General features: G+C 42.2%; 1 protein-coding gene and 1 pseudogene across 2 annotated transcripts; both read right to left on the reverse strand.

The window, feature by feature from the left end:
- Nucleotides 1–151,587: 151,587 nt before the first annotated feature.
- On the reverse strand, nucleotides 151,588–449,713 carry LOC120927460 (steryl-sulfatase-like). Of its 2 annotated transcripts, XM_040338155.1 has the most exons (10): nucleotides 449,512–449,713; nucleotides 375,984–376,118; nucleotides 360,360–360,481; nucleotides 302,745–302,867; nucleotides 278,429–278,852; nucleotides 259,131–259,267; nucleotides 245,517–245,654; nucleotides 237,144–237,303; nucleotides 222,436–222,557; nucleotides 151,588–152,045 (listed from the first exon to the last, which is right to left on the reverse strand). In XM_040338155.1, exons 2-10 carry the CDS (start codon nucleotides 376,112–376,114, stop codon nucleotides 151,678–151,680), a joined length of 1,725 nt encoding a protein of 574 aa, XP_040194089.1. In that variant the 5' UTR covers nucleotides 376,115–376,118; nucleotides 449,512–449,713; the 3' UTR covers nucleotides 151,588–151,677. The 2 variants fall into 2 exon arrangements, with proteins under 2 accessions (XP_040194089.1, XP_040194090.1); XM_040338156.1 differs by lacking the exon at nucleotides 375,984–376,118.
- LOC120929847 lies at nucleotides 186,085–186,261 on the reverse strand (annotated as a pseudogene).
- Nucleotides 449,714–576,716: the final 127,003 nt, after the last annotated feature.

A 576,716-nucleotide genomic window follows, 5' to 3' on the forward strand; every position in this document is an offset into this window, starting at 1 on the left:
CTATGGAAAATATAGGGTGCTGCAGTTTGTCATCATGGGCATACATTTACAGCTTGAAATGTTTGGTATCTACATTATTTACTCATCAACAACCTATTTTAAAATGTACCCAAGAGTTGGGTAATATATTGAATTTGCATGCCATAAAATTAACTTTACTGAATTTTGTACTGACATTTTTCACTTGTAAAATCGCTACACAAATATTGTGTGGTCTAAAAAAATAAATAGAACTACTACTAATTATTCTTCAGGGTCTCTGCTTTCAGAAAATATATATGTTTATAATGTTCTGTATTCTGCTCTCCTTGCTCTAAATGTTCTTTTTTGTCCTACCTATAGTATATTGAGTAGGCCAAATGGGCATTTTAATGCATATACCATATGTGTAGGAGAGCACATAATAAAGTTATAAAGGACATGGCCAAGAAATTTAGATACACATGGGGGTGCTGGACACAATACAGGGAATCGCTGTCCACGGGAGCTCCGCTTGCACCTCCTGACACCCTAAACCAACATACCCCAGCTGTTAATACCTGAAGGCTGGATACAACGACAACCTTTTCTTCCCTGCTTCCTCCTACCCCCCCCCTCCCAGCTATCTTTCTCATTGGCTGTGAACTTAAGTCAGAGTTTAAACTTCAGTGGGTGCTACCAGGGGAACATACTCTTAGTGGAAGTAGGCCTACATGGGTAGTCCACCCCTACGTACGTCGTACGTTGTTTTCAGTCTACACTCCATATCGCATTTTTACCACCCCGGCCTGGCTGACTCTTACCCTTGTCTCAATTGTGGGGACCCTACGAGCCCAAGGACCATGTCAACCCTCACCCACTATGTTAGTGCCACGGTTACCCTCCCCACCACAGATTAGTTCCCTTTAGGGGTGGACGGTTGAGGGTATGACTGGCGATGGTCCATTTCGCAATTCTCTTAGAGACAGGGTCCCCGACCCCCTACACCCCTCCGGGTGGACCTTTGCTCCCTTGTTCGGGGTTTCATGAGTGGGTCAGTCCCTCTCCCCTTCGGAGGATCCCCAATATATATATGAAATGGTTATCTTTACATTTTGCAATACTGGAATAGATGCCTTGTTGCTGTTTGCTTACTTCTGTATACGCATTGTGAAATTATTAGCCTTGTGAAATGCACTGTACATGTTAATGTTTTTGATTATCTCTATATGTTCAATAAAACATTTTGGAAAAAAAAAAAGGAAAAAAAATAAAGAAAAAAAATAATAAAAATAAAAAAATAAATAATAATAAAGTTATAAATCATATATTCTTTCTGAATTTGTTATGTTTATGAGTGATACGCTTACAAGGTTTACAATTTATTTTCCTACATTAAACGGTGTCTTTGCATGCCAAAATTTTACTTAAATCATGACAAATCTTAATGGTTGCTTATAACTGACTTGAAAAAGGAGCACATAGGGGTACCAATCTAAGTCTAGCATAAATAATCAGCTTGTAGTAAAAAAGCCAAGTGGTAACTCACATTAACTCAAATGAAATGTGCTTGTCAGTGAATAAATACTTGTAACAGGTAACAATACACCTGTGAGCCTTGAAATGCATTACCATGGTTATAGGTCATCCTGGGTGTGACATCACTTCTGGTTTGGTGCTCCACGGTGGCCCAGCACACTTCCTGGTTTGGCATGTAAGTGATTTCTCCAGATTTTTTACTCAGACTACTGAGGCTGAAGTGTCTCCCTGGAAGGATTTTTCCCTGTGACAAGTATTCATTTACTGACAAGTGCATTGCATGCAAGTTCATATGAGTTACCACTTGTCTTAATTAATAAAAGTTTTTTTTTGTATGCTGCACCTAGATTGTTTTTCAGAGAGTGATTTCTATCTCTTTGGTGGAGCTGCCAACTGACTGTGGAGCCTTTCTGGATTTTTATTGTCCAATTATGAACTTTTAATAATTGATTATTTTTCTCCATTTTTATTTATGTTGTTCCTTTGGCACACCTTTTTTTTACATTACATAGAGCATTGGTAATATTATGTTGCTTTGGGAGGTGGGATCACAGTATACCCCCACATAGCGCAGTGCTATTTGTATAATTTTATAAATGACTTGATGCTTTGAGATTCTGGACACATTTTGACTTCCTGTAAATGATAGAAGATTTTGAACTTGGGATAATTTTGCATTGCATTGCATTACAAAGGGTATCCCTTGTACAATATTGTTGTTCCTTTTATCTATATTTTGTCTATTATGAGTTTGAACAACAGCTGTGTCTATTTTGTCTTTTCCTTGAATGGACAATTGCCTTTTTTCAATTTTACATTGTTGAAGATTAGCTTTTTTGTTTGTATAATTTATTGCCAATTTGCAAAATTGGCTGCATGTAATATTACTTTTCCATTCTGGGTTATGCTGATTTTATTGTGCCAATACAAGTGTCTTGTGGTTTCTTTGAAGTGAGTATTGGGCACAATTTTATAATTTTCATTAAAAAATAACTCTAGATCCAGAAATATTAGTTTCTTTGAAATCCAAGACATAAGAAAAGCTGATGTTCAGCTCATTAGAATTGTAATAATCTATGAATTGCACAACTGGATTTAGAGAAACATCATGTATAACAATGATGTAATCAATTAAGCAGCTATATCAGTGTGCAAATGGGTTGTTAGCCCAAAATATATGGGTTCCCAGCACCCATTAGCAAGTTTGGATAGCTGGGTTCAAAGCTAACACCCATGACTGTACTATTGAATTGTACAGAATGTTTCCATGAGCCCAATATAATTACAATGTGTATGTTCAAGAATAAACATACATGACTCCATCCCAAATAAACTGATCTTGTATGTTGTTCAGTACAGAGGGCCAGATTCACGTAGAGCGGCGCATATTTAGATTGGCGTAACGCATGTCATTTAAGTTACGGTGGCTGAATTTTGTGGCGTAAGTGCCATATCTACAGAGTATTTGCGCCCAAATCTGCGCCAGCGTAATGTAAATTCCGAGGCGTAAGGCAGGGTAATTGAAAGTGGAAAGGAAGTGGGCGTGCTCCATTGAAATGAGTCGTGACCCCATGCAAATGAAGGGCCGGCCGTACTGCGCATGCGTGCACAAATCTGCACCTCACTGGGCATGCTCAGAACTCGGCCCGGCGCAATCAGTGAGATAGGAAATAGGCCAAGCAGACTTAGTGAGATACGCCCTGTGTATAAATAGCCCCAGACAAACGCCCTTCCTTTGCAAAAGTACATCCATGTGTTCCCTTTCCTGAAGTGAGGTTCTTTTGCTCTGTTGTCTGTGGCTGTGTGTTGGTTTGTGTAGGAGTGTAGTAGGTAAGAGTTATTGGATAGTGTTTTTTGTGTCTGTTTTTTCTGTGTGGTTTTTGGAGTCTGTATTAGCTGTCAGTTAGCCTGGTCCGTGAGTCTCAGGAGCCTTGTCCGTGAGAAGGTGGCCAAGATTACAGCGCATGCCACGGGCACTGGCGGAGGACCACCTTGCACCATCAGGCTGACTGAGGAGGAGTGGGCAGTGGCCTGGTGCTTCCACAAGTGGTGGGCCTGCCTGGCTTTGACTCCGAGGAGGCCGTGAGGACAGGTAAGGTTTTTTTTTTTTCTATCTGGTGAGTAGCATGTGTGGGGGGGAGGGAATATGTGCCAAGTGTGTGGATCCTCCAATCTGTGTATTTTTTGTTTCATCCACAGATGGCCAGGAGGTTGCTTGGGCCATCAGGCCAGTCTGCACCATCCCCAGACAACAGGCTGCAGAAGAGCCCCAAGAAGGGCAGGAGTCCTCAGGGGAGGGGAGTGGCCACACCTCACATCATGAGGAGGTTGAGAGGGAGGAGGATGAGGGGGGGAGGATGAGGGGTGAGGTTTGGGATGATCGGATGGACCTTGCCAGGGAAATCCTTTTGACTTTGGATGTGGCTCCCCCTGTGGCTCCCCCTGTGGCTCCCCCTGTGGCTGCCCCTGTGGCTGCCCCTGTGGCTGGCAGCAGTCAGGCCTCCATCAGGGGTAGCCCCTCCCACTCCTCCCCCAACAGGGCTCCCCCCAAGGGTCTCTCTCTCCCCTCCTCCCAGGCCACAAGCCTCAGCTGCAGGCAGGAAGGCCACCCAGAAGACCAGGGGGGTGGCCGAGTTTCTGCTGGCCAATCTGCGGAGGGACCAGGCCCGGCAGACCCACCATCTGGGTCAGGTCACCCGGACTTTGGCCCAGATGGAGGACAGCCTGGGCTCAATTAAGGACTCGGTCAGTGAATTGAGCACAAACTCATTGGCGGTCATAACTTGCATTTGTGACCTGCAGACCGCCACAGCAGGCGTGTCCCTGGAGGTGAGTGCCCTGACCCAGGCTGTCCACGCAAATACCCAGGCTGTCCAGGCCAATACGGCTGCCCTCACTGTGGGCCTGAACAGGATAGCCGTGGCCTTGGAGGGCAGGCCAGCAGGAGGACAGTCACCAGGGGAGGCTCCTCCTTCCCCTGCTCCCCCCCCATGAGTCTCCCCTGGTTGGCCGTGGCCGGCCCAGGCGTAGCTCACGCCGCCGCCGTTAATATTGGATGTACTTTTTATTTATTTTTTTTATTTTTTTTTATTCTACTGTGATTATGATTTGTTTTATGTGTGTGAATGATGTATGAATGTGGGGCAGTTGTATCTGCTCTTTTTATGACTGTGTGTGATTTTTTTGTGTAAGGCCCTTCAGGGCAGAGTTTTCTGTGAACATACATAAAAACCATTAGATTATTATTTGCAAAGAGAATATACTAGCTAGAAGAAGGTATAAATATAAGGACCTTTTTTTTCAAAGGGGATAAAAGGTGGTTTACTTTTATACTGTGTATGTTAAACCACAATCTACACTTTTTCACATTTTTAAAACTCACTTTTACCACCTCCCACAGTGCCTACTATAATAATATGGCCAGATGGGAGCACCATTCTCCCGGGAGGGCGTTATGTGACGTCCTGCCACTTGTGTACCTTGTACAAGCCCTAGGGGCAACAAAGACAGATCATTGTACATGTACAGCTGCCATGTAATCGCTGCCCAATAGCTACCCAATCACAGTGATCACATGTCAGTTGTATACAATGGCTTTCATATATGAATAGATGCCATTCATAAGAATGATTGCTTATAACAGTGAGCATTACTGTAATAAGCAGAGAGTAAAAAATAAATCATAATCACCTCCCCAGAGCAGCACTGTGTCACTATGTTGACACTGTACTGCTCTAGTCACAGTATGTTAAAAAAAAACGGTAAAAAAGAAGACAGGAAAAAGTAAAAAAAAAAAGACTTTTTTTTACATGCTTTTACCGGTCAATGTACCTGATCACCACCACACTGTCCTGACACTTTAGGACCTCAAGAAATGAGATTGGCTGTTAGTACATCAGGATTGATCAATTTTAAAATATACAGTATATACCATAGTTTGTAGTTTTCACACAGAATAAATATCATACACTGATTTGGGTTAATTTAACTAAAGAAATGTAGCACAGTACATTTTGGACTAAAAATATGAAAACATATTATTTATTTGCAAAATTATATACCTGAAACTATGAAAATTTTAATTTCACAACATTTTTTGTATTTTTTCATTTATATAGCAAAAAAAAAAAAAAACTGTAGTGATTAAATACCACCAAAAGAAAACTATCTGTCTGATAAAAACGTAATTTGGGTACAGTGTTGCATTGCCATTAAGGTTTCCCCGCATCTAATTCACATAGCAGGAGAATGTGACCTACTCACTATGGAGCCGGTTCACATATCTCCGGTGCAGCTTGTACAGAAACATCTTTGGCTCTGTTTCAGGGCCCATTTCAGGCAAGGATTCGGCCCTGATTCCTCCCTGAAACAGAGAACAGGGACACACAACATTTCCAGTGGGAATCGAGCCTCAAAGTGTAATGCCACGTACACACGATCAGATTTCCGATGGAATAAAATCTGATGGAATTTTTCGTCGGAATTCTGATGAAGCTGGCTTTCATCAGTCTTGCCTACACACTTGATTCTGAGCATGCATGGATTTTTCTCCGATGGAATTCCACACAGATGATCGGAATTTCCTATCATTTTTTTTCCATCGGAAAAATTTAAAACATGTTCTATTTTTTTCCACCGATTTGTAAGTGCTGAAAGCCTAAAAATAGCCTAGAGAAGAAGAGGGTGAAAGTGTCCAGTATTGAAGTGGTTAAACCTATTTCAGTATAGGTAACGTTTTAAAACAATCTAGGTCGTTGTCATTAAATGTATCTATTATGTTAGTAGTCTCGAGTTATATTTCTTCATTAGTATGTGTTGCTTTTTTTCATGTCCCTTATGGTTTAAATTACTTATAAAACCATTTAAATCCTGAAATAGGTTGACTAGATTAGGTTTTGAACTGGATTTGAGCAGAGATTTTTTTTTAACCAGTTCCCGACGGCTGTACGACTTTGTACGGCCGTCGGGTGGCTCTGAATCCCTGGGAGGCCGTGTTTTTACGGCCGCCCCTTTCCTCGTTCCCCGCGCGCGCTCCCGAGCGCGCATCGGGGAACTCCTGTACTGGCCGTGTCCCTTGGACACAGCCAATTACAGATCGCGGTAAATAGCCAATCACAGCGGCTATTTACAGCGCGATTCTGTGGCCAATGAGAGATGATCTCAAATGTAAACATATGAGATCATCTCTCATTGCCGGCTCTCCCTCCTCACACACACAGCGCGTGTGAGGAGAGAGAGATACTGTGATTGTAAGTAAAAAAATAGAATCGAATGTGAAAAAAAAAAAACGTGCCCAATCAGTGCCCAGTGTCCATCTGTGCCACCAGTGTCCACCTGTGCCACCAGTGCCCAGTGCCCACCTGTGCCAAGTGCCCACCTGTGCCAAGTGCCCACCTCTGCCAAGTGCCCACCTCTGCCAAGTGCCCACCTCTGCCAAGTGCCCACCTGCCACCTCAGTACCCAATCAGTGCCCAGTGATACCTGTGCCACCAGTGTCCACCTGTGCCACCAGTGTCCACCTGTGCCACCAGTGCCCACCTGTGCCAAGTGCCCACCTGTGCCAAGTGCCCACCTCTGCCAAGTGCCCACCTCTGCCAAGTGCCCACCTGCCACCTCAGTACTTTTCAGTTCCCACCTGTGCCACCTCATCAGTGCCTACCTGTGCCACCTCATCAGTGCCTACCTGTGCCACCTCATCAGTGCCTACCTGTGCCACCTCATCAGTGCCTACCTGTGCCACCTCATCAGTGCCTACCTGTGCCACCTCAGTGCACATCTGTGCCGCCTCATCGGTGCACATCAGTACCCATCTCAGTGCCCACCTGTTTCGCCACATTAGTGCCATCTGAGCCGCCTCATCAGTGCCCATCTGTGCCGCCTCATCAGTGCACATCTGTGCAATCAATCATCGCACATCTGTGCCGTCTCATCAGTGCACATCTGTGCAATCAATCAGTGCACATCTGTGCCGCCTCATCAGTGCACATCTATTCCACCCCATCTCTGCCACCTCAGTACCCATCTCTGCCACCTCAGTACCCATCTCTGCCACCTCAGTACCCATCTCTGCCCATCTGTGTCGCCTCAGTGCACATCTGTGCCACACATCTGTGTGAAGTCGCCAGCAACAATGTCTAAGCGTCTCTATTCCACCGAGCAGGCATTTGCAATTATTGCCGCAAGTGACGAGAGCAACGGGGAGCTCTCGTCTTCCGATTCACAGCTGGATTCGGATGTGGATGTAGACTACCAGCCAGTCTACAGCAGTGGAACCGATACAGGCTCAGAGGGGGAAGATAATCAGCCCGCCAAAAGAAGGCGCTCTGGTGAGGCAGTGCCATCCACCAGCACCGTCATGCCATCCACCAGCCCCGTCATGCCATCCACAAGCCCCGTCATGCCATCCACCAGCCCCGTCATGCCATCCACCAGCCCTGTCATGCCATCCACCAGCCCCGTCGTGCCATCCACCAGCACTGCAGTACCTCGGCAGCAAAGGCCAAGGACCCATGCAAGCCTTCCCTATGCCCTTCAGTACCCCTTGTGGCTTCCTCCAAATTCCGGAGAAGCCAACATTCCCCCTTTTACTGCCCAGCCAGGAGTCCAGGTAAACACGGACAATTTTTCCCCAATACATTTTTTCAATTTATTTTTTACTGAGGAACTGCTTTCTAGCGTTGTGGCCCAGTGCAACCTATATGCCCAACAGTTTATCACCAACAACCCCACATCGTCCTATGCCCGTCCCTACAATTGGAGAGATCTAACAGTGGAGGAGTTCAGAATTTTTTTAGGCCTCACCTTTTGTATGGGACTCAACCCAAAAAACGAAAAACATTCATTTTGGTCCAAACGCCCCATTTATCATATGCCCGTCTTTTCTGCATCAATGCCCCGAAACCGATATTTCACGATCCTGAGGTTCCTCCACTTCAACGACAACACCCAGTGCCTTCCCCGAAATGACCCAAATTTTGATAGGCTTTTCAAAATTCGCCCCTTATTAGATTATTTTTCAGAATTATTCCCCCAAATATATACCCCGGAACAACACATTTGTGTCGACGAGTCCCTAGTAAAATTTTGTGGCCGACTTAAGATCAAACAGTTCATGCCAAGCAAAAGAGCCCGCTATGGGGTGAAGATGTACAAGTTATGTGAACGAGCCACAGGGTACTTGTATTCCTTTTTGGTGTACGAAGGGAAGGACACCCAGCTGAATCCCCCCGATTGCCCAGACTACTTGGGATCAAGTGCAAAAGTTGTCTGGCAACTTATCACCCCCCTCCTGGATAAAGGATACCACCTGTACGTGGACAACTTCTACACGTCTCTTCCTCTGTTCCACAACCTGCACAGAAAGAAGACGCCAGCATGTGGCACCGCCAGAAAGAACCGGAAAGGCTTTCCGCAAAGCCTTGTAAATACAAAGCTGAAGAAAGGGGAATCGCCGAGTCTGCGGAACAAGGAGGTTCTGGCAGTGAAGTGGAGGGACAGAAGAGACGTGTATATGTTGTCGTCCATCCACAACGATTCCTTTGTAGAAACCCGCAGAAGGCGTGGCACCACCATCCAAAAACCCACCTGCATTCAGGACTACAATTTGTTCATGGGGGGAGTCGACCTAAATGATCAAATGATGGAACCATATCTACCCACAAGACGCACGTACCATTGGTACAAGAAAGTAGCAATTTATTTTTTTCATTTGGCCGTCTACAACTCCCATATTATTTACCGCAAATCCACCCAAAACCCCCTACCCTTCCTTGGCTACCTGGAGGAAATTACCACTACCCTGATATTCCCGGACGACCTGCCCCAACACATCCGATCAGATGTCCTAAGTCGGCTCTCCGAACGGCACTTCCCGGATAAGGTCCCTCCCACAGCATCAGGCAGACGAGCTCAAAAAAAATGTAGAGTGTGTGCCAGTGTAGGAGTCAGACGGGACACAGTTTATTATTGTGCAGAGTGTCCTTCACAACCAGGCCTCTGTATAATTGACTGTTTCAAACGTTACCATACTAAACTAAAGTATTAGTTTAGTATGGTAAACGTAATCCTCCGTTCCTGCCTTCTCACCCCTTATGCCACTGCCTGCTTTGTAACTGACCCCGGCTTGTTATTGGACCACCCTTCTGCCTAATGATTTTGTAATACCGCTGCCCGATTTGGAATTGACCCTGGACTGTTTTTCGACCATTCTTCTGCCTAACGATTCTGTCTGTGGCCAGGCAGTGAAAAAGTCTCACACATGGGGTATCGTTTTACTCAGGAGGAATAGCAGAATGTATTTTGGGGTGTCATTTTTGCTATGTACATGCTATGTGTTGGAAATATCTTATCAATGGACAACTTTGTGTAAAAAAAATGCGTTTTCATTTTTTTTCCACATATTCCAAAAACTTCTGGAAAAAAATGAACCGTTCAAAAGACTCATTATGCCTCATAGATTATACGTTAGGGTGTTAGCTTTCCAAAATGGGGTCATTTTGTGGGTAATTCCATTGTCCTGGTGTTCCAGGGCCTTCTAAATTGTAATAGGTTGTCAACTAGTTAGATGTTCAATTTATGCTCCTAAAACCCCTGATGGCGCTCCATGCATGTTGGGCATCTGTATGTGGCCAGGCAGTGAAAAAGTCTCACACATGGGGTATCGTTTTACTCAGGAGGAGTAGCAGAATGTATTTCGGGGTGTCATTTGTGGATCTGCACATGCCATGTGAGAGAAATAAGCTATTACAATGACACTTTTGAGAAATTTTTTAAATAAACAATAAAAATCTTAATTTTGCAAAGTGTTTTGGGAAAAAAATTACTAATAACTTCAAATAACTCACCATGCCTCTTACTAAATACCTTGGGATGTCTACTTTCCAAAAAGGGGTTATTTGGGGGGCATTTGTACTTTCCTGGCTTGTTAGGGTCTCAAGAAATGAGATAGGCCTTCAAAACATCAGGTGTGATCAGATGTGATAATTTATTATGATTTGCACTATAGCTTGTAGACTCTAAAACTTTCACACAGACCAAATAATTTCCAAAAAATTTGGGTTATTTTTATCAAAGACATGTAGCAGTATAAATTGTGGCCAAAATTTATGAAGAAAAATTAATATTTTGCAAAATTTTATCACAGAAACTAAGAAAAAAACATTTTTTTTCTAAATTTTCGGTCTTTTTTCATTAATAGCGCAAAAAATAAAAAACACAGAGGTGATCAAATACCACCAAAAGAAAGCTCTATTTGTGGGAAAAAAGGACAAAAAAATCATTTGGGTACAGTGTTGCATGACTGAGTAATTGTCATTCAAAGTGTGAGAGCCCTGAAAGCTGAAAATTGGTCTGGTCAGGAGAGTGTTTAAGTGCCCAGTATGGAAGTGGTTAAAGTTCATCTCGTTGTAATATACGATTTTTAAACTTCAGGTGAAACTAGTGATGTGCCAAACCCCACATATGGCAATTAACTTTGCAAGGTAATTTTCCTTTAGCTTAGTGGACACGGTGAAGCTCTTCTGACTTCAACCATCCAATTATATGCAAGCACACATACTGTTTTTTTTTAAATTATATTTCTATGTGTGAATCTAAGTCTGCAAACATCTATTGAACATTATTTAATATTTTACATTGGACTTTGAAATTGCCTAAATATAACCTAAATATAACAACTAACAGATGAACATTCAACCTATCTTTGCAAATGAATGTAGCTAATATGATTGATGGAGATGGTGTCTGCACCTAACATAAATGTGCGGTTAATTCTTTTTTGAATTACAAGAAAAATGACAATAAGGCTTCATTTCCACTGACGTTTTTACAGCCAATATTCAGAGCGTTTTTTACTGCTTATGTTAATCTATGACATCATGCCCACATAGGCGTTTTTGAGCTGCAAATGGCATAGGCGTTTTTGAGCTGTAAAAAAAAACGCGGGACCAGGGCGTTCTGTGGCACCAGCAATAGAGCTGTAAAAACGGCAGACATTAAAAAAACGCTCAAAAATGCTCAAAAACGCTGCCCCGGCTTTTTTGAACTCCAGCTCACAAAATATATATATATATATATATATATATATATATATATATATATATATCTATATATATATATATATATATATATATATATATATATATATATATATATATATATATATATATATTTTTTACAAAATAAACATTGACAGGCGTTTTTAGGCTGTAAAAAAGGCTAACAAAAGTGGCTGTAAAAACGCCAGTGGAAATGAAGCCTTAGGCTTCCATTCCACTGGCGTTTTTACAGCCACTTTTGTTAGCCTTTTTTACAGCTTAAAAACGCCTGTCCATGTTTATTTTGTAAAAAAAATAATAATAATTTTTTGTGAGCTGGAGCTCATAAAACGCAGCGGTAGCGTTTTTGAGCGTTTTTGTGTGTTTTTGAGCGTTTTTAATGTCTGGCGTTTTTACAACTCTATTGCTGGAGCCACAGAACGCCCTGGTCCCGCGTTTTTTTTACAGCTCAAAAACGTCTATGTCATTTGCAGCTCAAAAATGCCTATGTGGGCATGATGCCATAGAATAACATGGACAGGCGTTTTTAAGCTGTAAAAAACGCTCAGAAAAGTGGCTGTAAAAACGCCAGTGGAAATGAAGCCTAATGGTGACGACATACAGTATGAAGTGCAGACTAATATTTTTAATAATGCTGCATTAAATTAAGTGCTTGAAATGTTTTACTTCTGAAGCCTATTATACTTATTCTAATTTGAAATTTAGTAGGGTATAATATAAGGCAAGGAAAAGAAGGCGTAAATATTAAACAAAAGAAATAGTGGACACTTAGGGCCGGTTCACACCAGAATGCATTGCCGGCAAGGTGCATTTCTTTTGCGTTTCCAGCTCCATGTTCAAAACGCACTACATTTGGGATCCGCTGTGGGGGCTAATACATTGTGCACCAATGCACTCTAAATGCATCAGTTGGCATAGCACCACAGCATAATGCTATTTGGTGCGGTGCCTTTTTCAGAAGTAGTGCATGCACTACTTTTTGCGTGGTGTAATGCAATTTACAGTCCAAATGAATGGACTGCCATATCGTACTGCAGAGGAATGCAGACCATTAGGTAGATTCAGTTACGAGTGCTTAAACTTGCGGGGGCGTAGCTTAGCCTTTTTAGGCTACGCCGCCGTAAATTAGCTAGGCTAGTAATGATTCTCAATATACTTGCCTGCTAATATACGGCGGCGTAGCCTAAAGCGGGCGGGCGTAAGGGCGCTGAATTCAAATGACTTGAAGGGGGCATGTTTCATGGTAATGAGGCTTGACCTCACGTTTTTGACTTTTTTTTTCACTGCGCATGCCCCGGGCGACTACATTTCCCAGTGTGCATTGCAGTTACGTACGCCGCACGGGCCTATTGATTTCGACGTGGACGTAAACAACGTAAATCCTGATTCGCGGACGACTTACGCAAACGACGTAAAAAATTTGAATCTCGCGCCGGGAACGGCGGCCATACTTTAACATTGTTATTCCACCTAATAGGTGGAATAACTTTAGGCCTGCTAATGCGCTACGGAAACAGCGTAAATTGACTGCGGCGGCCAGGCGTACGTTCGTGAATCAGCGTATAAACTCATTTACATATTCTACGCTGGCCGCAATGGAAGCGCCACCTAGCGGCCATCCAAAATATTGCAACCTAAGATAGGACGGCGCAAGCCGTCCTATCTTAGATATGTTTAAGCGTATCTCTGTTTGAGCATACGCTTAAACATAGGTCGGCGTAGATTCTGAGTTAGGTCGACTTATCTACTGATAAGTCGGCCTAACTCTACCTGAATCTACCTACATGTTTCTGTGTGATTCTGGTGTGAACCAGCCCTAACAGTTTCATTTTCATTATGTTGCTTTTATGCATTTGCTTGCTTATTTAATATTACAGTTTTCTTTTGAAGTCATAACAAAGTAATAGTTACGTTTTTAATTATTATTACCATATACAGTGGAACCTTGGATTACGAGCATAATCCGTTCCAGGAGAATGTTTGCAATCCAAAGCACTAGCATATCAAAGCGAGTTTCCCCATAGAAGTCAATGGAAACAAAGATAATTCGTTCCACATTGACTTCTATTGCATGCAATACCACATGTGGCCAGAGGTGGGGGGCACTGGAGAGCCTCAGAAATACTCGGGGACAGCTCAGCTGAACTCAGAAACCCTCAGAAAGGCTTGGAAACGCTCAGGAATGGAGTATTTCCGAGTGTTTCCAAGTATTTCCTAGTGTTTCCAAGTATTTCCAAATGGTTCAGAACAACTCCGAACCATTCCGAGTGTTCCCTGGCGCCCCCTATCTCTGGCAAATGCGGTACTGCACACCCCATTAGCTTGAATTCTGCTCGTTTTGCGAGACAACACTAGCTCATCTTTCAAAACACTCAGTAAACCGCGTTACTCGTTAACCAAGGTTCCACTGTACTTAATTTAATACATCATTTGATGTATTGTTGCCTTATATGTTGCATTTTTGTTTTTAAATTAGTTTATGGGATGTGAAACTTAACAATTGATGAATATTAGTCCTTTATTAAACTATTTTTGTTTGATTTTTCTTTCTACAAATAACACAAGTTTGCTCTAAAATATGAACCACTATTCAGCCACAGAACAGTTGCTTGGGGTGTGTATTAATGTAAATCCCCCTCCATAATTTCCTTTGTAAATAGCCTCAGGGAGTTTTGCCTTGTATTTGTTCTCACTAATTTTTAATTCCTGTTCTTTATTCAGAGAACAAGAGTCGGTATTATAAATGCTATTCTTCTTTGAATCTTGGGAGACACTATAGGTAGGGAGTATGATAAAAGAACCATGTTTTTGCTTCATTGTTATTATTTCTCATCACATATTAATGCAACCAGGGAGTTGACCTGTTTATTGCTTTGTTCAATATTGCTTGTACTGTACTGGCATTATAACGTGTTTTAATCATACCATTGAACAGATTTATAAGTGCAAATCATTGCTGAATATAGTCTTCAAAGTTAGATATTTTGGTTCAAGTGGATTAGAATACAAAATAGATAGAAATTAAGTACATGTATTTATTTGCCTATAATGAAAACATGATATCGCTTTGAATTTCACAATTTAAATTGCAAACATTGAGCCTCAGTTAGTTGTCAATTTGTTTTTGTGTGAAAAATAAGGACTGTCTGTATTGCCCAACATAAACTAGTCAATTATGGATTTACACTTAACATGGAACTAAAGGATTTAATTTTTTTTGGATAGCGTAATGCCCCGTACACGCAATCGGAATTTCCGATGGAAAAAGTCTGACTGACTTTTTCCATCGGAAATTCAGACCGTGTGTATGCCCCATCAGAGTTTTTTCAATCAGATATTCTGAGGAATTCCATCAGAGTTTAGATAGAGAACATGGCCCAGATTCACAAAGGAGATACGACGGAGTATCTCAGATACTCCGTCGTATCTCTCAGAGTATCTATGCGACTGATTCATAGAATCAGTTACGCATAGATATCCCTAAGGCTGCATTCACACCTAAGCGACAGCCGCGTACGCGTGTAGCGGCAGATTTGCCGCGATTACAAATGTTTCATTTTTTTTTTTTTTCTAAAGTATTCCCATTGCTGTCTATGGGAAAACGCGCCTGTCGCGTGAAAAAAAGGGTCCGGGACTTTTTTTCAGGCGACAGGCGTTGCGCGTCTATGAGATGTGAACCATCTCCATAGACGGCAATGGGAATTCTCCCCTCTAGCGACAGAAGCGTCCCGCGTCGGGCGTTTTGTCGCTTAGGTGTGAATGGGGTCTAAGATCCGACAGGTGTAATTGTTTTACACTGTCGGATCTTAGGATGCAGTACCGCGGCCTCCGCTGGGGGGAGTTTGCGTCGTAAACCAGCGTCTGGTATGCAAATTAGGAGTTACGGCGATCCACAATGGTTTTTCGCGTTCGCTACGTCGCTGCTAGTCTAGTTTCCCGTCGCAAAGTTAGTTTTGGGTGCCTTAACTTTAGACAGCAAACGTATTGCTGTCTAAAGTATGGCCGTCGTTCCCGCGTCGAAATTTTAAATGTCACGTCGTTTGCGTAAGCCATCCGGGAATACGGAATTATGCTACGCGCGTCGCAGTTCGAAAAAATGACGTCACTTTGCGCAAAGCACGGCAGGAGTTACCAAACGGAGCATGCGCAGTAGGTCCGGCGCGGGAGCACACCTAATTTAAATGGCACACGCCCATTTAAATTATGCGGTCTTACGCCTGAGGCCGCCGGCGTAGTTTTCATCGCAAGTGCTTTGTGAATCAGGCACTTGCGATGAAAACTTGCGGCGGTGTAACGTATCTACGATACGTTACGCCGCCGCGATTCTCCGTGAATCTGGCCCCATGTTCTCTTTTACTCCGATGGAATTCCGTCAGAATTCCGATTTAAGTTTGGCCGGGCAGAAGCCTGATCGTGTGTACGGGGCTTAAGGAAGTTCCATAGCACCTATTTTTCTCCCACTGGTGTGCATAGGACATCTTTGATTAAGATAAATTGACTTTCTGAGTTTAGCACAGCTGCAGATTGCTGGTATATATTAGTAGCTCACTGATTGCCTTCCTTTTTTGCCTTGCATTGCTCTTTAAGTTTTATTCTGCCTAATCATTATCCCGTAAGCATCAACACTGTTTTGCAGCTGTGCTTCTCAGAATCTTAACCTCAGCAAGTCATAAAGTCATCATTGTCCTCTGTACACTAATACGGCAAAGCAGTGTTTTTAATACAGAATTTGTGACAATTTTGTCACTTTTTATACACTGTTTTGCTGTTCAGACATTTCCTAATTAATTAGCAGCACTAGCTGTCACTATTTATTATTATCATGTCTCTTGGCTTGCTTTAATGGTTCAGGGTCACATTGGCATTGTCACACATAGAATCAATGGTTTTAGGCATGTTGAGTTCTTGTGTCTGCCTAGGCACTTCAATTCCCTGGCCTTGAGGAAAAAAAATAAGATAAATACAAAATAGCATATCTTTTCCTATCCTTGCAAACACACAGTAGCCTTGCGATACCCAAGCGGCTCTGCAAGTGCCCCATTTCCCAGGCAATATAATTACATCCTGCAAGGTATTTAACTGCTTCTGTGAACAAGTAACATATGATTTAATTTCTATGACTTGAAAACATGACACAGCTAATACTGTATATTTGTTAGAGACTCTAAATGCTGTTCCACTCCACACCCAATGTTATTTTAGAGACAAAGCTAACAAGATTATTGCAGCAAGATGAGGAAGAATAGCAAGTGCAGTGACTTAACATCATGTTCTGTGAGCATGCCTTGCCAATGTGGCCTATAGAAGTAATACAAATGTTATTTTTGCCTGACATACTCTAGATAACAAGCTGCACACACTTTTAGCCTCAGGCCAAAAAAGATTTTCTCAGTTTTTCTCAGGGTTAACTGGCTGTCATGATGCCCCGAGTTCGCAACAGTAGGAACTGGACCTTTTTTTTACGTATGCTGTTAAAGATGCTTTAATATCATGCTGCAATTGTGGAAAGATGAATTCTCTTAAAAAAAAATCTCCTAACTGTAAAATGGCCTTATTAGGCTTGAATATATGAGCTGACATTTCTGACCCAGAACAATTATATACGTATATACGTATCAATTGCCACTTCATTTGTTGCATACATTTTACAATGACTTACTATGTTACTCAGCAAACATAAAGATAACACCACAGTATGCATGTTTAATATTAAATTGTCAGCAGTGGTAGCTCCTTGATTTCGAACTAAGGATGAGAAAATGGATTTATGCAATGCAGAACTTGTTGCCCAGCCCTGGGGTTCTCATAGAAATGAATGTACACTTCATTGATGAAGTTCACTCAATCAGTACTCTGGCAGATCTGACTATAGGATCACTTATCAGCTCACTTACAAGCAGCAGAGTGCACAAGCCTACAAAAGTGGTATACTTTCTTATAAGAATATCATCTAATTAGGAGGTACACTATTGGTTCCTTATTGGGCCAGTGATGTCACAGTAGCTGATTATTCCTGCCCCATAACACCTCTGCCTGAAGATATGATAACTGCCTGTTAAGGGGCTACAGCACACTCACATGTTTCTCTGTATTACAAAGAAATGTCATAAAGTTTGGTGAACTGGCCTTTGAAGATGCTTTATGGTCTTGTTGCTAAAGCACAGTGAAAGAAACAAGAAAACTGCCCTATTACTCAGATTGTATTTATGTTACTACTAATTTGCCCCGTTGCCCATGGCGTTGCCCTACTGAACATCTTTGTAGAGATGTGTTTTGAAATGTGTGAGAAAAAAGAATAAAAAAATATTTGTCTTCTATAGTTCACATTGAAATTCAAGGTAAAATAAGACAACATGGCTGGTGGCATTAGTGTCCCTGAAGATGGAGTCTCCTCTGCAGTCACACCATGCCCTGTCCTCTGTAATACACTCTCTAGCAGTCATGACACAACACTTCTCCTGCAGTAACATAGAACCTAGCTTGTTCAGTTAATAGCCCTTTTAATGGCAACACTAAATCCATACACATTTCCATATAGGTGTAGCACAATAACTCCTGCATTTGCAGTTGCCAACAGCACAGCCCTGGAGCATAATTTCTGAAACAATAGATATTTTAAACTACAGATCTCTGGAACAGTGGATCTCTGAAAAATTTGAACTTTGGAAGCATATTCCTGAAACAGGAAAGCACAGTCCTTACAGCCAGCACTGTACAGTAGCAACTTTCATTGTCTGAGGAAGCCCTGCACACACTCTTATGCTGCATACACACGGTCAGAATTTCCGACAACAAATGTTCGATGTGAGCTTTTGGTTGGATATTCAGACTGTGTTTAGGCTCCATCGGACATTTGCTGTCAGAATTTCCGACAACAAATGTTTGAGAGCTGTTTCTCAATTTTTACAACAACAAAAGTTCTTGTCGGAAATTCCGATCGTCTGTATGCAATTCCGATGCACAAAAATCCTACGCATGTTCGGAATCAATTTGACTCATGCTCGGAATCATTGAACTTCATTTTTCTGGGCACCCCCAGTCATGGACGATCCATATGAACTGTGGAATGGAAAAGCCCAGAATTTGAGCCATCTAAACATTGCAGTAAAGAAACAGCAAAGACCATGTGGTCTGTTATATAGGGTTATATGCAGATTTCTAACAAATAACAGAGTCCCAAAAGTGCTGACAGTCATGTGCTGAATGTAAATTAAACATTGTATATAAAGTGAGCCGATCCAAAAGCTTGTTGCTCCTCTCAAGCCTCGTACACACGACTGAGTTTCTCGGCAAAAAGCAGCAAGAAACTTGCTGGGAGATATTTTTTTGCCGAGGAAATCGGTCGTGTGTACACTTTCGTCGAGGAAACTGTCGAGAAACTTGACAAGCCAAAAAGAGAGCAAGTTCTCTATTTCCTCGACGGGAATGGAGAAACTTGCCTTGTCGAGTTCCTCGACAGCCTAACAAGAAACTCAACGAGGAAAACGTTGTGTTTCGCCCGTCGAGTTCCTCAGTCGTGTGTACGAGGCTTTACTGTCACCACTGTAAACACTCACCGGACCGAGTTGCTGATAACTGCTAGGAAACCAACAAAACTTGCATAATGGTAAACATCTCTCAATGTATCCACGGGAAACCTTTACAATGGGTTTGGTGGGTTTTAGCAAATGTTTTTAGTTATTTTGGCTAATAAACAATTGCATATGAGAGGGTATACAGGATTCCCGGGATAACGTGGCATCCATTTGCCCCTGGAAGATATCAATAGATGAATCGTGTGTGGGCGTGGCTTTGGGACATGTATTTGGGTCCAAACTCACAGCCAGATGACAGCAGCAGGAGCCGGCTCGTTTTGGTATTGAGTGTGTCATATACCAGTGTCAGCTAGATGTGTGTAATTGGTACATTTAACCTTTTTTTAACCATAAATATATGGTTTACACTTTTGAAGTCCTTTCTTTCTCTTTCCTAGAAACATGCTGGCCATATGTAAATGAGAGTTGGTGGCTGTGTGGTATAGAGAAGGTTTCCTGTGGATCCACTGAGAGATGTCTTCCATTATGAGAGTTTTGCTGGTTTCCTAACAGTTACCAGCAACTTGGTCTGGTGAGTGGTTAGAGTATACAGAGGTGGCAGTGATCACTTAATAGTGGTGGATTAAGAGAGCAGTAACATGCTTTTGGATTGTCTCACTTTATATACAATATTTAATTTGGATTCTGCACTTGATTTGAAGACTGTCAGCACTTTTTTGACTTTTTGCTAAATTTTTTACTTTTGACAGCTGACATGCTACAGAACATGATCAAAGATTGCAGGCATGCTAAAAGCGTTGTTAAAGACTGGTGACTTGCTTCAGGAGACAGTGAAGAGCTGGAGACTAGACATGTGCAGACTGGAATATTTTGTTTCGTTTTCGTTTGGAAAATAAATGTATTTAGTTACTCCCGAAAATCGTTTTGATTTATTTTGTTTTTCGTTGGGGAATAGCTTTCGTCCGAAAATCCAATAATACTTGGTTTCTGTCGAATGGTCAAAAGAATATTCGCCAAAACGTTGAATCTTTGTTGGTTACTGTCTAATGGTCAAAAAATATTCGACGGAACGTCGAATCTTTACCTCGAATTGTACATTTCCGTTCGAATATTCCGCCTACAAGAATTCTAATGTTGTATGACTAGTAATAATGTCGAATCTATTCTCTATAATGTCGAATCTATTTTCTCATAAATCGAAATCTATTCTCTGTAATGTCGAATCTATTTTTTCTTTAGTGTCGAATCTTTTCTCTATAATGTCGAATCTTTTCTCTATGATGTCGAATCTTTTCCCTATAATGTCGAATCTCTCTATATCGAATTTTTACCGCAACAAAAACGAAAATAAAGCATTTCTATGTCGGATCTTTCGGTTTTCGTTTCTTGCACTTTCGTTATCGTTTGTTAAAACGATAACGAAAAAAACAGATTTTCGGACGAAAATGCATTCTAACGAAAACGAATGCACATGTCTACTGGAGACACATTACATGAGACTACCGGAGATCACCACTTTTACAGTGCCTTTACAGATCAATGCTTGCCCATTGTACTATATTACACACACAAAGGAAAAAAAAAAAACTACTTGGGCCATATATATTTGCTATGCTTTTCAGCAAGATCTATTACTAAAAAAACATGAACCAAGAAAAGGAATGAACAACACATAAAAAAGTAATATAATGTGAAAGAAACAAAGAAACTTTGAGGGTTACTCATACAGCCCCAATGGCCACAAAATGGGTGCCTGGGAGCTTGATCCTGGGGAACACAGTGCAGCCAAATGCTCTGACAATGGACTGGAATGCCTTTTTGTGAGATTTCACTTGCTCTGCATGTCTCAGGAATCTTCCCCCACACTTCAAGGACCTTGGACCTTTTTTGGTATAAATTCTATAAGCCAGAAATTCAAAGTGAAAAACTTTATTACTTTATTAACTTTATTATGTGTGTCCATTTCACAGGTGTTTATTTCTAACACTGTTGTTGATTGCTCAAAACATCACCACATTTCAATGAAACCTATAATACCATTTCCATAACTATAACTGATTATATACATAGCATGGTTAAGAAAAAATAAAGCTAGATTCATTTTTACTAAGCAAATTTCCTGTTCGGAATATTAACATTAAACTTCTTCTGCAGGCCAACAACTTTCAGTCTCAGCACTGAAAGAAATTTTGCAATACTTGCCTTTTATCTTCAATGGAAAGGATCAAAGTTTAGCAAGCTATCAGTCAGGCAAATTAGACAAGCTTTTTCAAATGTAACTGTATTTAACATTTTGTTTTAGGCTAGAATTCTCCTGCAGATCAAATCTCAAAGGTTATGGATATAAGCATATTTTTAAATGCTCTCTGAACTTTTCTGAATGCCTGGTAATCATTAGGACTCTAGGAACATTTTCATGGCAATTTTCATAACAGGTACAACACAGATAGAACAAGTGTAAAGCCTCGTACACACGGCCGAGGACCTCGACGTGCCAAACACATCGAGTTCCTCGGCCAGTTCAGCAATGAAGCCGCCGAGGAGCTCGGCGGGACGAGAGCTCCCATAGAACAACGAGGAAATAGAGAACATGTTCTCTATTTCCTCGCCGAGCTCCTCGTCGGCTTCCTCGGCCGAAAGTGTACACACGACCAGTTTCCTCGGCAGAATTCAGCCAGAAACTCGGTCGGAAGCTGAATTCTGCCGAGGAAACTGGTCGTGTGTACGAGGCCTAAGGCCCACAAGCCAGAAGAATCCACTTTTTTTCCCCCATACAATGAAAATACATTAACATATGTGCAAGTGAATTTACAGGGCATATTAAAATAGCATAAATACCATAGGGCTGGTAGGCCCGCCAATATTCCAATCCCACCACCCGGGATTGGTAGAATGTAGCAGCAGGGCTGTTGATCATAACACAACATGAATCACCATTTTGAAAGAGCAGAAAAATGAAGACAGAGAGAAGAGAGAGAAAGAGAGAAAGAAAGAGAAAGAGAGAGAGGGGTAAAAAAAAGGGGGGGGTAGGGGGAGGGGGAAGGATCAGGACAAAGGGGTCATCAGTGCCAGCGGTCATCCACCAATATATTTACATTGGTTGGACCCCACAATGCTCACTCGATACGTCTAGGCCAGTATTAGCTTTAGTCTAATGCCGCGTACACACAATCGGTTAAACCGATGAGAATGGTCTGATGGACCATTTTCATCGGTCAAAACTGATCGCGTGTGGGCGCCATCGGTTATTTAACCATTGGTTAAAAAAAGCCAACTTGCTTTAAATTTAACCGATGGATTCCTAACCGATAGGACAAAACCGATCGTTAGTAGGCACGACCATCGGTTAAAAATCGACGCATGCTCAGAATCAAGTCAACGCATGCTTGGAAGCATTGAACTTCGTTTTTTTAGCACGTCGTTGTGTTTTACGTCACCGTGTTCTGACACGATAGTTTTTTAACCGATGGTGTGTATGCGTGACGGACCATCAGTCAGCTACATCGGTTAACCGATGAAAACGGTCCATCGCTCTGTTCTCATCGGATGGACCGATCGTGTGTACGCAGCATAAGAATCATGAGCCTGCACTTATGGCACATATTTTAAAAGTATATCCCTTTCATGCCTAAGCCTATTTCAGACAATTGGCGTTTACAAGTTAAAATCCGTATTTTTTGCTAGAAAATTACTTAGAACCCCCAAACATTAATTATATTTTTTTTGGCAGAGAACCTAGATAATAAAATGGCGATTGTTGCAATATTTTATGTCACACTGTATTTGTGCAGCTGTGTTTTAAAACACAACTTTTTGGGGAAAAAGTCACTTTCATGAATTAAACAAAAAACAGTAAAGTTAGCCCGATTTTTTTGTATAATGTGAAAGATGATGTTACGCAGAGTAAATAGATACCAAACATGTCACACTTTAAAATTACGCACACTCGTGGAGTGGCGACAAACTACGGTACCTAAAAATCTACATAAGCGATGATTTAAAAAAAAAAAATGGTTACCAGGTTAGAATTACAGAGGAGGTCTAGTGCTATAATTAATGCTCTCGTTCTGATGATTGTGGCAATACCTCACATGTGTGATTTGAACACCATTTACATATGCGGGCGTGACTTCTGAATGCGTTTTTTTTGCTGTGCGAGCTTGCGGGGACAAGGGCCCTTTAAAATTATTATTTGTGTTCGTATTTTTTTTTATTTCTTATGTTTTTACATTGTGTTTTTTTTTTTAAAGTGATCACTTTTTTTTGCTGTCACAAGGAATGTAAACATCCCTTGTGACAGTAATAAGTGGTGACAGGTACTTTTTATGGAGGGATCAGGGGTCTAAGATCCCCCAAAAATCCCTCTAAAATCTCTCCTTTGCACTTCAAAGTATTCAGATCGCCAAAAACTGCGATTCTGAATACTGTATGTTTTTTTTTTCAAAAACCAACGCCATTGACAACCGAGTAAACCAGAAGTGATGTTGTGTCGTCGCTTCCGTGTTTACAGAGAGAAGACTGGAACAAAGCCATTTCTGGCTTCGTGCCAGTCTGTCTCTAAAACCTTCTGTGCAGTAGGAGCCCCCAGCTCCTCCCATTATTCTTACTTTAGCCTGATTCGATCTCTCGCCACTGTCTCCCTCCTCATTGGGAAGATTGATAGCAGTGGCAGCCATTGGCTCCATGATGAGGGAGCTGGAGACTGGACCCAGTCACCCAGTCTGTGTCAATAGAACTAGACTGAGGGAATTGAAAGCAAGCAGGCACGGGTGCCCCTAGGAAAAGTGACTTTGCCTGGGGGAACTCAATGAACATTAGGGGCCTGGAGCGCCAGTGGGTGACCCCAGAAAAGAAGGATCGTGGCTGCTCTGTGCAAAACAATTGCACAGAGTAGGTAGGTATACCATGTTTTTTTTTTTTGATTTAACAAAACAAAGATTTATAATAACTTTAACATTAGCTGCCACATTAGGATTTGCACAATACATGAATTAAGATATAAGAGTGATATCTTATCGATAAATGAGCTGAGATATAGACAACTAGTACACTTTATAGAGACATTGCCTAAACCAATAAGGTCAAATTAGAATTCACTGCCATTAAAAAAAATCTTAGCTCACAGATTGCGCCGAAGCACTGTACGGCCCATATTTAGAAGATTATCATGGGAATGATAGACCCTGTCGTTTCACAATTTTTTTGGAGAGATGGGAAGCGGAGCTCAGCACAGAATGGAGCAAACAAGAAAAAGGAAAGTTATTGAAACTGGAAGCCTGCAATAACGTTTCCTTCATGTGGTGACTATAATATATACACATCTGTCAATTGTACATATATGGAAAGGCTGGATGGAATTTAAGAACACAAGAAGATATAAAAGACCAGAGGGATAAGAGCCAAGTAGACTACAGTAAGTAGAGGGAATGAGGAAAGAGAGATATTCACAGGGACAGAATGAGGGAGGGAGGTGCAGGGGAGGGCGGGGGGAGAAGAGGGCTATATAGATATATATATAAATATATAGGCCTGGATTCACAAAGCACTTGCGCTGACGTATCTCCAGATACGCCGCGTAAGTGCAAATATGCACCGTCGTATCTGTGCGCCGTACCCACAAACTAAGATACGCCTAAAAACAGGCTTCATTCCACTGACGTAACTTGCCTACGCCAGCGTAGAGTGGGCGCATATTTATGCTGGACACATGTGGCGCGCCCATTGATTTTCGATTAAAATATGCAAATAAGGGAGATACGCCGATTCACAAACGTAGGTGTGGCCGACGCAGGCTACGAGTGGTGCGCGTTGGACGTGAATATGACTAGGCGTAGGTTACGTTCACGCCTACTCATATTCACGTCCAACGTAGGCAGTGATTCGGCGTATCTTAGGCAGTAGTTCTGATGTGTTTTTGAGAATGCGCACTGGGATGTGTCCACAGGACGGCGCATCTGCTGTTCTTTATATGTATCTGTCTGGCGCCCGGCCCATCATTTGCATGGGGTCATGCCTCATTTGCATGGCTCACGCCCACTTCCACCTACACCGGCTTGCGCCTAGGAAACCCAGCGCAGTTTTGGGAGCACTGGCTTTGTGAATTCCGTGCTTGCCTCTCTGCACTGCGTCGGCGTAGCGTACAGGATATACGCTATGGCGGCATAAATGTGCGCCACTGTCTGTGAATCCGGACCATAGTGTATTGAGAAAAGAGTGGGTTATGAATAAATGTATGAATATTTTGTATAATATGAAAATTAATAAAAGGTATATTAAAAAAAACATTAGCTGCCTCAGCTTTTGTTCCAGGAATTATTGCCAGCCATCTCAATAGAACGTATTTGCTGTGAGTTTGGCTAAATAGCCACCACATGAAGGAAACTTTATTGCAGGCTTCCATCAAATCTGCTTTCAGGGCCACCAATAGCAATTACTTGTGAACCTTGCTCCAATACCTATCCAGAAAGCACCAAATTAAACCTTGTACTACCGCTCTTCTTCTAAACCACAATCCCGGTGAGGTTTTTAGCTACTCTATCTGAACACGTTGGTTTTTACAACTGCTTTTACCACTCTGTAATGTTTTTTGCCTAGGCAATTGGTTTTGGCTCTTTGCCTCCCTCCCCTGCTTTTTCCCTTTTTCCCCTACCACTGCCTCACCCCACATCCACCCCCACTCCCCTTTTTTCCTTCTTCTCGCTTCCCCATTTTTGAAGCTACATAGAGAGCTACAGGAGTCCCTTGCTGAATTCCTGTTGAGAATATTGTCACACCGTTGGTGTCTATTGCCCCACATTACCTCATTACCCCTCTTACCTCTCCCCCTTTCATGACATTCCCCTTTGAGACTCAGGGCTTTCATATTTTTCATGGTGCTTTAAAGAATTCAAGTGCATACTTCAACTCTTAAGCCCTGTACACACGATCGGTTTGTCTAATGAAAACGGACCGATGGACCGTTTTCATCGGACAAACCGATCGTGTGTGGGCCCCATCGGTTTGTTTTCCATTGGTGAAGAAAAATAGAACATGTTTTAAAATTTTCCTATGGGTAAAAAAACGATAGAAAAAAACGATCGTCTGTGTGGAACTCCATCAGAGACAAATCCATGCATGCTCAGAATCAAGTCGACGCATGCTCGGAAGCATTGAACTTCATTTTTCTCAGCACGTCTTAGTGTTTTACGTCACTGCGTTGGACACGGTCGGATTTTTGACTGATGGTGTGTAGGCAAGACTGATGAAAGTCAGCTTCATTGGATATCCGACGAAAAAATCCATCGGATTAGATTCCATCAGATATTCGATAGTGTGTACAGGGCATTAATGTACAGCACCCTCTGGGGATCACTACAGTTGTGGATACCAACCAGAATGGTGCAGATGATTATATAGTCTTAAAACTTGGAGTTTTACTTCTTAGTTCCTAAACCTTCATCATAGCTCCATTCAAACTGAACACATTTTTATGTTTACATTTTCCTCTCATAGCTACAGCTGGCAGTTACACCATGCCTCAGTCAAATTACAACCTGCTTCCATTGTACCTCATGCCCTGTACACACGATCGGTCTTTCCGATGAAAACGGTCTGATGGACTGTTTTCATCGGTTAACCGATGAAGCTGACTGATGGTCAGTCGTGCCTACACACCATCAGTTAAAAAAACGATTGTGTCAGAACGCGGTGACGTAAAACACAACGACGTGCTGAAGAAAGTGAAGTTCAATGCTTCCAAGCATGCGCCGACTTAATTCTGAGCATGCGTGGATTTTTAACCGATGGACGTGCCTACAAACGATAGTTTTTTTTTCTATTGGTTAGGTATCCATCGGTTACATTTAAAACAAGATTGCTTTTTTTAACCTATGGAAAAATAACCGATGGGGCCTACACACGATCGGTTTGGTCCAATGAAAACGGTCCATCAGACCGTTCTCATCGGTTTGACCGATCGTGTGTACGTGGCATCAGACTTTCTTCACAAGATTGGTCCTGCGTTAAATAAAGATTAAATGGCTACCTAATCACTACCCACAACACTTTTTTCCAGTCACTTTCCTGAGTCTTCCTGTGTTACCTTGTGGAAAGCTTTCAAGGTGAACTTATGAGGTCTATTGATTCATATTTCCTGTTACATAAAGATACAATGGGAAAAAAAAAAAAAAAAATACAACTTTTTGACCTTTACATGGAAGTCCAACCCGAAGCTTCCAAAAAACATGAGATTAGTATGCCACAGAGCTGGAGTTTTTTTTCTTACAGCCAAAGTAAAAATAAAAATAAAAAGAAAAAATAAATTGCAATAGTCTATAAACCAGGCAACACTTTGGCTGCTAAATTGAATCCCTTTCCAAAATCCTATGCTCTGCTAAACTTTGCACTGTCTTTGGAGACCTGACCTCTGACTCTGAACTCTGAAAATACTGTAGTCACTTTCTTCTCAGACTTTCTCATATTTCTCTCTAATTAACCACCACATTTTACCCAGGACAAGGCTGATAGATTTTTGGATGACCTTTTTCCTCCTTCTATTTCAGCCTCAATGAATAAGAATATAACTCAAGACTAAATAATACAAGCGATCAAGTCCCTAAATATTCCAAGGTACAAGGCCTGGATGGATTTACAGCAGCCAAAATAATAAAATATTTTATTATATAGTATACTCAATCCTATTGGTCCTACATCTTGTGAATCTTTTCAACTCTTGTCGATAATCAATCTTTCTCTTCAAGCTCATATAGCAATGGTACCTAAAAAGAGCAAGTTTATGACCCTCAGGGCTTCTGCCCCATTTTTCTATTGAATGCTAAACCTCTAGGATCTACGCTCATTGCAATCCTTAATACATAGGGGTCAAGTTGGGTTGTCCAAGGGTGACAAGCCTGAGAAATTGTCAGGAGAGTAATACATCTGATTTAAATATTATCAAATTCATATATTATAACAACTTAAAAATTATGGCTTACTTTTATCTATTGACATTTACCATGCCTTTGACTCCCTATTCTGGGATTACATCAAATATGTTCTCTGTAGGTGGGGCTTCGAGTTTGGCTTGGGTCACTGCTTTATACTACAGCATTTTAAGACCTCCCATATGAAGGATAGTGTTTGGCAGCCCCAATATTATGTATGGCTCTAGTGTCCCTGGTGCTTGCCATTAGCAAAATCCTTTCATCTCTTGGTATCTTTGTAGGAACACACCCTTCCCTGGACTACATGATTACCCTATTTGGAGTTCTGTTGCAGTTTGAACTCTCCTTGCTTGACTCTCCTGCTTGCTTTTGGCATTTAATGCTACTGTTACATTGTAGCCTTTGTTTTGTTATCCACCATTTTGGAATCTAATACAAATATTGTACTAGAAAGTGTATTGCTCAAAATATCTTTATAAGGATGCTCCCAATTATATTAATATGAATATGATTTAGTGGATTTCATATAATCATATTTTAAATGATGACCTTATTTGACGCAAATAAATCTATGCATATCTTAGTATATGATTTCCAAAAAAAACAAGAGATTATGATTAAAGTGCTGTACTAAAATAGTGTTATCCACTCTGTATCACAATAACATGTGTCCCTGTGTCTGTGTAATGTAAAAAAAATGCCAATCTGTATCTGTATAAGCTGCAATCTGGGCACTCAGCTGACATGTCAGCTCCCTTGTTTATCCAGCTCAGAGCTGCAGTGGACGGGGCCAAGCTGCAGAGAGAGAAGGGGGAGAGAGAAGAGAGAGAGCCGACAATCAGCTGGGTGCCGGGAGCCGTTTATACAGGTACAAATCAGCTGAGTTTTTACATTACACAGGGACAGATGTTCTAATGCTACAGGGGAGATAAGAATATTTATGATCAGATACGAAAGGAGCAGTAGCGGGGAGGGGGCGCAGGTAGGAGCAGAGAGGGGGGGACAGAGGACACAGACACAGGGAGAGCTGCAGACAGGAGAGCTGCGGCTGACAGAATCATGAAAACAGACCACAGTATCAGGGGCTCAGCAGTCATGATTATTGTGGTCTGTTTGCATGGGGGGAGGGATAGCCAGGCAGGATCAGACAGGTTTTTTAGGGTATACAGGGGGCCAAACTACACAGCACAAACTCTGTGCTGTATAATATTTTTTAAGGGAACAAGATCTTTTTTTTTGGGGGGGGGGGGGTTAACAAATGCTTTAAGTTAAACTTGACCATTAAAGTGACTATGTCATTGATCTAAAATTTTAAATAAGGCACCTTCCAAGCTTCATAAGTGTCAATCTCCCACAGCTTTTACTGATTACTCCAACCTCCATGTTGCTACAGAACACAATACAGTAAAAATATACATAGTCGCGTTTCTTATGAAAAGTTGTACTGTATTGATTTTATGGGGCCTTTGTCTTCATTTTGTGACAATAGGATACAAACTCACCATAGGACATAAAAGCAGTGCATACATGGCCTCAGTTTAGAAGATTTTGACAAGCAGCTCTGTGGCATCATAGCTGCCATCTTGCTGGATCTGGGGCAGGTGGGTATAAGACTTGCATGGGGCACACATGTCATGTCACTCCTGAAAAGTGGAAGTTAGCCAATATTCAGGGCTCTCTCACTGTCTCCCAAGAACACAATCGACTTGCACATGGTCTACCAAGATGTTGTGCACCCACAGTTCTCTGAGTCTGAGTTTGCCACCTACCCTGTGTATGTGGTGACCATAGTTTAGCCCACCCAGAGTAACTGTAACATCTATGTGAGCCCTGCCCTTTTAACTTTAAACATGTATACAGTAATCACTGCACCAATCCTAGAAGCTAGGGTTGTCCCGATACCACTTTTTTAGGACTGAGTACAAGTACCGATACTTTTTTTCAAGTAGTCGCCGATACCGAATACCGATACTTTTTTTTAATGTCATGTGACCGTTTTCAAACCACAATACAGACCAAAGATATTTTCTTTAGAATTATGAAGAACTGGTACATCATGGTGTGGGGCTGTTTTTTAGCATACGGTACTGGAAAACTACATGTCATTGAAGGAGTGATCACTGTCAGTGCAGCTCATCGGTGCCAGTGCCCAAAAGTGCAGCTAGCCAGTGCCACCTATCAGTGCAGATCAGTGCCCATTAGTGCATCAGTGCAGGGAGGCAGCTTATTAGTGCATCTCATCAGTGCCACCCAATCAATGCCAGTGCCACCTATCAGTGCCATCCATTTATGAGTGCCATTCAATCAATGCCAGTGCCACCTATCAGTGCCATCCAATGGTGCCATCCAATTTGTGTTCGATGTCACAAAAAAAAAAAAAAAAGTATTCTATTTTGGTATCGGGAGTATTTGCGCGAGTACGAGTACTAGTGCAAATACTCGGTATCGGTCCCGATACCGATACTGGTATCGGTATCTGGACAACCCTACTAGAAGCAGTGTTAAGCTGTTAGCCAAACATAAGAGCTCAAAGTTTATGGTCATCCAATCAGGAGAAAGCTAGGATGGCTCCACTTACTATGATTAGAATCAGTCAAGCCCAGGAGAGATTACTACGATTCAGTATTTGCACTGATATTTAGCGTTTTGTGGAATTAATCTATTACTTGGTGGGATAAATGATAGAAGGAAAAAGGCAGACAGAGAAACAAGATTTTCAGCAACATAAAGTACAGGGTTTAATAACAAATAATATGCACAGTGCACAGTAAAGGAGTAAGAAAATAACCTATAGTCTGTTATATTGTAGAACATTAAAAGGATATTAAAAGGAAACATATTGCTAGTTTACAATGCATCTTTATCCATTTTATTGTATTGGATGTCTAATGTGTCCTATTGTACACAATGAATTCAAATAGATAATGATGACTTTGTAGGCAGCGGCATACCAATCGTATTTAGAACCCAGGGTCAATATTTTAACACCACTTCCCTTTCACATATACACACACAAAAATTATTTGGAGCAATAAAGCAGTGCACACACCATGCTGCATTGCACCCTATTGTGGGTGTGGCCAAATTGTTATATTAGAGAGAAAGACTTAAAGGGGCAAGGTTAAATAATACCTGAGCCCTTATACATAATACACAGAAGCAGTGCTTAGGAGTATGTCCAACCCAGCATACAGAGTGCATTGGTCACAAGGGGCTAAAAGGGATGTAACACAGGGAGAGCAGCGATCAGGAGTGCGTAAGGCACCTACTGAAGTTGCCAGAAATGTGTAAAGCAAAGGAAGTGCATAACACAGTGCACAGGAGTGCATAACACAGAAAGCCCAGGGCTCAGGAATGTGAATTGCAGAGAGTGTAGTGCTCTGGAGTGCACATTTCAATGAGCGTGAGGAGTGTCTAAAACAAACAGTTTAGGGTTCAGGAGTGTGTAACAAGGAGAGTGCAGGGGTCAGAAGTCTGTAACAAAGGGAGCCAAAAGTAAGTATAGGGGTCAGGATTGCATAACACATGATAGGTTAACACAACACAATGACGTGCTGAAAAAAATGAAGTTCAATGCTTCCAAGCATGCGTCGACTTGATTCTGAGCATGCATGGATTTTTAACCGATGGGCGTGCCTACTAATGATCGTTTTTTTCCCATCGATTAGGAATCCATAGGTTAATTTTAAAGCAAGTTGGCTTTTTTTTAACCTAAGGTTAAATAACCTATGGGGCCCACACACGATCGGTTTGGACCGATAAAAACGGTCCATCAGACCGTTGTCCTCTGGTTAACCTATCGTGTGTACGAGGCCTTAGAGTACAACCCAAAATTGCCCAAAATAGCTAAAGGGTCAGAATGACAGCCATGTACCTAACATTTTTAAAAGAGGAAGATAGTAATAGCAGGTGAGGTGTTATTCTCAGGATGGCCATACATAAGTCTGTTTTTTTTTGTTCAACCAGTAGGTTAAAAAAAAATACCCAATTCTCCCATCTATACATTCAAGGTGGATGTAGGAATCCTCCCCACTTTGCTATTGTATTTTGCCAGTGGGGAGACTTCTTCGTCATCAGAATAGAAAGATCAACACTGCAATCTTTTGCCCTTGGTGCTGGTCAAGTGACAAAATACTGACAGGGTTAAACATTAGATACACTTTTGTTTAACCACAGTCGGCACACATGGATCAAAATTTCACGCTGCTGAACTGCACAAATTTTGATCCATGTATGGTCTTCTTTAGTTCATTTGCACTTTGACTTTATATTGAATCACTATGTAAAATAGATAACTGCAATAATACTGAACCAGTCAAGTGGTCCATTGCAGTCTTACATAACACATCTGTTTCAAATGCAAAATAAAATGTCTTTGAAGTAAGATAAAATGGCTATGGAAGAAGGAAAAGAAAATTTGTATGAGAGATGGTTTATTAATGTATTTGCAATGACAATAGAAGGAAGACTTCAGAGAAGATTTATTATACAGCAAAGATGACAGCTATAAACAGATGAGAATAGAGTTCTATTGAGCAGTGAAGGTGTTTTTCCCTAAAAGGAAGCCTTGCGTGTTACTGTGTACTCATTGTATGTGTTATAGTATTGGTTATTATGACATTATGTCATGAATTTAAAATTAGTTTTAGAAACAATCCACATAGTACACATGTATACGTTACAATGGCACCAGTGCAATACATCAAATCATGCAGATCTTAGTGATATCATTGCTGTCAGATGGACAGGTTTAAGTATTTCTTTACCTGCTGATCTCCTGGGACAACAACCTATAGCGTTTACTCAGAATAGTGTGAAAAAAAAAATGTCAAGTGAAGCCTCGTACACACGACCGAGGAACTCGACGGGCGAAACACATCGTTTTCCTCGTCGAGTTCCTTGTTAGGCTGTCGAGGAACTCGACAAGGCAAGTTTCTTCATTCCTGTCGAGGAAATAGAGAACTTGCTCTCTTTTTGGCTCGTCGAGTTTCTCGACAGTTTCCTTGATGAAAATGTACACACGACCGGTTTCCTCTGCAAAAAAATATCTCCCAGCAAGTTTCTTGCTGGTTTTTGCAGAGAAACTCGGTCGTGTGTACGAGGCCTGAGTGTCAGTTAAGCAGAAAGAAAAACCTCAAATTGCTAAAAAGGTCAAAAGAGAATGACAGACTGGTTGGAGCTGACATGACTGCTACAGTAATTCAGATAACCCCTCTTTTACAACTGTGTTGAGAAAAAAACATCTCAGAATGCACAACACATTCAGATGTAATTTGGATTGTCTACAATAACAGAAGATCAAGTCTCCAGGTAAAATGTGTTTCTTTTAGTTTATTTCTACAGTGGATTGGGGTTTTAGGACCATTGTCAGCTTTTTCACTGCTGTACATCTGCACTGTAAGATCTCAGCACTGCTGCCTCTGAATGTTAGTCTCAAGACATTCAAAATTAAATTTGATGATGTCACTACTGTGCTACTCATGGTTCTCCTTGCTGGAGGCCCAGACATGAGGTAACAAAACCTTGCCTCTACCAAGAAGACCACCCCCACCCAGAGACACAGTACAGGACACGGTATGGTAAAATAACTGGAGAAACAGCAGCTACAGGGTGACCACAGACAATACTAATGACTAGCTCTTTGCTTCTTCCTGCAGAGCAGCCATTAGCTTGTACCCATTTTTCTCAATTGACTCCCAGCTAGTAAGTGAAACTGGTTTGGCGGTTGTATAGTAACCCCTGCCAGACCTCCCCCCCCCCCCACATGGTTCCTGGGTGCTCACACTCTTAATTGGAATAAAAACATAAAAGTATAATACTAAATAAATAGTTTATTTTTATTTATAAATAAATAACATGTTTTAAAACAAAGAATTACACATAGTCCCCATTGCCCTACATACTGTATACCCATTACCATTTTTTGCAATATCTCAGGCACACGCAATTTTATGACTTGGCATGTTTGGTATACATTTACTCAATGCAACCTCATCTTTTATGTTTTTACAATAAATTACATATTATAGTGTGTTTTTGTGCACTGTTTTTTTTTTTTATTATATTTGTTCCTGAAAATATGCATTTGATAAACAGTTGCATAAATATTATGCAACATAAAACACATTTTTACTCTACAGGTCCTCCACTTTCAGAAAATATATGCAGTATAGTTCTGCCCATTTTATGGCCAAAAATTCAAATGTTTACCCTAATTGTCCTAATGCTGTAGTGGTCAAAGAGACGTTAAACATCTTGTTTTTTAGAAAAAAAATATATATTCATATCTGTGTTCCTAACTTTAATTCTTAAGTACCTTCAATGGTCTCAACATCTTCAACATTTCTAAATGTCTTTTTTTTTTTTAAAGCTGCTGTGATCCGACTTCCTTTGTGGCTACATTCATTCTCCATGTTCCCACTATATGCAAGAATTTAACCACCCACTCTTGCTTGCTCCAAAGGTAGACTATGGATTATGGGATTTGTAGTGTGTATAGATTAACCCCCCTAATACTTACCTGAGCCCACCTCTCTATGTTGCAGGAGAAACTTGGCTGCCTGGACTCTACTGATTGGCTGAGACAGCAGTGGAGTGCCATTGGCTCCCGCTACTGTCAATCAAAGTCAGTGAACCAATGAGGAGAGAGAGGGGACGGGACCTAGTCACAGCTCGTGTCTGAATGGACACACAGAGCTGCAGCTAGGCTCAGGTGCCCCCATAGCAAGCTGCTTGCTGTGGGGACACTCAACAAGAGGGAGGGGCCAGGAGCACCTGAGAGGGACCCAAGAAGAGGAGAATCTGGGCTGCTCTGTGCAAAACAACTGCACAGGGCAGGTAACTATAACATGTTTGTTATTTTGAAACACAAAAAAAATGACTTTACAATCACTTTAACCAGAAGAATTTACCCCCTTCCCGACCATTGCCCTTTTTGCGATACGGCACTGCGTCGCTTTAACTTACAATTGCGCGGTAGTGCAATGTTGTACCCAAACAAAACTTCACACAAATAAAGATTTATTTTGGTGGTATTTGATCATGTCTGTGGTTTTTTTTTTGCACTATAAACAAAAAAAGAGCGTCAATTTAGAAAAAAAGCTATATTTTTGACTTTTTGCTATAATAAATATCCTCAAAAAACATATAAAAAAACAAATGTTTTCCTCAGTTTAGGCCAATGTGTATTCTTCTACATATTTTTGGTAAAAAAAAATATATATATATATTATATATATTTTTTTATTGAAATAAGTAAAAGATGTCTGCGCTGTGAAAACACACTATCAATATATATTGCAAATGTGTAAAGGGGGGGGGGGGAGGGGGAAGGACACAAGTGACAGTGAATACGTGCAATATACCGTGGTGATTACTGTAGCTAGCAATAAGTTGAACAATCACTCAATAAATATAGGAGATACACATATGCAACTAAAATAAAGTCCAAGAAACGAAAGAAACCCAAAGTCTCCAAAAATCTGGTAAGTCTGATGGTTGAAAATAAGGACAGATATTCAGTGGAGGGAGACCCCGCAGCCAATTCTGGTTAAGAAAAGATAGGCCGTCACCTTGAAAATCTCCACACACACCTCTGGTGGTCCCAGCAGCTCACCTTACATCAAGCAAATAAAGCCTGATAAGAAAACCCTTATTCATGGAAGTCCGGTCTTGATGGTATAAGTTGCTCTCACATTCCAAGGCAGTACATGGAATATAAAATATGAGGCTTATCTCCACGAGCAGCGAGCTCGTCTGCATCCGGCTTCTCCTCTCTCACCAGTTTCCATGTATGTCAGGCTGGGGACGCTGAACTGGAGCGTCCGGAAAAGATGAAACACATTGGGTTGAAGTCTCTGTTTGTGACTTGACTAACACTTGGGGTGAGCAGACACAGCAGCTGGATGACAATCACATTTTTTCCCCGACGGGATTCACGGTCGTGTATACAGGACTTTACAGCAGTGATTTCATCAAATACTCTCTCTCTACAGGGTAAATAGCTACATTTCCCATGAACCTTTTTTTCATTACATAAAACGTTGTTTTTTTCTATCACAAAAAACGACCGTCTGTACACGGCATTACAGATTAACTTCAAGCGCAATCCAGTGATATGTGATTTCACATGTAATATACATCAAAAGGACAATAAGCGATACAAATATTTTCAACTTAGCTTGTATGGTGGATACCCCTCTACATATATTTCCATTACAAATTAACTTCAAGTACAATAATTCACATTATAATAACAACTAAAACAAATAAAATGCAGTGTAACAATCTAAAAAAAAAATCCAAATTGCGTATTATTTGTATTGCAAATATATGTTGAGTGGTTTCCACCACCCCTGCTATGTTATGCATTATTCTCCTTTTGATTTGTATTACATGTGAAAAAACATATCACTGGAATTATGGCACTACAAGTTAATCAATATTTCAAATATCTATAGGAGGAGTTTCCACCATCGCTGCTTAGTTTTAGTTAATTTTATATGTCTTATTTTCAGTGTGATGTGTATTATATGCAATGTTTCATATCACAGAGACCAGCATTGAGGCTTATTGAGATTTCAGTACATTAGAGCAGGGCTGTCCAACTGGTGGCCCTCCGGCTGTTGTGGAACTACAAGTCCCATCATGCCTCTGCCTGTAGGAGTCATGCTTGTAACTGTCAGCCTTGCAATGCCTCATGGGACTTTTAGTCCCTCAACAGCTGGACGGCCGCCAGTTTGACACCTGGCGTTAGAAGGTTCCACCATTAATGTTAAGTTATTGAGTAGGTTGGCACTGCAATTTATTATTAATTGTTTTGCTTTTTGTGGTGTGGGAACACATAACATTCCTTAGCAGCAAACCTTTTACTGACAATTGTTTATTTTACCTTTAGTAGTTTATTGTAAATAGTAGGTGATTACCCTTTAGGCCCCTTTCACACGGTTGGACCATTCAGGTCCGCCTGTCAGTTTTGTCGGTGTACCTGAACGGCCACTCCATGCAAGCCTATGGAGTGTCGGATGTCAGCGGTGACATGTCCGCTGACATCCGATCCGCTAAAATCAGACGTATAGCGATACGTCGCCATTCGTCCATGGCGGATCGGATTGGGTGAGATCTGATGAAAACGGACATGCTGTCCATTTTCATCAGATCTCTCTATAGGAGACAGCAGCGCTCAACAAGCCCCTCCCCGTTCAGTGGGCAGAGAGGGACCTGTTATCCGCCAGCTCAGCGGAGATCAGCAGAGAGATCTCCATCTGAGCTGGCGGGAGCAGTCTGCTCCCGACATGTTTCACCAGTGATGGCTTCTTCAGGGAGGTTTATAAGACACTCATAATTAGAGGACCCAGCTGTCACCAAAATAATCCCACCTAGCCACCAGCATCAGGGGAAGGAGAAAGATTACCACATGACCCCAGAAGGCATAAAATACCAAAACAGTGTACACAAGGTAAAGGAATAAACCCGAGACGATATGATAGGATGCCAAAACACATAGGCCCGGATTCACAAAACACTTACGCCGACGTATCTCGAGATACCCTGCTTAAGTGTAAATGTGCGCCGTCGTATCTATGCACCGTGCCCATAGAACTAGATACGCCTAAAAAATTAGGCTACATCCGACCGACGTAAGTTTCCTACTCCATCATATCTTGGGCGCATATTTACGCTGGCCGCAAGGGGCGCTTCCATTGATTTACGATTTTAATATATGCAAATAAGGGAGATACGCCGATTCACAAACGTACTTGCGCCCGGTGCATTCATATACGTGGTTTACGTAAGTCGTATGTCCGGCGTAAAGTTAAGCCTCATAAAGCAGGTGTAAGTCATGTTAAGGTATGGACCAGGGAACAGGCGTCAAATTTTACGTCGTTTACCTAGTCGTACGTGAATAGGGCTGGGCGTAGGTTACGTCACGTCGTAGGCAGTGATTTGACGTATCTTATGGAGTTTTTTAGACGTGGTTCTGAGCATTCGCACTGGGATGCGTCCACGGGACGGCGCATGCGCCGTTCGTTCGGCCCATCATTTGCATGGGGTCACGGTTCATTTAAATGTATCACGCCCACTTCCACCTACTTTGAATTAGGCAGGGCTTACGCCAAGGAATTTACAAAACACCGGCGCAACGTTGGGAGCAAGTGCTTTGTGAATACAGTGCTCGCCGCTCTGCACTACGTCGGCATAACGTATATTCGATACGCTACGCCGGCATAACTATGCTCCGAGCTCTGTGAATCCGGGCCTTAGTATGTCAAGATATGTCCATATCAGCATAGCCCTGAGGATCAAATAAATGTGGGTTTATAGCTCCAGACTTTTGACTTTAAAAATAACTAAGTACAGATTTTTCAAAAACAAAAATTTCCCTAAAAGCTCACTTTTTTGCACGTGATTTTCTTTTCTTGTAATAGTAGGGTAATAACATATGTTGTTTATCATTATGAATTGAGTCTTCTTCATGCTTTTATTTCTGCCGATAATCTAAATGTCAAGTGAACATTCATTCCTATTCTAATTGTTTTACAGCAATCAGAATGGTGAGCTTTTTTTTCTAGGAGGAACAAAAGAGTATAATAGCTTACGACAATGGCAGATGTTCTTTTCTTTTGTAAAACTGTTCCTGTCCTAATTGTTTTACAACAGCTTTGAAGTAAGTTTGTTATTTTTTCTACATGGAACAAAAGAGTGGAATGGAATGAAACAGTGGCATATTATAATGGGTCAAGATTGCTGAACTCATAGGTCCACACAGTCCTCCACGTAAAACGGGGTGCTAAAAACTAATTTAAAGTACCTCTCCTGCTAGAATCTTTTATAATTCCCCCCGGCAAATAAGACAGTTGATATTTACTTCTCCCACCACCAGATCTTCCATCACCATCAGATGCTTGCTCCCCACTGAACTTTGTGCTTTCTTCTACACAGTTCCTATTTTTATACAGGACACTAAAGAAACACAATGGCCAGTGGATCAAACCACTATTCACAATGGTGGTTGCTATATATTCGTCAGGCAGTGGTATTTTTTAAATACAATGAAGAAGATCCCTGGTACAGGAGGGTCAATGGGTATGGAAGGATTTGAGTCCCTGGCGGTTTAGTGTTTACTGTACCATTGGAAAAACTCCCTTTTCTCCCTCAACAGAGGGTCTAACTCCTCCCTATTCTCTCCAAAACTAGAAACAAATGTTTTTGCCTGAGATACATATTTCTGTTTTCTTTGCATGGGGCACATTTCAAAATTAAAATGAGTCTAGCAAGAGTCAACTTTAAATGAGCTAAGGCAGGTGTTCTGTTGCAAAACTGAAGTAGTAATTTATATATATATATATATATATATATATATATATATATACATACATATCTATCTATATATATATATATATATATATATATATATATATATAATTTTGTGTATATTATAGACTAACTTATGTCGCATACATACGATCAGGCTTTTGCCCGGCCAAATCACATCGGAATTCCATCGGAAAAAAATAGAACATGTTCTATATCTAAACTCCGATGGAATTCATTGGAATTTCCGATGAAAAAACTCAGATCTGACTTTTTCCATCGGAAATTCCAATCGTGTGTACGGGGCATAAGAAGTAATATAAGTAGAAAAAACAATCAGCCTTGCTTGATATAGATTTATAAAATCATTGAACCAAAAGAAGGCAAAACAAAACACAAGTGTGGTAGCTGCCAGTTTATCCTGGACGTATGGGAAAATTCGCAGAAGAGTTAATGTATGAAATATGTGCTAAAGATAAAATATCTTGTTGTCTATAGCAATTCATCATCTTCAGGTGTCATCATGATACTCCAAGCCGGAAAATAAATCAGTGAAGCTTATTGGTTGCTATAGACAAGAAAGAACCATTACCTCCAGCACTTCGGCCCCAGAGTGATGACCTATAGCTTAGGTAGAACTCATGACAGCTTTCATTTGCCACAGAAACACACACACACACACACACACACACACACTGATTGTTAATAGATAAGAGATAAAGATTTGAAAACATATCTGTAATGCCGTGCAAATTGTTTATTATCCTTTTTTGAATCATGGTGTCCCTTTATTTCCATGCACTGTAAAAAAAAAAAAAAAACATAAAAAATAAGTACAAAAACTCAGGGCTTTGCTAAAAGTGGCAGGGGAAATCATAGCGAAGTAAAAGGTTCTGAAGAGAAAGGATTCTGTATAGTAAGAAGATTTACAGAAGGCCAATTAATTACAAAGTCAACATAGAAATATTGGCACAAGAATCTTTCATATAGGCACAGATGATCACATCACTATTAAGATACATGAGAAAAAGATGTAGGAAACAGATAATGTGACCTACAGCTTCTCCAAAGTCAAGCTACACGTATAGTAATCACCTGCAGACTAGGCAAAACTAGAAAGTAATTGTTGAATCAATCAGGATACAAACATGTATATGAATAAATAAGCCGACGGTATATCTCCATTCAAATGAGAAATTCATTTCATTTTTTAAAACTATATGGCGTACAACATGTGGAATATAACGAATACATTCATCACATTTACATAGAACAGATTAGATTCTTTTCCTGATTCATTTTAGATTGAATACAAACTATACTATTCACATTAACATTTTCTGTTTTAGATAAACCATGTGTTACTGGGACATCTGTGAATTACAATGTAATTTATAACTTGAAATAAATAAATAAATACTCTGTGTTTGATGTTTTATTAATTTTGCATTTGTATTTACTGCTTACTAAACATTGTTCTGCATTCACATTAAAAGAATGTCATAAGAGTCATAAGTATTCATTGTGTGGTTTGAGTGTTATGCCGCGTACACACCATCACTTTATGTGCTGGAAAAAAATGACGTTTTCAAAAACGTCACTTTAATTGACCGTGTGTGGGGGAAAACGTCATTTTATGTCTTGTAAAAAACGACCAAAAAAAATTCAAGCATGCTTCAATTTTATGTGTCGTTTTTCAAAAGTGCACTTTTTACTTCACAGAAATTGACCGTGTGTAGCAAAAAACGTTGTTTTCTAAGACGTTTTTTCATCCACGCATGCCCAGAAGCTACTTATGAAGCAAGCTTCAATGGAAAAATGTGGTGAACTTAACCTCGCTTTGCTAGAACATTGTGAGAAAAACGATGGTGTGTAGGCAACTTCGTCTTTGAAAATTGAAGTTTCAAAAACGTCATTTTTTACTTCACAGAAAATTTCGTTTTTTTTCATCACATAAAGTGATGGTGTGTACGCGGCATTAGTGCTGATCTGCTACAAACACTTTTTAGCAGTATGTAGGTGTTCCTTAGGCCAGTGGTCGGAGTTCCGTAAACAGTGACAAATCAATGGGCTGGTTAGGAATGTGGAGCTTCAGTGACTCTTCCTTTGCTCCCAAGACTCGTCGGTTCTTAAGCCCTGTACACACGGGCCAGAATCTCATCAGGAAAAAAACCTTGTTTTTCCTGACAAGATTCTTGGCAAGATTCTCTTGCCGGCCGAGTGTACACACGGGCCTTTCAAAAGAACAGGCGTTCTTTTGAATGGCACGAACACGGTGACGTCATCGAGTATGACGAGCATGCGCTCGTCACATTCGATGCTGTTGCCACCATCTTGCTTCACCCTACCTATTCCTTGGAAGCTACCGTGCATACGTGAAAGTCATTTCAAGCATGCAGGGGTTTCCATGGAGAGGTAAGTATACATGCTCGGGTTTCTCAGCAGGAAAACACTTGATGAGAAACCTCAAAGCCTCGTACACACGCACGGTTTACTCGGCAAGAAAGCTCTGCCAGCAGCTTTCTTGCCAAGAAAACTGTGCGTGTGTACAAGGCTTAAGTCTAGGTTCACAACTAGGCGATAGCAGTTAATGCGTTTTACAGAAGCATTTTTTGTTCCCTTTAAAAACACTGTATATATTTGGTTGCTAAGGCACCATCTCCTTAATAACCAATGAGTCATCAGCTGTCAGTGGGGTTTCCCAAAGCACATTTGTGAGGTCAGATACTGATGTGAATGAGAAGGCCTGGCTTGCAGTCTCCGCACTAATTCATCCAAAAGATGTTCTATCAGGTTGAGGTCAGGACTCTGTGCAGGCCAATCAAGTTCCTCCACCCCAAACTCGCTTATCCATGTCTTTATGAACCTTGCTTTGTGCATTCGTGCGCAGTCATGTTGGAACAGGGATGGGCCATCCCCAAACTGTACCCACAGAGTTGGGAGCATGAAATTGTCCAAAATGTCTTGCTATGCTGACACCTTAAGAGTTCAATTCACTGGAACTAAGGGGCCAAGCCCAAACCCTGAAAAAGAACTGCCACACCATAATTCCCAATCCACCAAATGAATTGGACCAGTGCCTTGTAAGAACCCAGGCAGGCTGCCTCCAGCACCACAGCTAAATTGGACTAATCTAAAATAAACAAATTATGTGCGTGCTAAAAAGTAGCAGCCAAGAAATATTTATGGAGGTCAGGACAAGCCAGACCTCCTTCCCCCCAGGGTCTTTGCAATATTGTCAACTTAAATATAGGCTGACCCTGGCCCGAGAGAAAGGAGGTCAAAGTGGTATTAATGAGGCAAAATATTCTTTTGGGTATCCATACCGGGGAAAATCTGAGAACATACAGAAATACAGGCAAAAGTTTGATATTAAATAAATTGATTCGCCCAATCAGGGATAAGGGGAGATAAACCCATGCCCTTAGGCCCTGTACACATGATCAGTCCAAACTGATGAAAACGGACTAAGGGACCATTCTCATCGGTTAACCGATGAAGCTGACTGATGGTCTGATGTGCCTACACACCATCAGTTAAAAAAATTATCCAGTCCAACGCGGTGACGTAAAACACAATGATGTGCTGAAAAAAACGAAGTTCAATGCTTCCAAGCATGCGTCGACTTCATTCTGAGCATGCGCGGGTTTTGAACCGATGCTTTTACGTACTAACCATCGGTTTTGACCTATCGGTTATAAGTCCATCAGTTAAATTTTAAAGCAAGTTCTACATTCTTGGACCGAAGGACAACTGACTGATGGGGCCCACACACGGTCAGTTTGGACTGATGAAACTGAACTTCAGTCCGTTTTCATCAGTTTGGACTGATCGTGTTTACAGGGCCTTAGTCTATTCTTGATAATTTGTATCAATGGGGCAAGATTTAATGTATAGTTATCTGAAGAGGATGACGATCGTCAATTGGTAATATTTCAGATTTGTCCCAATTAATCATGAGGCCGGAGCATTCAGTGAAATTGGAGTGAATAAGCAGGGTCTCATGAAGAGAAGGGCCAGGGTCATTTAAAACTAGAATAAGATCATCTGCATACATGGCCAATTTTTCATAAATGGTACCAACTTGGGTAACCTGTCTGAGGGCTGAGGCAAGCGGCTCCATCGCCAAGGCAAAATAGAGCCAGCAATAATGGCAATAATGGCAAGCCTTGCTTCATACCTCTTCCAACTGTAAAGGAGAGAACATTGCCCAACTTAATTTATGCTGTCAGATATTTATATAAAACTTCCATCCACCAGTGAAACCCAAAACCCATGGTTTCTAAAACCATGGACATGTAAGGCCAGGCCACTGAGTGAAACGGCTTCTCTATGTCCAATGCCACCAGGATTCTAGTGGAGGAATCAGACTAAGGGAGCTGTAAATGTGTAAAAACTTGGCGTAGGTTAATATCTGTTGATTTCTGTTGTTTGATCGATATTAACAAGAGACGGGAGGATCGTTTGCAACCTAGTTGCTAAGAGATTGGTCAAAATTTTGAGATCATAATTTAGCAAAGAAATCTGCCTATAAGAGGCGCATTTAGATTTATCTTTGACAGGTTTAGGAATAAGTACAATACTGTCTGCGCCTGGTACATAGAGGGGGCAAGGTAATTTGTTCTTTGCAATCAACATAGAGCTTCAAAAGTTTATGTGCGACTAGGGCTGCATACATGTGGTACCAGTCACCAGGTAGGCCATCTGGAACAGGTGTTTTGTCACTTGGAAAAGAGAACATTGCTGCTTCTATTTCTATCTCTATTCAAGAACTCAAGAGAGTGAGTAAGCATAAGGATTGCAGGAATGCTTTAAGCTGCTCACTAGGCCAACCAGGGGTCGCTTTATAAAGGTTTTCGTAAAAGGACCTAAACAAGTAGTATTTGCTTTGATTCAGAGAAAACTCTGCCATTTCTGACACCACCGTTTGCATCTAAGAGTAATTTTTTAGGAGTTTACTATTTTTGTCTCGAAACTCGAGATTCCTTCCAGCCAAGGAATCAACTTCCAAATGAGTAGCTGAGGCAAGATGTAAAGACAAAGCTCTTCACACATCAGCCAGCTGACTGAAATGATCCAGAGCCGGAGAGTCAGAAAAAGTTTCTGCCGCCTTGGATTCACCATCTTCAAGTTGTTTGACTTAGAAGGACAGCTCAGAGTGGACCGCTTTAATAGCAGAGATGTACTCCCCCTGGTAGTGGCCTTAACCACTTCCCATCCTGTGTATAGTCATATGATGGCCGCAAGGTGGCTCTACCATCCTGGGCGGCCATCATATGACGTCCTTGACTTCCCATCACTCGGGAGCCGATTTGCATGCCTGTCCACCAGCCACCCGCGATTGCCAGTCACAGAGCATGGACGTGGATCTGTGTGTGTAAACACACAGATCCACGTCCTGCCAGGGGAGAGGAGACCAATCTAGTGTTCCTTGTATATAGGAACATTGATCAGTCACCTCCCCCAGTCAGTCCCCTCCCCCCCACAGTTAGAATCACTCCCTAGGTAACACATTTAACCCCTTGTTCACCCCCTAGTGTTAACCCATTCCCTGCCAGTGACATTTATACAGTAATCAGAGCATTTTTATAGCACTAATTGATGTATAATTGTCAATGGTACCCAAAAAGGTGTCAAAAGTGTCTGATCTGTCCGTCACAATATCGCAGTCCTTATAAAAATCGCAGATCACCTCCATTAGTAGTAAAAATCTATAACCTATTTTGTAGACGCTATAACTTCACCGCAGAGGTGATCAAATACCACCAAAAGGAAGCTCTATTTGTGGGGAAAAATTATCAAAATTTCATATGGGTACAGTGTTGCATGACCGCACAATCGTCATTCAGCTGAAAGCTGAAAATTGATCTGGGCTGGAAGGGGGTGAAAACCCCCTGTATTGAAATGGTTAAAGGCTTCCGATACCGCAGGAGGCGAGGTGACGCCTTCATTTAATTCCCAGTATTGTTTCACTTTGAGAGAGACCATCTCCTCAACCTTAGCGTCCTGTAACCACTTAGTTGCCAAACACTAGCACCTCTGACACATGTTCTCTGTCAACGCCAAGGTGACTGCCAGAGGGGCATGTTTAGAGAGACCCCAGGCAAATACGAAACCTCCCACACCACCACCAGAGAACAGGAATTGCCAATGTCCATATCTATCTTAGATCCTGACTTATGAGTAGGAGAGTGGAAGTAGTAGGCCCTAGTGCTCTGGTGCTTCCATCTCCAAATTTCAGTATAATTAAAGGTTTGTGGCCATTGAAGTAAATCAGGCGTGTATACTCTACTAGGATTAGACGAGTCCATAGATGGATTGAGACTGGTGTTGGTTGAAAGGAGGGGAAACATACACTTTGTACACTTTATTATCTGGTAAACGCTTTGATATACCACTTTCGGTAAAGCACTTTATTTGAAGCACTTTGCAAAACACGGTTTTTGGAGTATACACAGAAGATTTATTTACAACATACAGTTTTGCTTGTGATTATTATGGACTATTATTCACATTAATATATTGTTTGTGCACTCCTAATTATCCAATGTATTAGCATATTAACACAATACTTAATGTCTGTTGCGCCCTTTATTTATATATTTTTTTGCCTAATTAGTTATCACTTATTTTAGGTGTAGCATCAGATATATGAGACAACTGTAGTTGGTGTCGGAACCCCATTTTCTCACCGAACATACACTTTAACCATAGCATACACAGTCATTCTAATTTCCAACAACAGTATGATATAACAACCTTCTGGGTCAGTCACCAGGTGTAGAACCTTGTATTGAAAGGATTTATTTATTAGCATAGCATAGCTAGAATAGGTTGCATGGAATGACTGTTGAACCCAGGGCCTACGAAGAGCATGGATCCTGTTGCCAAGGAGATGCATCTCCTGTAGGAACAAGATATTGGGCTTATGGTGGCTCAGGTACTTAAACATCAAAGCTCTCCTAATTTTGTCATTTAAGCCCCGGACATTCCAAGCAACAAGGTTTAGTTGCCTACCAAAGTAGATAAATAATACACATAAGGGAGGCTTCCGCCTATTTGGATACGGTGAGAGGGTGTAGAACAGAGTCACTCTAGAGATGACACCCCAAATAACATATCATCCCAAAAGAGCCAGTTGGCCAGTGAATATACATTACATAAAAAAAAAAAAACATCAACAATAAAACCAAAATAAACTATAACCTCACTACTGGCCAGTGGTCACAGGTGGGGACCACATCAACTTACCACCCTATAACAAACAGTGGGTTGAATTCCCTACTAACCAGAAACCCCAAGAACAGTTCCAGTCAGTTTAATACCCTGAACTTTAACTAGTTCTTTTTGAAGTTACTCCAGGTATATGGAGAGTATCAGAAGATAAACTTTGAGGGGGGTAAGTGTGAAGCAACCTCAAATTTGCACATGAGGTAGCTCCGAGACATGCAAACTTGTCGCCTCCTGATTGGCTGAGACCCAGCAGTGGTGCCATTGGCTCCCGCTGCTGGGTCTCAGCCAATCAGGAGGTGACGACGACTGAGACACTCATGGACATAGCTGGACAGAGATGGGGTTCCGGTAAGTATTAAGGGGAGCTGCTGAAGACAGAAGGCTTTTTATCTTAATACATGAAATGCATTAGGATAAAACACCTTCTGAATTTACAACTCCTTTAATGTAAACAAAATTGTTATCTCACTGATGATGTGATCATAAAAATCTTGGTACATGCTCAGCAACCATGAATGTTAGCCCTGATTTACAGACAGCTACAATGTACAGTCTAAGTAAGTGATCAGTGGGGGGGGGGGGGTTGTTAGTTTAAAAAAATCTTTATACTACCTTCAGTTGACATAATTTTCCCAGCATAATATTCTGATGTAGACATTGAAGGACTGTGCCTATGCACATTTATTTAACTGGAGCTAAATAGCTGCTTTTTAACCACTTAAGCCCCAAACCATTATGCAGCCAAATAACCGGGCCACTTTTTGCGAATCGGCACTGTGTCGCTTTAACTGACAATTGAGCGGTCGTGAGACGTGGCTCCAAAACAAAATTGACGCCCTTTTTTTCCTACAAATAGAGTTTTCTTCTGGTGGTATTTGATCACCTCTGCTGTTTTAATTTTGTGTGCTCTAAACAAAAATAGAGAGTCAATTTTGAAAAAAAAAACAATATTTTTTACTTTTTGCTATAATAAATATCCCCAAAAAATATATATAAAAAAAATGTTTTCCTCAGTTTAGGCCGGTATGTATTCTTCTACATATTTTTAAAATATTTTAAAAAAACGCAATAAGCGTTTAATGATCGGTTTGCGCAAAAGTTATGGCGTCTACAAAATAGGGGATAGTTTTATGGCATTTTTAGTAATATTTTTTTTTTGTACTAGTAATGGCGGCGATCAACGATTTTTATCGTGACTGGTGGACACTTTTGACACATTTTTTGGGACCATTGTCATTTTTACAGCGATCAGTGCTATAAAAATGCACTGATTACTGTGAAAATTACACTGGCAGTGAAGGGGTTAACCACTAAGTGGCACTGTAGATGTTACGTGTGCCCTAGTGAGTGATTCTTACTGTAGGGGGATGGGCTACACGTGACAAGACAGTGATCACCGCTTCCGATTACAGGAAGCGGTGATCACTGTCATTGTCACCAGGCAGAGCGGGAAGATGCTTGTTTACAGTACATCAACATCTCCCTGTTCTTCCTTACCATGAGACGATTGCGGGTATTCCCGCGGTGATCAAGTCCACGGGACCCGCGGTCAGGCTCGCGGCGGGTGTGCGCGCGCGTCCACAATGCCATGCTTTCAAAGGGGGCGTATATATACGTCCTTCTGCCTGTCCGTGCCATGCTGCTGACATATTTAGTCGTGTGCTGGTCGGCAAGCAGTTAATTGTAACAAAAGTTTTTTTTAAATGATACTTTTGCAGTATAATGTGACTTATTTGTGATATACTGTATTTATGCAGAAGTTACTGGAAAGTCCACTATTCATATTCCAAGTACTGATATAACAATTTTTTTGTGGAACCTTACAACTGTCTTTAGAAAAGATGGCTATTTCAAATCCCTGTCATTCAAATAAGTATTCATGTTTTTGGTACTGGGTACACTTTTAAGCTAATGAAAATATAAGGCAGTTGCTACATTCATACTGTTGTCATCTAAATGTGCCTCCTAATAACCTAATAATGACACATATTCATATTAGATTTAAATCACATTTGCATTTCTAGTCACAAGATAAAGTTGTGCATCAAACTAAATATCACAGAAATTACTTGAAATATGTTTAGTGCATTTCATCTAGCTTGGAATTTTACTGTTGCCTCTCTCCCACTTCAAAAAATGTGATATGAGTGTTGTATGTATATATTTTCTGTAATAAAAATAATTCATCTAAAATCAAACAAATGCAGTGCTTGTGCCAAAGCTGAAGTCTGCTAAAATAAATAAAATATTTATAGAGTGTAGGAAAGTTATGTGTTCGCTAAGTTTTTGCAGTGTTTTATGACTATGCTACATTTATTATACTAAGTAATTCTGTGTATATTTGAGGCTGATAAATAATTCTGCACAAAATGAAACTTGAAGACAAAATGAATATCTCAAATATTTATTGTACTTTCTATACTTTTTGTTTGAGCTCCTCAGTAGATAATTTGGTAAAGTCTGTTCAGTTAAATAAGGTTATATAATTGTAAAGAATTATAATTTCTACAGACAAAAATCATATATTTTTTTCACCATATAAACATAATATATAGTACAAATTCTACAATGTATAGATTGTCATTTTAGGTTCAGGATAGCGAGGAAGGATCAAGACCTCTGTCAAATGTGTATTGTTGTTTTGCTTCCATGTGGGCCAGTTTACTCAAGTTTTAGCCCTCTTGAAAGCAATCAGCAGTGGGTCGCTTTTCAGAGGGCATTTGACAGGTGATGAGGAAGCAATATACTGCCTCCGCACCACCTGTTTTACCCCTAAGAGCCCACACTACTGCAGTGCACTGCAGTGCAGCCCTAAGCACTTGAATGAAATGTGTTTGGAGGGTGAAGGACTCTCCAAAATGACAGAGGGTTTTAATCTTGCAGTGACCATGACATGTGTACACCCCTATCCAAAGCTGTATCCTGGCCTAGGCCAACAAGGCCCACGCCTTGGGCAGCACTTTGCAGGGCGGCAGCAGAAAAGAGTTAACGCCAGCTTGCGCTACACTGTTAGGCAAATTAGTCCAGCGGTTGTGGCCTTGACAGGAAGGGGTGGGTCATATTTAAATTAGGGGATGCACAAGTTTAGTTAGGCCTAGGGCAGCACAAAACCTAAATACACTACTGCCCCTATCAGCTGCATTTGCAGCTTAAGAGGGAGTTACTGGGGGGCAGTAAAAATACAATGCAACAGTATGTTTTATTTTTTTATTTTTTTTATTTATGTTTATTAAAATTTCACAGTACAAAAATAGAGGCATGTACATAACATAGAGCTCAGTAGCCCCGATCCATAGCCTTCAACAAAAAAATAACAAAAGTCAAACAGGGGTAAGGGAAGGGGAATGGGGGAAATGAGAAAGGGGAAAGGGAAGGCATATTTACCCGTTTACAATAAAATGACATAACATGCCACAGCAAAACAATATAATGAACATTAGTACCTTCAGGAATGGAAGCAACGTTAGATGTAACTGATTGGTTAACTCAGAGAAATGTATAATAACAGTAATACCAATAGAAGGGGCTACCTGTTATGCAGAAGGTATAAACGGTGTGGTAAAAACTGACAACAATCTACTCACCTACCTTCTAACTACCGCCAAACTGGATGTCACTGGACATCGTGGTTGGCTGCCCTTTCAGGATTTACCTTCAGCCTAAAATATCGACCAGGAGTTGATAATAGGGATGTAGACACCCTATCCAGAACGCCCCATGGCCTCAGTGATCTCATTGAGGAATGGACTCAGCTGACCCCAGAAGGAGTGAGAGCCCTATATCAAGGAGCTGAACTTCAGGTCGGGGGAGGATCCAGGGCCAAAGAGATTGGAGTTTTGGCTGCTGGTGTGCCCAAATGTCACTGTAATGTAACCCAGGTGGGAGAAGAAGGCCTACCCAAGCTATCAAAGCAGGACCTGAGGAGAGATCAGTTGGAAGACCCTCTGAGAAGACTGCCATTGAAGGCCCTGAAAGACCATTGCCCTGATATGCTTCTCACAGACTCACCAAAAGAGGCTCGACTGTTGCATAGAGAGTGGGATAGTTTGCAGTTACATCAAGGGGTGGTCTACCGAAGGGGCCCCTCTGACTGTCTGGAAGAGAAGTGGCAGCTGTTCTTGCCCAAGAAGCACAGATAAATGGTCCTAACTGCCCTCCATGACAATCATGGTCATCTGGGACCTGAAAGAACCTTCCATCTCATAAAGAGGCTGTTAAGCTTATTGGGCATCAAGAAGTCGAGAACCACTCCATATCACCCACAAGGGGATGCTCAACCTGAACGTTTCAACCGAACCTTCCTAGACATGTTGGGGACTCTAAGTACAGAGAAGAAACAGCATTGGAACAGGCATGTAGCCGCCATTGTGCATGCCTACAACAACACTGCAAACTATGCTACAGGATACTCTCCATACCGGTTGATGTTTGGTCATGAAGCTCGGCTACCATATCCACTGATAGGACGTCAGCAGCATCTCACAAGGGGTATGTGGACCGCTTGCGGAGAAGTTTGAAGATGGCCTATGAAAGTACCCAAGCCACTTCAGACCAAAGGGGGTTGAGAAACAAGAAAAACTTTGATCTCAAGGTCAGGTTACAGGACTTACAGCCAGGGAACAGAGTACTACTTAGAAATCTAGGTATCCCTGGAAAACACAAGTTGGCTGACAGCTGGAAGTCACAGCCATATGTCATCTGTAAGCAGTTACCAGGCCTCCCCATATATCAGATTAGGCCAGAAGGAAGTGTAGGCCCACTAAAGACATGGCATCAAAATCATTTACTGCCATTCTCTGAAGCAGTCCCCCTACCTCCCATGTCAGATTCGCAGGTGACCCCTTCAACCTCTTAAGGGTCCCAGCCAGTTACCAGATCCCAGTCATTTCCTCAAGATGTAGAAGATGAAGACTCTGAGGAAGAAGGGATGGAACCAGATTGGCTATGGTTGTCTCAGCCATAAGTGCCCACGACCTCTCCTTTATCCCCTCCTAAAGTTACTGACAGTGGAACTCTCCGACCAGAGGCCCCTGAGTTTATACCTCACGCTATGCTCTCTGAGGACCTAGAGGACGATTTGGCTTCTCTTCCATTAGGAGACTCCAAAGAAGCCTCATCACTTTCAGAGGGAGAACTGGATGCCCCAGAAGAAATAGAGTTTAGTGTGCTTGAACAAGAAGGAGCATCAGAGGAGGTCACCGAGGCAGCAGGGTCTGATACTCTTGAAACTTTGACACTTCAGAAGCAAAGAGAGAAAATAGTCATTCACCCTCCCAAGAGACCGACTTACGACCAATTGGGTGAATGCTCTGAAGAAGCAGTTCTTACCTCAAAAAGGACAATTGATATGCCTGGTCCTTCCACTGAAAATTTGGTGGAGGACAACCCTAGATCACCCCCTGGCACATCTGGTCAGGCTGTGCCAGTTCCGGTGGCCTGTAGGCAGGATAACCTCCTCTCCAAAGCTTGGTGGGGGGTTCTCTTCCTGGTTATTTTACAAATGTGAACTGTCTTATACCTTGTCTGCACTAATCAGATTTTTTTCTGCGTGTATTTGACAAAGCATGTACCAGGTTCCAAACTGTTGTCATCTTTGGGGACCAAAGATTTTGAGTGGGGGAGTGTGTAGCAAGGTGTCACTTTGCAATGTGGCTGATAGACTATAGTTTGTAATGAGAAGGAACTTAGCTTCCTCCAGTGGTCAATTGTTTTACTGCCACCACTTGTTCAGTTTTATTTAATCACAACAATGGATTATGGAACTTGGAGTACAGGGAGATAGAGACTCCATTGCCTTGGGTGTTTGACAGACTACGATACCCACAGTGCTACTGCAAGGACCAGAGACTAAAGCCTCGTACACACGATCAGTCCATCCGATGAGAATGGTCTAAAGGACCGTTGTCATCGGTTAACCGATGAAGCTGACTGATGGTCCGTCGCACCTACACACGATCAGTTAAAAAAATGATCTTGTCAGAACGCGGTGACGTAAAACACAATGACGTGCTGAAAAAAACACTTCCAAGCATACGTTGACTTGATTCTGAGCATGCGTGGATTTTTAACCGATGGTTGTGACTACTAACGATCATTTTTTTCCCATTGGTTAGGAATCCATCGGTTAAATTTAAAGCAAGTTGGCTTTTTTCTAACCGATGGTTAAATAACCTATGGGGCCCACACACGATCGGTTTTGACTGATGAAAACGGTCCATCAGACCGTTGTCCTCTGTTTAAGCTATCGTGTGCACGAGGCCTACCAGTTGCGGAGAGGCCTAGAACAGGGACACTGCAGACGAAGCATAGCGGAGAGGCGAAGCCTCATTGGGTGAGAAGGGCACCTGCCCAACGATATAATAACTGTCTCGCAGGAAGGTGGATCATATAGACTCACCATTGTTGTTTGGAGGTTAACACGCCACGTGCAGGGATAAATTGCATCCGGTAGTGACTGTGCATTAAAGGAATTGGCGCTTGTGTCGCCAACACGCCATATTTACTTTGAGTGTTTGTTTCCATTTTCTTTACCCATATTGGATTACAAATTGTTAACGTGCACCAACTAATGCTAGCGAAGAGTCAATTAACCGGAGGGAACGATTACAGTATTCAGTCTGACTAACTGAGCTATCATAGTGGAACACGTGTCCAATAACTGCCCGCTAGGGGGAACTAAAGAGTCATAGACTCATATACATAGCATAATTATTTTATACTTATTTCTACAGTATTGTTGTTCCTGAGAGCTGAGTGAGGCCTAGTGGAGAGGTACTCCAGTGCTAGTAGTATTGTTTTGGGGAAACCCCTCCACTGCATTCTTACACAGGTCTGTACTATTGGTCTGTGTTATTTAAACCTATTCTTAACCTTTATCATTGACACTTGCAGGGCCCTGTAAGAAGTCAACTGTCAGCTGTTTAACTCTGTTTTGTTCTTTTTTCTACCAAGTAAACACTCCTTGGTTAAACTGCATTTTGTGTGGAGCCTTATCTATTACCATTTAAACAGGTGGTCAGCACAAGGTAATAACATTCAATTGAATTGTTATCACTGTTGATATCATTGTGGTTCCCAACTGCCAGTGGGTTCCACAATTATTGTGTAGTCCAGTTGTGCCAAGGGAGGGTTTGAGCCAAACTTCTGGGGTTGAGAGGCAGAGCGTAGACCCAAAATCTAAACCAGCAGCTCCTACGGGGGTAGTGTTACACTTGCATAATGTGGTTTTAAAGGCTAAAGGTTTTTTTACCTTAATACATTCACTACAGTAACCACTTGACCTCTGGAAGATTTACCCCCTTCATGACCAGACCATTTTTTGCATTATATTACTTTAACTGACAATTACGTGGTTGTGCAACACTGTACCCAAATGAAATGTATGTAATTTTTTTCCCACAAATAGAACTTTATTTGGTGCTATTTTTTTTACTTTCTAACATCTAATTTCTTCATAAATGGAGGCCAGTATGTATTCTACCAATAAGGGTAACTGATTGGTTTACATGAACAATATAGCGTCTACAAACTATGGGATATATTCATGGAGTTTTTTATTTTTATACTAGTAATAACAGGGATCAGCGACTTATAGTGGTACTTTGATATTGCGGCATTCTATCGGACACTAATTGACACTTTTAAAACTTTGTGGGAACCAGTGACACTAATACAGTGATCAGTGCCAAACTATGCACTGTCACTGTACTAATAACAATGTCTGGGAAGAGGTTAAATATCTAGGGCAATCAAAGGATTAACTGTGTGCCTAGCCAGTGTTTTTATGTATACTGTGTGCTGCTTTTAATAGGGGAAGAGGCTGATCCTAGTGACACAGGATCGTCCCTTCCCCTACAGTCAGAACTGAGATATGCCTTGTTTACATAGGCATATCTCAGTTCTCTGTGTTTTACTGGCAATCGGTGGGTGCTGAAGGGCATCGAGTCCCCGGTGTGCTGTGAATTATCAGAGCAGAAGTGACCAGCCAGCAGCGTGCGTGCCCCCTGCAGGCGGAAATGCAGAATCTTGTGTATATATATATATATATATATATATATATATATATATATATGTGATTCTGCCCACAGCTTCCACCTTGTAACAGTAAACGTACTATAGGGCGTTCAGCATGTGGTTAAGAGTAAATAAAAAACCTAAATACTTACCTGAGCCTGATCTCAATCCAGCACTCTGCCTGAGAGCAGTGGCCCTCTCCTCTCTTTCTCTACCCACTAGACATGGAGGCAATGAGGATTGTTTTTTTAATTATCTTGATGGCCTCGATCTATATCCGGTGAGACACTGGCTAAAGGGGCATAAAGGAAGGACCTACTCCCATACAAGCGTGGAGCACGAGTTATCAGTCTAGTACACTCAGGAGGAAGCCTTTGCTTAGTCTGTTCTCCCAGTGATTTGATTATAGCATTGTAGGTAAGAGTCTTAAGCAAGGGACTGATCTGTGGCAGCCATTTGTGATCACAGCCTAAAACTGTACAAGGACCGGGATTTACATCACTGTGTCCTCTATAAGCTATAATATCAGTCCAGTAAGTAGATGCTGACCTTGGGACCTTGGGTGGTGTACTAAAAAAAGAAAAAAAGATGGTGCCATCTGTCTGGAACAAAAAACATCAGATAAAGACTTTGGGCCAGATTCAGAAAGATCTGCTAGCGTAACGTATCCCCTTTGGGCACAAGTTCTGAATTCAGAAAGAACGTGCGCCCTTATTTACGGTGGCGTAACGTATGTGTTGCGGCGTAAGACCACATAATTCAAATGGAGATGTTGGGGGCGTGTTTTATTTAAATTTGACTTGGCCCCGCGTTTTTTACGTTTTTTTAACGGCGCATGCGCCGTCCGTAAAATATCCCAGTGTGCATTGCTCCAAATTACGTCGCAAGGATGTATTGGATTTGACGTGAACGTAAATGACATACAGCCGTATTCGCGAACGACTTACGCAAACGACGTAAAAAATTCAAAATTCGACGCGGGAACGACGGCCATACTTAACATTGAGTACGCCTCCTAATAGCAGGGGTAACTATACGCCGGAAAAAGCTGAACGCAAACGACGTAAAAAAATGCGCCGGCCTGACGTACGTTCGTGGATCGCCGTAACTAGCGGAATTAGATGGAAACGCCACCTAGCGGCCGGCAGAAAAAATGCATCTATGATCCGACGGCGTACTAAGACGTACGCCTGTCGGATCAATCCCAGATGCAGTCGTATCTTGTTTTGTAGATACAAAACAAAGATACGACGCAGGAAATTTAAAATTACGCGGCGTATCAATAGATACGCCAGCGTAATTCTTTTGTGAATCTGGCCCATTGTCTGGGGGAATAATACAATGAGAGGTAATAGATGACTGTTACACTTATACATGCAACTGGTTTACATGACCACACATAGTATGTATAATACAAAGCCCACTTTAACAGTTTAATTTATAACTTAATTCTCTCTCTACATCTCTTACTTATGCTTCCTCCGGGCCCAGACCTATTGGGACTACTGCTAAATCAAGCTTTTCTTAAAGCAAAACTAAAGTGAATTAAAGGTTACTGTACAATGATTTAGGAAACTTTTACACATTACTATTTATATAATTTTTTTCTCAAATAATGCTAATAAATTGATATATAATAGCAGTCAGGCTAAATACATTAATAATGGATTGAATTTTCTCTAGAAAAGTATGTAGAAAAATCTCTGTACTCTTTAACTGCACTTTTAATAACATAAGTTTTATTTATATTTTAAATGGAACGACAGATGATCAGTCAATGATCAATAGACCTGAAATTGGACAGATACCCTACTTTCTGGAAAAGTGCCTACCTAAAAGCTTTTGAGAAAATGATTAAAACTGACAGATATGTGATTGTGATGCAATTATAATTGATAACTGGCCATTAAAGAGCACTAATTGAATGTTGCCAATACCTAGAATATATAAGGTGTTAGAACCTAAAATATCTCAGTAAAGACTCAAATGTAATCTGTCACCCAGGGTGCTAATCTTACAAGCTTTAATCTGTGCCAAGAGTGCTATCTTCTTCATGCATCATCATGTGCCGGTATCCTCTTCTTGGTTATGACTGTTCTTACCTGATGTGGTTTTCCAAGATCATTCCTTTTCACATAACTAGCATTTGCTGGTTTGTTTTCCATAATGCAGTAAAGGAACAAAAAGCAAAAAGCAAAATTACAGTATAACTAACATGATGATTTTAGGACAAGAGTCACAATGTCTTAAGGTAACCCTGTCACTAAAACATAAAAAAAAAAAAGGACCCCCCCCACACTCCAAAAACATGCTGGAAGGTTAATCGGCTCATATCTAAATTGTCCCTAGTATGTGTATGTATAAATATGAATTAGGGACCCTAGATTGTAAAGGCTGTTGTGGTTCTCACCACCTGCCCCTACATCACTACAGGGCACAGTAGTGAAAAAAAGGCCGTGGTTTAAACCAGTGAGTACAGAAACCAGGGCGACCAGGCATCTGACACTCCTGGAAGTGTCAGATTTGAAGATTATTCAAACATCAATATTTTTTCACTACCACATACACTGGCAGTAAGTATTAACTGTATTCTATGTGAAGTACTTTCCTTACATTTTTGATCTAGCTTATCAGAATCTGGAAGACCCCTTTAACAAAGGGGATCCCCAGATCCTGCCCCCCCCATGTGAATTGGTAATGGGGCACATTGTACCCCTACCATTTCACAAAGGAAGTGTAAATAGTTGTAAAAAACACACACACCGTAGAAAAAAAGTCCTTTATTAATAAAAAAATTAAAAATAAATCCAGCGGTGGTAATCCACTCGGTCCCGGCTCCCTACTCCAACGTTGTCTGTATCCAGTGACGGGTGATCTCCTCTCCTATCCAGCGATGAGAAGATCTTCCGGGATCCAAAGCGCAGCATCGCTGGCCTCCTCTCTCCGCTGGGACCCCGCCCCCTCTGACACAAGGGGGAAGCCAGGCTTCCCCAGTGACGTAGCAGAGGGTGCGTCAGAGGGGGACGGGGTCACGTGACGGGTGGCCCCGCCTCACCAATAAAAGAAATGTCACAGCTTCAGCCGCGTCATTCGCCGGGCTGTGTACGGCAGAGAGGAGGCCGGCGATGCTGCGCTTTGGATCCCGGAAGATCTTCTTGTCGCTGGACAGGGGAGGAAATCACCCATCGCTGGATACAGACAACGTTGGAGCAAGGAGCCGTACTGAGTGGATTACCACCGCTGGATTTATTTTTAATTTTTTTATTAATAAAGGACTTTTTTCTACGGTGTGTGTGTGTGTGTTTTACAACTATTTACACTTCCTTTGTGAAATGGTAGGGGTACAATGTTCATTTTTTATGAATGAATCCTCTCTGAATTGCCGGGAGCCGACAATTCATTATAGCCGCAAGTCCGGTTTTAAATGACTTTTTTTCTTTCAGAAATGACACTTTGTGCAGGGACAGTTCTAAGTACGGGAAACATGCGCTATTTCACATGCTAACTTTACACCCCCCCTTAGGTACGAAATTTAAAGGAATATTTCACTTTTATTGTTTCACTTTTAGCATTATTAAATTCACTGCTCCCGAAAAAACGTCCATTTTGAAAACTTTTTTTGCATTGATACACTTTGTAGGACAATAACTTGCATATTAGCCTTTAAAATTAGCACTTTATATTTCAAACGTTCGAGTCCCATAGACTTTAACGGGGTTCTAAGGTTCTAAAGTTCACACGAACGTTTGGTGTGTTCGCAAGTTCTGGTGCGAACCGAACAGGGGGGTGTTCGACTCTTCCCTAATGAACAGTAGTTTACAAGACCAAACTCATCCCAGTCATTCCTTGATTCCGATCATGCGTGTTTGTACTTTCGGCTTTTGTGTGCCATTTTCTGTACTGACCATCTGAAAATCAGATGTTGAGTTCACACCCAACAAAACATTTATAGCCTGCACATCCAGCTTTTGTCTGATGTAAAAGTAAAATTGTTTGCAAAAGCACCATGCTAACGATCCGAAGATCCACAGACAGCTCGTCTTACCAATTTTCTCTTCTGATTTTTATATTGTGTGTTTTTAATGGCCAAGCTGTGTCGATATCACTCTACAGCAACTCTCTCTTAATGGGCAGTATGGTGACATCACCGGCTGCTACTAAAATAAATTTCTCCTAAATGGTGCACTTTATGGAAATATTTACTGTACCTACAGGTAAGCCTTATTATAGGCTTACCTGTAGTCGCAAGACAACAACCATGGGCGTCCGCTCATAGGGTTAAGGGGGGGCGAGTGACCCCCCCTGGAATCCACAAGGGTCTGCCATGCTCGCATCTGTAGCTGTGCTGAGTGCTGACTCTCTCTGTGTTTGTGTGAGTCGGCTCCACAGTGTCACGGAGCTTACAGAGCTCTTTACTGACACCTCTGGCCGTTTCCTGTATGTGCACCCTCATGTTTGCTTTGATGCCTGTAATGTATTTTCAAATGGACATGTGGAAACAGGACTTGGGAGAAGGAAGACCACCGTGACCTTACAAGTGGGGGCTGTGAGTACAAGTGAAGGGAGGAGGCTGTTTGTGTACAGGGGGGGACTGACATATATACAGATGAGGGGGGCAGCTGAGTGCATACAGGTATGATCAGTGAAGGGGGGGGGGTGCCAGATATAGGAAAGATCATATCATATGTCCTGTATACAGCTATATACACCCATCTTTCTTCCTGTATTCCTCTATCATCACTGAATGCAGATATACATCTGTCCTGTATATAGAGCTGTATATACCCACCTTCCTTCCTCTATATACCAATACCATCCACCCCTTCTATATACATATACTGTACACCCTCTGTACTGTACATTTGATCAGCACAGTGAGGCTGCATATCATGGGCACATGCCTGTGCTTTATAGGATAATGACTAAGCCCCTCCCCGACATTGTCAAAGAAGCGGTGATCACAAAATTATGCCCCCCCTGGAAAAATTTCAGCGGATGCCCATGACAACAACCCCTTGTTGTAGTTTACTACCACTTTAAGAGTATATGCATGTAAAAGTGTATTGTCTAATCAATAGTCTGTCTTTATTTATTTTCTCATTTGCTTTCTTGCTGGTCACTGGAAAAAAAAACTAGAAAACATTGAAATAAAAAAAAATAGAAGTGGAGTGATAAAAGATCAATAGTTTTTATATTTGCTTATATTTCTGTCTGCTAACCCTTGACAAAAGTGTACAAATATGAAAACCAACAGGATGAAACATTCTGTAGTTTTGAAATAGGAAAAACCTCAAGGGAAAGAATATCTCGTGCTAATATCTATAGGGAACCTGCGTGACCATTCTTAAGGGATAAATTTGCCTTTTTTTTGTTTAAATAAATAAATGCACATCTTTTTTCAAGCAAAAAAATGTGCTTTTATAAATTTTTCTTTATTGGGAGCCACGGCAACTTTCACATATAAATAACCAGTTTAATATCAGGTATGGAAAGAGAAAAACTGCGACAACTAAAATCACCCAGAAAGCATGCCAGATGTGTGCAAATAAATTGTTATATATGAAACAGTTATGAAAAATGTCCCATGGTGAAGTGGATTATAGATAATATCAGCTGAGACGAACAGCTCCGCAGTGAAGTTTTAAAACCATCCGTGAAACCGCCACCACATAGACAGCCTCTTACCAGATTGATAAGAAAAATCAGCCTTAAGCAGATACATTCTCAGTCAGTAGGTTTACACACAAGTAGGTAGATTCAGGTAGAGTTAGGCCGACTTATCAGTAGATAAGTCGACCTAACTCAGAATCTACGCCGACCTATGTTTAAGCGTATGCTCAAACAGAGATACGCTTAAACATATCTAAGATACGACGGCTTGCGCCGTCTTATCTTAGATTGCAATTTTTCGGATGGCCGCTAGGTGGCGCTTCCATTGCGGCCGGCGTAGAATATGTAAATGAGATTCTACGTCGATTCACGAACGTACGCCCGGCCGCCGCAGTTGATTTACGCCGTTTCCGTAAGGCCATAGGCGGCCTAAAGTTATTCCACCTATGAGGTGGAATAACATTGTTAAAGTATGGCCGCCGTTCCCGCCGCGAGGTTCAAATTTTTTACGTTGTTTGCGTAAGTCGTCCGCGAATCGGGAGTTACGTCATTTACGTCCACATCGAAATCAATAGGCCCGTACGGCGTACTTAGCCGCAATGCGCACTGGGAAATCTAGTCGCCCGGCACATGCGTAGTGACAAAAAAACGTCAAAAACTTGAGGTCAAGCCTCATTACCATTAAACACGCCCCCCTCCAACCCATTTGAATTAGGTGCCCTTACGCCTGCCGCGTTTACACTACGCTGCCCTAAGTAAGGAGGTAAGTGCCTTGAGAATCATGTACTTGCCTCTCTTACTTAGGGCGGCGTAGTGTAAACACGCTAGGCTACGCCGCCGCAAATTAGCGCGCCCCTACCTGAATCTACCCAAAGGTAATTCACAAGGTCCAGGAATCTCCAGATCAAATCCTCCAGTGGGAAAACCGCTATCCCCTTCACTTGAATGGTCCGTGGATAAAAAACAGAAGAGCGGACCATAGCATAATACCATTGAGAGGTTTTATTTAGATATTTTTTTCATATCAGGTATACCAACTGACCAATTATACTTTTACTACAATATAATAACTCAGCCATAACAGCTCGGGCTATACTCACAAGTCCATTCTTGTATGGACGTAAGTGGCATATGGGACATATATAACTGGGAGGTTGTCGTGCTGACGTCACCGCGTACTGAGGACGTGCCTCGTTTGTTTGCCGGCCGGCTACTTTATACTTGCTGTTTTAAAAAACGTCTTAACTGTAAGTGTTCTACTTACCTTATTTTATTAAAAATCTTGGCGGTACTTAACTATGAGAGTCTGTATATTTTTCATGTGACCTGGCTATCTGATCCCTGGATTGAAAGGACCTTTTGAGAACGCTTCTCTGCTGATCACTAGTGTTGAGCAGAATATGCCATATTCGATTTCGCGATATATCTCGAATATATATTCGAATATTCGAGATATATTCGCTAAATTCGAATATTCGTGATATTTTATCGAAATTAATTGAATGCGATTTTTCGCTATTGCGAATGCGAAAATAATTGCGATTTTTTAATAACTGCGGTAGGAGCGCTCTGATTGGCTTAGAATATTCGTGATATTTTATCGAAATATCGCAACATGCGAATGCGATATTTATTGCGCAATTTCGAGATATGCTGGAGGAGCGCTCTGATTGGCTCAGAATATTCGTGATATTTTATCGAAATATCGCAACATGCGAATGCGATATTTATTGCGCAATTTCGAGATATGCTGGAGGAGCGCTCTGATTGGCTCAGAATATTCGTGATATTTTATCGAAATATCGCAACATGCGATTGCGATATTTATTGCGCAATTTCGAGATATGCTGGAGGAGCGCTCTGATTGGCTCAGAATATTCCTGATATTTTATCGAAATATCGCAACATGCGAATGCGATATTTATTGCGCAATTTCGAGATATGCTGGAGGAGCGCTCTGATTGGCTCAGAATATTCCTGATATTTTATCGAAATATCGCAACATGCGAATGCGAAATTTATTGCAGATATTTCGAAAACTGCTGTAGCAGCACTCTGAAATCGAATATGTATGATATTTTAACCAAAATACATATTGCGATTGCGATTTTTCGATCGCGCATGCGCAATTGCGCGAACAACACGCGACCATTTCCTGGAGCCTTGCCAGTTTCCCAATATTACAGCAACATGGTGGGAAGCAATTTCTCAAAGTCTGAGGAAAAGTTGCTGATTTGTGTAAGTATTTTGACCACTGTTATTTCATCATCTTCAACTGCATTTAAGTCTAGTTTAAAAGTTAGTATATATGATCAGATATTAGTATTTAACCAAAAATGTGTCTCCTGCTTTTACAAAACTACAAGTCCCAGCATGCCTGGACAGCTGCAGACACCCTGGTTGGCAAATGTGTATTTAGGCACTTTTCCTTGTTATTTAGCATAATGAATTTAAAATTTTTTTGGACATAGGACGTATGCGAACGTCCTGACTTCAGTGTCCTCAAGGCCCAAGGACGTTCGAATACATATTGCCCTTTAGATGTTGCAGAACTACAACTTCCAGCATGCCTGGGAATGCTGGCACTTCTAGTATTGTAAGTTCTGCAGGCCCACATTTTTCAGGCCTTTATGCACGGGTCTCTAAACTGTGGCACCCTAGATGCAGCAAAAGTAAAATTCTTAGCATGCACTGACAGACCGTGGCTGATGGGAGTAGTAGTTTTGCAACAGCTGGAGGTGGACTGGTCTTGAAACCCAGAGTTAGGTAACAAACCCGTAGTGTTTTGCAACCATTCTGCCTCCAGCTGGTTATTTTCTGTTGAAAAGCCTGTGGCGTGCAAAACACAACCCAAAAACTCCACCCGGTGCAAGGAAAAATTTGCACACACCTAAAGAGTGACATCACAAAAAACTGCGACGGTTGCATACGTCAGTGGTCCTCCGAAAAGGTCCCGTCTCTGACCCCCCGGGGCGTTAGGCTCCTGACAGGGAAAAGAGTTACTGTGGTCCATACAGCCGAAGCCATATGGACCCATCTCGGTCCAAGCAGCGCAATCAACACGCGAACAACACGCGACCATTTCCTGGACCCTTGCCAGTTTCCAACTTTATGATCGCAACGCAATCGCAGAGCAAGATGGTTGGAAGTAATTTCACTGTATCTGAGGAAAAGTTGCTGATTTGTGTAAGTATTTTGACCACTGTTATTTCATTATCTTCAACTGCATTTTAGTCTAGTTTAAAAGTTAGTATATATTCATAATTATGCAAATGATAATGGCTGCTATATTTATGTAAAAAAGGTGGCGACGGAAATGGCAGTATATAAAATCTGTCATGTTACCCCTGTCATTGATTAATAAGGCGAGAATGCTTCCAATTGTTGAATAGCATACATTTATGTCATATATCCATAAGGCTGTCAACAAAAGTATTACAATATACTTTGTTCTTCATCTTGCAGAAGTTCCTGGAAACAGGATACGATGAGCTGCGGAGGCAGCAAGAAAAACAGGGAGTTATAAGCTCCCTGATTGAGGAACTAGGCGAAGAACACACTCGCATGGCGATCCTCAAAAAGTGGTCCGACCTGAAGAGGCGCCAGATGAACCGGGTCAGGCGTATCCGGAATAAATATCATCCTGGTAAGTTATTGGTCACAGTTATGTTTTTTTTTCCCTAAAGTGTATTTTGTGCGTGTACTCGAGAGAGGAGCCGGACTGCAGGAGTTGGGAGTAGGCAGGCCTCCCCCAGAGGTAATCTGCCACCTTTCTCCATGCCCCGGGTGGCAATGGCGGGTGTGAGGGGGTCCTCCCACACAGACCGTCCTACCTGCTCCGCTTCGAAGCCCCACGGGGCAGAGGGACTCCCTATAAGGGAGTGAGAGGATTTGCCCGCTCAACCAGCCCCGTTAGTCCTTCGCCTCTCTTTTTAGAGACCGCATGGTCAGAGTGCGTGCATGTTAACCCAATTGCGAGTGCGTGTGTAAGTGTGGTGGTTTTTGTGGGAGGGAGGTGGGCATACTAAGCGCAGGCTTACCTCGCATAGCACACCCACCGGGGGCCGAGCTGAGACCACCAAACTCAATTCACATGTAGCCGAGAGCGGGATCCGAACCCCTAGCTGCAGAGGTGAATGGCTTGTCAGCGCAGTGGCAATCGCGTTGAGCCAGCCCGGGTCCCTTGGGGACAGTTATGGAAGGTCATATGTAATTAATGTAAGGTCAGATGTTGTTAACCAAGACGCCATGTTGTTGTAACATATATCACCACCAGCCAAGGTATTCATAGTACTGTTGGAAAAAAACATGGGACAGCAGACAGGAACACAGAAGTTATGTGGGAACATACTTTTCCCATTGCTTTGCATGGGACTTTAAACAAAAAGCCCGACCCTCACCAATGGGGTTAGTTAAGGGATAAATTAACGATCCTATACTTTAAGTGGACGTATAGATAACATGTGACCAAGTGTTATCGAAATATCTACAGCTGTTATGAAATAACATGTATTTCCCATAGAGTTGAATGGGACTTTAAAGAAAAACCCTGACCAAGGCAAATGGGGGTGGGTATGGGTTAAACCACCAATCCTATATTTGTGGCTGACATATAAGTAACCTGTGTGCCAAGTTTCATGTAAATATCTTTAGCCGTTTGGACGTGATGGTGGAACATACATACATACATGCACACACACGTTGAGTTTTATATATATAGATTCCCACTAAATTCCTGTGTTAGGCGTGGGGTTGTTATAGTAATCCTGTGTACTCCATCAAGTACTTTTTTTTAACATGAGATCGTCTGAACAAAACAAAGGAGACAAAAACAGCTCATTTTACCATGGTGGCAGCCCAGCTCACGCTCAGTCCCCTGTAGTGCCCACAAGACCCTTTAATATAACATTGTCCCATTGGTTAACTGTCTATATAAATTAATTTGTATTCATATACAATACAGTAGAGTACACAGAATTTGCATACGTCATTAGAAAACATTTTTATAATATATGAACATTGTGTTATTATAGGAGCTCCGCTACCAACTGTGCGCCCCAAGCGCACAAGGCGACAGGCCGCAGAGGAGGAGCAGGAGGAGGATGTGGAAGAGGAGGAGAGGGATGAGGAGGAGCAGCCAGGGCCATCCACATCACCACCCCCAGTTCCTGTGGAGGAGCAAGAGGAGGAGCTGCACCCCCCCCCCGAAACTTCTGGTGGAGTAGTGGGTGACGAGGAAGAGGAGCAGGATGAGACGGTTAATTATACCGTCAATCAGGAGGGTAAATATGTGCACATATATTAATAAAATTTCAACAATAAAATGTAGCTCTAAAAATGGACAGCATTTAAAGCAGGGCTGTGGAGTCGGTAGATAAATTTTTCGACTCCGACTCCTCAGTTTTATGTACTTCAGACTCCGACTCCCCGACTCCCCGACTCCGACTCCTCTGTATTAATATGCGAATGTATTTTATAGATTCCTTGAGGGAAAGAAACGCAAACTACCACAGGACTACTGGCTGGGAAGCCAACAGTCTACTGTATTGCACAGTTTAAGCAAAAGACAAACACAATGAAAACAATCAAGTGACTGGATAGTAGCAGCAGGCTTAAACATCAGGAACATGATCTTTAACAGTTCAAAAATACAGACCACATTATTTGGCTGTTTTAGAACCAAAACAAAGCTTATCTATAATGAACCCAAAAAAAAAAATATGAAAAACCTAGAAATGGTTTATATTAATCTTGAAATGTAGTTCTAGGCTTAGCAAATGCAAATAAATGCAATGTAGAGTTCTAAGGAAGAGAATTGCCTCTGCCAGATCCTCTTTCATAGAGTCTCTTAAGTCAGACTTTATTATTTTTATGGCTGAAAATAATCTTTCGTAACGGTCTTTGAAATCCAAATGTTTTTTTCTTATATCCTAACAGTTCTAAAAAAGCTAGAGGTGAAGCAAGCTGCCATGAAAAACCTCACGAAGAGAGTAATGGCAAATGAGCAGCAGATACTGTTTTTGATGCGCCAAAATCAACAACTGGTGCAACAACTGGCGAAAAACATGGATGAGGTGACAGAGCTTCAGAAGTTAATGTCCTAATTTTTTTTTTTTTTTTTTAATAAAAAATGTTATATTTTGCAAAGGTTTCATTTCTTATTGAAATTGTTAGTTTTTTAAACACATCTAACTTCACATCTAACTTCACATCTAACACATCAACATCAACATCAACACATCTAGCTTAATAATAACCGAAAACATTTTATACTATTACTAGCTGAATACCCGGCGTTGCCCGGTCTTCCTATCTTAACCTTTTGGGGAGGAAAATCATAGTAATATAAATATACCCATCTTTTATATAAGGGTGTTGGTAAGGGTTAATTTAACTGTTATATATTTTTATTTGGCATATAAGTAATATGTATAGCGGGTATTATTGAAATATCTCCAGGCGTACAGAAGTTATGTGGGAACATACATTTTCCATTGATTTGCATGGGACTTTAAAGGAAAACCCCGACCCTCACAAATGGGGGTAGTTAAGGGATAAATTAACTATCAGTGGTATCAGTGAACAGCAGTGGTAATAGGAGTATATATAGAGTGGGAATTAACTTTTTACATAGGTGTCTTGACAGAGCAGCAGCAGCAGCAGTAGTAGTAGTAGTAGTAGATACAGAGTCATATCACTTGGGCAGGAGGTGCCATGATGAACAGCAGTGGTAATAGGAGTATATAGAGTGGGAAATTACTTTTGACATAGTTGTCTTGACTGAGCAGCAGCAGCAGCAGCAGCAGCAGTAGTAGTATTAGCAGTAGTAGTTGATACAGAGTCATATCACTTGGGCAGGAGTTGCCATGATGAACAGCAGTAGGAATAAGAGTATATAGAGTGTGAAACAACTGCTGACATAGGTGTATTGACTGGGCGGCAGCAGCAACAGCAGAAGCAGCAGTAGTAGTATTAACAGTAGTAGTTGATACAGAGTCATATCACATGGGCAGGAGTTGCCATGATGTACAGCAGTCTTAATAAGAGTATATAGATTGTGAAATAACTGCTGACATAGGTGTATTGACTGGGCGGCAGCAGCAGCAGAAGCAGCAGTAGTAGTATTAACAGTAGTAGTTGATACAGAGTCATATCACATGGGCAGGAGTTGCCATGATGTACAGCAGTCTTAATAAGAGTATATAGAGTGTGAAATAACTGCTGACATAGGTGTATTGACTGGGCGGCAGCAGCAGCAGCAGAAGCAGCAGTAGTAGTATTAACAGTAGTAGTTGATACAGAGTCATATCACATGGGCAGGAGTTGCCATGATGTACAGCAGTCTTAATAAGAGTATATAGAGTGTGAAATAACTGCTGACATAGGTGTATTGACTGGGCGGCAGCAGCAGCAGAAGCATCAGTAGTAGTATTAACAGTAGTAGTTGATACAGAGTCATATCACATGGGCAGGAGTTGCCATGATGTACAGCAGTCTTAATAAGAGTATATAGAGTGTGAAATAACTGCTGACATAGGTGTATTGACTGGGCGGCAGCAGCAGCAGAAGCAGCAGTAGTAGTATTAACAGTAGTAGTTGATACAGAGTCATATCACATGGGCAGGAGTTGCCATGATGTACAGCAGTCTTAATAAGAGTATATAGAGTGTGAAATAACTGCTGACATAGGTGTATTGACTGGGCGGCAGCAGCAGCAGCAGAAGCAGCAGTAGTAGTATTAACAGTAGTAGTTGATACAGAGTCATATCACATGGGCAGGAGTTGCCATGATGTACAGCAGTCTTAATAAGAGTATATAGAGTGTGAAATAACTGCTGACATAGGTGTATTGACTGGGCGGCAGCAGCAGCAGCAGAAGCAGCAGTAGTAGTATTAACAGTAGTAGTTGATACAGAGTCATATCACATGGGCAGGAGTTGCCATGATGTACAGCAGTAGGAATAGGAGTACATAGAGTGTCAAATAACTGCTGACATAGGTGTCTTGACTGGGCAGCAGCAGCAGAAGCAGCAGTAGTATTAACAGTAGTAGTTGATACAGAGTCATATCACATGGGCAGGAGGTGCCATCATGAACAGCAGTAGGAATAGGAGTATATAGAGTGTCAAATAACTGCTGACATAGGTGTCTTGACTGGGCAGCAGCAGCAGCAGAAGCAGCAGCAGTAGTATTAACAGTAGTAGTTGATACAGAGTCATATCACATGGGCAGGAGGTGCCATCATGAACAGCAGTAGGAATAGGAGTATATAGAGTGTCAAATAACTGCTGACATAGGTGTCTTGACTGGGCAGCAGCAGCAGAAGCAGCAGTAGTATTAACAGTAGTAGTTGATACAGAGTCATATCACATGGGCAGGAGGTGCCATGATGAACAGCAGTAGGAATAGGAGTATATAGAGTGTCAAATAACTGCTGACATAGGTGTATTGACTGGGCAGCAGCAGCAGAAGCAGCAGTAGTATTAACAGTAGTAGTTGATACAGAGTCATATCACATGGGCAGGAGGTGCCATCATGAACAGCAGTAGGAATAGGAGTATATAGAGTGTCAAATAACTGCTGACATAGGTGTCTTGACTGGGCAGCAGCAGCAGCAGAAGCAGCAGCAGTAGTATTAACAGTAGTAGTTGATACAGAGTCATATCACATGGGCAGGAGGTGCCATGATGAACAGCAGTAGGAATAGGAGTATATAGAGTGTCAAATAACTGCTGACATAGGTGTCTTGACTGGGCAGCAGCAGCAGCAGAAGCAGCAGCAGTAGTATTAACAGTAGTAGTTGATACAGAGTCATATCACATGGGCAGGAGGTGCCATGATGAACAGCAGTAGGAATAGGAGTATATAGAGTGTCAAATAACTGCTGACATAGGTGTATTGACTGGGCAGCAGCAGCAGAAGCAGCAGTAGTATTAACAGTAGTAGTTGATACAGAGTCATATCACATGGGCAGGAGGTGCCATCATGAACAGCAGTAGGAATAGGAGTATATAGAGTGTCAAATAACTGCTGACATAGGTGTCTTGACTGGGCAGCAGCAGCAGCAGAAGCAGCAGCAGTAGTATTAACAGTAGTAGTTGATACAGAGTCATATCACATGGGCAGGAGGTGCCATGATGAACAGCAGTAGGAATAGGAGTATATAGAGTGTCAAATAACTGCTGACATAGGTGTCTTGACTGGGCAGCAGCAGCAGAAGCAGCAGTAGTATTAACAGTAGTAGTTGATACAGAGTCATATCACATGGGCAGGAGGTGCCATCATGAACAGCAGTAGGAATAGGAGTATATAGAGTGTCAAATAACTGCTGACATAGGTGTCTTGACTGGGCAGCAGCAGCAGCAGAAGCAGCAGCAGTAGTATTAACAGTAGTAGTTGATACAGAGTCATATCACATGGGCAGGAGGTGCCATGATGAACAGCAGTAGGAATAGGAGTATATAGAGTGTCAAATAACTGCTGACATAGGTGTCTTGACTGGGCAGCAGCAGCAGAAGCAGCAGTAGTATTAACAGTAGTAGTTGATACAGAGTCATATCACATGGGCAGGAGGTGCCATGATGAACAGCAGTAGGAATAGGAGTATATAGAGTGTCAAATAACTGCTGACATAGGTGTCTTGACTGGGCAGCAGCAGCAGCAGAAGCAGCAGTAGTAGTATTAACAGTAGTAGTTGATACAGAGTCATATCACATGGGCAGGAGTTGCCATGATGTACAGCAGTCTTAATAAGAGTATATAGGGTGTGAAATAACTGCTGACATAATTGTCTTGACTGATCCAAAGGAGTCATGGGAGAAAATCATGTGGTCAGATGAGACTATAATATAATTTTTTGATCATAATTTCACTAACCGTGTTCGGAGGAAGAATAATGATGAGTACCATGCCAAGAACGCCATCCCTAATGTGAAGCATGGGGGTGGTAGCATCATGCTTTGGTGGTGTTTTTCTGCACATGGGACAGGGTGACTGCACTGTATTAAGGAGAGGATGACCGGGGCCATGTATTGCAAGATTTTGGGCAACAACCTCCTTCCCTGAGTTAGAGCTTTGAAGATGGGTCGAGGCTGGGTCTTCCAACATGAGAATGACCCAAAGCACACAGCCAGGATAACCAAGGATTGGCTCTGTAAGGAGCATATCAAGGTTCTGGCGTGGCCTAGCCAGTCTCCAGACCTAAACCCAATAGAGAATCTTTGGAGGGAGCTCAAACTCCGTGTTTCTCAGCGATAGCCCAGAAACATGACTGATGTAGAGAAGATCTGTGTGGAGGAGTGGGCCAAAATCCCTCCTCCAGTGTGTGCAAAGCTGGTGTAAAAATAAAAGAAATTTTTGACCGCTGTAATTGCAAAGAAAGCCTACTGTACCAAATATTAACATTGATTTTCTCTGATGTTGAAATAGTTATATTCAGCACTGTAAATACATCAGGTCCGGGGCTTCATCAGGGAATGCATGGCAAGGGACCCTTCAGCGCCCTGAACCGACGACGGGTGCCAGAAAGTCACCGCCGATCCAGGACTCATTCATCTTTATGAATGTGAGTCTGTCCACGGACTCTGTGGACAGACGGGTCCTCTTGTCCGTGACCACCCCACCTGCCGCGCTGAATGTCCGCTCAGATAGTACGCTGGAGGGGGGGCAAGACAATAACTCCAGCGCATACTGAGCGAGCTCGCGGCAGGTGTCCAATCTGGCAACCCAGTACTCCATGGGGTCGTCGGTGCTCATACTGTCAGAAGCACCGACGGACGCCATGTAGTCTGCCACCATGTGGGCCAGCCGCTGGTGGTGACTGCTGCTGCTGCTGCTGGTGGTGGTACTGGGTCGCTCGGTTTGGAAGAACATCCTCATCTCTTCCATTAGGTCCCCTGCTCGGCTGCAGCTGGGTGCAGCCACCTGCTGGGTGAGATGAGGGGGGACAACTGGAGGCCGGGGAGTTGCCTGCTCCAACCGTCTGACAATGGCTGCCTGCAGTTCCTCCATCCGGTGCTGCCTCCGGCTGGCTGGGATGAACTGCTCCAGTTTCCCCTTGCACCTGGGATCCAAAAGGGTGGCCATCCAGAAATCATCCCTCGTCTTGATGGTCTTAACCCGGGGGTCCCTCCTGAGGCATCTGAGCATGTGGGCAGCCATGGGGAAGAGCACAGCCCGCTGTGACTCCTCAATGCTGGCCAGGTGAATGAGGTGCGACTCTTCTTCCCTGAGGCGCTGCTGGTCAAACTCAGACATGCCCAACCCCCGGACTATCGGTGCCCCCAACACCGGCTCTCCCTCCTGACCAGGCCCTGACTCCGGGACGACACCAGCAACCACCTCCTCCTCCTCTTCATCATCATCCTCCTCCTCCTCCTCCTGGTCCTGGCCCTGGTCTCGGTGGAGCATTGCTGACTCCTCCTGCTCCACCAAGGCACTCTCCCCAGCCTCGAGCAGGCGATCTAGTGTCCTCTCCAGCATGAACAGTATTGGCAGCACGCTATTGAGGCCAATTTGCTCACTGCTGACCATCTTGGTCGCCTGCTCGAAGGAGGACAACACTTGGCAGACCTGGTTTATCTGCCCCCACTGCGCACAGGCGATGAAAGGGAGTTGTGGTGAAGCCCTCTGAGTGCCTAGTTCCATCAGGTACTCCCTCACCGCCCTTTGCTGCTCCCACAACCTCTTCAGCATGTGGAGGGTGGAGTTCCACCGCGTCACACTGTCCACAATCAGCCTGTGAAGGGGCAGATTGTACTTCCGCTGCAATTTGGACAGGGACGCGGTAGCGGTTGGGGAGCGCCTGAAGTGGCTGGCAATCCTACGCGCCTTTGCCACAATGTCACTCAACCCTGGATAAGTGCGCAGGAACTTCTGCACCACCAGGTTGAGGACATGTGCCAGACAGGGCACGTGCGTCAGACTGCCAGCATGGAGGGCGGCGAGTAGGTTGCTGCCGTTATCGCAGACAACCATACCTGGCTGGAGCCTTCGGGGTGTCAGCCACTTCTGGACCTGAGCTTGAAGTGCTTTCAGCACTTCTTCTGCAGTGTGTCTCCGGTCCCCTAAACTAACAAGCTGGAGCACGGCCTGACAGCGCACGTGCCCCACACTTGAGTAGCTACGGGGGCGCTTGCTGGGAGGCTCAGCAGCTGCGGAGACAGTGGCTTGAGGGAGACCAGCAGTTCTCCCCTGGACACCCCGGGGCGGCACCACAAGATCGGTTGCCGACGATCCCTCACCGACGCCTCGGAGGGAAACCCAATGGGCCGTGAAGCTGATGTAGCGTCCCTGCCCATGCCTGCTGGTCCAGCCATCCATTGTCAGATGAACCCTGTCGCTGACAGCGTGATCCAGCGACAGGGTTACATTCTGAACAATGTGCTGGTGTAGGGCAGGGACACCAGTCCTGGCAAAGAAATGGCGGCTGGGGACACGCCATTGGGGTTGGGCCTGCTCCAACATCTGCCTGAAGGGGTTGCTGTCAACTATGTTGAAGGGCAGCAGATGTTGGGCAATAACCCTTGCCAGGAGCCCATTGAGGGAACGCACACGTCGGTCTCCAGGGGGGAAGGGAGTGGTGCGGTCAAAGGCGTCTGAAATCGACGCCTGGCGCCGGACGGCAGTGCGGGACACAGACGTGGAGGGTGCTGTGGAAGTAGAGGTCTGGCTGCCGGTACCAGTACCTCTACTAGAGGGAGCGGGGGGGCATGACCTGCTGGAAACAGATGAAGATGTGGCAGGGGCTGCTGTACCCTGCTCACTTGTGGTGGTGGCGCTGCTACCACCACCACGCTTCATCTCCTCATACAACGCCCAGTGGTTTATCCTGAGGTGCTGGTTCAGGGCTGTGGTACCCACCCGAGCCAAACACTTCCCTCTCTTCACCCTCACTTTACAAATCCGGCAGATGGCCACGGTAGGGTTGTCTGCCACCAGGGTAAAGAAATTCCAGACAGGTGACTTCAGCACCGCCCTCCTGTCAGATGGGGTGACGCTTACTTGCACCTGCTGGGATTCGGTGCGCACAGGTGGAGCTGCCTGCTGCTGCTGCTGCTGCTGCTGCTCCTCCTCCTGACACCTCCTGCTGCCATCACCAGTGGAGACCCTGACGATGGTCTCCCTGGTGGTGACCTGGCGCACCGTTTCACCAGGGTGCCTACCTTCCCCGTCGTCACTGACGTAGTGAGCCGACGCGTCAGATGGCAACCATGATGGGTCACCCTCTTCGCCCCCAGAGATGTCAGACCAAGGGCTGAGATGTGTTGGTCTGAGGGAACCACGTGACATGGAGCCTCTAGCCTGGCTCCGCTGTCCCCTCACCCACGCCTGGGTCTGACTAGGTGCTGCTGTTTCCTGCACCAAAACAGCAGCACCAGTTTGAAGGGATGTCTCTGGGATACTGCCAGCAGGTATCCCATCCTCCTCATCCATCCCTTCAAAAAGGTCCTGACCATCAGGACAGAGCTGGAGGTCTGCCTGATGCATGGCCTCCCCCAAGAGATCCCTATCACTGTCGCTGTCGAACAGTAAGATGCTGGACTCTTGGGGGCTGGGGGGGGGTAGTACAGGCAACGGTGTAATGGTGGTACTACTGTGAGTCGGGACCGACGACTCAGTGGCACTGCTGTGCCCCATGTAGTCCACCACTACTTGAGCCTGAGATGGCAATATCGGGCGGCTGCCCGATGGGAAGAACTCCCGGATCAGGCGTACTCCCCTTGCACCCGATCCTCTACCACTAGTAGGGGCACGAGAGGTACCCCGTGCTGGCAGCGATCCAGCACTGGGAGTAACTCCCCTACCCCTACTGCCACGGCCACGGATGCCGCTCATAATTGCTGATATGTGTGTGGGGGGGTTAAACTTTATTGGGGGGGAAAATGTGAACAAAATGTGTTTTTGTGTTTTTTTTACAAGACAGGCACGCAGACAAAGACGTACACAGACAGCTACTAAACTATAAGAAAAGTAGTACACCAGACAAGGACTACAAAATTAAAGAAAAAAAAAAAAAGCACTAAACAAACACTAACTTTTTTTTTTTTTTTTTTTTTAAACACAAAACACAGACACTAAACACACACTAAGCTAAGCTAGATGAAATAAATGTACACTAACAGTGTGTACACTTACTACACAAAATTTAACTAAACTGAACACAAAACTTAGCTTTTATAAAAGCTCTTTAGGGAAAACTAAACAAAATTTGAACTGAGATGCCTATCAAATATCACTGAACAGTGAACCTGCAAGATCTGACAGTAACACAAGATGAACAAAACTTAGCTTTTAGAAAAGCTCTTTTATAAAGCTCAGATCAATATGTGTTCTGAAATCTCTTGCAAATATAACTGAACAGGGAGGATTGCAGGATCAAACAGTAACACAAATGAAAAAAACAGCACAAAACAGCACAAAACGTAGCTTTGAAAAAAGCTCTTGGGTCTATTGCTTTGAAAAAAGCAGTTGATATACTGGAAAAGATCCACTGGAATCACTAAATAGCAATGCTGGTGATGATCTAAATCAATCAAGAACAAAGACACAGGAAACCAGGAAACCAGGAACACAGAAACAGCCTCCACACTCTATAGCAAGCTTCTGAATCTGCAATGAAATGGTGCTGGGAGTGAGCTTATATAATGTCCATGCAGGCAGGTTCCTATTGGTTGCTAACCTGTGACGAGTGTGGAAGGAGAACTCTGATTGGCTCTGATGCAAAAGGGCGGAGCAAATAATCGCGCAATATTCCTATTGCCGAATATTCGCATTGCGATTATTCGGCAATATAAAATGATCGCTTCAGCTACTCGGCCCAATGGCTCTAATCATACCAGCAATGCTTTCAGACGTCTATGGAGATCACTAGGATGTGATCTGTTTTAAAAATGAAACTGTAAAAATCGCTCTGATGCGGAAGATCGGGGCGAGGAAAATAATCGCGCGATATTGCGTTTGCCGAATAATCGCATTGCGATCTTTCTGGAAAATTCAATGAACGCTTCAGCTACTCGGCCCAGGGTCTCTAATTATACCAGCAATGCTTTTAGACGTCGATGGAGATATCTAGGATGTGATCTGATTCAAAAAAAAAATTGTAAAAAATCGAATATTCGGAATTGCGAATATTCACCGCGAATTTCGAAATATAGCGCGATTTCTCGAATATGCTATATTCGAGTCGAATATTCGCAATGCGAATATTCGTGAGCAACACTACTGATCACCTTAACACACTATTATGCATATTGATCCCTAGAGGGTCGCTTAGTTCCGGTAAGGGTCAGTGTGTTTTTTCCGGTGGTGGTGCTCCATCTTCCCTTCACAGTGTCTGTCAATATTAGTCACTGGGAGTTAGCCAGAGTGTCTGTTCACCATACGTTTTTGCACTATTGTTTTCCTTGTTTTTCTTTTTTACTGGGTCGAGTCCTCTGAAGTTGGAGTTTCTACATCAATCTAGATTGGATCTTTCATTGGTTACATCGTGGATGGCTTATTTTGATCCTTGGGATCTATACTTCTGGTAAGGGTCAGCTTGAATGTGTTTACCCGGATACAGATCCAGCATTATCCACAATAATTGATCCAGCATTATCCACAGAATTGAACTCATTCACTCTTTTTGGATTAATACACATTTGTCTCACCCATTTTACATGTGTACACTTATTGGGACTTTGTATTCAGTTGACCTTTTGGTCATCAGTAAGAGGTGTCTCTAGCACAACTTTTTTATTTTTGTTTTTTATATGGTCACTTAAATATAAATTTTTTTAGCGCAACTCCCATTCATTATTACCCGTTTTTATGTTGTATAACATTTTGAGTTTGCTGCTGTTCTAGAACCTTTTTTTTGGTATGCGCATTTTTTCACTTTCTATAATATAATAACTCAGCCATAACAGCTCGGGCTATACTCACAAGTCCATTCTTGTATGGACGTAAGTGGCATATGGGACATATATAACTGTCCCATACGCCAAGGCTCATTCACTAATGAGCCTGTCATCCCACCCACACAACGGCCAATTCAATACAATTTTGCAGATCTAAATTAAAATTATCTAAAGCTACATTAGATAAATTAACTGCTTCAGACCTGTATAATCCTGGAAAACCACCCTCAAGATCCACATGGCGGTAAGAAAAACCATTAATGGAAGGTATAAACTTGGCAATAGCCTGGTTAATTATTTTTCAAATTTTATCACAATGTCTAAAAGCAGGTCTCGATAGCCAAAGCAAGCTAGGGAAAATTTCAGAAAAAATGAGCACAGTACCAGGCAAAATGGAAAGAAGCTGTAGAAAATCTCATTTCAATTGTGAAATGATATGCAAAGTGTGTCTACTGCCAATATCATTCCATGAAATATGCAAAAATAACAATTTGAGGTTGATGCCAAGAACCGTATAAAATACAACAGAACCCATGCCACCAGATACAAAAACTATCTGGAGGAAAACCCAAATTCGAATCATACACTCTAACTAAAGCCCTGTGATAAGCCCAAATAGTTAGAAATGGCCGATGATTCACACATGACATATAAAACCTGGAATTCAAAATAGAAAATTAGGACGGACATATAATTGGTAACAATTCGAATTCCATCTACCTATACCCTTAATCAATGTTTCAGACAAACCCATATTAGCTTCAGTAATAGCAGCACCTATTCGAAAGGAGTGGGAAGAGATTTGAAGATGGCCTAGACTCGTATGTAGTAAACATTTCTTTAAAACTGAACAAAATTGATAATGTGAGAGGGGCATTTTTTTTTCTTTTTTTAATTGTGGTACCAGACATGGGGGGGGGGTCCCCCATCTGCTGTCACAGGGGGCATGGGGGCCTGTGCATTCATAACCCTGAATATGTGTGTAACATGTTATGAAAGCTGAACTTATCCTTTAGCACAAAAAGTTAAGTGATTCTAAAAGTGAAAATACCAATTTTCTCAGAAAAAGAAAAAAGAAACTAAAGATTATGCTGCACTCCATACCTGATCAATAAAATGTCCTCAGTACCAAGGCCCAAAAAATAAATGTTTGGCTTTTATTTTGATCTAGTGGCTTGAATACTTTCTTAATCAATTCATCAAGAATAAGTTTTCAATTCAGATGATCTGACTTCACTTTGATTTCCCCCAGTTGCTTGCTTGTTACTGGTCGGCGACAGGCAGCTAACCTACATGTTTCTTACAGAGCATGTTTTCCTAGCATACACTCCTAGAATATGTCTTAATTAATTTTGGACTCATCAGACCAAAGCACAGATTTCCACTGGTCTAATGTCCATTCCTTGTGTTCTTTAGCCCAAACAAGTCTCTTCTGCTTGTTGCCTTTCTTTAGCAGTGGTTTCCTAGCAGATATTCTACCATGAAGGCCTGATTCACACAGTCTCCTCTTAACAGTTCTAGAGATGTGTCTGCTGCAAAAGGTGGCTACTTTGAAGAACCTAGAATATGAAATATATTTTCAGTTGTTTCACATTTTTTTGTTATGTATAATTCCACATGTGTTCATTCCAGGTTTTGATGCCTTCAGTGTGAATCTACAATTTTCATAGTCATGAAAATAAAGAAAACTCTTTGAATGAGAAGGTGTGTCCAAACTTTTGGTCTGTACTGTATATATATATACAGTACTTCTACATATTTCTGGTAAAGAAAACTGCAATAAGCGTAAATTGATTGCTTCTACAAATTATGGGAAAGATTGATGGCAGTTATTTATTTTTTACTAGTAATGGCGGTGATCTGCAGATTTTTAGTGGTACTGCGACATTGCGATGAACAGATTGGACGCTTATTTTTGGTGCTTTGGTCACTGGCAGGGAAGGGGTTAACACTAGGTGGGCGATCAAGGGGTTAAATGTGTGTTCTAACTGTATGGGTATGTGACCTACTAGGGGAGGAGACATATCGTTGTTTCTATTTAGTAGGAACAAACAATATGTCTCCTCTGCCCTGACAGGACAGGGATTTGTGTGTCTACACGCATGGCCGGTGGCGATTGTACCAGCCGGCCACACGCATCGGGTCCCCCTCAGTGTGTGTAGCCACTTAAGGGGAGGACATACCTATACTGAATTTTACCCAGGAGAGCCATTCTGCAGCAGTTTATCTGATTGAGCCGGTCGGAAACTGGTTAAAATTGGGTTATTTAATATAATTATCTATATTCTACCAACTATGTAGTACAAACATAATATTTAAAACTGCGCCCCAGACAAACAGCTATATACACAGATGAAATAAAAATAGAAGAGCTGTTTCTAAATATGCTCATTTAGTCTGAGATTTACACAGCTCTGTCATAAAATCCTGCCTGGCAGGGGAGAGGGTCTGATCTTTTTCTGCTGCAGTTTCACTTTCTCTTAAGTCTTTAGCCTCATACACACGTACAGTTTTCTCGGCAAGAAAACTGCTGGCAGAGCTTACTTGTGTACGAGGCTTTGAGGTTTCTCGTTGAGAAAACTGCCCAGAATCTAGACGAGAAAAATAGAGAACCTGCTCTCTATTTTCTCGTCGTGATTCTCGGCAGTGTTTTCCTGCCGAGAAACCCGAGTGTCTGTATATTTACCTGCCTCCATTGAAACCTGTGCATGCTCGAAATGACTTTGATATATGCCCGGTAGCTTCCAACGCATAGGTAGGGTGAAGCAAGATGGCGGCGACGGCATCGAATGTGACGAGCGCATGCTCGTCTTAGTCAATGACGCCACCGCATTCGTGCCATTCAAAAGAACGGCGGTTCTTTTGAATCATACGTCTGTGCATTCGGCCGGCAAGAAAATCTTGCCAGGAATCTCGTCAAGAAAAACAGTGTTTTTTTCCTGACGAGAATCCCGGCCGTGTGTACATGGCTTAAGACTTAGCACTAAAAGTTAAAGCAGCACATTGTCAAACTTATGTCTCTATCACTCTGCTCTCTTATCCTATCAGAATGCCCATTGAACTGCACCATATCTAATTGGCTCTTTGTACAGCTTTCCCTCTCCTCTAATTTCTACAGTACAGGGACTGCAAGATGCTGAAACCAATTCATAATATTGTATTTATAACTCTTGCATTTCAGAAATATATTTAAGGATTACAGAGCTGCATTACATTTTGTCTTTCACACCTACCTGGAGTTTAAGCTCTAATAATTTCCTTGTAAGCCTATATTTAGCAATAGTTCTGTTTCACAATGCTATGGTTTAAAGAAAAAATCGAATCACAGATCATGGGAAAATTCTGTGTGTGATATTCTTTAATTACTAGACACTTTATGTGTGACATTTAGTTAAAGTTAGTTAGACCAGAACTAAGCTGAAACTTTTTGCCAGAGATAAATAATTAGTGATAGAGGAAGTGAAATAGTTAGCTATGCTTGAGAAAATGTTGCTTTTCATTTCCTTCACCAGGTAGATAAGAACAATGCAGAGGAATTGTTAATTTGGTCTCTGCCCACTGGGCTAAAGGATTGGAATTTGTGCAGATCAAATCTCTGCTCTGCATAAACAATGATTCTCCTGATTTTGCAGAGGCCAAGTGATAAATACCAAGACTTTAATAATGTGTTTGTTCACTGGAAGAAGCCAGGAAAGCAGATGTTAATGGTAAATGTCTCAGCACTGTCTCAGCAACTATTACTATTTATTCATCTCTTACAGCAAGACGGTAAATAAAATTGTAAAGCTGAAATCCAGTCAACAAATAAATGTGCCCCTCTACCCAGATGGCAAATATCCACCATGCAGTCTATGTCACAAACTGTTCCCATTCACCAATCTTGCAGTCTCACCTTCAACATTATCAAATACAATGAAAGACAAGTGCTCTTGAATTGTACAGGAGTCCAATCATTGTCAAAAGTCTGTATAATTCACCTCCGTAACATCTCCAAAATTCACCCCTTTTTAACAAATGAAACCACCAAATTCCTCTTTCACCCCCTTGTTATCTCTTGCCTTGACTATTGCAACTCCCTTCTTATTGGCCTGCCTCTCTATAGGATATCCCTTCTTCAGTCTATCATGAATGCTGCTGCCAGACTTATCCACCTTACCAACCGCTCAGTGTCTGCCAAACTCTCCTCCAATCCCTGCACTGGCTCCCAATCACCCAGCAAATTAAATTCAGAATACTAACCACAACCTACAAAGCCACCCACAACTCTGCCCAGAGCTACATCACCAATCTTGTCTCCAAACATATCCCAAACCATCCTCTCCGCTCTTCTCAAGACCTCCTACTGTCAAGCCTTCTCATCTCCTCCTCCCATGCTCGTCTCTAGGATTTCTCCAGAGCCTCTCCCATCCTCTGGAACTCACTACCTCAACCTGTCCAGCTATCCCCTACTCTTGCTACCTTCAGGCGATGCCTGAAAACTCACCTCTTCAGGGAATCCTATCACATCCCCAACTAATCTTTTACCACTTCCCTCAGCTCATTCCCCACAGTTACAACCTTTTGTACCACCTGCCCTGCCCTTTTAGATGTTAAGCTCCTCTGAGCAGGGCCCTCTTAATCCTCTTGTATTTTATTGTATCGTAACTGTATTGTCTCCCTTTTATATTGTAAAGTGCTGCGTAAACTGTTGACACTTTATAAATCCTGTATTATAATAATAATAATAATAATAATAATAATGACACGGAACCACCCATGAACTGGGAACAGAAGAGAGAACTGGCTGCTGTTGGAATGATGTGAGTATTATTCTGCTTAATACTTAAGCATAATTAAACGCAATAACAGTTATTTTTTTCTGAATTGCACGGAAAAAAACTGACAGCTCTGGTTGGAGACACTGTACTAACCATGCAAGGTTAGTCCAGCTATCTCCCCTGCTGAGCTGTTGTATTTTGATAGGGGGATGGCCCCCCACCAGAACACTCTGATCAGCGCACTCTGCCAGTGGCTAAGAGCACTGATCAGGAGTCGGTCAGCCACTGGTTTTCCAGCACACATGGGCAGAATGTCTGCCATTTTTTTTTTGACCAACAAATGTTTCCCAACATTTTTTTTGTGGGTGAGTGTGATTTATTTACTGTTTAAATTGTTTTCAGAATGAGTTACTAAGGGGTACTATGTACCCTGCACACATTTATGCAGGGGGGAGGATATCTGGTGATTCAGATTCTAGTAAGTTCCCACCTCCAAATTCCCCCAACTGAGCCAGGGATATAGGGATGAGGTTGTTGTCCCAATCAACATGGGAAAGTGGTGTCTAGCCAGGGTGTCTGCCCCTGTCAAGCATTAGATCATGTGGTCTGGTATGGTTTGGGGAGGTGCATGCTCACCATCTCTCTTTTTCCTTTTCAGTCAGGATACATGCCTGAAGCGTCTGGTAGGGATTTTTCTAGTTATGTTGCATAGGGTCTCCCATAAAATTCATAACAGATCCCTATTTAGGATAAGTCATGGTTTGGATCTTAACCGGTTCTCGCTTGGCCTATGGCAAAATTATGCCGGTGAAACTCTCTTGGATCTGGGCGGACATCATATGACATTCTGCAGCTGAGGGTCTGCGCAGCAGCACGATCTGTCACCGGATGCATCCACTGGACACAGGCCATGACTGATCACTGTATGAGCCTGCTACCAATACCATGTGAGCACTGTAACCAATCACAGCAGGTCACAAGACAGTTGTAAGCAATGAATGGTTTCCTTTCAGACCATCCATTGTATACAATTATGATGCTAGCTGTAATTGTTCAGTGTGTTCACATGGTACAGACTGGGCCAATCACTGCTCATCTGTACCATGTGATTATCTCTGACCAATCACAGCTAATCACAACAAAACACGCTGCATGTATTGATTTCATTCAGTAAAATGCTTGCATATAGAAATGTAATGCACTGCTATATGCAAACATAATGTGTAAATAATAAATAAAAATACTGATCACTACCCTACTATGGTAAAATGATATTGCTCTGGTCAAAGTGTGTAAAAAAAATTGCTTTAAAAAAATAAAAAACATATAATAAAGAAAGAAATTGAAAAAAAAATGATTTTTATTTTATTTTGTACTGTCAACAATCAGTGTCCCTGATCATTGCCATACCCCTTATATGATGATATTGTACTGCACTGGTGACAGTGTATAGAAAAAAAATGTAGTTTCTTAATTTTCCAAAAATGTATAACAAAAAATTACAACTTCAAAAAACTCACTTTGCCTTTTACTAAATACCCTGGACTGTATATTTTCAAAAAAGGGGTCATTTGGGGGATATATGTACTGTACTGACATTTGTGGGCCTCAAAAAATTAGATAGGCCGTCAGTACACCTAGACTGATCAATTTGTAGATATATACCATAGTTTCTGGACTTGATAACTTTTCTACAGACCAAATAATATACACTGATTTGGGTTATTTTCATCAAAGAATTGTAGCAGAATACATGTTGGTCTAAATTCATGAAGAAATATTATTTATTTGCAAACTTTTTATATATTATGACTTTTTTTATTTATTTAGCAAAAAATAAAAATTCCAGTGGTGATTAACTAGCACCAAAAGCTCCATTTATGTGAACAACCTCATAAAAAATTAGTTTGGGTAAAGTGTTGCATGACCGCATAATTGTGATTCAAAGTGTGACAGTGCTGAAAAATTAAAATTGGCCTGGGCAAAAAGGGGTAAAAGTGCCCTGCATTGAAGTGGTTAATAGGGACCCATCTACAGGGCATGAAGTATTTAATATTTTAGGGGGGGAATTACCCCGTTTTCCTGTTCACCCAGTCTACATGCCTGGATCAGGGTCTGGTATTAATTTTTAGGGGTACTGCATGGAAAAAACAAAGAATAAATTATGTAGGGTTCCCCCAAAATCTATACTAGAACCTGGTGCTAGATAGGGGTCTGGTATGTTTTTTTTTAAGGGTTAACTCAGTGCCAAAAAAAATCAAAACAATGCTTTGGGGTCTACACAAAATGCATACCAGACTCCTATGCTAGATAGGGATCTGGTATGGATTTTAAAGGGAGGGCCCTCAAAAATAGCATATGGTCCCCCTCCAAAATCCATACCAGATTTATTTAGGCATACAGCCTCCTTAACTGTACAAAGCTTCATGTCCTCAACATGGGGAGTGTACTCTACTTGGGGAACCCTTGATTATCCATACAACCCCTATTTGAGTATGATTGCATAGTTTGTTTTGTTGCTCATTAAAAAGGATTTATGATTATTGTAGGCATACAAGCAATTTTAGTGTGTAGCAGAAGTTCAGAGGTCAATAAATACATATTGAAAAGACATATAAGAAAATTATTCTTACTGCACTGGGGGAGATCTGCTACTAGTGACCAATCCTGAGGTCTGACTTCAGTCCTTCAATACTGGAAACCTCAGAGTTTACAAGCATTCTTAATGCCCACCCCCCACCATTATACTCCAGGTCTTATAGCAACCATTTTGTCTATCATGGCTACTGTTACACCACTGGTATAGACAGCCATTCTATATTCACAGTTTAACAGCCTCTCTAATGGGTTTCCCATCTCACTGTAGGCCTCAGAGCATGGACTGCCGTTACTATTGTTGCCTCCCTGATTAAGATCAACTTATCATTTACCATTTACAATCCTGGGATTACTTGCACAGGTGGATTGTTCAGCGTAGTTTAAAATGTTATTGCCAGATCCACAAAAGGGATACCACGGCGTATCTACTGATACGCCGTCGTATCCCTGTTTCTATCTATGGAACTGATCCACAGAATCAGTTTCACATAGATAGACAGAAGATCCGACATGTGTAAGGGACTTACACTGTCGGATCTTAGGATGCAGTACCGCATCCGCCGCTGGGGGCATTTCTCGTCGGAATGCCGCTTTGGGTATGCAAATTAGCACTTACGGAGATCCACAAAGCTTTTACGCTTCGTTTTTTCTCCGTAAGTATTAGTTTGCCGTCGCAATATTAGGGCTACTTTCACAAGGCCTAAACTGTTTAGGCCTTGTAAAAGTAGACCCTTCTATCCCGCGTCGCTGTCTTTTTTTTTCAAATTTTTTTTTCCCGCCGCAACTCGTATTTTTTTTTCCGCCCGTCGCGATTCTCAAAACCCGGCGCAATGTAAAACCGCGCAAAGCACGTCGGGAAAATGACGTCGTGAGCATGCGCAGTACGTCCGGCGCGGGAGCGCGCCTAATTTAAATGGGACTCGCCCCATTAAATTAGGAACGCCTTGCGCCGGCCAGATTTAAGTTACACAGCCGAAAATTTCTAGGTAAGTGCTTTGTGGATCGGGCACTTAGGTAGAAATTTTCTGGCGGTGTAACTTAAATTGAAAAAGTTACGTTGCGTCGGGTTTTTGTGGATCTGGCCCATAGTTCTCTGAAAGCTCTATAAGTTATTCCAAATAAATAATAAATTATGTATTTCTGAAAAAAAAAAACATTTAGTGATATGGAAATTTTTTCCAACTAAGCCTTTGCAGGCAAAATATGAATTAATTCTATCACAAGTTTAAAAAAAAAAAATCTCCATCCCATACATTTTAGTCTGTAATTGCATTTAGATTCAGCTTTAGTTTTTTTAAATTGACACCTCGAACCAATTGATAAACTACAATCTACAATATTTCCATATTATTTTCAAGCCATGCTTCAATATTTACCAACATAAGGCACCTTCTGGTGTTGAAATGTATCTTATGGTCCACCATCTGTTCATCAGAAAAGCCAACATCAATCTGCCAATGTCTAATCAGAGCACATTATATACAGTAGTTACACATATACTGTACTTTGCATAATTTTTCTTTTTTTTTTTTTAAGGGGGCAAATCAGGTTGAGAAACACAAAGTCACATGTGTTTGCTGTATAAGCTAAGTTCATATCTGACTCCTTAATTGTTATGTGGTAACAGTTGAATGAGCACATATGTAAGAAAATAAATAATAAATAAAAACAATCAAAGCCATGTACAGGTGAGTTATGTATTCAAAACTTTGGAGCTTTGTTTAAAAATGATTTACAAATTTCCTTAATACCTCTACAAAAAAAATATATGTATTCAAAATTTCATTCTGGAGGATGTATTAATTAAATGTGGGCTTTTTACCACGACTACACACACAGATCTGTGGATTGCTCATACTGAAGCTATTGAAAAAGCTGTAGGAATATCACAAAAATAAAAATCCTATAACAATACTCTTTCCACTCTTTTTCAACAGTCAATATTTATAAAGGCTGCACAGTTTATTGTCGAAATGTACACATTAATGTAGTCTCTAGTGATCTGTCTATGAAATATTAACATAAAAACGTATGTATAACCCAAAAGTTGTTTTTAAGTTTTGAGTAAGGAAATATCAGAAACACTTTCAAGCTTTTGTTGCTGTCTGTGTCCCCACTAAATAGATTATCCCTCTTTAATATTTTCTGATGACCCAGTGTCATAGAAGATTTTAAATATTAGAGTTTTCACTGGAATGGAAGAAAAATCTTACAGTGTTAACATCTGTTTTAGCGACAATCGTCTAAGAAGGGAATGTCTCTCTCATTTTCGGGACAGGACATGAAGGAAAAATCTCCCTAATAAAAAAATAAAAAATAAATTGTATTTTTTTTTTAAATAAATCACTATACGTACACTCTAAAATCTAGCACAATAAATCAGTAGAAATAAATCAAATATATACATATCTTTTTGATAAATGTGATATTCATAGAACCAAAGGAGTATTTAAATGCAAAAGGTATTTAAATATAAATGTATCTATAAGATAAATATTATATCACTAGCACAGAATGAGTGTTGAAAATGTATGACATGCTCCTATTATGTAACACTTACCATATCATAATTCTATTTTATGTATGCATAATATCACAGTCAGTGCAAGTTACCCAAGCTGTGCTAGACTCATGCAAATTTGTGTAACAGTAAAATAAGTCTAGTTAACATGTTGTGACTACCATATAATTATTGAAAATGTGGCCAAAAAAGATTGGGTAGCATCTGTTCTATTTAAAAACAATTAAGATACACGCTTTCCTTTTCTGTTGTCCTAACCTAACCTGCAGAATTTTTCAGTACCATTACATTTTTTATTATTGTTCCTATTAAGACTTTATTCCATATAAAGAAGTTCAAGAAATCCGATGAAAAATAAATCTGTTAAAGAAAAAAGTACTCTTTCATCATAATAAAACAAATGTAAAAAGGTACAATATCACATTCAAAGAGTAAAATCGTGTTGTCTTTTTCCCCCAAACATTAAAGAAAATGAAAAAAAAAAATGACAGCTTAATCAAAATGCATAACTAAAAACAGATGAAAATAATCAGTGCAAACAGACATACTAATAAATTGCAGCTGAACAATTAGGCCGCGTACACACGGTGGGTCCAAACCGATGAAAACGGCCTGAAGTCCAGTTTCATCGGTCCACAAAACGACCGTGTGTACGGCCCATCGGTCTGTTGTCCTTCGGACAAAAATTATAGAACTTGCTTTAAAATCGAACCAATGGACGGCTGACCATCGGTCAAAACCGATGGTTAGTACACAAAAGCATCGGTTCAAAACCCGCGCATGCTCAGAATCAAGTCGACGCATGCTTGGAAGCATTGAACTTCGTTTTTTTCAGCACGTTGTGTGTTTTACGTCACTGCGTTCTGACCCGATCGGGTTTTGAACTGATGGTGTGTAGGCACATCAGACCATTGGTCTGCTTCAGCGGTGAACAGGGATGGACTGGCCATTGGGACTACAGGGAGTTTCCCGGTGGGCCGATGGCTCAGTGGGCCGGCTTCAGTGACAGCGGGCCGCCGGCCCCCTCCGCTCCTCTGTCTCTCCCTTCCCGCAGCGCTCACCTCCTCTTCCTGCCCACAGCGCTCACCTGGGGGGAACAAAGAAGCAGGGGGAGGACCAGAGGAGCAGGGACGACGACAGAGGAACATGGGGGAGGGGACAGACTGCTGACACAACAGCTATGGCCTGGGAGTTTCTCACTTCTGCCTAATCTTGTCCCATTAGGGGGGCACCAAACTGATTCTTTGCCCCGGGTGAAATAATGTCTAGCTTCCCCACTGGTACGGCCTATAAAAGAGTACCAGCCGTTCTACTCTAATAAAGTAGAAGGGCTAGTCAGGGGGTTTGGGTGGCCGGAGAGGGGGGGGGGGGTGCGGGAGTTGTCCGGGCGCCGTGGGACAGACCTGTCAAAGCGGGCCAGTCTGGATGAAGTCCAGGGCCAAATTTTTGTCCCAGTCCAGCCCTGGCGGTGAACCGATGAAAATCGCGGCCTCAAGGCCAATTCCACAACACATCAAAACTATAATACACAGTGTGATAGTGCAGCACAAATGTAATCCAAAAAAAAAAAAAGATTCATATAATAAAATACATAAGTAAAAATAAATAACTTAATACAAGTTCATAGATAAAGCAAGTGAGGACCTCAGGGGGTGTGAAGCTGTGCATTAAGGCAAATATACAGGTGTATAAAACAGCATTAAGTTGGGACTTTAAATTAGACTTTTTTTTCACTTTTACATTTTTTATTCAACGTTTTTCAATTTTACAACACTTCAAACATACAACAAACTTAACATTAGTATATCAAAATGTATAACTATACATGCCTTTACATACAATCCCCAATAATATATAAAACAAGAAAATACTTACAGACTAACACATTAACCACTTAAGACCAGGACCATTATGCAGGTTAAGGACCTTGCCCCTTTTTGCGATTTGGCACTGCGTCGCTTTAACTGACAATTGTGCGGTCGTGCGACGTGGCTCCCAAACAAAATTCCCCACAAATAGAGCTTTCTTTTAGTGGTATTTGACACCTCTGCGGTTTTTATTTTTTGCGCTAAAAACAAAAATAGAGCGACAATTTTGAAAAAAAATCAATATTTTTTACTTTTTGCTATAATAAAAATCCCCCCAAAAAATATAAAAAAACTTTTTTTTTCCTCAGTTTAGGCCGATACGTATTCTTCTACCTATTTTTGGTAAACAAAAATCGCAATAAGCGTTTATCGATTGTTTTTTGCGCAAAATTTATAGCGTTTACAATATAGGGGATAGTTTTATTGCATTTTTATTTTTTATTTTTTTTACTACTAATGGCGGCTATCAGCAATTTTTTTCATGACTGCGACTTTATGGCAGACACATCGGACAATTTTGACACATTTTTGGGAAAATTGTCATTTTCACAGCAAAAAGTGCTACAAAAATGCACTGTTTACTGTGAAAATTACAATTGCAGTTTAGGAGTTAACCACTAGGGGGCACTGTAGGGGTTAAGTGTGACCTCATATGTGTTCCTAACTGTAGGGGGGCTGGGCTGAACATGTGACGTCAGTGATCGTCTTTCCCTATATCAGGGAAGAGACGATCACTGACACTGCCACAATGAAGAACTGGGAAGGTGTGTTTACACACACCTCTCCCCTTTCTTCAGCTCCAGTGACCGATCGCGGGACACCACTGACGATCGGTTCCGCGGGTCCCGCGGGTGCGGTCACAGAGCTTCAGGCCGGGTCACAAGCCCACCGCCGGCGGCGCGCTCGCGACCACACGACTGGGCTTAAAGAGACACGTACAGGTATGTGATTATGCCCAGCCATGCCATTCTGCCGACGTATATCAGTGTGAAGGGGTCCTTAAGTGATTAAAACATAATAAGAAAATAAGAAAAAAAAAAAGGAAAAAGAAAAGAAAGAAAAAGAAAAAAGGGGAAAACCCCCTCTCTTACCTCCCCTCTTCCTAAAGACCTCCCCTCCTCATCCCCTCCTCCCTCCCTCACTCCTCGGAGGAAGAGGAGTGAGGCATTTTTAGTGTGGCCAAATAATGAGTCAATAATAAAAAAATATATATATTTATTATCTAGACAGTTACAAACAGTCTCATATGGAATTACAACAATTGATAAACATACAAAAAATATATATTAAAGACTGTTGTCTTAGAAATAGATAATAACATAAACGTAAACTGCATTTTGTATCATAAAACATTGTTCTCCATGTTCTATTTGACTTTCAAACAGAGTGGTATAATAATAAATCCAACTGAGCTAAAATCCAATAGACCATCTATATAAAACCCAAGATGCATCCAGAAATGCCCGACATGTTTCAAAGATAAAAAACACTTCACCAGGGGTTGGTGCATCTAAATTCATAGAGAAATATAGATAAGCTAGTATGATATAATATAAACAGGAAACATAATTACATAATATGTAAGAGATAGTGGTGATCAATGCCCACGTGTACACTCACATGAAAACGAAGCCTTGAACTTGCGAGACTAAAACTTAGAGGCTGCATAAAGTGTCCATACGGGGAACTATGGCAGAATGGGCCTGCCAGGGAGTCAAATATACACACATGGCCCCACACAGATTGATGTACAAATGGGGGGGGGGGTTAGATGAAAACCAATTGATAAATAGTTTGGGCTCCATTTCTGTGGAATTAAAAAATCAGCTATAATTGAACAAACAGGAAGTGTTTCCCTATCAGGGTCTGAAATCTTCTTATGGCCAATATGGATCTACAGTAGATAGAACTGTTCCTCTGTAATGGTAGCAATATTGGTATGCAAAAACAAAAGGAAATATAGTGCTCTCTGCCATGCAATCATTAATAAAAAAAATGTTGAGACACTTACGTTTGGCATTTGTACCAAGTGCAGATAACGAGCAAATGTGAAGCGCTCGATAAGTCAAAGTATGTGCATGTCAAACTTTTTTTAATAGACGATTCCATAGCAGAGAGCACTATATTTTCTTATATTTTACTTATGTATTTTGTTATTATATGAATACATTTTTTGGGGGTTTCATTTGAGATGCACTATCCCACTGTGTAATGAAGATGTATAGCAAAATCACTGTGTTTTTTCCCATACCACAGAACATAAAACCAGTAGATAACAGTTCACAGAATCACACTGTATTTTTTCTTTGACTACGCTTATCTTACAATAATGGTCAGATGCTTACAATTGAGGCAATTCAAAACATTTTAACCCTAATCTAACTTTGTTAATGATTTTGGACAACAAATTACATTCTACAGGTATGTAAGAAGTACCTTGGATTACGAGCATAATCCGTTCCAGACTCAAGCTTGTAATCCAAAGCACTTGTATATCAAAGTGAGTTCCTCCATAGGAATCAATGGAAACTCAGATAATTAGTTCCAGTGCCACTGCTTGTGTATGCAGTACCACATATGGCCAGAGGTGGGGGGCACCAGAGACACTCGGAAACACTCGGAGACACTCTGAGACACTCTGAAGCGACACTGATTTTAAAAACAGCGCTGATGTGAGGGGGCTATGATGTAAGGGGAGCTCCAGTGTGAGGGGGGGCTCCGATATATTGGAAGGCTCTGATTTATAGGTGGTCTCTGATGTGAGGGGGGTGGTGGACACGGAGCAGTTGGTCAGGAAGATAAGTCTGGCAGCATCATTGATGATAAACAGAAGGAGGGGATAGTCTGTGTAGAAGTAGGCCTATGAGGAGGGAGCTGCAAAAGTCAAGGTGAGGATTAACAAGGGAGTGAATGAGTTGCTTATTGGTTTCATTAGGTAAAAAAAATTAGAATTGTAGAGATGTTACAGAAGTGAAGTATACATGCTTTTAACAGTGATTGGATTTGAAGCTGAAAGAACAGGTCAGAGTCTAGGATTACACCGAGTACCCTGGGTGAGGAGAGGGAGGGGCTGATAGTTGCATTATTGCTAGATATGAGTGGTTAATCTTGTTATGAATCAATATGTGTACAACATTTTCAAAGATTAGGATGTATCCAAATAACAGTAACACATTTCAACATATTCAAAATAAATTATAATGAAACAACAAAATTCATTATTTTAGAAAGATAGGGAAAAAAGATCAGAGCCGACACCACATCCCCGTATTATCATAAAAAAGAAGGGAAGAGGGAACAAACCTTGGGACTTTTAGGATGTCAAATCAAATAATTACAACAGGAACAGGAAGCACATGCAAACACCATGTAGATTGTGCCATGGCTGGGATTTAGGACAAGGGCCACAGTGATGCAAGGGAAAAGTGCTAACCACTAAACCAATGTACAGTAACATGATCCAATTATTTTTTCATATGAGCTTTAATGTAAATTGTGAACATTGATTGGTGCTCATGCCACAATATTAAGCCTAAGTAAAATATAAAATTCAGCACAAGGGACATAACTTTAAGTTAGTATGATACGTCGCTTGCTTTAACTCTTCTTCTTTTAGGAGAAATCTGCCTCTGTCCTACTCCACTCCCCTGCCCCCCCACACCCCTCATTGTAATCTACTGGTGCAGCGGTGGTTATCACAACTAAAAGACTGTCAGATGCTCTCATCCTGAGAGCCTGTTCTTTCCTGACAGATATGCCATGACACAGAATCTAGGAGTTGCAACCTTCCTTATAGTTTCTAGCAAGTCCAGAGGGAGAAAGACGTTCTCTAAAGCAGTAAATATAATAGGGAAGCTAGAACTTAATAGACATGTGCACACTGACATGTTTTGTTTCGGAATTTTGTTTTCGTCCGAAAAATACATTTATTTAGTTACTCCTGAAATTTGTTTTTATTTATTTTGTTTTGTTAAAAAATGCATTCGTCCAAAAATCCGTATTAATTAAAGTCGAATCTGTCATTGAAGGCTTATGGTGTCTGTTGAATTTTCTAAGAAGATTCATCAGAGCAGCTAAACTGTACGACGCTGCAATCGTACATTTCCGGTCGAATGTTCTGCCTACAAGCTATAGAAGAATTCTAATGTTGTATGACACTATTAATAATTATATTTATAAATTATTATTGCTAGTCAACCAACATTCAAATTCTTCTATAGCCTATGAGCTGAGTATTTGACCGGAAATATATGATTGCGGCATCGTACAGTTTAGCTGCTTATCGAATCTTCTTAGAACTTTCGACAGACACCATAAGCCTTCAATGACAGATTTGACGTTTGTATGTTTTTCGCTGCTTCGTCAAATCTTTGTCGTTCATGTCGAATGGTCTATACCCCAACACTGTCTCTATAATGTCAAATCTTTTCTCTCTATGTCAAATCTTTCCTCTTTATGCAAAATAATCTTGGACTAATAGAGTTAAATTTTCGGATTCTGCACTTTTCATTTTCGTTTGTTAAAACGATAATGAAAATACCCGAAATCCGGACGGAAATGCATTCGGATAAAAATGAATGCACATGTCTAGAACTTAGTGGCATAGCCATTCATCCTGTGTAGTCTCACTTTTTTGTGTGCAATTATAGTTAGAGTTATAGTCAAGTTAAATAATGCATAGTGATTCATTTGATCTAAAATTAAACTAAAATTAAAATTAACTAAAATTTAAGACCTGATCTCAAAAGGAATTTATCTTTCCCAATGCAATGCTAAATACAGTTACAAAAATACACAAGACAAAGGGCCAGATTCACAGAGATCTGCGGCGGCGTAACGTATCGTCTTTACGTTACACCGCCGCAAGTTTTCAGCGCAAGTGCCTGATTCACCAAGCACTTGCGTGTAAACTTACGGCGGTGTAACGTAAAGCAGTCCGGCGCAAGCCCGCCTAATTCAAATGGGGCGTGTACCATTTAAATTAGGCGCGTTCCCGCGCCGAACATTCTGTGCATGCTCCGTTTGGAAATTTCCCGCCGTGCTTTGCGCGAAATGACGGTGCCCCGACGTGTTTTTTGAACGGCGATGTGCGCAACGTACTTTCGTATTCCCGGACGTCTTACGCAAAAAAAAATTAAAATTTGATGCGGGAACGACGGCCATACTTTAACATGGCTGTTCTAAATCTAAGTCATGAAATAGCAGGCCTAAGTTTGTGACGGGAAAAGCCGACTAGCGACGATGTAAGAGAACGCGTCAAACGCGGGTACCTTCGTGGATCGCCGTAAACAGCTAATTTGCATACCCGATGCTGGAAAACGACGCAAACTCCACCCAGCGGCCGCCGGAAAATTACACCTAAGATCCAAAGGCATACGAAGCCGTACGCCTGTCGGATCTTAGCCAAAAGCCGTCGTATCTTTGTGAATTACAAATAAAGATACGACGCGGCAAATTTGAAAATACGCCGGAGTATCAGTAGATACTCCGGCGTATTTCTTCTGTGAATCTGGCCCAAAGTTCCCTTTTTTATTTATTTTTCAATGGATTACATTTTTAACACTTTAATGTTTTCATTGAAAAAATTGATTTGATGGCGAAGTAAATATAATGTATGCATATTAATAATATATGCATTTTATTATGCTTTGTAACTGTAACAGTGACCAAATACATGATTTTCTTTCATCAGATTGTTAGAGTTGTAGTTTCTTCATGTCATTCAGTATATACTGAACACAGCCATCACACCATAGCTTCTTAATGGAAGATACATTAAAATTATATGAAGGATAATAATAGCACAAATACCAAATGGTTTGGAATGTCCTGGAAACAAACAGTAGATTATGTGCAGTTATATAAGGTTTATTTATTTTGTGTTGTAATGCATTACTTCTTTTTTAGTGTACAATTTACTTTGGTAAAATGATTTGTGGTTTGTTTTACTGATATGCTGTGACACATGATATGGATCTTAATGTTGCAGATGAATCATCAGGTCATCTTGTGCTTTTATACAAGGGTTATCTCTATGATAGATGATGTGCCCTATGCTGTACACTTGCAATTATTCTTTTCCTCACCTTTACATTAAGTTAGTGGATTGCGTATTTTGGGGTAACTTACATCTCTGTATTGTAAGTGATGCTCTTGCACCATATCATTTTAAAATGGTTTTCCAAGAAAATTTTAAATACTTATTTCACTTTGTCTTTTCTCTGTATTTTAACCTAAGCATTTGTTATTTCCTAAATTTGTATTTCTTTGCATTACTTACAAATACTCTTGTTGCTAGCATTGTTCAGATTAATTCCCTCTATAACAAAAATCAGGCAACATATGACCATCATTTTTCTTTGTTGTATCAGAACCCATGTACTAAAATTGCATGGAGACAATTGCTGTGCGTAGGTATACAGTATAAATGCAGACCTAATGTGATAAAATCATCATATTGATCACAATGTTGACTTATGCCCTGGACACACGATCGGTCCATCCGATGAAAACGGTCTGATGGACCGTTTTCATTGGTAACCGATGAAGCTGACTGATGGTCAGTCGTGCCTACACACCATCGGTTAAAAAAACGATCATGTCAGAACGCGGTGACGTAAAACACAACGACGTGCTGAAAAAAACGAAGTTCAATGCTTCCAAGCATGTGTCGACTTGATTCTGAGCATGCGTGGATTTTTAACATTTAAAACAAGATTGCTTTTTTTTAACCTATGGATAAATAACCGATGGGGCCCACACAAGATCGGTTTGGTCCGATGAAAACGGTCCATCAGACCGTTCTAATCGGTTTGACCGATCGTGTGTACGCCGCATAAGGCTTCATGTACACGAGACGTTTTTACAACCTCTCCTGAAAGATTTAACTCGACAGATAGTAACTCACGTTTAAAACGTTAATTTTTACATGTTTACATGCCGCGTTTAGCAGCGTTTTGCCACGCTTGCGCTTAGAAGCGTTAAAATATAAAATAGCCAAGAATTAAAACAACTGTAAACGAAACATGGCTAAACACAAGTTACTGTGTTTAGCTGTGTTTAGAAGCATTTGGCGCTTGAAATGCCTCTAAACTCAGCTTCTGAACCCATTTTTTTGTGTTCCAAAAAAAGTTTTTAAACCTACAGATTACTGTAAACGACCCTGTGTACATGTACTGATAAGATAACATAGAGGAGAGTTCAGGAGCAGTTGAAAAAAATGCCCAATTGCTCCTAAACATCTGTTTACCAGCATCAGTATACATGAGGCCTTATAAGTCACAAGTTAATTTTAAAGTATCTGTCCTGAAGTTGATGCTAAGCACTGCTGTAGAAATGAGAACACGGTTGAGTACTTGTGTGCACTAATATGACTAAAATAACCTTTACCGCATTATAGTGTACAAAACAATACAATTGCGCTTCACCTCTGGGGTGAAAAAAAATACTGGGTTTAAGTTTATTTTTATGATGGGGGTAGGGCTATATTTATATTTTTTAACATTGTACACCAAACCTGAATTTGTAAAGGAACCTAAAAAAAGGTTGAAGAATGAAGATGATTGACCAAGCCAAAGTTTATTTCCCCTTTGTTGTTTTAACTGTCTTTTCATTGTAGGACTTTTCAATGAAGCACTGGTGTTCTGATGTAGTTACTGACACAATTGTTATTTTTTCGCACTGGAAACTGTCAGGAAACTGTCAGGAGCAAAATATATCTATGTTATATAGAACTACTGTATATAGACTTTTAATGGACAGTGAGAGTGGTAAGCATCAAACAGACCTTAACTGGACCAAAGAAATTAAAATTGCCATAACTTAAAGTGGTTGTAAACCCTTACAGACCACTTTTACCTACAGGTAAGCCTAGATTAAGGCTTACCTGTAGGTGCAAGAAATATCTCCTAAACCTACACAGTTTAGGAGATATTTGCAAAAGACATGCACCAATGTCTACGCCGCATGAGCCGCAGACAGCGGTGCGCAGGCGCACTGAGCATGCTGCTTCTAACGGTGATCATGGCGCTAGTGGCGGCACCCGCACGCATGCGCGGGAGTGACGTCATCGCGGCTTTGGCCAATCACAGCACCAGAGCCGCGATACCCGGAAGTGACCCTGGGAGAGATTGAGTGATTAAACTCAGTGAACAAGATGCTTTACCTTAAAGGTTAAAAATGGGTATACAGCTAAAGGAGGGTATATGTGGACGGATTTTTTTTTCTTTTCATTCAACCAGCAAGTTGAATGAAAAAAAACTGACATTTCATGAAAGATTCCTATTGTGCTTTTCTATTGTATTCCCCATCAGAATACACAGATCAGTACTGCAGCCATTGGTTACATTTGCTGATTTCAGCTTGACCATATTGAGTAGAGACCCTCTGTTACAGTGCTTTAGGAAGTATCAAAAAAAGAGGTAGACAAGGAGGTCCAGGTGCTTATGCATGAAGGCTAACTCCATGTTTGTTATCATGTTAACCTTTAAACAGAAGCACCTGGTCCGTATCTAGCCTCACCTTGCCCATACTGTATGTAGACATTAGGCTGTTAGGGCCTGATCCACAACGAGCGGGCTTAACTTAAATACTCGGATTTAAGTTACACCGCCGCAAAATCTCTACCTAAGTGCCCGATCCACAAAGCACTTACCTAGAAATTTTGACTTAAATCCGTCCGGTGCAAGGCGTTCCTAATTTAATGGGGCGAGTCCCAAAAATGTAAAAAAAAAATGACAGCGACGCGGGATAGAAGGGTCTACTTTTACAAGGTGTAAACAGTTTACACCTTGTAAAAGCAGCCCTAATTTTGCGACGGCAAACTAATACTTACGGAGAAAAAACGAAGCGTAAAAGCTTCGTGGATCTCCGTAAGTGCTAATTTGCATACCCGACGCTGGATTTCGACGAGAAAAGCCCCCAGCGGCGGCTGCGGTACTGCATCCTAAGATCCGACAGTGTAAGTCCCTTACACATGTCGGATCTTCTGCCTATCTATGTGAAACTGATTCTGTGGATCAGTTCCATAGATAGAAACAGGGATACGACGGCGTATCAGTAGATACGCCGGCATATCCCTTTTGTGGATCAGGCCCTTAGTGTCAATTTTGCTGTGTAGCTAAAATAGAAGCCAGTTTTCTAGCATCCTCTGTTGGAAATTTGACAAGTGGATTGGCAATGTAATCTAATATTATAGAATGTCACTGGCCTTTTTTTATCATAATAGAAAGCATCAACAATTTAATACGATTAAGCTTATGGGAGTCATACAACTGCCAGCAATTTGGCAAATGCACTTGCAATATGATGACTAATGTGAGCTCTGGTGTAGAATGCCCCAGGTAGTTTTGTCTGTAGTTTTATTTTGTTTTTTAAGATATAAATTACACTGAGAGTATTACAGTAGCTCTAATTTTAATTGATACTTCAGAAAGTTCCTGCCTAACAGTAGCTGCTATCTTTCCCACCCATCTCCCTCTTGACACAACACATGGAACAGAAGTCTATTTCTATGTGCAGAGGTTTTCCTATAGGAGAATATTATCTTACTTTCCACCTCATTATAAGCTGAAGCATATGGCAGGAAAGCTGGTGTATTTGGTCAGAGTTGATGCTAAATGTGATGTAGAGGCTTGAAAAATCTCTAAATAATTTCAAGCATGGCAGCAAAATGATGAAAATCATGGCATTACTAATAATACACAAGCATCCACTTCAAATAATTCAGCCCAATCCGCTGCCATCCTTGACTTGTATAGATTGATTTGCTCATCTATACTTTGCACTATTACATGCCCTACTGCAAAGGAAAAGTGTGGATTTTATAAATGTTTGGTGAATTACACATTCACTACTTTATGAAGATTCTGTTTACCTTTGTGTTTATTTGATGCATGTGTTATTTGATTGCTTATTATTGGTATTTGATATATTTGTTTTTCATTCTTTGTATACTGTCATTTAAAGTTTTTATTTGTTTGTTGTCTATTTTTTTCTTTCCGCTAAAAATACAATTAATTATGAGGCTAAAGATAGAAATTTTTTGTCCAGCATAGGTAAAAAGAGCTTCTATAACTATCAGCAGGCATTTAAAGTGCATTGCACCCTTAAAAAAACCCTCAAAACACCCTTTGCCTTCTTTATTGACAAATGTAAACATTTCATGAAAGATTCCTAATGTTTGCTGAAATTTCAGGTAAGTAAAACTCTCATGCCGCGTACACACGACCGTTTTTCGGGTTCTAAAAAATTAAGTTTTTAAGGGTCTAGAAAAAAATCACAGAACGCCGTCATTACTAGTAAAAAAATAATAATAATAAAAATTACATAAATATATCCCCTATTTTGTAGATGCTACAACTTTTGAGCAAACCAATCAATATACGGTTTTGCCATTTTTTACCAAAAATATGTAGATTGATAACTGATAAAGAATTTTTATTAATTTTTTTTTAGATATTTATAATAGCAAAAAGTAAATAAATATTATTCTTAAAATTTATAGGTAGATTCAGGTACGTTTGCGTAACTTTGCGGCGGCGTAGCTTAAAGAATTTAGGCTACGCCGCCGTAAGTTAGCGAGGCAAGTACATGATTCACAATGTACTTTCCTGCTAAGTTACGTCAGCGTAACCTGAATCAGCGGGCGTAAGGGCGCCTAATTCAAATGTGTTTGAGGGGGGCGTGTTTTATGCTAATGGCGCTTGACCTCACGTTTTTTACGTTTTTTTTTTATGCGCATGCGCTGGGCGCCTACATTTCCCAGTGTGCATTGTGGCTAAGTACGCCGCACGGGCCTATTGATTTTGACGTGGACGTAAACAACGTAAATCCTGATTCACGGACGACTTACGAAATTCGAATTTCGACGCGGGAACGGCGGCCATACGTGACATTACTATTCCAATAGAGCCTAGCTCTAACTTTATGCGGCCTATCTCTTACGTAAACGGCGTAAAAGTACTGCGTCGGCCGGGCGTACATTCGTGAATCGGCGTATCTCCTCATTTACATATTCTACACCGACCGCAATGGAAGCGCCACCTAGAGGCCATCCAAAATATTGCAATCTAAGATAGGACGGCGCAAGCCGTCGTATCTTAGATATGTTTAAGCGTATCTCTGTTTAAGCATACGCTTAAACATAAGTCGGCGTAGATTCTGAGTTAGGTCGACTTATCTACTGATAAGTCGGCCTAACTCTTACGGAATCTACCTATTAGTCTTTTTTGGTTTATAGCGCAAACAATTAAAACCGCAGAGGCGATCAAATATTACCAAAAGAAAGCTCTATTTGTGGGAGAACATTTTTGTTTGTGCACAGTGTTGCAGAATTGTCAGTTAAAGCGATGCAGTGCCGTATTGCAAAAAATGACCTGGTCATTAAGGAGGTAAATTCTTCCGGGGCTGAAGTGGTTAAACATTTAATCCCGAAACAAGTACATTTCCTGAAAGGTGTTTTATTTTTAGATATTATTTATAAACATTGTAGAGTTAGTACAGGTGCTAGATAACCACGAAGACCTGTGTCAGATCAGTTTATGAACATGTATTGTTTTCCATACTAACATTTTTAAGGTATAAAAAGGTTGCTTATGACGTACATTATTTTTAAATTTGACATTTTCCTCCAACACTGACATTTAAAATAGGAAAGATAAATTTAAATCCCTTTATTTTTTAGAATGGCTTGGAAATTCAGAACATGCTTGTTTGGCATCAGAATTTATACATCATCACCAGGGTAGCCATCAAAAATGTTGGGGCCCCCTTGCCTGACCACCAACATTCTCCAGGGTCTGCCCACCGGCAATTCCACTGAATCCATCCACTGGCCATTCCACTGAGTCCTTTGGTGCACCCGTTTTTTTTTTAACACTCTTACAACTTAATATAGGAAAATGAAAAGTGTATTCCAAGTCATCAGTGCTTAAAAGATTTTAAGCTGATCAAAAGTTGATCAAAAGTTTAGGACCACACCTCCAAAAAAAACCTAAACCCCCCCAAAACAGAAATCCAACTTCCAAACATGAACTCAGTAATGAGTAGCTCTGCCGTTATTGTTCCGGCATGCTTGATGCCTCGCGTTTCCATGAGGTGAGTGGGAACATTTCTCCAAGTGGTGAAGACAGCCGCACGAAGGCCATCTACTGTCTGGAACTGTTGTCCATTTTTGTTAACTTCCCTTGCCATCCATCCCCAAAGGTTCTCAATTGGATTTAGATCAGGGGAACACGCAGGATGGGCCAAAAGAGTGATGTAATTCTCCTGGAAGAAGTCCCTTGTCTTGCGGGCATTGTGTACTGTAGCGTTGTCCTGTTGAAAAACCCAGTCGTTACCACACAGACGAGGGCCCTCAGTCATGAGGAATGCTCTCTGCAACATCTGGACATAGCCAGCGGCCGTTTGACGCCCCTGCACTTCCTGAAGCTCTATTGTTCCACTGAAAGAAAAAGCACCCCAGACCATTATGGCGCCCCCTCCACTGTGGCGCAGAGAAAACATCTCAGGTGGGATCTGCTTGTCATGCCAGTAACGTTGAAAACCATCAGGACCATCAAGGTTACATTTTTTCTCATCAGAGAATAAAAGTTTCTTCCACCTTTGAATGTCCCATGTTTGGTGCTCTCTTGCAAAGTCCAAACGAGCAGTTCTGTGGCGTTCAAGGAGACGACGTTTTTGAAGACGTTTTTTGTTTTTGAAGCCCTTCAGTCTCAGATGCCGTCTGATGGTTATGGGGCTGCAGTCAGCACCAGTAAGGGCCTTAATTTGGGTCGAGGATCGTCCAGTGTCTTGACGGACAGCCAATTGGATCCTCCGGCTCATTGCTGGTGACATTTGTTTGGGTCTTCCACTTGACTTTTTTGTTCCATAACCCTCAGGATCATTTAAGAAATTACAAATGACTGTCTTACTGCGTCCCACCTCAGCAGCAATGGCGCGCTGTGAGAGACCCTGCTTATGCAGTTCAGCAACCTGACCACGTTCAAAAAGGGAGTTTTTTTGCCTTTGCCATCACAGGGTGTGACTACCTGACAGAAAATGACAATGAATCCACATCTTTGCACAGATTTGGCCTTTTAAAGGCATGTGGTCCTAAACTTTTGATCAGCTGAAAAACAGCCTGTTTCAGTGTATTCGTTATTTTCAATTAATTGAATGCTCAAAAAATGTTTTGTCTCACTCTCATTTCTTCTTGTTACATGTTGAAGCTCTACTTGGAACCTTGTTAAGATCCAACAAGGTAAAATATGATTTTTTGCCATTTTTCAAGTGGTCTTAAACTTTTGATCAGGACTGTATTAAGCAAAGAGATGGCCCAATCCAGCAAATAGATGGCCCAATCCACCAAAGACACGGTATGTACAGGAGAGGTGTGTGGAGGATATGACAGTGAGCAGTATGTAAAGGAAAGGGAGTGTGGAGGGTATGACAGTGGGCAGTATGTACACAAGAGGAGTGTGGAGGGTATGACAGTGGGCAGTATGCACAGGAGAAAAGTATGGAGGGTATGACAGTGGGCAGTATGTACAGGGTACAGGCAAGGAGTGGGGAGGGCTTGAAAGCAAGCAGTGTGTTAATATATATATACCTGGTTGAAGGCTGAAGTGCTGAGAGGGATTCCCTTCCCTATTCACAAATATATATATATATATATATATATATATATATATATATATATATATATAAGAAGGCCAGTATGGTGGCCTGAGTTTATGGGAGGAGCCCGGAGGGTATTTAAGCAGCCCACTCACACATGCTCTTTGTCGGTTCAGTGTGCGGTACTACACGTCACTGGGCCGACTCTTTCCAGCTCACCTCATGTCCGTGAGTCTGCGCATTCAATCGCATTCGACACCCTCCCGCCCTTCCCTTTTTCAGGGCACTTCTCAGCATATCCTTCTTCAATTAACTACCCATTACTTACCTTGGGTATGCCCCCTTTTCTTGGCATACTGACCAGACCACCAAGGCACACTTCAGGTCTATTTATGTTGTAAGTCTTGTCGCGTGTTTATGTGATCCACATCTCTCTCGGTCAGAGGGTAACGACCATAAATATATATATATATATATATATATATATATATATATATATATATATATATATATATATACATATATATTTGTGAATAGGAAAGGGAATCCCTCTCAGACCCTCAGCCTCCAACCAGGTATGTGACATGTAGGGATGAGCTTTGAGTTCGACTCGAACATTGCCTGTTTGCTGAACAGCGAACAATTTGGGGTGTTCGCTGCAAAATCGAAAAGCCGCAGAACACCCTGGAAAAGTCTATAGGAGAAATCTAAAGTGCTAATTTTAAAGGCTTATATGCAAGGTATTGTCATAAAAAGTGTTTGGGGACCTGGGTCCTGCCCCAGGGGACATGTATCAATGCAAAAAACGTTTTTAAAACCGTTTTTTTCGGGAGCAGTGATTTTAATAATGCTTAAAGTGAAACAATAAAAGTGAAATATTCCTTTAAATTTCGTACCTAGGGGGTGTGTAAAGTATGCCTGTAAAGAAGCTCTTGTTTCCCGTGCTTAGAACTGTCCCTGCACAAAGTATAATTTCTGAAGGATAAAAAGTAATTTAAATTCACTGCTCCTGAAAAATCTGCCGTTTTTAAAACTGTTTTTTGCATTGATACATGTCCCCAGGGGCAGGACCTGGGTCCCCAGATACTTTTTAGGACAATAACTTGCATATTAGCCTTTAAAATGAGCACTTTAGATTTCAAACTTTCAGGTCCCATAGACTTTAATGGGGTTCTAAAGTTCACACAAACTTTTGGTCTGTTCGCAGGTTCTGGTGCGAACCAAACAGGGGGGTGTTCGGCTCATCCCTAGTGACATGTGGTCACAGGTGGCCACCTATAAGAAGACCCCATATCTATTCTCTTTCATCTAGCCACCTTCTTTATTAAACAATACAAATGCAGCATTACTCTTCATGTAATAAACATTGAAAAAAATTGAATCCCCCCTCCACTGGAGATAGGGAAAACCACCATTGATTCCTGAGTGGATTAACAAAGTAAATCACATTATGGGTCCATATTATTGATACAATTCTACAATACTTGGGTCACTTGGTTGCACCTTACCTCCTTAGGCAATCTGGTGCCCCAACAGCAATGCAGATAATCTACTGTTGGTAGTACAGCTCAACTGTGTAGATAATGAAATCCCTGGGCTTTTCTAGTCAACTATATGTTTACTCTGATCCACATGTTTTTCCACACTTTCTTCCCTACTTTCCCAAATGACCTCCCATCCCTTGGTGCAAACTTTTGGGAAAAGCACACCCTTGCACCTCCCATTTCAATCTGAAAATTCTTCCAATTTTATTTTTTATTTTTTATTTTATACTCAGACATGTTTCATTAAACAACAATAATTCATGTAGTTCAAACAATCACCACATGTTCCAGACATTTTGACAAGTTATTGATGACTTGCCTGTGTGGCTTTAAGGCACAGGTGTCAAACTGGTGGCCTTCCAGCTGTTGCGGAACTACAAGTCCCATGAGGCATTGCAAGGCTGACAGTTACAAGCATGACTCCCACAGGCAGAAGCATAATGGGACTTGTAGTTACACAACAGCTGGAGGGCTGCCAGTTTGACACCCCTGCTATAAGGGATAGGTTATGTTACTGACAATCATTAGAGGTCAGGAAGCTACATGGATGAGTAGCAAAACATTACATTACATTACAGAAAACCAGAATAATCTGTTTATTTGCTACAAACTGTACTATAACCTGGATAATTGGGAACCTCTACTGGCTTGCAATATACTGTATAATCATTTGTAAAACTGCATGTCAAATGATAAATAACTTGAGAAATATAGGCAACTAAAGTAATCTGCATATCTCAAGTCATTCTTGGTCTTGTCTCTCCTAAACCTCTTTATAGGCTCCGTTATGTAATAGGTAGGCCTTGCTGACCAATATTGAGGTGGAAGCTAGGCCAAGCTGGGTGTGTAGCAAGTTTAGTTTAAAGGCCAACTAGAGCAAAAAATATCATATTCCTGTAACTTTTTATTTTCTTATTTTCAAATTTACCTTTAGTCAAAGCTTGCCAGCAAAAATGAGAGTTGGAACAAACAATTATACTTACTGAGATGCAGTGGTGTAACTAGAACCTTCAGGGCCCCGATGCAAGAAACCATGAAGGGCCCCCCTGACAGGGTCTTTTTCTCCGAGCTTGTGGCGGAACAACAGGACCGGGTCGGAAGTGGGTGGCTGCATATAAAGGAACCGATTTCTCCATTGCCCCTGCTTCTCCTCCTCTCCCTCCCGCAGGCATTCAGCTGCTGCAGGAGGAAAATGGAGAGATTGGTTCCTCTATGCCAGTGTTTCTCAATATTTTTCACGCCAGGGCACCCTTGAAGTATACTCCTAGGTCAGTGATGGTTAACCTTGTCACCCCAGATGTAACATCTGGGGTGCCAAGGTTTGCCATCACTGCCCTAGATGAATGCGGCTGCACTGCAACCACCCTGCAACTGTGTGCATTGCATGCAGTTGCAGCATAGCGATGATGCATTTAAGGGGTTAAAACAGGCGGTCTGGAGGCAACATATTGCCTCTTTACCGGCTGTCAAATGCCTCTGAAAAGCGATCTGAGCATGGATCGCTTTTCAGTGGAACAGCATTTTTTTGCTGGTACTATGAACAAGCAAAAGAAAAAAAAATCGGTTCTGATTGTACACATATAGGGGGTCATGTAAACATACATACACACATATATACCAGTGGTGGCTGGTGCTCAAAATTTTTGGGGGGGTGCAAGCAAACTGAAAAATTCTGAAACTGAAAAACAATTGCAGTCTCACTTTGCCCATCAAACGCAGCCACTGTGCCCATCAAACGCAGCCACTGTGCCCTCAAACGCAGCCACTGTGCCCTCAAACGCAGCCACTGTGCCCTCAAACGCAGCCACTGTGCCCATCCAATGCAGCCACTGTGCCCATCCAATGCAGCCACTGTGCCCTCAAACGCAGCCACTGTGCCCATCAAACGCAGCCACTGTGCCATCAACCGCAGCCACTGTGCCCTCAACCGCTGCCACTGTGCCCTCAAACATAGCCACTGTGCCCATCAAATGCAGCCACTGTGCCATCAAACGCAGCCACTGTGCCCATCAAATGCAGCCACTGTGCCCATCCAATGCAGCCACTGTGCCATCAAACGTAGCCACTGTGCCCATCAAATGCAGCAACTGTTCCATCAAATGCAGCCACTGTGCCATCAAACGTAGCCACTGTGCCATCAAACGTAGCCACTGTGCCATCAAACGTAGCCACTGTGCCCATCAAACGCAGCCATGGGGTGGCTGGAGAGAGGGGGGCATTGCCCGTGCGCACTGATATAAAAACATACATGCACACTCACATACATACATATTCACATGCACACACATATACATACACACATGCACACTCACATACATACATATTCACATGCACACACATATACATACACACATGCACAATCACATACATGCACACTCACATACATGGACATGAACACACACACGCCATCAAATGCAGCCACTGTGCCCATAAACCGCAGCCACTGTGCCATCAACCGCAGCCACTGTGCCCTCAACTGCAGCCACTGTGCCCTCAAATGTAGCCACTGTGCCCATCAAACGCAGCCACTGTGCCCATCAAACGCAGCCACTGTGCCCATCCAATGCAGTCACTGTGCCCATCAAATGCAGCCACTGTGCCCATCAAATGCAGCCACTGTGCCCATCCAATGCAGCCACTGTGCCCATCCAATGCAGCCACTGTGCCCATCCAATGCAGTCACTGTGCCCATCAAATGCAGCCACTGTGCCATCAAATGCAGCCACTGTGCCATCAAATGCAGCCACTGTGCCCATCAAATGCAGCCACTGTGCCCATCAAATGCAGCCACTGTGCTCATCAAATGCAGCCACTGTGCTCATCAAACGTAGCCACTGTGCCCATCAAATGCAGCCACTGTGCCCATCAAATGCAGCCAGGGGGTGGCTGGATAGAGGGGGGCATTGCCCGTGCGCACTGATATAAACACATACATGTACACTCACATACATACATATTCACATGCACACATACATACACACATGCACACTCACATACATGCACATGAACACACACAGATACCATCAAATGCAGCCGCTGTGCCCATCAAACGCAGCCACTGTGCCATCAACCGCAGCCACTGTGCCCTCAACCGCAGCCACTGTGCCCTCAACCGCAGCCACTGTGCCCTCAACCGCAGCCACTATGCCATCAAACCGCAGCCACTGTGCCCATCCAATGCAGCCACTGTGCCCATCAAATGCAGCCACTGTACCCATCAAATGCAGCTACTGTGCCATCAAACGTAGCCACTGTGCCCATCAAATGCAGCCAGGGGGTGGCTGGAGAGAGGGGGCATTGCCCGTGCGCACTGATATAAACACATACATGCACACTCACATACATACATATTCACATGCACACTCACATACATACACACATGCACACTCACATACATACATACATATTCACATGCACACATACACACATGCACACTCACATCCATACACATGAACACACACACATGCAAACACACACAGTAGATACAAAATGTCAGTCTTCTACCTTAGCAGCTCTTCCTGCCGGGTACTGCACTGTAGGGGGAGACAAAGAGCACTCACTTTGTTATCAATGTGACGAGCTCCCCGCACAGAGCTGATTACAGTTCGGCTTGGGATCGGGGAGCTCGTCTCCGCTCCTCCTATCGAAGTACTGTATACAGGGGGCCCTCAAGGGCCCTATGCAATAAGGGGCCCGGTCACCATGGCGACCTCAGCGACCCCTATAATTCCGCCACTGCTGAGATGCTTCCAAGGGTCACCTTTTATTTATTTGATTTAAACATTTTTCAGCAAGAAATTTTGCTGTATCTGTTTAAAGTTTTAGCTACAAATAGGCTTTAATTTGTTAATTACTTAAGGTCTATATAAAATTACATACCCATCTAGTCATAAGCAACCTTAAGTATACATGGATCAAAATTTTTGATCTGTGTGAACCACTTTTTGTTCAACAGAAGCCAATCATTAGACCAGCATCTGTTGAATGGTCCTACTGCAAAACCAGCATGCAATCAGCCTCTACAGCCAATGGCTGGAGTGCTGATCAGTTTATTCTGATGTGGGGTTAGTCCCCGCAGTCAGAAACAGAACACAATAGAAATGCAAGTGAGATCCCTGCATCCACATCTCTTGTGTGGATGCATTAATCTGTGAGTTTTTTTCAACCTGCTAGTTAAACGGAAAAAAAAAACTTCCAGTGTATACCCAGCTTAAAGGGGTTGTAAAGGTAAATGTTTTTTTACCTTAATGCATCCTATGCATTAAGGTAAAAAAACATCTGATAGCACCGCCCCCCCCCCCCCCGAGCCCCCGTTTTACTTACCTCTCCACTCGAAAGTCCCGTGCGCATTCTCATCTTCCTATTCGGTTCCCAGCCTGGCCGTTGATTGGCTAGGCTGGGCGGATTGATAGCAGCGCAGCCATTGGCTGGCGCTGCTGTCAATCACAGCAGATAAGCGGCGCGCTGGGGGGCGGGGACGAGTGATACAGTCGGCGGCTAGTGATACGAGTGATACTCCACTGTGCAAAACGAATTGCACAGTGGAGGTAAGTATAACATGTTTGTTATTTTTAAACAAAAAAAAATCTTGCCTTTAGTGTCCCTTTAAGACCATCCCTTCCACAGGGTGACAACATTGCTGTGTTTTCACTCCAGAAATAACAATATTGTCACTCTATTAAATAATAATAATAATAATAATAATAATAATAAAAAATGGGCCTACTGACATCAATGGATAATAAAACTATGTTATGGGGGACCCAATAACAAAATCTCCAGTGTGTTAATGTTAGTGACAGACTGCAACATATATGCCATTTTTGCTTTTGCCCACAGTTCTACTAGTAAATGTATTTTAATTTGAATACTGAAACGAGTCTGAATAATGAAAATATACCATGAAAAATATTAAAAGCAGCTAAAAAAACATTGACACCACATATAAATAGCAATCTAGCAATACATTTCATGAATATATTAATACAAAAAAAAAATCCATTTCTGTTTTTCTGCTTGAAGGAAATCAACTTGCTTTACATTGTGCAGTAAAGCAATCTGTCACTGGTCCAACAGAAAACGTAAGCAAGACCCATATGTTACAGCATACCTTTGTAATTGAGATTAGCAAGATAATTTAAATTAAAAGAAGATTTTAATTTACTCTTGTACAACGGCCTTCTAATTGAAAAACCCATATAATTACAATAATTAAAAATGCTGCCATACTGGCAAGGAAAAAAATTATTAGGGTGACCTTAACGTGAATTGCTTGACATATCTATCACAGGCTGTTCTTTATAATTTGACAATAATGTGCAATAATATATTATGATATGTTATTTACGTCAATATAGATGTTAATTAAAAAGGTTTAAACATGTATTCTCAGCTTCTAATACACAGTAACATGAAAATTAGAAAGTATACAGTATGTTTCAGACAAGGCTTTCTATGATTTAATTAACTCATTAAATCACTTAAAGCAATTTCCTTATTTACCTATAACTCGTATTCAATGTTTTTACATAATACAAAAACCCATGCAAGTGCAAAGAAATCCATCAACTAACAGAAAACAACCATTAATTATCTTGTTATTTTAATATATATTAATTGTAACAAGCATGTTTAATCTAACATTTTTAGAGATATGCCTAACGCTTTTTATTATTCTTTTACTGAATTGGCCACTGAAAATGGAAATTGTTGGTGTTCTTATCAGTTACTGTTCTTTGCATTGCCTTACAGATAAATATGAGTAATATGTGTTTCATATACAATGGCCCGGATTCAGAAAGGACTTACGCCAACGTATCTTCTGATACGCCATGTAAGTCCACGGATGTGCCGTCGTATCTATGCGCCTTATTCAGGAAACAAGATACGCCTGAATTTTGGCTTGATACGACCGACCTAAGTCTCCTACACCGTCGTATCTTGGGCGCATATTTACGCTGGCCGCAAGGGGCGCTTCCATTGATTTACGCGTCGAACATGTAAATGAGCTAGATATGCCGATTCACGAACGTACTTACGCCCGTCCCTGTAATCTATGCCGTTTACGTAAGGCGTACGTCCGGCGTAAAGTTAGGCCTCATAAAGCAGGGGTAAGTCATGTTAGGGTATGGACGTCGGAACAGCCGTCGGATTTTACGTCGTTTGCGTAAGTCGTATGTGAATGGGGCTGGGCGTAGGTTACGTTCACATCTAAGGCTTTGAGCCGTCGTATCTTAGGGAGTATATGTGACGTGATTCTGAGCATGCGCCGTTCGTTCGGCCCTTCATTTACATGGGGTCACGGTTAATTTAAATGTAACACGCCCACTACCTTCCTACTTTGAATTAAGCGGGCTTACGCCAGCCAATTTACGTTACGCCGGCACAAGTTTGGGAGCGAGTGCTTTGTGAATACTGCACTTGCCTCTCACAGTTACGTCGGCGTAGCGCATATGAGATGCGCTACGCCGGCATAAAGATACGATGATCTACGTGAATCTGGGCAAATGTGTTTATCCATTTGTACCCAATTTTCATTTATTTTTATTTTTAAAGTTTAACCACTTTAAGTCTGGAAACTTTCATACCCTTCCAGTCCAATTACTCAGGCATGCAACACTGTACCCAAATTACATTTTCATTTTTTGAGACAGATAGATGTTGATTTACTAAAACTGAAGAGTGCAACATCTGGTGCAGCTGTGCATGGTAGCCAATTTCCTTATTTGGAGATTAAGGGTCAGATCCACAAAAGAATTACGCCGGCGTAATTTAAAATTTCCCATGTCGTATCTTTGTTTTGTATCTACAAAACAAGATACGACGGCATCTGGGATCGATCCAACAGGTGTACGTCTTAGTATGCCGTTGGATCTTAGTTGCAACTTTTCGGCAGCTGCTAGGTGGCGTTTCCAGTTGAATTCCGCGTCGAGTATGTAAATTAGCTAGTTACGGCGATCTACGAACGTACGTCCGGCCGGCACATTTTTTTACGTCGTTTGCGTTCGGCTTTTTCCGGCGTATAGTTAAAGCTGCTGTTATGAGGCGTACTCAATGTTAAGTATGGCCGGCGTTCCTGCGTACAATTTTGAATTTTTTACGTTGTTTGCATAAGTCGTTCGCGAATAGGGATTTGCGTAGAATGACGTCACCGTCGTGAGCATTGGCTTGTTCCGGTTAATTTTGAGCATGCGCACTGGGAAACCCCCACGGACGGTGCATGCGCAGTTAAAAAAAACGTTGTTTACATCGGGTCACGACATATTAACATAAAACACGCCCCCATTACAACCATTTGAATTCCGCGCCGTTTGGAAATCACAGCTTGGCATTTCATGCTAATATTAACCACTTCCCTACCGCACCATTGTAATATGACAGCCGCAGGATCCCTTTGTCCCTCCGGGTGGCCATCATATGATGTCCTCGGCTTCCCGGCATTGTGGGAAGCCGAGGACACCGAGGCTCGCCGCATCACTTGGGACCCGATGCACGTGCCTGGCGACCGTGATGTCCGCTGGGCACCCGCGATTGCTCATCACAGAGCAGTAAACACACAAATACACTTCATGTCAGGAGAGTCCCCTCCCCTTACAGTTAAAATCACTCCCTAGGTAACATATTTAACCTCTTGATTGCCCCCTAGTGTTATCCCCTTCCTTGCCAGTGACATTTATACAGTAATCAGTGCATTTTTATAGCACTGATCGCGGTATAAATGCCAATGGTCCCAAAATAGTGTCAAAAGTGTCCGATGCTTTACATTTATCAACATTAAACCTAATTTGTCACATAGTTGCCCAATAAAACAGTGCATTGAGGTTGGCTTGTGAGTTGGAGACATTGAATGTCTGGGTGAGAGCAAATATGCTAGCACCAGAGCCCCTATGTAACTCTAAACTGGTAATCTGTAGGCTTTAAAAAGCATTGCCAATGGAGACTTTTAAATACTGTAGTATGTCGCCATTCCATGGGCATGCATAATTGTGTGATATGTAATGTATCTATTTACTCAGTGTTATATTTGAACATACAATTGGGTATTATATTGTGTTTGTGTGTAGTAAAATTCATTAAAATATTTTTTTTTCCCATAAATATGTGTTTGAAAAACCGCTGTGCGAAAATCGTCTTACATAAAAAAAATTGCAACAACCCAATTTTTTTCCCCAGGCCCTTGGTTTCGGAAAACAAATAGGCCCGGATTCACATACATTGGTGCATATTTATGCCGCCGTAGCGTATCTCTTTTACGCTACGCCGGCGCAGCGCACAGAGGCAAGCACTGGATTCACAAAGCACTTGCTCCCACTCGCTGTTAAAGATACGCTGGGTTTACCCGGCGTAAGCCAGCGTAGGTGGAAGTGGGCGTGAGCCATGCTAATGAGGCGTGACCCCATGCAAATGATGGGCCAAGCGCCATAGAAGTACTTAAAATGAACGGCGCATGCGCCATCCCGTGGCCACATCCCAGTGCGCATGCTCAGAATCACGTCAAAACAATTGCCTAAGATACGTTGAATCACTGCCTACGACATGAACGTAACCTACGCCTAGTCATAGTCACGTACAACGTAAACGACAAAAGATACGACGGCTTGTGTTCCCTGGTCCATACCTTTGCATGAGTTGCGCCTCCTATATGGGGAATAACTTTACGCCGGACGCAAGACTTACGCAAACCACGTATATTATGCGCCGGGCGCAACTACGTTCGTGAATCGGCGTATCTCCCTCATTTGCATATGTGCATAGAAAATCAATGGGAGCAGAAAATGCGCCCAGCGTAAATATGTGCCCACGATACGATACGTAACTTTCAGCCATTGTACCTAAATCTACCTATTTGTTCCTGATTCTGCATCTCAAGTTAAATAGGCTAAAGTTGTGGTACTTGTCCCCATTAAGGAGATTTATCACATTTAATAAAAATAAACGCAATTAACCACTTCAACCCTGAGCCTCTTTTTGAGACTTGTTGTTTACAACAGTTAAAATCAGATTTTTCGGTGAAAAATGATTTAGAACCCCCAACCATTATATATTTTTTTCAGAAACACTACAGAAAAAATAGCGGTTATTGCAATACATTATGTCACACCATAATTGCGCAGCGGTCTTACAAGCACAATGTTCTTGGAAAAAAGATATCAGATATCCGATGAAGCTGACTGATGATCAGTCGTGCCTACACACCATCGGTTAAAAAAACGCGGTCACGTAAACCATGTATGATGGCACTATAAAGGGGAAGTTCAAATCCAATGGCGCCACCCTTGGGGCTGCTTTAGCTGATTTTGTGTTAGTAAAAGACGATTCGCGCTTTTCTGTCTGTTACAGCGTGATGAATGTGCTATCTCCATAACAAACGCTAGTTTTACCAGAACGAGCGCTCCCGTCCCCTAATTTAGTCTGAGCATGCCTGGATTTTTAACCGAAGAACGTGCCTACAGACGATCGTTTTTTTCCTATCGGTTAGTTAACCATCAGATTATTTTAAAACAAGTTCCTAGTTTTTTAAACGATGGATAAAAAACCGATGGGGCCCACACACGATTGGTTAGTCTGATGAAAACGGTCCATCAGACCGTTTTTATCAGACAAACCGATCGTGTGTACGCGGAATTACAGAGGAGGTTTTGGACTATAATTGTAATTATAACATGTGTGGTTTGAACACCGTTTCATATGCAGGCATGACTTAGGTTTGCGTTTGCTTCTGCGTGCGAGCTTGACGGGACAGGGCGCTTAAAAAAAAAATCGTATTTATTTTACTTTTGGTTTTAGTTTTTACATTGTTCTTTTTAAAAAAAAAAAAAAAAACCTTTGGGTCATGTTTATTCCTATTACAAGGAGTGTAAACATCCCTTGTAATAGAAAAAAGCATGACAGGACCTCTTAAATGTGAGATATGGGGTCAAAAAGACCTCAGATCTAACATTTAGACTTAAATGCAATAAAAAAAAAAAAATGTACATTTTTTATTAATTTTTTTGCAAAAAAAAAATCCCCTTTTAAGACTGTTGGGCGGAAGTGACGTTTGATGTCGCTTCCGCCATCTAATAATATGGTGCTGACTGGGGGCCATATTTCCCTCACTCGGCATCCAGACTCAGAGGGGAAGGGATGCGATCGTATTCGCCGCTACCGACGGCTCCTGTCATCGGCGGAGATGACCGGAGCGTGGCGGGAGGGGGGCCTCTCCCACCCCTTCATAAAAGTGATCTTGTGGCAAATCTGCCACAGAGGCCACTTTTATCCTAAAGAGAACTGCTTGCTGCTGCCATAACCCCGGTATTTAATGTCAAACTACCGACGTACAGGTACAGTGATTTGCGTGAAGTGGTTAAACGAGATCATGGTGGCTATAAGGATACAGTAAAGTGATGTATTTTACTTCCACACTAAAGTGTTACCACCTTCCCTCTAATGAGTTGTTTGCAGAAAAAGTAACACAATTTGAAAATCCACTATACATTAAAAAAATTGGTATGTGTAGTAAATACAAATGATAACAATCTCAATACTTATAGGATATAGCTTCTCCAAATCATTGAGGATTCAGCAACAGTAATGAAAATGCAAAGAATCCTCTTATGTCTGGATGCATTTCTAATGTTTTGATCACTTATATTTATTTGATTTGTACTTTGGCAAGTTACGGTAACTTCCACATTGAACAGCTACCACAATAATGTTAAAAAAAATGCTGGCGTATTTTTACATGCCTCACACAAATTTCCTTTCACTTCCTAAATCAGGAGCTTCACGTCGGCAAGGTCTTGGCAAATTCGTAATAAACCAGCCCCAAGGACTCAAGGGTCCAGGAGTGAAGGTAATACGTTGTTAATTTCTGGTTCTTGAAAAATAAGCCAGTTAGTGAGACATTTACCATGACTTTGGCCCCTAATATTGTATAGTTCACAGAGAAAGATAGAAATATCAGGAAAGGGATTCATAGGGATGTATTATTACAAAGTATTGTTTGCCCATAGTATCAGTGTCGTTCAATTTAAGTTAATTAGAATCATTTACTTGTGTATCTTTGTTCTAATTTCTGTTATCACTTTTGCCGATGTACATAGTATTAATCATTAAAGTTCAACCTTGGGTCACTTTGCTAGAGCAAATCATTCCAGTGGCAATCAATACAGTACAACAAAAAAAGATGACTAAGCACAGACAGTATACGGTTTGTTTAAAACAATTAGATAGTTGTTCATCATTAGAAACCAAATCCATTTTACCTTTCAAGCTTCTTTATGTTTCCATTGTCTCAGGGAAATGAGCGGAATTTAAGTCTATAGAATGGAGATATTTAAAGTGGAGTTTCGCCTGGGTAAAAAAAAATTAAAAGTCAGCAGCTATAAATACTGTAGCTCCTGACTTATAATATAAGGACGCTTACCTGTCCTGGGAGCCCACAATATCAGCACCCGAAGCTGACCCACCCCTCGGTGCAGGTAGCCTGTTTCCTACTGTGCATGCGCGAGTCACACTGCACTTTTTGAATGGTCCCTGCTGTGTTTGGGGGTCTGTGTGTCTCCCAGAAGGCAGCAGGGGGAGGAGCTTCCTGAAAGTGGGAGCAGATTCCTGGATTTGACAGGTATCTGCTTCCCTCTCCCCCTGAAAGGTGCCAAATGTGACACCGGAGGGGGGAGGAATCCAATCAGCGAAGGTGCCATTTATGGGTGGAACTCCGCTTTAAGTCACTTAGGGTTCTTTTGGTTATGTTCTCTTAAGAATCTATTTATAACATTTTTGTTGAACAAATGTAAGGCCTCGTACACACGACCGAGAAACTCGACGGGCGAAACACATAGAGTTCCTTGTCGAGGAACTCGACAAGCTTGCTTTGCGTACACACAGTCAAGCCAAAATCTCCTCGTTCTCAAACGCGGTGACATACAACACATACAGCGGCAGGGGAAGTTCGAGTCCACTGGCTAAACTCTTGGGGCTGCTTTTTCTAATCTCATGTGTTTGCGTGTTAAATAAAAGTTTGGTAAGAGACGATTTGCACTTTTCAGTCTGTTACAGCTTTAAAAATGTGTTATCTCCATTACAAATGCTACTTTTACTCCCGTCTCATACTTTAATCTGAGCAAGCGCGGGTTTCTTAGCATACAGACGTCCGAGTTTCTCATTGAAAACCAACCCGTCGAGAGCCTCGACGAGCCAAATCAGACTCCCGTCAAGAAAATAGAGAACTTGCTCTCTTTTTGGCTCATCGAGGTTCTCGACAGTTTCCTCAACGAAAATGTACACACGACCGTTTTCCTTGGCAAAAAAATATCTCCCAGCAAGGTTCTTGGTTCTTGCTGGTTTTTGCTGAGAAACTCGGTCGTGTGTACGAGGCCTCACCCATATTCATGCAGACTCCACAGAATTTGGAACATTTTGGAAATTGGATACTTATCTAATCCTTTTTCAATTAGGATATATTAATTTACACTGTCTGTATATGTTAGAAAGATATGTTTAAACTTTTAGGCGCACAAATACAAACACACACACTCATTTTGATCTGGATGGACTGGTGCTTTTATTTAAAGGGGAAATAAACCCATCAATTTAACAGTTTCGAAAAACAATTACATTCCCTGGAAATACCCAGAATGTAACTGTCACATTTGCTGGTGTTCTTAACCAAACTGTTAAACCATCAAATGACTGGTGTCATAACTGATCACATGTGCAGCAAGCATCATGGCAGTTGAAGATCAAAAAGAGGCCAAGATTTCAGCTTCCTTGGCTAAAAAAAGATAGGCTTTAGTTTTGCTTTCTCTCAGAATTAAACCCTAATGTCCCTTTTAGCCAAAGACGCTGCAATCTTAGCCTGTCTTTGATTGGAAACTGCCATGATGCTGCACATGTGATCAGTTATGACACCAGACATTTTGGTTTGACAGTTTGATTGAGAACATAAGCAAATGTGACAGTTTGTACTCCTGGCATGCCTTGAATGTAACAGTTTTTTTTGTAAACCATTAAATCGATATGTTTGCTTTAACATTACCAACTGTATAACTATGATTGGCGTCCTCCTAGCAATTATCTTTTGTTGATTGGTGTACTGCTCACAAAATCCCTATTACTGCTGGTATCCCTAGTTCTTGAAAAAAGAATTGAAAAAAAAAATCGAAATGTTTTCAATGGTTTCTAATACTGACCTCTGTAATTCTAAGGGCTAGTTTACACTTGCTTCAAAATATGACTTCAGACACTCATTGTTAAATCTCTCTGAATGCCAAACAAAGTCTCTGTCACTAAATAAAATGGTTATCTTACAGGCCTGTTTACATCTTGCATTTGCTTTGCTTCGACTTTGCTTCACAAATTACGTCGCTTTAGTGGTGCTTCAAAGCGTCTTCAAAGCCTCCATAGAACTCTATGACAAAGCTTGCTTGAAGCACCTGCACCTTTTGAGAAGCTTTGATAAAGCTTTAGCTTTGCTTTGGAGAAATTGAAGGTATTAGATATTCACCCACACACAGGGCATCTGTCAAGCTTCAACAAAGCTTCAAAAGAGCATCATGAAAGCATCACCAATGCTTCCGTGAAGCATGACCAAAGCTTCCTCGAAACACTACCAAAGCTTCATTGAATCACCACTGAAGCATTAAAAACACATCATAAAAGGATGTTGAAGCGGTAAGAGCTTTAAGCTCCATGCACATGGGGCTTAAAAAAAAAACGTCTGTTCTCTCAAGAGGAAAAAACACTCATATAAAGCATTTTTTGTACAAAGTTTAGATGAGTTTAGGGGAGTTTTATGTTTTTTCTGCCTCTAAACGTTAAACTCAAAATATGCCTCTTAACATCCTAATGTGCATGGACCCATAGGATAACATTGAGTTGCTTCTATAGGCAGAACACAAAACTCCTGTAGAAGCAATGTTTTTTAAGCCAGTGTGCATGGAGCCTAAATGTGACCTTAGTACAGCCGCAGTAATTCCAAAAATTTAAAGGGACACTAAAGGTACATCCTATGCATTAAGGTGAAAAAACATCCAACAATACTGCCCCCCCCTAGCTCCCCCATTTTACTTACCTGAGCCCGTTCACCTGCGGTGCTCGCCCAGACGTCCTCCTCGCCACTCAGCCTGGTTGTGGATTAGCTAGAGTGGATGGATTTAAAGCAGCGCAGCCATTGGCTCGTGCTGCTGTCAATCACATCCAATGACGCGGCGCGCCGGGGGAGGCGGGCCCGAGTGATACAGTGAGCGGCTATAGCCGCTGGCTGTATCACGGGAGCACGCCTGCAAGAACTTACCACCATGCAAGCTTGCTTGCATGAAGGTGGAAAGTTCTTGCGGGCAGGACCAGAGACAGCCGCCGAGGGACCCCAGAAGATGTGGATTGGGGCCACTCTGTGGAAAATGAGCTGCACAGTGGAGGTAAGTATAACAAGTTAGTTATTTAAGAAAAAAAGATTCTCTTTACAACCCCTTTAATAACAGTTGTTGTTCTTTAATACATTTTGATTCTATCAGATGGCAAGATGGAAAGAGTAGTAACATTCTGATGAGAACTGGGCCCAGGATCCCAAGGTTCCTTGCAAGAAAACGAATGCCTCGTTTCCACCAAGCGGATCGGTATGGTTCGGTACGGTACGCTATTTTGGGTGTTTCCATTATGAAAGTGTGCCATAAAACCAAACCGTACCGCACCATTCTGGGTCCTGCTTCAGATGTGGGGCCATAGAAAATGGAATGGTTCGGTTAGGGCGGAGCTACAATACATTCCACTGATTGTTCGACACACTAGGCATTTTTTCTAAACCCTGTATGGCCCCCGACGGTCCGACTTGCAGTGGAAATGCTCACCAGAATAGACCGGACCATTCTAAGCGTTCCAAACTGTACCGACCCAAACCGTTCCGCTCAGTGGAAACGAGGCATAAGCTAACTCGGAAGCCTCGTACACACGGCCGAGGAACTCGACGTGCCAAACACATCGAGTTCCTCGGCCAGTTCAGCACTGAAGCCGCCGAGGAGCTCGGCGGGACGAGTTCTCCCATAGAACAACGAGGAAATAGAGAACATGTTCTCTATTTCCTCGCCGAGCTCCTCGTCGGCTTCCTCGGCCGAAAGTGTACACACGGCCAGTTTCCTCGGCAGAATTCAGCCAGAAACTCGGTCGGAAGCTGAATTCTGCCGAGGAAACTGGTCGTGTGTACGAGGCCTAAGGCCTCGTACACACGACCGAGTTTCTCGGCAAAAAACAGCAAGAAACTTGCTGGGAGATATTTTTTTGCCGAGGAAAGCGGTCATGTGTACATTTTCGTCAAGGAAACTGTCGAGAAACTCGACGAGCCAAAAAGAGAGCAAGTTCTCTATTTCCTCAACGGGAATGGAGAAACTTGCCTTGTCGAGTTCCTCGACAGCCTAACAGCCTAATAAGGAACTCGACGAGGAAAACGATGCGTTTCGCCCTTCAAGTTCCTCGGTCGTGTGTAGGAGGCTTCAGTGACCACCAGTTTGATAAAATCAGCTATATCTAGAAATAATCCCTTTATTACTAGAATACGTACTTTACACTTATAGAGATACAAGTCAAATCTATTATTTTTAAACCTAGCATACTGCATTAAAAGGATTGTACTACTGAGTGATAAAAAAAGAAGAGTAATAGGCAAAGCTAAGTATCTGCAGTTGTCAAATGGATCACAACACTGCAGCTTCCTGTGCTTTGAAGAAAGGCTACTGTCACTGTCATTAATTTTGTGAAAGGGCACAATGCAATCTACCAGCTAGGGATCACCTCTCCTGACCGAATCTTATTGAGAGATAATTAAAGAGGGTTGTTGTTTGCAGACATAAATCTTAACAATGCAGAAAGCAACTACTTTTTATCTCCAGCAAGCATCATAGCAGTATCATATAGAAAAAGGTAAAAAGCCAAATATATTTTAGAATGAATGGACAGGACACCAGATAATACTTTCATCTAGCCAACATGTCTCGAAAAAAAATAAAAGAGGTAGAGACAGCAAAGAGAATGATGAGATGACACTGATTTGCTGTGCCTTTCATCTGTACTAGTCAGTAAGGTGTTAGTATCTGAAACTCCTGCTCTAACAATCTCCCTAGAGCTTAAGCAGTTACTTGGACAGCAGCATTAATCAAATGACTTCCAATACATTATGTAAGATAGCAGCCTAAGATGGACTAGCATAGGGCAATTGGCACATTGCACTTGATGACAAGTTGTTTTTCTTAACCCTATACAAACTCCCTGCTTATCAAGCTTTAAAAAGAACAATTCCATCAATAAAACAAAAGGAAATGGACAAAAAAGCAATTACCTATGAATAGCCTTATGCAATTTTTCTATCCTTCACAGGTTCACACTATCGAGGTCGAGCTGCTTCTTATTATAATACGTGTATAGCTTTTTGATAATATAGCTGTACTGACCTTGAATGGTGAATTAAGCTGAAAGTTTATTTTCTGGAGCTACTTGCAGCATCAAATCTTACAATCATCTTTAAAGTCTTCACTCTGAGCTTGATAAGTGGTGCATAAAGAAGAAGGTCATCCATTTTTCTTTTTATTCAAAGTAGTTCAGTATCCTATTCCTAAATAATTCTGACAGTACAATATATCAGTGCAAGCTCCAGCTAGCAAAAGCGTCATGCGGGAAAAAAAAGGGCTATATTCAAAAATGCCCTTTTTCTGTACACAAATGAGTGAAATAATTACAAATATGGAAATCAGAGTTGTATAATACAATATTAGAATATTAATGTGGTACTAAACCCAAAACAAAAAAAAGTTATATATTGCAGCTTATTATTCCTTAAAGCGGTGGTTCACCCTCCTTAACATCATTATACCATTACATTCGGCATCGTAGCGCGAGTCTTAAATTTTTAATCCCCGTACTCACTGTGCTATCGATCATTGAAGTTTCCGACTCCCGCGGGGAATGGGCGTGCCTATGGAGAGGGAGGATGATTGACGGCCGGCTCTGGCACGTCACGCTCCCCGAAGACAGCCGGAGTAGGTCTCGGCTCTTCACGGCGCCTGCGCACAGGCTATGCGCAGGCGCCGTGAAGAGCCAAGCCTATTTCGGCTATTTCCGGAGGAGCGTGACGTGCCAGGGCCGGCCGTCAATCACCTTCTCTCACCAGGAACGCCCATTCCCCGGAATCTTCAATGATCCATAGCACAGTGAGTACGGGGATAAAAAAATGTAAGACCGGCATACTGTAGCTCGCGCTACGATGCCGAATGTAATGGTATAATAAAATTTTTTTTTTTTTTTTTTTTAATAGGGTGAACCCCCGCTTTAAATGTGGTGACTGCATTTGTTTCCTTTTTTACGTTTTTTTCCCCTCTGTTGAACTGCATAACTCCTGTATAAAGCCTTGTACACATGTCCGAGGAACTCGACATGTTTCGCACACATCGTTTTGCTCGTCGAGTTCCTTGTGAAGCCGCTGAGGACCTCATCGAGCCAAATTTTCCCATTCCCGTCGAGGAAAAAGAAGACATGCTTTCTTTTTGGCCCGACAAGATTCTCGACGGTTTCCTCGTCGAAAAGTGTACACACGACCGGTTTCCTCGGCAAAAAAAAAAACCCAGCAAGCTTCTTGCTGGTTTTTGCAGAGTAACTTGGTCGTGTGTACGAGGCCTTAGAGTGCCTCCACTCTGAATGAAGAAGCACAGAGAAATCTTTGGGCAGCAGTGTTGTTACTCTGGGGGAGGGGGGGTATAATATGTACTAGCAGATTTGGTTACATTAACAAATGAACCACTTAAGCCCCGGACCATTTGTCTGGTTAAAGGCCGGGCCACTTTTTGCGATTTGCCACTGCGTCGCTTTAACTGACAATTGCGCGGTCGTGCGACGTGGCTCCCAAACAAAATTTACATCCTTTTTTTTCCACAAATAGAACTTTCTTTTGGTAGTATTTGATTACCTCTGCATTTTTTTTTGCGCTATAAACAAAAATAGAGCGACAATTTTGATTTTTTTTTATATTTTTTACTTTTTGCTATAATAAATATGCCCAAAAAATATATATAAAAAAAAAAAATCCTCAGTTTAGACTGATACGTATTCTTCCACATATATTTGGTAAAGAAATCAGAATAAGCGTTTATTGATCATTTGCGCAAAAGTTATAGCGTCTACAAAATAGGGGATAGTTTTATGGCATTTTTATTAATATTTTTTTTTTACTAGTAATGGCAGCGATCAGCAATTTTTATCATGACTGCGACATTATGGCGGACACATCAGACACTTTTGACAAATTTTTGGGGACTATTGTCATTTTTACAGCGACCAGTGCTCTAAAAATGCACTGATTACTGTGAAAATTACACTGGCATTGAAGGGGTTAATCACTAGGTGGTGCTGTAGGGGTTAAGTGTGCCCTAGTGAGTGCTTCTTACTGTAGGGGGGATGGGCTGTGTATGACAGGACAGTGATCACCGCTTCCGATTACAGGAAGCTGTGATCACTGTCATTGTCACTAGGCAGAGTGGGGAGACGCTTGTTTACATCAGCATCTCCCCATTCTTCCTCATCGTGAGACGATCGCAGGTGTCCCCGCGGCGATCGAGTCCACGTGTGCGCGTCCACAATGCCGCGTCCTTAAAGGGGACGTATAGGTACATCCTTTTCCCCAGGAGTGCCATTCTGCCGACGTATTAGTGCGTGCGGCGGTCGGCAAGCAGTTAAAGCTGATCTCCAGATAACACTTTATAAGCATTACAAAATGGTTTCAAATATGTAAGTAAAAACAGATCATTGTGTTTATTAGCGTTTTTTGGCTTTTTTTAAGTAAAAACACTCCCTATAATGTAAACATGCCTAAAAATACCAAGCGAGGCTAACAGCGGCTAAACACTTGTTACAGCATTTAGCAGCATTTAGCCGCGTTTAGCAGCGTTTTTTGAGGTTTTTTGTTTTTACAGCTCAACAGCCTCTGCCCTTGGACGCACACGCTGTCGTTTTTTTCTACTGCCCCTAAACGCTTATGCTTCTGAACGCCTCTGAAAGTTTATGTGTGCATGGGCACATAGGCTAACATGGAGGGGCGTTTAGAGGCAGTTAAAAAAAATGGCAGACGCCCTTAACAGCAGCTGTAAAAAAGTCCTGTGTGCATTGTGTTTTTCTATGAGAACATTATTTTGACAGTCTGCCAGCACTCCAATGTAATCCACCAACTGGGGTTTTCAAGCTGTAGAAACTGACTCTAGGGTCTTTTTTTGTGAACTTTGAGAATGAACAACTTAACATTAAAAGCAACTAAAGAAATCAGGGGTGATTTGGAGATGTCAGGGCTAGACACTTGTTTACAGCTTGTTAAGAATATTTCAATAGTTTTATGTCCATAATCTGAGTACAGATGCCCTTTAACCTCCCTGGTGGTAATTCCGAGTGTGGCTCTGATATTATTTTCAGTACCAAAAAGCATTAACCCTGAGCCACACTCAGGATTGCAACGCAATAACCTGGTCCAGGTTACTTACCTTGTCCCCAAGATCCTACAATGTCCTCCTGCTGTGTCCTCCACCTGATCCTCCGCCCCAATTTATCAATGTTTCGGGCTCCCTTCCCAGCAAGTGTTGCAACGCATTGGGCGGAGCCCGGCGGGAAATAAAAAAAAAGTGCAAAATACATAACACATACAATACACTGTTATCTGTAAGATTACATTACTGTATGAAATTATTTCACATCAGTTTTGTCCCTAGTGCTTTGACCAGTGCACTTTTATATTATATATACTGTTCTTCCTGCCTGGAAACTTGAGAACGTCCATGGCAACCTTTACGTCAAAAGCAGTTTTAGACCAGCTAGAAAACAGTGATAGTGAATTAGAATCACTTGCAGAATTGAGCGATAGTGATTTGTGGAGAAATCCGTCATCAGATACTGAAAGTTGTGACAGTGACAATTCTGCAACTAATCAAATTTCAGTGTTTTTGATTTGATTACATTATTGCTTACAATGTAGTATTATTATATTATTATTTGTTATTATTTATAGTCATTTATTATATTATAATTTATGATTTAGTGTTTCAAACGTTATCATGCCCGGGATTTCTACTAGACTCTTGTTTGGACAAATTTAAGTGAGTTATTCCTAGGAATTACGGGCCAGATTCACGTACACTAGCGGCGGCGTAACGTATCCCGTTTACGTTACACCGCCGCAAGTTTTCAGCGTAAGTGCCTGATTTAACAAAGCACTTACCTGCAAACTTGCGGCGGTGTATCGTAAACACGTCCAATTCAAATTTAAATTAGGCGCGCTCCCGCACCGGACGTACTGCGCATGCTCCGTTAGGAAATTCCCACCATGCTTTGCGCGAAGTGACGTAATTTTTTTGAACGGCGACGTGCGTAACGTACTTTCGTATTCCCGGACGTCTTACGCAAAAAAAAAAAAAATGAAATTCGAAGCGGGAACGACGGCCATACTTTTACATGGCTCGTGTAAAGTTAAGGCATGTAAAACGAGGCTTAACTTTGCGACGGGAAAAAATTACTAGCGACGACGTAACGAACGCGAAAACCGTCGTGGATCGCCGTAAATGCTCATTAGCATACCCGACGCAGGAAAACGACGCGAACTCCACCCAGCGGCGGCCGAAGTATTGCAGCCTAAGATCCGAAGGCGTACGAAGCCGTAAGCCTGTCGGATCTTAGCCAAAAGCCGTTGTATCTTGTTTGTGAATCACAAATAACGATACGACGCGGCAAATTTGAAAATACAGTACGCCGGAGTATCAGTAGATACTCCGGCGTATCTCGTCTGAGAATCTGGCCCTATAGGCCTACAATATAAAACGCCAAATTTCCATGCAAAACATTTTACCCCTTTGAGACGCAAAAATCTGACATAATCATACCGCTAGGGAGGTTAAAGTGGAGGTTCACCCTAAAACAATTATATAACATTACATCCAGCATACTAACGACAAGTTCAGTATAATGGTATTTTTTTTTTCGCCGTACATACCGTTTAATTGTTATTTCCCCCCCGGCTTCCGGGTTCTGATTCCCGCTGGACCGGGCATTCCTATTGAGAGCTTAGATGATTAAAGTATGGTGAAAAACTTCCCATGGCGCATAAGGCGCATCACTTGTTTTCCGTAAATAGCCGACCTGCGAGTCGGCTCTATATGGCGCCTGCGCAGTCAGCTCTACACGACGGGTGCAGGCGCCGTATAGCGCCGACTCGCAGGTCGGCTATTTACGGAAAACAAGTGATGCGCCTTATGCGCCATGGGAAGTTTTTCACCATACTTTAATCATCTAAGCTCTCAATAGGAACGCTCAGTCCAGCGGGAATCAAAACCCGGAAGCCGGGGGGGAAATAACAATTAAACGGTATGTACGGCGAAAAAAATAATTCCAGCATACTGTACATGTCGTTAGTATGCTGGATGTAATGTTATATAATTATTTTAGGGTGAACCTCCACTTTAAAGAGGTTGTAAACCTCTCTGTGGAAGTTGTACCTATAGCTAAACCTAGAATAAGGCTTACCTGTAGGTACTGTAAATATTTCCTAAACGTGCGCCATTTAAGAGATATTTAATGTGTTTTGCACCAATAATGTCATTGGCGCATGCACTGTGAAGAAACACCCCCCCCCCTTTTCTTTATGAGCCAGTGCCGTGACTGGAGTCCGCGGCCCCGGAGGGAAGAGGGGCGAACATGGATTCGGCATCCAGCGGGGACAGCGCTGGCTTTGTTTGCAGGTAAGTGTCACATAATGTGCTAGTATGCAATGCATACTAGCACATTATGCTTTTACTTTGCAAGGGCAAAGGAAGGAAGTAAAACCCATCAGGGTTTACTTCCTCTTTAAGTGCCTATTTCTAACAGGTCAAAGGTGATATTTTGTTGAATCTCAACATGTACCTATGCAAAAAGTTAGGCCTGAGCAAAATGGAATGTTATGGAGTTTGCTGAAACATTATTTCTTTATAAAGACTTTCCTTCTGTTGGAACACGAGACCATGTTTTAAAATAACAGTATGTACAGCAAGCTTTCCAAACAGCTTTTTATAAAGCTTTTAAAAGTTTACAGCAACCTTGAACTCCTGTTTAGGAACGTTAAACACAGATCAAAATAGGAGTGGTGGCTCTGGTTGTCGCTTTGTAAAAGCCTGCTAGCAGCTTGCTTCAAATGTCAATCTGTACTCCTATTATGATCTGTATTTAAAATCCATAAATTGGAGCTGAAGGTCGCTCTAAAGGCTTCATAGAAACTGAATGAGGTTTGCTGAAAGCTTTGCAATGGCTTTGTAGAAGCACACTGGGCTTGTAGAACATAACGCCAGGGTGTACAGAAGGTTAAGCGTGGATTTTAACTGTTGCAACCAAACTGGGTTAACAACACCTACTTTATGTTTGCTTCATATTTCAATTCACTTAGCGTAAGCATAGTTTAAAATCTCATTGCTTGGGCAGTACATTACGGAGGTCACTTACTAAAGGAAAATCCACTTTGCACTACAAGTGCACTGCAAGTGCACTTGGAAGTGCAGTCGCTGTAGATCTGAGGGGAAGCTCTGCTGATTTTATCATCCAATTTTGTGCCAGCTAAAATGCTGTTTTTTATTTTCCTTGCATGTCCCCCTCAAATCTATAGCGACTGCACTTTCAAGTGCACTTATAGTGCACTTGTAGTGCAAAGTGGATTTTCCTTTAGTAAATAACCCCATATATGTTAATGTAATTAAAAAAAAATCGTCCCCTAAATACACATTTTAAGTTGAACAATAGTAGCTGCCTATGGGGTTCTATGTATAAATCTGTTGCAAAAGGAGTAACCAGAAGGTAAGAAATGTGTTTTCTATATTTATTTTCATATTTCATGTAAAAGGGAACTCGTAAAAACATATTGGGGCAGATCCATGTACATCCACGCATATTTCCGCCGGGCGTAGCATATCTAAGATACACTACGCCGCCGTAACTTACTTTTTTTTTTTAATCCTCAAAGAATGTGCGCCGTAAGTTACGGCGGCATAGTGTATCTTTGGCAGTGTAAGGGCGCGCAATTCAAATCGATGTGATGGGGTGTGTTTTATGTAAATACGTTGTGACCCGACGTAAACAACGTTTTTTTTTAATGGCGCATGCGCCGTCCGTGGGGGTATCCCAGTGTGCATGCTCGAAATTAAACCGGAACAAGCCAATGCTTACGACGGTGACGTCATTCTACGCAAATCCCTATTCGCGAATGACTTACACAAAGGACGTAAAAAATTAAAATTTTGACGCGGGAACGACGGCCATACTTAAAATTGAGTACGCCTCATAAGAGCAGCGGTAACTATACGCCGGAAAAAGCCGAACGCAAACAACGTAAAAAAATGCGCCGGCCGGACGTACGTTCGTGGATCGCCGTATCTAGCTAATTTGTATACTCAACGCGGAATTCGACGGAAACGCCACCTAGCGGCCGCCAGAAAAAATGCACCTAAGATCCGAAGGGCGTACTAAGACGTACGCCTGTCGATCGATCCCTCATCCGTCGTATCTTGTTTTGTGTATACAAAACAAAGATACGACGTAGGAATTTTGAAATTACGCGGTGTATCAATAGATACGCCGGCGTAATTCGTTTGTGGATCTGGCCCATTGGGGGTTGATTTACCAAAGGCAAATACACTGTGCACGTGGTGTAAAGTGCAGGTTGCATTCTGCAAGAGCAGAGCTTAGTAAATGAGCAAAAGCTCTACGGACTTTCCTCATTTAAATCATATGCAAGCAAAAATGCAGTTCTTTAATTTTTCTTGCACATGATTGGGTTTTCTTTGCAAAGTGAAGCTTTACCTCATTTACTAAGCTCTGGAGCAACTGCACTTGCAGAGTGCAGCTGCACTTTTCAAAGTGCACAGTCTTTTTGCCTTTAGTAAATCAACCCCATACAGAGAATGTCTCAGATTTGACTGCAAAGGTGGAAATACACTTTTTAGATAGATAGACATTTGATAGACATTTGACCTTATCTTCATCTCTAGTATATATGTGTTCAAATGTTTAACTGTTTATCAGAGATGGTTGATTGTCTAGTTATACTCCCATTTTTTTTACCCACATGAAGATACACACCAAAGAGAAGCACATAAAAATGTCAGGACACACACACACACATAATGGGGGTTATTTACTAAAGGCAAATCCACTTAACACTACAAGTACACTTGGAAGTGCAGTCAAAAAAGTGAAAAATACATAACACATACAATACAGTGTTATCTGTAAGATTACATTACTGTAAAATCAAAAACAGCACTACAAGCCACAGCAACAGCAAACTGGACAACTGACGCGTTTCACACTATTCCTAGTGTTTAATAATAGCTGATAACAAATAAATAACAAACATGTCATACATACCTCCACTGTGCTGCTCATTTTGCACAGAGTGGCCCCGAACATCTTCTTCTGGGGTCCCACGGCGGCTCTTGCCGCTCCTCCCCACATTAGATAATCCCCTGGGAGAATCACTCTTCTGAGGGGGGGTTACCTTGCGGGCGCGCTTCCGAGTCCAGCATTTGCGTTCCGGTGGCACGTCATTGGATTTGATTGACAGCAGCGGGAGCCAATGGCTGCACTGCTATCAATATAGCCAATCAAGAGCTGGGAACCCATGGAGAGAGGGACTGCGGGAACACGCTAATGGAAATTTTGGGCTCAGGTAAGTAGAATGGGGGCTAGGGGGCCAGCGGCTGCAAGGTGAAAAAACATGAGGGTTTACAATCCCTTTAACCACTTAACCCCCGGACCATATTGCTGGTCAAAGACCAGAGTACTTTTTGCGATTCGGCACTGCGTCGCTTTAACTGACAATTGTGCGGTCGTGCGACGTGGCTCCCAAACAAAATTGGTGTCCTTTTTTTCCCACAAATAGAGCTTTCTTTTGGTGGTATTTGATCACCTCTGCGGTATTTATTTTTTGCGCTATAAACAAAAATAGAGCGACAATTTTGAAAAAAATGAATATTTTTTACTTTTTGCTATAATAAATATCCCCCAAAAATATATAAAACAACAATTTTTTTCCTCAGTTTAGGCCGATACGTATTCTTCTACATATTTTTCGATAAAAAAAATCGCAATAAGCGTTTATTGATTGGTTTGCGCAAAAGGGGGTATTTTTATGGCATTTTTATTAATATTTTTTTTTTACTAGTAATGGCGGCGATCAGCGATTTTTTTCAGTACTGCGACATTATGGTGGACACTTCGGACACTTTTGACACATTTTTGGGACCATTGGCATTTTTATAGCGATCAGTGCTATAAAAAATGCATTGGATTACTATAAAATAGCCACTGGCCAGTGAAGGGGTTAACAAGCCGCGCGCCCCCTGTAGCCTGCGAGAGAGCCGACGTAGAGCTACGGGCTCTCGCGCAGGAGAGCCAACCTGCCGCCGTAGAATGACGGCGGCAGGTCGGCAAGCAGTTAAGCTCTGGGGCAAATTCTCTTGCAAAATGTATCTTCCATGCAAAGGAAACAGGCCTATTTGCCTGTAGTAAATCAAACCACAGTGGTCAGGGAAGCGAACGCACATACACATAGTGACAAGGCACACATAAGGAAGCTGAATTACTAAAGAAACTGACACTATGTGCACAAAAAATTGTGTGAATATTCACTTCAATTATCCGATCACTATACAGATGAAATAAATAAACAGGAATTTTAAATCTGTGTTCAAGATCTAACATTTACTTTTGCCCATATCTCAAATATTTAATATAGTCTCTGTATCTTGATACTAAAAAAGGACACTGTGGAGCTGGAGAGAGTGAAGAGAATGGCAAGTAAATAAAGATAGATGATAGAAGAGCTGACTTATAAGGAAAGTTCAAAGCTGAAGCTTAATCTGCTTATATTTTGTCTTCCCTGCATCCTTCTATCCAAATGCATTTTTTAAATGAAATCTTTCATTTTGATCACATTTATTGTTTTAGAAACACATATAGTAATATCATGCTACTGCTTAGGCCCCGTACACACGACCAAACATGTATGCTGAAACTGGTCCGCGGGCCAGTTTCAGCATACATGTTTGGTCGTGTGTAGGCCGCGAGCGGGCCGAATTCCAGCAAAACATTTGCCCGCCGGGCACTTTTCCCAGCGGGCAAATATTCGTGGACGTGTTTTAAAACCGTCCGCTGGAATCCTGCCCGCTCGGACATGTACGGTCGTCAGTACATACCTACCGTACATGTCCAGGCGCCCGCCGTCCCTCGCATGCGTCGAATAACTTCGACGCATGCGTGGAAGCCTTTAAATGGCAGCCCGCCCACGTCTCTGCGTCATCGCCGCGTCATCGTCGCGGCGACGACGCGGACACGCCCCGCGTATTGTTTACGCGCGGACTTCTGTACGATGGTGTGTACAACCATCGTACAGAAGCCCTCTGGCAGACATGTACGGTGAAAGCGGTCCGTCGGACCGTTTTCACCGTACATGTTTGTTCGTGAGTACCCGGCCTTAGTGTACATAAATTCCTTAAATATGTGCTACACTCCTTACCAAAAGATATTCAAATAAAAACAGTAAATAATAAAGGGAAAGACATATAGGGGTTGATTTTCTAAAACTGGAGAGTGCAATGATTAGATCGGAGTGCAGCTGTTCACAGTAGCCAATCAGCTTCTAACTTCAGCTTGTTCAATCAACCACTTCAACCCCGGACCATTTTGCTGGTCAATGACCGGGCCACTTTTTGCGATTCGGCACTGCGTTGCTTTAACTGACAATTGCGCGGTCATGCGACGTGGCTCCCAAACAAAATTGGCGTCCTTTTTTTCCCACAAATAGAGCTTTCTTTTTGTGGTATTTGATCACCTCTGCGGTTTTTATTTTTTGCGCTATAAACAAAAATAGAGCGACAATTTTTGCTATAATAAATATCCCCCAAAAATATATTAAAATTTTTTTTTTCCTCAGTTTAGGCCGAAACGTATTCTTCTACATATTTTTCATAAAAAATCGCAATAAGCGTTTACTGATTGGTTTGCGCAAAAGTTAAAGCGTCTACAAAATAGGGGATAGATTTATGGCATTTTTATTAATATATATATTTTTTACTAGTAATGGCGTCGATCAGCGATTTTTATCAGTACTGCGACCTTTATTGCGGACATTTCGGACACTTTTGACACATTTTTGGGACCATTGGAATTTTTATAGCGATCAGTGCTGCATTGATTACTGTAAAAATGTCACTGGCAGAGAAGGGGTTAACACTAGGGGGCAATGAAGGGGTTAATTATGTTTCCTAGGTGTGTTCTAACTGAAGGGGGGTGGGACTGACTAGGGAACATGACAGATCGCTGTTCATACATTGTATGAACAGACGGATAGTCCTTTCTCCCCCTGAATTGACCGGGACATGTGTGTTTACACACACAGCTCCCGGTTCACGTTCTATAATGAGTGATCGCGGGTGCCCGGCTGTAATCACACCCACCAGGCACGCACGCTGCACCAGGAGCAAGCAGGGGGCGCCCCTAGTGGCTGAAATGCAAAATCACATAATTGTACGTGATTTTGCGCTGCCGAGCCGACCTGCCTCTGTAAAACTGCAGCGGCTGGTCGGCAAGCAGTTAAGCTTTGACAAAAAACATGGGAGCTAATTGGTCTGTATGGAGAGTTGCAACCAATTTTTCACTCTGCAGTTTTAGTTAAAACATCTCATAATAGAAACATTTAAAAATGATCAAATTTGCGAATCAAGCAAAATAAAAGATTAAATCAATAGTCTGCATCTTTATATGCAATCAGGAATAGTAAATAATTTGGCCATATTTGAATGTTTAAAGGTTGATCAAAATGCAGTTCATAAACACCTCTCTACGAAACCAAACTCATGTCCCTCTATGGTCTCTATGGAGTTATGTGCCCAAGAATGAGTAAGAAATTGGTGATCTGGATGATCTTCTACTAGCTTACTGGGTCTTCATAGAAAAATGTGATTATCCAATAGTGCTGGATGCACCCATGTGTTGTGAGACATGCAATATTGTTCCCTGATGTTTTAACCTTTTATTTTCTTTTATAACAAACTTATTTCACTATGAGCATTGAACACCTACAGTATATGCTGGTACAAGAACGTGCTGATTTGTCAGTTGGATATCTACCTATACAGAGCTAAGGACAATTAAAGGAAGCAAGTTTGATTCCATGGAGAGGGAAGTACAAAGTGTGTTTTACCATACAGGGGAAACTTGGATTACAAGCATAATTCGTTCCAGGAGAATGCTTGTAATCCAAAGCACTCGCATATCAAACCAATTCTCCCCATAGAAGTCAATGGAAATGAAGATAATTCTTTGCTTTGACTTTTATTTCATGCAATACCGCATGTGGCCAGAGGTGGGTGGTGCCGGAAACCCTCGGAAAGGCTCAGAAACACTCGGGAATGGAGTATTCTGAGTGTTTTTGAGTATTTACGTTTGGCTCCGAACCGCTCTGCGTGTCACCGGCGCCCCCGCACTTCTGGCCAGATGCGGTACAGCACACCGCAGAGGCTTGAATCCTGCTCGTTTTGCGAGACAACACTTGCAAACCTAATCAGGATTAAAAAAAAATGTGCTTGTCTTTCAAAACGCTCATAAACCGTTTTACTCTTAAACCAAGGTTCCACTGTATCTTTAAACAGGAAGTTAATCAGGGTGATACACATTAGTGGAGTTATTTTATTATTCAAAATTGCACATTAAAATATTGTTTCATCTTTTTTTTTTTTTTGCTTGAGCTCCACATTTTATTATACTTATTACATTGATATTATGTGGGCTGCTTAAAATTATTTAAACCAAGGGATTTCAACACCATGTTTCTGTACTTCTCCCAAGAGCCCTCAGCCCTGATATACACAGTCAGCTGATTTTTTGGGAGTAGTTATAGTTATGCAAGTATCAAAATGCCTTGATGGGTGGATACTGTATCAATCTGAAGGAGCAAATTAAATTATTTATTTTTTAAAGCGTGCAATGCTCTAAATCCCCCAATTCAACAGTATTAAATGTTTCTGAATCCTATTCTTCCAACATAAAAAAGTGCGTAAATCATAGGAAGTTGGATGATTTGGAGTGCTGCATGTTAACCACTTCCTTCCCGCCGGACAACTATAAATGTCCTGTCTTTGAAGAGGAATACCATTGTTATGGTAGCAGCTAGCTTCCTTAACCCCGGTATGCTCCTCAAGAGCCAGCGGTTCTCGCGGATTCTGCGCAAGATCACTTTTATCGGAGGCGGGAGAGGGCCACTCCTCCCACCGCACTCTGGTGTCCTCCGCCGCTTACCGTGGCCATCGGTATCAGCAGAGGCAGAGAGAACCCTTGTTCCTCTTTTCGTCGGGAGGAGCGGTTAGTATTTCCCGAACGTAATTAGGTGGGAGGGATGGGGGTTGTGGGAGTAGCCTGCTGAGATGGGCTCCCCCCGATCTCTCTGAACTCCTACCTTCCTGGCTGGGAAGGGTGCTGCTGATCCAGGCCGGGGGTCAGGGTCCGTTGAAAAGCCTGTGGAGATAGTGCCCCTGGAGTGGCAGTGCAGGGGTGCCATATATTGCACAAGTGTTTGAGGGGCACTTACCGTATGGCACCTTGGCCACGATCTCCACAACACACTTTTTAACACCTGCCACTAGGGCTGAGCCTTTTGGCTAGGACCAGGGGAATTTTTGTTTCCTGGCCGGAGGGCCGGCCATCGTATTGCACAATGGTCACTTTCACTCACCTCTCCCACCTTCCTTCTCCCCCACTTTCTTTTTTATTTTACCCCCGTGTTTGTCACTTTATGTCTTTTTTTGTTGGTGCGCTTTTGTACACCTTGTGTGTGATGAGTAGGGTGCTGGTCCTTGGGCCTTCCCTGAAAGTCTTGGGAGTGGGTGGACATGGCCTTCTGGCTTAGTTCCCTTGCTCTCATGGGGTCTCCCTTCGGGGGAGCCTCACCGAGGAGGGTTCGGTTTCGGCAGACCCTCCAAGGAAGTTGGGTCCGTGTCTGCTTCGGCTGCACGGACCACAGATTACTCTAGTCCCTGCCAGGAGCCTAACACCCCGGGGGATCAGGGTTGGGTCCTTTTTAGGGGACCATTTGACGATGCACCCGTCACAGTTTTTTGTGTATCACTCTTTATGTGTGTGCACATTTTTTCCTGCACCGGGTGAAGTTTTTGGGTTGTGTTATGCACGCCACAGGCTTTTCAATAGAAAAAAATAGGTGATCCGGACCTGTCCCTAGCCTGACATGGAGACGAGTGAGGGGAAGATGGCCCCCACCTATCTATAAGTCATTGCAGGGCGGAAGCGTCGTTAAAACGTCACTTCCGCCCATAGCTCTTAAAGGGCCCATGAATTATTATTATCATTATTATTATTTTCAAATGACACTTTTTTTTATTGCACTTTAGTGTAAATATGAGATCTGAGGTCTTTTTGAAAAAGAAAAAAAAGATAATTTTTTTAAACGCGCCCTGTTCCGTCAAGCTTGCGTGCAGAAGCAAACGCATACGTAAGTAGCGCCCGCATATGAAAGCGATGTTCAAACCACACATGTGATGTATCGCCGCAATCGGTAGAGCGAGAGCAATAATTCTAGCCCTAGACCTCCTCTGTAACTAAAAACATGCAACCTGTAGAATTTTTTAAACATTGCCTATGGAGATTTTAAAGGTAAAAAAGTTTGTCGCCATTAGTGTTGCTCACGAATATTCGCATTGCGAATATTCGACTCGAATATAGCATATTCGAGAAATCGCGCTATATTTCGAATTTCGCGGTGAATATTCGCAATTCCGAATATTCACATTTTTTCAATTTGATTTTTAAAACAGATCACATCCTATCGACGTCTAAAAGCATTGCTGGTATGATTAGAGACCCTGGGCCGAGTAGCTAAGCTGAGGCGATCCTTTTATGTTGCCAAATTGAAAAAAAAAAAATTGCGATTTTTCGCTATTGCGAATGCGAAAATGATTGCGAATTTTCGATAACTGTGGTAGGAGAACTCTGATTGTCTCTGATGCAAAAGGGGGGGGCTTTGTGTATGTGTATGTTATGAATATTTGTATGTTTGATATTATTATTTTTGTAAGAAGGAAAAAATTGCGCATACCTTAAAAAAGGGGAGAATACAGCAGCAACTCAAAAATGTTATACAACATAAATTAATACAAGACAGAAAATGGAGTCGCTCTACAAGAATAAAAAATATGTCTAGTGACAAGACATGTGGGCAAATTATAAAATAAGCAAGCGCAAATAACTTGTGAAATACACAGTGAAACAAATATATAAAGAAATATTAGTCCCAATAATAGAAAAATAATCTTTCATAAAAATGTCTTTGATATGTGAAGTGAAAAAAAGTCCCAAAGCATGCAGCATGAACGTGTTCAATCTTTAAGGTGTTTGATTGACAAACGGCTGTGACAGATGGATAGAGTAAAGAATCACCACCAATGCAAAACACTTTTTATTTTCTATTGTAAAATATCAAGAATATTCTGAGCCAATCAGAGTGCTCCTTCCGCATTTGCCGAATATTCGCAATTATTTTGTATTGTAAAATATCAAGAATATTCTGAGCCAATCAGAGTGCTCCTTCTGCATTTGCCGAATATTCGCAATTATTTTGTATTGTAAAATATCAAGAATATTCTGAGCCAATCAGAGTGCTTCCTTCCGCATTTGCCGAATATTCGCAATTATTTTGTATTGTAAAATATCACGAATATTCTGAGCCAATCAGAGTGCTCCTACAGCATTTGTCGAAATTGCGCAATAAATATCGCATTCGCATGTTGCGATATTTCGATAGAATATCACGAATATTCTGAGCCAATCAGAGCGCTCCTCCAGCATTTCTCGAAATTGCGCAATAAATATCGCATTCGCATGTTGCGATATTTCGATAGAATATCACGAATATTCTGAGCCAATCAGAGTGCTCCTACCGCAGTTATTAAAAAATCGCAATTATTTTCGCATTCGCAATAGCGAAAAATCGCAATCATTTACTTTCGATAAAATATCACGAATATTCGAATTTAGCGAATATATCTCGAATATTCGAATATATATTCGAGATATATCGCGAAATCGAATATGGCATATTCTGCTCAACACTAGTCGCCATTCCACGAGCGGGCGCAATTTTGAAGCATGACATGCGGGGTATCAATTTACTCGGCTTAACATTATCTTTCACAATCTAAAAAAAATTGGGCTTACTTTACTGTTGTCTTATTTTTTAATTTTCCAAAATAAGTGCGCCTGTAAGACCGCTGCACAAATACGGTGTGACAGAAAGTATTGCAACAAACGCTGTTTTATTCTCTAGGGTGTTAGAAATATATATATATAAAATGTATGGGGGTTCTAAGTAATTTTCTAGCAAAAAAAAAAAATTTTTTACACCAACATCAAATCTCAGAAATAGGCTCGGGTCTGTAGTGGTTAAACAAAAAAAACAAAATTAATATCTGGGGAGATATTGGGGTTTGTGATCAAAACCTTTTTGTTTTTTTGATAATAAAAGTAGATAGGGGGTGTACCATCGTCCTAGTTCAATAGAAAAGTGGAGGGGTCTCAAGGGTTCCCCAATTAACCCTGAGACTCCAAAGAAGCAATATGGGCAGGGAGGACTATACCGGTACTTAATAATTAGGTTTAGAAACCTGAATAATTCATTTTTGTGAAAGCATTTATTAACAAATAAACATTAAAGACAAGAATAAAATTACAAAGCATACAAACATTACAAAAAATACAAACTTGACCACAATCAGGTCACCGGTTGTGCAATCCCCATTTAACAGACGGGGTAAATATCGGTGAAGCAATTGAAATCATGAGACCAAAAGTCTCGAGTCTCGACTAGTTTCGCTTTCGCTTCGTCAGGAGACGGTCTAAAAAAAGATATTGGGGTTGATTTATTAAACCTAGAGAGTGCAAACTCTGGTGCAGCTCTGCGTGGTAGCCAATCGGCTTCTAACTTCCGCTTGTTTAATTAAGCTTTAACAAAAAACATGGAAGCTGATTGGTCTATAAACGCTGGTAAACAAAGCTAATTAACGCCCCCTAGTAACTTTCTAAACCACCACTGCGCACAGGATAAACTTGATTACCTTCAGCTGCTACTTAAATAGAAATGTATATAGTGAATCTTTAGTGAAAAAAATAGTAGCGCTCTGTTTCATAAAACAGTACTAGTAAAGTGATTATATTAAAATAACATAAATACACACATAAAAATTAGCACATAAAAATTAACAAGTGAAAGTGAATTAATAGTGCATGTGAATGATCCATAAACATATAAAGAAAGTTGAAAAAAAAATCATATAAAAGTGTCCATAAATCACACCAATCTTCAAGTGATTAAGCAGTGATTGATCAATTAATGGTATCATTCTTGAATAAATCTTGATACAAACTTTCCACCACACCTCATGTGCTTGTGAATCCACTCCCAAAGGAAAAAAAAACTCACCAAAACAATATGCCTCACATTCACATGTTCCGCACAATAGCTTGATAACCCACCCGGGTTAATAGACAATTCCAACGGTGATCACAAATCAATCAAATCCACATGAAAAAATAAATAAAATGCTTCCAATGGTGAAGTATGTAAAACCAATTTATTAAAAAGTGCTCCCAAATCCTCACTCATTGTACTAACATGTTACAAAATTCACAAAGACACTTCAATCAAAAAAGTTCTCTAACCTCTTGCCGACCGCGCTATAGCAAAAATACTGCTACAGCGCGGTCGAGTTACTGTGACAGGACGTCCCTGGGACGTCCTCGTGCACTTCCGCGTTTGCGCGTCCCCTGGGGCGCGCTCGCGGAAGTGTCCGTGCTCGCCGGGTCTAGAAGACCCGGCGCATCACGGATCACGGTAAATTGCCGCGAATCGCGGCTGTTTACCACGTGATCGCTCCGTCAAATGACGGAGCGATCACTTGTAAACAAACCGGCGTCATTTGATGACGCCGGTTCCTCCCTCTCCTCTCTGTACCGTTCGGTACAGTGCGAGAGGAGAGGAGAGGAGGGGGGGGGGGAGCGCGGGGTGTCAGCAGCTGCTGTGGGCTGGATCTGTGACAACTGCAGTCACAGATCCAGCCATCCCTCCCTGTGCAATACTCTGCAGTACCAGCCATACTCTGCAATACCCCATACTCTGCCATCCCTCCCTGTGCAATACTCTGCAGTACCATCAATACTCTGCAATACCCCATACTCTGCCATCCCTCCCTGCGCAATACTCTGCCATACCCCATACTCTGCCATCCCTCCCTGCGCAATACTCTGCCATCCCTCCCTGCGCAATACTCTGCCATACCCCATACTCTGCCATCCCTCCCTGCGCAATACTCTGCCATACCCCATACTCTGCCATCCCTCCCTGCGCAATACTCTGCCATACCCCATACTCTGCCATCCCTCCCTGCGCAATACTCTGCCATACCCCATACTCTGCCATCCCTCCCTGCGCAATACTCTGCCATACCCCATACTCTGCCATCCCTCCCTGCGCAATACTCTGCCATACCCCATACTCTGCCATCCCTCCCTGCGCAATACTCTGCCATCCCTCCCTGCGCAATACTCTGCCATACCCCATACTCTGCCATACCCCGTTACTCTGCCATACCCCGTTACTCTGCCATACCCCGTTACTCTGCCATACCCCGTTACTCTGCAATACCCCGTTACTCTGCAATACCCCGATACTCTGCAATACCCCGTTACTCTGCCATACCCCGTTACTCTGCAATACCCCGTTACTCTGCAATACCCCGATACTCTGCAATACCCCGATACTCTGCAATACCCCGATACTCTGCAATACCCCATACTCTGCAATACCCCATACTCTGCAATACCCCATACTCTGCAATACCCCGATACTCTGCAATACCCCAATACCCTGCGCAATACTCTGCAATACCCCAATACCCTGCGCGATACTCTGCAATACCCCAATACTCTGCAATACCCGCAATACCCCCAATACTCTGCAATACCCCAATACTCCGCAATACCCCAATACTCCGCAATACCCCAATACTCCGCAATACCCCAATACTCCGCATATATAATGTTTTGGGGTTCTATGTAATTTTCTAGCAAATAAATTGTGATTTTTCCATGTAGGAGAGAAATGTCAGAATTGGCCTGGGTGCTCCAGAACGCCTGATGGCGCTCCCTGCATGTTGGGCCTCTGTATGTGGCCACGCTGTGTAAAAGTTGCACACATGGGGTATCGCCATACTCGGGAGGAATAGCAGAATGTGTTTTGGGGTGTCATTCGTGGTATGCATATGCTGTGTGTGAGAAATAACCTGCGAATATGACAGAAACAAGTTATTTTTTTTTTTTTTTACAGAATTTTCGGTCGTTTTTCTTTTATAGCGCAAAAAATAAAAAACCCAGAGGTGATCTAATACCACCAAAAGAAAGCTCTATTTGTGTGAAAAAAAGGACAAAAATTTCAAATGGGTACAATGTTGTATGACGGAGTAATTGTCATTCAAATTGTGAGAGCACCGAAAGCTGAAAATTGGTCTGGTCAGGAAGGGGGTTTAAGTGCCCAGTGGTCAAGAGGCTAATGAAGGAGACTTGCAGTAAGAGGTTAGGTTATTGCGGTCACGGAGGACACAGAACACCCAGCAGATCTCACCCTCCACTTGCTCGCTCACTTCCCCAGCCGCCTCCCTCGGCGGTGATAGTACGTATAGGGATCACAAAAATTTGCCCAGACATGTTTCGTCAGTATAGACTTTTTCAATGGCATTGGCTGCAATCCCATTTCTTTTCAACTTTCATTATATGTTTATGGATCATTCACATGCACTATTAATTCACTTTCACTCATTAATTTGTATGTGCTAATTTTTTATAATCACTTTACTAGTACTGTTTTATGAAACAGAGCGCTACTATTTTTTTCACTAAAGATTCACTATATAAGCTGATTGGTCTGCATGAAGAGCTGCACCCAATTTTGCACTCTCCAGTTTTAGTAAAACAACCTCATAATAGAAAACATTTAAAAATTTTAACATTTGAGAGCTTGAAGGGAATGACTATAAGTGCAGGAGATTTGTTTATATAGAACTTAAAGCGGAGCTCCACCCTAAAGTGGAACTCACACTGATCGGAACCCTCCCCCCCTCCGGTGTCACATTTGACACCTTTCAGGGGTGTGCAGATACCTGTCTAAAGACAGGTATTTGCACCCACTTCCGGCCACAACAGTCTCGGGGAGACTGCGGGCATGACGTCACCTCCCGCCGCCCCTCCGTTGTGAGCTGGGAACACTCGGCTCCCAGTACACAGCAGGAGGCGCAGCGTGACTCGCGCATGCGCCGTAGGGAACCGGGCAGTGAAGCCGGAGCGCTTCACTTCCTGGTTCCCTCACCGTGGATGGTGGGGGGAGCAGCAGAGTGACGAGCGATCGCTCGTCCTCTGCTGCGGACTGCGCTGGACTCCAGGACAGGTAAGTGTCCTAATATTAAAAGTCAGCAGCTGCAGTATTTGTAGCTGCGGCCTTTTAATTTTTTTTTTTCATGGCACATCCGCTTTAAATGAAAAATATTACATATTAAATCACTTCAATGTCACCAGGGAATTGCCAGAAATATGAAGGCGGCTGCAGTGATGGGCCATATATTTATTTTTGAGATCAATACACTCGCAGAGGTATCTGTCTTGTCACCAAAATAAAAAAACAAGAGAAAAAAAATATTTTCTGTGTGGAAGTCCATCGGTCAAAAATCCACGCATGCTCAGAATCAAGTCGACGCATGCTCAGAAGCATTGACCTTAATTTTTCTCAGCACGTCGTAGTGTTTTACGTCATCGCGTTTGGACACGGTCAGATTTTTGACCGATGGTGTGTAGGCAAGATTGATGAAAGTCAGCTTCATCGGATATCCGACGAAAGAAACCATCAGATTAGATTCCATCAGATATCCGATCGTGTGTACAGGGCTTTACTGCTCACCAGAAATGTTTTAGATATATTTTTTACAGGGTGTTTGTCAAGTAATGTGCTTTACTGTAGCAGTAGGGTCACTTTAATTTAGATTTTTAACAGTGGTCAAACTATAATCAAAGCATGTTAAGGAAGAACTGTATGTGTTGCTGCTAGTAACCAATTGAATAACTTTCATTCATCCAGCACAGTATAAGCAAATATGGATAACATGAACACATTTTCCTTTGGACACCTGCATTGGGTAACTATGTATCACTATTACCTGATCTTCTTAGATTCCCAGAAAAAAATTAGCACACATAAAGAAGCTGAAACCTCCTTGTGCTGATCGTGTATGCAGTTCTTCTTTTGTGCTTTCATTAAGCACTTATTTTATTATTGGTGCAATATAAATTAAATTATGCAAACATATTCATTATAGAATTATGTGAATTTCTTCCCTTTTATTTATGCCGCTTGAGCTGGTCCTGATTTAATCAAGTCAGGGTCTTAAACTGATTGGCAGAGTGTTTGTAAAATAAAAAGTAGGAGAAAATTTATTAAAATGGAAGTGACTAGTGGCTTTGGATGTTAACTCGCAAATTAATTACATTATTTTACAACCGCTTTTACCGCCTTTGCGAAATTAAAATTATATTTTAGGACTTGTAGGTATATAAGCAAGGTGAGAACAAAAAATAAACAAAATGTATTTTCAACATTTTACTAATTATTTTAATCAATCTCTGGGTAAGTTTCTCCCCCAAACCTTCCTTCATTCTTTCAGTAAACCACTTATTTATTTTTTTGCTGACATCATTATCCCACTTCAAGATATTTGTCTTCAAATGACACAGGTAGGAGAAGTCTGTACTACACCCTACCTTGCATATGTGTGCCCTACATTGTTGATTACAACTATTAGAGGGTTGAGGAGGCCAGTCACCCAGTGCACAGATAGTCGGTTGGGGTGGCTTGTCTGAAATGCTACCTCAAGCCCATTTAGTGGGCAACATTTCTTAATGATTTGGGGTGGTAAGGGATTGGGGGCAGCCTCAGGATTAAGCAAAATGGAAAAATCTGGGGCACTTACTGCAGTTCCAGGAAAAACTGATTTGAATTTGACCTATTCAGCAACTTGTTCTTGTTAGCTCCTGACATATCATAATGTAAAGCATCAGTTTAACTGTAAAAAAAACAAGCTGTACCTTTACCATTAAAAAGTGACCTTTGAGACAGTGTTAATTTCATCTAAGAAAACATTTTCGTCAAAATTATCATCCGGGGCCTACAGTGACCAAAAAAATAATTAAACGTACTCCACATTTTCATCTACTTACGAAAACTATGGCCAAAATCAAATCTGTATTAGTTAGCAAATGAAAAACAAAACTAAATTGTAAGGCAGGGATGTTTACCCTTTTGAACTCCACCTACTTCCGCTCCCAGCAAGCAAGGGATTTGAGTCCATAGTGCACTTCGCTTAGCAGCAGTTAGCAGGCTGTGCAGCCAGTATTACAGGCCTCCTGACCATCCAGAGCAGCACTGTGCAACAGGCCTCCCGATGAGAATCTCACTTCCAACGGTGACCGTCCAGAGCAGAAAGCACTGTGAGTGTGTACATTACAACTACATGCCTCCCCTCAGACCACCACCCAGCACTGTGCAGCATTACAGGCCTCTCAGAGTCAGACCACTGTCCAGAGCACAGTGTACATTGCTGGCCTCCTCTGACCACCGGCATCCAGAGTACTGTACATTACAGGCCATCCCTCAGACCTGAGACCACCACCCAGCACTTTGCAGCATTACTGGCCTCTCATAGTCATACCACCATCCTAGAGTACTGTGCATCAAAGGCCTCCCTCAGACTACTAATGTGCAGCAATAAAGGCCTCCTCAGACCACAGTCCAAAGCACTGCATAGCATTACAGCCAATGTCAAGAGCACTGTGCAGCATTACAGGCCTTCTCAGACCACCGTCCAGAGCACTGTGCAGCATTACAGGTCTCCTCTGACCATCCAGAGTGGGTAAATTTGCATCTATGAATTTGTTCAACTTAATACCATAAATAATAACGTTATATTAGACTTTTTTACTCCAGGAGTATATAATGAGTTTGGAAATTCTATAGAAATGCTTAAATAATGCATTACAATTTAGCTAAATGCATTCGATTTTAGTTGACTAAAATGATTTTACGCGACTAAAATGTACTTGAGATTTTAGTTTACTAAAATATGACTAAAAATAAAACAATTGCAGATGACTAAAATGGGACTAAAACTAAATCAAAATGTGATGCCAAAATGAACCTCCCTGGCAGTATGATTATTTCTGGTTTTAGGTGCTGAAAGCTGTACAATTATTTTGCATGGAAATTGTGCATTTTATATTGTAGGCCTGCATAAAGTGAATAAATCACTTAAATCTGTCCAAACAAGAGTCTAGTAGACATCCTGGGCATAATAAAGTTTGAAACACAAAATCATAAATTATAATATAATAAATAACTATAAATAATTATAACAAATAATATTGTAATTATAATAAAAATTATTCAATAATGTAATCAAATCAAAAACACTGAAATTTGCTCAGTTGCAGAATTGTCGCTGTCATTACTTTTATTGTTTGATGACGAATTTCCCCACAAATCGCTATTGCTCAATTCTGCAAGTGATTCTGATTTATTATCGCTGTTTTCTAGCAGGTCTAAAACCACTTTTAGGTAACCACATTGGCACTCAGGACTGATCCCAGACTACCAGAGGTCCAAATAAAATTTCTCATCAATGGACTCCGACAGGCAATGGGAAACAATTACTTCTGGGCATTGGGACTGTTCTATAATCAAATCAAGGGAGTTGCGATGGGGGCTCGCTATGCCCCCAGTGTTGCAAATTTGGTACTGAACAAATGGGAAGAAGAAACCATCTACCATGACAATCATGTTCCACTCATCTATTACATGAGGTATATAGATGATATCATCCTCATGTGGGAGGGACCCTGGGTCACACTCCAAGCCTTTCTGAATAGTTTGAATAACAACCAATATGGACTAAAATTCACGGCAACCTCCAGTTTGGTCTCCATTAACTATTTGGATCTAACTTTAACAAAAAATGACAACAAAATCAGTACACGCACGTACTTTAAAGGTACAGATAGAAATGCATTCGTGCCAGTGAACAGTTGCCACCATCCCAAGTGGTTAAGCACTATTCCGAAAGGACAGTACATGCGGATTCGCCGCAATTGCGACACTACCACTGATTTTCAATCCCAATCCCTGATTTTAACGGAAAAATTCAAGGAAAAAGGATACCACTCCCAGGCACTTGAAAAAACCACACTGGAAGTAACAAACATGGATCGCGACCAACTTTTGACCTCAAGGAAGAAGGCCCCCTTTTCAGGCAATCTGGCCTTCTTCTCGGGCTTTCACCAACAATATTTACAAATTGAGAAAAATTTTTAAAAACATTGGCCCATCCTGCTCAAAGACAACGATTTGGCCGCAATATTACCTCCTAAACCTAAATTTGTCTACAGAAGGGCACCAGGCCTTCGGAACATAATAGCCCCAAATGTACCTGACCCTCCCCCTCGACCTCCCACCTTTCTTGATGGAACAGGTTTCCATCACTGTACAAGGTGCAAATCATGTAAAAGTACGACCAGAAAAAATAGAAAAATAGCCAAATTTAAATCTTATAACACACAGAAAGAATACACTGTAAAATCACTCATAACTTGTGATTCACATCACGTTACATATCTATTAGAATGCCCGTGTTCTCTTCAATATGTAGGCCGCACTACCAGAAAACTTAGAATAAGAATCAATGAACACGTGGCTAACATTAAAAATGGATTCCCCAATCACAGTGTATCCCGTCACTTTGACCAACATCATGATCGAGACCCCAGTAAACTTTCTTTTGTTGGTATAGACAAGGTTAGCAGTCATTGGAGAGGCACCAACATGACACAGGCCATCTCCCAGAACGAGACCATGTGGATCCATCGTTTGGGGACGATGCATCCGCATGGCCTCAATATCGAATTGGACCTAAACTGCTTCCTTACAAATTATTAAATAGAGTGTTGAGTTTTAATAAAGTTTATTACCATTCATATTTGATAAACTTTAATTTTTAATCTCTTTGATTTTATGATATATATATATATTTTTTAAAAATAAAATCATGTTATAAATCATTTAAAAGTTAGGGTACTATACATATGGACCGATTGGATGAACACACCATCCAACATATTCTAAAGGCCCACTTACGTGTATTACCTTATTAAGTAGATATAGATTTATCGTTCTATATTTATTATTCTTAAGTCTGCTCATATTAAATTTAGCAAGCCTTTTGTAAAAACATAGGTTTTTTAAACAAGTGTTTAGTGCTTATGCTTCGGCATGATTATATGATCATTGTTTCTATCATATTTTTGCAGTCGGTGAGCAAGCATGACTCCCAAGTATTTGATGTTTATGTCATGTCAGGGGCAACAACGAATGGTTGCTTCTATTTTGTATTACCAGTATCTGTTGCAGTGAATCTAGCACTGGGGCTGCCGTACAATACTTCCCGCCCACAACAATTGACAGACGTATAAAACATATCGAACTAGCGTGGTTGGGTACGCCCCCTGAAGACGTTCACAACGAAACGTACGTCGAGGCGGTACCTAACCACGCATGCACACCGTCACTTCCTGCATTGCTGGTTCCTAGCACAGCTGAGGTGGAACGCACGCCCGGACAACGAGCGCGGCATCCAGCATCCAGGATCTTTTTCCGCTACTACGCGAGATAGCCCCAGTGCCGGGTTCAAGGCACCCTAAATGGTAGGCGGCCACTTGGCTCCCTCTGCTTACTTTATATTTTAATAAAAAAACAAACTACACTATGTTCGGCATTACCTTTGTTTTACATGCATAATATCGGGCATCTAATCAACAACGCAAGCATTACTGCCAGGACGTTACTAACAATACAGGTGATCCTGTTACAAGCCTTAATGTTCCCTTTTTTGGTAACAAAGTAAGGGACATTAATATCTGGTAAGAAGCCATCCAATTCTTACACTTTGGTGATAGTTTTAAAGGTGAAGGTGGAAACATCACTCTATCTGAAAATACAGCACGCAGCACTTTATTTTTGATTCAACAGCATGCAAATTTTCTTCACCACTTGAGGAATCATTGGGAAAATAGACTTTCATTTGAATGATAATACTTATTAATAGAACTTGGTTCATTTTCACAGTTTTTATCCATTTATTTATTTCATTCATTTATTTGGCACAGCAACTTGAGCAATTCATCACTGGAACACAGCTCACTATTATAGGACTTTTTACTATAGTAATTACAGGTGTTTTATACATATTTGTTTTTAATTATGTATCACAATTTATTTAATTAGCGCACCCATTTCCACACCAATATCTAAAACCACTTTTGATGTAAAGGGACACTTGTTGGTTGCTATGGACAATCTTCAGTTTCCAGGCAGAAAGAACAGTTTTTATAATATAAAACTGCATGTAGGACACTGGACAGACCACTAGGGACAACGGGGGTGTGTAATTATTTGATACAGCACTGTAATCTGTAAGATTACAGTATACTGTATGTGTATTGTGTGTTTTTTTTTTTATTTGGCGCCAAACTCAGTCCCCGTGCGTCGTAACGTCGCAGGGAACGGAGCTCGGCACTCGGCACTGTGAATCGAGCGAGGAGACACAGCGGAGGAGCCCGCACACACACAGCAGGGACACATGACAGGATCCAGGGACAAGGTAAGTAACTGTCCCTGTATCCTGCAAAGTGATCCCGAGTCTGACTCGGGGATACTGCTTTTGGTATGAATGGCATATGTTTCAATGGCATATGACACTCTGTGGGATATATTAGACACCATGTAAACATGTTGGCCCGGATTCAGAAAGGACTTACGCCGACATATATTCTGATACGCCACGTAAGTACACGGATGCGCCGTCGTATCTATGCGCCTTATTCAGGAAACAAGATACGCCTGAATTTTGGCTTGATACGTCCGACGTAAGTCTCCTACGCCATCGTATCTTGGGCGCATATTTACGCTGAACGCAAGGGGCGCTTCCATTGATTTACGCGTCAAATATGCAAATGACTGAGATACGCCGATTCACGAACGTACTTGCGCCCATCGCTGTAATCTACGCCGTTTACATAAGGCATACGTCCAGGCTTAAAGTTAAGCCTCATAAAGCAGGGGTAAGTCATGTTAGGGTATGGACGTCGGAACAGCCGTCGGATTTTACGTTGTTTGCGTAAGTCGTACGTGAATGGGGCTGGGCGTAGGTTACCTTTACGTCGAAGGCATTGAGCCGTCGTATCTTAGGGAGTATATGCGACGTGATTCTGAGCATGCGCCGTTCGTTCGGCCCTTCATTTACATGGGGTCACGCTTCATTTCAATACATCACGCCCACTACCTGCCTACTTTGAATTAGGCGGGCTTGCGCCGGCCCATTTACGCTATGCCGCCGTAACTTAGGGAGCAAGTGCTTTGTGAATACCGGCCTTGCCTCTCTATGTTACATCGGCGTAGCGCATATGAGATGCGCTACACCCGCACAAAGATACGCCGCTGTACGTGAATCTGGGCCATTGTCTCTAAAGTTGATGTGCTGAAAGCAAAAAAAAAAAGGGTTTAGCAGTTTGCTGTTTATAGGGCTGCGTAGGCCACGGTCAGTCAGGGTATCCATGCTCACCCATGATCTCAGCCAAAAGGGAGTACAATGGACATGTGAGCATCAAAATTGGATCACAGAGCAGTGGCTGAAGCTAGCCTGGTCTGAATAATCCCATTTTCTTTTACATCATGTGGATAGCCAGGTGGAAATGCATTGCTTACTTGGGGAAAAGATGGTACCAGGTTACACTATAGGAATAGGGCAAGCCTTATGTTTTGGGAAATGTTCTGTTTAGAAACCTTAATCCTGCCATTCATGTGGCTGCTACTTTGGCATGTACCATCTACCTAAACATTGTTGCTGACCAGGTACACCCCTTCATGGAAATGGTAGTCCTTGATGACAGTATGAATGTATTAATGCGCAAACCAATAACTAACACTAGTGAGTAGCTGCCAAAGACCTAGTAACTTGCATATAAATTCACAATCATCAGCTTTCACATATATCAGGGACTTCCGGTCTCGGCTGTGACTGAGAGAGGAACCGGGTGAACATCACTTCCGGTCGTGGCCGAGACCGGAAGTAACTGATATATGTGAAAGCTGACAATTGTGAATTTATATGTGAGTTACTACGTTTTAATAAAATATTTGTATTGGAATGCTGCACATGGAGACTCATATTTATTACATGTGAGCCCACATTAGAGAAAAGTGGAGGAGGTGGAGGAGATTGCCATGTTTTAGTGGAAATTCCTACCTGTATCTGGGAACACCACTGGTCTGATCTAGCAGAGGAATACAAGGAAAGAGCTTACTGCTGTGGATATGGATACATATGAGAGACTAATCACTTATGCGATTAGACCTTCCTTTGAAGTGAGAGGCTGGGAAACATTGTACACACGGATGGTGAAAGCACTATTTATGAATTGTATATATTGGTTTGCACTGTGATCGGTGACACTGTCTAGGAACTATGCCATGCACTGGGGATTGACTGTACCAAGCACTCTATGGACTTTGTTATGTACAAGTCATTATTGCACTTTTTTATTGCACTTTAATTATACTGAACTTAGCACTTTATCATTTTGGCTATTTGATGAATTGTTTTATTTATTTTGTTATCATTGTATTAGCACTTGAGGATTTATATAGCATCAGCACTTTAGGTCACTGAGAAAGCGCCACATTTATTTACTTTTAGCAGGATAATGCACCCTGCCACACTGCATAAATGGCTCAAGAATGGGTTGAGGAACACAATAAGTTTGAGTTGTTGACTTGGCCTCCAAATTCTAAAAATCTCAATGCAATTATTGAGCATTCGTGGGATGTGCTGTAAAAACAAGTCAGATCCATGAAGGCCCCACAACTTAGGACACGTACACGCGATCAGTCCATCCGATGAAGCTGACTGATGGTCTGATGTGCCTACACGCCATCAGTTAAAAAACGATCGAGTCCAACGCAGTGACGGAAAACACAACGATGTGCTGAGAAAAATGAAGTTCAATGCTTCCAAGCATGTGTCGACTTGATTCTGAGCATGCGCAGGTTTTTAACCGATGCTTTTGCATACTAACCGTCGGTTTTAACCTATCGGTGGGTTTTTAACCGATGCTTTTGCATACCAACCGTCGGTTTTAACCTATCGGTTAGGCGTCCATCGGTTAAATTTTAAAGCAAGTTCTAAAATTTTGGACCGAAGGATAACTGATCGATAGGGCCCACACACCATCGGTTTGGACCGATGAAACGGTCCTTTAGTCCGTTTCCATCGGTTTTGACCGACCGTGTGTACGCGGCCTTACAGAACTTAAAGGATATGCTACTGAGAGCTTGTGTCACAAACCACAGCATACTTTTAGAGGTCTAGTAGCATCCATGCCATGTAAGGTCAGGGCTGTTTTGTCTGCAAAAGGAGGACCTATTCAACATTAGGTAAATACAGTTATGTCTGATATATACTGTATGGGCCGGATTCAGATAGGAGATACGACGGCGTATCTCCAGATACGCCGTCGTATCTCTGAGTGCGCCTGATTCAGAGGATCAGTTACGCATAGATTTCCCTACGATCCGACCGGCGTAAGTGTCTTACACCGTCGTATCTTAGGCTTCATATTTATGCTGGCCGCTAGGTGGCGCTTCCGTATAGTTACGCGATAAATATGCTAATTAGGTAGATATGCCGATTCAGAAACGTACGTCCGGCCGGCGCATCTTTTTACGTCGTTTACGTTAGGCTTTTTCTGGCGTAAAGTTACCCCTGCTATATGAGGGGTATCCTATGTTAAGTATGGATGTCGTTTTCGTGTCGAGTTTTGAAAATGTTACGTTGTTTGCGTAAGTCGTTCATGAATGGGGCTGGACGTTATTTACGTTCACGTCGAAACCAATACGTCCTTGCGGCGTACTTTGGAGCAATGCACACTGGGAAATTCCACGGACGGCGCATGCGCCGTTTGTGAAAAACGTCAAATAAGTGGGGTCACAGTGCATTTACATAAAACACGCCCACATCATCCCCATTTGAATTAGGCGGGCTTACGCCGCCACACATACGTTACACCGCAGTAACTAAGGGCGCAAGTTGTTTCTGCATACGGAACTTGCGCCCTAAGTTACGGTGGTGTACCGTATCTGCGATACGTTACGCCCACCCATAGATAGAGCATTCTATCTGAATCCGGGCCTATATATATATATTTTGCAGCAAACAATTTGTTTGAGCTAGATACTCCATTAATTTCCCATTCCCCATTCTTGTCCACACAGTACTGCTTTGCTCCATTTCCTAGCCCAAACCCCTTAGGAGAGGTCACTAATTAAAACTGTCTTGTCATATTAGTGAGAGATGTGAGGTATTTCAACTCCTAATAGCTATGTCAATCTAAGTGGCCTGATAAACACAATAAAAAAAGTAATTCTTGAAGCTTCAAGCCTCTACATCAAAAGAGAGACTGCAATGATTGCTTTCAGGAAAGTTTTAATATGGGGTATTTAGCTTGCAAGTTTTGCCTATTTCTAACATTGACCAGGAAAGCATGACAATACTTGTAGTATATTCTAAAACTTTACCACTGGGCACTGCATTTGTTATATTATATTGCAAGCACTTAACCCCTTATTGATAAACAGTGAGAGTCACCATATAGCAATTCTCTATTGCTAAGAAAGCTACTGGTGTATTTAAATATATTCATTTGTCTTATCGGAATTTCTGATGAAAAAAGTCAGATGGAATTTTTTCTTCGGATATTCCGACCGTGTGTAGGCCCCATCTAAATTTTTTCCGTCACAGTTTATAAATAGAATATGTTTTAATTTTTTGCAATGGAAAAAAATCCTATCGGAAATTCTGATCGTCTGTGTGGAATTCCGACGGAGAAAAAAACATGCATGCTCAGAATCAAGTCGATGCATACTCAGAAGCATTGAACTTAATTTTTCTCGGCTCGTCATAGTCCTTTACGTCACCGCATCTTGGACGGTCAGAATTTGGTCTGACAGGGCCAGATTCTCGTACCTGCGGCGCAGCGTAACGTAACCCGTTTACGTTACACCGCCGCAAGTTTTTAGTCTAAGTGCCCGATCCACAAAGCACTTACCTGTAAACTTGCTGCGGTGTATCGTAAACACGTCCGGCGCAAGGCGGCCCAATTAAAATGGTGCGGGTACCATTTAAATTAGGTGCGCTCCCGCTCCGGACGTACTGCGCATGCTCCGTTCGCAAATTTCCCAACGTGCTTTGCGCGAAATTACGACGTGCCAACGTGTTGAGAATCGCGACATGCATAACGTACTTACGCCGGGAAAACAAAAAAATTCAAAAGCGACGCGGGAAAGACAGGGAAATACTTTAACATGGTGGAGTAATTTTACACCATGTTAAAGTACCCATATCTTTGCGACGGGAATCTAAAACTTGCGACAACGTAACGACGGGAAAAACTTTCGTGGATCGCCGTAACTGCTAATTTGCATACCCGACGCTGGTTTACGACGCAAACTCCCCCCAGCGGCGGCCGAAGTATTGCATCCTAGGATCCGACGGTGTAATTCAATTACACCTGTCGGATCTTAGGGCTAGCTATGCGTAACTGATTCTATGAATCAGTCGCATAGTTAGAACGGCCCTAAAACAGAGATACGACGGCGTATCAGGAGATACGCCATCGTATCTCTTGTGAATCTGGCCCACAGTGTGTATGCAATACAGCTTGAACGGAATTCAGACGGAAAATTCCATCGGATTTTATCCCATCGGAAATTCAGATTGTGTTTGAACCCATTTTGTGCTCATTGTATCCATCTAGAGCACTATAGCAACTGTTGTTTCAGTTTGGACATATATCCTTGTTCTCATTTTTTTTTTATGACTTTACAAAATTTAGAGATTGGTAATTGTGAGACATGTTAACATTTTCTTGTTTTCCAGTTTTTAGAAACTCATTGGTACTGCAAACCTGTATTCTCAAACGTATTTTTCTAGTATTTTATCAAGCATTATGTTTAATTTTTCCCTTTATCTGGTTTAATCTGACTTTTGTTTTTGTAATATAAAAGGCATTTGGAAGATTGTTTTCTTGTTTAATGTAGCAGAAAGGGAGTAATATTTGGCTCTCAAACATCACTTCACATTTATAAAACACTGATGTATGTCCTAGCTAGTGATGTGCTAAAGTGAATCATTTCCCTGACAGAAGGACGGTAACAAAATATAAGTGAACATGCTGCAGGGTAAATATATAAAAGGGGCATGCGGTATTGTAAAACTGATGTATGTTAGAAGATTTACCAAGAATAGAAAAACATGATGAAATGTGTAAGGTACTGCCTCTGGTACTTTCTTGAAATCAAACTTCCACCTACAATGTATGCCATCCAGAAATCTAAGAAGAAAAAATAGATAATGCTTGAACTTTATTTTCTCAAGGACATAAAGTCCAATATTTAAGATTGACTTCACATTTTTATTTATATATTTGGCTGGTTCAGCTCATCCCCAATTCTTCATCATTGTCACAGTAACAAAAATCAAACCAGGATGAACAGCAAGCCTGAAGCCACGGTTTCCAAATCACATTGCTCCATGCTAACTGATTATCCACCACTTGAATGGTTTCTTGATGAGCTTCTCTGGCATGCTGAATAGTCTTAAGAATGTTATAGAAATTTGGTTCTGTTTCTGGCGTGATAGGATACTTTTCACTTGGATCTCTAGACAAGTCAAAAAGCAAAGGGGGGTTGTGCTGCTTGACAAAATCTCCATAGCAGTGACAGACATGTGAATTGAAGCAGCCTTCTGAACTTTCTGGATCAAAGTTAGGAGTAAAGAAGAATGCCTTCCAAATGGAGGTACCTAAAAAGAGAAAATAAACAATTACAATGTGTTTTGTGATCTAAAATTGCTACAAAAAAGCAGCGCTCTAGTTAAAAAAGCCATTCAGCTGCCTTTCAGGGCAGGACCCACATCACTACCATGGAAAAGACCCTTGATAAGAGGAAGGTTTCATGACATCACCTTACCAGTCATAAAACCCTTGAAAAATATATTTTTATTTTAAAAAGTGTGTGTGTGTGATTTTAGCAGGCCATCCAGGGTGAACATTTATTTTCCCACAACCACAGACATTGTTTATAGGGGAATCGTCTCCTACCGAATCATTGCATTTCCATCCCCGCCAGGGGGAAGACAGTGATTATTGATAGCGGTCATTTTGGCTGGTAGTGATATTTGCATGTAAGATCCGGCAGGCTGTCTTTACCCAAGTTGATTGCTCGATCAACTTGGTAGATTCAGCCTACCCATATCACTTTTAAAGCAGTTTCTTGTTTTCACTTTTGAGAAAAGGGCTTTAAATATTTGAATTAAAACAACCATTGTCTGGGTTTTTACTAGTTAAGCCGATGAAAAAAGACCGATGGACTGTTTTCAATCGGACAAACCGATCGTGTGTGGGCCCCATCGGTCTTTTTTCCATTGATGTAAAAAAATAGAACATGTTTTAAATTGTTCCTATGGATAAAAAACCGATAGGAAATTCCGATTGTCTGTGAGGAACTCCATCGAAGACAAAAACCACGCATGCTCAGAATGAAGTCGATGCATGCTCTGAAGCATTGAACTTCATTTTTTTCGGCTCGTCGTAGTGTTTTACGTCACTGCATTTTGGCACGGTCGGAATTTAGTCTGATAGTGTGTGTGCAAGACTGATGAAAGTCAGCTTCATTGGATATCCGACGAAAAAATCCATCGGATTTGATTCCATCAGAAATCCGATCGTGTGTACAGGGCATGATAGACTGCATCATATATGTAATAGCAAAATTAAAATAGGGAAGTGCAACCACACCCAGCTGAGCAGCAGGGTGTATTAATGAGTCAATTAGGTGAAATTAATCAAAAGTGAAAACAAACTATATAATCTAGCAATATGCAAAGCACACCACCGTGTTCTCCACCGGTCTCTATATGTGCTCACCTCACATGAAGACCCATCATAGGGTCTAATGGCACCTTCCCCTCAGGGATATAAATCCAGCAATCTGTTGTTCCTCTATCCTCATAAGAACTCCCAATCACTCAGATGCTGTTCCTCGTAGTTACATGTCATAAGGGCAGGAAAACATGCAACATAGTGTTTTATCATTTAAATACAACTATTGATAAAACCACAGTAAAGAACTCACATTTACAGATGCACTGTCCTGCAGCATGCAGGTAAAGCGCTTGTATGATAAAGATGGACAATCCCTGGATCACTAAAAACATCCACAGATCCTCAGCCCTGTGTCCCCAGCGGCTCATGAACTGCTTCCTAGATGGATGTAATGAAGTCACAGGCTCCACCTGGACGCGTTTAATCACTGTACTTGTGACTATATCATCGAGGCGGAGCCTGTGACATCATTACATCCATATAGGAAGCAGTTCAGGAGCCACTGGGGATACAGGGCTGAGGATCAATTGAAAGAAGAATTGAATACTTTCCTGCAAAACTGTGCAGGCCAGCTACATTATATTGCACCACAGATAGATGCCTCCATGTCCAGTGAGAAAGGAAAGAGGGAAGAAAGCCAATGTTCTTGGGCACAGTGAAGGAACTTCCCCGTTAGGGGAACAATGAGGACAAGTCACCGGCACTGGTAGAGCTGCACAGAGAAAGTTTTTCATCCTAATGCAGAGAATGCATTAGAAAAAAAAACTTCTTTAGAATCACTTTAAAATCCCCTACTGAGCAGTCTGAGACGGAATTGAGTCACTGCTGTGATTACTCTTTCCAGTTCTGTAATTAACAGATTTCTTGTAGCACAGGTGAAATCTCAAACAGCTGAGTATGTGAATACGTGCAAAGGAACCTGGAAGGGCACCTGCTGGCTGGATAGAATAGGATATAATATGATATATACAATATACTGTATAGCGTATGTACAAACTGCTATACATTCCTTCCAAGTATTCCATGTTCCATAATTACCCTGTACAACATGATAGTGAACATTTTCCTTCCAATATGCTCTACAAATTTTGAAAAATATATAAACAGCAGTACTTATCTTCCTTAGTATTTTTTGCAGCATAATATTTGTTCTAAAACTATATAAATTAGAACCCTCCTATCTGTAATAAAGGGCAGCTTAATTTCCAATGTCTCTTCTTACACTGCACTAAGATCATACTTTTATTGATGCTATTAAACCATTTTAATAGCATCAATTGACCACTGTGTGATATTAGTGTGCTTTCTTCACAATACTATATCGGTTGTTCAGCACAGAGGATTAGTGGTTAACATTCCTGCTTGCAACACTAGGACTTGAAGTTCAAATTCCAACCAGGTCATTGCATGAAGTTTTCACTCTCTCCCTGTTCCACACTCCAAAGACACACTAGTCTTGCCTTTATTGGCCCTAATATGTGTATGCATCAATGTGAGGCAGGGACCTTGGATTGCTAGCTCTTTCAGGGCAGTGACTGATACAAATGTACAAGTGCTGCATAAATTGTCTACAAAATTTGTAAAACGAATGGGAATCCTACCTACAATATAGTACTCACTAAATAAATATCAGGGAGGTGACGTCAAATATATACTAGAGCTACAAAATTAAAGAAGAAAAGAAAGGACTTATATTGAATTAATAGAACATATACAATACATTACTAGCACTTTATATAGACCCCCCCTCCATATACCAATACAGAACTTCTTATAACAAAGGGGGTTCTATATAAAATATTTCCCTCCCAAACACAATTTCTCTAAAAGAACCAAACACACTGTGTAGGGAAAAGGTGTACCCCTGGTGTACCTAAGGGGAAAGAAACACAATCCCCACAGTCAGCAAACTCACCTTCCCCAATATAGACACCCCCCTAAATACCTATTAGATGACTAAGCCAGCTATTACAGGACCACTGCAGCTTCTTCCTCAGATGGGTCAGTATATGTCTATATAGACACAAATGACATATCTCTCACTATCCCGTAATGGAAAGAAGCACTGTATTGTATCCACACTCTAAGGCCGCGTACACACGGTCGAACATGTCCGCTGAAACTGGTCCGTGTGTACGGCCTAGCGGACAGGTTTCTAGTGGACAAAAGTTTCCTAGCAAGCTAAGAAACTTGTCCGCTGGAAACATGTCCGATGGATAGTACACCTAATCGGACATGTCCGCTGGTTATGACGTGTAACCAGCATCCCGAAATCCCGCGCATGCGTCGAATTGATTTGACGCATGCGTAGAAGCATTGCACTTCCATGTTTGAGAACGTCTGTGTCTTCTACGTCACCGCGTTCTCTGTCCGCAGGGTGTGTACACACATCAGACCAAAAGCTCCCAGGAGACATGTCCGATGAAAACGGTCCGCGGACCGTTTTCATCGGACATGTCTCCTCGTGTGTACGGGGCCTTATACCCACAACAGTTTTCCCAGTCAGATGTCAGTCAGTCAATGGGGCTGTAGTGCAAAGGAGTTGAAAATGGTTACATAGGGAACAGTTCAAAGTATTTTGGATCCATTATTCAGTGAAAAAAAAAACCCTGACAAGCAGGTGAGTTGAACTAAGAATATGATCTGTCCCGGCTGCTCAATTAACAAGCAGATTATAAATGTTACCAAAAAGATGTATAAGCACTAAAATGATCGGCATGAAAGGCACTGCATTGATCCAATCTATTCATCATACTGGAGATTTTACACAGAATTAAATGTAACCAACAGCTTTAGGGGATTCCCACAGCATGCAGGTAAATCCTTATACTCACAGTCATAGATTAGACTTCTCAATGCTTTAGTATGCTCAAATTACTCACAGATCCCACTGGTTGCTGTAATCAGATCTCCACATGTAGTTAATGGAGCCAATTGATCAATATATTACTGGAACATACATCTCTCCAGCAAGTGGTTTCCTTTTCTGTGATGTTCTCAATGTATGCCAGTAGATCCCACTAGTTGCTGTAGTAAAATCTCCACATAGATCCCACTAGTTGATGTAGCCAATTTAACGATCGATGTATTACTGGTACATACGTCTCTCCAGCAAGCAGTTTCATTTTCTGTGATGTTCTTAGTTCATGCCAATCTATGTTAAAGTTCAGTGTTTAATCAGTAGCAATCACTCTCCTGAGTGATTATAGGTGGTTAAGATAGGTTTATCTGGTCAGAGAAACTCCTTCGGTCAGGGCATCAAATATTGAATCAAGTGTCCCCCAGAGTTGGTGCCTGAGTCAAAATAGGGTACGGGGGTGCATGTCCAAGCATTTACATGTTTTGTTCCTATGAACCCGGAACTTCATCAGAACACAAGTTCCCTATGTGATCATTTTCAACTCCTTTGCACTACAGTCCCATTGACTAACTGACATCTGACTGGGAAAACTGTTGTGGGTATTAGAGTGTGGATACAGTACAGTGCATCTTTCCATTATGTGATAGTGAGAGATATGTCATTTGTGTCTATATAGACATATACTGACCCGTCTTAGTAACGAGCTGCAGGTGTCCTGTGATAGCTGGCTTAGAGTCATCTAATAAATATTTAGGGGGTGTCTATATTGGGGAGTGTGGGTTTGCTGACTTTGGGGATTGTGTTTCTTGCCCCTTAGGTACACCAGGGGTACACCTTTGCCCTACACAGTGTGTTTGGTTCTTTTAGAGGAATTGTGTTTGGGAGGGAAATATTTTATATAGAACCCCCTTTGTTATAGGGAGTTATGTATTGTTATATGGGGGGATCTATGTAAAGTGCTAGTAATTTATTGTATATGTTCTATTAATAAAATATTTGGATAGTTAACTCTTCAGGGTGTGTAGACATTGTCACCACTATATACTGTAAATACCTGGCTAAAAAATAAATACATATTTGATGGAACTTGAGGTGAAATATATAATTGCACTTCTCCTGGAAAAACAGAGATGCTGCATTGGGGAAAATACATAGTTCACAAGAGAGTAAGAAGTTGGGAGATATTCTACACCTTTTTAATGTTGTAAACTTTATTTGCTTAGCTTAACTCTAGATTCTAGGAAATGTGTAAACAAAGAAATGACCCCTACTGCATACAACAATCCTGCAGTTAAATAAACTGACATGTTCCCACCAAATCTGTGTTTGTCCAGAATAATGTTACTATGCCATAAAAAGTTTACTCTGTGGGTAGCAATGTTGATTAATTAACTGCAAAGTACAATTTTAAAAAATAAAAATAATAATCCAAAACTTCTTAGTTTATGTTGAACATTCGTTAATGGTAGCACAAGATTAACAATTAACAACAACATATTCATTATCTAAATTTGATCTACAACACTGTGATCTTGTTTCTTACTTGGCTGATTTGCTTTAAAGCTAGGCTCCAGACACAATATTTTGTTTTATTCTGGGTACACAGTAGTGGGAAGGATTTAGAACTTCAGTTTTTTTTTTTTTGCAGTCTTTCCCCTATTTGAGAGAAATCCATTTAAAGCCCCGTACACACGACCGGTTTTCCTGCCAGAAAAACTGCCAGGAGAGCATTTGGCCGGGAAAACCGGCTGTGTGTATGCTTCCTCGCAGTTTTCCCAACAGGAAAACTGCTGGGAATCCCGGCGGGAAAATAGAGAACCTGCTCTCTATTTTCCCACCGGGATTCCCGGCAGTTTTAAACCCGGCAGTTTTCCTGTAAGGAAACACAGTGAGGGAGCATACACACTGCCGGGATTCCCAGCCAAAGCTCTCCCCACAGTTTTCCTGACAGAAAACCCGGCCTGGTGTACACGGGGAAACTTACCGAGCAGGTTCTCGGTTTTCCCGTCGGGATTCCCGGCGTACTTTATACCACCGGGAATCCCGGTCGTGTGTACAGGGCTTAACAGGGCCAGAGAAAATAACATAATGTTTGTATTGCTTTCTGTGCCTTCCTGTCTCAGTCATAGAAAATGAGGAAAATTCTCACCAATAGGGTCATCATTTTTTTGTTCTTTTCCACTCTATCTAAGGGCAAAAAAGAGGGCAGGCTCATGCAACACTTATGATGGCCATACACACTTCAATTAACAACATTTATTTTCCTATCAACAAAGTGCATTTCAATAGTTGAATGATATGATCAGAGAGATCTTATCTCTGTTTTCACCATGCAAGCCCATATACTGTTTGATCAAAATATGATCAGATACATGGTCAAAGCATTTCAGTGCTGCTGATCAATGTAACACTGTCGATAATTTTATGACCCGACCAATTCACTTAGTTTTACCAAATCTATTCCAAAAGAGGCTCCATTGATCAGAAGGGAAGGTATGACTATTTAATTGTTTGACAATTTGAGCTTCAATCAGATAATACAATTAAAGCATATATGGCCATCATTAGATAAATGCAAGCAACACATTCCAAATTGATCCATATTCATGTTGCATGTACATAACATTAGAATGTACAAATAAAAAGCCTGACGCATTTCAGATCATAGAACTCAATGGCAGGTTAAGGCAGCAATGCTTTAAAGCATTAAAACAGACAAGGTATCATTTTCTACTCAGAAAAGAGTACTGAAATACATAATTAGCCTTAACATCTAAATTCTTTTATTTATTAAACAAGTAAAAGGGAAAGGCACCCTTTAGATCATTATTACCAGTATAGCCATATATACTGTGCCAGTGACATTTAATGATGGTTATACATGAAATCAAAGGCGTGAAATGTGAGCTTGAAAATATACTGTACACCAAGCAATGAATATAAAATTAATACTGCAAAGGAAGTTGAAATTACATGTGTTGCATAAAAATACATTAGCTATTTAAATGAATTGAAGCAAGGCAAGACACTTGAATTAATGTTTAAACATTATTGAATGTCCTTTTTTAGCACAAGGAAAAAATGTTTGAATGCAACACAAAGATGTAAGGGAACATTATGAAAGGACATTAGAACATTTATAACACATCAGAAATGATTTAAGTTAGAATCCATTGTTGTATGTAGATAACTTGCTGGTTCATTTATCGCGATATACATCACTTCTCCTTAAATTCTGCTTAATGAGCAGGCACTAAATGTATATTGTGCCTCTATTAGTTTGTAAAACAAATCTTGACAATTCAAAGGAAAACTACATTGCTAACAGAGGGAGCACCAGAAATTAAGCCCCAACAGGTTACCGTCACTACCCCTCTTGTTTTATTTTGTGGGGAGGGGGTGAAGGGGTTGTAACAGGCAAGAAAGAAAGGGATAGAGTCAAACTAAAGAATTAATATTAATAGCATGTTACCTATGTAAAATGTAGGTGGGAAATAGGATTCAAAACAACTTAGCATTGAAGAAAAAAAAATATGCACACACATAAGCACATATACACATTTTAATGGTTTTGAGAATTTTTTTTCTATTTTTGAAACTATATTAATATGGTTTTATTATTAATATTTAAATTGCATATATTTCTTGGTTGGGTTGACTCAACAGAGGCACCAAATATCCATCACTCTGCTTTTGAAAATGTTTTATTACAGTTTGTGTCTCCATTGGAGACATTTTGTTCACTCCCTGCCTTGATGACCACATGGGATGTGAGGGAAAGTCTCCTCAATGTCTACAGTTAAAGCCAATAAAACAGAGGTTCTAACCAATCTGCACTCTGTCCAAAAAGAAAAAAACAAACAAAAAAAACAAAACAGGCTTTGCCTGGTGCTGTGCATTTATACAGAATCTGTATATAAGGTGAGGTGGAAACCTTGGATTTAGTTTTTGCCATAAGTCTCTCTAGCCTTTTTCTTCATTGTTCCATGCTTCCTTCTTCTATGCTACTTTTTCTCAATTCTTTCAAGAGAGAATGGAATTCACAGGTAAGAATGGAAGAATGGAATTTGCAGGTAAGTAAAAATTCCTTCTTATTTAAATAGTACAGTAAAGGGCACAAGAAGAATATTCATAGACCCTGGGACGTTCCCAAGTAATGTGTGACAAGGGTGGGCAACAACTAGGCAAAAATAACTGTGCCAAAAAGCCAGACAACAACAGGGCTCAACAGACCCAACTCATGGTAGATTTTGAAGAAAAATGACCCTCACAAGGGTAGCTTAACCACTTGCCGACCAGTCACCGTCATTATACTGCGGCAGGTCGGCAAGATCCTGCGAACCGTCGTAGCTGTATGTAGGTCCCTTTATGTGGGATAGCAGGTGCATGCACCCGCTGCATCGCAGGGGTGCCGATGCTCATGACCGGTGGTCAGATGACTGCCAGCCACGAGCAATCGCGAGCACGAGAGGCATAACAGGGTGAATGGATGAATGGATGGATGGATGATGGGCTGCTGCAGGTGCAAAGTCCAGATCTCTGTGCCGCTGACTGTTAGTAGGGAAATGGAGTCCAGGGTCATCCTTCCATCCAACTGCACCTTTCAAGACTGTGCCTCCACCACAGGCTCACCTGTGGACTCCCATATACACTATATTGTCAAAAGTATTGGGACACCTGCCTTTACACGCACATGAACTTTAATGGCATCCCAGTCTTAGTCGGTAGGGTTCAATATTAGGTTGGCTCACACCTTACAGCTATGACAACTTCAACTCTTCTGGTAAGGCTGTCCACAAAAGTTTAGGAGTGTGTCTATAGGAATTTTGACCCTTCTTCCAGAAGCGCATTGTGAGGTCATGCACAGATGTTGGACAAGAAGGCCTGGCTCGCAGTCTCCATTCTAATTCATCCCAAAGGTTTTCTATCAGTTTTAAGTCAGGACTCTGTGCAGGCCAGTCAAATTCCTCCACCCGAAACTCGCTCACTAATGTCTTTATGGATATTGCTTTGTGCATTCATGTGCAGCCATGTTGGAACAGGAAGGGGCCATCCCCAAACTGTAACTGGGATCATGAAATTGTCCAAAATGCCTTGGAAACCTAACACTTTAAGGGTTCAATTCACTGGAACTAAGGGGCCAAGCTCAAACCCTGAAAAACAACCCTGCACCATAACCCCCCTCCACCAACACATACATAAATCACACACGCATATGTAAACAGTGTTCAAATTACACATGTGAGGTATCGTCATGATTGTTATGCTGCGTACACACGAACGGTTCGTCTGATGAAAACGGTCCGATGGGCCCCATGTTTTTTTTTCCCATTGGTGAAAAAACTTAGAACCGGTTTTAAAATTATCTGATAGTTAAAAAAACGATAGAAAAAAACAATCGTCTGTGGGCAAGTCCATCAGTTAAAAATCCATGCATGTTCAGAATCAAGTCGACGCATGCTTGGAAGCATTAAACTTCATTTTTCTCAGCACGTCGTAGTGTTTTACGTCACCGCGTTCTGACACGAACAGATTTTTAACTGATGGTGTGTAGGCAAGACTGATGAAAGTCAGCTTCATCGGATATCTGATGAAAAAATCCATCGGTCCGTTTTCATCAAATGAGCCGATCGTGTGTACATAGCATTAGAGTAAGAGAAGTAATTTGAGCACAAGACCTCCTCTGTAACACTAAATGGGTAACCTGTAAAAGTTTCTAAAGCTTCACCCATGGAGGTTTTTGAGAAAAGGAAGAAATAGCTGCACATCCAAAGTTTCCAAAAGTGCCTTTTATTGCAGACGGTCAAAATACACCAGGGAAACCAGGTGCTAGTCACATATTAGGTGTGAAGCGTATCTACGTGACTAACGCCTGGTGTTCCTGGTGTAATTTGACCATCTGCAATAAAAGGCACTTTTGGAAACTTTGGGTGTGCAGCCATTTCTTCTTTTTTTCAAGTTTTTTTGAAGGCGGGACGGGGCTAGCAGTCCTACTTGGTTCCAATCAAGATATTGCACACACTCTTCTATGGAGGTTTTTAAGAACCGTAGTGTGTTGCCATTCCACGAGCGTGCACAATTTTAAAGCAGGACATGTTAGGTAACTTGTTTTTCTCATGAAAGTGTATTTTTTCCAGAAAAATTGCGTTTGAAAGACAGCTGTGCAAATACTATGTGACAAAATATTGCAACAATTGCCATTTTATTCTCTAGGGTCTCTGCTTACAAAAATATATAATATTTGGGGGTTTTAGGTAATTTTCTAGCAAAACATACGGGCCCGGATTCAGAGAGCAATTGCGCCTGCGTAACCATAGTTACGCAGCGCAATTGCTTACTTGCACCGGCGTAACGAATGCTCCTGATTCAGGAACCTCGTTACGCCGACTGCAGCCTAAGATATGCGTGGCATAAGGCTCTTATGCCCGCATATCTTAGGCTGCATTCTTGCGATGGCCGCTAGGTGGCGTTCCCGTTGTGCTCAGCGTATAGTATGCAAGTTGCATACTAACGCCGATTCACAACGTTACGGGAGCCCTGCGTACGCAGTTTACATTGTTTGCGTACGGCGGTTTTCGCGTAAGGCTGCCCCTGCTATTAGCAGGGGCAGCCAATGTTACGTATACCCGTCGTTCCCGCGTCGCAAAATTTTAACTGTACGTAGTTTGCGTAAGTGATTCGTGAATGGCGCTGGACGCCATTCACGTTCACTTTGAAGCAAATGACGTCCTTGCGACGTCATTTGCCGCAATGCACGTCGGGAAAGTTTCCCGACGGAGCATGCGCTCTACGATCGGCGCGGGAACGCGTCTAATTTAAATGATTCCCGCCCCCTACGGGATCATTTAAATTGCGTGCGCTTATGCCGGGCATTTTGCCAGAGCGCACTCGCAATTTACGGAGCTCCGTGAATCGCGGGTAGCGCAGAAAATTTGCGGGGGCGCAGGGCAAAAACGGTGCCCTGCGCCTACGTAAAAAAGCGCAGATGTTACTGAATCTACTGAAACCCCACTAATTTAAACTTGTAAACAAAAAGTCCAAGAAAAGGTGTGTGAAGGCATTTTTTTTTATAACAAACATGTCATACTTAACTGCTCTGTGCAATGGCTTTGCACAGACCTGTTTTGATCCTTCTCTTCTCAGGTCACCAGCTGACACTCTTAACCCCTCCCCCCTGCGGAATGCCCCCACAGAAATCTGCTTGCTCTGGGACTGGGTACACTCGTGCATGGTTTCTCCCAAGCTGCCTCTGTGTGTCTATGAGACACACAGAGTTTGGCCCGGCCCTGCCCCCCACTTCCTCCTCGCTGGCTGTGTCTCAGGCCTCGTATACACGACGAGTTTCTCGGCAAAAACTAGCAAGAAACTTGCTGGGAGATATTTTTTTGCAGAGGAAACCGGTCGTGTGTACATTTTCGTCGAGGAAACTATCGAGAAACTTGACGAGCCAAAAAGAGAGCAAGTTCTCTATTTCCTCGACGGAAGTCTCAAATTGGCTCGTCGAGTTCCTGGTCGGGCTGGTTTCCGACGAGAAACTCGAGCGTGTGTATGCTAAGAAACCCGCGCTTGCTCAGAATAAAGTATGAGACGGGAGTAAAAGTAGCATTTGTAATGGAGATAACACATTTTTCAAGCTGTAACAGACTGAAAAGTGCAAATCCTCTCTTACCAAACTTTTACTTAACACACAAACACATGAGATTAGCAAAAGCAGCCCCAAGAGTTTAGCCAGTGGAATCGAACTTCCCCTGCCGTTGTATGTGTAGGTCACCGCAGTTTGAGAAAGAGGAGATTTTGTCTTGACAGTGTGTACGCAAAGCAAGCTTGTCGAGTTCTTCGCCAAGCCTAACAAGGAACTTGACGAGGAAAACAATGTGTTTCGCCCGTCGAGTTCCTCGGCCGTGTGTACGAGGCTTAAGTCTTCTGCTCTTGTGCACATTGATGCATCAGGTTTGGGCTCAGGTGAGTAGGGGGGCTGAGGGAGAAGCTGCACAGCATAGTGCATGACGGTAAAAAACCTTCAGCCTTTACAACCACTTTAATGTTAACCATGAATTATAGCCCTAGAATTATTGTTTACACTTGGACAATCACTGTTTAAATATGCATGTAGAACCTATGTACGTGTTTACATTTGAAAGGGAAAGGTAATTTTATTTTTTAATAACGTTAATGGTTTTTATAAAGGGGCAAGCTAAACACCCTCCTCACCCCCCACCCATCCTGACAGAGTTCTGTAAATAAATACACTACAAGTCCCATCTTTACCACTGAACACAAACTGGTAGTTCTCAATGCAACCCAAGTGGGGTGATCAGCGGACTCTTGTCCATATTTGTACCTAAAGTCCTACAGAAGTACAGGCAGAGAACTGGAGGAATAGTTTGCAAGAGCCTGACATTGCACCTGCAATCCAATGAATGTTGGTGCACTGCTTTGCTGGCTCCTGTGAAAAATAAATAATAATAAATGCACAAATTTTTCCTAGAAAAAAATTACAACTTATTTTTTTCTTAAAGGTGAACTTTTTTTTTACACAATTTTGCGACTGCTTTGGCTCACTATTACAAAACTACAAGCAGTATTTTTTTATGGAAAACAAATCTCTCATCTTTTTCAATGCTGAACAACTGCAATAAGAGGAGAATTAATGCAACTCAATTAGTGTAGCTGCTAGCTGTAACTTTGAGCTACATCACTTAACGACAACATTAAAATACAAGCAAACTGAAAATGTTTAAAACCTGCTGGCCTAGATTTATCAAAGTGTGCTAAGGTTGTATACTCCTTATCTGTCATTTGCTTGTATGAGAGATAAGGAGTCCTAACATTAGCACCCTTTGATAAATTGACTTCTTTGAAGTCTAGCTTAAGAGCATACAAGAATCCTTGTACTAGCATTCATGTTTGCCTCTCCCTGTCCCTCAGTGATAGCCATGATGTATTTGAGAATTTTGATTACACCCTGATTGCAAATTATATGTGGTTAGGAGTTAGAAATCCATTTAAGACATTCCCAATTATTACTGCACTAGCTTCTGTTTTACCATCAAGTGAAAAATACATTATTCTTCTTAATTACATTAGATATTTAAACTTTTATCTAAAAGAAGCACTATACATGTAACTTATTCATGCTCAACCCACAGGGTAAATTTCAAATGCTGATCATGAAAAGCAGCAAAAAAAGTAATTTTATCCTTGTAGCTTGGATACAAACTATCTTTGTGAATTTGTAGTGATATAAAAAAATATGTTTCTATAGTTAACCCTGGCAAACCCAGCTGTTATTATTTCAGTTTTAGATTAAGGCCTCGTACACACGACAGGTTAACCAGAGGACAACGGTCTGATGGACCGTTTTCATCGGTCCAAACCGATCGTGTATAGGCCCTATAGGTTATTTAACCATCCTATGGATTCCTAACCGATGGAAAAAAACGATCATTAGTAGGCACGTCCATCGGTTAAAAATCCACGCATGCTTAGAATCAAGTCGACGCATGCTTGGAAGCATTGAACTTCGTTTTTTTCAGCACGTCGTCGTGTTTTACGTCACCACGTTCTGACACGATCGTTTTTTTTAACTGATGGTGTGTAGGCACGACGGACCATCAGTCAGCTTCATAGGTCAACCTATGACAACGGTCCTTCAGACCGTTCTCATCGAATGGACTGATCGTGTGTACGAGGCTTAAGGCTTCATGCACACTGGAAAGCAAAAAACGGCTAAAAGAACGCTGGATAAATAACGCTAATATTTTAGCTTTTTTGCCAGCATTTATCAGTGTTTAGCACAGTGTGTACTGTAAGCTATGTTTTGTAGCATTAGCATTAATAAACGGGGGCCGCTGGCATCCTTAACAGCCAGTGAAATTCTGGTTGCTAAGGAGTGGACTGGGAAATCGGATGCTGCATCCTTAACAATGAATGAGTCATCAACTGCAAGCAGGGTTCCCCGTTGAAAACTGAATGTAAAAAAAACATTGCCGGCAATGAAAAAAATTGTGAAAAAACAGTGTGCCCCGCCCCCACCTCCAATCCATACCAGGCCCTTCGGTAGCAGCAAAGCCCACATGACCACAGACATGTGGTCAAGCAAGTATGGACAGGGGCGCTATATATTATTTGTGGCATACTGGGTAGCCGGAAAGGAGGCAGGACAGGACGCACCACTGGAACTTTTCCAGCCACCCATGTCCCTACAGTTGATGATGACAATGAAAGAAACATCCTCTCCACTTTGTCTTACTTCTCTTTCTCAATGCCTCTTTCTGGTGTGTTGTCCTCTGATCTTCCAGTCCCACTTAAGCTTTGATGAGACAAATATATGGCTCTAGCTAAAAGATGTCATGCAGGTAATCAACTACCACTTACCACTTTTTTGAAAATACTCTACATTTGCCTGTGCCTCATACCCCAGAGATTGGACTGCTTGGAGATTTGAATGACTTTATACCCCAGACACATGCTCAAACTTTAATCCATGGGGTTGATTTACTAAAGGCAAATCTACTTTGCACTACAAATGCATTTGTAAGGACAGTCACTTTAGATCTGAGGGGAAGATCTGAAATAAGGGGAAGCTCTGCTGATTTTATCATCCAATCATGTGCAAGCAAAAATGCTATTTTTTATTTTCCCTACATGTCCCCCTCAGATCTACAGCAACTACACTTTCAAGTGCACTTGTAGTGCAAAGTGGATTTGCCTTTAGTAAATCAACCCCCATGTGTTGCTGTTTTTTGCTAGGAAATTGTTAGGATGGAAAAATAATGCTGCACACTCCATACAAAGCCTTTATTGTTTGTGAATAATGATCTACCTGTTTTCAAGTTGATAAATAAGGGATGTTTGATTTTACATTTTATCCACTGAGGGATTCGCCTTTTCTCACTTTAATTTTGGAAATTAATTTTGGAAATTATTTGATGACCAAAATTCCTTTTAGTCAATCATACATTTTGGATTTTCATTATTTTCACGTTATTCATCCTTCTCATCATTGATGTTGATGTTTGGAGGGTTTCAAGGAATAATGAGTGAAACACATTTTAACTGGCCAGTCATTAATGTTATTGTGCATTTTTTATGTATTTGCTGAGGATTTTATATTTAATTTATTGGCTAGCGCCATTACACCCCCTCTTTTCAAACATAAGCTGTGATGCCAAGAAAATGCCTAAAACCCGGACAGGACAAACCCCCGCTATATTTTTAAGTTTGTAACAATGCCCTAGCAATATGTGGATGAGTCCAGGTATGAAGCCTAGTCTCCATATGTAATATAATTGGTGCTATGTTGAGAGACTCAAATGCAGTAAGATCAGACGTATTTCCAATTTTGACTGAAGCAGATAATCATATTTAAGTTTGGGGCAATTGGAAAAACCACAGATTTATCCCATCCAACTCGCAGGCCGGAGACCACCCCAAACTCCTCCACCACCCTCATTAAGGAAATAAAGAACATCTCTAAACCATCTAGATAGATCAATGCATCATCTGCATAAAGAGAGACCCTTTAGATATCTCACCATAGCAGATGCCCCCAACTGTCGATTTCTGAAATATCTCTGTTGGTGCGTACCCTGGCCCTTGGATTAGTATAGAGCAAACGTACCCATTTAATGTATTGAAGACTAAAGCCCATCCTTTGCATGGTTTTCCAAAGAAAGCACCATCTAATAGTGTCAAAAGCCTTTATCACATCCAACGAGAGCACCAAACCACTTTTTTGGTCAGTAGACACTTTACATATGCGCAGATACAGACAGCGAATGTTATCATAGGTGCTCTTTGCAATAAATCTATCCCCTATTTTGTAGACGCTATAACTTTTGCACAAACCAATCAATTTACACTTTTTGAAAAATGGTAGGAATCTCGCACCAAACTAACAATAATTAAATAAATTGAATAAATTATATATCATGAGTGTTAATATAAAGCTGCTCCCCAAAAAAACAGTGACCTGAATCAGTATTGTGAAAAATAGAGGGTAGGGGGCGCTGAGTGCCTAGAATATGTTAATACATAAATAAATATATATAAAAAGTGAAAAGCAAAACTAACATTAAATTGTGCAATGTGAATTAAATTCCAGAGAGCACAGCGGGACCGGAAGTACGCGATCGTGCGTAAAGAGGCGCCTGGTTACGCACGATTGTGCACTTCCGGTCCCGCTGTACTCTCTGGATCCGAGAGTTGGAACGCACGCCAGCGTACCCAGCGTGGAACAGTCTCCTCACCATTACAATGCCGAATAGCCTCAGTGCTGGAACACAGGCACTAACAGAAGTAAGGGGCCATTTGGCACTGTATGGTTTTATATTTTTTACAATAAAACGTTATTACTCTATGGCGGTTCTCCCTTCTCATTGCTCGGTTCTGTGACATTGGGAGTCTGGCTGCACTAAAGGATCCAAAGCTGCTTATGGAGATCTGAAGCACTGGGCTTGTGATCATAAAGCTTTCTTGACCTCTTTTTAAATAAATAGGTCAACACCTTGTGGTAAGGAGCCATCCATTTGAGCACATTTGGGGTGATTCTTTGTCTTGGTGAAGGTGGAGACCCCTATCAGTGAATTTCGTTGAACACAAGCTTACACTGTATTTCTACTATTGGACACAGTTACCTTATGAATGGACAGAATTCTCACCGCTACAGGTGAGCCTCGTGATGATCAGGGGTTGTTGAACCACCAGGGTGCTGGCAATGCGGTAAAGGCAAAAAACAAAAGAACAAAAGCTGGACAGCCGCACTCCAAAATTTTCTTTAAAAGAGATGTCTTTATTTTCAACTGTGCTACAGTCACTGCAAGCCCACAAAAATCAGTATGGCCAACGTTTCGCACTGGCGTCAGTGCTTAGTCATGGCATACGTTGGCCATACTGATTTTTGTGGGCTTGCAGTGACTGTATGCACAGTTGAAAATAAAGACATCTCTTTTAAAGAAAATTTTGGAGTGCGGCTGTCCAGCTTTTGTTCTTTTGTTTTTTGCCATTACCTTATGAATGGACTTTGCCTTGTTAATGTATGTGTTATTATTAATTGTCACAATTTAATTCACATTGCGCAATTTAATGTTGGTTTTGCTTTTCATTTTTTATATATATTTATTTATTTATTTATTTATGTATTAACATATTCAAGGCACTCAGCGCCCCCTACCCTCTATTTTTCTCAATATACGCTTTTTGCAATTTATTTTTCCAAAAATATGTAGAAGAATACATATCGGCCTAAACTGATATATTTTATACATTTTTGGGGGGTATTTATTAAAGCAAAAAGTAAAAAATATAGCTTTTTTTCTTTAAATTGTCTCTCTATTTTTGTTCATAGCGCAAAAAAGTAAAACTGAAGAGGTGATCAAATACCACCAAAAGAAAGCTCTACTTGTTTGGGAGCCACGACAGCGCAATTGTCAGTTAAAGCTACACAGTGCCGAATCGCAAAAAGTGCTCTGGTCAGGAAGGGGGTAAATTCTTGGTTAAACTAATACTTTGTTGAAGCACCTTTTGATTTTATTACAGCACTCAGTCTTTTTGGGTATGAGTCTATCAGCATGGCACATATTGACTTGGCATTATTTGTCCACTCTTCTTTGAAAAAACAAATCTGCCAGATTGCAAGGGCATCTCCTGTGTACAGCCCTCTTCAGATCACCCCACAGATTTTTAATGGGATTCAGTGCTGGGCTGTGGCTGGGCCATTCCAAAACGTTAATCTTCTTCTGGTGAAGCCATTCCTTTGATGATTTGGATGCATGCTTTGGGTCGTTGTCATGCTTAACCCCCCTGGCGGTATTCCCGAGTCTGGCTTGGGGTAAGATTTTTATACCAAAAGCGGTATCCCCGAGCCAGACTCAGGCTCGCCACGCTGCAGCCAGAGACAAAGTTACTTACCTTGTCCCTGGATCCAGCGATGCCACCACGCTATATGAGCGAGCGGGACCTCGCTCGATTCACACAGTGTCCTCCTGTGCGCCGGTCTCCGTTCCCTGCGATGTTATGATGCACGGGGGCGGAGAACGGCGCCAAATTCAAAAAGGTAAACCTTACACCTTACATACAGTATACTGTAATCTTATAGATTACAGTACTGTATGTAAAAAATACACACACCCCTTGTCCCTAGTGGTCTGCCCAGTGCCCTACATGTTCTTTTATATAATAAAAACTGTTCTTTCTGCCTGCAAACTATAGATTGTCCAAAAGTGTCCCTTTATGTCAAAAATGGTTTTAGAGCAGCTAGAAAACAGTGATAATAAATTATAATCACTTGCAGAATTGTGCGATAGCCATTTGTGGGGAAATTCGTCATAAAAAAATGTAAGTGAGTTATTCCTAAGAATTACAGGCCTACAATATAAAACGCCAAATTTCCTTGCAAATAATGGCACCGCTTTCAGCACCATTTTTCTGAAATAATCATACCACCAGGGAGGTTAAAGATGAAGTTCCTTTTCAGGTTTAGCTTTCTAGCAGAAGCCTGAAGGTTTTGTGCTAATATTGACTGGCATTTGGAACTGTTCATAACTGCACACCACAGAAACGTTCCAATTATTTTATTCCAAAAATAGCAAATGATATTTTTTGGGGATATTTATTATAGCAAAAAGTAAAAAAAAAATGCTTTTTTCCCAAAATGTATGTTTTTTTTTTTTTTGTTTATAGAGCAAAAAATAAAAACCGCATAGGTGATCAAATACCACCAAAAGAATGCTCTATTTGTGGGCAAAATTTTGTTTGGGCGTAGCGTTGCACAATTGTCAGTTAAAGCGATGCAGTGCAGTATTGCAAAAAGTGCTCTGGTAAGGAAGGGGGTAAATTCTTCTAGGGCTGAAGTGGTTAAAACCAGTAAATAATTAAATAGAACATTTCCTATTTTGCTTATTACACTCATGTAAGATCCTCTGTTCTTTTCCCCTCTTTCTTTCTTTCTTTCTTTTCATTTTTCCCTTTTCCTTCTTTCCCTCCCCCCCTTTTTTGTTTTTTCTTTCCCATTTTCTCAGAATTTTGAAAGGTTTCTATAGGAGTATAATTTTATATCCTATCTTAGGGCCAGATTCACAAAAGGGATACGACGGCGTATCTCCTGATACGCCGTCGTATCTCTGTTTCTATCTATGCGACTGATTCATAGAATCAGTTACGCATAGATAGCCAGAAGATCTGACAGGTGTAATTGTTTTACACTGTCGGATCTTAGGATGCAGTACCGCGGCCGCCGCTGGGGGGAGTTTGCGTCGTAAACCAGCGTTGGGTATGCAAATTAGGAGTTACGGCGATCCACGAAGATTTTTCCTGTCGTTACGGCGTCGCAAGTGTTAGATTTACGTCGCAAAGATAGGGCACCTTTAACATGGTGTAAAAGTACTCCACCATGTTAAAGTATGCCTGTCTTTCCCGTGTCGCTTTTGAATTTAAAAAAAAAAAAAAAAAATTCCCAGCGTAAAAGTCTTTTTTCACGTCGCGATTCACAAAACGTTGGCGCGTCGTAATTTCGCGCAAAGCACATCGGGAAATTTGCGACGGGAGCATGCGCAGTACGTCCGGCGTGGGAGCGCGCCTAATTTAAATGGTACCCGCCCCATTTGAATTGGGCCACCTTGCGCCGGACCTGTTTACGATACACCGCCACAAATTTCCAGGTAAGTGCTTTGTGGATCGGGCACTAAATCGAAAAAATTGCGGCGGTGTAATGTAAACCGGTTACGTTACGCTGCGCCCGCTCTACGTGAATCTGGCCCTTAGTTTGTTGTATAAATACCTGAATTAAGATATACTAAGACCCCTTTCACACTGAGGTGCTTGAAAACTGCCCATAAAACGTTGCACGTCATGTGACTCAAAAGAACAATTTTGCGGTGCTTTTGAAGCACTTTTTGTGCGCTTTTGACGTGCTTCCCATTCATTTCAATAGCGAGGGGTATTTTTGGGGGGTATTTCTGAGGCATTTTTGAGTCGGTTTAAACGCTACAAACATGTCTGAAAGATGTTGCTTGCGGGACTTTTTTCACTGCCCTGCCAGAGCCCCAGTGTGAAAGCATACATTGATATTAATGGGAAGCAGCTTTCAGGAGCTTTGCAGGTGCTTTTTTTAGCAAGAAATCACATGAAAAGCACCTCGGTGTGAAACGGGTCTTAGAGGTACTATAAATATCTCTGTTTTTGTTATGAATTTTAGGCAAATTTTATTTGTTTGAAAGGAAAAAAAAGGAAAAAAAATGATAAAAATTTAGTTTGGGTACAGAGTTGCATGACCGCACAATTGTCATTCAAAGTGTGACAGCACTGAAAGCTGAAAATTGGCCAGAGAAGGAGGGAGTGCCTGGTATTTAAGTGGGTAAACCCCTTGCAGATCACACTCACTTGTTGAAATTTAAAATTTTTCATCTATTGGCAGTTTTTAAAACTACCTACAGTAGATCTCATTTACATGCATCATGGATTATTAGTGATGAGTTGATACATGAAAAAAGACTGCAGGAGATAGTAAACAAACTGACCAAATGTGATTTTCCTCAACAAGACGTACAGAAAGAATGTATGGCAGTTAAAGAGCCTTTTATTTCTCAAAGTAAAAAAAAAGTAGAAATGACATTTGCATCAAAGTATCATTCCATTCGTAATAAAATGTTTGCTGATATTAACCACTTCAGGACAATTTTCAATTTTCAGCACTGTCGCACTTTGTCATGCAACACTGTACGCAAACTACATTTTTATCATTTTGTTCACACAAATACATCTTTCTAAAAAAAAAAATAGGTTTCTTTCTAAAACCTAGAAGATGATTGGTTACTATGCAGAGCTGCACCAGATTCTGCATACACCAGTTTTAGTAAATCCCCCCCAAAGTGCATTACTGGTTTGTGCGGGCTGAGTGTGTGTAGCCAAGGCTACAACTTACTTCACGTTTTTAGGCAGAAATTTTTCATCCCCATTTTGTATTAATTGTTTAAATATGAACAAAGAGGGGACTTCATCCCTATGAAAGATATTCCACGTCAATTAGGAATTACTATACTTGTCTTAGCACTTATGTCATTTATATGATAAAGTGTACTTGCAGACTTTGTTATATTGGTGAAACAAATCAGAAAGTGAAATAGTTGATTGCTAGACATAAGTATGCTATTAAAAATAATCGGATGGATCAGCCTCTGGCAAGACATTTTATAGAAAAATCAAACACGGTGTCCCAATTAAAATGTATGGAGAGTGACTTAGTTCAAAAATTAAAACACACAGGAAATTGGGGATTGTTATTAAAAAAGAAGGGGTTCTTCTAAATACACAAATAAAATGTTTTATACTCATTTGGGCTAAATAATGATATTGACTTGTATTTGTTAGTTAAGCTAATTGTGATTACTAATATTCTCCCAGGTTTATGAAAGGTTTGATGTTTACAGTACATTCAATCAGCAATGAAGAGATGCCACTGACACTCTAGATGGTGATCCTCCAATTGTGTGGATAAGATGAAAATCCAAGGTACATGAAAGAAATATCATATAGTGTCGTACCGCAATTAAATCGAATTATAGTAGCACACCAAGGAAAAGCCACCACTGATAGGTATCACCAAATAAGGGGGACTCTTACCAGACACATAAAAACAAACAGCTTGTGGCCAAACCCAGCCAGGGCCTTTAAAGAGATTGCCTCCAATTCACCAGCCAAAGCATCGGAAACTCTCACAAGCAGCCACAGCGATGTATATCACCAAAAGAAAAATGAATCCACATAGTGATGTACCGTAGATAATAAAAAATGTAATAAAACGATTGCACTTACATGGAAAACAGTCAATTTCAGCATAAAAAATCGAGCCGGCCGGCTACTACGAACGCCCGTCCTCCGGGACCAAGACGCAGCACGTCAAAGCGTCTTGGTCCCGGAGGAGACACTTTGACGTGCTGCGTCTTGGTCCCGGAGGACGGGCGTTCGTAGTAGCCGGCCGGCTCGATTTTTTATGCTGAAATTGACTGTTTTCCATGTAAGTGCAATCGTTTTATAAATTTTTTTATTATCTACGGTACATCACTATGTGGATTCATTTTTCTTTTGGTGATATACATCGCTGTGGCTGCTTGTGAGAGTTTCCGATGCTTTGGCTGGTGAATTGGAGGCAATCTCTTTAAAGGCCCTGGCTGGGTTTGGCCACAAGCTGTTTGTTTTTATGTGTCTGGTAAGAGTCCCCCTTATTTGGTGATACCTATCGGTGGTGGCTTTTCCTTGGTGTGCTACTACAATTTGATTTATTTGCGGTACGACACTATATGATATTTCTTTCATGTACCTTGGATTTTCATCTTATCCACACAATTGGAGGATCACCATCTAGAGTGTCAGTGGCAGTTCCTGATAAAGACCCTAGCTGGGGGTTCCAGCTGCAAGCCTTGTTTGCTTGCCCATCTGGTAAGCGCATAATCAAATATTTATCCATTTCACTGGTGGAGGATCTATGTTTGCTAGTCACGTTGTGTATGGAATTTAATATTTTCATTCAACATTTCACTCACGTGATGTGAACTTACACTACAATTTTTTGCCCATTGGACTTTATGGACATTATTTATATCAATCTATTTTCTTACTCACTTTAATTTTTATTCACTTATGGTTTAGCGCAACTGATTTTTTCTTCTCTTATGTATATTGTGTGTATATCACAATTTTTGTTGCAGCTCACTTATTCTTTGTTTGTTTAGTTAGTTAGCGCAGTATCATATTTCTCCTTGCCAATGAAGAGATGCAACAGCCACTAGCATCTTTCATTAGAATAACTTATGGGGTTGATTTACTAAAGCTGGAGTGTCAGGAATCAGCAGCAGAGATGGTCAGAACTGTGTGGCTACACTCCGGAAACTGGGATCAGACTGTGTGAGATTTATTTTTCAGTGAAACAAAATCCTCCCAAACACCAGCGCACACCAAACATGAAAATATAAGTGAACCAAAAAATCCTGGGACAGAATACTTACAAACAGAAGCAACAATTAACTGTATATACTATATATATATTGTATGGTAAGAATGGATAAACAGGGAAGATGCAGGAAACAGATGGAATGGGGGATCCAGGACTGGGTTTAGATACAAAGGGAGCAGTTAAAAGGCACAAGGGTAGGAGATGCAGGGCAGAAGCAGGATCTATGGTGAACACAATCTGGCAGCAGCATAACACTAGAGTGAGAAGCACTTAGCAGGGAGGACCTAAATACTCTCCCAACAGCATGTATCAGGTGGAAACTGATAACTGGGGACTGCTGGCTGCTAGGAGATACCTGCTTGTAAACACTGGAAATTTGACACTTGCCCAATGAACCACAGTGTCACCAGCAGGTGATCCAGATCCTAGCATGGAGAGTGCAAAATCTGGTGCAGCTGTGCATGGTAGCGAATCAGCTTCTAAGGCCCCTTTCACACGTGCGGACCGTATGTCCGCTTTTTCATCCATCCGTTTGCGGATGAAAAAGGGACATACATTGGTCCCTATGTGATTGCATAGTAATCGTCCGCCTACGCAAACATCCGATTTTGCAGACGGAAGAAGATCCTATTTTTTCTTCCGTCTGCAGAGCAGATCGGATGAACACGGACATACGGTAGAGCAGAGAAAAGACAGGGTGGTCCCTGCACAGTGTGCAGAGACCGCCCTGTCATCCGCCGGCTCAGCAGGGATATACGGAGCGATCCCCGCTGAGCTTACGGAAATACGGAGGTGGATCATTACTGATCCGCCCTGTGTGAAAGGGGCCTAACTTAAGCTTGTTCAAATAAGCTTTAACAAAAAAAGCTGACTTCTGTGCAGAGCTGCACCAGATGTTGGACTTTGCAGTTTAATTACATCAACCCCTATCGATCTAAGCTTAATTTTTGATTAAGAGCCCTTACACACTGTGCGGGCCATAGCGTTGGTGGTAAAACGCTGATATTTTTACCGCCGACGCTATGGGCGGATTTGTGGCGCATTTACCACCGCTAGCGGCCGAGAAAGGGTTAAAACTGCCCACAATGCGCTGCTGAAGCAGCGCATTGTGGGCGGTATAGCCGCGCGGTCCCATTGATTTCAATGGGCAGCAGCGGAGGAGGAGCGGTAAACACACCACTCCTTCTCCGCTCCAAAGATGCGGCTAGCAGGACTTTTTTTACCGTCCTGCTAGCGCACCGCTCCAGTGTGAAAGCCCCTTGGGCTTTCACACTGGAGTGAATGGAGACAGATTTTTAAGGGCGTATTGCCCTTAAAAATAAGTAGTAAAATAATCCCACTGTGCCTAGTTTGTATTACAGTTCTCCTAGGGCCACACCCTGAATATGATATCAAGTTGTAAGGTCATGTACTGTAAGATGGACATAGGAGATTTAACTTCACTTTTAGTCCATTAAATTGAGTTTTGTTAAGCTTGTTAAGTAAGGAAAAAGAAAATCTGATAATACTGGCATCTGAACTACAGCAATCATCATATCCCAATGAATGTGGGCTTGTTTACACCACATGCATTGGACTGTGATGATCAATGTAGTTTCAACGCACATACAAGACTTGTTTTATATTTTGTCGAATACACTGCACAGGTGTACCCTGAAATAACTCTGGGGCAGATCCACAGAGATCTGCACCCGCGCAGCGTATCAGAGATACGCTACGCCGCCATACCTTACCTGGCTTTAGTTCGAATCCTTAAAGATTTTGCACCGTAAGTTACGGCGGCGTAGTCTATCTCTGGCGGCGGAATTCAAATAGACGATTAGGGGGGCGTGTTTCATTTAAATGAAGAGCATCCCCGCGCCGAATGAACTGCGCATGCGCCGTCCCAAAATTTCCCGCCGTGCATTGTGCTAAATGACGTCGCTAGGACGCCTTTTGTTTTAACATAGACGTGAATTACGATCATCCCGATTCACGGACGACTTATGCAAAAAAATAAAAAATTCTAATTAAACACGGGGACGACGGCCATACTTAACATGGCAAGTCTAACTATACGCCGCAAAACACCAGCTTTAACTATACGTCGGAAAAAGCCGACTAGAGACGACGTAAAAGAATGCGACGGCCGCGCGTACGTTCGTGGATCAACGGAAATAGCTAATTTGCATACCCGACACGGAAAACGACGCAAACTCCACCCAGCAGACGGCGAAGTATTGCATCTAAGATCCGAAGGCGTACGAAGCCGTACGCCTGCCGGATCTAACCCAGATGCCGTCGTATCTTGGTTTGAGGATTCAAACTAAAGATACAACGCTGGTAATTTGAAAGTACGCCGGCGTATCAGTAGATATGCCGGCATATTCGCTCTGTGGATCTGCCCCTCTGTATTTTATCCCATTGCAACAAATTGTGTGAAACCAAAAAAATGCATCTCTTTAAAAAAGAAAAGCAAAAAACAATGCACCGCAATACACAAAAATTCAGTGCATGTACACATTGTCATTATTGTATTATCTCAAGCAGTTTCCTGGTGATCTTTGTGTACTATAGAAGTACATGTAGTCATGTGGAGAGGAGGAGGTGCTTTGTAGACTTAGAGTGACAATGCTGTTCCTGGGATATACAGTATGATGAGTGTGCATTTTTGTCCAAGGACAGGAAGTATATTTCTAGCAAGATCACAAGAACAAGAAAAAAAAACAGTCACATCTAAGCACTTGTAAACCTTGTGGACTTTCTTTTATTATATTTAGAAAACTAATGATGAAAATTTCTCATAGACCAAGAAGATTCTGCACAAGGGACATAACATATTAAATGTAAGTTTATTGTGCTGATTTTTAGGTTTGTTATTTAGGCTAACCGTATACATTAAAAAACTGATTGGGTGAGTGAGGGTTGGATGGGAACTGAATTTACTGGAGATGATAGGGGTTTCAGGTATACCTATATTAACATATGACCAAAAGCATAAACATTTCATCATAAACTCTCTTTTGAGTGGAATGGTTCAATCTGATGGCTCATTCAGCAAAGTATATGTGATCAAAGATCTTGGTTATCAGCAATCAAGGTATGCTAAGTGGCATTTTCTCTGGAAAGATGTCTTCAGCCTTTTTATTGCTCTTTATTGCTCAAAACCAATTTGACTATTAACCCCCCTGGCGGTGTTCCCAAGTCTGACTCGGGGTGAGATTTTTTGGCTACGATCGGTAACCCCAAGTTAGATTTGGGCTCGCCTCGCTGAATCCACAGGCTTGGTTTACTTACTTTGTCCCTGGATCCAATGCCACCGCGCTGTGTGAGCGAGCGGGACCTCGCTCGATTCACACAGTGTCCTCCTGTGCCGCCGATCTCCGTTCCCTGCGACGTTATGATGCACGGGAGCGGAGAACGGCGCCAAATTCAAAAAGGTAAACAAACACAATACATACAGTATACTGTAATCTTATAGATTACAGTACTGTATGTAAAAAATACACACCCCCCTTGTCCCTAGTGATCTGCCCAGTGTCCTACATGTACTTGTATATAATAAAAAATGTTCTTTCTGCCTGCAAACTGTAGATTGTCCAAAGCAACCAAAAGTGTCCCTTTATGTCAAAAATGGTTTTAGAGCAGCTAGAAAACAGCGATAATAAATTATAATCACTTGCAGAATTGTGCGATAGCGATTTGTGGGGAGATTTGTCATAAAAAAATAAAAGTAATGACAGCGACAATTCTGCAACTGAGCAAATTTCAGTGATTTTGAGTTGATTACATTATTGAATATTTTTTATTATAATTATATTATTATTTGTTATAATTATTTATAATTATTTATTATATTATAATTTATAATTTTGTTTTAAAAAAAATGTCATACCCGGGATGCCTACTAGACTCTTGTTTGGTCAGATTTAAGTGATTTATTCCTAAGAATTACAGGCCTACAATGTAAAACACCAAATTTCCTTGCAAAATAATGGTACCGCTTTCAGCACCTTTTTTCTGAAAGAATCATACCGCCAGGGAGTTTAAAGAGTATCTAAAACCAAAACCAAAAATATTTTATATATATATATATATATATATATATATATATATATATATATATATATATATATATATATATATATATATATATATATATATATATATATATATATATATATATATATATATATATATATAAATTGAAATCCAGCCTGTGTTACACCATGGCCTTCTCCATAGATACAGTGGAAAATGTACAGTGCAAAATAATTTAGCAGTTGTATAAATGTGTTAATATAATAGCATGATGTATTCTTTTCCAGCCTTATTGATTTTATTTTTCAGAGCAACCTTTTCTCCCCTATTATACTCTTTCAATACAGCACCAATCATTCATAATATTAATGGAGTCATGACTCCATTAATGCATTTTAAAAGTGTACAACTTCCACTCTTAAGGAAAGCATTTTAAAGACTATTTTTAATATTGCAGTGGACATGTTTTCATCTTTGATGCAGCACTTTACACTTTCACACATAATACTCACCTACATAAGTAGAATAGCCTCTTCCATTTCCTGCATGATGGACGACAGTGGAGCAGAACACCTGATGGTTCTTTCAGCTCAGTCTACAAATACTAATGTGAATTAAAGCATATTAAAAACTAAAACAAAAATAAATATAATGCAGCTTACTAGTCATTAGATGTGGTAATAACATTGGTTTTCTGTTTTAAGTCTTTATTATAACTTGGCAGTCCTGTCAATAAGATACTTCCTGTCCTAAAGTTAAAAAACTCACTCACTAACTGTATCCATGGAGGAACAGCGTTGTCATCCTAGGTTGATCTCCTGATTTGCCCCACCCCTTTCACCATTCTAACCTAAGTAAGAATGGCATGGTCTGTTCCCACAACCTCTTGCGATTACTCACACATCCCAGGAGACTGCAGGAGTAGCGACTCACAGAGGTCAGTGGGTGGAGCTGGCAAACATCTTCTGGGGCAGGTTGCCTGGATCACGATGGCTAAGAAAGACCAAGATGATAGTGAGGACTCCTGAGAAGCAGGTCACCATAGGACAGCACTGGATTAGCTGGGCAGGTGAGTGTTTGATTTTGGACTTTGCTACATAACAGGTAAGAAGGGGTTAAAAAAATGTGGGGGAAATAAGTTCTTTAAGATGTAAAAAAAGGCATTTATATGTAATCTGTCAATGAGATGTTGATAAACTGTAGTCATTGGAACCAGGGCTATATCTACCCTTATGAACCTATTTATAAAGAACTTATGTGTGTAATAATTCCTTGTTGCCGGGCAACTTTTACTTCACCTAACAGCCAGTTCTAATAGAAAAATTACAAAAGAACATTCACCCATAAGAGTTAACATTCACCAATAGAGAAAATAGCCTAACACTATAGGTTAAGAACATTCAACTGGCCGGGGAAATGAGAAAGACTTCTGTACTGTGTATAGTCTATGGAGAATTTTGTGCAAACAAATCTTCAGCTGCAGTATCAAACAAAAAACATTTAGCAATGATATTATTACCATTACTAAATATGACAGCTTCCTCCTGGTTGTAAGGAAGCAAAATATTCTTAAAGTTAGTTTCCTATCATGACTGAATGTTAGATAATGTTACATTTACCCAGCAAAATGCAACAAAGAAAACTATTAGGCCTCGTACACACGACCGTTTTCCTCGACAAAATCCATCAAGAAACTTGGTGGCAGAGCTTTTTTGCTGAGGAAAACGGTCGTGTGTATGTTTTTTGTCGAGAAAACTGTCGTGGATCTCGATGAGAAAAAAAGATAACTTCTCTTTTTCCTCATCGGGAGTCTCAATTTCCTCGTTGTGTTTCTCGTCGGGCTGATTTACGACGAGAAACACATTCGAATCGTCTCTCACCAAACTTTTCCTTAACGCGCAGTAACATGAGATTAGTAAAATCAGCCCCAAGAGTGGCGCCAGTGGAATCAAACTTCCACTTTATAGTGCCGACATACGTGTTGTACGTCACCGCGTTTGAGAACGACGAGATTTTGTCTTGACAGTGTATACGCAAAGAAAGCTTGACAAGATTCTTGACAAGCCTGACAAGTAACTCGTCGAGGAAAATTATGTTTCTTTTACGAGGCCTTACACACTTCCTCTTTTTAAGATCATATACAAAATCAATTGCTCTTAGAGAAAAGCAAGGGTGTTCACACTGTGTTAGAGGCCAGTTTAGAGAAGTCTGACAGTTGACTGCCAGTTTCTCATGTTAAGCCCTGTACACACGACCGGGAACCCCATCAGGAAAAAACTTTGGTTTTCCTGACAGGATTCCTGGCAAGCTTTTTGCAAAGCCGTGCATACAGACGGCCATTCAAACGAACCGCCGTTCTTTTGAATGGCAAGAATGCGGTGACGTCATCAACTACGATGAGTCAGAGCTCGTCACATTCGATGCCGTCGCCGCCATCTTGCTACACCCCACACTATGCCTTGTATGCTACCGCGCATGCGTCGAAAGCTTATCGAGCATGCGCAGGTTTCCCTTCGCACAGGTAAGAATACAGACGACCGGGAAAACCTGACGAGAAAATAGAGAGCAGAGTTCTCTTTTTTCCAATCGGGATTCCCGGGTGTTTTCCTGACAGGAAAACTGCTAGGGAGCATACACATGGCCGGGATTCCCGGCCAAATGCTCTCCTGGCAGTTTTCCTGCCAGGAAAACCGGTCGTGCGTACAAGGCTTGTGTTTGAGAATCTGGTTTAAGGTTAGGGCTAATGGTATGATAGGATGAAAGTAGGATTTGTTGCAAATAAATGCAGGGGGATTATGCAAATTTAGGATTTTGGTGGCAGACATACATTTTGATACTGATAACTGTATTTGTGTGTTAACCCCCCTGGTGGTATGATTTTCAGATTTTAGGTGCTGAAAGCGGTACCATTATTTTGCAAGGAAATTTGGCGCTTTACATTGTAGGCCTGTAATTCTTCGGAATAACTGACTTAAATCTATCCAAACAAGAGTTTGGTAGACATCTCGGGTATGATAAAGTTTGAAAAACAAAATCATAAATTATAATATAATAAATAACTATAAATAATTATAACAAATAATAATATAATTATAATAAAAATGATTCAATCATTTAATCAAATCAAAAACACTGAAATTTGCTCAGTTGCAGAATTGTCGCTGTCATTACTTTTTTTTTTATGACGAATTTCCCCACAAATCGCTATCGCTCAATTCTGCAAGTGATTATAATTTATTATCACTGTTTTCTAGCTGGTCTGAAACCACTTTTGACATAAAGGGACACTTTTTGGTTGCTATGGACAATCTACAGTTTCCAGGCAGAAAGAACAGTTTTTATTATATAAAAGTACATGTAGGACACTGGGCAGACCACTAGGGACAAAGGGTGTGTGTATTTTTTACATACAGTTCTGTAATCTGTAAGATTACAGTATACTGTATGTATTGTGTTTATTCATTTTTTTGAATTTGGCGCCTTTCTCCGCCCCGTGCGTCGTAATGTCGCAGGGGACGGAGCTCGGCGGCAAACAGGCACTGTGCGAATCGAGCGAGGACGCCGCTCAATCACACAGCGGAGAGGCATCGCAGGATCCAGGGACAAGGTAAGTAAACCCTGCCTGTGGATGCTGCGAGGCGATCCTGAGTCTGGCTCGGGGTTACCGCTCTTGGTTCTGAAATTCCACCCCGAGCCAGACTCGGGAATACCGCCAGGGGGGTTAAAAGACTTGATCCTTTTTCTGGCTTAGTGTTTGCAATTTTGTAATGATTTTAACATACTGTATATACTAATTATAGGAAGGGGTATATGATGTGGAATAGTCAATGTTGTGCCTTCTTACATTACATAGTTAATCTGGTTAAAAAAAAGACACTAGTCCATCCAGTTAAAAAAAAAAAAAAAAAACAACAACCTACAATTGGTGAACACCAGTTAGTGCTTAGACGCCCTGCTTTAGAGAGCCCACATCATCCACCAGGATAACCTGCTTGTGTATTTATACTGCTGGTCAGTGGGAGATTTTCTATTGCTATACCTACTAGTCTCCGGGACTGACCCCTGACAATGACACTCGTTTGATGTATCAATGTACCAAACATTCACTGGCTAGCACACTTGGTTTGTGCTTTGATATGTTTGTGAAAGTGATTACCGTATTTATCGTATAACACGCACCCCAACTTAGGAGGAAAGTTTCAGGAAAAAAAAGTTTTTTTTCAAATACACCACTTTGAAGCAAAATAATAGTCAGTGCCAATCGATGCAGCCTGATTAGTGTCCATCTGCAGACTCAATGCAGCCTGATGCCCATATGCGGCCATCCAATGCAGCCTGATGCCCATCTGCAGCCTCAATGCAGCCTATGTGCCCATCTGCAGCCTAATCTGCACCCATCCAATGCAGCCTCAATGCAGCCTCTGTGCCCATCTGCAGCCTGATCTGTGCCCATCCAATGCAGCCTGATGCCCATCTGCAGCTTCAATGCATCCTCTGTGCCCATTTGCAGCCTGATCTACCCCCTTCCAATGCAGCCTGATGCCTATCTGTAGCCTTACTACCTCTCATGCAGTGCAGGAAATCAGGAGGGGGATGAGTGCCGCCGAAATCACCGAGCTGTCATCTTCTGTTTACAGTACTCGGCTCTCAGTCGGCAGTCACATACACAGTCCCGCCTCCGCCATTGCCATTGGACCAGCTATTGTGATTGACATAACACTGGTCCAATGCCGGTGGCAGAGGAGGGATGTGTGTGTGATGTCAGAGCCAAGTAAACAGGACATGCTGGCTCGATGATTCCGGCGACGCTCGTCCCCCTCCTTCTCCTCCGAGGTACGCTATCTGTGTATTACACGCACCCGTGATTTCCCTCCTATTTTCAGGGGGGAAACGTGTGTGGTATATGCCAATGAATACGGTAACTTGATGTAAATAAATCTAGTTTGCTTTTACTCAAGTTTTTTTTTTAAGCTCTGACTAAAAACAATGCAAATTCCAGGTGGCTGTTATCTTAGTAACTGATGTTTTAAGAAATGCAGATGGCACCTATGAGAAAACATACAAAGTTATATAAAATATTCTCACAATAATAACAAACAAGGTAAAATAATTTCCAAGCATCTTGTGAATCAGCAGCTGCCGCAGTTGCTGGGAACTTCTGTTTCCCATAGTACTAGTCTACCATACACTAGTGCAACAGCACTCCATCATAAAAATATATATACACACACACACACACACACAAACTTTTTAGATTGCCCTGGGCTCGTTACATTTAGTATATAGCTTTTCTGTGGCTAATTGAACTGCAATTCATGTTTCAGGTTCACTAAACATGGTGGCTGATTGCTCCTGTCTGCTTCTGGAAGAATATTCCAGAAATAGCATGGGGGTATCAATCACTGGGTTATGGATAGTTATCTGACCCTAGTCAATGCTTGGGAGGCCTACCCAGAAGGCATGACTGGGGAGAAGATAAATATTTGGGAAGATCTGCTCAGATCTCTCTTCTCTGAGGCTTCTCTCCTGGCAGGGGGCCTGTGTAATTTCTTCTTCTAAGGTTCAACATTTGCTATAGGCTGACGGTCTAAAAATGGTTTGCCTGAAGGCAATTCACCTGTGTAATCTTGACTGGAGAGGTGGGTGTATTTTGCCTGAAGCTTCAGTTTTCTTCTGATAGTGACTGCTTTTATTGGGTCTCAGATATACTGGCTGCCCTCTCTATAGTCATCATTATTTTTCAGGCTCCTACCATAAGGTCTATTACAGCTGGGAAACAATAAGAATGCTGCCCTCCAAGATCTGTGAGTGCCTTTGGATATACTGCACCCTCAACCCTCCTTCCTGCATTTTTCTAAAGATTTGTAATGAAAGGTAAAAAGACCCATAGATTGAGCCTGAATTGTTAGGTGTGCTTCTGAGACTAAAAACTGGACAGGTAATGAACACCCATGTTATTTCTAGTGGGCCGCTCCTGCGGTTAGAGCTACAATTGTATGTTTTTAGTGGAAACGCACTGACACACAGAGTTGTAGGTCCTGTCAGTGACTCCTGTAGCTTAAATATATAAAAAAAAAGTGAAAAGCCTATGGCGTGTGAACACACCCAAAAACTCCACCCGGTGCAGAAAAAATGTGCACACACATAAAGAGTGTTCACAAAAACGTGCAGACGGGTGCAACGTCAAATGGTCCTCCTGTGAAGAGGGACCCAAACCCTGATCCCCCGGGGCATTAGGCTCCAGACGGGGACTGAGGTACTGTGGTCCGAGCAAGCGAAGCCGACACGGACCCAAATTCCTCGGAGGGACTGCCGAAACAGAACCCTCCCAGTACTAGGTGGGGCTCCCCCGAAGGGAGACCCCATGAGAGCAAGTGAACTAAGCCAGAAGACCATGTCCACCCACTCCCAAGACGTTCAGGGCTGGCCCGAGGACCGGCACCCTAATAATCTCACAGTGAACAAAACGTGCACAAACAAAAATAAGACAAAAACGTGACAAACATAGGCTTAAATAAAAGAAAGTGGGGGAAAGGGATAGTGAAGAGGATAGTGAAAGAAGTGGTTATTGTGATTAACAATGACCAGGCCCTTCGGCCAGGAATAAAAAATTCCTCCAGTCCTAGCCGAAAGGCCCGGCCCAGGAGGCAGGTGCTAAAAAAAGTGTATATCTGGTGCAGTGACCGTGGTATCTTAAATCAATGTGTCCCTCACACACAGTGATCTTCAGATACCCCTGGACTGCCACTCCAGGGGCACATGCACCATAGGCTTTTCGTTCCATATCCGACCCCCAGACCGGTCAGTGCAGCCCTCCACCCCTGCCAGCAACCCGGCAGATTTGCATGGTCCTACCCCGTCCACCACAGGGCATTACCAGCTCCTCCAACCGGATCGCTGACAGAGATAGCACTTACACCAGCCAGCCAGAAGGCCAGACTAGAACTCGGCAAAAAGACCAAGACCAAGCGCAGCACCCATCCTTACCAGGAGCACCCTTCCAGATGGCTCAGACTCAACCATGGGCCGGCCCCCAGTAACTGTCTGGCAGCACAGCGTAGTCCCTGCTGAAACCATCCTTCCAGGTGCAATAACGTCATTGGATTGCATCCACCCTCCCCATGTAGGAGGTGCTTCAGCGCTCCGCTGACAACTGATAAGAACAGATACTACACCTGATCCTAGCCAAAAGGTCGAGAAGCGACAGGGAAGACACCACGATCAGCACGGCCAAAGTGCAATGGCCGAGCCTCGCCCTGGGAGAACCACCTTCATGATCATGGCGTCTCCCCTGCCAGGTAAGGCAACATTGAATCAAACCAGTGAATGACCTATAAATTGACTGTCCATGATGATAGGACAGAGGAAATCTAATAAAAGCAAACACATAGCAAGTATGACAGCATTGGATCAAACCAGTGAATAACTGGACAATAATAATGAAATAACGGTCCATGGTAATAGAACAGAAGATATCAAATGCGTTTCAACAAAAATAGTGAAGGTCTTCTTCAGGGACAATACAATTCAATACAATACAATACAATTCCAGATTTTTCTAGGTTAATCCTATGTGCTAATGATTCAACAAGTGGAAGTCATAGCTCAAGAGCAGAGAAGGGATGGACCGCTGTTGGTGTGCCGACAAGCAAGGAGGGCCAAGGCTACAAAAAAAAGGCCCCAATCTCAAGTCGAAGAACCCCAAAAGGGGCCAGGGCAATTGAAAGACCGATAAGTCTCAGCAGTTACTTCAAAACCTTAATCACATGCAGTGCATAGAATCACTGGATGCAGGGGTAATATGGTGACGGTGCAATGAAATGTCCAGAAAATAATATCAATGTTGAATTATCAATATTTTTGCCACATACAAAAAGCACCAGAGCTGAAGAGAGAAATGGAGATGGAGCCTTTGTTAAAGCGGAGTTCCGGCCACAATTTCACTTCTTAAATATAAATACCCCTGTAATACACAAACTTAATGTATTCTAGTAAAGTTAGTCTGTAAACTAAGGTCCGTTTTGTTAGGTTGTTACAGCATTTAGACACTTTATAAAGTAGAAATTGACTGGGGCCATCTTAAGTGTGGGCATCATGAAGCCAGACTGTATGACTTCCTGGATTTCAGCCTTGCAGATCTCGCACATGCTCAGTGCTGCACAAGCAGTGTCAGATCAGGTTTCAGTCAAGTCACATGATTCTTTGAGACTGGGGAGTGTACAGACTCCTGGAAAGTTACACCCACTACATTCCCAGGAGTCTGTGCGGTGTAGGTTAGGAAGCATTAAGCACCTAGGTGCAGGAAGTGGGAAGATTAACTATTCTGCCTAGCAACAACACTTTGAAGGCATCTAAAAAAATAAAAAAAATTCGTAAAGGACTAATGACATTTTTTTAAAACTACTGATGTAATGTTATATTTATGGGTGGAACTCCACTTTAAGTAGAGGCATATCCCATCTGACTGTGACTCTCAACCATATCTTGTAATGCAGCTGTGCAGTGTACGCATCTTCATTTCTCTCTTTAGCTCTGGTGCTTTTTGTATATGGCAAAAATATTGATATCACAGTGCTTATAATTTTTTCAAACATTTTCTGAAGACATTAACACAAAACGTTTGGCACTGTGGGTATGAGAGCTTCAGCTGTGACAGTGAAGCACCTGTCATTTGCCCTCCCTTTCCTCTCCCCTTGTCCATTTACAGAAAACCTTATTCTATTCACTGAATTTGTATTATTTTCTGTGAATGTTTTTATCTAAAGATTCTGAGAATGCACAAGGGAGAGAAAAATGATGGTAAACAAGAGGATCCCTTCACTATACGAGAGTTGCAGCTCTCATACTTGCAACACCTGAAGTTCTGCACTGACAGTGGTATCCAGAAAACAAATGAATTGATTATAGTATAGAGTATAGAGTAAACAGAAGCACCCCATTGCAAAAGGTAAGTATTTTTGCTTTAGGAATTGTGATAAATCTCTGTAGCTGTAGTATTTTTTTAAATAGAGAAAGCCTAGCTAATAACTGAGACACTATTAACCCTTTCCTCAAGATAGCAGCTAAAATTATATTCCACATTTGCTAAATCACAAAAATGGCCATAGCTACACAATTGCTGAAAAACTATGGAATTAGTGAAGAATAGAAGCTAAACACTGCCATCTGGTCATCAGCAGGTACTGTAAGACAAACAAACAATATAAATGTAAAACTAAATTCCTATGTTTTATTCAAATAAGCGGGTTCTGGGTTCTTGACATAAAAGCAAATTTAAACTCCGTTATTTTTAGAAGTGAAATGCTCTGGGGACTGATAGCCTTAGTTTTTATGCGAGTCATTAAGCGGAAACTCAGGTTAGCTTCTAAAAAAAAAGAACACATTTTCTTTCCCACATTTTCAGAGCTAATTTACTATACCTGCTGTTCATTTTAGGATTTGCAATTTCTTTTAATATTTCTTCAGTTACAGTTTGTTTTTTGTTTTTTCTAACAGACGTGGAGTAAATCCTATGAATTGCTACTCCCCTGAGGCTCGTCTCTTAATGTTTTAGCTGTGTCAAGGTGTCTGACAATATTCCAATTACCATATGCTGAAATGGCTTAGAATTACCCTCCTAAAGATTTTGTTTCTTCTGTAAAACCGCTTAGACTTAACATTTTGTCACAGTTCAATCAGGATGCTGCTAATTTCAGTGAAGAATTTGTGGCACACAAAAGCAGTAGAAAGGCCAGCAAAATTCAATAAATGAAGCTAAATAAGCTGCATGAAATTCTTCTGCAGTGTGATTGTAGGAAATAGAATATGGTAATGCAGATAACGTAGATGCCTACAGGTTAGAACTTACAGTATATTAACAATACACATTAAAAGAGCACAATGAGACAGTAGTAAAATGTTCTATATGGAATGGTATAACTGGATAATGAGCATTTTCCTTTTTCTCTACCTTTGTTTTCTACAAGTGTGATTTAGACAAAAAAGGAAATGGTCTACTTATTATATTATTATAATTCTTATTAAAAGATAAGTATGGCTTTTTTTGTTCTATTTATACTTACCTAGTTGGATGCAGCATCGGTCTAATGCTGCATCTGTCCCCGCTGCCTCTACACTGAGAACCGAGCCAACGAGCACTGCCGATGGCTCAGTTCTCACGGATCCCCAAGAGGAGAGCTGTTGACTGTCATTTAGCAGCTCTTCTCTCTGCTCCTCCACACACACTGGTGTGCTTAGCTGTGGAGGGGCATGGAGCGGCCATCTCAGCCTCTCAGAGGCTCACTGAGAGGCTGAGATGACTATCAGTTCAGGCACTCGGCAGATCAAGACTTCATTGTCATGATGACACGGTGCCTGGACTGAATCCTGTGATGTCAGCAGAGAGCGAGGACTTCGCTCTCTGCTGAAAACGGGTCACAGTACAAAACAAATTGCACTTCTGTGACCCATAGGAGAAGTCCAGCCAATCAAGCTCAAGCTGGACTTCTCCTTTAGGTAATAATAATAATAATCCAAGCCTGGCTGGTTTCAGTGGAAATGATATACAGTTCCTCATTTAAAGTGCATCTTGCATTAAAATACCACATTGCAAGGAAACAATACTCACTCTACACCTTAGCGTTTGAACCAATAATGTGTGTGCTGCTGAGATCTCACTGGGCCTCATTGTGGGATCTTTGGAGAGCTGAGAATCCCATGTCTTGGAAATAAAAAGATCCAGCAACACACATTTTTTCAAGATTTAGTATTCACATTTTTGAAGATGTTGTAAGCTCAGTGATGTCACCCTTGCCTAGGCAAATGCTTGAGAAGCCAGGCTTAAGGTGAATATGTATGCATATTACATTTGACTGTTGATCAACAAAGCCATGTCACAGTGGGGTTGATTAACTAAAACTGAAGAGAGGGAAACATCTGGTGCAGCTGTGCATAGTAGTCAATCAACTTCTAACATTAGCTTGTTCAATAAAGCTTCAACAAAAAAACATGGAAGCTGATTGGTTTCTATGCAGACCTGCACCAGATTTTGAGCTCTCCAATTTAGTAAAGCAATCCAACAGTGTCCAGGTCTCATACAGCGAGGAAATGTTTGCTCTTTTAGTTTTAAAAAGTAAAACTTTCCTAAAACCTACTTTGCTTTTCAATTTTGTATGTTGAAGTAGAAGGCAATTCAAATAAAAATGTATGTGGATGCAAGATTGGTATATTTTCTTCAAAAGCAAGTTTAGCATGAAATCAGGAGAATGCATTGAAGCACCTTAAAGTGGTTGTAAACCCACTATTTGGACTTTTACCTACAGGTAAGCCTACAACAAGGCTTACCTGTAGGTAAGGAGAATATCTCCTAAACCTGCACGGTTTAGGAGATATTACCCCCGCAATGCGGGCGGCGCATGCGCAGGGGGGACTCCACGGCTGAAGGACCGGCATCGCCGGACCCTGCCGATTTTAAATCTCCCGCGCGCACGCGCGGGAGTGACGTCATCGCCGCTCCAGCCAATCACAGCGCTGGAGCGGCGATACCCGGAAGACACGCCGGAGCAAGATGACATCCTGCTCGGCGTGGACCAGGTAAGTGGTACACACCTCGTTCCGAGGTAAGTATTTCATAATAGGCTAGTATGCGGTGCATACTAGCCTATTATGCCTTTTGCATTGCAGGTTTGGGGGAAAAAAAAAAAAGTTTATGCGGTTTACAACCGCTTTAACTGGTGCACAGTTCAGCAGTTGTCATGTGACCTGATGTATAACAGTTGAATTTACTTTTCAACATGATAAATTCACTTATATATAGCATCATTGTTTCTATTTTGTATTGTTTCTCATTTTATAGACTTGATTTGTTGGGGTTTAGGATGCTTAAGCTAAGTACTGTTGTAGCAAACCTTAGCTTTATCTATGTGGGGCAAAACAATAGGTGCATTTTAATACAATATTTCTAAGTAGAATTTCCTTTGGTTCTCCACTGGTCCCGCCAACCACCAAAAGCAAGAAAAGAAAGCATTGGGTAAGCTCCTGCCCTTGTGTAACAGGGCTGGTCCAGTCACAAGACATTAGTACGGTTACATAAAAGGAAGGGACGTGAGTCACATGCTCCTCCACACCATATAGTGATGGAGGTAAGAAAAGCAAATAAGTTGCTTTGTCGTGCATGGGAGAAGCATAGGTTTTCTCAAAGTGTATCTAAGCCACAAAATACAAATGTACTGTACTGTATTATATTGCAGCCTACCCATCTTTAGATGTGGAGGATGTATTTGTTTTATTTTTTCTTGCCTTTTTTCCTTTATTTCCATGTTATGATCCTGAAATAACTCACTCCTCCACTATATTTATGGAGGGAGCCATGGTTGGACTCAGGCTGGACTACGCATGTCTCCCTTTTAATGGGGAATAGAGGGAGTTAGTAATTTATAAAGGTAAAATATAATTTGTTTATGCTTCCAGTTCATCTCACAGAAAGTAGCAAGGACATTGCACTCTGGCAAAACCAATTTCTGCATTTGCTGAAGATGTTCTAAGCCTGAAGAAAAAAGCTAAAGCAGCCCCACAGAGAGGAACTTGCAAGCTGCAATATACAATTTTTTGGTTTTGGGTTAAGATTTTAATACATTTTGCCTTATTTTTAAATTATACTGTTCTTTACGACTAAAGAATTCTACTCTTAAGTTACTGATTTAGGTAACTGCCTTTAGGATAAAACTATATCTTTATTTAAAATAACATTTTTATAGCTTAAATGTTTGGTTCATCTGCATGCTAATGTTATGATGTCTGTGAAACCAAATGAAAGGGGACAGCTTTCTAAATATAAGACATCTGTTGATTTATGACACCTTTCTAATACCTTATCAAGGTTAGCTTCTTTCATTAATCTGCTGGCAAATTCCAGAACTGTTATTTTTAACTAAATATTTAATAAAATGCGGACCTTACTATAAAAATAGGGAGGCTTATGCAAGATTAATTATGAATTTAAATTTTTAGATTTTTTTCCTAGGGACAGAATTTTTTTTTAGAATGCCTTAAGGTTAAAGCCATGAATTTCATGAAAGTGCTCTTTATTGCAAGTGTGAATGAACATGTTGAATTATTTATGTGTTATTTTGTTCCTAATATTGGATTATACATAAACATATTACAAGTCATCTGTTGATATGACATTGGGCTTCTTATTTCTGGAAAACAGGGAAACATCTGATTAGGTAGGATCATTTAACTGTAAACATTAATATCTAGACTTTAAAATTAGTAAACCAATAATTATTTAGGCCTCTGTAGCTTGTCTAATAAAATTCCAGCCAGCAGCTCCCTGCAATAGGTGCAGCTGAATACCTAGCTCCAGTGGGTAACAAGTAAAATATTTTCTCTCTGGTAGAGCTAGGTACACTACTGCTATCAGATACTTCTGAAAAGCATATGAACCATTGCATGAATAGCAACACTGAACTAATTCATGTCCAAGCAGGGCCAGTTTAATTGTACCTTCTCTTACAATAGTACTTTATTCAAAATTGATTTATTTTTTTCCCTACATATATCATAATGTAATGTTTAAAGCTAAAAAAAAAAACTCTCATGCTGAACTTTAAGTTTTACAATGCTGTGTTACATTAAAACTGCACATATATGGAATTCTTGTAGTCAAAACGTTGCCACATATTTTGGGTTAAATATCCAGGGCTCTTCTAATTACTGAAAAGTTGTCTTGGAAAAACTGGGCCCCATTCAGGCCTCTTCCCATTGAACTGCAGCACATTGGTTTTTGTGCATTGAGACAATTTTCAACATGCTGCATTAGGCAGCTATTCAACACATGAAAAAATAGGTCTTGCTGCAAAGTACCTTTTAAAAAGAATGACACTGTCTAATGCACGTATAGCATGTTTGCAGTGTTTGGGCTTTACTGCATGTCACTGCAAATAGTTGGCTTACAGTTTTCTTATTTTTTATCTTTTAAAGGGGTTGTAAAGGTTTGTATTATATTTTATAAATAGGTTCCTTTAAGCTAGTGCATTGTTGGTTCACTTACCATATTTATCGGCGTATACCACACACTATTTTGCCCTGAAAATCAGGGCAAAATCGTGGGTGCGCGATATATGCCGATACTCGCTTTCCCGCGCCGAGTTTGAATACTGCGCCAACATATACCGAGCGCAGTACACTTGTGTATAGTCGGGCAGTCTCGGCTACACTCGCGCTCATGTCCTGTATGTCCAGGACGTCAGCGCGGGCATTGCCGACTATACGCGAGTGTACTGCGCTCGGTAAATGCCGGCGCAGTATTCAAATTTGGTGCGGGAAAGTGGGAAACGAGCGAGGACGCCGCAGAAGGACGCCGGACCCGACGAAGAGGACACCCGAAGCCGCAGACGGACGCCGGACGCGACGAGGCCGCCAATGGACGCCGTGCAAGACACCAAACTGTAAGTACAAAAATCTTTTTTTCACAGGAATTTCTGGGCAAATTTAGGGGTGCGCGCTATACGCGGGAGCGCGCTATACCCCAATAAATACGGTACCGTTTCCTTCAATTTACCTTCTAAATGTTTTTTTTTGTTTTCTTTGTCTGTATTTCTTACTTCCTGTTTCACCTCACTAAGGTGTTCAGTAAGCTGTTCTAAATGACTTTCCACTGCTCGGATGATGGTGTAAAGCTTACTGAGGAGAAACAGGAAATTCAAACAAAGAAAAAAAACATTTAGTGAACCAACAATGCACTAGCTTAAAGGAACCTATTTAGAAAATAAGAGACAAACCTTTACAACCCCTTCAACTTAAAAGTATGAAACAGAAGATATAAGTATTGACTACCAAATTTGTGCTATCCTAACAAGAAAAAAAACAGTTTTTTTGTTAGGATCGACTACTAAAGTAAAAAGTTTAAAGGCACAAAATCCATCTATAAAACAAAAATGTATTGTAAAGGTGTGGAAACTGCTCTGGGGCTGGCTAAAATAAAGGTTTCATAATTGTTTAAACTACTTCTCTTGCTAAAGAATGCCACAGCATATTTACTGTATACCACCCTAACAATTATATATTGGGAGAAGTTCAGTAACTACGTTACTATATGATGAGCATGCTTGATGTCTCTTTAATTTTCTTTCTCAGTAAAATAAAGTAAGTGAAAGGCAATCTCCCCAACAGGGAGTAACTGAAACCTGACAAATAATAATAATAATAATCACTGGAGTTCACAAAAGTAAACTCCAAAAGATGCACTCATTGTCAACTGGGTTTTTCATCTGCACCACTAATAGGCATCCATAAATAGTTTTGAAGAACATAAAGTAACTCAAATGTCAGACTCTAGTACACTTTCACAGAAGCACTAATGTATGAAATATAGCAAGATATGTTAGAGGGTTGTTAATGTCCTTCCTGATTTAAGCCTATAATTTGCAGCATTAAGCCTAAGAGAAGGTAATGCTTTTAATGTATAATAGCAGATACAGAAAGCTAAATCGAAAATCCCTAGGCCCGTGATCCTATATTATTTCTCGAAGTGGGCAAATTACTGGAACCTTATAGATGTCTGAAACCTGTCTTTTCTATCTCAAAAACACATATTTGAGCAAAGAATTGCTTCATAGCTAATAGCAACAAATTAGTTCTTTTCACCTTTCCATTGGATAAAAATGAGAACTTGATTGTAAGCTTTTGGCAACAATAGATAGAGGCTCGTTGTTTGATTTTGTAGGTTTACAGATGTCCATTTAACAGATAGCTATTAAATTCGATTTGCTATATAACAAATATGAGGATAACTAGCATGTGTCACAACTCCCCTGAATGATCCTAATCTACCTGGATATGAAATTACCCGCAAGGAAATCTCCCCCATCTGTCTGTACAACATGTACTCTACAATCAAGAAGTTGGCTTCAGAATATTAATTTGCAGATCTTTAAGATGCTACATGTACTTAGGTTTAATCTCTAAAGGATAGCACTCTCTGAAAGATGATACATGGTTAAAGCTGAACTCTAGGAAATAAAAACTACCCTTGCAGTGGGGCACCCCAATACTGCCACGGTTGAATGCAAATTTTTGTACAGGGTAACATTTTGAAGCCATTTTTACCTTATCCCTTACTCCCACAAACTTCCTCCTCTCCATGTGACCGGTCCCCTGTAGTCGCTTGTCTTAGGCGCTTTATTCATCGCTCGCATTCTGATGTTTTGACATGCAATGCAGGAGCAGCAGTGCTGCATTGTAGGTGAGGACATTGAGAGCCTGACCACAACCCAAAGTGTTGGAACAGGAGAATGCTGGCTGCTGGGGGAGTGAGGGGTAAGGTGCAACATTTGTGGAATGGCAACCAACTATAGTACCTAAAAATCTCCATAGACGACGCTTTAAGTTTTAAAAGCGGTTAGATGAGGTCTTTTGCCAGAATTATTGCTCTCGCTCTAATGATTGTGGCGATACCTCACATGTGTGATTTGAACATTGTTTACATATGCAGGCGCATGTGGTTTCTTTGCTGTGTGAGCTCACGGGGACGGGGTGCTTTAAAAATACACATTGTTTTCCTCGACGAGTTCCTTGTTAGGCGTACACACTGTCAAGACAAAATCTCCTCGTTCTCAAACGGGGTGACGTACAACACATACAATGGCAGGGGAAGTTCGATTCCACTGGCACAACCCTTGGGGCTGCTTTTGCTAATCTCATGTTACTGTGTGTTAAGTAAAAGTTTGGTCGGAGACGATTTGCACTTTTCAGTCTGTTACAGCGTGAAAAATGTGTTATCTCCATTACAAATGCTACTTTTACTCCCGTCTCATATTTTATTCTGAGCATGCAAGGGTTTCTTAGCATACACACCATCGTGTTTCTCGTCGAAAACCAGCCCTACGAGGAACACGATGAGGAAATTAAGACTCCGGTCAAGGAAAAAGAGAACTTGTTCTCTTTTTTTCTCGTCGAGTTCCTCAACGGTTTCCTCAATGAAAAACGTATACACGACCGGTTTCCTCGGCAAAAAAGCTCTCCCACCAAGTTTCTTGATGGATTCTGTCGAGTTTCTCAGTCTTGTGTACGAGGCCTAATAGTTTGTGACAGACACTCTTTATGGAGGGATCAGGGGTCTAAAAAATCCCTCCTTTGCACTTCAAAGTATTCAGAATACTGTAATTTTTTTTTTAAATGGAGCCATTGGCAGCCCAGTAAACCGACGTTGTCGCATCTGTGATTTTACATAGGAGATGTTTCCGGCTTTGTTTGAGTCTCAGGATAGCCGGCAGAAGTGCCGGATCGTGGCTTGGGTCTCCCATGGGTCAGGAAGCCTGGGAAGAGCGGCAGAAGGCAGTAGGTGGAAGGGACGTCTCCTCCCACTTCTTTAGGATTGGTTGTTATCCCTAAAGAGCCAATCACCCGCTCTAAAAAAACGGTACCAGGGTGATGCCTGCAGCAGGCATTACCTCGGTTTAACACCTTCAAGCTGAGGCCCCATATGTGCCTATGGTTAGCGCTAAGGGGATATACTACAGTGCAGTGCAGCGTATATATTACAGTGCAGTGCCCAGTATATAGTGCAGTGTAGTGTGAATAACACAGTGTTGTGGTGCTACTGAAGTGTTGGTGCTTCACCACTTTTTTGGAATATCAGGTTCTGTTGCTGCATTATTAGTACTCCCCCTTTTGTGTCACAGGTGTTATTCCTTCTGTGTCCACACAGCAGTGGTATACTTATTTTTCTTTCATGGCGTTGCAGCACTAAGAATATTTAGGGCATAATTGCTGTCCCCCCTTCTGCGTTCCATAGTCTTTAATAGGATTTGCATATTCGCTAGAACTTTTTACCTGTTCAGGATGTTCTGGTGCGAACTGAACCAGGGGGTGTTCGAACCATCCCTACTTTTGACACAGTAGGAATAGATGTCAGTATGAAGACCCTCTGAGTACTGCAGAGAACCAGGAGATTGAAGGGTTGGTTTCTGAAGACGCTTGAGGCTGTGGAGGCTGTGTAGCATCATAATGCTCCCAATGGTGAGTGAGCATTGGTCAGCATTGACATGTAACTGTGCTGACAAATGAGAATCTCTTTGAGCTCTCTTTGTTCCAGGAGAGTGTCTTGCAAGAAATAAAAGAGCAGAAGAGAGGGTTTTTCAAATACCCTGACTGCTACATCAGCTAGCACAGGCAGTGAAAGGTTATCATTGAAGGAAGTAAGTGCAACGGAGACCAGGTGTTTCTTTTTCAAATGATGTTCTCTCAGAAAGCACCTCTCACACTGCTGAGGCGCAGCCGATGACCGAACACTTTACCGCCCTACTGCCAGTATCATGTGATCGATGTCACCAATCACAGCAGATCACATGACAATTGTAAGCAATTAATGGCTTCCTGTCATGCCATCCATTGTACACAATTGTGTGGCTACCTGTCATTGGTCACAATGATCACATGGTACAGACATGGCCAATCACAGCCCATCTGTACCATGTAATTAGTTTTGGCCAATAACAGCGAATCACAACAAAAGACACCAAATTAATCTGTTTCATTCAGTAAAAATGGTTGCTTATACCAATGAAATTCATTCATATTGAACTTGTCAGTTGTTTTTTTCTCATATATATATATACACACACAGACACACACATGTATGTGGGCACTAATAAAAGAATACTTTGATACTTTGTGACCTATTTTTAACACATACCTGTACATCCTCTATATCTTTTTGTGCATGTGAATAACTACATAAATGGGAACAGGTTCTGCAACTTTTGATTTTCTATAAATGTCATGTTTTATGAACTGTGAATCAGCTCACAAAGGTCAAACTTGAAAAAGTATTTAAGAGAAAAAGAATATGCAATTTTGTTTTTTGAGCATTTCTCCTGTTTTGTTTGAACACTACATTCTAATATAAATAACACAGATCCACTTGTTTTTTTTTTATGGAATTATCCGCATATGTTATAATATAAAAAATAATCTTGACTCTTGGTGATTGACGATGACTGATGATGACCAAAGATTTATTGTAAAAAAGTAGATCTTAACCTTGTATAAGACTTTGCAAGATACATTTTTTGTCTTTGGCTAATAAAGGCTGCCTCTGTGTTTACCACCACATGGTCAATGGGACACGAATAAAGCCACGTACACACAACCATTTTTCATGTAATGGAAAAAAACAACGTTTTTCTCGACATGATTCTTGTCAAGCCTGCCTTGCATCCACACGATCGTGGAAAAAAAATTATCGAGCAAAGCGCGGTGACGTACAACATGTACGACGGCACTATAAAGGGGGAAGTTTCATTCGATTGGCGCCACCCTTTGGGGTCATTATGCAAATATCACTTCTCATAACTTGCTTCTGAGTATGCGCATTTTTTCCCCCCGTCTTTAAAGCCTACACACGACCGTTTTTCATGACGTGAAAAACGGCGAGAAAAAATAGAGCATGTTCTAAATTTTTGATGCCCATTTTTCACGTCGAGAAAAATGCTCTGGAGCCTAAACATGATCGTTTTTAATGACCAATTTAAAAAATTACATTTTTCACGTCATGAACTGAAGAAAAAGCTGTCAAGCTGTTGTGCGAAGCTACTAACAGGACTAACTAGAGGCAGGTTTCATTTGCAGGTGTAAGGGAAGCAAAGTTATAAAAGTTTGGTAAATGTTACTCATATGTACAAGTATATTTAACCTCTTGACCACTGGGCACTTAAACCCCCTTCCTGACCAGACCAATTTTCAGCTTTCGGTGCTCTCACAATTTGAATGACAATTACTCAGTCATACAACATTGTACCCATTTGAAATTTTTGTCCTTTTTTTCACACAAATAGAGCTTTCTTTTGGTGGTATTAGATCACCTGTGGGTTTTTTATTTTTTGCGCTATAAAAGAAAAACGACCGAAAATTCTGTAAAAAAAAAAAAAATAACTTGTTTCTGTCATATTCGCAGGTTATTTCTCACACACAGCATATGCATACCACGAATGACACCCCAAAACACATTCTGCTATTCCTCCCGAGTATGGCGATACCCCATGTGTGCAACTTTTACACAGCGTGGCCACATACAGAGGCCCAACATGCAGGGAGCGCCATCAGGCGTTCTGGAGCACCCAGGCCAATTCTGACATTTCTCTCCTACATGTAAAAATCACAATTTATTTGCTAGAAAATTACATAGAACCCCAAAACATTATATATGCGGAGTATTGGGGTATTGCGGAGTATTTGGGTATTGCAGAGTATTGGGGTATTGGGGGTATTGCAGAGTATTGGGGGTATTGCGGAGTATTTGGGTATTGGGGGTATTGCAGAGTATTGGGGTATTGCAGAGTATCGCGCAGGGTATTGGGGTATTGCAGAGTATTGCGCAGGGTATTGGGGTATTGCAGAGTATCGGGGTATTGCAGAGTATCGGGGTATTGCAGAGTATCGGGGTATTGCAGAGTAACGGGGTATTGCAGAGTAACGGGGTATTGCAGAGTATCGGGGTATTGCAGAGTATCGGGGTATTGCAGAGTATCGGGGTAGTGCAGAGTATCGGGGTATTGCAGAGTATCGGGGTATTGCAGAGTATCGGGGTATTGCAGAGTAACGGGGTATTGCAGAGTAACGGGGTATTGCAGAGTAACGGGGTATTGCAGAGTATCGGGGTATTGCAGAGTATCGGGGTATTGCAGAGTATCGGGGTATTGCAGAGTATCGGGGTATTGCAGAGTATCGGGGTAGTGCAGAGTATCGGGGTATTGCAGAGTATCGGGGTATTGCAGAGTAACGGGGTATTGCAGAGTAACGGGGTATTGCAGAGTATCGGGGTATTGCAGAGTATCGGGGTATTGCAGAGTATCGGGGTATGGCAGAGTATGGGGTATGGCAGAGTATGGGGTATGGCAGAGTATTGCGCAGGGAGGGATGGCAGAGTATGGGGTATGGCAGAGTATTGCGCAGGGAGGGATGGCAGAGTATGGGGTATGGCAGAGTATTGCGCAGGGAGGGATGGCAGAGTATGGTGTATGGCAGAGTATTGCGCAGGGAGGGATGGCAGAGTATGGTGTATGGCAGAGTATTGCGCAGGGAGGGATGGCAGAGTATTGATGGTACTGCAGAGTATTGCGCAGGGAGGGATGGCAGAGTATGGGGTATTGCAGAGTATTGATGGTACTGCAGAGTATTGCGCAGGGAGGGATGGCAGAGTATGGGGTATTGCAGAGTATTGATGGTACTGCAGAGTATTGCGCAGGGAGGGATGGCAGAGTATGGGGTATTGCAGAGTATTGATGGTACTGCAGAGTATTGCACAGGGAGGGATGGCTGGATCTGTGACTGCAGTTGTCACAGATCCAGCCCACAGCAGCTGCTGACACCCCGCGCTCCCCCCCCCTCCTCTCCTCTCGCACTGTACCGAACGGTACAGAGAGGAGAGGGAGGAACCGGCGTCATCAAATGACGCCGGTTTGTTTACAAGTGATCGCTCCGTCATTTGACGGAGCGATCACGTGGTAAACAGCCGCGATTCGCGGCAATTTACCGTGATCCGTGATGCGCCGGGTCTTCTAGACCCGGCGAGCATGGACACTTCCGCGAGCGCGCCCCAGGGGACGCGCAAACGCGGAAGTGCACGAGGACGTCCCAGGGACGTCCTGTCACAGTAACTCGACCGCGCTGTAGCAGTATTTTTGCTATAGCGCGGTCGGCAAGAGGATATATACTATATATATATATATATTATTTTTTTAAATTGTATGCATACATACAATCTTTATTTTACTAATGATAAAGGATTCCCAGCGCACTATTATCTTAAAATCACAGAGCACAGATTACCTAAAAAGATTTCACAGATGAATTTAGGTAGAATTTGAGGCACTGTGGGCCAAATCTTCAAAGGAGATACGCAGGCGGAACTGCTGTTCAGCCTGCGTATCCCTGTGGCTATCTTTGGAAACGATCCTCAAAAGGATTTTTCCAAAGATAGTCAGAAGATCCGACATCTGTAATAGACTTACACTGTCGGATCTTAGGATGCAGTACCGCATCCGCCGCTGGGGGCATTTCGAGTCGAAATGCCGCTTTGCGTATGCAAATGAGTACTTAGGCAGATCCACAAAGCTTTTTAGCTTTGTGTTTTCTGCGTAAGTTATGTTTTGCATACGTAAAATTAGGGATGCTTTTACAAGGTCTAAACTGTTTAGACCTTGTAAAAACAAACCTTTTTTTCGATCGCCGCGTTTTTTTTTAAATTTCGTATTTTTTTTCCCGGCGCGTATTTTTTTTTTACCCGACGCAACTTTATTGTCCCTCACAAAGGTCAAACTTGAAAAAGTATTTAAGAGAAAAAGAATATGCAATTTTGTTTTTTGAGCATTTCTCCTGTTTTGTTTGAACACTACATTCTAATATAAATAACACAGATCCACTTGTTTTTTTTTTATGGAATTATCCGCATATGTTATAATATAAAAAATAATCTTGACTCTTGGTGATTGACGATGACTGATGATGACCAAAGATTTATTGTAAAAAAGTAGATCTTAACCTTGTATAAGACTTTGCAAGATACATTTTTTGTCTTTGGCTAATAAAGGCTGCCTCTGTGTTTACCACCACATGGTCAATGGGACACGAATAAAGCCACGTACACACAACCATTTTTCATGTAATGGAAAAAAACAACGTTTTTCTCGACATGATTCTTGTCAAGCCTGCCTTGCATCCACACGATCGTGGAAAAAAAATTATCGAGCAAAGCGCGGTGACGTACAACATGTACGACGGCACTATAAAGGGGGAAGTTTCATTCGATTGGCGCCACCCTTTGGGGTCATTATGCAAATATCACTTCTCATAACTTGCTTCTGAGTATGCGCATTTTTCCCCCCGTCTTTAAAGCCTACACACGACCGTTTTTCATGACGTGAAAAACGGCGAGAAAAAATAGAGCATGTTCTAAATTTTTGATGCCCATTTTTCACGTCGAGAAAAATGCTCTGGAGCCTAAACATGATCGTTTTTAATGACCAATTTAAAAAATTACATTTTTCACGTCATGAACTGAAGAAAAAGCTGTCAAGCTGTTGTGCGAAGCTACTAACAGGACTAACTAGAGGCAGGTGTCATTTGCAGGTGTAAGGGAAGCAAAGTTATAAAAGTTTGGTAAATGTTACTCATATGTACAAGTATATTTAACCTACGCGTTTTTTTTTTTAATTTCGTATTTTTTTTCCCGGCGCGTATTTTTTTTTTACCCGACGCAACTTTATTGTCCCGTCGCAATCCACAAAGCCCGGCGTAAAGTACGTTCACGCGATGCACGTCGGGAAAAATGACGTCACACGCATGCGCCGAACGTCCGGCGCGGGAGCGCGCCTCATTTGAATAGGAATCGCCCCCTCGAGCAGACGACCGCCTTGCGACGGAGGCACTTAGGTTACACGGCGTGTAATTTCTAGGTAAGTGCTTTGTGGATCGGGCACTTAGGTAGAAATTTAACGCCTGTGTAACTTAACTGCTGAAAGTTAAGTTAGGCAGCTTTTTTGAGAATTTGGCCCTGTGTTTCTCATTTACACCATTAACTGTGCAGATTAGTTACTGATGTGATGCATTTACTTGTGCATATAACTTCTAGTTGTGCTATACACACTTTCTACACAAAAGAAGCTAAGGAAATATAGAAAAACATGTGAAAATTGCTGCAAAATAAATGAAGAAAATGTGCTCAAAACCACTACACATTACCTTTAAAACTCAGTTGTTGTTGAGTTCCTATAATGGTTATCTATATTGTGTTTAAGTCTCCCATATAATATACAGTAGACTTGTAATATGAGGTATAGGGATTTGTATTGATCATTTATACTAGCCATGTAGTTTATGTGACAATTATAGTATATGTTGTAAGGAGCATGGTAAGAAAGGTGGATATATTTTTTTTAAATAAACCTTATCTTAAGTCTTATTTCTGGACAATTCAAACTTTAATGTAATTGGTGGCCTAATGGAGCAATAGGTAGGCAAGGAAGGTAACAGTTAGGCCCCTTTCACACAGGGCGGATCAATAATGATCCATCCCGTGAACCTCCGCTTACTTAGCGAGGATCGCTCAGTTGATCCCCGCTGAGCCGGCGGATGACAGGGCGGTCCCCGCAGTGACTGCATGTGACCGTCTGTCTGTGTTCACCCGATCCGCCAGACGGATGGAAAAGTAGGAGCGGGTCGGATGTCAGCGGGCATGTCACCGCTGACATCCGTGGCTCCATAGAGGAGCACAGAGCGCCCGTTCAGGTCCGCCTAAAAAACTGGCAGGCGGACCTAAACGGTCCGCCCGTGTGAAAGAGCCCTAAGAAGAAAGTAAAGGTTTTATATAAAGCTCCCATCTCTCTGGCTTTAATGCAACTGAATATCATTCCATTATTAGTGAAGGTATTCTCTGCCTATGTATGTTTATCATCATATGATACGTTTGGATTGTCCAGGTATGCAAAAAATGAACTAAAAAAAATAAAAAAATAGGTAAACATGAATAAATGCATCTAGAAGGAATTTATTAGGTTATTATTTTCAGGATGAGGATAGTACTCAGTATATTTATTTTATGTTTCTTATCCAATTAGTATTTTATTATTACCCAATGTTAAATGCTTCTTTTCCCCCGGCAGGTCTCTTGCAGTATTTTGCATGGTAATATGTATTGCATTAAAGCCATGCAGTCATTTAGTGTCATGCGCTGTAGGAAGGGTCCACTTGCACCTACAGTACTTGTTTGTTTAGGTGCTATTCTACATGATTTGCCTCACACAGAAGGGATTTTTTATTAAGCAAATTATGACAGAAAAAGATGTAAACCCGCCCACCTTTTACTTAACAAAGTCTATGCAACAGTTTTACGGTATTTGTGAACCCTGGGCTTGAAAACCTGGGTAGCCAACTGTGACTGAATTCTAATGGTCTGCAACAGATTTATCGCTGTAGATTAGATGGATTTTCTCTCCAAAGAGTTGCACAATAAAGACATGTTCTGGGTTAAGTTTTTTTTTGTCGCAGTGATGCTTTAAAGCAGCTGAGAGAGAAATCAAGCTGTAGTAAATGTTTAGTAGACATTCAAAAAATATCAGGTTCTCATAAACCTCTCCTCAGTTACTGCTTTGAGCATACTGGGTGCCAGCCTAAGGCCTCGTACACACGATAGGTTAAACAGAGGACAACGGTCTGATGGACCGTTTTCATCGGTCAAAACCGATGGTGTGTGGGCCCCATAGGTTATTTAACCATTGGTTAAAAAAAAGCCAACTTGCTTTACATTTAACCGCTGGATTCCTAACCGATGGGAAAAAAACAATCGTTAATAGGCACAACCATCGGTTAAAAATCCATGCATGCTCAGAATCAAGTCGACGCATGCTTGGAAGCATTGAACTTAGTTTTTTTCAGCACGTCGTTGTGTTTTACATCACTGCGTTCTGACACGATCGTTTTTTTAACCGATGGTGTGTAGGCGCGACGGAACATCAGTCAGCTTCATCGGTTAACCGATGAAAACGGTCCAGCGGTCCGTTCTCATCGGATGGACTGATCGTGTGTACACGGCATAAGGGAGCCTGTCTGCGTTCCATGAATCATGCAGAAATAGGAAGAAATGGCCAAGCACCAATGACAGCACTTGTGAAATATTTTAGATCAGGGGTCTCAAACTGGTGGCCCTCCAGCTGTTGCAAAAATACAAGTCCCATAATGCCTCTGCCTGAGGGAGTCATGCATGTAACCATCAGCCTTGCAATGCCTCGTGGGACTCGCAACAGCTGAACAGTTTGAGACCCCTGCTCTAAATGAATGGGACGGATTTTGTGGTAGTGTTGTCTTATTGAAATTTTTCCTGACTGATGTCATCGGTGTGTGCCCATTTCTTCCTATTTTTGTGTGTGTTACATAATTTGTCTCACTGCTCCTGTTTAGGTTTACATTGCTCTGCACCCGAAAATATACTGTAAATGTCCCCCAAAATGACTTTGAAGCAAGCTTAATGTTTAAATTCTACCACATTTCTCAAGGACTTTAATAAAACATCTATAATTACCTAGGAAACATGTCACATCTACTTATCAGCACATTTACCATATTAAAAAAATAAGCTTTTTATCGGTTTAATATAAAAGTGACATTTCAGGTCTTAACTGAATATTTAACTTTTTAAAACAATTTTCATTCAGCCTGAATACCTGAATCATTGACAAGTTATTTAACCACCTCCCGCCTGCCCGATTGTCAATTGATGGGTGGGCGGCGGCCCTCTTGTTCTAGGACGACGTCATATGATTTCGTCCCACTATCGCGGGACAAGCAGCTCGGCGATCAGTGCTGCGCTTTGTACCAGAGACATGGCTCATCGCCGATTTCGGTAAAGAGCTGACGATGAGTGTCTTTACCCGCGAGGAAAGGAGAGACGATTATCATTGCCCTGATTATTAGTGCAGCTCCAACAGTGCCCAGCAGTGATGCCAATTAGTGCCCAGCAGTGCTACCAATTAATGCCCAACAGTGATGCCAATCAGTGCCCAACAGTGATGCCAATCAATGCTGCGTTTCAGTGCCCATCAGTGCCGCCAATCAGTGCCCATCAGTGCTACATAACCATGCCGCCTATCAGTGCCAGTTCTCATCAGTACCAACTATCAGTGCCTCCTATCAGTGCTCAACAGTGCTGCTTATCAGTGAAACTTATCAGTGCTGCATTTTAGTGCCTCCTCATTAGTGCCATCTCATCAGTGCCCTTCAGTGCTTTGCCATCAGTGCCGCCTCATCAGTGGACACCAGTGAAGGAGAAAAATGACTTATGCACAAAATGTTATAACAGAAACAAAGAAAAAACAATTATTTTTTTGAAAATTGTCTGTCTTTTTTTTTAACAAAACAAAAAACTCAGGGGTGATTAAATACCACCAAAAGAAAGCTCTATCTGTCTCAAAAAATTGATAACAATTTTGTTTGGGTACAATTGTTATTCAAAGTGCAACAGCACTGAAAGCTAAAAAATTGGCCTGGGCAGGAAGGGTGCAAAACTGTCCAGTAGGCAAGTAGTTAAACGAATACATAGTATATCAGTGTACAGACAATATACAGTGCTATTTCAAACAGCAATCCACACAGAGCTCTGTTTACTTAATAAAAGAAGAGCGAACATCTGTTAAAGGTTTTTTTTACAATATTTGTTGAATATCTATTTTTAATGACACTGAGGGAGCTATACATTTTGCATGCACATTCTTATTTCAACCACTTCTTCATTTTGTTCATTGTACATTTTATTTGAGGACATCTTGTTCAGTATAAGCTTCTTATAATTATAATTAAACATTGTCCCAGCAGGTCTGTTGCTTACTCAAGTTCTTATCAAAGGAAATATCACATAATCTCAAAAGAAAGATGTTTGTTTATGCACAAGTGCCTTGCATTACAAAAAATTAGATGCCAACAACCATGATACAAAATGGATTTTCTGAATTCACTAGGCATGTAGAGCAGTCTGTACTGCTTACAAAAAGTACATTTTGACATTTCAGAGTAAAATGGGTCTGCTAAATCTGCCCTTGCCATATTTCCTACAAACCTACCAATACAGATTTTTGTCAGTCTGGTGGGATTTAACTGCAAATCTATTAAATCGTCTATTGCTATGTCTTTTCTGTGTTTTTTTTTATTATTATTATTTTTTATTATTATTCATTTAAGGGGATGTATTGAAAGACAAGGATTGCAAAATATATGTTTCTTTGCAGGGAAGCCCCATACGCACGCATCAGTTTTCCTGCAGGTTTTCTCTTCAGGTTTACCAAAACCATCTAATATGAGGTCAAACCTCAAGAGTTTCAATTTGTATGCAATCAGGCAGGCCCTTGCACTACATGGTTTTGGTAAACCTGAAGAGAAAACCCTGCAGGAAAACTGATAGTGTGTATGGGGCTTTAGTATCATTAGGCTAGTACCAGCAGCCAATGTTGTATAAGTCACAGATGGAAATGCTACACTTAGCTTTTTTAGGTCAAGGAAGATAAAGTAGCAGCAGTGAATATATGCTCTGTACAAAATGGATAAAGCTTTATGCATTGCAGAGTATAGCTCAATAAATGCTGAGGGCCAGATTCAGAGAAGTACGCCGGAGTATCTGCTGATACTCCGGCGTACTTTCAAATTTGCCGCGTCGTATCTTTATTTGGAATTCTCAAAACAAAGATACGACGGCATTTGGCTAAGAGCCGACAGGTTTACGGCTTCGTACACCTTCGGATCTTAGGATGCAATACTTCGGCGCCCGCTGGGTGGAGTTTGCGTCGTTTTCCGCATTGGGTATGCTAATTAGCTGTTTACGGAGATCCACGAAGGTACGCGCGTCCGTCGCATTCTCTTACGTCGTCGCTAGTCGGCTTTTCCCGTCGCAAAGCTACGGCTGCTATTTAGGTGGTGTAAAAATAGACAGCCCATGTTAAAGTATGGCCGTCGTTTTTTTGCGTAAGTCATCCGGGAATACGAAAGGACGTAACGCACGTCGCCGTTCAAAACATTACGTCGGGGCGGCGTCATTTCGCGCAAAGCACGGCGGGAAATTTCAAAACGGACCATGCGCAGAACGTTTGGCGCGGGAACGCGCCTAATTTAAATGGTACACGCCCCATTTGAATTAGGCGGGCTTGCGCCGGACGGCTTTACGCTACGCCGCCGCAAGTTTACAGGCAAGTGCTTTTTGAATCAAGCACTTACGCTGAAAACTTGCGGCGGTGTAACGTAAATGGGATACGTTACGCCACTGGATTTCTACATGAATCTGGCCCTTGGTTTTTAATTCAACCATTTTACTGCTATGAATGTAAAGCCCTGTACACACGCTCGTTTTTTCCAGCGGTAAAAAGTCCACCAGGAAAACCGAGGGGAAAGCCGAGAACCCAGCAAGAAAAATTGCCATGAGAGCTTCGGCCGGTAATCCGGGCCGTGTGTATTCTCCTTCGGCACTGCCTCACAGTGTTTCCCATAGAAAAGTATTAGTAAATCTGGCGAAAAAAAAAAAAACGCTGGGAATCCCGACGGGAAATTAGAGAGCAGGTTGCAGGTTTCCTGTCGGAAAACTGCAATGAAGCATACACACGTCTGGTTTTCCCGGCCAAAAGCTCTCTTAGCAGTTTTCCTGGCAGTAGAACCGGTCGTGTGTACGTGGCTTCAGGGTTACAACAGAACAAAACTCTGCCATCTCTCCTCTTAATCTGATTCCTCTTGTGTGTCCTTCAGCACTGCTTTCTCCCTTGCCAGTGGCCAGAAGATTTGTCTCCTGGCTTTATGCATATCTTCTTACTGCCTTTTCTGTTGAGGATTGAGAGCAGAGTGGTTGATAAACATGGCTCATATGTTCACTGATCTCCTTCAGTTTGGTAATAATGTAAGAGTACAGTACTGCATAGTTTTCAGCAACTATTAAGTAGTAAGTTCATGAGAACAGGGAAGGAGACTTGAGGACATTGTGTCTGCAATCTTTTTACCCATCACAAAGGGAAAGCAGAAGGGGTCTATTTAGATTATTAGATACTAGGGCTGTGGAAATTAAAGATTAATTCCTCGATTAATCGTTCATTTTTTTAATCAATTAAAAATTCTTTTGATCGGTACTAGTGGTGCAATGGATCGTAAATGATCCGTGATCCGAACGGGTCACCATATTGCAGATCGGCACACCACGTGATCCGCGGAGCTCCGCTGCTGCATCGGCCATAGGAAAGGCCGTGGCTTCGGCCTAGGTGGTGTGGAGTGGCGGCCATCTTGGTCCACCCAGCGGTGGCCTAGGTGGGCCTAGAGCGGCGCACTGACGTCATCACCCGGCCTCAACTGCTCGTGTTTGGCCGGCTTCTCTGGTAAGACTAAGCCAGCACTAATCTTCCTATACAGTGAGGGAGATGTGGACCATATTACAGTGGGGAGATGTCTGTGGATTACAGTGGGGAGATGTATGTGGATATTACAGTGGGGAGATGTCTGTGGATATTACAGTGGGGGAGATGTCTGTGGATATTACAGTGGGGGAGATGTCTGTGGATATTACAGTGGGGACTATATTTGGTGGTGATCCGAAAAATGTATGTGCATTATAATTAATATAAATTGGTTGATTAATCGATAAAAAAAAATGATTAATCGAACACGACAATTTTAATCAGTAACAGCTCTATAATAGATGCCAATTCGTTTTCCAAATAGAACCTGTCACAATCGGTTTATCATCTACTGGTTATGGTACCTAAAGTGGTTGTAAACCCTTACATATAACCTATGAAGTGATACACAGAAATGAATAAAATCTTCCTACATACGTTGTACCTGTTTTTCTGTGGTCTTCTTTCTATATCCATGCTGAATTTCTAAAGGGGGCGGAGAGCTGAAATTACACACTTCAGAGCTCAATGAGGAGAGCTATGAGAGCTGATTGGAGGGAAAGGGACACATCTCCTTCACACAGCACACATGAACAGAGCTGAGGCTGTCAATCAGTTATGGGCGCCTCCCCTGTCACCATTTTTCTCTTGGTGCCAGGAAAACTTGTCAGAAGTGATTCATGCAGATAGCACAGGAATGAAGCAGCATATATAAATGACACGTAGTTCTCTTAATTGAGACAAGTAGACACTAGAGAGGGAAATGCTGTGTTCATATTTCATGTTTGAGTCCACATTAACCACTTCAGCTCCAGAAAATGTTATCCCCTTCTTGACCAGAGCATTTTTTGCAGTGACATTTATACAGCGATCAGAGCTACAAATAGCCACTGAATACTGTATAAATGACACTGGCAGGGAAGGGGTAAACACTAGGGGGCGATAAAGGGGTTAAGTGTGTCCTAGGAAGGTGTTCTAACTGTAGGGGGGATGGTCTCACTACAACATGACAGGGATCACTGCTCCTGATGACAGGAAGCAGTAGATCCCTGTCATGTTGCTAGGCAGAACAAGGAAATGCCTTGTTTACATCTCCCTGTTCTGCCTTTCCTCGCTGCAATCGCGGGCCGCCAGTGAACATCAAGTTTCTGGGACCCACTGGGACACGCATGTGCTGCCGGCAGCATGCACACGCCAGGTGATAAATTCAAAGGGACGTACAGTTACCCCCATTTGCCTGCCTGTGCCATTTTGCTGACGTATATGTGTGTGAGGCAGTCTGCAAGTGGTTAAGTGAATAAACAAATAAAACATAGCATTGAAAAAAAAAATACAGACACATGACATACACTGATTTACTAAAGGCAAATATACTGTGCACTGCAAGAGCACAATGCAACTGCACTTTGAAATGCACTGTTCAAGTGAATTTGCTCTAGATCTGAGGGGAAGCTCTGCTGGCTTCTATCATCCAATCATGTACAAGAAAAATGCTGTTTTTTATTTTGCTTACATGTGATTGTTTGTGTATTCCTTGCAAAGTGAAGCTTTACCTCATTTACTAAGCTCTGGAGCATGTGCACTTGCAGTACACAGTATATTTGCCTTTAGTAAATCATTCCCATGATGTTCCTTTTTTTTGCGATTTTCACTGCTTTACAAAAAAGTATGATTTAAAATCTACAGTGACCACAAATCTGACAGTTTAACCTGGCCCATTTAATGCTTTGTAACCTTGCACCTTTTTAGTAGTTGCAACTACCCTGCAGCACACACAGATGGGGAATGTGTTTCCGCTCTGGGTGTTATGTAACACACAGCCTTCCTGCATAACAGGCACCCCCTATTATGAGTAAGACAAACATGAATGAGACAAATGACAACAAAAAAAAAGGTAAATAGCTTTTATTTTTTTCAAAAGCACAATTCAATTAGCATCTTAAAATGCAATTTGTTGTCTAACAGTGTGGTTTTATTGGATTCCCTTATACTTTAAGCCTCACCTATAAACCCTTGTCGATACCCTTAAGCCGTGTCCCTGTTCTGAAGTGTCAATCAAAAAGATCATTAATGCAGACCGGCGCAAAATTACTTCTGGCTCGGTATTATGAGTATTGCACTTAAAGGAGAAGTATGGCTATATGTCTCCTGTGAGTCACAGGAGTGCATTTAGTCATTTTCTCCAGTGATCCAGATTCAGCAGAAAGCAGGATAAATTAAGCTGTTAGCTGACATCACTGAGCCGGCCCAGGCTCTGCAGGGATCCCGACAATAATGTTGGAATCCGCCTTGGTGCCTGACCACCAGCTGACCTGGTAGGCTCAGTCTCTCAATTACAGAAAGCCTGAGCCAAACTGTCCCACCCCCCTGCACAGCTCTGTGTTTCAGTGCCGGTGGACTGGAGCAGAGCAGAGAGCCGGTGACTGAAGCCCTGTACACACAGGCCAGAATCTCGTCAGGAAAAAAAACATTTTTTTCTTGGCAAGAATCTCTTGCCGCCCGAGTGTACAGACACTCCATTGAATGGCAAGATCGCGGTGCGGTCGCAGCCATCTTGCTGCACCCTACCTAGGAAGCTACTGCGCATGTGTCGAAGTAATTTCGAGCATGCACAGGTTTCCACGGCGACAGGTAAGTATACACATTCTCGGGTTTCTCGCCAGGAAAACACTGCCGAGAATCAAAATAAGAAAATAGAGAGCAGGTTCTCTATTTTTCTCGTCGAGATTTTAGGCAGTTTTTTTGACGAGAAACCTGAAAGCCTCGTACACACGCTCGGTATGCTCGGCAAGAAAGCTCTGCCAGCAGTTTTCTTGCTGTCCTTGCCGAGTAAACCGAGCGTGTGTACGAGGCTTAACAGTCTCTCTGCTCACTGAAGACCAAGAAATGAGCAATCAGCAATCTTTGATCACTCACTGTAGAGGTGGTGGGGGACAGATGCAGCTTTGGAACAATGCTGCATCTACAGTACATAGGTAGGTATGCATGAATGTTTTTTTTTTTTTTAAATCATATCCCACACTTTTTTTTAATACTTAGGGCCATGTCACACTAATGATTCAGCCCTTTCATGCTATACTAAAAAAACGGACATTTGATACCTAGGTACTTCATTAAAATACACAATAGTGATTACCATAAGATGGAGGTAAGCTTAGCACTAATGACCATGCTATAATGTAAAACATGACCACTTGCAGTCACCAACAGGGATGCATGCAACTAGGTGATAACTGTTAGATTTTAAATTCATTAATATTTTTATGTGATAAATGTTTCTGAATCATTGATTAAACAAGGTCAGTTACAGGACAGTACATCTGTTGTAGTGTAGACTACATATATTCTTGAAAGTCCTACTTCAAGACAGTGGGTGGAGATGTTACTTAAAAATACACAAGTGGGTGTTACGTTTGTGACAGAAGTGTTTGCCACCTTCCATGGAACTAGTCTAATTGTGAATTATGCTTAGCTTGGCTTTTAAACCTGTATAAGTATCCATGTGGTGTGCGTAGTTAGCTAGGAAGCCTTAGGGTCTCGACCCTACAGAGAAGATGGGGGTAGGAAGGCCCAACCTGCTGGAAGGGACCTTTCCCAGCAGAAAGATATACCATCATAACATCTATTTCCTCCTTCTGTAACTTTCTGAAGTATCATCCTACCATGATGTTTTACCAGCTGCTAATATGTAAGCATTGACTGTCTTGCTGTCCTGTCTTTGGAAGAATAAACATCGTATAATGAAGGAAACCTGAGTCTGTATATTGGGAACCAAGAACGCTTGGGATGAAGGAGAGTTTTGACATATCGCATGACACGTGTTAGAAAATGTCCTCCTTCCCCCTCCACATTTAACAATAACACATGACCACAATTGACAAACGTATCTCCCATTAACAGGAATTGCCTAAACAAGGACCTTAATTAAAGGATCATCACATAACATTTTAATGGAAGCTACATGTTCAAAAGGACATTATTGGGTTTAGATTGAGTTTGAATATTAAAAATGAAGGTTATGTTGTATACCAGGGGTCTCCAAACTTTTCAAACAAAGGGCCAGTTTATTGTTTTTCAGGCTTTAGGAGAGCCGGATTGTGACCAGAAGGGGCAGAAAAAGCCCCGGGCCCAGCATTGGTGAGAATAAATATGGCCTCATAGTTTGCGATCAGTAGGATAAGGAGTAGTGCCCCTATTAGTAGGAGTAATTGTATGTCATCATTGGAATCAGAGGAAGAAAAAGTGCCCCCTTGTTGGAGTCAGTGGGATAAATAGTGCCTCATATCAGTGGGAGAAATAAAGCCTGAGGGACGGATAAAGGCTAGCAAAGGGCCGCATCTGGCCCTTGGGCCGCAGTTTGGAGACCCCTGGTGTATACAGTTCCATAAATATCAGTACACATATCTAACAGTTATTGTACTCATATTATTCATTACATACCTTCACCATACTTTTAGTTGTGCTGTGTTAGAACTGAATTTTTTTCCTATACTATTTATCTTCAGTTGAATTTCATTGAGGCAAGAAAAGCTACTGATACTTATTGTGCAGTTTATGTACAGCAATTCTGTGTCATTACTATTTAAAAAAAAAGGTTTGTTTTAAAATATTTCTCCTGGGTGAATATGTATTCAGACTCATGTATTATAAGTCACATTCCCTTCTATCTTTAGCGCGATTACCTTTTTTTGCTTGTGCATGCCTGCCATTTCTAAGAAAGAGAAATACATGTATAAAAGTTTTACTTTAAAGATGCAATGGTATATAGCTAAAATTATAAATATTTTATATCACCGCTGACAGGTACAGCTTCTAATACATACACTGACCTGAATGTATCACTGTTAGTTCACCTGTCAGGGTCTGTCAGTTATTAAATATATTTTAACTATTAAGCAAACTCAAAACTAATATTATTGGAATTCAGAATTTTAGATGGCACACTAATATAGATTCAATAATCTATTAAAGATATTTTATTATGTAGTATGCCAATTCCTACATTTGGGAAGATACATTTGATTTAGCTCAATACAACAACACACATCACATATGGGACCAGTGTCTCTTAATACCTCAGTGACATCCTACAGCTACCCCAAGCAACTGCATAAGTGAAGATTTTTTTTTCCATGTTATGAAATAGTTATGTTGGTAACAAAATCTTTTGGAATGTGTATATTACTGTATGTATTATATATTATTTGCAAAATTATAAAAAGGGGAATTTCCACTTGTTTGCGCCCCCCACTCCCACTTCTGGCTCAGATCACCACAGTAATCTGAGCCAGAAGTTCGGACTCCCCTCTTTCCCCCCAAAGTCTTTTGGTACACATCACAGGTCCCAAGAGAGACTATGAGACCATTCACAAGGTGCAGTGTGGCTTGCGCACAAGCAGTAGAAAACCGGCTGTGAAGCCGCAAAGGGTTCACTTCCTGTTTCCCTTTCCTCAGATGCCGGCACCTACACCAGAAGCCGATTGAAGAATCAGCTCGGGTGAGGACATTGCTGGATCTGTGGAAAGGTATGTTTTCTTATATTAAATGTCGGCAGCTACAGTATTTGTTTTTGAGGGGAGCCTGGAGCTCCACTTTAAAGTAGAAGTCCAGTAAAATACTCTCTAAGCTTAAACTTGCCCCACCCCCATTCTAAGCCCTATTCCAACTATCCTATCAAGAAAAGGTGTCTAAACTTATCTATACTGAAGAAAAGAAAGGGTGTTGCCTGCGCGTATGTAAAGTAGGTATGAGGAAGGAAAAAGTGGATAACAGACTGCTGCCCCCCCTAAAACATGTTGTCCAAGGAAAACATAAATAATATAAATACAAAAGATGGGGGTGGTGGCGCTGTCTGTTGTATTCCCTGTGTGACCAGGGTGTGAGCCTGTGAACAGTCCTACGCTAGATAGCGAGGATCAACAAAATAAAATAAAGTGGATAGCCAAACTAAATATTAATCGATGGTGTAGTGATACTCTCTGTCCACTAGATGGCGGTATTAAAAATACCTAAATTAAATGTGATACCAAAAAATAAGTGCAGGTGCACTCAAGGTGTGATCAGTTGACTAGTATCAAACCATAAACAATAATGTATTAGGTGTATACATAAACCATTCGGTAGGATAAAAATATGTTAAACACTGTGAAAATACTTCTGCCATCCACAACTGGAAGCAAACGTGTGATAAATTAGTAATCAATCAAATGTACATTCATCTGACAGTTAAATAAAAAATAAAAAATAAAAAATAAAATAAAAATAGTCCTTCCAACTTATAGCTGTGAAATATATAAGCGGATACACGCACACCCCCACGCACTTCCGGGAGACTAGCTGGAACGCATCTGGAGCGCACGCCACTCGACAAGCTCTGTCACGAGTACCGGACAACAAGTGCCTAGTGGGACACTGCTGGATCAGCAGTTTTTTGTTTTTATTCCCAAACGGCTGGCAAATCCAACCAGCCTGGATCCCTTTTAAAACATTTTATTTATTTTATTTTATTTTGTCCTATTATATCTGAGTCCCTGCTATTTTTGTTATTTGTATTTCTACATATTTTTTGCTGGCACAGCCAATAAATCTTAGCCTAAGTGCTATTTCATACTTACTACACTATGGGAGTCCCTGTCCTTTTTATTTCCGGAGGTATATAAAGACAGCAGTCTACTTTTTGCCCCGCTGTGGAATTTAAAGGGAACGTTGGGAAAATCGAGTGCCTGGAGATCTAAGCTGAGGAGCGCCTGGTGGAAATCCTTACCCACGCTTGTTACCCCTGCAGGGGTGTTCAACTCTGGTGAGTGGGGACACATAAGGGGGAGCACCGGAGCCACAGCGACTGCACTTAAAAGTATTTTGTCTGTTCACCTAGCAAGTCACCAAGATGACACCCACCGAATGAACTTTATATCTGCTGCCGTTTATTTTATATATTTCACAGCTATAAGTTGGAAGGACTATTTTTATTTTTATTTTTATTTTTAATTTTTGATTTAACTGTCAGATGAATGTACATTTGATTGATTACTAATTTATCACACGTTTGCTTCCAGTTGTGGATGGCAGAAGTATTTTCACAGTGTTTAACATATTTTTATCCTACCGAATGGTTTATGTATACACCTAATACATTATTGTTTATGGTTTGATACTAGTCAACTGATCACACCTTGAGTGCACCTGCACTTATTTTTTGGTATCACATTTAATTTAGGTATTTTTAATACCGCCATCTAGTGGACAGAGAGTATCACTACACCATCGATTAATATTTAGTTTGGCTATCCACTTTATTTTATTTTGTTGATCCTCGCTATCTAGCGTAGGACTGTTCACAGGCTCACACCCTGGTCACACAGGGAATACAACAGACAGCGCCACAACCCCCATCTTTTGTATTTATATTATCTATACTGAAAGCACTCTTTTCCGGTCACATAATTGGCTCTTAGCTCCGACTTCAGTGTAGAGGATGGACAGCTGCTTGGGAGATCATGTGACTGGACTGGAGCACCCTCAGGATATGTAAGTATACACATCTTTCCTTTACAGGGTAGTTAGTATAGATCAGAGTATAAGGCCCGGTACACACGAGCAAACATGTACGATGAAACCGGTCCGTCGGACCGTTTTCACCGGACATGCCTGCCAGAGGGCATCTGTACGATGGTTGTACTAACCATCGTACAGAAGTCCGCGCATAAACAATACACGGGGCGTGTCCGCGTCGTCGCCGCGACGATGACGCGGCGATGACGCGGAGACGTGGGCGGGCCTGCCATTTAAAGGCTTCCACGCATGCGTCGGACATGTACGGTAGGTCTGTACTGACGACCGTACATGTCCGAGCGGGCAGGATTCCAGCGGACGGTTTTAAAACACGTCCAGGAATATTTGCCCGCTGGGAAAAGGCCCGGCGGGCAAATGTTTGCTGGAATTCGGCCCGCTCGCGCCTACACACGACCGAACATGTATGCTGAAACTGGCCCGCGGACCAGTTTCAGCATACATGTTTGGTCGTGTGTACGGGGCCTAAGTGTCACAAAAATGCCATTTAGTGTATATTGATTGGTTTGCGCAAAAGTTATTGTGTCTACAAACTATGGAATTGATTTGGGGACTTTATTTATGTTTATACTTTTACTAGTGATGGCGTCAATCAGCGAGTTTTAGCAGGACTGCGACATTGCGACGGACAAATTGGAAACTAAGTGACACTTTTTGGGGACCAGTGACATCAATACAGTGATCAGTGCTAAAAAAAATGCAGAGAATGGGTTAACATCAGGGGCAATCAAAGGGTTAAATGTGTTCCCTTCCCTATGTGTGGGGGATGCTGCCACTAGACAAAGAGAGAGATCAGTGTTCGTGATTTGTAGGAATCACAGATCTCTTTCTTCTTCTGTGACAGAATCAGCTATTCTGTCATTCCCCCAAATAATCGCTGATTGGCGCCTGCTGTGTACAATCACAGCTGGAGTGGGTCGCCGTTGTTTCACATAGCTGGGCTGTCCTGCTGCAGTATATGTCTGGTGGGTGGTCCAGAAGTAGTCAAATTAAGTTTATTAACAATTATTATATATATTTTTTTATTATTATTATTATTATTATTATTATTATTATTATTATTATTATTATTATTATTATTATTATTATTTACTAATAGTAAATAATAATAATAATAATAATAATAATAATAATAATAATAATAATAATAATAAAAACTATAATAATAATAGTTATAAACTATTAAATTATATGTATTGGAATTTCCTTTCAAATTTGGCTGTAAGTGAACTTAACGAATAAGAATTTATCCGAATTTACGAATTGTCGAAATAATGAATACCGCATTTATTCCGATTGAACGTAACAAATTCGATTTTTTCCAAATGTACGAATTATCGAAATAACGAATACTACATCTATACAAATGGAACGTAATGAATTCAAATTTTTCCGAATTTAGGAAATATCAATATAACGAATACCGCATCTATACGAATGGAACATAATCAATTAGATTTTTTGCAAATGTATTAGAAATAACGAATATCGATCAAAACGAATGATCCAAAAAAATAAAATAAAAAAATGAATGAAACTTAAACAAAAAAAATTATATTTTTTTTCGGCAGAGCACATATCTATGAGCTAATATCTTAGGTTTTCATTTATGAGATGCAGTTATTATTGTATTCCATTATAAATTCTCCACAATTTACTGTAAGCATGTGGTAACCACTAGAGCAATTTTATTAGAACCGAGTCCCTCTCTTCTTCCTTCTAAAATGTCACTCTTTTAGCTGTGGTGTACAGATCTATATAAATAAATGTATTATTTAACTACCAATGCTATTAATATTAAGCTATATTTTATTTTATTACTGCAGGGCCTGTTTTTAAATGCATAAAGAAAAAGTAGCAAAATGTACGGGGCTTTTATTCATCATGGCCCATAGAATCAAAGTGTATTCTGTTATGCAATGAGCAATTGGGTGTCCTTTGCCTAAATATTCACTGCTAAAAGGTCTCAAACTGAAAAAAAAAAAATACAATGTACGATTCTTGCACAAATCTGTGTGCACGTTTACAGGAAAAACATATTTTGTACTTGTTTTTATTTAGGCACATTTAAAAAAAAATGGAATAGTATAAGGGAAAATCATCAGTCATTTTCTATTCTCCCAACTGCTCTAAACTCAGGAGATTGAAAGGATAACTGGCTGCCATGGGTTACTGCACATTACAATTCCTTGTACTGTAACATAATAAGGTTTATTATCTTGCCATAGGTTTCATTTTTTTTTTCACAGAATTCGATCAACTACCGCCAGTATATTGTGACCTGCAGGTTTTCACAGTTAAGTTCTTATGTACCTATGATTATATTTCTTCACTTTTTGCAGTTTTCTGACAGATGACAGGAGAAAAGGGGTAAACATTCTTGAGCTAAATAACTCTATAAGAACATCTAAGATCTTGAGGAAAACATTTCCCGAAGGTGTAATGACTGCTTTTGAAACAAATGAAAGCATTGCAGGCTACAAAGCTGATAGGAAAAATTGGTCATCTTTAATCCATGTGACAGCCATAGGAAAATGAATGCATTGTGATCGCTTATGGCCTGTTCAACAAATGGACACCCTAAGGCCTCGTACACACGATAGGTTAACCAGAGGACAACGGTCTGAAGGACCGTTTTCATCAGTCCAAACCGATCGTGTGTAGGCCCCATAGGTTATTTAACCTTAGGTTAAAAAAATGAGAACTTGCTTTAAAATTTAACCTATGGATTGGTAACCGATAGGTCAAAACCAATCGTTGGTATGCAAAACCATCAGGTTAAAAACCTGCGCATACTCAGAATCAAGTCGACACATGCTTGGAAGCGTTGAACTTCGATTTTTTTCAGCACGTCGTTGTGTTTTACGTCACCGCGTTCTGACACGATCGTTTTTTTAACTGATGGTGTGTATGCACGACGGACCATCAGTCAGCTTCATAGGTTAACCTAAGACAACGGTCCTTCAGACCGTTGTCCTCTGGTTAACCTATCGTGTGTACGAGGCCTTATGGTTAAATTTTCAGGTTGGAGAAAGCACTAAAATTACTATTTTTTTTTATTTTTTATTGTTAATATTTTTTAAAACTTACTTGTGCTGTTTCATCTGGGAAATACAAAATAGTACTGAAATAAAATATGTTTAAATATTAAAACCTTTTCACATAAAAATGGAGGCTGTGAATGCACTTTCATTTTTATTCCAGAAAGAGTCTGTAATAGTTGAAGCAGGTTTATGCAGCTATGTTCCAGGGATTTCTTCCATTGGACACAGTCAAGAAATTTGGATTGAACAGTAAAGCCTCGTACACACGATGGATTTTTTCATCAGATATCCGATGAAGCTGACTTTCATCAGTCTTGCCTACACACATCAGTCAAAAATCCGACCGTGCCAAAACGCTGTGACATAAAACACTACAACGCGCTGAGAAAAATTAAGTTCAATGCTTCCGAGCATGCGTCGACTTGATTCTGAGTATGCATGGATTTTTGACCGATGGACTTCCACACAAACGATCATTTTTTTCTATCGTTTTTTTATCCATAGGAAAATTTTAAAACGTGTTCTATTTTTTTTCACTGATGGAAAACAAACTGATGGGGCCCATACACGATCGGTTTGTCGTTTGGAGAGGATTAACCCATTAGGTTAGGTTCCACAGTGAGTATAACAAATACACTTTACTGCATATACAGACTGATTTTACTGTTGCGGGTTTAGCAACACTTTAAGCTTAGCAAAGTCGCGCATTTTTTCATGCAAATAATCCTCGTTTTATTGCATGCTATAATATGTGACATCTGTTAATGAGTTTCTTTGTACATGTGAGCATATTCCAATTGCTGTACGAGTATTCACATAAACAAACCTAGATCTAAGGATTGTTGCTTTCATGTACCAGGATAAACATCAAAAGTACGGCTTGGTAACAATTTATTATATCCAGCTTCTTCTTTCTGTACAGTGGCTAATAAAAAGGCACACCAATTGGCAATTACACCTAGCTAATATAAATGGGGCGCAGCCTGAGTGGAGGATCTAAATAATTCTGCTGTTTACAACCCAAGGGAGATGTGATAAGGAAACATTACAATGGGCAGGTGTTTGATGAAGTAAGAGTCACAGTAACCTAATTGGGCAGCTAGAAGTGGTGTAATATGTGGATAAACTCAATTAATTGTTTAAGTATATTCTCATATATCAAAATACCTAATGAATATATTACACATGCAAAACTTAATATTAACATCACTGCAAGTGTGAATTTTTTTTTTTTTGCATTCTATAGACAGGTGCAAGATCAAGAGATTTTGCACAAGTTCCCAAAATAATATAGTATACTGTAAATGCAGGTTTGGTAATTTTTTTTTTTTGTTCAATTAATTATTATTGAGTTGTGTACTGTATGCCTAAGAATACAATGCTGGGTTTTGGGTTATAAAGAAAACAGGGGATGAAAAGAAAACATATTGTCTATTCAACAGAGCTCTTGTTCAAATTTTTTTTTGATCAAAACAACGTTTATTGAGCATAGAAAATACATACACAAACGGATATTAAGTGCAATATGCACTACATTTGCGGATAGGACTTATTGACGTACATACAGGCATGGCAAGAAAAAGCAGTACAGGTGCATATATATTACATTTTTAATGGAGGACAAAGCGATGTCAAGCCCAAAGGGGGGGCCGTGGGGCCGGAGTCACAAGTGGAGGCATTCCCCAGCCATCTGTCCCATATTTTATGATATTTGCCTGGGCATCCCCTGTGGACATCGTGGACAGGTTTCCAGTGGACAAATGTTTCTTAGCATTTACATAAAACACGCCCCATTACATCCATTTGAATTCCGCGCCCTTACGCCGCCAGAGATACACTATGCCGCCATAACTTCCTTCTTTGAGGATTCGAAAGAAAATAAATAAGTTACGGCGGCATAGTGTAACTTAGATACGCTGCGCCCGGCGCAGAGGTACGTGGATCTGCCCCCTTCTCTTTAGAAGGTCCATTTGCTGCAAAAAAACATTAACCACTTGCCGACCTGCTCACGCAGATATACTGCGGCTCTCCTGTGTCAGTTTGTAAAAGCAGGATAGCGGGCACGTGCCCCCCCACGCGCCATGGGTCCTGTAGACTCAATGTCTACCGGCGGTCCGCGTTCCCGGCCAGGAGAGGAGAGGCAGAATGGGGAAGGACCTATGTAAACAAGGCATTTCCCCATTCTGCCTAGTGACATGACAGGGATCTACCGTCCCTAGTGATCGGGAACAGTGATCTCTGTCATGTTTTAGTAAGCCTATCCCCCCTACAGTTAGAAAACGCTAAGGAAACACACTTAACCCCTTGATCGCCCCCCTAGTGTTAGCCCCTTCCTTACCAGTGTCATTTTTACATTGATCAGTGCATTTTTATGATCAATGTAATAATGTCACTGGTCCCCCAAAAGTGTAATTTGGAGTCAGATTTGTCCACCGCAATGTTTCAAGCCCGCTAAAAATTGCAGATTGCCACCATTACCAGTAAAAACAAGTAATACATTTGAGCAATATACACCTATTTCAATTTTATTTTACCAAAAGTATGTAGAAGAATATATATCAGCCTAAACTAATGAATACATTAGTTTTGTTTATTTGTTGGGTTATTATAGAAAAAAGTATTTATTTTTTTCAAAATTGTCGGTCTTTTTTGTTTATAGCTCAAACACTAAAAACCGTTTGTTTGGGTACAGCGTCCCACGACTGTGCAAGTGTCAGTTAAATTGACGCAGTGACATATCGCAAAAAAAATTCTCTGGTCATTAAGGGGGCAAATCCTTCCTGGACTGAAGTGGTTAAAAGTTCACAAAACAGGATATTTTTTTTTAAGACACATTATTGTGAACTGAGCAATGCATTTTTACCTAACAAGATTTTTTAACAAAAAGCTGAACATTAAAATTGATTGATTTTTTATATACAAAATGTTACTAGCATATCATAAATATTTTAAAAGAATACAATAAAATTAACTTACTGTTCTTCTGACTCCATCGTACAGCGTTTAAATGAGCATTACAATAATGGAACAGGAACTCATGGTTGGATGTGATACTTTTTCCCAGAACCAAAGGCATCAGATCCATTCCATCAATAATTCTGCAAGAACATGTGAAAATTATAGCCGTTAGGTAAAGATAAGGCATACATTTATTTTGCATTATCATATATAATTGTATTTTATTTGCATACTTCTCTCATGTGTAAGTCAAGTAATGCATTTGGCTCAGTAATTAATTCATAGATAAGGACCTACTTTCCAGTGCAATACAATTCTGTTACCAACAGGATCAGTCGAGTGCCACCTTATGAGATATTCCAGATTATCAGGACAAGCTGCTGGTTTATAAGGCTGATAAGAAAATTAAGACAAAATACCTATAATTGATCATTTTTGTCGCCTTATCTAGGAAACCATTCTTGCGCTTTCTCCATCGTTAACCTCTGCTGCATTTCTAATATTCAATTTCTCTGTAAATTTCTCCCAGCTGCTGACAAAACTGATGTTTTCCAAATCACAGGAATATGGGTGAGTTTGACATGCAGTGCCATTTGTTAAACTCTGCAGCCCAAGTTAAAAATGCAGTGGCCAGGGCATGTGAGAAGCCCATATTCAGCTGTTATTTTTCAGTTTGGGTGGGCAGCCAAGGGGTGTTAAAGCCACAGCTCAGCTGCCCATTTTTACCACACCTCGACCATGAATCTGAAAGAGACAAATTTCATTACCAATTGTACCAATTATTCCTAGCACCAGGTATTTGATTTCTATATGTCTATGTACTTGCAAGCTTTGTACAGGTTCAAATTAATAATGCACAGAATTGGATTTGGCCCTCCACAAAATTCCCAGTTTTTCATGTGGCCCCTTGGCAAAATTAGTTGCTCACCCACAGTTTAGAGGTTAGGCTAGTGTTAAGCCCTATACACAAGGACTCGCCATTCGGCCGGTGTGCACGGCAGTCGGTCCGAGAGAAGCTGGTCAAACGTCCAGATTCTGTCGAAGGGGCATGACCGATAAATGTTTGCCGATCGGCATCCAATCAGCGCTCTCAGCCAATGGCTGAGGGCACTGACCGGTGTGCTCTGGCTGGGGGTGGGGGGTGTCCTCCTGTCAGAACACAATAGCTCAGTGGGGAGATGGCTGTACTAACATTGGACAGGTTTTTTTTCGTTCAGCCTGATAGATTAAACTAAAAAAATTATAGTGTGTTCTAGGCTTTAGACTAAGCTTAAGACTGGGTTCACACCTATGCAAATTGGTTGCTGCTTAAACCGCATCCAATTCGCATAACATTATAAAATACATTGATTTCAATGAGGCTGGTTCACATATGTGCGATGCATTCACACTGCGCATTGCTGAAAAAATGTGTGCGTTTTCTAGGCATTGCGGTGTGGCTCAGGTGCAAATTCAGGCCCATTATCTTCTATGGGCACGCATCTGATTCGCACGTGTGTTCATTTCTCTTCAGGATTTCTCTCATTCAGCTCAATACACTTCCCCTCTCCCAGGTCTCCAAATTCGCATCTAAAACGAAGCTGATCTGCTGAACATTTCTCTTATCTTTCTGCAGAGATAAGAGAGCTGAAATTCGCACCGCACAAGTGTGAATCCGGCCTTAAAGTATTAAATGTTTGCTTAAGTTTAGGTGTTAATTATGTTAGGGTTTAAAAGGTAACTCCACATTTGTGGTGAAAAAAAATTGAACATTTAAAAAATATATATACTGTAGCATATACAATTGTGACACAAGTCATATTGTAACTGAATGTTATTAAAAATTACCTTTCCTTTTTAAAATGCAGCTCTGTAACTTTTTGTAAAATGCAATGCAATGCAATATGGCAACCTGGAGGTGTTCTGTAAACAAAACTCCCCTCAGAAACATAATTTACTGCTTGTGTGATTGGCTTACAGATTTTCCTAGAAGTCTGCACCAAGATCTAAATCCTCTGTAACACAAATGTCATTTTTGGTGAGATACTCCCAATAGGAAATCTCATCTAAAAGGGATGCAATCCCTGCAATTTTCCTCATTAGCGCCCTACAGGTGCAGCAGCTGATTAATAATTATGAAACCACTTCCATACAAATTCACTTTCCACATGGACACAAACACAATGATTTCTTCAGAATAACAAAAGGCAGGAATCTGCAACAAAGTTTGTCAAAATCCTTGTAATGTACATAGATCACCTACAGGGGAATGTTTTTTTTCTCAACAAAATTGAACAAAAGTAAACATGATTATGTCAACCCAAGAACACTTATAGCAGTGTTGGGTAAATGTAACCTTTACAGTGAACCTCAGAATATTTATAGTGGAATTAAACCCTTCTATCCTTTATAGCCAAGATAGTTGCCATCTTTGCCTCTGTTTGATTTGCAGTTGCCATGGTTGAAAAGGAGTGCTCAGGAAAGTGAAATATAAGTTTCTAGTTGGCCCCTCAATATAGTGTGTGTAAAGCATCATTTTTATTTTTATTTTTCTGGATAGGGTTTGGAAAAAGTTACGATCCCAGACAATTTCCTATATTTTTACCACCGCTTCCTGTCCCAGAGACACAACAGGAAGTAAGAAGAAATGTTGCCAAAGCGTGAGAAAACTCCTCTTAGACAGTTCCAAGTGCAAAACATGTTCCCACTGACAGATTTTTCTCCATCTCCTGCCCTGTGACAGTTTTAGTTCAATCTTAGTTTATTGTATCAAAGAAAATGTGTATACAGGTAATATTCCAGTTCACATGAGATTAGAAAACGACTTATGATCGAGTACAGAGATCTTCAAAATACATAATAAGAAGTTACTTGACAAAACAATGCAAATAAGTATGGTGATCTAACTACCAAGGTATCAACATAGGTAACATTAGTGGATGGATTAGAAGACACTAAAGAAAAGTGTAAAGCTTATAGTTGTGAGTGTAAGTTTAAGATTCCTGTGTATGCTGTGGGGGTCACTATGGTGTAATGCACGTCTGACAGTTTTTCGAGGCATAGGCCTCGTACACACAAGAAACTTGGTGGCAGAGCTTTTTTTGCCAAGGAAAACGGTCATGTGTATGTTTTTCATCGAGAAAACTGTCGAGGAACTCGACGAGAAAAAAAGAGAACAAGTTGTCTTTTTCCTCGACGGGAGTCTCAATTTCCTCGTCGTCTTCCTCTTGGTGTTGGTTTTTGACGAGAAACACGTATGCTAAGAAACCTTCGCATGCTCAGAATAAAGTATGAGATGGGAGCGCACCTTCGGTAAAAGTAGCGTTTGTAATGGAGATAGCACATTTATCACGCTGTAACAGTCTGAAAAGTGCAAATTGTCTCTTACCAAACTTTTACTTAACACATAACATGAGATTAGCAAAAGCAGCCCCAAGGGTTGTGCCAGTGGAAACGAACTTCCCCTGCCGTTGTATGTGTTGTACGTCACCGCGTTTTAGAATGGGGAGATTTGGTCTTGACAGTGTGTACGCAAAGAAAGCTTGTCAAGTTTCTCGACAAGCCTAACAAGGAACTCGTCGAGGAAAACAATGTTTCATTTACGACAAGTTCCTCGGTTGTGTGTACGAGGCCATAAGGAATGAAAAGTAAGATAGTATGCAGAAACTTAAGTATAGAAGGAAAAAGAATAAATACTTTATCAGGGTCCACAAAAAGTGTGTGCTGAGTCACCCGTGGGCCAGGTGAGGAATTTAGGAGTAGGGATAAGCCAAACACCCCCTGGTTCGGTTCGCAGCAGAACATGCGAACAGGTAAAACATTTGTTCGAACACTGTTAAAGTCTATGGGACACAAACATGAAAAATCAAAAGTGCTCATTTAAAGGTTAATATGCAAGTTATTGTCATAAAAATGTTTGGGGACCAGGGGACATGTATCAATGCAAAAAAAAAAAAAGTTTTAAAAATGGCAGTTTTTTCTGGAGCAGTGATTTTAATAATGCTTAAAGTGAAAAAATAAAAGTGAAATATTCCTTTACATTGGGGGGTGTCTATAGTATGCCTGTAAAGTAGCGTATGTTTCCCGTGCTTAGAAAAGTCCCTGCACAAAATTACATTTCTAAAGGAAAAAAGTAATTTAAAACTACTCGCGGCTAGAATGAATTGTCGGGTCCCGGCAATACAGATAAAAGTCATTGAAAAAAATGACATGGGTTACCCCCCAGTCAATTACCAGGCCCTTGGGGTCTGTTATAAATATTAAGGGGAACCCTGAACCAAAAGAAAAATGCGTGGGGGTCCCCCCAAATTCCATTACCAGGCCCTTCAGGTCTGGTATGGATATTACGGGGAACCCTGCGCCAATTTTTTTTAAAACAATGGCGTAGGGGTCCCCCTCAAAATCCATAACTGATCTTTTTCTGCTGCAGTTTCACTTTCACTTCAGGTTTGATGTCTATCCCTACCATATGACTGGATTGTCACTTTGCTCTCTCTGCCTATCTGCATGTCCCTTGTACTGCAGAACACCTGACTGATTCTTTAGGCTGCTTCTCCCTCCCCAAGATCTACTGTATAGAATATACAATTTAGGTACTGGTACTGCTTGTATTACAAAAACCTAATTTTTGTATTATTTATTATAGGGCTGCATTAATATGTGACTATTATATCTGCCTAAAGACTCGTACACACAAAATAGAGAACCTGCTCTCTATTTTCCCGTCGGGTTTCCCAGGGGCTTTTTTCCACCAGATTTACTAATACTCTATGGGAAACACTGCGAGGCAGTGCAAATGGAGCATACACATGGCCGGGATTCCTGCCGGGTTCTTGGCTTTTCCCTCGGTTTTAACGGCAGACTTTTTACCGCCGTGAAAACCGAGCGTGTGTACAGGGCTTGAAGTTTAGATTTAAGGTGGCCATGTATCAATTTGGGTACATTCTGCCTGCCCATACATGGTTCGAATCGCAGCTGGTCCCTGCTGAACCAGCCAAGATTCGAACTGTCTATGGCTGGCTTTAAGAATTTAAAGACAGGTAGAATAAAAAAATTGGATACTGTAGTCAACATGAGCATTCTCAAAAAGGAAACATCCCCTTATGCACATAATAAATTGTAAAACATGTACCATCCTTCATGAAAATTGTAGCCCTACTCTGTCTTTACATAAAGAAAACAATGCAGTGTTATATATTTTGCATCCCTGTACTGTTTTCAGGTTTATGATTTTTGTGCCAACAAAAATGTAATTTCACATTGACTCAAACTAAATTTAACTTAAGTTCTCTTTTAAACACAATCATTTAAGGTGCATACAATGTGAGCTACACACTATTGAAGCTTATCTGTGGCTGAATCTTATCACAATAAAAGTTAACAAACAAATATAATTAGGAACTTCAAGTAATTACTTCACTCCTAATTCTTACCTTATCTCTCAAGAGAAATGAGCATTATGTACAAGAACAGCAGGCATAGTTAAATTCAGCTAATTAAGGGACATAGAGGTATTCCAAGAATTTACAAATTGTGAGATATGGGTCACAATACTTGCAAAAGCATCTAAACCAAGAACATAAATGTAATATATTGCAGCATATTAGTACTTAGTTATGGTAGCTGCATATATATATATTTTCTTTATTTTCACCCTGTGCCAGTAACACATTTCCTATTCTAGGGTGACAGTGCCCACTCAGCATACTGTGCCTGTGGAGAAGCAATGTAGATACCCTGTAGTTCACTCAGGGATATAAGAACAATGCTTACTCATAAGAGTCATTGTAAGAAGAATGCACAGAAAGTTATCAGTTTGGAAGATTATTATTTTTTTAATATTGTATGTAACAGATCCAAAATGGAGCAAAGAAAAGAGATTTTAACGCTAGTTCTGCTTTTACAGATATATAGTATCTCACAAAAGTGAGTACACCCCACACATTTTTTTGTAAATATTTTATTACAGTAAAACCTTGGTTTGAGAGTGTTTTGCAAGACAAGCAACATTTTTAAATAAAATTTGACTTGATATACAAGCAATGTCTTGATATACAAGCAGTGTCATGTCACAACTGAGTATAAAAGAGAAGAGAGACGCCCCTAAGTGTTGCAATATGGTTGCATTTAATGAAGGTACAACATTTGGACCGTTTTCATCGGACATGTCTCCTGGGAGCTTTTGGTCTGATGTGTGTACACACCATCAGACCAAAATCCCAGCGGACAGAGAACGTGGTAACGTAGAAGACACCGACGTTCTCAAACACCGAAGTGCAATGCTTCCACGCATGCGTCGAATCAATTTGACGCATGCGCGGGATTTCGGGACGCTGGTTACACGTCATAACCAGCGGACATGTCCGATTAGGTGTACTAACCATCGGACATGTCCGACGGACATGTTTCCAGCGGACAAGTTTCTTAGCTTGCTAAGAAACTTTTGTCCGCTGGAAACCTGTCCGCTAGGCCGTACACACGGTCGGACATGTCCGCGGCAACTGGTCCGCGGACCAGTTTCAGCGGACATGTTCGACCGTGTGTACGGGGCCTTAGAGGTGCCTCTCTTCTCTTTTATACTCTGTAGCTCCTGCTGGATTTTTTTTTCTAGTCCCCTTGTGTAAGCTTCCATTTGTGGATGGACATTTTATCACATTGCTATAGTCTTTTTATATGGACTATAAACTGAAGGACCTACATATGAATAAATGGTTGTGGAACAAATTATTTGAGTTTCCATTATTTCTTTTGAGGAAATTCACTTTGATATGCATGTGCTTTGGATTACAAGCATGTTTCTGGAACAAATTATGCTCGCAATCCAAGGTTTTATTGTATATCTTTTCATGTGACAACACTGAAGAAATTACACTTTGCTACAATGTAAAGTAGTGAGTGTACAGCTTGCATAACTGTAAATTTGCTGTCCCCTCAAAATAACTCAACACACAGCCATTAATGTTTATACCACTGGCAACAAAAGGGAGTACACCGCTAAGTGAAAATGTCCAAATTGGGCCCAAAGTCAATATTTTGTGTGGCCACCATTATTTCCCAGCACTGCCTTAACCCTCTTGGGCATGGCTTCACAGGTTGCCACTGGAGTCCTCTTCCACTCCTCCATGATGACATCACAGAGCTGGTGGATGTTAGAGACCTTGTGACCTCCACCTTCTGTGTGAGGATGCCCCACAAATGCTCAATAGGGTTTAGGTCTGGAGACATGCTTGACCAGTCCATTACCTTTACCCTCAGCTTCTTTAGAAAGGTAGTGGTCATCGTGTGTTTGGGGTCGTTATGTTGGATTACTGCCCTGCGGCCCATTCTCCAAAGGGAGGGGATCATGCTCTGCTTTAGTATGTCAAAGTACATGTTGGCATTCATGATTCCCATAATAAACTGTAGCTCCCCAGTGCCGGCAACACTCATGCAGCCCCAGACCATGACATTTCCACCACCATGCTTGACTGTAGACAAGACACACTTGTCTTTGTACTCCTCACCTGGTTGTCCCAAACACGCATGACACCATCTGAACCAAATACGTTTATCTTGGTCTCATCAGACCACAGGACCTGGTTCCAGTAATTCATATCCTTAGTCTGCTTGTCTTCAGCAAACTGTTTGTGGGCTTCTTTAGAAAAGGCTTCCTTCTGGGACGACAGCCAATCAGACCAATTTGTTGCAGTGTGTGGCATATGGTCTGAGCACTAACAGGCTGACCCCTCCACCCCTTAAACCTCTGCAGCAATGCTGGCAGCACTCATATATCTATTTCCCAAAGACAACCTCTGGATATGACACTTAGCATGTGCACTCAACTTCCTTGGTCGACCATGGCAAGGCCTGTTCTGAGTGGAACCTGTGCTGTTAAACTGCTGTATGGTCTTGGCCACCCTGCTGCAGCTCAGTTTCAGGGTCTTGGCAAACTTCTTATAGCCTAGGCCAGCTTTAGGTAGAGCAACAATTTTTTTTTCGGATCCTCAGAGAGTTCTTTGGCATGAGGTGCCATGTTGAACTTCCAGTGACCAGTATGAGAGAGTGAGAGCAATAACACCAAATTTAACACACCTGCTCCCCATTCACACCTGAGACCTTGTAACACTAAGGTATTTTGAGGGGACAGCAAATATACACTGTTATACAAGCTGTACACTAATTACTTTACATTGTAGCAAAGTGTAATTTCTTCAGTGTTGTCACATGAAAAGATAAAATAAAATATTTACAAAAATGTGAGGGGTGTACTCACTTTTGTGAGATACTGTAACTGGACTTCAACCTATAAAAAAGATCTAATACACCCGAAAGTGACAAGTCCGCACTTCTACGTATGTTTCACCATACTGGCGTCCCGATGACGCCTGTACGGTGAAACGTACGTAGAAGCGCAGACTCGTCACTTCCATGTTCTCTATGTGACATCCTTTTTGGTATATCCAGAACGAGGCTTGGATCACACGCCGCTGCAATTCCGATATATACCGTATTTATCGGCGTATAACACGCACAGGCGTATAAGACGCACCCTAATTTTAAAAGGGAAATTTAAGGGAAAAATGTTTTCACAGCCCCCTCCCCAGTACACAGCCCCCCCATCCATTATACACCCCCCCATCCAGTACACATCCCCCCTATCCATTATACATCCCCCCATCCATTATACATCCCCCTATCCATTATACAGCCCCCCCATCCATTATACAGCCCCCCTCCCCAGTATACAGCCCCTGTCCATTATACATCCCCCTATCCAGTACACAGCCCCCCACCCACTATACATTCCCCCACATCCGCTATACATCCCCCATCCAGGACACAGCCTCCCCATCCATTATACATCCCCCCATCCATTATACATCCCCCATCTATTATACAGCCCCCATTGATTATACATTCCCCCACCCAGTACACAGCCACACTGCACTCCCATGAGACCTCCAGTCTCCTGGGACAGTGCTGCTAGCATTCTCTACAGAATGCCAGCCTGACAACCCCCCCCCCAATGGGTGGCTCCTGGAGCGGACTGCCCGATCCCCGCCCCCTATTGGTAAAACATGATATTGGCTATAACACGCAGGCACTGTTTACCCTCTGTTTTCAGAGGAAAAAAGTGTGTGTTATACGCCGATAAATACGGTACACCCACACATGCTGTAGACACCTCAGTGATGGGCATAGCACAGTCACATGTGAGTGCAAAATCCTTTGTTATCGTTTTAATTTTTTTTTTATTAAAACTTACTACACCATAATGCCTCGTACACACGGTCGGATTTTTGACCATGCAAAAGTCTGCCGTGAGTTAGTTGTAATTCTGAAGGAAAGATAGAGAATAGGTTCTCTATCGAAGGTCCTTCAGACAAAAAAGTCAGATGGAGCCTACACACGGCCTGACTTTATGAGGAAAAAAGCCAGTCTGACTTTTTCTCAGAAAGTCCGGCCGTGTGTACGAGGCATAACAGTTATTTTTGTGTGTCCTTGGTGGAGTCTGTTCCCTTATCATCAGCTGCCATCTGGAGGGGGTCACATAGTGGAGAGATGCCTACCTAGGATTCCTCTGGTCCATTCAATTCAAGAGCATTTTGACGTACTGTAAAAAGTTGTCAGACACATTTAGTGAGTTGCCATCTACCTCATGAGCACTCGTGGTGAAGCTTTTATTTGAAGAAACATCAAATCATAAGATTTAATTTATTTATGGTGTTGGGATTGTCACTTTGGACCTTATATATTTATTTGCTTTTGTAATCACCATTTGCCTTTTTCACTTTTATGTTGTCTGTTTTTAGCTCCAAGACCTTTACATTTGATGTTTCTGCCCCAAAATTATACCCTTTGTCTGGAATTCCTATAAAAAATATACCAGTGTCTCCTGGTACGTGATGGTACTTATGGACTCTAAGCACCCTGACACAGACTCTTAGCTGTATAACTGTAGTGTGAAATCTGGGCACTGCTACTTCTGGCTGCTGGGCTAATTTTTTTCAGATTTTTAGTGAGATTTGGTGATGTCACAACTGTGTCATGACACTGAAATGAGCCCTGCCTCTGCCAGGATGGCTAACTCATGATAAGTTAGTAACTGGAAAAATATCAGCTGGAGGGAGACCATAGGCAATGTTGTCAACTAGCTCTGTCTGCCTGCCATTTTGGACACAGCTTCCAGAGTTTAGTTCCTCTTTAAAAGCAATGACCCCACTGCAAATCTTAGTTTAAAATAGCCAATGTGTGCTCAAACTGGCAAATGGACACCCCTGTTGTATGTATCAAAGTTTTAAAGAAGTCACTAACACTACATGTATGTGTATGCCATACCAATGAACCTTGTGCTGACATAAAATTATATTTTTGCTTGCAATACAAATTATTCATCAATCAAGATTCCACTATGTTGCTAGTGAATGCCACTTGACCACTTTACAGGTTCAAAATAATTTAACCTCTCAAGTACAATGAGATCTTAGCTATCACTTTTACTGTACCTTGTGGAAAAACATTTTAGCATCTTGCTTTCTCAGTATTGCACACAGGCTACAATAATATTGCTACCCATAAAGTGTTGAACCACTTAAGCCCTGGACCATTTTGCAGCTAAAGGACCAGCCCCCTTTTTGCGATTTGGCACTGCTTCGCTTTAACTGACAATTGGGCAGTCGTGCGACGTGGCACCCAAACTAAATTGGCGTACTTTTTTTCAAACAAATATAGCTTTCTTTTGGTGGTAATTGATCACCTCTGCAGATTTAATTTTTTGTGCTATAAACAAAAATAGAGCGACAATTTTGAAAAATAATCTATGTTTTTTACTATAAATATATAAAAAAACTTTTTTTTCCCTCAGTTTAGGCCGATACGTATTCTTCTAAATATTTTTGGTAAAAAAAACGCAATAAACGTTTAGTGATTGGTTTGCGCAAAAGTTATAGCGTCTACAAAATAAGGGATAGTTTTATGGCATTTTTATTAATATTTTTTTTTACTAGTAATGGCAGTGATCATTGATTTTTATCGTGACTGCGACATTATTGCGGACACATCGGACACTTTTGACACTATTTTGGGACCATTGTCATTTTTACAGTGATCAGTGCTATAAAAATGCACTGATTACTGTGAAAATGTCACTGGCAGTGAAGGGGTTGACCTGTAGGGGGCGCTAAAGTGGTTAAGTGTGACCTAATGTGTGTTTCTTACTGTAGGGGGGCGTGGCTGGGCGTGTGACATCACTGATCGTCGTTCCCTGTGACAGGGAACAGACGGTTAGTGACAGGCTCACTATGAAGCATGGGGAGAGGTTTACACTTACCTCTCCCAGTTCTTCAGCTCTGTAACCCGATCTCAGGACACCAGAGGCGATCGGGTCCGCGGTCACGGTGCTCAGGACCGGGTGCGCTGCTGGCCGCACACGCGACCCACTGGTTGGGCTCTTAATGGGCAACGTACATATACGTGATTGTGCCCAGCCGTGCCTTTCTGCCGACATATATCGGCGTGATGCGGTCCTTAAGGGGTTAAGTAATAAGTCTGGCCACACATCATACAATTTTCTTATTCAATTTCCTTAAGATTTACTATCAACTCTGTAGTGCAATGACCTGCCTGATTGCATACACATTTAAAGTGTTCAGATTTGACCTCATATTATATGGTTTTGGTAAATCTAAAGGAAAATTGTACAAGCAAATTGTAAAATGTTTGGCCAGCCTAAGTCTATCTGTGACTTAAAGCTCCCCTTTCTAGGTCAGCAACTGACCATTACAAAAAGTACAACAAGACTACTCACTATTAAACCTACCCCATCAACAAACTGCTAGCATTAATACCAAGTACTCAACTGCAATGGATTCAGTTTAGGTAAGTCTGTAGTTCACAGTAAAATTCAGAACATTTTAATTCCAAATACAAATAATTTAATACTATGTACGTTTTGTCCTGGCACTAGTTCTTGATTAATTTACATCTACAAAATTGACTGCAGATATTCTGTAATTGCTGTGGACTATGTTTGGTTGCAATGTAGTATGACCGAAAGGCACACTTTAGCTTTTGACTCAATATCAAATCTTATGCATGGTGATGAATTTTATATTTTAAACAGAGTCACATAAAGTAGCATGAATTAAATTTATCTGCATAATGTCTAAAGGTATTTGAAAAAAAAAAATGAAAAAAGAACCTGAATAATGTGCTTGCTTTTCCTTTATGTTACGTTTTCTAAAAGCATTCAATAAATCATAAGCTTTAGAGTGCCTCTTCAATGCACTTGGGCAAAAGTAACAGTCTGTCAGATGGTGCTCCAATGCTCCAGTACAAAATTAAAAGTGACCCTGCTGTTGATAGCAACTTAACATTTAGAATGCTAAGAAAATGCTCTAATGCACTTTGATGAACTAATTCAACTACAAATTAACTTAACTTTAAAACGGGAGGGTAAAGCAGGTCATGTTTTAAAGTACTCGGCTTTCTTTTACCACTTGGCTGAGAGGAAGAGATAGATTACAAAGTTACAAAAGTTGCTCTCAGATTTAAACAACTTTTAAATAACTAATTGATTTATACCTTTGTTGGAAATGCTCTGCAATTTAAATGAAGCTTGACTGCTGAATGTATCGTACTATTGAGCTATACTTTCTTGTAATTCATTGAAGTAGAGATCTCAGCTGTTAAAGAGCCATCGTTAGATGTAATGGTTAGGTAATGACTGCAAATTTGTTCTCAGGTTCATTTTTGGTAAAATGAAAGTGCTTGTGCCAAATCTTTGTAATCAAATTTCCTGTTTCACCAAACATTTTCCCTGTTGTGGTGATTTATTCCTCCATCAAAATTTCAAAATTGTTGTGTAGAGTAATACAAGGAACAGTAGTATACCTGAGGGGGGCAGTCCACACTGCGTACCACCACTGCCGATGACACACAGAATACCAGCAACGTGCCAGGTGCTGGAACCCAGCATTAAAATACATCAGGATGATCTCTGCCTGACAGTTTCTGATAGTATAGTCCCAGCCATTTGGTTCAGACAGCAGCTTGTTATCAAGTAAGCTAATCACTGAACACCAATGCCGGGGGGGTCCTTTTCATAGTCCAAGCAATTAAAAGAGAATCCTGCCACTGATCACCGGTGATAGAGCAGGCTCTTATTACTCCCTAAACCTACCACTGACCACCCATGCTGGAGAAGTTTTTTTTTATTACAACTTAAGCCTGCCACTCACCAATGTTGGGGTGGAGGGGTCCCCATTACTGCCCAAGCCTGTTACTGACCAGGCAATGCTTGGGGGCTACTATTACAGCCTAAACAATTCGATCACCACCAATGCTGGGGTTCCTATTACAATCTAAGCCAGGCACTAAACACCAGTGTTAGGGGGTTCCTATTACAATCTAAGCCAGGCACTAAACACCAATGTTAGGGAGTTCCTATTACAATCTAAGCCAGACACTAAACACCAGTGTTAGGGGGTTCCTTTTACAATCTAAGCCAGGCACTAAACACCAGTGTTAGGGGGTTTCAATTACTATCTAAGCCAGGCACTAAACACCAATGTTAGGGGGTTCCTATTACAATCTAAGCCAGACACTAAACACCAGTGTTAGGGGGTTCCTTTTACAATCTAAGCCAGGCACTAAACACCAGTGTTAGGGGGTTTCAATTACTATCTAAGCCAGGCACTAAACACCAGTGTTAGGGGGTTTCAATTACAATCTAAGCCAGGCACTAAACACCAGTGTTAGGGGGTTTCAATTACAATCTAAGCCAGGCACTAAACACCAGTGTTAGGAGGTTCCTATTACAGCCTGGACTGCCCACCAATATTGGGGGTATAAGACTACTAACACACTACACCAAAGCATTGGGATAATATTGTGGCCACTCTCATCATTGCTGGGGGTGACCATTATTGCCACTGACACCAACTTCCATACTACAAGCCATACAAGCCAAAGCAAAACCCGGTTTATTGACCCTGTTTCCTGGTGTTCAGCTGTCAATACAATACATGTACATTCTATTTCAAGGCCTCTTTCCTAACTATTTTCTCATGCTCGCAGCTATGCAGGAGATAGCACTCCTGCATGTCAGGTGGCAGAGAAATTCATTATGTAGAAAAGTCGAGTAACCTTAGCAAGCAATCATATATCCCCTTATTACCTTGAATAAAAATATAAATTCCGATTGCTTAAGCCCTGTACACGCGATCGGTTTGTCCGATGAAAACAGACTGATTGACTGCTTTCATCGGACAAACTGATCGTGTGTAGGCCCCATCGGTCTGTTTTCCATCAGTGAAAAAAAAATAGAACATGTTTTAAATTTTTCCTATGGATTAAAAAAACAATAGAAAAAAACGATCGTCTGTGTAGAAGTCCATCGGTTAAAAATCCATGCATGCTTAGAATCAAGTCGACGCATGCTCGGAAGCATTGAACTTCATTCTTCTCAGCACGTCGTAGTGTTTTACATCACCGCATTTTGGCACGATTGGATTTTTGACTGATGGTGTGTAGGCAAGACTGATAAAAGTCAGCTTCATCAGATATCCGATCGTGTGTACAGGGCTTAAGGGTTACTTCACATTGTTTTTTTTTCTTTATTACATAAGTCTGTTCCTTTTGGGAGATCACTTTAAAAAATACACTTCCATCCAATTTCTTTTGTTGTTTTGGACCAAAACAGACAGTTCAAAGAAAAAGAATATTATTGATATCTAGGGAAGTCAGCACATAAATTATAAAAACATTACCTGTCATGAGGAACAATTGATCCAGAAAGTTTAACAATTGTAGGGAAAATATCCATGTTGCTTGTTAGTTCATCAATAACAGTTCCAGCTTTTATAACTCCGGGCCATTGAATAAGTCCAGGGACACGTATTCCACCTTCCCAGCAAGTAGCTTTCCCTCCTTGAACATATTTATAAATTGTATTACATTACACGTGAATTAGATCTAAAGCCAATGAATATATCCTATATAAGCTTGAAAAAAAGCTTGAAAAAATGTTATTGTTTTTTAAAAAGCTGTTTTCAATCATTTTAAATGTGCAACTTTCATTAGTTCAGAATGGTTTTGTTTCTGTTACGGTATGACAACTGTCTTTCAGTTGTGCACCAGAGCTGTCACCCTGAAGCTCACACATCTGGAAGTGACTTCAAAAACAGTCATGCCAATAGACATTGATTTACTAAAACTGTACAGTGCAACATCTGGTGCAGCTGTCCATGGTAGCCAATCAGATTCTGACTTCAGCTTGTTCAATTAAAGGAGTTGTAAATAAAAAAACATTTTTGCGCTAAAATAGCTGTCTGCAAGGTATAGAGACAGAATAGTTTAACGATTTCTTTTTAAAACAATTAAAAAGCGATTAAATTCATTAATATATTGTACCTGTTGGTTTTTAGTTTTGTTTCTGCTGTTCACTTCCTGTCTCTCGGCGCTCGTTCATGTGAGCAACGTCGCCGTAGTGCTTAGAACTACATTTCCCAGTATCCTTTGTGCATTGCGCATGCGCAGTTTAAAAAAACGGGCACGAGAGCTCTCTCAGGCCCCGTACACACGGCCGAGGAACTCGACGTGCCAAACACATCGAGTTCCCCGGCCAGTTCAGCCCTGAAGCCGCCGAGGAGCTCGGCGGGCCGAGAGCTCCCATAGAACAACGAGGAAATAGAGAACATGTTCTCTATTTCCTCGTCGAGCTCCTCGTCGGCTTCCTCGGTGAAATTGTACACACGGCCGGGTTTCTCGGCAGAATTCAGCCAGAAACTCGGTCGGAAGCTGAATTCTGCCGAGGAAACTGGTCGTGTGTACGGGGGTTCACAGTTTTTGCATAAACCGCCCACTATACTGCCCAATGATTAATATTCAAGCCTTGTAAACCCATCCACACAGCCATACACAAAACTGATCCAAAGGGGGAGGTGCTGTGGGGTTTTAGACACAAAGTGTAATCACACCTCCTTGAAGTCTTTATGCTGTACAGAGCGAGCATGACGCACAAATGTAGTCCAGAGGACAGGGGCGAGCATGTTACTGACCACAGCTAGAAACCTCCCGTCACTGTGGTTATCTCGAAACAGACAACCAGGAAGTGTCCAGAAAAGAGAAGAAATACAGCAACATCAGAGCAAAAATGAACAAGGAGGACATGAAAACAGCACTGCAGTAAGGTAAAGGAAGCTATTTAGATAAAACAAAAAATCCTTTACAACCCCTTTTAAGCTTTGGCAAAAAAAAAAATGAAAGCTGATTGGTTTCTTGGCAGAGCTGAACCAGATTTTTCACTCTCCAGTTTTAATAAATCAACCCCATTTTTCAGGCAGGATCCACAGTTGTCACTATCAGAAAGCTAATCCAGAGCAATGATGTGCAACTTGAACTAGAGCCAGTGCATGTAGACAGGAAGCGGAGACAACGAATCTGAAGGAGATCAGAAGAACTGGGATGTAAAAAAAAAAAAAAAGATGGAATAAAAAAGAAAAAAAAAAAAAACACATATGTAATTTCAGCTGAGCACACTTTACTTAAATGGGTTGTAAAGGTTCATTTTTTATTTTCTAAATAGGTTCCTTAAAGCTAGTGCATTGTTGGTTTACTTACCTTTTCCTTCAAATTCCCTTCTAAATGTTTTTTTTCTTTGTCTGAATTTCTCACTTCCCTTTTCTCCTCAGTAATCTTACCCCCATTATACGAGCCGTTCTGGCTGGCAGTTAGTCAGCCAGCTTACTGAGGAGGCTCAGGAAAATTCAGACAAAGGAAAAAAAAACATTTAGAAGGGAAATCGAAGGAAAAGGTAAGTGAACCAACAATGCACTAGCTTAGAGGAACCTATTTAGAAAATAAAAATAAACCTTTACAACCCCTTTAAACTGTTACTACAACCAAGTAATATGAAAATAGTTCATCCTCACACAGTGCCCACAGCTTATAAATCTTCTTTTTACATTACAATACTGCCACTATACACCTTTTTGGATGATCTGTATACCACGGTTACATGATAAACTGCACAGTTTCTCCAGTGCTGAGAGTTCAGGAAGGAGGACATTTTCTCTACAGCCAGTATACATGCCCACATGTGTGATGTCAATATCATGTGACCTGGCTATCTCTGAGAACAAGAAAATGTTCTTTCTAGCATAAAAGACACAACTAAGCATGTGCAGGTAGGCTACTTTGCCTGTGTTAGCTGGCCTTCCCCAGATAGACAATGCAGGAGGGAAGCATCTGTCCATAAAGGATAAAACAGCCTTTTTACACAATGTAGAGAGTTAGCCCCTTAAATTCCGCAGTGAGTATAACAAGCATGCTATGCTGCATATACAGACAGATTTTACTGTTGTGGGTTTAGTAACACTTTAACCACTTGCCGACTGCCTAACGTAGATATACGTCAGCAGAATGGCTAGGGCAGGCAAAGCAATGTACAGGCATGTTGCTTTAAATCTGCCGCCTATTGGGTGCGCGCCTGCAGCAAACTCCAAGACTGTGCCCACGGGACCTGCAGACTCGATGTCCGCCGGTGTCCTGAGATCGTGTCACGAAACGGCAGAATGGGGGGATTCCATTGTAAACAAAGCATCTCCCTGTTCTGCCTAGTGACAGGACACTGATCATCTGCTCCCTGTTATCGGAAGCAGCAATCAGTGTTGTGTCACTGGTAGCCCAGCCCCCACACAGTTAGAATCACTCCCTAGGACACACTTAACCCCTTCCTCGCCCCTTAGTGGCTAACCCCTTCCCTGCCAGTATCATTTACACAGTACCAGTGCATTTTTATAGCTCTGATCACTGTATAACTGACAATGGTCGCAAAATAGCGTCAAAAGTGTCCGATGTGTCCGCTGCAATACAATATCGCAGTCACAATAAAAATCTCAGATCGCCGCCATTACTAGTAAAAAAAATTATAAGAAAAATGCCATAAAACATCCCCTTTTTTGTAGATGCTATAACTTTTGCGCAAACCAATCAATATACGCTTATTGCAATGTTTTTACCAAAAATATGTAGAAGAATACATATCGGCCTAAACTGAGAACAAAAAATTATTTTTTATATATTTTTGGGGATATTTATTATAGCAAAAAGTAAAAAATATAGCCTTTTTTTTTCAAAATTGTCATTTTGTTTATAGCGCAAAAAATAAAAACCGCACAGGTGATCAAATACCACCAAACAAAAGCTCTATTTGTTTGGGAGCCACGTCGCACGACCGCACAATTGTCGGTTAAAGAGACGCAGTGCCGAATTGCAAAACGTGGCCTGGTCATTTAGTAGCCAAATCCTCCGGGGCTGAAGTGGTTAAAGTTCAGAAAAAAATAAATGGTCTTGTTCTTATTATGTGAAACAGTCTAAACAGTAATAATAGTGGAAAAGGTAAAGTAACCATAGCAACTAATCAAATTATAGTTTACTATAGTCAAAAGTGCAAGTGACTTTTTATTGGTTGCCATGGATAACTACATTTGCAACGTCATCATTGCAACGTCATTATGCCCAGAGGTCATAATCACTCAAGCAGAATAAATGTAAACAAATCTGTCTGTGCATACTGTACTTCTCAATTTCCAATTATTTACTATAAAACTAATGTAAAGAGCAAATACTAATGCAGTGACATTTTGTGTGTGTGTAATCCCCATGGATGTAATCATTAAGTACATGTGTAACAATAAAACATTAGACCTATGAATAACCTTCCCTCCTCTTCAGCTTGTAATAGCTGCAGAGGTTTGCACAGGAAAAAAAAAAGTTGTGCAGTCAATTAACGACTTAATCACTTAACCCCCGGACCATATTGATGCCCAAAGACCAGAGCACTTTTTGCGATTCGGGACTGCGCCGCTTTAACTGACAATTGCGCGGTCGTGCGACGTGGCTCCCAAACAAAATTGGCGTCCTTTTTTCCCCACAAATAGAGCTTTCTTTTGGTGGTATTTGATCACCTCTGCGTTTTTTATTTTTTGCGCTATAAACAAAAATAGAGCGACAATTTTGAAAGAAAATGCAATATTTTTTACTTTTTGCTATAATAAATATCCCCAAAAATATATATAAAAAAAAAAAAAAATTTCCCCTCAGTTTAGGCCGATAGGTATTCTTCTACATATTTTTGGTAAAAAAAAAATCGCAATAAGCGTTTATCGATTGGTTTGCGCAAAATGTATAGCGTTTACAAAATAGGGGATAGTTTTATTGCATTTTTATTAATATATATTTTTTTACCACTAATGGCAGCGATCATCGATTTTTTTCATGACTGCGACATTATGGTGGACACATCGGACAATTTTGACACATTTTTGGGACCATTGTCATTTTCACAGCAAAAAGTGCTATAAAAATGCATGTTTACTGTGAAAATGGCAATTGCAGTTTAGGAGTTAACCACTAGGGGGCACTGTAGGGGTTAAGTGTGACCTCATATGTGTTTCTAACTGTAGGGGGGCGGGGCTGGACGTGTGACATCGTTGATCGTCTTTCCCTATATAAGGGAACTGACGATCAATGACACTGCCACAGTGAAGAACAGGGAAGGTGTGTTTACACACACCTCTCCCCGTTCTTCAGCTCCGGTGACCGATCTCGGGACACCGATGGCGATCAGGTCCGCGGGTCCCGCGGGCGCGGTCATGGAGCTTAGGACCTGGCCGGCGGCGCTCGCGACCTGGGCTTAAAGAGTCACGTACAGGTACGAGATTGTGCCCAGCCATGCCATTCTGCCGACGTATATCGGCGTGAAGGGGTCCTTAAGTGGTTAGCACAACATAGTGAAGCAGTGGGAAGTTACATATTTCAGGCTTTCTGGGGGAAAAAAACAATGTCTGAAAAAAGTTAAATGTAAATGCCAGGCAGCTATATAAATATTTCAATTATGCGGTTATGAATAAAACATGTTAAATGTATGTACATCTTGAATAAGTACGTAAATCTTTTTTGATATCAGTATCTGTCATCGCTTGTATAACAGCACTCAGACTGCTGTGTGCACATGGCTCATATGAAATTTGCTAATAGGAACAGAAAACAGAAGAATTAGTTCATCAGTCTGCTACTGCTCCATCACTTTCCACTCACAGTCAGGGGCAGGGAAGTGACCTACCATATTTACTGGTGTATAAGGCGACTGGGCGTATAAGACGACCCCCTAGTTTTACATTTTTTTTAAGATTTTTTTGCCTGTACTCATGTATAGGACGGCCCCCTTTCCGAGGCTTCCGACACTTCATATTTCTTCCTTCTGGAGCCATATTCTTCTTCCTTCTTTCTGGAGCTGGAGCCAATCACAGCGAGCAATGTATTCTATTAATGAATACAAAGCCTGCTTGGATTGGCAGAGGCTGTAACATCAGCCCATGCCTCTCTGACTCTCAAAGCCAATCCGAGCAGGCTACTCTATGTAGCCTGCTTGGATTGACAGAGGTTGTTACTCCAATCCGAGCAGGATCTGTATTCATTTGAATACATCGCTCACCGGGATTGGCTAAGCGGTATATACTATATGTAGCCAAAGCTACATACAGTATTACCACACATCCAGCAGGCATCCGAGCAGCTGACCCGGCGTATAAGACGACCCCTGCTTTTTGGCCAGATTTTTTAAGTGTAAAAGGTAGTCTTATACGCCAGCAAATACAGTAGAAAAGTCAGGTCACCCTCGTAGATTTTCTCTGTGAGGTTTTTGCTAATCATAAAGCTCATCTGGCCACCTTTAGTGCCATCAGGATTATACATAGTGCATTCTATCATGACTTTATTAACAATGATTTCTCAAGCCCTGAAGAAGGGGGAGCCTTTTTATTCCTCAAGCATGTTGGCTGCATTTGATGCTTCTAAAACACCAACTTAAGGCAAAACTTTTTTTATGTTTTGTATAGAGTGGAGAGGGATTAATACCCCTGTCAGGTTTTTATTTCTGCCTGTGAACCTCCTCTCCATTTGTCCTTTTGTCCTATTTATCATTGAACGTGAAAGTAAATGAAAATCACAAATTGTGAGTTGCCCTCAGAAAAGTAATAGAGGAATAACCTACCAATGGGTTTGCTAGTTCTGGTTACTTGGGGGTCCCCATGAAATTCCCTTAAAGTGCATGTAAACCCTCTCCTATACCCAGTGAAGCAAACAGCCTCAGATGATACACAGCGATGAAACAAACCTCCTTACATACGTTTTACATGTATATCTACTGTCTTTAGCTTTATATATTCTTTAGAAAGTGCACATTGTGGATTCTTGGCATACAGAAAAGACAGTTGATTGTTGGAAAGGCCCCCCCCCCCCCCCCACATAGACAGATAATCGCAGAGCTGTGCTGTGACAAGTCAAGATCTCTGCTAATCAGGCTGGTTTTATCTTGGTTGATGGAGAACTTGTCAGAAGTTATCATGCTGATAACAGAGCAACGAAACAGAAGAAACACACAGGACTTAGGGCTTTGGAGAGAGATAAGTAAACTCTACAGATATATGTGCCTAAGTCAAATTTCATGAATCAGGTTTACATCCACTTTAATTTGCATTGATTTTCTCTCATTTTCTTGTCTAGCTGTGGAACAGGAAGTGAAGGGAATACTCCGCAATGGGACACAGATGGCGAAAAAAAAAAACTGACAGGGAATATAGCCTTCCCTTGCTCTATTCAAAATGAGAAAAAAAAGTTTTGCCCATAGTTCTACTTTAACCATTAAATGCTTCAAGTGAGATAAACGTTTGCACTGTGTGCCTCTTAGTAGTACACAAGAATGTACCATCTACGAAGTAGGGATGAGCCCGATGTTCGAGTTTAATGCAAGTTCGACTTGAACATCGAGTGTTCGCCTGTTTGCCGAATATCGAACAATTTGAGGTGTTCGTGACAAATTCGAAAGCCGCGGAACACCCTTTACACAAGAATGTACCATCTACAAAGTAGGGATTAGCCCGATGTTCGAGTTTAATGCAAGTTCGACTTGAACATCGAGTGTTCGCCTGTTTGCCGAATATCGAACAATTTGAGGTGTTCGCGACAAATTCGAAAGCCGCGGAACACCCTTTAATGGGGGAAATCAAAAGTGATAATTTTAAAGGTTAATATGCAAGTTATTGTCATAAAAAGTGTTTTGGGACCTGGGTCCTGCCAGGACATGTATCAATGCAAAAAAAAACTTTTAAAAACTAAAATTTTTTGGGAGCAGTGATTTTAATAATGCTTAAAGTGAAACAATACAAGTGAAATATTACTTTACATTTCGTACCTGGGGAGTGTCTATAGTATGCCTGTAAAGTGGCGCAAAAAAGTAATTTAAAACTACTCGCGGCTATATTGAATTGTCAGGTCCCGGCAAGACATTGAAAAAAACCGGCATGGGTTCCCCCCAGTCCATTACCAGGCCCTTTTGGTCTGGTATGAATTTTTAGGGGAACCCTAAACCAAAATGTATAGAAAAATTGCATAGGGGTCCCCCTCAAAATCCATACCAGACCCTTCAGGTCTGGTATGGATTTTAAGGGGAACCCTGCACCAAAATAAAAAAAAAATGACATGGGGTTCCCCCCAAAAATTTGTATCAGACCCTTATCCAAGCACCCAACCTGGCAGGCTGCAGGAAAAAAGAGGGGACGAGAGAGCACCCCCCCTCCTGAACAGTACAAGGCCACATGCCCTCAACACATTCGTGTCTCATAGACTTTAATGTGTTCAAACACATTTTTTTGCCTGTTCACGTGTTCTGCTGTGAATCGAAATGGGGGGGTGTTCGGCTCATCCCTACTAGGGAGCACTTCCTCAGCTACTATCAGAGAGGTAGCAACCTAGGACCAGAACAGGGTCCACCAATACTATATTCAACCATAAATCTGCTTCTTTGAAGGAAAAATTACATTATCGTAGATCCATCTGAACCAAACTTCACTTTTATCAGTCCAACGGTATCACACACACACATGAGGGGTGGCTGGATGGACACAAAAAAAAACTTTGGCAGATAAAAAAGCTCTGGTATTTAAGCTGGGCGATTACTTCAGCTACTTAATATCCTGTTTTTCCATTAGAGTTCTTCTTTTATATAGGACTGTTAAAGACAAATGTGTTGAATTCATTTGGGATTATTGAACAATTTACATATTTATAAAAAGCATTACCCTTGTAGATTCCATTCCATCCTCCATGAACTTCGCCAGTAGAGGAAATCTCCTCTACATGTCCTCCATTATCAGATGTAAAATATACAAATGTATTCTCCTCAAGTCGGTTTCTTTTCAGTTCTTCAATAATCTTGCCTGTCAAATAAATTAAATAATCATTAGATTAGGAATTGTTTGATTATTCTCAACAAACCTTGACTATGTAGTGCTCTCACACTTGGGCACATTTAATTACAAACTGCAATTAATATGCGCAAGCTGCAGTTAACCATGTCAAGCAAACTTCAACTTACTATTCAAAATTTACTCAAATGACAGAAAAGATTAAATCTGATTGGTTGCTAAGGCTTATAACATTTATACACAGCCTACATATGGTATGGTTTCTTCTAGCTTAGTGCAAACCAAACAGTGCTTTAAATTCATCCATTTATTGTCTGTGTATTAAAGTGTGTTTACATTTGTGTTACAGTTACTTTTAATTATCATAGGGAATGCCTAATTAAATTTTGATTTGCATATGTATAAATTATGATATTTGTTGCTGTCAGTATATACTGTAAAATTATAACATACTAGTACTGAGTCTCAGTACTTCAAAAGTCACAATTAAAAATGATTGAAATAAACCACTTAAAAGGCTGATTAGAGTAGTAGTTAGAGAATGAAGAAAGTAAACCATTTGAAGTGATTCGGGGTGAGGTTGGATACAGCATTTGTAGACATAAAACATGTTTCATGATCTAATCATTTACTTCCAATGAAGCAAAGACTAGAGAGTGGGGTTGATTTACTAAAACCGGAGAGTGAAAAACCTGGTGCAGCTATGTATGGTAGTCAATCCGCTTCTAAATATTAAACATTCTATGCATGAAGGTAAAAAAACATTCAGTGTGCAGTAGTCCTCCCAGCCCCCACTAAGAGCCCATTCACACCGAGCCGCCCCGAGCATCGGCGGTGAAAGGCTGCTATTTTTAGCGGCACTTTACCGTCAGATCGTGGCACTTTTCGGCCACTAGCGGGGCGGTTTTACCCCCGCTTGCGGCCAATAAAGGGTTAAAAATGCCAGAGAAGTGCCGCTACAGGTACGGTGGCGCTGCCCATTGATTTCAATGGGCAGGAGCACATTAGGAGCGGTGAGTTCACCGCTCCTAATATGTTTTTAAAGAAGCTGCTGGCAGGACTTTTTCTGACACCCTGCCAGTGCACTGCTCCAGTGTGAAAGCCCTCTGGCTTTCACACTGGAGTGAATGGAGCAGCAGTATTAGGGTACTTTGCAGATGCTATTTTTAACGCTATAGCGCCTGCAGTGTGAAAGGGGTCTAATACTTATATGTGCTCCCTCTCAATCCAGCAATGTGCATAAGGGCATTGGCACTCCGGGGACTCTCCCTCCTGGCTCCCGCTGCTGTCCTTCACAGCCAGACAGCCAAAGAGGAGAAAGGGGGCAGGGAAGAGCCATGGCTCCGTGTCTTACTGGATACACAGAGCAGTGGCTTAGGAGTGTGCCTGCTTGAGTTCCCCCCATTGCAAGCTGCTTGCTCCTAGGGAACTTCACAGGATAGAGGGGCCAGGAGCTCTGGCAGGGGATCCAAGAAGAGGAGGATTGGGGCTGCTCTGTGAAAAAAAATTATACAGAGCAGGTAAGTATAACATGTTTTTTTTTTTTTTTTTACTTTGCCATCAATATCACTTTAAGCTTTGACAAAAAAAATAATAATCTAGAAGCGGATTGGTTTCTGTGCAGAGCTGAAAGAGATTTTTCACTCTCCTGTTTTAGAAAATCAACCCCGGTATTCCCTAGAGTAGAGAATATGTGCATTTCCGGTGGTCATGACTATGCCATCTAAGCTCTTTGGCTTGAATTGTATTGGCTTAAAGTGTTGTAACATCACTTGCCTTGTCAAAGAAATGAGGTAGGGGTATCTGGAACACAATGATCCCTATGTAGCACCTGGGTACTTTATGGTACCAGTGCTAGTTAAATTTAGAGGGAGATCAGAGTGTAGTTAAACTCTGATCCAAATTGTTATGTGCAAAACAGGGTCTCTGTCTCAGCTTGGCTGTGCTGTGGGCTCATTCTGTTGCACTGGGGTGTTCTTCCAACCCCGGTGCTGCAGGTGGCAGCAGTGGAGTCAAGGTTTGGGTGCTCTTTCCCAGCAGCCAATCAGGAGGGTTTGGCCTCGCTGTGCGTGCTGGGGAGGGGTATTTATGGGGCAGACGCCATTGGTTCTGGGTTCTCCTTCATTCAGTGCGGCACCCACCTTTAGGGTGACCACATAACGGTGCCCCAGCGTTATGGCCTACCTGGCTGGGGCGTGCATGCCACGCAGTGTTCCTGGTTCCGGGACCATGTTGGCCCAGAGGATCTGAACAGCGATGGGAACCCAGTGATCGACTGGGTTCCCACCTTTGAGGATCCCAAGCTGTATTGTTGTTCAGTGGGGAGTTCATCTGAGGAGCGCCATTGATAGGCTGGCGATCCAAAAGGGCCTCGACAAACCACCGGGGATCAAGGTAGCCAGACACTGAAGGATTGATCACCTGTCAGTCGGTACCTGGGCGAAAAGTTGAAGGAGATCCAGGTGTAATTCATCTAAGGAGGATTATCTCTGTAACTACAAATCAGAGAGGGCCTGTGGCAGAGGCGTCTCCCTGAAGTTCACCAAGGAGGGTCTGTGGCAGAGACTTTTTCCTCAAGTTCAAGTTCACCAAGGAGGGTCTGTGGCAGAGACTTTATCCTACAAATGCTCGAGTTATACTCCAGCTGCCAGGTCAGTGAGAGAGGCCTGTCCGGGTACGCTAAGCCCACTCAAGCAGGAGTGGTGCAGAAAAGTGTTACGCCTGGGAGCAGGACTATAATCACGCCTGAATCTGCTGTTTTCCTTTTCTTCTTCAACTTTACTTTCCTCACCACAAGTTTATTGTTTTTACCCGGCTGGGTAATAAAGAGCACAGCAAAGAGCACCTGTTGCAGACATTCATTTACTTCTACCAAATGCAATACGTATCATTCACCCCTAGTAATTTTGGGGAGCCATGAGGTTAATGTGCCACCCGAAACAACCAGCAGTTCCTCCGGGGATAAAGCTACACCTATATAATGTATTAATGCAAAGCAAGATGAAATTGCAATCTGAAGACAATGCAGGTTTTCAGATCAGACATTCTTTATCCTCTCAGCTCTAAATTCTTTCACCATCCAAAACCTGCTCCAAGTTTTATTAGTCCTAAATTGACCAGTACAAACATCTTTTTCAATATTTCAATGACTTTAATCACTCCAGAACTAACTCAACTCTTTAGCCCCGGTTCACACTGGTCTGCATCTGCGGCACTGCATTGATTTCGAAAAGTCGTTTCTGCGATTTACGATTAATACATTAATATCTGTGCAGAAACCTGCACAGATGTCTCTGTAATCGTGGCCGAAATCGGGACTGACAAGCGGGGGTGAAATCGTGCAAGTTCAGCTTCATTCCTGCAGAACAGTTTGAACCTGGCCTAAGAGATGACAAGAATCCGTCCCAAATGAGGGGAAATCTCACATTTGACATATGTCCCCAAAACAAGTGTCTCATTGACTGATTGAGAGGTGGAAACTGTTAGTAGAGAGATTTAACTTTCCTGTCTTTGTGACAACAGTAACTTGGACAGGAAGTAAGAGGGATTTAGTCAATGGGGACACAGACAGCAATGCCTGAAGTACTGGCAACTGGCAACGTTGTCAATAATAGGAATGGCCGCACTGGAGCATTCAGGTTCACATTGCTGGATGACCATCAGCCCAGGAAATCAATAAATCCAATCTTAACACAGGAAAAAAGGACTGCTTCAGACCAGTTCTGTTACAATTTAATGAGAACATTGGGCCTAAATCTGGTAGCAATAGGACTGCACAGCCATATTTATACCCCCTGCACAAATGCTATAATAGGAAATTGGTGGTAAGGCTATGAAAATAGATCTTGTTTGTACCTAGGTATCTGATTGCTAATCAATTTATGTGACTTCAGTTGGGCTTTTAATACCCCTTCTAGCTAAGAGTTTTTGCATACAGATTTTTTTTAAGTTTCTTTATACACAATGCACAATGACACTTTTGATCACTTTATTATTTCCTAATATATTAAATAAATTCTTAAATTTTTTTACCTTTCACTATTTATATTTTGATCCCCTGATAACAGTAAAACAAAGATTTCATAATATTTTTAGTCAATGTCATACCTAATCACCGTATCTTTAAGAAAAACATTTTACCTGCAACATAGGGGTGCTTTAATGGGGACCAGGTTTCACCATGGTTTGCTTATTTACAGTAAATGTGTGACAGACCTAGCTGCGATAGAGGCTTTTGGAGAGGACTGAATGCGAGCCTCTTGCCTTCCAATTATGGGCCAGGGCCTCAAAACAGGAAGGCGGACAGACCTGGAACCTTAAGGCCTCGTACACAAGATAGGTTAACCGGAGGACAACGGTCTGAAGGACCGTTTTCATCAGTCCAAACCGATCGTGTGTAGGCCCCATAGGTTATTTAACCTTAGATTAAAAAAAATGAGAACTTGCTTTAAAATTTAACCTATGGATTGGTAACCGATAGGTCCAAACTGATCATTAGTATGCAAAACCATCAGTTAAAAACCTGCGCATGCTCAGAATCAAGTTGACGCATGCTTGGAAGCATTGAACTTTGCTTTTTCAGCACGTCGTTGTGTTTTACCTCACCACGTTCTGACACGATAGTTTTTTTAACTGATGGTGTGTATGCACGGCGGACCATCAGTCAGCTTCATAGGTTAACCTAAGACAACGGTCCATCAGACCGTTGTCCTCTGGTTAACCTATCGTGTGTACAAGGCCTAAGACTACTTTTCCAACATCCTCGAGTTGACCCGTTCGGGGTCCCACTGTGGCTGTTGGACTGTTTCTCAGGGGGGAGTATTGTCATGGACCTTGGAATGCTGAAATGTTTGAATCTGTTACACAGTGGGGGGTCTTCTGCCCTGTCTTAAGGCTAACCCCCCTCCAGATGGCTCCATGGTCTGGAGGAAAAGCATTGTTCTGTGTTTGGCTGTTTGTGTACTTTGATTGCCCCCTGGGGCTTCTGTCTCATTACACATAGCAGTCCTCCTATTCAAGCTATCGGACCAATCCCTGCTGACCCTGTTTCAAGTCCTCATTTGAATGGCTAAGAGGACCTAATTGAGAACTACAATGTACTTTACAATTGACCAATAGGAAAGCGGTTGTTGGGGGCGGGGTCTTTAAACTGCTGTATAAAAGTGTATTGTGTGCATTCAATAAAATAGTTTCCTGTTTGAACTTACATACAGCCTGTCTGGTCAGAACGATGGATTTTGAACGGCACATAGCTGTAGTTCGAATCCTGGAGCCTTGGTTGACCGAACCATCAGACGTTACGATCTGCAATTTGATTCAATAGCAGCAGAGGAGTGTCGGGAGAGTGGAACCGAGCAAGCAAGGGTTACAAAATGCATTTTGGATTCTTCCTTATTAGAATAAAAATGCTTGCTTAGTGTAAATCGAATCCTGTATTTTATATCATACAGTTCATAGATGATTAGGATTAGATTTACACTGAACATCATTTGGGAATAAAAGCATAAACTGGTCATGTCCAAAGAAACCCTTTACTTGTGAAAAAGAGAGTGGATACACTGCGCTGCCAATTAAACGGTAATGGTAGCTGCTGACACGGCTTGTTCAAATAAGCAAAATAACAAAGGAATACATAAGTGTAGCGCTTAAAATGATATGGTGAATATCAAAATACCATATGGTGTGTAATGAAATAAAACACGTAAATCATTAATAAATGTGAAACACAAAACAAATTATATGTGAGTCCATAAAAGTGATGGGAACGGTGCCAACCTGACGAGAACGTCTATCGCACCTAATGTAATATCAAAGTGAAATGTGAAGTCCAATAAGATGATTGGATATATATAGCAAAAAATCGTTGTCATCAACAAATCCTTCAGGTGAATGGAAAAAAGTTTGTGACTTAATACCGTGACAGTCCCACCACCGATAAAAGTGCAGGCTTACCGGAACTGATTGACCACTGATGGCGTATGCCAAAAGAGATCGATCAAGGCTTTGTATGACAGATGTCAAGGCAATCTTTGGCAGGAAGCGTGAGCCCAGTAGGTTGCAGTATCTATGGATGGAGTAGGTCCCCAGGAACAAGCCGGAAGCTGTGTTGGTGCTGGACTTCCAAGGCCAATATACTCAGTATGATAATAATGCGTAAAGAAAAGAAAAAAGAGGGGGGGTGGCCACATAGCGTAACTCCGTATGATAAAAAATATGTATTTATTCACAGCTGACAAACTTACATTTGGCTGGAAGAAAAAGAGCTCTTGCATGTAAATAAGGCGACAGTGGAGTCCTCCTGACGCGTTTCGTGGTCAAAAGCACATCGTCCTTTACTTGTGGCTGTACAATTTGGTTGATTGCTTATTACCATTTTTTGGGGTTTGGGTTTTCATATCAGTAGCCCTTGCATCTTCGGAAATGAAATAATAGCATATATATATATATATATATATATATATATATATATATATATATATATATATACTATTGGATATTTTGTTTAGAACAGGGTTCTTCTTTAACTTTCAGTTTTTTGTTCTGCAAGCCTTGCTAAAACTTATCATTAAATAAGTGCATGGATCAGTACTATTTCTAGAGACTTCTTTTATCTTATAATATACACTTTTATTATCACGATTCAGTATTAGCATTTTTAAATTCATGAAATCCCCAGTGTTTCAGCTTTTGCTAATGCTATATGACATTTACAGCAACACCTACAGCATGCTTGGCATCAGCAGAGAAAGACAACTGATAAAAAAGGTATTTAGTTCTTGTAATACAGAGAAAAACTGGGTCATGCTGTGACTACCTCTCAAGGGAATCACACAGAGGAATGCAAACTAAATACTATTGATAAAAGAACAATACTTTTGTAAAATGCTGTTCTTAGCTAAACTAAAATTCTTCTTGCATATTATGTATCAGGTTTATTACCCATATTTTGATTAACAGATAACCGGTGGCAATCCTACAAATGTATTTCCTTTTTACAGTAAGTAAAATCAAAACCAAGTAAAACTAAACATGTATAAAATGTAAAGAAGAAAACGCATTTCAGTAAAATTACTATCAAGTATACGTAATTTCAGGTAGTAAGTCATATGATCTCATTGCCTGTATGTAGTAAGCTGAACCAGTACTGCAGTGAGTATAACAAATCAGCTTCTTGCATCTGACAGGAATTTCTAATCTAATTCTAATCAAAAAAATGATTACAGGTAAGCAAGATGACTCATTTCTTATGTAGAAATCACAGAAGCATAATATTTCCTGAGATAGCCTTAACCCCCTGCTCCAGGACAATTTTTTTAAAGGAAGATTAACTATAGTTGCAAACAAAGCCTCTGTAAACAGAAAATCAATATACAAGTAGTTTTCCACTTTACATAAATAAAAGTGGGGAATTCAACAAGCACCAGAACCATACAAGGAAGACTCTGATTGGCTGCTATGCACACACACAGTGCCTTCAGTTTCTTTAAAGCTAGTAACTGTAGCATATAATGTTCATACACTTTTACTCCTTTTGCAAATTATTCGGTAAATAACTGTTCCTATCAAAGCTCTTACAAAGCAGACCTTTCCATGCATAGCAATTACTCATCAGGCAACGCATAAAGCATTTCTGTTGTCAAAGTCTCAAATTATCTCATTTTTTTTATCTGCATCAACATGCCACTAAGCAATCCAATTTGGTGACATGTCAGTCAAGCAGACAAGGTTAGAGTTATTTCTTCTTCTCATGTTCACTCATTCTTTCCTGTATTATCACCTGTATCATCTCCTTTCACTTTTTGACAAGGTCAAATGTATGGTTTCATTTTTCCCATATCACAGTTCAATAACTTGGACTTGTCTAGCCGTTAACAAATGTGCTTTTAAAAATGCTCTCATAAGCCATGCTAGGGAAATCCTACGAAAGCTGATGGGTTATTTATATAAAAAAAAAAACACAGAATTTTTTAACAGGAATTAAAAAATATAAGATACGACAACATAAAAAATTATATTTTACTGGGAGTTTTAAAACAACTGATTTTTTTTTTTTTTTTGGGGGGGGGGGGGCACAAATTACCTATTAAAATACTAGCACATTATAAAATACTTAGCTTAGAAAGACCCATCCCCCCCCCCCCGCAGCAGTGCCCAGTCAACGCTGAGGGGGCTGACATATTTCCTCTGCATTTCTTTAGGGTTTGCCGGGTCCGGCACTGTGAGTGGCAGGAGCCGCAATTACATCACTCCCGAGAGCCCTCTGTCCAGGCAAAAAGCACTGAAGTTCCGGCACGATACGCCGGACTTTCAGATCGCATGCATGGCTGACGGCAGCAGCTGCATGCAGGGTCAATATCTCCTAAACCGTGTAAGTTTAGGAGATATTCGTTTTACCTACAGGTAAGCCTTATTTTAGGCTTACTTGTAGGTAAAAATCACCAAGCAGCGTAACAAGCCATTAAAGCTAAGCTCTGGTATAATAAAATATTGGCTAAATACGAGAAATATATGTAGCCACAGCCCAAAAGCAAAGATCAATCCCTGCTCCTTATTCTTGTCGAACAAGGAGATTAGTCTTTTATCTGCCCCAACCCCCCCTCCCAGTGTAGTTTCTCCAGGCAGCTCTTGTTCGGTGATGTCACTGCTAATTTTACAAGGCAATAACCTGGTTTGCCAAGACATGGATTTGTAGCTATCAATTCATATTTAACCACATGCTGACCAGCAGGCTGGCATTATACGGCGGCAGGTCGGCACAATCCTGTGAATCGTCGTAGCTGTAGGCCGGTCCCTTCAAGCGGGATAGCAGGTGTGCGAGCGCCCACTGTATCGCAGGAGTGCCAATGCTCATGACCGGTGGCCATGAGTGATCGCAGGCATGAGAGGCAGAACAGGGACGTATGTGTGTAAACACACACATCCCTGTTCTGTTCTGTGAGAAAAGACAGATCGTGAGTTCCTAATAGCTAGGAACCATGATCTGTCATTTCCTCTAGGTCAGTCCCATCCCCCTACAGCTAGAAACACACTAGGGAACACAATTAACCCCTTGATCGCCCCCTAGTGTTAACCCCTTCAATGCCAGTGACATTTTTACAGTAATCAGTGCATTTTTATAGCACTGATCGCAGTATAAATGCCAATGGTCCCAAAAATGTGTCACAAGTGTCCGATGTGTCCGCCATAATGTCGCAGGGCCGATAAAAATCGCAGATCACCGCCATTACTAGTACAAGGCCTTACTTGTAGGTAAAAAACACCAAGCAGCGTAACAAACCATTAAAGCTAAACTATGGTATAATAAAATATTGGCTAAATACAAGAAATATATGTAGCCACAGCCCAAGAGCAAAGATCAATCCCTGCTCCTCATTCTTATCGAACAAGGAGATTAGTCTTTTATCTGCCCCAACCTCCCCACCAGTGTAGTTTCTCCAGGCAGCTCTCGTTCGGTGATGTCACTGCTAATTTTACAAGGCAATAACCTGGTTTGCCAAGACATGGATTTGTGGCTATCAATTCATATTTAACCACATGCCGACCAGCAGGCCGGCATTATACCGCGGCAGGTCGGCACAATCCTGTGAACCGTCGTAGCTGTAGGCCGGTCCCTTCAAGCGGGATAGCAGGTGTGCGCGCGCCCACTGTATCGCAGGAGTGCCAATGCTCATAAACGGTGGCCATGAGTGATCGCAGGCATGAGAGGCAGAACAGGGACATATGTGTGTAAACACACACATCCCTGTTCTGTTCTGTGAGAAAAGACAGATCGTGAGTTCCTAATAGCTAGGAACCATGATCTGTCATTTCCTCTAGGTCAGTCCCATCCCCCTACAGCTAGAAACACACTAGGGAACACAATTAACCCATTGATCGCCCTCTAGAGTTAACCCCTTCAATGCCAGTGACATTTTTACAGTAATCAGTGCATTTTTATAGCACTGATCGCAGTATAAATGCCAATGGTCCCAAAAATGTGTCACAAAGGTCCGATGTGTCCGCCATAATGTCGCAGGGCTGATAAAAATCGCAGATCGCCGCCATTACTAGTAAAAAAAATTATAATAATAAAAATGCTATAAATCTATCCCCTGTTTTGTAGACGCTATAACTTTTTTGCAAACCAATCAATATACACTTTATGCAATTTTTATTACCAAAAATATGTAGAAGAATAGATATCAGCCTTATTTTTTTAAATGGGGATATTTATTATAGCAAAATTTTTTTTTTAAAAAATTGGCACTCTTTTTTTTGTTCTATATAGCGCAAAAAAATAAAAAAATCTCAGAAATGATTAAATACCACCAAAAGAAAGCTCGATTTGTGGGAAAAAAATGTCAATTTTGTTTGGGTACATCGTCATATGACCCCGCAATTGTCAGTTAAAGCGACGCAGTGCTGAATCACAAAAAATGGCCGGTTTATTGGGTAGCCAAGTCTTACAGGGCTGAAATGGTTAATACATTTTTTTTGTGACAAGATTAAGCTTTAGAACTAACCTCTATGCAGATGTAAATGCCACAAATCAATGCAACTTTTCATTCCTTAAGCCTCTTGCACATGATACTTGTTCAGACTTTTTTGTATGTATTTGTGCATATTTATGCGCATTTTTGCATATATGCGTTTGCGTATTTTCGGGTGCATTTACGCATTTTCACAAATTGTTATTCTCGTGTTCTCGTTCTGCACAATATGTAAATGGGCATTTAAGCCCTGTACACACGATCGGTTTGTCTGATGAAAATGGACCAATGGACTGTTTTCATCGAACAAACTGATCGTGTGTGGGCCCCATCGGTTTGTTTTCCATTGGTGAAAAAAAATAGAACATGTTTTAAAAATTTCCTATGGTAAAAAAAAGATCGAAAAAAAACTATCGTCTGTGTGGAAGTCCATTGGTCAAAAATCCATGCATTCTCAGAATCAAGTCGACACATGTTCGGAAGCATTGAACTTCATTTTTCTCAGCACGTCGTAGTGTTTTACGTCACCGCGTTTTGGCACGGGCAGATTTTTGACTGATGGTGTGTAGGCAAGACTGATGAAAGTCAGCTTCATCAGATATCCGATGAAAAAATCCATCGGATTATATTCCGTCAGATATCCGATCGTGTGTACAGGGCTTTACATGCATTTGTGTGCATGAGGTGTAAATTACTGACCAAATTTCTGCCCCTGGGAAGATTTTACTTCCTGTGTTGGAGACACAACATGGAATATCAAAGTGCATTGAAACTACATATTAAAGATTATGGGGCTGTTTTTTGGCAATGTTTACACAAGCATTAGCAATTTAACCCTTTCATGACTAAGCCTATTTCTAACATTTGGTGGTTACAAGTTAAAATCTGTATTTTTTGCTAGAAAATTACTTAGAACCCCCAAACATTATATATATTTTTTAGCAGAGAATCTAGAGAATAAAATGGCAATTTTTGTAATATTTTATGTCACACAGTATTTGTGCAGTGGTGTTTTAAACGCAACTTTTTGGGAAAAATTTACTTTCATGAATTATAAAAAAATGAAAAGGTAAAGTTAGCCCAATTTTTTTGTATAATGTAAAAGATGATGTTACGCCGAGTAAATAGATACCAAACATGACATGCTTTATAATTGCAGGCACTCGTGGAATGGCGACAAACTACGGTACCTAAAAATCTCCATAGGCGATGCTTTAAACTTTTCTTATGGTTACCAGGTTAGAGTTACAGAGAAGGTATAGTGCTAGAATTATTGCTCTCGCTCTGATGATCGTTGTGATACCTCACATGTGTGATTTGAACACTGTTTTCATATGCAGGCAGAACTTCCATATGCGTTTTCTTTATTGCGTGAGCTTGCGGGGAGGGGTGCCCTTTTCTTATTTATTTTATTTATTTTTATAATATTAAATAGTTATTTTTTTACATTTTGATCACTTTTATTGCTGTCACAAGGAATGTAAACATCCCTTGTGACAGTAATAGGTGGTGACAGGTACTCTTTATGAAGGGATCGGGGGTCAAAAAGACCCCCGATCCCTCCTTTGCACTTCAAAGTATTCAGATTGACGAAAACGGCAATTCTGAATACTGTTTACTTTTTTAAATCCGGTGCCATTGGCAGCCGAGTAACCCGGATGTGATGTCATGACGTCGCTTCCGTGTTTACATTGCGGAGACTGAAACAAAGCCGTTTAAGGCTTAGTTTCAGTCCCACCAGGTGGGACGGGAGGCCTGGTCAGAGCGGCGAGAGGTGGTGGGTCCCCCTTCCGCTCCTCCGGCATAACAACCAAGCAGCTTTTAGCCGCATCGGTTGTTATGCCTGGATAGCCAATCGCGGCTATAAACAATGGTACCGGGATGATGCCTGCAGCTGCGGGCATCATCCCGGTATAACCCCCGAAAGTCGAGGATGCATATATGCGTACGCTCGGCGGGAAAGGGTTAACAACTATCTGGATTAGGATTCACCTAATTGTCAATCAAAATCATATAATAGGATTTCCTTTCCAATGCTTAGTTAACCACTTGCCGACCTTGCCTCGTGAATGTGCTCGGGGGTCCTGGAAACTTGATGTTCCCAGGCGGTCTGCGATTGTGGTCGGCAAAAGCAGAACAGGGGGATGTCTTTGTAAACAAGGCATTCCCCTATTCTGCCTAGTGACATGTCACTGATGGCCGTTCCCCCGTGGTTGGGAACGGTCATCAGTGACATGTCACTTGTAGCCCCTAACAGTAAGAATAACTCCCCAGTACTGACTTAACCCCTTCAGCGCCAACTAGTGGTTAACACCTTCACTGCCAAGGTCATTTTTTTACAGTAAACAGTGCATTTTTATAGCACTGATCGCTGTAAAAATGATAATGGTCCCAAAAATGTGTCAAAAGTGTCCGATGTGTCCGCCATAAAGTTGCAGTTACAATAAAAATCTCAGATCGCCGCCACTACTAGTAAAAAAAAAATATTAATAAAAATGCCATATGTAGAAGAATACGTATCGGCCTAAACTGAGGCAAAAAAAAAATATTTTATATATTTTTGGGGGATATTTATTATAGCAAAAAGTAAAAAATATTGTATTTTTTTCAAAATTGTTTATAGTGCAAAAAATAAAACCTGCAGAGGTGATCAAATACCACCAAAAGAAAGTTCTATTTGTGGGAAAAAAATTTGTTTGGAAGCCACGTCGCACAACCACGCTATTGTCAGTTAAAGCGACGCAGTGCCGAATCGCAAAAAGTGGCCTGGTCTTTGGCCAGCAAAACGGTCTGGGGCAGAAGCGGTAATCATCCTCCTTTTATATACAGTGCAAATTAATTAATAGGTCCAGAAAATACCTGGAGCACAATTCATAAAAGCAATTTTTTTTTTTTCACATTCCCCATTGTGTACAGCTTCTTTATTAGCTGTCTGAAAAATCTAAATTATTTGCATGCATTTTTGTTAACATATAAAAACAAAAAACAAAATTGTAAGTGAAAAGAAAAAGTACTGTACCTACGCTCCAATCAACCTCTTCAACAGCATCCCCATAAATACCATGTCTACTTTTGCTTCTAAAATCTTGAGAGGCAAAAAGCGCAGTGTGGACTTGAAGATAGGACATATGCAGAAGGAAAGGTTTAAACTTGTTCCTGTAGATTAATAAAACATAGCATACTTGTCATATTTTAATTTAAATATACTATAGAATGTTTGGTCTGTGTTGTAAAAATGTAAGGAACAAAACATACTTTAAGAACATAAAGGTACACAAGCACTAGTCTGATTAAAGTAGAATTTACTACAGAAAGGTAAAATTAAAGGCAATTTTTTTTTTTCAGAAAAAATGTTGCTGGCGCAAATGAAAATATACTATAATAGTGGGTGTGCTGCAATCAAAAAAGAAGGATCAAGACACCCGATGGTGCCTGGTCCTTTAGGAAAATATATGTGGTATGTGAATTGCGCTTCCCTTTTGATTCAAGCGCAATTCACATCACATATATATTTATTTGGTGGATTATTTAAATTGAGGTGATATGTATTGAGGATCAATAATTAAATCATTGCCTAGAAGTAGGGAGTGATAGATGAATCAAAAGAGTAGCGCAATTCACATACCACATATACATTTTTTTTTTTCATTTTGGATAAGGTAAAACTCCAGACAGTTCAATTTTTGATGATCATTCTATTATATAGCCCTGTACACACGGACAAGAATCTCTTGCCACCCGAGTGTACACACATACCTTTCAAAATAACCACGGTTCTCTTGAAAGGCAAGAACGCAGTGACGTCATCGCGCATGACAAGCATGTGCTCGTCACATTCGACATGCCGTCGCCGCCATCTTGCTTCACTCTACCTATGCCGTGGAAGCTACCGAGCATGCGTCAAAGTCATTTCGAGCATGCGCGGGTTTCCATGGCAACAGGAAAGTATACACACTCTCAGGTTTCTCGTTTTTCTTTAACGATAAGAAAATCTCTGGGGGAAATATAAAAGACAGAAAAGAGAGTGATGGTTGGCTACGCCCCCACTCGGACACAGTTTGTTCCCAATAGGGGTGTTAGGCTGTTTTTGAGGGTCAGCCAACATCATCATCAACTTGTTACAGAGTTACCCATACAGTCTATTCTTTTCACTTGTTTTTACATGTTCTTTAATGTGCGCATTGGCTATGTTTAGCTAGGCACCATTGTCTTTTCTTTATATTTTCAGAAAATGCATTATGTCCTATCTGACTATTTGTAAATCTTTTCCCTCTGAGAAATCTCAATAAAAACATAAAAAAAAAACTCCAGACAGGTTTTGGTTGCCAGTAAGAAAAGGAGACACGAGGTCTATAAGGTAGTCACAGTGGATCACTCGGTTGCAAATTTAAAGAAATCAGAACTTTGTGACAGTTAGATAGATTCAGTAAGAGTTAGGCCGGCTTATCAGTAGATAAGCCGACCTAACTCAGAATCTACGCCGACTTGTGTTTAAGCGTATGCTCAAACAGAGATACGATTAAACATATCTAAGATACGACGGCTTGCACGTCCTATCTTAGATTGCAATATTTCGGATGGCCGCTAGGTGGCGCTTCCATTGGGGTCGGCGTAGAATATGTAAATGAGTAGATACGCCGATTCACGAACATACACCCGGCCGACGCAGTACTTTTACGCCGTTTACGTAAGAGATAGGCCGCGTAAAGTTAGAGCTGGGCCCTAGTTGGAATAGTAATGTCAAGTATGGCCGCCGTTCCCGCGTCGAAATTCAAATTTTTTACGTCGTTTGCGTAAGTCGTCCATGAATCGGGATTTACATCGTTGACGTCCACATCGAAATCAATAGGCCCGTGCGGCGTACTTAGCCGCAATGCACACTGGGAAGTGTAGGCGCCCGGCGCATGCGCAGTTTACAAAAAACGTAAAAAACATAAGGTCATGCCCCATTAACATACAACACGCCCCCCTCAAACACATTTGAATTAGGCGCCCTTACGCCCGCCGATTTAGGCTACGCCGCCGTAACCTAGCAGGTAAGTACATTGTGAATCATGTACTTGCCTCGCTAACTTACGGCGGCGTAGCTTAAATGCCTTAAGCTACGCCGCTGCAAAGTTGCGGCCATGTACTTGAATCTAGCTATATGTGACTACCTTGTCTCCATTTCTTAAATGTATGCTTGAGTCACATGGACCGCACCAGATACTGATTTAGTAACAATTTACTAATCAGGTGTTGTGGTTGACACAGCTGAGACAAAAACTCTGTACTGCTTAATTCTCTAAATACAATGTGAGGATCTGGGGGATTTTTATCCTTTTTGTTATTTATATAGCTCTTGATTGCCATCTGTGTTCCATTTGGTAGATGTTTCTTCACTTCCTGTCATAAAGCAAAAACAGGAAGTGAGAGGAAATCCATCCAAAGTGAGGGAATCATTGGTTGTCCTAGAACTAGGGTTCCCAATAAAAGATGCCCCCTCTGGTACTGTTCTGGGGACAACCCAACATTTGAGAATTTCTTTTACTTTCACTTTTTGATGACAGCAGTTACACATGGCAAACAGAGATTGTGAATCTCCTTAAAAGGGGCCCAGACAGAAATAAAAACCTGACGAATGTTCTGTAGCGCTACCCCCGAAGGAGCTGCTGATTTGTTGTTGGGATCGGCGTATTAAGTTACCTTAGTGCTGTCTAGGGGTGCAGTTGGAGAACAGAGTATTGAGCGAATATCCAGACAAGGAATAGAGGTTTTCCAATGATTTATTTCCAGGCCAACATGGCCAACATTAACATCAAATAGGAAGAAAAGGTTGATGAAGAAAGAGGGAGAACTTTGCAGTATCAGGCCTGGATAAGAACCGAGCAATTCTGCTCTCAGTAGTACCAAATTACAGTTCGTCGCCACTCTAGCCAGAGTGGGTGAAGTGCCCCCGGACAGACTCCTGTCACAAGCCTGGCAGTCGAAGTGTCACTTTAGATTGCTGGGAGGAACAGATCTCTCTCACAGACCTGGCTCTAGGCCTCTGCCACAGGCCAATTACTTGAATGAGCTAAATGGATGAATTGAGCGAATCCTCCCAGTAGGTTTTAGAATAGGTCACCGGATGACAGCAAAGCGTACCTGTCAGCATTCCAGTCACCAGATCCCCGATTGGTTCGTTCAAGCCCTGTTGGACAACCTGCCTCCAGGTTCTCCTCAAGCCGACCCCCCAATCGAACGGCATCCAGCCTGGGATCCTCTCAATAGAACTGGGGACCCAGTAAGTCACTGGGGCCCCTCTGGCAAAAAAGAGCTCCGCGTAGCAATTGACTCCGGCCTGGAAGGCCATCGCCGGGGTCCGTTGGATGCGCGCACCCTAAAGGTGGATGCCGCACCTGGAACCTGGAACCCGCGGGAAGAACTAATAAAGATGGCGTCTGCCACAGATATACTCTCCCCCAGCATGGCCCGCAAGGGAAAACTCCTCTAATTGGCTGCTGGGGAAAATTGCACTGCCAGAACCCCTCTAGCGCCACCTGTCGCCCAGGGGTGGAAACAACACCCCTGGAGCGCAGGCTGACCTACAGGACATTTCTGGAATGACAGCAGCCCAAATTTGACAAATTGTGAATGGGAGCAAGAATAACTCTCCCATTCCCCACTAACTTTAGCGTAGTGCCCATACTGGAAGTAAGGGGGCGCTACAGTTCTAATCCATCTCAGTGCTATCCAAAAAAGTAATACTTTAACTGATGAACATTCAACGTTCATCACTGATAATCAAGATAACCTGGATACTTTTTAAATGTTATGGATAAAGATTAATGTTATGAGTATAGATTTATTTTGTATAAATAATGTTTGTAGATTTGTATACAATTTTCTTGATTATTGATTTTAAGGTAAAAAACGATATTTTTTTATTTTATTTTTTTAAATATGGTGGATATTAATTGTTTTCTTGCAACCTTTTAAACAATATTTAATTCACCCAAGAGGTGGAGCTTGATGTTGACTAGTTGGAAAGGAGATAATTACTACTGTGATGTCTCTTTAGCCAACCCATAGTGATGGTAATCCTTTGTCAAAAAGGCTAAAAATAATATATATTTTGGAAACATTAAAGTAAACTAAAGCTTTGATCTCAAAACATCACATAACTAGCTTGCTAACTTTGTTTAGCGAAGTACCATAAATGTTTAAAGGCTTTGTCAACTAGACATTTATAGTACAATGCCCTATACAATGTAATACACTATGATTATAAAGGATAAGAATAAATGGAAAGGAATCCACAAATCACTAGAGGTCTTTGCTGGAAAAACAAAACACTTGCAAATATGAACACTTTCCTGGTAACCAAGAGGCCCCCAGGCAAATAGTAAGAGTTCCCCATTGAAGGGGACCCTAAATGACCGTGAACCAATACATATTTTACTGTGATTAAGTAAAAGCAGAAATATTGGCATATGGACAACATCCTTTTTGTTACCTTTAACCTACCTCTAACAACAACTGTAAATACTTACAAGCTATAAACAAACACAATTGTAAAATCCTGTAACATTGTTCCTAAAGCCCCATCTATCGGCTTAGGTGTGAAAACCTGTTATTCTCCAGAGGCTTTACAGTTATGCCCTGTACACACTGATAAAAATGGACCGATGGACCGTTTTCATTGGACGAACCGATCGTGTGGGCCCCATCAGTTTTTTTTCCCAAAAAATAGAACCTGTTTTAAAATTTTCGTATGGTTAAAAAAACGATAGAAAAAAAGGATCGTCTGTGGGGAAATCCATCGGTCAAAAATCCACTCATGCTCAGAATCAAGTCGACGCATGCTCGGAAGCATTGAACTTCATTTTTCTCTGCACGTCGTTGTGTTTTACGTCACCGCGTTGAACACAATCGGATTTTTAACCGATGGTGTGTAGGCAAGACTGATGAAAGTCAGCTTCATCGGATATCTGATGAAAAAATCCATTGGTTCGTTTTCATCAGACGAACCGATCGAGTGTACAGGGCATCAGTGTTCTTGCATTGTTCTTGAAAGCAGTCACATTCCAATATACAATATATACCAATGATGCATAATTGGATTGATTTACTAAAACTTGAGAGTGTAAAATCTGGTGCAGCTCTGCATAGAAACCAATCTGCTTCCAATGTTTTTTTTTAGGGCTGATTAACATTTTCGTGTTCGATTAATCAATTTTTTTTAATCGACTAATTTCGATTAATTATAACGCACATACATACGGATGCTGCCGCCGCCATCTTTGATAAAGAAATCAGGAAGTGAAGCCTTGCAGCTTCACTTCCTGGTTCCCTACTGTGCATACACGAGTCCTGCAGCACAATCCGAATGGTCCCTGGTGTCTTCTGGGACCTGTGTGTCTCCTAGAAGACAGTGAGGGGTGGGAAGTAGCGTAGATACCCGCAGATTCTGCGGCTATCTATGCCTGGAAGTTGGTGCAAATACCTGTCTTAGACAGGTATCTGCTCCCCCCTCCCCCCGCAAAGGGGGCAAATGTGATACCGGAAGGGGGGGGTTCCCGAAAAGCAGAAGTTCAGTTTTTGTGTGGACCTCCGCTTTAAAGTGTCTCTAAACACAGGACCCTCCATTCACTATATCTGGTATCCTACAGTACACGGAACATGAAAATGAAATCGGTTGTTAAGGTCACGTGGCCACCCGCTCCTTAACAACCGGCTATTCACAGTTTGTTATGGAGAAAAAATGCAAAAACGCATCAACAAAGCAACACCTGCATTTTTGATGAAGGTTCATTAAAGTCTATTACACGCAAAATGCAATCTGCAAATCCTGTCCCTTTCCAAAAATGCATCGGCTGAAAAAACGCATAGATGTGAACGTGTGCCATAGGAAACCATGTTAAATGGACTGCAGTTCTGTGGTGCATTTCTGCAAACTGCAAAACACACTAAAAATGCATTGGTGTGAACCTAGTGTTAAACATTATGATTGAACTCTAGAAAAACAACTGAAAAGACAAACAAAATGTATTGATGGCAGCTGTTTTGCTTGCAAAAAGATTTGTATATCTTTTCATCCAGTCCTTAGATTTACACGACTCTGCACCAAAGCAAATTATGTCTAGCAGGAGAGGGGGCCTAAAATTTCTCTGCTGCAGTTTCACATTCATCTACAGTAAAGGTCCCCTCACCACTCCCATCCTTTGAATGGACAGTGCATTGAGAAGCAGCACCCTGATGATTGATCGTTCACTCTGCTATCTTCTCCTATGACCATGCTTTTTGTACTGAAGCAAACCAGATGTGCTCTCTGTGTTGTTTGTCCCTGTCTGACCTCTGGGGGTGCAAGAAGCTGATGCCAATTCAAGTTCAATTACACCAGAGATGCATTAATTTGAACCATTTATATTAGCTTGTTCAGCTCTTACTTGTTGTAATCTTATTTGTGTTGTCACAGCATAAGGCACAATGCTACATAAAACATACAAATATGCTTTTTCAGTAACATGTACACTGGCAGTCATATTTACTTTGCTCTCGAACTACCACATCTAACATTATTACCACATTACTATTGTAACATTGTCTATGGCCACAATTTTTTTTTAACAAAACAGACCTTATAACACAACCTTACAGTGAACCTTCCAAAATCAGCCACTGGGCCAATCTATATATTTACAGTACTGAAATCTCTTACTTCTTTGTCTCATGCTTGACCTTTTATGGTGAGTTAGATTTCTGATTGATTGTCATAAATAACATTCTGTATACATGCCCGCTCATGCTGCAGGCTGTTGTGTAGACTCTGTCGAGAATATGGAAATTAGTTGCACTGCCTTTTCCCTTGTAGGAATAATCACTGTGAATTGCATTAGGCGGTGGCGAAGAAATGCGTATTTACATCTATATAGAGCGCTATAGGACTATTGATTTGATATTTTGCAAGGACTAGATATACAAAAAAATTATATAGTTATAAATGTCTAAATGATTAACATTTTTAAGTTAAACAAATATCACCACAAATATTTCTGAATCATTTATTCAATTAGTAATTATCAATGTGTACCAAAATAAATAGATCTGTGGAAATTGGCTGCAAAATCACGGCTTTTGCAGCCAATTAAGTAAAAAAAAAATGCTGTACTTCTTACAGTGAATGCAAGGAATAATAAATCCTGTTGAGAAGTTTAAAAAAAGATATCATTCTATGGTATTACAAAACTACCACTGATGAAGAATTATCATACTTTCATGTGTACTTTAGCTCTCCTTGGATAAAGATGCTGGATTTTAAGGGCACTCCTATCCTATATGCTGATTATCTACCCCAAAGCTCTCACCAACCCACCATTGATATCTGAATGATAGACATCCACTCCATGAGCCCTGGTTCACATTGATGCAAAATTGAAATCGTGCAGGTTCAGCTGAACTCGCACAATTTCATTCCTGCATGCCAGTCCAACAATTTCAGAGACATCTGTGCATATTCCTGAACAGATGTCTATTGAAATCACACCTAAAATCACACCTGAAATCGCCAAAAGGAGTACAGAAACTACTTTTAGGAATCTGTGCAACGTTGCACAGATTCAGACAGTTCCATTGCGGGCAATAGCCGCCGATTTGGCATGTGATTTGACATAAAGCAAACGTAAAACTGCATGACAAATCACATCAATCGCAGGGCTTAATTTTACTTTTTAAAATTTTATTAGCTGAAACACCTAGGCGATAGAACGTTATGGATACAGAATATTCAAAAACACCAGCAAAAACAGTCCAATGTAGACTCTGTAGGCCAGATGGACAACTACTTTTAAGTAGCTTCATCCTCTTTCACAATCTAGTAGTGGAACTTTAGGTCAAAACCAGCAATCCACAGTTGTGGACCTTTAAAGTCAAGACCTTCAATCCGTAGTAGTGAAACTTTAGGCTGACAATCTGACTAAACAGAAATATTCTTCAGATTCAGCTTCTTTCGACGGGCTAAAGGCCTCAGATGCAGGGATACTCAGTACATAGTTCATTTAGATTAGAAAATGTGGCATTCCCAGGTACAAAACCATGAAGTCTTCATTCCATTACACAGTAACGTTACTGTTTCTGAAACAAGGCCTTCTAAAAAATTTCTGAAACAAGGCCTTTTAAAAAATTTCGGAAACAAGGCCTTCTGAAAATTTTGGGAAACAAGGCCTTCTGAAATTTTTTTGAAACAAGGCCTTCTGAAATTTTTTGGAAACAAGGCCTTCTGAAATTTTTTGGAAACAAGGCCTTCTGAAATTTTTTGGAAACAAGGCCTGAAATTTATCGGAAACAAGACCTTCTAGCTATTTAAATGTCTGATGATGACTGATACAGCAAATATGTATATTAAGTTCACAGCAATTACAAATTGCTGTGCTTACTTTTGCGAACAATGGGTGTGGCTATAAATAGCATATTATTTAACACTTCAAAACATTATAAATTGTATCTGGATGCATTAATAAACTCAGTCAGCTAACTAACACAATATCACCTGATTAAACACATTGTCATGATCAGTTACTGTATTCATAATGATTTTACAATTTAATAAGTTATTAAACCTAATGGTGCTGTCAACCTTTATAACCTTTAAAGGAATATACCGAAAAACAGCTAGATTTATTAATGAGCATACTGTTATAAGAAACAAACCCTTATATTGATTTGAGTAACTCAATGTATAAACTTATTACAAAAGCAAATTTTTGTAATTCATAAATAAATATTGCAATTTAAAATAATTGCAATCCATAACAGCATAACCAAAATGAATAAACACTATTGTTGAAAAGGGGATTCTGCGCAAAACTTCACGCACTTGCTCTTTATGTACCTATGTGTATTTATTTTTGCACAGTTTATTACTTATCACCGTCCCTCATTTCTGATAGCGTGAAGTTTTGTGCAGAATCCCCTTTTCAACAATAATTCACTTGTGTATTGTAAACACTATTAGGTTTTGCTGCATTTCATTATTTTGTTTGGTTATCATTATTAGTAGTTCATAATAGAGCAAAGGAACCTTTTTTCATTTAATAAACACTATTACCAAAAAATTATTCACCACATTTTTACATTAATTTAATAGATGCTAGGGTTCCAGAAGTTGCAGGATTTTAGTGATTTGTGTATGACACATAACGGTGTTCTTGGTAAACAAACCCCAGCTAATTCACATAGTGTTAACCACTACATGACTCCAATGATGTAGGTAAGAAAGCATATAGCAGAGGTCCCAAAACTATTCAGCCTGTTGACCTCTCTTCATGAAGTTTCACATTGTTCATAGAGCCCAAAACATGTATTTTATGAAAACAAAATTTAAAGAATTTAGAAGTATATTTGGTATCAGCAGATGCCATTATAGTTGTTAAAATGCTGAATGTTTAGTAAATGCATAGAAATCAGTTCTTTGACACCACTTTTCTTACTATTATTGTACTCACTGGCTCTCTAACAGAGTTTGAGACAGGTTTAAGATGAGGGCATTTAGTAATTGTCTAACAAAGTTTAAGGTATGGCAGTAAGGAGTGAACACATACAACATGTTTTCTGAAAGGGGGATCATGGTGGGTCACACCAACACAATTACAAAACATGTTGTTAAATGAGTCCAGTAAAAACACACAGCTGATAAAAACAAAGTTTGCTGGCAGATGGCCATCCATGAACCCTGGGTAATTCTGTCTCGCTACTAGCCATCCCAACTTCATGACTAGGGACTGGTGGGAGTTCTACAAAAATCTCAAAAGATTATTTCACACCAACTGAGCCTCCGTCATTTGGACTTCCAATCAGGCAACTCTTTCAGTTTACAGAAAAAGTTTTCAAATTACTGACTGGCAAAAATTCAATTTGCAAGTAGATATCCAGCACTCAACTTCCTCCCCTACCCAACACATCAGGTTCAACACCACACGGTTCAACACCACACGCAATACTCTCCTCCTTCTGCCCAGTTACCACCGATGAAGTTGATAAACTCCTCTCCATGGCCCTCCTCACTACCTGTCCCCTGGACCCTGTCCCTTCACAATTACTGCGACCACCTTCCCGCTCTATCCTAAACTCCCTAACCCACATCTTCAACCTCTCCCTCTCCTCCAGCACCTTTCCTTCCCCACTCAAACATGCAATGGTTACCCCCATACTTTTAAAAACCCTCAGTAGACCCCACCTGTTTGAATAACTTAAGACCCATCTCCCTGCTCCCATTTGCCTCCAAGCTCATCGAACGCATTGTCCATCACTGAATGAGTCACTACCTCACAGAACAAACCTCCTCGACCCCCTACAGTTCGGCTTCCACCTACAAAATTCTACTGAAACTGCCCTATTAAAACCCACCAATGAACTACTAACTGCTAAAATCAATGGCCATTACTACATACTCATACCTCTTAGACCTCTCTGCTGCCTTTGACACAGTTGACCACCTGCTCCTTCTCAGCAAACAACACTCCCTTGGCCTCCATGATTCTGCTTTATCCTGATTCTCCTCCTACCTATTAGTGCACTTTCAGTGTCACTTACAACTACATCTCCTCCGCTCCTCTTCCTCTTTCTATTGGGGTACCCCAAGGCTCCGTCCTTGGGCCCCTCCTATTCTCACTCTATACCTTTTCCCTGGGCCAGTTGATAACCTCCCATGGCTTCCCAGATCTATCTCTCCACTTCTCAACTCACCCCCTCGATCTCCTCATGGATCTCAAACGTACTGAATGAAATATCGGTATGGATGTCACACCACTTCCTCAATCTCAATCTTTCGAAAACTGAGCTTGTTATATATTTCCTCCTTCCCGGGCCCCCCCCCCCATGACTTTTTTTTCACCAGATTTACTACACTTGCCAGGGGAAAACACTGCGAGGCAGTGCCGAGGGAGAATAAGCCCAGAAAACACATGGCCGGGATTCCCAGCCAAAGCTCTCCCCGCAGTTTTCCTGACGGAATTCCCAGCAGACTTTATACCGCCGGGAATCCTGGGGGTGTGAACAGGGCTTAAGAACTATGAAAATGTGGAAAAGACTCTCACCAGAGGTGGTTCTGACCCGATTTTAAAAGAAAAGGCAGTAACTCTTTCCTAAATGTATATAGTATAACTGGGTACTAACATTTATAGGTAAAGTTGATCCAGGGAATATCCAAATTTTTCCCCTGCTGTAGTAAATTGGATCATGCTTTGCTGGTGTTTTAGCCTCCCTCTGGATCAACTGTGGGTATAGGATTGTGTATATGGGATTGCGTGTTTTTTTTTTTGGTTTGTTATTTTATTGGTTGAACTAGATGGACTTTTTTCAACATGAGTAACAATGAAACTATGTAACTCAACTTCTTTTTTACTCCAAATTCATAAAGTTCATTCTTGAATGCATTACAGTCCTCCAGTCCCTTTATTAGCTTTGTTGCCCTTCTCTGGACTATCTCCATTTTCAGCTCATCCTTCCTGAAGACCGGTGCCCAGAACTGGACGCATACTCCAGGTGCAGCTGAACCAAAGTCTTGTAGAGTGGGAGAATGATCATTTTATCTCTAGAGTTAATACCCTTTCTGATGCATGCCAATATTCTGTTGGGCTTTGCTTGCAGCAACCTGGCATGGCATTTTTTGCCACTCATATGCATTATTTTACATTGTTTTACATTAAACCTCATTTGTCATGTAGTTGCCCACTCCATTAATTGTTCAGATCTTCTTGCAAGGTTTCCACATCCAGTGGAGAAGTTATTGCCCTGCTTAGCTTAGTATCGTCCGCAAATATGGAGATTGAGCTGTTTATCCCATCCCCCAGGTTGTTTATGAATAAATTAAATAGGATTGGTCCCAGTACAAAACACTTTAAGTCTATTCTGAATTCTATCCTCTGTTAGCCATGAGGGTGCTTCCTGTGATGTGTCATGAGGATAAACCTTGCAGTTTTGGTTACTGAAGCCCTCGTTTCCCTCCTGAAGACTGAGGAGAAGAATAAATGCAATACCTTTGCCATCTCTCCATCCTTTGTAACCAGATTCCCGTCATCATTATTTTTGGGGCCAACATGATCTGACCTCCCCCTTGTACTATTTATATACTTAAAGCATTTCTTGGAATTTTTTACTCTCCTGTGCTATGTGCCTTTCGTGTTCTATCTTAGCCACCCTGATTGCACCCTTAGATTTCTTTTTGCATACTTTGCAAAGTTGGAATGCTGATGATGACCCCTCAGCCTTGTATTTTTTTAAGGCTTTTTCCTTTTTTCCTTTGCTTTTATATGCATTTTTACATTGGTGTTAAGCCACCCAAGACATCTATTAGCTCTTTTAAATGTTTTTCCCATTGGGATGCAGTGGCTAATACCCTTATTTAATATGCTCCACAAGCAAACCCATTTTTCCTCCTTTCCTGTTCTTTGTTCCTAAGATTTTATTACATTTAATATCTTCTATCAAGGAGCGTAGTTTATGGAAGTCGACTCTTTTGAAATTCAACGTGTTTGTATTCCCCTCATGTTTCTTATTTGTGTGATTTATACTGAAACTAATTGACCTGTGATCGCTGTTTCCTAATTTGCCCCGTATTTCCACATTTGTGATCAGGTCTGCATTGTTGGTAATCACTAGGTCTAGTAACACTTTGTTTTTTGTTATTGGCATTTACGATCTGACCCATGAAATTGTCCTGCAAGACATTTAGGAAATGGCAAGCTTTAGACGAATGTGTGAATCCTTCCGCCCAGTCTATGTCTGAATAATTAAAATCCACCATTATAATGACACTTCCCATCCTTGCCACCATTCCAAACTGTGAACTCCTCCCTTTGGTAGGGGGGCCTATAGCATACTCCCAGTATTATTTTCTCCTTGGTTTCCTCCCTTTGTAGATCTACCCATGAGGATTCCACCTCCTCCCTTGCTCCATGAGTGATGTTGTCCCTCACATTTGCTTGTACATCATTTTTGATATACAGGCATACCCCTCCCCCTTTTTTACCCTCTCTATCTCTATGATATAGGTAATAACCTTGAATGGTTGCCAGCCAATCATCAGAGCTGTTAAGATCAATTACTTCATGATGAGTGTTGCAAATGCTTCATTGTAGATGAGAGCAATGACCTCCAATCAAAGAAATTAGAAGGGGGAGGATTCAGGGTTGAATTCCTGTGGCTAGAGATGACTATTGTATCTGTAGTCTACAAATTTTGCTTCCCTTTTTGCAAAAGGCTAAACAATTTCTGGAAGTTTTTATTTTTCTTCCAAGCAAAACTTTATTTTGAATATTACAAACATATTACTCTAATGCACAAAACCACATTTTAAATTAAAGCTCAAATCCAGGCAGGAATAAAAGACACATGTATTCATCAATAAATGTATATATGTGAATTTGTCCTGGTGTCAGCCTCTTGCAATCTCTGCAGAGCTCAGATTCTAATGCCGCGTACACACCATCACTTTATGTGATGAAAAAAAACGACACTTTCTGTGAAGTAAAAAATGACGTTTTTGAAACTTCAATTTTCAAAGACGAAGTTGCCTACACACCATCGTTTTCTCACAATGTTCTTGCAAAGTGAGGTTACGTTCCACCACGTTTACCATTGAAGCTTGCTTCATAAGTAGCTTCTGGGCATGCGTGGATGAAAAAACGTCTTAGAAAACGACGTTTTTTGCTACACACGGTCAATTTCTGTGAAGTAAAAAGTGCACTTTTGAAAAACGACACATAAAATTGAAGCATGCTTCAATTTTTTTTGGTCGTTTTTTACAAGACATAAAACAACGTTTTCCCCCACACACAGTCAATTAAAGTGACGTTTTTAAAAACGTAATTTTTTTTCATCACATAAAGTGATGGTGTGTACGCGGCATTAAGAGATAACACAAAGAATCAATCAGTTGAGCTGCAATGCAAAATAATAGACTGATAGGAGGAAAGAGTAGAGTGAAAGAGAGATGAGCTCATTATGATTCTGCTGATCTCCTTACACTATCCAGTCACAGGATGGGGGTGGGAATAAAAATTGCAAATTAAAGTGGATGTAAACCCACACTCATCCTTTCTAAACTACTGCCATAATGCTGATCTATAGGTATATGCAGGCCTCTTGCATGTATCCTTACCTGTCAAATGTCTCCACTCTGTCTGTTATAAGAACTGAAAAACTGCAGATTCTGTGGGTGGGTCTGTTGTCTGGAGCTCGGTGGGTGAAGTCGTGATGTCAGTAGACTCCCCGCCCTCCTCTACACTCCCCTTGTCAACTTGTATTTTCTCCTGTGTATTCCTTACACTAAATTTTGCTATGATCACTATCATCCAAACAGTCAAAATCCAGAAAACTAACAACATGACTCCAGAAAGGGAGTGGGGGTGGGAATTCAAAAATAATGTCTGTTTCCAAGCTAGTGCATGAGATATGTAAATAACCTGTCACTCACAGCAAGGGGGCGGAACGGACCAAGGTTTTTCTCTGTTAGTCCGTTTTATCTCACTGAACAATAAAAGAGGATTGCTCATACTGTAGCTGGATTAACTCTGTGTGGCAAGACTGGGCCACAGATGATAGGAAATCTTTTACTCTACATTGTGACAGCAATATATAAAAGAAAAAAATCGGTTTACATCCACTTAAAAGAAAAAATGCAGCACAGAAAAATCTGGTTCTTTCCAGACAGGACTGTGTGGTGTGGCAGAGCTGAGTAAATCACAGGACTGGATAAACAGAAATACAAATACCTTGCCAAGAAAACAACTCTCACATGGTTATCAGGAAAAAAGGGTACTCAGAGAGTAACCATAGGCCGGACTTTAGAGGCATAGAAAACAATGTAGTAGAAAAAATATATAGTATAGTCAAAAGTGTTTAAACATTTGATAGAAATCATACAGAATGTGTCAGGGTCCCAGCGCTGTTGGCCTCTGTGCAGCGCGCAAGCGCAGTAGATCTGCGCTTGGGCACATACCTGGGCGCCTTAGACGTGTGCGCGTGCGCGGTGCGGCGGCCCGGTGCGTGCACGGGCGCACACCTTCTTGGGGCCAATCAGAGGCATGACCGCCCTATTTAAACCAGCTCCTGTCTTTAGACAGGTTGCTGGTTTGTCATCAGCTTGTATGTGTTCCTGTTGCTGCTTCCTTTGTGCTTTTGACCCGGAATTCCTCCCGACTCAGCTCTCTCCCGGAACTTGACCTCGGCTTGCCTCTGACTTCGCTGTTTTCTCCCAACCTTGACCTTTGGCCTGTGACCCGGATCTGCTGCTCTCTCCTGTCCCTGAACCTTGGCTCACTCCCCGGACTTGTCTCAGCCTGTCCCTTGAACTTGAACTTTACCCGCATTCCGACCAGTCTCCATCTGTCTCCTGTCCCTTGCTGCCGCCCTGCAGGATCTGCTGCTGCCTACCACAGTCGCCATCAAGTACTTGAGCCCTGATAGAATGATACAATTTGTACAGTGAGCCCTTGTGAGCCTATGGTTACTCTCTGAGTATCCTTTTTTCTTGTTTCCTCTCTAAATTTACGGATGTGGCAATGTGAGTGCCTTCCTTTCTCATTTCTCACATGGTTATATTATCTGTGTATTTAGCTGTTTGTCTGAAGTTTGTCTTCAAATCAAAAATGTATTCTTTTTTTTATGGCCTACGTAAGTTTTGCTTTGTTTGAAGTATATATTGTATATGGCATCACATGTCTGAAAATGACTTGTAATTTTATGTTTTATATCAAAACATTTCATTTAAATGCTTCAGTATTAAAAATATGATTAGTCAGTCTATCCATAGCCCATGAGCTTTAATAGCCTCTCATAACTGGAAAATAAAGCCCTTTGACTTTGAGTAAAACACCTCTTTCAGCTGAACAAGTGCAAACTACATGCTTTGCTAATTTCTAAAGGTTAAGCATGGCATTTCCTGACCTTTATGAAAATTGAAGTGCCTGCAAATTAGGCCATTTATTTGGAAGACTTAAGCAACGAAGGTATTAAAATTTAAAGTACATTAATTACTATCCATTCACATTTTATACTATTGTAAAACTCCTAGTGAGTAAATTAATGGATGGAACATGGTAAGGCAATTACACCAGTCCAACCCCTGTCAATCAAGATTTTTTTCTGCTATTTAATAATTTTATTCACATGCAGTGCAAAATATTTGCACTTTTTTTTTCTAAATATGTATTCCAAGTTTGAAGTTTGAGCAGCTTAAGAAATGTGTATTGATTTCTTTTTCTTCTCTGTGCGACAGCAGAAAGAAAACCAAAAAAAAACCTTTAATCTATTTACAATTAACAGGCAGAGAAAATTGCTCATTTAATTCCAGTGGTCATTGAGCTGTGTGAATCTTCATCAGGGTTGTACAGACTGATGTCTCTGTACATTGCTTTGCTTATTTGTTTGATAACGTAAATGATAATGAAAAAATAAACTGTCTGCTCTTGAAAGCAAATTGAATTGATAAATCTAAGAGGTGACCTATTTATAAAAGCTTGAATAAATAAAAGTTTGAATCTCTGCAACATTTTTAGGTCCAAGCTAATCATATTTGCATACAAATTACAACAAGATATGGTAGATTTATTAAAATACATTCAAATATCGACCAAATATGACTTCTAATCCTAATGGGTGATAGTTTGTTGTTATTTTAATTTAAAATGTGTATATTTATATTCATTAAAGCCCATATGTGTAACTTTATTTCAGCAGACTATACAAATAAAGCATGCACCTATTAAAATGTAAATATACTTAAAGTGGAGTTCCACCCTCAAAAAAAGTTTTTCTTAAGTCAGCATCTACGAACACTGTAGCTTCTGACTTTTAATAAGGGCACTTACCTGTCCAGGGAGCCCGCAATGTCAGCTCCCCGAGGTGGATCCGTCCATTGGATCAGGTGCAGGTGCCGCAATTGTAATTAAGAAAAACTGGAAGTGGAGCCTTCAGGCTTCACAGCCGGTTTGCTACTGCGCATGCGCAAGTCGTGTATCGCTTTCTGAATGGCCCCGTCATCTTTTGGGACACACACAGGTCCCAGAAGGCAGCAGGTGGGGGGGCAAGGAGGAAAGGGAGAGCCAGAAGAGGAAATTACGTCCCTCCCCACGGTGAGGCTGGGATGAAAGTTCTCCTTTTTACTACTAAGGTAAAAAAAATGTATATCCAAAAACGAGGGGTGGATGGGTGGTCTTTCATTTAAGACCAAGTAGTAAAGTTGGGTGGAACTTTGCTTTAAGGTGATTGAAAAGTTAAAAAATGCCAATAAAAAAAATTAAATAACAAACATTTCATACTTACCTGCTCTGTGCAATGGATCCTCCTCTTCTTGGGTCCCACTCCTGTGCTCTTGGCTCCTCCTCTTTTTCCAGGTTCCACAATAATAAGCACCTTCCTATGATGGCACATGTGCAAGCTCGATCCTGAGCTGGGCTGTGTGCATCTACTGACACACACGACTCAGCCCTGCCCCTCTCTCCCTCTTTACTCCTCCCTCCAAAGGCTACAGCTGCTGCCTCCATATCCAGTGAGGAGAGAGAGAGGCGCTGCAGAGGGCTGACAATCGTTTTTTTTTTTTTTACCCCAGTGCAGAGAATGCATTAAGATAAAAAAAAACCTTCAACGTGTACAACCACTTTAATAGACTACACTTACTTACCCCTGCCTAGTTTTTAGACATGTTCACACTGAAATATTTTGTTTCGGAATTTCGTTTTCATCCAAAAAATACATTTATTTAGTTACTCCTGAAATTCGTTTTTTTTTTTTTTGTTTTTCGTTAAAAAAATGCATTAGTCTGAAAATCCAAATTAATTAAGGTCGAATCTGTCATTGAAGGCTTATGGTGTCTGTCGAATGTTCTAAGAAGATTCGACGGAATCTTAAAAAAAAAAAAAAAAAGAAGATTTGATGGAATCTTTAAAAAAAAAAGAAGATTCGACGGAGCAACGAAACTGTACGACACCGCAATCATACATTTCCGGTCGAATGTTCCGCCTACAAGCTATAGAAGAATTCTAATGTTGTATGACTTATAATAATTATAGTTATTAAATTATTATTACTAGTCAACCAACATTAGAATTCTTCTATAGCCTAAGGGCAGAGCATTTCACCATAAATGTCCGCTTGCTGCGATCGTATGTTTTTAGCTACTTCGTCAAATCTTCATGTCTCTATAATGTCGAATCTTTTCTCTCTATGTCGAATCTTTTCTCTCTATGTTGAATCTTTTCTCTCTATGTCGACTCTTCTTCATGTCTCTATAATGTCGAATCTTTTCTCCTCAAGTCAAATCTTTTTTCTTTATGTAGAATAATATTGGACTAATAGAGTTAAGGTTAGGCACATTCGACCGCAACGAAAACGAAAATAAAGCATTTGTTTATGTCTGATCTTTCGGTTTTCGTTTTCGTTTGTTAAAACGATAACGAAAATACCTGAAATTCATATGAAAATGCATTCGGACGGAAACGAATGCACATGTCTACTAGTTTTCTTGATCTAAACTTCTCAACTCCCCACCAGTGCTTGTGTAGGGTTTGCTATGGATGTTTACTGCCCAGCCTGTGGTGAAGAAGATTTCAGCTTTGAAGAAAGCTGCGGCTGTTCTGCTCAAATAAGTTAGAATAGGGGGGGGCAGTTAAAGTCAAGAGGGCTAGGGAAGGAGAGTAAGTACTTTTTATTAAGGTACACTTACCCTATGAAGAGAAATGTCACTTTAAAGTTCAAACATTTTCCTTCTAGGTATGCATAGAGTAGGGAAGGGTCACTACCTCTGATAGGTTATCATTGCTGTCTAGGTAACAATTGAAAAGACTTCCCCACACTTGCTTCCCTAGACGTAGATAAGAACTTTTAAAGATTTCTCTCCTCAAAGAGAGGCAATCTCACCTTTTACAGCTGCAATCACAATAGGTGAAGCCATTTGGAGAATTCCCCCCTACTCATGTTTTACATTGATCTAACCATTCACTTTTGAACTCAGTAGGTTCAACAAACTCTGTAGCAGACCCCAAGTAGAAAATAAAAGGTTAATGATTATAATCCCACCCTGGCTGTTTATATATTTCTTTAATTTTAGTAGGTATGTATCTTCTTACTAGTATTTACAGATCTGCCCTCCATCATGTTTTTTTTTCTATCTGGCTCAGCTTTAGGCCCATGCAATGATGTAGGAAATATATAGGGACATCAGTTTGGTCCTTTTGCTGTAATTCCATTTCTGCCTATGGCAATCATTTTTCTACTAGATCTCAACATGTACATCCACATATTACACATATATAAAATGTCAAGTGATATTTGTATTAAAAAAATATTAGTTAATCTTACCTGGATATAAACCTCATAGCCTCTTTCGTTAATTTTTGTGTAAGGTTTTCATATAATAACGGTTGCTGGATAATCTGGTAGTTTTTCATCAAAAAACAATTGAAGTAACGGAAGTTCCAAAAGTAGAAAATCAAGGGACCCATAAAGATAATGATGCACAAAAGAAAGTAGAAGAAGAGTCTCCAGGGTGTTTTAACATGTCCAGTGTAGTTAAGAAAAATAAGGGTTACCAAGGTAAGGCAAGCAATTGCACACAATTTTTTTATGATTTCGACTAGTCCAGTGACAAAAACACTTCCATTCCCTGGTATGCAGTCCCGCAAATGTGTTGTTGTTGTTCCATAAAAATAATCAAATCCATGATTTAGTGGGTGGTGATGAAAATCATTGTTTCTCTCCTTATTCAGTCCAAGATGCCATTTTCCTACAGGTAAACATGGAAACAAACATATGTAATTACCATGCCTACTTACTATGTACAAATACAATATTTCTTTATTTAAGATTTACTTTTTCTAGAAGCTGCCACTATCAATAAAGTGGATGTAAACCTGGAATACACAGGAGTACACAGGAGAAAATGCATGTTGACAAGGGGATTGTAGAGGTGGGCAGGGAGTCTACTGACATCACAATGCCGCCCACCGAGCTCCAGACAACAGACCCACTCACAGAATCTGCAGTTTTTTAGTTCTTATAACAGACAGAGGGGAGACATTTGACAGGTAAGGATACATGCAGGAGGCATTTATATCCTTATAGATCAGCACTATGGCAGTAGTTTAGAAAGGATGAGAGTGGGTTTACATCCACTTTCAGGCCCCGTACTCACGACCAAACATGTCTGCTGAAACATGTTCGTTCGTGTGTAGGCAGTAACGTACAGAATTCCAGCAAACAATCGTCGGCCAGACCGTTTTCCAACGAACAACTGTTTCCTGGTCTTGCTTTAAAACAGTCTGCTGGAATCGTGTCCGTCAGACATGTTCGGTCGTCTGTACACAAAAGCAGCGTACAAAAACCCCGCGCATGCTCAGTCCAAATGAGGAGACGGGAGCGCTCGTTCAGGTAAAACTCGCGTTTGTTTGGGATATGGCACATTCGTCATTAGAAACCTTTTATTCTAGCAAGAGAACAATGTCTTAAAAAGGCGCACTAAACCACATTTTCAAGCCTCGTTTTATTAATTCTTCTCTTGCTAGAATAACCCCGTTCTCTTGCTGATGCAATTTCAATAGAGTTGTCCCATACTGAAATGTCACATTTCTTGCTTGTGATGTAATCCTTTAATAATGTTTTCTATGCCAGACGTGTGTTTTGGTTGGTGGTCCTCCATAATTTATAGTAGTCATTTTTGTAAAGGAATGTGCATTTTTTTTTTTTTTTTTGTTGTTTCTAGTTATGTCACCATTTAAAATATTATTTTTTTACATGTTTTTTTCATTTTTTTTTTTTTTTTTTTTTTTTTTTGGTGTTTCATTAGAGAATATTAAACCATGTTGGCACACCAAATGTCCCCCCCCCAAGGAGTGTGTCCTTTGTAAATTACCCATTGTATATTTTTTAAAGGTTTGCTGCCTAATAATCCCCACAGTATAACAAACAATAGACATGTTTTCAAATGAAAGCAAAAAGCCTTTTATTCAGGCAAATGTCATCACAAAAAATAAAAAGAACGGCAGCACTAGAATAGATAGCAAACTATATGCAAACTTGCATTTCCAACATGGTGAAGGATAAACTTCCAAGCCTCAGGAGCCAAACACAAAAATATGAAGCAGCAGCACACAAACAAAGGAACCCAAACTGTGGTAGTACAAACAAGATGTCCTTTATGTGGAAGGAAATGGAAGGCAGAAAATCAACGTTTCCTCCTCTTTCCAGCCTTCCCTCCAGGCAGCCTTCCAGCGGATCGAACACGGGGTCTTGCAGGTGGGGTTGATGTGGCAGCAGGAGGATGGTGTTCCGCAAGCCGGGCCGGGTCACATAGCCCAGTGTCTGGGGTCAGCAGGCCCCTCTGCATCCACCAAAGGACCTGGTTCATCAGGGCCTTTGCCAGTCTTCTCTGGTCCTCCTCCCCTTCATTTAAATCATGGGCCAATGAGGCACTGAAGGCCTCTGTGGGGTTGAGGGGGGCCCTCATGATGGCGCTTGCCTCCTGGATCATGCGGAGGCTTGCCTCCTCCACAGGCCTCAACTGCCTCCTTCGGCCTGATGGCCTCACCTGGGGGGGAGAAGACTGGCTGGTGGTGGTTCTCCTGGCCGGGTGGACCTGCTGCAGGCCACTGGGCCCAGCCTCCTCCTGGCTGCCACTGACCCCGGCCTCCTCCTGGCTGCCACTGACCCCGGCCTCCTCCTGGCTGCCACTGACCCCGGCCTCCTCCTGGCTGACAGACACCTGAGGATCTGCCACCTCCTGGCTGATCTCTTCTTCCTGTGTGGAAAAAAAAGGACATTTTTTACAATTTCGCTAAATAAAACCACACTCATTTTCATGTTTTTCGTTTAGTATTTTCTGTTCATTATTACTTGAATACACTCTACTTCTGACCCCTGCAGTTGTCATCTCTGACACCTATTTGTCTGAACACCTTTTTTTTTGCTTTTTCCCAGCTTGGTTTTTTTTTTACAATATCTAATCATTAATCCACCAAGAATTATTTACGCCAGAAATATAGAGGAAACTACTATACCTCCTCATCGAAGGGTGGCAGATCTGCATCTCTGTCAGCCAGGCCCTCTTCCTCCGACTCTGCAGGGCTGTGGTCATCTGGGGAAGGTCCGCTGGAAGGTAGCATGGAGGAAAGGTTGGAAGAAAGACTGGACATCGTTTTCCTGCCTTCCATTTCGTCCCGCAAAAAAGCCATCTGTTTATAATACCACAGTTTGGGTTCCTTTGCTTGTCTTGCTGCTGCTCCCGATTTTTTGCTTTTATTAGCTTTGTATGCTCTCCTGTATGTGCTTCTGAGGTTGGCAAGTTTATCCTTCACCATGTTGGCAGTGCATCCTGGCACCCAAGTTTGCATATAATTTGCTAGCTCTTCTAGTGCTGCCGCTCGTACCTCTTTATTGCAATATAAAGAGTGCTTGGAATTCCACAGGATGGGCGTCTCCTGATATTTTTGGAGTAAGGCCTCTATAGATTCCTTGCTTTGTAGGAGGTCCATTGTAATTTTTCCTAAATTATATTTCTTTTTGAGTCTAGATTACAAAAACATAAACCACAGAAAAATAAATATTCCAAAGGATCAGCGTTGACCTTGATCTAATATGTGTCTTCAAATTTATTACCTATATCTAATTACAAACACAGTCTCTCTTGTTTAAACAATGATTGGCAGCTCGGCCGCATTGCTTGTACCAAACATTGATTTGCTAGATGCAGAGCCATTGTTCACATTGCAGTAAATATTTTAAATATAGAAAAATAAACAATGCTTACAAATGACAGTTTTCATCTAGGCACTCTTTCATGTGTAAATCTCATGCCCCTGACAATGGATGACATAAAAGACACTTCCTAATGACCTCTGTACAACCAACACTTGAACAATACTTTGCCTGATCTGAATACACCATTCAAAAACTTGTCAATGAGGTACAGCATTGTTCACATCTCTATTTTGTGAGGTGTCCAAAAGTATTTGGAAACCAAAATAACATTGTGGTACCCCATAGACAGAATAGCTTAAAAAGGGTGCAACCAACAGCCCAAACCCCCATCCCATGTGTCTACATTTTCAAGGCCTCTGCTGATCACATTTTTAATTTCCTTACCTTCCTGTCTCTCGCTCCTCGTTTCTCACGCTCGCCTAATTACCGCGTAAGATGCGTAATCACGGCGTAAACCTTTTAAACACTCCGCGTATTTATTAAACCCCGCCCTCGTCACCTTTGCGAGGCCCCTAATCAATGAGTTTAGGAAATATGGCGTTAACTGTGTATGTTCTGGATGCGCTCGAAGATTCTCCGCGTAACCGACGTAAACACGTTGTTTGCATTCTCTACACTCCGCGTATGTATTAAACGCCGCCCTCTTCTCCGCCCATGGCGTAAGAATTCATCTTTTCCACGCCCATAATCTCTGTGGGAAAGGAAAGATGGCGATGTCACACGAGCGGGCACGATGCTCTCATGCCACAAGTGAAGGGACAGAGGCAGGGACGTCCCGATCAAGGCAAAGAAGATATAAAGCCACTAATATGCGGTTCCAGGAAATGGTGGAGTTAGTTTACATCATGCGAAAGAAGGACTATGATGGTGAATTAGGGCCATACAAGACCCCTAACCGCCGAAAGGCACATATTATGGACAAGGTGGCGAGGAGAATGCAGAGGATGTTTGGGATCACCAGGTCCAAGGAACAGCTGAGGAAACGATGGTCAGACTTAAAATTGAGGGAGCCACATCAGATGAAGAAAATACTTAAAATTCTGCGTAAAAGTAAGTAAATATATATTGGGGTTGGGGGGGGGGGTGATTGTCTGCAATAATGTGTTGCCATGTATATTTCACCATCTGCCTCCTTGGCCTGCTTGTAATTTTAAAGACATGTTGTCATTTATTTTTTAGGACATAAATAACTACATATTTACAAATAGTGTTCTTAGTAAACAACGTAACATCACATAGTTTCTCAGAAAGGCTCGGTTATTCCAGGAACAACACACCTGGACATGGCTCACTGGCCAAAAACTTTGTTTGTAAACATTGTGTAAAAGCTAGTTCTAGAAAAAAAAAGTATGAGAATGGGAAAGGCAAACAGGATTCATTCTAAAAACAGTGGTAATAAAGCAGATGTTTTCACATCTGCAATGCAGAGCACCTGTGTCTCCCCAAATCAAAAATGGGTTTTGGTAGGGTCTCCCAGAAATACAGTTTAGGGGGGACATCCATGTGTGTCACTTTGCTAAAAAGGGGCAGGATCAGAGCTTGCCATATAGAAGTAATTGCAAAATGTAGGTTTGGTGAAAGATAAAAGTAACTAAATGAAAGCATCTTCTAAGCAATGTGTGCGATTTATGCTCTCCAATATCTGTGTGCTGATGAGTCTACATTTTTTTTGGTTTATTTCAGGGGAAAGAAGTCGCCAGCATTTGGAGGAGGCAGAGAGGGCCAGACAAGGCCAAAATCTGCCATCTCAACATGTGGAGGAGGAGGAGGATGTGGAAGGAGAAGAGGATGTGGAAGGAGAAGAGGATGTGGAAGGAGAAGAGGATGTGGAAGGAGAAGAGGATGTGGAAGGAGAAGAGGATGTGGAAGGAGAGGAGGATGTGGAAGGAGAGGAGGAAGGAAGAAAGGAGGAAGGAAGAGAGGAGGAAGAAGTAATTTTGGACTTAGAAGTTATAGCAGATGAAGGGCAAGTGGCGGAAGAACAATTTGGCGAATTGAAAGAAGGTGGATTGATGGATGAAGGAGGAGTCCAAGATGATGGGGAAGTGGTGGAAGAAGGAGGAGTGATAGAAGATGATGGGGAGGTGGTGGAAGAAGGAGGAGTGATAGAAGATGTCGAAGAGGTGGAAAGGAGAAGCCCATCAGGTCAGTGTCACCCTAGCTTGATTCAAAAAAACATATGTAGATAGGCCTCATCGAAAAATAATGTTGTAAATGCCATTTTTAATTTTTTTTTTAGGGGAGGAGGATGGTGTGCCAATATTTTCACGTGCAAGTGCTGCTATAATTATTCAGCAGGTAATGGAGTGCAGCACTGAAATGCACAATATGCGTGAAAGGATGTTTCTCATGGAACAGAATGTAACAAATGTCCTTTTGGAATGCAGCACGGAAATGGACAATATGCGGCAAAGAATGATGGTCATCGAATCTAATTTTAAAAACATTATTGACATGATGGGCCGTGTCAAAGACTGAAACACCCCCCGCCCATCCCCCGCCCCCACAAACATTTTCACAGTTTGAATAATGAATACGCCAAAATTTGAAGATACACACACAGTGTGCCAACATGTGCTATCTGCCATCACAGAATATCTAATGTCTGTGCTTTGTGGGTCCAACCCCCTCCTCCATCCTCAAGTAGTTGAGAGGAAGGGTTTGCTCCCACAGAACACAGACATTGATCACCCATGATGTCAGATAGCACATGTGGCCATTTGTCTGTTGAACCAATGACATTTGGCGAGTTTGCACTGAATGTGTGTATCTTCCAATTTTGGCGTGTTCCAGTGTGAAAGCACACCATGACTGACTGCTGTTGTGAGTTTTTATATTTTTGGAATTGGATTTTGTTACTTTTTGACCATGTTGAACATTTTGGGATACTATAAAGTTTAGACCATAAAGAATAAACAACGCCAAAAAATTTAAAATATATATATATAGAATTATAAATCTCTCTAATCACTGAATTTAGTGAAGTAGAGATTTGACTCCAAAATCTCACCTAAAAATTTACTTTTAGAAAAACACACCAAAAAAAAAAAAATGGTTAAAAAATTATTGTTTTTTGTGCATTAAAAATATGCACAAAAAAAAAAATTAAGGCGGTAAACACCCCACCAAAAATAATCTCTATATATATATATATATATATATATATATGTAAACAATAAATCTAACTATATTTGATAAAAAAAAAAGTGAACTTGTTAATAAATGTATAATCTGCATAATATTTTTGGTTGAATTACCTGAAAAAAAAAAAATTTTCAAAAAATTTTGTAGACTCCTAAGTACAAAAGCAGGGAGTAATGAAAAAACTATAAAATAATTTTTGGGGTCATGAACAAGCAAAAATTAAAATACTTGACCTCAAAATTTACAAATGGAGTTGCTTCTTATTTCTAGACTCAATACCCTGTTTGTAGATGAGTGAATACTGTGCAAAATGTGGTTAGTTACTAAAAGTGGAGAAATCAATTATGCATTACAATTGAAGAAGTTAGTTAGAGAACCAGGAAGACAGAAAAAGAGAAAAAGCATTAATGACAAACAACTGTATAAAGTCCAATGGTCTAATTATTTATTATTTTTTAGAATATTCCTTTCTTTGGGGGCCGAATTAGAAAGAAATATGATCTGGCATAGCAATGGCCCCCCGACCCATGAAGTACTCAACATATTTGTCGCGTACCTCACGAGCTGATTGGGGGGCCAAGCCAGCGCGACCAGTGTCCAGCCCGGGAAGGGGATCTGAGGGTAGTCTTGCCTCAGAACCGATGTCGGGTAGGTACGTCTGGGAGTGCCTGCGTAAAAAGTTGTGCAAAATGCAGCAGGCAAATACAACGGTGTCCAATTTATATTCCGCCAGATGTATCGATGTCCTGAACAGGCGGAACCGGTTGGTGAGTATCCCAAAGGCATTCTCGACTACCCTCCGAGCCCTGCCCAACCGAAAATTAAACACACTCCTCTCTGAGGTGAGGGTCCTCTGGGGAAAAGGCCGCATGAGGTGAGGACCAAGCCCGAAAGCCTCGTCCGCTAGGAACACAAACGGAAGTCCTTCCACATTATCTTCATCTGGTGGCAATGCCAGACCACCAGCTTGGAGACGATCATAGAAATCAGTCCGTGCGAACACTCCCCCATCAGACATCCGGCCGTTCTTCCCCACGTCCACATATAGAAACTCATACTGTGCCGATACCACCGCCATCAACACAATACTATGATAACCCTTGTAATTATAATAGTAGGACCCCGAGCAGGGTGGGGGCACAATGCGGACGTGTTTCCCATCTATTGCTCCACCGCAGTTTGGAAAATCCCACCGCTGGGCAAATTGGGAAGCCACAGACTGCCATTCCTGTGGTGTGGAGGGTAGCTGTGGGGACAAACAAAAATAGAGATTTAGTACTTTGTAACAAAAACATCCTACAAGCATCCTTGTGACAGTTCACAGTATTAAAATTGCATTAGAAAAATGTGCATGGAGAATTTGGGAAATAAAATATATAGGGCCACTTCATTAAGAGACTCCACAGCCCTCTGATGGGGACAATAAAAGTTTGAAGGGGGGGGGGGGACACAAAAACCAAAAAGTCCTGTTTGAAAAAATGGCAAGGTGGGTTTGTCCCTAGGATAGCATGCTGGACAGGTTAATATTGGGTAAGGGACAAATATGCAGGTAGGCCAAGAATAAAACATGTAAAGCTTATATCAACATGCATAGGGAGAAAAGGTAACGTTAGTTAAACACACAGCATATCTGGGAAAATAAAAATAAAGTTAGTTGGCCACATTATTAGAGCCAGGAAACTTACCTTAATATACTCCTCATGCATAACTTTGATGATGGCAGCACACGTGTCCGGTATGATGACCCCAAGCGCCTGCGGAGAGATGCCTGTCGAGAACTTGAGGTCCTGCAGGCTCCTCCCAGTCGCCAGGTACCGCAACGTGGCAATAAGCCTCTGCTCGGCCGTGATGGCTTGGCGCATCACAGTGTCCTGCCTCGTGATATAGGGGGACAGAAGTTCCAGCAGACTGTTGAATACGGGGTCCGTCATGCGGAGAAAATTCCTAAAGTCATTAGGATTATTCTCCTGGAGTTCCCTAAGCAGAGGCATATGTGAGAACTGGTCACGCTGGCGCAACCAATTCTTGGTCCAGAAACGCCTCCGCCCCCTGTTTCTGGCCAAAGTACTGGACAAATGAACATATCCAGCAGCCATCCCATAAACAGCACCAACTCGCGAAAATTGACGCTGCTGCTCCATCATGGCTTCAAACCGGCCGGCTGGTCAGTCAAGAACACACTGAAACAGAAAGCACTCGCAAATCCAGCACTACCTGCGACAAACGCGTGACAAACAGATACGAGCGCACAGGATGCAACTGCTAAAGCAGAAACAACCTGCTTGCCTATAGCCGAATGACAACTACGTTACCGCAAGCACACGCACTGAACCCGTGAATACACGCTGTCAAAGCCTGGAGACCGAGAAGCGCGAATCAGCTCTAACCAAACCTTCACTAACACGAGCAAACCCGTAACTAGCAAAAGAGGAACAGAGGGCGGCGCCATTAACTTTGGTCTTCCCCTTTATAGTGACGTCGTACGTAGTTTACGTGCACGCGTTCCGGTACGACGGGAATTTGGTCCGCTGGTGTGTACACGCCAGCGGAACAAAACACAAATCAGCCTTGTACGCCGGAAACTGTCGGGCAGACAGTTTCCAGCGCACAGATCCGGTCGTGAGTACAAGGCCTCAGGCTGGGTGTAGAGAGGACTATTTTTATTCCTGTCTGACAAAACAACAGTCACTTCATTTTATGTACAAATACCATTATTAACAATTTATAAAATGGAAATCATCAAACACGATAGTTTGTCATCATGACTGAAAACAGATAGACAAGAGCTGTTATCAATGAGAATGACTGCTTATCATTAAAAAATCTAAATGTCTATTACAGTATGAGCACAACTTTTAAGGAGTCATCATGTTCTAGTTATCAGGTCAGTACACTGATGAAACTGAAAACAGAGGTATTTTTTTCACATCAAATAGCAAAGCAACATTTAATTTCAAATGATCTACTGCATGATATTTTTTTTCTTTCATATGAAAGTAATGTTAAAGTGTATCTATACTAAGACTAGAAATGGAGCAAATAAGGTATATTCATTGTTATGCCACGTACACACGATCGAACATTCTGACAACAAAACCGTGGATTTTTTTCCAACGCAATGTTGGCTCAAACTTGTGTTGCATACACAGGGTCACACAAATGTTGTCGGAAATTCCAAACATCAAGAACGCAGTGACGTACAACACGTAAGACGAGCCGAGAAAAATTAAGTTCAATGGGCAGTGTGGCTCTTCTGCTTGATTCTGAGCATGCATGGATTTTTGTGCGGCGGAATTGGCTACACACGATCAGAATTTCAACAAACAAAAAAAAAATTGAGAACCACCTCTTAAACTTTTGTTGTCGGAAATTCCGACAGTAAATGTTCGATGACAATGTTTTCCGACAACAAGCTCACATCGAACATTTGTTGTCGAAATTCCAACCGTGTGTACACGGCATTAAAGTTTACATACTCTCTACATTTTCAGTAGTGCGGAGAGTGTTGTGGGTATTTTGGACTTCCACTAATATTAGGGATGAGCTCAAGGTTTATTCCAAACACAGGTTTAGACCAAACTGTGCCTGTTCAGACGTCTGACCGAATGCTAGACGTTCTGCTCATTCAGCAGGAACCGAACATCATGCATAGTAGTAGTATTACTACTACTATTATTTATGACAGCATCCTGCCAATGGTCATTAGGAAAGCTTTGCTGGACACTGACAATTGACAATGGATTTACATATCGAAAACTTTTTAATAATGTTTTAACCACCTAAGAAAACAGCTGTGCGGGAGCACTACTATTCTGGGTTAACGTCATAAAATACCGCCATGGGGCTGCGCAGCAACAAGATCTGTGACCTGCTGTGTCAGGAGGACACAGGTCATTATACTGGGCTAGCCCTGGTACCATGTACCATGTGGTACCACAGCGGTAACATGTCAGTTGTAAACAATGGTTTTCGTTCAAAGTCATTGTGTACTATTGTGATGGTCTCTGTGATTGGTCACAGTGATCACAAGGTACAAGGTCAATTACAGTGGACCTGTACCATGTGGCTAATCACAGCTATCACAATAGTACACAAAGGGAAATGAATGGATGCCATTCACAAAGTACAAATATACAATGATTATCACTAATAAGCAGTCACAGTATAGTATAAAAAAAAATCTTCACTATGATGACACTGTACTGCTCTGGTGACAGTATGTATTTTTTTTTTAAATAGAAATAAAATTGAAAAAAAAAAATATTTTTCAGGTGTCAATCCTGATCACCTCCCCAGAGCAGTACTGTGTCATATGGTGATGCTCTTCTGCTCTGGTGCCAGTATGTAAAAATAAAAATAAAAATTTAAAAAATGGTCCGGGGCTGAAGTGGTTAAGGATAAGGATCTGGTATGTATTTTTAGAAGGAACCACGTGCCATTTTTTTGTGTGGAGTTCCCAATTTAGATCTACACAAGACTCATATCTAGGATATCTAGGATAAGGGCCTGGTATAAAAGTTGATTCACACTTGGAAGTCTGTGTTCCTGTGCGATTATTGTGCAATTCAGTGTGGTGCAATTTTCAGCCCATTCATTTGAATCGCACTAGATCACACCAAAGGTAGTTCATGCACTACTTTTAAAAACACCCTGCACCACATCACATGGTATTGTGTGAGTAAGTGTTCTGCTGCAAACAAATGGACTGCATTTGCGATCTGCATTTGGGATGTTGTTAGGAGTACATTGGCACCCGCAGCAGATCACACACCCAGTGCATTTCGAGCATTGTGTCTCACACTGCATTCTGGTGTGAATGAGCCCTATATGAAGAAAACCCCCAGCAGCATAATTTACAAACAGGAGGAAGTGGCTAAAGCTGTCATTTACCAGCAATTTAAAAAGCATTTATTCTTTGTAAATGTCAGTTTTGGTGTGGTAGGCTTTATACATTGTACAGATGCTCCACTTCTCAGGTAGATTTAGAGCATCCCCAGGCCAGTACCCAGCTTCCCATGCCACGTGTTTTACAATCACATACCTATTAGCCTAAGAAACAGCCATTACTAATTTTCAAGCTCCCAGTGGACTTAAAGTGGATGTAAACCCTCACATATACCCAGTGAAGTAAACAGCCTCAGATGATACACAGAGATGGAACACATCTCCCTACATACGTTTTACATATATATCTGCTGTCTTCAACTTGCAATGTTATTTAGAAAGTGCACATTGTGTTAGAATTTTTTTCTTTCTGTTCCACCACTGGGAGTGGATTCTTGGCTTTCACTGTGTGACAGCTGATTGGAGGAAAGGCACACACCCCCACTCCACATAGGCAGAGGAAGGAAGGTATGCACAGAGCTGTGCTGTAAATAAACCAGCTCTCTGCCAATCTATTTATAGCACCCACCCCAACACAAATTTCAGGCTGATTTTATCTTGGTTGTCTGAAAACTTGTCAGACGTTATGCTGATAACAGAAGAACGGAGCAGCAGAAAGACACAGGACTTAGGGCTTTGGAGAGAGATAAGAACACACTACAGATATATGTGTAAGTTTACATCCCCCTTAAAGCTGATCTCTGGGTTTTCTGTGCCTCAAAATAGTTTGTTTGAACTAAGCTGGTCCAAACCAACTATTTCCTTCACCAAGTGCTGCACTGGTTGTATGTCACTGTGTGTATTGCTACATATGAATATAGCTACATACAGTACACAGTACTGGGTCCCTGCTGTGATATAGAGACTTCCCAACAAAGCTTCCTCTAATTGGCTGAGGCAGAGAGGCAGGCTTATGATGTCATACTCATCAATCAGAGGAAGCTTGTGCAGAACTTAGTCAATGTAATAGCTCATTTGGGCCATCTTGGTCTAAACAAATTATTTAAAGTCCCAGAAAACCTGGAGATAAGCTGGCCAAACTCACCTTGAACCGAACCAAGCAACATTGGGTTCACCCCTAATTATTCTTATGTTACATTTAAACAAAAAGGGGGTCAGGCTTCTCTCGTACCTTCTCCGCATCAGTGTCTCACTACCCAATTTGGTCTAAAGATTTAGCCAAAATTTTGCACTAGTGCAGATGTAGCCAGGTGCATAAAAAAATCACCTGAGAACAAAATGCATGTTTTTGCATTGTGCTTATCAGAACAGTTTTATCAGAACAGACAACTGCACATGCACACAGCAGGACCCCTGTAGGTCTCATTAATCCCTATAGGCAGAAAGTTGTGGAGATTCTTTAATACTTAAGGATTAAGTCCACCCTTTGAAAGAAATGATAAATGCACATATTTTTGTAATTTATTATTTTTCTTCACAGGAGCCTGCAGAGCATTGCACCCACGATCAGTCTGGCTCTTGCAGCGCTGTTGCCCATATCGCTGTATGAACATTTAGTTACAGAGTTGTAGGCAGTGTGAATAGACTATGAGTGTGCTGATAGTTCATTAAAACGACAAGTCCATCTGCCATGCTACCAGCAGCGGAACTTGTAGTTCATTCATTCACAGATTGTTGTGAATTAATGACTGCGTTGTACGGACAGAGCTCTGCACAGCTGTGCCATTTTCAAAATGTGACAGCAGGTTTGGGAAGAGGGACCCACACCCGCTGTCTCAAGGAGGGGGGCTCCGGCGGTGGTAGGCCGTGAATAAGAGCATGTTACATGTTACAACTTAAATATGGGTGTAACATGTAACATGATCCTATAGGTGAATCCTTTAAAGCAAGGGTCTCCAAACTTTCTAAACAAAGGGCCAGTTTAGAGTTTAGCAGGTCCAGACTGTCGGCAGTGGGAATAAATAATGCCTCAGGCTTGGTGGTCAGCGGGAGTAAACAATTACACAGCACCCCTGTGGTAAGGAGGAGGAATAGTGCTCCATCATTAGTATTAGTGGGAAGAGTAGTCCCCCCATTGTTGTCAGTGGGGAGAATAGTGCCTCAATGCTGGTGTCAGGGGGAGGAATAGTGCTCCATCATTGGTGCTAGTGGGAGGAATGGTGTCACATCATTGGATTAAGTGGGAGGAATAGTGCCTCATTTTAGGATTAAGTGGGAGGAATAGTACCTCATTTTAGGATTAAGTGGGAGGAATAGTGGTCTAGCGTTGGTGTCAGTGAGATAATTAGTGCTCCATCTTTGTTGTTCATGGAAGGAATAATGCGCCATCAATGGTGTCAGATTGTTGGTGCAGAGGGAGGAATAGTGCCTTGTATCAGTAGGAGGTAATAGTGTCCAAAGGGCTGGATATAGATAAGCAAACTGCCACATCTAGCTTGCTGGCCGCAGTTTGGAGCCCATTGTTTTAAAGTCAAATGAGATATAAATTGAAAAAAAGTAGGAAGATGTCAGTACAATGTTTATGTATTAACTTGGGGTAATTAGTAACATTAGTGGACAAAAGTGACCTAGGCCAGACAGACAGAAAGTTGCTTAATGAAATAACCCACGGCAACCATTTAAATTTAAACCTCTAAATCTTAGGGTAGTGCTCTGTAAAAGTTGTACAAAATAAATACTATGGAAGTTTTTGGCTAATGCTTAAGGGTTAAAGGGGTTGTAAAGGTTATTTTTTTTATTTTCCAAATTAGTTCCTTTAAGCTAGTGCATTGTTGGTTCATTTACCCTTTCCTTCGATTTCCCTTCTAAATGTTTTGTTTCTTTGTTTGAATTTCTCACTTCCTGTTTCTCCTCAGTAAGCTTGCCCTCATCATCCGAGCAGTGGTTAGTCAGCCAGAACAGCTTACTGAACACCTTACTGAGGAGGAACAGGAAGTGAGAAATTCAGACGAAGAAAACAAAGAAAAAAAACATTTAGAAGGGAAAACGAAGGAAAAGGTAAGTGAACAAACAATGCACTAGCTTAAAGGAACCTATTTAGAAAATAAAAAACAAACCTTTACAACTACAGTAACAACAGTAGGGATGAGCCGCACCCCCCCCCCCGTTCAGTTCGCACCTGAACCTTCAAACGGACCGACCGTTCGTGCGCATTTAGAACCCCATTGACGTCTATGAGACTCGAACGTTCGAATTCAAAAGTGCTAATTTTAAAGCCTACTATGCAAGGTATTGTCGTAAAACGTTCTTGAGAACCCGGGTCTTGCCCCAGGGAACATGTATCAGTGGAAAAAAAGTTTTAAAAACAGTAGTTTTTTCTGGAGCAGTGATTTTAATGATGCTTAAATAAAAAATAAAAAAAATGAAAAATTCCTTTAAATATTATACCTGCTGGGTGTCTATAGTATGCCTGTGAAGTGGCACGTGTTTAGAACTGTCCCTGCACAAAATGAGATTACTATAAGAAAAAAGTAATTTAAAACTGCTTGCGGCTTTAATGTAATGTCTGGTCCCTGCAATATGGATGAAAATCATTGCGAAAAATAGCACAGACACAGACAGTACACACACAACGTAGCTTTAGGTGCACACTGCAGAGGACACGGGCAGTACACACAACGTAGCTTTAGGTGCAATCTGCAGAGGACACAGCAGTACACACCAAGTAGCTTTAGGTGCAAACTGCAGAGGAAAAAGGCAGTACACACACTACGTACTTTTAGGTGAAAACTGCAGAGGACAAAGGCAGTACACACTGTGACAGGAAGTCAGGTAAATCTATGGGTGTTGTCACAGACGGGAGATACATTTGTGCCTGGTTTAGACAATACACCAATTGTTATTAGGTGTTGGCTGCAGATGTAGCCAGAAAAAGGTTTAAGGGCGTTGGAAGACTTCAGCTGTTCAGAATGAGGCAATTGAGGCCTCTATAAGTAATCCAGAGGATTACCACTGAATTGCTGCATCCTGAGGCTTTGTGAGGAAGGAGAGCAGTGTACTGAAAGTCTTCTGAGGAGGTGAGGAGGAGATTCAATTTTCTGTGTGATAAAAATCAAAAGATTACTGTTTTTCTGCTGTATGACCAGCAGTGTCTGCCCAGCACTAAGCTGTGCCAGACTCCATAGATAGGTTCCTGTGTGGTGAAGATAGACGCCCCAAGTAGCCTGGGTTTATTTTATGTTTAATTTTGCTTATGCTGTTTGGATGCTTGCACTTGTTTACAGCAAGATGGAAGAATAAACCGAAATCTTTGTTTTCAACCGTCTTCGACTGCCTGTCTGTATAAATTCAGTGTGTGGTGAACCCATCCAAGGGGTCACACACCCCGCTACCGAGCTAACCCCTTACACATGGTGGAGAATGTGGGCAGTTAAAGTAAACCCAAAATGGAGGAGATACTGAAACAGCTGGCTTTAGCAAATGCAAATCAACAACAGACGAATGCAGGTTTGCAGTGGAGCATTGCAGGCTTGGAACAGAGACACCAGCAGCAAATGGAGGCCATCGTGAAACAGCTTCAGAGACAGCAGACCGAGGCTGGGAGTCAGGCCAGTAACATACCGACTTTTCAGGTACGACACTTATTGCCAAAGATGACTGCAGATGAGGAACCTGAGATGTTTCTGACCACGTTTGAGAGAGCAGCAGGAAGAGAGAGTTGGCCTAAAAGACCAGTGGGCTGGACTAGTGGCCCCCCTATTATCTGGAGAAGCCCAAAAGGCATATTTTGATTTGGAGCTTGCAGACGCAAAAAACTATGTTCGATTGAAAGAGGAAATATTGGCACGTTTCGGTGTAACCCTGGATGTCCGTGCACAGCGGGTCCACAATTGGAGTTATCAGCAGAGGAAGCCACCTCAGTCGCAGATGTATGACCTCATCCATTTGTCTAGGAAATGGCTGCAACCAGAAACTCTGTCCGGACCATAAATTTTGGAGCGAGTAGTCATGGACAAATTTCTTAGGTCTCTTCCTGCAGAAATGGGTGAACCATGGTGGTCTGGAAACCGCAGACAAACTTGTAGACCTGGTCGAAAGGTACCTAACAACAGAGAATTTGTCCTCTTCCACCAGAGACGCACAGACTTTTCACCCCAAGACCAGACCCTCCCCACCTATAGGTAAGACTGCATCAAGGGATGGGGGTGGAGAGAGGTACCAAGGAGCAACTAGAGGAATTATCGGGACTACTGCTGATGTTTGGCGAGAGCGGCCTGGAAGACCCATCCCACAGGAGAGGACCAGAAGGTTGATTTGTTACCGTTGCCGGGAAGAGGGACATGTAGCAGCGGTTTGCCCAGCGGGTGATGAACCCATGCAGTGTGACTTTCTGACAGAGAGACGACAGTCCCTTTTTGCAACCACATGCACTGCAGTAAAGGGAAATGAGAAACCTTTATATGGAATGTGCTTAGATAGTAAAAATGTTGTGGTATTGTTGGATTCAGGTAGCCTGGTCACCTTAGTGAAAAATGATCTAGTGGTGGGAAAAACCTTACATCCTAGGAAAATGGCTGTAGTTTGTGTACATGGGGACACTCGAGAATATCGGGTGACTACGGTTTCCTTTGAAACCTCCCTCGGTAACTTGTGTCACCAGGTGGGTTTAGTTCCCAAACTGCCACATGACGCCATTGTGGGAAGGGATTTCCCAAAATTATGGGAACTTCTAAATCTGAAGCATCTACTCTAGAAGCCTACAGTTTACGTTTAGAACAGAAGATAGATGATAAAGAGCAGGCATTATATTATGCCCATTTAGAAGGCAGAAACCGAGCCAAGCACCTTCGCCACACGATTCAGGCACTGAGGAGGCAGTTCAGCACTGCACTTCCATTAGCCCAACAGGAGAAATTCTCCAAGACAATGATGGAGCTGCAGAGTGACAAGATGAAGACTGTAAATGAAATGCAGCTTGTGCAACAAGAACGCAGGGATATTGAGACCCGTGCCTTAGAGCTAGAGCTAAAGCTGAAGGGCTTGGAAGTGCTTATTGCCACCCTTAAAGATGCTAGAGGAGCTCAGGTTACAGAATGGCACAAGAAAATGGAGGAAGAGCAAACAATTACCAATCTGGAGGAAGAGCTTGTTCAACAAGGCAAGTTTCATGAGGAACGTCAAATGGCCTGGGATCAAAGAGAGGTGGAACTTGAGCGTCAGCTAGATATGTATGAGCAGCAACAACATGAAGTGCTTATCACTGCACAGAAGTTTGAAGAAGCTACTGGAGAAATGCCCGATTCTAGTCTACCCCTACCGCAACAACTTGACCTAGCGCTGCACAAAATAAAAGAGCATGTGCGCACCATCCTGGAAACCAAAACCATATGCCAAACGTTACAAGAGAAACTTAAAGAAAAAGGAGCTCTCCTCTGGACAGCTGAGCAAAATGTTTTGAGTTGTAACAAAGTGATAAATGAACTGAGATTGCGAATACCTGCAGTCATAGACAGAGAGAAGCTGCTATCCGAGTTTAACCAAAAAGAAGATGATTCAGAGATGCGCCAGGCCTTAAAAGTTGCTAATCAAACCATTGAGAATATGCAAGCTCGACTTAATCAAAAAGAAGAAGTTGTTAAGAAATATCAACATCTTCTAGCAAAAGTGCGAGAGGAACAGCAAGAGAGTGTAAAAAAGCATGCAGAGGATCTTAAAGCGCTACATCTGAAGCTGGATGTACATTCAGATGCCTCACTTAGCAAATTTAAGGAGGCTGCTCTGGAGCTTGCGAAGAGACCCACTCTGGAAGTGCCATCCACAGCTTACTTACTGCCCTTAGCAGACATGGAGCAGACAGTGTCACTGAAGTAGACAATACTGCTTCAGTAATTCTGGGTCCTGCGCCAAGCAGCTGCACTTCTGCGCCAAGCAGCTGCACTCCTGCTTACTGAATACATGAATGCAAAGCTTTCTCTAATTGGACAAGGTGGAAAGCATGACATCACTGCCCCACCTCTCCAGCTCATCCAATCAGAAAATGTTTTGCAAAGCCTTTACTAAATAGCTCCCATGCTAAGTGGCCAACCTCCTGTGTTCAAAATGCAACAGAACAGCCATGTAGCAAGGATTCAAAAAGCAAATGGAGATCATAGAATTAGTGCCGTAGTTCTATTGGTTCAAGTTGGACCAATGTAACTATGTATAATATAGCCATCCCCAGAATTATTCTTTAATGTATATATAGCTTAGGAACTGCTATGTGATTTCTATAGAATCAGTTAGTGGTCTATCTCACTACAAGAATAGCCCTTTAAAGCGGATGTCCGGCAAAAAAACAATATTAAAGGCAGCAGCTACAAATACTGCAGCTGCTGATTTTTAATATCGGCACACTTACCTGTCCTGGAGTCCAGCGCCGTCGGCAGCAGAGGACGAGCGATCGCTCATCACTCTGCTGCTCCCACCGCCATCCTCGGTGAGGGAGCCAGGAAGTGAAGCGCTCCGGCTTCACTGCCTGGTTCCCTACAGCGCATGCGCAAGTTGTGCTACTGGTTCCTGCTGTGTTCTGGGAGCTGTGTGTTTCCCAGAACACAATGGGGGGGGGATCTGATGTCCTGCCCACAGTCTACCCGCAGACTGTGTGGCCGGAAGTGGGTGCAAATACCTGTCTTTAAACAGGTATCTGCACCCCCCTTCCCCTGAAAGGTGTCAAATGTGACATCAGAGGGGGGAGGGTTACGATGAGTAGAAGTTCCACTTTAGGGTGGAGCTCCACTTTAAGTTAAAAGCTGAGCAGGGTAGAATTTAGAAAAAAAAAGGGTGAACAAAGGTGAACTTAGCCTTTAATTCTTTGTGGCATAGATTTAACAACAATATTCTTTGCATGTGTGTAACCGTTCGAGGTTACAGACTGTTAATACTATTGGTGGAATTTGTATATATTAAGAAATCACACTGAATGGATTGTTAATTGGCAGAACATTGGAAGATACACATTTTTCATCAACAGGGCTCGGATTTATATCACTGGACTTTATTTTGTGTGCTAACACGAGTGTGCTTTTTTCAAAGAGGATGTTTTATTCACATTACTGAAAATAGAATAATTAAGCTTTATTATTTCATATTTACACACTGTTCACAGAATATTTCCAATTGCACATAGGTGTTTGTTAAAATCACAGCAATGCATCATGTTAATTTATTTATAGATTCAGCAAGGTGTTGGAAACATTCCTCAGAGATTTTGGTCTATATTTACATAATAGCATCATGCAATTGCTGCATATTTGTCAGATGCCATCCATGATGTGAATCTCACGTCCCACCACATCCTAAGGGTGCTCTACTGGATTAAGATCTGGTGACTGTGGAGCCATTGAAGTACAGTGATGTTATTTTCATGTTCAAGAATCCAGTTTGAGATGATTTAAGCTTTGTGACATGGTGCATTATCCTGCTTGAAGTAGCCATTAGAGGATTGGTACACTGTAGTCATAAAGGGATAGCCATGGTCAGCAACAACACTGTGGTGTGGCGTGGCTTGTCAATACTAGGCTGTGGCGTTTAAACAATGCTCAATTGGTACTAAGAAGCCCAAAGTGTGTCAAGAATATATCCCCCACACCATTACACCACCAGCCTGAACAAGGTAGGATAGATGTTAATGTACTTATGTTTGATGTTTGTTTACCATCTTGTAGATTGTCTCCTGATGAAGCGATATCCTTCGCAAAACTAGTAGAAGTCTCCCGTATTGTGACTCCAACCTTCACCCTAAAAAAAAACCCTTTCCTGAGGATTGCACCTCCGGTGATCTGTTTGACGTCACATTATGTGCATTGTTTTTAAATGTTGTCTATGTCTGATGTTTTGTATCTCCTGTTTTGTGTCATTATATTAATAAATGTATGTATATTTTTTGAGATTATTGCTCTCCTCGAGTTTACCTGCTTACCATGTACCACAACAGTCCTCCCTGCCCACTTCACTCTGTTGGCTCTCTAGGGTCTTTGGGGTTCCCTGAGTCCTTCTGCTATTCCAAGGTAGGATTGATCCATGCTTTCATGTTGTTTACACCAAATTATGTCTCTACCATCTGAATGGTGCAGCTAAAATTGAGACTCATCAGACCGAGCAAGTTTTTCCAATCTTCTATTGTCCAATTGTCCAACCGAGGCTACAATTCACACCTTGCAGTACACTTGTAATGCAAAGTGGATTTGCCTTTAGTAAATCAACCCAATTGTCATGTTCTCACTGCTATTTATGTGGTCTTTAGCAAATAAATGCAAAAAAACAACAAAAAAAATTAGTGCGTTCTCCATGGAAATAGTGGAATTTAACAAAAGTTTCCCAGACAACCTGTCACTGTATGCAATCGTAATTAATTCCTTGCAGATACTATTTCCATTCAAAAAATACAAATGTTCAAACAGGATTCAACAGCAGGTGATCATAGGTGCCTGCTACTTTGAATGACTTTTCAGGAATCACTGAACCTCTGAAATCTGGGATGTTCAATTAAATCAAATGCTGACTGCTTTCTAAAGTTCCAGAAGACCCAATATCACTGGTCTCTCAAACCTTTGTTTCTTAAGCATGATAGACACGTTCAGTAGCAAATAGTTAGACATTAGAAGTGGGAAGTCATAGGCACTGAAACATGCACAGGCATTTGAAGTTAGAGTGTGTAGTCTAGTGTTCAATTTTAGGAAACCTTTGGTTTTTGTGGGTGCAGCTAAGTGAATTAAATGGTATGTTTTAGGCGCCACAGGGTTCCTGCCATTGAGTTTTACTTTTTTTTTTATGGAAAAGGTTGCTTTAAATTTGTACAGGAAATGCCATAGGCTGGTATCATATGCATGGAAATTCAATAGGATCTCCCAGCATGCTCTCGCAGCTAGCTCAACAACAGCTCAATATCATCCCGTTCACAACAGCTAGACATCATACATCATCACGTTCAATAATATCATACATATTCAACAGCAGCCTTCCAAACTATGTTGAACAGTATCATACATATTCATCAGTAAATTTTCAAATTACCAAATATAAAATTGTTATTATGTCAGTTCAGTACCTAGAAAATAAAATATACATGACTAAGAAGCAGTTTTCATTTTAAAGTATAAGAAACAAGATGACAAACTGACGAAAGCCACAAACATATAAATACGGTGGCTTTGCTTCCAAACAAATACTTATTTCAAATATAGAAGACATTAGTTATCAGTCTGTGCTTGGCATTTAAAACATTTTGCTTCTAACTGTGTTTGCTTCTGGAGTCCGTTATTATTGCAGAAAAAAACATGTATGCTTAAAGTAAAAAAAAAAATTCCAGAAGGAAAAACACTGCGCAAGATAAAAAGATGAAGTGATGAACACCAAAAATAAATGAAGGAATATTAAGCTGCCAGTACCAAAACATCGTGATACAAAAAAATCCTAAAACATGCGTAAAAAATAGTACAGCACTCAAAAAAAACAAGTGAAAAGGATCTAAAATAATAGATCTTAGATATACAATATTGAATAGTGAAATGAGAAAAAATTCTCTCACTGATAGATAAAATAAAATAATGTGACAAAAATAAGTGAATATAAGAAAGTCCCACTGTGTGAATGTAACATCCAAGATATTTGAAAAATAAATAGAATTAAGTCCTTGCAGGATAGATAATTCCTTGAAGGGAAATCCGAATGGACACCGAGAGAGGATAGATGTAAATTCATCCAACAGGAAGACACCCAAATGTGGTAATGTAGTCTCCTTACCCTGTCAGTGCGATCACCATTACAGTGATCTCAGAGCACCGGAGGATTTTGGGTCTCCCTCTGGACCCTCTGTAATATGTATGAAGTGGTGCCTGTGGTCTCGGATGGTCAGAAAATAAAAAAAGAAGAGGACCATAGCGTAATACCGTAAAGCTGAGTTTATTAGGCAAAATTACTATATGCACTTACGATTCCGATGACATCTGATAGCGATATGAAAACACATCTAGTGGAGAAGCAGCGTTTTTTTGTGGTAAAATTAGGTGCCTCGGCTTATATTCGGGTCAGCTTATACTCGAGTATATACGGTACTCACAATGTGTTAAAGTGGAAGTTCACCCTAAAACTAAAATCTCTTAATCTACTTGCATCCACAATCTAAGACTAACCTATCTAGCCCTGTAAAGAAGAAATTGCTATACATAGCCTTTCTGAGAAAAGGTTTGATCTCCAGCAGCAGAAGCTGTGTGCCGTAAACAGCTGACAATGGCTGGGAAAGGCCAGGGAAGTGACATCACCCATATAGTCATATAGTTACTACAAGGCTTCTGTTGGCTGCCTCCTCTGCATCTGCCTCCACAGAAATGCCGCCGCTGACAGCTCAGCGTGGGACCAGTTTCAGAAAGGGTATGTATAGCGAATTCTTCTTTACAGGCTAGATAGGTTAGTCTGTAGATGCAAGTAGATATATAGAGATTTTAGTTTTAGGGTGAACTTCTACTTTAATGTGTGTTCACATATTGTATGTGAAGGTGTTCAATGTTGAACATAAGGAAAAAATACTGTTATTTTGGATAGAATAAGGAAGGGTTATAACCCCTTTAAGAATTTTTACAATTTTTTTCCCCAATGCGGAGACTTCTTTTCACATCTTGTCCCATAAACAAAACAGGAAGTGAGAGAGGAAATTCCTAGAAAATTAAGAAATCCATGGTTTGCAACGGGGTCACCAGATTTATCATTCCGTTAGACCGATTCTCCATTATAGTATTACAGTATTACTGTTACGGGGACAACATATTTTTATTTTAACGATAAAATCAACCATGACAAAAAGAAAGGGTGGATCAGAGGGCACAGACAACAATAAAAGCATGAAAGGTGTTGTAATCCTCTATCTAAAACAAAAAAAAAAAGTTTTGCTTTTAGTTATACTGTAAGTAAGAACATTGTCATGAGTGCAACATGATGATAATCACTGAGATTAGAATTACTTCAGAAAAAAACATTATTTTTTTTTATAGTTGGATAGAGTGGAAAAGGATTAGAATCTGTGCCAAATTCTTATTGCTGTTTGAGGTCTAATTGGAAGTGAGTGGAAAACCGTGTAACACAGACACCAACAAAAAAAACGCTGATAGGAGTCTTATGCCCCATACACATGATCGGAATTTCCGTCGGAGAAACGTCTCTTTCTAAGTCCGTCGGAATTTACGATGGAAAAAAATCTGATTCGGCACACACACAGTCAGAATATACAATGAAAAAATTCCGTCTGACTTTTTTCATCGTAAATTCCGATCGCGTGTACAAGGCCTTTCCCTAAACTAGCAAAATTTTTTATTTTTTTTGGGCTGTTTATGTCCCATTTGGCTAAATGCTCTCATTTCTAACCCAGATGACAATGTTGTCACCAGGGTAATAATTTAGAATAATTCTTCCCAATGGGTCCCCACGCAACAATAAACAGTAAGGCCCCTTTCAGACATACAAACGAACGGTCCGTTTATTACAAGTCCGTTTACGGACTTGTAATGGTTCCCTATGGGATTGCAGACGTTAGCGGATGATGCATCCGCTAACGTCCGCAACCATCCGCGTCCGCAAAGATCCGCTTTTGCGGACGGAAGAAAACTCTATTTTTCTTCTGTCCGGCGGAACAGATCAGATAAATACGGACACACGGTCCGTATTCATCCGATTCCCCATAGGGGAGAGCGGAGGAGAGACAGGGCGGTCTCTGCACTGTGTGCGGGGACCGCCCTGTCCACCGACAGCTCAGCGGGGATCCCCGCTGAGCCTACGGACACACACGGATCGATCAATTACGCATCCGCTCCGTGTGAAAGAGGCCTAAATCTGGCAGAGAAAACATGCCTGGAGATACATTTTAATTCCAGAAGAGTCAAAAAACACCCTTGGATAAAGTTTTATTATCAATGGATGGTAAAAGTTAATGCAGCTTTCCAGCAAGTGCACTAGGAATACAACTTACCAATAATTGCAGTAGAATAGCCTTCTGTTTTAAGAATTTCAGCAAATGTTATTTCATTCTGCGGTAGGCCACCAGAGCTTGCTGCGAATACAAAAGTACCAATCCTTGCCTCAGCAGCCATACCTAAGTGTGAACATAATAAAACATTATATACAATTTTGCAATTTCATAATGGAAGTATATTTGGTGCTGCATTTTGCTACCTGCTTTACAAACTATTTTCCGATGCACAGAAAAAAAATTCATGACATATAGAAGAAGTAATACCTTTCCAGTATTCTCCACATTGTTCTAGTTGCATACAAAAAAAGCTAACAATGGCACTAATTTCATGTTTCTGTGTAATAAAGAATGGGGAAATAATAATAGAATAATAATAATAATGAACTGTCTACTCATTTACAGTTCTTAGCTTTCATTTTGATTATTTCTTTGGAATAGGAGTAGGTGAACAGTAAGTTCTATCATACCTTACACATCACATAATTTCCCAGTGGTGCTGATTTTAAATATAGAATTGTTGTCCATACCAACCAATAAGATGTTCATTTTCTAGCTTGTACTCAAAGGTGACATCAAATTTGACTGGCTGAGACTCTGTTATCCAGTTCCTTACAAATACAATCCAGTGTGGCCAACATAAATTGTTCTGTAATAGCAGTACTGATAGCTAGTTAGTGAGCAATATGAGGAAGTAAATTTACACTATATATGTAAATAATAGTTCTATTCCAGGACTGAGTTTTTTTTTTACTTTCACTGAATTATCTCCAGGATCATTATTACAGCATTTCAAACAATAATTCATATTTCTTATTCACTGAGTCTTAGCAGAGTGAAAGAGAATGAATATAATCTATTAAATGTGTTTTTCGAGATGTTAAAAAGATCAATTTGGTATAATTAATCTCATCAATGAACTGTGTTGTTTTAAAAAGGTTGATGTAGAATTTGTATTTACATTACATATATATATATATATATATATATATATATATATATATATATATATATATATATATATATATATATATATATATATATATATATATATAATTAGGGCTGTGGAAATTAACTATTAATTCCTCGATTAATCTTTAATTTTTTTGATCGATCAAAATTCTTTTGATTGGTACTCACCTCTCCGCCAGCTTCTGGACCTTCAGGGAGTTCCGTCGGAGATGTCACGGACACCGGCGGGGCTTGCTGTGTCCATCTGAAGGGCTCCTTTGCTGTGCCTTCATATCTGCATGCCGGCGGGACCTTACTATCTGCCACACGCAAGAGCTGTTACACTTCCCTCTATCAACCTGGGATTCTACAGCCATCCACTGGGAGTTGTGATAGTTCCCTTCCCGGGACATCTACATGCCGACGGACTGATGTTAACCCCTCCTCATCTGGATTCAGCAGTGGTATCGTTCTACACATTTTTATACCAGTATCATACTTAGCTACATGTTTTTATAACTTTTGCTACCGTTTGGTATTACTAGCACCATTTATACTGTTTATGTAGCTACATCGATTTTATCCATTTTATTTTGTTACCTACTTGAAGGTTATAAAAGTTTTAATGCTATTCCTATCGAGTGCTGCCTTTGTGTGTTTTTTGTATCCTGCTATCAGTTTTTCCAGTGGTTGGTAGCTGCACTGGGAATCAGCCTGCAAGGAGATCAGCTAAAAGTAGTTGGACCTGTATGTGTGTTATAATTAATCGAAATTGGTCGATTAATCGATTAAAAAAAAAACGATTAATCGAACACAAACATTTTAATCAGTAACAGCCCTTTTTTTTTATATATATATATATATATATATATATATATATATATATATATATATATATATATATATATATATATATATATATATATATATATATATATATATATATACTGTGGCAGTGCTACCTCAAAGATTGCTGGTTTATTCCAGATTTTGGAGAGAAAGGCACGCTGATTGAACAGCTATTCAGTTGGGCTATTTAGTTGTGACCTGACTATGGCTCTGGGCTCCACCCAACAGACAGAAAGTCTGTACCTGGGAGTCATGTGGACTCCCATCCCTCTGAGAGGAGTCAGAGGCTGCATGGGTGCAGCCAGAGCATGCATTTCTGCGGGAGGCAGTTGTACTTGGTGATGGAGCTGATCAGAAGTGAGTTTAACTCCAGGAAACTGTTTGGTTCTGAGGAGCAGACCTAAGGCCTAGGCTAAAGGCCTGAAGCAGCCGTAAGGCAAGAATGTAAGCCGGGAGGCTAAAGTATTGCGTATGCCAGATACAGTAATGGTGGAACCCCCTGTGTGGGCTACGGATATCTTTGTGAACTATTCTGTTATTTTAAATAAAAGTGGGCTACCAGGCCCTTAAAAATTCAGTTCTGGACAGGCGTACTCACTAAAAAAGTACCTACCGCTGGAGTCTAATCACCCCAATCTTACAATACATACACACATACATTGGGGTAGCCATATTTGCTCATTACATAATTAGGGCTCTGCTTCCTACTTACCTTTACTACTGTATCTCACTATTTTTACCTAAAGATGAACTTTAAGGCTGGATTCACACCTATGCATTGTTAGTACTTTTCATATTTTGAAGATTTTCACTACAGAACTTATTCCAAAGGAAACAATGTTAAATGGACTGTAGTGAATGGGGCAGATCCACATACCTCCGAGCTGGGCGCAGCGTATGTAAGATACGCTACGCCGCTGTAACTTACTTTGAGTTGGTTTGAATCCTCAACTAATCCGCGCCATAAGTTACGGCGGCGTAGCGTATCTCTTGCGGCGTAAGGGGCGCGGAATTCAAATTTGGCGGGTAGGGGGCGTGTTTCATTTAAATGAAGCGCATCCCTGCGCCGAGCGAACTGCGCATGCGCCGTCCGTAAAAACTCCCAGGGTGCATTGCTCCAAATGACGTTGCAAGGACGTCATTGGTTTCGACGTGAACGTAAATGGCGTCCAGCCCCATTTACAGACGACTTACGCAAACAACGTAAATTTTTCTTAATTATACGCGGGAACGACGGCCATACTTAACATTGAGTACGCCACCATATAGCAGCTTTAACTATACGTCGGAAAAAGCAGAACGGAAACGACATAAAAAAATGCGACGGCCGCTCGTACGTTAGTGGATCGTCGGAAATAGCTCATTTGCATACTTGACGCGGATTACGACGGGAACGTCACCTAGCGGACGCCGAAAAATTGCATCTTAGATCCAATGGCGTACTAAGGCGTACGCCTGTCGGATTTAACCCAGATGCCGTCGTATCTTGTTTTGTGGATACCAAAACAAAGATACAATGCGCAAAATTTGAAATTACGCGGCGTATTTTCTTTGAAGATCTGCCCCTAAATCTACAAAATGCAAAAAAGCATTTAGGGGTAAAAAAAAACAACAACTACTGCCAGCATACTCAAGAGCAGTGGCGTTTTAGCAGAAAAAAAAACGCTTGCTGCCTGTTAAAGTGTGCAAATGGGTGTAAAATAAAGATAAAACGATTGCAGATTACACAGAATCATGCTGCAAGACTAGTCACATCTCCCCGGTGCTTAAGAATCTACACTGGCTCCCGATAGCAAAACGGGTTGAGTTCAAGGCACTCTGTCTGGTGTTTCGGGCCTATTGGCAACTAGGTCCGATGTACTTATCGAATATGACACAACACTACTGTCCACCCAGAGAGCTTCGCTCGACTGACGCCCTGTTAGCAATTATTCAATCTAGTCGATCAGCTTCAAAAGGTGGCCGCCGGCTCCAAACACTGGGGAACTCTCTTTGGAACCAGCTCCCTCATCAGCTCCGAGCATCCTCCTCCTTGATGGCCTTCCGTAAGGGCTTGAAAACACTTCTTTTTTCACAAGCCTACAGATAGAGACTTGGCCTTCCAAGCCCCTAGCAGGACGCTGCCTTAATCCCAGGCTGCGGTCCATGGTCAGGGAGTAGGGATAGGCTTTTTGTGCCCTGACACCCCCCCCTTCTTTTTATATTTCTGTTTATTTCTTGTCTGTTCCCCTCTTTTACTTAGGCCCCGTACTCACGACCAAACATGTCTGCTGAAACTGGTCCGCGGACCAGTTTCAGCAGACATGTTTGGCCGTGTGTAGGCCCGAGCGGACCATTTTCGGGCGGATCGGACAGGTTTCATCGGACATGTCTGCTCGTGAGTACTCGGCCTTAGATGTCCTAGTTTCTTCTTTTTGCTCTTGGGAACTGGATACCCCCAGCTTGTTGGTAAGCGCTTAGACGCGAGTTTCACAACTCGCATTCGGCGCTCTATAAGTATTTATTCCAATCCAATCCAATCCAAAATGGTGCGCTAGGTGAGCTAGGTGGGCTTAGCACTTGGACATTAATTAAATTAATTATTGCTCATGCACTTGAAGCGCTTACACACTTTTACAAGCATCATGCGTTGTTTCTGCCAGAACACTGCTGCCAGGAGGAAAGGCATCTGGGAGTGATAACAAATTGTCCAGTGTGTATGAGGCCTAAAGTTTATTTCCACTTTAGCAGCCAAATTCCTGGACTTGCTTTAAAACAGTCCGCTGGAAACCTGTCCGCCTGGACATGTACGGTCGTCTGTACAGACCTACCGTACATGTCCTGCCGCCCGCCATCCCTCGCATGCGTCGAATGACTTCGACGCATGCGTGGAAGCATTTTAAAGGCAGGCCGCCCACGTCGCCGCGTCATTGTCGCGGCGACACCGCGTCATCGACGCGGCGACACCGCGGACACGCCCCGCGTATTGTTTACGCGCGGACCTCTGTTCGATGGTGTGTACAGCCATCGAACAGAAGTCCCCGGGCAGTCCCCGGGCAGACATGTCCGATAAAAACGGTCCGCGGACCGGTTTCATCGGACATGTCTGCTCGTGAGTACTCGGCCTTAGATGTCCTAGTTTCTTCTTTTTGCTCTTGGGAACTGGATACCCCCAGCTTGTTGGTAAGCACTTAGACGCGAGTTTCACAACTCGCATTCGGCGCTCTATAAGTATTTATTCCAATCCAATCCAATCCAAAATGGTGCGCTAGGTGAGCTAGGTGGGCTTAGCACTTGGACATTAATTAAATTAATTATTGCTCATGCACTTGAAGCGCTTAAACATGTTACACACTTTTACAAGCATCATGCGTTGTTTCTGCCAGAACACTGCTGCCAGTAGGAAAGGCATCTGGGAGTGATAACAAATTGTCCAGTGTGTATGAGGCCTATAGTTTATTTCCACTTTAGCAGCCAAATTAGGATAAGACCTGTAATATATTGCATGTCCCCTTTCACATAGAAAAACAAAGAAAAACTGTTGCCTACTTTTTTTTTATACTTTAAGTTCCTAAATTTCCCTTTCTATATATTGTTGTGGTAATATAAAGGAGGGGACAGGAGAGATATGTTTACCATAATTAACCCTACCTGTGCTGATTTTTGTTATCAGTTGTAAATTATGATGGGCAAACTGTCTGTCTTAACAAGGATCTAAAGCGGTTTTAAAGGCAGAAGGTTTTTTACACTACTGCATTCTATGCATTAAGGTAAACATACCTGATTCCGATCTCGATCCAGCTATGTGCAAGAAAGCCAATATAACACAAAAGAGGGCAGCGCCATCTAAGTGCGGCAATGTTAAAACATTTTTAATTTTTAAGACAGACAATTTGGAACTCACAAGATAGTAGAGATCATAGCACATGTAGAAAAGGTATAAGAGGTATAAGAGATTCATCCACTCCTGGGGGAAGGCTGTAGGCTCGCAGGTGAAGAGACAGCTGATGTTCCTGGCTGCGCTGGTGGCTCCCAACGTTTCCTGGTTCTCAGAATCAGCTCAAGGGTGGCTGGAGACGTCACTTCTGGATGGAGAGGGAGTAAGGAAGAGCATGCGTTCAGAGCATGCGTGCCCCTTTTAGCTTGTTATGAACCAGCAGCCATCCACAGTCAGCCTATCTGTGACCATTAACAACACCTTGTGCTGCATTTGAACTTTCGTACATGGACTCCCTGCTATAGAGAGCTGTATAATTGCCTATTCTCTCTATTGAGCTGACAGAGAGCATATGTACTGTATTTGCTGGTGTATAAGACTACCTTTTACACTTAAAAAAACTGGCCAAAAGGCAGGGGCGTCTTATATGCCAGGACAGCTGCTCGGATGCCTGCAGGATGTGCGGTAATACTGTATGTAGCTTCGGATACATACAGTATATACCGATTAGCCAGTCCCGTTGAGCGATGTATTCAGATGATCACAGAGCCTGCTCGGATTGGAGTAACAACCTCTGCCAATCCGAGCAGGCTACATACAGTAGCCTGCTCGGATTGGCTTTGAGAGTTAGAGAGGCGTGGGCTAATGATGTTACAGCCTCTGCCAATCCAAGCAGGCTTTGTATTCATTAATAGAATACATCACTCGGCGTGATTGGCTCCAGCTCCAGCAAGAAGAAAGAAGAATATGGTCTTATACGGTGAGTACAGGCAAAAATCGTAATAACTGTAAAATTAGGGGGTCGTCTTATACGCCTGGTCGCCTTATACACCAACAAATACGGTATATAATATTCCTGTGCAAGAAAGCCAAGACTCTCTTGGCTCTCTCACTCTCCATTGGCTCAGATACAGCAGCAAGATCCATTGGCTCTCACTGCTGTCAATCAGAGCCAGTGATGAATAGACATGTGCACTCTGAAATATTTTGTTTTGGAATTTTGGTTTCGTCCAAAAAACACATTTATTTAGTTACTCCCGAAATTTGTTTTTATTTATTTGTTTCGTTAAAAAATGCATTAGTTCGAAAATCCGAATTAAAGGGGTTGTCAAGGTTTGTTTTTTATGTTCTAAATAGGTTCCTTTAAGCTAGCGCATTGTTGGTTCACCTATAGCTAGATTCAAGTAGGCAGGCTTATCCTTGCGGTGGCGTAGTGTATCGTGTTTACACTACGCCGCCGTAAGTTAGCGAGGCAAGTACATTATTCACAAGTACATTATGCCTGCTAAGTTACGGCGGCGTAGCGTAAATGCGGCGGGCGCAATCGCGCCTAATTCAAAATAGGCTGAGGGGCACGTGTTTTATGTTAGATTGGGTTGACCTGACGTGATTGACGTTTTTTTGAAACGGTGCATGCGCCGTCCGTGTACATATCCCAGTGTGCATTGCAGCTAAGTACGCCGCATGGTCCTATTGGTTTCGACGTGGACATAAATGACGTAAATCCCTATTCACTGACGACTTACGCAAACAACGTAAAATTTTCGAATTTCGACACGGGAACGACGGCCATACTTAACATTACTATTCCAGCTATTTGATGGAATAACTTTAGGCCTGATAATGCGTTACGTAAACGGCGTATCTGCACTGTGTCGGCCGGGCGTACGTTCGTGAATAGGCTATCTAGTGATTTACATATTCTACGCCGACCGCAATGGAAGCGCCACCTAGCGGTCAGCCTAAAAATTACACTTTAGGATACGACGGTGTAAGACACTTACGCTGCTCGTATCTGAGCCTAATTTAAGCGTATCTGGTTACCAGAATACGCTTAAATTAGCGTTGGCGCAGATTCAGACTTACGTTGGTGTATCTACTGATACGCCAGCCTAAGTCTTTCTGAATCTAGCTATTACCCTTTCCTTCGATTTCCCTTCTAAATGTTTTTTTTCTTTGTTTTCTTTGTCTGAATTTCTTACTTCCTGTTCCTCCTCAGTGAGCTGTTCTGAGGAGAAACAGGAAGTGAGAAATTCAGACAAAGAAAATAAAAACATTTAGAAGGGAAATCGAAGGAAAGGGTAACTGAACCAACAATGCACTAGCTTGAAGGAACCTATTTAGAAAATAAAAAATGAACCTTTACAATCCATTTAAGGTCAAATCTGTCAATTGAAGGCTTATGGTGTCTGTCAAATGTTCTAAGAAGATTTGACAAAGCAGCTAAACTGTATGATGCCACAATCGTACATTTCCGGTTGAATGCTCCGCCCACAAGTTATAGTAGAATTCTAATGATGTATGACTAGTAATAATTATATAAATTATTATTACTAGCCTTATATTATGTTTCATTGCATTATCACCCTATACTGTATACAGTAGTTATATATGGGATTGGTAAAGTTGAATTACTGTATATTTATATGCATGGTCAAAGCATGGGCACCTTTTAAGCACTTGTACAAATATATACTGTATATATATTATATACAACATAAATATAAAGAGAGCAGGCTTTTCTAAGAATTCTCGAACTCCTTAAATTCACAGCAACATGCCTGTGGTCCAGACTCACACAAAATAGTCGTATCATTAAGCAGGATGGATCTAACTAGCTATAATTTATCATCAGGAAGCATCTTTTAAAGAGGTACATTGGTGCAGCAATTTCACATATATTTGCAAAAATATGAAAAAAATAAGTATTTTTGTGCTAACTAGCTGATTGAGCACTAGGGAGAAATGTTGAAATGTCGAACATATAAAACATATTAAAATATACAGCTATGAGTATCTGTTGATTTTACACAGGTATATAGCACCAGCAATTTCTGTGGTGTTTTATATACATATTTTCCTTCAATCAGTTCCCTGTAAACTCCATGCTCCCTGTTTTCACACAGCTTACAATTTAAGGTCCCTACCTCACATGCATATTGTAGGAACACCCCCACACATACTATGGCCCATTTAGACAGGAACGGAACCAATTGCTCTGCCAGTATCCTTAGGATGGGGAGTAAACCTGAATACCCAGAGGAAAACCACAAAAATACAAGGAGAATATGCAAACTCCATGCAGACAGCATTCTGTACATGATTCAAACTGGGGACCCCAGCACAGCAAGGCAGAAGTGCTGACCATATAAGCCAATATAGACAGGGTAGTCTTAAGGCAATTTCACATTGCCACACTGTGGTTTGGCCATAGCACAGGTGCAGCGCAACGTACCTGTGGCTTTCACGTCAGTTATCTGTGATTTCTATAGACGTCTATTAGATTCTGCGTTTTTGGTGCTTTATTATGAAAGCGCACCCGAGATGCAGCATGCAAGACTTTGTAAGAAGAACCAAAAGCATGCGATCTGATAGAAGTCTATGGGAAACTGCGGGTAACCTGCACAAAAACTGTGAGTACATTGCGCTGCACCCAAGCTGTGGCTTAACCACAGTGCAGCAGTGAGAAACAGCCGTTAGATAAATTCAGTTTATAACTGCATGTCTAAGTAAAAGTCCAACTTTTAAAGTTGTTACAGCAGCAGTATTCTTCTTTTAGAATAAAACATTGAAACATAGGAATAAAAGCTGAAAAGTTGAAAGCAATCCTGCCAGTGTAATATGATTTTCCCTACCCTGTAACTGCCACTTTTGATGGAGAGCTTGGCCTATTACAGGAAGCAAAAAATAAATAAATAAATAAATATATATATATATATTATATATACATATATATATATATATATATATATATATATATATATATATATTTTAAATGAGCTTTAGTTCCACTTTACTACAGCAGTTATTTTTCCCTTGTAACATCATTTTTATAACTTGTTGATCCTTCCAAATAGATCCTTTACATTGCAGAACAAACTCTGCATGTTTCTTCTGCCACAAAAACTTCTATATTGGCTGCTAGGACTTTTCTTCGGATTGTACACTGAGCCATGCATGTACAACTCAGTATGTAATCTTAGCATACCAAGATTGTGCCAGGATAAGTCATATCACACATCTCTGTTCGTCACACATGGTTGATGACACCATTTTTGAATGTTTCAATGTTGTTTATACAGTATATATTGTGTGTATGTATATATGTGTATACAGTATCTACAGTATATAACTATAGCTTTTTTTTCATTCACTTTCATACTATGATCTCCAAGGGCATCCAAGGATAATTTACAGTTATACAGATTAACATTCATGTATAGAGACTACAGCTATTTGACCTGCATAGAGAAGAGAATATTTATTTAAAGAGTAAGTTAACTGTAAATGTATGTTTTAGTATGTTTGGTATCATGCCTTTTTTGTCTTTCTCTGCAAACTATGGGAGGATTTATGTAAAGAGTTTCTGTGCACATACGAAACTTGTATTTCTTTATCAGAATCGCAAGTGACACATCTATATTGAGCGGTTCGGGTAAGGTTCATTGTTTTCTGTAGCCATATATCCATACAAATGTTTCTATGCCCCATATATATATATATATATATATATATATATATATATATATATATATATATATATATATATATATATATATACTCTCTTAATGCATCTGCATAATTTCTCTCTATATATATGCCAATTTGTATGTTTTCTATGCATACTGTAATCTCAACATGAGCACTTATTTCATCTTTTGTTGTTTATAGCATAGTAGACACCATACCAAAATTTCCTGAGGAAGCTCTGCCGAGCGAAACATGCTGAGAGTGGTATTGTCTGTTCAATATGCTTCAATGGAACACTGGATTTTGAGATATGAATACAAAGTTGTCTCATGTTTTTTATCTTTTATAATAAAAATAAATTCATTTTATATGCTGTATCAATGATTCTACATCTCTACATGTAACACCTTTAAAGTCCCGAGGCCTGGGACCTCTAGTCCCTTCAACCCTTTACTTTATACAGTTTTTGTTAATTTTTTTTTTATTCTGTTGCAAAGTTTCTTACTTGGAGATCCTGCCAGTGATTGCACTTCCTGTTAAGCCACTGCATCAAAATAGGGATAAACATTGTCAGCCTTGCAGTGCACATTCCTTCAGTTGGCTATTGGTCTTCATGGCAAGTCTGCAGGAGGCATAAACAGACTTGATATGCAGCTCACTGCCTAAAAACCACTTAAGGACCGAGCCCTAGTTTTCAGACTTGGTGTTTACAAGTTAAATTAATTATTTTGCTAAAAAAATACTTAGAACCCCTAAACATTATCATTTTTTCAGACACCCTAGATAGAGAATAAAATGGTGTTTGTTACAATACTTTATGTCACACTGTATTTGCGCAGCGGTCTTACGAGCACAATTTTTGGGGAATAAAGACACTTTTTTGAATTAAAAAATAAGACAGCAGTAAAGCTAGCCCCTTTTTTTATATTGAAAAGAAAAGTGAATACCCTGCGCTGCCGGTTGTGTGTAAATGGTAGCTGCCAACACGGCTCATTCAAAAAAGCAAAAGACAAAAGGATATATGTGTGTAGCGCTAAAATGTGACTAAGTGAAAATCAAAATACCATACTATGTGAAATAAAAATTTAAAACACATATAACAATAATAAAATATTGTGCATAAATCATATACGAGTCCCTCTAGTGGGAGGAACAAGGAAGTGTGCCTGGATGGCACATGAAGCAAGTGATCTGATACACCTGCTAACTGATAACAAAACACAAGTCCACTAAAGTGCTAAATATATATAAAGGTTCAGCTGAACAAAAAACTGATAACAGATTCTGTATGAAAGACAGTTCATCAGCATCAAAAAGTCATTCAGGTGAGTGAGTGAATAGATGAAAATTCCGTGACTTCTTTAACGTGACTATCCCACCACCGGAAGAAGTGCAGGCTTACCAGAACTCGTTGACCAATGATGACATATGCCAACAGAGGTCAATTAAGGCTTTCTATGACAGATGTCAAAAACGATCCTTGGCAGGAATCGTACGCCAGACTAGTTGAAATATCTTTCAGTAGGATAGGTCCCCAGGAGTGAGCTGGAAGTTGCACTTATAATGGGATCCCCAAACTGATTGGCTCAGTATGTTTTAGAGATACATGTAGAAAAGAGAGAAGAGTGGCCACATAGCGTAACTCCGTATGGTAAATAAATACATTTTTATTCACAGCTAACAAACTTACATTTGGCTGGAAATTTAAAAGCTCTTGCATGCAAATAGGGCAACAGTGGAGTCCTCCCGACGCGTTTCGTGGTCAAAAGCACATCATCTGGGGTAGATGTGCTTTTGACCACGAAACGCGTCAGGAGGACTCCACTGTTGCCCTATTTGCATGCAAGAGCTTTTAAATTTCCAGCCAAATATAAGTTTGTTAGCTGTGAATAAAAATGTATTTATTTACCATACGGAGTTACGCTATGTGGCCACTCTTTTCTACATGTATCTCCAAAACATACTGAGCCAATCAGTTTGGGGATCCCATTATAAGTACAACTTCCAGCTCACTCCTAGGGACCTATCCTACTGAAAGATATTTCAACTAGTCTGGCGTACGATTCCTGCCAAGGATCGTTTTTGACATCTGTCATAGAAAGCGTTAATTGACCTCTGTTGGCATATGTCATCATTGGTCAACGAGTTCTGGTAAGCCTGCACTTCTTCCGGTGGTGGGATAGTCACGTTAAAGAAGTCACGGAATTTTCATCTATTCACTCACTCACCTGAATGACTTTTTGATGCTGATGAACTGTCTTTCATACAGAATCTGTTATCAGTTTTTTGTTCAGCTGAACCTTTATATATATATTTAGCACTTTAGTGGACTTGTGTTTTGTTATCAGTTAGCAGGTGTATCAGATCACTTGCTTCACGTGCCATCCAGGCACACTTCCTTGTTCCTCCCACTAGAGGGACTCATATGATTTATGCACAATATTTTATTATTGTTATATGTGTTTTAAATTTTTATTTCACATAGTATGGTATTTTGATTTTCACTTAGTCAAATTTTAGCGCTACACACATATATCCTTTTTTTATATTGTGAAAGATAATATTATGCAGAGTAAATTGATACCCAGCTTGTCACGCTTCAAAATTGTGCCCGCTTGTGGAATGGAGACAAACTTTGACACTTTAAAATCTCCATAGGCGACATTTAAAAATTTCTACGGGTTACCAGTTTTGAGTTACAAAAGAGGTCCTGTGCAAGAATTATTGCTATTTCGCTCCAACGATCATGGCAATACCTCACATGTGTGGTTTGAACACCGTTTTCATATGCGGGCGCAACTTACGCTTCTGCGGGCAAGCTCAGCGGGACAGATCGCTTTAAAAAAAATCTATTTATTTTACTTTTTATTTTGACACTGTCCTTTTAAAAAATAAAATTGAGTCACTTATTCATATTACAAGGAATGTAAACATCCCTTGTAATAGAAAAAAAGCATGACAGGACCTCTTAAATGTGAGATCTGGGGTCAAAAAGACCTCAGATCTAACATTTACACTAAAATGCAATAATTTTTTTTTTTTTTTTGCAAATAAATAAAATTCACATTGGTGGAAGTGACGTTTGAGGTCACTTCCACCATCCAATGGTATGGAGCCAAGCAGGGGCCATCTTTCCCTCACCCGGTATCCAGCTTGTGAGGAGAAAGGACCCGATCGTCTCCACCGCTACTGACGGCTCCTCTCCCGTACCCGATAAAAGTGATCTTGTGGCGTATCAGCCGCTCAGACCACTTTTCTCTCAAAGCGGATCGCCTGCTGTTGAAGAGGATACCGGGGTTATGGCAGCTATCTTCTGCCATAACAACTGTATTCCACTTCAAACAGCCAACATACAATGACGGTGGGTGGCCTGTAAGTGAACGTGACAGGCTGACATTGCTGCTTCTAACTGCACTGTCAACTTGCAACAAGAAATGCTATTACTGTCAGGATTTCCAAGAAAAAAACATTACAACAGGTTCATAGAATCTCCCCAATAACACGATTTACAAACCTACTGTAAAATTGATTATGGACTTACATACACTTTAAAGCTGAAATCCAAATATGAAACAAGACTTATATTTGCAGCGACCATCCTCCCATACTACAACGGTTAAATGCTCATTTAATCTGGGGGTACAGGGCTAAGCTGTGATTCTTACCCTATTACTGACTCTGACAGTCTCAAGCGTTATCCTATTGGGGAGATCCTTGGCATCATGACACACAGTGAGGCAGACCCCCTGGCATCATTACACACAGGCTAATACCATATATTGTATGTGAGAATGTGAACATGCCACCATGGCCCAATTTATTAGAGAGGACAATATGGGGGGGGGGGGGAGAAATGGATCACGGAAAACTGATGGAGCCAAAATACAATAGGTAATACACCATAGCTCTGTACCCCTAGACTAAACAAGCATTTAATCCTTGTAGTGCAAAGGGCCCAACTTCAAGGGAAGATTGTGTCCCATTCCCAGAGTTCAGTTTAAAGGATATCTAATAAACATACAAAACCTCCTCTTGATCCAGCAATGTGCACAATAGCCTCGGAGCCAGGAGAGGCAGCTGAGGACCTGAGAAGCAGGGGCTGCTATATACAAAACCATTACACAGAGCGGGTAGATATAACATGCTTGTTATGTTTTTTTTTTTTTTAAGCAGAACCTTTAATACCACTTTGAAATTGAGTCCAATTTGTCCTTGTCACTCCTGGCCAACTGTGTACCTGGTTCTGGTCAGAGCTATTGAGACCTGAGAAGAAGACCCCAGCCAGAGAGGAAGGGATGTGGTGTAAGGGGACAACCTCTTCTTCACCTCTAGCACTTTTCTTTTCAACTCTCCACCAGTGGCATTGGGAGGAGAACATCGGGAAGATATCACTTGTCATGCACAAAGAAGTACCCTAACATTCAGCTAAGAACCTTTTATTCCATTCAAAGTGTGTCAAGTAAAAATGCTTGTTTTTTTGTTTTGCATATAATAGAGAATGGTTAGAATTACTGTCAAGCTTTGATTTAATGTATTTTGTCTGATTGGGGATAGTTCCATTCACTTTTGTCCCAGAGACAGAAAAGTTAAAAAGTAATTTTAGAAAAAGGGGTGGAGATAAGGGCCATCTAATGTGAGCCACCCTCACTGCGCGTAGCTGGAGAATAAATGTGAACACTAGTGATATTTATAAAATAAATGAATAAATTAATAAATATGCAAGAGCTGCTGCTTTAAAAATTATAGAATCCAAAATAGTTAATATGCAAATACAGTGATACCTATTATAAATAAGGTGCCAAATGTGATATTAAACAGCGCTCAAAAAAATAAGTGAAAATGTAAATCAACAAATATAATATTGGTACAGTGACATAGTGAAAAATAAATAAATAATCCACCCTCTAAGTGAGTCAATATATAAGTGTCCAAAAATCCGTGCAAAAATCGCATCAAAAAATACCAGGTTGGCAAATAAAGTCCATGAACTGTCTAAGTGAACAAAAAAATATATATAAATAGTTCATAAATGGAGAGCAAAGGAAAAGAAAAAATCCTTCCCGATCTTCAATAAGTGCTTTCACCACACCACAGTGACTGCGTGCTTCCACCACCCATCAGAAATGCAAACTCACCGCAACAAATGGCCTGACACTTTCGTGTTTAGGCACACAGGCTTGTTAACTGACCCCCTCAGTTTAGTTGATAGAACTCCTTCTTTTCATATAGAGTGGAGCATTCAGTTAAACAGATGGAGATCCGAAGCAAAAAGAAAACTCCAAGATAACAGCCATATGCAAATAAGAAAAAGAGAGCACAATAGTGTGATACTGTAACACAACTTTTAATAACACACTACAAATCTCCCAAAGAATGCACTCACAAAGGTAACTCTTGTTACAAGCAGTGTATAAATCCAAAAACATGAGCACTTATTTCATCTTTTGTTGTTTATAGCATAGTAGACACCATACCAAAATTTCCTGAGGAAGCTCTGCCGAGCGAAACATGCTGAGAGTGGTATTGTCTGTTCAATATGCTTCAATGGAACACTGGATTTTGAGATATGAATACAAAGTTGTCTCATGTTTTTTATCTTTTATAATAAAAATAAATTCATTTTATATGCTGTATCAATGATTCTACATCTCTACATGTAACACCTTTAAAGTCCCGAGGCCTGGGACCTCTAGTCCCTTCAACCCTTTACTTTATACAGTTTTTGTTAATTTTTTTTTTATTCTGTTGCAAAGTTTCTTACTTGGAGATCCTGCCAGTGATTGCACTTCCTGTTAAGCCACTGCATCAAAATAGGGATAAACATTGTCAGCCTTGCAGTGCACATTCCTTCAGTTGGCTATTGGTCTTCATGGCAAGTCTGCAGGAGGCATAAACAGACTTGATATGCAGCTCACTGCCTAAAAACCACTTAAGGACCGAGCCCTAGTTTTCAGACTTGGTGTTTACAAGTTAAATTAATTATTTTGCTAAAAAAATACTTAGAACCCCTAAACATTATCATTTTTTCAGACACCCTAGATAGAGAATAAAATGGTGTTTGTTACAATACTTTATGTCACACTGTATTTGCGCAGCGGTCTTACGAGCACAATTTTTGGGGAATAAAGACACTTTTTTGAATTAAAAAATAAGACAGCAGTAAAGCTAGCCCCTTTTTTTATATTGAAAAGAAAAGTGAATACCCTGCGCTGCCGGTTGTGTGTAAATGGTAGCTGCCAACACGGCTCATTCAAAAAAGCAAAAGACAAAAGGATATATGTGTGTAGCGCTAAAATGTGACTAAGTGAAAATCAAAATACCATACTATGTGAAATAAAAATTTAAAACACATATAACAATAATAAAATATTGTGCATAAATCATATACGAGTCCCTCTAGTGGGAGGAACAAGGAAGTGTGCCTGGATGGCACATGAAGCAAGTGATCTGATACACCTGCTAACTGATAACAAAACACAAGTCCACTAAAGTGCTAAATATATATAAAGGTTCAGCTGAACAAAAAACTGATAACAGATTCTGTATGAAAGACAGTTCATCAGCATCAAAAAGTCATTCAGGTGAGTGAGTGAATAGATGAAAATTCCGTGACTTCTTTAACGTGACTATCCCACCACCGGAAGAAGTGCAGGCTTACCAGAACTCGTTGACCAATGATGACATATGCCAACAGAGGTCAATTAAGGCTTTCTATGACAGATGTCAAAAACGATCCTTGGCAGGAATCGTACGCCAGACTAGTTGAAATATCTTTCAGTAGGATAGGTCCCCAGGAGTGAGCTGGAAGTTGCACTTATAATGGGATCCCCAAACTGATTGGCTCAGTATGTTTTAGAGATACATGTAGAAAAGAGAGAAGAGTGGCCACATAGCGTAACTCCGTATGGTAAATAAATACATTTTTATTCACAGCTAACAAACTTACATTTGGCTGGAAATTTAAAAGCTCTTGCATGCAAATAGGGCAACAGTGGAGTCCTCCCGACGCGTTTCGTGGTCAAAAGCACATCATCTGGGGTAGATGTGCTTTTGACCACGAAACGCGTCAGGAGGACTCCACTGTTGCCCTATTTGCATGCAAGAGCTTTTAAATTTCCAGCCAAATATAAGTTTGTTAGCTGTGAATAAAAATGTATTTATTTACCATACGGAGTTACGCTATGTGGCCACTCTTTTCTACATGTATCTCCAAAACATACTGAGCCAATCAGTTTGGGGATCCCATTATAAGTACAACTTCCAGCTCACTCCTAGGGACCTATCCTACTGAAAGATATTTCAACTAGTCTGGCGTACGATTCCTGCCAAGGATCGTTTTTGACATCTGTCATAGAAAGCGTTAATTGACCTCTGTTGGCATATGTCATCATTGGTCAACGAGTTCTGGTAAGCCTGCACTTCTTCCGGTGGTGGGATAGTCACGTTAAAGAAGTCACGGAATTTTCATCTATTCACTCACTCACCTGAATGACTTTTTGATGCTGATGAACTGTCTTTCATACAGAATCTGTTATCAGTTTTTTGTTCAGCTGAACCTTTATATATATATTTAGCACTTTAGTGGACTTGTGTTTTGTTATCAGTTAGCAGGTGTATCAGATCACTTGCTTCACGTGCCATCCAGGCACACTTCCTTGTTCCTCCCACTAGAGGGACTCATATGATTTATGCACAATATTTTATTATTGTTATATGTGTTTTAAATTTTTATTTCACATAGTATGGTATTTTGATTTTCACTTAGTCAAATTTTAGCGCTACACACATATATCATTTTTTTATATTGTGAAAGATAATATTATGCAGAGTAAATTGATACCCAGCTTGTCACGCTTCAAAATTGTGCCCGCTTGTGGAATGGAGACAAACTTTGACACTTTAAAATCTCCATAGGCGACATTTAAAAATTTCTACGGGTTACCAGTTTTGAGTTACAAAAGAGGTCCTGTGCAAGAATTATTGCTATTTCGCTCCAACGATCATGGCAATACCTCACATGTGTGGTTTGAACACCGTTTTCATATGCGGGCGCAACTTACGCTTCTGCGGGCAAGCTCAGCGGGACAGATCGCTTTAAAAAAAATCTATTTATTTTACTTTTTATTTTGACACTGTCCTTTTAAAAAATAAAATTGAGTCACTTATTCATATTACAAGGAATGTAAACATCCCTTGTAATAGAAAAAAAGCATGACAGGACCTCTTAAATGTGAGATCTGGGGTCAAAAAGACCTCAGATCTAACATTTACACTAAAATGCAATAATTTTTTTTTTTTTTTGCAAATAAATAAAATTCACATTGGTGGAAGTGACGTTTGAGGTCACTTCCACCATCCAATGGTATGGAGCCAAGCAGGGGCCATCTTTCCCTCACCCGGTATCCAGCTTGTGAGGAGAAAGGACCCGATCGTCTCCACCGCTACTGACGGCTCCTCTCCCGTACCCGATAAAAGTGATCTTGTGGCGTATCAGCCGCTCAGACCACTTTTCTCTCAAAGCGGATCGCCTGCTGTTGAAGAGGATACCGGGGTTATGGCAGCTATCTTCTGCCATAACAACTGTATTCCACTTCAAACAGCCAACATACAATGACGGTGGGTGGCCTGTAAGTGAACGTGACAGGCTGACATTGCTGCTTCTAACTGCACTGTCAACTTGCAACAAGAAATGCTATTACTGTCAGGATTTCCAAGAAAAAAACATTACAACAGGTTCATAGAATCTCCCCAATAACACGATTTACAAACCTACTGTAAAATTGATTATGGACTTACATACACTTTAAAGCTGAAATCCAAATATGAAACAAGACTTATATTTGCAGCGACCATCCTCCCATACTACAACGGTTAAATGCTCATTTAATCTGGGGGTACAGGGCTAAGCTGTGATTCTTACCCTATTACTGACTCTGACAGTCTCAAGCGTTATCCTATTGGGGAGATCCTTGGCATCATGACACACAGTGAGGCAGACCCCCTGGCATCATTACACACAGGCTAATACCATATATTGTATGTGAGAATGTGAACATGCCACCATGGCCCAATTTATTAGAGAGGACAATATGGGGGGGGGGGGGAGAAATGGATCACGGAAAACTGATGGAGCCAAAATACAATAGGTAATACACCATAGCTCTGTACCCCTAGACTAAACAAGCATTTAATCCTTGTAGTGCAAAGGGCCCAACTTCAAGGGAAGATTGTGTCCCATTCCCAGAGTTCAGTTTAAAGGATATCTAATAAACATACAAAACCTCCTCTTGATCCAGCAATGTGCACAATAGCCTCGGAGCCAGGAGAGGCAGCTGAGGACCTGAGAAGCAGGGGCTGCTATATACAAAACCATTACACAGAGCGGGTAGATATAACATGCTTGTTATGTTTTTTTTTTTTTTAAGCAGAACCTTTAATACCACTTTGAAATTGAGTCCAATTTGTCCTTGTCACTCCTGGCCAACTGTGTACCTGGTTCTGGTCAGAGCTATTGAGACCTGAGAAGAAGACCCCAGCCAGAGAGGAAGGGATGTGGTGTAAGGGGACAACCTCTTCTTCACCTCTAGCACTTTTCTTTTCAACTCTCCACCAGTGGCATTGGGAGGAGAACATCGGGAAGATATCACTTGTCATGCACAAAGAAGTACCCTAACATTCAGCTAAGAACCTTTTATTCCATTCAAAGTGTGTCAAGTAAAAATGCTTGTTTTTTTGTTTTGCATATAATAGAGAATGGTTAGAATTACTGTCAAGCTTTGATTTAATGTATTTTGTCTGATTGGGGATAGTTCCATTCACTTTTGTCCCAGAGACAGAAAAGTTAAAAAGTAATTTTAGAAAAAGGGGTGGAGATAAGGGCCATCTAATGTGAGCCACCCTCACTGCGCGTAGCTGGAGAATAAATGTGAACACTAGTGATATTTATAAAATAAATGAATAAATTAATAAATATGCAAGAGCTGCTGCTTTAAAAATTATAGAATCCAAAATAGTTAATATGCAAATACAGTGATACCTATTATAAATAAGGTGCCAAATGTGATATTAAACAGCGCTCAAAAAAATAAGTGAAAATGTAAATCAACAAATATAATATTGGTACAGTGACATAGTGAAAAATAAATAAATAATCCACCCTCTAAGTGAGTCAATATATAAGTGTCCAAAAATCCGTGCAAAAATCGCATCAAAAAATACCAGGTTGGCAAATAAAGTCCATGAACTGTCTAAGTGAACAAAAAAATATATATAAATAGTTCATAAATGGAGAGCAAAGGAAAAGAAAAAATCCTTCCCGATCTTCAATAAGTGCTTTCACCACACCACAGTGACTGCGTGCTTCCACCACCCATCAGAAATGCAAACTCACCGCAACAAATGGCCTGACACTTTCGTGTTTAGGCACACAGGCTTGTTAACTGACCCCCTCAGTTTAGTTGATAGAACTCCTTCTTTTCATATAGAGTGGAGCATTCAGTTAAACAGATGGAGATCCGAAGCAAAAAGAAAACTCCAAGATAACAGCCATATGCAAATAAGAAAAAGAGAGCACAATAGTGTGATACTGTAACACAACTTTTAATAACACACTACAAATCTCCCAAAGAATGCACTCACAAAGGTAACTCTTGTTACAAGCAGTGTATAAATCCAAAAACTGACACGGTGTAAAACAAAAAATAAAGATATCCTCCAGGTGAACTAGTGGTCACAGCGGACCAACGAATAGCCCAAGTGTTACTCACAGCCCTTGTGCAGGTGTACTGGAGCCGCTGCTTAGGTAATTGAGCTGGTGGCAGATTAGACCATTCCACGTTCAAGCTTAGAAAGTTAAGGTGTGCGGTTGTGACTTCAGTAATCACTCCCCGACATGTTTCATCGAAATGATTTCTTCATGGGGTTACTTACCAGCTGTCTAGTGCCGCTTTATATAGTTGCCAGGGTCCTCCCTCCCCCCTTGTGTTGATGCGTGCCTACTGATGATAACAAGCTGCAGCTGAGTGGACTTACGTTCCTCCCAGCCATGCTAACATGCAGCTGATCCGCTCATCCAATCAGAGCAGCATCATCGTCATGACGCTGTAGCTGGCATTCTTCCAACGTGGTGGAGGCCCTCAGTGGCGACGTCGGTGTATTACACCACATCCCACTGCCTAGTATCGAATGTAATGTCTAACCCCGATGGTTAAACTGGGGTATGACACTCAACCTGCCTGCAGTGTATTCCATAATGGAGGGATGAAAACCAAATATTGCTGACTGTCAGCTTTTCGGATGTCCCTATGACCACAAGTTACCTCTAGGTCTATGCATACAGAGTATAGCAGTATAAATTCAGAAACACAGAGTACATTGGCTCTCATTATTTAAGCACAAGAGCCAGCCAATTAATGGTGTGTATAGTTATGAATGACATGTATACATATATAAAATATATATTATATAGCACTCTAAAATCTACAAACACATCTCTAGACAATAAGTGTATATACAAAATATAAATGATATTCTAAAAATTGTATATAAAAGAGTTGCAGATATTGTTATCCATATTAAAAATGCATAAAAATATTAGTTAAAAGATATTAATAGGAATAAACAATATATATAAAATAATACATATATTTTTAAAAATGTTAAAATTATTTAAAAACATTATATTAAAATGAATACTGGAAAAAGATAATAAACTGGGCCATGAGCTGTAAATGACATGTGTATAAATATACGTTAGTAAAACAAATAAATGCTCTGGTTTAGACGTAAGTGGGTGTACTACATCATCCCCATATGCATGCACTCATCAAAACTCTGATCATGACGGGTAGCCCAGTTGTTTGGCCCCCTTATATAAACATAGCTCATGATCATCCTATATATGTAAAAACGCATGTCTCAAATCTATTGCTCATAATTTAGGCATTGCTAATGAAGCAATTCACATCCAGTTCTATGTTTAGTCCCCTCGGAAAATGACTTTTTAACAGGAAGATCCATTGAGTTTCGCGCTGCGACAGGTCTCTCACCCTATTTGAGCCTCTCCACGAAGGGTACACACAGTCAATACCGCAGAACTGAGCTAACGAGGGGTCTTGGTTATGTTTTTCTTTAAAGTGGACTGACACACTATGATACTCGAAGCCTTTCTTAATATTCGCAAGGTGTTCAGCCACTCGAATCCGCAATAACCGCTTGGTTCTCCCTACATAAAGTAGCCCACAGGGGCACCAGATCAGGTATACTACGTAAGAAGAGTTACAAGTAATAAATTCTTTAATAGAAAAACTCTTCCCATCACTACTCATGACCTGTTGTTTACCCCTGTTACTTGTTCGTACAGTTCTACAGCAGATGCATTTCCTACAGGAGAAAAATCCTTTAAGATCTATTCTAAGGGCCTGTTGGTCTGGGGGATCTAAAATCTTACGAACCACCTTATCACCGAAATTAGGAGCCCTCCTGTAGATGAATCGTGGTTGACTCGGAAGAATTTCGGCAAGGTGTCTGTCCTTACCCAAGATGTGCCAGTGATTTTTAAAAATGGCCTCTACCTCCCTATATTGGGCATGAAACCCAGACAGGAATCCGCATTGGTGTTGATTATTGTTTGGCTCTTCTGCCTTCTTCTCCAAGCATTTATCTCTAGGGATAACAGCAATGTCTTCAATCATAGTATTCAAAGCTGGCTCATCATATCCCTTTTGAACAAATTTATTCTTGAGTATTTGTGCTTGTGAGAGATAGTCAGTGACATCTGAGCAGTTGCGTCGAACTCTTAAAAATTGCCCCTTAGGGATATTTTTAATCCACGCTGGATGGTGTCCACTATTAATGGACAGGTAACTGTTCCGATCAGTGGTTTTAAAATACACTTTAGTCTTTAATTTATTTCCTTCTCTTTGAATAGTCACATCCAAGAAATTGACAGTATTTCCACTGATCGTGTATTCCAGTTTAATATTATTGGAATTATTATTGAGTTCTCCCAGGAACTGGAGTGCTTCTTGTTGTGATCCTTCCCATATAAATAAAATATCGTCTATTTTTACATATATAGGATGATCATGAGCTATGTTTATATAAGGGGGCCAAACAACTGGGCTACCCGTCATGATCAGAGTTTTGATGAGTGCATGCATATGGGGATGATGTAGTACACCCACTTACGTCTAAACCAGAGCATTTATTTGTTTTACTAACGTATATTTATACACATGTCATTTACAGCTCATGGCCCAGTTTATTATCTTTTTCCAGTATTCATTTTAATATAATGTTTTTAAATAATTTTAACATTTTTAAAAATATATGTATTATTTTATATATATTGTTTATTCCTATTAATATCTTTTAACTAATATTTTTATGCATTTTTAATATGGATAACAATATCTGCAACTCTTTTATATACAATTTTTAGAATATCATTTATATTTTGTATATACACTTATTGTCTAGAGATGTGTTTGTAGATTTTAGAGTGCTATATAATATATATTTTATATATGTATACATGTCATTCATAACTATACACACCATTAATTGGCTGGCTCTTGTGCTTAAATAATGAGAGCCAATGTACTCTGTGTTTCTGAATTTATACTGCTATACTCTGTATGCATAGACCTAGAGGTAACTTGTGGTCATAGGGACATCCGAAAAGCTGACAGTCAGCAATATTTGGTTTTCATCCCTCCATTATGGAATACACTGCAGGCAGGTTGAGTGTCATACCCCAGTTTAACCATCGGGGTTAGACATTACATTCGATACTAGGCAGTGGGATGTGGTGTAATACACCGACGTCGCCACTGAGGGCCTCCACCACGTTGGAAGAATGCCAGCTACAGCGTCATGACGATGATGCTGCTCTGATTGGATGAGCGGATCAGCTGCATGTTAGCATGGCTGGGAGGAACGTAAGTCCACTCAGCTGCAGCTTGTTATCATCAGTAGGCACGCATCAACACAAGGGGGGAGGGAGGACCCTGGCAACTATATAAAGCGGCACTAGACAGCTGTTAAGTAACCCCATGAAGAAATCATTTCGATGAAACATGTCGGGGAGTGATTACTGAAGTCACAACCGCACACCTTAACTTTCTAAGCTTGAACATGGAATGGTCTAATCTGCCACCAGCTCAATTACCTAAGCAGTGGCTCCAGTACACCTGCACAAGGGCTGTGAGTAACACTTGGGCTATTCGTTGGTCCGCTGTGACCACTAGTTCACCTGGAGGATATCTTTATTTTTTGTTTTACACCGTGTCAGTTTTTGGATTTATACACTGCTTGTAACAAGAGTTACCTTTGTGAGTGCATTCTTTGGGAGATTTGTAGTGTGTTATTAAAAGTTGTGTTACAGTATCACACTATTGTGCTCTCTTTTTCTTATTTGCATATGGCTGTTATCTTGGAGTTTTCTTTTTGCTTCGGATCTCCATCTGTTTAACTGAATGCTCCACTCTATATGAAAAGAAGGAGTTCTATCAACTAAAATGAGGGGATCAGTTAACAAGCCTGTGTGCCTAAACACGAAAGTGTCAGGCCATTTGTTGCGGTGAGTTTGCATTTCTGATGGGTGGTGGAAGCACGCAGTCACTGTGGTGTGGTGAAAGCACTTATTGAAGATCGGGAAGGTTTTTGTCTTTTCCTTTGCTCTCCATTTATGAACTATTTATATATATTTTTTTGTTCACTTAGACAGTTCATGGACTTTATTTGCCAACCTGGTATTTTTTGATGCGATTTTTGCACGGATTTTTGGACACTTATATATTGACTCACTTAGAGGGTGGATTATTTATTTATTTTTCACTATGTCACTGTACCAATATTATATTTGTTGATTTACATTTTCACTTATTTTTTTGAGCGCTGTTTAATATCACATTTGGCACCTTATTTATAATAGGTATCACTGTATTTGCATATTAACTATTTTGGAAAAAGTAATTTTAGTCAACAGAAGAAATATTTTGCCTAAACTCCCACTCTGGTAAAAATAAATAAATAAATAAAAATGTAAAAAAAAAAATTCTCATTGATTTTTGTAGTGGTAACGATGGTCATCAGAACAAACAAGGGTTGAATCCCATCAGGAATCAATGAAAATTTGACAGAGAATCTGGGCCTTCACTTATTTATCTAAACCAAAAAAATGATATACACTTTAAAGTGATTGTAAAGTTCCTATTTTTTTTTTAGTTAAAAATAACAAAAATTTTATATAACTACCTTCCCTGTGTAATAGCTTTGCACAGAGCAGCCCGGATCCTTCTCTTCTCAGGTCCTTCTTTGGTGCTCCTGGCCCCTGCCTCCTGTTGTGTGCCCCCATATCAAGCAGCTTTCTATGGGGCACCTGAGCTGAGCCACAGCTCCCTGTGTTCTTTCAGACACGGAGCTGAGACCCGGCCTGCCCCCTTTCTCTCTTCATTGGCTGACTGACTTTGATTGACAGCAGCGGGAGCCAATGGTGTCACACTCCTGTCTTAGACAATAAGGTGGGGAGTCCTGGGCAGCCGAGACATTCCTGCAACATTGGTGGATCTAGATGGGGCTCATCTAGACGGCCGAAGCACTCATGCACATTGTTGGATGGAGATGGGGCTCAGGTAATTATTAGGGGGGGTTGAGGGGGGCTGCTGCACACAGAAGGCTTTTTATCTTAATGCATAGAATTCATTAAGAAAAAAAAACTTCTGCCTTTACAACCACTTTAAGTTTCATCACACGGCTCAATTTTTTCTAGTTATTCCTATATAGTAGGTGTAGGTAACTTTTAAGGCGACAATTATCTGTAAACTGCAGCCAAGAAACAAGTTGCTTAAATGAAATGGCGGTTACCTCTAGCTTAAAAAAGGTAATATCAGAATAGGAATTTTGGCACCTGAAGGCTGATCTCAGTTATGATTTCAGAATTCCCTGTTCCTACAGCACTGGTTGGTTAAATCAATCAATTTATAAAGGTTCATTCAACACACACAGCTCACCGATTTCAATCAGTTATTGACCTTTACCGTGCCAGTGACAGACTCCATTCATCTCTATGGATGAATTGAGCTGTCATTTGGCTATAGCACAGGAGAAGGCAGGCACAAACATTATGTGCTCACATGCAATGTGTATGAGTAAAAACCTCATTCATCTGGATATTAAAGCAGCCTGTCATTCATACAAGAAAGTTGCTAAGAAAATTTACCTATAATCCCCTCCAATCCTCTCTCTTTTGTTATTAAAAGCCAATACCTAGTTACAACGTTTAATCTACCAGTTCCATTCTTCCCTTAGCCCTCAATGCCATTCTGTGTACAAACCATTACCATACTGTAAAGTATTATGGCATGTTATAGCATTTTGGCAGTTTTTGTATATAGAAGATGCCAAAAATAGCTCTGCTCTTATGGTGACATTTATAACTTAAAGTAATACTAAAGTCTATTTTTTTTTTACCCACCTGTTCTGTACAGTGGTTTTGCACAGAGCAGCCCCGATTCTCCTCTTCTTGGGTCCCTCTCTGGCGTCCTGGCCCCCCCCCCCTGTTGAGTGCCCCCCCACAGAAAACAGCTTGCTATGGGGGCACGCGAGCCAAACCGCAGCTCCCTGTGTCCATTCAGACACGGGGCTTCAGTTTGGCCCCACCCCCTCTCTCTTCTGATTGGCTAACTGACTTTGATTGACAGCAGCGGGAGCCAATAGCGCCGTTGCTGTCTCTTAGGAGGGAGACCCTGGGTGACTGAGGCACTCGTGCACATCGCTGGATGGAGATGGGGGCTCAGGTAATTATTATGGGGGCTGAGGGGGGCTGCTACACACAGAAGTTTTTTTTTTTATCTTAATGCATAGAATGCATTAAGATAAAAAAAAACTTCTGACTTTACAACCATTTTAATAAATAAAAAATATGCCAACTGATTGGATATAGAAACTAATTTATCACTATTTTATCAAATGTTGTTTTCATTCACTTGAGGATAAAGGTCAAATGTAAACCTTATAGCTATTCTATTCAAGTTTATTTCGATGTGCAGAAGTTGATCTATATTATATTACAAACAGTATTATACAACAATCCAAATAAAGTAGTTCTATGAAAAGGGTAACTTTTAACAGCTTATATTAACAAATGATCAAACAATCCACACAAAAGGTAAAAGAATACATTAATTCCTTTCACACCTCATTTTAAAACCAATTTATTAAACAAATTTTCGCTTCCTCTAACACACAATATAATTTCTTCAACACGAAAAGGATGGCTTGTCATCTATCAGAACTGTAATAAATAATCCTATTTTTAGATAACTGTCAGCTACACTTCTACAGAGTAGCCAATCTCTTCATTCTGTTACCAAGAAACTAATATAACTAATGACTTTGTTTTCTCAAGCGATGAATCACACACAAAATAGAGCCACTGGAAACAATCTGTGAATTATTTGTCTCGATAAATCCTGCAAATATATTTTATACAACACCTTCCAATCAAACTGTGAGCAGCTTCTGTTATATAGCCTGGAGACAGAAGATATCTCTTGTTTTCAGCAGATACTAACTATAATAATTCCTGCTCTAAGACTTCTTAGCCTTTTATCCATATGACTATCAAAGTCGCAAAGCTATAAAGAAGAATTATTACTTCCACTGTCATGCCAAGTACATCAACTGTTTGGGGCAGCTGACCTCTGTCAACCGTACCTGGTAATAATCTGTAGCTGGCACTTTGTTAAAATTAAAGGTATGGCAATAATATCTGGAAACTAATCTGCTTGGACTAAATGTTCTGGTAACTTCTTTTCTTCTTTTATTATCTATAGTCTTTTTTTTTTTCCTTTTAATTAAGATATGATCTAGGGTACTACAGTATCATAGCTTTAAATTTGGATGCAGCAAAATGATTTGCTATAAAAAGGTTTCAAATGTCTTAAGATTTCTAAGCTGGATAGCCAATAATCCCTAGGATTCCATAAAACACATTTTTAAATATTTTTTGTAATGTCTTGACAGCTTGCTGTGTTTTGGCTGCTGTAACCTAAAATAAGCAATTCCAATAAAGGCTATTAGCTAGATTCAGGTAAATAGCCGCAACTTTGCGGTGGCGTAGCTTAAGGCATTTAAGCTACGCCGCCGTAAGTTAGCGAGGCAAGTACATGATTCACAATGTACTAGCCTGCCAAGTTACGGCGGCGTAGCCTAAAGCGGGCGGGCGTAAGGGCGTCGAATTCAAATGTTCCTAAGGGGGCGTGTTTTATGTCAATGGGGCTTGACCTTACGGTTTTGACGTTTTTTTTTAACTGCGCGTGCGCCGGGCGCCAACATCTCCCAGTGTGCATTGCGGCTAAGTATGCCGCACTGGCCTATTGATTTTGACGTGGACGTAAACAACGTAAATCCCTATTCACGGACGACTTACGCAAACAACGTAAAAATTTTGAATTTCGAAGTGGGAATGGCGGCCATACTTTAACATTACTATTCCATCTATTAGATGGAATAACTTTAGGCCTGATAATGCCTTACGGAAACGGCGTAAATGTACTGCGACGGCCGGGCGTAAGTTCGTGAATCGGCGTATCTACTGATTTGCATATTCTACGCCGACCGCAATGGAAGCGCCACCTAGCGACCAGCCTCAATATTGCAACCTAAGATAGGACGGCGCAAGCCGTCGTATCTTAGATATGTTTAAGCGTATCTCTGTTTGAGAATACACTTAAACATAAGTCGGCGTAGATTCTGAGTTAGGTCGGCTTATCTGTAGATAAGCCGGCCTAACTCTTTCTGAATCTAGCTATATATCTAGAGAAAGCTGTAAAATACTGTTAATTTAGAACTTGGTTACACCAGAATGTTTGAAATTTCCTGGGTAGTGAGGGTATGTGTTTTTTGCATTACTGTCTTTGCAATTCAAGGATTCATAGAAGGAGGTTTCACCGCACATCAAGGGTAACACTCTAGAAATACTTCATGCCCCTTTTGGCAGTATTGGAAAACAATTATTTATATTTCAATATGTTTATTGAAGTAACAATGTTGTATAAGGCACAAGTGACAAGAACAGAAGTGAAAATTGAGCACCCTCAGGTAGTACTTCTCTTTCAGTCATAAACATAGAACCTTTAAATAAGAAACAGAACAAACTCAACAAAAAATGCATTTGGCGGGAATGCCCATTAACATATGACATAAGAACAAACATTTTTTTTTTTTTTGGTTTGTTAAGTCATTCACTGTAGAGTCAAGAAATACATCTCTAATCGACTAGGGGCCAGTTGCAGAAGAAAAAAGGGGGGAATTGGGAAGGGTACATTTCTACTAATATCATGTCAGCTTAAAGTTAAAGGTTCTGTCAGAGCATCTTATAGTTAGCAACAATAACAACAATAACCAAGGACAACAATTATTTAAAGTTGAACTCTTGTTACCTTAAAAAGTTTCCCCATATAGTGATATTATAATGCTTGCTTAGCCTAAGGGGGAAATGCATGGGCACAATTATTTACCCTATTCCCCACTCATGCAGGCTTCCTCAATGCCAGTGGTTCACAACCCTGTTCTCAAGTACCCCCAACAGGCCATTTTTTGGGAAGTTCTTAGATAAAATAGCTGTCTAAAATACCAAGCCATTGACTCTGATTTAAACCTGTGCAAGAAAAGTAAAACCTGCAAAAATGGTCTGTTGGGGGTACTTGAGGACAGGGTTGAGAACCACTGCTCTATGTTACACAAACAGTCACACATAGCTACTAATCTTCTCCGGCCACCTCTCACTGACATCATCATATACCATGCAGAACTCATGGGGTATACCAAAAGGGAATTCTTATCAGCTGAACAAAGTTTAACTTTAACTTTAGCTATATGCAATCATTAAAATATTATAAAGGAACTAATTGGATTTTTTTACAAATTGGATTTCCCTCAATAAAGCACTGATGCAATTTTCATCTGCTAAGCTTTATATAAACACACACTCAACCTAAAGTGTTTCCTCCCCCTCCTCCTACCTATCCTGCCTAACCTGTATAAACAATTACACGCAAACTTACCAATTTTCATTCCGATCTGACCAGGTCATGTTTTTTCCGTAGCTCCAGTTCCCCTATGTAAGTGAGTGGCTGCTGTAAGGGAGAGGAAGCAGCACCGTCAGTGGATGGGCCGTGGGAGCCTATGGGTGATGTCATGGCTCTTGGAATTTACAGCCCTTCTTAAGCACTCCTTTACACAGAGCTGCATGATCCTAACAGATTAAAAATAGGTAAGAATATTCAGATAAAAAATATGTAAGAATACCCATTTTTTTGTTTTCATACAGAATATGTAGGAGGAGGGGAAAGGACATTTTTTTAAGAATACTTAAAGTTATGTATTCTCAAAAATAAAAACAGACCCAATCCATTTTATTGTATTTTTAAACAGTGCCTTGTCTGTCTTTTTAACAGCCTTTTGTAATGTACAGTAGTTCTCCCAAAGCATGATTTAGACTGGGAAAAGATGGAATAGCATTGCAATCTACTCAGGCTGGGATATTCCCCAACCAAGCTGTATTGCTTTACTTAATTAGAAAATAGTGAGGTCAAAATCTTTATATGCTGTTTGATGAAGCTGTATTCGAAAACTAGCTGGACAAAAGTTTTTAAGAAAGATAGTTCAAACACTCAAATTTCAGCTTAGGAACGAACTGTTTCACAGCCACGTCCAGCTTATATTGTATTGGTGGCTTGACTTTCCTGACTTATAGCTGATAACTCAATATAGTATGTCTATTTAAAAAAAAAAAAGTCTTACCTGCCTGCCAATAAGTTTTTTTTTAATTATGAATGTACACACAGACAGTTCAGTTTATAATTCCTGCATCTGCCGAGTGATGGAATGAACAAACTCCTGTGTGCATGCAGGGGAGGTACATCAAAGTAGTAGCTATAGACTTTTTGGGTTTGATCATTATTAAAAAAAGATGTAAATCTTCAACAACCTATACTGAGGCCTCAGTTTCTTAATCATTATTGGGTGGATAATACAGTAGGTCATGTGATGTTCTTTCATTTACAGATTTTATGTCACATTTTGGGAATATTAAGAAAATAGTAAGGGGCTTGCTTTGCAGATCCTTTTTCTCTGAGGAGGTATATAGTAAGCATAATAATATAGTGATATTACTCATTCACCATGTTTTGGTATAGCATTAAATGTATCTAATTTTTAGATATCTCTATCCAGAATCACCCGGTGTACCCTCACTTATTTTCTATCAGTGCGAGGCACTATACTGTTTGGTGGTGGTCTAGGACCTGTGGCATTCATTATCCCCTCCCTCAATACCAGCAGAAGGAGGTGTGATTCATAGCCAGTTGCTGGCTTGCGAATCAAGGCAACCATCAATATTTCCCATCAAAGCACCATTTTTTTGGTGAGTGTGCATATATTAATACATTTGACGTTTCTATATTTACATATTAAGTGCAAGCTATTGGTAGCTCTTTTGTATAAATGTATCATGTATTCTAATTGAAGTTTATTTCTTTAAAATTCAGAAGCTCCTGACAAAGCGATATATTTGAAATTGCAAAACATGTAGAGCTGCTTTTTAATGCTTCAAGGATCTAATTGTTTTTTTCCAGGATTCACTACTCCACCCAGCGCGGGATCTGTGTCACGTTACAGCTTCATATCAAGCTTGGAAAGACCTTTTGTGCCTTAGTTCTATGTATTGTGTTATCATTTTTTATAGATGCATCTATGTATTTATGTACTATTCAAATATTTTTTTTTATCTCAATGTGCCTATAAAGTCTATCTTTTTTGAAAAAAACATTAATACATCATAGAAGAAACTTGCCCATTAGGTTTGAGAATCCAACATTTTCCGACCATTAACCACTTACCCCCCGGACCATATTGCTGCCCAAAGACCAGAGTACTTTTTGCGATTCGGGACTGCGTCGCTTTAACAGACAATTGCGCAGTCGTGCGACGTGGCTCCCAAACAAAATTGGCGTCCTTTTTTTCCCACAAATAGAGCTTTCTTTTGGTGGTATTTGATCACCTCTGCGGTTTTTAGTTTTTGCGCTATAAACAAAAATAGAGCGACAATTTTGAAAAAAATGAATATTTTTTACATTTTGCTATAATAAATATCCCCCAAAAATATATAAAAAAACATTTTTTTTCCTCAGTTTAGGCCGATACGTTTTCTTCTACATATTTTTCGTTAAAAAAAATCGCAATAAGCGTTTATTGATTGGTTTGCGCAAAAGTTATAGCGTTTACAAAATAGGGGGTATTTTTATGTCATTTTTATTATATTTTTTTTACTAGTAATGGCGGCGATCAGCGATTTTTTTTTCGGTACTGCGACATTATGGCGGACACTTCGGACACTTTTGACACATTTTTGGGACCATTGGCATTTTTATAGCGATCAGTGCTATAAAAATGCATTGGATTACTATAAAAATGCCACTGGCAGTGAAGGGGTTAACACTAGGGGGCGGGGAAGGGGTTAAGTATGCCTGGGTGTGTTCTTACTGTGGGGGGGGTGGCCTCACTAGGGGAAACATTGATCCTCGGTTCATACATTGTATGAACCGAAGATCAGCATTTCCCCTGCTGACAGGACCGGGAGCTGTGTGTTTACACACACAGCTCCCGGTCCCCGCTCTGTACCGAGCGATCGCGTGTGCCCGGCGGCGATCGCGCCCGCCGGGCACACGCACGGGAGTCGGGGGCCCCTAGTGGCGGCTGGGAGAGAGGACGTCATATTACGTGCTCTCACCCAGCCGAGCCACCTTGTGGACGTATAACGACGGTGCGCGGTCGGCAAGTGGTTAAAGATCCACCCCCAACCTTCAAGACATCCTGGAAAAAAATACTCACCCACTGTAGTGTCGAACTGACAAAAATTCTCACTACTCAATATACCCTTGATATGACTTCATTACATGAGGAAATTGAGAGGCTAAATCTTCCATTTCAACACCTCCTAGACATTCTAAGTGAAGGAGCGCTTGGAGGGAATGAATAAGGATATTATTACCAAGAAACAGGCCAAATTTGTCAAAGACAAATTGGCATTTTCTGAAGGTTTTTCATATAAATGGTCTGGGAGATCTGTGGTTAGAAGAGGACCCCAACAGGAGACTTCTCCCCGTAACCCTACTAAAGACCAGTCCGAATATGATTCATCACTTTCTTTCTCTTTCTCCCATCAAATAGGTTTTTGACTTACGGGGCTCTCAACATCCAACTCAACATCCAACTCAACATCCAACTCAACATGTAAAGATCACAATTTGGCAATGGTACCTCACCGGCGGCACCTAAAAGAGTTAAAAGACCTCCACTAAACACTAATCGGCACATACACAAGGGGATCAATCGCCTCCGGTGAATCGAGCTGCAGACGGAGGCACCCCTCGACACTACATAGTGAGATTGCCAAAATCTTGGGATAATCTCTCTTCAACCCCATGACATCACAAACTGCCTAAAGACCTAAAGAAAATACAAACCAAGATAGACACCTTTGTACGCAACCCCTCCCATTAGCTCTACCCCCCCATTACCTCTACCCAGCACTCCCATGACACATCACAATACTGGCTGGGCCAGTAGGAGAGAGGAGTGGGCCTTGCGCATCCGCAGTTGGGTTACTGGTGTTAAGCCAAAAGGCTACACTGCTGGGTACCCTTACCCACAATGGCGGCGGCAGAACCCGACAGCTGATGAAAACATCAGCTGCGGGTGCCGACATCGCTGGACTCCAGGACAGGTAAGTGTCCTATTATTAAAAGCCAGCAGCTGCAGTATGTGTAGCTGCTGTTTTTTGTTGACCAGAATACCGCTTTAACCTTACTTCCACCAAAATATCACCTGATGAGTTATCAGTCTTGTAATTAGGCCTAGGGTTCTGCCCCCTTGACTCATTGCATAATCACGGAAGCTATCACAGATCTCCATCTTTTTGCACAAAATGTAACCTTTAAATTTATTTTTGACAAAGACAGACAGAACACTGACCTTGAACATGAACTAACCGCACACACAAATAACTTCACTATGGAGGAGTTCCATGCACTTTGCAATTTAATGCTACTTTATGAAGAAGGAGCAATTGTGGAGGCTCCTGGTCCAACGCAGGATGGTTTCCTGGATGAAGCTGCCTCTGCAGCTGCTCCGGATGAGCCTCCCCTAACTCAACCTATCAACATCAGGAGATTCAAACCTAAATCATTAAATTTCCCAGATCTAATGTCTTGCCCAACAATTTGGGCATGTTTACATCAATTCATCAAGGACATTAAATATCATAAATGGCAGAACTGTACCTCTAATCTTACTACCAGAAGTGGACTGATATCATAATTAAACCATCTGACAAGGGGGGCAACAATGTCCCATGCCCAATATCAGACCATGTGTCTTGAAGTATTAAATAATAACCTTACATGGTATAGGCCAAACCCTCAAACCATTATTGATGGTTTTATTAATGAATTTCAATAACTTTGTACCAATGCCTGATTGATAGGGAAACTCTGAATTATCTGGTCATTAAACATCCACGGACCCCAACCTTCTATACTTTACCCAAAACACACAAAAACCTGCATTGACCTCCCGAAAGACTCATTGTCTCTGGGATAAAAACCCTAATGGACTATGCTAGCAAATGTGTTGTTTTTTTAATGCCCCATGTCCTGAGTCTGCTTTCATATATCCATGACACCACATTGAGGGGATTCAGATCCCTCGGAAATCCCTGCTCATGGCCATCGATATTGAGGCCATGTACTCGAGTATCCCCCATGAGTGGGGAGTCCTGAAGGCTAAATCCTTTTTGATGGAACAAGATCACACTACTTGGCCTGTCAATGGTTTTGTCCTTAAGCTTTTACACTTTTTTTTTTACTCGGAAATGTTTGTTTTTGGAGATCAACACTTTTTGCAAACCCAGGGCATAGCGATGGGAACTAGCTCATGTGCACCGTCCTAGGCCAACCTCTATTTTGGGGCTTGGGAAAGAAGTGTGTTCTCCAATGACAAATTTGCCATGTACTTGAAATCCATCCTGTGTTGGTACAGATTCATAGATGACCTATTTCTGGTATGGTTAAGATATTTGCCAGCACACCATGGAACGACGAAAATAGCGTCCAAGCGGATGAATTATTGCATGATCACAACACAAAGAGTGCAACGTTTCAGAGCCATGCAGGGCCCCTTCGTCGGGCATGTATGCAGCTGGTTGTTGCTACAGCACCCGAATCCAAGATCTTATCCAGGAAAGTGTGCGATCGGAATATGAAGTCATGTGTCCTACGAGTTTCCAGCGAGCCTAAAAAAAAAATGTTTCCCCTTTTTCTGACAAACCGAGCGGGACCTGGGAATGGTAGGGGTTTTGGGTGGGGAGAGTTACTAAGTGGAGATGCACTTATGTGTTTTTCCAACAAACCTAGCGGGATCTGGGAAAGGTAGGGGTTTAGGGTGGGGAGAATCTTTAAGTGGAGATGCACTTAGGGTTAAAGTTCATAGGTCAAAGGTCAGCTAGGGTTAGGGGTTTGCCATTGAAGAATATGGCTAGGACTCAGGAATTGGAACAGGGACCTCCCCCAGAGGTCAAAGGTCAGAAGGCGGGTTCCCAGAGGTCAAAGGTCACAAGTGTACCGCCTACCTCAACTAAGTCGAGGAATGAACAAGTCGGGGAATGAACAAGTCGGGGTAAGCGCCTGGCTCTCGTGTCCACGATCGCGCATGGCCGGCAGACATCGCGGCCACTGGCCATGCGCATCATGTCACCCGGCTGCTAGAGCTGTTTCAAGGGCCAATGTACAGCTACGCTTAGCTACATTCACGCAGAAAGAGAGGAAGTCTTCCACACCCAGGCTGCTCTGTTACGTGAACGTTTGCTACTTAGAGGTTATTCTCGCACCAAATTGAGGAAAGCTTTAGATCATACAAGAACTCCTTTGCTTTATGATACTGCACAGCTGTCATGAACGTTACTTACCGAGGCCGAGATGCCAAGGGCGGCTCACCTTTGCGACTCAATGCGATCCACCCGCTGGAGTTTGAGACAGAGGGAAGGACGCACCAAGAGGCACCGGGTCCAGTGGCAGGAGGGAATCCAAGGTGGACCGGGAACTGGATAGCCGAAGCTCACTGGAGGCTGTTCAGAAGCACACAGGAAATAGTCTAAACAGAAGGTGCCCACGGGAAACAAGGTTGAAGATAATACCAGGAACGAGCCGGGGTCAGGGGCTGAAGCAAGCAGAATATCCAAAGTCCAAAGCCAAAGGTCAGGGAATAAAGAGATCAGATAGTCCGAGTCCGAGCCGGGGTCAAAGGGTTACAGAAAGCGACAATCCAAAAGCAGGCCAAGGGTCAGGTAAACAAGATATCCAAACAAGGTTTTCAGCAGCAAGGTAAATCCAGAAGCTGTACGAACCAGCAATTTGCAAGGAGGAAGGGGCTGGCTTAAATAGGCCGCTCAGGCCACTGATTGGTCCGAAATAGCACGAGTTCAGAACCAGGCTCCGACGGACAGAAAAAAGAATATCACTGAGCAGTGGCTCAGAGGCAAAGACCTGGACCAGCAACGGAGAGGCCCTGGGTTCAATTCCACCCAGAGCCAACTGGGGGACGACCACGCCTCGCTGTCTGTTTGGCACGGTAGCGATCATGACAGTCCCCCCCCCCCCTTAAAAACGCCCTCCGGGCGTTGGAAGGAGCTTCCTCATAGGCAAAGTCTGTAAAGTCCAAACCACCCTCTTCAGTAGAGTAGCTAAACACATCGTCCGACAGGAGAGATATGTTGCCATAGGCATCCATGCCATACACACAGTTCTCATCCAAACCATGGGGAAACAAAGCACCAACAACAGAGTCCGAAGACTTTTTCTTTTTCTTTTTGGACTTCATTGCTTTCGAAGTTCTGGTAGGGGGTGCACTCACCGCTTGCAAAGCTTGTTCAAACACTACTAGATCCTGCTTACGGACCATAATACCATTTGAGGCATATGTACAGTCAGGTGGAAGAACTTCACTTGGGGACACCGGAGCTGGAACTTCAACTGGGGACACTGGAGCCGGAGACACAGGAACTTCAACCCGAGACACTGGAACTGGAGACACAGGAACTGGAACTGGAGACACAGGAACTGGAAACACAGGAACTTCAACTGGAGACACAGGAACTGGAGACAGAGGAACTGGAGACACAGGAACTGGAGACACAGGAACTGGAGACACAGGAACTGGGGATACAGGAACTGGAACTGGAGACACAGGAACTGGGGACACAGGAACTGGAGACACAGGAACTGGAGACACAGGAACCGGAACTGGAGATACTGGAGCCGGAACTTCAACTGGGAAGGTAGGTACAGATTCTGAGGTATAGAAAAAACTCCCAATAGTACCCACCTGAAGAACCTTTGGCCGAGATGGACGAGTTGGGCAGAGAGATATAAGGTGCCCGCTAGCACCACAATAAAAACAAAGTCCAAAGCCTCTCCTCCGCTCTCTTTCTGTCTTAGATAGGCTGGACCGGATGGCCCCGATTTGCATGGGTTCCTCATCCTCCAAGGTAGGCGTGTGTGCATCCACAGGAATGTCAAGACTTTGTGGTGGGGGAGCTTCGTGGCTGGGCACATACAGAGCTTCATAGCTTGGCACATACTGGGCTGGCTCGATGTCATAACTGTACTGGGGCTTCCTGTCCCTGGATACCTGTAGGCCACGTGAACTGAGAGCAGACCTGGAAGTGCTGTTCTTCTTGGAAACAGGAATGTATGAGTCCAGAGCAGACATGAACGTTTCCCAGCTGTCCAAGACTGGACTCTTTTCCTGCAACAGCAGATGAGCCCATGATTTGATCTGCCCTGTTAGCAAGTTGATGGAAGCACGAACCTTAACATAGTCTGTGGCATAGGTCCTAGGTTTAAGGGTAAACAACAGCTCACAATCAGTTTTAAAACACAAGAAGGATGCACGGCTACCATCAAATTTCTCTGGCATGACAACAAACGGCTCAGAATATGCTGGTTCCGGGGCTGGGTGTGCTGTCCCTTTAAATATTTGAACTTCTTGTTGTAGTTCCAGAATGGTATGGTTCAGGCTGGAGACTTGCAGAGCCAAGGAGGTGAGCATTTTGTACAAGTCTGCGGACTCCATGTTATTGGTCAGTCCATTATGTAAGGGCTTACCTTCTTGCAGTTGTTGAACGGCATCAGTCAATACAGACACCTGTTGACACAGGGCTTCAAAGGGTGAGCATGCCCTGTCGGCCTCAGACATTTGGGCTGGTTCGTATTGTCAGGAACGTTACTTACCGAGGCCGAGATGCCAAGGGCGGCTCACCTTTGCGACTCGATGCGATCCACCCACTGGAGTTTGAGACAGAGGGAAGGACGCACCAAGAGGCACCGGGTCCAGTGGCAGGAGGGAATCCAAGGTGGACCGGGAACTGGATAGCCGAAGCTCACTGGAGGCTGTTCAGAAGCACACAGGAAATAGTCTAAACAGAAGGTGCCCACGGGAAACAAGGTTGAAGATAATACCAGGAACGAGCCGGGGTCAGGGGCTGAAGCAAGCAGAATATCCAAAGTCCAAAGCCAAAGGTCAGGGAATAAAGAGATCAGGTAGTCCAAGTCCGAGCCGGGGTCAAAGGGTTACAGAAAGCAACAATCCAAAAGCAGGCCAAGGGTCAGGTAAACAAGATATCCAAACAAGGTTTTCAGCAGCAAGGTAAATCCAGAAGCTGTATGAACCAGCAATTTGCAAGGAGGAAGGGGCTGGCTTAAATAGGCCGCTCAGGCCACTGATTGGTCCGAAGTAGCACGAGTTCAGAACCAGGCTCCGACGGACAGCAAGAAGAATATCACTGAGCAGTGGCTCAGAGGCAAAGACCTGGACCAGCAACGGAGAGGCCCTTGGTTCAATTCCACCCAGAGCCAACTGGGGGACGACCACGCCTCGCTGTCTGTTTGGCAAGGTAGCGATCGTGACAACAACCTAAAAATTCAGACACTGTTAATGTGATCACTAGATTTTTGGGCTCTGCTACATTTAGGGTTTATGGCCCATTGTGATATTTTTCAACTAATATATAAACAAGTTAGTTTGTAAGGATGTACTACATGTATAACATTTGTATCTTCTTTTTGTATTTAATTCATATATTGGTTTATTTATATTTTTGTTGATCTTGCTCATTGAGAGCTCTTTCATTTGCCTGTCTTTTCCATTTTTGCCACTAGGTGTCATCTGTGTCTCTCACTCGTTCTCCTCAGCGACTATGTGTTCTCCCTGGTATGAATGCAGAGTCCTGACTTGCCTTGGGACTGCCCTCCACTCTTGCATGAGTCACAACTTGGGCGCCCAGTCCTTTGGCCATTTGACCTGTGCGCATGCAATCACCTCACCCGTGCGCTAACGGCCAGCAAGTGTGCGTGTCACCGGGTTGGGGATTATTTAAGCAGCTCAGGCTTCTGTACTGGTGCAATGGATGCAGGAGCCAGGGGAACTGTACCTCTTAACCAACCACAAGTAAGCATATACTACTTATTCCATGCTATACGATACATTGACTGTATATGTAGACTGGACATTGGGTCTCCGATTTGCGAAGCCATTCCTAGGCTTATGTGTCAGATGGCTGCTCTGCACATCATTCCCTTTCTTTATTTATTATATTGCAAACCTCAAAGCATCAGGGATCTTCTCTCCCTGTATTGACCAGCCATTAGCTTACTAGCTCTATACTTCAAATGAGACACATTACTGTGGTTGTGTTCTTTATCAAACTGAATTCTCTCTCCCCTGGACCCTGAGTAATACTGTTGTTCCATATAAGTTCAGCTATTTTTGATATTCTATTGGCCCCTTCTCCTCCTCCTCCCCTTCTTTTCCCTCTTCCCAGTCTCCTCTCCTTCTCATTTCCTTTTCCCCCCCTTCCCTTCTCCTCTTTCTCCCCCTTCCCAAACCCACCTTCCCCCCACCTACCATCCTCCCCCCCGCTCTTTCCCCCTCCTTTTTTGTTCCCTCCCCCTTTCCCCTTCCTTCCCCTCCCCTCAATTGTCCTCTTTTAGCTATATATTCTTCACTTATACCCTGTCATTATATAATATAGACATAAATGCTGGTGATATACATGAATTGTTATCATGCACCTTTTATGATGTTTACTACCAAGTATTTGGATATCCTGTTTTTATGGCTTTTTTCTACTAATAAATAATTTAATATTTTTACAAAATCTTGAGTATACGCTGTATAAGTTGGTACCAAGATAGTCTTTCAAAACTTCCTTTATGGGTGATTGGTAAGGAACTGATTTCCCAGTCTTTTTCATTCCAAATTGGATGATGGTACACCACACATGTACGTGTACGTCCGTCTGGGATTGGATGGACGTACACCTGGAGTGACGTAAGCAGGCGCTGAGGACGCCGCTCGTTTTTCTACTGCACAATTTTATTGTGTTTAATGTAAGCGCAGGTTTTTTCTAATAAACTTCCCCCTGAGTTTTACTATACGTCACTATTGGAGCCTTTGTGTTCTCTCTCTCTCTCTCCCCCCGCCCGGAGTGACATTAGAGATTGGCTGAGGAGACACTGCAGCAGTGATTGATTAGAGGGAAGAGGCTTGTGGTTACTAATAGAGGATTGACACTAAGGATCTCGTTGATGCCCTATATCTCTTGTTTTGAGGTAAGAGTTCTGGGAGCCTGGTGAGGGATGTGATTTACTTCAGTCAACCATTTGCCTAGTGGAAGCTCAGCTATACTTTTATTCTCATCTGGCAGCTTGACACATCACTATTGGGACTTTTTAGGTTTTTATCGATTTCACATATATTCAGTGCAGCTTTTCTGAACAACTTTGTTCGCTTAGTTTCTATTATTAATATTGATATCCCTTTGAATTTTTATTATTTTGTATTATTTACACTATTATTAACACTTATTAGTGGTTTAATATTGTCACTCATCACGTTAACGTGTTGGTTTGCGCAGAACCCCCACTTTTATTATATTTTATTTTATTATACACCACACATAGACATTATGCAATTTATATCAATAGAGGCCTCATTTTCCTAGAGTGTGTTGTTTACCATCTCTATGATTCTTCACAACATTGACATTATTTTTTCTGCCTTACCTAATCCAAAAACTGGTATAGAATAACTGATTGCCCTTACCCACTTTGTCTTCTGACCATGATCTAAACCAGGGTTCTCTAAAACTTTAATAGCAGGTCCAGTTCACTGTACGTTATACTGTATGGGGGCTGAATGGTGGCAAGTAGGAGTAAACAACATCTCTGGCATTAGTGGGGGTAAAAAATGGTCCAGCGTTGGTGGTTAGTAGGAGTAACAAACATCCCTGCATCAATAATTAGTGCAAGTAATATATGTCCTGTGTCAATGGAAATAATAAATTTCCTTGCATCATTAATCAGTAGGAGTAACAAATAGCCATGTTAGTGAGAGTATTAAATCGCCCAACATCTGTGGTCAGTGGGAGAAATACATACCACTATGTCAGTAGTTATAATGGTGCCCCTGTGCCAGGTATGCACCTATATCAGTGTAAATAATGTCCCAGGGCCATCATTGGTGTCCAGTGGGAACCTATGCCTGGTTCCATGTCACACAGCTCCCTGCTATACAATCAATATCAGAAAGAACAAGATCACTCTGCCTGATGATGCTTGTTACGTTGCTGGGTGCTATAACAATCTTTGCTCCAGTGCTAGACATCTGCTGCTACCCTAAAACAATGACTCCTATAGGGAGTAATGAGAAAGCCCTGCATGTAAGGCTTTCACATTGTAGTGGCCTGCTAATATCAACTAAATGGCATGGTAGCTATAGTTTGTGGATCACAGATTTGGACCTTACATAGTGATTTATCTGAAAAGCATAATCTAATTAGGCCTGCACTGACCTTCGTTTGTCTATGACCTTTGATTCAAGTCTACCTAACCCAAATGTTGTCTGTCTGTTGAACAGGATACAGACGTGCTTGTCCAGATATTAGATGATCTTTAACCTCCCTGGCGGTATGATTCTTTCAGAAAAAACATGCTGAAAGCGGTACCATTATTTGCAAGGAAATTTGGCGTTTTATATTGTAGGTCTGTCATTTTTAGAAATAACTCACTTAAATCTGACCAAACAAGCTTCTAATAGGCATCCCGGGTATGAAATTTTTTTAAAAACAAAATTATAAATTATAATATAATAAATAATTATAAATAATTATAACAAATAATAATATAATTATAATAAAAATTATTCAATAATGTAATCAAATCAAAATCACTGAAATTTGCTCAGTTGCAGAATTGTTGCTGTCATTATTTTTATTTTTTTATGACGAATTTCCCCACAAATCGCTATCGCACAATTCTGCAAGTGATTATAATTTATTATCGCTGTTTTTTAGCTGATCTAAAACTATTTTTGACATAAAGGGACACTTTTGGTTGCTATGGACAATCTACAGTTTGCAGGGAGAAAGAAACGTTTTTATTATATAAAATGACATGCATGACACAGGACAGACCACTAGGGACAGGGGGGGTGTGTTTTTTTTACATACAGTACTGTAATCTATAAGATTACAGTATACTGTATGTATAGTGTTTGTTTACTTTTTTGAATTTGGCGCCGTTCTCCGTCCCCGTGCGTCGTAACGTCGCAGGGAACGGAGATCGGCGTCACACGGAGGCACTGTGTGAATCGAGCGAGGTCCTGCTCGCTCACACAGCGCGGTGGCATCGCTGGATCCAGGGACAAGGTAAGTAAAACTCCCTGTACATCCAGCGAGGCGAGCCCGAGTCTGACTCGGGGTTACCGATCCTAGCCCAAAAATCTCACCCCGAGTCAGACTCGGGAACACCGCCCAGGAGGTTAAAGTGGTTGTAAACCCTTATAGACCACTTTCACCTACAGGTATGCCTAGATTAAGGCTTACCTGTAGGTGCTGAAAATATCTCCTAAACTTACACGGTTTAGGAGATTTTTACAATGTGCCCAAAAGAGGCAGTTGTCTGCGCATGCGCCAATGTATTCAGTGCATGCGCACTCTTGAAAGGGCACACTGTGCTGTTTCAAGCTGGGGGCATGCCATGACTGGCAGCTCCAGCATGCATGCATAGTAGCCCATTATGCTTTACCTTTGAAGGGAAACAACAAGGAAGTAAAACTCATCAAGGTTTACTTCCTCTTTAAGATGGACCACTTTAAAAATTCTGATTTGCTCCTTATATTGCTTTGATGTCACTTAGATGCATGACTTTATTAATGTCCGTGGACAGTAATCAGCTGACATGAGTATTTACTACTTTCTTATAAAATTCTGTGTCACCCTTTCATTTTTGTGATGAAGTAGAGAGATGAATTGCTGCAATTAGTTTTTACACTCTGCATGAGTTTTACCAAATCAATGTTTTTGAAGTAGTTTATTACAGATGGACATCAAAATGATCTCATCTGCTAAGACTTACTACAGTATTTCAACTAAATATTTATTTGTTTATGACAAAAGAACCATTGGTATTACTATTAATATTATTATTATTATTATCATCATTATTATTATCATCATCATCATCGTGTTGTTATTATACACCCAGATTATTGCAGTTTCTGCACTTTTGGATAACATAAATGCAGCATTAGCTATCCCAGAATGGTTCAGCTTATGTTTAGCCATCTTATGCTAATTAACACCTTGGAATGATGCTAAGCAAATGAGACACAGAAATAGCTTTCTGGAATAACATAATGAATGTGCAAATGAAACTCTTTTTCAATAACAGCTGAACACTCAGCTGTCATTTGAGGTTTTTTTTTCTCATTTTTAATGTATCTTTCATCAGTCACCAATGTGAATTGTTTACAATTCAGCTAATGGTGGTCCCATAGCAGATTTTGGCATTTCTTTTTATTAAATAGTGATTAACAATTTCATAAAAATAAACAGAATGTATAAAATAATGAACTGAATGTACAAATATGTGCTGTTTTACATTGATAATGAATTTAAAAGACAAAACTCAGCATACAAGGGATTTATAAACAAAACTGTGCATGGAGCAAAGTGTAAATTCCAAATTGTAATAGCCATGGCAACCAGTACTCTTGTACTGGCATCAATTTGTTAATTTCAAATGCATACACAAATATCATAATGTGTTAGCCTTATAGAGCTCATATTAAGCTAGCAATACTAAATTAATGTATGTTGTGTGATATTTGGGGGAGTAGAAGGTATGCAGGATACCAAAATGTTTGTCACAAAAAACATTCTTTATTATGACCTTAGCAGGCTTATCTTCAGCCACAATAACTATAAAGTATGACCAAAAAGAAAAAAGAAAAAATAAACAGACTGCTACACACCCTAAAGAGTTAACTACTAATTTTATTAAAGCTGTAAGCTATATCAAAAACATATATAGGACATAAAAACTGGTCCTCACGAGCACCTAAGTTGGCTGATCACACCCCCGCCAGCACTGCCACTCATCCCATTCCCCCCACCAAAAAGTAAAGCCCTGTACACACTCGGTTTTCACGGCAGAAAAAAGTCCGCCATGAAAACCACAGGGAAAGCCGAGAACCCGGCAGGAAAACTGCCATGGAGCTTTGGCCGGGAATCCTGGCCATGTGTATGCTCCATGGGCACTGCCTCACAGTGTTTCCCATAGAGCATTATTAAATCTTGCCGAAAAAAAGACGCCGGGAATCCCGACGGGAAAATAGAGTGCAGGTGCTCTATTTTTCCTGGGCAGTTTTCTCATTGAGAAAACTGCTAGGGAGCATACACACGTCCGGTTTTCCTGTCCAAAAGCTGTCGTGGCAGTTTTCCCGACGGGAAAACCGGTCGTGTGTACAAGGCATAAGAAAAGGAATAAAAATAGAAAATACATGGAAGGTAGAGAAAAAGAGGGAGAAAGAATAAGAGAAAGAACAAGAAAGACGGCTAGAGAGAGGGATGGGGGGAAACAAGAAATTAGGATAGAGAGAGATAAATTGTAAAGAAAGGAGAACAAAGAGAAAGAATTGTACATCCTAAAATTTACCATAAGGCGGTACAATATTGTACAAGTGGAAGGTACTTGGGGAGCGCTAAATGTCCGTGGGTTAGGGGCACAAATTACTTGTCTTGCCTTAGGGGCTGACAACCCACGCTACATAAATAATTTTACTGTTAGGGGTCCCCACAACTTGGGGGTCACGGCACTAGAAAGGTTGAGAACCACGGTCTTAGAAGGAGAGAGAGTAAAGGAACCTGAGGAGATTCTGGAGACCTTTAGGGAGTACTATAGTTTGTTATATACCACTTCTCTCCCCTCCGACTTCCGCCCAAGGGTGATGGCGGACCTTTTGGACTGGGGAGCCCTCAGGTGGCTGTCAGATAGGGATAGAGAGGCACTAGTCCGCCAGATCACAAGTGAGGAGATTTTGAAAATTATACATACGTTTCCATGGGGAAAAACACCAGATGGAATTCCTGTAGAATTTTTTATAAAATATGGAGCTTTCCTAGCCCCAAAACTTGCAGAAGTATTTACAACTGGATTATCAAAAGGGGTCCTTCCAGATTCAATGAGACAGGCACATAACTCTGATATAAAAGGAAATGAAGGATCCGAAATTATGCCCCTCATAAAGGCCAATAGCATTATTAAATATAGATATTCAAATATTGTCGAAAATATTACCATTGAGAATACAACCTTTATTAAAAACTATTATAGATTCAGATCAAAAAGGATTTATGTCACAGAGAACAACAGATGTTAACCTATATAGATTATATACAAATATACACACTCATCATGTCTATGAAGGATCAAGAACGTGGCCTCCCTAGATATAGGGAAGGCCTTCGTTACTATCAAATGACCTTTCCTATGAAAAATACTTAGAAGGATGGGATTTCAATTGGTATTCATCAACTGGATACAAACAATATACAATAAGACTACGTCAGGGGTTAAATTAGGAGGGAGGTTGTCAGCTTTTTTTTGGTTTTATACAGGAACAAGGAAGGGCTGTCCTCTCTCTCTCTGACCTTCTTTGTTTTTGAGAGACGCTGGCCCATCATCGCATTAGAACTATTGAACATCTTCTCACTATATACAGGGCTTATTCCGCGTACACACGATCGGATTTTCTGTTGGAAAAACCTTGGATTGTTTTTCTGACGGAATTACGTACAAGCTTGGCATACATACACACGGTCACACAAAAGTTCTCTGAACTTTCGAACGTCAAGAACGCGGTGACGAACAACACTATGACGAGCCAAGAAAATTAAGTTCAATGCTTCCGAGCGTGCGTCAAATTGTTTCCGAGCATGCTTCAGAATTTTGCGTGTCGGAATTGCTACAGACGATCGGATTTTTCGATAGGAATTTTTTCCATCTGAAAATTTGAGAACCAGTTCTCAATCTTTTGGTGGCGGAAATTCCGACAGCAAAAGTCTGATTGTGCATACACATGGTTGGAATTTCCCTTCAAAAGCTGACATCAGACTTTTGCTGTCGGAATTTCCGATCGTGTCTACGGGGCATTAAAGTAAACAGGGGTACATTTCTATTGTTTCCCAACGATTAAGGAGCACAGGATACAGCTGCCCCAAATCTGCCATTGAAATGGGTAACAGAATTTAAATACCTTGGTATACTAATATTACGACAGGTTGAAGAATTTCTAAAGCTAAATTTGTATCCAGTAATAGAGTTTAGGAAAAACTAAGGGTATGGGAAGTGTTGCCCCTGTCACTGCTAGGACGCATAAACGTAATAAAGATAAATATTCTTCCTAAATTCCTATATTTGTTTAGAAATTCTCAACAATGGTTGCCTAAGTGCTTTTTTGTACAGGCTACATCATATTTTTTCTTCATTTATATGGAAAAATAAACCAGCTAGAATTAAATTGACCACACTTATGCATCCAGTATCACAGGGGGGATTGGCCTTCCCAGACTTCCATAAGTATTACTTAGCTACACAGTTGGTGACAGTGGGGGGATGGCTGAACCCTGATAAATATAACCCTGCTACAATGTTAGAGGCTGCAGTTGTGCATTCCGTTGAGGCACTGCTGTTTCGTGGGTTAAAATCTGGTCATGATTTGACCCCTTTGATGATAACGACAGTAAAGATATGGAGAGCTGGTGTCGCCGAAGAGGAATATTCGAAAGTGAATTTATCCCCAAATACTCCGTTATGGAGAAACCCTTGGCTTCCACACCTAGGGGCAGATCCACGTACATCGGCGCATATATAGGCCGGCGTAGTGCATCTCATTTACGCTACGCCGGCTCAACTTAGAGAGGCAAGTACCGTATCCTCAGAGTATTTGCACCCGATGTTGCGCCGGCGCAACGTAAATTCCTAGGCGTAAGCCTGCGTAATTGAAAGTAGGAAGGAAGTGGGTGTGTTCCATTGAAATGAGCCGTGACCCCATGCAAATGAAGGGCCGAATGGACGGCGAATGCGCCGTGATGCTGACTGACTATGTTCAGCGCCTCTCTGCGCATGCTCAGAACTAGGACCGGCGTAATCAGTGAGATATGAACTAGGCCCGGCGTAATTAGTGAGATATGCCCAGAGCATAAATACGCCCAGAAATTTCTTTGCAGCTGATTGTTTTTGAGCCATGTCTGCTCCAGCAGCTCAGAAGAAGAGGAAATTAAATTATTCCCCACAGGAGAAGGCGTTCATTATCAGGGCCATGGCCCAGTATGATACCTATGTCCATGGGGCAGAGAGTGCCAATACCACCCAGGCCAGGAGGAAGGAGATCCTGGCACAGATTGCCACAGATGTCAATGCTTTGGGGAGTGAGGTCAGGACCCCCAATGACATTTAAAAAAAAATCAATGACCTGCGGAGCCTGGTCAAAGGTAAGGCTGGCCAGGATGAGCACTCATGCCAGGGGCACTGGAAGGGGACCAGCAACTACCGAGACGCTCACTCCTGAGGAGCAGGTGGTTGCCCAGTGCCTCCACAGGCATCAAGTGGAGGGAGTTGAGGGCTTTGACTCCATTGAGGATGCCTTGAGGACAGGTAAGTGTGTTTTTGTTTTATCTCCTATCTGGTGTGTAGCATGTGTGGGGGTGGAAGGGAACATGTGACACGTGTGTGGATCCTCCAACATGTGAATGTTTTGTGTCATCCACAGATGTGCAGGAGGGTGCTGGGCCATCTGGCCAGTCCACACCATCCCCCGGACATCAGTCTGAGGCAGACCACCTGGCAAGCCAGGAGTCCTCCCCCAACAGGGCTTCCCCCCCAAGGGTCTCCCCTTCTCCAAGGCCCCAAGCCACTTCTGGACCCAGGAAGGTGTCTAGGAAGACAAGGGGGGTGTCTGATGTTCTCCCGGAACACCTCAGGAGGGACCAGGCCCGCCAGACCTGTCATCTGGGTGAGGTTGCCATGAGGATGGACCACATGGCACAAAGCATGGCCTCCCTGAAGGAAGCTGTGCAGGATGTGAGCTGCAATTCGTCAGCTGTGGTCACCTGCCTGGCTGATCTGCAGGCCACCACAGCAGGCCTGGGTGATGAGGTCCACGCCCTGACAGAGGCTGTCAGGGACAACACAGCAGCCATCCAGGCGGGGGTGAGGCTGCAGGGGAAAACCAATGCGGTCCTCACCCGCATCGCCCTGGCGTTGGAGGGCAGGCCGCCAGGCGTGGAGAGACCAGGGGATGCTCCTCCTCCTGATTTCCCCCCATGAGTCTCCCATGATGAGCCGTGGCCACGGCAGGTGTGGGGCACGTCAGCGCCGTAAACATTTTTAGGGATTTTTTGTGATCGACTCAGGTTATGAGTTTTTTATGTTTATTTGTTGTATATACTCAGGTTATGAGTTTTTTTTTGTAGCCCAAGCATACGGTCAGGCCTTGTACACACGGTCGGACCAAACCGATGAGAATGGTCCGACGGACCGTTTTCATCGGTTCACCGCTGAAGTGGCCTGATGGTCTGATGTGTGTACACACCATCGTTCCAAAAACAGATCAGGTCAGAACGCGGTGACGTCAAACACACGACGTGCTGAATAAAACGAAGTTCAATGCTTCCAAGCATGCGTCGTCTTGATTCTGAGCATGCGTGGGTTTTGAACCGATGCTTTCTGTACTAACCATCGGTTTGGACCGATTGGGTAGCGGTCCCTCGGTTCGGTTTTTAAGCATGTTTTAACATTTTGGACCGAAGGGCTATACACACGGTCGGTTTGGACCGATGAAACTGAACCTCGGTCCATTCTCATCGGTTTTGTCCGACTGTGTGTATGGGGCCTCAGTAGTGCAGGCTACAGTGTGACTGGTGTTTGAATGTGGGGGTGACATTCCTGCCGGAAAAGGGGTGTCACCCTTGGTCGTCGGGGAGAAGTGATCCCCAGGACCAGGGAGAAGTGATCCCCGGGTCCGTGTGAATGGTGTATGAATGGACAGCAACATAATTGGAGCCTTGATGGGGCGTTGCTGCTCCCAAGTCCTGCTTGGTGGACTTGGGCTAATCCAATGTGATGAGGATGTGGGGTGTGTGTGCTAGGGACCACAGTTGTGTGCATGCATGCATTCTCCTTGTGCCATGATGAATGTGTGTGTTCAACATGCAAATATGCCTACTGTGAGGCATCTCCTGACTGCTCTTCCCTCAGAAGACGGGGTAGCCTCGGGCAGGGGGGGAATGTCTGGTTCGGGGGTCAGGTCATCACGTATGTCAATCTCCAGGCCCTTTCTCACGGCGAAGTTGTGCAGCATGCAACATGCACCGATGATCTGGAACACAAAGTTTGGGGAATACAACAGGGTCCCCCCGGACTTATCCAGGCATCGGAAACGGGACTTCAGGAGGCCAAATGTGCGTTCCACCACTGCACGGGTACGTGTGTGTGCATCATTGTATCTTTGCTCTCCTGGGGTTTCAGGATTCCGGAATGGAGTCATGAGATGGGGTCCAAGTGCATATGCAGAGTCACCTGGAAGGGAAAAGACAGGAGGATGTTAGTCATGCATGTGCCCCTTGTGATGTCTGCATCATGGGGGTGGACAGTCATGCCTGACTCCCATGTCACTCACCAACCAGCCAGCTGTCCCCATACACGTTCTGTTCGAATTCTGTTGGGATGGGGCTTTGATGGTATATGTAGCTGTCGTGGCTGGACCCTGGGTGTTTGGCACGGACGTGCCATATGAGGCATTGGGCATCGGCTATCACCTGTACATTGATGGAATGCCAGTGCTTCCGATTGCGGTATATGTGCTCTGTGTCACGGGGGGGTCGTAGTGCCACATGTGTGCAATCAATGGCCCCCACGGTGCGTGGGAATCCTGCAATTCGGTAGAAATCCCGCATTGCCTTCACCCGCAGATGCTCATGGGTGGGTCTGACGATGTGGTGGGCCATGCGTCTGAGGATTGCGGGGACAACCTGGTGCACACATATGCTAATGGAGGATTGTGCCATCCCAGCCAATACTCCACTTGTACGCTGGAACGAGCCACTGGCAAGGAAATGGAGTGTTGCTTGTGAGCGGTGTGTCTGGCTGGTGATGTCATCATGCAGGGTTTTGGCTAATTCCAGGATGACAGCAGGGCTTAATCTGAAGATGCGATACACCTCAGAATCTACCATGCCAAAGACGTTCAGGTGAGGTCAGTATATTCGCGCCCGTGCCCTCCTCCTTCTACGTGTATGTAAAGCCAGTAGTATAGCTATGACCATGGATGCCCCTGGCATGTTGGCATACAGATTGTTGTCCTGCAAGTGTGGATGCTCAGCTCATCCCTAACGGTGCTGCTGAAGCTGCTCTCCAGCTGACCTGCACACGTCTGGTGCAAAGTTACAGCTGCTTTTATGAAGGGTAACTTAAGACCGGAAGTATGACTTATGCGCGGCGCGCGTAGCCCGTGTCGGGCGCACGTACGTTCATGGATCGCCGTATATCCCTCATTTGCATATTTGAATAGCAAAACAATGGGGCGTCCAGCGTATATTTGCGCCCACGATGCGCCAGCGCAGAAAAATTCCGTTGGTCGGAAAAATACTATTTTTCAGGCGTATCTCGTTTTGTGGATACGGCGCATAGTTACACTGGCGTATATATACACTTACGCCGCTCATCTCGAGATACGCCGGCGTAAGTGCTTTGTGGATCTGCCCCCTAGACTCCATTCAAGATCCAGGGGCATGGACTAAATTTTAGGTAAAAATATGATCCCAAGTAGTATGTGAAAAACATTTTTTTTTATCATTTGTAGGAATGAGGCAATGCTGGAATATAATGGAGAGTTATATTTTCCGATATATGCAGCTGGCACATACTCAGTTCCCCCAGGGCATCCCACAATTAGTGGAATCGGGATTAGAACAAATAGTTAGAAAAAGAAGGTAAAGGAAAGCAATCTCAATCTTACAAGCATATTTATTAAAAACAGCATTGCCAAGTATAAGTAAATTGCGAGATTGTTGGATAAGAGATGTCCCAAAATTAGAAGAGGAGAATTGGGAGGAGATATGGGGACTTCCATTTCAGATATTAGTGTCACTTTGAGACAAACTGATACAATTTAAGATAACACATAGAAGCTATTATACACCGTAGAAACTATATAGGATATCCAAATTCAAACCCCAAAACTGCTGGAGATGTGGAAGTATTCCAGGAAATTTCATCCATATATTTTGGTCCTGCCCGATGATAGTAGAATTTTGGAGGGAGGTCCTGAGGGTAATTACCCCAGTAACATTAGTAACTCTGGAACAAGAGGCAGAAACTTGTCTTTTAGGGTAGACAGGAAACAATATCATCCCTACTGTATAGCAAAAAGAACACAGGTGGGCTTGCTACTTTTCTATGCAAGAAAGGCAATAGTAATGAGCTGGAAGAAGGTGGAGGCTCATTCATTAGTCTATTGGAAACATTTAGTAAATAGTAATATGCCATTATACAGGGAAACATACCGTAATAGAGGATATGGGGAGAAATATGAGAAAGTATGGGCAAGTTGGATAGGAAAACCTACAACGGCTTCAGGATAAAGTAAGGAGTGAACAGTTGGAATGATACGGAAAGGAGAAAGAGGAGGAGGAAAGGAAGAAGAAAGAGAAGTGATGCCTCCTACACATGACCGGTTTTCCTGAGAGGAAAACTGCCATGAGAGCTTTTGGCCGGGAATCCCAGCCGTGTCTATGCTCCATCGCAGTTTTCCCGACAGGAGAACTGCAGGGAACATGTTCTCTTTTTTCCTGCCGGTTTTTAAGCCAGCAGTTTTCCCATGGGGAAAACCTTTGGTGGAGCATACACACGGCCAGGTTTCCCACCCAAAGCTCTCATGGCAGTTTTCCTGTCGGGAAACCCGGCCATGTGTAGGGGGAAAAAGCTACCAAGCAGGTTCTTGGTTTCCCCCTCGGTACACCGATCGTGTGTACATTATATTGCATTAGATATCCGACAGGGAAGGTAAAGATGTAACAAACCACACCATGAATGTAAGTGGCTAAGGGGAAAAATGTATGTTTTGATGTGTGATGCCGCGTACACACGCGTGTGTGATTCGGCATGAAAAAAAAAACAAAGTTTTCGGCATGTACAAAAAACAAAGTTTTTCCAACTTCATCATTAAAACCATGTTGCCCACACACCATTGTTTTTTAAAAATGCTCTAGCAAAGCGTGGTGACGTACAACACGTACGACGGCACTATAAAGGGGAAGTTCCATGCGGATGACGCCACTCTTGAGGCTGCTTTAGCTGATTTTGTGTTAGTAAAAGACGATTTGCGCTTTTCTGTCTGTTACAGCGTGATGAATGTGCTTACTCCATTATGAACGGTAGTTTTACCAGAACGAGCGCTCCCGTCTCATAACTTGCTTCTGAGCATGCGCAGGTTTTTAACATAATTTTAGCCCACACACAATCATTTTTTACAACCCGAAAAACAACATTGTTTAACCACTTAACCCCCGGACCATATTGCTGGTCAAAGACCAGAGTACTTTTTGCGATTCGGCACTGCGTCTCTTTAAGTGACAATTGCGCGGTCATGCGACGTGGCTCCCAAACAAAATTGGCATCCTTTTTTTCCCACAAATAGAGCTTTCTTTTAGTGGTATTTGATCACCTCTGCGGTTTTTAGTTTTTGCGCTATAAACAAAAATAGAGCCACAATTTTGAAAAAAAAATAATATTTTTTACTTTTTGCGCGCGCGCCCCTAGTTCCCTGCGAGAGAGCCGACGTAGAGCTACGGGCTCTCGCGCAGGAGAGCCAACCTGCCGCCGTAGAATGACGGCGGCAGGTCGGCAAGTAGTTAAAACCTTGTTAAAAAATGTAGAATGCTTGAAAAAAAATTGACGTTTTTCAGAAGCCGAAAAATGATGTGAAGCCCACACACGATCATTTTAAATGACATTTTTTTAAAACAACGTTTTTTTAATGCCGAAAAATGTGTGTATGCGGCATAAGTGGCTATTCTCTTTGATGTAATACTTATCAATTAATTATATGGAAGCTCTTCAGGGCTTTTTTAGGAGGGGTTTGATTATACCTTGCTTGAGGGAGTTCGGAACGATTCCTTCTTTGAATGATTGGTTTATGAGGTGCGTTATGGTGGGTGCCAAGATGTCAGTACATTCTTTCAGAAGTTTTGTGGGAATAATGTCATTTGGTGATGTGCTGTCTCTGAGGCTTCTGATGATGGTTTTCGTGGTGTCGATGGTGATTGGGACCAGAGTCAATCTCGGTGATTGTAGAATATTGTATGATCTTTGTCTTCTTGCTCTGGCTGAGTGGGGTTGCTTGATATGTTCTGCTGAATTATTTCACAAATGTTTGTGATTTTGTCAATGAAAAAATCAGATGGCTCATTGCATTATTCTTGTGTTTCGTTTGCTGGAGGCTTTAGACAGGTGGGGTTCATAGTCTGGGCGACTAGTTTGAAGAGTTCACGGGGGCGGTTTATGGCTTTTGAGATGGTGTTGGAAAAGTGTTCTTTTTTTGCTATGAAGGTGGCTTTGTGGTATTTTGTGGTTAGTGATTTATAGTTTGTGTGTTTTTTTCCATTGTTGAATTCCTTCTCCAGGCTCCTTCAGCTCTTCTGCGTTCTTGTTTCAGTAATATAAGAGAGTCGTTGAACCAGCCCAAATTGTTTTTGCAGGTGGGTGCTCTCCGTATTGGTGCGACTGTGTTTGCTGTCTGTAATAGTGCTGTGTTAAGGGAGTTAAGTGTGTCTTCAGTTGAGTAGTTTTGAGTTAGCATCGCTATTTAGTTGGATAGTGTGGTTTTGTAGAGTTGTGAGTGTAGTTTCTTCTGTGATCTTGTCCAGTGTTGTTGTTGAGAGTGTTGGTTTTTAGCAAACGGTGTTGGTGGTTATTTTGAATTTGATGGTGTGATGGTCAGTCCATGGCAGTGGCGTGTTGTCCAGTGTGTTAATGTCAATGTTTTGTTGGAAGATGAGGTCAAGGGTGTGGCCCGAAATGTGCATGGAAGCATTTATCAGTTGCTGCAGACTTAGTGCTTCCAATTGGTTCATGCAGGCAGTGGCGATGGGGTCCTGGGAGGAATTAGCCCAGAGGTTGAAGTCCCCGAGTAGCAAGAGGTTTTTGGTGTATGTGTAGAGATAAATTCAGTGAAGGGTGTGAAGAGGTGTGTCTTTGGTCCCGGTAGTCTGTAGCATGATAGTATGTGAATGGTGTCCTAGGGTGTTGTTTGAAATTGAAGATAGAGATACCTGATAGGGCCTGGGGTGGAGCCATGCTTGAGTGAGTGAGAAAATTATATAGCGCAACACATGCAAACTGAATCGCCTCTGGGCGCTTAGTATCCATTCCCTACTGTCCTTTTGCCTTCAGAAAAGATGTGTTTTGAGGTTTTTTTTCTGAAGGCCAGGTTATTCACCTCCATTCGGATGCTGGTTGGTAGAGCGTTCCATAGTCTAGGTCCTTGAACTGCAAATCTTCGTTCTCCTTTGGACTTGTATCTGGCTTTGGGTATCTGTAATAGATTTTGGTCGGTGGATCGGAGAACGCGATTGGGGTTGTGACTTTTAAATTTTTCGCATAGATATTGGGGGGCATTTCCTTGAACACACTTATGCGTCAGACAAAGTGCCTTAAAAGTAATTCTGTCTTTTACTGGCAACCAATAAAGGGATCTCAGGGAAGGCGAGATTGATTCCCATGGTTTTTTCCCAGTCACAAGTCGAGCTGCCGTATTTTGAACGACTTGCAGACGAGTGATTTGGTATTTCGGGAGTCTGAGGTAAAGTGCATTTGCATAGTCGAGTCTGGAGTTGATAATTGTTCCCACCACGACTGCTATGTCTTCTTTCGGGATAAAGGGAACAAGTCTACGTAGTAGGCGCAGCAGATGGTGGGATCCGCTGACTACTGACCCTAGAGCTTAGAGGAGAGATTACTTATGCAGCCAGGTAAGAGTGGCTGGCCTCTTAAACTCCCTGTGGGGTAATCCCGAGTCTGGATCGGGGTGGAAATCTAGTACCATTAGTGGTATCCCCGAGCCAGACTCGGGATTGCTTCGCAAGTATCCAGGCGGAGTGTACTTACCTTGTCCCCTGGATTCTGCAATGTCTCCCCGATGTGTGATCGAGCTGTCAGATAGACCTTACCGGTTTGCATGGAGTTCTGCTTGAAGCAGTGATTTTGTTTTATTAAATACAAAAAACTTGGCATTGTAAAGCATTTTGGCTTTTGAATGTTTTAATATTGTAACATTGATGGAACAAAGGGAACTGAGTGAACAGAGGGACCTCTCTTTCTTCCCTTCTCCCTCCAAACTGGGTCTGCTCTTGAGCAACAATTCAAATCATGCGATTTACATTTTTTGCAAATTTAGCTCTTTTGTAAAGGTATTCCTACCTTTGCATGTGCTTATGAAAAGTTTCTGTAAACACAGTCCCGGAAATCCATCTTACGTGCCTGTCAGGCCCCGTACACACGACCGAGTTTCTCGGCAGAATTCAGCCAGAAACTCGGTCAGAGCTGGATTCTGCCGAGAAACTCGGTCGTGTGTACACTTTTCAGCGAGGAACCCGTCGAGGAACTCGTCGGGCCGAAAAGAGAACATGTTCTCTATTTCCTCGTTGTTCAATGAGGAAAGTCGGCCCGCCGAGCTCCTCGGCGGCTTCCACACTGAACTCGCCGAGGAACTCGATGTGTTTGGCACGTCGAGTTCCTCGGTCGTGTGTACGGGGCCTGAGGGTAAATTCTGATGAGCACCGGCACTTACACAATTACAGAGATCATTCACTTCTATAGCCAGTTCTACACCCTACTGGTGGCTCCTTGTGCATGGTAAAATGCTGTTTATTTAATGCTAAGCATATTTTATGCCTGAAAATGTTAGTGTGCATGAAGTTTTATTTTTCTGCGGAGTGAGAACAGTAAAGGGCGTAGAGCCAGGGAAAGGCCTAAACTAGAATGATTGACACTAAACAGAGACCCAGAATCCTAACTAGAATGAGGAACAAAATGATGGGCAATGACAGAGTAAAGATCATGAGGAAGGCAAAAATCAGTGATACTTACTGTAGCTGTTAAAGAGCAAAGCTTAAATATAAACAGTTGTAAATCCATCTGACCATGGCTTATTTGTTACCCCACCATCAATGCTCACCTCACTATTTAAACTAGCGGTCCAGCTGTTAATTTTTGTTTTTTAAAGTCAGCAGCTGTAGCTGTACAACACTATAGCTGCTGACTTTTAATAAGCACACTTACCTGTCCAGGGTGCCCTTGTTGCCGGCCGCCCGAGGCCGATCCGTCCATCGGATCGGCTCCTGGCGCCGCCATTTGAAGTAAGGGAAACAAGCAGTGGAGCCTTGCGTAGACCTCCGCTTTAAGTATTTAAGGAGAGTGACCTTGCTAAGAACTGTGGTACTCCGATTGGATAACAGGATTAAATATAGACAGCACTTACATTTAAGGAGCAAGGCTTATCACTGAAGTCAGAGAAGTAGAGATCCAATTGAAGGAGTAAGTAAGGAAGAGGTTTTAATAAGGATAAAAGCGGATATTTTGTGCTGTCTGCTCCGAGGGTCTGATAGTTGATAGGTTCACTTTAAAAAGCATAAATTATGGAAATTGAAAGTCTGAACAGCACAAACAGTTTCAGGATTAAACCCACACTGTGATAATAGAGGCTGATATAACTATGAGGTATCTTTATATTTGCTAAAGTTTTGCAAGATTTTTAGGACAGCAAGGGGTCATTGTGGGATTCCGCATGTTACAGTTGGGAATAATGAAATCACTGCCGCTACGCCAGCACATACAGACAGTATTAAACATAGTCTGTGGTAAAATAATTATTTTAGCATACTTTTCACATATTTACAAGGTACACTATACCTGATCTCACAGAATATCTGCCAGTCATGAATGCTGCTCGGCTGGGTGTACATAATGGAGATGCTGCTATGTGTTGAGTTAGCTTGGCTCCCCCTGTGGCTAATTTGTCTATATTTGGTGTTCTGAAAAGATAGAATTAAGAGCTGAATTGTAGCACAGGAAAATGTCAAAAACTAACATTTGGATAATTTGATTTCACAGTAAATATACTGTTCACCATATAAATATTTACATGTAATCAGCAAGTTTGTTAAAATTTCCTAAAAAAACAAACATTTTAGAGGCAATGAATATAGTTTATTATTTTGTCATTATAAGCAATTTATTCTTTAAGGCTTCATAGAGTTTGACAACTACTTTATCCTTTGGGGGGAATTGGAGCAGCACTCCACAATTTTCAAAGGAGTTATGCCGCGTACACACAATCATTTTTCGGCATGAAAAAAACCTTGTTTTTAAAAAATTTCATTTGAAATGGTCGTGTGTGGGCTTCACATCATTTTTCGGGTTCTGAAAAACGACAATTTTTTTTCCGAACATGCTGCAATTTTTTAACGACGTTTTAAACAATGTCGTTTTTCGGGTTGTAAAAAATGATCATGTGTGGGCTAAAAAGATGTTAAAAACCTGCGCATGCGCAGAAGCAAGTTATGAGACAGGAGCGCTCGCTCTGGTAAAACTACCATTCGTAATGGAGTAAGCACATTCATCACACTGTAACAGACAGAAAGGCGCAAATCGTCTTTTACTAACACGGAATCAGCTAAAGTAGCCCCAAGGGTGGCGTCATCCGCATGGAACTTCCCCTTTATAGTGCCGTCATCACCGCGCTTTGCTAGAGCATTTTTAAAAAACGATGATGTGTGAGCAACGTCGTTTTAATGATGATGTTGGAAAAACATTGTTTTTTCTACATGCTGAAAAACATTTTTTTTTTTCATGCCGAAAAATGATTGTGTGTACGCGGCATTAGATGTCATACCAGTCCACATGTAGTTGTGAGGTTAAAAAAATATCTGCCAGCAGCAATTTGTAAACTATCATTTTCTAATCTGCTCTAGCATTTGAAATCACTTTAATGTCATTAAGAAGTATTTACAGTTGACAACATAATTTTACCAAACTTTGACATAAGTTAATATAAAAAGGTAAAGCTTAGAGTTTTTGATAGTTCTATTGACATTAAAATAAAATTTCAAAGGCTGGGTTGATTCCAGGCTACCCTGTCTTTCCAACCTTCATTAACTTAAAAATGCCTGTTTAGTTGTTAAATATTTCATTATTCAATCTGGATATCAATATATTAGTCACGATTTCATACTACTTCCTCTAAACTAATCTATCCAAAACTGAACTTATAACTTTTCCTTCCCCATGTGCCCCTTTCCCTGATGTCAAACTTGTTGGCACAACTATAAGCCCAGCATGCCAAGGTCCTAGGTGTAGTCCTGGAGTCTGAACTCTGCCTTTAAGTCCCACGTCCAATTACTTTCCAAATCTTGCTGCCTCAACCTCTGCAACATTTCCAAAATATGTCCCTTTCTAACCAATGACACAACAAAGCTCTTAATTCCCTCCCTGGTCATCTCTCACCTCGATTACTGCAACACCCTCCTTATTGGCCTACCTCTATATAGGCCATCCCCCCTTCTGTCTATCATGAATGCTGCAGCCAGACTTATCTACCTGACCAACTGCTTAGTGTCTGCTACTCCTCTCTGTTAATCCCTCCACTGGCTTCCGCTCACCCAACAAATTAAATTTAAAATACTAACAACTACTTACAAGGCCATCCACAACTCTGCCCCCAGCTACATCACTAACCTAGACTCAAAATACCAGCCTAATCATTCTCTTTGTTCTTCTCAAGACCTCCTGCTTTATAGCTCCCACATCACCTTCTCCTATGTCTGCCTCCAGAACTTTTCCATAGACTCTCCAATTCTATGGAATGCCTTACCCCAATCTGTCTGATTCTCTCCTACCCTATTAGATTTTATACGATACTTGAAAACCCTTCTCTTCAGAGAAGGCTATCCTACCCATGCCTAGCAAGTGTATTTTCATTCTACATCTGTTCATCCCCACAGTTATTACCTTTTCTTCCACTTAATCTTCCCTTCTAGATTGTAAGCTCTAACAAGCAGGGCCCTCTAATTCCTCCTGTATTCATTTGTATTATAACTGTACTGTCTGTCCCCATGTTGTAAAGCGCTATGCAAACTGTTGCCGCTATATAAATCCTGTATAGTAATAATAATATTTAAATTGACTTGAACTCAAAAATCATACATTTCCATATTATAGAAAACATCTAGAAATGTTAGATAGTATCTTAACCCAAAACCAAAAAATGTATATACTGAAGCCTACAAATCTTTAAACGCAGTAGCTGCATTAATTTATTCATTTTTTGCTTTATTTCTACCTGGTGATCCACACTGGCAAGTCTTTAATTTTTCAACCTTCTTTAACATACTAAGTTGTAGGGATGAGCCGAACACCCCCCTGTTCGGTTCGCACCAGAACCTTCGAACGGATCGACCGTTCGCGCAAACATTTAGAACCCCATTGACGTCTATCGGACTCGAACGTTCGAATTCAAAAGTGCTAATTTTAAAGCCTAATATGCAAGTTATTGTCATAAAACATCTTTGAGAACCCAGGTCTTGCCCCAGGGAACATGTATCAATGGAAAAAAAGTTTTAAAAACGGTCGTTTTTCTGGAGCATTGATTTTAATGATGCTTAAATTTTTTTAAAAAAAGAAGAAAAATTACTTTAAATATTGTACCTGCTGGGTGTCTATAGTATGCCTGTGAAGTGGCACATGTTTCGAACTGTCCCTGCACAAAATGAGATTACTAAAAGAAAAAAGTAATTTAAAACTGCTTGCGGCTTTAATGTAATGTCTGGTCCCTGCAATATGGATGAAAATCATTGAGAAAAAATAGCACAGACACAGACAGTACACACACCACGTAGCTTTAGGTGCAAACTACAAAACACACGTGCAGTACACACCAAGTAGCTTTAGGTGCAAACTACAGAGCACACGGCCAGTATACACCAAGTAGCTTTAGGTGCAAACTACAGAGCACACATGCAGTACACACCAAGTAGCTTTAGGTGAAAACTACAGAGCACACGGCCAGTACACACCAAGTAGCTTTAGGTGCAAACTACAGAGCACACGGCCAGTATACACCAAGTAGCTTTAGGTGCAAACTACAGAGCACACATGCAGTACACACCAAGTAGCTTTAGGTGAAAACTACAGAGCACACGGCCAGTACACACCAAGTAGCTTTAGGTGCAAACTACAGAGCACACGGCCAGTAGACACCAAGTAGCTTTAGGTGCAAACTACAGAGTACACGGCCAGTACACAACAAGTAGCTTTAGGTGCAAACTACAGAGCACACGTGCAGTACACACCAAGTAGCTTTAGGTGCAAACTACAGAGCACACGGCCAGTACACACCAAGTAGCTTTAGGTGCAAACTTCAGAGGACACAGGCAATAAACCACATAAGAATACTGCAGCTAACACAATCACCTGCCTGCCAGTAAATTAGGAAGAAGTGATCTAGCTAAACTATACAGTGTATAAATATATGTACAACACCTGGGATGCATATATATCCTCTACAGACTGTAACTTTAACTGACTAGCCTGCCTGCCTGCTCTATCTACCTGCAAAAAATGACACTCTCTTTGTCTCTGTCTGTTCTTTCTTAACCCCCGCAACACACTACACAAGGCCGACCTGCAGGCGGCCTTTTATAGTGTGGGGCGTGTACTAAACCCCCTGAGCCATAATTGGCCAAAGCCACCCTGGCTTTGGCCAATTATGGCTCTCCGTTTTTTGCAAGCTGTGATTGGCCAAGCATGCGGGTCACAGTGCATGCTTGGCCAATCATCAGCCAGCAATGCACTGCGATGCTGCAGTGAATTATGGGCTGTGAAACGTAACTCGAATTTGGCACGAACAACCCAAAACGTTCGTAATTCAACGAACGATCAAACATACAATGGTTTACAAATGCTGCTGTCCAAGGAATTTTGGGCTGAATTCAGACCTGAAACAAACCAAAAGATGAACAGCGTTTTTGTGCAAAATGCACCGGACCTGCTTCGGAGATATGTGAACTGGCTCCATTGAGAGCCAGTCAAAATCTCCTGCTATTGCGCACTGAATGCTGATGCGGGGATACCGCATCCAATTATAAATGCTGTGAACCCAGCTCAAGTCGTGCCTTAACAGTACGCTAAACGATTAATCCTATGTCTTGAATTCCATCTAAAAAATATCAGTGCGCTTCTGTAGCTTGAATTTCATAGCTGTGTTTACACAGTGTGATATCTTCTAATGCACTGCCGTCTCTTTCTGCTTTCATTTGTTGAGCTCTGCTTCTACAGTTTTGTTCCCTTTTAAACACAAGTCAAACATTTTTAGTACTGGGTGTTTGGAAAGGTCTGTGCCCCCATTTCTTCTCAGTTCCTTTATAATTTATATGTGTCAGATAGAAATCCTCATCAATAAAAACACATTTCTCATAAGATTATATTGCTGTATGTGTCCCAGATGAGATTTTCCTTTACTTCCTGTCCAGGTAACATATGTCCTTTATAAGGACAATGGCTAGCATTTAAAGCACATCTAAACCCCCCCCCCCCCCCCAAATATATATATAATTATATATTGCCGTTTACCAGTCATTAGACAGTATAGCTGCATTCTTTTCATTTTTCTGGCTAATTAAAAAAAAAATCCTACTCACCGGGGGCACTAGACAGGCATGCTCCCCCCCCCCACTGTATGCCATTGAAGTTGCATCTCTCACCCCTTCATTTAGGAAACACTCCAATATTAAAAGATCTACAGGTGGAAGTACACACTCAAGAAGCTGGATTGTAAGCTGACAATATGATTTTATATTGTAAGCTTAAGACTAGGGATGAGCTTCGTGTTCGTGTCAAACTCACGTTCGACTCGAACATCGTATGTTCGACCGTTCGTCAAAATACGAACGTTACGGGCTGTTCGCGCCAAATTCGAGTGGCGTGTGACGGCCCATAATTCACTGCAGCATCGCAGTGCATTACTGGCTGATGATTGGCCAAGCATGCACTATGACCCGCATGCTTGGCCAATCACAGCTTGCAAAAAACAGAGAGCCATAATTGGCCAAAGCCAGGGTGACTTTGACCAATTATGGCTCAGGGGGTTTAGTACACGCCCCACACTATAAAAGGCCGCCTGCAGGTCGGCCTTGTGTAGTGTGTTGCGGAGGTTGAGAGAGAAGACAGAGAGAGAGAGAGAGGGTGTCATTTTTGTAGGTAGATAGAGCAGGCAGGCTAGTCAGTTAAAGTTACAGTGTGTAGAGAATATATATGCATCCCAGGTGTTGTATATATATTTATACACTGTATAGTTTAGCTAGATCTGCTCCTCCTAATTAACTGGCAGGCAGGTGATTGTGCTAGCTGTAGCATTCGCATGTGGTGTACTGTCTGTGTCCTCTGCAGTGTGCACCTAAAGCTACGTGGTGTGTACTGCCCATGTCCTCTGCCGTGTGCACCTAAAGCTACGTGGTGTGTACTGCCTGTGTCCTCTGCAGTGTGCACCTACAGCTACGTGGTGTGTACTGCCCGTGTCCTCTGCAGTTTGCACCTAAAGCTACGTGGTGTGTACTGCCTGTGTCCTCTGCAGTGTGCACTTAAAGCGGATGTGCCATTAAAAAAAAATATTAAAAGCCAGCAGCTACAAATACTGCAGCTGCTGACTTTTAATATTAGGACACTTACCTGTCCTGGAGTCCAGCGCCGTCCGCAGCAGAGGATGAGCGATCGCTCGTCTCTCTGCTGCTCCCCCCGCCATCCTCAGTGAGGGAACCAGGAAGTGAAGCGCTCCAGCTTCACAACCCGGTTCCCTACGGCGCATGCGCGAGTCGCGCTGCGCCCGCCTATTGGCTCACACGCTGTGTGCTGGGAGCCGAGTGTTCCCAGCACACAATGGGGGACAGACGGGAAGTCGGGAAAAACCCGTCTTTTGCCTGAGACATGTGGCCGAAAGTGGGTGCAAATACCTGTCTTTAGACAGGTATCTGCACCCCCTCCCCCCTGAAAGGTGTCAAATGTGACACCGGAGGGGGGGCAGGTTCCGATCAGCGCGAGTTCCACTTTAGGGTGGAGCTCCGCTTTAAAGCTACGTGGTGTGTACTGCCTGTGTCCTCTGCAGTGTGCACCTAAAGCTATGTGGTGTGTACTGCCTGTGTCCTCTGCAGTGTGCACCTAAAGCTATGTGGTGTGTGTTCTGACCATGTCCTCTGCAGTGTGCACCTAAAGCTAAGTGGTGTGTACTGCCTGTGTCCTCTGCAGTGTGCACCTAAAGCTACGTGGAGTGTACTGCCTGTGTCCTCTGCAGTGTGCACCTAAAGATATGTGGTGTGTACTGCCTGTGTCCTCTGCAGTTTGCACCTAAAGCTACGTGGTGTGTACTGCCTGTGTCCTCTGTAGTGTGCACCTAAAGCTACGTGGTGTGTGTACTGCCCATGTCCTCTGCAGTGTGCACCTAAAGCTACGTGGTGTGTACTGCATGTGTCCTCTGCAGTGTGCGCCGAAAGCTACGTGGTGTGTACTGCCCGTGTCCTCTGCAGTTTGCACCTAAAGCTATGTGGTGTGTACTGCCTGTATCCTCTGCAGTGTGCACCTAAAGCTACGTGGTGTGTGTACTGCCTGTGTCGTCTGCAGTGTGCACTTAAAGCTACGTGATGTGTACTGCCTGTGTCCTCTGTAGTGTGCACCTAAAGCTATGTGGTGTGTACTGCCTGTGTCCTCTGCAGTGTGCACCTAAAGCTATGTGGTGTGTACTGCCTGTGTCCTCTGTAGTGTGCACCTAAAGCTATGTGGTGTGTACTGCCTGTGTCCTCTGCAGTTTGCACCTAAAGCTACGTGGTGTGTACTGCCTGTGTCCTCTGCAGTGTGCACCCAGGCTCAGGGTACTTTGTCTGGCAAAGCAGCTGCCAAGGCGGCCTCTTCCCTCTGCTCAATGGCATCAGTCACTCCTTCCCTAGCCCCACCATGTACTCCTGAGGAGTCCCCCGAACTGTTTGGCCGCAGTGTTGGGTACATGCTGCATAAGGATGCACAGCGTTTTGAAGGCTCTGATGATGGTATACAGCTTACAGCTAGAGGAAGGCACTAACGTGAGCCCAGAGAGGGGGGGTGCCCAAGAAGGACAGCAATCTGGCAGTCATGTTCCCCCAGCTGCAGCATACTGCCAGGTTTTCTACAGTGATGAGGAGGGAGGGGATTATGAGGTCACTAACTCTACGTGGGTGCCTGATAGGAGAGAGGAGGAGGAGGAGGAGGCACAGGCACATCTCCAACGATGCAGGATGCCCTCCAGGGGCCAGCTTAAGAGCAGCACACCGACTGCATCACAACGCAGAGCTACGCATGTGCAGGGCACTGCTGTCTCTCAGCGTAATTCCAAAAGTACTTTGGTGTGGGCCTTTTTTGAGACGAGTGCATCAGATCGCACCACTGCTATTTGCAACATATGTCTCAAGCGTATCTCGCGTGGCCAAAACATCACCCGCTTGGGCACCACATGCTTGACCAGACATATGTCGACCTGCCATGCAGTTCATTGGCAAGCGTACCTCAAAGACCCACACCAAAGAACAAAGCGGACCTCCTCTTGCTCCTCATCAGCTGGGATCTCCAACCCCACTATACCCTCAGTCCTCTCTGAAGCCTGCACTGATAGGACTGAAGGTGTAGAATTAGATGTGTCACAGTTAAGTACTTGCGGGCAATCTACTATCAGTACACTGATGGCAGGCAAATTTCCCTGCCCCAGCTGCTGCAGAGCCAAAATAAGTTCTCTCCCAGCCATCCACATGCCCAGCGGTTGAATGCTAGCTTAGCTAAATTGCTAGCACTTCAACTGCTGCCTTTTCAGTTGGTAGATTCTGCCCCCTTCCGTGAGTTTGTGGAATGTGTGGTACCTCAGTGGCAAGTTCCCAAACGCCACTTTTTCTCACGGAAGGCGATTCCGGCTCTCTACCAGCATGTGGAAGGCAATGTCCATGCCTCGCTGGATAGGGTGCTCAGTGGTAAGGTGCATATTACCGCTGACTCATGGTCCAGCAGGCATGGATAGGGACGTAGCCTATCTTTCACGGCACATTGGGTGACTCTGCTGGCAGCTGGGATGGACGCAGGACAAGGTACAGTAGTGTTGGAGGTTGTTCCACCACCACGCCTCCAAAATGCTACTACTGGTTGTGACACACCTCTCTCCTCCACCCCCTCCTCTTCTTCTTCCTCTGTGGTCACTTCCTGTGCTGATGTGTCCTCGGAACCAGCGGTGCTCCGTAGGCGTTCAAGGGGCTACGCAGGTATGTAGGCAAAGAGATGCCATGCGGTGCTTGAGCTGGTGTGCTTGGGGGACAGGAGTCACACTGGGTCAGAGGTTCTCTTAGCTCTGCAGGGGCAGGCTCAGAGGTGGTTGACACCACGCCAGCTTAAGCCAGGAATGGTGGTTTGCGACAATGGCAGCAACCTCCTCTCCGCCCTGCAACAGGGACAACTGACCCATGTGCCCTGTTTTGCTCATGTCCTTAACTTGGTGGTGCAGCAGTTCTTGGGCAGGTACCCGGGCTTACAGGATGTCCTGAAGCAGGCCAGGAAAGTCTGTGTGCATTTCCGACGGTCATATAATGCCAGTGCTCGGCTGGCAAACCTCCAAAAGGAATACAACCTTCCCAAGAACCGCCTAATCTGTGACATGCCCACCAGGGATGCATGCACTGTCCTGTCACCATTTGAGGAGGCCACGAGGATGGTGAGCAGTGACAGTGCATGCATCAGTGAGACTGTCCCTCTTATTCACCTGTTGGAGCACACGCTGCATGGAATAATGGACAGGGCCCTTGAGGCAAAACAGAGGGAGGAAGAGGAGGACTTCCTTACCTCTCAAGGCCCCCTTTACCCAGACAGTGTTCCTGCTTTCCCGCCTATAACACAGGAAGAGGATGAGGAGGAGGATTGTGTCAGCATGGAGGTGGAGCTTAGCACTCATCATCAGCAGCAGTTTTCAAGGGATCAATTACAGTCCCAAGGAACCCATGGACTTGTACGTGGCTGGGACGAGGTGGCTGCGGATCATGTCGTCCTCATTGACCCAGATGACTCCGAAACCGAATGCCTCAGAAAACCTACGTTGTATGACCTCCCTGATCCTGCAAAGCCGGCGCAAGGATCCTCGTATTCGTGCTATCAAGGAAAGGGATCATTACTGGCTGGCAAACCTCCTTGATCCACGTTACAAGAGTAAGGTTGCGGACCTTATCTTGCCGGCACAGAGGGAGCAGAAGATTAAACATCTTCGGGAGGCCTTGCAGAAAGGTCTGTGCAACGCGTTCCCAGATACTGGGAGGTTTGCAAAATCCTGGTCCTGGACAACGTGTTGCTGAGGCTTCGGTCAGTCACAGAAGGAGCGGTGGAGAAGGTGGCCGTATGACCGATGCGTTCAGACAATTTTTTAGTCTGCAGCCCCAAGGTATGACCGGTTCCAGCAATCATCGCCAGCGTCTGTTTTACATGGTGCGGGAATACCTAGGGGCAAGATCAATTGCATCAATTTTTGATGCAATACTTTGCAGCAGGCTCATTCCTGCACTCCAACTAGAGTATCTGTGAGGGGTTGCAGTGTTGTGGCACCAGCATCACCACCACCACCAACAAAGGCCCAATTTTTCTGCCCCTGTTCAACAGGGGCATGTGATTACAATTCTTGATCTAATATTTCACAGCAGGGCCCATTCCTGTGCCCACCAAGAGTAACTGAGGTCTTACAGAGTTGTGGCACCAGCACCACCACCACCAACAAAGGCCCAATTTTTCAGCCCCTGTTCAACAGGGGCATGTAATTACAATTCGTGATCTAATATTTCACAGCAGGGCACATTCCTGTGCCCACCAAGAGTAACTGTGAGGGCTTACAGTGTTGTGGCATCAGCGCCAGCACCAAAGGCCCAATTTTTCTACCACTGTTCAACAATGGCATGTAATTACAGTTCTTGATATACACAGCAGGGTGTTCCAGCGCCCACCAAGACTAACTGTGAGGGCTTACAGTGTTGTGGCAACACCAACACCTAGGGCCCAAATTTATGCAGAGTATATACGGCAGGCCCCTACTTTCAAACATCCAACTTACAAACGACTCCTACTTGCAAACGGAAGGAGACAACAGGAAGTGAGAGAAAATCTACCCCTAGGAAGGGGAATTCTCTTCTATAAGAGGTGTCATCTGTCCACTGATGCTTTATCACCAATCCTTGTTTCACTAAAAAAAACAAATTTTCTAAAAATCATTTGTTATTGGGACAGAAAGTGAATTGCAATCTTCTGAACAGATGCACACAGACAGCAAAACAAATGTTACAGGGGTGATAACCCTTCTCTATGTTTTCAGAAAAGCTTAAAAATAGATTTTAAAATAGACTTTAAAAAAGTACCAGTTCACAATTACAAATAGTTTCTACTTAACAAACCTACAGTCCCTGTCTTGTTTGCACCGCCTATATACTGCTGTTCAAAGTATATAGGGCCAAAGGGGCTTGTAATGACCTGGGGGGAGTTGGGGGAAACCCATGCTATTTTTCTCAATGATTTTCATCCATATTGCAGGGACCCGACATTACATTTAAGCTGCAAGCAGTTTTAAATTACTTTTTTCTTATAGTAATCTCATTGTGTGCAGGGACAGTTCTAAACACATGCCACTTCACAGGCATACTATAGACACCCAGCAGGTACGATATTTAAAGGAATTTTTTTTTCACTTTAAGCATCATTAAAATCACTGCTCCAGAAAAAACTACTGTTTCTAAAACTTTTTTTCCATTAATACATGTTCCCTGGGGCAAGACCCGGGTTCTTAAACCCTTTTTACGACAATAACTTGCATATTAGGCTTTAAAATGAGCACTTTTGAATTAGAACATTCGAGTCCCATAGACGTCAATGGGGTTATAAATGTTTGCGCGAACACTCGGTCCGTTCAAAGGTTCTGGTGCAAACTGAATGGGGGGGGGGGGGGGGTGTTCTGCTCATCCCTACTTAAGACCTTTCACTTAATGGTGCTATCACAGTTATTAATGATTTTGGTAGTTATTCATATCTGACCATTAACTGGTCAAAATCACATATTTTGTTTATATATAAATGTGCAAAACAGAAAGGTTTTTTATTGCAAAAATGCACTCTATGGAGTTAATTTACTAAAACTAGAGAGTAAGAAGCTGATTGGTTACAGTGCACAGGCTGCACCAGATTTTGAATTCTCTAGTTTTAGTAAATCAATCTCTATATCTCTTCTATAATAAATGATTCTGATCAGTCTGTTTGCCACCTTCCTAACAATGTAAAGTGAGCTATGCATGTGCAGCTCAATGTACACTTTCACCACTTGCAAGGATGAATGAACTCACGTGCATGGGAACAGACCACCTTTTCTTTTTTAATACATATCTTTACACATAATATCAATTACCTGTAAGAGCTCCAGCTTCCGTTTTAAATGTGTTTTTCTTTCCAGAATAAGTGTAGGCAATCTATGTGTAATAAAATTATTGAGTTTGCTTCATTATTCCTTACAGTTTTGCAAATCCTTTAGGAATTATCTTAAAACCGCAATATGACATTAAAGTCCACTGAGAGGTATCGGAGGTGACGTTGGCGACAGATTGCCCCTCTTTTTTACATGCTCAATTGTATTTTGGATTATGTGAGTACCCCTGTCTATTTTCTTTGAGAATTAAAATTTTTAAAACGGTATCACACCATCGATGCTTTATTTCTTTGGGGCGAGAAACTGACCAATCTGGGACGAGAACTCCAAGGAGGACCTGCCGTTGTTGGATCAGAGCCCATCGAGTGAACCATCTAATGTGGTTGGATCTATATGCTGTTACCTTACAGCAGTAAGGTAAGGGGACATCCTTACTTACCCTAAAAGGATCACTGGATACCCATTTTCCTCTCACTCCATATTGCGGACCTACACTTGCACTTTTGCTTTCTTGGACTTTTGAAATTTTACTTATATTTTTTGCTAATATTTTTTAAACTTTGTTGATGGACTGTTTATCACCAGTATAGGAGTGTCACTTAGCACAGTTACCTGGGATTTTTTTTTTTTTTTTTTTTGCACCATTACTTATAGTGTATTTCATCACATTAAGAGGAACCTGTGTAGTTATATGATTTGCACCATTACTGTTATTGTTCACTGATCATTTATATTTATTTTTATGCTGATGCCATTTGGGCTATATTGCTCCTCATTTCAATTACACCTACTTTCATTCCCCTCCCCCACCTGTTTATTCACTTATCCATTCACCACTGATTAGCGCAGCACTACCCTCCCCATTTTCAAAAGCCATGGCAATGTGTTCAGTTTTACAACAAAATGTAGTAAATTAGCTGTGGCAAGTGGTACCACATTCATCTCTGCTTTAGGCTCAAACTTGAATTAAAAACTGACAATCCAGAAGTTAACCTTAAATTGTTCAGCTGCTGATTCTCTTTGAAATCCTGTTTTATATTCATAAAAGCTTTTTAACAAAAATACTTTTCTTTACTGGTTTCCACCATGGTAATTTTGTTCCTACGATACTTTCAAAAATGTTCCTAGTTGTATACTTTTCATAAGAAAGGACACTTGTGCAGTGGTTATCTTGCTCTCTTTACACAATGGGGTGGATTTACTAATAAAGTAAATGTTAACTGTGTAGTTGTGTTCACTTTGAATATCCAATCATATGCAAGGAAAAGACCAGGACCTTTTTAGGACATTAATGAGTATTTGGAGTGAGCACAGCTTTACCTTAACCCCCTGAGCGATATTCCCGAGTCTGGCTCGGGGTGGAATTTCAGGACCAAAAGCTAACCCCGGGATCGGGAATCAGGGAATTACTTACCTTGTCCCTGGATCCTGCGATGCCTCCCCGCTGTGTGATCAAGCTGTGTCCTCGCTCGATTCACACAGTGCCCGTGTGCTGCCGAGCTCCGTTCCCTACGATGTTACGACACACGGGGCGGAGATTGGCACCAGATTTAAAAAAATAAATAAGTACAATACATACAGTATACTGTAATCTTATAGATTACAGTACTGCATGAAAAAAATACACACCCCCTTTGTCCCTAGTGGTTTGCCCAGTGTCCTGCATGCACTTTTATATAATAAAAACTGTTCTGCCTGGAAACTGGAGATTGTCCATAGCAACCAAAAAGTGTCTCTTTATGTCAAAAGTGGTTTTAGACCAGAGATATTAAATTAGAATCACTTGCAGAATTGAGAGATAGTGATTTGTGGGAAAATTCGTCATCAAAAAATTAAAAGTAATAATGCCCATTGAAAACGTCAGATTTGACAAAACTGGTCAGGGCGGTGCTACGTATTGTCGTCACCACGACCCTATACGACCCCAGAAGAACGGGTGTACGTCTATTTTCTCAGCTTATGCCAGCTTTTTAACTTTTTTAACTTTTATGTGCTTTATCGTTTGTTTTATTGTACAATAAATGCTCCAATCTTTTTGTCAGATAACACACTATTGTAGTTTTTTCTCACCCCTTTTTTCCATGTATAGGATTTACTCCCTTGGAGAGAGGGATACTCACTTTTTCCATTTGGAAACTCTATGAGTGGAGACGAGGAGGACTACAGGAGTCAGATGATCTCGGCATTTTGGAGGAGTACCAAGACCCCGCAGAGGTTCATCTGCAAGCTTTTATGACCTTGCCTTAGGAAGGTCCACCTTATCTGGTAAGGTTCCAGCTTTCACCTGTGTGTTTTGCATGAGGAGGAATACATCTTGGTGGTGGTGAACAGCCTTTTCATCTCCTTCTTTCCTCAGTTTTGATGTACATGGATTCTCCTTTGTGGAACTGGAATTTTCCTTCTTCTTTGTAGACACATTGGATTATTTATCATTATTATTATTATTATTTTTTATTCAATATATTTTATTATAAATAGTTTCACCTTTATTCATGCATGAACATTTGCTAGTTTCATTTACAGATATTTGTTTCACACAGAAGGGTTCTGTGTGATGGTTTGCATCTCAATTTTATATTTTGCGTTTATATACAGTGTCCTTCACTATATGATATTCATTTTTATCGTAGTCACATGCACTTGTTTATACCTACTTTTATCATAATATTTAATTTCTTTTTTTCCATTACATATTTTCAATAAGTACTTGGATCTGTATACATATACCTTAAATGCTATTTCTAGCGCGACTATTTCCTTTGCACAGTTGTTTCCACATGATTATCACATGTTTTATGTCGCAGTTTATTGTTCATTTAGTTTAATATTGTCATATAACCATTAGCGCAGTATTTACCCTTATCCTTACTAATAATTTGTATTATTATTATATTATTTGTTATCATTATTTATTATATAACAATTTATGATTTTGTGTTTCAAATTTTATTATACCCGGGATGTCTACTAGACTCTTGTTTGGACAGATTTAAGTGAGTTATTACTAAGAATTGCAGGCCTACAATATAAAACGCCAAATTTTCATGCAAAATAATGGTAACGCTTTCAGCACCTAAAATCTGAAATAATCATACCGCCAGGGAGGTTAAGCACTAATATTTATATGCAAAGTGAACATTTACTTTAGATGAACAGCTTATTCTTATTTAGTAAATCAACCCACACATGTTTTCATTCCACATGAGGCAGCTATTGAGCTGTGCAGGTACTTTGCTGCTAAGCTCCTTTGTGACTAAGAAGTGCAGGTAGAGGAGATCCTCGCCTGTCTACACAAACTCTAAGGCCCCATACACACGAGAGAATTTATCCGCGGATACGGTCCAGCGGACCGTTTCCACGGATAAATCCTCTCAAAGATTTCCGCAGATTTCTATGCGATGGAGTGTACTCACCATCGCATTGAAATCCGCGCGGAAATCCTCTGGCGATGACGTGTCGCGCCGTCGCCACGATTATGACGCGGCGACGGGCTCGACGCTGTCATATAAGGAATTCCACGCATGCGTCAAATCATTACGACGCGTGCGGGGAATCCCTTTGGACGGATGGATCCGGTGAGTCTGTACAGACGAGCAGATCCATCCGTTGGGATGGATTCCAGCAGATGGATTTGTTGTGCATGTCAGCAAATATCCGATCTGCTGGAATCCATCCCAGGGGAGATTTATCCGCGGAAAAAGATCCGCTGGCGTGTACACACCATAGGATCTATCCGCAGAAACCCATTTGCTGGGATTTATCTGCGGATGGATTCTATGGTGTGTACGGGGCCTTACACGTGATCTCAAAATACACATTTATTTTTCTAATTGTTTTGTTCTCATGCATGACCATGTTCAAGTCTCTTAACCTCCCCCATGAATGATACTTTAAAAACTAGAAAAGGTTAAGACTCTTTACTGTCATAAAGTTCTCCATCAAGAAGAAAATTCACATATATTACTAAAAATATCTTTGACTTTTTTTTTTTTTAACAAACAACAAGGTAATTAAGAAGAAAGCATGTTTCAAACCTGAGCGTGTTGTTCCCATAACATCCTATATCTCCAATGCCAATGTCATCAACCATTATGAGAATAAAGTTGGGCAATGATTTTGCAGTGCAGACACTGAACAAAGATGTCATTAGTGTCAAAATCTTCATATTGCTACACAAAAAAGGTAAAGCATAGTAAAAGTGAGCAAAATGTGAAACAAAGCAATACAAACACATCAAATGAATGAATGGTAGAAAGTTTCTTAGTACTTTATTGCACAGTAATCTGATTATTCTTATGCTTATTTTCCACTACATCTATGATAACATTTTCTTTTTGAAGAAAAAAAATTGCAATATTATGCAAAAAGAAAAAAATAGGGATACAGATGAAGAAAAAAAAAATCAGCATGACAATTGAGAACTAATATAACAAAACAGCGTGCTTCCATTGGCTAACAAAAATATACTAAGAATGTGAAAGCTGAAGGAAAGAATAACAAAATATGAATTATACATAATTTTGTTTTTAGTTTTCTTGTGCTCATCCATAAATTTAGCCCAAGAGAACTTCCCAGAACTCTTGTTTTTAGGCTTACCTAAAGTTGCTTGTTATGCAGTACTGTAACTTTTTCTCTTTCAAAACAGATTTTTGCTGCTTGTGTTTGTAAAATAATGCTTTAAGGGAGAATGAATGATAAAATATAATGATGATAGGATGTGTAAAAAAAATAGCGTGACCCTACTGAGATTCAGAACTGTTTAGTGTTCTTTGGGAATTGCCTTTTTTTATTAACTGACTCTGCTGGTCAGGTTTCATTCCAATGGTCAACTATAGTGTAGAGTGCAAGAAAACCAGATCCCCTTTTTGCCAAATACTTGTACTGATTAATAAATGGTAAAGGCACCACTAAGAGGCTGGTTTCAAGCTTTGTGCACCCAAAATAGAATTTATAATATTTTTGCATTTTAGGATGTCACCAACTAAAGGGTTACCTGGGTATCGTCTGATACAGAGCAAAAGTCATCTTTAAAAGCATAATTTATTTGTACTAAATAAATTGTATGAGGGCCGGTCAAGTCAAACTGGGACTTTTGAGTTTATATATTAAAAGAACAAATTTCAAGGAGTGGAGCCTGCATTTATTTTTCGACTCACCTGCTACATGTATACACTTATCCCAGAGCTAATGCCTGAAAAGTTTCAGCATAGAAAGATTTGACTATATACCTGAACCATCCTAGGACAGCCATTTCCTTTACTTCCTTTCCAGGTAACATATGTCAGATAGATCAAATAAATCTCCTTTATAAGGACAGATGGCTAGCATTTAAAGCATGTCTAAACCCAAAAACAAAATATAATCTTCTGCTCTCCAGGTAGGTATGGCAAAGGAGGTTCTATCAGAATTAAAATATTCTTTTAAATATCAATGGGAGGCTAATAAATATTCATATTTAGATATTACTCTCACGTCTCCCTCGACACAGACCTATGAGGCCAACTATAAAGCTCTGTTACATGTTCTCGCAAAGGATTTGTCCCACACAGAGATCCCAATAATAATGAGTCAGTGAGCGCTGAAGGGGCAGAGCACAGAGTAGCGCCTAAAAGTCACCATTCTGTGCTCAGAGCGTACCCAAGAACTGAGGATCAGCAGTCTTTGATCACTCAGTTCTTGATGTAAAGCTGATGGGGGAAAGCTGCAGCTTTGGATCAATGCTGTAGCCATTTAAGTATAAATGTTTGTTATTTTTGCTTATCACTTCTCTTTTAATTAGGTGTTAAAGTGGAGGTCCATGCAAAAACTAAAATCCCTGCATCTATAGCCATCAGCATTCTAACACTAACCTCTCTAGCCCTGTAAAGAAAAAAACGAGTATGCATACCTTTTTTTTAAAGCCGCTTTGACCCAATCTCCAGCGGCGGAATCTCTGATCCCACGCTGAGCTGTCAGCCATAGCTTCGCGGGTGAAGGACACCCATCAATGTAAACGTCATAGGAAGTCTAAGGGTGACGTCACTTCTCATTAATTTCACTGCCGTTGTCGGCCATGTCCTTTGCAGAGCTTCCGTTGCTGGAGATCGATTTGGATCGGGTTCAAAAGAGGTTTATTTACACTCTTTTTTTCTTTAAAGGGCTAGATAGGTTAGTGTTAGATTGGTGGTATCTATAGTATCTATAGATTCAGGGATTTTAGTTTTTGCATGGACTTTCACTTTAAGTTGGAAAAAAAAAGTCTTATTGAAAAAGATGTTTGTCTTCTCACTTTGCTGAAACCTTGGTTAGCATCAGATCATAGAAGAAACTTATGATACGCACTAAGAGCCCTTAAACACTTAGGGGCAGATCCACAGAGAGAGTACGCCGACGTATCTACTGATACGCCGGCGTACTTTCAAATTTCCTGCGTCGTATCGTTGTTTTGAATCCTCATCGTCTTCGTACGCCTTCGGATCTAAGATGCAATTCTTCGGCGTCCGCCGGGTGGCGTTCCTGTCGTTTTCCGCGTCAAGTATGCAAATTTGCTATTTCCGACTATCCACGAACGTACGAGTCGCCGTCGCATTCTTTTACGTAGTCTCTAGTCGGCTTTTTCCGGTGTATAGTTAAAGCTGCTGTTTCGTGGCGTATAGTTAGACCTGCTATGTTAAGTATGGCCGTCGTTCCCGCGTTTGAAAAACTCACCTCAAAATGGTTTTTGGAGCAGTTTTTTAGTCACATTTGTTTAAAAAGCACACCGGAAATGTCCAAAAAGCACCTGAAAGGCGCAGCAAAAGCTCTCAGCATTTATGGAGCAGTTAAGAAGTGCCTCAGTGTCAAAGGGCTCTAACAGGTCTGCATTGGTGCAACTACAATAAATGTACAAAGATAAAGTGAACAATCATGATTACTGGCTGCTGCATTGATAATTCAAGCAAAAATATTTTTATTTTGCGTGTCAGCAGGGCATAACTGTCAGCACTCCTTTTTGTTACGTATGAAAAGCTGCCAGTATAGCAACATATATAGATGTTTGACTGGAGCTGTTTTAAGCTGAATAATTATATAAATGACCTTTTATAGGCCTCAAGTGAATGCCAGGAATGTGTGAATCACAGAAGTGAATGAACTTATTTTTAGAAATATTTTGGCACTATATGTATTTCACTTTCATACTTCGCTATTTGGCTGTAGTTTTGCTTTAATGGCAAAATTAAATGTCATTTACAGTGTATGTCATTTCTAAGAGTTCAAGGGCTGCAGTAAAAAAATAAAAAAAAACTCTTCTTATCTCTGGTTACAACATCACTATGTGCAGAGAAAGCAGGACATGAATATAATCACATCATTTGAGCGGCAATAAAAAGAAGACATGGTACTGCATGTGTTATAATGTACTGATGTATAATGAAAATACTTAATGGTGTTGTCAGATGCATATGGCTAGTTTAACCTTTCACTTTTATTTCCTGCATACATGAACAAGGAAATTGATGTGAAAATCAATACTGGCATTAAAAAAATATCTCTGCTGATGCACACAGTTGCAGCATGCCTTGATAATTTATTTACGTATACAGTTCTTTAGCTTCACAAGGTCGGTTAATTTAAAATTGGTAAAGAAAATGTACAGCTCAGTAGTGAGGGCATGAGTAGACATGAGTAGCCTTGTTATTGAAATGTCTTGTTACTGTGCCTGCAACTGCTGGTAGTGACACAATTTACTGCTCAAGTACAGAAAATTATGTTACAGGCATTTTCTAACAGTAAGAATATTGGAAGCGTATATATATATATATATATATATATATATATATATATATATATATATATATATATATATATATATATATATATATATATATATATATATATATATATATATACACACACTGCTCAAAAAAATTAAAAGGAACACTTTTGAATCAGAACTCCTGGGATATTGATCTCGTCAGTTAAGTAGCAGAGGGGAAGGGGTGTATACAGAGGGGGTGTTAATTTCAATTAACAGCAAACCAGCTGAAACTGATTAACAAAAGTTGCACTAGATGGGCAACAATGAGACGACCTCAAAACAGGAATGTTTTTTCAGGTGGAGGTGTCTGAATTTTTTTTCCTTACTCATCCTTTCTGACTGTTCTTCACTAGTTTTGCATTTGGCTATGGTCAGTGTCACTACTGGTAGTACAAGGTGATACTTGGACCCTACAAAGGTTGCACAGGCAGTCCAACTCCTCCAGAATGGCACATACGTGTCATTGCCAGAAAGTTTGCCGTGTCCCCTAGCACAGTCTCAAGAGCATGGAGGAGATTCCAGGAGACAGGCAGTTACTCTAGGAGAGCTGGACAGTGCCGTAGAAGGTCCTTAACCCATCAGCAGGACCTGTATCTTCTCCTTTGTGCAAGGAGGAACAGGATGAGCACTGCCAGAGCCCTACAAAATGACCTCCAGCAGGCCACTGGTGTGAATGTCTGACCAAACAATCAGAAACAGATTTCATGGGGGTGGCCCGACGTCCTCTAGTGTGCTCTGTGCTCACTGCCGGACACTGTGGAGCTCGATTGGCATTTTCCATTGAACACCAGAATTGTCAGGTCCGCCACTGGTGCGCCATGCTTTTCACAGATGAGAGCAGGTTCACCCTCAGCATATGTGACAGACATGAAAGGGTCTGGAAAAGCCGCAGAGAACTTTATGCTGCCTGTAAAATCGAGCAGCATGACTGGTTTGGTGGTGGGTCAGTGGTGGTCTGGGAAGGCATATCCATGGAGGGACGCACAGACCTCTACAGGCTACACAATGGCACCCTGACTGCCATTAGGTATTGGCATGAAATCCTTGGACCCAATTTCAGACTCTACACTGGTGCAGTGGGTCCTGGGTTCCTCCTAGTGCACAACAATGCCCGGCCTCATGTGGCGAGAATATACAGCCAGTTCCTGGAGGATGAAGAAATGTATACCATTGATTGGCCCCAACACTCACCTGACCTAAATCTAAAAGAACACCCCTGGGACATTATGTTTTGGTCCATCTGGTGCCACCAGGTTGCACCTCAGCCTGTTCAGGAGCTCAGTGATGCTCTGGTCCAGATCTGGGAGGAAATACCCCAGGACACCATCCATTGTCTCATTAGGAGCATGCCCTGATGTTGTCAGGCATGCATACAAGCACTTGGGGGCCATACAAACTACTGAGGACCATTTTGTTTTGTTGCAATGAAATTTCAACAAAATGGACAAGCTTGCGGCATTATTTTTTCTTACTTTGATTTTCGGGGTTTCTTTGAATACTTTTTTGAGCAGTATATATATATATATATATATATATATATATATATATATTGTGACTGGAAGTCAGGTAAATCTGTGGGTATTGTCACAGACGGGACATACATGTATGCCTTGTTTAGACAATACACCAATTGTTATTAGGCGTCGGCTGCAAAAGTAGCCAGAAAAGGTCTAAGGGCGTTGGAAAACTTCAGCTGTTCAGAATGAGACAGTTAAGGCCTCTAAGTAATCCAGAGGATTACCACTGATTTGCTGCATCCTGAGGCTTTGTGAGTAAGGAGAGCAGTAGCTGAAAGTCTTCTGAGGAGGTGAGGTGGTCATTGATTTTTATGTGTGATAAAAATCAAAAAGAGAACGTTTTTCTGCTGTATGACCAGCAGTGTCTGCCCAGCACTAGGCTGTGCCAGACTCCCTAGATAGGTTCCTGTGCGGTTAAGGTAGACGCCCCAAGTGGCCAGGGTTTATTTTATGTTTGTTTATGCTGTTTGGATGCTTGCACTTGTTTCCAGCAAGATGGAAGAATAAACCAAAATCTTTGTTTTCAACCATCTTCGACTGCCTGTCTGTATAAATTCAGTGTGTAGTGAACCCATCCAGGGGGGTCACACACCCCGCTACCGAGCTAACCCCTTACACATGGTGGAGAATACGGGCAGTTAAAGTAAACCCAAAATGGAGGAGATACTGAAACAGCTGGCTATAGCAAATGCAAATCAACAGCAGACGAATGCAGGTTTGCAGCGGAGCCTTGCAGCTCAACAACAGGCTCACGCAGCTCAACAACAGGCTCACCAAGAGAGCATGGCAGCTCAACAACAGGTTTACCAAGAGAGCATGGCAGCTCAACAACAGGCTCAGGCAGCTCAACAACAGGCTCACGCAGCTCAACAACAGGCTCACCAAGAGAGCATGGCAGCTCAACAACAGGCTCACCGAGAGAGCATTGCAGGCTTGGAACAGAGACACCAGCAGAAAATGGAGGCCATCGTGAAACAGCTTCAGAGACAGCAGACTGAGGCTGGGAGTCAGGCCAGTAACATACCGACTTTTCGGGTACGACACTTATTGCCAAAGATGACTGCAGATGAGGACCCTGAGATGTTTCTGACCATGTTTGAGAGAGCAGCAGAAAGAGAGAGTTGGCCTAAAGAACAGTGGGCTGGACTAGTGGCCCCCTATTATCTGGAGAAGCCCAAAAGGCATATTTTGATTTGGAGCTTGTAGATGCAAAAAACTATGATCGATTAAAAGAGGAAATATTGGCACGTTTCGGTGTAACCCTGGATGTCCGTGCTCAGCGGGTCCACAATTGGAGTTATCAGCAGAGGAAGCCACCTCGGTCGCAGATGTATGATCTCATCCATTTGGCTAGGAAATGGCTGCAGCCAGAAACTCTGTCCGGACCAAAAATTTTGGAGCGAGTAGTCATGGACAAATTTCTTAGGTCTCTTCCTAACACCCTGCAGAAATGGGTGAACCATGGTGGTCCAGAAACCGCAGACAAACTTGTAGACCTGGTCGAAAGGTACCTAACAACAGAGAATTTGTCCTCTTCCACCAGAGACGCACAGACTTTTCACCCCAAGATCAGACCCTCCCCACCTATAGGTAAGACTGCATCAAGGGATGGGGGTGGAGAGAGGTACCAAGGAGCAACTAGAGGAATTATCGGGACTACTGCTGATGTTTGGCGAGAGCGGCCTGGAAGACCCATCCCACAGGAGAGGACCAGAAGGTTGATTTGTTACTGTTGCCGGGAAGAGGGACATGTAGCAGCGGTTTGCCCAGCGGGTGATGAACCCATGCAGTGTGACTTTCTGATAGAGAGACGTCCCTTTTTGCAACCACATGCACTGCAGTAAAGGGAAATGAGAAACCTTTATATAGAATGTGCTTAGATGGTAAAAATGTTGTGGTATTGTTGGATTCAGGTAGCCTGGTCACCTTAGTGAAAAGTGATCTAGTGGTGGGAAAAACCTTACATCCTAGGAAAATGGCTGTAGTTTGTGTACATGGGGACACTCGAGAATATCCGGTGACTACGGTTTCCTTTTGAAACCTCCCTCGGTAACTTGTGTCACCAGGTGGGTTTAGTTCCCAAACTGCCACATGACACCATTGTGGGAAGGGATTTCCCAAAATTCTGGGAACTCTGGGACTGCCCAGATTCCCCAGTAGGTGGTTCTTCTGAGTCTGAACCATCTACTCCAGAAACCTCTAACTGTGAGGATTCTCCTGAGTTTCCATTCTCAGTATTAGCAGGGGAAACACCAGTCCCTAGGGAGGAGCCTGCTACCTCAGAAGAGGAACAGCGGCCGATAGGGTTTGATGACCTCGAGGTGCACAGAGAAAATGGGAGAATGTATAGGAGAATGTAGTGAAGATAGATGGCGTGTTAGTTAACCCGGACGAAAGGGTTGCCCTCCCTTACTTCATTATTGAAAGGGACCTGTTATATAGAGTGTCACAGAGGATAGAGGACACCATTGAACAACTGGTAGTGCCTAAACCCTTTCCGCAAGATGGTTTTGGAACTGGCCCATGGGCACATTCTTGGGGGACATTTGGGAGCAGAAAAAATCCGGGAGAGGATCACCCAGAGGTTTTATTGGCCTGGGATCACTAAAGAAGTGGAATTGTACTGCTCTTCCTGTCCAGTGTGTCAGATTACTGCACCCATGCCACATTTCCGCAGTCCGTTGGTACCCCTGCCCATTATTGAGGTCCCTTTTGAGAGGATCGCCATGGACTTGGTTGGTCCCTTACTGAAGTCCACTAGAGGGCACCAGCACATCTTGGTAATAATGGACTATTCCACCCGTTACCCAGAAGCGATTCCTCTCCGAAACACCTCTGCTAAAACCATTGCCAAAGAGTTGTTTCAGGTTTTCAGCCGTGTGGGTCTTCCTAAGGAAGTCCTAACTGACCAGGGCACCCCGTTTATGTCTAGGGTGACTAAAGAACTTTGTAAACTCCTGAAAGTGACCCAATTACGTACATCAGTATATCACCCTCAAACAGACGGGTTAGTGAAAAGGTTTGATAAAACCTTAAAACAAATGTTGAGGAAGGTGGTGGATAAAGACGGAAAGAATTGGGATTATCTGCTCCCTTATCTGATGTTTGCAATAAGAGAGATTCCCCAATCGTCCACAGGGTTCTCTCCGTTTGAGCTACTGTATGGGAGGCCCCCCCGGGGCCTACTGGACATTGCCAGGGAAACATGGGAGAGTGAGAGTTCCCCTCATCGAAGTGTGATTGAACATGTGGCCCAAATGCAAGATAGAATTGCCCAAGTGATGCCGATTGTGAAGGAACATTTAGCCCAAGCCCAATTGGCTCAACAAAGGATTTACAATCGTGGGGCCCAGGTCAGTTCCTTTGCACCTGATGATAGGGTATTGGTGCTGGTCCCCACGGTCGAAAGTAAATTCCTAGCCAAATGGCAGGGTCCATATGAAGTGTTGGAAAAATGGGAGTGGTAAATTATAAAATTAGCCAACCGGGAAGACGAAAACCTGAGCAGCTCTATCACGTGAATTTGCTGAAACCATGGAAGGATAGAGAGTCATTGGTCGCTAAGACTTCCCGATTTTCTGCTCCATTTAACCTGGCTGTCCCTGAAGTTGGGATAGCGAAGACTCTATCCAAAACTCAGAAACAGGAGGTTAAAGAATTTGTGCTCCGTAATAAGGAGAATTTTTCAGACCTGCCAGGTTGGGTCTCCGGTGTTGAACATGACATTATCACCACACCAGGGGATAAGGTCAAGTTGAAGCTTTATAGAATTCCAGAAGCCCGGCGAGAGGCAATTCGCCAGGAAGTAAAAAAAATGCTTGAGCTGGGGGTGATAGAAGAGTCAAATAGTGATTGGTCCAGTCCCATTGTCTTAGTGCCCAAACCAGATGGAAGTTGGTGGTTTTGTAATGACTTTTGCCACCTGAATAAAATCACTAAGTTTAACACCTATCCTATGCCCAGCATATATGAACTGATTGATCGCCTTGGCACTGCCCAGTACATGACAACGTTAGACCTGACCAAGGGTTATTAGCAAATTCCTCTCTCAGAGGTGGCCAGCGAAAAAACAGCATTTGTAACTCCAGACGGATCTTTCCAATATCGGAGGATGCCTTTTGGGTTACAGAATGCTCCCGCCACATTTCAACGCACCATGGATAAGACCCTTCGGCCTCATCGAGCCTATGGCCTATGCTGCTGCATACCTCGATGACGCTGTCATCCACAGTGAGAATTGGGAATCACACTTGCCAAAAGTTCAGGCTGTGTTGGATTCCATCTGGAAAGCCGGGTTTACAGCCAATCCAAAAAAATGTACCCTTGGGCTAGAAGAGGTGAAGTATCTGAGGTATACCATTGGAAGAGGTCTAATCAAGCCCCAAATAAACAAATGAGGCTATTCAGGATTGGCCCTGTCCCACCAACAAGAAACAGGGCTATTATCGCCGCTTTATCCCCCATTTTGCCTCACAGACTGCTCCCCTGACCAATTTGACCAAAGGGAAGGAGTCTGTAATGACTAAATGGACTCCCAAAGCAGAAACAGCTTTTCAGGCTTTGAAACAGGCCTTATGTAGTCAGACAGTTTTAAATTCGCCTGATTTTTCACGGGACTTTGTGGTTCAGACAGATGCGTCAAATGTGGGCTTAGGAGCTGTACTGTCTCAGATTATCAAGGGGGAGGAACACCCTGTTATGTACCTCAGCCGAAAGTTGAAGGCCCATGAGGAGAATTATGTCACCATTAAGAAAGAATGTTTGGCGGTGAAATGGGCTTTGGATTCTCTCCGGTACTACCTCATGGGTAGACAGTTTGAACTGGTGACGGATCATGCCCCATTGAAGTGGATGGCACAGAACAAAGAGACCAATATGAGAATAAATAGGTGGTTCCTGGCCCTCCAGGAATTTAGTTTTGTGGTAACGCATCGCCCCGTTGCTAAAATGGGGAATGCAGATGGGTTGTCCCGAGTGCATGCCTGCCTGGCAATCTGTGTCCCAACCCTAGGGTTAAAACAAGAGGGGGGGTATGTGACAGGAAGTCAGGTAAATCTGTGGGTGTTCTCACAGACGGGACATACATTTCTGCCTTGTTTAGACAATACACCAATTGTTATTAGGCGTTGGCTGCAAAAGTAGCCAGACAAGGTTTAAGGGCGTTGGAAAACTTCAGCTGTTCAGAATGAGGCAATTAAGGCCTATATAAGTAATCCAGAGGATTACCACTGATTTGCTGCATCCTGAGGCTTTGTGAGTATGGAGAGCAGTAGCTGAAAGTCTTCTGAGGAGGTGAGGTGGTCATTGATTTTTCTGTGTGATAAAAATCAAAAAGAGACTATTGTTTTTCTGCTGTATGACCAGCATTGTCTGCCCAGCACTAGGCTGTGCCAGTTTACCTAGATAGGTTCCTGTGTGGTGAAGGTAGACGCCCCAAGTGGCCAGGGTTTATTTTATGTTTGATTTTGTTTATGCTTTTTGGATGCTTGCACTTGTTTCCAGCAAGATGGAAGAATAAACCAAAATCTTTGTTTTCAACCGTCTTCGACTGCCTGTCTGTATAACGCCTGATCATGTTTGTTTTCCTTGGGACCAAGCTGACGATTGCTCACGCTTGGAAGCAACCCACGGTGTCTTTTCTCTTGGTCAAAAGGAAGATATCATGGATCATGGCCCAGGAGAAAACAGTTAGCATCCTATTGGATACTGCTGACAAAGATGACGCCATCTGGGAACCATGGACCAGATACTTATCTCAGACTTCTGCTATTCCTTGCTGACTCGGGTTCGGGTAGATGAGCGAGTTCCACACCATCTAATATTACGCTTGTTTTTTTTTTCTCTTATTCTCTCCTTCTTTTCCTCTCTCTTTCTTTTCCACTTCTTCTACCTGCTTACATATAGGTACGTTTGCAGGTATTCCCCTCTGGGACACATTTTCTGTTTTGCTCCACTGTGTTCTAGACCGACTGTTTCATCGGCCGTTAACAGTTGAAACGCCTCTTGGCTTTTTTTTGCCTGATACCGCCTGCTCATTGGACATCCAAATGTATGTACTTTGTCCACCAATAATAGTTCACCCAAATGCCTTACCGAAGCAGTTCAATTAGTTATTGCAATAGTTGCACAGTTGTTCTTTTTTATTTATCTTTGCAATTTATTATATATCTATCTCTATCTTGGTTCCTCCTGCCTGTGGCAGGTTTTTGTACCCATTACTGTACTTGGGGGGAGATGGACCCCGCCTGCCTGGCACAGCTAGATCCCGTGAGGGGTGCTGGGGATGGCGGGTTCCTTCCTCCCTCGTGAGTTTGGAACTTCCGCAATATCTTGCTGAGATAAATCTGCTCATTCTTATTTTCAATATGTAATGTGTCTTTTGACTCATTGCTTTGTCTGATGTTAACAGTTGGCTCTACCTGTAACATTGTCAATATATTTTTTTTCCTGATTATTAATAAAAAAACGATTGAAAGTAAAAACCTAATACTGGGGAATGCAGTCCACCTGCATAATATCAGTGTGTGTGCGCTTCAGATTTGACACATCAGCCAGATGCATCTGTTCCAAGCGAACAGCAACTAGAACCCAGAGATTACGTTGCCGCTAACTGCCAATCATGGAGTGGCATATATGTCACGCACTGCACTCATAGCGACAGGGCAATGGGAGGAGGCCTACGTGCAGGGCTGCCGCCGGCACGGAAACCCATGGCGGAAGGCCGGCATCTCATTAAGTATATGACAGTACTGAAGGAAGTGTAAGAGTGTAGGAGCTTGACTAGGAAAGGTGATAAATTTAATCCAAGTACTCATTTCCTCTTCTCTAATACATTTCAGCAATAAACCCCCCCCCCACCACCACCATGATGTCTGGGAGGCCGAAAAGGAGAGGCAGACATTCCCATGGCACTGTCAGGGAGCCAGCAGCATCTGTGTCCACAGGCAAAGGTGGATGTGGTCTGTCTTCAAGCAGGGCATAATTTCTTCTATTTAGTGATGCCGAGGAAGGTTGTGGACTGGCTTACTAAACCATCCTCAACCTCCTCATCCCTTATCACCCAAACAGTGACTAGTGTGCAGTCCACCGCAGCTGCCAGAGAGGCTTAGTCTGCCTCCTTTTCCACAGCTACTCCTGCTATAGCCCCAGCATCATGCAAAGAGGAGTCAGATGAGTTATTTTAGCACAGCATCAGCCACTTGCACCTTGACAATGCATAGCCATTACTTGATTCATCAACATAGGGTTACAGTGTGAAGGCACCACTGTGATACATTTGCCTATATGTCTCAGTTTACTGCTCCCTGCTAGCCATATGGGTAGAGGTAGAAAGGAATTTCATGTGATTCATTCCTCTGACAGGTTATTGACGTGCTAATGTCCCCTCACTATTTCTAAAGGTTAATTGATCTATTGTGTTGTGTGAAGGAGAGCTGTGTTTAAGTGGCTTGTGTTAATTATTCTGATTGCTTCATTGTGGTAATTATCTCTCTATATGCGGGGTCGAGCGGTCTGGTTGATGTATTCAGTACAGCTAGTGCTCAGCGTCATTGATGTCATTGTCTAAAGAAAATGTGTTTTCAGCATCGGCCCCGTCGTGTCTACCTAGTCATCTGTATGGAAGCCCCAGTGTGAGGGGGGCGGAGATTTGTCATTGTAACAGTTTTGGAAATGACATATAAGCTGTGTGTGTTATAACATTAAAGTCTGTGTTGTTCAAGCAGTAAGCTTGTCTCATGTGTGGCTTTCTGGGCGATTCCAGGGATATCCCTCCTCGTGGAATATTGGGGTGATTTTCGTTATGGGAAGAAGGGAACGTTGACGGGGATATCATACCGATACCGTCACAATTGGTTGGTAGCAGTGGGATTTTTCCCTTCTATTCCCCTTCACACCCGGATTCCAAGCAGACACTGGAAGAACTACTGGAAGTTCGTGGAAGGATTGCTAGCAACAAAACCAAGCGGGTCATCATAGCAGAATCAATGGAGCTAGACCAGGAGGATGGGATTGCAGCAACGCCAGCAGTACAAGAGATGGAGACACCAGTGATTCAGGAGGAGGAATCGCCAGCCAACAAGCTAATGAGAGAGAAGCTAGCGTGGTTCGGCCCGAACCCAGCGGCGGATGTGGTGCTGAAAGTGATGGACCTGTTAGTAAACGCAGAACTACAGAAGGATAAACAAATAAGAGACGCAGAACTACAGAAGGATAAACAAATAAGAGACGCAGAGCTACAGTTAAAACTGGCAGCAGTCCAACAAGCAGCCGCACATTCTCCAAACAGTGAGTACAGCACAGCAGACGCAAGGAAGATTCCGTTTAGCGCTTTTAAAGCTTTTGATAAAAAGGACTGTGAGATTGATAACTTCCTGGCGGATTTTGAGCGACAATGTAACCTGCACCAAATAGCTAGAGGAGAGTGGGTTGCAATATTGTCAGGCAAACTGTCAGGCAAAGCTTCTGATGCTTTCCGTACCGTGCCAGATCAGGATATCCATAGCTACGCCCGGGTTAAAGAAGCGCTCCTGGCTCGTTATGCAGTAACCCCAGAGTCCCACCGACAGAAGTTCAGGGACTCAAGCAAAACCACGAAAGACTCTTATGCGGAATGGGCATGCCAATTGTCCCGGTCGGCCTCTAACTGGGCTAACAGCAGCCAGGCCACCACCGCAGAGGACATTTTGCAACTAATGCTCCTGGAGCAATTTTACAATCACATCCAGACGGACGTCAAAGACTGGGTGAGAGATCGCAGGCCCATGACTCTACCAGATGCCGCTAAGTTGGCGGATGAATATGCAGATACTCGCAAGACGAACCAGGTCACACCACAGGAACAACCTCCACCACAAACGGTGCCCTCACACCCACCAACCGCTAGATACCAACCTCCTAACAGACCGGTGACATCTAGCCCTCGCTATCCACGCCAGGAGGGCAACGAACAACGCTGCTTCCGGTGCAAACAGCTGGGTCACTTCAAGCAGAATTGCCCCATGAATGACAACACCAGGTCAAATTGGTCTCAACCTGGGTACCGCCCACCAGCAGCAGCCCATTGTGTAGACTCGGCTTGGGATCCCCAGGAGCTGGGTCAGGAAGAACCATTGGGCACCCCTTACGAAGCCCTCATGGTACAATCTGTTATTACGGACAACAGGGAACACCATTGTCAGCTGGTCATGGGCGACAGCCCTGAGCCGGAGGGGCCCTGGAGGGAGCTGGGCAGAAAGAGGCACCGCCGGCCACCCTTCAAGAAGAAGAGGTCCTGGAAGCCGTATAACAAGCTGACCTGGGAGGAGAAGAAGCGACTGGAGGAGAGGGAGTCGCAGCGGGCGTCCCAGATGCGGGCCGAGATGTTCGCCAAGGGCCCACCGGTGGCCCCTTACACCACCACCCAGTTCCTGATGATGAAGGACCACGTGGAGAGCCTGCAGGACATGAGCAAGCAGATTCTGATCCGTGAGTACATAGAGCTGGAGGAGTGCATAAGCCGCATGGAGGAGGAGAACAACCACCTGAGGTCACAGCAGGCTGACCCCCCCAGGCTCCATGAACTGGAGATGGAGAAGCTCCAAGAGGAGAACCGGCGGCTGCGGAGGGAGCAGGGGGTGGCTGACCTTATGGGGCTCTGATTCCCCTCCCCCCCCCGGACTCTGAGCACCAGTGCTACAGCATTTCAACAAATATAACTTTTTCTTTTTATGAATCTCCTGGGATTGTCACTTCAGAGCCATAACCTGCCCCCTCCCATAGCGGGACACCTAGACGGCGGCGCACAGACCCATTCGCTGTCTTCACACTGACTTCTGGTGACTTTGCAGATCGCACAAAGACTTGGGGACTGACCGGCGTGTGATCTGACGACCCGGTGACATACCTGAGTCTGAAGCAGTTGCCAAGGGAGGTCAGTCATGCCAAACGGAGTTAACCTCGGACTAAAAGCTCTGAACCCGTCAACCCTACTGGACCAGGGAAGGTCCAACCGGGTTTGCCGGAGCAGGGAGCAAAAGGGGGGCCATTGTGATACATTTGCCTATATGTCTCAGTTTACTGCTCCCTGCTAGCCATATGGGTAGAGGTAGAAAGGAATTTCATGTGATTCATTCCTCTGACAGGTTATTGACGTGCTAATGTCCCCTCACTATTTCTAAAGGTTAATTGATCTATTGTGTTGTGTGAAGGAGAGCTGTGTTTAAGTGGCTTGTGTTAATTATTCTGATTGCTTCATTGTGGTAATTATCTCTCTATATGCGGGGTCGAGCGGTCTGGTTGATGTATTCAGTACAGCTAGTGCTCAGCGTCATTGATGTCATTGTCTAAAGAAAATGTGTTTTCAGCATCGGCCCAGTCGTGTCTACCTAGTCATCTGTATGGAAGCCCCAGTGTAAGGGGGGCGGAGATTTGTCATTGTAACAGTTTTGGAAATGACATATAAGCTGTGTGTGTTATAACATTAAAGTCTGTGTTGTTCAAGCAGTAAGCTTGTCTCATGTGTGGCTTTCTGGGCGATTCCAGGGATATCCCTCCTCGTGGAATATTGGGGTGATTTTCGTTATGGGAAGAAGGGAACGTTGACGGGGATATCATACCGATACCGTCACAACCACCAACACCCAAAGCCCAATTTTTCCACATTTGTTACTTTTATCCAAAGTCTGCGAAACAGACACCAGAATGTAACCAAAATATTTTCTAATCTTGTCCCGAGTGCACTTAATTGTGGCCTCATCATACAGACTGGCTCTCCAAGCCATTGTTTATAAAATAAAGAAAGCTTGCAGGGAAAACATCATTTTTTTGCCTTTATAAATCTTATTCTTGCTGTGGCAGGTTATATACATGGTACATATGTGCCACTTTACAGGCAGACTATGGGGACCCCCCAGGGACTATATTTAAAGGATTTTTTCATTTTTATTTTTTTCACTTTACCTTCCTCCTTCTGAGTGGATGTTCAGGAACGTCCCTCAGAAGGAGAGGGATCATGTGCGTGTGCCCACCCAGCGGCGCGATCCAGGTGCGCTCTTGTTACCCGGAAACGGCGCATCTCTGATCGGCAGGAGGGCTCTGTCATTGGCCCTCCTGATCACATGACGGCTGTGTCCAATCACAGCCGTCATTTGATGTACATAGAGAGCCGGTTGCAAGGCGATCGGCTCTCCTCACACAGAAGTTTTACAGCTTTTTACACACTGATCACCAGCCAAGTGTCCCCACACAATGTCCCCCATAATAGTGTCCCCAAAACACTGTCCACACACACACATGTCCCGACAATTGTCCCCCACATATGTCCCAGTAAAATCATATGTCCCAATGATTTTCTGCATACATATGTCCGTGATCCCCTTCGCACATCTGTATATGAACATCTGCGTACATATGTCCGTGATCACACAAACCAATTATTATACACTTAACAACATTTTTACCAAAGACATGTAGCAGAATATATTTTGGCTTAAATTAATGGCAAAATTCGAGTTTATTGGATTTCTTTTAAAATAGAAAGTAGAAAATATTGTTTTTTTTTTCAATATTTCCGCTCTTTTTTTTGCTTATATCACAATAAATAAAAACCGGAGTCATGAATAAATAGCACCAAAAGAAATCTCTATTAGTGTGAACAAAATGAAAAAAAAATGTATTTGGGTACAATGTAGCATGACCGTGTAATTGTCATTGAAAGTGCGAGAGCGCTGAAAGCTGAAAATTGGTTTGGGAAGGAAGGTGGTGAAAGTGCCCAGTATTGAAGTGGTTAAACATCAGTAAATCACTGCCCATTTAAAAGATCATGTTTTTTACAGAAAAAAAAGGCATTGATACATGTCCCCCAGTTCAGTACCCGGACTCCCATACTCTTTGTATGCCCAATAACTTGCATCAAAGCCCTCAACATGTTTTTTTTTTTCTATTTAGGGTCCCATAGATTTCAATGTTTTTTTTTTGGCTCCAAACTTTCTCGATGTTCGAGAGTTCTGGCACGAACCGAACAGGAGGTCATTTGGCCCATTTCTAGCTTTCATTGTCCATGGCTTGTCAGCTGGACTAATATTAAATTTTTATTTAAAAATTTAAGTAACTATGAAAAACAAACAAAACATTTATGCCCTTATATTTAAAATAGTCAGTTGTCCAATCACAATAATTTTTAGGCTTAAAGCTGCATTAAGTAATCTGACATGTTAAGGTAATATTAAAGACTAATTTTAAGCATGTTTTGAACAACAACTTCTCAGTATTCATTAGCTTAGTCAAGACTAAACAATATATTCATAATTACTACATAAACACTTTTGTTACTCCTGGTTACTATGCACCTCTTTTCAAACCTTTCTGTTGGGGGAGAGTGCACACAATGGGATTGATTTACTAAAAGCCAATAGACTATGCACTTTGCAAAGTGCAAATGCACTCTGCGATGACAGTTGCTCCAGAGCTTAGTAAATGAGGTAAAGCTTCACTTTGCAAAGAATACCCAATCACATACAAGGAAAAAAATAAAAATACATGTCTGCTTGCACATGATTGGTTGATAAAAGTCAGCAGAGCTTATGCTAATTTATTAAGTTCTGGAGCAACTGCTTTTGCAGTGTGCAACTGCACTTTTCAAACTGAACAGTCTTTTTGCCTTTAGTAAATCAACCCCAATATGTCTCTACTATTCCCGATTCATTTAGCAGTACTAGTCTCTAGCTGCCTGTGTATGTAGAAGAAGCATGCACAAAAGGGTGGCCCTTAAGGACCCTGCAGGGGAACAAAAGCACCCCAAGAACTGAAAGGCAGGGCCAGAATCCAAGGGAGCATCTAAAACATTAAAAGGGAAAACTGAAAGTTAATACAACAATGAACACAATAAATCTTTATATCAGGAGTACATATTGCCTAACAAATTTCACCTTTAATACCACTTGAATGACAATACAGGACCGTTAAGTAAAAATGGACACATGGCTCTTTGTGTGTCTAATTAACTTCAATGACTTATTGACAATATTGCTTTTCAAGATTACTTTGCACAGATTTGTTTTGTAAATAGAAATTCTATAAAATATATCTTTTCAATTAAAAAAAGCAGGCCTTTTGACCTGGCTAACAGAGAGCCATTCATCTCAAGGGCTATTCAGCAAAATTAAGTGTTTAACCTCAAAAGCTCGAAAATTGTACATTTAATGCAGAAAGTACATTATAAATCTTTGGTGTTTAGATTTTACAGAATAGATACTCCATTACATTGTTAAAAAAAAAATATTAATTAGTGAGCCTCAAGGCCAACAAATCATCCTTTTCAGTGGAAATTTAAACCAAAACATGACAATTCATTAGTAGGAACAGCAATCAATCAGCTACTGAATCAAGGTCACAGCTCATTTCATATCCTGAAAATAACCACCTGAGTTCATGATAATGGTTTTTAGCATTCTCTCAGAGAAGTGCCAAGTGTACTAACTGGAATGTATTATTAATACTAATGGTTGTCCTGTTTAGAAACTGAAGGTTGCTGTGTAGAAACAACCAAGAGTTGTCATAATGTGCAAAATATTATAATAAAAGATATATAAATAATATATCAGCAAAACACTGTAGAAGTAATTTAATGTGATTTGACCAGAATGGTATTCAAAATAATTAGGTAAAAATACAGCAAACTCTTGAGTAAACAATATTGTTTAATTGGAACTCCAGGCACATCATGTTACTTGTAAGTTGACAAGAGGACACGTTACCATACCTTTCCAAACATTTCTATATCTTCTATTAAGGCTACTTCAATTCATTAGTGTACCCAAGCCAATCATCTTGTTAGCTGGTTTAAGAAAACACTGAGATACTGTTCCTTTTAATCCTCCTATCAATACATGTAAAAAAAAGTACATATACAGTATGTACGCTTATTTGTTAAAATATTACTAATGGCAAAACTTTTTTTTTTAGTTTTGGATATAGTGAAGAGGAATTAAAACTCATGTCAGTTTTTATTACTATCTATGCTCCCATTAGGAAGATTCACCCTCTATATTTGCTTTGTTTACCATTATCATTGAAAGTGAAAGTTAAAAAAAAATCTCAAATTTTAGGCAGTCCTCAGAATAATAGAGAGGAAATATTCCAATGGGGACACTAGCTCTAGTGACTTTGACATCCCCAATGAATTACATTCATTTGCAGGAATTTCCTCTCACTTCCTGTTTGACTATGGGACAGGAAGTGAAGGTAAATCTCTGCAATGGGACACAGATAGTGAAAACAAATTGGACAGGGGTTATAACCCTCATTTGCTCTATCCAAAATGAAAAAAAAAAAGTTTACTACTGGAATTGGAAATTTAACAGGTATCATGACTTCTGGGACTGTTGGATGCTCAGTCCCTTAAAGTATATGAAAACCCAAATGCAAAAATCAGTTTAAGATGTTAATTTGATTTCAAAAGTAATTTTCAATATTTTAACTCTACAGCTTAAAAATAAAAAAAAAATCACAGTGATTCTGCCATAAAGTCAGAGTCTGCCAACTGTGGTTCTGCATGGACAACCTGTTATATGAATTTCCTATGAAGACTGGGAGGAACTGATTCAACACATGCAGGCATGGTCCATGTAGTCATCTTAAACAAAACGTGTTCATAGAAATGCCATGCATGTTTATAAACTGCAAGCAGGTGAAAAAATGCAACTGTTTATAATTTGAGATGGGCCGAACACCCCCCTTTTCGGTTCACAGCAAAACTCCTGAATATGGGAAAAGTTCTAACCAGAACGGCAAACCCCATTGCAGTCTATGGCAGCCGAGCAGGAAAAATCAAAAGTGACAAGTTTTAAGGCTTATATGGCCATAAAAAGGGTTATGGGGTACTGCCTGGGGGACATGTATCAATGCAACTTGTTTATATATATATATATATATATATATATATATATATATATATATATATGTATGTGTGTATTTATTTATTTATTTAGGAGCAGTGATTTTAATGATGCAGAAATAAAAACAAAACATTATTTTAAATATAGTGGGGGGGGGGGTCACCTTGTAAAGCAACCCATTCAGTTTAAAATAAAAAGCAACAATTTGTATATATATACACATACACACACACACACGTTTTCCCTTTTTTATAAGTGATCACATTCCCTCTGTTCTCTCTGATCTCAGCTGTATAAGAGCCTAAGGGGAAGAGAAGCATTACACTGAACTTCCTAGTGAAAGGCTGTGCGGGGGGGGGGGGGGTTGCCTGATCGTTGGAGGAGAGCAGGCTGAGTTAGAGCGTAGAGGTAGAGGACTGAGCACGATGTGTTCGCCTGCTTAGTGTCATCAGTTTTTGATATGAAAGCAGAGGGACTGGCAGGAACACCAGGGATTTTACACAAGGTAATGCAAAGAGAACAGGATACCATTTCATACAAGTGCATTGTACAGCAAGCACATATCAGGGATATGAAATGTTTGGTTAGCAAACACTTTAACTTAGATGCATATTTGTATGCCTTTTATAAGGATTCTTGACATTGCTGGATTTCAATTCTCATTTTGCATAAGAAATTATGTTTTTGGGTGTGGCATGAGTCAATGAGAGCGCCATCCCAAAAGCGAACAGTTTCAGATAAGTATTTTTTGTTAATTGTTTTTAAATTATTAGTATAATATATATACTCTGGACATGTATATTATTAATAAATAATTTTTAATAAAATTAATAAATCAGCAATTTGATTGTAATTTTTTTCTTAAAGCGGAGTTCCAGACTTTTTTTATGTTTATTAAAAGACAGCAGCTACAAAAAGCATAGCTGCTGGCTTTTAATAAACATACACTTACCTGTTTCACTGTCCAGCACCGTGTCGCCCGGAGCTCCTTTCCTCCCTCTCCACCGGCGCTTCCATTCTAACTGTGGGCACCCGGCCGTGACAGCTTTCGGCTTCATGGCCGGGCACTCACTGCGCATGCGTGAGCGGCGCTGCGCTACCTGAGTGGACAGGCAATCGCCTGGGACCTGTCACGTGTCCCAGGTGATCGCCTACAGGGAGGGGCCGCCATAGGCGATATGACGTATCGCTTAAGCGGCCCCTGGGCGGAAGAAGGAAGTGGGAAAGGAAGTCCCACTCCTACTGAAGCCCCCACCCCCAAAAAAACATTACACGCCAAATGTGGCATGTAAGGGGGCGGCGAGTGGTTTAAGCGGAAGTTCCAATTTTGGGTGGAATTTGCTTTAAGAATAATTCCAGGCATTCTATATTATATACAGTTACATTGGTCCAGCTTGGACAAATGCAGCTATGGATTAACCATACCTAGCCTTTAGGTGATGTCCATTTGCTTTCGAGACCTGCGCCAAGTGGCTGCCCTTCTGCATACTGAACACAGGAAGTTGGCTGCTCAGCATGGGCATGATTCAGAGAATGCTTTCTGAATGAATACAAAGCATTCTCAGAATTGATGAGGCCAAGATGCAGGGCGGTGGCATCACAATCTCCACCTCATCTACTCACAGAAAACTTTGCATTCATTCAGAGGATGCAAAGAGTTCTCTGAATAGTGCTTATGCCAAGCGGCCAACCTCCTATGTTTACAATGCATCTGGATGGCCACTCAGCAGGGGACCTGGAGGGAAGTGGTGGTGTATACTTCAAGGATTTCCAGATTCCATATGCATCAGCCAGGTACAGTGAATACAAAGTTATGTTGGTCCAAGAAAAAAAAAAGGGGGAGAATATTTAAATCAACAGTATGTATTTATTTAGCTTAAATGATAAAATGTCTCAATTAAAAACTTTTATCTGTTAACATACTATTAAGTTTTCAAGTGAAAAAAAAAAACATGTTATGGTGAAAAATATTATAACAAGGCTTTAATATTTATTGATTATAAATATTATGTAATGTTTATATAGACTTTTTTTTATCAAAATTTCCTTCGCCAAGGGTCCTCAATCTTTTTAAACAAAGGATCAGGTCTTAGTCCCCATTGAGGGGCTGGACTATAACCAGTAGGAGTTAAAAAAAGAAAAAAGAAAAAAGTCTCACCACTTAAAAGGTCAGTGGAAGTAAAGAATGTCCCTAAAGAAGTGGTCAGTGGAGTAATTAAAGACCCTTTGAAAGAGGTCTGTGGGAGTAATAAAAGACCCCTTGTCAGTGGTACTTATAAATGCCTCTATATTAGCGCTCATTGGGAGTACCATGTGCCCCTACATCAGTGGTCAGTAATAGGAATAAATACTGTAGCTCTGCAACTGTTGTGAGTAGGAGGATTGGATTTAAGAATTAGGGAACCCCTACTGTGGTCATAGTAAGGTGTATGGAACCACAAATGAAATGGGGAGAATGGCAAAATGGCACCAAAAAAATACAAAATCCAGCTCAAGACACAAAGCAGAGATATCATAAATAAATAGTTAAAACACCCTTGACAGGACACATGCTTGCTAAGAGGTATGCCTTAGTGTCAAACCATATTAGCAGAATGTCACACACCTCTCCTAAGTGGACAACATTCCACGTTTCATGTATCTCTTGCAAACAATTCCCATTCATGTTCTTGCCTCATTCCAAAGGAAATATGGGGCTGCAAACATCCAAGAATTGACCATAAAAAATCTCCTTTACCTGAAAAAAGAGGGGAGCAAACACTACAGATATTGCTTTATATTATCAAGCATCAGTGTCCCCCAAAATCATCAACTGGTTTTACCATTTCTTGTCAAAACTTTGGGTCCACATCAAACAATCTATGACTCTGCTTATTCTATTAGCCTTCCAATGGATAGCACCTCATCAGAGTAAACCCTAGGTCTATGGGACAGGGTGATCCCAATTTAAAAAATGTCCATCCTTATTGACCTCTTTACTTGATATTCTGTCCACCCTAACCTTCCTTTTATGCTCTACCCATACCTACTTTCTCATCTTTCTCTCTTCTGTTGATCATTGTTTGGGGACAATAGTTTTTTTACTGAGATACATAGATACATTCCAATGTTTTGGAGAGGCAGTAGATACGGAGGGTCCATAGCATGGCACGACTAAATAATCTGAGAGATTATACCTAGATATGAAAAAAACTTTTTAGACCTTTTTAGAACTTTTTAGACCACAACCTGATAACTATTGTAACGAGTAATTTAGCAGTCTATAAAATGTTTTGTGTAAAAAACACAAAGTAGTGGGTATCAATTTTTTGTGTTAGTGTTCAACTGTGGAGTTAACCTGCTCTGTAACATCCACTCTCAGTCTGCTGGCACATATATTGTTATCCTGCACACTAGAAAATCTCTACATGGGGTGAGGCTGAACGTGTAACCCCCTCCCCCCACAGCATTCATGTCAGTGGGAGTTGTAAAGGCCACACCTAGCATTTGTGGCATTGGTGTGGAACAAATGAAAGACCTTCTCAAGCATCCTGTCTGATGCTACCCTTCTCCCACAGTCCCCAATCCATCTCCTACTAGCACAGAGCCTTGGGGGGCACTCTGCACATGCTCAGTTTGGTGTGTATTGCTTTTTTTTTTCTTGGGAAGGTTCATGTGATCAGCACAGGGCCAATCAGCACTGTCCAGATAGAGGGTCAGGGGTCGGTAAAATGAAAACTCCTCCGACAAGATTTAACCAGACACTGATAGAAGTCATATAACTGATATATACTGCTGATAAGAAATGTATTTAGCAGTTTACATTTACTAGAATAATTGCATGTCCATGGTCTGTGTACTCCAGATATAGTGAATACAGGGCCCTGTGTTTAATAACACTTTAAGTAGAAATAATTAAATCCCCTTTAAGGATTGATGTTCAAAAAATAGTAACAGAGAGAAAGAAAGAGAGAACAAGAGAACGAGAGAATGAGAGAAAGAGAGAACGAGAGAAAGAAAGAACGAACAAGAGGAAGAGAGACAGAAAGAGAACAAGAGAAAGAGAGAAAGAAAAAGAGAACAAGAGAAAGAGAGAAAGAAAGAGAGAAAGGAAGAGAGAGAAAGAAATATAGAAAGAACAAGAGAAAGAACGAGAGAAAGAGAGAACAAGAGAACAAAAGAGAGAACAAGAGAAAGAAAGAGAGAAAGAGAACAAGAGAAAGAAAGAGAGAACACGAGAACAAAAGAGAGAACAAGAGAAAGAAAGAGAGAAAGAGAACAAGAGAAATAAAGAGAGAGAGAGAGAGAGAGAGAGAGAGAGAGAGAGAAGGGGAGAGAATGTGAGAGAGAGAAAGAGTGAGAGAAAGAGAATGAGGGTGAGCAAGAGAGATAGAGTGAGAGAGGAAGAGAGAGGTAGAGGGAGAGGAAAAGGGAGAGAAAGAAAGAAAAGAAAGAAAAAAAAAGGCTGACTTTACACATAGGCATGCTTGCGAATGAATAACGAGTGAAATTATATATCTGAAATCAGTCAACTGTTAATGACTAAAACAAATTAAGCATTAATAATTTACATTGACAGTATACTATTTATTTCATCCTTTTTCTTAAAAAAGCAATCATTTGCTTTTTAACTCTTTAGGTCCTACTGTTTAAATGGAAAAAGTTTTTTTTTTTTTTTTATATTTGAAATGTTTGTAGTAGACCCTGTGGTGTGGTTTGTATGACTATTTACAGTAAGTCAGCATGGTTATGTAGAGGATAATACAACTCCATGCCAGTGTTCTGAAAAATATTGTTTCATAGCCTCCCACATAACAAAAAACCATCATAGCAAGCTGGGACTTTACAAAGTACACAGACAATGCAGTTCTTACGTTGCCTTGATGGATACTAAACATGGGGAATTCACTGAAAATGTGTACTATAGTATATAATAATTTTCTCTGTCTGCAGAAATGCACCAGATTTTGCCCTCTCTGGTTTTGGTAAATCAACCCCAATGTTTAATTGTCATTATGTAAAGATAATGCCATTGTATTTAATGTAATATATATATATATATATATATATATATATATATATATATATATATATATATATATATATATATATGTATATATACGGTAAGTGTATCCAAGTATTTAATCATTGCTGTTCAGCGGTCACATGACATTTCCCATGTTTTCCCATCCTCAGGAAAAGATCTGTGTGAGAAATTTCTAGTACCCTGCTGATGCAAGCTCTATAGCAGCAGACGACATCTGGACTATGAATATGTGCCTGCACAGTTCTGATTGGTGCTGTGTCCTCAAACAACATAAAACGGCTTTCAGAATAGAGACTCAAAATAAGCAAAAAAGCTAACTTTTTTTGCAATAACAGGCAGAGTAGGCAGAGCCTAAGTTGACTAACAATTTTTTTTTTAATCTGATTAACCAAAATGAAAAAAAAAATGGCGTGGGGTTCCCCCCAAAAATCCATAACAGACCCTTATACGAGCACGCAACCTGGCAGGCCGCACAAAAAGAGGGGGGGACGACGACAGAGCGCCCCCTCCTGAACTGTACCAGGCCACATGCCCTCAACAAGGGCCTCATCCCCACAACCCTTGCCCAGTGGTTGTGGGGGTCTGGGGGCTTATCGGAATTTGGAAGCCCCCTTTAACAAAGGGGATCCCCATATCCCCCCTATGTGAATTGGTAATGGGTACATTGTACCCCTACCCCAAAAAAGTGACAAAAATGGTAAAAAAAAATAAAAAACACAGACACAGCTTAGGACAAGTCCTTTAATAAAAAAAGAAAAAAAATTCCAGCGATGTAATCCTTTCACGACCCGACGATACATGCCACCATGATCGATTCCGCCACCATGGGAGACACCTGCCAAATCACACAAGACTCTTAAATAGCCGAGGGCGGGGGCACACGTGACATGCGTGGATAACCCCGCATCCTCTGACGCAACAGGGTTTCTGGTGGTTTCCCCGTGACATCACGGGTGACCCCGCCCCCTCTGACGCCACGGGAAACTCCGTAATTTTGGCGCGGGGTTCCCCTTAAAATCCATACCAGGCCTAAAGGGTCTGGTATGGATTTTGAGGGGGGCCCCTACGCCATTTTTTTATGGCACAGGGTACCCCTTAATGTCCATACCAGACCTGAAGGGCCGTTTTTTTAAATGAGTTTTATATGTATTGCCGGGACCCGACAATTCATTATAGCCGCGAGTAGTTTTACATGACTTTTTTTCCTTTAGAAATGTCATTTTGTGCAGGCACTGTTCTAAACACAGGAAAAATGTGCCACTTTACAGGCATACTATAGACACCCCCCAGGCACAAAATTTAAAAGGAATATTTCACTTTTATTATTTCACTTTAAGCATTATTAAAATCATTGCTCCTGAAAAAATTGCAGTTTTTAAAACTTTTTTTGCATCGATGCAGGTCCCCAAAACACTTGTTATGACAATAACTTATATATTAACCTTTAAATTAGCACTTTTGATTTTTCAAGTTCATGTCCCCCAGCGGAGTGTTTCCTTACATCTCAGGTGTCAATGTCCCCAGCGGAGTGTTTCCTTACATCTCAGGTGTCACTGTCCCCAGCGGAGTGTTTCCTTACATCTCAGGTGTCAGTGTCCCCAGCGGAGTGTTTCCTTACATCTCAGGTGTCAGTGTCCCCAGCGGAGTGCTTCCTTACATCTCAGGTGTCAGTGTCCCCAGCCAGCGGAGTGTTTCCCTACATCTCAGGTGTCACTGTCCCCAGCGGAGTGTTTCCTTACATCTTAGGTGTCACTGTCCCCAGCGCAGTGTTTCTTACATCTCAGGTGTCACTGTCCCCAGCGGAGTGTTTCCTTACATCTCAGGTGTCACTGTCCTCAGGTGTCACTCAGGTGTCACTGTCCCTCTTCTCATCATAACCTCCACAGTGCTCTCCTCCTCTTCTCCTCTCTCACATCATACCCTCCACAGTGCTTTCCTCTTCTCCTCCCTCTCATCATAACCTCCACATTGTAGCCACTCGGCAGGCTCCCTTCTCGTTTGTGGTCCTCTGGAAAATGGCTGCCGGCGGACCTCCAGCAGTGGCGGCGGGCGGCGAAAAATAGTACACTACACTGTGCTGCCGCCCGGGGGGGGCTATGTTAGTGCGGGGGCAGCTGCGAAAGCTGAGAAGTCGCCGCGGGAGCGGCGCCGCCCCTTCACCCACTGCCGCCCCAAGGCCTGGCCTTGGTGGTCTTGTGGGAAATTCGGCCCTGAGCTCCTCCCTGCTCTAGGGATCACAGGGGATGTTTCAAGTGTTTTTACATGTCATCTTCTTATTGGAGTCCACTTATGATCGGATGTTTTATTTTAGTGAAGCTGAATAAACTACTGATTTTTTCACACTATCAAGAGAGTCTACACATGTGTGTTCCTTTCCCCACGAGTGCAGGATTGTAATGTGGTGTTAATTGCTCCCAGGGGAGTGGTCTCTATGTCCGATGTCTTTCTAGCCATATGCCAGAAGTGGGGTACCCTGTACGTAGACCTGTTGGCATCCAGAGTCAACAGAAAGTTGGACAGCTTCGTATCAAGGATGAGTGATCCACTCGCTTGCGGACGCCTTAGTAACTCCTTGGGATCAGTTTTCACTGATTTATGCATTCCCTCCAATTCAGTTGCTTCCACGTATTCTACGCAGGATCAAGGGGGAACAGAGGCCGGTAATTCTAGTTGCTCCGGCATTGCCCAGGAGATCCTGGTATGCAGAGATCGTGAGGGTGGCAGTAGGGGATCCTTGGACTCTTCCGTCCTGTCCAGACCTGATATCGCAGGGACCAGTATTCCATCCTGCCTTACAAACACTAAATTTGATGGTTTGGCTGTTGATGCCCTCATTCTGAAGGATCAAGGGCTGTCCGTCTCAGTGGTATCTACCCTGATTAATGCAAGGAAGCCGGCCTCGAGGGCTGTTTAGTAAAGGGTCTTCCAGACCTATGTGTCCTGGTGTGAAGATAAGGGTTGGCACCCTTGCAAGTATGACGTAGGTGGAGTTCTCTCTTTCCTACAGCTAGCAGTAGAAATGAAGCTGGCCTTGAGCACTATCAAGGGTCAGGTCTTGGCCTTGTCGGTTTTTTCCAGAGGCCTCTTACTTCACATTCTTTGGTTCCAGACTTTCTACAAGGAGTAACACGCATGAACCCGCCAATTACATCACCTCTATGCCCATGTGATTTGAATCTAGCCTTGTTGGTCCTTCAGGAGTCTCCTTTTGAGCCAATGGAAGGGGCTCTGTTGGGCCTTGTGACAACTTCCGCAAGAAGAGTTTCTGAATTGGCAGCTTTCTCTTGTAAGGAGCCATTCTTAGTGGTCCATAAGGACAAGGTAGTATTACGTCCTCACCCATCCTTTTTGCCTAAGGTAGTATCCAGTTTTCATATAAATCAGGATGTTTCCCTACCTTAGTTTTTTCTGCAGATGAGGAGTTATTACACTCTATGGATCTAGTAAAAGCAGTTAGTTTCTATTTGGAAGCACCCTTGCAAGTAAAAAAAAAAATGGTATGGGGTCCCCCCCCCCCAGTCCATACCAGCCCCTTGTTGGAGCATGTAGCCCAGCAGGCCAGGAAAATGGGGGGGGTGAGTGAGCGATCCCCCCTCCTGAACCATACCAAGCCACATGCCCTCAACATGTGGGGGTGAGTGTTTTGGGGCAGGGTCCACCAGGTGATGTCCATGGGTGGCTCCGCCCCCTACCTATACATCATAGATATATATGTGTGATTCTGCATTTCCACCAGCAGGGGGCATGTTTTTTCACAGCAGAAGCCGATCTGCGGGTGCCAGGCACTTGATGTCCTCGGTAAACAACACAAAACATGATCTGCCAATACTAGTATGAAAAAAGATAAATAAAAACTCCATAAATATACCCTATAGTTTGTAGATGCTATAACGTTTTCACAAACCAATCAATATATGCTTATTGGGATTTTTTCAAGAAAAGTCATGTAGCAGAATACATATTGGCCTGAATTTATCAAGAAATTAGATTTTTGAAATTCTTTTATTTTATTTTTTTTCAAAATTGTAGGTCTTTTTTTGTTTATAGTGCAAAAATGAAAAACCCAGTGGTGATCAAATACCACCAAAAGAAAGCTCTATTTGGGGGGAAAAAATTACATCAATTTGGGTACAGTGTTGCATGCCAGTAAATTTTTCAGTTAAATTAAGGCAGTGCCATATCGCAAAATGTGTCCTGGTCATGAAGGGGTGTAAATCTTCTGTAGATCAAGTGGTTAAAAACTTGAGCTTCAATTGTTTTTTTTATTGCTACTGTCACATTGAGACATTTTTAAAGCTGCAACATTAAAGAGGGTAGTTACTATGGTCACAAAAGAATTATGTCTGAATATATCATATTAGCAGAGAAGAGGAAGATTGTCCAAAGGGCAGTTGTAGTCAGTTCATCTTCAAACAGCAAAACCTTCACAAGTTACAATGAAAAAAGGGAAAGAGGTAGAAGATAAAGAGATTGGTGTGTTCTCTCTTTTTTTTAGTCTGAAAGCCATTGACTGGGACAGAATCTTTACAAAAGTTTCACAGTGCTCCAAAAGGACTTTGAAAAATGACTGACTCAATTTGAGAGCAGGGTGCAGCTCAGAGTCAGAAGAGAAAACGGGTAAGATAATTGACTGCCGCGATACTGAATATGGATGTATTCAGATACAGTAACTTAACCAGCTACATAACTAGCTCCTGACAACTAGTCAGGAAAGTGCAGCACAAATTACGTCCCCTTTCACACATGTGGACCATTCGTTTCATCAGTTCAGTCACATTTTTTTAAGGATAAAATGGATGAAGTTAACTTCAGTTCGTCATCCATTTTTCATCCGTTTTTCCATCAGATTTTTACATCCAACTAGCTTAGAGTCCTTAACCACTTGAGTCCCAGAGGCATTTTGTCATGAATCTGCAATACTGTTCATGTCTGTCTGTCTGCTTACCTCTCTGTTGTGTTTAGCTTAGAGACGGATCGTTGTTCACCTGTGCTTAAAGCGGAGGTCCGCCCACTGCTGCAAAAATTAAAAGCCAGCAACGGCACTACATCTGTTTCCATCAGCTGTCGGGTGCATGCCACCTCCATTGCGAGTAATGGAACCCGGTAGTGTAGCCTTACGGCTTCACACCGGGAACCCTGCTGCACTTGCGCGAGGCTCCGCTCTCCTACTGGCCCAGCAGCCAGGCAAGGAGAAGGGAGCCCCAATGATTATGCAAATACCTGATGAGGCTTCTGGAAGTGGGGACAGGATGTTGTCCTGAACTGCTACTTCCGCTCTGTCCACCTGAGCTGGTCCGTTAGCCTGAGCCGAGTGACCCCGGGGGCCATGACCTGGAGTCAGCTGCAGCCAAACTCATCCTCACCACTAGAGGCTCTGGTGAACACCTTCTGGCTCTTAGACTCCACACCCTGGGAAATCTCATGCTCTAGCTCCCAGTGTGATCCATGTTGGTGCTCCAGAGGACCCGCTTCCTGAACCACCCAGAGCTCTATATGCAGCAGTCAGCCGTAGAGTCCACTACCTTAGCGGTACACTCCTGACCCCAACAGTGTGCATCTGTCACCTGGCCTCAGGTGGCCTGATACATTTTTTTATGCAAGAACTGACTGTTTGTCCATTTACATCTGTTTTTCACCCAATCCCTTTTTTTTGTTTGTTTGTTCTTTGTTTTTATGTGTTCCCTAGGAAGTGATTCTTGCTGTTAGGGGGCGTGGTTACACGTGACACGTCACTGATGACAGTTCCCGATCAAGGGGGACGATCATCAGTGACAGTGTCACTAGGCAGAATAGGGGAATGCCTTGTTAACCTAAACTAGGGTTGTCCCGATACCACTTTTTTGAATACCGATACTTGTTTTTAATGTCATGTGACAGTAGCGGTATTTTTTTACAGTGATTTTTTTAGGGGGGGTTGTAGTGGATTGTCAGTGTGTTTTTTTTTTTATTATTATTATTTACATTTTATTTTTTAAATTATGTATTGCAATTGTTTTTCTTTTTTTTTTAATCAGCCCTGTTGGGGGGGCTTTGGTGAGATATCGTGGGTCTTAACAGACCTCTGACATCTCCCCTTTAAGACAGAGAAAGGGACTAAGGACACATATTCCCCAGTCCCTTTCTCTGCAGCCTCAGCTGAAATGAATAGACAGAAGCTCCTCTCCATTCATAAACTGAAGCATCGTAATCACAGATTACGATGCTCAGTTATGTGAATGGACATTCAGTGATCACTGACTCTGTCCATTCGGAAAAGGTAGGAGCCGGATTTAGCGGCTCCTACCTCCGCTCTCCTTCCTGACAAATTGAGGGGGAGAGAGGCACGGAGGGGGGGGGAGAAGACGGCTCGGGGGGAGAGCACGTCACAGAGGGGGACAGAAGACGGCACGGGGGACAGAAGATGGTAAGGGGATGGGGGAGCACAGCACGGAGTTGGACAGAAGACGGCAGGGGGAGAGAAGATGGCATGGGGGGACGGCACGGGGGGAGAGAAATGGCACGGGGGGAGCACAACACGTATTTGGACAGAAGACGGCAGGGGGAGAGAAGATGGCATGGGGGACAGCACGGGGGGAGAGAAGATGGCATGGGGGGGAGCACAGCACGGATTTGGACAGAAGACGGCACGGGGGGAGAGAAGATGGCACGGGGGGAGCACAGCACGGATTTGGACAGAAGACGGCACGGAGGGAGAGAAGATGGCACGGGGGGATCACAGCACGGAGGGGGACAGAAGATGGCACGGGGGGGAGAAAAGATGGCACAGGGGAGAGCACAGCACGGATTTGGACAGAAGACGGCACGGGGGGAGAGAAGATGGCACGGGGGAGCACAGCATGTAGTTGGATAGAAGACGGCATGGGGGAGAGCACAGCACGGAGGGGGAGAAGATGGCATGGAGGGGGACAGAAGACAGCAGGGGGGGAGCACAGCACAGAGGGGGACAAGACGGCATGGGGGGACGAGAAGACAGCACGAGGGACGAGAAGACAGCACGGGGGACGAGAAGACAGCACGGGGGAGAAGACAACACTGAGAAGACTTGTAACTCCCCCCACCACCAGCATCGGAGCATTTCCCCCGAGTACAAGTACTTGGGAAATGCTCGGTATCAGTACCGATACCAATATTAGTATCGGTATATCCCTAACCTAAACCATTTGTTCAATAATTTCCCTTTGGGATTAATAAAGAATTCTTATTCTGATTATAGATGCTATAATTTTCATGCAAACCAATTAATATACACTTATTTGGATTATTTTACCAAAGACATAGCAGAATACATTTTAGCCTAAAACTGGAGATTAATCTGAGCTAATGGAATGGACTTTTGACGGTACAAGTAAATATTGTAGAAAATCTATAAATATATTTATTCATAAAAAAAGGTATACGAAGAAAAAATGATGATATACAGAACTTTGTGAACAAAACAGTACATTACCAGCATATTATCACAGTACACATTTTAGAAAATGTTACATAAAAGCTTATACTTATGCACATATGCTCATGTATATGAGACCATACAGCACCAGAAGGTATATAAAAACTTTTAGATCCTTAGGATTGGATTGGATATGCGGAGTGGTGGATGTTGCTTTTATTCGCTTTTACTCAACATGTTTCGCGTACAGGACGCTTCATCAGGAGCATGACGGTCTAATGATAAACATACAAGACACGAACAAGAAACATCAAAAGATGTCAATTAATTAAACAGATTGAGCATAACAAATGCGTAAAAAAGAGAAAAATGTATGGAATTAAAAAACTGCCAAATTGTTATTAATAGTGCATAGCAAACCAGTATCCCGAAAAAACCCTCGAACAAACAAAGGACACCCATCAAGTCATACCCCTAGGTAATTAAAAGGACACAAAAAAAAAATATATAATGAAACAAATTTTTTTAAAAATATATAAAATAATGAACGTAAAGCAACAGGTAATAATGAGACATTTTCGACTTACAGGTAAAACAGGTCTCCTCAGCAATGTGTGGAACAGATCGTTGGTAATCAAAATATGGCATATACAATGCTGTTACCTAACCAGCCAAGTAGGCATATGGTAGGCCGTTTAAAACACCTGAAAGTAGAAACAAAATGCCCTAGTATCATAAATCTGTTGCACTCAAATAGGGGCGCTGGTGGGGGGTCATGGGTATGGAGAAATGTTAGATGGAATGCCAAAAAGAAAGGCGAGGAGAGGTAAGCCAAGACAAAAATGAGCTCACCATTGTATATGGAGGTAAAAACTTTTTGGCTAATACACGGTTTGTTGAGGTAATGGTTAGCGAACGATAACGGAAACTCCAACTAAGGTCCCTGAACTGAGTCCCAGAATCTGTTGTGGCTCAAATACCTCAACAAACCGTGTATTAGCCAAAAAGTTTTTACCTCCATATACAATGGTGAGCTCCTTTTTGTCTTGGCTTCCCCCTCCTCACCTTTCTTTTTGGCATTCCATCTAACCTTTCTCCATACCAATGACCCCTCACCAGCGCCCCTATTTGAGTGCAACAGATTTATGATACTAGGGCATTTTGTATCTACTTTCAGGTAGAAAGTTGCCGGCGCAACGTTGTCGGCAAGAGCTTTGTGAATACTGATCTCCCCTCACTATCTTACGGCGGCGTAGCGCATATCAGATGCGCTACGCCCCACTAAAAATACTCCAATGTATCTGAATCGCGGCCATTGTGGGTTTTTTTTCAAAATTTTCTGTCTTTTTTTGTTTATAGCGCAAAAAATAAAAATCGCAGAGATGATAAAATACCACCAAAAGAAAGCTCTATTTGTGGGAAAAAATTATAAAAATATAATTTGGGTACAGTGTTGTATGACCGCGCAATTGTCATTCAAAATGCGTCAGAGCTGAAAGCTAAAAATTGGTCTGGGCACGAAGGGGGTTTAAGTGCCCAGTAATGAAGTGGTTAATTAATTGACATCTTTTGATGTTTCTTGTTCGTGTCATGTATGTTTATCATTAGACCATTATGCTCCTGATGAAGTGTCCTGTACCATCACTCCGCATATCCAATCCAGTCCTAAGGATCTAAAAGTTTTTATATACCTTCTGGTGCTGTATGATCTCATATACATGAACATATGTGCATAAGTATAAGCTTTTATGTAACATTTCCTAAAATGTGTACTGTGATAATATGCTGGTAATGTACTGTTTTGTTCACAAAGTTCTGTATATCATCATTTTTTCTTGTATACCTTTTTTTATGAATAAATATATTTATAGATTTTCTACAATATTTACTTGTACCGTCAAAAGTCCATTCCATTAGCCCAGATTAATCTCCAGTTTCATATTATCGGGACGTTGGTATACTTTAACATTTGCATTCACAGCTCTCAGTCGCCCTGTGGTTTATGCATTCTCCTTTAGCAAGACGCATTTACTGTAAACATTTTAGCCTACATTTTTTAAGATAACGTTTTTTTTTTGGACAAGTTTTATAGCAAAAAGTAAAATATATATATTTTTTTTCAAAGACGTCGTTTTTTTTTTGTTTATAACACAAAAAATAAAAAACAGTTGTGATAAATGGCACCAAAAGAAAGTTCAATTTGCGTGAAAAAAAAAATCATATAAATTTCAATTGCGTATAGTGTTGCATGACCGCACAATTGTCAGTTAAGGTACCACAGTGCCGAACAGCAAAAAATAGCCTGGTCATGAAGGGGGTAACATCTTCTGAAGTTAAGGTTAAACTGTTAAGAGGAGGTTTACAGCTACATTTAATATACAGATATTGGTTAAATACAGGTTAATAGCTTTATAACAGGTTGACTAAATAAAGTAATTTTGCAGATACAATTTCCAAACTGTTAAATGTGCAAATTAACTAATGCTGTTTAAAAGGTCTGTAACTGTACCTTCATTGTGCTTAAGGGAAATCTTGTGCATTCAAAGCCTTGCAATGGTATTGTTAATTAGTTAAAAAGAACTCTACATTAGATGTGGCAGTAACTCATGTGAAAAAAACAAGTTTGTCTTCAACCAAGAGGACTTTACTCACTGGGGTTGATTTACTAAAGGCAAATAGACTGTGCACTCTGCATGTGTAGTTGCACTCTGCAGGGCCACCATCAGGGGGGTACAGGCAGTACACCTTTATGGGGCCCGGATGGCACCCCCCTTTTTTTTCCATCAGCACCGAAAGCCCCCCCTGACCTCTAAGGGGCCCGGTAGTCCCAAGGGCCCCGGATGGCATCCCCCTTTTCTCTTTGCTCGCCAGCACCCAAAGCCCCCCTGACCTTAATTTGCAGCTACAGCCCCCCCCCAGCTTCTCAATTTACGGCAGCCCCTCCATTCTCAATTTGCGCCCCCCGCTTCTCAACTTCAACTTGCATCACCCTCCCCCAACTTCCTTCTCAACTTGTGACACTCCCCCTGCTCCTCAATTTGTGGCAGCAGCACCCCCTCCCCCGGTGTTCTCTGCTCCAGGGGGCCCATGCCTGAAGCTGTCAAATTCCTGATGGTGGCCCTGCACTCTGTAAAGGCATTTGCTCCAGAGCTTGGTAAATGAGGTGGTGCTTCAGGCTTAGTTCACACTAGAACACGCAGTGGCTCATAGCAGGAGTCCGGTGTTTCTCCATCCAATGTTTCAGGTCCGATTTCAGTGCAAATTCTGGGCTGAATTCAGACCTGAAACAGACCAAAAAGATGCATAGGGCTCCGGTGCAATTCGTACCGGAGCCGCTGCGAAGATGTGTGAACCGGCTCCATAGAGAGCCGATTACAATCTCCTGCTAGGCAAATTAGATGTGGACCCAGCCTTTCTTTGCAAAGAATACCAAGTCAAATGTAAGGAAAACAAAAAAGCAGCATTTCTGCTTGCAACTGATTGGATGGTGAAATTTAGCAGAGCTCCCCTCCATTTACTAAGTTCTGAAGCAAATGCCCTTACAGGGTCCAATTGCAGAGTCTATTTGCTTTTAGTAAATCAACCCCAGTGTGTGCAATAATCTATCTATTTCACTACTCTTACATGCATAGAAGTACCAGTGAATAGTACTAATTGTTTACACATTTCATCATCATACAAAACTCTTTTTGGTGCTCCACAATCTCTACAATGAGACAAAAAAGGGTTGTAATTCTCCCCTACTTCATCCAAAATAAAATAAGAAGTTTTGCCCTTAGTTCTACTTTAAGTTTCACAGTTATGTGGCTGTGCAATAACTGTACCTGCCTAGTTTTTCAGCTGTTTTAATGTAAAAAGAAGACCAAATACAAAAGCTGCTGGTGATGCTGTACCAAACTGAACCTGCTCCCGGGACTACGTATTCCAAAGTATTTACACATTCTGAGCAAGCAAAATAGGCTTTTTAAAGCACACCCTCAATTCATCTCTGTGGCCCATATTCTCTCTAAAAATCCGCGGGCTGCGCTTAAGGCACTTACACTCCGCTGTCCCAACTTACAGGAGCAAGTGTTGTATTCCCCAAACACTTGCTTCGTAAGTTAGGACGGCGGAGTGTAAATGCCCCGGCGTAGCCTGGCGGATCTCCAAGGGGGCGGCTTGTATTCAAATTAAGCGCGCCCCCGATTCTAATGAACTGCGCATGCGCCGGGCTTCAAAAAGCCCAGTGCGCATGCTCCAGTTCTCGGCGGAAAAAGGTCAATGACGCTGACGTGTGCGTCATTGACGTAAAGTCGTATTCAAGAACGACTTACGTAAACGACGTACCAGACGAAAAAACACAACGCGGACCCGACGCCATCCGTAACATGGCCTACGTGGGACTTGCGGAAACTTACCCCTCATATAGCAGGGGTAAGTTTCCGCTTACGCAAACGACGTTAGCGACGGTTACGCGACGCAAACTTGTTCGTGAATCGGCGTAGAAGGCTCATTTGCATAAGCAAATGAGTCATTCACGTAAATGCCATCTAGCGGCGGCCGGCGTCATTACATTTAAGATCCGCCAGTGTAAGTGACTTACAGATGGCGGATCTTAAGTGTATCTATGCGAAAATGATTCTAAGAATGAGTCGCATAGATACACTGGCCAAAAAAGGGAGTTACGATGGAGTATCCTGAGATACTCCATCGTAACTTCACTGAGAATATGGGCCAGTATCTGTAAGCATAAGAGAAATTCATTTTCAAAGTTTACTAAAATCTTTGCTTTTTTTCTATGAAAATAGATTCTCTGCAGCTCGACAGCTCCCCAATGTTAATACCCAGTGGTGTTTCCAAGCTGTTATGCTGCGTACACACGGGCAAACATGTACGATGAAACCGGTCCGCCGGACCGTTTTCACCGTACATGTCTGCCCGGGGGTTTCTGTACGATGGCTGTACTAACCATCGTACAGAAATCCATGCGTAAACAATACGCGGGGCGTGTCCGCGCCGTCGCCGCGACGATGACGCGGCGACGTGGGCGGCCCTGCCAGTTAAATGCTTCCACGCATGCGTCAAAGTCATTCGACGCATGCGAGGGATGGCGGGCACTCGGACATGTACGGTAGGTCTGTACAGACGACCGAACATGTCCGAGCGGGCAGGATTCCAGCGGGCTGTTTTAAAACAAGTCCAGAAATATTTGCCCGCTGGGAAAAGGCCTGCACGCTCGGGCCTACACACGACCGAACATGTCTGCTGAAACTGGTCCGCGGACCAGTTTCAGCAGACATGTTCGGTTGTCTGTACGGGGCCTTAGAAACCCACCAAAACCAAGAATCTGTTGTGATCTTTGAGAATCTTTGAAAACGAATAACTTCACATTAAAAGCAAATAGAGATTTCAGGGATGGCTTGTTTTAAAGCTTGTTTTTTTTATTTCCTGTTTAGAATATGTAAATAATTTATTGTCTATAGTCTGGGCACAGGTAAACTGAAAACCATTTTTTTCTCTGCAAATCCAGTGCGTTTTTGGATGCAGAAGGGGACTTTACTCCAAGGCAGGGGTTTTCCACTGATCTGCTGGCCATTTAGGTTTGTCTCCACCCCCTGCTAAGCACTATTGTTTTTTCACACATTGAATACTGCTGTTGGTCCCACTGGGCACTGTTGTTATTTTTGCTAAGCCCTGTTGTTCCTCTAGACCCCACTGACACAAATTAATTTTTTTCTTTCCACTAACAATGAAGGCATACTAATACCAGGCATATTTTTCTTCTTACTCACAGCCGAATCTAGGCAATTTTTCCTTTCCATCACACCAGGCAATTTTCCTTCACCTGACGACTAACTGTGGTTGATTTACTAAAACTGGAGAGTGCAAAATCTGGTGCAGCTCTGCATAGAAACCAATCAGCTTCCAGGTTTTATTGCCAAAGCCTAGATGAACAAGCTGAAGTTAGAAGCAGATTGGCTACCATGCATAGCTGCACTAGATTTGGCACTCACCAGTTTTAGTAAATCAACCCCACAGTGTACTTTTGTTATTCCACTGACCCCAGAGCATTTCTATATTCCCAGGAACACAGATTCTAGGGTATGGGGCACAAGTCATAGGGCCCCTGATCCCCACACTGACTACAAGATTTTTTTTACCACTACTCGTACTGGGGTATTTTTTCCTTCCCCTGACACTCTTGTACATTGCATTGTCCTGACTGATACACTCTTTGTGCTCTGTAGTATGTTAGGAGTAGGGGTCATGGAAGAGATCATAGGCATGAGCCCTGCAATGTCTGTCTATGGCATAGTCCTAGCCAAGCCTAGCCTGTTCTTTTTTTTCTCAACAGTTAGCTGTATCTGTGTATTCAGCAACTGATAAAGTTATTTTTGTAGTACCCGTTTGTGATTGGTGCAAAGGAGTCGAATAGCGCAGCCCCTCTTCTGCTCTCAAGCTACAATGCTCTGAAGTTATCTACTGCTGTGGATCAGGAGCTCTACCTTAGTTCCATAACAACAATTCCCATGCATGCAGGGGCAGAGGGCATGCAAGCACTCATTTCCAATTCCTACTGATGCAGTGGACTTTCGGCTACAAAGAGCATCTGCTTAACTGAGAGGTCTGGATTGGAGCAGGAGACTGTACTCCCCAATGCACTGTGTGGCAATCTGCTGAATGGAAACAAGTCACCGGGACAGTTGTATTGTGCTTATAACAAAAATAAAAGGAGAGAGAATGCTATATTATACAGCGTTCACATTTTGCACTGTTGAGTTATGTGTAACACGTTTAGTTACTGACAGGTGAACTTAATCAATGGGGGGGCATGGGCACTGAGATCAATAATAGGAATGCCCAAATGAACTAAACTGCCTGGGTTCAGTTCACAGGGTATTCATTGAATCCACTGTGAAGTCGGAGCCTAAACCTAAATCTGAATCCCATCGAAGTAGAAAGGGTGGGGCAATCTTCAAAATCAGTTTTGGTTATTTTCAAGGTTAATAGGCAAGGGTTTGACACGCAGAGAGCATGAGGAGTGGGGTACTAGCAGGAGGGACATGTGCCAATGCTAAAAAGCAAAACTTATGGTACAATGGGGAGAGGATACTCTTTTTATTGTGACTTTAAGGACAACATTGGAAAAACACCATTCCTTTAAATTTCATGCTTAGGGGATGCCTTAGGCCCCTTTCACACATGCAGACCGTATGTCCGCTTTTTCATACATCCGTTTACGAATGAAAAATGGACATACATTAATCCCTATGAGATAGTGGGTGTCAGCGGATGAACATTCGCTGACACCCGATCTCACCGGTGTCCGCAATCCTCCGAGGAAAATCCTATTTTTCCATCTGTCTGCATAGCGGATCGGGTGAACACGGACAGATGGTCCGTGTTCATCCGATCCCCCCATAGGGGAGAGCGGTCTTTGCCATCTGCCAGCTCAGCAGGGATCAACGGAGCGATCCCCGCTGAGCAAGCGGATACACACAGCGGGATCCGTACATGTGAAAGGGGCCTTAAGCTGTATGTGGTGTTCTGAAACAGTACAGTACAATTCTCACAGACAGCATGAGAATTCTGGCATCACATCTTTTGTACGAATAATAAATGTGTTACCGTTACACTATTGCTTGTCTCATATACAGCAACAGCACCCTAATCTGGTTCATTACAACTTGTGAAAATGTTTTTAGGTAATTTTTAGATGCGACATCTGATTTCTTTTATCCAGCAATAATAGGCCTGAATAGACTGGAGATAATAGCAGTCATGACATGTAAAACTATAGGACAGTTTACCTAAAAAAAAAAAAAAAAATCTGCAACTTTTTACATATTGCTCAGAGGCACAATAGTTTACTAGTGTAGTTTTTTAGCTCCTTTTTACCTCTAGTACTACACTGCTGTCTAATATGTTTAATGAAATGTCAAAACAAATGCTGCTTTGTTGGCCAACAAAGCAGCATTTTCTTCTTCCTACTCAAGGGCACATAGCAGCCAATTTTTATTAGTCCATGTTATTTGAACCGTAACACCTACTATAAATATAATGGAAGTCTTTTTCTTCTCCTCGGGGGCGCATGGCACCCATTTTCTGGGTCTGCAAATGCACCCTTTTCCCTAACCCCATGGCGCCGGCCGCATGCAAATATGCAGATTCTTGTCGCGTGATCCTCGGCGCAGAGGGCCCGTATATTTGAGTGAATTGCTGTGCATCCAGCTGTGCCAAGAGTGCACACGGTGCACCCTCCCGACACAGTTACCAGCGCCTAACCAAAAGCTCCCGATCGTTTCTTGCAATCAGGAGTTTTCAGATCACTTTACCACTGTGACAGCCAATCACGGCGGTCACATGCTTTTAAGCCCCGCTCCCGCCTCCCAGCGTCATAAACCTTCTTAAAGGGCCGGGAGTTAAGAGGTTAAGGGTGCAAAGCTGCTATTTTTTTCCCTACTATTTCGCCTCTTTTTAATGTGTTGCTTATGTTACCCTTTACTCTTCCTCATGGATGCAGAGCAGCCACTTTTTTTTTTTTTTTTTTTTACTGTGCTGCTCATGTGCCTTTTTTTCTACTCTTTTACAAGGGTGCAGAAAAGCAACTTTTTCTAGCTGTGTTGTACATGTATTCTTTCTCTCCTCCTCCTGCTCAAGAGTGCAGAGCAGCCACTTATCTTTCTTGTGCTACTCATGTTCCCTTGTCCTCCTTTCAGGTACTCAGTTGTCATTGCTTTGCCTGGAAAGTCAAACTCATTTTAAATTTGGGGGGTCTAATACTACTAATAATGACCCCAAAATTATCAATTTTAAGAATGTGTTGCAAAAAAAAATATTTTCTGCATTCCCTAATGGCAGTTCGGTCCTCTGAACTGTAGGCATAGCTTCAAGGGGAAATCCCGGGATACAGGTTGGCTGCCCTTCCATAACAAGACTTTGGTGATGGACACTTGTTAATGACACAGGGAAAGATACTCTTTGTTTGCAGCACATCAATGTATGTATACTCATGGCTTGATCCTTTTCAAGTGGAACATGAGCAGGAACAGATTTGGTTATTCAACCAATACATCCTGCCTTCAACAATCACTGTGCATGGTGTCTCTCTACACAGTGGTTTCAGCCTAAGGATTTGAGAGATAATAGGCCGCCAGCTCAGACAATAGCCTTGCAGAGCTGTTTATTGCTACAGTAAGTTTGCACGTGTTTCTCTGATGTAAAACATACTTTTTTTTTATTTGGCCTCAATTGTATCCCTGGGCTTTTCTGACAATGTCTAGGTTGTTCTTTAATTATAGTTATAGCAGCCCCAGCCACTGCTAGAAGGCCTAGGAGTGGTGAAGGCCCACTAGGGAGATTGTTGAGGCAACTAAAACATGTAAAAGCAGCCTGCATGTATAATACAAAACCTGTACTGCATCATCAACCCTGATCCTGAGCTTTCATTAGTCATATATCTCCCTTGTTGTTCTCCATCTGTGAATAGTTCTAGTGCCTCCAGAGCTTCTGATCATCATGGCCTTCCCTCTTATAGTGACCCTGTATGTCTAACACATTCCTCCTGAGGTTGAAAAATCCCAGAATGTCTCTTCAGCTAAAAACTTATAACACAGTTTGTAAAGTTTGTCATAGTTTGTACAAATGTTATGAAGCAACTGTGCACAAGAGAACAATTATAAATTATAAAATATAACGCTTAAGAAATAATATACATTTACTGTATTTCATTTTACCGACTACTAAAAAACACAGTTTTCAGCACTCCGAAAAAAGATAAATTTATGCTGAAAAATGCTGGTGAGCTATTGAGTAAACATAGAGTTTACATAAACATAAAGAGGTTGTAAACTTCCCCCAAAAAATCTCCCCTCCCAAAAAAAAACACACACAAAAAAAAGACAAAAGCATAATGATCTAGTATGCATTGGATATTAGCTCATTATGAAATACTTACCTTAGAACAATGCCCTTGATCATCTACGGCACACCGCTTACATGGCTGACATGTTTCCCGGAGTTACTTCCAGGTTCACGGGCTCCGGCGCTGTTTTTGGCCAGAGCCATGATTACATCACATGCAATTTCAAATTAAACAAAGGTGACTGTGCTAAAGCACATTGCCCAGGAATATTAGCCTGCTTCATAAAACCTTTCATAATGGGTCCAACTTTTATAAAACAGTGTGTTTCCTTCTGAAAGGGCCTACTATTATTCCTGACCTGAGTTTGAGGATCACCTCTATTTCTACCATGTCATATACACGTTTGGTTAACGATCCAGACAGTATGGAAGGCATGTGAACAGAGTTTGGCATTTTACAGCAGCTGTTCAATATAATCTTTGAGCTTGTTTACCAAACACGAGAGTGAATGGCAACATCTTCTGGTGAGCTTGTTTCTTAAAGGGAGGTGATATCTCATTCATCACTGGTGGAGAAATTGGTGTTATCATCATTGTTTTTGCACTCTTCAAAAAGGACTGCCTTTTTGTGCGGATACTTCACACGTATTTTTAATATTTTTATATATATATATATATTTAATATTTTTAGATATATAGATAGATATTTAATATTTTTAGATATATAGATAGATATTTAATATTTTTAGATAGATAGATAGATATTTAATATTTTTAGATAAATATAGATAGATAGATAGATAGATAGATAGATAGATAGATAGATAGATAGATAGATAGATAGATAGATAGTATATCTATATTTGTAGTCAGAGTCTTCAGTGAGGGTGATAACCCCTAACTTATCAATACCTGATGTATGCCTTGCCCTGGCTGGTCAGTGCACCTGAAAAGATGGCATACCCTGAATGTATGAAAATTAAAAATGCTTGGGGGAACTGGGTAGGTGGGAACCAGGAAGCCAAGCTGACACTGGACCCAAGCCTCCGGCCAGCCTTCTAACTTTGCCTGGCTGGTCAGTACACCTGAAAAGAGGGCAAAAGGCACACAAAGTAGGTATAAAATTAAAAGCTTTAATAAAGGTTGGGTAACAATGATCAGTCTAGTAAAGAAGTGAATGTCCGGATGCCTTCAGTATGGGGATCTGGTATGTATCTGCTGTAACAGGAGGAACTCCATCGCCCCATATACTTGATGATGAAAGAAGGGACACCCTGCTTGGAAGCTGCGGATGCTGCCCCGATCCTGAATGAATGTCCGCAAAACTGTTTTGGATTTAAGCTTAATTTTGCGATTAAAATCCTTACATGAGAAACTGTTTTGAGGTGAGAGGATACGTGAGAAAAGGCAGCAAAGTGCTGTCAAGCGGAGCTGCTGTGAAGAAATTGGAGAGAGACTCGAGCACCTGAACCAGACACCAGTTGCTATTGGTACTGTAATACTTTACCACAAATCCCTGGCCCATCTGTCTATTCTTATTATTAAGTTTTAAAGCATAGTGATCAGTGAACCTAGTAATGCCCCGTACACACAATCGGATTTTCCGTCGGAAAAACCTTGGATGGTTTTTCCAATGGAGTTCCACTCAAGCTTGGCTTGCATACACACTGTCACACAAAAGTTCTCTGAACTTTCGACCGTCAAGAACACGGTGACTTACAACACTACGATGAGCCGAGAAAATTAAGTTCAATGATTCTGAGCATGCATTGAATTGTTTCCGAGCATGCGTCAGAATTTTGCTCATCGAAATTGCTACAGACGATCTGATTTTCCAATAGGAATTTTTTCCGTCTGAAAATTTGAGAACCAGCTCTCAATCTTTTGCTGGTGGAAATTCCGACAGCAAAAGTCCAATGAAGCATACACACGGTCGGAATTTCCGCTCAAATCTGACTTTTTCTGTCGGAATATCTAATTGTGTTTAAGTGGAAGTTGCACTTTAGGGTGGAGCTCCGCTTTAACTGGACATGCGTTCCAAAATCTTCTCCAGCCTTTCTGTTCCAGGACACGCCCTCCATGACCGTGTAAGGATGAGGCTTCCTCCCACCCAAATGAACCTACTCTGGCAGCTACTACACAACAATCCTCACTCTAGCACCCACCTATGATAGAGGGTGCTACACACAGAAACCTGGTCTGCGCTGGTAGAAGGGAGTTAGTGGGATGGACTGGAAAACAACAACCTAAACATTTCTGCTTTCCTAGCTGTGGCTGGAAATGGAATTCCCCTGAATCGCAGCTTTGCTGTGAGCCTGAGTATAGTCCAACTCCTTTAAGATGGGGTGCTGCTGTAGTCTGAACCCCTAGTTGGCGTTGGAGGAATAAACGCAAATGTGTCGCTTTCCGAAACATGCAACATGACAATATCTATGACTGAAAATGACAAGCAACGAAATTTAAGAACCACCTGTACAAGAAACAACACCACCCCTTTGTGCCTAAGTCTAGCCCATCGTGCAATGGATGAATGACTTAACCCATGCAGACCCCCAATATTTCTACGTCTTAAAACTGGAATCACACTGTCACCAACGGTGAAATAGCGAAAAGTGGAATACCTTGACACTTGACCAGTGCCCCCCCCCCCCCACTATGGACATCAGGTGATGGCCCTGCATTGTGCCAGTAAGTAGTCCTGTAATGCTGCTCTCCCTGCTCGGGCTAGTAACAACACCCCCCCCCATACCATATGAGCTTGAGAGTACCTGAACCAAGCTATGTCTGCTCCCCCTGAACTGTGCCTTCATAAGACCACTTGAGGCAGATGCCCAAACAGCCTCATGAATGACGATGGATGAGCAACCATGCTGTGGAACTGCAAGTCCCAGCCCAGCTTGTTTTGCTTCTTCCAACACCTGACAGAACAGAGCCCAACTACTCTGAGTTGCAGTGACCCCTAACACACTCATTGCTGCAACCATCCCTGAAGCTGTTTCAAACCCTGGCAGGTACCTGGTAACAGTGCAGAACCAAAAATTGTACATGCCCCCCCCCCTCCCGCCTGGTGGCCTGCAACAAGCCCAGCTCACCTGCCTGAGACACCCCATGAAGCATTGTGATGCTGAGTAATAGACGCAACATCTGCAATATCCACCGCTCCCCCCCTTCTTCCCACAGCCTGAGTGTACCCACACCTACCTCCCGCCGAATGCCTGCCAAGGAAGTGTGGAACAGCCACCCTACCTGCCACGAGACACACCAAAGTCCCCTGATGTATGGAAATAAGAAGTCGTGCGAGAAACTGGAAGTGACTTCTCCACTCAGCTGTCTGCTCCACACAACCCTAAAGCTGAGCCAATGCTGGACCTGACAGGGGAGGAGGGCTTATATAGGCCCAGAATCCTCCTACAAAACCAGGCTGACCTCCGGCTAGCCTTCTAACATATATTTTTCACTATTAAGGACACGTTTTTTCTTTTTTTGCACACATTTAAGAGTGCTACTGTGGATTATATTATATATACACACACATGGTTATATACAGTATCTCAAAAAATTCAGTACACCCCTCACGTTGTACTCACATTTGTGAGATACTGGTCCAGATTCGGATACGTTAGATACGTTACGCCGCCGTAAATTTGGGCGCAAGTTCCGTATTCAGAAAGAACTTGCGCTCTAAGTTACGGCGGCGTAATGTATGTGGGCTAGCGTAAGCCCGCCTAATTCAAATGGGGAGGTTGTGGGCGTGTTTTATTAAAATTTAAGATGACCCTGCATATTTTATGTTTTTTGTGAACGGCGCATGTGCCGTTCGTGAAAAAATCCCAGTGCGCATGCTCGAAATTACGCTGCAAGTCGTCATTGCTTTAGACGTGAGCGTAACTTACGTACAGCCCTATTCGCGAACGACTTCTGCAAACGACGTAAAATTTTCAAAACTCGACGCGGGAACGACGTCCATACTTAACATTAGCTACGCCTCATATAGCAGGGGTAACTTTACTCCGAAAAAAGCCTAATGTAAACGACGTAAAAAAAATGCACCGGCCGGATGTACGTTTCTGAATCGGCGTAAATACCTAACTAGCATATTCATTACGTAACTATACGGAAGTGCCACCTAGCGGCCAGTGTAAATATGCAGCCTAAGATACGACGGTGTAAGAGACTTACGCCGGTCGGATCTTAGGGAAATCTATGCGTAACTGATTCTCTGAATCAGGCGCATAGATACGACGGCCCGCACTCAGAGATACGACGGCGTATCTGGAGATACGCCGCCGTATCTCATTTCTGAATCTAGCCCACTGTATTTATGTTTCTCACTCTTTGTTATAATTAGGAAATATGCCCTGTAAAAATAAAAATGTACCGCTTAGCACTGAAATGCATGCAAATTCAGACCGGCAGTGAAAAAATAAATTCCTAAAATATCAAATGTGACTTTCAAAGCACACATTTAGCATGTTTAGACTGTAAGCAGTGCATTTGGAGAGGCTGTAAAGAGGCTGCAGGACACACATCAGCAGCAATTGCATGTAAAAACCTTCCCTCCCAACTCCCAAAACAGCCAAGATATGAAACATGTCCCCCCTAAAAGACATCAAATTAGTATTTTAAGTGACCAGTGTCAACATAATCTACATGAATAGAGAAGGGGGCACCGGAGGATAGAATGGTTGCGGCTTCTAGTACCGCAAACCAACAAATAAACTATCACCCAGAAAATATTTTTTGTATATATGGACTTTCTCGGTACTGATGACACAGGTAGATACAGTAAACAATTAATTTATTGTACATTAAAAATATACAATTTAAAAGCAAGACTTATGACAATCAACCTCACACTAGTTACAGCAGTGGAATATAGACGGAAATCCGTATGGTATCTATTGTTGTGAGGTAAAGTCAGAAGGAGACCTCTACATGAATCTTTCCTTATGCATTGAGTCCCTAAGCTTTCCCTCTTCCAACTAAGCACATTGTCAATATAGCATTCTAAGCCACCCTACCTAAGGCCATGGAGTGCATTATTGGTAGTTGCCATGAAAACTAATGGATGCATTCTTTCACCAGGTTACCTTGACCTAAATCTGAAGCTCACCCCTAGGCAGCAGCATTTCAGTTATTGCAGGCATCATTTGGTGCAGTGGAATACAGGGCAAAACAAATGCTTCTTTGAGGCCTCATACACACGACCGAGTTTCTTGGCAAAAACCAGCAAGAAACTTGCTGGGAGATATTTTTTTGCCGAGGAAACCGGTCGTGTGTACATTTTCGTTGAGGAAACTGTCGAGAAACTCGACGAGCCAAAAAGAGAGCATGTTCTCTATTTCCAGATTGACGGGATTGGAGAAAATTGGCTTGTCGAGTTCCTCGACAGCCTAACAAGGAACTCGACGAGGAAAACGATGTGCTTCGCCCGTCGAGTTTCTCGGTCGTGTGTACGAGGTTTAAGCTTTGGTGCCTACTTAACTCTTTTGGCTCAAAATATCCTTTTGGAGTGTGCAGTGTGGGTAAAAAAAATCTAATTGTACACCCATTTTAGTTCTTGTGTACTCGTGGCATCTTAGTAAAAGGCAGTTAGGCATCCACAGACCTGAATGCATCTTTAAATGTATTCCCAAAGTTCCCCAAAACCTGGTTAACCCACACACCTCTCTGTTGGGCCTCAAGAGCCAAAAGTTTGGGTTGGGCCAGAGTGCAACTGTGTATCCTCTCTGGTCACCAGTGCTGACATAATGCTATTTCCAGGGTTGAAGGGTCTACCACTCTTGACATGGAAGATGTTGTGGGCACTTGCTACTGTATATTGTTTGTCAGATATTAAAGTTGTCTGTGAGCCCACACACCTCTCTGTTGGGTCTCAAGGGCCAAAGGGTTGGGGTGGGCCAGAGTGCAACTATGCGTCCTCTCTGGTGACCACTGACATAATGCTGTTTCCAAGGCTGTAGTGTCTACCACTCTTGGCATGGAGGATGCTGTGGGCACTTGTTACTGTATATTGTTTGGCTGATATTAAAGTTGTCTGCGGTTTGTCTGAGCACATGTTCATGTTCAACTTTAATTATTATTATGATGTATACAAATCTGATGACATTTTAAGAAGCATTCACACAGAAATCTAGAAATAGCTAAAGGGTATACTAACAGTTCCCCACAACCTTACACTGCTTAAAAATATTTAATGCAGCAATGCCTAAAGTCATCATTACAGAACATTTTATGATACCCATTACTGCCGCAGTAGATGTTACTAGGGAAACCATATTGCAGTGAGACAAGTTGTAAGGAAGTATACAGCAAAACAGTCTATCTGTTACTATGATCGGTACTCCAGATGACGCACCAGAACAATTGACTTATAATTAGAAGATCAAACAATTTTGCTTCTACACTGCCTTCTAATATCTTCAAGTGGGTTTATTCTGCATCTTCAGGGGTCAAAGAAAATTAACGAGCAAAAGCACTTTGTTAAAATCAAAACAACTTAAACGTACTCATTCATTATACTCTCAAGAGTCTTTGAAGCGAAAAGTTGATATTAAAATAAAGTGCCTTTCCAAAAACTAAGAAATAAGAAAACACATTTGAAAAGAAAATGACTCGTACAATGTGTAGAAGAAAATGACACAAATGCTTTTTCATTATTATATTGCACATAAAATGCATGGGTGTACCTTTAAGTCTACATAATAGGTTATGCTGCCAGCATTCCTTCTCCTTAATGCGGTAGAATATTTTTTATCATTATAAAGGTTACAAAGCAAAAGTAACTTTTCAGGGCCACGCAGGGTCCCTTCATCAAGACAAAAGTGGCAATACACAATTCATCCATAATCAACCATTGCCTATAACATCATAAAGATGTAGCTTCACTCCCTAAGTCAGGTGAAACAATGGATAAAGCAACCAATATCTGCAATTAATAAATACAAGTGACAATATAAAACAAGATCTATTGAGGTGAGATTTAGGCCGGGTTCACACTGGAACAACACGACAGTCGTACTATTTTGGATCCGACGTCAATGAACAGGGATCCGACTTCAACCCCTGACAATACCAGGCACTGTGTCAGGTATGAATCTTTAGGAAGAACTCCACACTAAATAGAAAACGACATGGGTTCCCCCTCTAGGAGCATACCAGGCACTTTGGTCTGGTATGGATTTTAAGGTGAACCCCCTACTCCGAAAAAGTGGCATGGGGGTCCCCCCAAAGTCCATACCAGACCCTTATCTGAGCAATCAGCCCGGCCAGTCAGGAAAGGGGGTGGGGACAAGCGAGCATCCCCCCCTCCTGAACCATACCAGGCTGCATGCCCTCAACATGGGGGGTGGGTGCTTTGGGGCAGGGGGGCCCTGCTCCCCCACCTCGAAGCACCTTGTCCCCATGTTGATGAGGACAAGGGCCTATTCCCGACAACATGAGCTCCCAATGTCGGAGCGTTTGTCGTACCAGTGTGAACCCGGCCTTACTGAAACTGGTGCACTAGTGAATTTTGTGCAGCTGTGTATAGTAACCAATCAGCTTCTAGGTGTTATTGTCAAAGCTTATTTGAAAGCCAAATGGTTACTATGCACAGCTGCACCAGATTCTGTATGTGCACCTGTTTTAGTAAATCTCCAACAGTATAAAACAAAACATAATTGAGCTTGATTTACTAAAGGCCAAAAGACTGTGCACCTTGAAAAGTGCAGTTGCTCCAGAGCAAGGAAAGTAAAAAGAAAACAGTATTTTTACTTGCACATGATTGAATGATGGAATTCAGCAGAGCTTCTGCTCATTTTCTAAGCTCTGGAGCAACTGCACTTTTGCAAAGTGCACAGTCTATTTGTCTTTAACCACTTCCTGGACCGCTGTCGCTACTTTGAAGAGGAATACTGTTGTTATGGTAGCAGCTAGCTACCATAACTCTGTTATCCTCTTTAAGAGCGGGCAGTCAGCTTTACGATAAAAGTGGTCTCTGCGGCGGATTTCCTGCAAGATCACTTTTATTGTCGGCGGAAGAGGGCCCCCCTTCTGCCACTCTCCGGTGCCCTCCACCGCTTACCGGAGCCATCGGATGCTGTCCCTTGTTAGGTATGGATACGAGCAAGGGGTAAGATGGCCACCACCCGTCTCAATATTATTGCAGAGCGGAAGCGATGTCAAAATTTCACTTCCGCCCAGTGCTCCTTAAATGGATTTTTTTTTTTATTATTACATTAAAATGTATTTTTTTTGTTTTATTGCATTTTAGTGTAAATATGAGATCCGAGGACTTTTTGACCCAAGATCTTATATTTAAGAGGTCCTTTCTTCCTTTTTTCTATTACAAGGGATGTTTACATTCCTTGTACTAGGAATAAAAGTGACCTGATTTTTAAAAGGTAAAATAAATAAGAAAAACAAAAATGTAAACGCTCCCCTCCCTGACAAGCTTGCGTGCAAAAGCGAACGATTACGCATATGAAAACGGTGTTCAAACCACAGATGTGAGGTATCACCGCGATCATTAGAGCAAGATCAATAGTTTTAGCCCTAGACCTCCTCTGTAACTCAAAACATGCTGTAGAACTTTTTAAACGTCACCTATGGAGATTTTTAAGGGTAGACGTTTGTCGCCATTCCACGAGCGGGCGCAACTTTGAATCATGACATGTTGGGTATCAATTTATACGGCGTAACATTATCTTTTGCAATATAAAAAAAAAATTACTAACTTTGCTGTTGTCTAATTTTTTAATTAACAAAAACTATTTTTTCCCCCCAAAAAAGTGTAAGACCACTGCACAAATATGGTGTGACAAAAAGTATTGCAATGACCACCATTTTATTCTCTAGGGTGTTAGGAAAAAATATATAATGCTTGGGGATTCTGTGCAATTTACTAGCAAAAAAAATGGTTTTTAACTTGTAAACACCAAATCTCAGAAAGAGGTCCTTAAGTGGTTAATAAAATTAACCCCACTGTTTAAATATCAAGATGCAGCACTCAGAAACAGCAGAATGCATTGGTCACACTATACATTCGTGCCTTGTTCCTTATTTTCCTTGTTGTTGTTTTTATAAGGTTTTTTTTTTCTGAACTAATTGAATTTTGTAATATTTGTCCTTTGCTCTCCTACTTTAGCAAATGTAAAGTATTGCAATACCAATCTAGTGCTGGGTGCCCTTTAATCTTTTCCCTGTCTGCCAGCAATGTTTTGCATATAGTGCAAGCCAGGTACTTTTTAATAACTTTTAGTTATATGCATCGTATTGCAACCTCTTTCATTACTATATGCTTGTTTATGCAAGAACAATTATTAAACACACTACAGTTTGTTAAGGATATAGATAGATAGATTCTCAGTTGATAGAGGTTGATGAATGAATGACTCTCAACAGGGGTTTAATGAATGCTTGGCCTTTACAAGGGCTCTTAACAGGAATATTGGTTTGCTTCAAAAGCAGCTCCCTGGTTGCCTCACTAACAGCTAACAGTAAATATGTCATAGTTATCTGTTGGCATACTAACTCACGAGATGAAGTTTTCTATAAAGTTTAGTATAGCGGTCAGGGCATGAGAAAAAAGGCAGCAGATAGCAGGATCTATGCCATAACTAAAGCGCCGTACACACAAGCTGAATGTCAGGAGACATTGGATGGTTAAAAAAGATAAGGGACGACATTTGGCTCATGTGTATGCCACCCTCTCTGACTTCTGTTGGATGAGCATGCTGGAAAACCATCAGCCAACCGACTCCCAATCAGTGCTCTCAGCCAATGGCACAGAGCACTGGTCAAAGTGTGTTCTGGCGGGGGCCATCCCCCTGTCATAACACGATAACTCAGCAGGGGAGATTGTTATACTAACCTTGCATAGTTAGTACAGTGGCTTTGACTGGAGCTGTCAGTTATGCACTTGATTAAAAAAAAAAAAAACTCATAGGCCCAGATTCACAGAGAGCGGGCGCACATTATGCCGCCGTAGCGCAAACAATGTACGCTACGCCAACGCAGCGCAGAGAGGCAAGCATGGAATTCACCAAGCCACTGCTCCCAACGCTGCGCTGGGTTTCGAAGGCGTACGCCGGCGTAGGTGGAAGTGGGCGTGAGCCATGCAAATGAGGCGTGACCCCATGCAAATGATGGGCCGAGCGCCAGACAGATACGTATCATGAACTGCGCATGCGCCGAGACGTGGACTCATCCCCCTGCTCACAATCATGTCGGAACAACTGCCTAAACTACGCCGGATCACTGCGTACGGCGTGAACGTAACCTACGCCCAGCCAGACACGTCCAACGTAAAATAGGCCGGCTTGTGTTCCCTGGTGCAGACCTTTGCATGGCTGCTGCTGGGTTACACCTCCTTTATGGGGATTAACTTTACGCCGGACGTACAACTTACGCGCACTGCGTCGGGCGCACGTATGTTCGTGAATCGCCGTATTTCACTGATTTGTATATTTGAATGGCTAATCAATGGGAGCGCCACCATGCGTCCAGCCTAAATGTGTGCTCACTCTACGCCGGCATAGACAAGTTACGTCGGCGGGATGAAGCCTGTTTTTAGGCGCATCTTACTTTGTGGGTCCAGCGCACAGATACGACGGCGCACATTTGCACTTACGTCGGCGTATCTTGATATACAGTGTGTGTACCTGGCTTTTAAGGCAACAGATTAAAGCTGCACGATTCTGGCCAAAATGAGAATCACAATTTTTTTTCTTAGAATAAAGATCACTATTCCCATGGCGTAACATCATCTTTCATATCATACAAAATAATTGGGCTAACTTTACTGTTTAGCATTTTCCTAATTCATTAACCACTTCAATACCGGGCTTTAAAACCCACCTCCTTCCCGGGCCTATTCTGGCACTTCTTTCCTACATGTACAAATCCTCATTCTTTTGCTAGAAAATTACTCAGAACCCCCAAACATTATATATGTTTTTTTAGCAGACACCCTAGGGAATAAAATGGCGGTCATTGCAACTTTTTATCTAGAGGAGGTCTAGTGCTAGAATTGTTGCACACGCTCTAACGCACGCGGCGACACCTCACATGTGTGGTTTGAACGACGTTTACATACGTGGGCGGGACTTACGTGTGCATACGCTTCTGAGCGCGAGCTACCGGGGACAGGGGCATTTTAATTTTTTTATTATTATTTTTTATTTTACTTATTTCTTAATTTTTTACACTTTTTTTTACACTTTTTTTTTTTCAATCGCTTTTATTCCTACTACAAGGAATGTAAACATCCCTTGCAATAGGAATGTGTGTGACAGGTCCTCTTTAAGAAGAAATGCAGGGTCAATAAGACCCCACATCTCTCCTGCAGGCTGGAAAGAATGAGATTGTGAAAAAAAATTCACAGATCTCATTCAAACTAGCCGCAATTGCGGTTTGTTTACTTACGGGGACCCGGGCGTGACGTCATCACATCGCGCCCGGGCCTCCGACGGTCATAGAGATGACTGGTGACCAGATGGTCACCAGTCTTCTCTATGGCAAACATCCGGCGGACGGCGATCATCTCTCCGGGCCCCCGGTGGGACGGGAGAGCCCGGAGAAGCACCGGATGGCGGCGGGAGGGGGGGATGTCTCCTCCCGCCGCCTGTAAGAACAATCTAGCGGTGGAACCGCCGCTATGATCATTCTTACGGTGCGCAGGATCGCCGCTGCTAAAAAATTATATCTCAATGATGCCTCCGGGTGCAGGCATCATTGAGATACCCCCCCGCAAAGCCCATCACGTCATATGACGTCCACCCAGGATAACAGGTCCCCGTTTTGGACGTCATATGACGGCGTGCGGGTGTCAAGTGGTTAAAGTGTATTTTTTCCTAAAAAATTGCATTTGAAAGACCACTGCGCAAAAACAGTGTTACATTGCAACAACCACCATTTTATTCTCTAGTGTCTCTGCTAAATAAATATATATATATATATATATATATACATATATATATATATATATATATACACACACATAGTGGGTATGGAAAGTATTCAGACTCACTTAAATTTTTTACTGTGTTATATTGCAGCCATTTGCTAAAATCATTTAAGTACATTTTTTTCCTCATTAATGTACACACAGCGCCCCATATTGACAGAAAAACACAGAATTGTTGACATTTTTGCAGATTTATTAAAAAAGAGAAACTGAAATATCACACGGTCCCAAGTATTCAGACCCTTTGCTGTGACACTCATATATTTAATTCAGGTGCTGCCCATTTCTTCTGTTCATCGTTCTACACCTTCATTTGAGTCCAGCTGTGTTTGATTATACTAACTGGACTTGATTAGGAAAGCCACACACCTGTCTATGGGGAGGTTGGGCTGGGAGGGGTGGTCTGTACTGAGGGGGTGGGCTGGGAAGGGGTTCTGGGCTGAAAGGGGTTTAGAGTTTGTGGGGGGAGGTAATTGGTGAGGATATGGGCTCAAAGGAGGAAGGGGTAATTTTTGTATTGTAATTTGTACATTAGCCTGTGCATTATGGGCTTCTGACCTCCTGTACTCTGTGCAATGTGCACCACTGACCCCTGCACTCCGTGCTTTACACACTCCTGATCCCTGCATTCTGTTCAACAACAACTCCTGACCCCTGCACTCTGTGCATTACGCAGACCTGACGCCTGCATTCCTTCCTTTATGCACACGTGACCCCTGCACTGCATACAATAACCAATCCTGACCACCAGATGCAGTGCTTATGAGACTTCTAACCCCCTGCATTCCATTAAATAACCACTCCTGACTGAATCGTGAGCCCTGCATGATAGGTATTATGCACTCCTGACCCTCTGCACTCTCTGCATTATGCACTTCTGGCCCCTGTGCATTGTGTTATATGCACTCATGAGTCCTGTACTATGTTGCCTACCTCTTGCGCTGCTGATCAGTGCCCCCAGCGCTGCAAATCCATGCCACCAGTGCCATCTATCAGTGCCCATCAGTGCTGTCAATCAGTGCCTAATCATCAGTGCCGCCTATCAGTGCCACCCATAAGTGCAGCCTCATCAGTGCCTCCTGATCAGTGTCCACTAGTGCTGCCTCATGAGTGCCACCTATCAGTGTCCATCAGAGCGGCATCATAAGTACCCATCAGTGCAACCTATCAGTGCCCATCAGTGCCACCTCATCAGTGCCCATCAGTGAAGGAGAAAAATTACCTGTTTGTAAAATGTTATAACAAAATATAAAAAACTTTTTGTTTTTGTTTTTTCAAAAAAAAAAAATATATATTTTTTGTTTGTTAGGCAAAACAATAAAAAATACAGTGGTGATTAACCACTTCCATACCGCCTCCCGGCGGACGTAATATGACGTCCTGTGTTCCCGGCGATCTAGGGCGCACGCGCGGCGACGCTCGTGACCCGGTGCGGGTGCCCGGCGCCCGCAATTGCTGCCGGGTGAACGCGATTGTCGGTAATCACGGCAGGAGTGTGGATCTGTGTGTGTAAACACACAGATCCACCTCCTGTCAGCGGTGAGGAGACCAATGTGTGTTCCCAGTACAGAGGAACACACATCGGTCTCCTCCCCTTGAGAGTCCCCTACAGTTAGAACACACCTTAGGGAACATATTAACCCCTTCAACGCCCCCTAGTGGTTAACCCCTTCCCCGCCAGTCACATTTACACAGTAATCAATGCATATTTATAGCATTAATCGCTGTATAAATGTGAATGGTCCCAAAAACGTGTCAAAAATGTCCGATGTGTTCGCCGCAATGTCACGGTGACAGTAAAAAATCGCAAATTGCCGCCAATACTAGTAAAAAAATGTATAAAATAAAAATGTCATAAATCTATCACCTATTTTGTAGACGCTATAACTTTTGCGCAAACGAATCAATATACGATTATTGCGATTTTTTTTACCAAAAATATGTAGAAGAATACGTATCGACCTAAACTGAGGAAAAAATATGTTGTTTTTTTTTTAAATTGTGATATTTATTAAATAAAAAAGTAAAACATATTGTGTTTTTTTTTTAAATTGTCGCTCTTCTTTTGTTTATAGCGCAAAAAATAAAAACCGCAGAGGTGATCAAATACCACCAAAATAAAGCTCTATTTGTAGGGAAAAAAAACAAAGATTTAGTTTGGGTACAGTGTTGCATGACCACGCAATTGTCATTCAAAGTGCAAAAGCGCTGAAAACTAAAAATTGGTCTGGGCAGGAAGGGGGTGAAAATGCCCTGTATGGAAGCGGTTAAATACCACCAAAAGAAAGCTCTACAAAATGAACAAAATGATAAATGATTTTATTTGGGTACTGTGTAACACAGTGTTTCTCAACCGGGGTTCCGCGGGAAATCTACATAATGGCGGCGGATGTATACCACACTGAATTTCATTTAAATGTTATCCTTCATGCGCGCTGGCTGCTGCTGACACACGGCGCGCATGAATACCCAATGATTCTTCTAGTTCCAGCTCCTATAAGGTCAGGGGGCAGAGCAGGTAAGCAGTGCAGAGAGCGGGAACGGGAGCCGAAGAAGGAGGAGGTCTTACATGGCAACGCTGACAGGGAAGATACACGTGCCTAAATTTGAAGGTGAGCTCTTACAGCGGCTCTCTGTCTGCCTCCCTCCTGCCCTGTGCTCCGATGGCTCTCTGTTTCCCCTGCACTCTGCATTACCACAGCTATAGCTGCAGCGATGCAGAGTGCAGGAGGGACAGAGAGCCATCGGAGCACATGGCTGGAGGTTAGTGATGGTGGGGGGCAGAGCTGGCAGGGGCATGTGGCTGGACTCCAGTGTTTCTAAGGCGTTTCTCAACAGGGGCATGTGGCTGAGTTTGAGAAGGGGGGGGGGTGAGGTAGATGGACGGAGCTGGCAGGGGCACATGGGAGCTGCAGGAGGCACAGAGCCAGCAAGGACACAGCATGTGGCTGGATGTGTGTGTGTGTGTGTGTGTGTGTGTGTGTGTGTCTCAGAGAACACATGGCTGGATTGGGAGGGCTAAAGCCAGGGTGCAGGATCTATCTTTCCTTGAGACCTCCTTTATCTCCAGCCCTCTGCCACGCTGCTGAAATCAAAAGGTAGGTGGGCTTTGTGAAAAGGGATCTGTGTGATTGGAGCAGGGCCGTCTTAATAGCATCATGGGCCCCTGGGCAAAGAAATGCTCTGGGGCCCCTACAACAATGACAGTGCAGGCAAACAGGCATCAGGTAGGTAGAAGGCAGACTGCCTCCCCTGTGTACCGATCACTCTCAGTGCCATAATGGGGTCCCCAGTTTCGGGGCAGCATGGGCTCAAGGACCAGCTGCTTTAGGGAAAGTGCAGGGGCCCCCCATGCAGCTGGGGCCCCTGGGCAGTGCCCAGGTGTGCCCTCTCATTAAGACAGCCCTGGATTGGAGGGCTCTGAGAGCGGGGGGTATGTATGACTGGGGGGTTTAGGGTTGGGCTCTGTGTGATGGGGGGCCTCTGATGCAATGGAGAGGCTTCAATTTAATGGGGGGGACTTGTGTAAAACGCAAGCCCAAGTTTCACATTAAGGAGGTAAGCATTTTTACAATATCTATTCTATTATTTGATACTGTTTCTTTATTGCTGTTATATCTACAGCTCGCTGATCAGATCCAATGATCCGTGAGCTTTAGATCAGATTTTTTTTTTCAGGGGTTCCCCGGGATCTCAAACTTTTTGCCATGGGTTCCCCTAAGGCCGGGTACACACGAACAAACATGTATGGTGAAAGCGGTCCGTCGGACCGTTTTCACCATACATGTCTGCCAGAGGGCTTCTGTACGATGGTTGTACACACCATCGTACAGAAGTCCGCGCGTAAACAATACGCGGGGCGTGTCCGCGGTGTCGCCGCGTCGATGACGCGGTGTCGCCGCGACAATGACGCAGCGACGTGGGCGGCCCGCCTTTAAAATGCTTCCACGCATGCGTCGAAGTCATTCGACGCATGCGAGGGACGGCGGGCGCCTGGACATGTACGGTAGGTCTGTACTGACGACCGTACATGTCCGAGCGGGCAGGATTCCAGCGGACGGTTTTAAAACACGTCCAGGAATATTTGTCTGCTGGGAAAAGGCCCGGCGGGCAAATGTTTGCTGGAATTCGGCCCGCTCGCGCCCACACACGACCGAACATGTATGCTGAAACTGGCCCGCGGACCAGTTTCAGCATACATGTTTGGTCGTGTGTACGGGGCCTAAGGCAAGAATGTTGAGAAACACTGGTGTAACATAACCGCACATTTGAAATAGAAAGGCTCTTGCGCTATTGGTGCTAAAACTCTAGGGGGGCACTGATGCAGTCACCTGACGTCTGTCCTCGTCAGAAATGGGTATAAATGTGAATAGGTGATAGTGATAGGGAAATGATGGATCACATGCACTCACATGGAGGCCGTGGACAGTGGGCCTATCTCCAACGAACAGCGAGTTTGCAAGGTCCTGTCTGTAATCCTGGATTTCTGGATTTCCCTCTACTCTTGCTTTCACCTTTAGGTCCGCCAAGCACTGGCAAGTAAATTGCTCAGAGAGTGTGGAAGGAAGGAGAAGGAGACACATACTACAGTTCCGCATGGAAAAAATTTAATGCAATAAAAGCATAAAACACTCACATTTGCAATGCACGGACAGTTCCAAACAAAAACGAGCAGCGGGCTCTTATCCCTGCCGTCAGAGCGTGTAGGATCTAGTTACACCGTCATATTTTTTTGGGTACACTGTATACATTTATTTTGTCCACAGCGGCCATTGCCCCTAGTGGCCACCCTGCCCACCTGGTGGGCCCCTTCTTTTCACCCCTTAGCCACACAGCGCAGTCACTATCACCTATTCACATTTATAACCGCACATTTGTCATTCAAAGTGTGACATTGCCGAAAGCTGGAAATTGGTCTGGCAAGGAAGGGGCTATAAGTGCCCAGTAAGCAAGTGATTAAATAACACTCACAAGTAGGTAGATTCAGAAAGAGTTAGGCTGGCTTATCTACAGATAAGCCGACCTAACTCAGAATCGAAGCCGACCTATGTTTAAGTGTATTCTCTAACAGAGATACACTTAAACATATCTAAGATAGGACGGCTTGCGCCGTCCTATCTTAGATTGCAATGTTTTGGCTGACCGCTAGGTGGCGCTTCCATTGCGGCAGGCGTAGATTATGTAAATGAGTTTGTACGCCGATTCATGAATGTACGCGCGGCCGCCGCAGTCGAATTACGTCGTTTCCGTAAGAGATAGGCCGCCTAAAGTTAGAGCTATGCTCTAGTGGCCTAGCCAATGTTAAGTATGGCCGCCGTTCCCGCCGCGAAATTCAAAATTTTAACGTCGTTTGCGTAAGTCGTCCGCGAATCGGGATTTATGTCGTTTACGTCCACGTCTAAATCAATAGGCCCGTACGGCGTACTTAGCCGCAATGCGCACTGGGAAATGTAGTCGGCCGGCGCATGCACAGTGTAAAAAAACGTCAAAAACGTGAGGTCAAGCCTCATTACCATGATACACTCCCCCCTCCAAGTCATTTGAATTAGGCGCCCTTACGCCCGCTCGTTTGAGGCTAAGCCGCCGTAGATTAGCAGGTAAGTAGATTGAGAATCACTACTAGCCTAGTTAATTTACGGCGGTGTAGCCTAAACAGGCTAGGCTAAAGTTAGTCCAATGTCTTTGAATCTACCTAAAAGGTCTTGCCCAGACTTTGCTGGACAGACACGCATATTTTTTGCTACAGTATGCTTTACACGCTGCAGTCCCTCTTTTTAATCACTCAATTATTATTATCATTATTATTATTACTACCAATAAACATGCAGCATCATGTGCACAGAATGTATGTTCTCTCCAAATTAGAGGAGAATAATATTTAACCCGCAGTGCCTGTTTATCATAAACAAGGGCGGATTAAAGCGGTCCTCCACCCTAAAGTGGAGTCCCGCTGATCGGAACCCTCCCCCCCTCCGGTGTCACATTTGACACCTTTCAGGGGGGAGGGGGGTGCAGACACCTGTCTAAAGACAGGTATTTGCACCCACTTCCGGCCACACGATACGGGCGAAAGACGGGCATTCCGTCACATCCCGTCTGTCGCCCGTTGTGTGCTGGGAACACTCGGCTCCCAGCACACAGCGTGTGAGCCAATCGGCGGGCGCAGCGCGACTCGCGCATGCGCCGTAGGGAACCGGGCAGTGAAGCCGGAGCGCTTCACTTCCTGGTTCCCTCCCCGTGGATGGCGGGGGGAGCAGCAGAGTGACGAGCGATCGCTCGTGCTCTGCTGCGATCGGCGCTGGACTCCAGGACAGGTAAGTGTCCTAATATTAAAAGTCAGCAGCTGCAGTATTTGTAGCTGCTGACTTTTAATATTTTGTTCCCATGGCACATCCGCTTTAAGGTTTTGTCTCAAGCTTGGCCATCAAAGATCTTGCAAAGCAACCTCAGCGTGTTGCCACCATCCGTGATCCGTGAAATAACAGGAAAAGCTGACAAAAGCAAATGAAAATTGGTGTGCAGCTGCTGAGAGCTGATATGTAACCGTCAATACAGCTACTTCAGGGCTCATATAAAACGTATAGCCTAATAAAAGTTTACGCTTACTAATGCTTGTTTCCTGACTATCGTTTGCCTTTGAAATCTTGGATCTCCAAAAAAAAAAAAAGGCTAAATTAAATAAAAAGGAATTATGTGGATGTACCAGTATGAGTTTCCGTTGTTTGCTCGGCTGGGAGTGGGCTGAGTATTGCAATAATAAAACCCACTCGTCTGACAGCCATTGGCTAATGATACATTTATATCTGTTCGCACTTATTAACATATGCCTAGTTATACAGTACTTGGTTGGATGCAGCTAAAAAAAGTCGCAAATTCATTATTTCATCTAAGTATTCACAAACACAAGACTATGGGCCAGATTCACGTAGAAGTGCGGCGGCGTAACGTATCGTAGATACGTTACACCGCCGCAAGTTTTCATCGCAAGTGCCTGATTCACAAAGCACTTGCAATGAAAACCTACGCTGGAGGCCTCCGGCGTAAGCCCGCGTAATTTAAAGGGGCGTGTGCCATTTAAATTAGGCGCGCTCCCGCGCCGGACCTACTGCGCATGCTCCGTTTCGAAATTCGCACCGTGCTTTGCGCGAACTGACGTCATTTTTTCGAACGGCGACGTGCGTAGCGTACTTCCGTATTCCCGGACGTCTTACGCAAACGATGTGAATTTTTAAATTTTGACGCGGGAACGACGGCCATACTTTATACAGCACATACGTGTGCTGTGTAAAGTTAGTGCACCCAAAACGACGACTAACTTTGCGACGGGAAACTAGACTAGCGAACGCGAAAAACCGCTGTGGATCGCCGTAACTCCTAATTTGCATACCCGACACTGGTTTACAACGCAAACTCCCCCCAGCGGCGGCCGCGGTACTGCATCCTAAGATCCGACAGTGTAAAACAATTACACCTGACGGATCTTATGGGTATCTATGCGTAACTGATTCTATGAATCAGTCGCATAGATACTCTGAGAGATACGACAGAGTATCTGAGATACTCCGTCGTATCTCCTTTGTGAATCTGGCCCTATGAACTTATCTTGAACTGTTATTTAACCATATCAGTACTGGACACTTTCACCCCCTTTCAGCCCAGGCCATTATTTAGCTCTTTAGCGCTGTCACACTTTGAATGGCAATTGTGCGTTCATGCAACACCGTACCCAAAGTCTTTGTTTTATGATATTTATTCACAATTGGATTTTTCAGTTTTTTTTTAAAAAGGCTGAACATTTTGAAAAAAAAAACTAACACATTTTTCGTAACTTTTATTATAAAATGTTGCAAATAAATAATCTTTCTCCATAAAGAGCGACCCAGATGTATACTGCTTTTTCTTTGATGAAAATTACACACACTGATGTATATTAATTAGTTTGTGTCAAAGTTATAGGCCCAGATTCTCAAAGGACTTACAACGGCGCAGCGCCATGTACGCCATCGTAAGTCCTAATCTGACCCGTCGTATCTATGCGTCTGATTCTTAGAATCAGTTACGCATAGATATCCATTAGATCCGACAGGCGCAAGTCTCTTACGCCGTCGGATCTTAACTGCATTTTTTTTTTTTGACCGCTAGCTGGCGCTTCCCTCGAATTCCACTCTGAGTATGCAAATTAGCTAGATACACGATTTCCTGAACGTACGCGCGGCCGACGCAGTAAAGTTACAACGTTTACGTTAGGCTTTTCCCGGCGTAAAGTTGCCCCTGCTATAGGAGGCGCAGCCAATGTTAAGTATAGCCATCATTCCTGCGTCGAAATTTGAAAAAGTTATGTCGTTTCCGTAAGTCGTCCGTGAATGGGGCTGGACGTCATTTACGTTCACGTCGAAACCAATGACGTCCTTGCGGCGTACTTTGGAGCAATGCACACTGGGAAATTCCACGGACGGAGCATGCGCCGTTCTGCAAAAACGACAATCACGTCGGGTCACAGTAGTTTTACATAAAACACGCCCCCTGATCCAAATTTGAATTAGGCAGGGTTACGCTGGCCGATTTACGCTACGCCGCCGCAACTTACGGAGCAAGTGCTTTGAGAATACAGCACTTGCCTGTGTAAGTTGCGGAGGCGTAATGTAAATCAGATACGTTACGCCCGCACAATTTTACGCGGCTCTACGTGAATCCGGGCCATAGAGTCCACAAATTATGGAATATACTGTATATTTGAAAAATCTATCAATCCTGATGTCCTGACAGTCGATTTATTGAGGGCTAAAAATGCCAGGATTGTACTAATTCCCCCCAATTGACCTTTTTTTTTTTTTTTTTAAGTAGACAGCCCAAGGAATTTAGTAAGAAGCATGGTAAGTTTTTTGAAGTTGTAATTTTTGGCACAATTTTTGGGAAAATTTGTGGATCACAAATTGTGCCGCACTCTGGCCCATAGGGCGAGCAGGAGGCATGATCCTGGCAGGACGGCAAATGACGTGCATCCAGAATAGCAAAGCTCCCAGCCATCTGTCATATTACTGTATGCTGGGTGGGAAGCAGTTACCGTATTTATCAGGGTATTGCGCGCTCCAGCGTATAGCGGGCACCCCTAATGTGGACCCGCAATTCCTGTAAAAAAAAACATTTTAGTACTTACAGTTTTGGTATTCTGCGCGGCGTCCATCTGCGGCCTCGTCGGGTCCGGCGTCCGTGTGCGGCTTCGGGGGTGTCCTCCCGGCTTCTCCCCCGCTGTCTCCCCGTCGAATCGCTGCTTCCCGCGATCAGTTTGAACGTCTCCGCCGACGTATACTGAGTGCAGTACACTCGGCTACATTCGGCCAGGCTCGGCTTCGCTCGTGCTCAAGCTCTGTGACGTTTATGCGTGAGCACGAGCGAAGCCGAGCCTGGCCGAATGTAGCCGAGTGTACTGCACTCGGTATATGTCGGCGCAGGCATTCAAACTGAGCGTGGGAAGCGGGTATCGGCGTATATCGCGCACCCACGATTTTCCCCTTATTTTAAGGGGAAAAAAGTGTGCGGTATACGCCGATAAATATGGTAACTATGCATGGGGTCAGGGCCGTCTTTAATGTTGATTGGACCCTGGGCAAAAAAAATCTCAGCTGCTCTGAGACATACAATAAGTATCAGCTAGACTTAAAATCAGTTTACTGTATCAGATCAGGCAGTGATTGTGATTGGTTGCCAGAGGTTACAGTATATCATTACCACTTACTGACTGGTTGCTAGAGGTTACAGCACACATTACGGTTCACTGATTAGTTGCTAGAGGTTACAGCACATGATTTCTTCTTGTTGATTGGTTGCTAGAGATTACTGTACAGTAATACTGCTCACTAATTGGTTGCTAGAGGTTACAGCACATCATCTCCTCACTGCAAAGGGGCATGATATACATATGAATGCCGCCGGCCACTGCTATTTACATATCAATACCACCTCTATTTACATATGAATGATGGTTATTTACATGTAAACACAGGATCTGCAGGTGATTCATCTGTACACAACAATAGGGCAGAGCTGGGCAGCATTAGTAGCAGCACTTCGCACTGAGATATCAGGACACAGCACAGGACTAAAACTTCAAGGGACAAGGGAATTTAAACTGGGATAGTTGGCAACTATGAGGCAGCTGCTTTGGGCCCCACAGCAATAACAGGACCCAGGGCAGCTTCCCCTTTTGCCCTGCCTCAAAGATGGCTCTGCATGAGGTAACTATGTAATGGCTGAGCAAGTCGGAGCCATGAAATAAACAAGACTGACACAATGCCTATTTCGTAGTAAGGCTAGGTTCACTTCTGCGCTTTTACCTGTGGCCGCGTTTGCACTGGTTTGATATAAATGGGCTGCTAAAATGCAGGAAAAAGATCTCTACACCTTTTAAAAAATGCTGCTGCAGGGAAATTGAATTGTCCAGTGTTTTCCAGTGCATTGGGGTTGGCACTAAGGGTAAATGGTACCGCTCTATAGGAGTAAATGGAGTGTCCGATCCTGAAAAACTGACAGTCAGACCTGATGGGAAAGCCTGTGTGAAAGGGGACAGGTCCACACTGGTACAATACGACTGTTTCATCCTACTTTGCCCTGTGACATGGGTCCTACGTTGGTCCTACTTCCATCCCACTTGAATGAATAGGATAAGATTTTGCTCCGACTTTGTGATAGTCTGACTTGTCCTTTGACCAATCAAAACAATCCCAGTGTGACATAAATTCCTTTTACTGCTGCTGTAATCACCATGTCGGATGACACAAGACGGATGGTTAGGACAAGGACCTGACTTTGATATGACTTCAATGATATTCAAAGGGCTGAAGTAGGACCAAAGTTCGACCAAAGTAGTAAAGGAACCTTTTTCAAAATCAGACCGACTTGTGACGGACCAGTTAAGATGGCTCTCATGGGAACCATTGATTTATACACGTTATGCGACATGTGCACAAAGTCAGAGCGTATGTCGAACCAATGTGAACTCAGCCTAATGGCGGGTACACACGATCAGATCAGACAAATTTTCATCATTTTTTTTGTGTTGCATGCTCATGTCTCATATCGAAAGTGAAGAGGTTAATCAACATACGAAAATTCTCATCTGACCAAATTCACCTTCAAAAGTGATGTAATTTGTTAAATTGTTTTGTATGTGTTCTTTCGTTTCTGAGCATGCGTATTCTTGCTCTTACATTTTTTTTCAGATGAAAACTGTACTAATTACTATTCACCCCCTTCTTGCCCAGACCAATTTTTCTTTTTCAGTGCTGTCGCACTTTGAATGACAATTGCGTGGTCATGCAAAACTGTACCCAAATGAAATCTATTTTTTATTTTTTCCCACAAATAGAGTTTTCATTTGGTGGTATTTGATCACTCTGTGTTTTTTATTTTTTGCGCTATAAACAAAAGAAGAGCGACAATTTTGAAAAAAAACACAATATTTTTTACTTTTGTATTTAATACATATCACAATTTAAAAATCAGTTTAGACCGATATGTATTCTTCGACATATTTTTGGTAAAAAATAAAATAAAAATCGCAATAAGCGTTTATTGATTGGTTTGCGCAAATGTTATAGCATCTACAAAATAAGGGATAGATTTATGGCATTTTTTTTTTTTTTTACTAGTAATGGTGGCGATCTGCGATTTTTATTGTGACCGTGACATTGCAACAGACACATCAGACACTTTTGACATGTTTTTGGGACCACATTTATACAGCGATTAGTGCTATAAAACTGCAGTGATTACTGTGTAATGCCCTGTACACACGATCGGTTCATCTGATGAAAACGGTCTGATGGATTTTTTTCATCGGATATCCGATGAAGCTGACTTTCATCAGTCTTGCCTACACACCATCAGTTAAAAAAATGATCGTGTCAGAACGCGGTGACGTAAAACACAACGGCGTGCTGAGAAACATGAAGTTCAGTGCTTCCAAGCATGCATGGTTCTGAGCATGCATGGATTTTTAACCGATAGACGTGCCCACAGACGATTGTTTTTTTCTATCGTTTTTTTAACCATCAGATAATTTAAAAAAAGTTCCTAGTTTTTTCACCGATGGATAAAAAACCGATGGGGCCCACACACGATCGGTTCGTCTGATGAAAACGGTCCATCAGACCGTTTTCTTCGGACTAAAACGATCATGTGTACGCAGCATAAATGTGACTGGCAGGGAATGGGTTAACACTAGGGGGCGATCAAGGGGTTAATATGTTCCCTAGTGATTCTAACTGTAGGGGGAGGGGACTCACAAGGGGAGCAGACCGATGTGTGTTCCTCTGTACTGGGAACACATCGGTCTCCTCTCCTCTGACAGGACATGGATCTGCCGTGATTGCGGGCAATGAAATCGCAGGTGCCCGGCGGACATTGCGGCTGCCAGGGACGCACACTGGGTCCCGAGCGGTGTGGTGGTCGCGCCCGCGCCCCCTAGCCGCCCGGAAAGCCCAGGACGTCGTATGACATCCACCCGGAGGGAGGGATCCCGCCGACATCATTTTACAATGAATCAGTAGGGAAGGGGTTAGACGAACATCAGACTATGAGCTAGATTCACGTAGCTCAGCGTATAGTTTGGCCGGCGTAGCGCATCTCATATGCGCTACGCCAACGTAAAATAGGGCGCCCAGACCATTATTCACAAAGATCTGGCACCGTACGTTGCGCCGGCGTAGTGTAACTAGGCAGGCGTAAGCCCGCCTAATTCAAATGTGGAAGGTAGTGGGCGTGTTGTATACAAATTAGCCGTGACCCTACGTACATTTTTTCACTAATGATCCGCGCATGGGCACGCATGCTCAGGGTCACGTCGCATATACTCCCTAAGATACGTTGGCTCAATGCTTTTTTCGTGAATGTAACCTAAGCACAGCCCATTCACGTACCACTTACGTAAACGACGTAAAAATCGACGGCTGTTCCGACGTCTATACTTTAACATTGGCTGCGCCTCATATAGCAGGGGTAACGTTACGCCAGACGTAAGCCTTACGTAAACGGCGTAGCGGGCGCAAGTACGTTCGTGAATCGGCGTATCTAGGTCATTAACATATTCTACGCGTAAATCTATGGAAGCGCCCCTAGCGGCCAGCGTAAATATGCACCCTAGATACGACGGCGTACTTACACTTACGTCGGTCGGAGGAAGCTAGAATTCAGGCGTATCTAGCTACCAGAATGGCACGCATAGATACGATGGCGCATCTTTTTACTTACGCGGCGTATCTATAGATACGCCGACGTAAGAGCTACGTGAATCTAGCTCATTGTGTTCACATACAACCACAATTTTATAGCCTGCACATCCAGTTTTTGTCGTCTGAAAATTCGGAATAGGCTGTCGAAAGCACCGTACTAACAATTTTGAATAAAGGCAGATCTTTCATCGGACAAAATGTTACTTCTGATTTTCTGATCGTGTGTCGAGTGCATTAGTCTAGGACTGGTGAAGATGCAGTAATTAGGTCTGACACAGCTACAAACAGGCACAGATTTCACAGACATACAGAGAGTTTCCTGACACAGCTGGAAAATGATTTTTTTATTACATTAGCACACCTACATTTTGATGCAACACAGAGCACATGGCAACACACTAAATGACACTGCATGACCTGGTAGGAAGTTGGTGAATAGCTAAATAGGGACAAGCGAGGTTTATGAATGCATTGACTTAGGGGAACTGATCAGCCTTGACACCACAAACTGCAGCCCCAACATGTGAGTGCATCATTACAATGCAAGGCAAAAAAACAGCACACAGAATATAAACAAACACTTCTTCTGTACGCTAAGCCAGAAACCAAAAGCGCTCCCAGCTGCTGTTGAGAGAACACTCCCTAGTGTTTACTACTCCAAAAAAATTCTGAATAAACCAGCGATCTAAGTGAACAAATCACCTTACAATCCTTTTGATTTTATCCACAAAAGTGTGTTTCCAAAACAATAACAGAAAAATAAAATACCACTATACTATGTAAAAAATACAACATTTTAAACCACCAAATCAATAATATGGCAACAAAAATGCTTCTATAGAAAGTTGTATATATTCAAATTATATGTGTTCAATAAACGTCTTCTATAATTAAATTAACCACTTCAGCCCCAGAAGGTTTTACCCCCTTCCTGACCAGAGCACTTTTTACAATTTGGCACTGTGCCTCTTTAACTGACAATTGCGCGGTCTTGCGATGCTGTACCCAAATAGAGATTTCTTTCGGTGGTATTTGATCATCTCTGCGGTTTTTGTGCTACAAACAAAAAACAGCGACAATTTTGAAAAAAAAAAAAACAATATTTTTAACTTTTTGCTATAATAACTATCCCCAATTTAAAAAATAAAATGTCTCTATCAGTTTTGGCCGATATGTAAGATTTATGGAATTTTTATGGCATTTGTATTATTATTAAAATTTTTACTAGTAATGGCGATGATCTGCAATTTGTAGCGGTACAGCAACATTGCGATGGACAGATCAGACACTTTTGACACATTTTTGGGACCACTGACATTTATACAGCGATCAGTGCTATAAATATGCACTGATTACTATATAAATGTCACTGGCAGGGAAGGAGTTAACACTAGGTGGCGATCAAGGGGTTAAAAGTGTGTTCTAACTGTGGGGGGAGAAGACTGACTTGGGGAGGAGACATATAGTTGTTCCTACTTAGTAGGAACAAACGACATGTCTCCTCTGCCCTGACAGAACAGGGATTTGTGTGTTTACCAGTACAGGGTTTCGCACAGGAGTGCCATTCTGCCCCGTACAAAGACGTGAGCCGGTTGGGAACCAGTTAATTTGTGTTTCCACCACCATGCACAATATCCCTTGGGTGAGTAGAAGGAGGCTTACCAGATCCTATTGACTACTTACTGTATATATAAGAGCGCCATATATGCTTTTTCAGCGTAATAACATAATATAAGTGTAGTGCAACAGTGAAATTCCCCGCTGACAGCTGAATGAAAAAAAAAAAACATTGCCGGCAATAGAAAAAATTTAAAGAAAACAACGATCTCCCCAATCCATACAAGGCCCTTATCCAAGTATGCAGATTAGCAGGATAGTAAGGGTAGAGGCGAGCGAGTGCCCCCCTTCTAAACCACACCAGGCCACATGTCCCCAACATGGACAACCCAGAGTTGTCGGGAAGAGGCCCCTGTCCCCATGTTGAGGGCATGTGGCCTGGTATGGTTCAGGAGGGGGAAGCAGTGGCTTACCCTCCCCCCTGCTGACCTTCCAGGCTGCATACTTGGATAAGGGTCTGGTATGGATTATCATTTTATTTATTTTTTTGGCATGGGGTTCCCCTTAAAATTCATTACAGACTCAAAGGCCCTGGTATGGATTGGGACCCCTACGCCGGCAATGGTATTGTATTGCCAGAAATTTAAATGTAATTTTTTTTCTTTATAAATATCAGTTTTACTGCTGCAGGTTCTATACACAGTACAGATGCACCACTTTATATGCAGACTAAGGGACCCTCCAGGCACTATATTTAAAGGATTTTTTTTTTATTGCTAATACTTTAACCACTTCAACCCCGGAAGGTTTGGCTGCTTAATGACCAGGCCATTTTTTTGCGATACGGCACTGCATCAATTTAACTGACAATTGTGCAGTCATACCACGTTGTACCCAAACAAAATTTACGTCCTTTTTTCCCCACAAATAGAGATTTCTCTTTGTGGTATTTGATCACCTCTGAGGTTTGCACAAAAGTTATAGCATCTACAAAATAGGGGATAGATTTATGCATTTTTATTATTGTTATTGGTAACTAGTAAACTATTAATTTGTTTTTATTAACTAAAAATGCACTGATTACTGTATAAATGTTACTGGCAGGGAAGGAGTTAACACTATGGGGGCGATCAAGGGGTTAAATGTGTCTCTAGTGTGTTATAACTGTATAGAGGATGGGACTGTCTAGGAGGATAGATGGATCGATGTTCATACTTAGTATGAACACACAATCTGTTTCTACTCCCCTGAAACAACCAGGATCTGTGTGTTTACACACACAGATCCCAGTTCTCGCTCTTTCACAAGTGATCGTGAGTGCCCGGTGGTCATTGCACCCGCCGGGCACTCGCATCGGTTCCAATCACACTCTGCACGCATGCCCCTGGTGGCCAAAAGAAAAAGTGACGTAAGGTAACCCACCCGAGCCAACCTGCCGCAGAAAAACTGCTAGTTGGCATTTGGTTAAGCATCATTAAAATCACTGCTCCTGTAAAAATTATCTTTAAAAAAAAAAAAATTCAATTGATACATGTTCTCCAGGGAAGTGCCTGGGCCCCCCTTTTTATGGCAATAACTTGCATGTAAGCCTTTAAATGGGCACTTTTGATTTTTCAAGTTTGGGTCCCATAGACTTTAATAGATTTTACGGCTCGAGTCTGAACTTTTTACATGTGTAGCAGGTACTTCTCCAGACTGATCTAATCTATTAAGGGACAGCTGTCTGATGCAGCAGCATGGGCTTTTTCACCCCCCCCCCCCCTTCTCTCTTCACACACAGACTCTCAGAACTACTTGTTTGTAAACTCCCTATTGGAGGCTGTCTGACTCACGCTCTTCCATTAGGGAGTTTACAATCATCAAACGGCAGCAAAGGACAGTGGGGGAGGAGATAAAAAGCCAGAGGAGCTAGGCCATAGCCTCTTTTTGCCTGCACCCCATCAGGAGAGCATCTCCTGCACTCTATGTGTGTGTGGAATTGTGGCCTACCAAGGGGCACACAGCCTGCAACTCCAGCCCAGAGGAACAGATTGTTCATGCAGCTCCAGCCCAGAGGAACAGACTGTCCATGCTAAAGAAGGACAACCTTCAACAGCTCAAGGACCGAATACCACTGTGACACACCTGCATCTAAGATCGATCGTTCAGGGGAGTACCGCTTACTTTGTACAGGATTTGGTGGGGTGGCTTTGCCCAGGAACCTTTAATGCTTTTCATAGAATACCACATCCAAATATTGTTCACAGAGCTCCTACATTGCCGGTGAAGATAATAAAAAGCAAACCTTTGCCTCCAGGACATTACCGCGGTTGCTCTTGAAAGGGACACACCGCGGGTATTGAGATCATTTCACTGGGTGTGTACTAGAAGTATCGTAGGCCGGCCTAGGGTTCCCCTTTAGCCACAGCATCCCACACACACCAAAAGTTATTGGGGAGCTTATTTAATCTGTACATATTGTTACCTATTGCTTTGGTTGTTTGCATAGTGTTCCTGACTGTTTTCTTTAAACTGTTTTAACCAAGTCCTGGATACTTACACAGGTCCTGGCTGACTAATGTTAACCTGAATTTTACTTTTCTTCAAGTAAACTACAAGAAGAACTGTGTTGTGTATTCCTCCTGAGTTATTCTTTTAATCACATTGCTAGGTGTGCCAGAGGGTCTGGGACAGTTCATTGGGGTTGAAAGGCAGAGTAACGGACTGAACAAACAAAAGCAGCTCCCTCTGGGGTTTGCTACACATGTTTGGGAGTTCTGGTGCAAACCGAACAGAGGGGCCCAAAACTAGCAGTGACATGCAATGTCTACCCATCCACTGCATTTCACCTCTAGGCTGTGTTTCAGTCTGAATGGGGTAAATAGAAAACAGCTGCTGTAGCACTGACTGGTGTTTATGCAGTGCAAAAAAATGCGAATCACTGCACTTTGTGTGAACGTAGCCTAATGCCGCATACACACGGCCATTTTTAATGGTCTAGAAAAAACAACGTTTTTTTCAACCCGATTCTTCTCAAGCCTGCCTTGCCTACACACGATTGTGAAAAAAAATGCTCGAGCAAAGCGCTGTGACGTACAACACGTACGACGGCACTATAAAGGGGAAGTACCATTCGGATGGCGCCACCCTTGGGGCTGCTTTTGCTGATTTCGTGTTAGTAAAAGTTTGGTGAGTGAGGATTTGCGCTTTTCAGTCTTCGTGCTTTTCAGTCTGTTACAGCGTGACGAATATGCTATCTCCATTACGAACGCTAGTTTTACCAGAACGAGCGATCCTGTCTCATAACTTGCTTCTTAGCATGCATGTTTTTTTCACGTCGTTAAAGCCTACACACGACCGTTTTTCACGACGTGAAAAAATAGAGCATGTTTTAAATTTTTAATGCCCATTTTTCACGTCATGAAAAATGCTCTGGAGCCTACACACAATCGTTTTTAAAGCGGGAGTTCACCCTAAAAAAAAAATTTAACCTTAGATTGATGCTCATTTTGTCTAGGGGAATCGGCTAGTTTTTTTTTAAATCGAAGCTGTACTTACCGTTTTAGAGAGCGATCTTCTCCGCCGCTTCCGTGTATGGTCTTCGGGACTGGGCGTTCCTATTTGATTGACAGTCTTCCGACAAGCTTCCGACGGTCGCATCCATCGCGTCACGAGTAGCCGAAAGAAGCCGAACGTCGGTGCGGCTCTATACGGCGCCTGCACACCGACGTTCGGCTACTTTCGGAAAATCGTGACGCGATGGATGCGACCGTCGGAAGCCTGTCAATCAAATAGGAACGCCCAGTCCCGCAGCCCATACCCGGAAGCGGCGGAGAAGATCGCTCTCTAAAACGGTAAGTACAGCTTCAATTTTAAAAAAACTAGCCGATTCCCCTAGACAAAATGAGCATCAATCTAAGGTTAAAAATTGTCATTTCCGGGTGAACCTCCACTTTAATGAAAATTGAATTTTTCACGTCATGAAAAATGGTCGTGTGTACGCGGCATCAGAACAAAAAAAAAACAGGAGCAGCTAATTTGCTAGTAGCCAGTTTTTTTTTTTTTTTCTCATCAGAATATGTTAAATAACAGTCCTCATTCAAACTAAAGTATCAAAGTGTTTTTTCTTGGTTAAAAAATATGTAAAAGTAAATCATAGGAGAACACAATTTTATCTCACCGCTTAAGTAGTCTTTTCGTCTGTGCAACACAAAGAACATACAAAGCAATGCTAAACCGGATGACATAAAATATATCCCTTCCAAATAACAATGTACAAAGCATTTCCTATTACTGTAATTCTCAGAGCAAAGAAAGCCCAGGCAGATAACAATAATATGGCCACCTGAACTTGACAGCAAGGCTTCTACTCAGTGTGTCATAAACACACCCCTCTATCAGATAGCATTACCCAAGTCACTTACCAGCTACTCTTTCATTTAAAGGATAGTTTTCAACACAGCTTCAAAAATGCTGCAAGACTGTGTCATTTATTCTAGATTCTCAGGAATCTCTGCTTTTTTTTTCTGCTCTTATTGATTCCTCACACTGTTTATGGTCGTTCGCTCGTTGCTGGAAAATGTTGGAAACGTGAGACTTAAACAACATGCAGTTAATCTGTGACTACTTCCTGCCTTCTGTTATTGATACCACAGCTGTGATTGGTGCAAGGAAACAGAAAGAAAAAAAATAGGTCACGATTAAACATTCCTATATCTTCATTCTTGGAATCATTTTTATCTAGAACTATTTGATGTTGAATGCAGGCAGTGTTTAAAAATTATACAGTGCAATTACACCGTGTTTGCTCATTAAGAAATGTACAGATTCTAACTTATATTTTAAAACAGAACTGTACCCATTTTTTCAAAGCCCCTTTTCCTGCCTAATATTTAAAAAAAAATAATTTGCAATGTTTTTATTTTATATTTTTTACAATCAAATTTATTTTATAGGTAAAAAATTAAATACAGAGAATGATGAGGTATATAAAAATACCAAGGCCCGGATTCACGTAGAATCGCGTATCTTTGTGCGGGCGTAACGTATCCTATTTACGTTACGCCTCCGCAACTTTTACAGGCAAGTGCCGTATTCTCAAACGAAAGTTTCGGCGGCGTAGCGTAAATAGGCCAGCGTAAGCCCACCTAATTCAAGTGTGGTAGATGTGGGCGTGTGTTATGTAAATTTTATGTGACCCCACGTAAATGACGCTTTTTACGAACGGCGCATGAAAGTATCCCAGTCCGCATGCTCCAAATTAACCTGCAAGAAGCCAATGCTTTCGACATGAAGGTAAATGACGCCCAGCCCTATTCGCGAATGACTTACGCAAACGACGTAAAATTTTCAAAATTCGGTGCGGGAACGACGTCCATACTTAACATTGGTACGCCTCATGTACGCCTCATATAGCAGGGGTAACTTTACGCCGGGAAAAGCCTAACGTAAATGGCGTATCTGTACTGCGTCGGCCGGGCGTACATTCGTGAATTCGCTTATCTAGCTGATTTACATATTTCTAGGCGTAAATCAGCGTACACGCTCCTAGCGGCCAGCGTAAATATGCAGTTAAGATACGACGCCGTAAGACTTACGCCGGTCGGATCTAATACAAATCTATGCGTAACTGATTCTAAGAATCAGGCGCATAGATATGACGGCTCGGACCCAGAGTTACGACGGCGTATCTGGAGAACTCGTTTGAGAATCTGGGCCCAAATATGCTAATGTAGCACCCTGCTCCCATTGAGTGGGCGCTATGTGTTAAATTATAGTTGCTTGAGCAGTAGTTTTGGCTCAGGATGATTATTCTAAATTGTTGGTTCTGTTCAGTTCAGCTGGGTTGCACAAGTTTCCCCATGACGGTAGGTGTCGCTGTCACCGCAGGTCACGGTTGGAAAGGCAACAGGCTGGATGTATTGGGTATCTCTCTCTCTCAGAGAAAGCTCAGGGGGCGTGGTCAACCCGCTGTGCATTCTGGGGAGGGGTACTTAAGGGACAGATGCTGTTAAGCGGGGTTCGTCTTCCGATCCCGACCTGAGGCTTGGCCTCAGGGATGTTGAGCTGTCTCGTAGCCTCGGGGCCAGCTGGCCCGAGGGCTAGCAACTAAGAGTAGGCCCAGGAGTTTCTGGGGCTTACTGATCCAGGGATGATCCTTCGCTACCTTATCTATAGAAGGAAGCTGAACCAGTGGGATTCAATTGATGGACGTACCCTGGCAGATTTACCTCACTGTGCTGCCTGATTCTGGGCACCGTGAGTCGTGTAACTTTTGTTGGAACTATATCGAGTGTGCAGTCGGTTACATGATCTTGTGGCAGAAGATCGTAGGACGGCCTGACGACACTTATAACGTCTGTGGCAGAGACTTTGTCGAGCTTTGCATCAGCTGCTAGGCCGGTGAGAGTAGGCCTATCTGGTGGTTGCTACAATCCAGTGTGGAGCTGAGTTAATCCTCTGGATCTAAGTGATACCCGTTATCCGCAAAGCAAAAGTGCCTGAGTCTTTCCCTGTCCCTCTATCCCTCTGTTGGAGAACTTTGTTAATAAAACCCCTTGAAAGATACTTTGTGTTCAGTGCCGGCCCAAGACATTGTGTTGCCTGGTACCAAGAATCAAATTCTGCCCCCCCCCCCCCAAAAAAATAAAAATCACACCCACCAAAGAGATCCCTTGCCCTGTCCCTATCTGCAGTCCCTCCTCTATCCCATTGTCCCAGTCTCTGTCTGCAGATGGGTCTGTGTATGTTTTGACCAGTACGGTACCTTCCATGCCAGTCGGTCTCCTTCACCTGCTTTGACCTTTCCAGCGGCTCCTTCCCCGTCTGTCTCCTGTCTGTACTACCTGTCCCCCCAGGTAGTACAGACAGACACGGACAACCCCAGTAGTATGACTCCCAGCGGTGTGTCCCATGAGTGCGGGCTCCTCCTCCTCTGTGGGTGTAAACAGAGGAGGGCCACCGCTGGGTGTACCAAGATGGGCGCGGCTCCGGAGCTAGGCCGAAGCTGCGGTCTTTCCTAATGTTATGGCCACGGCTCCAGAGCTAGGCCGAAGCAGCATCCTTTCCTAATGTTATGGTCGCGGTTCCGGAGCTAGGCCAAAGCCGCGGCCATAACATTAGGAAAGGCCGCGGCTTTCGGCCTAGCTACAGAGCCGTGGCCATAACATTAGGAAAGGCCACGGCTTTGGCCTAGCTCCGGAGCCACGGGCTTAACAGGCAGGTGGCAATTGTTTCCCAGACAGTGGAGCGGGAAGCGGAGCTGGCGGGCTGCAATTTGCCGTCCCCTTGAAAGTGCCGCCTGGTACCATGGGACCAGCGGGTCCCATGGTAGGGCCGGCCCTGTTCTTGTTGGTGCGTACATTCTTATGGACAACTCTTCAAGGACAACCCCTGCAACGAGCGTATGGAACAGTAAGGTAATGGCAGGCCCAAATCTAAAACAGCAGCTACTTCAGGGGTTGTGCTACACTAACTAACAAACAAACAAGATGTAAAATATACTTCAATTATACATGACTTGTAATGAACAAATGAAGTATGGCAAAACAAATGATAATTATTTGCTCTTTTCAAAGGAAATCAATATAGCTGTGAATAAACAAAGGTTAAACAAGTATTTAGAGTTTTTAAGCCATCTGTTATCAGGAACACTCAAAATGCTTAAGATATGTGATAATAGCATTCAGAAAGCTTATGAAGACTTGTATTCATTTTTAAAGATGGGAAATGTGTAATGAATGACAAAGAGGAGTACTATTTTATGTAGTGCTGTGTGGGCATGAGTGGAGCTCTTAAAAGTAAATCCACAGGACTTTTTAATTGGAAAGGATTCTTTTAAAGGTCTCTAATATAGTGAAAATGTACCAAGGTCTCCATTTATTGTAGAATTGAGTTGTAGTTTCTCTTTTGATAGCAATGGTTTCCTCCATTTCATAGATTAGTTTCACTTTCAGTAACCAATCTTTTATTGTTGGAGTATCTCTGGTTTTCCAATTCAGCGAATCAATGCTTTGGCAGCATTAGGTAAGTGTCGTGTTGGGGAGATTTTGTATTGTTTGTAAGAAAGATCATTGGAATGTAGTAAAGCAGGGGTGCCCAACCAGTGGCCGGGGGGCCACATGTGGCCCGTGGAGCCCTCTGAAGTGGCCCGCGACCTCCTGCTCTGGGATGGTGGGTTGGCAAGCTCAGATCACAGTTTCCCGATCTGCCATCCCAGAGCATCAGTTTTGTGAAAGAAGCTAGTGGTAGTGCAAGCAAGCTACTGCGCAGCAGAGCCACATAGGCTGATGCCTCCTATATAGCACTGGCTCCTTTCATAGGTGGAGTGATGTCAAATACACTTTGCCTGGGGCCACAACAGCCGGTGATACCTGAATGGAAGACTTATTAAAGGCATGTTTATTATTAAAATCACAGAGTATATATAGGCATATCTGTTCTGCAGTGGTTACTGGGCTGCTTTCAAACTGATCCACAGGTGCAGCGTGGTGCACCTGTGGGTTACCTGCATTGAGCCATAGGCTTCTGGTTTTAACCTGTGGGTTTGGTCCAGTTTCAGAAAGTTAACCACATCTGCAGGATATAATAGAATTATACGGCAAAGTGCAGCTTACCCGCAGGAAAGCCACAGGTGCGGTGTGGGTAAACCTTTCACACGATCAATCTGACCCTCTATTCATCCTGGAGCGGCAGATGTAAACGGTCTTGTGTCCCTTCCATCTGGGCTGATTGGATAAAAGGGCCCATAGAATAGAGTGGGCTGTGTCTGTGTCCTCTTTCCATATGCAGAGTGGACACAAGCCTATCATCCACCCGCTCTGCTCATTGTGGCCCGCGACCGGTTACGAAGTCGCTTAAGTGGCCCTCGCCCTTCAAAGGGTTGGGCACCCCTGTAGTAAAGCAACAAGCTGTGTTTAGTTCTATTTGAGTGTCAGTGATACTGTATGTACTATCCATTTTTTAATTTGTGTCCAATAGGTTTGGTGTGCAATTTCCCCATAGATGCAGGAAGGAGCGGCTCCCCTCATTACATCTCAAGCAGAGATGCCTAGGGAGCATTTATGGGTAGGTGAACACACAAGTTTTTTTCCCCATTCCTAAGCCTCGTACACATGATTGGATTTTCTGCAGACAAAGCCTCAAGCAGCGTACACACGACCATTTTTAATGTCCTAGAAAAAAAAAAAAATTTCAACGTGATTCTTGTCAAGCCTGCCTTGCATACACACAATCGTGAAAAAAAATGGTCAAGCAAAGCGCAGTGACGTACAAAACGTACGACAGCTCTATAAAGAGGAAGTTCCATTCAGATGGCGCCACCCTTTGGGCTGCTTTTGCTGATTTCGTGTTAGTAAAAGTTTGGTGAGAGACGATTTGTGCTTTTCAGTCTTCGTGCTTTTCAGTCTGTAATGCCGCGTACACAGGGTCATTTTTCGGCATGAAAAAAAAAACTAAATTTTTCAGCATGTCCAAAAAACGAAGTTTTTCCAACTTCATCATTAAAAACGATGTTGCCCACACACCAACGTTTTAAAAAAAATGATGAACAAGGTGCGGTGACGTACAACACGTACGACGGCACTCTGAAGGGGAAGTTCTATTTGCCTTTGGGCTGCTTTTAGATGATTCCTTGTTAGTAAAAGACGATTCGTGCTTTTTTGTCTGTTACAGCGTGATGAATGTGCTTACTCCATTATGAATGGTAGTTTTACCTGAACGAGCGCTCCCATCTCATAACTCGCTTCTGGGCATGCGCGGGTTTAAAACGTCGTTTTAGCCCACACACGATCATTTTTTACAACCCGAAAAACGACATTTTAAAAAATGACATAAAAAATGCAGCATGTTCAAATTTTTTTTTTCAGAAGCCGAAAAACGATGTCCACACACGATGATTTTAAATGACGTTTTTAAAAACATTGTTTTTTTTCATGACGAAAAACGACCGTGTGTACGCGGCATTACAGCGTGACGAATGTGCTATCTCCAATACAAACGCTAGTTTTACCAGTTTTACCAGAACGAGTGCTCCCGTCTCATAACTTGCTTCTGAACATGCACGTTTTTTTCACGTCGTTAAAGCCCACACACAACCGTTTTTCACGATGTGAAAACGTTTTAATGCCCATTTTTCACGTAGAGAAAAATGCTCTGGAGCCTACACACGATCGTTTTTAATGACCATTTAAAAAAATTGAATTTTTCACGTCATGAAAAACTGTCGTTTGTACGTGGCATTAGACTTTTGTCCGAAGGGCATTGGCCAGGAATTACAAACGGCACACAATTGTCGTCCAACAAACATGAATGTAGTTACGTACTATGTGTTTTTTCAGCTCTTTAGTGACACCCTTTGGGCACCTTCTGCTAATGTTGTGTTTGGTGAGCATTGCTTCCGAGCATGCATGTTTGTACTTTGGACTTGTGTACACACAATCGGAAAATCCGACAACAGGTGCGTTTCCCCGCATTCAATTCACATAACAAGAGAATGTGACTGACTCTCTAAGGAGCCGGTTCACATATCTCCGCTGCGGGTCCGGTGCGGTATGCCGGAACAACGTGTGCCTTTTTTGGTGCGTTGTAGGTTCGATTTCAACCCAAAATTCGGGCTGAAATCGGTCCTGAACCGGTGAACCAGCACACACCGGACCCCTGCTTTTTTTTTTTTTTAGGGGTCCGGAGGTCCCCAGGGGCCCGGAGGCCCCTAGGGCCCCAGATGGCAACCCCCCTTTTTTTATTTATTTTTAAATAAAAAAATATATATTTTTTTAATATATTTTTATTTTATTTTTTATTAAAGGGCCAATTTTTTTTAGAGGTCTGGGGGTCCCCAGGGGCCCGTAGTTCCCCAGGGCCCCTGATGATAACCCCCCTTTTTTTTAAAAAAAACATATTTTTTTATATATTCCTTTATTTCTTTTATTTTATATATATATATAATTTGTTTTTTTCATATTATTTTAATCCTTTTTTTTCTTTTATATATATATATATATATATATATATATATATATATATATATATATATATATATATATATATATATATATATATATATATTTTTTTTTTTATTATTATTAAAGGGCCCAGAGGTCCCCAGGGCCCTGGATGGCAACCCCCCCTTTTTTTTATAAATGTTTCTTTTTTATATATTTATTTTTTATTAAAGGACCCAGAGGTCCCGGATGGCAACCCCCTTTTTTTGTAATTTATTTTTATAAAAAAAAAAATATTAAAGGGCCCAGAGGTCCCCAGGGCCCCAGATGGCAACCCCCTTTTTAAAAAAAAATATATATATTTTTTATTTCTTTTTTGTCTTTTTATTAAAGGGCTCAGAGGTCCCCAGGGCCCCGGATGGCTACACCCCTTTTTTTATATATATTTTACTTTATTTTTTATTTATTTTTTGTAAAGGGCCCCCCGCTTCTAAATTCGTGGACCCCCCCCCCCCCCCCTGCTTTTCAATTTCAGGCGGCAGCACCCCCCATCCCAGTTCTCTGCTCCAGGGGGCCCATGTCTGAAGCTGTGTAAGTGGCCCCATAATTCCTGATGGCGGCCCTGCCGCCCGTTAAGCCCCTGTGCTGCCCACAAATCAGGCTGAAAATCATCAGCGGCACGCAGCCAGTGACAGTACTGCTTCCCTTCCCAGTGTTTTAAAATGTACAGCACCCCTGGCTTCCCTTTAGACGTGCACTTCTCCCTTCCTGCCACTGGGTGCTGCTTGTATATAAAAGTGAATTAGAATGTGATTTTATAACATCCCCAGTTTGCTAATCTATATTGTAAATAGAAGTTTTCTGTAGAGTGTGCCCAAAGTTTTTATAATATTTGATGATTCACTGCAGGTCTGGTCAGTGTTTTAAAAAGTTCCTCTATTTTACACATGGCATGGCATGGGGGTCACAGCACCGTCTGTCCATTCTGCTTTAGCACCATGGCACCCCATGCCATGCCATGTGTAAAATAGAGGAACTCTTTAAATCACAGACCAGACCTGCAGTCCAGGCTGAGTAAGGCCTCAGAGCACATGGAATTACTGTCTGTGTTTAACTGCTTGATGGGCTTATTTTGGGCCTGGCTGGTTCACATGTATGTGTTTTGGCGGCCCACATTCATTTGAATGGGCTGCCATGCCTGCGTTTCCTGCAAAGAAAAGCGCATGCCTCATGTAATAGGCTGCGTACACGGCACACCTATGCCCATCAAGCACTGAAATACAGCACTGAGTGTCCATTCTGCTGTGACTTATCTGCAGTTCCCGCACTGTCAAACTTGCTGCATTTTTAGACGTTTAGGTCACGCTTTTAAAAACACAGTGCGTTTGTGTGTGCAAGAACTGCAGGTAAGTAGCATGGTGCAAGAACTACAGGTAAGTAGCATGGTGCAAGAACTGCAGGTAAGTAGCATGGTGCAAAAGCAGAATGGATTTCAAGGCAACTGTATTTTTAAAATGCTGAATGCACCTTTTTTCTGTAGGAAACAAAGCAATGGCGGCCCATTCAAATCAATGGACTGCTGTACCTGCACAAATGAGGACCGCCAAAACATACATGTGAACCAGCCAGGCCCAAAATAAGCTGGAGGGGGGCCCAAAAGAAATGTTTGCCCAGGGCCCAAACCATATTAAAGACGGCCCTGGTGTCAGTAGTTTATTATTTTTTACATATTTATTTTTTCTATTTGCTTTTACAGTTGTTGTTTTTTGGAGGCCTTTCAGGGGGCTTTGGTGAAAAATCAGGAGTTTAAATTGGGTGAATCTGCACCACACAGGGTGATTACGGTGTGCCGAGGCACACCTGGCACACCCTGTACGCACACCTATGTGCACACACATGCCAGGGGGTCCCTGCCAAAAAACTGACAGGGGTCAGCGGTTGCGGGCACTCATGTGGCGGATTTCCATTATATTTTTTTAACACAGGGGAAAATGTTAAGGGTTTTCATGTTTTTGGGCTGTTAGGCAGAGTGAAGTTCCTCATAAAGTCATAATTTTCTTGAAGGCCTCATGCACACAGGCCATTTATTTAACTCTCCTAGAAGCCAGCATTTTTTTTGCAGAGAAAGAACCTAACGCTTGGAGGTGTCTAAAGCTTTTCCAAGCTTTTAGGAGCTTTTACAGGCATCAAGCACTTGGGCATTAATTAATTTCATTGGCCAGAATAAATTATTTATTCTGGTCATTGAAATTAATTAGTTCTCATGCACACAGAGCGTTTGAAAAAATAAGCTGGAAAGCCACTACCGATGCCAGCAAAAAGCGCCTGTAAAAACACACTTTTAGTAGTTTTTTGCACTGGCGTTAATGCATCTTTAGAAGCTTTAGCATTTCTCTGCCTCTACTATTTTCCACAGAGCTCAAGTTGCATGACGTCAAAATCAATGGTTCCCCGTGAGAGCTGTCGTAACTGATCCAACTTTCAGCCCATTGATTTGAATGAAAGTTGCATCCAAGTCAAATCATTATTATCTGAGGATCTTAAAAGAAAACTCCATGCCATTTTTTTTAATGGGCGCCCCCCTCCCCCCCTCCCCCGAGATCCATACCAGGCCCTTTGAGGCTAGTATGAATCTTGAATATAAACCCCATGCCAAAATGAAAAAAAAAAATATCCGAGGATGCAGCCCTGCAGGTCAGGAAACGGGGACGACAAGAGACCCCCCCCCCCCTGGACCATACCAGGTCACATGCCCTCATCAATGGGGAAGGTGGGTGCTTTGGCTGGGGAGCGAAAATGGCTAATTGGGCCCAATTTGGACATTTTCACTCAGGGGTGTACTCACTTTTGTTGCCAGCAATTATACAAGTAATGGCTGTGTGTTGAGCCATTTTGAGGGGACAGCAAATTGACACTGTTATACAAGCTGTATACTTACTAATATACATTGTAGCAAAGTGTCATTTCTTCAGTGTTGTCACATGACAAGATATAATAAAACATTTACAAAAATGAGAGGGGTGTACTCACTTTTGTATATATTTCTTAACTTGCATAGATTAGGTTTAACAAATATGTAACACTGCAAAAATCAACTTGAAATGTATAGAAAGCACTTAAACTGACTTGAGTTAACAGCCGTTATTCATTACCATTTCTTCAAGTGATCAGCAAAAAGTCATAGAGCAACATTATCAATCATGAATTGACATTATGGCAATTATTGCGGTGCACTGCTTGATTACAAATGCAGTGCTGGCATGTGCACTGTTAAAATGCTTGAGTCTTTTTGTGCATGTCTTGTTCATTTCTGTTTGTGGTCATTCTCAGCAATAATATGCTGGACATATCTTCTTTTATGAAAGTTAAGAAATTAAACCTTATGCCGCGTACACACGGTCGTTTTTTGTGATGAAAAAAACTACATTTTTAAAAACGTAATTTAAAATGACCGTGTGTGGGGAAAACATTGTTTTATGTCTTCTGGAAAACGTAAAAAAAAAAATCGAACATGCTTCAATTTTTTATGTCGTTTTTCAAAACGTCGTTTTTTGTGTCATTTAAAATGATAGTGTGTGGGTAAAACGACGTTTACAACAACGTTTTTAAACCCGCGCATGCTCAGAAGCAAGTTATGACGTGAGCTTGAATGGAACAGAGTGCCGCCGTACGTGCTGTACGTAACCACGCTTTGCTAGAGCATTTTGAAAAACTGATGGTGTGTAGGCAACGTCGTTTTTTAAAATGAAGTTTGAAAAACGTTGTTTTGTTTCATGATAAAAAACGTTGCTTTATTTCATCACAAAAAAACGACCGTGTGTACGCTGCATTAAAGTTCAATGACAAGTAGACAAAAAAATAACAACAAATCTGCTGATTGATTCATTTAAAATTAATAATAAATGTATTATGTACAATGTATTAAGTAAAACTGGCAAATGTATTTGCATATCTTTTATAAAAACCTCTTATAACACAATAACAAGAAACATCAACGAGTGATATTGCAAAGACAAAAATGTTAATATGTCTAAACTCAAAAATTGACTTGCTTAAAGCTGGAAAGGGTTATAAAAGTATCTCCAAAAGCCTTGCTGTTCATCAGTCCACGGTAAGACAAATTTTCTATAAATTGACAAAGTTCAGCACTGCTGCTACTCTCCCTAGGAGTGGCTGTCCTGTAAAGATGACTGCAAGAGCACAGCGCAGACTGCTCAGTGAGGTGAACAAGAATCCTAGAGTGTCAGCTAAAGACTTACAAAAGTCTCTGGCATATGCTAACATCCCTGTTAGCGAATCTATGATACGTAAAACACTAAACAAGAATGTATTTCATGAGAGGATACCACAGAGGAAGCCACTGTTGTCCAAAAAAAAACCCATTGCTGCATGTTTACAGTTTGCACAAGAGCACCTGGATGTTCCACAGCAGTACTGGCAAAATAATCTCTGGACAGATTAAACCAAAGTTGAGTTGTTTGGAAGATACACACAACACCATGTGTGGAGAAAAAGAGGCTCAGCACACCAACATCAAAACCTCATCCCAACTGCTTTGCTGCGTCAGGGCCTGGATGGATTGCTATCATCGAAGGAAAAATGAATTCTCAAGTTTATCAAGACATTTTGCAGGAGAACTTAAGGCCATCTGTCCACCAGCTGAAGCTCAACATAAGATGGGTGTTGCAACAGGACAACACCCAAAGCATAGAAGTTAATCAACAACAGAATGACTTAAACAGAAGAAAATATGCCTTCTGGAGTGGCCCAGTCAGAGTCCTGACCTCAACCCAATTGAGATGCTGTGGCATGGCCTCAAGAAAGCGATTCACATCAGACATCCCAAGAATATTGCTGAACTGAAACAGTTCTGTAAAGAGGAATGGTCAAGAATTACTCCTGACCGTTGTGCACATCTGATCTGCAACTACAGGAAACGTTGGTTGAAGTTATTGCTGCCAAAGGAGGTTCAACCAGTTATTAAATCCAAGGGCTCACATACTTTTTCCACCTGCACTGTGAATGTTTACATGGTGGGTTCAATAAAAACATGGTAACATTTAATTCTTTGTGTGTTATTAGTTTAAGCAGACTGTGATTGTCTATTGTTGTGACTTAGATGAAGATCAGATCACATTTTATGACCAATTTGTGCAGAAATCCATATCATTCCAAAATGGTTCACTTTTTATGACAACTGTATTTCCTTCTAAACAAATAATAATAATAATAATAATAATAATAATAATATATCCAAATAAAAATCACTCAATTATTAACTGTATATGTAAATAAAGTTAATAATATATGTATATAAAAATAAAAGAAATAAAAGTCTTTCATTCAGATGCTCACAATAAATATGCTGTATAATAAAGTGTTCAATAAATGTGTCTCTATATCCATAAGTCTGTATATATGTGCATGAAAATAAACAGCAAAAAAGGTGCCATCCACCATGAGATGCAATCTGAGTCAAACTTTATGATGTTTGATCGCTTACTGTCACCCAGTGAATTCCAAACTCACCAGAATCCTCAGCTTAAGCAATTGCAACAGTAACAGCCTGTACGTTTATTACCTTTTACCTTTCTTTAACAAGCCAAGCTGTCCTTAAATTTAGAGGGTTGAGGCAAACCATTTCACATTGTCAGCTTTTATTTATTTCGTTATTCCAAAAGGAGTGAATGTGTAGGAAAAAAGTTGCGCTACTAGTGAAAAATATATGTAGCGCCTGGCTACTTTCATAGCAGGTGCTGCTGTAAATTTAGAGGGGGCCAGAGAGTTAATTGACTCTGACCAGGTTTATTTGGCTAAATGTAAGGCCTCTGTTCCAGCTCTGGCTGTATTGTCTGCCTATGCTGCTGTCTGGGGACGGTAGGTGGCAAGAGTAGAATCAGGTTCGTGTGGATACTTCTCCTCGGCAGCCAATCAGGAGGGTTGATCGCCTCGCTGGGCATGCTGGGGAGGGGTATTTAGGGGGAAGATGCCATTGGTTTGGGGTCGTCGCCTTGCTGCCTTCCACCTGGGCAGTCGTCCCACCACCCCCCTGTGTGGCCCTCCTGGCCAGGGTGTGTGTGTTGCAGTGTTCCTGGCTCCGGGACCACGTTGGTCCAGAGCATTAATCTACCTCGTAGACTCAGTAGGCAGGCTGAGTCTACAATTTGCAAGTGGTCCAGTGCTGTCCGTCCAAAGTGGGTAGAAGCCGATCGATAGAGAACCTGTCTGGGGGACACCAAGCACAAGGCTGGTGTCACAGGTGAGGCCGATTTGCTCATCGAAGGACACTTCGTATCTGAGAGGCTGGACGATGGTCGCCTATCAGTTCCTGACATAACTAAAGCTTGTTAAAGGCGATCCGGGTGCTGAATCCAGTTGAGAAGGATTTTGGACCGAGACTATTTCCACCTTTAGGAGGGTTGGTGGCAGAGACTTCAACCTAAAGTTTCCGGGTGACACTCTGGCTTCTAGGCTGGTGAGAGAGGCCTATCCAGGTGCACTATACCCACTCTGGCTAGAGTGGTGAAGAAGTTTTTCATTGGAAGCAGGACTGTTTCCAGTACCAGTTTACCCTGAATCCGTCATTTCCATTTCTCCTATACATTCACCTATTTCTACTTCTACCGTTTTTACCCGGCTGGGTAATAAAAGCACAGAAAAGACACCTGTCGTGTGGACATTGACTTTATTACAGCTCTCATCCAGTACCCTAGATGGCGGGGATACAGAGGTAATGTGCCACCCAAATCAAACCAGCAGCTCCTTCGGGGGCAGTGCTACATATAAATAGCTGCTAACATCAACAATAGGACATATTGTAAACAAAAACTAGAAACATAAATAGATGTAGCGCTCAAAGTGAATATAACCCCAAAATCCTAATAATGGGTAAAGGAATCAGTGGCTAATACAGAACATACATCGGTATGCAAAAACGATTTCACTAAACCTTGTGTTCTCATCACAAGTGAAAAATCAGGGCACCTAGGAGATGCATATATAGGGCCAGATTCACAGAAAAAGTACACCGGAGTATCTGCTGATACTCCGGCGTACTTTCAAATTTGCCGCGTCGTATCTTTATTTGTAATTCACAAACAAAGATACAACCGCTTTTGGCTAAGATCCAACAGGCGTACAGCTTTGTACGCCTTCGGATCGTAGGTGTAATTCTCCGGCGGCCGCTGGGTGGAGTTTGCGTAGTTTTCCAGCGTCTGGTATGCAAATTAGCTGATTACGGCGATCCACGAAGGTACGCGCGTTCGTCGCATTCTCTTACGTCGCCGCTAGTCGGTTTTTCCCGTCGCAAACTTAGGCCTGCTATTTAATGGCTTAGATTTAAAACAGCCATGTTAAAGTACTGTATGGCCGTTGTTCCCGCGTCGAATTTAAAAAAATGTTTTCGCGTAAGACGTCCGGGAATACGAAAGTACGTTACGCACGTCGCCGTTCAAAAAACACGTCGTGGCGCCGTAATTTCGCACAAAGCACGGCGGGAAATTTCCTAACGGAGCATGTGCAGAACGTTTGGCGCGGGAACGCGCCTAATTTAAATGTACACGCCACATTTGAATTAGGCAGGCTTGCGCCGGACGGCTTTACGCTACGCCACCGCAAGTTTACACGTAAGTGCTTTGTGAATCAATCACTTACGACGAAAACTTGCGGCTGCGTAACGTAAAGGGGATACGTTACGCCGCCGTAATTATTCGTGAATCTGGCCCCATAGTGAATAAACATATAAAACATATGTGTACACCATGTCACAAATTATACAAAATGTGCAGTGTGTATAGTCCGTGAAACAATACTGTATAATCCAGATCATAAAATCCAAAAGGAGTGAACCATATATAAATGTTCAAAAAATGTTCTGTACTCCAAGATAGAACACTCACATGTTAACATTCCTGCGAACACGGAAGATATTCTATGAATATGACACCCAGGATAGTGGCTCCAACACCAAGGGGGGGGGGAGAAAGATTGAATACTCTTACCCCATAACTTGGACCCACACACCAACAGTGGTGAGTCTTAAAGGAAACGATTAAACCTCTCTGGTAGGTGGAAATTCATGTGAAGGGCGACTTCCTGTGTCCACACCACACAAAGTGGATGTTGAAGACTGTGGTGTTACAAATCCAAAAGAGACAGTACTCCGGAAATACAAGCGCAGGTATAAATCATAAAAAAGAAAGAAAGAAAACCTGTTCATCTCTTTCTTTGCCTTTTTTCTGGAAGCAAGAAGAATGGACATCTCTAGTAGGAATCACTGACATCTGCTGCATTTTCATCACAGCTCCCTTGTTCAGTCATTTTCATAAGAAAAACTTCCAATACGTTTCATTTTTAGCAGTTGCATCGGCCTCTGTATATGACTCAGTCTCTCTGTGATGTGCTCTGTATTCCCAGGGAGCGGCGCTGTCCTCCGATGATCGCAGTGACAACACGACGTGTACCGATGTACAAATAGTTGTTGCTTTATTGTTCTCTACCTCTCTATTCTCTCTCTATTGTTCTGCTCTTTTTTACTATATTCTATTCTGCAATGTTTTGTTGTTATTATGTTTTTTCATGTTTGCTTTTCAGGTATGTAATTTTTTATAGTTTACTATTTACTGTGTTTTATTGCTAACCATTTTATTTTTTTCAGGTACGCCTTTCAGGTGCAGCGCAGATTTATTTATCTTGACAGCAACAACGTTTGCTCCCACGATAAATTAATCCGTGACTCCAGTGCTGTAGGAGGTGATTTCACCACCACAGTTAAAAAATAGAGCATATATGCCGAAGCATGGGGGCAGCAGGGGGGAGGTGTGATTTGCTCCTAATGCTGCGTACACACGGTCGAAATTTAGATGGAGGTTTGATGTTGAAAAGTCAGACCATGTGTACGCAGCGTAACCTTTGCAGGAGGATGCCCCCATGCTTTGGCATATATATATTTTTGGCACAGATTGCGTTAAAAAATGTTACAATTTTTACTGTTTTTTTGTATTTGCTTTGCAGGTATGGTATGGTAAGGTCTTACTATTATACTGTAATGTTATAAAACAAAAAACTCTGCTAAGACAGGAATTATTAAATAAAAAAGCAAAGACAGCAGCAATGGTGGAATAATACACAAAATAGAACTAAAAATGGAAAACTGCACCAAAAGGTTAATCCAATTATTGCATTAACATCCAGGGGTTGGTAAGCCAAAAACAGTGCACAATTACCAAACCAAAACACAAATATCCAAGTTGAAAGTTTCACAAACTGATCACCTGAATTGGTAAATTGTCGGATGACAGAAAATTGGGTCCCAATAAACATTGACATCCAAAGGCCCAAAGAACATTGCACAATTAGCCAACTAATCCCCAAATATCTAAATTGATATTGCACAAACTAATCACAAAGGTAGGTAGCAATAATGTCCACAATGCTGACATAGAATCACAAAAAGTTCCATGTAGAGAAAATATCCAATTTCATACACATCACCCGGTGATTCAAAAATAAGAATAGGTGCCCACCACCGTAACAAGATGTCCGCTTACCGGAAGGCAAGCCCAAAAAAGCAGTCGGCTGTGATCCAGCCGTGGCCTTTGGCTTGCACGTGGAAACCGGGAATGTATCAGGAACGAAGATAGCACCAGAGAATAGGTTACAGGCTTTTCTCCCAATCACAAAGGTCCGTGCAGCCAATGCGGTACTCAAAGGAAGGAAGGAAGGAACACGGACCATAGAGTAATACCGTAAGGTGATTTGATAAATTAAAAAAGTAATACACTTACATATATAGATTAAAAATAACATTTTTTGGAAGAAGAGGCACACATTTAGGGTATAAAGACAAATTGTTTTGGGTGCACTAAGCAGAGAAGTTATTCAGGGAACGTAGTGCACCATTGCAAATTACATAGTTACATAATTGGTAATTTTGAATAAAGACACAAGTCCATTTTGTTCAACTTGTGTGGGTGTGTATATGCGTGTGTTTATGGCGATATAATTTCTCATATCCTTATTTGGTGTGTTCACTAAGATGCCCATCTAAGGCCCCGTACACACGAGAGGATCCATCCGCTGAAAAATCTCAGCGGATCGGTTTCAGCGGATAGATCCCCTGGTGTGTATGTTCCAGCGGATATTTATCCGCAGATATTTCCGATTTCCAGCAGATAAAAATTTGTAGACATGCTTACAAATCTATCCGCTGGAATCGGCTCCAGCGGATCGATCCGGTGGTCTGTACAGACTCACCGGATTGATCCGTCCGAACCCATCCCTCGCATGCGTCGTAATTATTCGACGCATGAATGGATATCCTTATATGACAGCGTCACGCACGTCGCCGCGTCATCATCGCGGCGACGGCGCGACACATCACCGCGATGGGAATTCGGCGCGGATTTCGATCCGATGGTGTGTACACTCCATCGGATTAAAATCCGAAAAGGATTTATCCGCGGGTACGGTCCGGCGGACCGTATCCGCGGATCAATCCTATCGTGTGTACCAGGCCTTAGAGTTTTTTTGGTTTTGTTTTTAAATCATCGACACTTCCCGTTGACACCACTGATTGTGGAAGGGAGTTCCATGTCCTTGTCGCTCTAACAGTAAAGAACCCCTGTGCATTTTAAGACTGAGCCGCTTCTCCTCCAATTTTATTGAGGGGCTATGTGTCTTCTTAAGCTTCCTGAAACTGAATAGTTTTCCCTATGCTAGAATCACCGTTGAAGTATTTGTAATTCACTATCATATTTCCTCTCAAGCATCATTTCTCCAGAAAGAATAAGTTAGTGTTTGTAGTCATTCATCATAACTGAGGTCCTCTGGTCCCCTTATTAACTTTGGACTTTTCTGGACTCTCTCCAGTTTCAGCACATCCTCTCTGAGAATTGGTGAACAAAACTGGATGGCATACTTAGGATGTGGCCTGACCAAAGTTTTGTAAAGTGATAGAATTATACTTGTATTCATTGAGTAAATCCTCTTTTTAATGCATGCTAATATTCTTCTTGCTTTAATTGCTGCAGCTTGGCATTGCATACCATTGCTAATCCTGTGATCTTTTTACATCTTGGAATCCCCCAGTGGTTCTGCTCTTAGCAAGTAACTTGTATTAATTCATTCAGAATTAGTCCCACGACAGAGCCTTGGGGTACCCCACTTACCACTCCAGTACACGCTATTTCTCACCATCCTTTGGATGGGCCCTGTATTCAGTTTTCTATCCAGGTACATACCCTAGTAGCCTTATATAGTGTGGGGCATGGACTTAGTCCCCCTGAGCCATAATTGGCCAAAGGCACCCTGCCTTTAGCCAATTATGGCTCTTTTAGAAGAGTGCACTGTGATTGGCCAAAGCATGCAGGTCAGGTGCATGCTTTGACCAATCATCATACAGCAATTCACTGCGAACATCCCTATTGATCACCTCCACATGGGTCCCAGTGTCACCATACCAGTGTAAATCAGATACAGTGTTCCTGCCACATCAGTCGTAGTGTCACCAGACCAGTGTAAGCAAACAACAGTGTTTCTGATCACCGCTACACTCGTTTTAGTATCACCAGACCAGTGCAGCCAGAAACAGTGTTCCTTATTGCTAGCCATCACAAAGTCACAAGACCAGTGTAAGCCAGCAACAGTGTTCCTGGTCACCGCTACTCCAGTGCTAGTGTACCAGTAATCGTGCTTGAACTTCTGACACCACCTGAAGTAATGCCATTAAGATCTGTCTATGTGATCTGTCCGTCTATGCAAGGATATACCTAGAAGTGCTTGGAAATAGACTCACCCGACCGAGAATCTCGTCGTAAAAGAAACTTTGTTTTTCTCTACGAGGTTCTTGTCAAGCTTGACGAGAATCTTGTCAAGCTTTCCTTGCATACACACTGTCAAGACAAAATCTCGTCGTTCTCAAACGCGGTGACGTACAACACGTACGACGGCACTATAAAGGGGAAGTTTGATTCCACTGGCGCCACCCTTGGGGCTGCTTTTGCTTATCTCATATTACTGCGTGTTAAGTAAAAGTTTGGTGAGAGACGATTCGTGCTTTTCAGTCTGTTACAGCGTAACAAATGTGCTATCTTCATTACAAACCCTACTTTTACCAAAGACACACTCCCATCTCATACTTTATTCTGAGCATGCGTGGGTTTCTAAGCATACACACGAACGTGTTTCTCGTCGTAAACCAGCCTGATGAGAAACACAACGAGGAAAAAGAGAACTTGTTCTCTTTTTTTCTCGTCGAGTTCCACAACAGTTTTCTCGATGAAAAACATACACACGACCGTTTTCCTCGGCAAAAAAGCTCTGCCACCAAGTTTCTTGATGGATTCTGTCGAGGAAAACGGTCGTGTGTACGAGACCTAAGGCTAGAAACTTTATTGTGCAGCCTGTTCTGTAGATTTAAGATATTGACAGGTTTACCATAATGTAATCACATAATAATATATAAATGATATTTAATAAATCCCTGACTTCACTAAACTTGTCAGAGTACCTAATCATGCAATTTGTAAAGCCAAAGTTAAAGTTGCTAGCATATACTGTAGCTGTATAAAATTAAGTGCATACTTTAAGCCTTGATAATGAAAGCAATTTATTTGTCTTTGAATCCCAATATAAAAAAAATAATGTGTTCTAATTCCGTAATTACAAAACCCAAGGGCTCTAATATTATTTTTTTATGTGTTTTGTAGACAGAAAGCATAAGGTGAGAATTGCACTTTGCTAAATCTGACATGCAAGCTTGATACATGTTCTAATTATGACATATGTGCAACAGCAAGGACTCAGAAGTGTAGCTGAAACATAAATTCAGAGTGTTCCTGCTGTTATTTTACTTGCCAGATATGAATTTTAGGTTTAGAGTAAATGAAAGCCACTGCCGGAAAACAGTATTTCCAAGATATGAGCAAACATGAATAATAAATAACAGTAAGAACAGAGTAGTTAATAAATGACTTAAAGAAGTCCACTAAATTATTTTTTGAAAATTTCAAAGGCTACAAACCTGTTTGTGAAAAAAAAAAAAAAAATGAAGTAACCATGCCATTAAAGTGGTTCTAAAGGCTCAAGGTTTTATACCTTCATGCATTCTATGCATGAAGGTATAAACACTTATTTGTGTAGAATCCCCCCAGCCCCCCAATAGTTACTTGAGCCCCGTTGCGATCCAGCAATGTGCAGGGGAGTCTTAGTTTTCCAGGGACTTCCCACCTTATTGGTTGAGACAGCCATTGGCTCCCACTGCTGTCAATCACAGCCAAAGTGCCAATGAAAAGAGAGAGGCCACACCATGGCTTTGTGTCTGAATGGACGCACAGAGCAGCGGCACGGGAGCGAGCCTGTTCGGATGCCTCCACAGCAAGCTGTTTTCTCTGGGGGAATTTGGCAGGAGAGTGGAGCCAGGAGTCCTGGAAAGGGACCCAAGAAGAGGAGGATCGAGGCTGGTGATGGATTAAAACACCAGTCAGTTGTTATGGCTGAAGGGAGATAGACTCTTTCTATTTGTCCTGTTTACCATTATAATCAAAAGTGAAAGTAAAAGAAAATCTCATATTTTGGATTGACATCAGAACAGTAGTAGAGGGGAGGGGGCACATGTGCAACAGGTGGCGATGGTGGGTAATCCAGGAGCTCCATGGCACCTTAGCATTCCTAGCTCCTGCACTGCTTCTATTACTGACACTTGCCAGGGGGAACCTGTTGCTGACCCACCATCATCCCAAGCACCACATGGGCACAATCAGCTGGGAGAAACCTTTCCCCTCCAAAAATGTTGCCTCCTGCACTGGAAAGATACCTCACTCGGCCTGCATCCCTTGCCTTGGGTACACACAGCTACCAGACAGAGTCCATGGGCACACCCACTGCCATGAAAAGAGAAGACAGCACCCCTTCTGCCTTTTACTCACCTCATTTGGCACCATATTAAACATCTGAAGTGCTGGATTTGACAAAGTATGTGCTAAATGGCTAAATAATGTAGCCACAGCGTACATTGTTCTTTGCTGCCTGGTTAGACTTGGGGGGTGAAATAGATTTGAAGCATATGCATTTTTTATTTTCCTGCTCTATGGGGGGACATTTATTGTGTAATTATTCTTTCAAGATACTGTATTTTAGCATGACCCAACACACTTCTATTTATATATACAGTATATTGTTTTGGTTTTTGTACCTTGGCCTCTTTTTGGGTTAGTCTTGTCCTGCATGTGATTGGCTGCCCATCCTTTTTTCTTTTGTCCCTATTTGTGTCAAAAACCTAATAAAAAGTAAAAAAAAAATATATATGCAGAAACTTTCATTAGTTTATTGAATATCTATGCTGCCCATTTTTGATCAATTGCATCATATCTCCCACCTGTTTATAGTTGTAGGAGGGGACATCAGCATGGTTATGTTCGCTTCTTCTAAAGATGGACGGGCATTATTTCAGAACATACCTTTCAAACAGGTGCATAGGCTATTATCCTTCTCTTTCCATAGGTTAATCAGGGAGCATGTACAGGATCTGCCCATGCCTCAATCCTCTTAGATCTGGTGATCTCCAGTTTTCACACTGGCGCTTAAATGAGCACCTACTACAAGTGAACACTATCTGAGAGCAACTTTCCCAGGCCCTGATATAATTCTTTCAGATTAACTCTGTGGCAGCTCACAAAGTATATTTTAGAGATGAATGCATTTCTGCGGGTACTATATTGAAACGGAATGCAAATTAGACTAAAACTCTGAGACACCAATTACACAGGAGAGAACAGCAGCTTCTCTGTGCTCTTATGATGCCCCATCTATGGGCCGTTACACTGATTATGGATCAAGTAAAGGCATTGGGTATGCAAAAGGTAGACAAATCCCTTCTGTTGGCTAAGCGAGAAATTTATGAACATTCTAATATGCCCCATAGGAAGCTGGTAAATAAGCTTAGAGTCAGACCATTTCTATCATACTCCCACTTACTGCCTTCAGTCTATGACCTTCAAGGACTTTTACCACAAACTGTATAACTGCCTCACTCCAGACAACCATGCTACTTTTAAACAAGGGGAATTTGTTTTTGTTATTTGCACCTTTAATTTGCCTAAGTTATCTAACTATGATTTACAGGTTCTAAATGCAGATATCACAATGGAACTATTGAAAGCTGTTAAACCTACCCTTGCCCGTTTCTGATTGAGTTCTTTAGATCTGTATTTAAAGAAGATGTCCCTCATTCTCAATATATGCACTCCTACATTTCAATCATTCCGAACCCCCCTCTTTGGAAATGCATCCCAGGCTAACTATACTGAAGACAAATAGTCTTGCTCAACTCTGACTACAAAATGTTCACAAAGATCTTGGCCAACTTGTTGTTCCGATTACTCACCAGACTCATCAACAGAGACCAAGTTGGTGTTGTGCCCACTATGCAAGCAGGTGACAATACCTGATGGACAATGGATATTATATAGGTGCTAAATAGAACTAAGACCCCTGCCCAACTATTAAGCTTAGATGGCCAAAAAGAATTCAATAGATTAGAATTGTCTTAAATGTTTTGAACTTTGTCATGGTACAGCTTTTTTGTCTCTTTTTTTTAAGCACTGCAGGCCCTGCATTCCTTTTCCTCATCTCAGATAAACTTAGCCTTTTTTATTGTATACCTTTCAGATGATTAACAGCACCCCTACTATTTATACTGTGTTTAGAACCCCTTTCTAAGGCCATAAAGTTTACCACAGATCAGGAGGGCAATGCATCGGGGGTGTGGCTTTTGGGAAGAATCGGGGGTTGAGGCTGCTCTTCATATCATATACACTTGGAGCTGTTGGCGTGTGATGTTCTCTTATCTTTGGCTACAATGCTTCCTGGATAACACACGAATGCCAGCACCCTATTCAGTGTTGGATCATTTGAGTAATGGCATTGGCTTTGGAGCGGTACTAAATGAAGTTGAAATGAGGTTGCAGTGATTAAAAATAAATGTCTATACTGTTTAAAATCCAGTAATACACTGTCTTACCCTGGTCTGCACATGCTCAGTTTCTCTCTATTTTGGGCACTGTGGCAAAAATGTAGAGGCTGATCTGCTGTCAGCCTAAACGTTTGCTGCTCAGGGACTTTGGGCTTCAGCAAAATGGCAGCCTCCAGCAAAAAAAGTCAGGGACAATGCTGGAGGCAATTTACAGCACACACTAATTTTGGTAGCATTATTAATAATATGGAATGTATGTTCCTTGCTAAATAAAATTTACATTTGACCAAGTCCTTAGGTAACATTCTGCTTTCATTGAACAAGTTGATTGGCTACAATGCACAGCTGCACCAGATTCTGAGTGCTCCAGTTTTCGTAAATACCCCTCTATGAATCTGCAGACTTCCTGGATACTGGACAGATTCCTTTGGCAGAAAATTTTAAACATCACTGAAAGTTTATTAGAAGTGGGGACCAGTCCCTTCAAGGTCGGTAAAGGGATGACTATTTTATTTCCATTTCCAAAAAAAACTATTATTTTGGAAAAAACACTGCGCTAAACCAAAATTGTAAATGCTGCCAATACCAAAAATTGTAGATACAAATTTAAAAATTGTGTTAAAATATGAAGTACAGCGCATAAACAATCAATAAGTGAAAAAATTGATAGGAATTGATAAATTAATATCCAAAAACACCCCAATGGGAGATTATGAAAAATATGCAAGTGCAGAAAAAGTGTATGAATACCAAAACTACAACCATAAAAATAGAAAGGAATACTGATATATAAGTGATTCATGTAATCCAAACTGTTTAAGTGAACTAGTAAGTAATCCTAAAAATAGGATAAGTGTAGGTGAAAAAATAGTTCAGAAAAAGTCCCAAGTGAGGATGTATGAATCCAGGATCTTCTTCTCAAAGATAATGTGACATCAAAGAGAACACTTCCTTCCACCAGATAAGCACCCGAGTGATTTAGAGATGTATAGCCAGATTCAGGTACGTTTACGCCGGCGTATCAGTAGATACGCCATCGTAACTCTGAATCTACGCCGGCGTTAATTTAAGCGTATTCTGGAAACCAGATACGCTTAAATTAGGTTAAGATACGAGCGGCGTAAGTCTCCTACGCTGTTGTATCTTAGGGTGCAATTTTCCCGCTGGCCGCTAGGTGGCGCTTCCGTTGAGTTCGGCGTAGAATATGTAAATGACTAGATACACCGATTCACGAACGTACGTGCGTCCGGCGTTTTTCGTATGGCTTTTTCCGGCGTAAAGTTATTCCAACAAATAGCTGGCCTAGCCAATGTTAAGTATGGCCGTCGTTCCTGTGTCGAAATTTGAAAATTTTACGGCGTTTGCGTAAGTCGTCCGTGAATGGGGCTGGACGTAATTTACGTTGAAACCAATACGTCCTTGCGGCGTACTTTGGAGCAATGCACACTGGGATATGTACACGGACGGCGCATGCGCCGTTCGTAAAAAATGTCAATCACGTCGAGTCACCAATCATTTACATAAAACACGCCCCCTCATCCTCATTTGAATTAGGCGCGCTTACGTCGGCCCCTTTTACGCTATGCCGCCGTAACTTAGGCTTTGTGAATACAGCACTTGCCTCTCTGACTTAAGGCGGCGTAGCGTAAATACGCTACGCCGCCTGAAAGATGCGCCCATCTACCTGAATCCAGCTATTAATCTGTCTTTACATGGTAAATTACTAGTGCAGAAGCCTTCCCTGGATCTTTGGAAGGAGGGACCTATGTAATAATGATAATGGTTAGCTGTCTGTAAGAGTGGCTCTTCCTGCAGTGTATGACATGCACTTGCATTGGTCAAGCCCTTGAAAGAGAAACTGTTCAGTGCATTCTGCAGTGCTATTGTCACAGTTCCCAGTATATAAGAAAGCAAAATAAACCTGTGCAGAAAAACATACAAAAAAGAAAGTCGAAAATAAACCTATGCATCTGTGGTTACTTACTGTATAACAGTCAGCTGCAGATATTTATAGATAATTAGTTGATTAGGCACCTTCTTCCCATCTCGCTCAACTTTATTTGCATAACTAGCAAACTGAGATGGGAAACAATTTTCAAAAAATATTCATATGAAGGGTTTTGCATTAAAGTGTTCCTGGCCATACAGCCTTTGATTTAATTCTCATTACAGACAGTGCTAGCTGAAATGTGATTTTTCTTTCCCTTAATCTCTGAAGCAGTGATTCTCATCCACTGTCAAACCTCTAGCCATTTGCAGATCCCCTAAACTCTCACAAAGCCTCTCAGCTCCTATGGTGCCCCTCAACCTCCAACAGATTCCCCAGACCCCCTGAGAGTCCTCTGGGTCCACAGTGCCTCCCAACCTCCCACCATGCCTCCCAGCACCCTGCAGAACCCTTTAGCTAGCTGAAAGATCTCTAGTCCCCTCATGGTGCCACCAACTTCCAACAGTATCTGTCAGCCCCAGCAACTCCCCACAGTCTACCATGGTGCCACTGCAAATTCACAGCCTACTGGAGAGTAATTAAAGAAAAAATCTAGTTCTATTTTAAGTGTATGTACTATACATGTAAATCTTCTTCATGTGTGGTTAACGTGTCCACTGGTTCAGCCATACTGGTGTAAGGTGCATGAAATGATGACGGAGATCTCTTCACTCCCCCTGGAGTTTTCACCATCACAGTACCTTCTTCATCTCTCCAAATTCCCCCCTATAAGATACTATAAGTCAGTGGCTATGCATATGATTGGTTCCATTGGCGGTCCAAGTTGCCCCCTTCAACGAAGGAATGGATATCACAAGTTAATCATATAGCAGCGATGGAGGAGCTGATATACACCGTTCAGGATAGAATTTCAATTTTTTTCAGCTACATGGGCAGCCTGGTTTGAATATCAAAACTCTCAACGATATCAAGAAGATACAAGATAACATTTGATCTGTGTTATATAGTTCTTCACTCTTTTAGTGGTGGCGATCTGAGGGAATGGTGGTCTCTATATATCATGACTCACAATCGGAGGTGAGTAGAGAGGGTAGTAGGCAGTCATCGCATCCCCTCTCCATGCACGCCCCAGTGTTTGCCTCCCTTCCCCCTCTTCCAGTCTTCTCTAATCCTTCTTCTCTTTCTTTATCCCCCTTATCACTAAAGCCTTACATAAGAAGGGTATGGGGCTGCGGGCTGACCCTAGTGATCAGACTCAATTCCCATTCCTCGCATGTCCTGCAATATAATCAGAAACTGAATTAAGTACATTTTTGAAAGCCCTCGAGCCATAGTAATTGACTGGTTGTTAATACACTGGATTACTATTTCTCTAAACAACTGTACAATGAAAACTTCTAGAAGAATCCATGTTAATTCATGTCAGGTTCAGCCCCTGCAAATTGTATAGGGCAGCAACTGTTGGTTCCTTCATTTACCACTATTTATGTTCTCTTTCCTCATTGGAATCATATTCATTTATATTGATAAGGCTTATTTTGGCACTTTTTGTATTGTCTGTAAAACATCTTCAATAAAAAATGTTTGTGGAAAAAAAAAAGAAGCAGCTTCAGTGACCCACACTGAGAGAGGAAAGATCAGCACTACAAAACAATTAAGCCCCATACACACTATGGGCCAGATGCACAAAGAACTTACGGCGGCGTATCGATTGATATGCCGCGTAAGTTCTACGATGCGCCGTCGTATCTTTGTTTTGTATCCACAAAACAAGATACGCCTGAATGTGGGCTAGACCCGACTGACGTACCTCTTAGTACGCCGTCGGATCTTAGGTGCATATTTACGCTGGCCGCTAGGTGGCGCTTCCGTTGATTTCCGCGTAGAGTATGCAAATTAGCTAGATACGCTGATTCTCTAACGTACGTCCGCCCGGCGCATTTTTTTACGTCGTTTACCTAAGGCTTTTTTCGGCGTAAGGTTACCCTGCCTCTATGAGGTGTACGCAATGTTAGGTATGGACGTCGGGACAGCGGCGAATTTTTCGTCGTTTACGTCGTTTGCGTAAATCGTTCGCGAATAGGACTTTGCGTAAGTTAGGTTCACCTCGAAAGCATTGACTATTTGCGACGTGATTTCGTGCATGCGCACTGGGATACGTCCACGGACGGCGCATGCGCCGTTCGTAAAAAGCATCAATTACGTGGGGTCATACCAGATTACCCTACAACACGCCCACTCCAAGCCTACTTTGAATTACGCGGGCTTTACGCCGGCAGATTTACGTTATGCCGGCCCGCATATGGGAGCAAGTTCTTTGTGGATACCCTAGGAGCCACTCTGATTTACGGCGGCATAGCGCATATGAGATGCGCTACGCCCGCCTAAATATACGCCCGTTTTTGTGGATCTGGCCCTATCAGTTTTCCTGCAGGGTTTTCTCTTTAGGTTTACCAAAACCATGTAGTGCAAGGGCCTGCCTGATTGCATACGAATTGAAACTCTTAAGGTTTGACCTCATATTAGATGGTTTTGGTAAACATGAAGAGAAAAACCTGCAGGAAAACTGATTGTGTGTATGGGGCTTAAGGGTTCTTTCACATTGGCATACTTAACCGTATGCTCATGTGAGGTCTGTGTTTGCCAATGCAGGCAGTCCCATTCATATCAACTAGGATGCAGCAGCACAGACACAGCCACTGCACCCAATTTGACATCTGTGCGGGTGTGTGGCCCCAAATGCACACTGTCTGAATTCCGGGTCATGCACCCGCCCACCAGGGCTGCTGCTAGAAATCACGGGGTCACATACAGCCTACCTGACAGGGCCCACAACTGTTCCAATACGTGCCCAAAAAAAGTGGCAATCAGTGCCCCATCAGTAATGCCAGTCAGTGCCCCAAAAAGTGCCAATCAGTGCTACTCTAATGTCTGTCAGTAGCTCCTCATCAGTGTTGTCTATCCAGTACCAATTATCAGTGCCCATAAGTGCTTATCAGTGCCACCTATCAGTGCCATCAATGCCACCAGTGCTGCCTATCAGTGGCACCTATCAGTGCCCATCAATGCCCATCAGTGCCGCCTATCAGTGCTGTCCATCAGTTTTTTTATTAATAATTTTTAAAATACCACAAAAAGCAAGCTCTACTTGTGGGAAGAAAATGATAAAAATGTAGTTTGGGTACATTGTTGCATGACCGCGCAATTGTCATTCAAAGTGAAACAGCGCTGAAAGCTAAAAATTGTCCTGGGCAGGAAGGGGGGAAAGTAGTGCCTGGTATCGAAGTGGTTAAGTACGCCTGTGTGAACAAGGCCATAGGTTATATTGCTTTGCACAGAATGATTTGTGGATGTTCCCATAAGAGGGAAAAGCAGCGGAATGACTTTTTCAGTCTACATCTGGTCACTCGGGCCCGGATTCTCGTGCAAGTTATGCCAGCGTATCTCCAGATACGCCGTCGTAACTCTGAGTCCGAGCCGTCGTATCTATGCGCCTGATTCTTAGACACAGTTACGCATAGATTTGTATTAGATCCAACCAGCGTAAGTCTCTTACGCCGTCGTATCTTAACTGCATATTTACGCTGGCCGCTAGGGGCGTGTACGCTGATTTACGCCTAGAAATATGTAAAACAGCTAGATATGCCAATTCAAGAACGTACGCCCGGCCGACGCAGTACAGATACGCTGTTTACGTTAGGCTTTTCCCGGCGTAAAGTTACCCCTGCTATATGAGGCGTACATGAGGCGTACCAATGTTAAGTATGGATGTCGGGCCAGCGTCAAATTTTTCACGTTTTACGCTGTTTGCGTAAGTCGTTCGCGAATAGGGCTGGGCGTCATTTACGTTCACGTCGAAAGCATTGGCTTCTTGTGGGTTAATTTGGAGCATGCGCTCTGGGAAAACTTTCATGGACGGCGCATGCGCCATTCATAAAAAGCGTAATTTCTGTGGGGTCACATTAAATTTACATAACACACGCCCACATCCACCACATTTGAATTAGGCGGGCTTACACCGGCCTATTTACGCTACGCCGCCGCAACTTTGGTTTGAGAATATGGCACTTGCCTGTCAAAGTTGCAGAGGCGTAACGTAAATAGGATACGTTACGCCCGCACAAATATACGCGGTTCTACGTGAATCCGGGCCTCATTGTCCATTCACAGGTTGGATCAGGTCCCAAACCATTCTATACTGCCGAACTACAGTGCAGTCTGCAGAGCAATAAGGGATCTGTCAGCACTATCTAGAAAGAGAGCTAATACTAACAGATAAGATGAAAAGAATTACAAATCCTTAGGCATACAAAACATTCCATATATTAAAATAGTGTGTTTAGCCGTTTGGCTACATATTTTGATAGATTTCCATTCATGTGATCCTGATGTTATCTATAAAAAAATAGGATTGAATAATGCTTCTACTTTGTTCTTTAGAAAAAAAGAATCTTGCCTTCAATTTAATGTATTGCAGTGTAGTCACAGCTGTTGAATCATTTTGAACAATGAACTGTTGGTAGTTTTAACTAGCGCCCCAGATAGCCTTTGAACAACATTTCAAATGATACAGAACTGACCATCCATTCTCTTCTGTAAAGAACTAGCTAGTACTGTTTAATCTCATTTATAACATTACAGCAAACATGAGAAACCTCCAAGGTCTGCTTTCATGGTGTCTGTACAAAGAACTTTACGCTACAAGTTTACTTTTGAGGGAAGTAAATATCGTTGATGAAACATTGATCTTGTACATTTTCTATTAACTCACTTCAGGGCACGCTGCGATTCAAAAATTCCGTCTCTTCCCCAGAAGTCTGTAACAATACAACACCTATTAGAGTTTCAGACCAAAGCTTTTTGCAGTACACAATAAGCTTTGTTTGTGATGCTTACTGAAGTCTCAATCCACTTTTATACTTTGGATTATTACTGCCAAGTTATATTGTTCATTGTGAATTGGATTTTCTGTATAGAATTCTTCTTGATAATGATTAAGAAAGAACACTGCGCACTTATTCAATAAGTTGTACTTACGTATTTAAATTACCCATATACAAGGTAATGTGTGTGATATATACCGTATTTTCCTGCATATAAGACGACTGGATGCGAAAAAATGCATCCAAAGTCGGGGGTCGTCTTATACGCCGGTGACAGTCTCCGTTTGCTGCGAGCGTCAATGATTTAAAAGCCGCTCCTTCTTCTCAGACTGTTCTGTGTTCCTCCTATCACAGATGCCTTCTCATCCTCGGACGAGATGAGAAGACGTCCGTGATAGGCGGAACACAGAACAGAGGCGCTGCTGGGAAAATTTGTGTTCCGCCTATCACAGGACAGTCTGAGGAGAAGGCGCGGCTTTCAAATCATGGACGCTCGCAGCAGACGGAGACTGTCACGGCCTGGAAGTCAAATCAGCAAAACGTGAGTGATGGCACTGGTCGCACAGTGGGGGGCAAGTTCAGGCACAGTGGGGGGCAAGTCCAGGCACAGTGGGGGGCAAGTTCAGGCACAGTGGGGGCAAGTGATGGCACAGTGGGGGGCAAGTGTTGGCACAGTGGGGGCAAGTGATGGCACAGTGGGGCCAAGTGATGGCACAGTGGGGGCAAGTGATGGCACAGTGGGGGCATGTAATGTAATGTAATGGCACAGTGAGGCATGTAATGTAATGTAATGGCACAGTGAGGCATATAATGTAATGTAATGGCACAGTGAGACATGTAATGTAATGGCACAGTGAGGCATGTAATGTAATGGCACAGTGAGGCATGTAATGTAATGGCACAGTGAGGCATGTAATGTAATGGCACAGTGAGATTTGAAAAAGCCTGTTTCTGTCAGCGGTTCTGGCTACCCCTCAGCTTTCAGAAAGACTAGTAGGAAGGGGGTAGTCTTATACGACGAGTATATCCCAAAACCAAAAATTTTCCTGGAAAATTAGGGGGTCGTCTTATACGCCCAGTCATCTTATACGCCGGCAAATACGGTAGTTTAAACAAAGGATGCTGTTTTCTTTATTTGCTTGTCAGGACATTGGGGGTTATTTACTAAAGGGAAATCCAGTTTGCACAAATTGCACTGAACGTGCACTTGGAAGAGCAGTCGCTGTAAATCTGAGGGGGACATGCAGGGAAAATAAATAAAAAAACATAATTTTAGCTTGCACATGATTGGATGATAAAATCAGCAGAGCTTCCCCTCATTTCAGATCTACCCCTCAGATTTACAGTGACTTTGCACTTGTAGGGCCAGATTCACATAGAGATACGACGGGGTATCTCCTGATACACCATCGTATCTCTGAGTTGTGTCGGTCGTATCTATGCGACTGATTCATAGAATCAGTTACACATAGATATGCCTAAGATCCGACAGGTGTAACTGTATTACACCGTCGGTTCTTAGGCTGCAATTCCAGGCCGGCCGATAGGTGGCGTTTCGTTTTACGCGACGATTATGCAAATGAGGAGATACGCCGATTCCGAAACGAACGCCCGCCCGTCGTTTTTTTTTTACGTCGTTTCCGTTCGGCTTTTTCCGGCGTATAGTTACCTTCTATGAGACGCAGCCAATGTTAAGTATGGCTGTCGCTCCCGCAACGAAATTTGAATTTTTTACGTCGTTTGCGTAAGTCGTTTGCGCATATGTTTGGACGTAATTTACGTAAACGTCGAAACCAATGACGTCCTTGCGACGTCATTTGGAGCAATGCACGCTGGGAAAATTTCCGGACAGCGCATGCGCTATTCGCGCCTGATTTGAATAGTACACTCCCCCTAGCTGCGGAATTTGAATTCCGCGGGGGGGATTTATGATACGCCGCCGCAAGTTTTGAGGTAAGTGCTTTGTGAATTACCCACTTGCATCAAAAACTTGCGGCGGCGGATCTTACATCACATAGGTTACGCGGATCTAAAGATCCACTAACCTATGTGAATCTGGCCCGTAGTTTGCACTTGTAGTGCAAAGTGGATTTGCCTTTAGTAAATAACCCCCATTGTGTCTATACTGTATGTGCTAGAATAGAACTTGCATGGGTAAAGGAATATATGGGATGCCCATTATAATTATGGAACAAACAATTGGTAAATTGTATAGCAATCAATTGGGAAAACTATGTACACTCTCTGTACACAACACTTCTCCAGACTCCTCCTGCACAACTCTTGCTTGCAGACAATTGATCTCTCTCTCTCTTACTCCTGCACAACTCTTAACTCCCAGAAACAGCAAGCACATGGTCAGGCCTGACACTGACTCAGTCAAGCCCAAGAAACTTGCCCATTGCAGGCAGGGTCCGTGGGCCCCTATGGTGTAGCAGAAAGTAGAAATTCTGTGGTGCTAGCTGTCCTATAGGTGGGCTACTGCTCCCAGTCAGTCCTCTTCAGGCCCTGCCAGCCCTCCTGGCTGCAGATGCCCAACTCCAATGCCCATAACATCACAGTCCTTACTGTTGGCTCTGCACCAATCTCAGACTGCACACTCTCAGTCCTCACAGGCATGCCTCCTCAGTCCTCCTGACTGTGCAAGTCACTCACCAGCCCTTCTGACTGCAACTGGTGGTTCCCTCCTGAAGTCTTGCCTGGCAGTACTAGCTCCCACTGTCCTCTCTTGCTCCTCCTGCACCTCCTGTTCAGAGAAAGAGAAACTGCTCAGGTGTGGAGATCTTCAGAGTAAGTGCTTCCCCCAGGACCACAGGTGCAGGCAATGCATATGAGATTGCAAAACAAAAGAAAGGATTCTTCTGGACAGCCGCACTCCGAACAAAAAAATTGCCTTTATTGTAAAAAATCCAAGATAGAAAAACAGCACCACATGTCACAGCATACCGGCAGAGCTGACACTATTTATGATTAAACACTAAGTGTAGTGTGAAACGCGTCAGCTTTGCCGGTATGCTGTGACATGTAGTGCTGTTTTTCTATCTTGGATTTTTTACAATAAAGGCAATTTTTTTGTTTGGAGTGCGGATGTCCAGAAGAATCCTTTCTTTTGTTTTGCAACCTCCTGTTCAGAACCATTACAATTTCCTGGAGGGCTCGGTCCTACACCCGAGCCCAGGCCCAAGGTCAAACCCCCCCCCCAGACTGGGGAGCTCCCTGAAAGGTCCCGACAGCCTAGTACTCCTAGTACTCCTAGTACATCCTCAGTTCTTCCGACAACTCCTCCCCAGCTGTGTTGACTCTGGGTATTTTAGAAGGCCTGATCCCTGCCAATCCAGGTTGGGGTTTGGTCAGGGCTCCCTAACACACCCCAGGCAACTCCACCTTCCCTCTCCTTCTCTTTTTTTAGTACCTCCCAGAAGGCTCTAGAAAGAAGAGGGAGGTCTTAGTGAGGCTACCTGTGAGTCACCAGCTGCTAACTCTGAGCTACTCCCAGCCCACACAAATCAACATTTTCCTACACTCACAAAAATCCTAGACTAGCACCTACCTATGTAGAGGTTGATACATAACATCATACAATACAGAGGTACTCTGTGAGCTGACAATGTTTATACAAGATAAGTCACTTAACCGCTTGCCGACCAGCTCACGAACATTTACGTCGGCAGAATGGCACGGCTGCGAAAAGCAACGTATATATACGTCGCTTTGAAATTCGAGCCCCGAGCCCGTGCCCGTGGGACCCGCGGACTTGATGTCCACCGGTGTCCCGCGATCGTGTCATGGAGCTGCAGAACAGGGGGATGTCTGTGTAAATAAGGCATTTCCCTGTTCTGCCTTGTGACATGACACCGATCTACTGCTTCCTGTCATTGGGAGCAGTGATCAATATTGTGTCATAAGTAGCCCAGCCACCACAAAGTTAGAATCACTCCCTAGGACACACCTAACCCCTTCCTTGCCCCCTAGTGTTTAACCCCTTCCCTGCCAGTGTCATTTACACAGTAATCAGTGCATTTATATAGCACTGATCGCTGTATAATTGACAATGGTCGCAAAATAGCGACAAAAGTGTCTGATGTGTCCACCATAAAGTTACAGTCACGATAAAAATCGCAGATCGCAGTCATTACTAGTAAAAATATATATATATATTTTTTGGGTATATTTATTATAGCAAAAGGTTAAAACTATTGCTCTTATTTTGTTTATAGCACAAGAAAAAAATGCAGAGGTGATCAAACACCACCAAAAGAAAGCTCTATTTGTGGGCAAAAAAGAACATCAATTTTGTTTGGGTTCCACGTTGCACAATTGTCAGTTAAAGGGTCACTAAAGGAAATTTTTTTTTTTGCTGAAATGACTGTTTACAGGGCATAGAGACATAATAGTTAACTGATTCCTTTTAAAAATGATTAAAAATAGATAAAAAAACAATCATATAATGTGCCTGCAGTGTAGTTTCGTTTTTGCTGTTGTTTCCTGGTTCTCTGATGTACAGAGAGCCACTAGAGGGCAGTCAGCCAATAGAGAGCAGTGATACTTTGTCTAAAACTCCTCAGCACCAATCCAGTTTAGTTTTACTCACACCTCCTTGATTAGTGACCACCGTGAGAAATCTCCCAGTACTGTGGTCATCAGGAAACAGGCAACCAGGAAGTGTCCAGAACAGAGAGGATTTACAGCAACATGAATGCAAAAACGAACAATGAGGACATGAAACCAGGACTGCAGCAAGGTAAAGGAAGCTATTTAGCTAAAAAAAAAATTCCTTTAGTGACCCTTTAAAGCGATGCAAAAAATGGCCTGGTCATTCAGCAGCCAATTCTTCCAGGCTGACACGGTTAAAGAAAAACAAGCTATAAACAGCAGGCTTCTGTGTTTGTGACATCACTCCATCTCCTGGCTAAATTTCAAAGTTCTTTGACTTCCTGTTTCCTGCCTATTCCAGTCTGCATACTACATGGCCCATGATCCTGTGAGCTATGGGAGTCACGTGTATCAGTTCTGGGAGTTGATGTGGGTGTTTCCTATGGGTACTGTGGGTGTTTCTGGGGTAAAGGTGTAAATGTGTCATAGCTCCCCCTGTGTCATTACTTTCTTGCAGCATGCCAAAGAATAATGGCTTACTGGAAGACTACAGAAAAGGGGCTATGGGAGGTTATTATGAAAAAAAAAGCCATCCCCCCGCTCAAAAACTTTAATGTCCCACAGTTCAATGTTGAAAAGTTGGGAGGTATGTGTTTCCTTCATATGTAAATGAATCACTGCACAAAGAGCAGGGCTCTGGGAGGGTGGGATATGTGGGCTAAAACTCTCCTTGTTCACACTTGTCACTGGGCAGCATTGAATTCTAATTGTGAACCATTCAATCTCACCCTGCAGCACAGCTAGCTTTAGGAACTAGGCTGTGTAGGAAGATGTTTCCTTTTTGAATAATGCTGTGATCTGTGAGGCGAGATTTGTGAGTTTTGGACTACGTTGGTTCCTTTAAGCAGGACAGCGGAGGTGCCAATGTTCGTGGCTGGCGGTCGCGATGACAGACGGCCACGAGCAATCGTGGGGACGAGAGGCAGAACAAGGATATGTGTGTAAAAAAAAACACATCCCAGTTCTGTGAGGAAAGGAGAGGCAGATTGTGAGTTCCTATGAGCTCGGAACCACGATCTGTCATCTCCTATAGTCAGTCCCCTCCCCCTACAGTTAGAACACACACTAACTAGGGAACACAGTTAACCCATTGATCGCCCCCTAGTGTTAATCCCTTCCCTGCCAGTGACATTTACACAGTAATCAGTGCATTTTTATAGCACTGATCGCTGTATATTTGTCAATGGTCCCAAAAATGTGTCAAAAGTGCCCGATGTGTTCGACATCATGTCGCAGTCCTGATAAAAATCACAGATCATTACTAGTAAAACAATAATAAAAAAAATGCCATAAATCCCCTATCCCCTATTTTGTAGACGCTATAACTTTTAGAGCAAACCAATCAATATACTGTTTTTGCAATTATTATTACCAAAACTATGTAGAAGAATACATAGCAGCCTAAACTGAGTAAAAAATTTGCTTTTTTAAAAATAGAATCAGGGCTATTTATTTTAGCAAAAAGTAAAAAATATTGTGGGAAAGCTCTATTTGTGGGAAAAAACGTAGGGTTGTCCCGATACCACTTTTTTGAGACCGAGTATAAGTACTGATACTTTTTTCAAGTACTCGCTAATACCGAATACCGATACTTGTTTTTAATGTCATGTGACAGTCGCGGTATTTTATTTATTTTTTACTTTTTTTTTATTTTTTGTTAAGGGGGGATTGTAGTGGATTGTCAGTGTGTTTTTTATTATTATTATTATTATTATTATTATTATTATTATTATTATTATTATTAACATTTTATTTTTAAAATTATTTATTGCAATTTTTTTTTCTTTTTTTTTAATCAGCCCTGTTGGGGGGGCTTTGGTGAGATATCGTGGGTCTTAACAGACCTCTGACATCTCCCCTTTAAGACAGAAAAAGGGACTAAGGACAGATTCCCCAGTCCCTTTCTCTGCAGCCTCAGCTAAAATGAACGGACAGAAGCTCCTCTCCATTTATAAACTGAATCATCAAAATCACAGATTACGATGCTCAGTTATGTGAATGGACAGTCAGTGATCACTGACTCTGTCCATTCGGAAAAGGTAGTAGCCGGATATAGCGGCTCCCACCTCCGCTCTCCTTCCTGACAAATTGAGGGGGAGAGCGGCACGGAGGGGGGGGAGAAGACGGCTCAGGGGGAGAGCACGGCACGGAGGGGGACAGAACATGGCACGGGGGACAGAAGATGGCACGGGGATGGGGGGAGCACAGCACGGAGTTGGACAGAAGATGGCACGGGGGAGCACCGCACGGAGTTGGACAGAAGACGGCAGGGGGGAGAGAAGATGGCACGGGGGGAGAGAAGATGGCACGGGGGGAGCACAGCACAGATTTGGACAGAAGACGGCAGGGGGGAGAGAAGATGGCACAGGGGACGGCACGGGGGGAGAGAAGATGGCACGGGGGGAGCACAGCACGGATTTGGACAGAAGACGGCACAGGGGAGAGAGAAGATGGCACGGGGGGAGCACAGCACGGATTTGGACAGAAGACGGCACAGGGGGGGGGAGAAGATGGCACAGTGGGAGCACAGCACGGGGGGAAAGAAGACGGCACAGGGGGAAATAAGATGGCATGGGGGAGAGCACAGCACGGATTTGGACAGAAGACGGCACGGGGGGGGAGAGAAGATGGCAAAGAGGGAGCACAGCACGGAGTTGGATAGAAGACGGCACGGGGGGAGAGAACATGGCACGGGGGAGAGCACAGCAAGGAGGTGGAGAAGATGGCTCGGGGGGAGAGAAGATGGCACAGAGGGGGACAGAAGACAGCAGGGGGGGAGCACAGCACGGAGGGGGACGAGACGGCATGGGGGATGAGAAGACCGCACAGGGGAGAAGACAACACTGAGAAGACTTGTAACTCCCCCCACCACCCGATACCTGACTGCCCAGGTATCGGGTGAAGCATCGGAGCATTTCCCCCGAGTACAAGTACTTGGGAAATGCCCGGTATTGGTACCGATACTAGTATCGGTATTGGGACATCCTTAGAAAAAAGGATGTCAATTTTGGTTGGGTACATTGTTGCACGACTGCACAATTGTCAGTTAAAGTGACGCAGTGCTGTATCACAAACAATTGGCCGGTCATTGAGCAGCAAAATCTTCCACGGCTAAAGTGGTTAAGTATGTATATTGAACAGACTTGAAATAGGCTTATTTTGTGTCAATGTGGCCTACTGATAAGCTGTGTGTACTTCTCCAATTTAGTTTAAGAACTTTATCTACTACTGCAGCTTGCTGAACTTGAATCATATACACATTAAATGTAGTACGTTGATCTCATGGAGAGTTCCCTGTTGCCAAGTAGAATGAATAGCATTTTCAGCCCACTTTCCCCCTAGGGCAACATATAAATCAGGGCTCATTTTCATTACATCCAGGCACTATTCATGATATACCATGATATGTGAGGCATGCACTGACCTGGTCTGAAAAGCAGCAGTATTAATGTTTGAGTTTTTGCTTTTTCACGTGGGAAATTGGTGTATTACTCAAAAACATATTGTAAGCAAGTAAAAACATATTATTTATTCCCTGCGTCACTATAATACTTGTTACACAATATCTAAAAAAAATAAGGAAATGAATTCCACGGCCCTTTTTACTAAATCTTCACTTTTCCCATAAAGGGGAAAAATATGTTTACAGCCCACGTGCTGCTTAAACACGCCTTTTCTCTGTTCCTTAGGTGCTTCAGTCATCTGTCAGAAAGAAATTAAATATCAAGAACTTCCATGTATAGAGGAGCATGTGACTCTCTTAACTTCCACGAAAAATGCAGCGATAAGTGTCTGAGCAGATAGCAGCTAGTGTTGTGATTTGGGTGCAGGGACGTTCTTAAAGCGGTGATCTGCCCCCAAAAAATAAAAGATTAAAACCAGCAGCTACACATACTGCAGCTGCTGGCTTTTAATAATAGGAAACTTACCTGTCCTGGAGTCCAGCAATGTCGGCACCCGCAGCTGATGTTAAAGACAGGTATCCTGTCACCCCCCCTGAAAGGTGCCAATGGTGGCACCGGAGAGGAGGAATCAGATGAGCGGAAGTTCACTTTTGGGTGGAACTCTGTGAAGGCTTAGATTACAATGAAGGAAAGTGAGTATAAGCAGCAGAGGAAGATAGGCACACAATTAAATTTGAAGACTGGGCAAAGTGCTTTTCCAGAATAATTGTTGTGTTAGTTAAAAACAAAACCTAAAAACCCCAAATGTTTACCTAAATTCCTGATCACATGACATGCTGGATCCCGAGTCTTCTGTCTTTTTACCTGCTTCTCCAGCAGCATGGTCTTTCCAGGATCTAGAAGCAGCCTGTGTCCTGTATACACATTATGAAATCAGGCTGAAATCCCACCAATATGAGGAAAGTCATCTCTTAGACAGATGACATCAAATCTTCCAAATGTCCCTATTGGAAGAGTTCTCCTCTATTTCTGTGTTGCTGACAACTCAAAGTTTTTGATTTGTCCCCACTTTCAGTGCTAGTGAAAAGGTCACCAGGACAAAGGGATCATTTACACTTGCTTCGATGTCAACACATATTAAAGCGCTTAATGCTTCAACATGATTTTTTTGATGCTTCGGTGATGCTTTGATTATGCTTTTTTTAAGCTTTAATGAAGCTTGGCAAATACCTTGGCCCAGATTCAAGAAGCACTTGCGCCCGCGCAACCATAGTTGCGCGGCGCAAGTGCTTACTTGCTCCGATGTAACGAGTGCTCCTGATTCAGGAACCTCGTTACACCGAATGCAGCCTAGGATGTGACAAACATAAGCCTCCTTATGCCTTCACATCCCAGGCTGCATTCTTGCGTTGGCCGCTAGGGGGCGCGGCCTTTGTGATCGGCGTGTAGTATGCAAATTGCATACTACCACCGATTCACAAAAGTTGCGCGGGCCCTGCGTACGCAAGGTACGGAGTTTCCGTACGGCGCCTTTAGCATAAGGTTGCTCCTGCTAATAGCAGGCGCAGCCAATGCTAAAGTATAGCTGCGCCTCCCGCTCGCGATGTTCAAATTTCACGTCGTTTACGTAAGTGAACCGTGAATGGCGTTCACTTACAAGCAAATGACGTCCTTGCGACGTCATTTGCCGCAATGCACGTCGGGAAAGTTTCCCGACGGAGCATGCGCTGTTCGCTCGGCGCGGGAGCGCGCCTAATTTAAATGATTCCCGCCCCCGGCGGGATCATTTACATTAGGCAGCCTTGCGCCCGGCTGCTTAGCATATTGCCCGCGCAATTTACGGAGCAACTGCTCCGTGAATCGCGGGCAAAGCGCAATATTTGCGTGGGCGCAGAGAAAAAAATTTGCTCTTTGCCCACGCAAATATTGCGCGATTCTACTTGAATCTGGGCCCTTGTGTGTTGGTTTTCTTTTTGCTTTAAGAGGGCCCAGTAGAACTTCAGCTCAGTAGTACCCCTACTCAACAGATTCCCAGTTCATTAGTACACCTGTTCAGCAGACCCCCAGCTCATTGGTACCCTCATTCAGCAGATCTCCAGCTTATTAGTACCCTTTTTATGCAGATCCCCTGCTCAGTAGTACTCCCAGCTCTGCTGATTTCACACTTATTAGTATCCCCATCTTTGATGACCCCCCTGCTCAGTAGTAACCCCCAGCTCTGCTGATCTCCCACTCAGTAGCTGATCTCCCACTCAGTAGTAACCAACAGCTCTTCTGATCTTCTGATTTGTTGATCCTCCTTTCTCTCTGGTCTCTTTTCACCTCACGCTATATTGCCCCTACACTATGCACCATGTGTGACATTGCTAATTTCTCTTGCTCCAGTCCCCCAGCTCTGCTGATTCTCTGCCGCTAAGTTCTCTCTCTCTCAGGTCCCCACTCAGCTTCCGCTACAGCATTCCCATGTTGCACCCCATGTGTCCCATCTGCTAGTTGCTCCACTACATTCTTTATTGCACACCAAATATTACGTCTGCACCAGACACTTCTATAATATATACACATGAATCAGAACTGACTGATGATGACTTCTTTCCGGTTCACTTGTTGGTTTCCCTGTGCATCCTGGGATATATCATACCTGCAATACCTCCAACACAAATCAAAGCTAATGCTGAATAAAAGCCTCTCAACCTCTGCAAGGGCTGCTAGCGAGCTTTGTCATAGACTTCTATGGAAGATTTAGAGATGCTTTCAAGCACCAAGAAAGCAACATGGGGTGTAATTTTTGAAGCAAATTTTGTTCAGTGACAGGTGCTTTGATTGGCATTCAGAGAGCTTTAAAAAAAAGAGTTTCCAATGCCACATTTTGAAGCAAGTCTAAACAAACCCAAATTGAGAGAATGGGCCAGATTCAGGTAGTTTTGCGTAAATCTGCGGCGGCGTAATGTATCACATTTATGTTACACCGCCGCAAGTTTTACGGGCAAGTGCTTGATTCACAAAGCACTTGCCTGTAAAGTTGCGGCGGCGTAGTGTAAATCCGCCCGGCGCAAGCCCGCCTAATTCAAATGATCCGGGTAGGGAGCGTGGATCATTTAAATTAGGCGCGTTCCCGCGCCTATCGTACTGCGCATGGGCCGTCCCTAAAATTTCCCCACGTGCATTGCGCTAAATGACGTTGCAAGGACGTCATTGGTTTAGACGTTAACGTAAATGGCGTCCAGCGCCATTCACGGACGACTTACGCAAACGGCGTTACATTTTAAATTTCGATGTGGGAACGACGGCCATACTTAACATTGGCTACGCCACCTAGGGGGCTGCTTTATCTTTACGCCGCATATCTCTTAAGGAAACGGCATAAATTTACTGCGACGGGCAAGCGTACATTCGTGAATCGGCGTAGCGGCCGGCCTAGATTTGCAGCCTAAGATCCGACGGTGTAAGTCACTTACACCTGTCGGATCTTAGGGCGATCTATGCGTAACATGATTCTATGAATCAGGCGCATAGATACGACCAGCCGGACTCAGAGATACGACGACATATCAGGAGATACGCCGTCGTATCTTCTTTATGAATCCGGCCCAATATCTCTAGGAGGGGCACAGGGTTGATTTACTAAAACAGGAGAGTGCAAAATCTGGTGCAGCTGTGCATGGTGGCCAATCAGCTTCGAACTTCAACTTATGCCGCATACACGCGACCGTTTCTCATGACGTGAAAAATGGAATTTTTTAAATTGGTCTTTAAAAACAGCCATGTTTTGCAGCTGATAGGGGGGGACCACCAGCCCTCCTGTAGGGGGCCCAGGCACACAGAGGGGCCCAAAAGCAGGAGGAATCGGTGTGGTCAGGCAGAGGGGCAATTAGAGAAAGACGCCCTGTGCTTCTCTCTGCAGCAGCTGAAAGCTGTTTTCTCTTCCTCCCACCGGCATTCAGCTGCTGCAGGGAGAGACACAGGGTACCATTCCTTTAATTACTTCCCCCACACCAATTCCCCTCCCTGGTCTGCCCACTTCTGATCCCCCCATGTGCCTCCCTGTTACTGTGCCAAGCCCACTCCTGTGGCACTGCCGGCTGTCCTGTAAAAAAAAGAAAAAAAATGTAACATTGTAATAAAAAAAATGTTTACATTTTAAAATTAAATAATTTTAAAAATGTAAAAAATAAAATAAAAATTATAATTGTATTTGCGTGGGCGCAGAGAAAAAAATTTGCTCTTTGCCCACGCAAATATTGCGCGATTCTACTTGAATCTGGGCCCTTGTGTGTTGGTTTTCTTTTTGCTTTAAGAGGGCCCAGTAGAACTTCAGCTCAGTAGTACCCCTACTCAACAGATTCCCAGTTCATTAGTACACCTGTTCAGCAGACCCCCAGCTCATTGGTACCCTCATTCAGCAGATCTCCAGCTTATTAGTACCCTTTTTATGCAGATCCCCTGCTCAGTAGTACTCCCAGCTCTGCTGATTTCACACTTATTAGTATCCCCATCTTTGATGACCCCCCTGCTCAGTAGTAACCCCCAGCTCTGCTGATCTCCCACTCAGTAGCTGATCTCCCACTCAGTAGTAACCAACAGCTCTTCTGATCTTCTGATTTGTTGATCCTCCTTTCTCTCTGGTCTCTTTTCACCTCACGCTATATTGCCCCTACACTATGCACCATGTGTGACATTGCTAATTTCTCTTGCTCCAGTCCCCCAGCTCTGCTGATTCTCTGCCGCTAAGTTCTCTCTCTCTCAGGTCCCCACTCAGCTTCCGCTACAGCATTCCCATGTTGCACCCCATGTGTCCCATCTGCTAGTTGCTCCACTACATTCTTTATTGCACACCAAATATTACGTCTGCACCAGACACTTCTATAATATATACACATGAATCAGAACTGACTGATGATGACTTCTTTCCGGTTCACTTGTTGGTTTCCCTGTGCATCCTGGGATATATCATACCTGCAATACCTCCAACACAAATCAAAGCTAATGCTGAATAAAAGCCTCTCAACCTCTGCAAGGGCTGCTAGCGAGCTTTGTCATAGACTTCTATGGAAGATTTAGAGATGCTTTCAAGCACCAAGAAAGCAACATGGGGTGTAATTTTTGAAGCAAATTTTGTTCAGTGACAGGTGCTTTGATTGGCATTCAGAGAGCTTTAAAAAAAAGAGTTTCCAATGCCACATTTTGAAGCAAGTCTAAACAAACCCAAATTGAGAGAATGGGCCAGATTCAGGTAGTTTTGCGTAAATCTGCGGCGGCGTAATGTATCACATTTATGTTACACCGCCGCAAGTTTTACGGGCAAGTGCTTGATTCACAAAGCACTTGCCTGTAAAGTTGCGGCGGCGTAGTGTAAATCCGCCCGGCGCAAGCCCGCCTAATTCAAATGATCCGGGTAGGGAGCGTGGATCATTTAAATTAGGCGCGTTCCCGCGCCTATCGTACTGCGCATGGGCCGTCCCTAAAATTTCCCCACGTGCATTGCGCTAAATGACGTTGCAAGGACGTCATTGGTTTAGACGTTAACGTAAATGGCGTCCAGCGCCATTCACGGACGACTTACGCAAATGGCGTTACATTTTAAATTTCGATGTGGGAACGACGGCCATACTTAACATTGGCTACGCCACCTAGGGGGCTGCTTTATCTTTACGCCGCATATCTCTTAAGGAAACGGCATAAATTTACTGCGACGGACAAGCGTACATTCGTGAATCGGCGTAGCGGCCGGCCTAGATTTGCAGCCTAAGATCCGACGGTGTAAGTCACTTACACCTGTCGGATCTTAGGGCGATCTATGCGTAACATGATTCTATGAATCAGGCGCATAGATACGACCAGCCGGACTCAGAGATACGACGACATATCAGGAGATACGCCGTCGTATCTTCTTTATGAATCCGGCCCAATATCTCTAGGAGGGGCACAGGGTTGATTTACTAAAACAGGAGAGTGCAAAATCTGGTGCAGCTGTGCATGGTGGCCAATCAGCTTCGAACTTCAACTTATGCCGCATACACGCGACCGTTTCTCATGACGTGAAAAATGGAATTTTTTAAATTGGTCTTTAAAAACAGCCATGTGTAGGCTCCAGAGCATTTTTCTCTACGTGAAAAATGGGCATTACAAATTTAGAACATGCTCTAATTTTTCTCGTAGTTTTTCACATTGTGAAAAATGGTCGTGTGTAGGCTTTAACGATGGGAAAAAAACGCGCATGCTCAGAAGCAAGTTATGAGACGGGAGCATTTGTAATGGAGATAGCACATTCGTCACGATGTAAAGACGAAGACTGAAAAGTGCGAATCGTCTCTCACCAAACTTTTACTAACACAAAATCAGCAAAAGCAGCCCAAAGGGTGGCGCCATCCGAATGGAACTTCCCCTTTATGGTGCTGTCGTACACGTTGTACGTCACCACGCTTTACTCAAGCATTTTTTTTCACGATCGCGTGTATGCAAGGCAGGCTTGACAATAATTACATTGAGAAAACGTAATTTTTCCCATGACATGAAAAATGGTTGTGTGTACGCGGCTTTAGGCTGGAAGTGGATTGATTTCTATGCAGAGCTGCTCCAGATTTTGCACTCTCCAGTTTTATTAAATCAACTTACCAGATAGCAAGATACCTGACAGTGGTTTGACCAACTCACCACCCTATGCAAATGACACCCAAAAAAGTGTTGGCTTTTTTTATACTTTAAGATATGTTATACATAACTATATAGACCCAACTAATTGCAATAGACAAAAAGAGAGTATCACCCCCTAGATGGGACTTTAAAGGCCAAACAAAGTTTAGAAGTAAAAAATAGTTTTTTTTAATAGAAATGGGTACACATAATTGCACTTGATGATACACGCAGCAAGCACCCAAGGTGCATGTAAAAACAACAAATATACAAATACAAAACAATGACAATAAAACAGCACGTATGCCACAAAAGGTGGCAGATAGACAAAAAAAACTCCCCTAATTAATGATATGTATATGCCCGACACGTTTCTGGTTGTAGACCGTCATCAGGGGCCACGGATGAAGAGTAGTACAATCGTGGTTCTTGTTTACACTAAAAATAATAAGGGCCCTTTCACACGTATGGACCGTATGTCCGTCCGTTGCGGATGAAAACAGGACATACATGGGTCCCTATGTGATTACGGGTGTCAGCGGATGACCATCCGCTGACACACGTAATTGTCCGCCTCCGCAAAGATCCGCATTTGCGGACGGAAGAAAATCCTATTTTTCTTCCGTCTGCCGGATTGGATGAACACGGACATACGGTCCATGTTCATCCGATCTCCCATAGGGGAGAGCGGAGGAAATACAGGGCGGTCCCTGCACAGTGTGCGGGGACCGCCCTGTCAGCTGCCAGCTCAGCGGGGATTTTACGAAGGATCCCCGCTGAGCTTTTGCGGACACACGGAGGCGAATCATTACTGATCCGCCCGTGTGAAAGGGGCCTTAAAGACACGTCACAGAAAACTGTACACATGGTATGAGTTTCAGGATGCGACTTGTTAAAGCGGAGTTCCGGCCACAATTTTACTTTTTAAATATAAATACCCCTGTAATACACAAGCTTAATGTATTCTAGTAAAGTTAGTCTGTAAACTAAGGTCCGTTTTGTTAGGTTGTTACAGCATTTAGACACTTTATAAAATAGAAATTGACTGGGGCCATCTTAAGTGTGGGCATCATGAAGCCAGACTGTATGACTTCCTGGATTTCAGCCTTGCAGATCTCGCACATGCTCAGTGCTGCACAAGCAGTGTAATAGGTTTCAGATCAGGTTTCAGCACCTGTACTGTCCAAGTCACATGATTCTTCGAGACTGGGGAGTGCACAGACTCCTGGAAAGTTACACCCACTACATTCCCAGGAGTCTGTGCGGTGTAGGTTAGGAAGCTTAAGCACCTAGGTGCAGGAAGAGGGAAGATTAACTATTCTGCCTAGCAACAACACTTTGAAGGCATCTAAAAAAAAAAAAATTTTTCTTAAAGGACTAATGACATTTTTTTAAAAACTACTGATGTAATGTTATATTTATGGGTGGAACTCCACTTTAACTTATGTAACACATGGCAGCTGGATAACATACCGAACCAAGTCATTTTCTGGATATAGACCCTTCCTGGCTGCAGGATTATATAGAGATAGGGTTGCGTCTGAGCGTTCCTCAAGCCCTGGTTAAGAACGAATAAGAACGAAATTCATGTTGTATTTTTATTTATATTTTAATTTTTATTTTATTTTTTATTGCTGGACAACCACCGTGGAAACTGCAGGTGCAGTTGTACGGATAGAGCCAGCAAGCTGCATCCCAGAAGCTATAGCTATATGCAGTTTCCTCGGTGGTTGTCCAGCAATAAAAATAAAAAATTAAATATAAATACAACATGAATTTGGTTCTTATTCATCTGACTGATCGAAAGCCAAATTCCAGTTTGTCAGGCTAAATCATATACAGTATATGCTTCCCAGGGTTTAATTAACATTTATTTTGACCTCAATCTACTTTTAAATATCAAAGAAGTTTTGGTCATGTGACTTGCCCCTTATAGTCTTTCTTGCAGCTCCAAAATGTGGAATAGATGCTACAGTTGTGACCTGCAACTTTGGTGATGGGCACAATTTACATAATTTTACATAGTGTGCACCATTTGGCCATAATTTGTACAATAATAATGCACATAATATGTATAACCTATGCATCCCTTTGCCCTGCTTGCCCTGTGTCAGTTTTGTTTCTTATTATGCTGGGTACATTTTATCTTTTTTTTTTATGTGCAGTGTCGTGCTCCAGGTTGCCCTTGAGTTATTTAAAATGTGTATTAACCAGAAGATAGTGTTACTGAAGATAGTGTAACTGAAGAAGATCACAGGTGGTTCATTTTCTGTAGAAAAAAATGATAGTATTTAAGGTGGAATAATCCTATGCAAATTGCTAGTTAACTAGAGACATTTTTTTTTCTGCTAATAATGTATGGACTAAATGATACCAGCATTTTGAGAAAGCTATGCAATAAATCATTTTTAATTATACAGCCATTCTGTGCGAACCTAATGCCAGGAAAATCTCATACTGCACGCCAACACAAATTCATTTTCATTTATAGTAAGTACTTTACGCTTATATGTCTAATATTCATTCTAGAAGCATTTTTAATGGATGATGAGCATTTTAATAAATGATGAGTTTGGGTACAGTGCACCACTAGGATATGGATGAATTTGTGACTGATTAACAAATGGCTAGCACATTCCTAGCTATCAAATGGGACACGTGTTATGTGTGAAATTTCAGGGCAGAGAAAGGGGAATTTACATGGTAATCATTAGAATAGCGATGCTGTTGCTTCCCTAAAAAGATATAAACTGTTGACAAGTTGGTTTTATGGTTGATGATTATAGCAATTGATAATAGGGCTGTTATGCATTTTCAGTCTGCCAAAGTAATTCCATGTTGCTGAGGGCATTAGATCATTCCTGCTTCTCACGATTAAAATGTGGAAAATTAAAATGCTGTTAGTCTTTGAAGTGACAAGGATAATACTTGAAAGCACCAGTTCCAAAAACTGTAATAATAGTCATCAGCATGTTATATTTACTGTAACTAGTTGTTCTTTGTTTTGTTTTTTGTATGTACAATACACTTCAATCACAAGCATTTCTACTATTTATATACTGTTGTTTATTTGTTTGATTCCAAGTCTTTTCATATTTAGCATTATGTAGCATTTAAAGTGTGTGTGTGTGTATATATATATATATATATATATATATATATATATATATATATATATACAGGGCAGCTGATAGGGGGGGACCACCAGCCCTCCTGTAGGGGGCCCAGGCACACAGAGGGGCCCAAAAGCAGGAGGAATCGGTGTGGTCAGGCAGAGGGGCAATTAGAGAAAGACGCCCTGTGCTTCTCTCTGCAGCAGCTGAAAGCTGTTTTCTCTTCCTCCCACCGGCATTCAGCTGCTGCAGGGAGAGACACAGGGTACCATTCCTTTAATTACTTCCCCCACACCAATTCCCCTCCCTGGTCTGCCCACTTCTGATCCCCCCATGTGCCTCCCTGTTACTGTGCCAAGCCCACTCCTGTGGCACTGCCGGCTGTCCTGTAAAAAAAAGAAAAAAAATGTAACATTGTAATAAAAAAAATGTTTACATTTTAAAATTAAATAATTTTAAAAATGTAAAAAATAAAATAAAAATTATAATTGTTTTTAAATAAAAATGTAAAATAACTATTTAAAAAAAGGGCTAATTCATACAGGTTCTTTGTTAGATTTGTATTAGCTAATAATAATTATAGTGTATTTTTAGTGAAAATATTGTTTTGATCTATTGGGGGAAGGGGGCATCTGCCAGGTAGGCTGTATGGGGCCCCATGATTTCTAAAAGCAGCCCTGTATAAATATATATATATATATATATATATATATATATATATATATATATATATATATATATATTGTGAGAGCCCCTGTCTCTGTGAAAATTTGTTTAAAATGGACACAGGATTCTCAAAGAGTCAGTTTGAGAAGCTCCAGCAGAAGCTTTGAGAGCAGAGACAATTACGTTTTAAATTTTCTCTGGATTTGGTAAGTTTGGATCAGGCCTGGAGACTTGAAGACTCCAAAGAGCATTGGGTGGGATGGAGTCTTCAGTCTTGTCTCCAGTTTTTTTCCCCAAAATTCTGCAGGTTGTGTGTGTGTCCAGGTGAACACATTCGTTATAAGGCATATCTGAGCATAGCTCAGAGAGGTGGGATAAGAGTTGGTGTTGCCAGGAGGGAGGTGTGCTCCTGTTTAGGAACCCAGACAATATCCAGGTCAGTGGACTGAGAGAGTCTGGGAGACCATAGCTGAGACAACTGTAAGGGAGAAACACCTGTAAAAGGATCACTTGACTACACTTTGGGTACCTTTACTTCTGTGCTGTTTCCATCACTGCCCTGGGACAAACCTGAGGCTGCCATGGGGGGGAATACTCGACCTTAAGGCGTGCCTCTGCCTTTAGAGATAAACATTCACTGTGCACACTTACACCATAACTGTTCTCCAGTTAACTCTCAGGAACATGACATTCAGCCGAGTTGTCAGAATGACAATCGGCTGTTTTTTTTTTCAGTGCCATACATACCGTATTTTCACCGCCGCTTCCGGGTATGTAATGTGCGGGACTGGGCGTTCCTAATTGATTGACATCCTTCCGACCGGCACATACAGCGCGTCACGAGTTGCCAAAAGAAGCCGAACGTCGGTGCGCAGGCGCCGTATAGAGCCGACTCGCAGTCCGGCTTCTTTTGGCAACTCGTGACGTGCTGTATGCGCCAGTCGGAAGGATGTCAATCAATTAGGAATGCCCAGTCCCGCACATTACATACCCGGAAGCAGCGGGGAAAATACGGTATGTACGGCACTGAAAAAAAAAAAAACAGCCGATTGTCATTCTGACAACTCGGCCGAATGTCATGTTTAAAAATATTTTTTTGGGTGAACCCCCGCTTTAATGACAGGCTGCATGGTGAGCTTCCGTTACTCTAGGTACCCACTTGCTTGTATGCTAATCTGTGTTAATTCTTACAGAGCTATCTTGATACCCAAAAGTGTTTGACTGACCCAAACTTTAGACTATGGGCCAGATTCACAAAGCACTTACGCCGACGTATCTGGAGATGCGCGGCGTAATTCAAAAATGCGCCCCGCTTATCTATGCGCCGTATCCTCAAAACGAGATACGCCTGAAAACCATTTTTTTCCGTCCAACGTAAAACGATTACACCGGCGCATCTTGGAGCGCAAAATACGCTAGACACACCATTGATTTGCTAGTTAAATATGCAAATGAGGGAGATATGGCGATCCACAAAAGTACGCTTGTGCGGTGTAGGCTACGCCCTGTGCGCATCTGCTAGTTTCCCGGCGGAAAATGACACCTTATAAAAGGTGCCTTAACTTTGCACCAGCCGTGTAAAGGTCAGCTAAAGCAACACCGTTAGGGAAGAGCTGAGCACACACACTTGCAGGACAACAATCTGTATGGCAACATGCCAGGGGCATCCATGCTCATAGCTATACTAGTGACTTTAGAGGAACGCAGAAGGAGGAGGGAACGGAGGAGGAGGAGGGCACAGGAGAGGATATACCGCACACGCCTAGATGGCTGTTTCTGAGGTGTATCGCAACTTCAGATTCCCCCCTGAAGCCATCATGGAATTAACCAGAACCCTGGAAGATGACATCACCAGCCCAACACACCGCTCATATGCACTGGAGCCACTGGTCAAGGTAGTGGCAACACTCAATTTCCTTGCCACTGGCTCTTTTCAGCGCACAAGTGGATTGTTGGCTGGGATGTCACAATCCTCCATTAGCAGATGTGTGCACCAGGTTGTCCCTGCAATCCTGAGACGCATGGCCAACCAAATCATCAAACCCACCCAGGAGGACCTGCGGATGAAGACAATGACAGATTTCTACAAAATTGCCAGATTCCCACGCACCGTGGGGGCCATTGATTGCACATATGTGGCACTACAGCCCCCCCATGAGACAGAGCACATGTACCGCAATCGGAAGCTTTGGCATTCAATCAATGTACAGGTGATAGTCGATGCCTAATACCTCATATGGCACGTCCGTGCCAAACACCCAGGATCCAGCCATGACAGCTTCATATACCGTCAAAGCAACATCCCAAGAGAATTTGAACAGAACGTGTATGGGGACAGCTGGCTGGTTGGTGAGTGACATGGGTGTCAGGTATGACTGTCCCCCCCCATGATGCAGACATCACGAGGGGCACATGCATGACTAACATCCTCCTGTCTTTTCCCTTCCAGGTGACTCTGCATATGCACTTGGACCCCATCTCATGACTCCATTCCGGAAACCCCCAAACCCCAGGAAAGGAAAACTACAATGCTGCACACATACGTACCCGTGCAGTGGTGGAACGCACCTTTGGCCTCCTGAAGTCCCGTTTCCGATGCCTGGATAAGTCTGGGGGTACCCTGTTGTATTCCCCAAACTTAATGTGCCAGATCATCGGTGCATGTTGCATGCTGCACAACTTCGCAGTGAGAAGGGGCCTGGAGATTAACATACGTGATGACCTGACCCCCCAACCAGACAATCCCCCCTGACCAACTCTACCCCGTATTTGCACAGTAAACACACACATTAAACATGGCACAATGAGAATGCATGCATGCACACCACTGTGGTCCCTAGCACACACACCCCACATCCTCATGGAATTGGATTAGACCGAAGTACCCCGCATGGTACTAGGGAGCAGCAACGCCCCGCCAAGGCTCCAATTATGTCACTGTGCATTCATACACCATTCACATGGACCTGGGATCACTTCTCCCTGGTCCTGGGGATCCCTACTCCACCAAAAATGAGGGTGACACCCTTTTTTCAGCAGGAATGTCACCCCCACATTCATACATCATTCACACAAATATAACAAAGCATAATCACAGTAGAATTCCAAAAAAAAAAAAAAATAATCAAAAGTACACCCAAAATTAATGGCGGCGTGAGCTACGCCTGGGCCGGCCACGGCCACGGGCCCTCAGGGGAGACTCATGGGGGGGAAGGAGGAGCCTCCCCTGGTGGCTGTCCACCTGCTGGCCTGCCCTCCAAGGCCACGGCTATCCTGTTCAGGCCCACAGTGAGGGCTGCCGTATTGGCCTGGACAGCCTGGGTATTGGCATGGACAGCCTGGGTCAGGGCACTCATCTCCAGGGCCACGCCTGCTGTGGCGGTCTACAGGTCACAAACAAGTTATGACCGCCAACGAGTTTGTGGCCACATCATTCAGAGAGTCTTTTATGGAGCCCAGGCTGTCCTCCATCTGGGCCAAAGTCCGGGTGACCTGACCCAGATGTTGGGTCTGACGGGCCTGGTCCCTCTGCAGATTTGCAGGCAGAAACTCGGCCACCCCCCTGGTCTTCTGTGTGGCCTTCCTGCCTGCAGATGAGGCTTGTGGCCTGGGAGGAGGGGAGAGAGAGACCCTTGGGGGGAGCCCTGTTGGGGGAGGAGTGGGAGGGGCTACCCCTGATGGAGGCCTGACTGCTGTCAGCCACAAGGGGAGCCACATCCAAAAGCCCAAGGATTTCCCTGGCAAGGTCCATCCGATCATCCTCAACCTCCCCCCTCATCCTCCTCCCCCTCAACCTCCTCATGAGGTGAGTTGTGGCCACTCCCCTGCCCTGGGGACTCCTGCCTTTCTTGGGGCTCTTCAGCAGCCTGTTGTCCGGGGGATGGAGCAGACTGGCCTGATGGCCCAGCAACCTCCTGGCCATCTGTGGATGACACAAAACATAAACAAGTTGGAGGATCCACACACTTGGCACATATTCCCTTCCCCCCCCACACATGCTACTCGCCAGATAGAAAAAAAAATTACCTGTCCTCACGGCCTCATCGGAGTCAAAGCCAGGCAGGCCCACCACTTGCTGGCTGTGGAAGCACTGGGCCACTGCACGCTCCTCATCTGTCCACCTGATGGTGCAAGGTGGTCCTCCTCCAGTGCCCCTGGCATGGGCATTTATCTTGGCCAGCTTGTCACGGACCAGGCTCCTCAGATCATTGATCTTCTTTGCGATCCCACTGGTGGTCCTCGCCTCACCCCCCCCCCGCATTGATCTCATCAGTAATCTGCTGAAGGATCGCCCTCTTCCTGGCCGGGGGGATGTCCTGGCTCTCAGGGCCATGCAAATATCACCCATATCTGATGATGGCCCGAGCAAGTATTTCCTTCTCACGCACCGAGAAGTTGAGCTGTCTCCTCTTTGGTGCCATATCACCACACAGCACTCAGCACCAAACAGACACAAAAATCAGACAGAACAAACAGACACAAAAAGACACAGAACAAACAAACAAACACAAAAAGACACAGAACAAACAAACACAAAAATCAGACACCAAAAACCAGACACCAAAATCAAACCACACAAACAGACAGCTAATACAAATTCAAAAAAACACACAGAAAAAACAGACACAAAAAACACTCAGAAAAAACAAACACCTACTACAATCTCCTACTTCAATAAATCTTTACTCTAACACTACTACACTAACCAACAAACAGCCACAGACAACAGAACAAAAGCACCTTACTTCAGGAAGGGGAACACAGGGATGTACTTTTGCAATGGAAGGGCGTTTGTCTGGGGCTATTTATACACAGGGCGTATCTCACTAAGTATGCTTGGCCTATTTCCAACTCACTGATTGCGCCGGGCCGAGTTCTGAGCATGCCCAGTGAGGTGCATATTCATGCACGCATGCGCAGTATGGCCGGCCCTTCATTTGCATGGGGGCACGGCTCATTTTAATGAAGCACGCCCACTTTCTTCCCACTTTCAATTACCCCGCCTTACGCCTCGGAATTTACGTTACGCTGGCGCAAATTTGGGCGCAAATACTCTGTGGATACGGCACTTACGTCACAAAATTAAGCCACCGTAACGTAAATGACATGCATTACGACAAACTAAATATGCGCCGCTCTACGTGAATCTGGCCCTATGTGTGCTGGTTACTTGCATTACACCCCTTGAGTAACTTCAGACCAGGTGGGAACAAGGTTTCAAAGCTTTCTTTGAAAAAGTGAAATGTGCAAGAACAGTATTTCTCCTACATCCCTAATTGTAACTCAGGCTGTTTTGCTACAGCATACCTGCAAAGGTAGAGTCCATGTATGATCCATTAGTGACACTTCCCAGTGTATTCAGGGATGAGCCCAAGGTACAGAGGACCTTCTTACGTTATGGCAATAGCAGGCAACATTTGTGTGTCCCTCCCAGGTGTGGCTATCCAATCTTATCCCTCATGGTGTTCCCCCACAGGCTTTCGGCTTCTCTCTCTCTATCTCTCTATCTCTCTCATTTATAACACAGGACCAGTGGGTCAGACCTAAAAAAAACACCAATACCAAAGAACCAGGAAAGGCACTAACCCTTACCCTCTTGTCCAAAGCAGCACCTAACTAGCATGATTTGAACCCGCTTACAAAATGAATAGACAGGATGACCCTCTAAATGACTGAAGGAATGTAAGTGGTTTAACTCTGCATGTGTGCAGACCTAAGTATGTTTAATCAATAGAAACTATAGCTTAGAGTCAAGTCCTTGTGTAGAAACATTTTTTTTTTCCAGTGAAAAATTGGATATAAGATACAGCAAATGTTAATTGACATTTTAAGACTGCTTTGGTTGCTGTAGAGGAACACAGAAAATTGAGGCATCATACAATGCTTTTTACAACAATATGTTATAATCACACACACACACACAATAATAACCATAAAGGTAAGAATTTATTGTCAGAACAACTAATGTCCTGTACACACGAGCGGAATTTCCATTCGGAAAAAAGTTGGATAGTTTTCCAACGGAATTCCGCTCAAGCTTGGCTTGCATACACACAGTCACATAAAAGTTCTCTGAACTTTCGAGCATCGAATTGTTTCCGAGCATGCATGTTTTTTTTTACCGTCGGAATTGTATACAGACTAACGGATTTTCCAACAGGAATTTTTTCCGTCTGAAAAATTGAGAACCTGCTCTCAAACTTTTGCTGGCCGAAATTCCGGAGCATACACACGGTCAGCATTTCCGATGAAAAGCTCACATCAGACTTTTGCTGGCGAAAATTCTGCTTGTGTGTACAGGGCTTTAGAGTTCTGCTCATGTCAGGTAAAACAAAACTGTTTTAGGGATTGATATTTCACATGACTTTTCTAGTTACTGTGATTTTTGCAAATTTTTGATAATGTTGACTGTTATGCCTATTTAAAGCGACGATGGAGGTTACTTACTAAAACTGCACGGTGCAATATCTGGTGCATCTCTGCATAGAAACCAATCACTGGACAGGCTGAATTTAGAAGCTGACTGGCTACCGTGCACAGCTGCACCAGATTCTGAGTGCACCAGTTTTAGTAAATTTCCCCCTATATCCATAAATGAACCACTTTGCACAGAGTTAATACTTAACAGAGCAGGAAACCGTAAACTCATATTTGTGGAAATAAAAGTAATTTTTGAAGGTTCCATTGTGTCACAGCCCTGTGATACTTTGAAAACTCAAATGTTAAAGTGACTCTGTCGATAAGACAAAAAAGTCCCAAAAAAGGTGCCCCTTGCAAAAAAAGGGCTGCCCACGCTTCTGTGTGCTGATTTGAGCTGACAATAAAAAGTCTCTTGACTCTTCTAAATCTGATAATTCCAGGTGTGTCAATTTCCAAGTCTGTAGGCTGTGGCTCCCCTTCACACTGCCCTACATCAATACTGGACATAGTAGTGATGTAAGGGCTGGCTGATCAAATGGCTGAGCACATCAGGGGACCAGAATAACACAGTAGAACCTGCAACAAAATCCACGTTGGCACTTTTATGCCCACAAATGTTAGTTGGAGGTTTCCTGCTTTATTGGTAGTTAACAGAGCTATAGTGGCAGCACACTCACAGTATTGTAATCAGTGGCGACCGCTCTATTAGGAGCGCAGAAGCGCCGCCCCCTCCCCCCAATCCCTGCGCCCGGCCTGTAATCCAAAGGCAATAGAAACATGGATGTCGCCCATGGGACTTTAAATGAGGTGTGCACAATTGGTGGATAAAAATTGACAAATGTAAATGCAGTAAAATATTTATTACAGAAATAGTCACACATGAGAAAATAACAGGCAAAGCCAATACAATATTGCACATGGCTAGAGATGGCATTGCATTTAAAGTACATGAGTATACATGACATCTATAGCACCTGAAGCGTTTTGTGAGATGTGGTTTGCTCTTCAGGTGTGGATACATGTGGGATATATAAATCAGCAATGTCTAGGTACCTATGGCTATGTTCACCAAAGATGGCAGCAATATATGCTTGGGAAGGGAGCTGAGCAAGTGGTGCCAACTGAAAAACACCCGGACAAGGAAGTTAGGATCTCCAAGGTCACTAATTTCTATCCATGCCATGTCCGCCTTCCCATTGTTCCTTGGCCAGCAGGATTTCAGTTGGCACAAAGGCACTGAGGGCCAATTGGTGAAGATAGAGTAACGCATTCATTCTTATGCTTGTTATTTACACAATACTGACTCTAGAGAGGCTGGATCAACAAAATTGGCATATATACCTGTAGTTCAATATAGTGCCATATATAGTGCAAGAACAGCATTAAAAATTGTTACAGGCCACCCCACTGTAAAAGCCAAGCGCATTCTTGTATGGAAGGCAACGTGTTATATATCCAGATAATGCCAACAAAGCCAACGTTTTGTATTCAAAATTATAGACACATTATGGTTTACTATTTATTCATTGCAAAAAGGTGTTTTATGGACCTAAAGGTCAAACATAAGATAAAATAGAGCAGTCATAAATGTTAAATAATCAATTTGGTTTAGAACAATTAATATTCTAGGAGATAAAACACTCAGCCTCACATTTTTAAAAACAATTACGGTACTTATCGATGGGAATGCTAGTGTAGCAGACTAATCACTTCTTACTAATTCAAAAGGTAAATTATTTTGCAGTTTACAAATGTACCCATCATTAAGCTTTACAGTACTTTCACAAAATAAAAGAAAAAAAAATCAACCAATGTATGTGTTACACTTTATTAAGTTTGCTTGTTTTAATCAGAGGCATAGAATTAATTGTTTCAATCTGAATACCTTTTGTGGAAATAAAAGCAGACATAATGCCAGTCCCTACAATCTAAATAAGTACTGAGTTCTTATTTTATATTCACACCACACCTATAACAGACATATATCAAAAGCTCCAATGTGCAAGTATGACATTAATTAATGTAACCTCTAGTACTCTTTGAAATAAAAACAGCTTTTCCATTCCTTATCCTGGAGTAATTAGCTGCAACCAATTTTGACACGTTAAGCCATTTTGTCTCCCGTAGGGAAAAAGCTTCTGCAGTTGGTATAATGAATACCTGTTAAACCAGTGCCTATATTCATAATTTGAATGAAGTTTATAATCATATCTATCCCATACACTAAGCTTCAAGGTAGTCAAAGCATTGTCACCCTCATTAAATTTACAGCACAGTGCCAGATGGGTGCGTTGCAGGGTATTGGACTTCAGGGACGTGCAGTCAGGGGAGGCAGGTGAGGCAGAGCATAAAAAAAAGAGCTTTGAGGGTCGTAGCTCAGCGACCTGAGGTCACAGAGACCCCAAATTTGGGGGTAGGTAGCCTAAGTCCTACCCCACCACCTATAGTTCCGGAGATACAGGGCTACTTACGCAGCCTGTCAGAAGCTACCGTATTTATCGGCGTATACCGCGCACTTTTTTGCCCTGAAAATCAGGGCAAAATCGTGGGTGCGCGGTATACGCCGATACCAGCTTTCCCGCGCAGAGTTTGAATACTGCGCCGACATATACCAAGCGCAGTACACTCCGGTATAGTCAGGCAGTCTCGGCTCCTTCCGCACTCACGTCCTGGACGTATAGGACGTCAGCGCGAGAGTTGCCGAGCCTGCCCGACAAGACACAAGTGTACTGCGCTCTGTATATGTCGGCGCAGTATTCAAACTCGGCGCGGGAAACGAGCGGGGAGGACGCGAGGACGCCGCAGAAGGACGCCGGACCCGACGAAGAGGACACCCGAAGCCGCAGACGGACGCCGGACCCGACGAAGAGGACACCCGAAGCCGCAGAAGGACGCCGGACCCGACAAGGCCACCGATGGATGCCACGCAAGACACCAAAACTGTAAGTACAAAAAAACCTTTTTTTCCACAGGATTCGGGGCAACTTTAGGGGTGCGCGGTATACGCGGGAGCGCATTATACCGCGATAAATACGGTATATACAGAGTGGCCAGTTTAATTACAAGCTGGCCCACTCTGTTTGCAGCAGACTGAGAGGTTGAGCTCACAGTGCCTCTCCTCGCTTTTTGTTAGAGGCACTGAGCTCAATGGACAGCTTGGAGTCTTGGACCAATGGTAAAGTACCATTAGCCCCAGCTGTCCAATAAAAATGCTGCAATGGAGACACGCCTCTCACTGCAGTGTCATAGAAGGGGCATGTGTCTAAAAGACAAATGCTCCCTTCCGGCCCAGCCCTCTTGACTACAAGGAAAAAACATGGGTTCATGGGTATAAGATCTACCCACAATCCCATGTTTTTCTCACACAGTTAAGAGGGAGAATGCGAATCTGCTTCTGTTGAAAAGGTACTGTTATAATCAAGCTAAATCATATATTATTATGCTATATGTTATAACATAATAATTTATTATTTATCTATTTACTGTGAAATTACTGTTTTAAAGTTATATCCTTGCATGAAATGTTATTTCTCTTAAGCCTTATTATAGGTTTACATATAGGTACAAATAATCAATGGAAGTTTACTTCCACTTTAACCTCCCTGGTGGTATGATTATGTCAGATTTTTAATGCTGAAAGCGGTACACTTGTTTTGCATGGAAATTTTGCATTTTCAATTTTTTTGGACTCCAATTCTTAGGAATAAATTAACTTAAATCTGTCCAAACAAGAGTCTAGTAGACATCCCGGGTATGATAAAGTTTGAAACACAAAATCATAAAGTATAATATAATAAATAACTATAAATAATTATAACAAAAAAATAATATCATAATAATAACAATTAATCAATAATTTAATCAAATCAAAAACACTGAAATTTGCTCAGTTGCAGAATTGCTGCTGTCATTACTTTTAGTGTTTGATGACGACTTTCCCCACAAATCGCTATTGCTCTATTCTGCAAGTGATTCTAATTTATTATCAATGTTTGCTAGCTATCTAAAACCACTTTTGACATAAAGGGACACTTTTTGGTTGCTATGGACAATCTCCAGTTTTCAGGCAGAAAAAACTGTATTTATAATATAAAAGTGCATGCAGGGCACTGGACAGACCACTAGGGGCAAGGGGTGTGTGTAATTATTTTATACAGTACTGTAATCTGTAAGATTACAGTATACTGTATGTGTACTGTGTTTTTACTTTTTTGAATTTGGCGCCGATCTCCGTCCCTGTGTATCGTAACGTAGCAAGGAACGGAGCTTGACGGCACTCGGGCACTGTGAATCGAGCAGAGGAGGACACAGCTCGCTCACACAGCGGAGAGACATCACAGGATCCAGGGGACAAGGTAGGTAACCATGCCTGGATACTGCGATGCGATCCCGAGTCTGGCTCGGGGATGCCGCTAATGGTACTGGAATTCCACCCCAAGCCAGACTCTCTGTGAACAAAGAGGATTCCCTTCCTGGAAAATTAACCAGTAATCTAATCAAACTAATTGGGAAAGAAGGAACTACTGCAACCAGCATATGGAATTAACCATAAGTCAATAGATACAAACCAGTATGGAAATAATATCAACCCCATTGCCGGTGTTCTGGCAAAATAGTCAATCCATCGAGATCTCCAATCATGTCAATTCTGGTTACTGTATACCATTAGTAATTGCAGATTTTGACGAGTTGCTGTTTTAACACAACACCGGCAAGCGTGTACACTCCGGTATACACATGGCTTGCTGTTTTGACAGAACAGTGGGTAAGGAGGAGAAAGTTGTCGCTGCCTGAGAAGCGGCCATTTTGTTTGTTGGTATCGGGTGGACTAACATTGTCCACTCATAATATTGTGTACCGGAGTGTACATAATATTATGCTGGGTGTTGTGTCAAAACAGCAACTCGTCGAAATTGCCTGATGGTTTACTTTACAGTAACTGGAAGTGATGTGATTGGAGATCTCGATGAATTGGCTATTTTGACAGAACACAGGTTTACCTACTAATGTGCTATAAGGTGACCACTGCATGCATACAGTAGCACAGATCTAGCTGTCTAGTACTGTACATGTGAGATAATAACAATAGAATAGAGATACGTTCACCACAAGGATTCAGATACACACTTAAAAAGCTATGGGCAGCTGGACTTAAACTATTAGAACATAGGAATACTTGCCTAATAGTCTCTGCCTCTGTTGGAATTGGAATCCTGTTGGAATTTCTTTTAGAACTAATTACCCCCAGTTAAGATAAAGTTAAAATAAACTAAAGCAAATATTTAAACAAAATGGTCATACAACCTGGTCTTATAAAATAGTTTAGAAAAACACTGGTGTTCATTTCCCAACACCCCTCGCTTGCCACACCAGTTGCTACAATGTTTTTCTGAACTTGAGAACCCAAAGCAATGCCCAGAATGGACAATTGTTCAGGATGTACATTGCAAATAAAAATCATTCCAGAAGCCTTACACGTATCCTTTGTATGCATTCAGCCACACATGCATCTTTTTTTTGTGTTCTGGTTAGCTCCACTCTGCATGCTGCTATTACATGATTAACAATCAAACAATGTTCAGAGAGGCAGCATATGAGCAGCAGTCACATCAGCAGCAGATGAGAACAGTTACAGTGTCACCAGGGAGCACAAATATTGACTTTAATTGAATTCCATACAGACAGTCAAGTATGCATGCACTTAAATCTTGATAGAAGCCTCACTTTTTATATCAGTAAATATTGGGACTGATTTATTAAAGTGATTGTAAAGGCAGAAGTTTTTTTTTTATCTTCTTGCATTCTATGCATTAACATAAAAAAGCCTTCTGTGTGAAGCAGCCTCCCTCAGCTTCTCTAATACTTACTAGAGGTCCCTCTAGATCCAGCGATGTTGCACAAGACACTTGGTTGGCCGGGACTCCCCTCCTCATTGGCTCCCGCTGCTGTTAATCAAAGTCAGTCAGCCAATGAGGAGAGAAAGGGGGTGGAGCAGGGCCGTGGCTCCATGTCTGAATGGACACAGGGAGCTGCATCTTGGCTCGGGTGCCCTCATAGCAAGCCGCTTGCTGTGGGGGCACTCAACAGGAGGGAGGGGTCAGGAGCACAGAAAAGAGACCCAGGAACAGGAGGATCTGGGCTGCTCTGTTCAAAACTATGATGTGTTTTTTATACTACAGCAGGGATGAGTCATTTGTTGTTAAGGAGCTGGCACCCATTGGAATCCTAACAACCAGTGACTCATCTCTGCTGTCAGCTGGGGAATTTCTGTCCGACAGCAAAATATAAAGAAATTATCAGACAAAAAAAATTGTGTGGCGGTGCGCCCTTAATTCATACTAGGACCTTTTGGGTCTGGTTTGGATTTTGAGAAAAACTGGCATGAGGTCCCCCCCCCAAAGTCCATGTCAGGCCGTTATCTGAGCATGCAGCCTGACAGGCTAGGAAGGGGGGGCAAGCATTCATTGTACTTTATCCCTATGTTGATGAGGCCCTGGGCCAGGGTTGTAGGGGTGTGGGAGAGTGGTTTATGGTTTATAGGAATCTGGAAGCCTTCTTTAACAAGGGGAGCACCAAATCTCAGCCCCCCATGTGAATATCCCTGCTCATTCACCAAAAAAAGGCAACATGTAAATAAAAACAAAACACAGCTTTTGGCAAGTCCTTATATGAAATCACTTCATTCAGCAATGTAAGTCCACATTAATCATGATAAACAATGGCTGTGACCCTCAGGAAAAAACACTGCCTCCACCAGAGAGAAGAAGCAGGAGTGAATGAGATATAGACAGACCTGTGAGACTCAACCAAGTGTTTTTTAAGTGTTTTTTTAACCTTTTTTATGGTTACAGACCAGAAATAATGGGCAGTTTTATCAGGAGCAGTGATTTTATTAATTCTTAAAGTGAAACAATAAAAATTAACTATTCCTTTAAATATCGCGCCTGGGGGGTCCCCTTACTATGCCTGTAAAGTAGCACATCTTTCCCATGTTTATAACAGTATCGCATAACAGGACCCTGTCCCCTCTCACATCACACAATGTCAAATTATGTCAGAAGGGGTGGGATCACCTGGTTACTTCACCAGGTGGCCCCGCCCTTGCCTATATAACAGATGTCACAGTGAAAAGACAGCAGTCAGCGGGACACCTCCCATTGAGTTTTTTTTCAATTTTTTGGGTCCAGTGCTGTGATTGGAGATGGATGGACATTGCGGGACACTTTTTAATAAAGGAATTGTCAAAAACTGTCTCCTGTCGTTTTTACTTTTTGACACTTTTTTTGGTTAATGGGTAGCGGGACAATGTACCCGATACCCATTCACATAGGAGGGATGGGATCTGAAAGCCCCCTTGTTAAAGGGGGCTTCCATATTCCGATAAGCCCCCATCTGCAGACCCCCACAACCACCGGGCAAGGGTTGTGGGGATAAGGACCTTGTCCACATAAATATGAGGACAAGGTGCTTTGGGGGGACCCCAAAGCAACCTCTCCATGTTTAGGGCATGTGGCCTGGTTTGGTTCAGGAGGGGGCGCTCTCTCGCCCCCTCCTTTTCCTGCGGCCTGCCAGGTTGCATGCTCAGATAAGGGTCTGGTATGGATTTTGGGGGGACCCACACAATTTTTTTTTTCAGTTTGGTGCAAGGTTCCTCTTAATACGCCATACCAGACCTGAAGGGCCTGGTATGGATTTTGTGGGGGACACCAAGCTGTTTTTTTTTTTTAACTTTGGCCTGGAGTTCCCCTTAAAATTTATACCAGACCCAAAGGGCCTGGTATGGACTGGGGGAACCCATGTTGTTGTTTTTTTTCCTAATTCTGTCATAGGGTTCCCCTTAAACACTTCAATAAACTATATTATATGCTGTACACTGAACTATATACCATGCACTGTATTATACAGTATATACACTAAACTGACTGCACTATATATTCTGAACTGCAGTGTATATATACTATATGGACTGCACTATATACTCTGCAGAAAAATGTATCCTTTGGTTTTGGTAGTGCCAGAACGCTGTAACCCCTTACAGTCACTCTTGTTGGGCGCAGGAACGGACCCTGCTGTTAAATATTATTAAAACAATTGTAATTACATGCCCCTGTTCAACAGGGGCAGAAAAATTGGGCCTTTAGTTTCGGTGGTGCCAGAACACTGTAACCCCTCACAGTTACTCTTGTTGGGCGCAGGGAAGGGCTCAATGCCTACGACGTGAACGTAACCTACGCCCAGCCCTATTCACGTACTACTACGTAAACGAGGTAAAATACAACGGTCCATACCTTACCATGAGTTACACCTTCTTTATGAGGCTTAACTATACGCCGGACGTAAGCCTTACACAAACCACGTATATTATGCGCCGGGCGCACGTACGTTCGTGAATCGCCGTATCTCCCTCATTTGCATATTTGCAATGAGGCGGCCAGCGTAAATATGCGCCCAAGATACGCCAGTGTAGAAAAGTTACGTTGGATGGAGGAAGCCTATTTTCAGGCGTATCTAGTTCTATAGGCACGGCGCATAGATACGGCGGCGCACATTGACACTTACACGGCGTATCTGTAGATACGTTGGCGTAAGTGCTACGAGAATCTGGGCCATTGAATTTTTTTTTAAAATTGACACTCTATTTTTGTTTATAGCACAAAAAAATAAATACCACAGAGGTGATTAAATACCACCAAAAGAAAGCTCTATTTGTGGGGAAAAAAAGGACGTCAATTTTGTTTGGGAGCCACGTCGCACGACGGCACAATTGTCAGTTAAAGCGACGCAGTTCCGAATCGCAAAAAGTGTCTGAGTCATTTAGCAGCCAAATGGTCCGGTGCTTAAATGGTTAAACAGTGGCAGAAAAATGTATCCTTTGGTTTTGGTGGTGTCAGAACACTGTAATCCCTTACAGTTACTCTTGTTGGGCAATGTGGAAGTTGTGGTGAACACTGCGCTGCCTGAAGGCTACAGCTGCTAACACGGCTAATTATGAATAAAAAAGCAAACGACAGAAAGGAAAAAACAAAGTGTAGCGCTTAAACCATGTAAATATTGACCTTAGACATGGGAGAAAAAGCAATATAAATAGTGCTTAAATGATGAGACGTAAATGTGATCAATATACACAATGAACAGTGGTAATCACATAAATAAATAATGATTATAGTAATCTCAAAGTGAATCTAATGAAAATAAGTCCATAAAAAGATGATTGCACCCGGTGAGGAGATAAATCAATGTGCAGTAATAATGCTGTGTTCCTCGAAGTGACGAAAACACCTCCACCAGCATGGGTATCTGCTTACCAGAAATGGTGGACTTGTGGGGACATACGTCACCAGAAGTCATAAAAGGCTTTGGAATAATAATCCAGGATACTGTCGATGGGAGCTGAGTGATAAGCTCATCCGATGGTTATGATGACAAAAGGATTCTTGAACAAAACCTCTCCAAATAATGTCAAACGATATTTAAGGAGAAAAAGAGAAGGGTGGCCACATAGCGTAAAATTGTAAGGTACAAAATTTATTTAAAAAACAGCAAATACACTCACATGAAAGCTGTAGAAATCAAGCGTATATACACAAATGAGGTGGCAGTGGAAGCGACCCGACGCGTTTCGTATGAGAATACTTCATCTGGCGTTTTCGTCACTTCGAGGAACACAGCATTATTACTGCACATTGATTTATCTCCTCACCGGGTGCAATCATCTTTTTATGGACTTATTTTCATTAGATTCACTTTGAGATTACTATAATCATTATTTATTTATGTGATTACCACTGTTCATTGTGTATATTGATCACATTTACGTCTCATCATTTAAGCACTATTTATATTGCTTTTTCTCCCATGTCTAAGGTCAATATTTACATGGTTTAAGCGCTACACTTTGTTTTTTCCTTACTCTTGTTGGGCGCAGGAACGGAATATGCTGTTAAATATTATTCCAAACATTGTAATTACATGCCCTTGTTAAGAGCTGTAGCTGTTTTTTGTTTGTTTTTTGTTTTTTATTCAGGTTTTCCATAGTACAGCAATGTTGAAGAAAAGTAACAAATCAAAACAAAATATAATCAAAACAAAAAATACAGACTTTGCTCAAAGATTATGGAAGCAGAAATTGTAACTGTTTGATATAAAACATTAGGCAACACGCATGAGGCAGTACATTAACACTGAATATGTAAGGGCCTAGCATCCGATCCTATGTTCTACAATTAGATGTGAGTAGAACCATGTAGAAGTAACTGATAAGCGTGGATGATCAGGGTAACCTCGTCAAATACCATTTTTGCCTCCGTAATTAAAATATCAGTATGAACCTTATAAAGACTTATAACTAGCAAATATAATGCAAAAGTTTCAGGAAAAAGATTGAAGAATAATGACAAGCCCATTAGAGGATGGGTGCAGACAGCACTCCACAAGGGTGAGGGGTTTCACTGCCCATATTGGGTTTTGAGTCAAGTAGCTTGAGTTTGCCCAAAGAATTGGTAAGGTTTGCCTTGGCATACTAGGTGGTGTATTGGAAGGTGGCCATGAGTTGTTGGATTTCTGTCAGTGAGAAAGAGTATTCAGTAAAGACTAGTGAGAAAGATTATTCAGTAAAGACTTTCCAAAGGGTGACAAAGCGCTTGGTGGTCCCAAAGTTCTGTAGCATAATATCCAGCTTTTCCAGATAAAGGAGTGTTTTCAGCTCCTTCTTAACCGTGGAGAGTGATGGGCTGTGGGTAGAGATCCAGGCCTGTAGGAGGACCCTCGTGGTTGTTAGAAGGCAGATATGCATCCATGGGGTCAGGGGTAGTGGTTTAGAAATGTTCAGGGAGTTAGAAGAGGGAGAAGTACAGCTAAACAGACAAATTAACATATCTTTAGGCAGCCTTGTGGATGTGCTGCCAAAGATGTATGGAACAATTAGGTTCCAATAGTCCTGAATTGGTGTATATGTCCAGAAACAGTGTAGTAGTTGTTCATTGACTGTGATCTTGCATATTGCCTTATAACCTTCGAGGACTGATGTGGTGGCCTCTAATTCCGGAAGATCTTTAGATCGGGCTTTCAAGAGTGATTATAAAAATATAAAGTGTAGCGCCAATGACTCAGCTCTACTCGGGATGCCCCAAATGGAGTAAGACACTCCTGAAAGGAATGAAAAAACAATGTGTATCCACACAGTGATAGTGGGATAATGTATAGTATCACAAATGTGAAATATCAATCACAAATTTAAAAATTAGAATATTAAATAAACCTGTAAATTGAACAAAGTGCAATACACAAATTCAACCCAAAACCATATTGTACATAAATCAATCTGTGTTGTTATGTGTCCATAGAGATCAATTTGGCAATCAAAAAGGTATTTGATAGCAAAAAGAGGAGGTAGCAACTCTCCCAATTTGGCATATGAACCAGACACCCAGCATCAACATAAATTAATATGTGGAAGAATCTCTATATTCCTCTGCAACAGTCTGCATAGAAACAAAAGATGTAAACTCCGTCCCCCTATCAGTGGTGATATACAAGTATAAACTCTTTCCACTCGTATGGACTTGAAGAGATGAATATCTTCAGCAACTCATTCCAATCACTTTAGGGAAGGTAGTAAATGGATACTCTTACCAGATTCCAATGACCCACTGCTCATCATACGATGGGTGGGTCTCCAATGCTTGTATGGGCCGATTGCCCTCTCTGGTTATCCTTGCGGTGGTATCCTTCCAAGACTATTTCAAAGCCTATGTGACATCAGGACGGTTGCTGGTGGGAGATTATACTCACAGTCCAGGGGGGTTCGGATGTTTCCAAGGGTGATTGGAAAATCGTGATACAGCCAATAATTGATCATACCATGGTTTTGGGTTGAATTTGTGTATTGCACTTTGTTCAATTTACAGGTTTATTTAATATTCTCATTTTTATATTTGTGATTGATATTTCACATTTGTGATACTATACATTATCCCACTATCACTGTGTGGATACACGTTGTTTTTTCATTCCTTTCAGGAGTGTCTTACTCCATTTGGGGCATCCCGAGTAGAGCTGAGTCATTGGCGCTACACTTTATATTTTTACACTCTTTCACAAATACATTTTGTGTGTTGGCTGCCTATCCATATTATATTTTAGTTTGCGCAATATTTTTTACACTCACATTTCAAGAGTGATTGACCTATAGATGATGTAGTATGTTGCAGGATTCAAGAGTATAGCATCGAGATGGAGTAAGCTTTTTGTTTCACCACTCTATCAACCACTGGGTGTGCCAGTTTAGCACGTGCCCGACCAAATTGAGACTTAACAAAAGCCACCAGTTGGTAATAGTAGAAGAAGTGATGCAGGGGTAGATGGTATTGCTTAGAGACCTCCTAAAAAGGTTTGGATGTTGCAGGTGCCTGGGTAGAGTAAGGAAGCTGTGTGTGTTAAGCCCAGGTAAGTCCAGGTGAGGAATGCTTCATGTTCCATTCCTGCAGGGAACAGATGATTACCTTGTATAGGAAGGTGTTTAGAAATAGCATAGGGTACCCCCATGAGCTTTCATATCTCCCTCCAAGCTATCACAGTGTCTCAGATCAGAGAGTTACTTCTTAAATGAGATGGGAAGACCCTGAGTGGAGAATGAAGCACTGCAGATAAATTGAGGGGGGACACCAATGCCGCCTCCAAGGCATAATTGGAGTATGTGGACCTATGTAGCAGCCAGTCCATTCTCTGTCTAAGAAGGCATGGAAGGTTGTATAAGCAGAGGTTAGGTAGCCCCACCCCGTCTTCGTGTTTCGGAAGATGCAGTTTATGTCTAGCAATAAGGTCTTTTAGTTCTCCACCAAAAAGCTGACAGGGCCTTGTTAAGATTTTGAACGTCCTTATGTTTAAGCAATAGGGAAAGTGTTTGCAGAGGATAGAACAATCTGGCAAATGAGACTATCTTATATAGATACCATCTTCTGAAGAGTCATCCACGCCTCAAGTTCACGTTTGATCCTTTAAAAAAATGGAGAATAATTGAGGTAGTAAAGAGAGGATGGACCTCACCCTATTATAATACCCAGGTATGTTATGTATTGTTTTTCCACCTATAATGGAGAGGATTGACCCAATGTCGGGAGTGTGTTGTGTGTAATGAAAGGATGTCACTCTTGGTGAAATTATTGCGTAGTCCCAAGGCAGTGTCAAAAGGTGGAGAAGAGATCTTGGATGATAGGAAAGTCAGTGGACATTGCCGAGGAGAAAATTAGAATATCGTCCACAAAAAACGCAGTTCACATCCTAATGTCACCAATCTGAATACCTGAAAGGAGGGGATGATTATTGAGCAGTCGGGAAAGAGGTTATATGACCTTGCCAGAGAAAGTAGGGGCTTACCCAATGACGTGGGTGGGTGACCCCACCCCCTCTACCCCACCCCCTCTTACGTCATGGGGGTTTGTGTGGAGTGGAGACTGGAGACTGCAGCATCGCTGGACATCGGATCACCGTGGGACATCAAAAACAACGCTGGACAGACTGGATTACATCGCTGAAATGTTTTTTTTTTTTTTTATCTTTAATAAAGGACTTATCCCAACTGTGTCTGTGTTTTTTTTAAATGTTACGCTTTCTTTGTGAAATGGTAGGGGTACAATGTAAGGTACAATGATTCCGATAAGCCCCCCGTCCGCAGACCCCCACAATTACCGGCTAAGGGTTGTGGGGATGGGGCTCTTGTCCCCATCAACATGATATGGAATTTGGGGGGACCCCCACGCTTTTCTTTTTGGTTTGGGATTCCCCTTAATATTCATACCAGACCCAAAGGGCCTGGTAATGGACTGGGGGGGACCCCTGACGTTTTTTTCAATGACTTTGATCTGTATTGCAGGGACCCGACAATTCATAAATAGCCGCAAGTATTTTGAAGTGACTTTTTTTCCTTTAGAAATTACATTTTGTGCAGGTACAGTTCTAAACACTGGAAAATGTGCTACTTTACAAGCATACTATAAACACCCCCCAGGTAAAAAATTTAAAGGAATATTTCACTTCTATTGTTTCACTTTAAGCATTATTAAAATCACTGCTCCCAAAAAAAAACAGACGTTTTTTAAAAAAAATAATTGCATTGATACATGTCCCCAGGAGCAGGACCCGGGTCCCCAAACACTTTTTATTACAATAACTTGCATATTAACCTGTAAAATTATCACTTTGGATTTTCATGTTTGTGTCTCACAGACTTTAACGGTGTTCGCGTGTTCAAACACATTTTTTGCATGTTCGCATGTTCTGTGCGAACCAAACCGGGGGGGTATTCGGCTCATCCCTATTAAGGAGGATGAACAGAATAAATAGTGTCAGGAAAAGTTTTTACCTGCTGGTGGCGCTGTTTGTTCTTTGGATCGCAGTACTGGTGTCCACCAGCGAGTGTCTACTAGCAGTCTGGAGCTGTCAAAGGTTTCACCTGCTGGTGGCACTGTTGGATCTTTGGACCGCAGTACTGGTGTCTACCAGCAGGTAGCTTCTGGCAGTGTGGAGCTGACTTCATCTCCTGCAATCAGTCATCACCTGAGGCTAATTGCAGGAGATGTGTATTTATACCCAGCAAGCATTCACACAGTTGCCTTGGTATTGTCCTTGGGTCCTGATCCGTACATGTGATCCTGAAAACCTGCACCTGTACTTGATCCTAATCCTGAGCCTATCCTGATCCTGTGATCCTGTCATCATGTACCCCTGCCCTGCAGCCTGATCCCTTCCACCTTCTCTTGGACCTGTCTTTGCCCACTTCTGCTGATCTTCTGTGTATAACCCTGGCCTGGCTTCATTTACGACTCTGGTATTCCCCCCTTACATTGTATTTACTTGTTCAGTCTGTTGTTGTTTGTGGGTCACTGTTTTGTTGTGGGTTTGTTGTACACTATTTGGTATCAGAGGTGTGTTTATCTATATTCACTTTTCTTAAATAAACTTCATTATTTCACTTATATGTGTTTGGTTCCCTCTGTCATAGTCCACACAGTTGTGGTCGCACCTGTTTATGACAAATAGTCTATGTGTAATAGGGTGTCATGGGGTGGTGAGTAAAAAGTGGTTTCCGGTCGGATGAGATAGGCGCCAAATATCATGTGTAGAAAAGACATGCGGTGGCGAGTAATGTAGTGGTCTGTTGGGTGAATAGCAAGGGCATGCCAAATGATTTACGCAGAGATGATTTTTCCTCATAAACATTCATAACACTGTTGAAGTCCCCACCCAGTAAGTGGAGTGGTTCTGAGGAGTGTAGTACCCACATAGAGAGGTCCTGGAAAAACGTAGTGCCTGGGAAGTTGACCTCATACATGTTAGAAATGGATAGATCGTTTGACACGATTGTCAAATGAATTGTTAATCTGCAACCTTCTTGGTCACTGTCAACTGAGTGAAAAGTGTATGGCAGTCTTTTCTGTAAGAGGATGATCACACATGCTCTACACCCTGATGCAAGGGAACCGAAGACCTCACCTACCCATAGTTTCCTAAGATTTTGAAAATGTTGCTCACTTAAATGGGTCTCTTGGAGGAGACAAAAACAAATCTCCTGCGCTCCGGTATTTTCAGGAGGTGCTATGGGGTGGTGTAGTTCAATTTAAAAGATATCTTCTAGAGTCTTGCAGCCCTCCTCAGAATCGTGGGAATTCATAAAACTAGAAAAAAAGAAAAGAATGTAGGGGGCACCGACCTAGTGTGATACTGCTAAAATGGATTTATAGATCGTGCTCCACTGATGTTGCTGGATTTCTGCTGCACTGTCTTTCAATGCCTGATTTTAATCTCCACATTGTGAGTACAATGATTGATTTTAACATTTGAATAAATCCATTTTAGCAGTATCACACTAGGTCGGTGCGCCCTCCGTTCTTTTCTTTTTTTCTCTTGAAGGAGAGCCACATCCGCTCGCACACGTTTTAAGTGATGGAGGATTTTCATCCCCTTGTTCAGTGACTGAAGCCCCTTGACATTCAACAAAACTATCTTCATGATGGAAACTGGGCTAGTAAACATTTTTCAAAGGGTACTGCCACCGAACAAGAAGGAGGAAGAGGAAGCATGTGAACCCACCCTCAGGTCGCAGTTCCGCCTTGTCTGGTAGGGATAGATGAAAAATAGGATGTGTATGGGTCATCCTACCTCCACGAGTGTGAGAATCCCTGTAACTGTGGATTATACTGTGTTAGATAAAAGAAAACAAGGGTCAATTTAAACTTAACCAGGGGTATAACAGTAAAACAATAACTATTGGCTTCACTTTTTTTCCGTGTAAGAGAAGGAAATAAGAAATTATACACAGGAGAGTCTAGCTTCCATGCCCTCATCAGATGGGTTTAGTGGTACACCGATATAGCCCTTGTGCTTGTTGGGAGAAGAAAAAATAAAGAAATAATAATATAGGATAATAATTTTAACCCTCACACCAAAGTTCCTTCACCATCTGTATCTTGGCAGGAAAGCTGATGATTCCTGGCAGAGATGCAAAATGAGGCAATTGAGCAGTCAGCGTATACCTGACTGTTGAGGAAGAGCAGCATATTGGCCATGCTTGGATGGATATTTCATAGGACTGCTTTGATGCTTGGATGAGCTCGGAGCTAGAGAGGAAGGGACAGAGGGAGTGTTGTCCATTATAGTAGTGGAGGTCTCCTACCAGCAGAGATTCAACATATTGCTGGGCTTCCACAGAAGATATGAAGGACAATTGGTCACCTTGAGTAGACTGAAGGGGCAGAACGGCAGGGTATGCCAGGGAGAATTTTAAATTGTGCTGGTGCAGCTGTGAGCAGATGGGAGCAAAAGATTTCTACTGCATGGAGACTTCCACAGAATTATCAGTGAACAGCAACAGCTTGTTGCTGTCCACGGAAAGGCCCTGTGCCTTGCAGTAATGTTGAAGTATGGTGTGCTATTCTGCATAATTTAAGTAGCATACAATTACTGGCTGTGGCTTGGGTTGCTGATCTTGTGGAGGGCCTATGCGGTGTGCTCGTTCCACTACGCAGGAGTAATGGAGACGCAGAGTTTCAGGTATGCGGTGGCTGCAGAGCTCCATTAGAGATATCGTCTTGTAAGACTCAGGGAGGCCTATAATTGCGTATGTTATTTCTATAGGAGCGATTCTCGAGGTCCTTCAACTTGTCTATAAGGAATTGGGGTACTCCCATGTGGCTAGATATAGAGGCCATTACCTGGTGTAGTCTTTCCTCCACTGATGCTATCTGTTGCTGTGCCTCCTGCAACCTATGGGTCTGGCTGTGTAGATCCTGCCATAGCTGCTCCATGCTTTGCTGGACAGCCTTATCCACTGCCTCTGTGATCATGGGAGTAAGGAGTTGAACTACAACCAAAGTAATTTTGGCATGTGCCACCTCTGTGTCCTCTGGGGATTGAAGTACTGGAGAGGATGGAGGCGGAGCAATCGTGTCCACGGCCGATAGAGCGGCCGCCATCTTAGCAGTTATGTCCGCCTCTTTGTCAGACTCTCTCTGGGGAACCTGTGTGGGGCGAGGGGCGGTGCGCTCCAGAAATCGATCCATCCAACCCCTCCGGATTGCGGCACTGTGAATCGCCCGTGGGAGCTAGTGCTGTGGTGTGGCTTTTAGAATCAGATGCCATGACAAGACACTCCATCCTCACACCGCGCCTGAACCATAAATCCTGTAGCTGTATTTGGTGAATAGTATTTTTCAGTGATCTAAAAAAGCTGATCTTTAATATAAAGACGTATTTGTCATTTATCCTTGACAGAAAGAATGTAAATAGAAAATGATTTTTAGAATGTATGTAAACAAGAAGCATGAGTTCTCTTCACAGTTGAGGGACCCTGATATCTGCATTGATAGAGTTCTATTTGTGTGGGCTTTTATTATATTCTACAATAATATCCTTCCTAGCTAAGAATAAAGACTGCAAAGCTATGCAGTAAAGCAATGTTTCTTTTGTTTTATACTATGGACCTGATGTACAAAGCCCTCCTGCTTTTGAAGACTGTTTGTTTTCTGCCTTGCTGAATAAAAGTGCAAGGTAATCCTGCTTGAAGTGCTCCTGGGTGTTCCTGTCTCATGCATATTTTAATGCTGCCAATATTAGATGAGCATATCCCCCTTACAACTTGGTGCTTGGATACAGGAAGCACAGTAAAGAGACAATCACCTATTGCTGAAAAAAATGAATGAACTTATAAATTATATAGTGTTGCACATAACTTTTATTAAATTAAGAAATACAAGTTTTATTTTGTTAATTGATAAAAATAAATACAAAAAAAAAACTACCGAGTAAAATAAATAAATACAAAGAAGTAAATGAACAGAAGAGAAATCTAAATCAAATCAACATTTGGTGTGGCCATCCTCTGTCTTGAATAAAGCATTAATTCTTCTAGGTACACCTGCACAGTTTTTGAAGGAACCAGCAGGTACGTTTTTACAGATACCTTGGAGAACTAACCACAGATCTTATGTGGATATAGGTTGCCTCAAATCCTTCTGTCTCTTCATTTAATCCCAGACAGACCCTATAATGTTGAGGATTGGGGGCAAAACCATAAATTCCAGGACTCCTTGTTCTTTACACTGAAGATAGTTCTTAATGTCATTGGTTGCATGCTTGGGATTGTTGTCCTTTTACAGAATACATTTGGGTCCAATCATATGCCTCCCTGATGGTATGGCATGGTGGATAAGTACCTGCCCATATTTCTCAGCATTGAGGACACCAATTGGAGACCAAATCTCCAACTCCATTTTCAGAAATTCAGCTTCAAACTTGCAACGAACCTCCACTATGCCTCACTGTTGCCTGCAGACACTCATTGTACCACTCTCCAGCCCTTCACAAACGAACTGCCTCCTGCTACAGCCAAATATTTCATATATATATGAAAGTACCTGCCGCCATTTTTCTGCACTCCAGTTCCTATGTTGTTGTACAGTCTTGTTTCCATGTTGGAGGTATGGCTTTTTAGCAGCAATTCTTCCACAAAGACCACTTCTGACCAGACCTCTCTGGCTAGTAGATGGATGTATCGGGACAAAGGGTGGGCAGAAGGGGTGGCTTCCCTGGGCACTCTGGTATCATGTGAGATGGGGGGAGCACAAGGTGATTGGAGGTATGGGATTTGTGTTGGATGGGGGAATTGGGGGGGCGCAGGGGGTAAGAATTGTTCTAGGAAGGGACATTTTTGGGGGGTGTCAGGAAAGGTGATTTGGGGTGATTTGTGTTGGGAGGGGAGATGGGGGAAGAATATGTGTGATAGGGATTTGGGATGTTTGTGCCAGAGGAGGTGATATGGCAGAGGAGGGAGGGAATTTGTGCTAGTAGGGGAATTGTATTTTGGGTGAATGTGGGGTATTGGGGGGGGGAATTTGTGCTAGGAGGGGGATTTGTGCTGGGAGGGGGGATTTGGAGTGGGGGGACATTTGTACTTGGGGGAGGGAATTTGAGGAGTAGAGGATTTGTGCTGTGATTTTTTTGGTGGGGTGAATGTTTGCTGGGGGGATTTGGGGAGAGAGAGGATTTGAGCTGGGAGGAGGGATTTCAGCAGGGGGGCAAATTTGTCCTGGGAGTAGGGGGAATTTATGCTTAGTGGGAAAACATGCAGATTAATGCCCAATTGGTTTTGAGGGGGACTTTTGCTAACACATGATAAACATACAGTATCTTTGGGGGGGTGAGGCGCAGTCTGGCATGATCACCCTGGGCCCCACTGGTTTCTGCCAGTTCTGTGCTGATTGCACTGCTGGACATCTGATGACAAAGGGAAGTAAGCATGATGGATGTGTCTTTAATTTGCTGCATTAAGTTTCCTTGCATTGGTGGTCCTTTGTGGTTTCTCTGTGTTTCTTCAAAAGGGCTCGAACAGCAGTCCGCTTTGTAATTTTTGCCTGGGAGAGACCTGGCTGATGCAGTGTAACTACCTTGTGTGTTCAGTCTTGCAATGGTGTATAATCTGTGACATGAAACTGTATTTCATAACCTCACCTTAATAGAAGAGGTTGGCTTTTCCTCACTCAGTTTTAACCCCTTCCCGCCGAGCATCCGCAATTAAGCGGCCTCGGCTTTTGGGGATTATAGCAGCTGCAGGCATCATCCCAGTACCGTTTTTTAGAGAGGACGATCACCTTTCCAGGGATAACAACCGATGTGGCTAAAAGCCGCTCGGTTGTTATCCCGGAAGAGCGGGAGTGGACATCCCCCCTCCCACCGCTCTGACACCCGATTCATCATCTTTCACATTATACAAAAAAGTTGGGCTAACTTTACTGTTTCTTTTAATTCATGAGAGTGTCCTTTTTCCCCCAAAATGTTTTTAAAACACCGCTGCACAAATACTGTGTGACATAAAATATTGCTACAATAGCCATTTTATTCTCTAGATTCTCTGCTAAAAAATATATATACATATACATATATATATATATATATATATATATATATATATATATATATATATATATATATATATATATATATATATATATATATATAAAACGTTTGGGGGTTCTAAGTAATTTTCTAGCAAAACATACGGATTTTAACTTGTAAACACCAAATGTCAGAAATAGGCTTAGGCATGAAAGGGTTAATATGCGTACACAGCTGTTTCAACCTACATATGAAATTGATGATCATCAGCCCCTGTTTGGTAAAAGTATTTAACCATACATCTCACTCTAATCCTACAAAATACCTGTGCAAATGTACAGACTGTGCAAGTATAAGGCCCCTTTCACACTGGGTCGTTTTTTGAGCGTTATTGAAACGTCATTCGAGCGTTATTCGAGCAAAGCCTCATCAGCAATCCCAATGTGCTTTCAGAGCCTTTCACGCTGCCAGCGCCCAAAAACGTTTTAGGGTGTTTTTGCAGTGCCTCAGTGTGAAAGGGTAAGGCATTTTTACAGCGCTTTTCAATTCATTTCAATGGAGAGGGGCGTTTTTGGAGCGTTTTTTTTCAGTGTCCAAAAGCTGCTCCAAAGATGCTGCTTGCAGGACTTTTCTCAACGCCCCGACAGTGCAACGCCTCAGTGTGAAAGGGTAAGGCATTTTTACAGCGCTTTCAATTCATTTCAATGGAGAGGGGCGTTTTTGGAGAGTTTTTTTCAGAGCCCAAAAGCTGCTCCAAAGATGCTGCTTGCAGGACTTTTCTCAACGCCCCGACAGTGCAACGCCTCAGTGTGAAAGGGTAAGGCATTTTTACAGCGCTTTCAATTCATTTCAATGGAGAGGGGCGTTTTTGGAGAGTTTTTTTCAGAGCCCAAAAGCTGCTCCAAAGATGCTGCTTGCAGGACTCAGTGTGAAAGGGTCCATTGAGATGCATGGAGAGCGTTTTATGCCACCTTTCAACAGGCAAGGGGCCTGCTGCAGGTGCACCTAGGCCGCGGAAGCCTATCAGCACAGAACTGGCAGAAACCAGTGGGGCCCAGGGTGATCATGCCAGACTGCGCCTCACCCCCCCAAAGAAGTGAGAGAGAGAGCAGATCACCTAGCCAGAGAGGGATCCCTGTGAACAGGCCTTGTCGACCAAACCAGAGAGGGACGGGTCCACACCTCACAACATCTGGAGCCACTCATCCAGTGCGATCCAGCAAGAGGCCGCGCGGAGGACCAGGGGCCTCGTGTCACAGAGAGACTAAGAACCAAAGGGAATTTCCGGGTTGAGGACACGGACAAGGCGAGGTCTTATGTGGTGAGAGGGCACTTGCCTACCAACATAGTTAACTGGGTTGCAGGAGTGAGGGTCTTATAGTTTCACTGATACTTGCTGGTGTCTGCAGCACCGCAAGTAGAGACACATTGCCCTAGGAACGACCCAACGACTTGGGAGAACTAACGTTCTTTTTACCACTGCACTATACGCACCAAGTGATCATTCTCTCTTTTCACCCTATTTATTGGAATACAAACAGAGAAGTGCACCAACTTAGCTAGCAGAAGATTAACTGACACAAAGAAGGAACTGTCACCAGTTTCCCTGTTCCCAGGAGTTGCCACGACGGGATACATCAGTTGAGCTGTTCACTAGAGGGAGCCATACAGTTGTGAACTTATGTGTTTAATATAACTTCTTGCATTACTTGTAATTTTACTGTTTGAGTGAGTTGTGTGGGACTTGTTGGAGAGGTGTCCCAGTGCTGATGTCATTGCATTGGGATATTCCTCCGCATCCACTCTCTCTCAGGTCTGACCTCAGGCCATGCTATTTGGGTCTGATGACAAAAAGGAATTCTGAACCTGTTGTGTCCCATTGACTTTTACAGGGAGCTGTGTGTAGTCAATGCAATTTGTTATAACCATTGTTCAATTTTTTTATGCCCAGTAAATATTTTACCATTAATTAAGCTATATCTGTGTGGGACTCTGTCTATTGCAGCTGAGTGGCAGGTGACCAACATCAAGGTAACAATAGTTAACTACATTTATTATTGTGTGGTATCATTAAGGTTCCTCATTGTCATTTGGGTTCCACAATCATATTATTGTCCAGTTGTGCCAAGGTGGGGATCGAGCCAAATTTCAGGGTGGCTACACATGCATAAAGTATATTGATTAAAACAAAAAAAGGCTAGCAAGAATACAGATGGAGTTTTTCTCAGCATATCTGAGGAAAAGACATCCAACCTCATAGGACACTAGCAAACAAACTGAAGAATGAAGGTTAGAGGAGGGATTATAAGGAGGCTGGCTTAATGCTTTCCGTTTACCAATGTCCCAACTTCCTGTAGGCGGTGGTATAACCCAAACAATTAAGAATTTCTACAATTCCTGTGTCTCTCAGTGGGGGATAAAACAAAAACTGCTTGGACTGTTTCTAGGTGTCCCTTTCTTGAGTATGGCTTACTGCTGCCAGTACCAATTGAGCATGACCCCAATACAATCTGTTTTAAGCAAAGTGTATCGCTTATGCTTATGTGCTTTTCAATACTGTGTGATTAATAAAGGTAAATTATTTTTCTCATTGAGCACATCATTTGTAAGGGCTATAGCTGAATTTTACTTTAGTAAATATTATTTCTAAGTGAACTGAAAAAGCCAGTCCCTTATATAAAGACTTACATGTCATTCATTCTTGACAGAATGAATATAAATAGAAAATGGTTTGAAAATGTATGTAAGCAAGCAGCATGAGTTCTCAGCACAGTTCAGTGACCCTGATATGTGCATTGGTAGAGTTCTCTTTGTGTGTTCTTTTATTATAATCTACAATAACATCCATCTAGAATAAGCATAAAGTTTGCAAGGCTATAAAGCAGATAAAGTGTTAAAACATTTGTAGTTACCAAAAATTGTTCATTCAGAGATTCTTTTCATTCAGAGGTTTTTGTCTGTGACCAACTGGGAGACCAGCCAAACTCAAGCTTAGGGCTAGATGGTCCACCTTTAAAGAATACCTATCATGACAGACATTAAAAAAGGAAGGAGCACATAGTGGGACTTTAAATGAAGCACACAGCAGCAAAAGAGACGTCAAGTGACCAAGATATGATATTTATTTATGTTGTATAATTTCATATAAAAAATATTTATGGTCAAATAACCTCCAGAATATTGCGGGCACATAGCCTCTAAAAAAGCTTAGAACATTTTCAGCAACAGTTATATAATAATCAACAGTTCAATGGATATACAAGACAAATAAAACAAATCATAATTACAATCATATTATAACGGAGAGGACATTGGCCAAAATTGCCTAGGTAATCTGTCTGAATTAATCTTAAGATGCAGGAGAGAGGGAGAGAACAATGAAAATGGATAATTGAAAAATGTATAAGGACATCATTTAGACCATTTGAAGGTTAGTGTTGTTGATCCATGGTGAATTAAAGTTGACAGCTAAAAAAATTACAGTAGATAACTTGACGCATTTTGCGGTTTCAGGAGCAATAAACCATGGAAATTATCTGTGAACAAAAAGTATAAGTTCCAGATAGTCTCAGAGGTAAAAATGGAAAAAATTTAACAAAACAAAAAATATAGAAATAAAAATAAAAGTAAATTGAATTAGGAATGAAATAAAATAATGTATGGAATAGATGATGTAATTATATATGGATAATCTGGACATAGTGTTGTGTTCAGCTTACCTCTACATCAGCACAGCGTCAGCACAGCAGCGGGAGTCACCAGTACACCACAAAATATCATTACCGGAAGCCATGGTGACATGCAGGGGCGATGAAAGCAGATACAGGCACGTCCCGGATCGTGAGTGTAAATAAGTGACCCAGATGGGGAGTGAGGATGATGACCCCCAGAAGGGGGACCTATGAGGAAAACAAATGATGTTGAGGGGGTGATTGTGGGTGTGTAAAGGTAAGATTGACTGTATAGGTAGTGGGCAAGTAAAGAAAGAATGGTGAAATGAAGTGTGAGAGTGTGGGGGAAACAGTAGGACTAGACTGGATCAGCCGATGACAGCGAAAACACTGCGCTGATGGAGACCAGAAGCACAGTGGCCAAAGAAAGCCTAAATGGAATAAATGAAATAAAAAATGAAACAAATATGAGAAAGAAAGGGAGTTGAATTTATAATGAATATATTAATATGATGTTGTAGTGACTGGGGTAGAAAAATAAAAATAAAATAAACTAAATATAAACTAGAGTAAAATAAGAAATAAAAAGGGGAATGGATAACTAATATGGTAAAAAAAAATAAAACAAAAATAAAAAATGGGATATAGAAAAAAGGGGAAGGCTGGCTTGGTATAGAGAAAAATATTAATTAATTAAACAGACATATCAAATGAGTTTAAAATACAAATGGAGATGTATTTATCTTAATAGAAAAGGGGGGGGGGGTTATTATACAGAGAGTGGATAGTGAATTTAAACTAGAAAAAAAATATATAAGGGGGCCATTGATGTTCGTGGCATATTTATAGATAAATAGTAACTAGTCCCTTTTTTTCTAGTTTAAATTCACTATCCACTCTTTGTATAATAAATACCCCCCCCCCTTTTTCTATTAAGATAAATACTGTACATCTCCATTTGTATTTTAAACTCATTTGATATGTCTGTTTAATTAATTAATATTTTTTCTATACCAAGCCAGCCTTCTTCTTTTTTCTATATTCCATTTTTTATTCATTTTTTTTACCATATTAGTTATCCATTCCCCTTTTTATTTTTTATTTTACTCTAGTTTATATTTAGTTTATTTTATTTTTATTTTGATATCCCAGTCACTACAACATCATATTAATATATTCATTATAAATTCAACTCCCTTTCTTTCTCATATTTGTTTTGTTTTTTATTTAATTAATTCCATTTAGGCTTCCTTTGGCTACTGTGCTTATGGTCTCCATCGGCGCAGTGTTTTCGCTGTCATCGGCTGATCCAGTCTATCCACTATTGTCTCTGACCCTGAGGCCGTGGTGTGTAGTATGCCCCTCCCCCTCTCCGCTGCCTCCCTGATTTGCATGATGGGAGGACGTGCATGCTACGTCATGCCCCACGTCTGGACGCCGTGCGCTTGTTTGGCATGCTGTCACCAGCGGAGTCCTTCGGCATCGGCTGACTCACGGGAGAGCGGTTGTGGCGCTAATCGCCCGGACGGCTGAGCCGCCCAGGTGAAAGCGCCCCGCTTCCTCCCGGATGTCCGCCCGTGTGATGAGGGGGGGTGTGACTGTGGCGATGTATCTTTATAGGCACCTCCCTGACCTTTTGTCACACACATTACTCTCTTCACTACATGGACTACTCCCACGTTCTTTGATTATTCCTCTTTTTCAACTACCAGGCATTTATTTTTCTTTATCTCTTTCTGGATATTTTCTTTTCTCCCTTCAGTGGTTTTTCTTGTCTTTTGGCCCTTAAGTGGTCATTCATCCTTCCACTTTTATTTACATTTCCCTCTTTCTTCTTCTTCAATCAGTCCTACTGTTTCCACCACACTCTCACACTTCATTTCACCATTCTTTCTTTACTTGCCCACTACCTCTACAGTCAATCTTACCTTTACACACCCACAATCACCCCCTTAACATCATTTGTTTTCCACATAGGTCGCCCTCTTGGGGGTCATCATCCTCACTCCCCATCTGGGTCACTTATTTACACTGCCTGTATCTGCTTTCATCGCCCCTGCATGTCACCATGGCTTCTGGTAATGATATTTTGTGGTGTACTGGTGACTCCCGCTGCTGTGCTGACGCTGCGCTGATGTAGAGGTAAGCTGAACACAACACTATGTCCAGATTATCTGTATATAATTACTTCATCTATTCTATAACATTATTTTATTTCATTCCTAATTCAATTTACTTTTATTTTTATTTCTATATTTTTTGTTTTGTTTTGTATTTTTTGTATTGAATTTAACTTTTTTCAATTTTACCTCTAAAACTATCTGGAACTTATACTTTTTGTTCACAGATAATTTCCATGGTTTATTGCTCCTGATGAGCGGTTATGAAACCTGCGAAACACGTCGAGCTATCTACTGTAATTTTTTCAGCTGTCAACTTTAATTCACCATGGATCAACAACACTGACCTTCACATGGTGTAAATGATGTCCTTATACATTTTTCAATTATCCATTTTCATTGTTATCTCCCTCTCTCCTGCATCTTAAGATAATTCAGACAGATTACCTAGGCCATTCTGGCCAATGTCCTCTCCGTTATAATATGATTATATATATATATATATATATATATATATATATATATATATATATATATATATATATATATATATATATGATTGTAATTATGATTTGTTTTATTTATCTTGTATATCCATTGAACTGTTGATTATTATGTAACTGTTGTTGAAAATGTTCTAAACTTTTTTAGAGGCTAGGTGCCCGCAATATTCTGGAGGTTATTTGCCCATAAATATTTTTTATATGAAATTATACAACATAAATAAATATCATATCTTGGTCACTTGACGTCTCTTTTGCTGCTGTGTGCTTCATTTAAAGTCCCACTATGTGCTCCTTCCTTTTGATTCCCTTTGATTCCCGCCTTATTTAAAGTCCCACGAATAACCTTTTCCTTTATATAATATCATGACAGACACATGGAGGTTTCCATTGCTAGTCTCTCTTAATGGAAATGCTAGTTGCTTTGCTGTCATCCATAAAAATGCCATAAAACTATAGCCCTGTACACACGATCGGATATCTGATGGAATCTGATCCGATGGAATTTTTTCATCGGATATCCGATGAAGCTGACTTGCCTACACACCATCAGTCAAAAATCTGATCGTGCCAAAATGCGGTGACGTACAACACTACGACGAGCCGACAAAAATGATGTTCAATGCTTCCAAGTATGTGTCGACTTGATTCTGAACATGCGTGGATTTTTGTCTGATGGAGTTCCACAGAGACGATGTTTCTATTGTTTTTTTATCCATAGGGAAAATTTAAAACATGTTCTATTTTTTCACCAATGGAAAAAAAAACGATGGGGCCCACACACGATCGGTTTGTCCGATGAAAACAGTCCATCGGTCTGTTTTCATCGGACAAACCGATCGTGTGCACACGGCTTATCCCCTATTTTGTAGATGCTATAACTAAATGATTATTGCGATTTTTTTTTTTTTTACCAAAAATATGTAGAAGAATATGTATTGGCCAAAACTAAGGGGAAAAAAATGTATATCTTTTTTGAGCATAATTATTTTGGAAAAAAGAAAAAAAAATTATTTTCAAAATTGTCACTATTTTTGTTTAAAAAACTGCAGAGGTGATCAAATACCATCAAAATAAAGCTCTATTTGTGGGAGCCACGTCGCACGACTGCGCAATTGTCAGTTAAAGCGACGCAGTGCCGAATCGCAAAAAGTGGCCTGGTTTTGGCCAGCCAAATGGCCCGGGGCTTAAGATGTTAAAGCTATATATATATATATATATATATATATATATATATATATATATAGCAGCACTTTTGTAATCACACATTGCAAGGCAATCAGGTCTTCCTAAGGGCCATATATAGAAAGAAGTCAAAAGGATTGCTGCACATAAAAGTTATTGAGGAAGTTAAAAATATTCAAACATGTCAAAGGTATTCCACGATATGACAGTTTCAGGCTCATAATGTGTTTCTATCTAAGGAAGGGCATGATGATGTAAGCCCCAAACTGTCATATCATGAAATACCTTTGACATGTATGGATATTTTTCATGTCTTCAATACATTTTATGTGCAGCAATCCTTTTGACTGTTTATATATATGTGTAGCAATACCCCCGAAGAAGCCGCTTAAGTATATTTGGCTCCATACTCTGCTTCTCAACCCCAATAACTGCACCAGCCCCTCTGGCACACATAGCAAAACAGACACAAATGTAGTGAACAGGAAGTTTGTTTACTGGGAGACTTTCCACAATCAAACAGTGATCTGGTAAGTCAATAGGCAAGAATGGTAAACTGTGGTCTTTAATAGTGTTAATCAAACCCAAAATGCAGACTTTAAAATAGCACAGTCAAACAACTTAAATAGATCTAAAGTGGCTCATGCACTCAGACATAAAGAGGAACAGATCTGACTTAACAACGGTCAGTCTGTTTCCCTCAAATCCAGAAATCACAGACTCAGGCAACGAACATGGGAGGCAATAGGCCACAAATGCAAATTATCACTTTAACAGTTAACGTGAGAGTTCCCCTTTAAAAGTAGTCACTGTAATCACTAAATTACTGATACTGAGTGGAAGGGTCCTCACAATGGAGATATCCAGGATCTTTGGCTAGCCTGGCATTGGTGCACTTGGTGTCCTGTTGAGCAGGATAAACAAAGGGGTACTTGGAAGTATCCTGGTAAGGCAAAGTGGAATGTAGGGACTGTTCAGCAGGGTGCAAGTGTTCTTAAAAACGTGGGCACTGGTAAGGCAATGTTGTCTGACTACTGTGTCTTTAAAGATGGCCAAACGCCCACTCACCCGTCTTGTGACCAAAGGATCAAGCGACAGGTTCCCTGAAAGGCCCGACTGGCCACCTTGTAACCGGATTGGCCCACGACCCTCAGGAAAAAGGAGCAGCCCACCTAAAAGCCTACAAACCTTGCTGGCTACACCAACCTCTGGAAGCCCAGAAAAGGCAAGATTCATGATGATGCCTTGGATGCACAACACGAGGTGAGCTCTCTCCATGACTCAGGTGATGACACTAGGGACACTAGGGACCTGCCAGACTCTATCAACCTTTTCCCCCACTAATAATTAACCTGTCAGGGACACAGTTCTCAAGGAAATGTTAGTCTTCTTGAGGAGTTCTCTCCAATCTGACATGATCTCATGTGTACACAAGTTCAGTACAGAACTGCAGTTCATATAGAGACCAAGATGGAGACCAAGATGGGGGAATATGCAGCAACGATTAATGACTTGGTGGATGCTAATGACAGTAAAGAGGATGACATGGAGGTGATCAAGGCTAAAATAGCAGACATAGAGGACAGATCCAGAAGAAATAATGTAAAGGTAAGGGGGATCCCTGAATCTGTCCAGCAACAAGACATACGCAAGTATGTCACCCAGATTTTCAATACGGTGATGCCTGATATGTCTGCCTTAAACCTCACAGTGGATAAAATTCACAGATTACCCAAACCTACCTATCTCTCTGACAATATACCTAGAGATGTCATTTTGAGATTGCATTTTTTTTTTCAAAATCTTTTTTATTGCATTTTTACTATGCTAAGGAACGCTTAACTAGTTACCCACCGCCCACTGTCGTTATACGTCGGCACTTTAAAGATGGATATCTCGGTAACGGCAGCAGCTGCTGCCACAACCGAGATATTCATCTCTTCAGTGGGCGGTCCTGTCAACGATAACGGCAGTCTCTGCGGCGGATTCGCCGCAAGATCGCCGTTATCGGTGGCGGGAGAGGGGCCCTCCCGCCGCTCTCCCGCGCCCTCCGCCGCTTACCGTAGCCGTTGGAGGCGATCGGGTCCGCTTGGCTGCCGACTGGGGATGCGAGTGAGGGAAAAATGTCCTTCACCCGTCCCCATAGCTCTGCTGGGCGGAAGTGACGTCAAAACGTCAGTCCCGCCCAGCGTCTTAAAGACATTTTTTTTTTTTGTCATTTGAAAAAATGACAGTTTAAATTTTTTTTTTGCATTTAAGCCTAAATATGAGATGTGAGGTCTTTTTGACACCAGATCTCATATTTAAGAGGACCTGTCATGCTTTTTTCTATTACAAGGGATGTTTACATTCCATGTAATAGGAATAAAAGTGATAATTTTTTTATTTTTTTTATTTCAGTGTTAAAAATTGTAAAATAAATAAAAATAAATACGAAAACAAAAAACATTTTTTTTAAGCGTCCCGTCCCGACGAGCTCGGGCGCAGAAGCGAACGCATACGCAAGTAGCGCCCGCATATGAAAACGGTGTTCAAACCACACAAGTGAGGTATCGCCACGATCGTTAGAGCAAGAGCAATAATTCTAGCCCTAGACCTACTCTGTAACTCAAAAAATGCAACCTGTAGAATTTTTTAAACGTCGCCTATCGAGATTTTTAAGGGTAAAAGTTTGACGCCATGCCACGAGCGGGCGCAATTTTTAAACGTGACATGTTGGGTATCATTTTACTTGGGGTAACATTATCTTTCACAATATGTAAAAAAATTGGGCCAAATTCATTGTTGTCTTATTTTTTTATTTAAAAAGCAGATTTTTTCCAAAAAAAGTGCGCTTGTAAGACCGCTGCGCAAATACGGTGTGACAAAAAGTATTGCAATGACTGCCATTTTATTCTCTAGGGTGTTAGAAAACAAAATATATATTGTTTAGGGAGTTTTAAGTAATTTTATAGCAAAAAAAATGTTTTAGTCTCGTAAACACTGAATCTGAAAAACAGGTTTGGGGCTTAACTAGTTAATGGCGGTATCCAGACAGAGGCATCAAATCCCTGCTCCATACTCTAACCTATAGTTTTATGCCGACTTGTCCCAATATATGCTCCAAAAGTGCAGAAACCTGAATAACATCACAAACGCACTCAGAAACCATAAGCTAAGCTATAAATCGGGATTCCCGACCAAGCTCATTGTAACAAAGCAGAGCATGTGATGGATTCCGTCGATAAAAGCATGACCCTGTTAACTGCATTGTTCCTAAATCCCAGGCACAATCCCGTCAAAGTGGTAAACACACCAGAGCTGACCATGAATGGCACACGGTGACCAATAAGAACACCCTTACTCATACATAACCTGGCTAAGGGTACTGCTCACCCACAATCATACCCACGTGTGTGAATTTCCCTCTGGTCCAAACTTTTTTCCCCCTCTACATTAAATATTTGGGTGTTTGGATCAGCAATTTCATTTAGATCTATCAAATAACTGAAGGACACAGTAATATTTCAGTAGTGAAATGAGGTTTATTGGATTAACAGAATATGCGCAATATGCATCAAAACTAAATTAGACAGGTTGATATGTAACCTCTGAGGGTATAAATAGATAAATAAACATTTAAAGGGGGCGTACCATCATCCAGAGTCTAGATAAATAGGGTATTGGCTCCGAGGTCCCCAAACCAAAGAGCCAACTAGGGGGGAGTTGTGGGCCATTGTTGGACTATCGCGGTACTAGTAGCATAGGTATACAGTGTACAAGAAAACAAGTAGAGAATAAAAAACATTTTTATTGGGTACAGTATCAATAAAGACACAGGGGGGTACAGGGTTAAAAAATACAAACAATATACGACCAACATAGCACCAGTATAGTAGTCCCCACAGGGGGAGAAGCATAATGGGTTTGAAAGTCATATCGAGCCTCTTAACTAGTTTCGCGGCTTCGGCCGCTTCATCAGAAGAGCATCTAAAAGCCTCCCTCGCCGGACCAGCGGGGAGGACGGTAACCACCACATAGGGTCCCGAGTGGCGGACAGGGGGTACGTGTGTGGGGGCGAATGGACCTTCTTGATTGCAAGGAAGTGTTGTGTGAGTAGGGGGCCCCGGGAACGAGAGCCCAAATTGAGATATCGGGCCACAAATGACCCCCGCGAGGGGGACCAGGGTAGTGGACCCCCGAGGGGTCGGGGGACCACAAAGGGTCCCATAGTGGCATCAGGGTGGTGACGCCATCCAGTGGCACTGTGTGCCGGGTAAGGCCACAGGAGACCCGGGATCCAGCGTCCATTCCTGGGGACCCTATGTGGTGGTTACCGTGCTCCCCGCTGGTCCGGCGAGGGAGGCTTTTAGATGCTCTTCTGATGAAGCGGCCGAAGCCGCGAAACTAGTTAAGAGGCTCGATATGACTTTCAAACCCATTATGCTTCTCCCCCTGTGGGGACTACTATACTGGTGCTATGTTGGTCGTATATTGTTTGTATGTTTTAACCCTGTACCCCCCTGTGTCTTTATTAATACTGTACCCAATAAAAATGTTTTTTATTATCTACTTGTTTCCTTGTACACTGTATACCTATGCTACTAGTACCGCGATAGTCCAACAATGGCCCACAACTCCCCCCTAGTTGGCTCTTTGGTTTGGGGACCTCGGAGCCAATACCCTATTTAAATTAGACAGGTGCATAAATTTAGGCACCCCAACAGAAAAATCACATCAATATTTAGTAGAGCAGAAATAACAGCCTCTAGACGCTTCCTATAGCCTGTAATGAGTGTCTGGATTCTGGATGAATGTATTTTGACCATTCCTCCTTACAAAACATCTCCAGTTCAGTTAGGTTTGATGGTTGCCGAGCATGGACAGCCCACTTCAAATCACCCCACAGATGTTCAATGATATTCAGGTCTGGTGACTGGGATGGCCATTCCAGAACATTGAACTTGTTCCTCTGCATAAATGCCCGAGTAGATTTTGAGCAGTGTTTTGGGTCGTTGTCTTGTTGAAATATCCAGCCCCGGCGTAACTTCAACTTTGTGACTGATTCCTCAACATTATTCTCAAGAATCTGCCGATATTGAGTGGAATCCATGCGACCCTCAACTTTAACCAGATTCCCAGTACTGTCACTGGCCACACAGCCACAAAGCATGATGGAACCTCCACCAAATTTTACTGTGGGTAGCAAGTGTTTTTCTTGGAATGCTGTGTTCTTTTGCCACCATGCATAACGCCCCTTGTTATGACCAAATAACTCAATCTTTGTTTCATCAGTCCACAGCACCTTATTTCAAAATTAAGCTGGCTTGTCCATATGTGCATTTGCATACCTCAAGCGACTCCGTTTGTGGCGTGTGTGCAGAAAAGGCTTCTTTCTTATCACTTTCCCATACAGCTTCTCCCTGTGCAAAGTGCGCTGAATTGTTGAAGGATGCACAGTGACACCATCTGCAGCAAGTTGATGTTATAGGTCTTTGGAGGTGGTCCGTGGGCTGTTTTTGATTGTTCTCACCATCCTTCGCCTTTGCCTCTACAATATTTTATGTACCTGACACTTCTGTCCTTAACAAGAACTGCGCCTGTGGTCTTCCATTTCCTCACTGTGTTCCTCACAGTGGACACTGACCCCTTATATCTCTGCAATAACTTGTTGTAGCCTTCTCCTAAACCATAATGTAGAACAATCTTTGTTTTCAGGTCATTTGAGAGTTATTTTGAGGCCCCCATGTTGCCACTCTTTAGAGGAGAGTCAAAGAGAACAACAACTTGTAATTGGCCACCTTAAATACCTTTTATCATGATTGGATGCACCTGTCTATGAAGTTCAAGGCTTAATGATCTCACCAAACCAATTGTGTGTTCCAATTAATCAGTGCTAAGTAGTTACAGGTATTCAAATCAAAATGACAAGGGTGCCCAAATTTATGCACCTGTCTAATTTCGTTTTGATGCATATTGTGCATTTTCTGTTAATCCGATAAACCTCATTTCACTACTGAAATATTAATGTGACCTTCAGTTATTTGATAGATAGATCAAAGTGAAATTGCTGATCCAAAACACCCAAATATTTATAAATGATAATCTTGGAAATTGTCAGGGGTTCCTAAACGTTTGAATATGACTGTAAATGAGATAACATGGAGTTCGGAGCTCCATCAGACTTCACACCTCCTGCCTTTGTGGTTTGAGATGCCACTGACTGTAAGTGAAACCCTCACATCATGCACTACTCAACTCTACCATACTCTTCTTCCGCCCAGGTTCACATTGGGTACAATTTGCTTTGATTTGAGATGCGATTTCACATATGAAAATCGCATCTCAAATCGGCGGCATTTGCCGGCAATTGTCAGCAATGACATCGTCCTAATCGGTGCAACGCCGCGTTTGCGGCGCTGCACCGATTTCAAGAAAGTAGTTCCTGTACTACTTTTTGCGATTTCGGGCCGCGATTTACATTGACATCTGTGCAGAAACCTGCACAGATGTCTCTTAAAACGCGGCCGAAATCGGGACTGCCAGCGGGAGTGAAATTGTGCGAGTTCAGATGAACTCGCACGGCTTCATTCCCGCAGCCCAGTGTGAACCAGGGCTCCATAGCAGTAAACTTTCTAACCATTAACTCTAATGCTGTGTACACACGATTGAAAAATTCGATGTGAGCTTTTGGTCGGAAATTCCGACTGTGTGTAGGCCCCATCTGACTTTTTCTGTCGGAATTTCCGACAGCAAAAATTTGAGAGCTGGTTCTCAAATTTTCTGACGGGAAAAGTTCTTGTCGGAAATTCCGAACATGCATGCTCTGAATCAATTCAACGCATGCTCGGAATCGTTGAACTTCATTTTCTCGGCTCGTTGTAGTGTTGTACATCACCGCGATCTTGACGGTCAGAATTTTCGACAACATTTGTGTGACCATGTGTATGCAACATACGTTTGAGCCAAGATTCCGTGAGAAAAAAAATCCACGGTTTTCTTGTCGGAATTTCCGATCGTGTGTATGCGGCATAAAGGTCTTAATCACCCTGCAAAGCACAGGTCCCTCTGGAAGAAGGCCCTTCAGCATTAATGTGACATTCACATTCAGGCACCTCCTAAATGCACACACAGCCAATGAACAAACAAAAAAGATGGTGGCTGCAAGGGACACAGTAGCTTTCAAGCTACATGAGGTACTCACAGACCCGCAAGGTCGCTATATAATACTTGTGTGTGAAATCAACTCTACTACTTTTACCACACCAGGTTGGTGTGCCCTATTTTCTCCTATTTCTTCTGACTGCTAGAATACCCCTTTCATTGAGGGCAGCAAGGCCTGAGGCATTGTTCACTACGAACTATAGTCCATCTGGTTAAACTCATTTGTGCACAGGAGTGTTTGTTTTCTAGCAGAATTGACATGTTCCTGGTAGATAAATGGTTATTGTTTAAATGCAAATCTTCTGTGATTAACTACTTAACCCCCGGACCATATTGCTGCCCAAAGACCAGAGGACTTTTTGCGATTCGGGACTGCGCCGCTTTAACTGACAATTGCGCGGTCGTGCGACGTGGCTCCCAAACAAAATTGGCGTCCTTTTTTTCCCACAAATAGAGCTTTCTTTTGGTGGTATTTGATCACCTCTGCGGTTTTTATTTTTTGCGCTATAAACAAAAATAGAGCGACAATTTAAAAAAAAATTAATATTTTTTACTTTTTGCTGTAATAAATATCCCCCAAAAATATATAAAAAAACATTTTTTTTCCTCAGTTTAGGCCGATACGTATTCGTCTACATATTTTTCGTAAAAAAAATCGCAATAAGCGTTTATTGATTGGTTTGCGCAAAAGTTATAGCGTTTACAAAATAGGGGGTATTTTTATGATATTTTAATTAATATATTTTTTTTACTAGTAATGGCGGCGATCAGCGATTTTTTTTCGGTACTGTGACGTTATGGCGGACACTTCGGACACTTTTGACACATTTTTGGGACCATTGGCATTTTTATAGCGATCCGTGCTATAAAAATGCATTGGATTACTATAAAAATGCCACTGGCAGTGAAGGGGTTAACACTAGGGGACGGGGAAGGGGTTAAGTATGCCTGGGTGTGTTCTTACTGTGGGGGGGGGGGGGCGGCCTCACTAGGGGAAACACTGATCCTCGGTTCATACATTGTATGAACAGAAAATCAGCATTTCCCCTGCTGACAGGAACGAGAGCTGTGTGTTTACACACACAGCTCCCGTTCCCCGCTCTGTAACGAGCGATCGCGTGTGCCCGGCGGCGATCGCGCCCGCCGGGCACACGCACGGGAGTCGGGGGCGAGCGGGGGGCGCGCGCGCGCGCCCCCTAGTGGCGGCTCAAAGAGCCGCCGTATAGCTACGGGCTCTCGCCCAGGAGAGCCGACCTGCCGCCGTATAATGACGGTGCGCGGTCGGCTAGTGGTTAATACTATTACTTGATCAGACCATGCCTCAGTGAAGCTAGAAGCAGGGGATTCTTCCAATCACAACCCTACTTACATATGGCGATCTAATCCCCAACTGTTCCAGGATGCTCCGAACAAGTCCTAAATTGAACAACAACTGAATGAATGAATGAATGAATGAATTAATATATTTTTTTTACTAGTAATGGCGGCGATCAGCGATTTTTTTTCGGTACTGTGACGTTATGGCGGACACTTCGGACACTTTTGACACATTTTTGGGACCATTGGCATTTTTATAGCGATCCGTGCTATAAAAATGCATTGGATTACTATAAAAATGCCACTGGCAGTGAAGGGGTTAACACTAGGGGACGGGGAAGGGGTTAAGTATGCCTGGGTGTGTTCTTACTGTGGGGGGGGGGGGGCGGCCTCACTAGGGGAAACACTGATCCTCGGTTCATACATTGTATGAACAGAAAATCAGCATTTCCCCTGCTGACAGGAACGAGAGCTGTGTGTTTACACACACAGCTCCCGTTCCCCGCTCTGTAACGAGCGATCGCGTGTGCCCGGCGGCGATCGCGCCCGCCGGGCACACGCACGGGAGTCGGGGGCGAGCGGGGGGCGCGCGCGCGCGCCCCCTAGTGGCGGCTCAAAGAGCCGCCGTATAGCTACGGGCTCTCGCCCAGGAGAGCCGACCTGCCGCCGTATAATGACGGTGCGCGGTCGGCTAGTGGTTAATACTATTACTTGATCAGACCATGCCTCAGTGAAGCTAGAAGCAGGGGATTCTTCCAATCACAACCCTACTTACATATGGCGATCTAATCCCCAACTGTTCCAGGATGCTCCGAACAAGTCCTAAATTGAACAACAACTGAATGAATGAATGAATGAATGAATGAATGAAAAATTTATATAGCGCGGCACATGCGAACTGAATCGCTTCTGGGCGCTAGTTGTTTGTGTCTCATGCCTTCAGAAAAGCAGGGTTTTGATCTGCCTTCTGAAAGACAGGTGGTTTTGCTCCAACCGAATGCTGGTTGGTAAAGCATTCCAAAGCCTGGGGCCCTGAAAAGCAAATCTTCTTTCTCCTTTGGACTTGTATTTGGTTTTAGGAACCTTGACCAGATTTTGGTCGGTGGATCGCAGAATGCGGTTGCAATTGTGCGGTTTGATCTTGTCGCATAGATATCTAGGAGCCTTCCCATGGATGCACTTATGTGTCAGGCAGAGTGCTTTGAATGCAATTCTGTCTTTCACTGGCAACCAGTGAAGGGATCTCAGTGAAGGTGAGATTGATTCCCAAGATTTTTTCCCAGTCACCAGTCTAGCGGCCGTATTCTGTACGACTTGAAGACGAGCGATTTGGTACTTGGGGAGCCCGAGGTAAAGGGCATTTGCATAGTCCAGTCTGGAATTCACGATTGTTCCCACCACGACTGCTACGTCTTCTTTGGGGATAAATGGAATAAGTCTGCGTAGTAGGCGCATCAAATGGTGCGCCCCGCTGACTACTGACCCTATTTGTGCGTCCATTGTCATGAAGGTGTCAAACGTGACTCCTAGACTTTTGACTTTGGAGCTAGGGGAGATGATTTGTCCCAGGATGGGCGATGGTGTCCAGTTTGTTGCCGGTTGTCTCTTCCGACTGGCATCGAACATAAAGAGTTCTGTTTTAGCGCTATTGAGTTTGAGATAACTCTTAGTCATCCAGTTTTCTATTGAAGAGAGACATTTCTCTAATCTGAGATGATGATCCTTTTTGTGGCAGATGCGAAAATACAACTGCGTGTCGTCTGCATAAGAGTGATAGAGTAGTTCTTGGCTACTGATAATATCAAAGAGAGGACGAAGATAGATATTAAACAGCACCGGTGATAGGGGGGATCCTTGGGGGACCCCACATGGCACCGTGCGTTTTTCTGACGTGAAAGATCCCAGTTTCACTGTTTGTGATCGGTTTCCGAGAAAAGAGGAGAACCATGGTAAGGCATCTTCTGAGACTCCGGCGACTTCTGTTAGTCGTCTCAGTAGCAATTTATGGTCTACTGTGTCGAAGGCTGCGCTTAGGTCCAGCAGAACCAGGAGACACGATTCTCCTTCGTCTGCGGCCTCGAGCGCATCGTCCCATATTTTCAGTAAGGCCGTTTCTGTCCCGTGTCCGGGACGGAACCCGGATTGAAATGGATCGAGTAGGTTGTGGGTATCCAGATGCTGTTGCAGCTGATTTACCACCACTTTCTCCATTATCTTGGACAGAGCATTTAGACCTGTTATGGGACGGCGGTGAGTTGGGTCCATAGGATCCAAATTAGTTTTTTTCAAGATCGGCAGGATTGTGCCCTCTTTCAGCAGGGAAGGCACTATGCCTTCCTTAAATGACTGATTTATAAGCTGTGTGATTGGAGGCGCCAGGATGTCGGCACATTCCTTCAGTAGCTTGGTGGGAATGATGTCATTGGGTGCTGTGCTGTTGCGCAGCGCACCAATGAATTTTTTGGTGGTATCGATGGAGATGGGTTCCAGAGTGAACTTAGTTGATTGTAGAGGCTTTCTGTCAGTGTTTTGTAGTTGATTGAAGAGGGGGCTGAGTGGAGTATTGTTTTGCCGAATACTTACCCGAATTTTTTCAATTTTGTTGATGAAGAAATCCGATAGTTCATTGCAGAACTCTTGGGTGTCTGAAGTGGGGACTTCAAGACATCCCGGATTCATGGTCTGGGTGACCATCCTGAAGAGTTCGCGTGGGCGATTCATTGCGCTGTTAATCACCATGGAAAAGTGAAGTTTTTTGGCTTTGAAAATTTCCTTGTGATATCGTGTTGTTACTGCTTTGTAGAAGTTGAGGCGGTCTTCTGAAGGACTTCTTTTCCAGGCGGCTTCCGACCTTCTGCGCTCTTGCTTCAATAGCGACAGCTGGTTATTGAACCAGCTGGACTTTTTTGCCCGGCTGCGGACTTTGCGCTTTGGTGCTGCTAAGTTTATTTTTGAGAATAAACACAAATCGTTTACCAATTCATTCATTGTATGGAATGCTCATAAGGCATTTGTGAGAGGTATTCTTATTCAACAGGGGGTGAGAATTAAGAGAATGAGGCAGCAGCACATCAAAGAGCTAATGTCGAGAATTGATACTCTTGAAAGACAAAATAAGAAACAACCCTCCCAATCACTGACAGATCAACTGACACATTCCCGCAATTACCTCAGATTGCTCCTCCTGGAGAACTTTGAAAGAGCCTCCTGGAGACTCAAAATATCCTATGACACGAGTGGCAACAGAACAAGGAAACTATTAGCTAACCGAATCAAAGGACGAAGATACAAAACCCAAATCCCATACGTATTACACCCCAACATCCAAACAACACAGTTCCATCCCCAAGCAATAGCTGATGCTTTCAGTCATTACTATGGGTCACTATACAACCATTAGAATGATTCCATCATACCACAACCCTCACCAGCTATCACAGAAGCATTTTCTCAACAAAATTTTACTCCCCAGGCTCTCTGCCGAGCACCATAAAAACCTCAACTCCCCCGTAACTGAATTGGAGGTACGTCAGATTATCCAATCCCTACCTAATAACAAATCCCGGGCCCGGTTGGCTTCATAGGGGAGTACTACAAAACCTTTCAGGATATCCTGACTCTACATTTGGTGAAGATCTTTGGTTCTTCTGCTGCCTCTTCCTCATTCCCTCCAGAGATGCTTAAGGCCATGATAGTTGCTCTGCCGAAGCCTGGGAAGGATCCAAACACCCCACAAAACATTCTGCCCATATCACTACTCAATAATGATTTTAAAATGTATGCAAAACTACTGGCCACCAGACTAGTAGACATTTTACCTTCCCTTATAGATGTGGATCAGTCTGCATTTACCAAGGGGTACCAGACAGCTGATGCGAATCGTCACAACAATATTAGCGTAACTTCAACACTGGTTACATCCAAACTCCAATGCCCTATGGGTTGAATTAAATCAACCTCAGATTCCCAGGGGGAACTTACATGATTGTTTACTACAGTAACTGCACCTCTTAATACCTCCCTTGATGGCAAACTAGCACCACCCATCCTAGCATCACTACACTCCTAGGTTCATCTTTGCAAATATCAACAGTGGAGTGGTAATGTGACACCTTTAAATCTCCCCACATCTGCACTTTCCCAACTCATCCCAAACATTAACCTTAATATATGGAAGAAAAAGGGGATTACTCACTAAGGCTGGGTTCACACTACGATTTTCCCGTCCGTCAGCCGCATACGATTTATATGAAAAACCGTATGCGGCTGAAACGGACGGGAACGTATGGAACCGCACATATGTGCGTTTTCCATTGACGTTAATGTTAAAGAAAAACTTATGCGTTTGCCATACGGTTTTAAAAACGGCCGCAAAACCGTGGTTGAACACGGTTTTGCGTACGTTTAAAAAACGTTTTGCCAGCAAATCGTACGCACCCGGATGCATCTGAGTGCATACGATTTGCAATGCATTGTCTATCTATACGTTTTCCCGTCCGGGCCCGTACGTTTTCAATACTGAAATCGTATGCCGCTGACGGACGGGAAAATCGTAGTGTGAACCCAGCCTTAGAAGATATATTAGAAGGCCCATCACTTAAATCTTTCAGAACCTTACAACTAGAATACAATCTACCCCCCAAAGAACAATATAAATACATGCAGATAGCTCATCTACTGAAGAAGAATACACAACTTCAGACAACACTCCCTGTGAAAATAACCCAACACTATCAACAACCCCCAATCCTACACAAAGGTATACCAATCATCTACTCAAGACAGCTTTTGGTAAGGTGTCCCTGATAAAAGAGGGGGGTTGGCTGAGGTATATATAAAGCAGGGCTGCTGTCCCAGCATTAAAAGTTTATATGTTTCATTTCTGTAGTATCGGAACTTTGTCAGAACATACCTACCTCAGCCAATCCCCTCTTTTATCAGGGACACCTTACCAAAACCTGATGAAGCACTACTTGGAATAATCAGCCATTAGCATCCTTTTAAAAGACTTTTGGAGAAACATCCTTTGTAACAGACACCTTGGAAATCGATTGGATTGTTTTATCTTCTGATGGAGAACTACTAGTCCACTCTAGATACACTGAAACACTGCCTCACTGCATCAATTGGAACTAATAGAACATCACTGTTTTTAACAGTAATACACTGTCCTCTTTTAGGAATTCACTTGCTTGGGTCCCATATAGGGATGAGCCGAACAACCCCCCGTTCGGTTTGCACCAGAACCTGCGAACAGACCAAAAGTTCATGTGAACTTTAGAACCCCGTTAAAGTCTATGGGACTCGAACATTTGAAATCTAAAGTGCTAATTTTAAAGGCTAATATGCAAGTTATTGTCCTAAAAAGTGTTTGGGGACCTGTGTCCTGCCCCAGGGGACATGTATCAATGCAAGAAAAGTTTTAAAAACGTCAGTTTTTTTGGGAGCAGTGATTTTAATAATGATTAGAGGGAAGCAATAAAAGTGAAATATTCCTTTAAATTTCGTACCTGGGGGGGGGGTGTATAGTATGCCTGTGAAGTAGCGCTTCCCGTGCTTAGAACTGTCCCTGCACAAAATGTAATTCTTGAAGGAAAAAAGTCATTTAAAATCACTCGCGGCTATAATGAATTGTCGGCTCCCGGCAATACAGAGAAAAGTCATTCATAAAAAAAAAAAGAAAATGCGTGGGGGTCCCCCAAAATTCAATTACCAGGTCCTTAAGGTCTGGTATGGATATTAAGGGGAACCCCGCGTCAAATAAAAAAAATGGCGTGGAGTTCCCCCCAAAAATCCACACCAGACCCTTTATCCGAGTACGCAACCTGGCAGGCCGCAGAAAAAGAGGGGGGTGAGAGTACGCCCCCCCTCCTGAACTGTACCAGGCCACATGCCCTCAACATTGGGAGGATACTTTGGGGGTCTGTGACCCCTCAAAGCACCATGTCCCCATGTTGATGGGGACAAGGGCTTCCTCCCCACAACCCTTGCCCGGTGGTTGTGGGGGTCTGCGGGTGGGGGGCTTATCTGAATCTAAAAGACCCCTTTAACAAAGTGGACCCCCAGATCCCCCTATGTGAATTGGTATCGGGGTACATTGCTCCTCTACCATTTCACAAAGAATTGTGAAACAATTGTAACAATTGTAAAAAAAACACAGACACCGTTGGAAAAGTCCTTAACAAAATAAATAAATAAAAAATAAAGATTCCAGCGGTGGTAATACACTCTCGGTCTCTGCTCCAATGCTGTCGGTATCCTGCGATGGGTGATCTCCTCTCTGGTGTCCAGAGATGAGAAGATCTCCTCTTCATCCAGGTCCAGTATCCAGCGATGAGATGTCCATCCAGCGCAGCGCATCACCTGTCTCCACCAGAGACAGCCCAGGAATGACGTGGCTTCATCAGTGACAGCTCTTATGTAGGTGAGGGCAGGGCCACCCGTCACGTGACCCCACCCCCTCTGATGTAACAGCAAACATGCGTTATGTGACCCCGCCCCCTCTGATGTAACGGCAAACCTGCGTTACATCAGAGGGTGGCGGGGTCACCCGCACGTCACCGGGAAAGCTGAGGCTTTCCCTTGCGTCAGAGGGGGACGGGGTCACGTGACGGGTGGCCCCGCCCTCACCTACATAAGAGCTATCACTGCTGAAGCCGCGTCATTTCCAGGCTGTCTCCGGTGGAGACAGGCGATGCGTGCGCTGGATGGAAATCTCATTGTTGGATCCTAGACCTGGATGAAGAGGAGATCTTCTCATCGCTGGACCCCAGAGAGGAGATCACCCATCGCAGGATACCGGCAGCGTTGGAGTGGAGACCGAGAGTTGATTACCACCGCTGGAATCTTATTTTTATTTTTAATAAAGGACTTTCCCAACGGTGTCTGTGTTTTTTTGGGGGTAACCCAACATAATTTTCTTTTAATTTGATGCTGGGTTCCCCTTAATATCCATACCAGACCTGAAGGGCCTGGTAATTGAATTTGGGGGGACCCCCCACGCATTTTTTTTTTTATGAATGACTTTTCTCTGTATTGCCAGGAGCCGACAATTCATTATAGCTGCGAGTGATTTTAACCACTTAAAGGGTCACTAAAGGATTTTTTTTTTTAGCTAAATAGCTTCCTTTACCCTAATGCAGTCCTGGTTTCATGTCCTCATTGTTCGTTTTTGCTGTAATCCTTCTCTGTTCTGCACACTTCCTGGTTGTCTGTTTCCTTATGAAAAAAGAACTGGGAGCTTCTCTCTGTGGTCTTTGATTTCTGTGTGTCTAAAACCCCTCAGAACCAATCAGTTTCATTTTATTTATTTTTTAAACTCTTTATTTTTCCATTTTTCCTCATTTCACAATTCCTCAAACAAAAATAGTATCACATCATCCAAAACAAACATCATAAATCTCTACCTAATGCAAGTTTTCATACTCCTATGTGACCATTATCTTAACAATATTAACCTCTTCTTATATAAACAAAAACCAAATAATGATTCACCTTCCCTTTCTCCATCTTCCCTTTCTCACAACCCTTGACGTGATCTCTCCCCGTTTGAGGTCTCGATAACATGAGTTCTCCCCATGTATTACCCCCCCCCCCCTGCATCAGGACCCTTTGTCCAAAACATCAAAAAAAAAAAAAAGTTAAGCGTATTCTTCCCTTTTCTCCGTTCTCTCTCCTCCCCCCTATCCCCCCCTCCCATCCTGTTCCCCTTGTTCCCTATATCTAACAAAGGGGGCCCAGATCTCCCTGAACTTGTCCTCCTGTTCTCTTAGAGCCATTGTAAGATTCTTCATATATTGAATTTCCGTGATTTTTGCAAACCATTGTGGTCTACTTGGGGAACTAGTACTCTTCCAAAGAGCCGGAATACAAGCTTTAGCTGTTATAGGCAAGTGCCTTACCAGAGATTTTTTATACTTTTCTACTGATATCGGAATATCCATCAACAAAAAGGTCGCCAGATTCTCTCCAAGAGACATTTCAGTTATTTCTTCAACAACTTCTGATACCATTTTCCAAAATTCTTTGACTCCTTCACAATTCCAAAAAATATGTAACAGAGTTCCCTCTTCTTTTTGACAACGCCAACAAAGGTTCGACACTTGGGGGAAAATCTGATTTAAAACTTCTGGGGTCCGGTACCACCTGCTCAAAATCGTATACCCTCCCTCCTGGTATTTTGATGCCTTATGGGTAAATTCAAATATTTTGTTCTTCTGATTTTCGGTAAAAGTTACCCCTAAATCTCTCTCCCAGGCCTTTACAAAACCTAATTCCTGTGGAGCTTTTAATTCATTTACTAAAGTATAGAACAATGATAGCGAGTGTCTCAGGGAGTCTCCCTTGAGACATAGTTTCTCATATTCCGACAGGTTTAATCTCAGTGTTGTTTGTCCCTGAATTGATCAGAGAAATCCCCTTAACTGTCTTCTCCTATATGGATCCAGATCCTCCGATAGTTCCCTATCTATTTCCTCCATTGACATTATACGATTATCCTTCTGGAAATGTATCAGTCTGAATTTACCCCTTCTTTTTAGGTTTAGAAAGCATGGATCTCTCAGGCCAGGTACAAACGCTGGATTACCTAAGATTGGTGTCATCGGACACGCTTCCGTTTGTCTATTTGAGTTTTTAAATATTTTTTTAACTACACTAATAGTCGTCCCTATCGTTGGGTGTCTTTTAACTGTCTGTGGTATATCGGTTTGAGAAAGCCAAATTAGACCTTCTAGTGGTAGTTCGGACATTGCCTGCTCTAATAGGATCCACGGTTTATCCTTCGGTGTAACACACCAATCTAATGCTCTTGATAAATGCACTGCCTCATAGTACACGAGTGGGTCTGGAAATCCTACCCCCCCCCCCTTTTCCTTTGGTAGCGTTAAGATATCTCTCCTTACTCTGGCTGGTTTCCCTGCCCATATGAATCCCGCAAACTTTGCTCTAAGTTCTCTTAAAAAACCCTGCGGAAGTCTAATTGGGAGTGTCTGTAATAAGTATAGTAACCTCGGCATTACGTTCATCTTTATGATATTGATCCTGCCAAACCAGGTAAAAACTTCTTAATCCCATTTCTGCAGGTCCCGTTTGATTTGCCTTGCTAGTGGTGCCTGATTTAACTCTAGGATTCTGTTTAACTTCTTCGGAATTTTAGTCCCCAAATATCCTATATGTGAGTTTGTCCATTTAAATGAGAAATAAGTAATTAATTGTTGTTGTTGTATCATACTCATCTCCACCCCCATTGCTTCCGATTTGTCGTAGTTCACTTTAAAATTTGAAAGTGCGCCATATTTATCAATCTCTGATAACAGTGGGGGAAGAGATAGAGCTGGCATAGTTAGAAAGAACATCAGATCGTCCGCAAATGCTGCAAGTTTATGCTCCCACCCTTTTACACAGATGCCCCTGATATCTGTATTAAGCCTTATTGTCCTTAAAAAGGGTTCCAACGTCAGGATGAAAATAATTGGTGAGAGGGGACAATCTTGACGTGTCCCGTTACGTATATCAAAGGGGTCAGACATGATTTCATTTATCTTTATTCTAGCTTTCGGATGGGAGTATAAACTCATTATCCATCTTTGCATCCCCTCTCGCAGTCCTATATGTTGTATGATTGTTTTTAAAAACTTCCAATCCACCCTATCGAACGCTTTTTCAGCGTCAGTAGATACAAGTACTAGGGTTTTTTTATAGGACTGCGAGAGGTGAATAGCATTTATCACTCGCTGCATATTTTCTCTACCTTCCCTCTCTGGAGTAAATCCAACTTGATCCTGATGTATCAGGTCGGGGATATATGGTAAAAGTCTATTTGCTAAAATTTTTGTAAAAATCTTCAGATCTACATTCAATAGTGATATTGGGCGATAATTTGAGCACTGTGCTGGATCTTTCCCCTCCTTCGGTATGACCGCTATATGTGCCATAACTGCTTCTTCCGGGATCCCCTGTCCTTCTCTTATCGAATTGAATGAGTCTTGGCATCAATTTTTCTGCGTAGGTCTTATAGTATAATAGGGTAAATCCATCCGGGCCCGGAGCTTTACCTGGTTTTAGCATTTTAAGGGTATTTGTGAATTCTTCTGCTGTAATGGGTCCTTCTATACTTCTCCCAATTTCCTCTGATAGTTTCGGCATTCCTGACCTCTCTATATATTCCTTTGATTTTTCCTCCCGCAACAAAGTATGTTGTTCCTCTTTTAATTGATATAAGCTCATATAATAGTTTCTGAATACTTTTGTGATTTCTTGTGAGGACTTGACTATCTTATCGCCTGTTGTTTTAATACCCCCTATATGATTTTGGGCCTTCATTTCTCTTAGTGCTCTCGCTAACATCCTGCTGGGTTTATTGCCATGTTCATAAAAAGCTTGTTTACATCTTCTTAATGAGGCTTTTGCTTTGTCCGATAATAACAAGTTCAATTCATCCCGCGCATTCCTCAATTTCTCCTCTATCTGTATTGCCAGTAATTTTTTATGTATTTTTTCCAATCTACGAATTTCTCCCAGTAATGCTTCAATCTGTGCTCCTATCTGACGTTTCCTGCGTGTTCCCAATGATATTAGGATACCTCTCATGTAGCACTTATGTGTTTCCCAAATACAGGTTGGGGTAACCTCTCCTACCTCATTATTAGAAAAGAACATCTCCAGTTCCTGTGCTATCTTTTCCCCATATTCTGGGTCTTTTAAGAGAGATTCGTTCATTTTCCAGTGCCAATCGCGTACTACAGGTTCCCCCCATTCCAGTGTACAATTTGTTGGTGAGTGATCTGATATTGAGAATGATCCAATGGAGGCCTCCACTATCCCCTGTACAAAATGTTGAGATATAAATATATAATCTATTCTAGAGTATGTTTTATGCTTTGCAGAAAAAAACGTATAATCTCTCTCATGGGTATGTGTAGTCCTCCAGCTGTCTACCACCTGTATCTCTTGTAAAAGTCTGTTTGCTTTACTTAATTTGCTATACGCTACATGCGAAGTACCCTTAGATGTGTCTAAAATAGGATCCAAGGCCATGTTCAGATCCCCTGCCAACATTACAATACCTTCCATATTCTGATGTATCATGTTTATATATTTCTCAAATGCTGCTATCTGCCCTTCATTAGGTAGGTATATGTTTATCAAAGTCACCTTCTGATCATTTATATGCCCTTTTACAATAAGTAGCCGTCCTTCCTCATCTTGAATTATATTTGATTCTTTCCATGAAATCATTTTTGAAAGAATAATTGATACCCCTTTTGTCTTTGTTGTCGGTGAGGCACTATGGTACACCGTTGGGAATCTGTAGCTTCCTAGTTTTGGGATTTTATTTTTCTTTAATCTCCATAATTCTGCCAGCAATTTAGACCGTTTCTCTGGGTTATTTAACCCTTTTACATTATAAGAGGTCAAAGTAATGCTTGTCATTTTGGTATTTCAATTGGGTTATCCCCAATGGCTCGGAGAGAGGATGGAGGAGGGACAGGAAGAAAGAGAGAGAGAGAGCGGGAAGAAAAGAAAAAAAAATCCGGTTAGTCCCCTAGGATCCCAGAGAAGATAAAAAAAGGAGAGGCGCTTTAATGGGGTTAAGTGTATGAGCATCGAGGAGAGTCATGCCTTCATGCTAGTCCCGGTTCACCCCGCAAATTATCCCTTTTAATCTATTCCTTTTCCCCCCCAAATTACTAGAAAGGGAGGTAGTGTGCAAAAGATGAACTGTCCCTCCCACCTGTACATATAGACATATGAAGGACAGATTGATACCAAGGCATTATCCCTGCTACCTAGATACAATAATCAACATTTAGTCATTCCCCCTCCCTCCTGTGCGTCTTCTAACTATCTTTATAATATTAGCTTATTACATTCCCCCTCGTCAGTACTCTCATATGCCAGTCCTTCCTTATCTTCCCAGTCTTCCTATTACCCCCCCCCCCCCAAGACCCCACCGTTACCCAACCAACCTCTACCATTTTCCTCCCAAGTTCCTCCTGCATCACCTCCCTATCTCCTTCCTCTTATCACCCAGCATCCCACAACTCCCCTCCAACTCCCCTCCAACTCCCCTCCCCCCTTCCATTCAGCCTCACCCCCCACCTCCCCCTCCCTCCAAAAAAAAAAAAAAAAAACATAAAAAAAAAAAAGGAACGCCCTCCCTCGTACTCCATCCCTTACACTCTCCTCAAGTGTCAAAGACTATGTGTATCGTGCCAATTGGTGTCCCTAAGTATGCAATGCCTAATGTGTATCTCAAATTATTTGTGTCATTGATTATATTATTTAAGTGTTATATTTGTTCCATTCCCCAAATAACGGAAAATTTAAGTATGCCCTAATTGTGCAGACTCTAAGTTATACTGTGTGAATTATATATTTTTAATATTATCCCCTCCCTGCCTCCTACCCTCCCCTACCCTCCCCCCTTCTATATTTGATATGTATTTTCTTGTGCCGTATTATACCTTAGAACTAGTGAAAAAATAGCGCAAAATAGAGCAAAAGACCCCAAGAACGGGCAAAAAAAAGAAATATTACCCCACTCTTTCCCAGACAGACAGTTGCCACTGTAAACTATGCTATGCCCCTATTAGCCAGAGTCCAGGATAATTTCCAAATGTCTTAAAAAAAAAAGGGAGGTCCAAAAAACAAAAACAAAAAAAAAGAAGAAAGGAGGGTTGGGTTTCCACAAAAAGTTAATTTAAGGGGGCCCCTCTTGCCTGGGGTTTGTTTTTTATATCCTCTAAGATGGGGGAAACCTTCTATATCACTTGTAGTACTGTATCTCCTAGGTCCGTCTCTGCCTTCCGACCATATTCCCGTCCATTTATCTAGGGTCTCTCTACGTTGCTATTGGCAATTCCAGCCCATTAGGGACATCTATTGGCACCGAACCCAAAAATTCGAAAAGCGCATGTAGCTGGGATGGTTCTCTTAAATTAAAGTTCCTTCCTTCCTTTTTCACAGTTATAGCCAGCGGGAACCCCCATCTATACATGGCACCTTGACTGCGTATGTGTTCTAATAAAGGTCTTAACAAGCGTCGTCGGGCTTTGGTTTGCCAACACAGATCAGGGAATATCTGTATGTTCACCCCCTCCCATATCACCGTTCCCTCTTTCCATGCTGCTCTGAGTATTTCTTCCTTTACTCTAAAGAAGTTTTTCCGACACAGCACATCTCGAGGACTGGTCTGATCTGGGTTGCGTATTGTAGGGACCTTATGAACCCTGTCCAACTCCAATGCTGAATCAGGGCTTTTTTTTAGAATTTTATTAAAAATAGACACAGCAGCTTCCCTCAACGCCAGACCCTCTAAACTTCCGGGTATCCCTTTTATGCGTACATTATTCCTTCTGCTTCTGTTATCAGCCTCTTCAGCGCTTAACTGCAGTCTAACCAACTGCTGTTGTTGTTTCCCAAGTTTTTCATCTAGAGCTACCAATCTAAAGTCCACCGCCACTTGCTGTTTCTCCAGATCACCCATTTTCTGTTCACCCACCACCATTTTTGCACAAACCTCTTCCACCTCTTCCTTCAGAGTGCCTGTCATAACCAATAACATTTTCTGAATGTCCTCTTTGGTCGGGAGGGCCTGTATAAGCCTGCTTAGCTGTCTGATATCAGCGGCCAACTCCTGTTCAGGTGTATTCCCTTTGACCATTGTACTCTGTGGGCAAAGCTGTATTTCCTCCTCTGATGGAGATAGGTTTTCCTTTGCACTAGACATTTTACCTGCTATTGCAATGTTCTTACTTTCAGTTATAGGAGCAGATAATGCAATTAATGCAGTCAGTGTCTCTGTAGGCGCTAATAAAGGTGCCCCCGACAACTTCAGTGTATCTACTGTTAAAGGTAGTGCTGAGATTACCTCTGCAGAGGGTTGTGGTAACCTTCTAACCCGCTCTACCGACCTTGTAGCCTCCGCCGTCCGCTCCACCTCCGGGGTTGATGCAGTACTTCCCTCCCAGTCCTGGGTTTCTAATGCAGTCAAAATCCTTGCTGTCAGGTCTGCTGGGACTTGTGCAGTAGCCCACACCGTTCCTGCAATCTGTTGTTGACCTTTTACCACCACTATAGGCACTGTAGCCGTAGCCTCATCCGTAGTGGGTAGGAGTGGTGTCACTGCGGCGGCTTGTAAGGAACACTCTGTCAGTGATTCCCTCCTCAGAGCACTGCTCCCACGGGCATCCTCCTGCTGTGCGCCACCCCCTCTCACCGTCATGTAGCGGGTGATGTAAGAATGGCTGGGTGCGCGCACTCCTCCAGAGCTTCTTTCGAGTCTCTTTCCTCGCCGCGACATCGGCTATTGGTGACCGCTATTAGAAGCCGCTTCCCCGCTTGAAGAGGAGTGTGGGAGGGGGGGTCTCGGATCTGCCGTTCTCCTGGCGAAGCGCACCTCGGACCTCAGCTAGACTCGCCTTTCCAGCGTGTACTCACTCCTCCATGCTCACGTCACCACCCCCGGAAACGGACATCAGTTTCATTTTAAAAACAAACATTGCCCTGTATTGGCTCTGTGTCTCTGTCCTTCACAGAAGCATGAAACTAGATGAAAAGCGAAACTGAAACTGCAGGCACATTATATGAATGATTTTTATCTATTTTTAATCATTTTTAAAAGGAATCAGTTAACTATTATGTCTCTATACCCTGTAAACAGTCATTTCAGCAAAAAAAAAAATGTCCCTTTACAACTCCTTTAAGGACCTCCTCCTGCACATTTACGTCGACAGAATGGCACGGCTGGGCACATGCACGTACAGGTTCGCCGAACAGGCAATGAACTCAAAGCTCATCCCTAGTCCCATATATAGTTGGCTTGCCTTCCCTCTTATTTATATATATATAAATAAATATATATATATATATATATATATATATATATATATATATATATATATATTATATTATATATTTCGCTTTTTTAAGCAATACAATTTAACTGTAGTTTGTTTAACTTTTCAGGGTGTGTATATATATCTCCTTGTTTGTTATTTTTTCTTTTTGATTCACTCTCTTTAAGGTTGGATTCACACCTATGCAGTTTTAGTGCGTTTTGCATTTTTCCCGATTTGCACTACAGTCCATTTTACATGGTTTCCTATGGAACACAATCTGTAGTGCAAATCTGCAAAAAGCTCCAAAAATGCATAGGTGTGAATCCAACCAAAGGGCCCTTTCACACGGGGCGGATCAGTAATGATCTGCCTCCGTGTGTCCGTCAGCTCAGCGGGGATCGCTCCGTATATCCCAGCTGAGCCCGCGGCTGACAGGGCGGTCCCCGCACACTGTGCAGGGACTGCCCTGTCTTTTCTCTGCTCTCCCCTATGGGGGTATCGGATGAACACGGACTGTGTGTCCGTGTTCATCCGATCCGCAGACGGAAGAAAAAATAAGGTTTTCTTCCGTCCGCAAAATCGGATCTTTGCGGAGGCGGTGATTACGGGTGTCAGCGGATGTTTATCTGCTGACACCCGCAATCACATAGGGACCAATATATGTCCTTTTTTCATCCGCAAACAGAGGGATAAAAAGCGGACATACGGTCCGCACATGTGAAAGGGGCCTAAGAGACTGCTCCTAATCTCAGCTGTATAGAAGACACCTGGGAGCCAGAAATCTTGCTGATTGATAGGGGATCAAATACTTATTTCACTCATTAAAACGCAAATCAGTTTATAACTTTTTTTGAAATATGTTTGTTTTTCTGGATATTTTTGTTGTTATTCTGTCTCTCACTGTTAAAAAAAAACCTACCATTAAAATTATAGACTGATCATTTATTTGTCAGTGGGCAAATGTACAAAATCAGCAGGGGATAAAATACTATTTTCCCTCACTGTAGGTTGCTAGGGAAATTTTGAATTTAATATTTGGCTCGCTCTGTAGTAGGAGTTGGACTGTCAGCTTTAGTCTGCTATGTCTTCATAAGCTGTTGGATTGGGTACTTCCCCCTAGTTCTGTTGAGAAACATCCAAATCTTGGGATGAGAAGAAACAAATCCTTAGCTTGAATATTTACTACCCTCCGACCAATCCCTGGGGAAGTGTGCCCACCAGAGAAGGAGATAAACAGGCTAGAGCTGGTGCATTAAATAGGAAATCCTGTGGCCCCTTTGGACATACAGTATGTGCTACATATATACTATAAATAAATAATATATATATATATATATATATACACACATATATACACACACACATATACATATATACATACAGCTAAGTCCAGCTAAGAAATGTTTGGTTGTTACCAGTGGCCAGACATGGAGACATGGACAAAAACATTGTCAGAAGTTCTAACCATTGCTCACTCCATACAGGAAGTGAGGGGAGATTTCCAAGATAGGGATATTGATGGAAATAAAACTCAAATTAAAATAAAATGTATGGGCTTCAGTTTGGCCATATACCGGACTATAAGAGAATGACTTCAAAAGATTTTTCAAAAAAGTTAACTTTTTAAAACAAATAAACAAGAAAAATACAAATGCTGATACTCACTGAACATTATACATAATAAATAAACAAATGGTATTGTATGTAATGTATGCAGGGCTTTTTTTCAGGGGGAACTTGGGGGAACTCAGTTCCACCACCTCTGGCTCAGACCCTTTGGTGCCTGCTCACCACAATCACTTGTAAGCACAGAAGTCTGGTTTTTGTGTTTACAAGTGACAGCTCTGCACTCTGTGTGTAACCCCCTGAACTCTGCACCCTTTAAGACCCTCCTACTGTTTGTGAAATCTGACCGGGGTCGTGGTTGGGTTCCTGCACCTATTTTCTGAGAAAAAAAGCTCTGAATGTATGTAACCACATCTCTCCTGCTCTTCAGGTTTGCTTTACAGCACGCCACACGGCAGTTTTTAGCCACCAGAATGCTGGTGTTCTTGCTTGGAACTAAACACCTGCTGGCTTCAAATTGTAAATATGAGCATTTGCCTGGAAAGAAAAGGAAACAAAATTATATAAAAGAGCATATCCCCTTTAAACAATATTCGGACTCTACATCTAAACTGATTCTGCATTGTGTGTTGGTTTGAGAACAGTAGCAAGCACTGATGACTTGCCAGCCTGACAGTAGGCTTTACACAGATCTGGCATGGTTGCTGTTAACAGATGTCCCTGATTTCCGTTGAATGTTTTGGAAGTTTGAATTTTTGTGTGGATATGTAACTGATTTTATTACATTTGGTTTTGTCTGCAAAATTATGCTATAATAAGGGAATATTTATTGGGCAAACTAAGGGGCAGATCCACAAATAAATTACGCCGGCGTATCTAGTGATACGCCGCGTAATTTCAAAATTCCTGCGTCGTATCTTTGTTTTGAATCCTCAAAACAAGATACGACGGCTTCTGGGTTAGATCTGACAGGTGTACGTCTTCGTACGCCTTCGGATCTAAGATGCAATACTTCGGCGTCCGCTGGGTGGCGTTTTCCGTGTCGGGTATGCAAATTAGTGATTTACGACGATCCACGAACGTACGGGCGGCCGTCGCATTTTCGAACGTAGTCTGTAGTCGGCTTTTTCCGGCGTATAGTTAAAGCTGGTATTTTGCGGCGTATACATAGAATTGCCATGTTAAGTATGGCCGTCGTTCTCGCGTCGAAATTTGATTTTTTTTTTTTCGTAAGTCGTCCGTGAATAGGGATGGACGTAACTCACGTCTAAGTTCAAAAAATTACGTCGTTGCGACGTCATTTCGCGCAAAGCATGGCGGGAAATTTCTGGACGACGCATGCGCATTTCATTCGGCGCGGGGACACGCTTCATTTAAATGAAACCTGCCCAATTTGAAATCCGCCGCCAGAAATAAACTACGCCGCCATAACTTACGGCGCAAAATCGCTGAGGATTCGAAAATGCAGGGTGCCTTTGGCCAATCATGGCTCAGGGAAATTAAGTCCACGCCCCACACTAACACACTATATAAGGCTGCTTACACAGCGCTCGTATATATATATATATATATATATATATATATATATATATATATATATATTAGTGGTGCAACGGATCGTCATTGATCCGTGATCCGAACCGAAGCTATTGATCCGAATCGGACACACTTGATCCGTGGATTGATTTCTGAAGAAAAAAAAGTTGTGCGCATGTTCAGTCCACACACAGCGTGGTCATGGCGAGCGGAGGAGCTTGAACGCCTTGCGTCATTTAAATCCCATGTATGGGAGCATTTTGGCTTCCCTGACAAATATAATGATGAAGGTAAGAGGTTAGTGGATTAAACCGTGACGGTGTGTAGGCACTGTGGCACAAGAAAGCCATATGACACATCAAGCATGGCCATGCATTTGAAGCGACATCACCCCAGTGTTTCACTGACAGGAGTGAAATCGAAAGCTGCTCAACAACCGCTTATCACCGCAGCATTTAAAGGGGTTGTAAAGGTAAAAAAAAAAAATCCCTACATGGCTTCCTTTACCTTAGTGCAGTCCTCTTTCACTTACCTCATCCTTCCATTTTGCTTTTAAATGTCCTTAATTCTTCTGAGAAATCCTCACTTCCTGTTCTTCTGTCTGTAACTACACACAGTAATGCAAGGCTTTCTCGCTGGTGTGGAGAAAGCCTCTTGAGGGGGGAGGGGGCGAGCAGGAGGGTCAGTGTTCTGGCACCACCAACACCTAAGGCCCATTTTTTAGCAGAATATATAGTGCAGTGTCACGGTTATTACTGTGCCAAGCAGACAGCGAGGCGTGGTCATGCCCCAAGTGGCTCTGGGTGGTATTGAACCTGGGACCTCTCTGTTGGTGCTTCAGTTCTTTACCTCTGAGCCACTCCTCAGTTTGGTATTCTGCTTGCTTTCCAGCTAAGGTGGTTCTGAATGATGTGCTGATCTCCTTGCAATCTGTACCTGTCTCTACTGGTCCAGCTGAGGCAGGTTACCCAATCAACTAGGGTATAAAACACTGCCTCACTCTGAGGGAGTGGTCAGTTCATTGTGATTGTCCTGTCATTGCCAAAGGTTCCTGTATGCCTGTGCTTTGTTTCAGCTACAAGACTGACTCCGGCTTCTGACCCTGGCTATGTTCATCGTGTACTCTGAATTCTGGAATCCCTGACCATGGCTTAACTTTGACCATTCTTTGGCAAATCCCTGTCAAGCCCCCGTGCACAGACTCACAGCCCAGGTAGCTTCTAACTTCGTTACTGGGGGCTGTGTGTATTTGTAAGGGTGACCATACAACTCAACAATATGGACTCCTGCCAAGGTAAGCCCTTACAAGCAGTCTGTATAGTATATACAGTGCAGTTCAGAGTATATAGTGCAGTCCGTATAGTGACAACACTAAAGAAATTACACTTTGCTACAATGTAAAGTAGTAAGTGTACAGCTTGTATAACAGTGTACATTTGCTGCCCCCTCAAAATAACTCAACACACAGCCATTGTTTTCTAAAACAAAAGTGTGTACACCCCTAAGTGAATTTTCCCTCCCTGGTATCATGTGACTAATTTGTGTTAGAGTCTCAGGTCTGAATGGGGAGCAGGTGTGTTAAAGGGGTTGAAAAGGTACAATTGTTTTTTTTTTCCTAAATAGCTTTCTTTACCATAGTGCAGTCCTCCTTCACTTACCTTTCCTTATTTCTTCTGAGAAATCCTCACTTCCTGTTCTTCTGTCTGTAACTCCACACAATAATGCAAGGCTTTCTCCCTGGTGTGGAGTGTCGTGCTCGCCCCCTCGCCTCTCTACAGGTGAGTCAGGACACCCACTAACACACAGCTCCTTTCTCTATCTGCAACGTAGAGAGTGTCCTGACTCCTGTAGTCCAAGTGAGGGGGCGAGCACGACACTCCACACCAGGGAGAAAGCCTTGCATTACTGTGTGGAGTTACAGACAGAAGAACAGGAAGTGAGGGTTTCTCAGAAGAAATAAGGACATTTAAAAGCAAAATCAAAGAATGAGGTAAGTGAGGGAGGACTGCACTAAGGTAAAGGAAGTTATTTAGGAATTTTTTTTTTTTTTATTTATTTTTTTTAAATTTCTTTTTTTTTCCTTTTTCATTTATACAGGAAACCAAATCACATTAACATATACAAAAAATAGTCAATAGATCACCCTTGTACAAACTAAATATATCATTCTGTTCTTCATTCAAATTGCAAATAATAAATTGATGCATTCAGTTTCCACCCTTCACACCAGCTCTCTCCCCCTAGAGCAGACCTGGGCAAACTACGGCCCGCGGGCCGTATACGGCCCGGCGGACCTTTTAATCCGGCCCACCCCCGCCGCCGAAGCCGCTGCCACGTTAATCACCGCGGCGGGGAACATTAGACAGCGTTCGTTTGAACAGCTGTTTTCCCCGCCGCGCATAGACACTCCCCCTTGGACGGATCTGTCCAATCGCGAGCAAGGGGGAGTCACATAGACACTCCCCCTTGCTCGCGATTGGACAGATCCGTCCAAGGGGGAGTGTCTATGCGCAGCGGGGAAAACAGCTGTTCAAACGAACGCTGTCTAATGTTCCCCGCCGCGGTGATAACAGTAGGCAGGGCCGGGAGGGGTCACACGCAGCCACTTGTGCCAACACACGCAGCCACTTGTGCCAACACACGCAGCCACTTGTGCCAACACACGCAGCCACTTGTGCCAACACACGCAGCCACTGTGCCACCATAAATTGTCGCCACTGTGCCAATCACACGCAGCCACTGTTCCCAAACACAGCCACTGTGCCAATCACACGCAGCCACTGTGCCAATCACACGCAGCCACTGTGCCAATCACACGCAGCCACTGTGCCAATCACACGCAGCCACTGTGCCAATCACACCAGCCACTGTGCCAATCACACCAGCCACTGTGCCAATCACACGCAGCCACTGTGCCCATCAAACGCAGCCACTGTGCCCATCAAACGCAGCCACTGTGCCCATCAAACGCAGCCACTGTGCCCATCACACGCAGCCACTGTGCCCATCACACGCAGCCACTGTGCCCATCACACGCAGCCACTGTGCCCATCACACGCAGCCACTGTGCCCATCACACGCAGCCACTGTGCCCATCACACGCAGCCACTCTGCCCATCAAACGCAGCCACTGTGCCAATCACACGCAGCCACTGTGCCCATCAAACGCAGCCACTGTGCCAACACACGCAGTCACTGTGCCATCAATTGTCGCCACTGTGCCCATCACACGCAGCCACTGTGCCATCAATTGTCGCCACTGTGCCCATCACACGCAACCACTGTGCCATCACACGCAGCCACTGTGCCATCACATGCAGCCACTGTTTAATCAATTGTTATTGATTAAACAGTGGCTGCCTGTCCCCAGCGTCTGTCCCCCTCCTGTGTCATGTCCCCAGCGTCTGTCCCCCTCCTGTGTCATGTCCCCAGCGTCTGTCCCCCTCCTGTGTCATGTCCCCCTCCTGTGTCATGTCCCCAGCCTCTGTCCCCCTCCTGTGCCATGTCCCCAGCGTCTGTCCCCCTCCTGTGTCATGTCCCCAGCCTCTGTCCCCCTCTTGTGTCATGTCCCCAGCCTCTGTCCCCCTCCTGTGCCATGTCCCCAGCCTCTGTCCCCCTCCTGTGCCATGTCCCCAGCCTCTGTCCCCCTCCTGTGCCATGTCCCCAGCCTCTGTCCCCCTCCTGTGCCATGTCCCCAGCCTCTGTCCCCCTCCTGTGCCATGTCCCCAGCCTCTGTCCCCCTCCTGTGCCATGTCCCCAGCCTCTGTCCCCCTCCTGTGCCATGTCCCCAGCCTCTGTCCCCCTCCTGTGCCATGTCCCCAGCCTCTGTCCCCCTCCTGTGCCATGTCCCCAGCCTCTGTCCCCCTCCTGTGCCATGTCCCCAGCCTCTGTCCCCCTCCTGTGCCATGTCCCCAGCCTCTGTCCCCCTCCTGTGCCATGTCCCCAGCCTCTGTCCCCCTCCTGTGTCATGTCCCCAGCCTCTGTCCCCCTCTTGTGCCATGTCCCCAGCCTCTGTCCCCCTCCTGTGTCATGTCCCCAGCCTCTGTCCCCCTCCTGTGCCATGTCCCCAGCCTCTGTCCCCCTCCTGTGCCATGTCCCCAGCCTCTGTCCCCCTCCTGTGCCATGTCCCCAGCCTCTGTCCCCCTCCTGTGCCATGTCCCCAGCCTCTGTCCCCCTCCTGTGCCATGTCCCCAGCCTCTGTCCCCCTCCTGTGCCATGTCCCCAGCCTCTGTCCCCCTCCTGTGCCATGTCCCCAGCCTCTGTCCCCCTCCTGTGCCATGTCCCCAGCCTCTGTCCCCCTCCTGTGCCATGTCCCCAGCCTCTGTCCCCCTCCTGTGCCATGTCCCCAGCCTCTGTCCCCCTCCTGTGCCATGTCCCCAGCCTCTGTCCCCCTCCTGTGCCATGTCCCCAGCCTCTGTCCCCCTCCTGTGCCATGTCCCCAGCCTCTGTCCCCCTCCTGTGCCATGTCCCCAGCCTCTGTCCCCCTCCTGTGCCATGTCCCCAGCCTCTGTCCCCCTCCTGTGCCATGTCTATAACAAGTACTCGTACCAGTTTTCCAACAATGATATTTACTGCTTTTTATAAAGAAATACAATTGATTTTATGCAGTATTGAGTTTAGCCTTTTGGCCCGGCCCTCCAAAATATTTTTAGTTTCTCATGTGGCCCCATCGAAAAAACAATTGCCCACCCCTGCCCTAGAGTAATATCCCCTCAGGGCTTTAAAATTTTTTTTTTTGATGATGATGATGATGATGATGATGATGATGATGATGATGATGATGATGATGCATATGACTCTCCGATAAATGCAAAAGAAAAAATGCTGGATCCTCTGGTATTTCTGCCTCAGCAAATCTTTGAATGGTCTCTCGGACCTCCTTCTAAAATTCCCTAATTCTAGCGCAGGACCAGAAAATATGTAGCATACTACCCTGTTCTGTCCGCCATCTCCAGCATTCCCCTGTCACCTTTAGGAAGAATCTATGGAGTCTTTCCAGGGTTCTGTACCACTGTGAGATCATTTTGTAATTTGTTTCATGCATTTTTGTACATGTTGCTGTCTTAAATATTGCAATTATTGCAATTATCATTTTATTTTTTTTGAGATTCCTGGAAAGTCCTCCCTAGGTCTAATTCCCATCTATGAAAAAAGGGCAGCTGAAAATTCTGCAATGGTTTAGTCAATAACCCATACATTCTAGATACTGCATGCGTTATTGGTTCTTTTTCCATACATTGTTTCTCAAATGTTGCTATGCGCTGTAACAGAATGGCCCGTGACACCCAGAGACTTTTGAAGGATGGGGGGGTACTCCTGTGCCAGCGTCACTAATGACTCTTGGGTCACCTGTGCCCCTTTTTGGCATAGGGTGACTGATAAATGATTCATGTTTTGCAGGATATCTTGGAATATTACAAGGTGTTAAAGTCTGACTCCAAATGGAGTGTTTTCATTCAATGAGGGGGACATGCTTTTGAGGTGTTAATTGCGTCTGCTCCTAGACATTCCATTGTGTGATGCTAACTAAGTCTGCTACTGTGGTGATGTGGATTGACACTGAGAGTCAGCCTGGCTGGCTATTATGGGATGTTAATGTATCTTGCTGTGATTACATTCTGTGTCCATTGTACTAATTAAGTCTGAAAGGTCAGATGTCTCCTTTCAGGGGTAGGGGATTGGCATGTCAATTATGTTTAGTAAAGGAATGTGTTTGTGTAACAGGTGAGGGGGACTTGTCGCAGAGACAGGACGTCTGGGGGATAATTAACTCCTCTGAATGTCATTATCTAAAAGAATGTGATTGAAGCCCCATTGTGTGATGTGTGGGTGGAGTGTGTCTTTGTTCCTTTGATTAACTGTAACATGCCTGTAACTGCATAAAAAGCTGATTGTACCATTAAAGTTCATTAATTTGACTCGGAACACAGAGCGTATGTCTCGTCTCTCTGAGGGAATTCTTATGGATCGTGTCTGCTGGCTTGTCGGACTGTCGGATAAGCTGTCTTGGGTTGATGGAATGGGAGATCGTAAATGTTGGTGACAGCCGCGTACACATGATCAGTTCATCCGATGAGAATGGACCATTTTCATCGGTTAACCCGATGAAGCTGACTGATGGTTCGTCGCGCCTACACACCATCGGTTAAATAAGAAAACATTAATTCCAGTACTGATAAATGCCGCAAAGGGACTGATACCAAAAAAATTGGTTAAGTAGTAGAAAACCAGACATAAAAGAATGGTTCGAAAGGGTGGAAAATTATAATAATCTGGAACATCTACGTAGCTGTGATGAGGGCCAATTGAATATATACAAAAAGAGATGGAAGCCGTGGAGAGATTTTAAATTAACGGAGCAATATCTGGAGAAAATGACAGTAGACAGCAGCTAAAGAAGTAAAGAAGTAGAGTAAGAGAGGAAGAAGGAAAAAGAAAGAAAAAGGGGTAAGGGACAAACCATTAGGGGTGGGGGTGGAAGAGGGTGGGTAAGGTTTACATTAACTGAATGAAATGAGACCAGGAAAAATAACTAATAATGAAAAGTAAAAATATATAAAATAACATTTGAAATACCACAAATGATGCAAAACCAAAAGTGGAGACGGAATTATGAATAAAATCATGAGCAAAGTCTCTTGCTGTGGTTGAGTCTGAGGTGGATAAGAGAAAAAATAAATAAATAACCGATCGTGTCAGAACGCAAACCACGTACGACGGCACTATAAAGGGGAAGGTCAAATCTAATGGCGCCACCCTTGGGGCTGCTTTTGCTAATTCCGTGTTACCACGTGTTAGTAAATGTTTGGTTAGAGCCGATTCGCGCTTTTCAGTCTCCGTGCTTTGCAGATCGTTTTCTCGGGTTCAGTTTGTTCTTGTGGGTTCGTATTTGTCATTCAGTGCTTGCAGTCAGGTCATATCTGTTTTTCAGTGCGTTCATTACAGGTCTTGCTGTACTTGGTTGCTTTCTGTTGACCGGTTTGAAGCCATGTTAAAGGTGCGTTCTCATGCTCGAGTTCGTGCTGCTTATGGGCTGTCTTCTGCAGTTCATATTGTTGCTAGATCTGTGGCCGTGAACAGGGCGAGGAGGAGTTCATTGGCCAAGAATTGGTTGCGCCAGCGTGACCAATTCTCTTATATGCCTCTGCTTGGTGAAATCCAGGAGAAAATTCTTGAGGACTTCAGGAACTTTCTCCGTATGACGGACCCCGTTTTCCACCGTCTTTTGGATCTTCTGTCCCCCTTTATAACGAAGCAGGACACTGTTGCGCCAAGCCATCACGGCCGAGCAGAGGCTTATTGCCACATTGAGGTACCTGGCAACTGGGAGGAGCCTGCAGGACCCCCATTGTAGTTCTGCCCCCCCTTAAAATGTGTCCCAATGTATTTTTGCTCATTCAATTTAGGCAGAGTGCTAGAGGGGTGGTTTTTTTTTTTTTTTTTTTTTTTTTTTTCTGGGCCTAAACTCAGCTAGGACCCCCCCCCCCTAAAATGTTTAATGGCCCATCAGAGGGGTGAGGAGTCTGATAAGTGGGCCTATTTTATTTTTGGCATGAAATACTCACTCCAATAAAAAAATGTTATACTGATGTTGGACAAGGATGTCTTTTTGTAATGTGATTGCAATGTTTATGTGCCAAAGTACTAATTTTTTTTTTTTTTTTTTGACTCCACAGTTTCCTTCCACACCACAGGAATGGCAGACTGTGGATTCCCAATTTGCCCAGCGGTGGGACTTCCCGAACTGCAGAGGGGCAATAGACGGGAAACACGTCCGCATAGTGCCGCCACCCCGTTCGGGGGGTCATACTATTACAACTATAAAGGTTTTAATAGTATTGTGTTGGTGGTGTCGGCACAGTATGAGTTTTTGTATGTGGACGTGGGGGGAAGAACGGCCCGATGTCCGATGGCGGAGTGTTCGCGCACACTGAGTTCGCCCAACGTCTCCAGACTGGTGGCCTGGCACTGCCACAGGATGAAGAGAATGTGGAGGGACTCCCTTTCGTGTTTGTCGCGGATGAACCTTTCGGGCTGGGGCCACACCCGATGAGGCCGTTTCCCCAGAGAACCCTCACCCCGGAGAGGAGGGTTTTTAATTACCAGCTGGCCAGAGCCCGGAGGGTTGTCGAGAATGCCTTTGGGATAATGGCCAGCCGGTTCCGCCTGTTCCAGACAGCAATGCACATGGCGGAATATAAAATGAACACTGTGGTGTTTGCCTGTTGCCTTCTGCACAACTTTTTGCACAGGCATTTCGACACATATCTTACGAACATTGGGCCTGAGGCTGGACAACCAGCATCTAACCTAATGGACACTGGCCGTACTGGCTTGGACCCCTGAACTGCTTGCGATGCACGTGAGAAATATGTTAAATACTTTGGGTAGGGGGGCCATTCCTATGCCAGACCACATTTCTTTTTAATAAAAAAATAAATAATAATTTGATCTTTGAAATTACAGTTTTGTCATTCTTGCTTGGGTTTCTGTTATCTGTCTCCCTGGTTCTACAACTAGTGCACTTGTAGTGCCAAATGTATTTCTCTGTTTTAGTAAATAACCACAATTGTCACAGTAATCACTCACTTTTTAAATGTACAAAATGTTTTTCAGCATCGAAAGAAGAAGCCACACAAATGTTTTTTTGCTTGGGGTTTTATTCTGTGCATTTTTGAAAATTTCAGGTAAACCTTTTTTTTTTGCGTTTTTAATCTGTGCACAACTTGTGCGTTTTTTTTATTTTTTTGTGGCCTAAAACCAGGCTTTTTACAAACAAACAATGCAACTTACAAAGTTCAACCTTATTAGAAACACATGTGATGGGGTGATATCACCCCGAAACAAGCCAAAATTTGAAGATGCACACTATTTGAGTGGCAAAATGTGGTTTTGTATCCTGACCCATGCCACATGTGCTATCTGCCATCATGGGGGATCAATGGATGTGTTTTGGGGGTGCAAACCCTTCCTAGCGAGGAAGGGGTTGCACCCACAAAGCACAGACAAAAGATATCCTGTGATGGCAGATAGCACATGTTGACATCTTCAAATTTAGGCTTGTGGATTATCCAGTGCAAATTTTGGCACATAACACAACATAGAAAAATGTTTTGGGGGGGGGGGTTCAGTCTACTATATGGCCCATCATGTCAATGATGTTTTCATATTTTTGTTCAATGACATTCATCCTATTCCTCATAATGTCCATTTCACTACTGCATTCCATTATTTCTTGTATCATGATTTTGGCACTAGCACTGGAGAAAGGTGTCCTAGTAGATGCTGTGATACCAGAAAAAAGGGTTTATTAGAATCGTGCAGGCCTACCTACATCTCTTCTTCCCTGTGAAGCTGTGGTGACAGACACTGACCTGTTGTGCTGATAATCTCCTCTTCCTCTGGATCATTCCTAAAAACATCACTTTTGTTTATCAGAGTTTCCCTAAGCTGGAATAATGATGCTTTTTGTGAAAGTGACACACATGGAGGCACCTCAAAAGTATCCTTTGTGTAAGACCCTAATAAAAAGGTGATTTATGGGGGACACACAGGTGCTCCTGAGTCCAGATGTGTAAACAGCTGCTTATTATTCTCTCCTTTACACTGTGTGAATGAATCCGGTTTGCATTTCACATTCTAGTAAGGTCGAACAAACACATCCTCCTGACAACAATGTTTATAAACGTTGGTTTACGCCAAATGGGCATGACCACGTGTGCTTTTCCTGGATCTGCAGAAAACATTGGATTTTTAGTGGAACAATGTTTTCTACGAACGGAAAATACTACACTTTGCTCAGTTTTAACCTGAAACTTGCCATGTTCAAAAGTACAACCAGGCCAAACAAGCACATGAAGAAAAACATGCAAAAATATAACAAAGATAATTGCAATAAACACATGAGATTCCGCGCCACTTTGTCCATTATTTGGGCATTCCTCTGATTAGGGGTGTGGTAGGTGCCATGATCGCCATCTTTCCTCTGCAGTATGTCCACCATCTCTTCAAGTGACATATTCGTGGCTTTGTAGCGTCTGGGCCTGGATCGGGACGTTCCCGCCTCGGGCTTTCCTTGTCTGGGCGGGATATACCACACACCTGTGACACGGCCATATTGTCGTTTCACAATGACTAGGGGCGTGGAATAGAGGAAAAGGTCCATCATGGGTGGGCGAAGAGGGCGGCGTTTCACGCATGCGCAGAGTATATAAGGAGAAAGACGTGACTACATTGATTACGCAGAGTCTGGATGAGCGGAAGTGACGACCGACTTTAAACAAAGGTAAAAATGACCAGCAGAGGCCTATATAGACTTGAGTCATGGGATGGGGGTTTATGTTGATTGGATCCTTAAGCAATTTTATCTTGGGGGCCCCCCATGCAATTTTGCTCTCCATCTGCTCGGAGACCTCTCCAATATATATATGTGAGACTCCAAAACCTCTTTTTTTTTACTGTGTATCAGATCAGGCAATGATTGTGATTGTTGGACAGAGGTAATTAAGCAGTTTATCATCTCATCAATGCTGAGGAGCATGATTTCTACACATGAATGGTGCGTTGATGAATGCTCTCATTACTTTTGCATATTTTAATGCCACTTTTTTATTTAAATGTGAACACAGGGTCTGCAGTTAAATCATCATTACACAACAATGGGGCAGAGCTGGGCAGCATTTTAGTGGCAGCAGTAAACACTGTGTTTAACCCACTTAGCGGTGTTCCCGAGCGTGACTCTGGTTTTTTTTTTCTGCTGTTATTGGTATCCCTGAGTCACGCTCGGGGTAGCTGTGCAGAGCCTGCAGCGGGCGTTCCTTACCTTCTCCTGGCGATCCAGCGATGATCTCCCATTGCTGTGAATGCCGGCAAGACCCCCCGCTCCATCCGTCGGCATCTGAATTCCTGGTTCCGTTCCCTGCAGCAGCAATGGTGCATGGGAGCGGAACTGGGAGAGAAATTCAAACGTGAACACAAACACATAAAAAGGAGGTGATAAAATGTAATCTTAGAGGATTACAATGTATCACCTTGGAATCTGACACAGTGCCCTTTCAGTTCCCCTTGTCATTGTCATTTGTGCCCATAAAAAAAACATCTTTTGAAAATGGCATCAAAAAAGCGCTTTCCTACAAAGGCGCTTTTGGATGAGTTGAGCGGCAGCTCGCAGAACAGAGCGATAGTGAGTCGTGGGGAGATTTGTCATCTGGATCTGACACTGACACTGATCCAGAAAGTGACAACGGCGATGATCCCGCACCTGACCTAAGCAATGTGCGCACTTGGTGCCCTATAGACAGCGGTACGGACCAGGCAGCGCCCCCAAGATTCCGATTCACTGGATCACCTGGGAAGAAGGTAGATGTGGAGAGTGACAACCCTCTGGCGTACCTGCAATTATTTCTTACTGAGGAGGTAATTTTAAAATCGTCACAGAAACCAACCGCTACCATGATCAGCAATCCGCTACGCTGCGTGCCAGGTTTTCCAGAACCAGAAAGTGGGAACCGGTGACTAAAGAGGACATCTGTCAGTTTCTGGGACTCATCCTTCAGGGGGTGTTGGGGAAACCGCTCCAGAAATGGTATTGGACCACCAATAAGTTATTGGCCACTCCATTTTTTGGCACTGTGATGTCCGAATACCGCTTTTCGCTCATCATGAAGAATTTACACGTCACCAACAACGAAGAGTTTGATGAGGCCACTCATCCTGCGCTCAAACAAAAAAAATCTGGGAGGTGTGCCAAATGACTGTCACCAACTTCCAGTGGACCTACATGCCAGAAAAGGACGTCAGTGTGGCGAAAGTCTGATGGCCTACAAGGGACGCCTGAGCTGGATACAGTTTATTGCATCCAAAAGAGCGCGGTTTGGCCTCAAATTTTAGACGAGACAAGAAGGATGTGTGTCTCATGAGCACCGCGCACAGCACCTCCACTGCCATGGTCCGCACAAAACATGGGAAAGATGTGCTGAAGCCGCAAGTCGTGATCGACAATAATCACACGATGGAAAGTGTCGACAGAGCCGATCAGGCAATAAAGAGATTTTTAATACAGCTTACCTGTAAAATCTTTTTCTTGGAGTACATCACGGGACACAGAGCGGCATTCATTACTATATGGGTTATATGGAGTACCTTCAGGTGATGGACACTGGCAATCTCAAACAGGAAATGCCCTCCCTATATAACCCCCTCCCATAGGAGGAGTACCTCAGTTTTGTAGCAAGCAGTATGCCTCCCAAAATGGTCCTCAAAAGAGGGGTGGGAGCTCTGTGTCCCGTGATGTACTCCAAGAAAAAGATTTTACAGGTAAGCTGTATTAAAAATCTCTTTTTCTTTATCGTTACATCACGGGACACAGAGCGGCATTCATTACTATATGGGATGTCCCAAAGCAATGCTTACAATGAGGGGAGGGAGAACATCTCCAAGACAAAAGGATTTAATTTAGAGAATACTCAAATCATAATAAATCCAACTTAGTTGAGAAAAATAATCTTAAATTTTAAATTTAACTCAAAAAAGAGGAGCCCCCGGAATCCGAGGGTCTCAAACTGCAGCCTGCAGCACTGCCTGCCCAAAGGCTGTATCAGAATTCCTTCTTACGTCCAACTGGTAGAATTTTGTAAACGTGTGGACAGAAGACCAGGTTGCCGCTTTGCAAACTTGAGTCATAGAGATCTGGTGGTGTGCTGCCCAGGAGGCGCCCATGGCCCTAGTAGAATGAGCCCTTAATGATACTGGAGGAGGCAACCCTTTCAAGCCGTAGGCCTGAGTGATTAATTGCTTAATCCACCTAGAAATGGTGGACTTTGCAGCTGCCTGCCCCTTCTTGGGCCCATCCGGTAAAATGAACAGCACATCTGTTTCCGGATCTTCTTTGTAGCTTTAAGATAGGCCTTCATGGCCCTGACAATATCCAAGGTATGCAGCAACCCTTCCTTTCTGGAAGTAGGTTTAGGGAAGAAGGATGGTAATACCAAATCCTGGTTCAAATGAAAACTGGATATAAACTTCGGTAGGAAGGAAGGATGAGGGCGGAGAACGACCCTGTCCTTATGAAAAATAAGATATGGTTCCTTACAGGATAAGGCCGCCAGTTCCGATACTCTTCTTGCGGAAACTATGGCGACCAAAAATACTAACTTCCTTGTCAGTAAAACCAAAGGAATTTCAGCCAACGGCTCAAACGGTTGTTTCTGTAAACTTGACAGAACAAGATTTAAATCCCACGGACAAAGCGGGGATTTAACTGGAGGTTTAATACGTAAGACCCCTTGAAGGAAGGTCTTAACCAGCGAGTGGGTGGCCAGCGGCCGCTGAAACCACACTGACAGAGCAGAAATCTGTCCTTTGATTGTGCTTAATGCCAATCCTTTATCCACTCCTAGCTGGAGAAAACTTAAAACTCTATCGATGGTGAACTTGCGAGGAAGCCATAGCTTGGACTCACACCAGCCTACATAGGCCTTCCAGACCCTGTGATAAATCACCCTAGAGACCGGTTTCCTGGCTCTGATTAGGGTAGAGATTACTTTCTGAGACAGACCTCTACCCCTGAGAATCAGGGATTCAGCTTCCAGGCCGTCAAATTTAGATGCCGTAAGGCAGGGTGGAGGATCGGACCTTGCGATAGCAGGTCTGGCCGTAGAGGAAGAGTCCAAGGGTCTCCCACTACCATCTTTAGGATTAGTGAGTACCATGCCCTTCTGGGCCATGCTGGAGCTACCAGGATGACTGGTATGTGCTCCACCCTGATCCTGCGCAGCAGGCGGGGTAGTAACTGAAGCGGGGGAAACGCATAAAGAAGTTTGAACTGATGCCAAGGGCAAACCAGCGCATCGGTTCCGCAGGCCATCGGATCCCTTGAGCGGGACATGAACCTGTCTAGCTTCTTGTTGAGTCTCGATGCCATGACATCCACGTCCGGCACTCCCCATTTTTGGCAGAGTGCTTGAAAGATTTGTGGATGCAGAGACCATTCCCCCGGCCATAGAGTCTGGCGGCTTAAGAAGTCCGCCTGAAAGTTGTCCACTCCGGGAATGAATATTGCCGATATGCAGGGCACATGAGCCTCTGCCCATAGGAGAATCAAGCTCACCTCTCTCTGAGCGGCTTGACTCCTGGTTCCCCCTTGGTGATTTATGTATGCCACGGCCGTGGCATTGTCTGATTGAATTCTCACCGGGAACCCCTGCAATTTTGACGTCCAAGCCCTGAGGGCTAGTCGAGCAGCTCTGAGCTCCAAGACGTTGATGGGCAACTGCTCCTCTAGCTTTGCCCAAGTACCTTGGCGAGTGCAACCATCCAAAATTGCTCCCCAGCCTGTCAGGCTGGCGTCTGTGGTCACTATCTTCCAAGCCACTGGGCTGAAAGATCTCCCCTTCAGTAGGTTCTGAGGGTCTAACCACCAACACAGACTTTGTCGGACTCTTGATGAGAGCGGCAACGGGATATCCAAGGCCTGTGGCCTTCTGCTCCATGCTGACAGGATGGCTGCCTGCAGGATGCGAGTGTGACTCTGGGCGTATGGTACCGCCTCGAATGTGGCCACCATCTTGCCTAGTAACCTCATACATAGGCGAATAGTCGGTTCCTTTTTGCTTAGAACCAGTAGGATTAATTCCTTGATGGCTTTGACCTTCCTCAGAGGTAGAAACACTCTTTGTTGTTCTGTGTCTAAATCTCATGCCGAGATATTCCAACTGCCTTGTGGGCAGGAAAGCTGACTTTTCTCGATTTAGGACCCAGCCGAACTTCTCGAGGTATTGGACCGTGAGGGCCACTGCTCGCTCCAAGCCGGGAGACGAGTGATCTATGACTAGGAGGTCGTCCAGGTATGCTAGGATCGTGACCCCTTGGATCCTTAGTTTGGCTAGGATTGGAGCTAGGACCTTCGTGAACACCCGGGGGGCCGTAGCCAACCCGAAGGGAAGCGCCACGAATTGGAAGTGACGCAAAGCCACCATGAAGCGTAGATATTTTTGATGTGGCTGATAAATTGGAACATGAAGGTAGGCATCCTTTATGTCTATGGACGCCATGAAGTCGTCCTTTTGGAGTGTGGCAGCTGCTGACCGCACGGATTCCATCCGAAATGAGCGGATCTTTAGGTATGCATTTACCATCTTTAGGTCCAAAATTGGCCTGACATCTCCATTGGACTTCGGGATGATGAATAGGTTGGAGTAGAAACCTAGCCCCTGTTCCAGGACTGGTACCTCTACTATTACTTCCTGGGAAAGTAGATGATTTAATGCCGACATTAATGCGGCTCCTTTCTCCGGATCGTTTGGAATCCTCAACTCCTGGAAATGAGGAGGAGGAAACTTTAGGAAATCTAATTTGTAGCCCGTGGCCACGGAAGACCGTACCCACTCGTCGGGAATGCTGGCTTCCCAAACCTCTGAAAAGAGTCGCAGCCTTCCCCCCACCTTTGTGGGTGGGGGCGCCCCTTCATAAGAGCTTGGGGGCTGGTTTTGCTGGTTTGCGAAACCACTGCTTTCTGCCTCTAGCAGCCTGTCCTTGAGACTTGCTGTTGAAGCCGAAGTTTGCTTTCGCAGGAGGCCGTCGATACTGTTTGGCATTAGAGGGCCCCTGCCCAGGGGAGTACTGTCGTTTAAACGCAGGCCCCTGAAACTTCTTCTTCCAAAAGCGGTACAATTTGTTGCATGGAAATTTGGTGATATGTATTATAGGCCTGCAATTCTTACTTAAACCTGACCAAACAAGACTCTAGTAGACATTCCAGATGTGAAAAATTTGAAACACAAACTCATGTATTATAATCTAATCAATAATATAATTGTATTCAATAATGTAATGAAAAATAATGAAATTTGCATTGCTTTGAGGCGCCCTCAGTGAGCCCAAAGCTGAAACCGTCGATACCTGGAGATCTGGTACTGGCAAGTTGAATGCATTATGGACCAAGTCCGTTAAGGCTTGAATCCACCAGCCCTCCCCTTGGGGAGACTGCTCCAGACTCCTCTGTATCCGGATCTTCGATCCCTGAACCTACTTGGTCCTTGTCCAAGAGATCGTCCAATTCCCCTGAGGAAAGGACCTCCTCTTCTGAGGGTCCACGCTCGGGCGACGGAGATCTAATCCGTTTACTGCCCCGCATAGCTGTGGCTATCATTTTTCCCATTCTTTTCTCCATCTCTCTTAAAGAGGTGAGTAATACCTCGTCCGTGACCATCTTAGGGTTGGACTGACCCGCGCCAGCTCCAGCCCCAGATCCCGATGGCCCCAAGGCTCCCTGTGGGGAAAGCAGCGGCATAGCTTTGTCCGAGACCTCAGACTCTCTAGGGGAATCCCCACCTCTTGTACCCTCTGACCCGGATGCCATGGTACAATACCGAGGTACACCTGCTACCTATTGGTACTTGGAACTATAAAAGTTAATTGCCCAAACACCTGTTTGGGGGATAAAAAATGCTTCCTCTCCCCTAGATGCCTTTTTTTTTTTTTTTTTTTTTTTTTTTTTCAGATCCAGGAAAGAAAAATCATTCTGTCCCCCTGAGTAGTATTGCAAGAAAAACTATGAGATGGAAAGAAATAGCCTATTTCTAGGCTTGAAAACAGTCTTCTGAAGACTGCAATATTATTTTTTGGCCACTGTGTGTCCTCTGCGCCCCGTGCTGCCGCTCTGGTCTTTCCTCCCCAGTTCCAATGTATCGAATGCTGTTTGGAACGAAAAGGAAGGGCCGCCCCTTCCTTAAACCACTGACCCGCCCTTCCCCCCTCAGCTAAACGGCGCGAATTGCGCCTATAACACGTGAACGCGCGCGCCCGCCGATAGGGGGGGGGGGGTTGGGGGGAAGGGAGCCTCTCTGCTCCCTGGAACCACGAGGAGGTCAGCGTTTTGCCTGCTTTGCAGGCTCTGAGGAGGAAGACTGATGGAGCATCGCCTGGAGGCTTGCAGGTAAGCATAGCTCTCTGACACACACATACACTTTATATTACACAGGCCCTACTCAAATGCTTTTCCAACACTACAAGGGAGGTCACTTCTTATGGGGAAAAAATACACATAGAGCCATCCTATCATTAAGATATGTGACTAGTTTGCCAGATGCAGCGCATAACTTTAGGCATGTCCCCTGTGACCCCCCAGAAAAAACCTGCTAAGAACCAAGTTCCGCAAGTTTTCCCCTCACTTACCTGCTCCATGCCGCAGGACTTTGCCAAGCAAGAGGCCCAATCTTCCCCCATCTCCGTGGGGATGTCTAGACCTTCAGGCCCTGGGTTCCTATGAAGGATCCACTGTCCTGGGCCCATATAGCACTCTGGCAACAGAAACATTAGGCACCCAAAGGTTTCTAAGTTCTGGGCCCAGGGTCCAGCTCTCTAAAAAGAAAAGCATTATGGGCTATACCCCAAGGGTTGGGGTCCGGTTACTGACCACTTTAGCGCTGAGGCCTTTGGACAGAACCGGTTAGCTCACCTAATCCCAAGGATGCGTAGGCAAGCTAAACCATGACCAACACCTAAGACACTGGCGTAAAAACTGAGGTACTCCTCCTATGGGAGGGGGTTATATAGGGAGGGGCATTTCCTGTTGAGATTGCCAGTGTCCATCACCTGAAGGTACTCCATATAACCCATATAGTAATGAATGCCGCTCTGTGTCCCGTGATGTAACGATAAAGAAAACATTTTACCCGGCAATGCGGAAACAGCTGAAGAAATATTACAAAAAGATTTTCAGGCATCTCTTGGAACAATGCCTATATCCTTTATAGAGCAAACACTGAAATACCTCATTCTGACTTTATCTGGTTAGGTGGCTGAGCAGATTTTTGTCAACCACCAGACGCCATCAGTAGCTGCTAACAGACCCGGACAACGCCCTGTTGACGTTGTCAACCCAGAACGCCTGACAGGTAGTCATTTTATAGACTACGTACCGCCAACCGCAAGAAAGTTAGCGCCTACCAGGATGTGCGTTGTTTGCTGTTCCAAGAGAGATGGCAATGGGAAAAAAGTCTGAAAATAAACCAGGTACTATTGTCCTGATAGCGACGTCGAACTTTGTCTAGTTCCATGCTTCAAAATGTTTCACACTCAGGATGTTTATTGAATTTCTTTGTTTGACAAATTTCATTATTTTTCATTACATTATTGAATACAATTATATTATTGATTAGATTATAATACATGAGTTTGTGTTTCAAATTTTTCACATCTGGAATGTCTACTAGAGTCTTGTTTGGTCAGGTTTAAGTAAGAATTGCAGGCCTATAATACATATCACCAAATTTCCATGCAACAAATTGTACCGCTTTTGGTACAAAATTCCAGACAGAATCATACCGCCAGGGAGGTTAAAGGTCAAAAGATTGTGATTAGATTGGCCCGGATTCACAAAGGATTTACGACGGCGTATCTCTAGATACGCCGTCGTAAGTCCGAATGGAGGCGTCGTATCTCTGCACCTGATTCAAAGAATCAGATACGCCTCACTGTTGCCAAAATACGAGCGCGTAAGTCTCCTACGCCGTCGTATCTTGGGGTGCATATTTTACGCTGGCCGCTAGGGGTGCTTCCGTATATTTCCGCGTTGAATATGCAAATGAGCTAGATACGCCGATTCACGAAAGTACTTGCGCCCGGCGTATTAAAATACGCTGTTTACGTAAGGTGTACGACCGGCGTAACTTTACACCTCATAAAGCAGGGGTAAGACATGTTAAGGTATGGACATCGGAAACAACGGAAC

This window comes from Rana temporaria, chromosome 2, assembly GCF_905171775.1.
Source record: "Rana temporaria chromosome 2, aRanTem1.1, whole genome shotgun sequence".
NCBI classification, from domain to species: domain Eukaryota; kingdom Metazoa; phylum Chordata; class Amphibia; order Anura; family Ranidae; genus Rana; species Rana temporaria.

What these genes read in the sequence shown, in the direction of transcription:
- LOC120927460 (XM_040338155.1), bottom strand. Translation starts at nt 376,114, where the DNA reads ATGAAGATTTTGACACTAATGACATCTTTGTTCAGTGTCTGCACTGCA. An exon ending in CAGATATTCTGTGAGATCAG is followed by an intron (nt 302,868 to 360,359) that starts GTATAGTGTACC and finishes GTTCACACTTAG; the next exon opens with GTATGGCTGCTGAGGCAAGG. An exon ending in CTATTCTACTGCAATTATTG is followed by an intron (nt 278,853 to 302,744) that starts GTAAGTTGTATT and finishes GTTTACCTGTAG; the next exon opens with GAAAATGGCATCTTGGACTG.